This window comes from Phaenicophaeus curvirostris, chromosome 6 (genome assembly GCF_032191515.1).
Source record: "Phaenicophaeus curvirostris isolate KB17595 chromosome 6, BPBGC_Pcur_1.0, whole genome shotgun sequence".
In the NCBI taxonomy this organism is placed as follows: Eukaryota; Metazoa; Chordata; class Aves; order Cuculiformes; family Cuculidae; genus Phaenicophaeus; species Phaenicophaeus curvirostris.
Genome location: NC_091397.1, coordinates 54,175,711 through 54,709,647, shown reverse-complemented (window position 1 = coordinate 54,709,647; position 533,937 = coordinate 54,175,711). Strand labels below are relative to the sequence as shown.

The window sequence follows — 533,937 nt, the reverse complement described above, 5'->3', positions numbered from 1 at the left end:
TCTTTCCGAACTACGTGCAGGGGCCGACCTCGTGAAGTAAATGTATCACGTAGCTTAATTATTTTCGTTGTTGATATATTTACTTGAAAAACATATTAGGGATGTATTTTAGGACGCTGGCGGCAGATTAGTGAGAGGGGAATATGTAATACAAAAGCAATTTGTACTCGAAAATGGATGTGCCAACAGCTTTTGGACGGTAAATGAAGGTAATAAATAACACGAACACACACACCTACGCACCCGCTCCGAGACCGCAGCTACCCGCGGAGGGACGAGGGATGAGGATGAGGAGGCGCGGAGTGATGGGGATGAGGAGGGATGGAGGGATAGGGATGAGGAGGGATGGAGGGATGGGGATGAGGAGGGATGGGGGTGAGGGGGGATGGGGATGAAGAGGGATGGAAGGACGGGGATGCAGGGGGATGTAGATGAGGAGGGATGCGTGGGTGCAGAATGCAGGAGGACCGAGGCGGGGGCGGGCGAGCACGCCAGCCCCGTGGACAGGGAGGCTTTCGCTTCTCGGAAAACCGCACCGATCCCCGCCTCGGTGCCCTAAGTCGCCGCACGGAGGGTTCTGCTTAGCGATGTCCCCCAAGGCACGGAGCTCACGGCCTTTACTCACCTGACCGAGCCACCAGACCTCGGGGGACCTTACACCGAGCGGGGCCTCGAGGAGACAGCGGGTCCGGGAGGAGCCAGAGGAGCCGAGAGGAGCCGCAAAGCCGGGTGTCCGGATCCTGCTCCCCCGCCGGGGCTCGGGCCGGGAAACACGACCTGCTCCTCCAGCCGAAGCCGGAGAGAACCTCGACGCTGACTGACACAGCAGCCGAGGTCCGATCCAAAATGTTACCTTACTCCTGTCAGCGAGCGCAAGTCAAGCGCTCCCCTTTTTACCCTGTGAAATATATACGCGGCGGAGCTATTTGAACAGTAGTGGGAATTTGAATTCGCTAATCCACGGTCAGTGTTGAAATGCTTAGCAGATTTGGCCGGTAGGTAGCTCAGTGTGAAAATATAATCTTCAAACGATAGCTCCCATTTAATATTACCTTACCAAAAAAAAAAAAAAAAGTTATTTACTAACGTCAGCTGTATTCTCGTTGTTATATTCTCTCAAGGCACCCCTGAATTATACCGCTCTGGGGCTCGCTGTGAAAATAGAAGATCCTGCCTAAGATACAGAGGTCTCGAATCCTCCCTATCACCCTCATCTCCGACCTGCAACACATGTAATTTGCGGCGTGTCTCATGGGATAATTATACGTGTTGCGAAATATAACGGAATAAATAAAATCGTTCACTCGGAGGGAGGACAAGTGCAGTTCAGAAGTGGCTTTCTCCAGCCGTCTTAGCTCCTTTAGAAGAACGCGTGGCAGTGAGAATGGGGAGAGGCGGTTGCCCGGTGCCTGCCAGCCCGGCGGGCACGGGAGGTAGGAGACCGGCTCCCGCATCCCCCCATCTCCACGCAGGGTGCGACCGGGAGGAGCTGCTCCCCGCTCCAGCTCCGCTGAGAAAAATCACAAGGCTACAGGAGCCGTGGAGGCTGCTGGATCCCGGTGGAGAAGGGATCCCACCCGACTCTCCTCGCCCGTGGGCAGCGCAAAGGCCCTGCCTGCCCGGGGATGGGTTATTGCCCCCCTCGTTGGGGCTGTTCCCCGTCCCTTCGCAGGGACAGACGCGCTGTCACCCCAAAACGCAGCCTGACCGCACGGCCTTGGAAACCGGCTGCAACTTATGCTCCTCTCCCCGGCTATTTTCGCAGCGGGACGGAGCGAATCTCACTCAGAAAGTCCCTGACCGGCCTCTGAAGGGATGAAACACGTATTCTCACACTCCGCAGCCGCGGATTACCCGCGGCCTGAGAAATCACATCGCTCCGCGGCCCCGAGAGCTGCGAGCGGGAGGCGGATAACACGCCCGCACCCTTCGGGAAGGTTAAATCCAGCAGGGACCGCAAAGCCCCCCTGCGCGACAACCTCCGGGAAAACAAATCCCTCTCCTGAAGGTACTTTTCATGTAAGTTATTGCAGGAACACGGTACAGTCAGATCTGAGAGGCGGAAAGAGTCTCTACGCTGATCCCTCCCGAGGTGGGTCCTTTTGTGTTTCAGAAATGTAAGGCTAGAAGCGCACAGCTAGCGCGGCATATGATACCCTCTAAATGTACCGTAAAGGTCCCCCCAGTCGCTCTAATTAGACCTGCAGACCACCGATGGAGACAGGCGGACAAGGCAAAACCTCTCTTTGTGCCCGACCAAACTCGCCCGCCACTCACAACACCGGCCGGTAGCTCCTCACACGCTACCGGCATCCTCCAGCCGGACACCGGCATCCCCAAGCCGGTTACGAGCATCGTCCAGCCGGGTACCAGCATCCTCCAGCCGCGCACCGGCATCCCCTAGCCGGGTAGCAGCATCCCCTAGCCGGGTACCAGCCTCCCCTAGCCGGGTACCAGCATCCTCCAGCCGGGTACCAGCATCCCCCAGCCGGGTACCAGCATCCCCTAGCCGGGTACCAGCATCCTCCAGCCGGGTACCAGCATCCCCTAGCCGGGTACCAGCATCCCCCAGCCGGGTACCAGCATCCCCCAGCCGGGCACGGGCTCAGCACCGATTTCGACCCCTAGCCCATCCTCGACGGTCTCCCGCCACCTCTAGAAAGAAGCGGAGAGCAACCTGCTGCTCCCCCTGCCTTGCAAAATCGCGCATATAATACAAATATATAGGGGTAGGCGGCGGCCCGGGTCCCGCGGGGAGCGGATGCTGCGCGGGCGCGGCCAGGTGCGGGCGCGGCGGCGGCCACGAGGTGGCGCTGTCGGCCCGCGGATGCCGCCGTCGAGCGGAGCTGTCAAAAGTCAAGGTCACAAATCGGTTTTTTTTCTTTCCCCCTCAAGGTCAAGGTTTTTCAGGCCTTCCCCGTCCTGTCATCGCCACTCAGCACCCCCCAACCTTCCCTCCGAGGCAGCGTCCCCCCCCCAAGCTCCATTTGCCAGCGGGGGCTGGAGCGCAGCGCTGGGATCATCCTGATTTTCCAGTCCCTGGCCCTCAGCCCCACTGCAAAACCGGTATTTAACATTTATAGATTAGGAACGCTGGTTATCAGGCGTGCCTGCCCCCACACAAACAAAAAAACCCCCAAATCCACCATATAAACATAAGCTACATAATGGAAGACGATAATATTCCAATTATAAGACAGTTCCATTGTATTTCTCTTATGAAATGCACGTAGGTATGCAAAAATAAACACTATTTCTTTTAGGTTTTATTACAGTGACTATTTTATTAACAGTATTAATACTACTATACCTATCTACACGTCTTGGGTTTTCATTTTTCAGTAGAAATATAAAAAAAAAATGAGGGTGCACAAGTACATTTTCACAGTGCGCTGATTTTTTTTTTATTATTTACAAGATAGCTTCTTATAGTGAATAAAAACAAAATAATGTGCTGGTTGAAATAACTGATTGGATTAAAAGGTGCTGTAAAAAGAATCCTTAAACGTTCTACTGCGGCCTCATAACAGACAATAAACAAGGAGAAACGACTAATTACTTATAGATCAAAATATAGATTATATAAATCAAAACACTTCTGGGGAAAAACGTATTTCAGTTCGAAGTTCTTGGATTTTTTTTTTTCCAGAAAGGTTTTGGGTTTATTTTTCCTTCCCTACTATAGGGAAATGCCAATGCTCACATTTATTTTTTTTTTATCTACCCAGAGTAAGATATTTAAAAATTTCCGGGGACATAGGACATTAATTCTTGAGGATTATTTGAGGTTTAAAATAGTCAGAGTCCTTTAAACAGTATCTGTTGTATTGTCTGCAGGAGATAAAATAAACAATAACAACAAAAACCCAGCTTGGATGACAAGAAATCATCTTTTGAAAATAAAAAATAAAACCGAAAGACATCTCCAAGCAAATATTTTCCTTTCTATTCCCACTAGTTTGCGGTGGTTTAAATTTGCTATCAAGATAATTCCTCCACAGAGCTTCCTTCATTACTGATGTCTCTGAAATCCTTATTCAGTACCTTCGAGGTTTATTATTACCTTGTGACACTAAATGCATTGCTTAAAAACATACAGTAATTGTATTTTTTTTTTCACTATGGTTTACCTGAGCAGTCATTCAACATACAGTTTGGATTGCAATGGAAGAAAACCAGCTTATGTGTCCACATCGACCTTCTCACGTTCAACCAGCTCTCGCACCGTGGCCACGAAGAGTCTTCTCAAACTGCAAGGTTGTAGAAGCACTTACAAGTTTCTCAGAAAGTCTCGTGCCTTAATCGAAAATGTATCTCTCGGGGCTGAGCGTTGTGGGCTTTACAGTCTGTCAGTGATACTGGCTGTCTGCTTGGGATTTCAGAACTGTCAGTTTTAACCATTTTGCTACAGCAATATTACAAAAAAAAAAAAAAGAAGAAGAAGAAAAAGAAAAGCTATAATTCCAAAGATACAGATCTGTTGTTCTGAAAGAAGAGGTTCACTGTCTTTTCTCTTTTTAATTATTATTAATAATAATTTTAATCAACACGAAAAAAAAGTTCTGAAACTTTTGAGTTGCTGCTTCTCCATTTTTAATCCATTAACTGGTAGTCTTCAATTTGTTGATCACTTTTTTCTCTTTGACCCTTCTGTTTTGGAACCAGATTGTGACCTGTCTCTCTGACAGATTTGTAGTCGCCGATATCCTCCTCCGTTTGTCTTTGGTTATGAATTTATTTGTAGCATATTCCCTTTCGAGTTCTTTTAACTGGACCTTTGTGTAAGGCACTCGTTTCTTCCTCCCACGCCTGTACGAGTTCGCATCGGAGGGATGCGAAACGACGTCTGGAACAGAAAAACCACGGAGGGAAGGGTTAGAAAATGGCTCGAACGGCTCAGGACATCTTCAAGTGGCACAGGGGTCAGAGCTACAGGGCGCTCCTCCGCCTGCCCCGCTCCAGCTCGGCTGCTGAAGCCTTTGGGATCGCTCTTTCCCGGCCGGGGCAGCTTTTGGAGATTTTTGGGAAAGGCTCGTTTCTGTCACGCAGGGAAATCGTAATAACAAACCCCGCGGAGCCCAGCGACGACTCCGGGAAGAACCGTGCGGGGCTTGCGGCCGTTTACCCAGCCTGCGCGCTGCGAGTTTATGGAAAATAACCCTTCCCGTGGCCTTTTTCAGCTGTTTCCTCTCCCGGGGCCGGGCGGGATGAGCCGGCCGGGGGCGGGGGGGCGGCCCCGAGGCTCCCGGGGGCCGCACGGGACGGGGAAGGGTCACCCGGGGGGGATCCCGGAGCCCCGCGGGAGGAACGGGGAGAGGAAGGAGGGGTTGGTGGGGGGGGTGGGGGGGGCAGGGGGAGCCATGCAGGTGTATTACCCGGGAGGGTGGATTTCCAGAGGTGAGGCGGCTGGCTCTGCTCCTTGGGGCAGTACACCTGCCCGTTCCACCCGTTGGGGAGGGCCCAGGGCTGGTAGGTGTCCATGGGGAGCAGGGGGTCGTGGCGCGGCTCGCCGGGGCCGCCGATGGCGGGGACCACGGGCATATCCAGGTAGCCGGGCACCGGCTGGTAGGGCCCGGCGGCGTAGCCCTGGTAGAAGGCGAACTCCTTGGCCCTCGACGTGAACTCCTCGCCGGAGACCGACGTGTCCACGTACTTGTCGGCGAAGGAGGAGGCGGGCTGGGCGCAGGACTTGATGGCGTTGTGGTGGGTCATGCGGCACGGGTAGTAGCCGCTGCCGAAGTAGCCGTAGGGCAGCGCGGCCCCGGAGGAGCTCTGCACGGCGGCCGAGCAGGGGCTGCACTGCTTGACCGCCGGCTCGGCCATGCCGGCCGCGGGGGCCTCGCTGGAGCCGTAGGCGGCGGCGGCGCTGGGGGCGGCCAGGGGCGCGGGGTGAGCCATCAGGTTGCGGCAGGGGTTGGCGGCCGCCGCGAAGTTGCTGCCGCCGTGGAACCCGTCCATGTTCTTATTGATCTCATCCAGGCTGTTGTCGTAGAGGAACATGACGGGCTCGATCCAGCGGGGGTGGAGGAGCACGGAGGCTGTCATAGCCCGCTCCGCATCGAGACTAGTGGCTCTTTTTTAAAAGCCCCAAAGACTGAAAAAAGAGATCCTCAATCTCCGGGACTTGACCGAAGCTGACGCGCCAGCGTCGCGCCAGCCCGCCTCTCATTGGGCCGCCCGCCCCCACGTGATATGCAAAGCAGCTGATAAACATCTGAAGGAATAAAGTGGAGATAATTAAATAACGCAATCAGCGCGCGGGGCCGGGTCCCGGCGCGGGGGCGCGGGCGCTGCGCGCTCCCGGCGAGGAGCGGGGCCCGGGGTGGGGGGGGCGGGGATGGGGGGAGATGGGGGGCTGCCCGCCCTCCCTCCCGCCCTCTCTCCCTCCTCCCTCCTTCCTCCCTCCCTCCCCTCGCTTTGGCCCCGTTGTTGCCGCCGGGAGCGCCTTCCCGAGGTGCGGGTCCCGGGTCCCCCTCCCTCCACCCCAAGGGATTTCTCCCCCGCGCCGCTTTCGTCGGGGTCCCCCCCCCAAGCCCCCCACCCCGAGCGCTGCGGACACCCCGGAGGCCTCCCCTTTATCTGCGGGCAGGGATGAGCCGCACCCCCCGACCCCCCTCCCGGCCCGGTCCGAGCCGCCGCCGCTCCCCGGGGGCGCTGGGGGCCCCGGCCGGGCCGGGGGGAGCGGAGAAGCCTTCCCGGGCCGGATCGGGCTCGCCAAACGGAGCCTCTCGGGGTCCTTGCTGGGTGTTTTCCTCCTTCCTTTCCGCCCGTCGAAAAGCCCGAGACCCATCTCGCTCCTCTGGCCACAAAGCCTCCCAAGCCAGATAAGACGAATACACCAGGAAACCCCAATTTAATTTACTATTATCTCTCGGGGAGCGGGAGGGTTAACTGGGTCTCCGTCGAGATTCCGCTGTATTATTTGCGGCTGCAATGATAAAACCCGGGGCCTACAATTCGGCTTGAATCTTTTTTTTGGCTGTAAAATAGCGCGCCGGCTTGTATAACGTGTGCGCGGCCCCGTGGTGCTTTATTTTTGCACTGGGAAAAAATGGTTTATTGGCTGAAAAACCTTTTTTTTGAAGGTCGTACCTCTCTGCAAGCGAAAGCTAGAAAATACTAGCAGCATCCTCTTTTCGTAATATATGTTAGATTTTTTTCATAGGGGGAAATATTTAATATTTTTAATATTCCCCGCACCTCCCACAGACGCGGGTGTTTCCCCTCAACATTCAGTTATTCGCGCACAACCTTGAACTCAGAATGCTCCGTCCCTGAACAATCAATAAACTTGACCTAAAGCAGCGTTCATCTCATCGTTAACAGCTCTCAGCCCTCACGCCTGTGGACAAAACAGCCCCAAATATTCCCATCCTAAAAAGTAATTTTTTTTTTCCTTTTTTTTTTTTTTTGTAATTGCATGTTGCTTTGTTTTGCCCCTGACAGCTCGGCGTATTTATTATCCTATTGTGCTTCTCATTGACGTTGTAGCATTGTTTTACCCGCATGGCTACAAGCGCAGAACAGTCCCGGGACGCACATTGTTACCGAACAGGCTTTTCCTCGCCTAGCGCGGAGCTGCCAGCCAGGAGAATTAGCCCTTTGGCGCCCACGGATTTTTTTTTCAAGGTGCTTTTTCCGTGCGATGGGTTGGGATACCTGAAGTCGCTGTCATTCCCCTGCTAATTTGGCAGCGTTTCAGCCGCTTTTTTCCTTCTTTGTAGCCAATAAAGGGTTCCCATTTTGACTTCGCGTACTCCTTTCCGCATTCTTCCTCAGGGCCAAAAGCAAATATTTATTCCCCACATATTTTTCCTTTTCTTCCAGGCTCCAGTTTGGAAACCTGTGGATTCCCCTGGCCAAACGGGGCTGGACTGGCACGAATTGGGTCGGTTTGTTTCTCTGGTTTCTCGAAGCTGCTTCTGCAAATCGGGGTGTGTAGGGGGGGGGGGAGAGGAAGGGGAGGCAGCGCTATGGGGCAGCGCTGTTTTACATACGGGTTAGACACGGCTGGAGGCCAAGGTCAAGTTGAAAGTTGCCGTCTAGCCAATGCGAGAAGCGTCATTCACGGCCCGAGGATCTGTCTGATTTGTTAAAAAGCGGGTGGCCATGAAAACACCAGCAGCTCCAGCTCGCCCTCCCCGCTCTCCCCCCTCTTCAAACTCTCCTCTCCCGCAGCCGCGAAGCGTTTCTCGCCTATTTGCCTCTGGTTTTTTCCGAGCTCCGTTCCATAAGGAGGGAGAAGCCGTGTGAAAGCCCCACAGCTCTCAGCCACGGCGCAAACCGTACAAGTGTTGGAGGGTTGGGGGGTAGCAAAGGGGGGGCATCCGCTCTGGTGAGTTTTGGTGGTTGTTTCTTTGTTTTGTTTACTGACTTGGGGCTGTTCCAGCCCTGTGTGCGAAAGGGAGAAAGGAGATGAGACTCAAGAGCTCTCTCCTCTCCCTTCTCTACATCTCTCCCTCGCTCCAGACCTCTATTTAATCTTTAGGAGAAAGGGCTGCGCTTTTCGTCGCTGATAAGAGCAGTGATACCACTGTCCCCTTCCCCTCTTTGCCAGGGAGAGGATGAGAGTCAGGGAATGGGACCGTTTCCTCAAAAGGGGCTCCAGAAAAATAGTTATTGTCGGACACTGAACTTTACGCCTTTGTTTTGCTACCCGTACTTGACTGTCTTTTAATAAATTATTGACACCGAGAGAGGAGAAAAGCTTCATCGTCTATTTTAGATTCCCTCCCGCTCCGCTATCCAGTTTTCATCCATCTTCCTGCCTTAATGGGTATCTGCCATTAAATATTAGAAAGGAACCGTGAGGGCTGAAGGCACCGAGCAGAACAGATGTTCTTCGAAAATCATGGACCCTGTAATGAACACCGAGGATAAAAATAATGCCCGAGCCTACCCCACTTCCTTGACCACAGAACATTTCCTACCAGTTGCGGAATAGCTTTTATTTTTCGCAACCTAAGGCTTGGGATGCGGTGGATAAATTAACCAAAACTAAGCAAGGGTTTGCTAGAAGCCACCGATTGATTTGTCTGTGCTCTACGAATGTTTCCTTTTGGAAAATTAACTGGATAATGTAACGCTTCTATGCCCGAAACCGACACACTAAACAAAGCTTCTTCCAAATTTTGTTATCTTTTATCGTGAGAGATAAAGTTAGGATACAGTAAATACAAGCGTATAATAGAGACTCAGCGTTTTCCGATATATTAGATGCAAATAGCCACACTGCTTTGCATTTATATAGGATGTAAAATATCTTGGAGAGAAATATATCTGTTAAATCATTTCCTCTAAAACGAGTATTAATTCCTTAGGGAGAAAGAGGATGAACAATCATCATCGGTAGGAGGATTTTAAAAGGTGCTGAATCCTTTCAGAGCCAGGCAACCTCTAACTGATTTTCCTATTCGGTAGCACTCACCCCTCGCAGTTCAGGGCCATCCCCACCTCAAGGATTGCAAATCTCTTCAGGGACACTGTCTCCCTTTGGCTGCACTGGGGGTGGTCGAGACGCGTTTAATTTACTCTGCAGGTGTAAGCAAGGGCAGGATTTGACCCTTACTAGTGCTTTGAATCAAGTCACTCTGTGCTCCTGACGCCACGAAGCCAAAGGCAGCCTTGTCACAGCGAAGCCTGCGAGATTTTGGCCTTAAACGAGAAAATATAAATTATTTGTAAATCTCATCATGTGTAGAGCCACTCATTTTCCTAAAGAGGCCTTGAATTTTCTCTTTTCCTAGAGAAACCAGAAATTCTTTCAGCTTAATGTGAGGTTTTGCAAATACGGATTTTGTCGGCAGATTATCTAAAAGGCTTTTTTTTTTCCCCTCAAGCTTGTCTGTGTGTGTTAATACAGACACGCACCCTCCAGAGCGGGAGTGCCCGAGCGGGAGACTCCGAGCTCTTTCAGGAAAATCAATCACATTAATAAAGAAAAAAATACCGTCTCCCAAGGAGGCGCACGCTTACTTTTCCATCTACTGCTTAAAGCTAATTAATGAGGATGAAGAAAAAAAGAATCGCGGCTAATTGATGAAAATATATATTTGTCACAGAGTTAAATCCCTCTAAACCCGCTAAAATATCTTGGCTGATAATGGAAGGGCTAGAGGGTGATCTTAGTTACTAATAATAATCTCAGTCCAGCAGAGCACAGGAGTCTCGCAAGACGAGGGAGTGAAGGGAGAGCAGGAGCAAGAGCCTTAATCGAATTTGATTTTCATGAGCAAATGAAATTTACCTGCCAGAAGGTTAATTTGAAGCAGTACTGTCACCGCTGTTTTCTTCCATAATTTCTAAAGCATCAAGGATTGAGATAAACATTCCTGAGTCCGTTTTAAAGACACTTTGTATTTCAGGATATTCATGTGTTTCTAATGGAAGTCAGCAGCTTTACGAGCGGGGTTCGCAGGACATCTTAACTCTCTCCCTCCCACTGCGTGCTGGGGGGGCTGCGATAATTACAAAATAAGAAGAATTTGTAAAAGCAAATGCAGAAGGGGAAGAGTCCGAGAAGGGTTGTGAAGGCGTCTTGAAAACCCTTAGGTGCGCACTAGACCCGGACCTACCTATTCCAGTCCACCCAAAGCTTCAAACTGCCACCTCACATAAATTTGATGTGCCTGAAAATAATGTAATTACCTTCACCCGAAGTATGGGACACGGACTAATCTTTAAGGACCGAGGTCTCAGACGAGGGATCTCTCCACTCTGCGTTGTTTTGGTTTATTTTTTGTCTTTCAGCTCTAAAAAGCACGCTGGAGGTATTTCGTGTGATTAAAGTGAAAATGGGAATGATCCCGATCTCTGTCTTACGAACAAGGTCTCTCCTCTGATTTTTATTTTTGTTTGGTTTTTTTTATTTTTTTTTCTGTACTTTTGTCACAAGCATTTTTCTTGCGGTGGGGAGGTGCGATAGCTTTCTGTTTATATCTGGCGGGTAAAAGCAGCAGAAATCTGGTGTTGCATGTTGGTAGTCAGCAAAAAATATTTTACTTTAACTGTCGTGTAAACGCAGCGGTGAAGAGAAGCCCTTGTAAGCTCCCTTGTCAGCCGCGGGCTGCTTGAATGCAGTGATAAAGTCCTCTCCCCAATTTCAATTAATTTTGCCATGCAAACCGAGACGGATTTCTTCAAAATCAACTCTGCTCGCTCTCACAAAGGGAGCCGAGAGCGTTTGTGTTTTACTTTTAGTGGATTCTGATAAAGCGAGGAAGTTAGGCTGCAGTATTTTATCAGGTCACTTACATCTTCCAGTTAGAAGTGTTCCAATATGAACGTGTAATAGCAACAGATAACAAAATGATACTCAGTTTAACCTTCCTTGATTTGGTTGGGCTTATCCTCCGATTTTCAGGATTTAGCGTTTTGAGGGTAAATTAATTTCTCGCCTCATCTATCATTAGGTCACAATTTTTGAAGGAAAAAAAAAAAAAAAGAAAAGAAAGCCAGGGTACAGTGAACTGCAGTGGCATATCCTCTCTGTTTCTGCTGGGAGCTTGTAATAATTGCTACCACATGATCACATGGTGTATTGTTGCAGCCTGATTACAATTAAACTTATCCCTCCACCTTTTTCATTAGGAGAAGGAAAAAAAAAAAAAAAAAGTTCTTCCTGAGCTTCAGGCCCACTTTGTGCTCTTTTATTTCCCTTTGAAAAGCTGTCGGAGAGAACCCGAAGTCGCTCTTTCCTTTACAATGCGAGAGAAAGCATTTCCACAAAGCCCTTCTCCCCATAACATTCCTGTAAGAGCGTGACATTTGCACAGCTCCCGACCAGGAGGGCTCCGCACTGGACTCTGCTGCTCCCTCCCTGCAACAAGTGTTTATTAATTCTTTATTTTTCATGCCGAGTCCAAACCTGGATTTTCACCTAGGGGAACAATGAGGCTCTCAGTCCTAAAGATGCCTGTGCTCAGTATCTAGAGAAAGAAAGGAGAGAGAGAGAGAGGAGGAGGAAAAAAAAAATCATACAGGAAACATTGGACATGTTTGCCTTTACTGGAAGACAGCTGTTTGAGTACATTCTCCAAGAGGGTTTTTTGGTTCCCTTTTCAGAAGTGGTTTTAGTGATTAAAACACTGACTTGATGGAGGCAGTTTATCTCTAATGTCTGTGTCTGTCTAACAGCCTTTTCCTCACTTTTCCCAGGCCTTTGCTCAGATGAGACTGTACATACCCAGGGCTCGAATCGCGGCTGCCTGGAGAAATATCTTAAGAGATGCGGGGACTCACCGCACAGATGGAAGAAGGGTGACTGCTCGGGACACGCTAACTAGGAGTTACCTGAGGCACGAGTGGAAAAAAAGTCCCATCACCAAAACACACTGTGTGTGGAAAACACCCTGCGACTCTAATGGTTGGACTCGATGATCCGGTGGGTCTCTTCCAACCTGGTGATTCTATGATTCCAGGATTCTAACAGAGGTTGTGGAGAGTGGGAGCAGGGGTGGCCACTTAGAAATAAAATTGTTTAGCTGAAATTTAACTCTACTTTAGCTTAAATGGAAAAAAAAATAGTCCACTTTTCTTGTAATAGCAACCACTTCTTGCATCAGGGGAGCCCAGCGGGGGCTGCCCCGTGCTCGCTGGCTCCTCCAGCAGGCGGGGTGACTGCGGGGCTAGCTCGGGGCTTGTCTGCTGGCCCGCAGGCCCGGGCTGGGCTTTCAGCAGCCCCTCGGTGCTCGCCCGAGGCTCAGCAGCCGCCCCGAGGCACCACCTGTGCCGGGCCGTCAGCTCCTCCCAGCCTCAGGGACCTTCCTCACAGCTCCTTGCAGCCCCCGGGGCACGGACCCCCCCCGCGGGGACAGCCCTGGGGACAAGCTTCCCAAGGGGTAACCAGCCGTCTGCGGAGATCTGCGACCGGCTGGCTTCGGTTGGGTCCTCAGAGCTGCTAAAATGTCCACGTCGTGGGTTCTCCCAGCACCAACCACCTCCCATCGGAAAGTTACTGGACGCCGTGATATGATCCTGTGTTCTCCAATTAGCTTCACATTTCACAAAGCACACGCGTTTCTGTTAAAAGTTTATTCGCTTAAAAAAAACCCCAACCCCACAAAGCAGTAAACCCGGGGTCTAGAAAACGCTTTCTAGCGCCTAGAGTGCATTTCTCAGGTATATATAATACGTGCTGTCTTTAATAACAGAAGACATTTGCTACTCTTCGTGTTAGATGGAACTAATGTCTTTCTATCCATACCGTGAACACATTCTCTAAATAGAAATTATACAGTATTTTCCTTTAAACATAACACCATCCAAATGCAGCCTAGCTGATAACTTGCATCTCCGGGCAAGTTATTACTCCCTTTATTTTTGCTGAATCATGAAATTTCCCAACGCTTATTGTATTTTATGTCTTCTTTAGATAAGCGGTTACATATGTGGCCCTGTTGAAGACTAAATCCCATTCTTACATAGGCGACAGCTGACTGTACTTCCAAGATGTTATTTACTCTGGAATCAGAGCTGCGTTTGAGAGTCGTTGTTCATCAGGAAAGCCGGGAGTGGGGTTGGTCCCTAATTAACCCGCGCCCAGTGCGCTCCAGCAGCTCCCATCTGCCCAGAACTGGGCTTAGATCTTTTGATCTGGGGTGCAGACTTCACCATCCCAAGCGTATGGGGTTGGGGTCCTTGAGGATGGCCCTGGTGAGCCCACAGGCACCGCCTGGCGTTGTCGCCCTGTGTCCCCACACCCAGGAGAGGACGTGGGGACACTGACCCTCCCACCCTCTCCGAAGGGGCGGGAGGCGAGCAGAGACGGCCTCGGACCAGCAAAAGCAGCCCTGTGGCAGCCCTGAGGATCTTCCAAGGGATACCCGGGGAGAAGGAGCTAGGCTGGTGCCAAGGGGTTGGAGAGGAGCTGAGGGCACACGCCAAGGTTCCCACGCTCCGAAGACAATTCGCAGAGTCCCGGGAGCCGGAGTATATTTAGTCCAATAATGGCACAGAGAAAAGGGAGTGGTTTCATAGCAACCCCTATGACATGAAAAATAATGAGCGGCTAAACAATAAAGGTTAGTCCCTAGTCAAGCTTGCCTCCTGGTCTTCCAGAGCAGATACCTAAAGGAAGAAATTCCCCGTCCCCTTGCACGCAAAACCCCAATTCTCTTTCCTGCAGATGTAGCTGCCCCGCTGCCAGCGAGCCAGTATCCTCGCTTGGAGCCGCTTCCTTCCCATTGTGGGGAAGATCCTCGCTGCCTGCCAGTAATTACCAATTGTCATCCACTTTCACAAGATCATATTTCTTTGCAGTTTCTCTTGACGAGTGTGGGGACTGTGTCAATTCATCTGTCATCTCCCTGAGCAGCCCGCTGCCACCCCGCTCCCTAAAAAGGAAAAAAGAAAAGAAAAGAAAAGAAAAGAAGAAGAAAAAAAACAAACAGCAGCTGGATGTAACATAAAGCTGTATCTTGTAGGTCTTGTTGCAAAGGAAACAAAGGCTGACGTGCTCAGTAGACGTATCCAAATCCAGCGGTTCTCACTGTTCTCAAATCATTAAATTCTCATCCCAGGGACTTAACCTGGAGAAGTCCATCACTCTGTTTTGGACTGAAATCTGTGTGCGCAGCCATGAGAAGGTGGCCAGCTTGAAAGGGTCAGGCCAGAGGTACAAGGACAAGGCGGCTGTCCCAGAGGGGCTGGGAGCGCCCCTGGAGGAGCATCCCGCATTCCCGGCCTGGGACCCCACCTGCTGCTGGGGGAACATCCTGCTCTTGCTCTCATAACCCGTCAGGAAGTTTTACCCACAAGAAATAATTCCACAGCGAGGTGATGAAGGCACGAACAGTCACGTCATCATCACTTCGGGTGATGTAAATATCTGGCAAATAATGGAGATGGAGCTTGCCTGACCTGTTAATTTTAGTAGAATTCTGGAGTGACGGGGGTTCTGGGTCTGTGACTACCCTGGGGGTCACTAAAAGAAGGGTCAGAAGTTCGTGCTGAGGTTCTTAGGAAGTTTGGAAGCTACCTAGCTAATCAAGTAACCGTCAATTCACAATTAGCTTTCGATCAAGTTTTCATCTTGGGTAGAATGACAGGACTACGGCAAAAGAAAATAAAAATCCACCTTCTCTGGGAAGGCAGCGTTGTATATACAACTACCCCAGTCAGAAAATCAAGATCAAGTTGCTTTTGACGTGAGTTTGCGTGTGTGATGGGTTGCACTACTTTTTTAACAATAACCACAAGACCGAACTCTTAAAAACTGTGAGCAAGAATATCCCAGCTAACATAAAAGTTGCCTATATATAAAAAGAGAATTCCATATAACTCCACAGCGGAAATCAGTTAGCAAGTATCTCCTGTCCGTTTGCAAACATCAAATGTTCCTGCCATATGTCCGTTCTTATTTGTATACCAGCTAAGAAACCTGAAACGTATATATGCGATATTAAAACAAAACATGAAAGATTTTCGCAGAAATCTGTGAGAGGGGAATGTAGGTCTGATGCGGGGGTTAGAGGAAGTGAAAAACCAAGTGATGCTATTGCCAAAAACTTTAATATTGAACAACACAGCCGAAGCTTTTATCACGGTACGAAATTTACAGCCTAATAATTCAAACCTGTGTGCTCCTAGCAAGATGTCTCTTCCCCTTTCTGGGTAGCCAAAGGGACAGGTTTGCTTTCCCAGGCAAGGAGAATTCCTGTAAGCCAGGGAAGTCTTTGGAAACGGCAGGTGATGGGCAACTTAAGGCAAAAGGGGGAAGAAGAGGAAAGAAAAGAGGATCCGAAGAGTTTCCTGATACCTAGGGTGGAAATCAAAATGTGGCCTCTGTAGAAATCACGGAAGGAACAAAACGACAAAGAAAACCACGCCCGTTAAAAAAGAAATGCAGAAAAAAACCCGTGTGGGCTGCAGGAGCTGTAGTTCGAGTCTTCAGAAGGTGGAGATCTCCGAGGCTCTCCCCACACGGCATCCTCATCATTTGGGCAGTTAAACAGGGGCTTCTGACATCTCACTTGCCACATGATTAGGTGCCAACTAAGAAGCTGGAAGCGATCCGAGCTGCTTGGAAAAAGAAGAAAGGAGGGGTGGGAGGAGACCACACAATTCATGAAATATCCACCGACCTCTCCCTACTCCCCACAAAATAGGAGCATTCCTGGCACTGGCTCCCACTGCAGCTTGAAAACTCCGTTTGTGCCCAAGGAGGAGCCACCTGTTAGACGGGGCCGGCCCGGACCCCCCATCGCGGGGGGGTGGGTGGCTCAGGTGCCAACACACGTTTCCAAACTCAAGGTCAAAGCCTCCCTCCACCTTCCCTCGATAATCCGTCCTCTCCCTAAAACCCACGGGGATGAGGAAGGCAGGAGTTTGTGCCGTGGCGCCAGGAGAGCCTGGAGCCGAGCTCTCCCGTGCGGGTTAACCGAGATGCCCGAGACAGAAAGGAGCAGAAAGAGCCTCGGCTGAGCTCGGTGGCCGCCGGGTCGCGGAGCCCCGCGTGTCCCGGCTTGCTCGGGCGGCTCCGCCGGGCGCCGGGACGGGCTCCGGTGCCCCGCGAGCGATAACCATCAGCTATTTGCAAGGGTAAACAGAGCCCCGGAGGCTGCGGGTTGGGCTGGGGAGGAGGGGGGAGCCCATCCTTGCCTGCATTTCGAGCACCGCCCGTGGCAGAGGCAGCAGCGCGGCGGGTTGCGGGGTCGCCGTCGCGGGGCTGAAGGCGGCCCGGGGGGGGTGGGGGGCGGTGTCGGCGGGGCAGGAGCCGGGCGGGGCCGGGCCGGGCCGGGCTGGCACCGGGAGGCTCCAATGGGGGCACCGGGAGGCTCCAAAGGGGGCGCTGGGGGCCGCCCCGAGGGCGCTGCCGGCCCCGCTCGGAGGCTCCGGGGGCAGCGGCGGCGGCGGCGAGGACGGCGGCGGGGAGGCCGAGGAGCCGGGGTAAGAGCCTTGAGGAGGAGGAGGAGGAGGAGGTCGGGGTGCAATTGCGAGGGTTTCCCACTAGATGTCTGCACAGCTAATGATAGTTGAAGGCTCTGTCCTTCCCCGGGTGTATTCCCGGGAGCCCGACCCTCCAGCCTCTTTGAAGTCTGCCACCCTCTTTGGAAATTAAATCCCTTTCCCCCCTGCCATCCTACTTTCCCCCCTTTGTTTCCTACTTTTTTTTTCCTTTTTAAGAGTGTTCTGGAGCTTAGGCTGGTATAAAATAGGGATTTCTCCACAGAGAAAGCTCTCTGGTGTGCAACTCATGCTATTGGAATCCTTTTATGACCTTTGATGTGTTTAAATAACACGGTAAAGCTGTGCACACACCTCGGATTAAACTTTAATCATCCCAAGTCAAGGACATCCAGGTGGTAAATGACTTAACTTTGACATTTCTACTTTAGAACAATATATGATCCCAGTCGCGGGTCAGGGAGACGTTCCCAGTCTTCTCACCCTTAGAAGCACAAATACGCTTTTACCTACAGAGACTGGGAACTCGTCGCTCTTGTTATCGTATTAAAAAAACAAATCAAAATCCCCAACCTAAACCCCCAAAACAACAAGACATCCGGGTTTTACTTCTATCAGGTACCTCCAGACTTCACACAGGACCGGGAAAACGTTCCTCGCTCTCCCTCTTTCAGGATATATTTGTGTATAATGATCCATACAGGAATCTAGACAATTTTCCTCATATATATAATTTAAATAATTACAGTTTCCAAAGTTTTCCTTTGAGTTCGGCCAACGATTCTGGACGTTTGAATACTTCCTCATGAGGACTTCTCATTAAATTCTGTAAGAATTTATTCTGTAGTTGTTCTCTTTAAGAAAAAAAAAAAATCTTCCGCAGAATTTCTCTTCGGTCTCGGTGTGGTGTGAACACTCCTACGAGCCCAAAACGAGCTCGGCTCCTCAGGAATCAAAAAAACTAACAAATAATGTAAATAAGTTTAAGAGAAATCTGGAAATCTTTATTTGCTCCGCCGCTTGCACCTGGTTTTAAATCCGACAACTTTGGGTTAACACGTATGAGAGAGAGGGATTTGTGGGCCTTTTTATTGCCAATCAAAATTAGTGACAACTAAATTTGGCGTTGATTTTTTTTTGCCAGTGGATCCCTGCTCAGCCTCGGGTGATGCTTGTGTTGGAAGTTGTGGAGCACAGGGAGCCAAAGCCAAGATTTTCGCATGGAGTTTTAGGTCCTGCATACAGTTATATGAAAGGCCTAAGCATGGGAAATCCCATCCTTCTTTTTTTATTCCTATTCCTCTTCGCTTTCACCCTCTTCGCAGGAAATTAAAATATGATTAAATATTAGATATATCTAAAGGGGAACTGGCAAGAAGGGGGTGGCCTCAGGCATCTTATTTTTGGGGTCCGGTTAGAAATAGGAGGAAAGGGTGAGATTTCGGTTCTACTCGGGAGTGGGGGCACAAATACTGGTGACATTTACAGCATCGGAAGCAAGAGAGGGAACGGACAATCAGCCCTGGAGGAATCGAAAAAGAGCTCCGACACCTTCCTCCTGGCGTCTGCCCCAGCTCCCCGGACGATGGAAGATGCCGATGCTCCCCAGAGCCCTCCGAGGGGGGAACAGGGGAGTGGGGGACGCTGATGGGGGTCGTGTACGGACCTCACGACACGCCTGAGACTTGACTCCGCTGATTTCAAGCGGGTTAGAAGCGTTGAGTAAAAAATAAGCATCTTGGCAAAAAAAAAAAAATTCTTGGGGTTTATTGAATTATAAGAGTGGAAATCTGTGCTCCCGCTGGGCACACACAACCCCTTACGTGTCTGGGCTGTGCCAGGCGGCGTTATTGCCCTAAGTAGTGGAGATAAATCTCAGCGAAGGAGACACGGTCGCCATAATCACGGCTCCCCGAAAGACAAAAGGCTGTTGTTCTTTTTTTTTTTTCCTCTAAAATCGCCGAGTCTAATTATTTAACTGTCCACTCTCTCCTCCGCTTCTAATTATGAACTCAAGATGTTTAATGTTGAAAAAATACATCGGTTGTTTTGTCCCCGGACAGAGCCTTTACTTGTGAAACTCACTTCTAAAAAAAAAATAAAAATCTGGAAATAATTAACTTGTACAGTTGAGAACATTATATTGCTTACACTGTAAACGTGTCCTTACACCTTTACAAGACGTTACAGAGGACTCAACTAATTGAAACTGTTATATAGCAGCGTTATGTATTCAACATACTCGTTACATTTCATCTTTATGGACTTAGAGTTTTATTCCTTTCACAGTCTTGATTTTTTTTTTTCTCCCCAGCAACCGGCCGTTTAATCTGCTAGAAGGAGAGAGATTCGGAAGCTGTGAAAAGAGGAGCAAATTAGTGTTACTTTCTGTAGGAGGGTGAGACGAATCACACCATCACGAACAGAGTTTTGGAAAATGAGCTCGGAAAATCACCTTTAACGGAGCCAAAATATTTCTCCTCCATCCCAACACCCCAGGAAAAAAATGTATGTATGTATGTATGTATGTATATATGTATATATCGGCTAGTTTTGATGCTAAATGTCTTGGATGGTGGGACCTCTTCCATGCACACCCAACCAAAAAAAAAAAAAATTTGAATAAAAGCGATTTAAGGGAATTCTTCGGCTGCTTTACTCAAGCTGGTGGAGCGGATCAGGGTGAAATCGGATGGGCAGCGAGATGCACCATCCCACCGAGCTCCTGGGAGCGGGTGTGTGTGTCTGTGTGTCTGTGCGTCTGTGTCTGTGTGTGATCCCCCAAGGAGCAGCGGGTTTGCTGCCCCACTCGCGAACCTTCCCCCACGTCCCCTGCCCCTCCCTCCAAGCCGCTCTGCAATGTCCCTTCATGCGAAGTAGCCAGCGAGTCTACAAGGAACCGTTTTCCCTGCTCCCACCAGCCTTCAGAAGCTGATGGAGACTTTTGTTCGGACGGAATAACTAGCACTCACATAGTTTAACACAAACACCCGATTCACGGGGCGGCCGGAATGGGGACCAGGATGTGGGCTGCACTCTGGGCTTGGATTTGTGCTGAAGGCACAGTCCTGCAATTATTATCTTATTTTATTTTTTTTCAGTGCAGAGGGCTGGGGCTACTTCAGAGGAATAAATTCGTCTCCTGCAGAGACGCCCCTGAGAACCCTTTACCGGCTGGTATTTAAGCGCAGAGCCTGAAATATCACGAAAAAGGGAAAATTGAAGTAGGGAAATCTGCTGGTGGCCGTAAGGGTCACTTATAGGAAGGAGATATGTCCTTATTCTCGTGTGCGAGCCAATCCGCCTGCACGCTCACAGCTGTGTTTGCGGAGGATGGAGAGGGTGCGTGTTTGAAAAGACGTTTGATGAAGAAAGTGTTTCCAGGGCAGTTCTGCAGTTTCGACTCTCCAAGCAAGGCCAAGAAATCGGTCTGCAGCCCTGCCCTTTCCCTTGGCGCAAGGAGGATAAACCTGCATCCAGGGGCTCGTCCTGATCGTGTCCCTCGGTGGGGACGCGCAGGTGCCAGCAGCTCCGACGGTTGCTCTGCTTCTCTGTCCCTGTCCCCCCGCAGGGCTCCGGCTTCCCTGCCCCTGTCCCCCCGCAGATCCCGGCTGCGGGTGGCAGGTGATGCGGGGACGGCGTCGCGGTCCCCGCGGGTTCCCGTTCCCGCAGGCGCGGGGACTCCGCGATCTCCGGTACGTGCGGACTCTCTCCTCTTGACAAAGTGGATGTGTCCCCCCAAAGTCCTGCTCCCCCTCCCCTCTTCTCCTCCCTTCCCGCCCCCTCCTCCCGAGGTCCTTCGCTGGTTTCAATAAAAAGCAGGATTTGAGCTTTCACTCCTTCAAATCAAAGAGGTGTTACGATTGGTTGAAATGGGGGGCAGATATCTTCAAAGATATTTCCAAACAATACTCATCCGAGGCTCCCGAAGTTTCTCGGGAAGAGAGCATTGTCTAGTAAAATAAATCGGTCACCGGCGTCCCTTTTCCCCGTTTTTCTGCTCATTAGAAAGTTAATGGGGGCACCGGCGATTTGCAGAGGGTTAGAGGAGGGGGGCTACCAAGGTCGAGGCACCGGGGAGAAGTTGGTTTTGCTGGGAGCCCCGGGGCTTTGCTCAGCCCATCCCCGTCGCGTCGGGGCTGGGCGAGTTGCCTTCACCCTCCTGCTTTCTTGCGGCCGACGCTGCGCTTTCCCCCCACCTTAGAAGGTTAAGCCGGTGCGACGTAGAGATTTACAGGCCTCTGTGAAGAAGTGAAAATTACAACAAGTCTTTCAGGTATAAAATACGCTCCTTGAAATCAAATTTCGAGATTTATTTGCTCGATTTTTAGTTGATAAACTCCATATTACTCCGAAGGGAAATACTTGTCTCGCTTACTATGTGCACAAGGCAAGATTTACGCTCGCACAGAGGAGTTATATTCGTAAAGAAATGGGAAAGTCCTTTTGGGTGCGATTTTTTCAGCCCCGCAGCCGACCGTCCCCCTAGAACAGCGTGAATTTTCTGCTGCCTTGGTTAAAGGGAAGCAAAAGTTTTTATGGCCTCCATCGCGGCTTCAGTTGAAAAGTTTTGCATGAAAGACGGAGAGATTAGTGCCCCAGAGCTAGATTTTCTGCTGGAGAGCTTGGAGTCCTGCTCAGCCCCGATGTTTTACTAGTTAGTATGCTTTTTTTTTTTTTTACTGTAAAGCTCGTGTGCTTTATCGAAAGCGAGTCCTGGAGGGGTATTTTTGCACTGGGTTTCACTTTTACGTGGTCACTTGTTTTAAGTCTTGAGAAGCTCAAAATCAAGGCATAGCCGTTTAGTGAAAAATAACCCACCCCAGCTCTCTACTGTTAATGAACAGAAATTATTCCACTTTCATCTCGCTTCTCAGAAACATTTTTACTTAGAAAGGGCTGGCTGCTAATTGGGGTGCACAGTTGCCTTTAATCTCTAACATAGCGCTTGGAACCTACCCAGAATGAATTAAAATAAGTCTGATAAACAAGAAGTAAACATGGCTTCCCAGTAAAACTAGTTTTATGATCACAGCTTGTGTGCCACCTCAAAATATTAAGTTTAGGCATTTAGGGCATGAAGAATAAAACCCCTTTCCAAAGTCACTAATGCTCACATTTGGTACTGTTTTAATCTTCCCTATTAGAAGTACAAAGAAGGAATACCTTTTGTTCTAATAAACTATAGATGCAGCATAAATTTGCATGTTTACATGTACTTTCTACCCTGGAATCATCCCCTAAACCTCTCGATAAATATGGGTATTTCTTTTAAAAGCAGGCTGCAAGAGATTATCAGATTTCCTCATCACAGAGTCGCTCTCTCCTCTTCTATATTTCTGCTACTAAAGAGAAAGGGCAGAATGTGCCTGCAGATGTTTATACAGGAGAGAGCTCTGCCACACAGCTGTGAAGGCTTTCAGATTCATACCTAGTGATATGGGTCAGTTTGTAGGAATTATAGCACAGAAAAGCTGTTTGAGTAAGATGTAGATCACAGTTTCATGATAGCTCAGCAAGTTACCAGAAAAAAATCCCCCAGACGTAGAAAAGGCGCTGATGAAGTCTGTGTCATACGGTTTGCTGTGCAGCAGCAAACCCTGCACTGAACAACCAGAAGCCCCAAACTCACTGGACCCTGCTCCCACCAGAGAAACGTTACCCGGTTCCTATGGTGGGAAGTGCCTTTTGCTTGTTTGTTTGCTTCTTTGTTTTATTTATAGCCATTCCTATGGAGCTCATCCCTGGAGCATCTGCATGCCCACTGAAGCCAGATTGGATATCCTGGGCAAAGCCCCATCCTTATTCAGCAGCAACACCTGGAAATGTTTCTACAGGAGGAATCAACCTGCCTGCAGCCTGCAGCACTCCCCTTAGGGACCAAAATCTTCTCCCTCCTAGGATACTTCCATACAGGAACACCAAATAACTAAACGAGCCTGAAAGCCTCTCAAAATAAGAAGAGTGAGGCGAAATGTCCTATGTTTGTCAAAGGATTTCAGAAAACAGGTGAAGAATTAAGATAGGACTTAATGCCATGCTCATTGCATGTAAATGAAATATTCAATCTGCCATTTCATCTCTCCTGTGTGCTCAAACACCTCTAAAAGTTCTTTGAACAAATATTTAGTTTCCAAGCTATAAATTCGTCTTATGCAAAGAGAAAGCTTTTAGGATCTCCAGTTTAAACCCGTTCCTACCGCTTGTTGTGGTGCCGAGAATTATCAAACCGGTCAGCTTACCTTTCCCACGAGTGGTAATTAAAAGAGAGCTAGGGGGTGTGTGGGGTGGAATAAAATAAAGACTAATAGCATTAAAAAAAAAAAGGGGCCTCACAAATTGTGATTAAATTCATTCCTAGTTCATTTGTTTCTTCAGTTAACTTCTGATTTCTTTTTTTTTCAATACCCCTTCATCACCCCTGTGTTTACAGAAACCACGCAGCATATTAAGAGCCCTTAATAATGTCATTGTCAGAAAGGAAAACAGAGAATTGAAACTATTAAGGAGAGGACAGCTACATTATTTTCCAGTCTGCCAGAAGAGTTCCCTAAAATAAGAGTTTGCTGTATTCTCTCCTGAGATCCAAGAAAAGCACAGATGGTTGGCTGGGTTGAGATGAGATGGAGTGGAACAGGAAAGGGAGAGAGAAAGGAAGATCCTTCTGAAAGACTTCCATGGAGGTAAGTTGTCTCCACTTCCAGGGAGGAGAAAGCTGCCTGTGGTGACAGTGAGTTAGTGGCTTTTGACAGGCAGGTGAAGGGCCCCTTTCCCAGCTACAGTCTTTAGGTGGAGGGGTTGGAGGGCAAGTGGGAACCTTTCCCAGCGACCCTACACTACTTAGACAGCATTTATGGATGGATAAAGCTGAACATTGGACAGGACTCCCTGAAGGAAAAGAACCTTTCAGTGTAGCCATCAACCTGTCATCACTGCAATAAAGGTGTAACACACAGGAGTGCTGGTAAGAGCCCAGGGTTTATTTCCTGGCCCTGTCACATGACATGGGGCCAGGGTTACCAAAGGTTACCCCTCACATGGAAAGGATCAGTGGCCATCGGGCCCAGCAGCTGCTTCTCCCTCCTCCTGTCTCAATTTTTTATTCAACTCATGGATATGTCTTGTTAAAAATGCAAAACAAACCAGTCCCGTTCAGCTACAACCACACAGGTGATGAATAACACATTTGCCCACAGCCCTGTAACACCATCCAGGTCAAAACCAAAGGCTTGAACAGTTTTCTGGACTCATCTCACGTCCCTGGAAAAGTTCCTTTCCCAGCTGCTGGAGACAGAACCAGGGAGTTGTATCCCAACACTACAAATCTTTTCCAAACAAGTTATTTGGTGTCTTCCCAACCAGTCCCTCTGCAATGTTACCCTTGAGCTTTTCACTCGTGTGAAACGTGCCGTGTTTTTGGCTGCGTATTGCAGTATCAGATCTTTTACATGTGTGGCACTATGAAACGAGTGTCAGGGCTTCAGTGGGAAAGCTAGACAAAGGCTTTAGCTGCATCGTTCCTTGTCATGCAATTACATGACAGATGCAAGCAGCATTACAGCCTCCCAGCCAGTGCACAGGGACGCCCCAAGAGCAGTGACAGGGAAGGTCTGAAGCCAGAGAAAGGGAATGGAAGCAACCAAACCCTACAGAATTAATAAAAAGGCTGTTTTTTAATAAAAATGTTGGTTATGATGGCTTTACCATGGTTTCCTCCAGACAGATAGTCAGATGCTTGTCTGACAGCACTGTCCTGCCCAGGATGTGGGTGTGGGTAAATGAATTTCAACGAAACCTTGCAATGAAATCTACAACAGAACCTAAGAGGGTGCGAAGCATCGGTTACAGATCTTGGAGGTTTATGTTACTTTTATAGAGGTTTTGGGTTATATTTTAGATTTACAGAGCCAAGCAGTGGTGTCGCAGACAGAAAATATTTGCCACCTCTAATGAGCTGGAACTATTGGCCGGTCCTTTGATTTAGCTTCCCACCCCACCACACAAAATACTGAAGCAAGGGTGGCCAGGAACGCTTGCACTACCTCTGTTCTGGAATGGGCCTGATGCTCTTCTTGGGGTCAGTTAGACCCAGACTGTTTTGTACAGACTGACAGCAGGAGGCCTCCAGGCACTGCTCCAGTGGCAAGGAATTATTAGGACTAACGATCCCTTAATCATCTCTTTTCATCATTGTTATTACCATCACTCCTTAGCACTGTAAGCAGGGCTCAGTCTGTGGAGTGGAGAGAAAGCAGAGAACACTGAGAGGTCCTCTCCTTGGAGAGTTTTTCATCCACATGGCGAAAGCGAGATGGTGGCTGATCGCTGGAGAGAGCTGGAAAACACAAGGCATCAGCAGCTTACCTGACCAGCATCTGTTCGAGAAGTCAGCATCCAGGTGGCTTGGAAAAGAGCTGAAAGCAAATAGCCTTTTTTTTTTCATGAGAAAATCTTAAACAAAGATGTTTTGATTTCCTGGGAGGGAGAGAGAAGTTGGCTCATGATCAAAAAGAGGGAAAAGAGAAAATGGTACAAAACTGATGTGAGAGAAAAACATGAAGCTTGCCATTAAAAAAATATTTTTCTTCTGCTCAAAATCTGTCCTAATGGAAACTGGATTGTTTCCACTTTAGATCTTGCACACTAGCTGTATAATGGTATAATGCCTGGGATGCCCCTAAGCAGATGAATTTGGTTACAGGATGGATTTGTCCTTTTTCCAAAGTGAGACTCTCAGAGGGGTACTGTAAAGTGATTGTGATGAACAGGGTGAGGGAGTGGATTGTTCTTATCTTATTACCCTCAAATATCAATACGAATAACAGGGATATTGTTCCTCTTTAAAATACTTTAAAATATAAGCAATGATATGTAAAGTTTTGGGTTTTTTTTAACCACAGAGAAACTGTTAACTGATCACTACTACAGTCATCACCATGGAGTAACTAATATTACCCTTATTTTACAGGACGGGAAGTGGAGTCAGAAAGATTAGGACTTGCCCAAGGCCACAGAGCCAGCAGGAAGGCAGGAAGAGAACTCCAGATTTCCTGGCTCCCACTCTCCTCCTAAATTTATCATCCACACCCCAGTGACTTCTAAACACTGGGTTTGGTTTTTTTCTGGGATAAAAATTATCCTTCTCCAACTGGTTAAAGGATGTCACTAAGTTCTGCCCAAAATTTGTGTCGTGGAATCAGGCAGTGCTGGGATGTGATTTAGAATGTTTTAGAGCAGCTCTGTGCTGGGATGTGATTTAGCATGTTTTAGAGCAGCTCTGCAATACCTTGCATGACAGGATACAATATACGAGTGCCGTGTAAATACAGCCACAGCCTTTACTCCTTGAACTAACCAGAACAAGCTACACGGGCGAGCTGCAATGTGAGATGGTTCAAGTCAGAAATGGTGTGAGTACAAGGTTGCAAGAGCATGTATGACAGTGAAGCGGATTTGCAGTGGAGGGTTCATGTCTTGAATACAGCAAAAAACCTGTCACTTCAGCTAAGGTCGTGCCCATGCATCCTATTGCATAGTCTGAGACAAGAAATGGTTGATTAATCTGTCCCATAGTAACTTACTAATTTTGGAACCATTATAAGCCCAGCATATTGATTCACCTCCGACTGATAAAAAATCTGTTTATACAGAAATGAGACACTTATGTGGGAGCAAGTGCATAAGCAGAAGCGTCCACATAATGCAACATTTCACTGAGGGGTGTGATTGATGATTCATCTTGAATTTAGCTCATGTCGATGAAGAGGTTACTGCTGTTTTCACTCCAGCTGTAAAAAGGAGTTGTCTGTTCTTCAGCCATGGTGTCTGGTGTGTTAATTTAAACTGAAATCATGTTAGGTTAATTAATAACAATAGCTGTGAATGAAGCAGCTGAGGGTAGACATCTCTTCTGCCTTGTCAGCAAAGCTGTCGGGGCCCAGGAATCAGAGAAACTAATTAATGTGTTCCAGCAGCAGTTTCTATAAACCTGTTCACCATTTCACTGCAATGGACTAAGAGGTGCCATGTCCAAGAGTCCATCAGTTGTGTTGCTGTAGCTGTGAGGTGGTGATGTACACCTGAGGGCATCATCGTTGCTGAAGTTGCCTGTCAGGCACACTGGGGGTGACCAGATCATCCCTGCCCAGGCAAAGCCTTCTCAATTTGAAAAGAAATTAAATACTTTATATCCGGCCTCTACACAGAATTGAAGTTCTCTGAGTTGTGATTTGAGCTGGGAATCTACATAAAGACTTTATGGGAATCCTTTATCTCAGATTAAATTAGTTTGACTATGTTTAGATTAGGTGAACTTGATGCAAACCCACAGAAGACACTCACACTGAACTAGGAAGGTTGAATGGATCACAGTCTGCTAACGTGTGTCTACTCTTGAAATCTCATGCAAGTTTAGACAGCATCTGAGTTTAAAGTGCCATGGCCCTCCCTGAGTACTTCCAAACATGAACATTCTTGTTCTGAACAAGTTTCTGTGTTCTTCCTTATCTCCATTGGGAACTCAGGTTTGTATAACCAGGAAATTCACCTGGGCTGAGATGGGGTGTGGATTTGAGGTGGAGCAGCAAGTCCTGTGTAGATGTTCTTAAACATTTCCATACATGAATAAGTCTTTACCTTCCAGACACAGACTTCATGAAGCATAGCTCTGTATGTTGAGCTGTATCACCCACGTTCTACAGGTTACGAAGTACAAATTACTCTGTGAACTTCCCTAGTTTGTAGGTCAGATCCACCTTCTCTGTTGGGCGGTAGGTAAGCACTTGGAAGTCAGCACTCTGGTGTTATTTTACATGCAAACTTTCTGAAAGGTGTTGGTTAGTTCAATAAAACCACCCATCACTATGTTGACTGTGAGGTAGTCTAACCATGAAACTTGCTTTGATTAATTTCTGCTGTACAAAGGGTCTGCAAAGCCTTCCGGAGAGGAGACAGGGAGAAAAGGAAGGCCTAATCTTTTAGTTAGTACACCCAAAGTGCATCTAAACATAAGAACTTGCACCCTGAAAACTCTAGGTCTTGGATGCTGATAGTTCACTGCCCTTTAGGATGGATTTCTTGCTTGTGTGAAGGCTTGATGCCACAGAAAACACAGTCTGCAGGAAGTGTATCTGTTGTTCATGAGGTGCCTTTCACCTCTCTGTAGGGCTTGGAAGGCATAATGTTTTCATTCAGAATATCCTTAATTCATACATGTGCTCCTGTGTCAGAAATGAGGAGCTAGCTTCTGTTCCAGACCACTTTCACCGGAACACGTGTAAATCTCCTATCTGCCACAGGTCTGAGGAAGATCCACTTGCTGCCTTTTGGGGTATTTAACACACAGAGCTCTGTTGCAGAGGCATTTCTTGTGGGAGAGTTAGAAACAGGCTCTCTCCAGGTGTTGTGCTATCAGCAAGAAAATACTTGGCAAAGCACAGCTAAGGAGGAGTAAAGAGAGCAGAGTAACAGCCCTGTAGAGATGAGCTGAGAATTCTTCTCTGCTTAAACAGCTACCTGGTTTAGGACACTTCTTTCCTGAGTCACTATAATCATCACCACCATTTGCAATTTTTTCCCTTGAACTGGTGATATAGATTTGGCCCTAACCTTTGGAAAACTCAGACCCTTTGACACCCCAGCAGCTGCTCTTCCACTGTCTGATTTTCATGCTGATATATCCATTTGATTTCATCCTAATCCACACAAAGTTCAAATTTCTTAGTGCTGGGAGAGTTCTGATCTAGCAGGCACTGGAGTGGTTATTATATGGGATTAATGCATCTGCCATGCAAAAATTCTTTAGAGATTACTTGGTTTTTTGGGTGTCTTTTTTTTTTTACCTTTTCCCTTTTAAAACATGCATTTAAACAAATTTTAACCCTTCTTTGGGTGTGACTTCATGTGTGCGTGAGTGTGTGCCTAATCCCCTAACATGGGTGCAGTCATTTAAGGAGTTGGTTTACGAACCCACGTTTCCAAAGCCCTCAATCTTGCATGGATCTGGCATGGAAACCTCAGAGAGTAGCCAGAAATCAAGTCCTCTCCACTCCCGCCCCTTTTATTTCTGTGAATGAGTATGTTAGAGACCTATAAATCTAAAACTGTGCAGGCGTGGAGGAAATCATAAGAGTCAGCCTAGTGATATTACCGTGGGGAGCTGTGAAATCACCAAGGATTTATACAAGCACACACGGTGATGTTGTCATTAAAAGAAAAAAAAAATGAAATGGGAGGATGGATGTTTTGCTCTGTGCTGCGTGTGGCAGCCACCTCAGACACATGGTTTTCATACCTCCCCTCCATGGTCTGCTGGGGGACGCCAACCCAAGGGCAGAAAGTTTTCCAGCCCCATCAGTGGTTTGGAAATCAGCCTTTACTTGATCAGTATAAAGCAAACCAGTTCTGGCTCGGTGTCTTCGGTATTTGAGGAGGGAGAGGGAGGTTACCCTGTTGCTACACCCAAAATGTCACAGAGGCCAGGCTCTGGACAAACTGGTGTTGAGGCCAACTGCATGACCTGGGCCTTGGCCCATCATCCTTGGTGCTCCTGGGCCAAGAGGATGCTGCCCATCAGCCAAATGGGCCATGCGGCTATTGAAGAGAGGTGGAGGGTGTTGAATCCCAGCTGCCTGCCCCAGGGGTACTCCCATAGCTTCAGGAGAATGGGATCTTTTTTTTATATTTACAGCATCAGTGATTATCTTTTCTACACCGGGGTCCCGATGGGGAAAAAATACGTCCTTGGGCAGCTAGCCACATCCTGTCCTGGCCACCAGGGTGGGTGACTGGTGCAGGGCGTAGCTCCAGAAACAACCCAGTGGAAGAGGAGAGGAGAGATTTCTCCCTACCCTTCCCATCGCCCCTGTGGAGCTGGTTGGCTCCCCTCTCTTGCAAGAGGGCGCCTGACAGAGGGTAGCACCCTGATTTCGAAGGGGGCTGCTCACCCCGCAGCGCTGCATCTGGTGGGAAATAAACACGGCAGGGGCTTGATTGCACCCACTTACCTGCAGTTTCAGGGCGGCGGTGGAATCCAAGCCACGTTGCTGTCTCTAATTGGGGAGTGAGTGAAACGACAGCCTCCACTCAATTAAAAATACCCCGTCTCCCGCAAAGTCAGAGACAGGGGGGAGATCAGGCAGTGAGCTCATAGTGGGTTTGTGGTTTGACCTTCTCAGTGCTGAGCCACCTGTGAGGGGGCAAACAGCGAGCCCCCACTCTTCAGGGTCCCCCCACTGCAGCCCCCAGACTTCTCTCTCCCCACACTGGGGGGTGTTGAGGAGTACCAGCTTTATCCCATTTCCAGTGCCTTTCCTGCACCCAGCCTGAGCACCAGGAAACATGTCTCTTTTGGCAACGTTTTATTCTGCTTTCTATCCAATTCGTGAGTGATTTTTTTAAAATTTTATATATTTTTTTTTTCTTTTTTGCAAGAAACGCGTCGATTCCGAAGGACGGGCTGGCCTTAAGTGAGACATATTTGGAAAGCAGAAGGAGTCCTACCAGGTTCCTCCCTCCCCCCTCATTTACAGAGCACTTGTTAGCGATGGGGGAGAAGGAAGCACGGAGGGGGTCCAGGACTGCTTAGCAAAAGGCAGCTCCCCGTAAACCGAGGGAAGCGGGGATGACTTGATCCTATCAGGGGCTCATCAACCTGCTGCCGTGCGAAAGAAACTGAAAAGGTGTTTAAAGCGTTCGCGCCTCCGCCTGGCTCTGCCGGAGGGACTGAGCTCTGGCTCCCCTGCGGGCTGAATCCCGTGGTCCTCGTCTAGGGAGAACAGCTATCCGGGAGGGGAAACTCTCAAATATAAAGATGTTTCGAAGTTTTCCCTGCGGAAGCATCTTGCTACGGTGATGCCCAGGGGAGGAGGCTAAAGCGGTAAAGGTATTCCTGTTTCCTACAGGAAAAGCTAGAAAATCGGTAAGAAAGGTGCACCCATACACGAAACGAGAAGGGTTCAGCACATGGGATGTGTTCCACACGCTTTGATTATTTTTTTTGTTTTAACTGCCGGTTGGCAGCAAGACTAAAAGCATTCAAAACGAGTTTTGTGGACTGGAAATGAAAAACTCCTACAGATTGCCCCGTACCCATAGGAAGAGGCATGTGCTGGCGCATAGATGTAGTCTTTCAGGATTTGGGCAGATTTTTCGAAACTGGATTTTAATGGGAGAACAAGGGCAGGAAGAACGTGCCTATATGCAGACATGCTATAAATACGTGCGTGTTCACATATGTATATGCATCTAGTATAAGATGTGGTATACGGCACGCACCACGTAGCCCAACAGGGATCACCTATTAGGTCTTGGAAGAAGTCGATGGCCGCGATTTAAAGCACAGAAACTTATTTATTTCATAGAATCATAGAATAACCAGGTTGGAAGAGACCCACCGGATCATCGAGTCCAACCATTCCTATCAAAATTTTGATGTATTCTGGCTCCGCACATCTAAACCCTTGGCAGCCCGTGGGAAACGTTGTTGTTTGGTTGTTTTGTTTTTTTTTTTGAAATCAGAGAATACCAGGCTGCTCCGGCCAAGCTGTGTCGCGACTTTCCCCGGGTACCTCCTCCCCAGAAGGACTTGTTTGAGTTCATCGCCTACAGGTTTTACCCGCAACAGCGATTTCTCTGTTTGCCCACGGTTTTTAAATTGGACAGAGCAGAATGTTCTTGACCTGGAGGAATGACGATAGCGAGGATGATGTAACCTCGGAACGAATCAGCGTATTAGCCGCGGGCTGCGGAGCCCCGGGGAGGGACGGTGCGGGGCGGTGCTGGTGCCACCAGGGAGACCAGTGGCCCAGGTGGCTCCTTCCCTGCCCATGGGAGGAAGGTGAAAGAAGCCTCCAGAGCTCCAGGTGCCGCCCGCCCTCCTTGCTCCGTCTACCACTCGCTTCCCTGGCACGAAAAAAAAAAAAAAAAGGAAAGGAAAAAAAAACCCCCAAAACCACCAAACCAAAACAAAAGGAGCCGCGAGGGCGAGCGAATTGGGTTGGCTCCTTTCATCTCTGCGGCCCATCAGCAGTGGGGGGCGCAAGAAGACAGCAGTTAGTGTAGGGCCGCGGGGATCAGAGCCGGGGACCGCCGGCCGGGATGCTGCGACCGGCGCTGCGGGGCGGAAAGATGCGGCCGGGGGCGCGGAGGGGAGCGGGGGGGCGATGGGCAGGTCTGAGCTGGCCTGGGAAGGCAGGGACCCCGTCCTCTCCCGGACACCCACACGCCTTGGGCTGGGTTGTTATCCCTTCTCATTCGTCGACGAGACTCGCCTGGGGCTTAGGGATTAGCTCCTGGGAGATGAGTCTCTACAGGCGTGTGCAACAAGCCGTCCAACATGGAACAGGCAGTTCAGGGAAGCCCTGGAGTGAGCTGCTGACCCCATCTCTGTGCCACGGCCACCTGCTGCAGCCTTCATGTAACTAGTTGTGCCTTGCACAGTGCTGCCTGATCTGAGAAACAAGTCCTCTGCCAGAGTTTCTCAGTATGTGCTCATTTCCTTTTTCAGAGACAGTGAATATCCAGGCACTTGGGCTTTACTTCTAACATTATCCTTTCTCACGCCTGTTCTCAGGCAACACAACAGGCAATTGCATGAGCACGTCCAGATTTCTCTCTCCATGCGATGCCAATACGCCTCCGATTTCCAGCAGAAACTTGATGATCTGTCTCTTAGCCTCCCTTTGACTACAGGGTCTTTCCCTATAGGCCAGCATCCTCCCTGCATTCTGGGCATCCTGTGGGACCTCTTAGGTGTCCAATGCTCTGGGCAAAAACTCCGTCTCACTGCTCATTTGTTCAGGCCACATTTTTTTCTGAGTTTGGAGCAGTATGGTAAAGATGGGCCTGCCTCAGATCAGTGAGGTAGATTTCTCCCATTCAGCTCAGCCTGTGAAGTAGGAGGCCTGAAAGATGGGGCCCAAGGGGTTAATGCAGTTCTGTTACAGTGGTGGGTGGTTCAGGTTTGTATTCTTGCCCTTCCACTGTTTCTGGCTCACACTGACTGAAAAACTGGGCTCCAGTGTTTATCAGAAACTATTGATACTACATAGCAGGAAATAGGATCAAAAGTCAGTCAGTAGTTGCAGTGGGATCTCTGCGTTCTTTGTAAATACGCCTCAACAAAGAAGGGGAAAACAAAACAACAACAAAAAAAATAAAGAAAAACATAAATGAATCTACTTCCAGAGATTTTATTTGCCCTGGTATAAGTTTTTTTAGACAAACTCTCAGAATTTCCTACTTTTCCTGGACTGAACTCAGTGCTCTCTGGCAAAAGCCCATGACTTGCTATGAAAGTTTCCTACATCTCTGCTTTTGCCCTGACAACTATCTCATAATCCCAGTAGTCATCTGCAATATGACGTGCATGGTGTGCCCAGAGCTGAGCTCTGAGAGTGCAGAGGGCAAGAATGGGCCATGGGAGAAGGATCCCCATAAACGCAGTTCATCTAGATCATCAGCTTTTCTTAGTGCATGTTCCCAGCTGCTCCACGCTCACCTTGGTTATCAGTTATCTCTATCCTTGTGCAGGGCTTCACAAACAGGGATTGGAGAGTTAGTGGTCAGGCACTGGGGATCCAGCATTCCGAATGCATACCTGGGTGTTCCTGAGTCAGGCAGCAGTGCTGAAGCACTTGACCGCTGCTCAGAGAATCAGGATAGATATTTTGGTTTTGAGGGACAGACCCAGCCTGCGGATTCACATCCTCATCCCTAAGGGCCATACACAGAGATGTCAAGCCAAAAAAAATCAGGCGGCCAAACCTGCTGTTAGCATGCACTGCAATAACTTGAGGTGCTAAGGGGCATGGGTGGTGCTAAGGGGCATGGTTTGAGGTGCTAAGGGGCATGGTTTGAGGTGCTAAGGGGCATGGTTTAGTGTTTGATAGGAATGGTTGGACTCGATGATCCGGTGAGTCTCTTCCAACCTGGTTATTCTATGATTCTATAACTGAGGATGCCATTTCATGTTGGCTAGCTGTAGGTGAAGCTTCTTGAAGGTGGAACTGGAGGTTAAGGGGTTAACATTTGACTCTGGATAGTAAAAATTAGGGAAGGTGCCCTCCAGGTCCATATTTGAGTTTTTACATACGTTCGTTTTGGGGAGAGTTTGAATGAGGCAAAGATGGACTAAAACTCAATATGCCTTCTGCATCAGTGCCATTGCTTCTCTCAGGACACTCAGCCTCAGTGAGGGAATTGCCACTGAGGTACCTGTGCTAGGTGTCTGAGGTTTCTTGGTTTATTTTCCTTCTCCTCCTTTTCATTTGTTTGTTTCACATGTAACTTTCTCTTCCTCACCATGCCAAAGATCTCTACTCATCTGTAGCTTGTTCCCATGGTGTAATATCTGCTCCTTTTTGAACCGAAGGGGAGATCTCCCTTTCATTACAGGAGGTGCACAGTAAAGATACCTGCTGCTGGCCCTAAATGTCAGAGGGCCCTCAGTAGATCTTGTACTCCTGGGACACCCATATCTCTAAAGGACCCTCTGTAGTGATTTCTCACCCCTTCCCTGGGGAGAAAAGGATCACCAGAGCAGATGGCAACGCCCTGAACAACGGAACAACTACACCACCCTTCATAATAATAATTAAAACCAGTAAGAATAGCAGGATTTGGCCTTTCTGGAGCAGTCCCAGGCCTAGAGCTGCCAGCACCGCTGGGAAGCGAAGGGCTGCGAGAGGGCGCAGACAGCGCTGGCTCTGACCATGCGCCGCTGGTTTCCACCAGGCGCAGATGACACCGTGCGCTGCAAACCCGCCCTGTTCCAGCCCTTTCCTTCCGGGAAAGGGCTGGGAAACGATCTTCCCGGGGCTCTGGTGCCTGCCCGGGGGCGATGGATGGGGGGGATAGCGGGATGCCGGGGCTGAGGGGCGCGTCCCCTTCCCGGAGCCGCCGCTTTGCTCTAATAAAGCGGAACCCGAAGCTTAAGAAAACCGAACCCTAATACGAGTTTTTTCGCCCTCTAGCTTAGCTCTGAGTGGCGAGACTGCTGGGGGCGAGGGGTAGGAGTGCATTGGGAATAAAAAAGGATGGGTTTGGGGACAGGAGGAAAATACCAAGCGCTGTTGCGCGTCTGGAGCGAAGTAGTAAACGCGGTGAAAGGCTGAGTGTCTGCCTCTGGTAGTCCTGCGGTTTTCTCTTGGTGATGCTACATCTCCCCTTCCTCCCCCGCTTCTAAGTCTCTCCTTTCGGGCACTTAAAGACCTCCTAACCCCCTCCAGTTTTTCTGCAGGAGATGCTCAGGGGCACCAGGCGACGCCACCACCCGCCGCGGGTTTCGCGAAGATGCTGCGAGCTCGGTTCTCGTTAGATCAAATCTAAAAACGGGAAGGGGCGAGTCGTCGAGGCAGCCGCTGAAATACTGTCTGTTTTCATTTACCTGTGCCTTCCGCAGAATTAAATTCACACCGTCAATACTCTTCCGCGTTCAAATCGTGGAGTTTGCCACGCGGATCGTGTTCCTAAGGTTCTTTCTAACATTAAAACATTGCCGCAGTTTTATGGCTCTCGACGGGTCTGGGAGCGACAGCAATTGGAAGCCAAAGCCCGAATTCCTGCACGATTTACTCACTGCAATGGGCAAAGCAGCGTATCTAGTTTCCACGGGCAAACTTGTCCTGAATGTCCTAGGATGGGGAATAGGGCAATTCCCCTTCCCGTTAAAAATCTCCAGAGCCTCCTGCGGTGGAAGGGAAGCTCTGCTTCAGGCCACCAACAGGTAAAACAAAAATCAAGAACAGGCAGATGCCCTCCGTAGAGATGCCGGGATCCTGCATTCAGAGCTACACAGAAGCAGAAACGTGTCCTGCATCGTATCCTGTAAATACCATTACATGTTCTCCTAGACAGGTCCCACTCACGGGTCTCTCCTCTCTCCCCTCCACTTACGTGTTATGTGCTGTCATTGTATCACCTTGTCTTTACACCCCAGAATAACGCGCCTGTTATTCTCTTCTCTCCAAAGCTTCCACCTCTAGCCATGTCGTAAAAGATAGCCTTAATAAAACAGTGATAATTACGCCATTATTGTTAACACCACCCATTAAAATTTTAAAAATAGACTTTCTGGTTTCATCACCCATTTGCATTGCGTATCAGGGTTTTTTTTTTTTTCGGCAACAAATCGTTCTGCGATATGTCAAAGCTTTCTTCGTTTTTTTATAGACGGCAAGACTTCTTTTTTTTTTTTTTTTTTTTTAAGACAAACTGAAGGCGCATCGTGAGTTCACAGCTGTAATTGGACAGTATCGGTCAAAAGTTATTGACAACCCTTTCACCAGCCAAATAAAATAAATATCCTACTGGGTAAGAAGGGTGTGATTTGTCTTTCCTTCTCCAGGCTTAGCACTTTAAGGGAATCGCCTGATTTATGAGCATATCACTCTAGCAATATTTTAATTTCCCCCTAATATTTCCTTGGTTTGGGAAGGGAGGGTGGGTCGTTTGCTTCTTGTATAGGGAAGCGTTAACACCGAAATCGACGGTACCATCCTTTTGAAGGCAGTCGCCCCAGTCTCTCCTCAGCCGTCTGTTAGCAAGGAAAGATGTAAATTCCGAGAAACAAATCAGTCTGAAAAGTTTTGAGGATAGTTACGCCACCCTGACTGTCACCAAGCGAGTAAGAGAGACTTAATATGCTTTAACTCTCAGCCTGAAATAGATGGGGGGAGGTGTGGGGTCAGAGGGAAGAAAGAAAAAAAAGAAAGAAACACACGTAAAGATACACTGGAAATTAATCTTAAATGCGGAGTTTCTTTCCAAACCGGGCTTGACAGTTCTGTGGGAAACAATGGAGAGAAGGCAGCGCGCTGCCCCATTCCCCATTCCCGGCGAGGCAAAGCTCCGCAGCCGCGGAGCGGAGAGGGACCGGGGCTCCTCGCTCCGCCTCGCTGCTGCGGGGGGCTGTGGCGGTGCTGCTCTTCCTGAGGGACGTAAAAACAGTTTAAGAAGCCTTTATTAATCCAATCTGAACAGACCACAAAACTTCGAATTCAACAGAGCTTTTATTTCTTTTTTTTTTCCCCTTAGACTCCACTCGGGCCTTTGACTCTCTGTGTATACCCTTGGCAAATAACCGCGTGTGTCTGTGTGCGTGGGTGTCCCGCAGCCTGTCCCTGCTGCTGCGGGCTGAGACAGAGCATCCCTGGCAATGAGCATCATCTCGGGCTCAACAAAACCTCCCACCCGAGGTACGCGCCGGGTGGCATCGTGACGGGGACGGATTAAGAATGGGGTGAGGAAGGAGGCAGCAGCCGCTTGTCAACAAAAATCGTAAAACTTGCGGGGATCGGCCAGCATGATCCACGGGAACCATCCCCAGGGCTCGAGTCTGCGGGAGGCAGGGATTTCCCATCAACTTCCCCGCGGTGGTCTCCATCGCCAGCTCTGGGAGCGCTCCCTCGTATTCTGAATTCAGCTCCTGGTTACTGTTCTATTTAGAAAGAGACAGGAATATTTCTCTTTTTGCTGCCCTCTTCTTACTCTTCGTAAGAGGGAAATCCTGCCCGTCCGCAGCAGGCAGCAGCCAGGCTCACGGCTACCCGACCGAGCTAGGAAGGAGGCTGGAGGTGAGATTCCCCGCGAGGCTGGGGTGTCCTGGGCCTCAGAGGAGGCCGAATCATTCCCGGAGATGCCAGGAAAATCAGCCTCCCAGCACAGGGAAGCAGCAGCGACCGCAGCAGTGGGAGTCGGACACCGGCGCCCACGGATACAGCGCTGCCTGAGAGCCCCCGCCTCTCCTTCCCCGCTCTCACTGCACAGCCCCGCACAGCCCCGCATCGATCCGCGCCGCTCCGCGCTGCTCCGCGCAGCGGGACCAGAGCTGGACCTCCACCTCCGCCCAGCGGGAGCAGGAGCGCCGCGGCCGCCGAGCAGGAGGCAGAGCCGGACTGCCTTATACATCCGTCCATCCGTCCGTCCATCCATCCATCCATCCATCCATCCATCCATCCACCCACCCACCCACAGCTGGAGCTGCTCCTGCTCCCCCGGCTCCTCCGGGCAGCGGATCCTCCTCCGGCGCGGAAAGGGCGCAACACTAGTCTAGAGGCTGGCAAGGGAGAGAAAGGAAAGGGAATTTAGCAGGGAATTTTCATGGAACTGGCAAGCTTCGGAGCAGCGCGGGCAGCCCACGAGTGATGAAAAGCAGCGCAGTCCGGACTGTGGTGTCCTTATGATGTGCGTGTGCGTGGAAACGTGTGTGCGTGTCTATTACACGGGGAGGAAAAAACATTGCTGGCGATATCCCTGTAAAAATTCCTGGTTTATCTCCCTGAAATCGGTATGCTTTCTGCTAGGAGCACATCTTAATTCATGCATCCAGCAGACCAGGATTCCTATTTGCTTGTTTGTTTGTTTCCCTGCATCGTGCAGGGATTTTCTGTCCAGCTCTGTGAGCAAGACAGAAAATCCCAGCGTGTTTCCTATTGCGCTGCCTGTTCCCCACCGAAGCAACGTCACCTCAAATATGCCAGTAAATTCCTTACCGGGTTGGGAACGTAATTGGTGGAATGTTTTCTGTAACCTGACTAGCCAATAACACTCCGAGAATAAATTTAGAACAACCTCGTTACGACAGATGGTGAGAATGACTTGACACTACATATGTGAGTCAATATTAACTAGAGATGAGATACTTACAGCACTCATTAGAAATAGCTAATACGCCAAAGAGACTACGTGTGCCGCTATATTTACGACACCAGGTCCCTTATTTTCAGACAAGTGCTGTCCAAACGGTTGCCCTTGTCATTTCTGTTTCAACAACATCTGCTAGCTGGCAAAAGCACTGAACTTACGTTTTTCTGAGCCTGAATTATTCTTGGCGGCCCGTCTTGTAGTTTTTCCTCCTGAAAGCAGATAACAATTTACGCCAAACATTAATTAAAAAGAAAAAAATAAAGGGGTGGGGGGAGGAAGATGTGAAACCCTCTCAAAGGCGTGGAATCGTGGAATACATGGAAACTGCGGAGGAATAAATAAGAGTAAACGATAAACAGCAGATAATCAGAATAATTGCAGCTACGAAAAGTGAAGTACTTTGGATCTTTACAGCTGTAACACTCAATAAATATGTAACCGTATTTCCAAATTTTAAACTAACGTTTTAATCTCAGTCAACAGAAAGCAATAACAGTTACACGAATAGGAAGCAATATTGAACCAGAACAAGAAGTCAAGGCTATTTCTGCATTCAGATGTCAGCAGCGCATTTCCTTATTCTCAAGTTTGCAAAGGATTCATATATAGCCTTACATATGCAGTTATGCTGAAGCTGATTGCCAGCAATAAATAATGCATCCAAGGAAGAGGCTTGAGTACGTTTCTTCTCACTTCCAGGATGCGGCTAGGGATCTTCGCCTCAATTCTATACCAAGATTGCGGCTTAAAGCAGTCAAAAGGCTATTTAATTGTCAGGCGAGCCTTCCCCCTGCGGAACTCTCTCCGCATGTTACAACCTCTTTGCAGCTCAGCTCCATATGCATCCCTTTCACACTTCCCTCTCCATCTCAGGCTCCTACACCTGGTGCATCACGCATTCAGCCCATTAGGTCCGGCTCTTCCTTTCATCTTCCCCATGGCAGACGTTTCTATTTATCCACCGGCAATCGATGTGTGGCGTCACCGCTGGCACTGGAATGACGACTGCACCACTGAGGATGACAGCTTAGAAAGAAGAGGGCAATGGTGATCCCTCCCAGAGCAGCACAGCGGAGTGTAGCGCTCGCATCACAAGGTCACCCTATCTCCCCGCTTGCTCCTCTGCACTGGCAGAAAAGGGCTGCTGGGTTTGCACAAGGCTGGGGCGGGAGCGGGAGGGAGGGAGGGGGGAAGATCTGGATTTTTTTTCCCCCCTCCCTTAAGCAAAGGCACAATGGAAACCAGGAAGGAGATGGTGATGTTTCTGGAAGGGACACAACTTGGCGCTCTAGTTGGCAAGAGGGTGCCTAATTTGTCCGAAGCGGTGGGGAGCCCCGCTCCGGAACCGCAGGAGAAGATGATCCATCGGAACTGCCTCAGCCCCAGACCTGGCCCCTTGTCGTCCCGGGAGAGAGGAGGAGGAGGAGGAGGAGAAGACGAAGAGGAGGTGGAGGTGCTGCCAGGGACAGGGACGGTGCCGGAGAGCCGCTCGGCGGCGGCATCGCTGCTTTCGGCCGGCCAGCAGCCCCCCGCCCCGGAGCCCCCCTCCAGCAAAGGGCAGCAGAGCAGCTCGGACACCGAGTCGGATTTCTATGAGGAAATCGAGGTGAGCTGCACCCCGGACTGCGCCACGGGGAGCGCCGAGTACCAGCACAGCAAAGGTACCCAACTCCTTCCCATGCCTCCAAGCTCCCCGCCCGCTCCAGGGATGGGGGGCAGCACCGGGGGGCCGGGGGGGGGTGGTTCTTCCAGCGAAGTCGGGGTGTCTGGGGATGGGGGAATCTCCTTTCCTGGCTGATTCCTCAGCTCCCTGCCACCGGGAGGCTTGTGACAGAGCCCAGCCCACGCATCCCTGGAGGGGAGCCAGGCTTCCCACCGAGGATGCATCAGGTCTACGGCTTGTCCCGTAGGACCCGCTTGGCCAAGACCACCACACACTCTCCCTCTCCCCCTCCATATTATTATTATTATTATTATTATTATTATTATTATTATTATTATTATTACTACTACTACTACTACTACTACTACTATTATCCCCCATCGCCTGGACAGTGCATGCTCCAGGAAATCCCTTCCGATCCTCCTCACCGGCGTGTTTTTTGGTTATTTTTTTTTGGGTTTGTTGGGGAGGGGGCAAGATCAAACGGGTTTTCTGGCCGAGAGCTGTTTTTTGTGGGTTTGCAGGGTGAAATGTGTCCAAGCTAGTGAGGAAGCGCCCATGAAGACCATAAAATCTCTCGCCTGCCCCAAGTGCGGCAGCGAGGTTCTTGTTTGTACGTTGGGTCAAAAAAAAAAAAAAAAAAAAAAAAGGGTAGGGGGTGGAGAGGAGGGTTCCAAATTACCTTGTCACTTCTGTGTCTCGGTGGCGCCAGCTCGGAAATGGTCCCAATGAATTAATTGCCTTTGGTCTCGGACACAATGAGGGAGAGTTGCATTTGAAAGCAAACGCAGCGGCCAGGCCCCTTTTCCCCCTGCCCCCACTCCTTATTCCCACTTTCCCAGCACGGCAGACACCCCTTGTACCCGGACAACAACCCACTTTCCCCCCCTCCCTTTTATTCCATCACTTCAAGAAGAAGCCGGGAGGCGCGGGAAGGGCTGTCAGCCCTTTCTCATCCCTTTAAATCTCGCTGAAATTAAACCCCATCGCGGGCTTCGGAGTCTGAGCGGAGAGTCTCCGAGGCCCGACCCGGAGGGAGCGGGGTCTCTCGGCTCCTGGGCTCTAAGCCGGGCCGGCCAAGGGGGGTGCAGCGAGCCTCGGGGGACGCCGCCTCCGGCTTCACAGCGCGGGGGGCTTGGGGGGCATCGAGCGGCCCCTCTCGGGGCTCTGCACGTGTGGTGTTAGGGGAGCGGGGAGCCCTCCAGTCGGAGCACCCGTGGAAGCTTGAACCGGTGCTCCGTGCCCACCAACCCCGCTCCCTCTTTGGTGTCCCCCCAGCACCCCCCGGGCGGGCACAGGCGAGGCGGGCGGGGAGGGATGGAGCGGGGAGCGGGGATGCGGGCGGCGAGCATCCCTCCGAGCTGGTGTCTCCGCTGCGGGCTCCCCGCGCAGGGCCGTGCTCCGAGGCGCTGGCCGGCAGCCCCGGGGCTGGAGGGGATCACGCCAAGGGCAGCGGAGGCAGCGGCGGCTCCCAGGGCTCCCTGGCCTGCAGCGCCAGCGACCAGATGCGCCGCTACCGCACCGCCTTCACCCGCGAGCAGATCGCCCGCCTCGAGAAGGAGTTTTACCGGGAGAACTACGTGTCCAGGCCCCGGAGATGTGAGCTGGCGGCTGCTCTAAACCTGCCAGAAACCACCATCAAGGTACGCGCAGCTCGGACGTGTTTCCGATTAGCACGATGTAAATCTATACGGCCTGACTTCCTCACAAAAGTCAGGAAAGAACAGCCCTCCCTCCCCGCCCCCTCCCTCCCCTTCCCCGGCCCTGCCCGCACCCTGCAGCAAACGGGGATGCGGGTCCGGGGACGAGCATCCCGGAGCCATCCCAGCCAGCATCGCCTCTCCCTTAGCAGATGATTTTTAATCCTCCCTTCAGCCCAGTCCAGACCAAACCTCACTTGGATCTTGGGGGAGGGGAGAGGAAGGCAGTAGGAGATCTTGGTTTGATCTCGCTTTGCTTTGCCTTTAAAAAAAAACAAAGGCAAAACCAAAAAAACAAAACTCAAACCCCCACATTTGCACATGAAAAGAAATTTAACATTAATCCCAGGTAGTTCTGGCTGCAAAAGGGCAGCGAGGAGGCAAAGCTTCCTGGTTTGCGAGGAGTCAGAGAGTGTGTGTGTGTGTGTGGGGTGGGCATGACAGCCGGACAAGCCCTAGCAAGAAAAAATGAAAATAAGCACCCCGAAAGGGCTGCTCCGCGAGGTCTCCCGGTAGATTTATAGGGGCCTAACTGATCCCTCCGTAAGTGATGACAAGTCCCTCTGGGAGGGGGAGCAGGCGCCGGGCTCCGGGGCTCGGGGGGAGCGGGGCGGGTGACGGGGCTCTCGCCTCCCCCTCTCCCCGCAGGTTTGGTTCCAGAACCGCAGGATGAAGGACAAGCGGCAGCGCCTGGCCATGACCTGGCCCCACCCGGCCGACCCGGCGTTTTACACCTACATGATGAGCCACGCGGCGGCCACCGGGAACCTGCCCTACCCGTTCCCGTCCCACCTGCCCCTGCCCTACTATTCCCACATGGGCATCGGAGCCACGTCGGCCACCGCCGCCACCCCCTTCAGCAGCCCCCTGAGGCCCCTGGACACCTTCAGGGTCCTCTCCCACCCTTATCCGAGACCAGAACTGCTGTGCGCCTTCAGGCATCCCTCTCTCTACCCTGCCCCGACCCATGGACTCAGCAGCGCCGGGGGCAACCCCTGCTCCTGCCTGGCTTGCCACAGCGGCCAGTCCAACGGGCTGGCCCAGAGACCCTCCGGATCAGACTTTACCTGTTCGGCCACGACCAGGACTGACTCTTTCCTCACTTTCACGCCCTCTGTGCTGAGTAAAGCCGCCTCAGTTTCCATGGACCAGCGAGAAGAGGTACCTTTAACGAGATAAACCTTCCTCTCAGGGTTACTAAGAACTGGCTCCTTTGCTGGGCTTCTCTTCGAGTTAATGTACCTGCAGCCGGTGTTTATTTAATCGCGTTCTTTCCTCAGAAGTGGACACCTACGGGGAAAAAAAAAAAAAAGGAAAAAAAAAAAGAAAGACTAAAAATAGCTCAGTCGTAAAAGGATTTACATTCCAAGGGAAAAAAGAAGGAGAAAAGAAATGACTAGTGATTGACCTCTGAGAAGGATTTTAGGCACGAAAGAGGAAGAAAACCAGCCCGAATGAAAAATACACCTCTGTAACCCGTAGAAATGAGCTGAGACTTTCTTTTCCTGGGATAGACTTCTTACTACGGGCTGAGGATTCTGCAGGTCACAGCAACAAACCTTATGCACAAACCTACAAGATGGAGAAGGAAAATCTGAAATACTTGAAAGAAACATTATTCTGATAACGGAATGGCTTGTGCGCATGAAGAAAGCAAAGATGTAATCTACCAGTGTTCAGAAAATAAAAACAACGATCAAACAGAAATAAACCAAAAGGTTTCTGGGTTGCAACTCAACAGTATTATCCAGTTATCTCTATAGAGAAAAACAATGCTTTACCATAAAGAAAACCTGTCGTTCTGTACATTACGTTTGTGGTTTAATTGCATTCTTTACTCTCCCTTGTCCTCTGTTTCCTTTCGAGCAGAAACGTCTCCTCTTTCATTCTAACTTTTATTTTTTAAGAGGCAGACTGGAATTGGCAGGGAAAAATACGAGCTCCTGCCTCTTTATGGGTCAGAACTATTTGTCCTTTAAATAGCAAAGTCCTATTATCAGCTGCCGAAATGTGCCCACACTGACGAAATTAGCAAGTGATGTATATGTAAGAAGGGTTTTTGAATATCGAATGTATAATGCTCTGTGAGCAGAGACCCCGTGCCAAACGCTAACAAGCCGCCAAGGGAAGAGATTAGGTGACAGGGAGCACAACTCCTTCAGACAATCACCAGTCTGTAATTTGGAGCAAAGGCGATTTCCCTTCCTTTGTACTTCAGACTTCAGCACTCCCATTGACTTTTCCTTGCTGCTTTTCTTTTCCTCCCCCTTTTTCTCGTTCTTTATCTCTCTCTCTCTCTCTTCTTTTTTTTTTTTAAATTATTGGGCTTCGTGTTTCCTTCCCCACCTCTAATCTTTGCATTTGTATGCGTCCTTCACACTGGTCCCTCTTCCTTCTTGAGCAGGATTTCTTTCACAAGCCCTCACCCCACCCCCTTCAAATATTTCGGAAAGAGAAGGCGCTTCCTTGCTTGGATTTTTGTCAGTCTAAATTTAAAAAAAAAACACGGAGAATGGGCTGCTTAGTAGTTTCTTCCAAAGCCGGAACTATTTATTTCATTCTCTTTCAAAATAATCCAAAGAATATACTGTCATGATTTGTTACCATGTCAGAATAAAACATAATAATAACAACAACAATAACAACATCAAAAATGATAAAAACACACACGTTTTAACAACGTATCACCCATATTTTATTTATTTTTTTTTAAAGTAGAAGTGTTGCTTAAGGTGAATGTCACCTTCGTGCAGTTTCTAATAGTTACAGTTCAACAAGCAGGAAAATAAATGCTGGACAGAACAAAGACGTGTTGACACCTGCGCTATCTACTTTGTGTTAAATTGCTGAGGAGCCTCTGGTTTATTGTCACACCGGAGACTTTTTGTCCTTCGGACATGGAGTGAATGGCAGCGTTTTCCTATAGTGGATGGAGAGCAGGGAAGAGATGCGGGCGTGCCAGGATACATTTTTCCAATTTTTTTTTTTTAAATGTTTATTAGAGCTTTTTAAAAACTGATCCAAAGTCACCATCTTTAAATCATTAAGGGCAGATTGTTCCACCCTTTCTGAATGAGATATCCTCATGGACGTGGAAACCGTTGGCTCTTTTTGGACACTCACAAATAGATTCTCTCCCTCCGCCCCCCAGGAAATAATCGTAAACAGCATCCAAGGGCAGCGCTGAGCAACCTCCAAGCTTCGCAGCCCTTTCCCCTCTCCTTGCTTTGTCTTTTAGGAGGCAGGAGAAGAACAAGCCCCGCAAACGGGAGCTGAGGAGAGAGCGCCTGGTACAATCCTCCCGGTGATCGCGGGGAAAGGGAGCTCTGGAGAGGCCGGGAAGGGACAAGCTGAGAGCTGCTCAGCAGATCCGGAAGGGTCCTAGATGCCCCTTTCCCTTCCCTGCCCGGGCGGAGGCACCTGCTGGACCAGGGATGCTGCTGCGCGGAGAAACCGCGGCATCAGTTTGCTCTTGGAAAATTTCTGATTCCCAAAAAGCCATCGGCTAGGGCGCAGGGCTATATGTAGATATACACATATACACATATATATACACAAATACACTTTAAAAAAAAATATATTTAGGTATCTGTGAGAAAGAGAGCATTTAACCCTCTATTTGCCGCTTCCACACGCCAAGAGAAGCGTCCCCGTTATCGAGTGGGCAGTGGGGATGCAGCCCCCGGGAGCGTGGGGCGCAGCCGGCACGGTCCCCGCTGTCCCCCGCTGTCCCCCGCTGCCACTGTCGCCCTCCCGGTCTCTCGTCCTTTGAGGATGCTGCGGCAAAGCGTGGCCGTGAATTTCTCCGTGGTTTGGGCACAGGGCAGAGATTGCCTGCGACAGGTAAATAGGCTGCGGGTCGCAGTGATGCCAAGAGTGTTTTCAGTTAATAGGGGAGGGAAAATGAGGTGTCTGGAGCGATATTGGAAAGTACAAGATCGATGATCCGTCCTCGTGTCCAATCAGCAGCCTTTAATTGACTGTATTTTCTAGGTAATTGAGCCGCTGTGCTCCTAAATTGAAGTGGAAGATATAACAATACATCTCACTGGGAGGAATTACTCATTACTTCATAATGAAATTTTCCTTTTGCTGCGTGGGGCCGGTGCCGTTAACGCCTTCGTCGCCGGGGGGGGTCGGGGGGGTGGGGGGTGCCTGTGGCCCCACGCAAGGCGCCGGCCACGCGTGGAGCATCCCCGACGGCACCGGCATCAGGCAGGCAGGTTCCCCTTGCCCTGCCCCGGTCGGGAATGAGACTTTTCGAGGAATTAGGGCGAGACCCGGGCCGGGAGATGCCCTCGCTGGTGTCTCGCAGGCGGCGCTGCCCCGGGAGCCAGCGGAGAGGACCCCTCCCGGTGTCACCAGCGGGCGCGGGGCTGGTTTCGGGGTACCCGCTTCCCAGCCAGACCAATTCAGCTCCGAAAGACCTTCCCCGCCTCGTTAGGGTTTGATTGATTGCCTTATTAAAGCGTGTTCTTGTAAGTGTGACCGAGCTGATTGCGCTGCATATGTTCGGGATAATGCTCATTTTAAACAACTGAATAATAATACTACTAATAAAAAAAGGACCAGAAGAGGAAGAAGATGAGCTCTAGAGAACGGGTTAAGCCTAAACGATCCCGGGGAGCAGTGCTGTAACTCGCGCATTAAATTGCTCCGTTACTATGAAATCACTCAGCCCTTTTAGGCTCTACTCAGAGCATCTTTGTTGTGTTTTATGTGTCACCTCCCGTACCATTAAGTCAGATAGCACCGAGGCTGCCACTTACTGCCACTCAGGCTATGCGTTTTTATTAAGGTTGTATGATTAAACTGGATCGGATCTGCTTTCCCAGCACTATTCTTTACTCCAGCGCCCAAATCATTAGAAAATCGGCTCTCCATATTTCACATTTTCTGCTCGGTTGTTAGGTCGTTTGCCGGCACCTGCAGAAAGGCGTGAGGCTCCTTCAGCTTTTGGCTTGTATATCTGAAGGGTCCTTTTGTTTTCTATTATTCCCCTGCTCGCCTGTCTACTTTATTTCACTACTGAGTTGAGCCCCTGCAAACACCCTCCACCATATGTCACCCCAAGGTCCCCTGTCCTACCGCTCACAATAGTGTCACCCTGGGGTAAACCCAACGTCAGGACAAGCCGGAGTCTCATTAACACAAACGGCTTCGTTTAGGAGCATCAGGTTCCTGTAGGGGTGTAAAGGAGGAGGAAAACCGGTCCCACGCCCTTTTGCTGCATCCTTCTTCCCGGAGCCCCTCCAGATCTTCTCGCTTTTGCTTTTGTAAGGCGGGAGGGTTGACTGCTTGCAGGTTTGGGGTGCTGGCATCAGCCTTTAGGGTAGACCCACTCCCCCAACTAGTCCCTGTCTTTGGAAAGTTTTTCTTCTTTTCTCTCTTTCTTCTAAGTAGGGGGTGAAGAAATCGCTAGCTCAGAATCTTCAAAGAAGAAAATAAATAAATCACAACCTCTGTCTTCCGATTTACCATTTTTAAAAATTTACTTAGTTTTTTAATTAGTTTGTTTGTTTTAATCAGTTAAAGTGAGTGCACATACGACCAAGAACATAGCGCAGGTTTACACTAATATTTACAAACCCCGTTTTAAAGAATCTCCATCGGTGTCTTGCATGCGCAAAGCAAACACACAAAATGATTTTCCCTGCTGCCCTCTCTTAAAAAAAAGTGCCTGGGACTTCAGAGACAGAAATTGCCACTTAAGAACATCACACGAAAATATTAAGTAATTATTTAAAACAAGGCTGTTTAGAAAAATATTTGTATTTATTGCAGCTGCTCGATTGGCCTCGTTAAAGCTGGGGAACATTTAAATTGTGTTACAGTCTCATTTAAATCCAGTTTCGTTCCAGCAGGCTGCAAAGCCTGAATAGAACCAATCACTCCATAATGATGATGAATGAGAAATTAATTCAGATACAAGCAAGACAATTTAGGCCTTCATCTGTTTAAATAGCCTTCCAAGATTATTCGCAATTGCAGGTCACAGATTTAATCAATTGTCCAATCTTGTGAAAGTCATATCCTTGCATCTTCATCGAGATTATTTATAGCGCGGCGGAGCCCAGTGAAAGGTGTACGCTCTTAACAGGAACAATTACTTAAAGGGAAGCGTTTGCAAAATGAAAAGCAAATGCCTCGGTGGGCAGTAAATGATCAAACGGCTCCTCGTTCTCCCGACGCATCCTCCCCGGCCCGAGGAGGGGAGCGGGGGCTGCAGGTGGGATGCGGAGGGGACCACTGCCGGGCTCCATCCCTGCAGCAGCGGCTTTCAAGCTCCGCAGCCAGACCCTCCTCGCCAGACGCCGCTCCTCCGTGGACCACCCAGCCCCATCTCCGCGTTTCGCTCCCGAGAGCGATGCCTGCAGAGAGGACACCTTAAAAAGTAGCTTTCAACTCCGCGGTAACGCGCAAACCGCTTAGCCTGGGGATGACAAGCCCGGCTGCGGGGAGGACTGTCATTTTCTGCCTCTCTTCGAGGTGTTAACGCATATAGGGACCACCGGCCTGCTCTGCCAGAGCCCTGCGACCTCCCCTTCACCCTGCCGACCCCCCCCCCCCCGGGCCGGGGGAGCCGCGGCTCGGTGCCCGCCCGGCTCGGGATGGAGCGGGCAGAGCATCCCCGCTCCTCTCGGAAAAGCGGCTCCTCTCTCGGGCTTGGGGCGAGACGCACCTGGAAAAGCCCGAGGTCCCGAATGACTCAGGGTTGATGCAAACCTCTGTGAAAGTTGAAGCGGGGCGTTTAGTAACCGGGAGAACTGTTGCGTTTCTCGAAAAAGAGGTGAAAAGCAGGGAAGAGACGGGTTTACTCGTCAGTGTCCCAGTGCGTAACTGCATCCTCTCTCACCTCGCCCCTTCTCCAAGCACAGAACTATGTACCTGAAGCCCTCACACCTTCCTGGCCCTGAAGCGCTTGCCTGGAAGCGGGGGTTGAGTCTCCTGCCCGAACTCGAGAAGTGTTCCAGGGCTCGGAGAGACACCTGCTACCCCGCAGAGGCTCAAATGCCCAGGGAAGGCAGCCCGAAGGGAGCGCTCGGGGTGTGTTAGGGGTAGGTTCCAGTCCTGCATCCCTTGCCCACGGGAACCTGAGGGTGGGAGCCCGTGGGCTTCTGGCTCCGGGGGCTGAGGAGTCACCGAAGACCCCCTAGGAGCCCCCAAAGTTTGGCCGCAGAGAAGGGGGGGGGGAAGCACGCTGCCCACGGCGAGGCGGGTTTCTTGGGTGGGAGGTGAGCAGTTTCCTCGCACCTCAAACGTGGGGGGCCGTGGGTGGGTGACACGGGAGCCTGTGTCCCCGCATCCCCCCTTCTAGGGAACCTGGAGCGACGCCGGTGCCTAAAACAAAAGCCCGACTCCAGGAGGACCCTCGGAGCTCCGAGGAGGCGGCCTGAGCGGCGGGTTTTGATGTATCGCTGTCCAATTAGTGCCTTTAATTGGTGTCCCCTGGGACGGGCAACCCGGGAGCCGGGGGCGGCGAGCGCTCTCTCGGCGAGGCAACAAATAAATAGTCGGACCGGGCGGCACGAAGCCGGCATCCCTGCGAGCAGCAGCAGCGAAACCACCTCGTAAAGCTGAGACCGACTGCTTGCAAGCCGGGCTGGGGGGCTCCGTGCCCACGGACACTCACCCCTGTGCCCCGGCAGGGAGGGGCGTGGGGTGTAGCTGCTCCCACATTTTCCCTCAGACTCCATCAAATCCCCCTCTCCCTGCGGAGTCACCAGCGTAGAAACGACGCTGCTTAAAGCCCCGCACGTTCCTTCCAATTTGGCTAATGAAGGTTGCCTGTTAAGCGTAATTTTAGAGGTTAAATGAGGCTGACTGCAGAGTCAAAGACGCTTGATAAAACGTCTTATTTAAATGACACGTTCTGTATCTATAGATGCCGTTACGGAGGTTTGGATTTACCTTGGGGGAGGAGGAAACCAAACAAATGCACAAACAGGCAGGGAGGGAGAAGCGCCGCCAATTTATTCCAAACCAAACCCGCCTGGTCAAAAAAGAAATTGATCGCTTCATCCATCAAATGTATAAAATACATTTCTGAGATCAGAAGTGGCTCGGAAAGAGAGAGAGAGAGAGGGAGGCAGAGGGAAAGTTCTTATTTGACAAGAAACCTCAAAAGGGCCATGCTAGAAAAAAAGGGAATAAAAGACAGCTGTCACTGGAACCTCACCTTGATTCAATTCCAGATTTTTTTTTCTTTTGGGCAGTTGTACAACACTTTCAGACAAAAAAAAATCACTTGAAGCCAAAGGACGATGAAATCTTTTTGATTAATAAGGAAATAAATTTGGCAGCAGGGAAAGTGTTACTGACTTCTCAAACCCGCAGCTGATAGTGGCTTCTCTGGGGAAGGCAGGAGGCTCGATTCTGCCTTGGGAGCCATCAATCCCTGGTACCTGGGTCCACCTAGAAACTCAGACACCAAACTTTTTTACAGGAAAGCATTGATATTTGTAAGCTGAACTATTTTGTTTGTTCTTCTGCATTTGCATTTTTGGCAATAAAATATTGTCATTTTGCCCCATTCTTTCTGAGCAGCAATGCCACTGTACGTTAAGGGCATCTTTTACGTCCAGTCCCCAGAAGACAAGTCCTATAAATGTGTCATACTTACTTTGTCATCAAAAGTCACAGCCTGAAAATGCCACTTCCCCACTCTATAGAGGATTTAATTTGCATTGGGATCAATGCTCTCAATTTCTTATCCAACAGAAAAGACCTTGACAGCCTGTTTAGCCAGTTCTCCCCATAGCTTGATTACTCCTTGCTAAATTTTCATTTAAAAACTTCTACATTTTCTATATTGCCTGCCTGGGACCAAATTCTGAAGGTCCCGACTAATCCTAAAATGTATTTTTGCCTTCTTAGGGGAAGTTTGCTTACTGCTATTGCAGTGCAGGATCAAAGGCGAATTACAGAACAAATAAAGCAACCACTATTACTAGATCCACAGGATTAATAAGTGGTCTTGTACTCCCATAGACTGTGAATCACTCCTGGGAATTATCCTACAGTTATTCTAATGTTTACTCAAGCCTGTGTACTTTAGGGAGGGAAGATTTGGAGATACTGAGTCATAGGTTCCAAATGCACTTTCCACAAATGACTCGACCTGAAGTAAAATTTAATTCAAACTCAAAAGATCTGATTTACTAAACCTTCAGCTAGAAAGGAGCACAGACTTGCCTTCTGGGAAGGGAAGGGAAGGGAAGGGAAGGGAAGGGAAGGGAAGGGAAGGGAAGGGAAGGGAAGGGAAGGGAAGGGAAGGGAAGGGAAGGGAAGGGAAGGGAAGGGAAGGGAAGGGAAGGGAAGGGAAGGGAAGGGAAGGGAAGGGAAGGGAAGGGAAGGGAAGGGAAGGGAAGGGAAGGGAAGGGAAGGGAAGGGAAGGGAAGGGAAGGGAAGGGAAGGGAAGGGAAGGGAAGGGAAGGGAAGGGAAGGGAAGGGAAGGGAAGGGAAGGGAAGGGAAGGGAAAAAAAAAGAAGGGGGGAGGACCTTAGCTTTGTCAATGTTGATGCCCCCCTTGCAGCCAGCTTAAATGTGGATTGTTACCTGTTCTGGAGGCACGAGAGAACTCAGACAGTTGACAGGGATTGCTTTGGCTCCAAATGATGTTCCTAACCCGTTCCTTGTTCAGGGGTGATGTCTATTTGGACAAGTAGACAGGCCCAAGGGTCTCTGCCACTCTCAGCCCCAAGCAGTGCCTTAGTGCCCATTAATGCTGACTCACAGGTACAAGAACAGAGAGTGCATGATCCCACACCCCTTGTCCTTTGCTTTGGCAGTCACAGCTTCTCACCTGAAAGCCTGCATGTGATTTGAGTCACAAAGGCAGGTTTTTACAAAAGAACTGTACTGCTGCACTGAGCAACTAAATCCTGTGATGCTAGTAAGGAGGCATCTACTCCTGCATCTCCTCAGCCCGTTTCGTTTGATCTGACTTGAGATCATAACACCAGGTCCTCCAACAAAAAAAGGCGGTAGTGTCATTAGTTACGCTTCACTGCTTTTGATGTTAGTAGGGCAGCTGACACCCATGTCTCTCACACACTTACTGGTTTTTGCACTATAGCATATTCCAGTTGGCCACTTGTATCTCAAGGACTGTGCCTAGACCTTTGTAAGATATAGTGCAAGATAGAGAGGAAAAAGAGCAACATGACCTCCATTTTCTAGCGCTGTTGCACAAAGGAAAAAACATATTCACCAGCGGGAGTTTGGTGTGAGATCTCCAGGTCTGGATGTAGGTATCAGAGATGCTGATACAAACTGCACTGGCTCACAGTGCTAAGTTCTGTGGCATTGTCCCAGAGGCTGTTCTCCAAAGCCAGCACTCTCCAGCCAAACCCAGACTGCACTTAAGACTACCTAGGGGCAGTGACCTGAGATTTGGAGCAAACGATGATCATATATATCATGCAATTTTAGCATATTCAGTCTCTTATGCGATACCTACAATCAATGCAAATTCTGTACTTACCTTGTCTTCAGTGCAGCCTCCCTCTCTAGCCAAAGAAAGATGCTCTAAGGTCTGATTTTAAACTTTTTGATACCTAGGTAGGTAGTTAGGGTGACATTTCAACACCATGATGCATGTTTTCATGGTAATATGGCAACACCATATTATTGATATATAACTCCTCCAAGGGCAAAATTATATATCCTGATAGCATAGATCACTTCTTTATATAGGAGCATAATTCTCCTTTTCTTGAAAAAGCAGTGGCCTTTTCTTGAAAAAGCAGTTGTAAAATTGAGCATCTGTGTACCTGTTTTTACAGTTTGTCGCAACCACAGCTTCAGAAGGGGATGTTACTTCATGTCTACTGTAATCTGCCACACCAGTAGAATCAAAGAGTTGTTGTCCCCCCCTTTATAGTGATACTTTTCCAGTAAGCCTCCAAGAAGTATTTCATTATTTTTAATAAAAATTTGCTTTTAAAATTGATAGTTTAACTCTAGAAGAACCTACAGCTTGTTCTGTACATCACAGACAATTATATTTCTTGCAGTTATTTTTTATTGAGTCCAATATGACGCTTTTGATTGCAAAAGACTTTCAAAGCAGATGCCTGATGTGAGCTGTCATATCAGCTTGTGGAGAATCTTGGAAGTATACACCAACCACGATTCACTGGCAGAAGCAAACAGAATAGATCAGAAAAAAAGGAGCTTCCAGATTTTCATTATTTTTAATAAAAAGTGTTCAGCAATTTAGCCTCCTGTTCTTCTCAGCTGAATTACTGCACATTATATTATCTAGTATTTTCCGTGAAAGAAGTTTACATACTGTAGAAAAGTACTGTCTTCACTCTGACAACATAATCAAACAAACGTTGTGTGATCTTTTCTGTGTGAGTCACTTTCTTTAGTCATTGAGCTCTGATCAACGCACCATCTCTGATTTTACAGTCCCCTTTCTCAAAGTGTGGAAGCAATAGCTACCTACACAGTGTGAGGGTATTTAGCATTTGTTCCAGATGCAGTCTGTCTTTTTATTTCTGTTTAATGTTTCCTGTACAGCCAACTAGGACTGCACTAGCCTAAACACAATTCCACAGCACTGTGATGGGACTGCATATTCACACGTTTCTCCACTTCTCTTTCCTAGGACATGTTTCTCAGTCTGTAAAGACTCGCATCCATTGTTCCTACATGCCTTATTTTATGTTTGCAATATTTAAAATCTATTTTTTTCAGGATAAATTTCTCTGTGGCATTTGTGTACCTCAGCTGCAGGATTGCCCTGTTACCTAAAGGAACAGATTTGCTGGAGTGAAAAAAAAGGGTTTGTAGTGCCCTGGTAGTTCTGCTCTGTGCACTGTCTTCTTTTCAGGGACACAGTAACAGCTATGTAGACATGCAGGTGCGACATACATCGTCTGGTACATTCATCCTTGGCACAGATTTAGTCAGTGTTGGATAGAATTTTTATTCTGACCACCTGATTACGGCAGCCAGTAGCGCTGAATGCACCAGCCTGTGCAGAACCTTGTTAGCCATAATCCCATTTCACAATGATGTCTATCCAGGCAACTCTTCTTTTGTGCTCTTTAAATAAGCCAGTTCTTAATTTGCTTAAAGAAGTCTCTGATACCCACTGACTAGGGGTGCTGTATAAAATAAGGATACTCTAGAGCATGTTAAGATTAGAATGTTACGGGGTAACTTTCTTACAAAAGCCTAGGCTGAGACATTTATAAACTAAACCCATAATCTCATCAAATGAGCAATGCTAAGACCTGCTTCTCATAAAACTTTGTTGATTGACATAACTTACATTCTTCTCCTGAATTCTTTATTAAATACATACCATGTCAGTTTTGTTGTTATTTTCTTTTTTACTGGTGCCATACTAATCAGCCCACAGTTACTGGATCACCTTCTTTTTCTTTCTGAGTAAAAGCACATTCTCTCTTTTGAAATTTCACCAGTATTCCAAGATTTTTTACAAAAAAACGCCATCAGAGTTCTCCTCAGTTACTTCCTTAAAAGCTCTGCAAATTCACTTATTATTTTGTATCTGTTCCACCATGCAATGCTTAATATCCTCTTTAGTTAATAATCTTATTAGAAGTGCTTAGTCTTCCTCCTTTGCCAAAATTACATTATCCTGTTTTCCAAATGAAGATTAAAATGCTGATTTTTCGCTTCCTGGTAGTATTTGATCCACACTTGTGAGAGCATTTCTTTTGGTTTTGATGTATTTTAGAACTTTTTCTTATTGCTTTTTAGCTCTTTTACTACTTATTACCCCTGGATTTTTCCTGTTGTCTTTAGCTTCCCATGTTGACTTCCTGCATTTTATAACATTTCATAGCTAATAGCTGATTGCTCCCTACTACTGTTCCCTCTACTTGTTGTATGGGGATTTTTTTTAAGATATTTGCCTTCATTTAATTTTCTTCCAGGACTGTTCTGAAGTTAAGAAGCTTCCCTCCATGTAGACATTGCTCAGTATTGCTCATATGCAATGTAATTTCCGGTCTCTAGCCACCCACCAGTTTCCAGTCTAAAAATTAATTCATCATAACAAGGTCCAAAAAATAATTTTTTCCATGCTGGACAAAATGCCTTTCATGTTGAGGAATTATCCATGATTTTTAGAAACGATCAGTGATGGTTTACTGCTGGCTGCATGTGATAAAGTAGCACACATGCTGAACTGAGTTTGTCCAGATGCTACTATTTTTATTCTTATATTGCAAACAAATGCTTAAGAGGTAATTCATCCCATTCTCAGACTTGATTTGACGGTTTGTGACACACCTCCGTCAGCATCCCTGGCCTTTGTTAGTTAGTTCATAAATCCTTATGCTTTTGAGACCTTTTAGTTGTGAATTATAATTACCAAGTTGGTCTTCCCTCCTTCTGCTCACTGTTTTTACTTACTCTATCTGCTTATGCAGGTTATAATCTGAATGTGATGCTCTGTTCACATGACACATCCCACCAGGTGCTAATGATGCTGACTATATCTTTTCACTAATAAGATTTTCCTGCTCCTTTACTGCGTTATCCACACACTCTACGCTGTTGTGGAAGAATATGAAACGTTTATTTTCTTCACTTTATTTGTTACATGGTTCAAAGTTTGTTGTTTATTACACCATATTTACAACTGTTTTGTATCTTCAACTGCGTTCTTTGGAGTCATTGTACTAGTACCCTCCTGCTATTCTGGCTAATTCCCAGCCACCTCCTTATCCATGAACAAGACATACTATTCACACAGCTTCTCTCCTATTAGTAAATGTCCTTTTCTTCCAGTAAAGCAAAAGCTCAGCTTTAGACCAGAAGCAAAGTCCCGAGGACACTTCAGATTTTTTTGATCACTGTAACTTGTAAGCAATGGAAGAAGATCCAGAAAGTTTATATGGATATTCATCTAGCCATTCCTCTTGCTTCCTTTCTCAAATCTCCAGAGCTTTTCTTCAATTCCCTGTCCCTAGCTGTAGTGAACATCAGCGTGGACACTTCCAGGATAATTTCACAAACATGTCTGCTTATATAGTTCATTGGTTCTTATTTTTTAAACATAATTATTTTGGTCACCTCATTGCCTTTTTTTTTGCTGTTTACAACTTGACAGGTATCTGATTGTGACTTACTAATTTCTGCATGTTGTTTAAGCCCATGCTTTGGAAAGCCTGTGGCACTAAGCACTTGGTTTAGCAAAGGATAGTTATATCCCCATAGCCCTTAGTCGATAGCAAAGGGATTTGTTGATCTTGGTCTGTTTCAGTTCAGATCTTTTCTGTCAACTTTTATATTCCCCAGAGATTTCAGTCATCTCATGTCATTCTGTGCCACTGTGGAGACCTATGGTGCAATGCTCTGACAAATTAGAAGTGAAGGCATAGGTGTGCATTAAAACAAATCTTAAGTTGCATCTTTGAATCTGAATAGTCCTTCCAGCACTTTTCTTAATCTCTTACCAGTCTGGCTGCATCCCTTCCAAAGTGAAGACTGTATTCTAATGATGGATTTATGCTACAAATAGTTTAAAACCTCTCTTGCTGCCTCTATTTGAATTACTGTTATGAGCTACCACATCACCTTGGCAATTCAAGTTCAGCGATTCTCAGTCCTTCAGAGGTTTTAACCCTTTCAGCCACAGGCTGCTCCGGATCTACATACTGTGACGAAGTCAAATGTGGTGTCAGATGTGGGGCTACTTACCATGCAGTTTAGGTAATTTAGTTGAAGTGACATGCTCTTAAAATATATTTATGTTCAAAGGAATTTGCATTCTTTTCCAGCAATTTTCCCCTCTGAAAATATTGATAAAATTAATCAGCAGTGGTGATCCATAGGAGAACTGCTGGAAGGTCTGTGATAGTGCTCCCTTAGGTGAGGGCTGTCTCCTCTACTGATCTATTAGTTACCTGGTTTCCAACCCATTTGTGTTACACTGAAATAGTATTACTTCTTAGGTCATAATCTGGATTAAATCAAAAGGCATTCAGAGTCTGCTAGAAATGCAGATATCTTTGCCAACCAAATATTATCTTTAAAAACAAAGGCCGAGCCTATTAACAGGATTCTTTCTTAATACAGCAGACAAAAGAAAAAACACTTTTGGTGATAATTAGTTCTGTTGCCATCTTCTCATTCTTTGTTGGTTGCATCTTACATTATTTTTTTCTATGGCTCTGCCTGGGAGCAACCATTCATTTAAACTTTGGTATGCTGATTTTTTTCCATGCTCTTTGAAGCTGCCTTAGAATTACAAGCCTTGCTACATGCTTTTAGTACACCCCATTTTCTTCAATGTCCCATGGCATTGTTTGAAAGGAAGTCTAGAATTCAATTCCGTAGATAGATTATCTACTTGATTTGATCACCTGCATTTACAGACTGCTCTTCAACCAAGCACACTTGGGACTTTTTATTCCATTATTTCAAACTCTTCTATCCTTCGGTGGACAGGCCAAAACACCTTTGCCAAATAGATTAATTTTGATCTTGATAGTTTAAATGTACAGATCTTTGAATTTTAACCTTGGGCGTGGCGCTTGCTGTGATTATGTTGTATTCAGCTCCATCACTTATTTGGAATTCACTTTGTATCCCTTTCTTTCCAGTGTCAGAAGCCAACCAGCTGTTGAATATGCCACTGTAGATTTAATTAAAAGACTTAGTAAAACCTTTGTTTCATTAAGACAGCTTCATTGTCCAGCTGCATTTTGCTATCAAAGACCAATGCCAGCACCTTTGCATTGTGTCAGTTCTCCCAGGGTTATTGCAAACAAAGCTGGTCCCTACACTGTGCTTCTCCTTGCAGTCTCAGGTTCAGTTTGGGCATGTGTTTTCAATTGTACACTTAATTCTTTCAGCCCTTATTAGACACTTGGATTAAGAAAGGTTTTCTGCTGTGTTTCAAATACTTTTGCAAATTCGAATTTGCCTCTCACATTAAAGTTGCAGTGGCCTAGTTATCCTTTATTGTGTTATAGATAGTTTTGTTTAGTCTGTTAAAATTCATGTGATTTGGCTTTACTATATAAACCGATGACTTAACGGGACAATCATTTCAACAAGATGGTAGTTTCTCCTAAACAGAATTTATTCCTTTAAAAAAAGTTGGTTTTGCATGGGTCTTATTTCTGCTGCTTTCTGTAACATATACAATTCGCCTTGCATTTAAATTTTTTACTTTAAAAATCTATGCTAAACTTCTGCACACTTCTAATAGTTCATTAGCTTTGCATCTTTCTGCTATTCTCCTTGCAGTAGCACAATATTGCATGTTAGTGCATTTTATTGCTTCTCTTTCACGTTGCCACAGTTCAAGCGGTATAATTTTTAAAGCCTCTTCTTCTCCTCACATTACTCTTATCTATAGGCCAATAAAGGTATCTCAGGCTTAACTCTAGCAGAGCCGCAGGACCTATCCCCCCAAAAAAAACTCTGTTCAGCAAACTGCTTAATCCCAGAAACGTTTTATTTGGTTGCTTTCCAGACTCCAATTACTAAGGTAAAGAGGATCGAGGGAACAAGGACAAGGAACTAGGGATCCCAAACAGCCTGAGAAACTAGGCTGTGCACAACTGGCTTTTCCTTTTTTTTTCTAAAGGAAACTCTCACACACAGGCAGGAAGGGTATATGGTGTGGTCCAGCTGGCTGCCAGTGGGAAGATGTAACTGCACAGCAATCCCGTCCCAGGATGCAGACTCTATCAGGAAGAGGTATTTATGCTTGTGCCTGCTCCTCTTTGCTCTTGGAGAGGGAGTCCTGATGTCTAATGCCGGCTTCTGGATTCACTACAGGGACTTAAAGTACTTCTGGAGCTTCTGCTACCCTTTTTACAGCAGCTTGAGTGTGTGAACAGCATTTGTAGCAAAGTATGTGACACTAAATTTCCCTGTTCTGTCAGATGCTTGAGGCAGGATTTTAAAAACTGTAGTGAGGAAGTGTGTGCCTTGCAACCACTTTTATGATTTTCTCAGTAGATACATTAGAATTTAATAATGTTTTTTGTTTAAACCAAATCAGATTCAGTGTCGAGCAATATTAATTTATCTCCCTTGAAGAGGCATTGAGTTTGTAGTTCAATTTGTTGGGTCTAGAACAGATTGCTTCTTGTTTCTGACAACATTTGCATTTTAAATGATTTGGTTTTAATAGCCTGTCTACAAACCTCAGCATTACACATAACAAATTCTGAAGTATTCTTGATAAATGCAACAGCTTCTGGATCATCCCTAGAGCTTGGACAGAAATAGTATCAGCCAACAATTTAAAACTAAGTTGGCTAAAACAGAACTTATAAGTACAACATCTCCCTCTGCAGATACAAGCCTTCTATAAGGGTGATTAATGATTGTTCTTAATGGCAAGACCTAATTTATAAAGAAGCCAACTTAAGGCTATCATGAGGAAATGAGATAAATAATCAGCTCAAACAATAAAGATCAGTTATGACATAATTGCAGAACAGCATTCATGGGCTCAGGAGATCTAGTGCCTTTCTCTTCATTAATCAGAGTAAATATAACATTACAGATGTTACTTATTCAAAGACTGTTGTGTATGCATTGAGTGTATACAGCATGTTTCTGAGAGCAGATGTCAAACGGAGTATATGTAACTTTCCTATCATCATCTATATGTAGAAGAGACTTTGTTTTTTTTTATAGCAGAGTTCATAATAACTTAAAAGTTCAGAAAAAAAACCCCTGTTTTTAAGCTAATATGTAGCTTTGGTGGATACAAGAAAACACAGTTTTCATATTTCAAGTTTTAAATAGAGCACTTGACAGTTCCCAAAATCTCCCCCAAAAGACAAATTAAACCAGAAAAGATTGCTGTAACCACGTTCACATTGTGGCACTCCCACCTGAGAAAACTCTGTAAGGTATTGCCTTGAAATTATTCAGTACAGTCTGGAGACACCTAAGCAGTGTAATAATTGCCTTGAGTAATGGAGTGAGAAGTATTCTATTACTCATAACTCAATGTATCGCCATCTCTGTACATGCCAATAAAACCTAAACATGTTTTCCTCCAAATGTGAGCAGTTAACTAACTTCAGACTTTACAAATAACCATCATCAATAGCATGTCCTTGACAGATCAGCCCTGCCTCCATGGACTAGCCTAGTGGGAACAGTGGCTCTCCTTGCAAATGCAGCCCCACTTCAAAACTGCTTTAATTTTGCTTAATGGTTGACTGTGTTTCTCTGCATACATTTTATACAGAATTTCAGCTTGGTCTCATAATTTTGCAGGCAGCTGAGTTAAAGACTTCTCTGCCTCCTCCTAGTTACTATGGAGCGTCTTTAACAAGTTATGTGCCATAGGTCCCACTAAGAAAGGTATAGTGGACACCACACAGGCAAACTCAACCATTCCATTTTATTTGCTCCAATTTCTGAGATCCTTGTCCCAGCTCACAGCTTAAGCTCAGGAAAGAATGTTCCTCTCTTCTTGGAAGCCTGGCCCAAATACTGAATCTTCTTACAGGTAGCAGTAATATATATTTCCTAAGGAGCAGAAATCTGCTGATTCCTTGTTCCCCATCTTACTTTTCCTCACTGGCTCCTTGCTGAAATATGTGGACACTGATGTGGAACAGAAAGTCTGCTAGTGCATGATGCTCTCTAGCCATATGTTTTGCTATAGGATGGGCTGATAACTCTCCTTGTTACTGTGGTTGCATGATATTTCCCATTATATGATCCTTCTTTAAGTAATTTTCAACTTTGCCAAACACCACAGAAATTTTCTGTGCTGGGTATACACTTTATGGTGAATTTATATATACACATACCCACACACATATATTTATGAAGAAAATAAACTGTAACTTCTAAGAAGGAATATGGAGAAAAACGTGGTGTTCTTCCCATGCTAAAAATTTCTGCTGACCTTTTATTTGGAAAAACATAGGTCATCTCTCCTCTATCTTGAAATCTGGCAGCCTTTATTCATTTGTGGCCTCTATTCAAGGATGTGCCTTTTACCATCCCTTTGAGACGCTCCCCAAACTTGCCATCATGCAAGCGTTTTGGAAAAATTATGGCTCTCAAGAGCTCTGTACGAGTATTTTAAGTCTGAGTGGGGTACAAAGCCATCATCTCTCTTGCATTCTCGGTCTTTGAACCACTGGATCATGATTACTTCCCTGGGCAGTGACACAAGAAAGTCCCTCAATTCCAGAACATTCCACATCTTGGGAATGAGGACACTAGCATGAGAAATATGAGATAAATGGAATTAAGGGAAGCAAAGCACAGGCACCAGCATAAATACATACATATACAAGATATGAGAGTTGGCAATTCTTTTTCAGCTAAATTTTGAAATGAACTGTGGCATTTTAAGTAGAGCCAGATCCTGTAGGTGATGGCACAATACATCTACAGCACTTTTTTGACTAAACCTCTTGGATGATATAGGAATAGACAAGTTAATAGTTCCTGTTCTTGTGCAGGAGCCAGATACACGGTGAACTTTTCAGAACTGCTGACCTAGGACAGTTCTGGGATAGCAGATGCAACCCTTGGCACTTGGAGAGCTTTACAATGACAAGGAAAAGTACATCTAGAGTATAGAAGTTGATTGCTTTGCAATGAGGCCTTTACAACTGTGGTTTTGGAGTTAGTGCTTAGACTCTGTCTAACTTTTACTTCAATAGCCAGAGCCTTTCTTCGGATTTGGATACAAATTTTCTGAAGATTCTCCCTGCAACATATTTATCCCCTGTGGCTTTTCTATCTTGTAGGCCTTTCTGCTGCTCAGTCCTCTGTGACACAGAGCCACAGACTTTACTCTTCCACCAAAGCCTTCTTTTATGGGAGACTATAGTATTATATAGTTCCAGTGCCAAGAATGTATTCCCAAGGTCATAAACGTTCCCCTGCCTCAACAGCAGGCAGAGCCAGGCTCTCAAAGGGTAACAGCTTCATGACCAGATATTCACCTCAAGATCTTCCTACTATGCATAATGGATTTCTACTATCAGCTCAGCAAGTGCCAGAGACTTGTTTGTAAGCACTATGAGAAGGGCTACCAAGAACTTGGCTAGGTGAGACACCTTTGCTGGGTTATAACAACGGGCCACTGCGGGTGCTGTAAATATGGACACTGTGGATCCTGCAGTGAGAAATATGGCAAATCCTATGAAAATTCTGTCTTCATGGCAAAAGCTTGAATGACATGCAGTTAATTCACCTGGAGAGCAGACAGTGACCAATGCAGAGAAAACAAAACAGTAGGTACTTGCTCTTTAGGTTGAGAGTGTTTTACCTGAATGACAAAACATTTCTGCTGAAAAAAACCAGCACATATTCACATAAGAAAAGGTAGAATAAAACCAATCTAAGTTTTGGCTTTTCCTGACTTCGGTTATTTGATCTTGCAATTTCAAAGTTGTTTCTTTAATGTCCTTTAACTCTCTTAGTTTCCACATTCTGTTTTATGCTTCTGTCAACCGTCATTCTCACTTCCTAGGTGTTGGTTTCCTTCCTCCGTTGCAGTGCTGAAGCTTCTTGGAATGAGAACTGCCTTTTTAATTAGTGCCTATGTGGCATCTAGCATAGTGAACAACTGAATCTGATCCCAAAGACATCATTTATGTACCTTGTTTAGGTCATCTCACATATGCTGTTGTGATTTGTCTGGCCAAATGCATAGGTAGCTTCTGTGCAGTGAGAGATCAATTTGAAAATCAGTTGAGGAGCTAGACAGCACATCAGATACGATGGATCAGGAGTTCAGCTAAGGCCATAACCCAGAATTGCTGCTGCTGAACCACTTTTGGAAAGCTGATCCATTCATTGCTCTGTGAAAGACTTTTGCTTGTCAGAGGTTAAGGGATGGTACATTTGTTTACTGAGAGGGACTCAGGAAAAAAATAAGAAGCCAGTGTGTTTTGTTCTAACATTGACAGAAGGAATTTTACTTAGTTAGTGAAAATGCACTGCAGTATATGGAGACTATCAACGTGCTTCACTGGTCAGATTGAATAAAGTATACAAATTGGCCTGTGGCTGAGGTAACAAACAAACAAAGCCACCCAAGAATCACAACTTTGAAGGCTTTGGCCTGGGATGTGAGAATTTCTTACATGTTTGTGAGAGAGAACTGCATTTTTAGCGACAGAAGAACTCAAAAATAAGGCAGGAGAGGAAAGAAAAAACAGAGCTACGGTCAGCTACCAAAAGGATTGAAATTTGGTATAGAGTAATACTATTTTCCAAAATATATTATTTTGAGAATGCAATCTGGAATTCTTTTGATCTCTGTTAGACAACACTGTAAATCATGTTGGTAATGAAAGGAAAAGACACAGTAAGGTTTACAGCGGTTTACCACTTCAAGATATGCTAATAACATATTGATATGCATTAGTATTTGCCAACAGTGCCTGCAATGAAGGCCAGGGCAGAGGACATTAACCAAGGAATGACTGAGTAAGGAGGATTTCAAGGAGGGGAGTGAAGATCACAGAATCACAGAATCACTAGGTTGGAAAAGACCCACAGGATCATCGAGTCCAACCATTCCCATCAACCACTAAACCATGTCCCCAAGCATCTCGCCCACCCGTGCCTTAAACACCTCCAGGGAAGGTGACTAAACCCCCTCCCTGGGCAGCCTCTGCCAGTGCCCAATGACCCTTTTCAATTTGTGACATGCAGAGCTTGGGACCAAAGGGAGAAGAAGTGAGATCCATTTCCACGAAGAGATGAAAAGTTTGATCTAGTACCCACTGAAGTCAGTGGAAATAGTGCTATTGACCGGTCCCTGGCCCAGTGGTGTAGGGTATAATAAATGTGGTCAGTGTAAGTTGCAAGCTAAATGTGCAATGAAATACAGTGATGAACAAGAGCTGAGAAAAAACCAGCAACTCCGTGCAAAGGTTTCATTATCGGTACGTACTGCTGCCAGGGGAAGGCAAGCATTTTATCCCTGCACTTTCCACCCAAGTGCTGTTCATCTAAGGTGAGTTTAGGTGTATAGCTCTTTTAGTCACTACTCACACATGCTGAGTATGAGCTACACGTATGAGTTCTTGAAGGCTTTTCTGGCTTTCAAATAGTGACACCATTGTGATTTTTAACAGCAAGAGTGATGCACTTCAGTGTGCAAGGAAACTGACATCTGACTATGAAGTGATGATGTGGATATTTTCCTGATGATTATCTAATCAAATAAGAGAACTGAGAGTGTCAAACAAGTATGAGCAATTTGTCAAGAGCCAGTTGTAGAAGGAAGCATTCTCTGAATCATCAGTGTGATAATTACCACTGACATTTCCCCAAGGGGAACTGCATTTTTAATTGTTACAAATATAATCACACTTCTACAGAGAAGTGGAAACAGAATTCTTTCAAACTCATTTCTGGAAATAGAAATGTCTAAAGTTTCCATGTGGAAAAAGCTTTGTGATAAGAAATTATTGGGTACACCAGAATAAATATGTCATTGCAAAGGTTAACTAAAATACCAGCTACTGTACTCTAATTTCCAGAAGAAAATACATTTAATAAGGGTCTCTGGGTTAAGTCCTGGCCCTTCTGTAACTGCAGCTTCCTTAGCTGGACTGGAGCTGACTGGGCTTTTGTGGTGGGGAAAGGAAAGTCTGCGTGGTCCTGCTGGGTGAGCAGGAGCTGTCTCCTGTTTGTGGCCACAGAGGAAGTAACCTGCATGGTAATCTAAGGAAGACCTGCTTAAATAAGAGCTCAAATGTCTCTTGGGGCAAAATGTGACTCATCCATTCATGGTGACCAGACTGTGGGCAGCCCTCCTCAGCCTGGCCCACAGCACACAGCCAAAAGGACCCCAAAAGCTGGTCCTCTCTGACTGCAGCCCTAAAATGACCAGTTACAGACAACTACTCTAAGGTGGGTTTTTTTGAAAGGACAAGGTCAGCTTGTTATTTCATATTTCAGCTTGTTACACGCTGAAATAAACTGAGCCAATAAGGTACTTGCCATTACTTGCCAACTACATCACCTTTATTAATAAAGGTAGCAGTGCTGGCCTGAGGATGAGAGGAGTAATTTTGTAGGCACATTTTATGTGTTTCACTGGATCAGCTAGTATGGCTGGAAAAAAATGGGCTTTTATCAGGGTGGGAAATCCTTCATTCTATCAGTTGAAGTAATTAAAAAAATTATCTTAGATTAAAATTTATATTAGGTGTTTTAGCTTCTCAGCTGGCACAGAACAACAATACTGGGGAGGTGAAGGCTATTTAGTCCTTCTCTAATAGCTCATACTCTGTCATATAATGCTGTCACCATTATGGGCTGTCCAGCCCCTCCATTTCCCCTTCTGCTTAGCCAGGTGCTGCACCCATCCCTATAGAATGCAGGTCACAGACAGGCTGTTTTTAACTACACTGTGATTTACGGAAAGTTGCAATCTCACTGTTTAGAGCTGTTGCTTTAGCTAGCAGAGGCTGAACATCAATGGATAATACAATCTGATAAGCAATCTACACGATTTAGGATTTGAGCCTGTAAATTTATGAGAAAAAAAAACCAACCCAAACTGTTCAGCAAAGAACTATTTCGTTCTACTCCTTTTTCATTAAGGACCTTAGCCCTTCTTCAATTGAAATCAATGGAAATTCAACTCTAGTTTAAGGAGACACCATTTGGTAACTCTGACAAAGCTGTGGCAATTTAGCTTGGGCTGCATTTATTCTGTTAGACTGCAATGCTCTTGTCCCCCTCATAGCTAAAATCAAACGGGATGATTTTGTCTTGTGTGAAAAAAGAGAATATACAGAGCAAACAATAAAACTGAAACAAAATGTAAACTTGCACATATTTTTACTCTTAATGTGCATACAACTAAAGATTTCAAGGGCAAATAATTCATTGCCTATATTAGTTGCATATCCCCTTTTTGCATACATGCATCATCTTAGAAACTGCAGGTAGAATTTAGATGCATGTGTGTATATGGCATTTTCTGGAAAAAAACCCAAACCAAGCCAAAGGAAAACCCAAACCACCAAAAAACGCAAGAATCCAGTTTCTCCTTTTAGGGAGCTGGGTGTGAATAGGACTTAACCTTCTTGCAGATCTGTTTCATAATGTTGGTTACAATCAGAGTCCCTGCAATGCCAGGGGAGCCCTTGCTCCACCCTAATGCTCACATAACCTCAGTCATTGCTGTGAAGCCATATGGAGTTTTGCAACCCCTACTTTAGCTTCTGTGACCTTGTGTTTGCTATGTGTCTGACAGTAGATCTTGGCTTGTGCTAGCAGTAGCTGGGGTTCCCAGTCCAAACATTTCATAGGTCCAGGTCTTCTTAGCTGCCAAGATCAAATATGACTAGGTGAATTCATAGAATCATAGAATAACCAGGTTGGAAGAGACTCACTGGATCATCGAGTCCAACCATTCCTATCAAACACTAAACCATTCCCCTTAGCACCTCGTCCACCCGTGCCTTAAACCCCTCCAGGGAAGGTGACACAGCCACCTCCCTGGGCAGCCTGTTCCAGTGCCCAATGACCCTTTCTGTGAAAAATTTTTTCCTAATGTCCAGCCTAAATCTCCCCTGGTGGAGCTTGAGGCCATTCCCTCTTGTCCTGTCCTCTGTCACTTGGGAGAAGAGCCCAGCTCCCTCCTCTCCACAACCTCCTTTCAGGTGGTTATAGAGAGCAATGAGGTCTCCCCTCAGCCTCCTCTTCTCCAGGCTAAACACCCCCAGCTCTCTCAGCCGCTCCTCATAAGGCCTGTTCTCCAGCCCCTTCACCAGCTTCATTGCTCTTCTCTGGACTCACTCCAGAGCCTCAACATCCTTCTTGTGGTGAGGGGCCCAGAACTGAACACAGTATTTGAGGAGCGGTCTCACCAGTGCCGAGTACAGAGGGAGGATAACCTCCCTGGACCTGCTGGTCACGCCGTTTCTGATCCAAGCCAAGATGCCATTGGCCTTCTTGGCCACCTGGGCCACTGCTGGCTCATGTTCAGTCGCTGTCAACCAACACCCCCAGGTCCCTCTCCTCCAGGCAGCTTTCTAGACAGACTTCTCCTAGTCTGTAGCTGCACAGGGTTGTTGTGCCCCAAGTGCAGGGCCCGGCATTTGGCCTTGTTAAACCTCATGCCATTGGTCTCAGCCCAGCGGTCCAGCCTGTTCAGATCCCTATGGAGCATCCCTGCCCTCCAGCAGATCCACGCTTCCACCCAGCTTAGTGTTGTCTGCAAACTTGCTAAGGGTGCACTCGATGCCTTCATCCAGGTCATTGATAAAGACATTGAACAGGGCTGGACCCAGCACTGAGCCCTGGGGAACCCCACTTGTCACTGGCCTCCAGCTGGATTTCACACCATTTACCACCACTCTCTGGGCCCTCCAGCCAACCAGTTTTCCACCCAGGAGAGTGTGCGCCTGTCCAGGCCAGAGGCTGACAGTTTGTCAAGCAGAATGCTGTAAGAAACTGTGTCAAAGGCTTTACTGAAGTCCAGGAAGACACATCCACAGCCTTTCCCTCATCCAGCAGCCGAGTCACTTTGTCACAGAAGGCGATCAGGTTAGTTTGGCAAGACCTGCCTTTTGTGAACCCGTGTTGACTGGGCCTGATCACCCGGTTCTCTTGCATGTGCTTCATGATAGCACTCAAGATCACCTGCTCCGTGACTTTCCCTGGCACTGAGGTCAGACTGACAGGCCTGGAGTTCCCTGGGTCCTCCCTGTGACCCTTCTTGTAGATGGGCACAACATCAGCCAGCCTCCAGTCCAGTGGGACTTCCCCAGTCTTCCAGGACTGTTGGAAGATGATGGAAAGGGGTTTGGCCAGCACATCCGCCAGCTCCTTCAATACCCTTGGATGAATCCCATCCGGCCCCATAGACTTGTGGGTGTCTAGTCGGGCTAGCAAGGCTCTCACCACCTCCTCTTGGATCATGGGAGCCTCATTTCATCCTGTTATGGCCAAGTCCTTGTGTTTACCTTAAGCCTTACAGAAAAATCACAATTTGCATGATAGGTCTTCTAAATGAGGTCAGTATTTCAAGGAGCTTACTGCATTCAGAAGTCTACAGATGGTGTTAAGCCTTTGCAGTAACGCATGGTGCTTACATTTCACAGACTACTAAAAGCATTGAGTACTTGCAATTATAAAAATAATTTTACAACGGCAAAAGGTTGTTAAAATAATTCTTTAAAAAACAAAGCCTTGAAGAATTTGGCAAGAATTTACTTAGTTCAGACTTAAAATATATTCCAACTTCATATAGTCACTTTTTCCTGGATGTCTGAAGATCTTGCTTCCAATGTAAAGTTGCAGAGCTATGAGATCATTCTCCTGCAGAAAAAAAAAAATCACTAAGCACTTCATGATGTCAGTTGATTTGACTGATCACATTTGATGGGATTTGACACATGAGAGTAGTGTGATTCATGAGCTAAGAGAGAAGGACTTTTTAGCAATTTGTTCCCAACTTATAATGTGACATCAGCGCTTCTTGAAAGCTAATCCAACATACAATAGGCACCCCATTTTCAAAAGATCCATCTCCATTTATATTGTTCTACCCAATATTCCTTAGTAAGCCTTTAGACTTTGGTCTGCTTAAGATTAAAACATTTCTTTTTTTAATTATGAACATTTATCTCTCATCAGAGAAGATAAGTGTCCCTTACGAGAGACATGAGAGAAAGATTTGTGAGATCTAACAGATTTGTACAAAAGAATCATGACAGGTATTTCATAATGGAAGGATCTTCAGAAAGATCATTCTTTAGCATACAGATGAGTTTTCTCCCTTAGCAGATGTTCACCTCTTAAATAAAAATATGCTTTTAAGAGAACCTTTGAAATGTCACAGTTATCCCCTTTACTAAAAGATACCTTGATTTATACTATTAAAGTTGTTGAAATATTCCTAAGCAATAGGTTCTGATAGATGTACTTTACCTGCCTTGCAAGACATTTAATTAATTCCATACTCTCATTGTAGACACTGCAATTAAAATAATTCTAGACTACTTCATGGAATTTTAAATATTTTCAAGAAATGAATTCAATACAAGATAGTGTGTATGCAATTCTGAGACTTGGTTTCCCAGCTGTGCAATAAATTGCTAGGAGAAACAATTAGCGTAGAGTCATTTGTTAGAGAATGAACCAAAAATGTATCTAAAAATGCCAGTACTAAATGTGCTGACAATTAAGAGCAAATTACTTAGCAGAGATGCCATGTGTTCATATGTTGCTTTAGTCACATGCATTTGATGTCTAGCACCACATTTTTTTTAAGACATAATCGCACATTTTATTCATTTTTGTGTCTGTACTGAAATAAAGTGATATGATGCCAACACTTTTGAGTCAGGACTCTCCAGTGGCTCCGGTTATCACCATACCTTTTCATTCCAAGGGCAAAAATATTTTTAATTAAATGTGACACAGGCCTTACTCATTCATTTTGATTATTTTTCCCTTGCCCCCCAGAAAGTTTTATAGGGCAACAGAATGAGAAACAGAAATGACTTACTGTGGAATTGATGTTACGTGAAAAGATCTCTCAGGGGAAGCAGTAAGACTGTCATTGCCCAATCAACTGAAAAGTAGATTAGACAAAGCATTTATTAACCCTAGATTTTCCTGCATTGGTTGGGACTTTTAGGATGACCTACAGGCTCTCAAGCCCACACAGGCTAGTCAGGAGAATAATTTGTGGTGAATCTGGTGAGGTTGCACCTCTAGTACTGTGTTCCCTTTTGGTCTCCTCATTACAAAAAAGACATTGAGGTCCTGGAGCATGTCCAGAGAAGAGCAATGAAGCTGATGAAGGGGCTGGAGAACCAGGGTTATGAGGAACTACTGAGGAAACTGGGGTTGTTAAGCCTAGAGGAAAGACCATATCACTGTCTACAGCTGCCTGAAAGAGATTGTAGTGATGTGGGTGTTGGTCTCTTCTCCCAAGTGACAGGTGATAGGACAAGAGGAAATGGCCTCAAGTTGCATCAGGGGAGGTTCTGATTGGACAATAGGAACAATTTCTTCACCAAAAGGGTTATCGGGCACTGGAACAGGCTGCCCAGAGAAGTGGTTGAGTCTCCATCCGTGGAGATATTTAAAAGATGGGTAGATGAAGTACTTAGGGATATGGTTTAGTAGTTGACTGGTACGGTTGGACTTGATGGTCTCAAAGGTCTTTTCCAACCTAGTGATTCTATGAGTCTATGAATCAATACAAGTTTCAATAAAAGCACCTAGACATTTTAGATTTCACAGTACACACAAATGACTTCTTTTCTTTTTTCCTCTGTCCTACAAAGATAATTTGACAGTGTTTAAGAATAGATTTACTGTGTACATTTTCCAAGTGTGCTTAAGTAACCACGAAATGCTCCTTTCCCTTCAAATAAAATCTGATGTAAGGAATCTCTAGAACTAAAGAGTTCTTTGAAGTCTAGAAAACAGAGAGCACATTGTTACCTGCATTTCAGTATGAAACTGAAATCAAGATGAACTATGGGGATGCAAAGGAAGAACAAAACAAAAGTACACTAATCATAAAAGTTTATCCGAATCCCAAACTGTGACCTAACTTTCCGAACAATGTTATGCTATGAACTTCAAATCAAGAAAACTATTTGTAGAGCAACAAGCTTCAAAATCTATTGCACTTTTGTCACATTTCAATCAGATTTCTTTCAACATGGCTTAATTCACTCCTTTCAAATCTGTTTTGGATAACAATAAATGAATACTACTGTATCGTGCACATAAAACTTGTGAATTAGGAGCACTTCACAGTTAAAAAGGCAGGTAAGAGATCTATTTTAGCACTTATAACAAAGAAGAGACTTGTTTTTGATAACCGTTTTGATATACTTGATAAGTGCCTAGTGTTTTTTCTAAAGATAAATCAGGACAACAGGCTGGAAATCTGTTAAAAAGGATCCCAGAGAGCACACACTTCAGCTCTCCTGAAAAAGACTGTAAGATTTATTTCTTCATGCTATGTCCAGATAAAACCAAAATGTATTGTTCATATTGAATAAGTATATTTTCTATAGATCTATCTAATATTTGTAAACATCAGGCATTTATAGAAAACACTAAGAATATCTTTACCCGCTGTTGTTCGTTCATTCATTCCTCATTGCTAGGTCATACCATATGTTCAGATGAGATTGACTGGTTACATGATCCATAAGAAAATTAAACCAGTTCATCACTGAATATATTGATTTTCTCCTGCTTATAGTTGTTCACTTCAGTTTTTAGAAGCTTTCAAAGCCTTTTACCACCATGAAAGAAAAGTAAACATTATTAACCCTACCTATACAGAGCGTGGTCTTTCCAAAAGCCTTGACAGAATGGGGAATAATGTCTTGTAGCAATGTCCTTCAACTCACTTCCTCTTTCATAATGGACTTCCATCATGTACAGTGAAACAGTAGAGTGCAGTGGAGAAAAAGGGCAACTAAACTTCCCTTATCTGTGCAAAAGTATTTCTGTCTAAAATGATGGCAATAATAAACTCAACAAAAGGATCATTAGTCTTAGCCTCCCAATAATACAATTCTTTCCTGTCCTCTTAAACCCCTCCAAACCCACCTGTAATCAACTTTCCTGCAAGGAAGCCATCTTATCAAAGATCTTTATTCCCCATGTAATGGGGATTTTTAGGCTGTTCGATTTGTTTCTTGTCACCCTTCCCCTTTCTGGTTACTAACTTCGACAGCACCCATCTTTCCTGCATTTTCTTCTATTGCTCTTTCATTGTCTCCTTTGATCAGTTCTTAGTTTACCACTTCCCTTTCCCTGAAGACATAAGCATGCTCAAGGACAGTGCCTTTCCTGAACCTTTAGCTATAACTCTCTGTATGGATCTCTGATTCTACAAGTTCCCTCTCTCCAAGCTCACAAGCTCACCTCTCTTCTATGAGCACTCCACATCTTTAAACCCTTGCTTATTCTAAAATCTTCCTTTCTTATTATTAGTTCCTAAAGCTACCTGTTTTTCACTCTCTCCTGTCCTAGTTACTTTTGTGTTCAGCCTTACTAGTAGTTTCCTTTTCTCTTTTCTCTGTTCCTTTTCAAATATTGCAGTGAAATCTATCAATTTCTTCTGGGAATCTGCCGCGGAGAAGTCCGTCCGTCCGTCCTTCCTTCCTTGTGTTTCTTTCATTCCCCATGTCAGCTTCAAACTCCTCATTCTTGCTTACAGAGTCCTCATCTGCGTCTTTAGTCATGTTTCATCTCACACTCCTCTTCATTCCAGTTTCCATTAACACAGAAGTATGTTACCAAGACTTCTTTATCTTTCTCACTTTGGGAACAGAAGTGTTCTGAAATGTTTTCCTGTGTAGTGAACACCTTCCTCTTCCTTCTGCCAGACTTCTCATTCTCTCTTTTCATTGTAATTTTTTTTTTTTTTTTAAGGATCATTTAAGCCTACAAATTCTGTCTTCCCTGGACAACTTCCCTAAAATTTTTTGTCTGTCTTTATTACATTTTGACACAGTGCTATAATTCTTTCAACAAGGGCAAAGTACTGAGCCATCTTATCAGGACAATACAATAGTTGTCCCTATTTAAATACATAATGCCATTAAATTAATGCCTATGTTAAAATGACATCATTTTGTCATGGCTGTGGTCAAAGCTGGATCAAATTTGTCATTCATTTCTTTTCTACTTAAAAATATTTTCCTGTTATAACTGGCCAATGAACTTCTCTTGTCAACAGACATATAAGCTTGAGCCTCCTCAGCTTATTAGACAAAATATTAAGAGCTGTTTTGATCATGATCTCTAGATTGGTAGAGGTATTTTGTAATCAAGGTGATTTCTTCAGACAGTAATACATGGTGAGATTCAACATGTAGAAGTTAAATACATAAAAATTAAGATGGAAGGTAAGGTTCAGTCTTTCAAGAGTGAGAGAAATTAGCCTTTGCATTGACTTTAATAGGTATGCAGTAAATTATTATTTATTTTAAACCTTTAAATCAACATTGGATATGTTCCTAAAGCATACATAGCCTAGTTCAGGTAGAAGTTCTGAGCTTAACATATGAATTTCTGGATGAGTTTCCACAACTGACCATCAGACGAGATTACTGTCATCTGCAAAGGCTATGGGTTTAGGCCTGGCCCCATTCAAGTAGATGGAAAATATTCTTCATTTCAGTAGGTGAAGAGATTAATCTGGGTATGTAAGAAAAATTGGGCCATCTGTGGATAGATAACAGTCACACCTGCCTCTTCCCTTCAGTCTTCACAGGCCTGTGGCAGATCCCACATGGCAAAATGTCCTCAGGCAGCCTCATGCCCACAACAATTTTGCAAGGTTCTCACTAGCACTAGTTTATCAAATGACACAATGGCTTTAAATGTTTTAAGATTCACGTCCTATTTTCTTGCCTTGCAGAACAGGAACAGGCTTTTGATACGTGCTTTAAGATAAGCAAGTACTTTGCAGAGCTGAGGTAAAGCATGTCACTCTTGTTTGGTTAACAAGGTGTTTATTTTCTTGTAGATGGAGAGGAGAGGGTATTTCTGTTTTGTTTGTCAGGTTATATTTCCTGAGAGGTTACATCATGTGAAAGAAACCTTTCAACCCTTTCCTGCTGCAGCAGAATTTAAGGCAGTGTGTTTCTTCCCATGAGGCCAGAAACATATTTCTGAGTGCAATAACTCTGCATCGAAAGGCTACTGCCTGCCAACTCTGAAAACTAAAATTCTCTGTTAGCTCAGGCTTCTTGCCACAAGAAGCATTCACTTCAAGAGGTGCGTGTCTTTCACCACAACACTGAGCAGAACACTGTTGAGTTTTTGGCTTCTTTGCTGGGACCTTCCAAATTCAAAATAAGTTGGATTTTGGGGGTACCTGCACGCAGATTGTGAGGAACATTTAGGTAGAGTTATTTTTATTTTGGACACTAAAATAAAATAACACCTCTGAGGACTGGGCCTTTGGTTCTGGGAACTAATCTGGAAACACTGGCTGATTAATTTCATGTACCTCACTTTGAGTGGCCATCAGATGGTAGCATCATTGACTTCTATCATCAGAAAGAAAAGCAGACAATGAATGCTCTACTGAACAACGTACTTGAATGATTTTAATAAATTATGCACTTTTTTAAATGTAGGTGATCATCTGGCAAAGGTTAGGTTGAGCCTATCACTCATTTCACTTGTGACCTGTCAAGCACGTTAAAATACAAACATCTACTTGTAAGACGCTAATGCCTTAGACTACAGCACCTCCTCACCTTCCTGCTACTCTGAAGTTCCCAAATGAAATGCCAGGTCATTTCCAATAATGACCACACAATCAAACGATCAAGTATAATTAAAACAAGAGATTAATCATTTTTGCCTGCGTCTGCACTCCTGCTTAAATAGTGTCCGCGTGCCGCTGTGTAATTAAGCACCTAACTGCCAAATTCTCCGAATCCAGCATTTCTCTCTTTATCTCTCCCTCTCACCCATCCTGACTTGCATGTTAATATCAGATTGGAAAATGGCAGAGAGCCAGGGTCTGCTCGCACAGAAGCCAATGGCAAAACTCCCACTGGCTCCTAAGCTTACTTCCCCCATGTGTATGTGTTTACCTGATCATGGCTTCACAGAAAAGATAAATAATTTCCATAAAAACTTCATTATGTCTAATTTAAAGAAAAAAAAAAACACAACAAACCCATGCAGTGGTCTTAGTGTCATATTAGCACATGCTTTTCTCTTTAATAAAATATTAAGATCCATTAACCCCAAAACTGTCAAATCTCATCCAGGATAACAGTGTCCAGTGTTAAAGCTGGCTTATAAAGTGTGGGAGGACGGATAAACTGTCTTTTCCCCTGGGTTCTCTCTTTTTCTTTTCCTTTCCTTTTCAAATGACTCTCCCCAAATAATAGAAGAGTGTTTTATGTTTCAAATGTACCATATGGCATGACGTGAGTGCAGTTTAATTACATATTAGCATATTCTTACAACAAGGGTTGGCTGTTTAAAGCAGCTTGACAAAACATGAATTAAAATATTTGCATGAACACTTTTGGGTTAAATCTCTCTTTGTTATTATGAACACTATTTTTAATTGTGGACGCGTGATGGTCTCACTAAACTGTCACAGCTTAATATTGTGAAACAGCAAGAAAAACTAAATAATCCTTTTTCTGGTTTGGATTTTAACTGTTACATTAAGGACTACTGAAATATATGAATGGCAGCAACTCACAGCTCGCTATGTTCATCTGATTTTCACTCTTCCTTCAAATTTTGAGCTAAAAAAATAAGTAAAACTAATGATAAGGTCAATATTCCTTTAAATTACAAAGTAGTGAAATTTGCTGGTCAAGATTTACCCTGCTTTCTGTCTCATTAAGAATGTTTCTTTACTGATACATTTAACCATCCTTGTGCTGTCCTCAGCACTTGCAGATGATCAATGGCATCATTTGGTGTCTTAAGAAGAAGGAAGCAATTAGCAGCAAATTTAGATGAAATATTTCTCTGAACATGAACCCTCTTCTACACTCTGCCTTCCCTCCTACTATTTCATCTACTCTTGCCCAACCATCACATTTAAAAATACCTTTTAAACAAAACAAAATAAAAAATACCAATCCAGGTTGTCTATACATCATCTGTTGCCCTCAGATGGTGCTGGGAATGTGACTATTTGGTGACTGATAAAATATTTTTGGACATTTTTTTCAAATATCTAGATATGAATTCCATGAAATTACTTCCATTGATCATCACTCACACAAGTAACTGCTTGAAGGCTCAAACCCGTCATTTGTTAGGTGGTCTGGAACTCTCCTGTACTGACATTTCAACTCCCCCGTGCTCCATGAATTTGGGGCATTCTCCAAACACCCTCCTGCGATCCTTTATCAGTGACGTTTTCCTCACAGTTTATCTTGCATTGTTTTTATTTTATTTCCCATGGGCAAAGTTCTTGGCTCTCTATGGTCTGGATAAAGCCTATATACCCCTGAAGCCTACAGAAGAGGGATTATGTGGAATTCATATGCTGCATTGACGTGAGTGCATGTTGGCTCCACGCGCATGGATGAATGGCATCCATGTCAAATCGTTAGTCTCCCTAGAGTGCTCTCTATCGTGATAAAGATGACTCATGTTTCATGGAGATCGGTGAGCCGGCAACATCTGATCAGACTTTTCCCATCATTTGTTCCAGCCACTCTAGGACTGAAAGCTATCTTTGGAGAATTTTTAAAAATTATAAAAGGAGCATTGAAGAGTTTGTCGGTAATATGTATAGCTAATCCAATTTGTGGGATAATTTCCATTTTTAGCCTGATTTTAGCCTTGACTAATTTTCTGTAAGCAAAATAAAAGCTACGTTTTGCATGAGATGTAAAAAAATAACGCACTTCCCACTGCTAAGCTGTGTGGGAAGGGGAGCACTGCTACTGGAATGATTCATGACTTCAAGAATAATCAGCCATTTTAGCATGATCCCTTTGATAAGTGATCTTTGTCCTAGTTGCAAAACTTTGCCATATAAAATTTGTTCTTTCTTCTGATCCTGCATATGAATAATAGAATCATAGAATAGTTTGGATTGGAAATGACCTTAAAGATCATCTAATTCCAACCCCCCTGCAATGGACAGGGACAAGTCCCACTAGATCAATGTGTTCATTTTCTCAAACCAAAATGCACATCACTACTTTTCGTGCACAGAAATCTCCTCAAGAGTGATCTTCTCTTCTTTCCATTCATGCCTGGAGGTACTGTCGTTCCACATGGTCTATGTGTGGCGTGCTGGACAGGGGTAAAGGCAACTTGTCACGCAGGGATGGAGCCGATCTGAAAATGCAGGGCTAGGGCTCAGCCTCTATTGGCAGATAAAAGGGGAGAAGGAGGCAGAGCCTGATTAGATGCTGAGAGGGCATGAAGGCAAAGACTGGAGCCTCTGGGGCAGACACACTGAGAGTTTCCTGGTAGTCTCAGTCTCTTTCCTTGTCCTGTGGAGCAGCAGCCAGCCTGGGCTTTGGCATTAATTGCTGATGTTGGGGCTGTTGCATTGACCTCTGCTGTTTGCTATCCTGCCTGCTTTCACGTGGTCTAGAGCTGAAACTTGTTAAGATGTTCATCCCGATTCAGTTGAAAAGTCATCCATAAATAGGGCAAGCAAAATTTTCCTTTCGCTTTTTTCCCCTTTGGTAGCATGAAATTGTCTCTTGCTCGCTCCCTAAGAGGACAATGGCAAGGAGCACACAGAGGACCAGAGGGTGAGAAGAGGATGCTAATTCCCCCTCTCTGCACTAGCGTTGCAGAATGCACTTCTGGAAGGGACCATGTGATCGTGAGGGAAAATGGGCAAGATGTTCTGGAGCACCTTGGGAAAGGAACACAGGCTTTGGGTTGGGTTTGACCCAGGTAGAAAGGTGGTGGCAGCAAGTGAGAGAGAGAGCATGACTGCAAGTAATGGAAGAAAAGGAAGGAAAAGTGCAGGGAGGTGAAAAAGTTAAAAGTTTTGTGAAGATCTGTTGTTGTATAAGCTCAAGAAAGGAGCTGCTGCTCTGCAGGCAGCTGCACCAACAGGCAGTGATGCCATCTCCATCCCCACCCTCTGGCTGTATCAGCATGGCATCATCAAGAGAGTGTCTATTCCTTTAGGAGTTCATTGCCAAAATTGCTAAGATCTCTGATCATACATGTGTATTTCTTCTCCTCCTTCACACCAGGGAAGAGGAAGCAATTTAATACACTTGGTTTCTTCAGGTAGGCCAAAGTGTTAAGACAGCCATACGTATCGATCAGCCACATTACTAATAGTTCAGTGAAATAAACTTTTATATCAGGACAGCTTTGAAAACAGGCTGCGTGGTTTGGTATATTCTAATTCTAAAGTGGAGTTCCAATTTTGCAGTGTATTTCTGAGGCTTTTGCTTAAGACAGCAGAAATCTCATGAAGTTCATTTTTACTGAAGGACATCAGTGGCACCTATATGTGAACCAGAAAATATGATTCAGAACTCAAACAACACCAACTGATTCATACCTGAAAATATGCAGGTGAAATGTCTCAGCTCCCTAAAACACAGATGCAAGTGGGTTTGAATTTTTGGCTTTGACCAGTGACTTTCTAAATGACTTCTTTGGTGATAAAAGTTATTAGGGGAGTACAAGGCAATAATATTGAGTTATGAACTGTATTTATAACTTCTGAGCTCTCAAACAAATGTACATTCCATAGTTCCCAGACAAAAATAAACAGAGCCTTCTACTTCTAATCCATTCCTCCTTTCCCTCGGTACTGATTAGATTGCATATCCTGAAAGGGATGAATTCAGACTCTTCTGAAGTTATTTCTTAGATATTCACTTGTGATTTAACGCAAATGTTTTGTAGATTTGAAAGATATATGGCACAGCTGTTCTTTTTGCGTATGACAACTTTTGTCTAAGCTCTTCTGAAGGAAAAAAAATTGGCTCACAGCTATTCATTTGCCATGGGATGCTGTGGGCTTCTTAAAGCCTGAAGGACATCTCCTCATTCCAGAGTCTCAGATAGGGGATAATTTTGACCGTCACTTATCTGACACTAATTCCATGTTTAGAATACTGAGGGCTGGTATGTTTTTATCTTCTCTCTTAAAAAAAGAAAGACATTTCCTGAGCCAAAATGAAATATTTTGTAATGAATTCTGATAAACATGGAGTAACTAAATAAATTTCAAGACTTTACAAGTAATTCAAATATCGGTGTTCCAAATAAAATAACATGTAAGAATTTGTTTCTGCAAAAACAAATTCCCTGTGTGTTTTAGCTGAATCCATGCTCCTGTCAACTGTCCCTCTTTTCCTCTTAGATGTTACATTTGTGCTTCAAAACCAAGTGGCTAACACCAAGCTCTCTGGCTTTCTCTTTGTACTGCTGTCAGTCAATTCACATGTAAAATGGCACCCCACTGCCTAATCCCTCATCTGCACTGAAATCCTGAGTAGCCCTTTCAGGTTTGATGTTTAGGGGTCATCTTTGACCTGGAAAGACTTTGGGTGGTGCCTCCACAGCCTCCTTCCTCCTGGTAGACAACTGCCAACAGACTAGCACACCAATGACTAGGGAATTTTTATAAAGGCCAATGCTTTCAGTAATCTGAAGATAAACCAGTGCTTCTTTACCATCAGCTATCTGCCTCACTCAGAGACAACACAGATATTTTAGTTTTTCCTGTTGGGAACCAATGTGCATGAGGCTGAAGGTGTGAAGCACGTCACATCGTCAAATCTCATTAAACACCATTTGGATTCAAATAACTGAAAACATTATGGCAGAGACAAAAGCCTCAGGCTAATGTGTTATGTATACAAAAGCCCCCACCTTTGCTTATTCTACATTTCCTGTCTTATTAGACCTTCAGGTCCAAAAAAATGTTAGAATTCAGTGACACTTAAAAACGTGCATTGATAATACAAGAGCACTATGGCTATGCTGTAACAACCCCAACACTGATTATTACAAGGCCAGGGAAATCATGGTTAAATTGTGCTTCAAAGCAATGCGAACATGTAAACGTGTGGAAATACAAGTCTAAGTCATAGCAGCTCTGCCCATTTCCTGCCAGTAACGTGAGGGAATAAAGAAAGTTAGGAGGAAGACAGATTTGTGTTTTCAGTCCCAGGCAGATTAAATAGATTTACAGTGACTGTTTTTTTCAGACACCTCTCTCTTCTCCGAGGGAGCAGAATTTGGTTTTGGTACTTAGCAGCACACTTTTGCCAGTACTAGATGAAATATTAACCTAATGCTATTGTCCCCTCTGAAATCATAACAGTTAGCTGAAGTAATCATTGAAAACAACCAGCCCCTTCCGAATGTAGCCTTTTTTGATGATTTGTATTCATTTTAACTGTATTGCAAGTCTAAGGTATCTACACTATTCTGCTGTTAATGATTTTTGAGTCTAAAAACACACAAGTATTCCAACATTTACTGATTTATTTCACTGTCAATTAGCAACTGATTAAAAGATCTGCTTGAAAATTCCAACAAAATCATACTATTTCCAGTGTTACAGTACCACAAATGGAAGGAGGAGCTTCATCCTGAACAGGAGGGTGTTGGATTCTTTCTTGGATGATACAGCAGCATCCTGCCTTACTTAAAGCAAGCAGCTGCTCCAGACTCTTTTGACTTTGATGGTATTTTTCCTTGTTCTCTAGGCCATGCTGTATACCACAGAATATCCCCTTGTTCTCAGAGTGAGCCTTATTTTTTAAAAAATATGCTTTTGAAACAAGGGAGCTGCAAGTATCATGCTGGTATTTTTGGTGAGGTCTAGACTATGTTGGTAGTTTGCAGCATCATTTTTTCTAGTGCCTCCTGAAGTAACTATGTTATTAAAAGGCAAGTACTAGGAAGAGAAGGATATCTGCAGTCACTGACAAGGAAACAAAAAAAAGCAGTCTCCGTACTGCCTTCTCGCAGCAGCATGGAAAAACACAGCTCTCACGAGCTCTTGCGAGCTCTACACTTCCTTGTGTTCACTGGAAGAAAAGAAACAGAGGAGAGGAGTCTGAGGTTCTCTCTGAACATCAGGAAGCACTTTTCCAGTCTCAGGGTGACTGAGGACAGGTTGTTCAGGGGGTTTATGTCATCCCCTTCATTGGAAGTATTCAAAAGGCACCTGGAGGTGGCCCTGGGTAACTGGCTGTAGGCAGCCCTACTTTACAAGGAGGGGTTGGACAAGATGATCTGCAGAGGTCCCTGCCAACCTCAGCCACTCTATGGGAAGATTGTGGCATAGGTGTGCTTATTTTACACAAGTCCGATTCAAGATTTCATTCCTGCCTTATAAAATCACCTTAATTTTGAGGACGACTAATCATTTAAATCTGAATATTATTTTACCTTCTAAACCGCATGATTAATCTTTTGTGTTAAAATGATTAACAGAAAAATTAAAGATTAAATGTGAAGTTATGGCAAATGGGTGTTGCACAGAGTGTGGATATGTGGCATCTTAAAGTTTCTTACAGAAGCAATATTGTTGTCTTCCATCTTTGAGTGCTGCTGTGTTAATGCTCATGGACCACAATGGAATCATGCGTATTACTTACACCAGGGTACGTGCTGGCAGCAAGATCCACCTCCATAAATCATCTGAATATCTTTTATATCTCTGATGGTTCAAAAAGAGTCACTATAGCATTATAAAGACTGACCTCACAGAAAATCAGATTTTAGATCCTAGGTCAGATTTTCTGTGTAAATAAGAAAACACAAACCTAAAGAAAAATAGCAATAATTTAAATGGGAGGAGAACATGAAAATATCTGGGCTGCATATATGCTGAGAGATTTGACTTCAACTGGTCTTAGCTTGTTCCAGCCTTTCTTCCATGTGTTTTACTTATTGTACTCTAATTGACCTAGCCAAATGTTGAAAGAACAGTTCACACAGCTCAAAATTAGTCTTGTTCGTCTTTCTTCACAAGCCAGAGGATGAACAGGATAATTGTAGTGGCTTAATCCTGTGGAACTGTACTCCATTATATCCCAGGAATAGGAAATAGCTGGGAAATATTCCCATACTGACATGTGCATTGTGCAAAAGCATGAGATTTATTAATTCAATCTAATTACATTATTCACCCTTTATCTATGCAGTAAGTCAAAATCACTGTTATGCTCCACAAAGACTAGAGTGTTAATAAAATCCAAATATTAGAGGTGTTGTTTGACAAGATGCAGCTTATGACAGAAAATGGTTTCGTTTCCTTGAAAAAGACGTCATTATGATCGTGTTCACTGGTGATTAATAGTAAAAACTGTGTTTTGTTTCACTCAATTCCCTCTAGTTATGCTCATTGGATTTCTGCTGTGTGTGTGAATGTATCTTTTACCGACCCTCTCACTCAAGAATGAACGATGAAAATCTTGTATGGATCTGTTTGGAAATGGTAGCCAGCTTTGTTGAAATGCAGAACATCACCCAGCTGGCATAGTGAAAGCAAATGACACTCAAGCTTCAGAGTCTTTGGGAGTATGCTTGAAAACCATTTCCTTTACATTTTTTTAATGCTTCACAGCGTTGCTTCTAATCGTAACTAACGCTTACTTTGTGCCTAATGGTGCAAATATCATGTATGATGGCATTTTATCTGCGGTGGCATAAAAACGGTGCAAGAAATCATTAGAGAAAATGCTAAGCAAATGTGAAAAATCAGCAAAGTTTAAAATGAAATGCTCTCTCTTGATTTCATACATTCCTGGCATAATAATACTGTAGCATATCATTATCATTAGTTGTGCTGCTTGAGTTGAGGTTATATAAACCAGTTGGGTGTACTCTTGTGTTAGAAGGAGTTCTTGGCAGTCTGATTCCACCACAGCTGTCTTAGCTGCACTTTTATAAGAAGCCCTGGAATGAAAGACAATATATCTAACCACCAGTTTGACCCTTTTTAAATTTTGGGTATGGGTTAGCTGCATAAAAGATGAAGAGAAAACTTGCATTTCTACAGCTCTCCAAACAGAGGTCAAAACAATTCAGAAATACACAAATAACAAAAGGTGATTCAGAGGCTGTATGTAAGGAGTCGAAACCCAGTTTCAAACTCTGTCCTAAGTATTGTAGTCAAAATAGCAGTTCTAGTTGGAAAAAGAAATATTTGATCATGATAACTTTCAGGATATTTTTTTCTAATTCCAAATAGTGTTGAACTCTGGAAAACAATACAAGCACAGGGAGAAAGTGTCAGTATTGTGGCAGTGTGCATGTTTTAGCTTATACAATTTACGACTGGAATAGTAATGTAGAGGCTAAATTATATATTTTTTTTCTCTTTTCCCTTCTTTTTCCTCAAAATAACTAGAAATTTGTGCACGTTTCCATAATACTGTTTCATTTCCTTCAACCATTCCAGTCCAAAGCTAAAATTATATCTTCCAACAACAATCCGTATCCCATCCTCATACAAGAATTACAAATTTAATCTCACTCGTTATATTCAAATTTAGTACAGTTAGAAAGGTAGAAAGGTGGATGTTACTAGGAGAAAAGAAAATCCCCATCCTAATGCTCCAAATTGTACCGTGATTTTAAATTACAGGTGCACATGATAATATGTGTTGTCAGTATGTGACGAAAACTCTCTTCTGAGGATGGACACTGATTTGCACCCAATAAAAATGTATAGGACCTGCCCAGGATACAAATATTCCCTGTCACTCTTCCACGCGCAGAGATTGGACATGTGCACAAATTAATGCTTACCAGGCATCACACACACTCTGACAACATCACTTAGAATCATAGAATAACCAGGTTGGAAGAGACCCACCGGATCATCGAGTCCAACCATTCCTATCAAATATCACTTATCACTTGCGATAATTCTAAGTTTGGTGCAGGATCTCTGGAAGGACTCTGCATTATTGTGTTTCAAAACAGTTTGCTCATATTTCAGCCCATCTGCTCCACTTACCGAATGTGCTGGACTAAGCATAACCAAGCTGATAGCGAGATGCTGATAGCGGTCTCTCAGAATCAGATCAACAAGACAGCTTAACGATTAGCCTGACAAGTCTTATAGTTATAGTGTAAACACATAAGCAGCACAAGTATTTGGGAAGCAAATGTCAAAGTCATTAATTTGGTGTTTGTGTATACCAGTATATTTAGAATTCTTTGTTTCTATTTCACAGGGTTGGACTCTGTGGCAGAGAGAAAACAGAAGTGAACTTCAAAAAAAAGTGAAAAAGTCATTCCTTCTGATGCACGCGTCCTTGAGATGCACACTATGATTTTAAATGGCATCTGTAGGATGCAAGAGGATATTCAAAAGAACTAGAGCCCTATTAAAAACTTCTATTTGTTTTGCAGGGAAATTTTATACCAAGCAATAAAGCTGTTTTCTTTTTGTGGTAAAAATATCCATTACAAAGTTTTGAACCTGGATATGGTGAAGAACAAGGGGACAGAGAGGAAACTAAACCTTGAAATACATTTCCTTCTTGCACACTTTCTGCTGAACTGAATTTTAATATTATGTAGAAAATATTTGTATCGTGTCTATATTCTGTTATATTCCCAGGCATTCTGTCAAAATGAAGAACAACAGCACAATGCAAATTTTTATGCACCTAAGTGATATGTGCTCAGAATAGTGATCGGCCCCCTGTGGTATCGGGAAAAAATGAAAATCTTTGCTAATTAGACACCTTTATAATAAGGAAATTTAATGGTTGCTGTTATGCAATCAAGAATGAGAATTTCTTCCATTACAAAGAGCCATTCTTCACTGCTGCGCCAGAGCAGCCACTAATTTTATTTTCGGATCAATAGTTTGTATGTTGAGTTAATAAATGTGAAATGTTAATGCAGTATCAAACAGCAATTTAGGCCTCTGGGTCCTAGTAACATCCCTCGTAATCAGCATGCTCTGCAGTGATATATAAGGCTATCTATAGGGGCAGATGAATCATACAATGCACAGAGCTGCCGTTAGCTCTCGTAATCATCCCAAGCTGGACAGGCCTCTCCAAAGAGGACTAGACCATATATGCTTTTTTATCTCATTTGTGTAATAAAATCTGTATAATTGTGAAACTTGTATTCTCAAGAGATTCAATGCATATTTATTGTCTGTCTCAGGCCAGTTGAGCTAATAATGATTGCAATCAATAAGAAAGTCTTTCATCGGTACAGTTTTCTAATAGACACTTTAAGGGTCTCCAGTTTTCAGATGAACCTACTTAAATCTTGCAGGTAATTTACCAGAGGCATCTTGTGAAAAATCACTTGGAAAATAAGTGTTAACACTTATTTTCATCTGAGACTTGTGAAAACCCTGTGAGATCAAGGGAAAGAAAAAATATTATATCTCCGCTTGGGAATGGTAACTAGCAAGTTCAGTTTTCAAAGGCCCCTCTTCACAGCCTCTGAAATTACACAAGAAATGGTTGCATGCCAGCATTCACATGCAACTTAACTGAAAAACATGAGTTTTACACAGGCCAAAAACTTCCCTATGAAAACCAGGCATGCAGTGTTGCAGTAAAAGTTAAGAGAACACATCGGAAAATTTGCCCCTAATTGTCTAGTGTGCTGCGCTTGCAAGTGGATTCACTGCCAAGGTATATTTATGGGACACGTGAAAGTCATTGTTATTCTCTTTTTGTTCCTCTTGCCTGCTTTAGCCATTCGGGTTCTGTAACATTTTCCATATGCAAGTGATAGCAGCAGAAAGCCTCAGCCTGTAGCAATTCTTGAGAGTCAGGGTCTCTTCTCCAGGCTCAGCAGCGTTCAAGAAACTCTTTGTCTGCATGAAGACCAGGCTAGCAAGTTGTATTTTAGATTAAGCAAGTCAACGCAACTGTTCTGTGGTGCCACACAGTTCCCAGCTTTCCTGACTTATACTGTGATTCCTGTAATGTGTTACTTTTTATTTGAAGCCCCAGGTCCTAGGACCAAGAGGATCCTGGCTTTTCTTCAAAGAAAATGAGACTCCAGTCCTCTTCTTTGTGAAGGAAAGCATGAAATTGTAACTGAAATGCAAACATAACACTTGGAGGTTAAGACTAGGACTTTTTATTTTTTAATATCAAGATTTCTAAACAAATCTCATTTTTCAGATCTAGTTCCTGATATTGGAATTATACACAGTACTGATAGTGCAGATTCTACCAAGTGCATAATTTCTATTACCTTGCTGATATTATTTTTATTAACAATGGTATTTCTATCTCAATTGTTATTTTAAAGTGATGTTTTGAAGGCCAGCCAAGCTGAAGTTCACTTATATTAAATTTTTGTTTAAACTGTTGCAAATAGTGATCTGTCTCAAATGCATTACAAAGATATCACCTAAGCTTTCTCATGTGAAAAAGTATTTTTTACTGAAAGATGAAGGTTAAAAATGTTGATAAACTGAAACAAAGGTGTAGACATTAAACCTTTATGTAACGCTGCTGAAAGTTTTCCCCCTTACAATATGGAAAGAAAGGTAAAAACCATGTCTTCATGCAGAGGACTTGTCTTTACAGAACTAGAGTAACTGTAAAACCATTTGCCTTGTTCCCATTCAAAATATAAGCATGGTTGAGATTCTGTGGGACAGCATACACTTCACTATGTACGGAATAGTATGCGATAACTGAATTAGCATAGAAAGAAATTATGTTAAAAAGTTTTATTGATGTGGGACTTTAAATTTTAAATATGAGCAAGTAGGTACTATGTCATGATATAGATCAAGTTATAGGAAAACAGAATCGTTTTGAATATTTGCCATTCTTTTCCTAACATGAATAGCAGGCAAAAAAGCTACTGGAGAGAGAATATTCCCTGCTCAATACAGCAAATATAAAGCACCAATATCTTCACATGAGTGAAGGTATATGCAGAGGTAGATATTTCCGATGCATGAAAAAAAATTAGGCTATAAACACCAAGCACCACTACAAATTCAGTGCCAGTTTTGTAAATGAATATAATTGTAGTATTGCTAGCAAAGTAGTATGTGATTTGCCTGTGGTTTATCTCTACAGAGCTTGTTCGGACCTTGCAACAGCCAAAACAGAAGGTTCAGTCAATGGTATAACTTCTCATCAGATTGACTCTGTAAGCAGTCATGCAGATTTCAGAGGTCAAATTTAAAGCTTTATAGCAAATCTGAGGAAAAGTACCTTCCATTTAAGACTCCAGACATTGTAACAGTAATCTAGAATGTCAACAAAATGTATATGCCAGCAGGTGCATTGTTATTATGCTAAAATATAAAATAACGAACAATTTGAAAAGAAAGGAAAGAAATCAGTAACACAGCTTCTGGTCAACAAAAAGCTATTACAAACTATCCATTGAGATCTGAAGCAAATATTGCCTCTGAGCATGGTTGTCAATGCTAGGTGAGGTAATGATTCTTGGTTATTTACCTACTCAAACCCAACACTAATCTCCAGCACTGCTGTACAGGAAATTATGCAAGCCTGGTGGCTAGAATTACCTTAAACTACACCAATAGCCATTCTGTAGGTAATCCTTATACCTTTTTAAACTCATATTTTAAGGTCTTTTGCATACCTAACACCAAAAAATGAAATATAGAATCATAGAATCATAGAATCATAGAATCATAGAATAACCAAGTTGGAAGAGACCCACTGGATCATCGAGTCCAACCATTCCTATCAAATATAGGTGAGACTTTGCTGCTTAGCTTAACTTTTCCACAAAAATCCTTCAAACAGACCTGCTTCACACTACTGACATAGTGATATAGACAACTTAGGCTCTCATTTTAGATTGTCTATATTTTATTGTGTGTGAGAAAGGTGACTGAGTGCAAGTGAGGTGTTGGTTAGGTGGACTACAACCCCAAAATTTTTTCATGCTTTTACATAAAGACCTAGGTACTGACAGAGCACACCACTGCTAAATATTAATTAAGCACTGATGTATAATTAGATAGAAGAGTAATTGAAGGAAGTGATTTATTATTTATGAATGACAGCATTTTAATTATACCTAGAGATCTAATAGTTCCTTTGAAAGCCTATGCACTTTACATATGTGGAAATAAGCATTCAAAGATGACTTTTTATCACAGGCCTTCCTACTTAATCATTTTAAATACTGGCACAGTTTTTCATGGCAGTAATCCACATTAGATTTTGCAATGTCTGGGTTCGGTTGAGAACTTTTTGGACCTTGCTCGCATCCCCTATAAGAACAAGATATTTGTAATTTGAGTTTTATAATACTTAGTTGATGTTAAGTATATATGCTGGGTATAAATAAGCTTGCTACGTGGCAAATACTCCTCTTATAAGTCTTTATGTAAAAAACACTTCTTAAAAGGAACGTTTTATAAAAAGATCATTAACATGCCACTGGACTTGAAGAACAAAGGTCCTGCTTAGGAAAAAGCGTGATTCGAAAGCCTGCCTGTCTGATGTAGTCACGTCTGGGTATCTGTAGATACATACTCTTACCACCATTTTAAAGAGAGTGTTGAGCTTAAATTTCTAAAAGTAACATTTGAGCAACATAGGAAAAAGAAAACTGGTTTTTTTTTTGTCTGTACCAGCTAAAAGGAAAAACTGACCAACCATTGTGACTAGTTCATCATAAAATGTGGTACTCCTTCCTGAGATGCTCATGTTGGCAAAAATTTCTACATCCCTCCATCCTTTGATACATTTGTAGGAAAATATTTACAATGAAAATACTGCCTATTCAGTAAGGTATAATTTTGCAACAAGAACAAAGTTGGAGCAATTACTTTCTTATCAAGTAATTCTGTGGATTTATACTATCATTTGGCAGGTGGCCTGTTGACCTTCAGCCATTGGGTAGTTCTCTGTGTTGTAAAGTGGCCATCCTTAAAAATATAACATTTACCTGCTGAGAACAACATTATACTATTTATGAAACCATATAATTTCAATAGCCAAACTCAGCAAGATTTTATTGCTCTCTCCACCTGTAATTCTGGAACAGCTGACTCATCAGTCCATAATCATCCCTTCTCAATGAACAGCTTCACTAAAACTCTCAAAGTGACTTGTTTTTTCATCACTGCTGCAAGCATTGCCTCTCTGTTGCCACCTCCTCACTTTTTTTGACTGTAAAAGCGTCATCTCAAATATTCATAGCTAATTACAGTTCAGATTAATACCAGGGAAACGTTCATGCAATGAATTCTTCACTGCCTTGCTGAAGGAAAGATGTATACCTTTAATAACATGAAGTTAAAAATAAAATTACTTGCTATCTTAAAAAATTGTATGTATTTTAGCAGTAGGTTTACCTTTTGTCCAAGATGTATTAAAGTAAATATTCCTTCAAGAATGAAAACAGCTCCCTCTGTGTTTCCTCATTCACTACCATAGAATACTTCTTAACAAGCTTTCATCTACCTGACAACTTTTCCCATTTAAATCTTTTGACATAAGATATAATTCACTATGGAGGGCACTATTTGTTAAGAAATCAAACATCTGTGAGGCCAAAAATTTTCCTGTTTATTCCCCTTCATTTTTAGGCCAGGGAAAGGGGAGAAATCTTTGCTTTCATAATAGCTGAGGCTGTATATTAATATATGGCTGTAGTCAAGTCATGCTTCAAGATTTTAGTGAATTAGTTGCAAGGATCAGGAAGGAATACCCAGCGCTTGATATGCAACTGGAATTTGGATTTGGTTTTTATCCTTCTGTTTAGGCATTTGCCCTGGCAACAACTAAGGTTGGGACACTAGGCAGGATGGCACAGCTCTCTAAGCCTCCTTTCTCCAGTGTTTCCCAGTACATGGTGTTTTGAATTATTCAGTGTCAAACCATTGACCAGAGTTGGAGTGACGGGAGGTCTGGCAGAAACCCCATTTTTGGCAACGTGCAATATAGGTCACCTGTCAGAATAATCTGAATCTCACAAATTCCCTGCCCTGCAGCAAGATGAACTGTTAAACTAAAGAGCATGGTTATATATGCAGAGCAGTAAATGAATGCTCTTCTGTGGATAGATGGTTGGAGACTTCACCATAAATACCTCAAGCTACCAGTTTTCAACTAATAGCATGCAATCAGTGTATGACTGAGATACTGAAATACTTCAGATTCACCTCAGTCATTGGACTCAATCTGTCAACAACTGCACTGGCCTGCACTCTGCAAAAGGTCAGGCTGAACAATGAGAAAGATCCCCACGGCAAGAGGCTCTGTGAGTCTGGGGCATTTATGCAGTAGAATTTCAACCTCTCGCTTATGTTTGCAAGGGAAGAAAAATAGCATCGTAGGGACCAAAGAAATGCTACAGGAGAAGACATCGCAGATGACTCAATAAATCCAGGATCCAGACTTCAGGAAGGACTCCTGATGTCAAGAACAGGTGGTTCCCTTAATCTCTTTTTTTTCCAGTAAGGCACGGAGCTGTTGTACGTGACTGAGTGATTACGACAGGTATTTGTCACTACACTCAACGTAAGGCTTGGTTATGAGTCTGAAGAGAAGGATTTAACCTTTTTAGATGGTTTCCCAAACTCTACTGCAACAATGATTACTAAGAAACCTTTCTGTTATTCATTCAATAGCATTGCTGGGCAGACTGGGCTTTTCAGATAAGCAGCATCCTGCACTGGCAGAGCATGTGAAAGGGCAGGGCTGGCCAGAGCAAACTCCTCTCTGTAAATCCCTCATTCCTCAATGTGCCCTTGTCTCTGAACTGCATGCCTCAATCAGAGCAGTTTCCCAACAGCTCCATTCTGTGTCAGTGACTTCCACAGTGTTTATTGTATTTTCCATGCTCCTGCATCCTCCATCCCCTGCTTTCCAGTGGTGGGGGTGTTGATACTTGGCTTTTATAATTGACTGGTAAACATTTCTTTGAAAAGCTAGTGTTCTTTTTTTTTATTCCCCCTGCAAAATGTCTTGCATTTCTGTGGTACTGTCTTGTGTCACAATGTTCAGATAAATCAAGAGTAATTTTATTTGATTCACAGTTATATCTGAAGTGCTAAGAGTTGCCTAAAGGAAAAAAAAAGACGGAAAATACATACAGAGTGAGATTCTCAGCAAGTAAAAATCATCATATCCTTACTGCTTTTGAATGACTTTGCACCAGCTGAAGTTTTAACCCAGCATTAAAAATGTTGGGAAAGACAGTTTATTAGTCATCTCAGGTAAATGGAAAGAATGCTCAGAAATGAAAGACTACACCCTTTATTTGACTTCTTCAAAACATTTTTAGGCTTTATTGTTAATAAGATTAAAAAGGAGATGAGCAATAAAGATACTGGAGTCAAGTTTATTATGAGAAAAAGTACACTTTAGGAAGAGTGCTCTCCCACCACTTAGACCAAAAGTTTGTGTACACATCCTTCCATTCACATTTTTTTATTGCTGTTTGCCTAGGAGAAGTAAAAAAGTCCCTGATAAAAGAATGTGAGTGGGAGTGGATTGCCTTCCCTCTCCAGGTTATTCCAATGTACTGATCCATGCATTTCCCAAAACTATGTAATTCTCTGCCAGTCATGTAGACCCTTCAGAGAGTGAAACATAATACTTCCCTTGAAAATAAAGCAAGTCGTCTGACAAACTGTGTTCCTCCTACCTTTTGCGGGCCATTCAGTAACTTTATTTTACTGAGGGAACAAGGGGAAGTTTATAATAGGATCAGTTTTGTTTGCAATTTGTTTCTAATAGATGCCAATAAGCCGGTTAACTAGGCTCTAGTTAATGGAAATTTTATTGTTTTTCCCCCTGCAGTGCACATGACCTTTTCTTACAAGAGTTTGTGATTCTTGAAAACATGTATCTGCTGCCTTGCCTCAGGGTCTGCTTACAACAGCAGGGATATAACCATAGGCTCTTCTGAACTTGTTCACCAGCCCTCTGCTTTGAGTAAACCAAAATACTTTGATCATCCTGTCAGTGGCAAATTTACAGCAACGCACTGGCTTTTGTTCCATGTGTATTTCTCCAAATATAATATCTCCCTCAAGAAATCAATGATAAGCTGTTAAACTAAAGAGCATGGTAACATCCACAGAGCAGTAAATTAATGGTCTTTTGTGGATAGATGGTTACAGATTTCATCATAAAAAATGGATAAAAGATTACATATCACACAGAGCGAAACTTTTAATAACTCAACATGACTTTTCTTAATGGGTTTTATTCATTTTAATCATTATAGTGTCAATGATGATTATAGCCTTATTAGATTCTGGTGATTGAGGAGCCTGTTTATGAGATATCGAAAATCTTACTCTGTTCAGAAGTGTAGCTGCAGTGTGAGGAGGTTTGATGTGTAACTTCATCTGCAGAAGTAGGGCTTGCCAGAAGAGTTTCAATTAATACTTTTACTAAATTGCTCCTGTCTGTAGTGACCTAGGTCACAGATGACTTAAGGATTCCACAACATCGGTTTCTCAAAACAGTAGACCAGCAAGACTATAAATCAAAGAGAGCTGAGAAACTAAAAAAAATGAGGGGGGAAGAGAGAGGGGAGAGTCATATCGCAAAAGAAACCAATCTGCTTTCCTTTCCAGCAGTCACACAAGAATCTAGCCTTATGTTATCACTCTAGGTTAGATCTGCTTTCCTAATGATGGAGTTTTCATACAGATATAAGCATATATTGACACTCACGATTAGAATGGCTCTTAATTTTATCTGGAACATGAAGAGAATAAACAAAGCTGGTGCAACAATACTGTGTAATTATCTTTGCATTCTGAGGGAGAATTATTGTGTCACTTTCTAAGATTTGTTTTTAAAAATTCGTATATATGCTAATTACTTTTAATGTGAACAAGAATAAGCCAGACCACCATTTTGATATTTTTTTTATTCTTGTTTAAAGCTTGTTAAAAGAACCCTTTTCCTTGTGAGGCCACTGATCCAATCTAAACGCTACAAAATGAAAATTATGCCATAATTTTGTTTAGAATGAAAATGGAATATTTTTAGTAATCACATGTGGTGCTCTCTCAGGAGTGCCAACTTCCCCTTACAGATCAACAGTATTATGAACTATAAAAGGTTTAGGTCAGAACAACAGAAATCTGTCTAAATCTCCCTGAATTAATTAATTAATCTTTTGGATCCTGAAAGTCTGAGGAGCGCTTCAAACCTGTCTTACCTCATAGCTTCATTCTGCCCTGTGGCCTCATTTCTCACTGCCAGACAAGCAGAGTTCGGGCTAGCTAGATCCCTGCAGGTGCTAGCAGGTTGTTTGTCCCAGGCACTTCTGCCTGCCCTCAAGTCCTAGAAGAGCTGGGAGCTCATCCTATGCCAGAGGAATTGACAGGACATCGTCAGAGCTGCCCATGTCCTTCCTCCTTCCACCCGCTTCACTGAATATGTTCTAGTTGTAGCAACAGCCAAGTTTGTAGCACCTTCACCTCCTTGTCTGGCAACAGCTTCTGGGCAGTGTCATGCCTCTTTCTGAACTTACACAAAATTCAGTTTAATCCCTGGAATACTGTATCTTGAATGAGGATGTCAGGGTTTCTCCTGCTGAGGATTCAATTAGACCTTGCGGTGCTACCAGATATGTTCTTTGTTTCTTTTCAGCTCTAAAGGAATGCAAACAGTCTTCAAATACGTAAAAGGCAGTTCAGACATAAAGGAAATCACCTTTTCTGTGTTCACTGGGGATAAGACAGTGAATGTTTGGTTTGCGTTGCAGCAAAGGAGGTTTAGACAAGACATGAAGACAAAGCAGTATAGATGGCTAACAGCATAGATAGTTAGAGTTAGGAATTGCTGTTGGTGATGTAAGAAAGTTAAGGAAACACAACCTCTGGAGGGCTTTTTTAACTGTCAGGAGAAGAACCAGACAATTTAAAGAGCTCCTTTAAGCACAGTTTATAATGATTTCTAAGATTCTCCTCCCTGTTCACAAGTTTGCACTAGGTTTTATTTTTTTTAAGTTCTGGGTAGTCAGACAGGTTTTTATGTACTTAAACTCACTCCAGATTTGAGTTCTTCAATGTGAGTGTTTCAGGTACTGCATTTGCTTTTCTATCTGTTCAAATTGTATCAATAATCAAGAACTGGCTATGAATATTTATTTTCTTAAATCACTGTATTTGTTACTGAATAACCATACTTACATTAAAGGACTACAATAAAAATCTCGTTATTATTACAGTGCCACAAATGGATGCCAGAGCCAACATGAATAAAAAAATCTGGCAAAAATTCTTTGACTCACTCAACATTAAATCATAGTTCCATACAATATCCATGTGGATCTGTTTGCTATTCTTTATTCACTCTTTTCTTATTTCATGTGCATTGCAGACAAAAGGCTCCAACTGCAGATCAAGACAATAAGTCAATGAACATTTTATATGTTCTTACAGATATATCTGGCAGATGATAAAACACAGGCTGAAAACCCACTGATTCTCATGTTCCTTTTCAGCATGCCAGGTGCCAGGTATTGCTTCAGATGGTCAGGAACATGTCATTCCTATATTGCTGTATTAGGCAACACACACGTATACAACCAAGGTAAGGAAACAGACCTGAAGAATTACCATTTCTACAGCTCATTCAGTTGATTCCTCGCTTCTTGTTAAGCCTGTTGCAAAGGGAACAAATGCCTCAAAAAGGGGGGAGAAAAGGCAAAACATGTTTGTTTTAGAAATGTGGTGGTTTTTTTTTTTTTAATTAATGTGCCAATCACTTCATAAGCTGCAGGGCAGACTCAGTAGCTGGGACAGTCCAAATAAAGCCCACATGCTCCTCTTTCAGTCACCTCCCTTTCCTCAGGGCAAGCTTATTAACTCAGAAGTGGTTTAAACTAATGCTACACACTTAGAAGCAGAAATCTTTCTAGCTCTGTGATGATGATGAAAAGTTGGGAAGCACCTCTCTCCTTCTTGATATCTCTACGTGAACCATCTTGCAGGTTCTCTGCTAATCTCTCGCTGTCTCCTATTTACTGTTATTTTGCAGGAAAGCTGTTGTACACCTTCAGAAAGCACCAAGTATAGAATCATAGAATCATAGAATCATAGAATCACTGAGTTGGAAAAGACCCATCGGATCATCGTGCCCAACCATTCCTATCAAACACTAACCCATGCCCCTCAGCACCTCATCCACACGTGCCTTAAACACCTCCAGGGAAGGTGACTCAACCCCCTCCCTGGGCAGCCTCTGCCAGGGACCAATGACCCTTTCCATGAAAAATTTTTTCCCAATGTCCAGCCTGAACCTCCCCTGGTGGAGCTTGAGGCCATTCCCTCTCGTCCTGTCCCCAGTCACTTGGGAGAAGAGGCCAGCACCCTCCCCTCCGCAACCTCCTTTTAGGTAGTTGTAGAGAGCAATGAGGTCTCCCCTCTAACTCTTTGTTAGAAGCAACAAAGAGTTTGTCATGCCTTTAGTGCCCCCTGAAAAGGGGCAAACAGAGCCTCGGAGATGTCTCACAGCTCTGGCTCGATCCGTTTGGCTCTGCCCTCATGCTCATCAGAGAGCAAACTCCTAAAACACAGCCAAAGGGCTGCTCTCATCTGCACTGCCCCGGGAGTCAGGGAACGATGCTTTCGCCTGTGGTTCTTCCATTAATCAGAGAGCAAAGCAGACTGCTTCTGGCCCAGATCACCAGTAAATTACTTCCCGCTGCGTGCTGGGATGGGGGAGTGGAGGGCTGGGGCTCTGTGGGCTCCTTGGCAGCCTGCTCTGCCCGTCAGGCACAGTCTGGAGATGCACGGGGGCCACCCAGGGAGGCTTTTGCTTCCATATTCCCTGATGTGGGTGTGTGGGGCAACCTTGCCTTGTATTAGCAGGAACACTTAGCAAATATATCAAAAGCACCAAGGCAGAAACTTCCAAACCGCAATCTCTTTCTCCTTAGGGGAAAGGGTGATAGCATTTAATAGAAAACAAATACTTTTCTGAACTTTCCTATCAGGCTTCATAGGGATTCCTACAGACCATGCTGCATATAAATATGACTACAGGACCCTTCAGAGCAGCATGAAAACGAGCTATCCTCCAGGCTGGTTTTAGGCATCTGATGAGCTCCCTAGGACTTAACTCTACCAAACATTGTAAGACAATATAATACCTCATACAATTCTATTGGAAGATGGACCAATTATCTCTGGTGCAGACACACGTTACATTAGATTGTGCAGCATTTGGCCAAGCATGCTCAAGTCTGCATATGTTACCACCTAGTGACTATTCAGGGTACACTGCAGCATATTCTGCGCAACATGATGATGTAATAAGAAACTCGTAATGCAAGTAAATAAATGATAATTTATCAAAGTGACTCATCAAAGCCATTAAATTAATATAGAACAGTATCAGTAGTAAATCGGGTGATTAAAAAGAATGCCTTGATTTCTTAGAGAGATACAACAAAAATAGCTTCCCCAAATATTTGGAATTTATTCATTAAGGTCAAGCAGCCTATCCTGTTTCCTGGAATTTGGACGATAGGTTCATGGTCCCATCTTCTTTTCTTTTATTGAGGTAATAACTAATCGTTTCTGCTCCATACCTTTGTCATATGTAATTGCCATTTTATTGTTCCCTAAGGTCAATTTTACTAAGACTTTTAAAAACCTGAATTTAAAATGACTAAGGCCGATTAAAAGTAGGAATTCAAGGTTGCAAAGCCTATCACAGCCTTATGCCATTTCCTGTGGCTGTATTTTAAGGTAATTAAGAGCAGATCTTCCTGTAGTATATCGTAAAGTAACTGCAAATGTACTAAGGCACAGGCGTACCTAGTAAATATTCCTGCTTGTTTGGGAGGTGGGAAGCTTTTCCCAAGCATTTTTCTGAATTCTTCTTCACTTCTATACATCTACCAGTAAAACTGCTTCCAGTTGGCTATCACCAGAATTAGTTGAAACTGCTTCCCCTAAAAGAATCAAAGTCAAGGATGTGTCATATAGCGTGTCATATAGCAGTGATTTAAACCTACCTTTTACTCACTCATGTAAGGCTAATACAGATTCTAGTGGCGGTGATGATGGCTTGGGATGGGATCAAGGTTTCCTATCGCTGGCGATAATTATTTTCAAACTAAAATCTCAACTTTTTTTCCGTGTCTGTCTATGCCAGCATCTTTGGAAATCAGCAATTCTAGCTTATAAAAGTAGTGAGAGATTTTGCACATTTGAAGTTCTTAAACAATGAAAAAGTAGGCTGTCAGTAAGCCTGATGGAGTTAATGAGCCTGGTAGCTAGGTGTGGAACTCTTAGCAAAGGTAATGAGTTTTACCTTTCAGCAGAGCTTGCCAGATTTAGTCTATTTCTGCTGTTATGCTAAGGGTTTTACTTCTTAACCCGGAATTCACAGCTGAGAAAAATAAAGGTGCATACTAGAAGCTTCTGGAAAGACACCGCTCAGTCTGTGTAAGAAAGTTGGCAAAATTATGATATAGAAGAAATATTTTTTTATCATAATAATTATGATTTTTTTTGCAGTTCTATGATGCTTCTTTTTAAAGGTACTATAAATGTTATTTGAACCAGATTCCCATTACTAAGAAAGGTCAAAACTTACAGTAGACTCACAAAGTCAGGCTAGCCATCAGTAAATAAGGGTTTACGGAAAACTCATAAAGCACCTGAAGTGCCAGCTTATGTAATGTATCTAATATAATAAACACTTTGAGGGGAGTCTAGGAGTGGAAAAAATGCAGTTTCTTATTATAAAATATTTGAATGTAGTTGAGACTTCAGAAACTGATCAAGTTGCATGAGCCAGAAGGCTCTCATGAAGGCTGAAAATCCAGGAGACCTTTAGCTTGCTGGAAGGAAGCATTTTAGCAGACCCTGCCGGCTGAATTTTGAGTACAAACTTATATTCACAGCACTCTCGGAAATTGCAGAGGAGAGTTATCTGGCACAGCCATTGTCAGTTTACACTAACTACTCTGCAAACAACTGCCTGGTTTTAGATTACAACAACTATACTGTGCTGCCAGTGAGAGCAAGTAACACAGGAGGAATGGAGCATATCACTCATTTCTGTCACATAGATGCCTTTTAAAGAGAGTCACTGAAAAAGCCAGTCATTGATGACTGGTTGGCACTGAGTTAGACTGTTTTCCTGTGCAAGGATTTTCCCACAACAGTTACAGCTACCAGGTATTGAACAAACTACCTGCACAGAGGCGTTTGATTTGACACTCCATCGTTGTGCTGTTTTTGGCACGCTCCTTCCTAATTTGTGATTAACAAGGATTAGGTTGTTTTCACTTTGTAAAGGCTATTTATAGTTCAATAGGAGATTTCCCCCCTACCCTTTTCCACTCCTACAGTGCATCAATGCCATGATTTTAGTCTTAACATGTGACCACAATTATACAGTCATGTTAAGTAATTAAAAAAAAAGAGCTGATGAAATACAAAGAACTAGCTAGAAACATATGAACAATGCACTGCATTTATGCCACGTGTATTTCTTCTGGGAGAATGAGATCCTGGAAAGACTTTGAAGCTTTCACAGCTAACACGCCTCCTTCAAGTGGACTACACTGTTAACAGTTCCAAAACACAATAAAATCATGTGGGACAGAAACTATGGAATAAAGCTGAACTTGAAATAATACTAGGACTCAATGACCTGATCTTTCTGCCCCTGAGCACAATGGGAGTTTTAAGACTGAATTCAGCAGGGGCAGGAACAAGCCTGGAAAATAGTTATCTAAGAGGGAATTGACTGAGATAACAGAGTTATCATGCATTTGTAAATTCACAAGAGAGACCAGCGTGACACAGGACAGTGCCCATAACAAATTAACTGGAGGGTGTTCTAAGCTGCCAGTATGCAATCCTGATTTAGGATGAAGTAATTAAAATGACTGAATGCTGGAACAGCTGTGCTCTCACTGAAATCAGTAGCTTAAAAAAAAGCATAGACATTTTTAATACTTATTTTAAAAGTTGAATCTTTGTGAATCTTCAGATAGGAACAGAAAAAGGAGTTTAACTTGCCTTCATCTGTATCACAGATCCCTCGAAAGAACACAGCCAGGTGAGAGGTATCAGACAAATGGTTCTACCCAGAAATTACTGCAATATACAAGGGGCATCTATGCCGATTACAGTTATCAGTACTGTCCAACAGACAACAGTTGTATCTGGCCAAGTTAGATAGCAAGAGCACATGTGAACAGCAAGTAGAAAGAGTTGTGGGTCCAAGAAAAGATATTCTACGTAACAGAGCTGAACAAGCACAATAGTCTTCCCAATTTTTTTCTGTCACAGAAGTAAAAGTCCTTTCAAAGTAATTTGGCTGGGTGGTACAAGATGGGAGATATGTGACAGAGATACCAGCCGCAGGTCCAGGATGATGGCCAGTAGCAAGCTGCTGTTATCAGTGGTCCTGACCTTTTTGACAAGACACATGTATCTACTAAGGGTGGGATCCAAATCCTGTTCTGCCATCTGTCTAAAAAAAATGAGATTCCTACTCTAAGCTGGCTGTTAAGAGAGTTTTTCATCCGATGTTAACACAAGTGTGAGATGAGCTGTGATGAAATCTTCTGTGGAGGAGCTTGTCTCCTTCCAGAGACAAATACAAGAGCTGAGACAGCCAAGATGCCAAGCTTTTGGACTACTCAGGGTGCATAAGATGCATCCAATGTCAATGGCTGCAAAATGCCTGTCTGGAAGCTCCCTTCTCCCTTGCTATCCATGTTTGTCTGCTCTGATGCAGCCGTACGTTTTTAATGGGTAACTCAAGCCTGAACAGCTAGAGTGCTTGATCTGTACTTGCCTGCTTAGATCTCTGGCTTTGTTTGCTTTCCCAGTTGTGCTATCTTCATGTCCACTTAACTGCTGCATGCAATCCGTTAAGCTTGCCTTATTGAGCTAAACTTGCGCTGTTCTGTTGCAGTTCTCGTTTACTTTTCCTCCAGTTGTCTGTCAGCAGATGGGTCCATTATCAAAGTTTTGTTTGCGCCGTTGTCAGATAGACTTTCCCCCCCATCATTACTCTGTATAGGGATGTAGCATGCTTTGCTAGAGCTGTAGATCTTTGCTGAACTCCAGGAATGCACTTAGAACAAGCACTTGGACTTCAGAACACAAAAATCTAGTGGACAGCCTTACATGCAATTGGCAGTTTCCAGTTCTGCACCTCCCTTGAGCATGTCTCAGAGTTCAGCCTTCCCTTTCTTCCTCCAGGCTTTCCTTCCACACTGTACTGCCTGCCTGTCAGCCTCCAACCCAGCCCACTTCTGCCTCAGGGTCTTCTACTGGTCATAGATAACACTTGAAAAAAAATTGGCCCAGAAACGTTAGTAGCAGGCTGCAGCCAATAATAAAATGGTCACCCTTTTCATCTGTTACAAACCTATCCCCTTCTTGCTTCCTCTCTGTTTTGTCCTCTTAGAGATACTGCCCTTTGGTGCAGAGATGCAAATCTCAGCTAGCTTTGATGTCGTGAATACAAATGTCGTTTTTATTAACCTTTCACATGACTGCTACACTGGGCCACATCCTGCTTTTAGTTAGTCAAATGCAAGTAATGTTTCTGCTTGATTTCTTTTCTGTTTTCCAGATACTCATGTTACTTCGATATAATTTTACACAACAGTGTTCTGATTTTCATGCGCTTTTTGATTAGATGGTCACTTACATGTTATTCTCCTATGCTGATAATTCCTTCGCCTTTACTGTATCATTTCCTACCTTTACTAAAAAATGAAACATGAATAAGAGCCATGAAGCATAACCAAATATAATGCAATGTACTTTAGGAAGTCATTACAGTTGTTCATTTGCATTCTTTATTGCTTGTTTTTCTTATAAAGTATTGGGAAACATGCAGATTACCATTTGGTTTTATTACTTAAGATCTCAAGCCATCCCTACTTAAGATTAAAGTCGTTGTTGCCACAATAGCTCTTCCACTTAATCACAAAGGACTGAGCTTGCAGAGAAACACATTCAGTATAAATAGGTTCTGCTGGATCTCCAAGACACTCACCTAGATTAGAGCAGGGTTTTAAGTTGGGAAATGACATATCTGAGCTGTGATCAGTTGTGCTATCCAGACAAGTCTATTTAAAAGCACTTTCCATTTTAAATATAGCAATAAAATACCACACTACCAAACCTTCTTGATAAGGGTAAAAGCAATACATCCAAATCCAATCTAAATTTGACATTGCCTAGAACAAGAATTCACATTGATAACTCAGGACTCATTTACAGGGCCATAAATGGGTGGGTAGCTATAATTTGGGTATTAAACTTGTAAAATATATTGATGGCATGCAAGGGCTAAATAAATAATTTACTACAAGAAAATTGGAAATCTTTACACAGTACTTAATTGACCAGCCACTCTCCCATGTTCTTGATAGCTTCCTATTTTGCATGTTTTTTATTTTTCACACACTGTAATTTGCCCCATGTGTATTTTTTTTTCCAACTTCAGTGAGCATTCATAAGTTGCTGTATTTCTGCATACAAAACCTGTTTCTATCTTTGTTTTGTCAGTCAGTTACATTCTTTTTGACATTTTCATTTGTTTGTTTAAAAACATGAATTTATCAAATGCCTTTTCTGGACACAGCTCAGCTGTGTTATTCTTAAAACTAAAATGAAATTGCCCCAGTGATCAGCCTAACTTTGAATGTCAGTTAAATCCATTTTCAGCACAAAGCACACAGAGATATTGTCATTACTGGGTATTCCAGTGATCTCAGTAAGAGTGGGATTGGCAGCTTATAAAAAGCTTATAAAAATTCTTATGACCACCTTACTGGCCAGTGTAGCTCAGGATAGTTGCAGTAAGGCCTATGAATTCTGACTTTACAGGAGTTTTGCCATCCACAGATATTAAAAATCTGGTTCTGAGATTCCACACAGGCCCTTGGTTGACCCTGCCCTCCAAAGCACCCCATGAGTCATGAATCAGACCTGCAAAATGTGTAAGATTTTATTTTTAAATAATGCTTGCTTTTTGCTAGATTTCTCCTCTGAAACCAGGCCTCTGGGTTATACACCCACTACCTTTTCCTGTGACCTGAGGAGGAGAAGTAGGGGTTTCCATCTTACCTCTCCAGTTATTGTTGTTTTCTTGGGGGGCTGTGCTAATACTGCCCATGCTCATATCCCTTTGATGCTCATGTGGACTCTCCATTTCTCTGCTGGAGCGATGAGAGGAGAAAACTGTGCCTCTTTTCTTTTTTTTTGCTGTGGTATCTCTGTGCAGTGTCTTTCACTCGTTAAAGAATTCAAATACTTTTTAGAGTGAGGGGAAGTGCATTTGAATTCAGGTTCCTCCCGGTCTATTTTGGTCCGTTCTCATCTTTAGGCATCTACAGCAACCTATTGTGCAAAGAATTGTGCTCTAGAGAGGGAGTGGTGGTCCCAGGGAGGGTGTTGATTCACCTTCCCTGGAGGGGTTTAAGGCACGGGTGGACAAGGTGCTAAGGGACATGGGTTAGTGTTTGATAGGAATGGTTGGACTCGATGATCCGGTGGGTCTCTTCCAATCTGGTTATTCTATGATTCTATGATTCTTCCTTGTACACACATCCCTAGAGAGCTTTCCACTGGAGCCACTGCTCACGATAGCAGCAGTGACTTTGCTGGTACAGTCTTGTGCAAGTTTCTGATGAGATATAAGGTAAAGTGCCAGAGGATTTTGTGGGCATTAGTGCTTCTTTGTGAGAACTTTTTTCCTAGAGTGAAATGCCATAAGAAAATGCATACCATACCACTGTAAGTCATATACTGGACCAATGGCAAGCACCACAGAGGTGAAGGAACACATCCAGAGGGAGTACAGCAACAGCAAATTCAGGGTAACCAGAGGGAGAGCTTTGTTCCAGCTGCTCTGGGCCACTGCCATCAGCTTCCCTATCATTACAGGCACCCAGAGACTCCCATATAATTCCACTTTCCACCTGCCCTCCCCAGTAAGTTCCTCTAAAAATGGTGGTTCTTTTTGCTGAAAATATTTTCATTGTTTCCTGAGGAACGTCACCCCCTGCCCAGATGAGACCCTGCCCCACGGGTTGGATTGACAGCACTTTGCTTAACAGCCACACGACCATTTCGTAGCCCAGACCTAGCTTCAGAGTAACGTATTTTGGGGGCAGGGGAAAGTCTACTATTCCTTGGACAGTGATCGGGTAGAATGTGGGTTAGGGTTTGCAAACAAGGGTTATTGTGCCCAAAATCAGATGTGAAAAAAGTTTGTTGGCTGTAGGAGAAAAGGTACATGCTGAGAGAACTTATAGTCAAGGGAGCCAGAAGAAAGCAAAACTCAATGCTGTGCTTTGCATGTGTGTAATATGCTGCTGCCTGAGGGAGTAAGAATCCACTTACAACCCCGCAAGGATTACCTGGGCTTTGTCCAGGTGCATGAAACAAGCAGGGCCACACATCTGCTTATTTCCTCTCTGTGGATTAGAAATAGGCGGGTGGGAAATAAGTAGAGCCCGGGGTCCATTCTCACCTGCCAGCTCAGTTGAGCCCATGAGCACTTGAGGGGGCTGTTGGAGGAAGGTAGAAATATTATTTTATTTCTGGTTTAGACCAGACGTAAATGACTGCCCGAGGGAATAGGAGAGGAGAAGGTGTGCCACTGAGTTACGGTGCCTCAGGGGCCTCCTGCTGCAATGGCACAGCTATGTAACGCTCTCCTTGGGGGATTGCATCTGAAATAAAAATGTAAGTTGTTACTTCTTGGCATTAATGTTCACTTACTAATGTCTTTTATTGCTTAACTCTTCTATTTTGGCTCCTGGGTAACTACTTAGGCTCTTTTAAATTCACTGGACCAAATTCAGAGAACACATATCCAGAGATCTATGTACAGTTCCGAACTGGCAGAGTAGTGTAGACTGAAAGTAGTAAACTTAAGAAAGTCTAGGGAGATAGTCATAATGCATAAAAAGATCATGGTAGATAAGATTCCTGCTCCCACCCCTATTTACTTTGTGTTAACTTATTTTGAGTGGGACCTTGTGTATCCTTGGCTTGTTTAAATACTATAAATTATTTCTGAATCTGAGGTGTCTCTCAATGAAGAATGATGCTGACTCAGAATCAGAAGTTGATTTTAAACTCCTAGCACATTCAAGAAACCTTTGTGTAATACATGGAGGTCTTAGCCCTCCAGTAACACAAAGTTCACAACCAAACAACATCATGATAACTTTATACGAAGCTTTCCATAAACTATCCCATCAGTAAACCTCTCCTCAACAAGAAAAGAACATCCAATATTCAGTATATTTCTGAAATCAAACCTCTGCCCTCTATTTCCTTATTTAATCACCATAAAGCATGTCACCACCCTGTCTGCACTCTAGTCCATAACTCAGACATTATTTTCTTACTGGGCATTTCCCTGAGTCCTTGCATCCTGGCTACACGTAGAGATAAAAAAATAAGAAACACTCCTTCTCATCCAGCTCTTGTGACTGTTATGATAGTGACATTGGCTCAACTCCAAACTCTCTGCAGAGAATGGTCATGGACATCAGGAGAGGACTTTATTGTTTTCTGGCCATGGCTAGCAGACTTGTGGCTGATTGTTGGTCATCAAGAATGCTGCTATCATATTCTTTTTCTCAGCCCACCACTTGGTGCCCACCATGTTTGTCCAAGTCACCTCCTTTTTGTGACATGTCTACATTTTCAGGCCCCCTCGTGTCATGTACTCATTCTTTTTCACATCCTTTTCTAGTACTTCCAGCTCCCACTTCTTATTGGTATGCATTCCACAAAAATATTTTGTGCTTTCCCATGTATTTTCTTTAGATATGGGCGGTACATCCATAAACCCTTACCAAAAAACCTTGTTATTTAGAGTAGAACACTGTCTTGAAGTGTTACTCTACCGTACTACTCTCAAAAAGGTTGTTGGACCCATTGCCTAAGCGAACACGCCTACTCTCCCACTAGCATCTACCCATCTGGTGTTTCCTATCTTTTAAGAGAGAGAAAAGACCATCTTTTTGCTGTTCATACAGCTCCTACCACCCTACGACTGACCTCATTGCTCTAGCTATGCAGAATGCATGTAATGGGATCTTCCCCAAAATCCATAGCCATCTTCCCTAAGATTTAAAATTACATGCCAGCCCAAGGGTTCCCCCTGCTACTGAGCCATCCCACAGCAGCTGGGAAAGAGGAGGAGGGGAAAGGGGTACATACAGAGTTCCTCAGTAAGGCAGGGGGAGGAGAAGAACCAGCTCTGTGTATTTAGTTACAGTTAATTATAAGTTTATGACCTTATGATGCAATTGTTGTAACCCTTGCTCAATATACTTTTCAGGCAGAGCACACTGAACATACAGAGGGGGTGTATTTTATGGCTACAGTGTTTGCTTGAGCTGTGCAGATAAGGGAGCTGCAGAGAGGTCTCCGCGCAGGATGAAGCGGAGCCATTTCGGCTGTGTAGTCTTGGCAGGATCTCTGTGTCTCTGCCAAAAGAGCTTATGAAGTGTGGGTGTAAGCCATGCTGATATGTTGTCCTCTTCTTTCTCCGACAGCAGGGGTTGAATTTTGTTCTTGCGCTTTCAGAGGGGAGGAAAGCTAAGGGAGGGAGTGGGTGTCGTTAATGTGTAAGGGAAACAAGAATAAGATTTTTTTTTTAAGAGAGGCGGCTTTGGAATTTGATATTCATTTCACTCAAAGATTTTCAAATGCTGCACAATTTTTCCCCCCACAGTTCATATATACAATGCCCATTTTATGGATAAGCTAACTGATTCAGCAAGTGAACAGTAAATAGAGTGTCATTTGCAGGTCTATGAATAGATTCAAAGACCCTTGAAACCTTAATCCACTTGATCTCACTTAATGCCTTCAAGATGCATTAACAGGACAAAAAGAAGTTTAATCAAAGTGCATCAGACTCCGTTTAGGCACTGTAAGTCTTCTGCTTACAAGAGTAGCCACATAAAGAAAAATAAGGAAGTGTTAGCTTGCATTTCTCTGAAAAATAAGTAAGCAGGAATGTATGCCACATCCTGGCTGGCATTTTAATCTCATCAAAGCGGAGCTTTAAGAGTGGCTGTTCTTTCCCTACTGTGCTTTCCAAGATGCACAGCACAAATGTGCTCTGAACACAACAGAACTAATTGAACAATCACAGCAAAGGAGGTCAAAACCCAACAAACAGTAAAGCATCTAAAATTACTCTGGAGGATTTTAACAGATGGACACTTGTAAATCTAACAGGATTTCCTACTGGTGAGAATGCCTTAGGTAAAATTCAGAATGTCTCATTAAATTGTCAGCCAGCTATGAAGCATTGCTCATGTGAATATGAACAGCTATGCAGCTTTCCTGTAAATACATTCAGCCATGTATTAACATAGGCCTGAAAAGCAACATTTTGAAGCAAGTTCAGTTAGAAAATCCTTTCAAAATTGAAGGAGGATCAGATGTAATGTTTCTAGCTGGGATCCATTAGAGATACAGAAGCGAAGAAAGCTGGAGTTCAGTTTTTTTTTTCTCTCCTCTTTCTCTTAGTTGCATGGTTTTGCCTGTGTGCACTTCCATGCAAATTTGCAAATCAGTTTGGTTTAGACTTCTATAATCCCTTTTGATTGCTTTCTTGTAACCTTTCTTGTTCTTAGGCTGTTGATGAAATACATCAACAGACCCAACACAGGTATAATAGTGCTCTGTGTCTCCGAAATAGATGCTCTTGTGCCAAGAATTTGAATGTAGGTTAGCACAAAGCAACGACGCAGCAGTTACACGTTTCCATTTTTACGCATTTGTTTTACATAGTGCCAGTGATCTGGATAAGGGCAATTAGTCTCTTTCTCACCAAAAAGTTGTGTGTGCCCCTTTACCTCCTCCAGCAACCCTACTGCTTATGAGATCTTTAAGCCTGTTGTTCAAATTCACATTCCTGTACAGTCCTACTTTCTCTGTAAGAAATAGTCTCTGCTGGGTTTATTGGCATTTCTCACAGTATCTGAGTTCAAAGAAAATGATTACAAGTTAAGACAGAGCTCTGTTCTTTAAAGCGCCACAGTGTATAGATCTGTTGAGTGATATATAACATAGAACAACTTCCAACTGAGGAAAGCTTAGCACAGCCCGAGCTGGTTTGCTGATAGCTGCTCAGCTCCTAGAATTACTGCTTACAAACCATAAAGGCCTCAGCTTGAGTTTCACGGAGGTAGGGGGAGTGATGTGTGTCGTGCACGCCGCAAGTACAGCCACAGGGTGGGTGGACTGCCAACTCCTCAACCTCAGCCAAAAAATCTGGCCACTGCCTGGCAGGCAGAGTACGTGTATTCACTGTCTATCGGTGGCAGCAGAACAGCTTAAAGTCAAGAATGAATTGTGTGAAACCAACAAGTTCATTTGCTGAAGTATTAACGTGCCAAATGGACAGGCTTGGTATCTCTTAAAACTGCCCTTCATTTCTGTGATATTTTGGGGAAGGAAACAGCCCATAAATGTAAACAGATCGCTTCCCTCCTTACTGAAAAGCAGGCACCTCAGAGGGAGGAAGCACATTGCATTTGTATCAGTCATAAATTCTGCGTGAGATTTTAGAACCGGTACGCAGGGGCAAATTCCATGATTGAGCTAGGGAGGCTCAAGGAAGGACGTATTAACTGTGAGAGAAAAACACACGCAGTATATCCTCCAAACCTCAAAGTAAACCTCTGGTGGGGACTGTTTGCGCTACTGTGAGTAAGGGAATTGTGCCAGGACAGGACACACGATTCTGTGATTATTGACCAAATCCTTTAGCAGAGAACAAGTGCAGCACTCCCAGACTGGAATAGTAACCGTGGAGTTGTATTCCCACCCAGCATCCAGCCAGAGAGCTTTCATCTCCCCAACACCTCTCTCCCAAGGCTCTTGTATTCAGGCTAGCACTGGAAAAAGAGTATTGGATATGTATGCATGAAAATGGGTTATAGTAAGATGCCCACATTAGTACAAAAATTGTGCTTGCTGTACTGTAATTCAACAGTAACCAGTGCACAACGTATTGATATACTTAGTAGAGCAAACATAGTCTTCATTAGAGATTTAAACAAAAAGGTAGACCACAAATGCCATGCAAGATGCCCCATATAAGCATTATATTGATTCTTTATATTATAAGCATTCTTTATATTGACCAAAAGTGAAAACATCTTCTAGAAAACTGCAGGGAGGGTATGTATGTTTGAAAAATAAGGATTAAACACATAAGAAGTTATTAGATATCCACTGTTTAAAGATTTTTTTTCTGTAGAGTCTACTATTTATTTTTCAGGTTTAAATTTTCTTCATTTTCCTGATCAAATTTTCGCAATCCGATTTTCCCCATATTAATTGCCTAGAGAAGAGAAGGCTCTGAGGAGATCTTATAGCGACCTTCCAGTACCGGAAAGGAGCCTACAAGAAAGCTGGAGAGGAACCGTTCATAAAAGCTTGTGGTGATAGGACAAGGGGGAACGGATATAAGCTAGAGAAGGGCAGATTTAGACTAGACATTAGGAAGAATTTCTTCATCATGAGAGTGGTGAGACACTGGAACAGGTTGCCAAGGGAAGCTGTGGCTGCCCCATCCCTGGAGGTGTTTAAGGCGAAGTTGGATGGGGCCTTGGGTAATCTGATTTAGTAGGATGTCCCTGCCCATGGCAGGGGGTTGGAAATAGATGATCTTTAAGGTCCTTTCCAACCCTAACTGTTCTATGATTCTATGATTCTATGGTTCTATGGTTCTATGGTTCTGTGGTTCTATGTTTCTATGATTCTATGATTTGACTTCTGCCGTTATCAAGCATACACTAGTATATTATTGCTTTATCAGAAACTTGATCCACTACCCCTTTTATCTTTCAGCACCCTTGTCATTTCTTCTTACTTAAAAGTGTCTTTTTTTTTCACTTGTTTCTAAATTGAGCCTCAAAGAGAGAAGAAGGAATATTAGTAGAGTATTAATGATAAAAGATATGCTGAACACTCAAAACAAGGCTGCCATGAAAAGAGACATAGAGGTAGAGTTTCTGTATCTGTTTATTCACACCCAGTGTGTTTTAGAGTTCTTTCTCAGCAGGAACAAACCTTTGAAACTGTGTCTTTTGCTCTGGAGTGATCCTGGTTGTCATGGTTATGAAGTTGCACTAGCAAAGCAAGGGAGAATCGGGCACCAAATCTCTGCAGTGGGGCAAACCCCTCTGAAGTCTCAGAGCTGCAGTGATATCCTGCCCTGGTGTCCTGCTGGCCTGAGCATGCTTGGTAGCTGACTGAGCAATCTGCCATTCTCCTACACTCTGGCAAATCGCAGAACTCTAAAAGATTAGTGAGATGTGACTCGTTGACAAAAGCCTTGTTGATTCTTCCCTGTTAGAGAACATTTTTCTACTAAGCTCTCTTTTCTGCTATAATCTCTACCAGGATGCGTAGCAGGGAAGTCAGATTTACTGGTCTGTAATTCCCATAATCCCCTCAAGAATCCTTTTTTGTATCATCTTTGCTATTTTATATTCATCTGGTATTAAAATATATTTGATCTGTAAGTTAACTGCACCACAATTAATAAAGCATTTTTGTGCTTGAGTTCGTTTAGACCTCTCGTGTAAATATTGTCTGACTTTGGAAATTTCTTATTGTTCTGTTCACTGAGTTATCCTGCAGCCTGTGTTATTAACACTAAAATATGAAAATTGTCCTTAGATTCATAGAATCATGGTATCACAGAATCAATCACAGAATGGTTTGGGTTGGAAGGGACCTTTAAAGATCATCTAGTCCAATCCCCCTGCAATGAGCTGGGATATCTTCAACCTGATCAGGTTGCTCAGAGCCCTGTCCAACCTGACCTGAATGTTTCCAGGGATGGGGCATCTACACCCTCTCTGTAGATTCAACTCTTCAAAGAACAGCTCTGTTTTAAGAACCTTTCTGAGATTCTCTTAGTGAGTACAAATGCAAAGGATTCCTTTAGGTTATCAGTAACAGTTTTATCATTCCTCACTGCTCCTTTTATATTTTCTTAATCTTTTCATCATGCCAGGTCTTTGGAAGGCATCCTGTTTCCAATGAGTTTGTTATATTAGTTTTTTATAGCTGTAGCATAAAACCTGAATCCAGATTTGAACTTTCGCAGATTCTAGAGGTTCAGAATTGGACTATTATAAAAACAGGATCAAGGTGTGAGACCTGAGGCATGGCTTTGAGCCTAACACTGCTTGCAAATATAGCTGTGCCCTTGCAACGTAACTCAGTAAAACAGACTGGTGGGGCTCCAGGTGCACATTTTCAGCTCATTTATTCCACATGGACTCCTCACAAGAAAAAATACATTGTTCACGCTCTGTAAACAAGACACAGGAACTTGGTTATTTTTAATACAAGTCTGAACATCATCAGGGCTGCACAAAACCCCACAAAGTACAAGGTAGTCTGGAAGTTCTTCCCTGCTGATGATCATGTAGGAGAAGAACGGGACCCACCTGTGAAACACAGCCTGCATGTTTGTTTCAACAGGTTTGTTGGCCAACACACGTTGGATCATCTACAGGGAGCACCTACACATTTGCTCCATGGTCTTATGAGCCGGTGCCAGCTCACTGCAACTAACTTCTGAGCTGACTACTAGCCAAGATGCTGTAGGGAGTGTAGTGCCCTAGCAAATTAAACCCTTCTGAGAGACAGGTATACTACCGCTAATCTGGGATGACACAGCTTTTAGCTGCTTTGTGGTGTAGGTTTACACTTGTTAGGATTATACCATTTAGTATATTCTGCAGAGAGATTTATGGACCCACCTTGAGGTACATGGCTGATTGACTGACTTGAGTCTTTCCTCCAGCCCAGCAACCTCACTTCATTTTTCTGCTAAAAGGAAAAGATAACGTCTCAGACAAGTGTCCATCTTCTTCATTTGCCTATCTTCTCCTTCTCTGGTACATTCCATGCATCTTCTATATGTCAGCCCTCATTGTAACTTCATATTCTGTCATTGAAACATCACATACAGGTGAATAAATATATTAAAACGATGTTGTGTCTGTGATATGCTATGCAGTTTTTCTGTCATACCATTTCATGTAAGGCAGGCAAGCAAGGAAAAATTAGGTTTGTTTCTAGGGAGTTAGCTTGATAAAAATAGAAGGGGTAGGGAAGATTAAATTTTGATGAGCTGTTTTTTTATTTCCTAACCACGTACCTCAGCTCTGTAAACAGTAAACAAGCTCAACAAAACCCCTCTTGTTTTATGATTTTTACCTTACTTGTTCTGTTATTAGTTGTCAGAAAGATAAGGGGGAAGTAGTGAAGAAGGGATGAGAGAAACTAGCCCAAGAGGCTTATTTTTTGGAAAAGAAATCCTAATTCGCAACTTCTGCTCATGCATTACCTTCCCCCTGAAAAGTCATGGCTTAATATTAAATGCAGCAGTATCAAGGACCTGGTTTACTCTGCACATCAAAATATCAAATAACTCTCCCATGTAAAGAAGAGAAATCTTTTCTTTAACTGAACTCTCACCAAGAAGAAAGTGGAGAAGGCAGGGGAAGATACAACTCCTGACATTATTCACTTGTTATGTGCAAATTTAAAAGACTATCCACACACCTAAAGAACCATGGGGGTTTTTTTTGACTTTTTGTGGAAAAATTAGCCATTATTTTGGTGGTAAAGATTTATGTATAAAGAGGTAAACTGAAGAAATCAATTGCACTTTTCAGTGAACATATTTCTGTCAACTTGTTAAAGACTGAAAGCTTTATCTTCTAGCAGAAGCAGAATGTGGAAGCAATACAGACATTCTGAAGCAGAAGAATGTTTTTATTGGGGAAGAAAGAGAATGGTGTAAAAAACCTCACTTGTACTTGAATACCAACTATGAAAATGTCATAATCTGATAGGCTTTTTTCTGTTTCTTAATCCAAAGAATTAACATGTCCCTGTTTTCCTTACTCATCAACGCTTTGATAGCAAGGTGAAGATGATTTAGGTTGGACATTGGGAAAAAATTCTTCACAGAAAGGGTCATTGGGCACTGGAACACGCTGCCCAGGGAGGGGGTTGATTCACCTTCCCTGGAGGTGTTTAAGGCACTGGTGGATGAGGTGCTGAGGGACATGGTTTAGTGTTTGATAGGAATGGTTGGACTCGATGATCCGGTGGGTCTCTTCCAACCTGGTTATTCTATGATTCTATGAATTTAGGTTATGTTTCTAACATGAATACAGTTGAAAGAGTTGCTTATCATGTTCACAAAGCAAAACCATCACACTTGGCTCTCTCTGGCTAGGCAGCGTTCTCCAGAGGAGGCTGGTCTTCATGGAGCTGGAAAACCAAGACCAGTGCCAGGCATCCTGACCCTTCTCCTTACATATCCTGAATATACTGTGAAAATGTTGGTGTAAAGAGGAGTTGCATCTCCCTGCCACACTTCTGAGTGGACAAAAGCTTCCAGCTGCTATTAAGTCACTGCTAATGTGAGTGCTAGCATGTCCTACATGGTGAAAGCACACCTTTTTTTTTCTCTGAGTATTCCAGGAATTATCAAGTCTCATTAAGCTTGCCATGCCAGCAAAATGTCCCTTTGTGGCAATCATAAGGCAGGCAGTGGAAATCTGTAAAAAAATAATTTGGCAATCCATTCATGCTTGTAATAATCCTTCCAGATGGCACTAGTGGGAAAAGACTGGACACTATCTTGCTGGGTAGACCAACCCGGCCCTCTAATTCAATCCAGGAACAGCAGAAAGTAAGATGCAGTGAGACCATATTGGCTTCATCGGATTTTGTGCTTTGAATTAGGGGAGCTCAGCAAGGCCCCAGGTCTGGGAACCAGTGCAAAATCCTAGCATCCTCATGGACACTAAATGTTCCAAATTAAAGGTTAGTTAAAAGTTCTTGGGAAGCTTTATTTTTCCAGACTAATTCAGTGTCCTGTAGTCTCCAAATAGGTGGGTGTTACAAAGCCTGATGTTTAGGCACACAAGGGCAGTGCCTGAGCACGTCTTGTGCAGCTGGCAAGGTTTGCCAGTGTCATCCTGTGCCCTTTTGCTCAGGAACCCAGCAATGAGGGCTTTCCTCCAAAGTATGAAAGATCTGGGACCAAACCATTCTTTTACCTCCTGCACACACATCTTTGAAAAGTCCTGTTGCCCCAGGCAATGTGGGAAGTTAGATTCAACCACTGTGAAGATTCTCTGCTATGTGTAGAATAGTTAAATATTCACGGTGAGAAAGGAAGGAAAAAGAACAGCCTATGATTGGTTAGGACCACAGAGAGACAAGCTGAAGTACTGAAGTACCCTGTGTTACCTGAACCCCACAAGGTCACCATCTCCTCTTATTCCTGGAGGTCCTTCTCTGGGCTCCTGACACTGAGTGATAACTTCTGGTGGGATCTTCATGGGATCACTGGAGTGAAGGGAGAGGCAGGGGATGTGCTGCAGATGGGTGGGAAGCAGCCTTGGACAGAGCAGTAGAAGAGAGCCTCCAGGTGCTCCAGGCCCTTTATGTTTGCCCTGACTGAAGAGTCTCTGCACCCCAAGATCTCTACAAGTGATGACAACATTTATTCTTAAGAATATTTAATTCAAATACAAAGTGTCTAAGCTTCAATGGGAAAAAGACTTTTCTACCTCAGAGCTTTGTAACGGCTGATGGACAGACAGAGGATGCCCTTGTACAATACATGTTCAGATCCCCCTGGGCTTGAGGAAGCAAAGGCTCATAATGTGAAGGTGGCACTTAAGCCCTCTTGCAGAACCTGCTGTAATTCTCTTCTAGCTGAAAAACAAACCCATTTACTGTAATTATGCATGTGTTTGCAGATCCAGAGGGAAACAAAGAAAGCAATTACTGTAACTTACAACACCAAAGTGCTTACTCCACATTGGGAATGATGCACATGACAAAACAATATTTTTCTGAAGTGACCAATTTCTTAAAAGTTCAGAAATCTTAGAAATAAGGAAGTAATTAATAAGTTATCTTTTATTTTAAAGAAGTAATCAGTGAATATTCTTTTGTTAAAAATAAAAAGGTTTAAAATGATTTAATGCTACTAGGATAAGAAGAATCCTTCCAATAAAACTACATGCTTCCTGCCTTAGGAAGACCTCACCTTAAGGGATTTTAGAGTCCCTGAAATGAGGACACACTGTAACACATCCAAGAACCATGGGCTATGGCATGTGCATCTATGGCAACTATTGACACAACACATGTACCTAATCTTATACAGTAAACCTGTGTCAAGGGAAATACTCTCTTTGACTTCAGCGGGAATCAGAGGCCTTTAAGGAATAGAAGAGCATATTGTAACAGAAAGAAAGCTTAGTTTAGATTTGAATCACAATGCTGCCATTGAGTTTATGCTCAGTTTAACCTATTAAACAATATGAGATGAGCAAAAATTACTCATTTCCATACTGTTGATGCTGCAGCCTTCAGAAACCCTGAGTATGAAATATATAACTTGCTCTTAATAACTTTCAGTGTGGATAATATGTTTAAAAGTAGGAAGAAGTAAATGATGTAGTTTTATTGCATTGTTTGTTACCTCTCTGTATCAATTCAGGTAAATGCAAAATTTTAAAATTACAAGAAGTTGCCCGCTCCTCAATTTGTCTGTTTGCCATAACCAAACCAGGAGGAAGAGCATGTTGTTATGGAAAGTTATGAAGATTGAGTCAGCCGTAGCAATATAATCAGTACTGTGTGTCCTGAATGACTGGCCTAGTTGTATAGTTATGTCTGTACCTTAAAAATGCAATGATAAAACTGCTTGGAGGAAAAGACTGAAAATGTCTGTGCAAAAACCTAAGTAATACTCCTCTACATTATTCTTCATTAAATGGATTTCCTTTGTCAATATACCATGTTAATTCCTAAAGAGAGCACTCTGAAAAGACAAGAGAACTCTAAAGTACTCTTAGTACCTTAGAAGTGTGTGGCGTTATATATTTTTTTAATAAATAAAATGAACATTTCTTACAACAAATGCTCTGGGAGTTTAAAAGATAAATTATTCATATTGCAAGACAGGATGTATAAGAACTAATTTATCTGACGTATTAGAGAGCAGCAGGGACATGGATGATTATGAAATTTATTTGCTTTTCTGCTGGCTAATTTGCAGTTATGATAAATTTTAATGAAATGGTCCTTATTCTTGGTAGGTAAAGCTGTGGTTACTTCCTGCATAGCTACTTTCCTTTGTGAGTCTTTTCATCTCTCTTTTATCTATTGGACATAGTCCATGACCCTTTTCACCGTCAAATCTAATTCCACAATCAAAACTGAACAAATAATAGAATACACAAAAATCTCTGATCTCTTCTTGTTCCTTCCATCAGCCTCAGTTTGTCTGTTTTCACAATTTTGCTACCTTTTTCCTGCCAGCTTTATTTTCCCATGTCTGTTTTTTTCTTGCTACAACCATAAAGAATTGAGAGACAGACGAAGATGTGCTCCCTACCTGCAGACATATAAGTTCTATGCAGACCTGAATCCATCCTACCCATAATCATCTTGCCCCAGACTCTTTCCTTTGCAACGTTCTCTGCAGATGTAGCTGTCTCAGGTGGACAAAAATGGGTTATAAGGTTCTAAGGAGGCATAAAGGGTCCAAAGTGTCAGGGGACTACAGGTATTATTGGGGGTCATTAAAATGTATTAGACTACTGTTTTACATTCTTCTGAAGGTCTGTAACGCTTAGAAATGGAGCTGCAGCATTTATACAAGTTTGCATATAGCTTTCTTTCTGAAGTCTCGTTTTCCATTCTTCATATATTCTTTCTGCTTGAATGCATGCACCATTAGACCTCTAACTCTTTTGAGGTTTGTTCTCTTTGGCTCTGCCTTACTAGAAAAATGAGTTAAACCTAAAACCAGGAGCCGGCAATGGGGACACGTGCAACAGTGCTGTTGCTTCTATGAGTGGAGACAGAGAGATTCAAACTTTATGGGTACACAAAATGTATCCTTAGGATATTCAACACCATCATCTTGCTCCATGTGGTTCAAAAATTTTTGGATAAGCTGTGTGTTCCAGAGCTCTGGAAGTATTTAACATCTTTCTGAGGTTAGGGCATAGCAGTCCTTTGAGCTGAAGATGATCTGCCCCTGGACATGAGCTTCTGCAGCTGAGCTCATGCATAGTAAATCATGCTGCACAACTTATTATTTCTGAAAAAGTTAACATGCAGAAGGCTGAGATAAAAAATCACAGCTGATAAACAGCCAAGTCAAAAAGGACTTAGTGTTTTTTTGGGGGATTTGAGTCTCACTACAAATGAGAGAGAAAGAGGGAGAGAGGAACAGAGAGAGAAAGGGATGAGGACACCTTTCTAAATCTACAAGAATAAATGTCCTCCTGAGCTTGCTTTCAAAATCCCCTCTCTCAATGTAACTTTATTGTCTTATTGACAACAAAACCATTGTATTACGACATATACCAACCTATAAACATAATATATATCATGCATGGGCCACCTTATATCTGTTCCAGTTATTTGGATCAGTGCTGCAATTCATTTGCGTAAAGGCCCAGTTATTTGAGAAATAGATGTTGATTTTATTTCAGATGCAGTTCTGGGATTATTGTTCCCTGCCTGTTTAAGAATATTAAGTTAAATTAGATTTTAAGATATAGCATGCTTCATTGTGATTTCCATTGTAAATCCTGTGGACTACATGCTAACTTCCTGCCTTTTTACTAGGAGAGAGAGAAAATAACATTTTTCAATACAGAAATCTTTTTCTGTGCATGATTTTAAAGCAGGATGTATAAATGAAACTTGGAATCATCTTTCAAAATAAGCTGGTAAACTTATAATTAAATGTATGACAATAAACTTGCAAAAGTCTCTATGAAGGCATGTTCAGTTAGACTGAAAAATATGCATGTTTCTTATTAGTAATGACTAATTTTTTTTGAATGGATGAAGATCAAATTCGCAGCAATTAAGCTTGTAACAAATATAACCTCACTAAACAAATTTGTATACAAAGAACTTAAATGTTTTAGCTGTTGCTTTCTTGAAGTTCATTTTGGTTTCCACCTGTTTCTTACCTGGTGAGAAAGAATATGATCAGGTTAGTTGTATGAAAGGTACGTAGCAAAAGTTTCTCCATTCCACTGGGAAGACAGTAAATTGGACCAAATTTCATCATTCAAAATCATCATAATTTCAAAATCACCATACTTTCAAAATCACCGTTTCCATATTCTCACTTCTCTTAGCCACTTTTCTTTCCTAAATTAGTTTTCTGAATTTTGGGTGTTAAAATTCTAAGTTTTTTCTGCCTGATCACGGTATCAAATCAGTCTTGGCTATGAGTGATTGTGGTCTCCAACAGGTCTACCAAATAATTTTCATTCACTATTCTTAGAAAAAACACCCTACATATGATTGCAGAAATCTTTGAGTACTCCTTTTAAACAGAGGGGATTCTGTTTGGCAAAACCAAATGAAGTTTTATTCACAGTAAGTGTCAAGAAACTATGGCCTCATGTATTTCTTACTGTAGTGACCTGTTAATATCCCACCTTAATAACCACGTGCATATTGAGGTTCCTCTGGCCAGGATTAACAAGCCTTTCTTCCTACATGCTATCTAAGAAATGTTCCTGCTAGGACCTGTTTGCTTCTGGCATCGGAGGGGTGGGTGCTCCCTAAAGCAGGAGACCATTCACCACTGCCACTGTGGCCAGAGGTGGAAAATTTAGACTTGTGGAAATTTAGAGGGTCTCATGCAAAGGCCTTGATCCTACAAGGTGCTGAACACCCCTGGTGAGGTACTAGGACCCTGGCTCCCAGGGTATTGACATATCACATCTATTGATTTTCAAAACCAAAGGAAACTTGATGTAAAAAGACTTCTGAGAATGTGAGCCCTGTGCACCTTTTAATTCTTGCTGAAAGGGATGAGGGCTTAGGACTGAACTCATTTCCCATTGCTAATGTCTGTGACTTCTACTGTTTAAACACTAATAGATCTGAAATTTCATAAGTCTGGTTGGTATTTATGAGCGGTTAGAATGGGTCACAGAAGGCAGCCACTGGTGCAACACAGACAGATGCCCACACAGTCCTAAGCACATGGGATTAACTTGCCGAGTTCTTACTGTTTTCATATCCTTATTTCAGTCCCACCCAGTCAGGTGGCTGAAGCATGATATATCTCTTATTTACTGCTGAAGGCACCAGAAACTATCCAGAACAAGTGGCTAGTAACTGTCTACAATATAAAATTTGGGGAGGTTTTAGATCCATAACGGGATCTCATTTTTTTATAAAGAAAGCAGACTTGGGCAATAATGATCAAAGTAATATTTACCCCTTAATAACTGCCTATTTTTGTACTGGTGCTAGAGGTTAATAGCACTGTTATTTACTCCTCTGCCAAAAACTACTGAAGGATATGAAATGTAGCAGTCAATAAAGTTGAGTCTTCAGATAAATAACATTCATATTACTCTCTGACAAGTTCTTTTGCTACATGGGAATATAAATAACACTAAGAAAGCAGTTCCTACATTACAAGGTTACTGATGTGTAAAATGTAATTTTAAAAAGAGCCCAAAGCCCCAAGAGCGTGACTTGCTGTAACATGATATATAGAAAGATATATATAGCATATCTAACACCTGTAAGGAAAAGAAACTGGGGGAGTGAGACATCTTTGTGAAGGTGGGATGCAGCACTAAAATGGAAAAAATGGGAAGAAGAACAACTAGTTCAGAGGAGTGATGACAGCTTTATGCACTGAACAAAGCTTCAAAATAATGATGACGATGTCTCTCTTCCTGTGACACAGTCCTCAGGAGAATGGACTGGCCAGGAACAGGCTGGCTTCCATAGCAAAATTGCATTGCATTTATGTTCAGATGAGCCTCTGATGTAACACGGATTTATTTACCTCTGAGTGTTTTCTTTAAGCACCCAGGCTGGACCAGGCTGCATCTTCCCAGCAGTGAACAGACACAAAGAGGGACACAACAGTGTCCTTGCAGACAAGCTGTCTGACCTTAGAATAACATTCTAATAAGTTCAGCCCCTCATAATTGAAAACAGGACTGTTTGCATTTTTACATTGGGTTTTGGAGTGACTCAGTAAGAACAGAGATATTGGCAAGTATGTAGGTAGACAAGTAGCCAGGTAGCCAGGTAGCCAGACAAACAGATAGGTAGGTAGGTGGATGGATGGATGGATGGATGGATGGATGGATGGATGGATGGATGGATGGAGGAATGTGCCTCCTAAACTAACCATGGATAAAATACCGGCATTATAAAAAAATGGATGTTGAAAATGACAGCATGCATGAAATGAGTGTTGGGAATAAGGAAGAAATGTAGAAATGGGTTTTGATATTTTAAGTGCTTCATACAGATATGTCCTTTTGCAGTGCGTGTAATGGAGAAAGAAAGAATTGATTCATCAAAGAAAATTATACAGTTTCTTTTAGTTGCTCTGCCTCCAGTTTCTCTACTGCTCACTCTTTCAGGAAGCTTTCTTTGCAATTTTTTTGATTCAAAACTATACTGGCTGAGCTACTTTCACAAACATTGAAAATCAGTGAAATCTTCAGCTTCATCTAACAGAGATCATTAAAATCATGTTCAGACCATTACGATGGAGAAGCCTAGAAGCCCTGCCTGCACTCCCCTTTGCCTTCAGTCCCTGGCTGTGGGGAGTCGGTGATGGGCAAATGGGTCCATGTCAGACCCATCTCTACCCTGCTGGGTAGAGCAGAGCTGTTTGACTGTCCTGCAGCTCAGATGGGCTAGGGGGAATGGCTGTGTGGACCTGCTCGAAGTGCTGTATAACATAATCCTTTGGATATCTGCTCCCAATAGGTTTTATTTTAGAGCTTATTGAATAATTACATCACCCATATTGTCTGAAGTGGGTATTTACAGGAACTCTTGTCCTGTGAATTGCCATGTGCTCTGTTATTTGCTGTTCTGTGTCATTAAAGAGAGTTTCTGCATTGTGTTACCTATCAACATGTAGAAATTTTAAAAATTTAAATTTCTTGTAAATCTTCTTTGGGAAAATATCAGTTTTAACTTGATGGAATAAGCAAAGCTCTCTTCTTTCACCCATCAAAGACCCCAGCAACATCTGCTCAATTCCTATCTTTTGTAGGGGAGAGAGGGAGATGAAAGAAGGAGAGAGAGAAAAAAGAAAAGTGGACAGTGAGCCAATGACCTTACAGCTGATCTTGTCTGTTGCTGAGGTGGATGGCTGTTCTTGAATAGTCCTGGATTTTGCTTTTTTTTCTGAGAGATAATAAAAAGATAATTTTGGGTTATTGTTCATGATACTAATGTTTTGAAACTTCTTGGAAATATTATATTGATATTTTAAGGTCTGTGTTTCCAGAACAATTATATGTGTCTCCTCTTGCTGAATTCCAAATGATCATCCCCAGAGCATTAGGAAGCACGCAAAGATATTACAGTGGGAAAGCCTTTTCTAAGTTGCCAGAAATATCTTTGTCCAGCTGAGAAAATTCATAGGACAGACTAGAAGAGGGAGAGTTTTTAAACCATAGCAGCATAATGACAAGAATAAGCAAGTGTGCTGATGGTTCGGTCTAAATACGTAAGTAATATATTTCAATCAGATATTGACCCTGTGGGATTATTGAGATGCGAGTGGAAAGATGTCCCTTCAGACTTTTCCCTACTAATGACAAAAGCATTTTTGTAATCCAAACAGCTTTATATTCTGTTTTCTTCCAAGAAAACAAAGAAATTACTCAAATTAATATTAATTAAGGATATATGTGAAAGTACTTCTGCTGCAGAGGAGTGAGACCTCTCTAATTTCTTTTAAAATGTTTTTCAGGCTCGCTAGCTGCCATAATCAAAAGGATAAATTTTGCAAACATTATGAACATATCCATTTGGGAAGTCAAAACAAATATGATGTAGACACAGCTTTTGTCACAGATAAATAGTTCTTTTTGTAGCAAGCCCTGGAGTATTTAAAGCAACTCGGTGAAGTCCAATGAAGTGTCAGCTCAAGCCAGGAGCATTATTATTTATTGTCCGTTAGGACCTTCATCACTTACAGACTTCACTGGAAATATTACTGGTGATTGATACTGATGGCAATGATGATCACTCTTGCAATAAGCTTAATTAAAATAATGAAGTACTGTTGCACAGAACTTGGTTGTTGCCCAGGCAGGATAATGTATAAGCAGCACAAGGAAGTCATCAGCTTAGAGAGTGCTTCATATTTCAAGTGTGACATTGCTAGGGAAGCTAAGAGGCATTGTGTGTCATTTCTCCACTATTCCTGCTCTGTCTCCTGTGCATATTCAAATAATTGTTGGAGTAGGCATCGCTGCAGTGGCCTCTTAGATATTAATTCTGACTCTACTATAATGAAGTGTATAGCGGTCGTAGTGGTGGTATTGCTGTTTTCATAAGATGCTGCAGGTCTCCCAGAAAATTTTTTGTGTCATTATTCTTCAGGGAGCTCTTCTCTGAGCGTTTGGTTGTGACAGTTTAATTGATGTTCACCTGCTGCAGTGAGTAACCCATGCAATCAAAGGCTATATGGGACCTGGAGAGAGAAGAATAATTTCTGACCTCTCTTGTTCCAGGTAGCCAATGCCAGAAACACCCTCAACATCAACTCGTTATTCTTGGATAGTCAACTTAAGCTGTTAGCTATGCATTTAAAAGCTCAGAATATAGATGTAAACTCTGAACCATCCAGGCTGGCTGAGCTGGTGTCAGACCCAGATCTTCTACAGCATGGGGAGCAGCTGGAAAGATCATGGGCATCTCCGATCTCATAGAGTCATAGAATAGAGTCATAGAATCACCAGGTTGGAAAAGACCCACCAGATCATCAAGTCCAACCATTCCTATCAAAAGATCATCAAGTCCAAAGATCCACATTTATATTCTAGGGCTTTTGCATGGGCTAATTAAGACAGTAAGTTGTAAAAACATTTAAGGGCAAGCTGATTCTAAGAGTTTTCATATCAAGATATTTGTTGCTGCCTGATGTGGCCTAATGATTCAAAGTGGAGCAAGTATCATTCAAAAATCATTTAAAGAATCACCCATCTGTTGCATTAGGACACTCATTTAGGAGGAAATTTCATAAAAGCTGAGGAAAAAGCCTTTTCTGAGCAGGTAAAACGCAACTGTGCGATCAAATTAGGAGCTGAGTCTAGAGTTGCCACCACATTGTGCCATTGAGATGGTCTAATTTTGGATATTCTGTCACTTGTCCTTCCCTATTCAAAGGTCAAAGACTGATGATGTTTAATCTTATTCTGCCTGGAAGCTTGCACGCTGTCCCTTTGCCTCTCCATAACTTATGAAACATGACAAATGTTTGTTTTTCTTCCCCGCGACTTTCCACTTACTTTAATTCACTGGGCACTTCCCTTTGCACTCACACCAAAGTTTTGAATATAACCTTCCTCTTGAATGAGAAAATACTGTAAAGCTAAGCAGTATTCTGTATAAATTACACACTCTGCAAGTGAAAAGGAAGAGACAGATGATGTTGAGATGAAGAAGAAGGGCACGACTTAGGCACACGTGTTACTTGTACAGACTTGCAGACTCCTCTGGCATAGCTGAGGATGCTAGCACCAGCACTGTTCCAGTTCTCCAGCCACCACAGTTCCAGTACCACCAGTGCCTTCTCATTTTATGCCAATACACTATTTTGCCTGATTAACTTACCTTTTTTTGTCATTAATTAAGCCTGTATCCTGTCTCTGTTAAGAGGAAGGGAACTACAAAACTGATATGCATTCAGCTGAATAATGACGGTTGTAAAACTGGTTTCACATAAGATGATATCAGGCTTTGAATTTTCTCATACATACCAAGAAAGTATATTTGCCTTTGCAATGAGATGTTTTGCCTATTAAATATAAAACAAAGGGCCAACTACAAAGTGGGAAGCCACCTGAAGCCTCTCTTACAGTACTTACAAGCAATCATACAGATTGGGTCTAATATTTCTTAAAGAAGGGAAAAATAGTTTGACTAATACATATGTGTTTGGTTAATCATCTATATTTTCTCTGAAGAGCAAGGTGGTATTTTCAGAAGGTACATTTGACTCAATTTTATAGCACAATAAAATCCTTGTGGCTTTGTGTCTTGATACACCACCAAGAAACTGAGAAAAACGCTGCCTCATTTGGGCTAGTTGACAAGCTTACAGAGAAAAATATTCAGCAGTATTTTCTAGTGAATTGCATCAGGAGTAGAGCAGTGCAGGGAGAACAGAAGGAAAAGAGGAAAGAAGAGTCTGTGTGTACTCCCAACCGCAGCTGAGGTAAGTCTTATGCCAGGAGAATTATTCAAAGGACAAGCACAAGAAAGTTTCAGCTAAGCAGGAATAAGAAAGCTGATCAGTGAAATAAGGAAAAACTATTGAGTTAACCAAAACTTGAAGTTCCGAGCTGGCAACAAATTAATATGAAGAACCTCAGCTACTAAAGACTAAAAATTTGGCTGCTACACAAAGCAAGGCATCTTTAGTCACAAAACAGATAGGTGCTCAATTTTAAGTAAACATGCCTCATAAAGTGCTTTATAGGAAAGAAAATAGAGAAATTTTTTTTTCTACACAGGACAGTGGTGCATATTATATGAATTAGGCCTTCAAAGAAGTGCTGCAGATAATGTAGTCTTCTGTCAAAAAATCTAAACACAGAAAGGTTATAAACTTTTCTGTCAGACATATGTCTATGCAGTCATTCTATTCTCACCTGAATTCCTCCCTTTCAATCCTGATTTGCCAGTTTTGCCTGTAAAATAGTGAAGCAAGGAGTCTCAAAATGCACCATCATACCTCAGAGAGAGATCCTGGTGTAAGGTCAAATATGTGGGCCAGTTAGGGAGTTAAGAAGTAAAACTAAAGCATTTCAGCTATGACTCCTAGAAGGCATCGCAGTGATGTTTCTGGATTTTTTTTTTTTTAAATGCAAGGTTTCAGTTCTACTGAACTTCTTTTCATTGTGAAAAAGAAGACTGTTCAGTAGAAAACTGATGACAATCCCTTCTTCCTGTGTTTGTCAAACTTCTGAAAGGACGAATTAATACCAACCCTTTTCTGTCCTAATATTTTTTTTTACTCACACATGCAGAACACACATTTCATGCAAGCAGGTCGTTGAAAACCATATCTTACCATCAAAAGTTACCCAACTGTTATATCTCAAAACATAATTATAAATGAAAAGCCACGAATATGTGAGAATATTTCTGGTAGGGCTCTGTGGAGATTGGTTCTCTGTGGAAAAAAAATATTAATCATTTTATATGGTATGTAAAAGTTATGAAGCATGTCTGATAAGGATGGAGGAAGTGGTTAAATGATGATGAGGATAGGTCAGGAATTATAATCCTGGTAATGTGATGAACTGGAAACAGTAAAACAATGTGCATTTTAACATAGTTGTTTACAAGGTCATGGGGTAGGAAGAAATTGGGTAGAGAGAATGTATACTATTAACACTGGGAAAAAAAGTGATTGTGGAAAGGACTGAGAGGTCATGGCAGATGACAATTAAATCTGATTTCTCAGTGTAAAACTACAGCCGAAAGGGTTATGTAATGTTTTTATATATATCTAAGGATAAGAGGGCGGTATTGTCCATGAATACAGTATCAGTTGAGTCACTGGTGGAATGCAGTGTCTGATTTGTAGTGTCCTTCCTCGATAAGGATATCAAACAATTGATTGAGAAAAGATCTCGAAGAGTAGTCTGAGGCCTGGAAAGTTTGCCCTATGAAATAAATTATGTATATTTACCACATACATATATAAATATAGCATATTCTGTGTATTTAAGATATAACCAAGAATTGATTTAATTCTAATTTATAAACATCCACCCAAAGAAAGAAGTTCTAAGTAGCTCTGACACTTTGCAATTAACAAATGAATAACAGGATCCAGGCAGCAGAAGCCAAAAGCAGAAAAACTGAAACTGGAAACAGGCAGCTCTTACAGGACTGACAATAGAGGTTTTCCACAACCGTGTGTTTTCAAATTGAGATCAGATTGTCCACTAATATTTGTGCTTTCGCTGAACTAAAAGCAAGTATCAGCAGCAGGGCATCTACAGTCTATGCAAGCAATCTTTTAAGGTGATGCTTATTACTCTGAAAAGTCTTTCCTTTTTATCGATATACTAAAAAAGGGCCATTGTATGGGGCATGTCGTGAAACAGGGTGCCCCAGTGTGTATTTGAGGAAGCTGAACTTATCAAGTACAGAAGCCTAAGAGAAGGTAGAAGGCCACATTTCCTGACAGGCAGAGTTGTACAGAGGGAGATGGAGAATAATTGTCGCTCTTTGTAAGAGCAGATAGCAAACTAGCAATGCAGCAGTGAAATAGTTTAGGTTCTTGAGATAGGATTCTATCCAGATTAGGTATAAAAGTAATATGCTGATACTAGTTCTGAGTGACAAATAGGAAATAATGCATACTGGAAAGATTAATTTGAACTTCTCAGACATATCTGATTCTGATCTCACTGTAGTTACTCCACAATCACTTGTCAGCATCACCTGAAACAGCAAAAAAGAAAAAAGATTAGATAAAGAAGAGAACAGGGATTAAGCCAGGGACTATTATAATGGCACGATATAAATCTTACCAGGATTCTTTTGTTTCCCTATCTCAATCAAGGCACAACAGAAATTGGAGAGCTTGGAAACCGCAACAGATGATAAAGACTATCTACATGTTTCTTATTTGAGAGGATTTACATAAAGGAGAAAATGAAGTTAACCACTGATAGTAGGGATACAGCATCATATCTAGTATAGAGAAGATGGGACACTGCACTTTTGGTTACCCACAGTCTCAGTTAAAAAACATGGTCAATAAAATTAAAGGACAATATTTTTTTTCAACACTGTCTAACCCATGTGATGCAGGCACTCATTTTAGCCAAGTACTTAATAAAACTGAAAAAGATAAGACTGTTGCCTGAAAGAATAGCTAGCATAATCTCAAAATGAATTTTTAAAAGATTTTTCCTAATCATGTAAATAAGCTCTCATGCCCAAGGACAAAAGCCAGCCACTAGACCACAGAGACTAACAAGCCGCTTCTCTGATGGAGCCATGGCCCCAGCTCAGCAGTTCTTCTCTGTTTAGGAAAGGATGTTGAGTGGAAATGTTCAAAGGGGTAGAGGACAATTAGGTGTGCAACTCCCATGCAAAGCAGGGGGAGGAGGAGAGGCACATGCTAGACTTCCAGCAGGCTGTTGAAAAATCTTCCCATGCCTGAAGTTAAGCATGTACTTAAATGCCTTGGATTTTCATGGTAAAGACGGGAACCTGGGTTACACGACTCATGGAGTGGATCAAGCATGGGGAGCCCAACGCTGCTGTACAATAAAGCTGAAGTCTCTTTTCCTGTTGTTAATCTCTTTCCTGTCTGTTAGCCTCAAGGCACAGTGAAGAGTTAATTGATTTTCATCCAGGAAAAGAGGACTTCACTGAAAAGTGCAGTCATGGAATTTTTTATTTTATTTCAAGCACCAGGCACACCTGCCAGGCCTCCAATTATTCCTCAGGAGGGGAAAGTCTACTGTTTTTCCTGTGAGGAAACTCTCTGATCCAAGCACTTGTCAGAGGTTTGTACTTCATCTAGGCACTGTGTTAATCTGTCTTTCCTTTTAAAACCCAGCTGCTGGTGGAGGTTTTGGGGGTGCCTGTCCTTTTGTATAGTTGTTTACTGGTTTGGGCAGGTAACCAGAAAAAGATGAAGCTAGAGCTAGTTTCCTCCTCAGCCAGGAGTGCTAAAAGCCCAGGGAAACGTTCCCTGCAGCCCTGCTGGCTGCCCAGCAATAAGGGAAACAAGGTATTTGAGGCCCTTGGGCTGAGCTGGCCATCCTTCCTGGGTACTAGCTTAGAAAAGGACCGATTCCTTCATGTAGCATCTTTTTTAAAAAAAAATTATTTGGTGTGGGATCTGACCCTGCTGCTGAGCGCTCCGGGTGTGGAAATGCCCATCAGATCGTGCTTCCTTCTTGGCTTAGGGACTGGAGCTGTTGCAAACACCACGTTAGGTCACAGCTAACCACAGAGTCACTATGTGTTTCTGAAGAGATTTGTAATTTGATAATTAGGAAGCCCTATTAGGAGCTAGGAGCTGAAGAAAGACATTTTGCACCGTTCTGTGTAGTGGCCTTAAGTGTGAAGTTGAGCTCCAGCACAGGCTGTTGAAGCTGCATCAAGTTGCTGCTTCATCACAAGATCTGGGACGTTTTGGGTGAAACCAAACTGCAAGATCTGCTCTGGGAGAGCACAGAGCACTCCAGTCACTCATCGATGTCTAGTGGTGCTGGTCTGAAAGTCCCTCAATTTGTCCCCCAACCCTAACACAGACAGGACGCACATTGGGTCCTCAGTACCAAACATTTCCCTCTACAGATTCACTCCTATTGCATCACTTTATGTGTAGATGAAATCTCACATATTCAAAATCAGCCTAATTTTTATTTAAGGCACTTCTGTCCTTTTTTTATGGTTTTCATCAGTCATATTTTGAGGCACTATCGCAGTACTCTGCCAGAATATTTTTTATCGCATTACATAGTGAAATGAGATTTGCATTGCTGGGGTTTGAAATAAAATAAAATAAAAAAAAGAAAATAAAAAGGGAAAAATCTTCATGCTAAATTCAGAATTGCACAGGAGGCTATAATGGCTCTACATGTTTTTTTAAAATACCAGCACGAGTTCTGTTATGTGTCTTGTACTCACTAATGGATTTTAACTTTATTACTATCCAGTTTTATTGGAACTAATCAGAAGACTGTAGGAATGAAAGGACTCCCACATTACTGAAACAGTTAATTTTTTTAAAGCCAGGCTACTGAAGTGCAAGTTAAAAGGGAGGAGCAGATCAAATCCATGTGCAGGTCATTTAAGAGCTCAGTCTCATTTTTGAAATACAGATTATCTAGAATAACATGAATTCAGCATTTCTATGTAATGTTGTTTCATTGATTGATCCCTTAGGCCAACATGACTTGGCTGTAGATAGATACTTATAAATGAGTTTTAAAACTTAATGTCTTTTAATATTGTATAACCTGTCAAAAAAATCAGTTAAAGGCTCTGCCTTTTCTCAAGTTCTGATATCACAGCAGCAAATCTTCAGCAAAAATGCATTTTTTCATACAACTAAATGGTAGTTGCCATGAAAGCACATGGCAAGTCATGACTCTGAAGAAATTCCTGGGTGAACAGTAGCAAAGGTGAAATGAATGGTTAACACCTGCCAAAACCTGCATGGAGAGTGCTGATGTCATCAACAGTGCCATCACTTTGCAGGCAAAGCCTCCACTCAGGTCTTGACAGGTAAGGGTAGGAGGCTATGACCTTCAAATAGTCTATTTTAAGATTCATTTTCTGTGTGGGCTTTTTAAGTCTCACTGAAGCCTGGGCAGGACCCAGCTTTTTACTCATCAGGTCTTTATTTATGTTTATTTATAAGCTTTTCCATGGAGGTCATCCTGGTACTATGCAAGTGCATTATGTATATTAATGGTCTTGTTCTCAAGCTACACTTGGAGTGATGAAAGTGAGATTCCTCCCTCTAACAACAGGGAACCAATGCAAAGAGGGGTGAGGTGACCGGCCAAGGTCATGCACAGAGGCTGAGGAAGAATCTCCTGTGCCCCAACCTCAGCCTTAACTACTGCTCTCATTTTTGGTTAAAAGTTATAGCTATTTGCTTTGGTGGGAGTTGAAGCTTTCACAGGGCTTCCCAGGGCTGAGTCTAAAGTGTTTGTGACACATTAGTAACGTGATGGACAGACAGACAGGCAGATATGTATATAGAGGGGGAACTTCATGAGCAATTTCCCAGTCATCCCTAGAGCTTTGCTGGGCACTTTCTGTAAGTAATATGGAAACGATGTTATCCAACAGACACAAAGTTGGAGGATGAATTTCTGGCTCTACCATAGGCTCAGCATGGGAGCATTGATGATTTGTTTTACTTTGCTGCAATATACTGTAAAAAAAGACATTCTGATGCTAGACCCACCCTGCCAAAGCCTTTTTGAACAAGACTCTCATCTAAAAAGCTGTTGTTTAGGTTTTGATATCCTTCACGGAGCAACTGACTTTTTGGATTTTGTTAACCTAGGAGTACAATACCATATGCTAGGAAAACATCCACTGAAGCCCTGGGAATACCCAGTCAGCATCGCAACAGCGCCTAATACAGTTAAGTAGCCACAACAACAAAGTGTGATGTTTGTCCATTTGCCAAGGCCACTGTTTGGGACAAAACTACATATGGAACCAATTAACCTGCATGATAGTAAAATACTAGCAATCTGTATTATGTTGACATTTAATAACCAGTCAAGAAAGAGGAGAAAACACAAAGGAAATTGCAGTCAGTTCTGAGGTACGCAGAGAAAAGCATATTACTGTCATCTCTTAAAAGACTTAATGTGCTGCAACATCAGAACTGATAATCCATGCTAGCTGGCAATGGATTTAAAGTTTCAGGACACACAGCAGCTGAAATTGAAAGTAATGTGGACAAAGGTGATGTGTTTGGCCTCAGGAAGCATGGAATTAAACTGTCTGCTGGTAGGAGGTGAGAAGGGAAAAAGCTGGAAACGCAGCAGTCCCTTGTTTCAGCAACAGCAACGCACAGGAAAGTGGGAGGGGGAAGGAAAGAGGGGGATGAAACCACAGCAAGCTTTCCCTTCAGTGTACCTAGCAGGAGATTAACGAAGAATATACTTAATTATTGTTTCCTGCCCACCTGCCTCGTTCCTTCAAGAGCCAGAGCTCACTCAAATAAGGTTCACTCCCTTGACAAATGCACTCCTAATGGAAGCAGTTACAAATTAACCAACTCAGTTTGCTTCTTTTACCTAGAAGGAGTTGCAATTATTTCCTTCTACCTTTTTTTCAGACCTGCTGGTGAACTTCCAGTTTTCTAGGATCAAAATCTGGATGTCACGCTAGGGTAAATCAGCATAACTTCTGTTCAAGGCAGTGATATTGTCTGCATTTACACCAGTCAGTCATCCATCAGTTCTGGATGATCTAATTCACTGTCCTATTTACTGCCTTCAGTAATTCTGTGTTATCCTGGCCGGTGCTAGATTTATTTTGTTAATAATTCATGGGTTGCCTTCAACTTATGACTCTCTGTGCTACACAAATGATATGAAGCAATTAAACTACCTTTAAAGCACCTTGAGTGCTGTTGGCAGGAACAACAGCAAGTATTTAAAAGAATATTTAATACCATGTACTGCCGGCATGCATGCTGGGAAACAAGCTCACATCCCAGAGCCTACCCTGGGCCAATCACAAGAGAATGGCTTAATTGGTTAATCATATAAATTACAGTCACTTAATCATTTTAATCACCATCAGCCAATTAGCTCAGAGTTATGGGCTCTGAGGTAACAGTTATGCAAATGTTTGTTCCACTGCAAGCTATTAACAGCCATATTTTCTATGTTGAGCTGACAGTGACTGATGTGAAGGGGGAAGTGAAGAAAGTGAGCATTTGTTTAGTATAAACTTCTCTCCTGATTAGAATAAAGAAAAACATGGGAATGGCCTTAAAAGAGAGCACTTGTCTTTCTCATCAAAGAAATTACGCTGCATTGGTTATGCTGGTGTGGGCGTGCTGAGGTGCTTGCTTAGCTATTTTAGCAGAAGACCATCGTGATTGCCCCAGTGTCCCAGCATCACTGTCACTACTAACGAACAATTTCACTAGTAGGATAGGAATAAACGTGAGAATTCGGTTACTGGAAATCTGCAATGGTGAAGGAATGATAGTTGATTATATTTCATCAACAATTGATAACTTCCTGGAACATGGGTGCAAAACCTTTACTGCGTAATTTTGAATCTCACCTGCTCAGTTTCTTTGAAAATCACCCTGATGTTTCATCTACATGATTGCAGTGTCATCACGGTGGACTAAGTGATATTTACTAGTCACAGTAAGGATCAGTATTTAGCCACAGCTCTTTCTCATGAGTGAAAGAGCATGGATGAGGTTTTTTTTTTAATATCCTATGGCTCATTTGCTTTTCCTGGGTAAAATGGAGCAGTACAGAAAAACCCCATATGCAGGAAATACAGAGCAGCAGCAGAATCTTTAACATGGTAAGAGTCATGGGTGCATTTGGGCTGGGACATACAGGACTTTTGTGTGATCAGGTAACCATTGGTATTAGTTCTGTTCAGGAAATACTTTGCTCTACCCCGTTGCCAGCTCAGTCTCCCTTGATAGGCACGCAAAAGTTTCAGAGCTTCATTCCTGTAACAAGTCTGCTATGAAAAAACCAAAAAGGTGCAGAGGAGGAGGACATTTCTTAACATTATGCTTTTATAGTGTGTATTCATCAACCAAAAGCACATCTAGATATATAGTGGATAAAGAGTGTACAACTGCTGTGATTCCCTGGAGTAATAAGTTTGCCACTAAAGGAGAGACACGTCTCTCAGCACAACACTTAGGAGTTGCAAAGCCTCACACAGAAAATGCACTTGTTATATTTGACGTGAGAAACCACAAATTGCCCAGCTTCAAAAATGCCTCATTACCATCAAGAATCTGAGTTAAAAGGTTTCCACAAAACTCCACTAGCCTCATAATATTTAAGCTTGATTTTTTTTGTGTATTTGTTGTTTTTTTTAAAAAAATTTTGAGTTGCAAAGTTCCATATTTGAGGAAATATAAGAGGCGTGATTACATATACACACATATCACTGTCATCAGAGTTATATATTACAGCTTGAATTAAATGTGTCTGCTAAGGACATCAGTAGAAAGAATAATATACAGTTTTAAGCCATAGTTATTGAAACCAATTAACCTGATGGACTCTATAATACTCAATTAACAAATTATTGCAACATTTAGTAACTATTTATTAGTCCTATATCAGTTAATCATAAACAGAGCCTTAATATAAAGCACAATCATTTTGTCTATTTAAATTAACAGTTTGGGGAGATGACGTATGAGTTAGGAGTAACTTATTTCAGGACAGAGGGTCTGACCTTGTAAGGCAGAGCAGAAAAATCAACACCCTCACCACATATTAACCAACAGAGAAACAACTTGTGGCTGTCAAGGCTGTTCACAAAATGTTTCTTCTTTGGTGCGGGGGAAGAGGAAAGAAATATGTTTCTGAGTTTCAGCTGAATCTCAGTGAATCTCAATGCCATGATTAAATGACCTACACGCATATTCTAAGTATCTTTATGAACAAAGCACCACAAATATGTTGCCACCCCCAAAATACAAAACAACTGGCAAAGCTGGGAAAAAAAATTGCTGTTACAGCTGCAGATGGGCCTGTACATGCAAAGCAATTCTGATGCCAACCAGTAAAGTGTATAGTAAAGGCAGCCAAGCTGAATGGCAACCACCCAGAGGGCAATCCCAATCATAATAGGTCTGTGAGCTAGGAAAATATTTGTATGCAAATTTTACGGAGGAAATTGAAATTGAGATTAAAGCTTTGATCCTATAAAAAGAGTAGACCAAGCAGTGCTGTGTGCCTACAGAGACAGGATCCATTCATAGCACACCACAGAGCAGCCACGTGCCTACATGGACAGCCTGGCTGGGAATGGCTTGAGGATCAGAGCCATGGCTGCGGAAAAACCCAGACCTGAGACTCAGTCCCGGATAAGAAGACCAGACCAGGAATGACCACATCGTCTCGCTGTAAAGGAATGAAATGCTTCATTTCACAGTTCCGATGCCCTAGTGCTGTTGCATCTTTTGATGACGTCATTTGCGAGAAATCCTGATAAATCCTTAAGTGATACTTGTACATTTCTGCCTTTAAGAAACGCCTTAATTTTCCCAAGGAAGCTACCATTGAGTAACAGTATCTTTCAGCTGTGTTGACGGGATTAGTCTTTGCCGTGCCCTCAGCAAAGGTACATATGCCTGGTAAGCACTGCTTCCCCTGCCAAGGTCACTCTGCGACTTCACAGACATGCTCTGCCCGAAATAAATTAATAATGGAGCACACCTATCAATATTTATTACAATTACTCAGGCAGAATGTAAAACAAAGGATTCATCCATCAGCAGCCTGCAGACAGACCATTGCAGTGACCCCAGGCCCAGGCCCCTAGAACCTTCAGACCCTGTAAATGGTGTCACGTCCTGTCAGAAGTGAAGATTGGAGCTGCTCTTCGGCAGCAGAGGAAAATGGATTCAAGTAAAGAGCCTGAACAGGAGGAGATCTTCCTGCAGAGGAGGGAAAAAGCTGTGAGACTGCTAAATAGCCTTCCACTAAAATATTTCCCAGTGTCAAAGAGGAAGATTGTTGTCTAGCATATTCCTTTATTCTATTAGGTTGAATTCCTTCAAAATCTTTCTATGCCAGAGGATGTCTTTGAGATGGTGGCTGTGCAAAACTACTGACTTCAGTAGCTAAGTGGTCATAGTCTGTTGCTTCTCAACTTTAAAAAAAAATGCTGTTTGGATTTTGTGTATGCATGCATTCTTTAAAATCCTTTAGGAAAAAAAATATTATTTTCTTGCTAGTTTATTGAATTGATGACAATTGTTATATTTTGCATCTGCTCCTGAAATAAGGATGTTTAAAAAGATGCTTTAATGTCAGGTTTTCTTAGTTTCTTTACTAGTCCTATCATTTTCCTATTCCTATATTCACTTCAGCCAAGCAGTGTGCAAAGAATGCCAGATCAGGCTTTCTGAAAATTAGGCTCAATTAAGCCAGGTAGTCTTTGATTGTTAACGATTCACTAGAAAGCAAAAGACAGATTTACAGTGAATTAGTCAGTAACTGAACTTTTTTCTTCTTTTAGTAGAAGAGATCTCCTTTATGCCTGTTGTTATTCTTGGTATTCCCTTATGATGCCTGTATTTACGTTATCATGTCTCAATAGAAAGGCTTTTTTCATTCTATTGACAAACCCATCACTTAGAAAAAAACATAATGCCACTGCTGGTTTTACTGATTAATGGTAGTGTTGACTATATTAAATACATTAATGATCTTAATATATTGTCATTTAGATACACGATGGTGCTTGTTTTCCGCTTATAGGGAGGTCACACTGTACCACACTATTTGTTTTCATTAGTGTGTTGAGGGCGGAGAGGTACATCAGTGTGTAACCCCAGAGCAGGAGCAAACTCCACTCAGGAACAGTGCTTTGCAAATGTTTTTCTCTCTTATATTTCTAACCTTACAATGAGCACGATGAATCTTTGACCTGCCTTAAGTTACAGTGTGCCTAAGGAGTGGCTTGCATCACAAACCAGATCAATATTTGTCTCAGGCATTTTATTCCAGACAGGCAAGTTATCTGAGGTTGTGAGTACCAGCAAATACCGGTAAATGGATAGAGTTAAATTCAAGAAAGGGCTGTGGCAGCAAAGTGCAGTCCCTGTGGAATTTCAGGCACATCAAGGAACAGCATCTGAACGGGAGTTTTCTGAATCTCACTCTTGACCGGAATGCCTGTTTGGATTGTTTTGGGTACTGGTACATCCACTAGTTCAAAGAAAGATACCAGCCATTTCTGGTTTTAGAGGTCTAAATATTTTTGGAAATCGGGCTCCATAATCAGCTGTCCAGGGAAGCATCTTACAGCCCATCAAAGCACAGGGAACTGACACATGAACAAGATTTTCTCTGTTCTTCCCCCTGATCTCTTGGTCTCTGACATCTTCACCAGCTGCAGGAAACAATAAGCAGCTGAACGATATCCAAATCCAAGAGATGAGTGCACGGAAGGAGGCTGGTCCTTGCATGGCCTGCAGTTTGAATGCAGATATTGAAATCAGTAGGGAAAACATCTGGAGCATATTTTTCAATGAGAATTAAGTACCAAAATTGATGATGCTCCTTCAAACACCACTACAGCTGGGTGATCCTTGTCTTGGGCACGTCAAAGCCTTGAGGACACCCAATGGCCATTCCCCTTTGGTTCAGGGCACATTTTCTCCATTGGCAATGCAAAGGCAGCGTATGAATGCAGATTTCTTGAAGGCACAGGGAACTGCAAACTCCCATTTGACTTTCTTCCTTTGCATGTATGGATTCAAATGATGTTTAAGGGCCACAGGGAAATTAAGGCAAAATCACAGCTGTGCTCCTTAAGAAATGTAGGAATAGAAAGGACGTGGTTAAATTAATAGGGGTGTTCTGTTGTTCAGATCTGGGAACATGGAATACAAGCCAGGTCTGGGCAGTGAATGTTAAAGCAGCAGTAAAATGGGCAACATTAAACGTATAAAAGGACTATTATAAACTCCTGATTTAGCCTTCTTAATAAAAACTGAAAGCTGGCGTTGCTTCCAATAAGGGCTACTGAAAGTGTGACTGTGTTAGTACAGGTGGGGCCAGGAAGAGAAAACAGTGCATCAGGAGAAAGTGTGCTTTTATTGTCTGATTTTAGTATTTACTAGCAAAGTAATGAAAAAAGGGTAGCTGGGTTGCTCCACTTTAAGTACTGAAGGAGAGCCTGAAGAGTCCCCACAGAGAGAGAAGAGAAGGAACTCGTCTTTTTAGCATGCTACGTTTTCCAACTTTAAATTCAGAGATTTCAGGCCCCAGACATTGGCCAAGACAGAAATTAAACTAAGGAGAAGACAGAAGAGTTGACTTTATTTCTTTTGGGGCTGGCCATAAGCGAGTGGTTGTTCGATTTCTCTTAAAGCTCTTTTATTGTGCACTGAGGTAAGTCAAATGACCTTGCACTGACTATGGGCTAAAAAACCCAACCTACCCTTACTCCACAAAAATCCTGACCAATCCTCTGGAGGGTTCCCTGTCTTTGATTCTTTTGAATGCACAAGGGCCTTCATCAGCTATGCTCCTCACTGTCTCTCAGCTATATGACAAACGAAGCTGCTATGAAGTTGAGGGCACTGCAGGACTGAATGTGACCTATCAGGATGCTGTCAATGACTCGTGCCAGTGCCACTTACACTTTCAGCCTCTTCTCCATGTGCTCTAGACTTCTAGCAACATGTCACCAGTCAGAAATTCAAAGAGCTGAAGGTCTGACCCTTTGACAGACTTTGGCCGAGACTTTATTATTAGCTTATGACCAAGAGAACTCTATTCTGCTTGTTATTTTCTCATATGCTGTATACAGAATTAACTGATTAATTTTCCCCCAAAGAACTCAGTCTTCTTCCCATTGCTCTTTCTTCTTTAACCCATAGGTATAGCATCTAAACCAGCAGAGAACTAGAGTTAAAATAGCTAAATTGAAACAGTTGTTGACCCTGATCTTTCAACTGTTCTTTTCAATATTAGTTAATCTTGTATAGACCTTTAATGAGGAACACAGTAATTTTATTATCTTAAGTAATTCCAGTTATTTTCTCAGTTGTGTCACGTGATATGCTACTACTGCTTAGGTTAATGCAGAAGGCTTTTTCTTAGAAAGAAGTAGGTTAGGTCTATTTGTGACTGACCAAGACATTTGTTTTATTCTTGCCATCTCTGATTGACAGAAATCAGGGTAAAACAGACAAATAACTGAAACACCATTTCCCACCAGTTTTGAATTGGTAATGGATTTAGATTGACATAAGTCTGCAGAAATGCAGGTGTGAATGAGAATAATTGAGTATTTTCTGCTTCCTTGATGGACTGTACAATGTATTTGTCTGTATGAATGTGTATATTTACAGGATAAAGCTTCCTTAAAGCTTTGACTAATCAGCTTCAGAGAAATGGTGTGATTTGATGTTGTAAAGAATAAGAAGGGTGGTAGACTGAGTATCAGCCTTCGCCCCCACAGAGTGGTCAGCATCTTGCAGGATTATTCCCTGACAGAGGGCTGTTGTGACTCACATTTATAGCGACCAGATCACTCTAATGAGAAACAAGCCACATTTCAAACTTTGATCCAAATGCAAATTGGCTGCTTGTCAATTAAGCAGAAATTAGATTGTCACTCACTAGGCCAAAGGCATCAAGAATATGTTGATGTATTTCTCAATAGCAATTTCTTAAAATCATTCTGCAGCTTTAATCAGAGAAGGCAACAAATATATCTGTCTCTGCTTTCCTACGGCTCTGTCCCTTTTGGGTCCGAGAGGAAGCAGCTGTGGTGAACGAAGGCTGTAGATATCTGATGAAAGGAATCAGGTGACAGTTTGCAAACTGTGATTCCTGATGCCGTGCTGCTAACTTGAGCAGGGTCTCATGCCTCCCAGGCTGGGAGGAAAATTCTGTTTAAAAGGCTAGACTAAAAAAAGCCTCGCTAAGTGGGGAGCAGATATGGACACAGGAGTAGGAATTGCTGTAGATTTAGATCCTCAGAGATTAACAAAGTTTGTTAAGAGACTATAGGACAAAATGTCCTAAGTACTTGAATTTTAAATGAAGAAATTAGGGAAGGAGGTGAGGAATCAGCATCAAGGGTTCAGAGAGACACTCATGCAGTAAACACAGTAATTGTTCACTGAGGGGAATAATATATCGAGAATGCTTTGTAAAAGGCAGGAAAACCAGCTGTTTGATCCTGTATTCATGAGTAATATATATCTTACAGGTCTGTGATTGTTTACTATACATCATGTTTTCTGTATTTCCATTTCTATTTTATTCCAGATACTTATAAGTGGTTAATATTCCCATAAGTAGAGAGCTACAATGATGCACTTTCATCTCCTTCTGAGGACTTTGTGTCACGTTAAGAATAGGAAAATCTCCCCTAACTAGATCAAGTATTTACTCCAAGTGAAAAATATATGCACAACTGTAAGGGACTCTGCAAGTGTCTCCCTGTCCAAAAGGTGTCTGAAAACCCCTCTCAAAGATCAAAGGACTGTGCAAAGGGCTGTGCGTATGTGTGCAGTTTATGCACTCTGCTGGATAAGAAATGCTGTGAGCATGGCTGCAAAAAAAATGAGAGAGTCCTTTTTGATTGTGTTAACCTGGTTTGTAGCACCATTATCATACTTTGAGCTTTGTTTTGAACTGAAATGTCAAGGTTTATAGGTAAAAAAATAATACTGGAATACGCTCAAAATGGACAATTTCCCATAAAAGGCATCAGTTTCCAGTGGCTTAACAACTGCCATGAAACTCAACAACTGTATACTACTTACTGCTGCATTTAAAAAAGAAAATCCTACTTCTAGGTTGGTCTGAGTCAGGTACCAAGTTAAGGGCAAAGGTTAACTCAGGCCAGTTCAGTGACAGAAACTGTCTTTTCTGACTTAAAGGAAGAGAGGAGGACAGGAGATGTGGGAGAAGGTGGCCCACAGGTTTTAACACAGAGAATTTGACATTAGAGGCTGGCGAGGAACCGTGGAAAAGTCGAAATGAAGGCAAGATAGGCAGAAGGCCACTAGCTGAGTTAGGAGGCAAGATTTGGAGACTGAGGAAGAACTGTGGGATGGGAGAAAGGGGAGAGACTGCATCGGGGGCACCACTGAGGTTACTGTGAAACGAAGTGTACCTGAAGGGTCGCACAAAGCACTGAGCAAGGAGGCTTTCTTGTCTCCACCGAGGAGACAAGAAAGAAGAGTCTAGATATGAGGCAGGACTGAATGGTGAACATCATGAGTGAAGGCTGCACAGCTCGGTGAGGAGGGACGGTGGAGTAGGAGGATATTGGACTCAGAGAAGCTGTGGGACACCCAGCAAAGGCTTGCACTTGAGAAAGGGAGAGGAAGATGTCTCCAGAGCCCTAAATGGTACCCAATATCCCCAGCCTGAGTATCACTTTCCTCAATCAACGAATAACTATGAAAAACAGTAAATATTCCTAGTACTGATCTCCCAGAAGGATGGCAGCTTAGAATCATTGTCATGTATTCCATTAGCTCACCTACTAGAGGTCTAATGGTCCAGCTCTGCAGATGACCCATAGGAGTGTCCGTACGATGCCATGGGATGAAGTTTGTTTTCCATGAAAGCCCTAGGAAATTACTCTCACAAAAGCATATTAAAAGGACTTTATTAATATGGCAGAGTTAATCAGACTGTGAGCCAGGAAATGCCACAAGTGCTGCAACCAGCCAACTGTTAACTCTTCTGGAGTGTTGCAGTCCCCACTAACAAAATATCACAACCAAAATTATAATAAAAAAGCAAACAGATTTTTTTTGGGGTCAGTCATGCTGTGCTCACTTTGAAAATGACTGCAAGGTAAGGCGAGATTTTAAAAGTTCCAAACAGAAGCAATTAAGCTGGTGAAAGAAAATATAGCTATTTGCAAATATGCCTTCTCCTCCTTCACTCTCCAGTGCAAGAGAGCTCCTAAGGGACCAGTTAATTTCTGCATGTATATGCACTGTTCTTTAGGTCACAGTACAGCAGACTGTGACACAGAAGTTCAAGCCAAAATTGTTTTGCAATTAAGAAAGTGTTGCAAGGTGAAATTGTGAGGGGAAATAATAAAAAAGGAGGTCTTTAGTATCATAAATTTTTTTTTTACTTCAGTGGGTCTGAAGCATATGTTTTAATCTAAGGTACATGCTTGAGAAATATTGTTTTGAATTAGGTCAGAGTTAGGTGTTTAAGAGAAGTCATGAATGAGGGGCAAGGCTATATATGCTGCACATGGTGTAATGCTTTGGTTTAAAAGTCTCTGGTTATCAGAGAATAAAACTGGTGTAAATTGTGTTGGTCACATACATTAGGCATAAAACCCGAGAAATGACTGACGTACTTTAAGCAGCTCACATTGCAAGCACCTTACAGCTAATGGAATCCCTTCCTTATGGCAAGGAATTACTTTCCAGCAGGCCAGTGAGATGCCATCACAAATTAAGACTTTTGCACTGTCACAAAAAACCAATTTGGACTGAACCAGGGTCACCTGAGTCCTAGCCCAACCTTCACAACTCTAAGCAGTTGTAGGCAAATCCCTCTATGCTAACTAAAAATAGGCTAAATACATTTTAAATGGCAAGCTTTTGAGAATTGTATTTTCTCAACAACCAGCCATGGAATACAGAACAAAGCAGAGCCAAAGTGTTAATTGCTCCAACCTCATAATTAAATGCAGACATACTGTACTCCGACTGTGATTCTTGAAAGCTTGCCCACTTGTTTTTTTCAGTCCAATAAAAAAGAACACCACCATTTTTTTTTTTGTTTGAGTAAGTGCAGTTTGCAATAGCTGACGTGACAATATGTCATTGGCATAGTTACGATCAGAAATGCCTTCATGCATGAGCCACAAGCTAAAAAAAAAGGGCAGTAGTCGAGCCACTGTAAATTATTCTGCTTATTAACATCCGGTATGCTTTAGAAAGCAGTGAACGCGCATGTGTTTATTTTGTGGTTGTGGTGGGGAATGGCCCTGGAATCAGATTCTGTCCATGCCTGCCTGGATGAGCTCATGCTCTTAGTTGGACAGATGCAAACCTCTCTGTCACAAACACCAAACACTCCCATCAGCACAGTACCAGGAGCAATCTAATTTGTGTGGCTAGAATATCTTCATAACTCTGGACCAAAGGCCAATCTACACACATCCTGACCAAAATATTTGCAACGACAGCCAGCATCGCTCTTCCTCTATTCGTCTTGTATGATCTGAGCCAACATGAACAGTTTTCACCTGACTCACAGCAAGCAGGTCCTGCTAACCCTTTCCAAGTCTGACCTTCACTGTTGGCTCTGTTTAGGAACTAAATGTAAGTTGAATATTTATGATTTAGATGTGCCAAGATCAAGCTTTTACTTCCCAACTAAATTCAAGTGGTTGGTTTAATAAACAAGAAATCCCTTCCAAAAATTGAATCAACACATTATATGCCTTCAGGGCTTGGACCTCCTAGACAACCTTCTGCAAATGTTTTATTTGCATCCCGCATATTTTCTTTGTAAGTGTCTAGGTCTGCAAATTAAACCAAAGCTGAGATTTGCTTGTGGATGCTTAAATTGAACACCAAATTTTATAGACCACTGTAAAATAGGGGCAACGATTTTCATTTCCTTTAGAAGGTGGGCAGCATTAGGACATTGCTGTCATCACCACCTGTATATTGGTGAGGTCCCTTCATGTGGGTAGGAAGGCAGGGGTGCTGTTGCTCTCACTGGGGGGGGCTCCCTTCTTCCCTTCTGAGGAAGCCCAAGTGCTTGCACTTTGGGAATGCCCTGAACCAAAATGCAGGTTACCCCATACTCATGGTCCTCTTCCTGCCCCTGGTACCACCCATCCTTTGGGCATTTATCAGACATCTGTGTTCAAATTCCCATGCAGAGAGGGGCTAAAAACATTGCTGTGCTTATATCCCAAACTTACATCCTACATTCAATGGACTTTGTACCACAATGGTTTCAGCTGTGCCCCAGCAGTACTCATAATTTGAAAGGTGCTGTATGATCCCTGAGGAGTGAAATAAACTTGTAAGTGAGAGGTAAAGCCTTGAGCCTGAATAGAGCTATAAGGCTGTTTAACTCTAGCAAGTTAGAGCATCTCAAATAATATCCCACTGGGAGCTGAGTAAATTCCTGTGGGAGCAGAGGAAGAAGATCACAATATGGTGAGGGAAACGTTCAGTAGATGCTGTGCTGCCAGTGTTGCTTTTGCCTGCAACACAGACCACGTGCCCACTAGGCTATGCACCCACCTGCAAAGCACCTCTCCAAGATTGTAAAGAGCTCTTCTGACTCCTATTTGAATCACAAAGCACTTTTAAATATGATCTGATGGCTTCCTGACTGGCTATACCTGTCCCTTCCTGTTCTCTTGGTACCCAAATATAATACAGCTTGTGAATTAATCAATGAGGTTTTTTCCTCCCGTATCAGTACTGTATCTTACTGTCACATTTGCATTCTGCCTTACATATTTCCTCATAAACAAGTCACTAAACCTGAGGAAGTGATGGTTGTTTTACGGAACCTCTGACACAATTCAAACATCTTCCTGGAAAAATATAAATGATTTCTTTCTAAATTTATCCTACAGTCTCAAACAGAAACATAATTCTTCTGAAGCTGTTACGTATGGTGCAAACAGTGTGCTCAATGAAGAGGCAACAGGTAAACTATCCCTGTAAACTGTCTTAGAGATCCTTATTAATAAGAGTAAATAATTACTACTAGTTGTATAACCAAACTGTTTTAGGCCCATGGGAACGCAGGGAGAGAGCTGACTTCTCCAGTGAGAACTGCAGCCATTATTTTGGCAGCATTGAACCTAGATTTATGGTATTCCATTAAGAAGGAATGCATTAACTCTACAACTGTCACCACTGCATTGATGTCAAAGGAAGTGCTCTGCCTGGCTTTGCTGACTTGATTGATGGAAAATAGTATATCAGTCTGGTTGCTCTCTGTCTGATGAGAAAGGCAAGTATCCTGGATCCCTGAAGCTATAGCAAAGCTCCATTTTTTTCTGCTCTTGACTAATTTTCCTGCATTCTTTGGCCCTGGCCATGGAAAAGGAAAAACAAGACAGTTGACTTTTTAACATTGCCCAGAAAGGAAGCAACCCAACAGGCAGAGCGATGAAGTTGAACCCATTTCGCGTTCCACTCTAGTACGGTTTTAAGCTTGAACATTGCACAGACGCTATCATGACAGTGAACCAAACTTAAACAGTGAATTCAAATACCTACACATTTGGAGATCATCACAGATTGAAACCCAGTCAAAATCTTGATTGCAGGATAAAGATTTCTTACTATGGATCCATTCTCCCACTGGACTGTGAAAATATTGTATTCATCCCTGGTGAATACTTAAAATAGCACCTATTCCTGTTGCACATTAAAAAGGCACGTATTTTCTGTGAAGTGGGGAAGTGCTGCTCTTGCTCTTGAACAGACAGAGAATTGAGACACACAGGAAATGTCTAGTGAGTAAAATAACCATGCACCATGCTCTGGCCCCCAGGCCAGGCAGCATAGTGTGGCTCAGCTCTACATACCACAGCCTCTTCTTTCCCTCCCCCACCCCCTCAGACCCAGGGTATTTGAGTCAAAATTACCTGCTGGGAACAGTCTCTGGCACATGCTCTCCCCTGAAGCATGTCTGTGTGTTGTCTGGAAGAACGGCAATCAGCACAGCCAGGACTGTGCTTGAGAGCGTGCTGGCAATTAAAGAGCATGGACAACTGCCGGACGCTGCTGCCGCCCCGCTCTGTCTATCAGGGTAGACAAAGCAAAAAAGAGCAGTGTGTCCTTTTACAGACCCATAAAGGACTTGGCAGAACATGGGCATTCATGTCCTTGAAACTCTCATCAAAACCTACAGGCGTTTAAATTTTTAACAGCAAACTAAACCAGATGGGAAAAATTCTGCATCTGCCTGTGTCCCCAACTGCTTCAGTTGTGGTGACCTGGGGTATTTGCTCTGAAAGACTTTGACCAGATCAGACAGTGCCTAAGTCTCATAATGAACCAAGTGATGGCTCCGCAGTCACGTTGGAGTCTTAATCCATCCTGCGTTTGACCCTGCAAACAGGCACGGTGATAATGGTGCTGACCAAGGACTTTTGAATTCTTCAAAAACCAAAAGGACAGGACCACGGCTAAATTGCATACAGTACATAAGAGATGGTGAAATCAGTAAAACATACTTTTCTAGTTTTTATTTTCACTTTGGGTCAAGAAGTAAATTCAGATTATGGTAGACACCCTTTTATCAGCTTCCTGCCCATATGCAGTGATGGTTTTGATTTTATGTCTTTAAAAAAAATAAACAAATTAGGATGCTTTCTGTCAAGATCTTGTGTCATTATTAGAAATTGTCCCTGTAGACTTAAAACTAATATCCTTCTTACAGAAATAATCTCTATTATTCATAAGATTTTTGGTCTGCAATTGGTCCTTCCACAAAGCCTTCTCATCTCTGCTGAAAGATGAGTCTCTCTACTGTCTTGTCTCACTGCCCTCTTCTGTTACTCATCTGCTCCTACTTTATCTCATTCAAAGCTTTTGCAAAAGCAAGGGGCTTACAATAAACTCATTAATCAGCGTTTCTGGAGTTAAGATGTAGGGAAGTCTCACCCTTGAACATCCTCTCATCATTGCTGTGCTTATCATCATCTTAAATCGGTTTGCCTGCCAGCCCCACACCTCAGCTGCTGTTTCTTGCTATACCAGCATTACACTCCCTGTAAGAAATCATAAATTACGGCAAGCAGTGAGGTTCATATAACGTTGAGCTAAAATAATCACTCAGAATTTTGTTACCATTATTTCCCTCACAGCCTCTTGCACGAATGGGTGTTTCTAATTCAAGTTTTTACGTTTTCCTTACGCCAGCTTTCATTCAGGTCTTATACTTTTATTAAATGTGAGCTATTGAAGTAAGTTCACCAAGTTACCTCACAAATGATTGACACAGATTATTCCAGAAATCATCATCATTTAATTCTTCACCTTCTAAAATGTATTTACGTATTAGGTTACTCTAAATTGCTTCTGTATAAGAACTGAGACCACATCATTCTTATGGTGCTGCTTGAGGACTACTTGTATTCTCTGCATGGGAAATTCAATGTAAGCCACACAGAAAAGATCATAAACATAGCTGTGCACAGAGGAGTTTGAAAACTGGTCTTTTCCATGATAGGGAGCAGATTTTTACTTGACAACCATCTTGCCCTTTCTCATACACTTAGTCATCACTGTTTTAGAGTACTAGGCAATACGATTCAGCAATCTTCAGGCAGAACACAGCAGAGATGTGTTTGGTCAGTCTGCTGGCTAATTGATAATATATCAGCTGACAGCCTGCAGGGGAACTGCCTGCAGATGTCTCTCGTTGAGAGCCGTGTAGCTGTGATGACCATTATGAGTCCATTAAGCTCCAAATTTTGCATTTTTGAAAAGAACTGTGATAAACTGATGGGCATTTAAATATCCTGAAACAAATATGATAAACATATTCCTGAGCGTCAGATTTTATTATAAAAATCTGCAGTTACCAGAGACTTGGTTTTGATACATTTGTAGATATTATAGATGGAAAGAAGCAGCAGAAGTTTTATTTGATAATATATATTTTTAACTGTTTGAATAAACCCTGGTAGGAAAGAACTCTGTGCAGCAACATAACACACACGCTCATCTTTCTGTTTGATTGCAGACTTCCAAATAACCATTGGCAGGACTAGCAGAACACAACAAGCATCTGTGTCTCTGCTTCAGTTTCTATTACCATGACAATTATCTGTATAAAACCAGTTCTTTACGATAATATGTGCTCTACCATAACAGACCCAGTCATTTTGGTACAATGACTCTTCAGAGGGTTTAACTTTTTATTATATTGAATCAAAAAGAAAGAAGCAATCTGACTGAATAGCTGACTCCTGAACTAAAACATGTTTTATCCATCCTTTTTTCAACAAGCCTTCAAGACTGTACTGCATGAAGTTTATTTTAGCTATCAAAAACATTGTTGAGATGTGGTACTCATTTTAAACAAATGTTCCTATTGTAGTGTCAGATTTACATGTTTTTCTGGCTCTGACTCAGATTCTTCATGGGGATCAAAGTAATAAAGTTCATTACATCAGAAAACTCACTTAGATCAACTTACAGTACTTCAATGAAAGTGAGTTTCCTTTGCTGGAACAATTTAAAGTGCATACATATATTTTGATGTTCCTTGTCCCAGTCTTGTGATGTTCTCAACCCAAATACTGTCCTTGGCTCCAGAGACACAGAAAAGGTCATGCAAATATTCCAAGGTTATACCCATTATACACAGACCATAATATTGAAAGTTGTAGCTTCAACAGAAATTGAAGTTATTTAACAATTTACCAAGAGCCTGATGCATCATTCAGTAATATTTTTACTGTCTTCAGTGGGTTCATGATTTTGACAGCAGGCAGATGAAGATTAGGTTGCATATTTAACAAGCTATATAATTTTTGCTCTGTTTTTGCCAGCTTCTCCTACAGAACAGTGTCCTACTGTCCAAACAGTAACGTTCCTTTACACCTACTCACCTAGTCATGAAAATAAAAGTACGATCATGTAAAGGATATTTTAAACCATTTTTAATGGAAAAATGCAGATCCACCCATCAGAACATTTTATCAGAAGATGTCACTTAACATAACTATTACAAAGGTTTGGGGGATCTGGAATGGAATGTCTGGTCAGAGGGAACAGGGTAAGTTGGGAACTTGTAGGGTCAGATTCCCAGATTTGAACCCGCAGTTCCTAGGTTTGCCTCAGTTACTGAGATGCTGGATCTTCTGAGCTGGAATTTTTTTATTTCCTTTAAAACTGGTGGAGATTGAGGCCCAATTGCATTACAAGACAAAAAGAATATCGAACATGGGAATTTCTTTTTCCAGAACAGAATTCCTGTTTTCCAGCTACTCCTACTTAGGTGAATATAACTGATGAGCCCATCATCTTTTATTAGCATGAGCTTTCTGATTTCATATCATGTTATTTTGTTGGATGATATTTCTTCCTGAGCTGATCTCTGTAGCTCATGATTAGTAGCCAACCGTGTTTCCAAATAGCTAAATATAGAATCATAGAATCATGGAATCACCAGGCTGGAAAAGACCTCTTGGATCATTGAGTCCAACTATTCCTACTTCTGCCAATAGATGCTTAGCACAAATGTGGTCTATGATGCAGCTGTCTGAGTTATCTCCAAATTAGCTTTTTCCACCCTGTTGTCTTTAATCTCTGGAGGAAAATTTTATTTGACGTGCCCATCTGGTCAGAACCACTTGTACAATTGCTGGTTAGCAAGTACTTCTGTTCTGTCCCACAGCTTCAGTACTTCAGCCACAGATCCTATAGTAAACAGAGGAGATGAGGCAAAGGCAGACTTGAAGCAAGCAGACAGTTCATGCCATGATTCCGGATAATGTCAATCTACTACGGTATTGGCCGGACAAGTACTGCCAGCCTGTGTGATAGAAACGTGCTGACCTATGCAAAGATAAGTTAAGTACTCAGCAAAATGGATTACTGCAGAGTTAGAAAGTGATGGGTTAAAGGCATGTGTTTCCATGGGTTCCTAGAGTGCTAACTGTGAATATTTGTAAATGATGCGTGGACAGTTTAGTTCTAAGCCTAAGTGCTGCCTAAGTACCTACACTGCTTTGCTTACATGGCTCTTAAAGATGACCAGTAAAGACTGGAGTTACGATAAATAGGGAGCAATAAAGCTACACGATATTCTATGGCACTTCCCTCTCTCTCTTTCCTTCTAAATCTATTTCTATCTGGCAATAGAACCAAGCTCCAGTGAGACTGCCAGGCATGAACCTTGCCATCCAAGTCTTAGCACTGTCATACTCAAAGATTTAAATCCAGTCCTTCTGCTGCCTTGTCTTTCACAGTGTGGGGAGAAGGACCCTCTGTGAAGATAAGGGCAAATATGAGAATCTCAGGAGAACAGGTGCTGTAATGAAATATTAACAATGTTGAGATGAATACTTGCTGGATACCGTTATGGGATTTACCCACCATTAAGAGAGAATCTGAAACTTAGTCAAGGTTCAGTTTTTAACTTGAAGGCCAAACTCTGATTTAAAGCTGATCTTGACCCACATCTGGTCAACATTTGAGTTTACTCCCTAAAGAAACATCAAGCTGGTTTTGTTCTTTTTAAAGGTGAAATTCTCTTGTTTGAAAGGTGAAAAAGAGAGCGTGTTCACTTTATTATTATATTAACTTGCATTTATTAAGTATTTCTTTATCCTCCAAATTCTACGATGCTTTAGAAACCACACAACAGGATCTCTTAATCCACTTCTGAAATACAACCTTTAATGCAATACCATTCAGCAGCTTAGGGGAGGATGCATGCCAGAACTCCTTAATGACCTCAGACAGACAGGACCTTGGTTTTAAGTTTCACCCAAAACACAGTAGCCCATCAGCGTAGTCTCTTAAAGTCCAGACTGGGTTGACAGTTCAGTTCCAACTCCAAAGAGAGACTGCCACCTACTAAATCACAGATGCCATTCATGGCAGCATCAACACATTCCTCAGAGCCCTTTCTCTTGAGCCCTTTTCAGCCACAAATCCACTCCAACCTGTGAGATGCAACATGCCTACGCTGGCAAGTGTAAGAAAGGGTGGTAAAGGGAAAAAATATAGCAAACCAAAAATACTTACCACCCAACCTACATATTCTTCTTGATAAAATACAGTCTACCTGCCAGATCTACTTTCAGTTATCATCTTGTTTATAAAGACTACATAAAGGAATTTGCTTAAAACATTGTACCACCGAGGCACAGAAGTCAAGCTATTAACACATGAAATGTAATCAATAGATTATAGTAATTCATGTATTGGTCACACCACCTATTTTAAAAACAAGCATAACTGCCCTTCTGGTAATATAAAACATGAAGAAAAGGAGTACACATTTCAAATGGTACCTGAATTATACCTCTTCCCAGAAATCCTAGACTCATCCTACAACACTGGCAATTCACAGTCTATTTTTCATAGAGTACATTAGCAAAAATAAATTTCTGATTTAACCTGAATATTTTGATGACAAATTATCTAAAAAAGTCTTCTTGCATTGTGATAAAACTCAGACGTAGGTCATTAACTTTTAAAAAAAAAGCAGAGATGAAAAATAATCCTTGCAATATTTGTATGGTTTATATGTATACAAATCCCATTATTTAAGAGCAAGAAGTGAGAAAAGGATTTGTTGTAAAGGCAGATGAGGGGACCAGCAAGCAAGACCAATATATGTTTCAAAGGATGAGTGTTGCAATTGTTAAAGATGAAGGCTAAGTTTTTTCAAGACTGACTAGCAAGTTGGGAAGTCTCATTTTCCATATATCCAATAAGATTCACCTCAAATTTTGACAACAAGTCTTGAATTTGACACTCCAAATTGCAAATGCTATTTCAATGTTTTATCTGGAGAGTGAAATTAAAGGAAAGAATTATTTTTGTGGATTGTAACTATGACAAGAAAGTGCAAGGAGCACACAAACCTGATTGTTACAAGTTTTGAACTTGCTCATTTTTATTTTCCAAGTAGAAGGCCATAAGAATAATACAGGAATTGGGTCCACTTGTATGAATCTGAAAAGCTGTGACCGCTACATCAGTCTCAGACAGCTGCAGAGGAAGAGTCCAAAGCAATAAGCAAGAGTAATGCAGTGATACAAGAGCTGAAGGATTTAGTTTCATGTAATTTCCTTCTACTTGATCATATACTTTTCCTGTAAATTAATTTCTGAAGAGCTTAGCTTGGCCCAGAAAAATTAAGAACACTGCACTGAAAAAGGAGAAATAATATCAAGTCAGCTTCTTCCTAAGTAAACTATGCAAAACCTTATTGTACCATTAAGATACACAATCCAATAGCTAAATATGTAAAATTGAAATAATAAACATGTAGTATGGTTAGATGAGGACACAAAAGCTGTGTTTGTGAAGAAAACATTTGAATCAATCAGGTATATGAAAATTAAACAAGCAGAGCCTGCATTTGTTACTTACATATGGAAGCATTACTGAAGTATTAAACATTTATTAGGTAAAATAGTGGAAGTTCTGTTTTAATCTAAAATCATATCACATATAGGCATGACCTCAGCCACTCCTTTAGTGCGAAATAAGTGAGCTCGTCATGCTTAGTGGCAAATGACTTTTCAGTAATTTTCATTGTTTAGTATTTCCTATTAAAGAAACTTTCAGGACATTAGGTTTTTGTGCTGTAATGTATTAAAATAATCACAATTTCACCCATGTAAACCATGACCAGCATTTTATCTCACTCAGAAAGTGCAGACGAATGTACACCATGCCAGACTGCCTAACTCACGTTGACACAGAAACATTTCTGAGCTATGAATGCCTGTTACTATGAGAAAATGTTCTCATATTCACTATTCAGCTTTCTGCCCTGAAGCTTTCTCAGTTTCCAGACTTCAGCCTCCATCAGTTGCAACAGAAAAAGAAAACTACAAATAAAAATTTCAGGTTAGTTTTTCTATTCCATTTGTAAAAATGCTTTTAGAAACATATCTATTTTGATATCACCAAAACAGATGGAACGTGGATAATTTTCCCCTATGTGTTCACCTTTCAATCACAAGATTGTTTCATATACGGGAAAGCAAAGGGTCATATATTATGCAAATGGCAATAGGAAGAAATGCAGTATCAACTCTGAGAACCCATCATGTGTAACAACACCTTGAGGGCCACTGTCAATTGCTAAAAGAAAAAAAGGTGGCTGCTGCCAAGGGATGCATATCTGCTCTATTTATTGCCCTTCTGCTTCCTTTATTATCCCAAATTGACACATTTTCCTTGATCTCTTTCTCTTGCTCCAGAGATCCATTCAAAGGTTATTTTCTCAATGAGGAAGCAAGGCTTTAAGCAGATTTGTTATCCTGAGTTTAGCAACTGTAAGGCTAATTCAGCCCTCTACTTCGAGGGGAGATATCTGCTCATCTGCTGACCACCGTAGCCTTTTTATCCAGCCTTTCCCTGTGGCCTTTGGCAACAGATTTGTGTCTCCTGTCTTCGTATCAGACAAGTTAGGTTGTCTCCTCTAAACCCTGACCAGCCACGTCCAATTGCTTGAGGGTTTAAAAACAGTTAAAAGGGATGTGGGTTGTTTTTTTTCCTTTCTTTCTTTTTAGTAGCTGCTATTAGCCTTACCCTCATGTTTCAGTGAGTTTTCTCCCAGCAGGGAAACTGCCTGCTGCAGGGTGCTTTGTTGGTTTCATAAATCTCTAATTAGGTCCCTATCTGATTTAACAAGAAGTCAGTCCTGTCCCCAGTCATCTTGAAAGGTTTACAAATCTTTGCTTTTTGAAGATGTCAGTGAGAAAACAGCCTCCTACCTATCCCACAAATGATCTTTTCTACTTGCTTTGAAGGCTTTTCCTATACCCTAACCTCCTCTCTAAAGAAAATCAGAGCAATTGAATAGGAAAACATCGTAACATATATTTCTATGCTCAAAGGATGTGGATGGATGGTTAGGAACTATTCTGACTGAGGACAAGACCCTTCATTGGCAACAACAGGGTTCATTAAACCAGGTACAACCCCACGATCCTTTATCAAGATATTACCTGTATTTCAGAACCTTTGGGGGTTTGTTGGGATTTTTATGTTTGTTTGTTTGTTTTTGCTTTCTTAAAAGTTTAATTTACTTGTTATCCAGCAGCCACAATTCTAGACTTGACAAAAGAAATCCACCAGTGGAGTTTGTTAACATTTTCTCCACTGAGAGTTTGATCACTCCTTGCTTAGCAGGTATAGCAGGAAAATGGAAGAAGCAGCTGTTTAGAAGTTGGAAAAGCTGTCTGGAAATTGAGACCAGTAGAACACAAGCATTGATTGTGCATTTGAGCTCCTCTCTTGGGTTTTTAAAAGGAAATTTAACATTTCCAGAATCAGAAGAGGTTATTTCCGTATACATAGCACAAGCGGGATTAAGAACAAGCAGTTTCCCTGATAGCAAAAATTGAAACAGCAATACTCATATTACCCTGCCACTACACTTTACATGCCCACTTCTTTTGTGGCTTGTGTCCCCAGGGGAAGCCGATGTTAACCCAGTGGTTGCCAGCTGCACCTTGGCATCTTTCAGCTCAAACATCAGGGACCTGGTGAGATTAATATGTCTTTAATGAAGTCACACAAAACACCTCGTGAGAGGTGCTGAGTGCTCTCAGCTCACAGGATTGGGCCAGTAGAAAACTAGGAAAATGTGTACAAACCAGCAAAAGTGCAGGGGAGGAAAGTGGAGAAATTTCACAGTGTGCTTTCCTTCTTGTCACTCTCTTCTCTGTGCATCCATCACTTAACTGCTGTCTGAGGCAGGATGCAGAGCTATATGATCAGACCTGACTTGGTGCTTCTCTGTTCTTACCCAGGACTGCAGTTCAGAGAGAACTATTTCACCTAAATTGTTTCACTGCCCTTATATGAGCAGACATGCACACAGGAAATAAATCACTGTGTATATTAACAGACATATTTCCATGTGGTGCAAACTTCAAATTTTTAAAGATTTATTCTCCAAGCAACTCTACAAGCACTGTTGAGTCAAAATAGGGAAGAAGGAAGATCTGGAGACACAGCTGAAAATGTAATTCATGCCAATAAGAACTCCAGTTCTTGACATCGCTGAGAAGATGGACCCAGAAATAACATCTGTTGCTATGACCTCTAAGCAAGTGACAAAATCCATTGGCAGTGCACCTGTATTTAGCTATCATTAGTCATTATTACCACAAATCTTTAGTGCAAAAATCTAAAAAATCCACCCCAGATCCTAAAGGACAAATGTATAGAACAGTAATTAGTGTATCTTTACAAGCCAGAACCTCTGTTTAATACTGAATGCAAAGAAGAAGACAAAGATCCAAGGATGCTGTCACACAGCCTGTAGTGATCCTAACTGTGAAACCCAGTAGCTGACTGAGCTACGATTCTATCATAGATTCACAGTATCATAGAATCATTGAAATTATAGAATCACAGAAACATAGAACAGTTTGGGTTGGAGGGGACCTTCAAGATCATTCCAGCCTCCCTGCCATGGGCAGGAATACCTCCCACTGCACCAGGCTGCTCAAGGCCCCATCCAGCACGGTCTCGAACACTTCCAAGGATGAGACATTCACAACTTCCAGTGTCTCACCATCCACATTGTGAAGAATTTCTTAATGCCTAGTCTAAATCTTCCCCTCTCCTATTTATAGCCGTTAACCCATGTCCTACCACTACATGCCCTTGCAAAAAGTCCCGTCCCAGATTTCTAGTTGGCCCTGCTATGGAAGGCAGCTATAAGGTCTCCTTGGAGCCTTCTCTTCTCCAGGCTGAACAACTGCAACTCTCTTAACCTGTCCTCATAGCAGAGGTGATCCAGCCTTCTGATCATCTTTGTAGCCCTCCTCTGGACCCGTTCCAACAGTTCCATATCTTTCTTAGTTTGAGGATTCCAGAACTGGGCACAATATTCCAGGTAGGGTCTCACAAGAACAGAGTAGAGGGGCAGAATCACCTCCCTGGATCGGCTGGCCACGCTCCTTTTGATGCAGCCCAGGATATGGTTGGGCTTCTGGGCTGGGCTGCAAGTGTGCATTGCTGGCTCATGTTGAATTTCTCATCAATGAGCATCCCCACTCTTTCTCCACAGGGCTGCTCTCAATCATGTCCTCCCCTGTCTTGCATTGAAACCACGTATTGCCCCGACCCAGGTGTAGGACCTTGCACTTGGCCTTGTTGAACTTCATGAAGTTCAACATCCGTATCTCTCCAATTTAGAGAGAAGGATGTTGTGGAGGACCGTGTCAAAGCCTTTGCAGAAGTAAAGACTACATCTGTTGGTTTTCCCATGTCAATATGTTAAAAGCTTTCCCAAAGATGAATTTTTCCCTTTTCCACGTGAATTATTCGGTGGTTAATTACTGTCACTGTTAGCAAACAGCACTTTTATTTCCCTTATTTGAATTTTTCAGGCTTCAGTGTCAAACGCCGCAAGGGAATGGAGCTTGCATCTCTGATGCGCTGAAGGGCTGGCCATTCTTGAATACGTTCTCCTGACTTGTGTTTTCTCAGCACTGCTCTTCAGGTACGTTTTCCACACACCAAGACCACGTTTGAGCAGCTGGATGCTGCTGGCATGGCTACGCCAGGCAGGGTAGGGGAAAGAGATGCCTTTGGCCAGTGTACTCCAGGGTAGGTGATGTTCCAGCAGTAAAATTACACTTCTGCTGGTGTAATCTGTCTACAGTTTTTCAAAACACATGCTTGCCTGCAACAGTGCATGCACATGATACGTGCTTTCCAGGTTGTAGATTTTACCGGTATCACTAACATATGCCCCGTGCAGTTGGCCAAAACACTCCTGGAACTTCATTCAGGATCACATCCAGCTTTCTGATATGCACATATCTCTAAATATCAAAGCTAGCCACCTAATCCTAAAAGTAACACTGGGACATGACCGGTGCTAAGGAGGAACACTAGGATATTGATGTGCAAATGAACAGACTGGCTGAAATCTCAGGTTAACTCTAATTTAAAAGATACTTGGTAGAGAAATTGTCAGACACAGCAGGTCACTTCTTTGGAGCTTGGGTTTTGCATGTCAATACACAGCATGCTCCCTTCTTAAACCTAGATGGTAACTGAAGAGGAAACATAAGGCAGCCAGGGGCTCTTTTAAGGAGTGTCTTTATGAGAACAGAGATTTAATTTTGGGGGGTATAAAGTCTGTGAGTAAAGACTGTGGAAAATTCTTATATATTGAACACGCAGACTAACAGCGGAACAAAAATGAGATTTGTTATCTAGTGCTGTTTTGGAAGAGCATCAAGTATATCGCAAGTGGCTCATCCATGTGCAAGTCATTCTTTTGATCTAAATCAGAAGAAACGAAGTATAAAACCAGCTCATCAGCACACTAAAGGCTCAGGAATCCTGTGGAAGAAGCTGTAGACACATTCACACATTAAGATGATAACAGAAAACAGTGAAATTGCTGCTCCCTGACTCTTACTTCCTGTTAGGCGCAATGTATTATTTCTAAGCAGTGACAAAATTAAATATTTCTCCAAAGGTCAAATCTATCACAGTTTTTACTTTTTCATTTGATTCAATTTATTAGGGTCTTGTTATTTCTTCTATTTCACCTGTTTGGTGAAGTAAATCATTCCTCCTTTGGATGGAAACCAAATGTTATTTACAGAGTTGAGTGAATATTTCACAGCAAATAGCCTATCCAGTTAATTCAAATTTTCTTTCTGTTCATTATTTGTTTATGATCAGCTTGCTATTTGCTATCTTAAATTAGGGATAGTAGTTCAGCCTAGATCAATGGAAGATTAAAGCTCTCGTGCAAAATCGTCGCACTTCATCAAATCTCAGCAAATGAAATTATTGCCAGTTGAATTCTAAATATATTCTTTTGCCCATTACCAGAAAAGCTTTCAAATAAGATATTGCTACTACATTCAGGGTGGTCTGGCAAAGCTTGCTTTTCACCTTGATTGAGACTATCACAACTCACAGAGCCACCCTACAAGGGGTCACAGATAGAAGGGTTTGTAGCACCCAGTACAGTATCAGACATAAGCTCTTTCCCACAGTAAAAAGCATAAACTTAACAGTTAAAGCCACTGCACCCCAGGAAGAATTTCTGACTTAGACCACTAACCATTTTCATTCTGGCTCCTTTCACACAGCTGGGTTGGCCACCAACACAAATATTTCACCTAGAGCCTGTTTTTGTTTTTTCTGGTTCTGGTTATTATAGCATGACTAGAACAAGAGGGTTTTATTTTACAAAGGTTAGTTTTACTCTTTCACTGAGGACGTGGAGATTTCTACAGTTGTGAAGTAGTCCCATTGCAGTCAGAATGCTACAGTGAAGCCACGAGTTTCTAACCTCACCACAGGGTAGAGGAGCACAAAGACATCTCATTGCTGACCAGTGTGCATAGGTGTCTGTGGGAAACACACAGATCTCAGTCTCTGCCCCTCCCCAGAAAATCACAGAATAACCAGGTTGGAAGAGACCCACTGGATCATCAAGTCCAACCATTCCTATCAAACACTAACCCATGCCCCTCAGCACCTCGTCCACCCATGTCTTAAACCCCTCCAGGGAAGGTGACTCAACCACCTCCCTGGGCAGCCTGTTCCAGTGCCCAATGACCCTTTCTGTGAAGAATTTTTTCCTAATGTCCAGCCTAAATCTCCCCTGGTGGAGCTTGAGGCCACAGTGGAGAAGCTCCACTCTCAGTAATAATGCCAACACGTGCTTTTGTACATGACAAGAAACATACTGGAAAGAGTCCAACAAGGGTCCATAAACAAGATGAAGGGACTGGAGCATCTCTTAGGTTAGGAAAGGAGGATTTTTTTTCGCTTGCTTAAGGCAGAATCATTTCCAAGTGGAACAAATGAAGTCAAAGATGGAAATGAAGATGTGTGCACGCATCAAAAATATCTGTTGTAGTTTTTCTCCTTCAGGTTCAGAAAAATACACTTTTAAGGTCTGTCATACAGCACGGCTGATGAACATGCCTAATGCTGTGGCAATTTTTTTCCACAGAGGTAAGGAAGTCCATAGGAAGCAGAATTATTTTCAATATCATTAGCTATTTAGTAAATAATTTGGCAATATTCTCTTAGTAGAGTACAATTTGTTAGCCTTTATGACATGTAGTAAATTAATAAGATGTATATAGTGATTTTTATTACTTCAGGTAGAAAGATCACAGCCTTCTCAATGTAACTGAGTAACTGTAAATTACTGTTAACTACATGAGAGAGAAGGAAGTGGAAAAGTCACTTCCACACTGATGATTGTTTCCTGTTCTTCCTTTGTGGGTTTTGGAAAGGGAAGCTTTCAAATAAAACAAATAAATAAAATAAAGGGGAGACTAATGAGTTGGAAATTCCCATTAGTATGAGTCTCTACCATGGCTAGTGAGGACTTTGTATCACCCCATCAAAGGAATTCCTTACAACTAGCAGAGTTGTCAGCCAATATGTTGTTAAAATACATCTTTCATTCAGGCAAACTTATTTTGAAATATTTTCAAACCCAGGGTCATAAAAACAAGCTCCTCCCATGCCCCTGAACAGTTTTAAAATCAAATTAATATATCTTGTTTCCCCAGTAAGAACCTGGTTATCTCCATAAGAATACAAAGCCAACTGAGTAGTGCAACTCCCACATCAGAAAAGCAACCAGCTTACATTTAGCCCAGTACCAGCACGCTTCCCATTCCCAGAGTAAAATAGTGTGCAGACTGTGACCACAGATGTGACATTTCACCAAACCAAAGGTGTGAATCTCGCTTTGGATGATGTAGAGAGGATCCCCATGCAAGTCCATGAACATGCTTGGCTACAAAACCAATGTCAGTAAGAGGAGAATCACACAGAATCATAGAATAACCAGGTTGGAAGAGACCCACCGGATCATCGAGTCCAACCATTCCTATCAAACACTAACCCATGTCCCTCAGCACCTCATCCACCCGTCCCTTAAACACCTCCAGGGAAGGTGACTCAACCACCTCTCTGGGCAGCCTCTGCCAGTGCCCAATGACCCTTTCTGTAAAGAATTTTTTCCTAACGTCCAGCCTAAACCTCCCCTGGTGGAGCTTGAGGCCATTCCCTCTTGTCCTGTCCCCTGTCACTTGGAAGAAGAGGCCAGCTCCCTCCTCTCCACAACGTCCTTTCAGGTAGTTGTAGAGAGCAATGAGGTCACCCCTCAGCCTCCTGAGGGTCAGGAGGGTCGCCCCCCCACTGCTGGAAGGCTGAGGCTTGCAGTCTCACATCGATCTGATGCGGCACAGGTGGTTCTCAAATGTTAAAATAACAAAAAGAGGTTTACAGCAGCAGTGAAAAAAAAACCAGCTCCTCTGAAAGGACACACAGGATCTGTCTACATCAGCAGCGCAAAAATCAAAAAAATAGAGGCAAATCTGGAAGGCTACGCAGTTGGTTTTGTGGAGCTGGTGCTCACACTGTGTGTGTTTTATATGTGGAGTTTTCTCCAGGCGCGTCACACTCTGATCTTGTGCACTGAAGGCCCATGAGCAAGTGAGAGTGCCTGAGACAGAGCTGGAGCACCATCCTGCTCCATTGCTTCATCTGAAAGAAAACCTGCTCACATGCTCTGGGATTGCTCCGCAACATGAATCCAAGTGTGATAAATGGGCACGGTTAGAAAAAACCGCTGTAAAGCAGTTTTCTGCTCTGGGCAACATCACTGGTTTAGACACAGCTTTAGAGGCTCATATTGACGCAGCTGTTTCTGAAGGAGAAGTGAGAGGACACTTGATGCTCATTTAGTCAAAACGGCAATTCAGGGAGCAGGCACAAGGTATAAGATGTGAAAACAAGAGCGAATGCGGCGACATAAAATACAGCCTCCTTCATGACTTTTTTCTACCCTCATTCTTCAAACTAACAACAAAATGTGTGTAACACGCCCGTGACTATTAGGGGTTGCAAATGTACAAGAGAAAAAAGTGCAGTTCAAATGGAGCAGGAGAGCCAAGGGGGACAAAACGTGCTAGTTAACAAGGAAAAAGAGAGGAAATGAAAACCATAGCAACGTCTGGGGCCCGAATCATTTGCTGCTTTTAGGGATGAGAATGATGTGTCTCTGTGGAGGGTATTTGGGGACAGAGAAAAACACGCACATTCAGGTGCCATGGTAGAATTGAGGGGAAAACCACATGACAGAGTGACTATGAGAGGAGGCAAGTGAGAGATTCTTTTTATAGATTGTGATCTGGAGGCAACAAGCAAAGGGGAACTGTCAGAGAGGGAGAACAGAGAACCAGCAGCAAAAGAATAAACAAAAAGGTCAGGTTTATACAGATTAAACTGAAGACATTTCTTTGTCCACCTTGGAGGTGACATGGAGCAGTTTAAGCAGCTACAAGCACCTGAGAAATGGCTGAAGACGGAAGAGGGTTCCAGAAAGCTCAGAAAGATGCAGGTACTGCTGGATGTGTGGGTCCCTTCGCTTGCTGCTGCCCCTGTTGGATGGAACTCCGGTGGTTGGTAAGAGTCGGGCTGGAAGGGAAGGAGGCAGCAGCTGTAGATCTCAGGAGTCAGACGTAGCAACAGAGCAGCATGTTCCACCTTGGATCACAACTTTGTTCCACCAGGCTCTGCTCTTTGCCTGCAGTCATATTCAGCACCCAGAGCATCAGAAAAGCAAGCCCCACAGCACTTTGCTGTGCCCATTGAATAGATGTGGCCTAAAGCGGCTAGAAACAAAATAATTTTCTGCCTGCTATTTATATCCTTAAGCATAAGATTTTATTATGGCTCGTTGGATAGCTACGCATTTTACTGAGACCTTTAAAATAATTCCAAGAATGTGACACACTGTTTCCAAGAAGAGAGCAAAGAATTCCAAAAGGTGTTTTACACGCTGTGAAATCGCAGGTTCTTTCCTTTGTTCTAAATTTACTAGTAATTAATTTCCTCTAGCAATCCCATATTTGATTCTTGGCACTATAAAACCAAGAGGCTGAACACAAACCTTCAAAGGCAGACGGCTGATGGGCTAATGCAGAGTGCCCTGTAATAATGTCGACTTTATTTTTTGAGGAAATGTTTGGGTAATGTTCTTATCATAGCCTAAGTGAAGAACTAGCATCTGGCTGACGAAATAAATAAATAGAAAACAAACACGGATTTACAGGGAACAGTTCGTAACTATATTTAGCCTGTCTATGAAAATTATAGTATTTTTCTCAGTCCAGCCTTCCTCCTTATGTTTTCAGTCTCAAAGACACTAACCTAAGTTTACTTTCCAAGCAAAAGGGACACAAAATAGAAATAGTGTAAGCAGTGAAAAAACAGTCATAACATTTTTCACTGTTACTAGGATAAGGCAGAACTACACAATTAACTTTCCTGTGTCTAACACTGGTATTCTGTTTTAAAACACGCATACCTACTACATTACACCCTTAATTGTATACCTGTCACCCCAAATTTTGTGAGTTCATTAATACAGAAGGAATCTAGTCTTTCATTTTTAAGATCCTTCCAGCTGCAGCAGGTTTGAACTGAAACTGTTCACGCTGGTTTCAGCAGTATTTTGGGGGCTTCCCCCCTTATTTTTTTGTTTCCCCAACAGAAATAGTTGTGGTTTTGTTACTTTCTTGATTCAAAAGAAAAGCAAACCATTGGCCAGGCTGGAACCAGTTGAGAAGTAACGCACTTTAAAATGCAAAAGACACTGAAGTACTGTAGCTCTCTGGTGAATCTCACCATCTGCTATGTTTGTGGCTGAGACCGACCTCCCTTTGTATCAGACAAAAGTAAATGTTGGGATCAAAATAAGTTTAAACAGAAACAAAACATAAGTGCCAAGTTTGCAGGCCGCACACAAACCGGCAACCATCCACAAGGCATTTATTTTTATTCAAAGGCGATTAGTATTTTACAGCCTAGCGAAATCCTTTTCAATGAATACTTCAGCTCTGGGATCCTTCTCCCACAGAGCCAAGCGCCTGCTTCCCAATCTTCTCCCACATACGCCCTTTCTCCAGCCAAGGATGAAAGCCACCAGTGAGCAGAAAGAAGAAACTCTTCTCCAAATTTCCAAGTAAGAGCTATTTTGTCTAATTCCCACACTCTGGCACTAAAGAGGCTCAGCAAACACACCAGACTGCCAGTCACCAATTGCCTCTTAACATCTCTGCAGCGGAAAGGCACTATTTGCAAATCAGGATCCTGCCCCCCCTCACAAAGCAATTTTCCACTGAGATTTCTAACTAAAAGGAAGCCAGTAGCTTTCCTGCAAGCAAATAGCTTGTTAAGGCTGGAAGTAGGGTTTGTGTGCAAAGACTGTCCTATGCAAATCAGAGCTGATGAGCACTTAACTAATCTGTTTACAGACCAGAGCTGCTGGGCAGGCCTCAGCGATTTTCTATCAAAGCAAAGAACCATTCTTTATGGGCATCTGGTTGTCCCTGAATTGGTAGTTTAAGCATATACCCTTGCTTCAAAGAAAGATCAAAGGATTTATTACTTCTAAATGAGTGCATTATTTCCACTTACTACTTTCTTGTTTGCAATGTGTTATTAACAGCACCATGGCAGGGTTACCTTAAGACTTGAATTTCTCATAGATTCCTGAATGTGATTTTAGATATTATATGTAGCCTTTAATACGCAGGCTGTTACGTAGACGGAGAAGGAAGTAAAATACTAGCAAACAAATTAGAACATCCATTAGCGGAAAGGGGATTAAAGAAACCCCAACAAAGGAAACCAGCAACATTTTAATACAAGAAAATAAGTATTTTAATTTTTTTTTTACTCTAAGTGTGAACAATGGGTCTCTTTCAAAATGACAGCCACAGGTCAATGGACAGAGGTAGTTTTGGCTCCTCTTCATGTGAAAAGAAACACGCATCATTCTTGCTCCCAGAGAAAGCAGAGATACCGCAGTCACCAAGTCGCACAAGGGCCAGTTCAATGAACAAATTCCTATTACCCCATAAATGCCTGCCGTCCCCATCCTTTTGGTTTATTGTTTATAGCTCCGTTTACTTATTAAGTCTGGAAGAAACAAGGGAGACACATTCATTATGTGCTTTCTGGCACTATTGGGAGCACATGGAAAGCAAGTAAGACCTAACGTCTTATTTGCAGACACACTGAAGGCTTACAGTTAGCTCGGGCACAGCACTGGAAAAGGAATTTTCAGGAGGAAATGCAGAAGTAGATTCCAGGCAGTCAGGGCCAAGGCAGACAAAGCTGCCAAAACTAGAGCCACAAGTGGCCCCAGGGAGAGTTTGGAGAGGCTGGTGTGATGTTTATTGCTCAGACAGCAGAGCTGGGTGGTGCGATGCAGGACAGGAACCGCATTCTGCTGGCTGTGACTTTAGTGGTGGTATCTAATGATGTCTGTGGACTTGGTGCCTCTGTCTTTATCAAGGTGCCAGATGGAGCAGACTGCAGTTTCCTATCTGTTTGATAAGGAACCACCTTCCCCTGATAGACCTAGAAGGTCACACAGCGCAAGATGCTCCCTACACCTCCTCTTTTACTAAACACAGACTCTGTTTGCATCCACATAAGCCAGCACAGTCATCTGCGCAGAGACAAGAGGAGATAAAAATTCATAGGAATACAAGGTGGGAATAGGATCCAATGGTTTTCCAGTGAGAGCGACACATCAGCATCAGGTCCTGTGACCTACTGATCTCCATTTGCTTAGCATTTTTTTTCTTCCCTTCCCAGACAAGGACCAGAAATAGGCTATTTTTGAGCATGACCAGCAAATGTAGCTCTAACACAGTCAAATGCAGGAAGAAAATAACCAATTGACTTTGGGCTCTTGGTGCCGTGAGATATATAGGTTCAAATAAGGTACGGCTTGTATGAAAACTTTGTCTGTAGAAATGGAAAGGAAACCAAGCATATCGTAAATCCCTTTGCGTGGAGCTCCGGCTTCAATCACCAGTGAGTGACTGACTCCACTTTTTTTGCGGACTGCAGGCTGTCAGCTGTCTGACACAATTACACAACACCAAGGGGACTTGTCCCAGGCATCATGCAAACAGCAGAAGGAAAAACAGGGAACAGACTGCCAGGATGATGCTGTAAAACAGATAGAAGCTACAATACCCAATGCATTAGCCTAGTAAATATTGGTTATTGAAAGCTTTCAGGCTCTATAACCATGGAATAAGACCCCTGGAAAGCAAAAATGGCCTACTATTACTAGCCCCAAACTAGCCAATTTAGATAACGGAAACAGCCTGTCTACACAGCACTGGTGCCCCAGTATTTACCCAGTTTCCCAGGAAAGCCTCTGGGACCAGACAGCTATAAATAGGCAAAAAACCTAACTGACAGCTGGCTCAGGTACGCCTGCAACCAGTGATTACAGCCCAGTTAACATTGCTGAATTATTTAGAAGAATATACTCAGAACAAAGTAGACAGCTCAGAGATCTTAACTATTCTTTAAATTACTTCCCACATCACTTCCTTCCCTATAACTGTGGGTGCTGCAAGTTGCCTGCATAAATCCAGGCTATTTTTGTCACGCATTTCGAACGGGAAGACAGACAGCAGCAATACTTGATTCTGGCCAAATAAAGCTTATGTCTGACCACATTTGTAGGCTATCGCTTTCGTTTTATGTTTTATGTCTAGTTTCTCCTTTGATTTTAAACAAGACAAAATAAAATTAATCTCTTTTCTAAAAATACTGTAAGGACTTAAATGCATTGTAACAATATCTGTATTTCTTTCCAGGTTAGCTGCCTTTCAGGTACATGCAAACTAATCTTTTTTATTAGCCTTAATTCAGTTGGTTTTGTCCAGCGCTCCAAGTCTTTTTGAAATAAGTGAACTTCATAAAACATGTTAGCACATTTATTATCTCCATATATAACGTTTACTTTAACAAATGGAACACTATCATCACTAATGGAGGCTCAGTGAAACTAAATGAAGAAAGAGACTGAGTTATCTCTGACCTCAAATGAAAATCCAGACCTCATCTCAGGGTCAAGGTCAAAAGGAAGAGTTGGGCGTAAATGCAGAAGGAGCCAGACGGCTTTTAATTATACAGCAGTTATTATGAGACATTTAGTACTTTAGAAGGGTTCATCCACCTGTTTCAATTTACCCCAAGTGCTCACAATCCATGATGAATGCCAAAACAACAACAAAAAATGACTGCCATATGGATGCCTAGTTCCATGTCATACATCTATTGAACTCACCAACCATAAAAACATTCATTCTCTGACCACCTAAGAAAACTTTGTAACTGTTGATATTATTCTTACTGGAAAAAAATTAATGTGTAACTGTGCCAGCAGGCAGGACAGCTTGTGACAAATCATATATAAAAAGCTACCAATCTTCAAAATACTGGCAGCCTTTGAAGACCACACATCCATTATGCTGTTGCACAGAACGGCAAAGACATCCTTGCTATTGAGAGCTTGCTCTTTTCAAAAGTTCTGTTTATACTAATTTGTAGACGTTGAACTAAACCTCTCCCATTACTGAAATACGATTTTTCAGTTTTGCAAGGCTTGCAGCAAGAGTTCTAAGAACTTGACACTAAAGTCAATAAAAAGGCTTCCCATTTTAAAGTTCCCTAACTTTAAGAGGGTCTTATCAAACCTTAAGTTTAAAACACTGCAGAAGACCCCAACTCCACATTTTTTGCACCAAGAAAACACGACTGAAGTTTCTAAACTGCCTCAAAGTTTCCACAAATTATTAGCCAGCTTTGTAAAGACAGACGATACTCTCAGCTCAAAAGCAACATTATCACTACCAACCAAGCGTGGTACCCTCAGAGCTGTGCCTGGATAGCTTCAGTCTTACAAATCAAGCCGGTGTACTAAAAGCATAGAAATATATCAATTATATAAAACCAGTAGCCTTGTATCATGGTAGCCTTCCTCTCTTCCATAAGCCAGACTTTCTCTTCCATAAACTGTTTAATTAAATATTCTTGTGGCAAAGAGCCATAAGATTTGAACAGCTGAAAAGACAGGTAGCTCTGTTCTCAGGCAGGCAGGAAGAACAGCTATTTTGTTCCCCCTCAGCATCTCTCTTATCCACTGTGGACAAGGCTGGGATGGAGACTGGCAACATCAACATCAGCAGCTCCTGCTGGCTCTGTCTGCTCACAGCCACCACCTCAACTTCTCACAATCCTGATGCCAGTAACGTCGCACAGTCCCAGCCTGAGGGATGCACTTGAGCTCCTCCACAGCTGCATCTTGGCCACATCTGCACTGGAATCACGTGGGCGTTTGACACACACTGTGAAATATTGGCAGTATTGTACTTAATGGCAAAATTCCCACTGATTAAAGCAGAGCCAGAATATCACGTATAATACTTTTACTTGGTCAGAATACCTCCTCTTCCTCCCGAGGCTTGTAAGAGCCATAAATAAAGTTAAAGCAATATAGTACTCAGCAGTCTTAATTGAAGGCCTCCTCTGTTAAACGACCACCAAAAATAGTTGCTTAAAATGAGATACACTGAGAGAAGGCTGCTTAGGATTTTTTTTAAAGGCATCACTACTTTTATTGGTTTTCAATGTTTTCTTGTTAGTCAATAAATGCATTTGATATAGGTGAGTTTCCAAAGTAAGCATGATGGGAGGGCTAGTTTAACATTCAAACTAATTTAAAAAGACGTTACCTCAAGTTTCCCTTTGGGACATTTACAAAATATGCAGTTAATTTGTTGCACCTAATTTGTGTGTATGTACTGGGAGGTAATTAGTGTAGAAATTCAACCAATTTTACAATCTTTCATTCAACTCAACAAATTACTGTTTTCAACACCTGTTTCTGGACTGACAATAGTTTTAGCACTTTTAGTAATTTCCATAGACCAGAAGTAAGCCCCGTGCAGAGCAAAAGATGCATTATAAAGATATATACATGCAGAATAGCTGTAGCCAGCATGAATATCGCCCCTATTATATGCACCCAGTTACACAATATTCCCCTGCAGAATTAGAAAAAAAATGTGTATTCTAATATAAATTGTATTACTGGCTTCAGGTATTGGACATCATTAAAGGTTTCAAGGCACTTCCTATAATAAGACTTATTTAAAAAGTTGTTTCTAACTCTGCCAAACTAACTGCTTGTTCTAAAATTTTACACACTGGCTGTCTGCCCCGAAGCTGGGGTTTTTTGGTTTTGTTTCGTTTTGTTTTTAATTTCAGCCAACATCCTCCTCCAAGACAGAGACCACAGAACATTTTATTGGTTAGCCAAAATAGCGTTCTGGCAGCCTTTACTCCAACTTGAGCACCCTGTGCTTTGCAGTAGGAATTTAAAATTTGATCAGAGGTTGTGGGGGAGGAGAAATAAACTCCAGGAAGACTAAGCTGTAAGCCTCTGGGAGAAACATAAAAATAATAACAAAGTTTCCACATGCTTAACAGAGGCTTTATGATTTCAGAAGCTAAAATCTTTGGAGTGTGTCTCACTAAGCATATTCTCTTTCCTCAGGGCTCCCAACATTTACATGTGCATATGATGTTTTCATAAAACAACTGATTATGCTTCCGGCAAGGCCAGGGTTATAGGTAGGACCAAGGCAAATGCTGCTACAGACTGGGGTGGACCATGGAAGGAAGCATCTCTTAGCAGTTCTGCTGATACCAGATCTCCGAGTCAAATAGAGAGGAGACAAAATTAACCAGGACTCTCCTACAGTTCCTTCATCCATTACAGGAAAAAATGTTACAGTATGTGATATTGTTATCAAAGGTTGAATCACATGCCTGCAACTATGGTTACATGTTTCTGCGTTTTCCAGCACTTGAGTGGTTGACTTTGCAATTTTAGTAGTTTTCAGTGCAGGTAGTTTTATGCCTTATTTCAAGGAATGAATGCAGTCCTGTAGATAAGCAAGACTGGCCTTAGTAGTCCCAAATATATAGCATTAATGAGCCCCAAATCCCTGAATAGCCTAGAAAATCAAACAGTTTTCAAAGAAAACTGAAAGGAGAACAGATCAACCAATGCTGTTTAATGACTTTCGCATGAAGTTACTATGTGTTAAATATAACGCCCAAATTCTCAGATTATTCACAGACTTGAGCTAATTCAAGCACATAATTTTGCTACCCAAATGTGCGTATATAAAAGGATCCATCATACAACCAAAACAGGAATATAAACACATAATTGACCATTAAGTCTAGAGCCTGCAAGTAAATCTGAATGTGAGTAGTTCTAGCGAAATCAACATAAGTATTTATATTCATAGAGCCAAACGTGTGCCTGTGCTTTTGCAAGATGAAGGAGATGGTGAACAGTTAACGTAATACATATGCAAATATATTACCATCTACATTTCACAACAAGAGTTCTTGAAAAGCTTGGTTTTGCAACATAACATGTAGAAAACCCAAGCAAATTAAAAAATAAAACTGCTTAGTACAAGTTTTTTCTTAATTGTGTGTGTAAATAAAGTGCATCAAAACAAAAAGCAAATACTCATACAGCAAGTATTTACCAGTATAGATTTTTATTTCTTTTCAAAATAATGGGGTTTGTTTAGATTTAAAATACTTCAGGTATTACCTAAAACAAAGGTACACTTTGTTAGAACTCCTGGTAAGTGCTGTTCTTGAGTTCTGAAAATGTGTGACAGAATACAAGAAAATATAAAATTGGGTTAGCAAAATACAATAATGGAGCTTTACAAGAGGGACACACATTCTATGTTATTTTAACTAAGTCTAACAGGTAAACATGCTGTAACAGCTCTCCACTTACAAATGTGCGCCTATAAACTTAATCTGCAACCTGTATCCCAGGAAAAATTCACTGCTGATCAACTCAAGGCTACTGGTGCAAGAGAAAGAAAACCCTCCACTTCAAGCTGTGTTTCTTCATTGAACAAATCTTCTCTTTTTCCATAAAGTATTAATCTTTAATTTAATAGACCGCTATATATCATAAAATCACTACATAAGATTCTCTTACTATTCAAGATCCACCTAAGTTTTTAGCCATTGTAATGTAAGTTATATGCAGTTAAGTGTTTCATTAAAAAAATATTTATTTATTGCATCTAGTGAAAAAAACCCAACTTTGATGTCTCTTAAAAAAAAATAAAATAAATCACTGTCTGGCTAATTGCCAAACAATCCCTTCCTCTGGCTTGCTTTTTCAAGAACTATGAAAAAACCCTAGAGTTCATTGTTATCTAGACAACCAAAGATGACTAGTCTGTATGGGATAAGGATGTACAGTATTTGATTAAACCCACATACTTCTTAAATGAGCTATAAGGATAAAAACATGTGGTTTGTTATTGTGTCCATTTCCAAAGGACAGCTCACAATGTTTCCTCCTCACGTAAAAACTGGAACACAGCTGAGAAGTCTTTCAGAGCATAGCCTTTTGCACACATCATCCTGTAGATCTGATGTGCCTGGGATCCCAAAGGAACTGGAGTCTTTGTGTTGGTGGCAGAAATCTGGGCCAAGCCAAGATCCTATGGGGAGGGAGAAGAGGGAGGAAGAGGGCAAAGAGGAAGGACAGAAGAAAAGAAAAAGAGAAAAAGTCAGAGGAGAAATAACAAGGATATAAATAGCTATGTACATGTTACAGGTTATCCAGCTTCCATTGCAAAGAGAACTCTACTGCCAACAAATACAATATTCCAGCTCCAAAATTTCAGTCCTAGAAGAACGGAGCCTTGTTTAGTTTTTAATTTTTAACTCAACGTTATTCAAGAGAAATATCCCAAATTTTGCACGGAATGTAAACTCCTTCAGGACAGGAGCGATTTTAAGATTCTAAATCACTATACAACATAGTAGCAAGACTCAGACACTTTTTCCCCACTTTGTTATGTCATCTCCAAAAATAAAATTTCCCTGGCTGCTCACTTAGGTATTTCACATAGGTTGTAACAGCATAATTTTCTTGTTCGGGCAAGAGAACATCTTTCTTTCTAAAAACAGGTTAAAAATCAAGCAACAGGGATTTGGATAACAACAAAACTGAAGCCACTTAGCATACATACATTTACTATAATGTGACCACTTAATAGCAAAATGAGAGGTATAAGCCACTTTGTGAATATGAATGGTTTGTAGCCTGAGTGGAAGGGTGTATTAAAAAATTCCTTAGGGGACTGTCCTGGGTCTGCTACAACTCAAATTTTCCTTTAATGACGGAAGACAAAGAGATACAGAATAATTCTACTACAGTTTTGAACACTAAATTTGAGATAAAAAAGGAGAGGAGGCTGCAAACAGGATAAATTTGAAACTTGTCCTCCAAGAGTCCTTGGTCAACTACAGCCATAATCTAAAATAAATAGAACAGAACTCAAAGGTAAGCACCAGGTACTCTGACTAACCAGCTAGAAATAGTCAGCTTCATGCATGCTGACAGAAATGACAAGCGAGGCTGTAGGGTGTCTTGAATTCTAAACTGAATTAGACTTGAAACAAACCAAAGAAGGAAAAGCTAAGAAGGGCCTGGGTATATAAACAGATCCCTTGTCCAAATATGAAAGTAATGCCTGCATTCAAGGTTGCCTTTATAAGGTCTTGCTAGACAAATCCATTTTGTGGTCCATATTTCAAGACAGATGCAGAAAAACACTTCAAGTGTTACCATGAAGTATCAGGATTTTCTGTCCATCCAGGACCACGGTGGTTCATAGAATCTGCTGTGGTTTTATTTTTTTTAATAACAGATCTTTGATACAGAAGAACTGAGAGACTGTAGTACTGCTGAGAGCATCTTTGGCTTCTCAGGGATGACTTACAAGACAGGTCTTTACTTTCTGTGTGTCTGGATTTGAATTAGCACAAGGAAATTCAAGATCTTACTCTGCTCTCTAAATGTCACTTTGATCTGTAAATCGGCTCTATAAAGGTCATTCTGATATGTATCAGAATTATAGTTACTCTTCCTATTACCCTTGAATGACTTCAAGATCTAGGAAAATGGGAAAAACATACATATCAGATGTCACAGAATCCAAAATATTCTTCATCTGCATCTGAGCAGATCATTCATTCTTGTCTAGCAATTCTATTCAAAGACTGATGACCTGACAAATCTAGAAAGTTACTGTCAGCTCACTTACAATAAGACACTCCATGACATATTCCTAGCCTCTTCTAATGCCAATTTGTGAAATCTGTTGCCATATTATCTATTTTATTCAACAAATTAAATTGTGTCATCCCCTTAGCAAGGAAGGGGATGATAGACAGCATGCCAAGTAGCACAGTTTAAGGTATCTGGAAAAGGTTGGGACCAAAGTCTTTGATGCTTATGCCGTTACTTGCACCTAATTAGGTCATCTGGATTTCCCCAACTTGATCTCTTGAGCTTAGGCTCCTAAATTCTGACGCAGTCATGCAAGAGGCAGCTAAAGAGGTATGGCTTGCTCAACATCTGCCATACACACAAGTCCATCAGGACTCCTGGATTAAGGCAGAACTCAAAAACCAGTGCACATGACCTCTTTGAGTGGCTCAGCAGTAACGGTGGCTAAAAAGAAGCTGGAGGCTGAGGAAAAGCCCCCCCCCCAACTTATTAGTTCAAAGTAAGAGGCTGGGCCCTGCTCTGTTCATGCATACGTATTTCCCTGTAATCACAGATTTTCACAGAGAAGAACATTTGCCAGAAGACCAGAGAGAAGCAACTGTACATACTTTACATGCAAGTATTATGTACCTTAGCCATGAGTGTTGTTCCAAAGCCACCTTGATAATTATTAGCAGATGGTACTCCTTCCATCACTCCAGGAACAGGGTTGTATGTGTCGCTTGACCAACAGCGACCTGAGCTCATATTTAGGATTTTGGCCAGCAGCTTTGGGTCAAGGCCTAATCTGTCAAAGGTCAAGGATGAGAAGTGTTAATGTCAAAATGCACAAGACATGGGTGACTTGTTTTATATCTTAGGACCGTACCATCATTTCTCTCCCTTTATTATAAGTCATGAAAAATGACAGAGTATTGATATTGGGGGTAGGGATGCTGTATCTTAAATTAAAGAGCATCAATCTACCATTTAAGCAGTACGTTTTCAGAGCTTTTTCCTTTTCCACTAAGTAAATCCTCTCTACCTAGCAATTTCAAAAGTGCAAGCAAAATAAAGGGCCTCTGAGAACAGCAGCTCCCTTATATTTCAATTACTAAAACACATTCTCCACTCTGCTACCTCCTAGGTCACATACTTGATCTTCACATCAAAAACTTATTCCGTAAAGCTGAATAAGGCAAAACAATCACAAATAAGTGTGGCAGTGTGATGTGTTTATATGTGCACTCTAGTGCATTTTTGATGTAAACAAGATAATGCAAATGATCCTGCTAGTAAGTGATCCTGTTAGTAAGTGAACCAAACTACTACACTTCTCAAAAAAAAATACCATTGTATACATCTGCACTTTTTTGCTTTGCTATTATTGAATCTCCTTTATATACTCTTGCTTATAAGGCAACTCTGCCTCATGCTCTGACATGTGTTAGCTATTCACAAACATACATTATAGTTCTGGGTCAACTGCTGATAAGGTTACTGATCCTAATAAAACAAAGCTTGTCCAAGTAGAAATGCCATTTGTTCTATCACAGAGCTGATGGTATAAACTGCTTCTCAATGTGGACCATGAAAGTACTTAAATACTACAGAAAATTAACCCTCATACGGATTCACATTTATGCTGATACCTCAAGTTGCATGTACCACTTTATGTCACATTTATAGCAACAATGAACAGTAGCAGTTTATCTGTCCCTGAATAAATGTTCAGTTATGTTCATGACAAAGAAGAATGCAAGGAAAATATCTCCAGTAACAATCTAAGACGAGAAAAGGACATTTTAAAAGGGATATATCACAACCTACTTTGCATAGACAAGCAAACAGCTTAAAAATACAATGAGTTTTCCACACAATTCCAGCTAGGCTTTAACCTTTACAGAAGACAACACTTTTTACATTAGCTCTTATACCACAGACTTTTTGCAGATCTCCACAGCCATGGAGATCCTAACACTGATTCCAGACACTGTAGTGCTCAAGGTTTTAATTTGTACATAAGTAAAGATCATCACCAGTGGAATAATTGCTAAGATTTATGTCTATTTACTCCAGTAGGCAGTTTGGGTTTGAAAAACTACATTTAAGACAGTGGGCCCTACAGCATGGCTCCTGTTCCCATAATGGCACGTGTCTCTGCAATTCTGCCCTCCTAGTGAAAAGCAAGATCACTTTCTGTACTGCAAAGCTAGCTTTTTAGCATTACTGCTGTGCAGTCTTATTTATTAAATGCTGCAGCAGCCTCTGGAATTCAATGGAAAGACCCCTGCTGGCCTGAATGGAATCAGGCTTTATTCTCCTTCCCATCTTTTTCCAGCTCTCTGACTCAACTGAATGCTTTCAACGGCCATTTATTAAAAGAAAAAAAATATTTTCCAGGACCAATATGTTTTCACAGTACTTGAATTATACTTTTATCTTGCATAGTGCATCAATGTCTTCATCAAGAGTTACTCTGAATAACCGCTTTAATTTTCATCCAATAAACCTGCAGTGGGAACAGACAATGCCTGAGCTTGCAAATTCACAGAAGTTGCTTTTCTGGCCAAAATGAATCTCTTGGCTTGTTTGTTTCCTTATCATTGTTATACTCAGATCAGTATTTTTAGCAATACGGTGTCTGCTCGTGCCCTATCTAGCTGCATGCAGAGATCTGTAATTACAGCTGTGAGTATACGGCAAAACAGAGAGCTTATTATTTAAAAATACATATAACCCTCCCAAAGAATGTTCTTCTTGCAGCGTTCCATCTACCTATTTGTGACAGTATATTTTAAAAGATGCATGTGTATTACACCGACGTGTAAAATACCGTCTGCATGAGATCTGGCCTATTTTTGCTCCAGGAAAAGAAAAAGGAAGACAGTGTCAGTTTAAATCCCTGCTTCTTCAAACTTCACTGCTCTTAAACACCATGCAGATTCTCTTCAGGAGACCTGAACCTATTTTTTTTTTTTCTCTTTTGCAGCAAGTGTATCATTAATAAGAGCAAGTTAGAAGTGCTTTGCATTTCATCTTTCTGAGGATTCATCCACCAGTGCATACATAACTGACAGCTAAAATTAGACATATATTAAAATCAGTTACTGAAGAAGTCCTCTGTCTTCCACTGTGCCCAAAGCTTGTAATGGTCTGAAACCAACTAGAATATACAGTAATTGTCATTCAGGGAGAGTCTATCCTAGAAAGTCATGCTTCAGTGGAGAAGACTGAGTTTCCATTTGAAATCAACAAATTAATCCAAGACAGGTATCTGAAAGGGCAAGTTTAATAGGAAGCAGCTACTGGGCTCTCAACCATGATAAAATGTTATTGCTGTTTCCCTGTAAATTGCCTGGGAACATATGATACTCTCTGCATAAGAGCTCCACTGCTGTTCAAGAGATATACTGCTCAAGCTATCAAAATGATGACAGTCTGCCAGTCCCCATAACAACTTGCCATTGGACATAGCAAGAGCTTGTGCATGCGCGTGTGAATTTACAATTACCAACATATTCTTCTCCCTTATAAGCAGAAAAGAAGTCCATGTATTAACTGTACTTATAATAGAGCAAAACCAATTGCTTCCCTCGAATCAATGCTTCTTCAATAGCATCCCTAATGAACTGAACAGCAGAAACTCAGCAAGACACACATACGAAAAAGCAAAAAATTTAAATAGGAACCTTTAGAGCCACTGCTCAAAATTAAAGTTTTGCTGAGCTTTGATAAAACCACATATTGAAATTTTCATACTCCTCCCAGAGTTCAGTTTGGAACATACAGAAAAATTGAAATTGACTCTCACAAAAAAAAGATACGTCCTGGTCTCATTTTAATGTGTAACAACTAAAGTAGCTGAACTGTTGAGAGTTACCTGTCTCAGGATGCTTCGGATAAATACCGTATTAAATTGTAAATATTTAAGCAGGAACCTTCTAACACAGCTCAAAAAGACTTTTCCACTGGTGTTTCAAACAGGGTAAGTGCTTTCAAGTGTCATTATCTACCTTCACAAGACTTAGCTATAGACCCATGCGAACGACAGCAGAGCCACAGTGGTCTTGGAGGAATTCTTTTTTCAAGGCACTCTTTAAAAAAACTGCAATGGAGATGTGCCCAGGACTAATCATTCCTCAGCCTGCATCATGCCCTCCTCTCTATGCTGTTGACCCCCATCTCTGCTCATGTCTTCCCAGGAGTGCTCAGAGAAATCAGATCTAGAGACTGAAACTATGTTTAGACTCAGCATTTAAGTGCCAAGTTCTTTTACCATCTTTTTACTTTATACATCTAAAAAAGTAAGCAGGCACAAATCCATGTACAGTAAAATTGTTTTGAAAAGAGCTGTATTTGCAGCTTTTAGCATAAATCTGCATGCAATGCAGTCCCTCCTCATAGAGATGACTTCCTCTGCTGTTGGAAGTACAAAAGCAGTTTTGCAGTGAGTCTGCTGCCATAGAGCTCTTATGGCTGTCCCGGTCCCTTATATCCCAACCACATTAAACAATTTTGCCCTGCCTTGTGTCACCACATAAGCCTTTCCCTAAGTCTCTGCGGGCAGTTTCTGAAGCAACCACAAACTGTCTGAGAGGCAGCAACTTCCATATAACTTGAACACAAACCAGGTATTCAGTAACATTTTGTTTTCAAGACTTATTTTGCTGGTGTTAGTCATTGTTTCACTGGCATTCAGGGCTCAGTAAAAGAAAATTACTGACACTGAGATGATCAGTAAAAAGAAAAGGAAGAACAGTGTCTGGCTGTGGAGAGTATAACTTAATGTCTGTATTTCTTATTTGTAAAGTTTACATTTGCTCTGTGTGTTGGTTTGACATAGTAAGTCACTACAGTATTTGGCAATACACACATTATTGATAAAACTACATAGCAAAATCTACTCAAGACTTTCCTGCTGACAAGTTGCACTATCATGCTAGAAATAGAGAAAATACAAATAACTGTGTATTCATTTTCAGAATGTCTGCCACACTTTCTAACTTTTAGTAGCAACATCAAGAAATTAACAGAGAAAACAAAAGATTTAAATGATGTAGCAGATACGCACAATGCATGACATGAAGATACTTTATATTCTGTTTAAAGTTAAAAACATGTCTAAGCTCCACAATTCCTATTATGAATTTGTTAGATTTCCAGTGTCCTTTACCATTATTAGGTCAGTCAGACTTTCTTCATCCGATATGCATCAACCTAATAAATCAAATTCAGCTTCCTCCTATCTCCAGACCAGGCAGCTATGCTATCGTTTGAATTTTAGACTTGAAAAAAATCCAATGAATTTATTAATACAGCAAAACTTCTAATAATTAGAAATACAACTGTTAATTTGTACACACCAGAAGTGGAAGGCTCTTATTCTAGTTATAAACAGACGTTACCTTCTCCAGGATTTAAATCACAGCACATTAAAATCAATAGAAGGGTTCTAAATTACTTCATATGGCTTTAAATTACTGCCTGTCTTAAACCTCATGCACTTTCAGACTAAATGAGATGCTGCTCTTTGTATAATTCGGGTTACAATCAGCAGGTTTCTTCTACAATAAGTACAGTTCCTTCTTGATTACCATGACCGTAGCATAGGAAGGTTTGTATATTGCTGTGTTCACACTGGATTTTTGCTTACAAATGCTGAATACAAATTCAGCCAAAATTTAAACTGGAAAAAGACAAAATGAAAATTCTAAGCATCTTCAAGCTACAGTGATTGCAGACATCAACTCATTCTGCACATGGCTTACATGCCCAGAATGTCCGTCTTCCAAACCTCTTGATTTTATTTTACCTTCAATTGCAACTCTAATAATTCCTAAAAATGTAGATAAAATTATAATGAAAAATCAGTTGCATATGCTTTATTAAGTGAACCATGACTTAAAACAGAAACTGAGGAAAGCTTTACGCTACACTGGATTACAATAGTTGTAAACACTGCTACTGTTTTTATTATGGCTTGATGCAGACATGCTTCAGTATTTTACAGACTCTCAATTTTAAAATGTAAATGGTACAGGATATTGATAAACCAATTAGCAGTGATGCAAAGCAAATTCCTCTTTTATCTCAATTACAACATGACAACTTAATAGGTCAAGATAGTCTAACATCTGAGACAAGGGCAATTCAATAAAACAACTGCATCTTGATATGGTAATTAAGAGGAAATGTGAATCCATTACATTGCCTTGTGTATGTGTGCATATGTAGGCATTCTTATTTAAGTATTCGATGCCCTCTTGCTGGTTTTATAGTGTATCAAACCCACATGAACACACGGTCTAAAGCCCAGTTGATAAGTATCTACAGTGTCTGTAGTTTTACCAGGCCAATTTTAAGGATGCAACCATGCAAATAAATAATTCATGAAGAGCCCTTAAAAGATACACAGTTGCAAAATAATCTCTTCAAACATAGGACTTCTCTGACTACAAATTTGCAAATTATTTAGATCCGGCTAAAGGAATTTATGAAAGGTTCAAGTAGCGTGATATTGAACTGGTACTTGCATGCACTCTGTTGGAAAACAAAACAAAATCTTAAAGACCACAGGAAAATAAATAGGTTATAACTAGGAAGGAAAAATAATTTTGTTTGAATGTGCTGCCACTCACAAGTCAAATGTATCACCTCCTAGAAAAGAAATGGTACTCTTAGCAGTGACAAGAGTGTAGTGGAGCATACTCCAGCTTTGTGACAAAGTATGGCAATTAGGACAAACTGCAGTGGTAAAGTCAAACAGAAACGTAGATGTTCTTTTTTTATGCTTTAATATTAATTTGATATACATGCTGTGCTATAAGTTTTACTTTACAATATATTTTGGAACAATTTAACAAAGTAAACATACCCAACAAAAGCCATAAGGGACTATAATACTCTGAATACACTGTACGTTAGCTTAGAATACAAACAAAATGTTACCTCTATATTAACCCTGCATGTTTATAATGCAAGACAAACATTATTGTACATTGCACTACAGCAGAACAAATAAACTCTTAAATTCAGATGCAGAATGCAACAACCTATAGAGCCAATACAAGAGAACATTCCTGCTCTGAAGAGCACTGCTTCAGTTAAATAATCCCTTTAGCATGTTAATGGCTTTATAAGAGAACTTATGGCAAAAGTTCATCTATGCCATCTAATCATTGTTTCAGCAAAAGTCAACTGTAAAACACAAAACCTGTCATCACAGAAAAAATGCTTCAATCCAATACAAAAATCAAACAAACCTGATTCCAAGATTCATAGCCTCAGCAGTTCCAATCATACTGATGGCCAAGAGCATGTTGTTGCAGATCTTTGCAGCCTGAAAATAAGTTAAACCATCAAATAGTTTCTGCATTTTTATAGACCTAACATGTAAGAAGCTTCTTTAACTAGGTCTGGGATGGTATGATCAAGTTTGCTCTGACAGCTCTCTTCTAAAAGTAGCAACAAGAAGTACAGTAAGTATGAAGTTAATGAAAGCTGCCCTATGGTTCCTTCAGAGATTAAGAAATACTCCTTTTCTTAGTACAGTAGCTTATAGTTCTTAGTACAGTAGCTTATAGTTTGTATACATGGCATGCTGGGGCTCTTTGTCCTTCAGAATGTTTAGTAAACCTAAATTTAGAAGAAACAAAACTAAAATCTGAATCTTCTAAGTATTATCTCAGCAAGCCAATGTGGAGAAGAACCTGGCTAAATGTTTTGGTGCTAAGCTATGCGACATGCTGTAGAACAGTGCCATTTATAAACACATGGTTGAAGAGAAGGTAAGAAGCAAACAAGTACGAAGATACATTATCATGCCTTTAGTTCTGGAATAAAAGAGTAGGTATCATTAAAGAAAAATGAAGCAACAAAAATGAAAGATTGAGACAGCTAGTAACACTTCAGGAAGCACTACCTGTCCCGTTCCAACCTCTCCACAGTAGACCACGTTAGAACCCATGCACGTCAGCAACTCTTTGGCAGCATCAAATTCTTGTTCCACTCCACCAACCATGAAAGTAAGGTTTCCAGCTCGAGCAGCTCCAACACCTGAGTCAAAACAACATTATATTTAACATCACTATTTTTAAAGTGTTTTAACTATTTTATCTTGCTACTAAAGGTCTGATGTAAAATTTATGTGCTTAGCACTTCACTTATGATGAAAGTTTCAAAGTCTATGTAAAAGTACGCCTATAATCTCACGATAAGAGATCTTAATTCTCAAACATTTGATGAAAATAAAGCTACCTTATCTTTCAGGCAGGCTGGCAAATAAACAATTCACAAGACTTACAGAAAACTGCAAGGTCAGTTTTTATAGTTTCACAGGAAGAAACAATCAACCATTCCTACAACTTTGCACACAATTAAATTCACTGTATCAGAATAATTAAATAAAATTTTTGTTTTGTTAAACTACTCTTTGCACATGACTGTAGACAAACTATTGCTTAAAGTTAACTTAGCTTTTCCAAACCTAGGCTAATTTTGTATCAATGCTTCCTGATTTTCACATAATTGAACATCTAAGAGACACAGGCATATAAACCCAAGCCTTCTGAATCTCTGCAGTTTATTACGTCTCTAACCTGAAGCAAAATTCTACTTGATTTGAGAAATTTCAAGTTAGTTTCCCACACATAAACTTAACATATATACAATGACATAAACAAAAACGTAAATAACAATGTAAAAAATATTCACACACACAAACCCACTATTCCCAGTTTTATTCGTGTAGGTCTGCCCTGTATTTACCACAGGTCAGTGAGTACACAGCATAGTTCTTTGATTATACAGTTTCCAACCACAAAACCAGTGAATTTTTAATGTGATATTTATCACCTCCATGAAATATTCCATTCCTTGAAAGAAGTCTAACTCTAATCTGAATTACTCACACATCCTTAATCTCCTCATTCCCAACATTTAATGGGTAGAACTGCTAGGAAAAGTTGGCTCAAACTGATGAAAACGTCAGCTTCCTCACTATTTTTCACTTCAGCAAGAAGCGTAGCCACTATAAATTTTCTGTGCTGTGCATCAAACTTTGGCCTGTTGGGATGGACGGGGCAGATAATGACCTGCTCTCAAATGAAACGTGCTCAAGTAGGTTTTGTGTTCTTACAAACAGAATGTCCCAGGAGCTGCTCAACCTATGTTACAGCCAGAATCACAGATTGCTGGTGTTGGAAGGGACCTCTCAAGACCACATAGTTCAACCCCTTTGCTCGAGTAGGGTCAGCTGAAGCAGGTTGCCCAAGACTGTGTCTAGTTGGCTTTTGAATATCTCCAAGGATGGAGATTCCACAGCCTCTTCAAGCAACCTCTTTCAGTGTTTGACTACCCTCACAGTAAAAAAAAATGTTTTCTTGTGTTTCAGATGGAATTTCACATGTTTTAATTTGTGCCCGCTGCCTCCCTTCCTGTCACTAGGAACTACCGAGAAGAGTCTAGCTCCCTCTTCTTCATTTTCTCCCACCAGGTTTTATACACATTGATAAGATTCCCCCGAGCCTTCTCTTTGTGCTAAATAGTCTCAGCTCTCTCAGCCTCTCCTCATACGAAAGTTGCTCCAGTTCCTTCATTATCCTCGTAGCCCTTAGCTGGACTCAATCCAGTAAATCTGTGTCTTTCTTGTACTGGTGAGTCCAGAACTGGAGCATCCAGAAGAACTCAGTCAGATCCACAGCTCTAAAAACCATCAGTGTCTGTATAAAACACTGCTGAGGTACAGAAATATCGACAGTGGTAAAGATCTTCCTGCCCAGGCTGAGAGACACCCTATTTGCAGCCAATCCTTAACCTCACTTGAACAACTCCTTGGGAACTCAGAGGAACTGGGCTAAGAGCAAAGCTCTAGATTTTGAGTTAACGCGAAGAGATCACTATCATCCCGTTGGCTACCAGTTTACTATGTACATGACCGCAAAGATTTCTACATTAATAAACACAATGATTTTCATTTCATTCCTCTAGCTATTTTTATTCAAACCACATAATGGCCTTTACCACTAATCCTGTGATCTGACCTGCAGCAAATTAAGTAGACAATTTAAGTCAAAGCTTACAAACAAAATCCAGTACTATCCATCATAGGTCAATAGCCCTGTATCTAGATTACAGACTGCTAAATAGCTTCAGAGAGTCATTTATTAAAGCAAAATTAATGCTGACAATAGTTTTCAGCTGGTTAATTTTCTGACAGCTGTACTCTCTCACTTGTTCAAACACTTACATTTCAAGTAGAAAAAAATAAATTAGCTAAACAGAAAAAAAAGAGCAATTTGTTGTATAAAGTAGAAGGCTTGGATAATTCTCTTTTTAAAAACAAAAACCTGTTTCCTTAATGGTAAATTTTACCGTCTAGGGTCCTTGCCAGCATTCAGCTATTTTATCAGAATTAAACAAGCAATGCAGTAAATCTGTATCGCTGGCAATTAAAAAAAAAAATGGGCAGGCATCTACAAGTAAAAGAACTGTAACTTCAGCTAAAAATAGGAATTAAAAAATGATTAGACAAGAAAGCACAGCTTTATTTCACAATCACAGATTCCACACCAACAACACGAGCCAGTAAAGTACTATCAGCTTCTAATACTAAAGAGAGCAATGGAGGAAGCAGAGCAGCTAATGTAATTTTAAAAAGCTAATGATTATTTTTCGTCTTTTGATTTTTTAAAAGATCTCCTGCCACCCAAGATAGCGCGTTATGTACCATTCCTGATAAAACACAAAATTCCTTCAGCATCTATTTGTTCTTTCTAACATATGAAAAACCTCTCCTCATCCTCAGGGAATGGTTTTCTGAGAAACTGTATTTGTGATTAGCACGTGTAAGATTCCCTCCACTGCAAAGCAAGACTGCTGGAGCCCATGGCTGCAGTCCTACACTCGGCTTCTGTAGGATGATTCCCCCACAACTGTGTGCAGAATCCTTTAAAAAGGTCACACCAGCAGATCTCACCAAGTAGCTCAGCTCCAAGTCAGTAGGTCATAACATCATCAGAGTTTTTCCCAGAGATATAAACTGACAGAAAAGGGTCTGCAGATAAATATGCTAAGAGATCTACCTAGTAAGGGGGTGTGCAAAAAACCCCTTAATCTGGGAAAAAGCATGGTAAGAAGTTATAGAGTAACACTGCAGCACGGCATAACCACTGGGAAATGGGTTTTCCACTCAAGTACTAGAATGTTTTGGACTGAGATCTGAAAAATTGATTTCTTTCATCACAAGAAGTACATAAAGAACTGCTCTTCGAAGCATCCTGTTGCATCTGTTACTTGTATGAACAAGGATTAGTTCGATCCATGTGCTTCTCACACTGACTGCCAATGGATTGCTCAGTGAACCTGATGCAAAGCATCAAGATTTCAAAATTTTAGATGAAAATGTGAATGGAGGTTTAAGAACTCTCTCATGACAACAGCAGCTGGTCGTAGCTATCCTGGGACAGTTTGGAGATGACCTCAAGTTTTAGCCTCCAGGCCAGGCAGCCTAGTTCAGTACCACCCTGCCCTTCCTTATCAACTTTTCATTGCTTATTACAACAGCATTTAACGTCTTGGAAAAAATCTTGTAATTTGCCACAGATGTTTCCACAGATTAAAACCCAACAAAACCTTACCTCTATTGCTACATCAACAAAGGCAGGTGGGTTTCAACCTCTTTGCTTACTATGAAGAATACAATTTGCTAGAAAAAAACATGTTTTCGTGAAGATGTTACATGAAATATCTGCTTTTGGTTTCAGTTTTATTACTTTTACATAAGAAGTGCAGAATGCAGATGAGTTAAAACCAATAGATATTATAAGGCTACACCTTAGAGCAACATTGCAGTGGTGATACTGAAAACAGTCACATCGCTGACAACACAGAGCACCCAAGCATATCCCCGTGACAAAATATTTAAGCCACTGTTGCATTGCCTCTTCAAATAAAAAAAATCCTTGCTGATAAAATTGAGAAGGAAACGGAAACAATGTGAAGATAGGTGTTTCTGAGACTATCAAAGGACAAGCTGGAGATGACAGCTAGAACATCATGCAGCTTAGGCAAAAAGAAAACCCATCTATTTTCTCATTTTTCTATTCAACGTGTAGCCTACTAAGCAATTGTAACAACGATTTTTGTGATCTAAATGGGATAAAAAAAAAAAACTCAAGAAAAACTGCTAGTGTTTTAATCCTCTCTCCTGTTTTACAACATTTCACCCTCAAGCGTAAGAGTTGGGGCTTTGCTTGTTATGCTTTGGGAAGTGCAAGGGAACACTGGTCCTTTATTCTGCTAGTTTTGCAAAAATGCAACTTAAGTGACTGTATTTGCCTCAAACAAGTAGTTTCTTGTCATGTTTGCTCTCTTTCAGATAGGTTGAACTTGAGAGCCTGTACTAGTGTATCTTGTGTATATGTATTTTTGAAGACTAAGAGTTCTTTTTAAGTACCTGCCAGCTCCCATTAAATACTTTGTCTTTTGCAACTCACAAAAAATTAAACCAAGACACACAAGGAAAGATTAACCGAAAAGGTCACTATTATTTTGCTACATATATAATTCCAAAGCTAATTAAAAGGCAGGTACAGGCAAAGTCAGCTACAAATCCCTACTGAAAATAAAAGCAGAATACTTAAAATTGTGCTAGAAATTTAAAATAACCAAAAGGAGACTATGTATTTTATAAAATATAAATAGAGTATCACTTTTTTTTCTACTTGCTTCATAGACGATGTCTGCCATCCTCAATCTATTTCCCGGAAACAAGTAAATAGAACAGTGTGTTTCTCCCTATTATAAAAATCAGCATCAAAGCCAGACCTGAAGCTATTCTGTTGCCGTATCACTAAAACACAGTAAATCACTTAATTTGCTCAAAAGAACTTAAATGTTTTAACCAGTCTGCCATCAGCAGAGATAAAGAAGAGGGCCGATGGGACCCGGCTGCAATGTGAGCCGTCTTTAAAATGCAATTGTTCTAATCATTTTCTACAGATGCAGCCTCACAAGGGGCTGCTGTCACAGGGACCATTTACGACTTGTTATGGTGTCTCTATTGTTTACCAGCGACATTCGCTAAAAAGGCGACAGCTGGGATGGAAAGCTGCTCCTCAACGAACAATATAATCCCGTGAAAGTAATCAACAAATTTAAGGGTGTTAATTAACTTTACACTTTATCATGTTCAATTAGTTGTCCTTTCTCAAAAAGATTGCCGTGCACAATCGGTTTAGAGCGTGCCATGTTTGATTTGTAAGTGATCACTGTTTCTGTTTCGAAGTCCATGTCAGATGTTCTCTTGGGTTTTGGTGACACAGATGAATGGCTCTGCACATGTTAGGGGGTGATCTGGTTTAACATAAACCAGCATAACATAACCCCTTGTTAACGTATTGCTGGCCTTTCCAGAGCAAGAACAGAAACACCCGCACGCGCGGGCGCACGTATCCGTGCACAAAACCCCGACAGCAGCACCACAGACAACGAGTCAAAGTTTCGTTTTTGCTGAAATGCAAAGACACAAATAAACGGGCAATTTTTCATCATTATATCTCAAAGCAAGACTTGTCTTTTAGGGGCACGCTTGGGATCATTTCTTCCCAGCAAGATCCCTAGTTCTGCTGCATTATGCACTATGCACAAGCGCCTTTGTACATTTTACATAACGCACGCTGCCTTTCCTAATGGCAGATGAGCAAGTGCCAGGTAGATGCGTCGAGTTCCTGTGTATATCAAATTCTGCGGTGGCTTTTAAATGCTTGTACTGCCTTTGTAACGACAAGGATTCTAGAAGTTGAATTAATCTGTTCTTAAAATTTGCCATTTTCCCTTTAACGGACCTGTTCCTGCTTGTTAATGGGACAAGGCAAAGCTCATGATGAAGGACAATGTACGTGGAAGTGCACCTTAATGAAAGTCATTGCTGTTTCTCTCTTCTGATAAATAGAGCTTTGCATCACCATACCTCATAAACTGGTGATGTTTGAGCAAAAATGGAAATGAAGGTTCAGGTCAGTACTTTGAAGATTTATACAACGAGCACTCAATATTACTTCAGACAAAAGCACGTTTATGGAAGCAGAAGTATCTCTTCTACAGCATAATCCAATTATACAATTTGTTAAATTACAGCTGTGTAAAGAAAAAAGCCTAGTGGGTTTTTATTCTACAGCAACAGGCAAATTAAATACACATTATCATCATTATTTAAGCAGTTACATTGTACATAAAAACAAACTGCAAAAAACCCCACCCACAATACAAAACAAAACAAAATAAAAATACAAAGGAAGCCCAATGGCAAAAGTTTTTAACTCTGAAAGCTAATAATGGACTAGGTTAAATATTTAAGAGGAAATTATAGACTATATCAGGAATAGCTGAAAGCACAAAACAAAGCAGTAAAAAACATTAGTGTTCTGCTAGGAAGAAGATCTGCAGGGAGAAGGGAAGCGGTCGATAGATCCTTAAATTGGACGCAATAGCTGTTCTTCTATCCCAAGTTGGCAGCTGCTACATTTGCAGACCTGGTTCATTATTTACCCATAATGACCATCAAGCTCCAGTCAAAGTCAGATCACAACAACTGTCAGCAGCTCTTTTAATTAGCCTTGTTTGAATTCAGATAAATATCACAAAGGCCCAGCTTCTGCTGAAAAAGCAACAGAACACTGCAAGGAATAAGCTGCTCTGACTTCCTAACAAACGGTATTGTGAAAAAGTCCAGACAATAAAAGTTTATTTTTTTTAATCGAGGAAGGGATGGTGATGTGCACATTATTTTTTTTTCCCTTACGCGATATTCTTATCGACAGTTCCTGTTTGTGGGCAAATTTGTGCATCTCAAATGCCAACTCAAAGCATTATTTCACAATCTAAAAGGTAAACTTCAAGAGATGGTTCACAGGTACTAATTAAATCTCTAACCTCTGTGAATTCATACGCTTTAAAAAACTGAATCAGAATTAAGGAATGCACATATTAACAGGATTATCCTCTCTCCTAATTTATCTCCTTCTGTTTGTTTATCCTTAGGGAACATAATCTTCTGTTGCATCAAGCCACTCTCATTCTCCCTGTGTCAGCAGCAGAATAATAATTCCCTCCTCCTCCTCCTCCACCCCCGCCTCCCACAAGCACAGGCAAGAATGAAGAAGAGTGGATCAGACTGTGAGCATCAGCATTAATGCTCCATGCAGCTATTTTCCTAGCAGTAGCGGAGACTGAAAGAAAGATGCAAGAGAGGTGTGCAATATGCTACCTGTTCTGGATAGCCCAGCATGAGAGGGAGTAATTAAGCACATTTTTCCTCCTAGAATAATATGCGGGCAGAAGATGCGGCTAGAGAATGTTTTCTTTAGCACTTCCCTCGCTGTCACGGTTGGGTTTCTATTTTGCTAGGTGCTGTCTGAAGACAAAAGACAGTACCAAACTCTCCGGTCCCACATGGCAATTGGAGAAGTGTTGCTGTACATGCAAGGATCCCTGGGGGCCTCAGGAAGAACATGCTCAGGGATTTGCATGAATCATTAGGACACATACATATAAACAATAGGTCCATACATAGACACATAGAACCATAGAACGGGTGGGTTGGAAGGGACTATTAAAGGTCATCTAGTCCCTGTGTTATAGTAGCGGAGGATATCCCTTTAGGTCAAGAAAAAATTACGCAAATATCATCAAGAGCTGAAGGTAGAAGATAGAGTAGAGAGAAGGATAAAGAACTGATTAAACAAAAGAGGCAAAATGGCAATAAAAAGCTTTAGGCTTTTAAAGGAAGCCCTGAGCGGAATCCTACAGGGATTAGTACTTGAACTTGGCTGTGGATGCCAGAATAAAAATCTTCAATCTGGTTTAGATGTATTATAGAAGGACACCAAAACACAGGAAAGATTATGCTCTCTCAGTAAATTACGCAAAAACTGTACAAAAGCTGTTTTAAAGGCAGTTTAGTATGAAGGGAATATACCAGGAAAATTTTACAAGATTGTATTAAGTAGCGACCAACGCCTCCAAAAGGATTAGCCAAGGAAAATAAGGTGCAAAAGGAAATACACACAGAAGATACTTTTAACTTCTTCAACACAAGTACAAGCTGAAAGTTCTGCTGAGAGCATTCTGTATGCAGTAGTTTTCTTAAAAGCATTACATTAAGTTCTAGTTATTGTAATGTCAAAGACAAGTATCAAAACACATAAAAAGTTACCAAATAAAGGTTAAGAGCATTGCAATAAGAAATGAAATATATGATTGATTAAATTATCGCCTTATTTTTAATACCCAAAATACTGTATCAAAAATATTTCAAAACAGTAGTTTGTGCCAGTCATCTCTCCTACTCCCTCCCCTTAAATCATAAATAGCCCTAGACAACAGAAAAGGCCCTTAGGTGTTCTTGCCAGAGTACTGGATTTAACTACTCCTTCACCCATCACTAGTATTTAGATAGATGGTCTAAATCTCACTTGGGGTTGCAGATTTATACAGAAATATTAGAACTTAACAAGAACAACTGTAAGTATCTAGTGTTGTGGACAGCAAATCTAACTGCACAGAGGTCAGCACCGTTCAAAACATGTATTTTATTTTTTATCTGAACGTCAGCATGAAGGCTGGACAGCCAGTGAAGAACAGGAGCAGTACATTCAACATATCCAAGATATCAAACTTTGAAAGCAGACTTCAGGGCGGTTCAAATGCAAAGCACGTGGCACTAAGCTATCTAGTTAATCATTGCTTGGTTCTGAGTATGCACAGCATCAAACACAAAAGAAATATCAAATACAAGAGAAACAAAGAAAATAACCCATCACTGTCTTGCCCAGCACTACTGTTTGAATTTCTAGTCTTTTATGGGAAGTCAAAAAGTGCAACATGAACATAGGCACAGCTTCTCAACTATGTGGGCCAATGTTAAACCTCCACATGACCAAAATTCAGCAGAGAGGCTCTAGCACAATTCCCATCTAGCCCGGATGAGGCTTCAAGTCCTTAGAAATAAAACTTAATCTCAATCACATAGTGCAAAAACAAGACGAATTTTTGCCTGGCATTAGAAAGGTGACAGAGCTGCATATTTAACAACAACTGCAGTCATCACAACCCCACATTCTGTAGAAGCTTCCACTCTATGCAGGACATCAGCAATTAGAAAATAGATTGTTAGGGGACTACAAGAGAAAAAGCTCAAAGGGATAAACAATTGCAATGTCCCCTTAGAAAAACAGAAGGTGAAAACCCAGTAAAGCTATTCTATGTTCTCTAACTAGAATCCACAGACAATACCAAAATGAACAACACCAAAATTCCAAAAGTGTCGTGTTTGTGGGGGACAGACAAAGCTACAAATAGAAGCTTTTTTTTTTTCCTGTGAGGGTGGTGAGGCACTGGCACAGGTTGCCCAGGGAAGTCGTGGATGCCCCAACCCTGGAGGTGTTCAGGGCCAGGTTGGATGTGGCTTTGAGCAACCTGGTCTAGTGGAAGGTGTCCCTGCCCATGGCAGGGTGTGGTTGCAACTAGATGATCTTTAAGGTCCCTTCCAAACCAAATAATTCCATCATTCTACAATTCTATGAACTGATGGTCCATCTTGCTGTCATAGCTTTCCTTCTCATCTGTTTTGACTGAGTAATATACAGGTAAATTCATGACCAACAAAACCAGATGTGTGGGCAACCTTGCTGAGCCCTGTAAATCAAAAAAATGCAGTTAGCCATACGCCACCACGTTTGCAGATTCTGCTAGTGGGACTCGAATGTCTCTATCTGGCAAGTATGACATACTTGTGCATTCTACCTTAACTCCACAGCAGAATGCAAGTATGTTTACACAGGATTGTGGAATAGATATATAATAGCTGAACCCCCTTAACAGAAAAACAAGAAGGGAAAACAAACCAGGAATTTTGAATATTATTGTTTACATATTTCTCCAGTATTACTACAACTGTAACTGTAATCCCTGCTTACAAAAAAACCCCCAAAACAACCTTGAAACACTTTAGTCTTTTATGATTTTCTTTACTATATTACCCTCATCCAGGCCCCAAAAGCAACAAAACACTGCAGCATGTTTTTTTGCTGAATAATGAAGGCATTAAGCACATCGCAGGCAAAAAGAATCACACTGAGGTAGGCATTTTAACTGCACTGCTCAACAGGTATGGGTTCAAGTGTTCTGTTTAATAAAAGGTTTACTTCTTACAAAGCCAGCTGCAGAAACCTAAAGTGATGCAGGTAAATTTCTGTTCCTGCATTCATTAGTCCTTTCCTGTTCTGTAAGAAAATGAAACCATTGTAAACAAAGAAAAATAAAACAAAAAGCATTAAAATGGAGTGGCACAGCATAGCATACCTAATTCTATGTATTTCTCATTTATCTAAGAGCTGAAATCTTAGCAGTGCCATATGCCAATCCCAAGCAGTAGGAATACATTTACATTTGAACACTAAAAAAGTATCTAGCATTTAACGGCAGGAATATAACAAAATTTTAAAATAACATAGCATAGTATAGCCAGAAAGAAGTGTCAGGCAGGTAATTTTAAAAGAAATCCACCTCCAGTATTTTCTGTTGGCGAGCTGCCCAGCTGTGAGTTCTAATTTTACCTGTTTCGGGTACAGTCTATGATCGGACGACTGATACAAATTTACCAGTGGAATTCCAAAAGAAGTGCTTAAAAAAGAGAACTGAAGACTGCATTGAATATTTTGAACGAACTTTTGAACCTTGACCCTTCAAGTGTCATCAGCGGTATGAGACCAAGAATTTTTTTTTATAATCTGAACCACCATCTCAGTGCATTGGTTCAGATACGTCTTCCCTTCCTGCAAGCACTTCAGCATTGAATCTTGCCTCCGGATAACAGTAAACAGCCCACACGGTCTATCTTTCAGTCTATCTTTTCAGCTTGTCCTTTAAAAAAAATATATATGTATGCACTCATTTTTAAGCATGCTTAACTCCACATCCAGAAAGTAACAAAGCATTTTCTGCTGCGCAGTTTCAGCATGTTCACAGCTAATTCTCGAAGATTTTATTCGGCAGTGAAAAGGCAGAACAGTATAATAAGGCAAGATGACAACAACTGCTAGAAAAACAGACTAAATTGGAAAGATACGGAGCTTCCATTTGAGGAATTCCTTCATTATAAGGCCTTTCCCAGTTCTATTTCCTGTTTAGGGATCCTCTTCACACGATTCTATTATTACTCCTCTGCAAAACCGACAGTACATCTCTCTCAAAGAACTAGATTTAGCATTGCCCTCCAGCTTAAAATGCAGCGTGCTTTTCAATGTTCTCAAATGTACCCAATGCCACTTATCCAATGAGTTCAAACTCTTATAATTTAATTAAAAATCTTTATGTATGAACTAATTCCAAGTTTAGTATGGAAATATTTTTAAGAAGAGATACTATTTTTGTTATTACTTTTATTATTTCAGGAAGAACAAATATGCAATCATATGGTTTAAATTTACAACTCTTTACATGCTCCAAATGCTGCACTTTCATGAAACAAAACACATTTTCACATTTAACTGTACCGAATGTCAACTTTAATATAAAATATTTTGTGTAACTCTTTTTTCCCCCCCACTAACGGTAACTATTCCAACACTACAACTTAAGCAATTTCGTACAAAACCAAATTAACCTTTTTTCTCTAATGTAAAGGTAGCTAAAGTCAATACTTGCCCTGGTCTTCCATTAAAAAAAAAAAAAAAAGAAAAAGTGCATTTTGCCTATGAACAGAATCAGGAGGGTAACAAAGTTAATTATTTCTCATAATCAGTAATTATGATTAGATAAGAGAGTCTTTCGTAATGAACTGCTCTAATGATGGAGGACCTCAATCCTAAGAAATATAATAGTACATTAACATAACTGTGTATGCAAAGTACATAGAACCGCTGTCACAGTTAACTTGTCATTGAATGATTAAATAGGAATTCATAATTAGAAAAATCCACAGTGTAATTTATTGGCCTTCCTGACAGTTCTGGTTCATTAGAAGTTGATTACCAAACAGTGACCTCTAGTGGCCCATAGTTTTTTTTCATGTTATCTTGTTTCTCTTGGCAGCTTTTAGGGACTATTTAACCTGAAAAAAGAAGAAGAAAAAAAAGGCAACCTCACGAATTTAAAATGTTTCCCTTCACATTACCTTTATTTTACACTTCTCCTAAAGAATACAACGTGTTAATTGCTTCAGAAAAAGGTTTCTCTTTCTGTAGCCACATATAAAAGTATAAAAATGTACATACATGTAAAAAGCCCCAACTTCTCAGTTTCAAAGTTAATACTGAGGTTAACACTGTTCTCATGCTAGCTAATATTTATATTATGATTAAACATGATGTGTTCGAGAAAAAAATATATTTTACAAAATCACTTCTCCAGTGTCACAAAGACCCTTTAAGCCTTTAAACAACAGTCACTTTTGCACTAAACAAATTATACAGGCTCACATGGACAGGACGGAGGATAGGGAGGGAGAAAACTCCAAATTCACTGCTTCAGGTAGGAGACAAAAGCATGATATTTCCTATCAATTGCTAAAGACATGCCTTGCAATACTTTAAACTCAAATATCATTTTTAAAGAATGCAACTTAGAATTTAAGTAAGATTTGCATTTAACTACAAAATATTTTATGCATTAGTGAGTGGAATTTCCCCTCATTCAACAGAATTAATCCACTGTTGAGCTATTTAGACAGTCTTCTATTTTTAAATTTTCTATTATGATAGATATGCTCTTTCTTGCACTAGGGCAGTGGTTAATTTTTAAGTATGAATGTTTTTAACAGGAAGTATCACATCTGAAACCAATACAGAAGCCCCTGAAACACAGTATTAAATAAAAATCTATACTCAGTGAACACAAGCAATTTAGAATTCAGTTGTTCTCATTTTGCATCTTGGTTTTTTTTTTCCAACATTACCATTTTAGAAATTATGGGCATGTATTTTTCTTTGCTTTTGTCTAACACAGAAGTGGCTATAAGAATGACGCCCCGTTTTGAGAGAGAGACCAGAAAATAAACCGCACGGTCCTGTTTCACACATAAACAAATTTTTGAGAGTGAACTATTCCAGTCACCCAGATGGAGAGAAGTCCACCATTCTTGTATGCTGGGAAAGGCTTTAACAGTCGCTATAAACAGAGAAATGGGTGGCTACAGGACAGGGAACCCCACCCCTGATTTTCCTGTGTGTGTGTGTATGTGTGTGTGCAGATGTGTGCGTGCATACACAGAGGACTCTAGCTGTTTGTGGCGATGATTTAATATAGCGACTGGATAATGAGCTGTGCTCCCCGCAGCAAGTGAATCACCATTTAATGCTATTATCAACAGTTCATGACCCACCGGCATGAAATGTCAGCCTGATTAATCTGAACACTACTGACCTCAGAGAGGAAAAGCTACCTTATTGTCAGAATTTAATATATAATAAAATCATACACAGAACATAAATACTTGATCAAGCAAAGCCATTAACAGAAAATCTACTTTATTTTGCTCTATCGTTTCTTTGCTAACACACACTTTTTTTCTTGCTGTTGTTAAAAATAAATACTTTTGTCTAGTCAAGCAGGATGCAATCCATTAGTACCTACTATTTTGATATACAGCGAAACATTTCAAAATGGCTGTCCAAACACAAACCCCGGGTTGATACAAATGAGAAAAAAATGAGAATATGCTAGTGTAGGACTTGCTAGAGTCAATTCATATCAGGAAAGGATCAGAAATTGGTTTTGCTTTTCTGCTTTTCTAAGGTCAACAAGGCAATAAAAACACCAGTCTGTAAATAGGAAACAGTTTGCGTGATGCTGCATAGCTCATAGAAGGCTATCTGACCTTAAGAGGACCAATGTACTTAAAGAAAATTAGAAACTTGTGCCAGTTATACTCATGAATATAAGCAGAAAACCTCTGCATTTACTCACATTTACAGTAAATATTTTTCCTTATGTAACTCTATCATGATACAGCCCCACTCAGCACACTTTTTATATATGTATCTATTGTCTGTAGAAAACAAGAAAGTCCCCACCTTTTACCAGCCACAATGAGGCTGGTACAACATTGCTGTATCTTCTCCATATCTCTTTTAATTTAACCTGGCTAGAAGTCTTATTAAAGAAATGCAAAACTTTCAAGTCAGCTTTTCACGATTTTGTACATCACAGTATGTAAACAACCCAGAATGAAGCTGGTAAGACTACACAGCATTTATCTGTCAAATTATATGAACTGACAAAAGCATGCTAACTTTGGATTATTGTTAAAACTCAGTCCCACAAAATAAGTGGAAATTGCTGCAGCTATTTCTAAAACGAAAATTACAATGGTTTCACCCTTCACTTTGTTATCGCTGTCACCTGGTACTGAAAGGGTTAAGGGATCTTCAGGACAAGGAACTGGAAAAAAAACTAAGTGAAATCCCCAAAACTGCTCATATATGAATGGAATGACTGTGGGTGAGACGAGAACGATCACGCCGAGTATTGACTTATAACAACTGGCAGCCAAGGAAAGAAGAACATGTCCAACTGACTTGGACAAAACACGAACCCTGACGTCTGAACTCCCGGTTAAGAACTCAGCTGGAAACGTAAAGAAGGAATAACGGAATTCTGGACACTTACGCAGGAAAGTAATGGATGCTGCCAGCACAGACATATGTTTAAGCTTTGCTTTTCCATTCAGAAACCGAACAGTTCCCTTATGCCAGCTGACTAGTAAGCGTTGGCTTGTTTCACAAAGGCTGCCCTATGCAGCTGCAAATATTGTTAGCTGCAGTGTGCCCCAAGTGTAACAGTTTCTGACAGCAGTTTAGAACCTCTTCTGCACCCGTCCTCCAAACTTACTGAGGGAAAGTGGAGTTTGCCATATAGTAGCACAGCCACAACGCAATTACTCTTGAAAACATCAGATCTTACAATAAGAAGCATTAACACAGAGGCTCTCCATCAAACACAAACTGTACAGCTTTCTGCTAGGATGCCCAAAATCCTTTATGTTACTCGTAACTGACGACTACCTTCATGACCATGCTGCCCCTCTTACTCAATTACAGATCAGCTCACCTACAAGTCTTGCAGTTAAGATTGCATCTTCTGCTGTCCAAAATTGCTTTGCCTCTGTGGTTCCTCACTGTTCACTCATTCTGCGAGCCCTTACAATGATGCTGTTTGTCATACTCATTTTTGTTCTGAGTAAACCTCATTTCACCACTTTTCCTTCTTGGAGACAAAGAGGAACAATGGAGAGGGGACCCGTTTTCCTCCATTCCAAACAGCTCCTTGACACAACCAAAGCCCTACAAAAGAGCAGTCCTTTCAGACGAAGATAACAACCCTCCACCATCCCAACTGTCTTGGATAGACACTAGAAGTCACATCAAGCGGCAGATTCTGCATGCAAACAGGGTATCAATGGTACAACATATATTAAGTATCAGTTTAACCATAATTCCTGTGTTGGACAGACAGATTCCCAAATCATCTTAGAAATATCTTGAAGGGGGTAGTAGCTTATCACAGCAGTGGCAACAGCATCAATCAACTTAAGAGAAAAAAGAGAGCTGCTATTCTTGCCTGAAGGGAAGCACATGACGAAGAAATAAATCCAGTTTTCCAAACCCTGTGTTGTTCAGTCCTCTTTATTTACCTGCTGTGCTATTTTGTTTCGCTTCCACAGTAGGTAAGATGAGCATATAAGAGAAGACAACCAAAATATGATAGAAAGATATTATTTGCAATGTAAGCATTGTAAATAAACTCAGTAAAATTGCAGGTATCAACTCTAGAGTGGAGGTGCATGTATTACAGTAATCAAGGAAGAGGACAGCTAAGGTACGTGAGGTGGAGAGGCAGACAGAAGATAGAACTGCATCCTGCCTAGGAATACAGTTGAAAGGAAAGACCAAAAATGAAGTAGGGTTTCAGTAGAGGACTGCTTGTTCCTAAGTAAAATTAAATAATGGGGAAATTTTAAAGGAACAGATGAGCAATTGGTTTGAATCACTGATGATGGCTACACATATATTTGCATATACATATACTCACAGATGATGACAATAAAGATGAGGAAGATGGCCAGTTTGGAGTATGGGGTCTTAAATTTATATCAGGTGAAAAAAAAGCCTTAACTATGAAACGAAAACATAACTCACATGAAGCAACCTTAACAACAGTAAATAAGAGGGAAAAAACACTTATGCACATAAATCTGCTATAAAAAATCAGATAAATTAGGCATGAAAAATTTAATAGTGGAACAGAATTTGTTGTTACTCCTTAGAGCAGTCAAAGCAACAAGGAAGAGGCTGCCACTGAGGGCACAGAAACATTCCTTCCTTAAGAGAGGAGATAAAGGCGTTAGCTGCAAAATCTAAATAAATAACACCCTTTCAAAAGACGCTTGTTGAGAAAAACAACCTCAGAACTAGTAAAGCCTACATGATTCATACACTGAAAGGAAAGAAACAGCCATCCTTGAGGGTAAACAATTTTCTCATGTTGAGCCACATTTATTTTCTAATTTCATAGAATCATAGAATAACCAGGTTGGAAGAGACCCACCGGATCATCGAGTCCAACCGTTCCTATCAAACACTAAACCGTGCCCCTTAGCACCTCGTAATTTCAATTTTTTTGATCTACAAAACTTAAATTGCATTAGAAATGCACTAAATTATATGCACTGAAGAGAAGTAATTACTGTTAATACTGAACAAAGATGTCTGAGAGTAGCCTGAAACCTCCCATTTTCAAGTATTCTGTAGAATATTGTATACATGTAATTGGTTCAGTAGATTTAGACTAGGATTTTTTCCTCCTCACTCACAAAATATGAGGCAGCAAGAACCTGGAGTAAACAGTGTAATTTGGCAAGCTTTCTACTTGGTTTATAGGTATCTATAAAATGCCACAAATCATTCTGAAACGTTAGCAAAAGAAAAAACAGTGGCTAGAACAATTTTTGAAAGGATGCTTTTGAAAGCAATTAAATCAAAAGAAAAAAATACATTTGCCTTCATAGAAGATAACATTATAGTTTCAAAATAACTTTTTAAGTACACAGGAATGTAGGTGAAGAAAGAACAGCACTTGCCTGATATAAACACAAAATTTAAGGTTTTTTAGAGGTTATCCTGCAATCCTTTTGTGCTTCTTCTGGTCTCAGAATATGTAATTAGCAGGCATTCTTTTTTTGCCCCCAAATGTAACCCAGCCGGAGATTTGTCCTCTCATTTATAAAAAATTATAAGGAAATTAGAAAGAACGTGAACTAACGCAATTTATTTCCGAATACTGATAAGCACCCACAAACAATAAAATTTTTCCTAATTTTTCTACTGGGTCTCCTCTCTTGGATTAGTAAGAGAAATAATGTGCAGGAAGTTTGGCTCTAGCTCCTGCTTTATCCCTTACATATCACCATACTGCAGTTCAGTGTGGACTTTAGTAGTGAAAATACAGAAATATGATCAGGTCAGTATACTTAATATAAACTTTTTTGGCTACATATTCAGAGTCTCAGCAGGAAGTCAATCTGTACTGACAAACCTCAAAGGACAGGTTTTAAGGACACCTGCATCGCCCTTTTCCTGGAGAGTATGGGAAAGAAAGAAGGAAGAGGAGAGTTGCTTAATATAATTTTAAATAAAAAACTGGTCCAAATTTGATTTTAATATGCAAAATGACATAAAAAAATTCAATGCCTGAACCAGCTACTGACATAAAAGTAAAGCATTCACACCAGAAATTACTAGAATTGGAAACTATACACAGACAGTAATGAGATCTGCTAAACACAGCCTAACATTACGCCTTTATCAAGGAAGGTAGTAATACCTGATACAACATTTGAAATACCAGAACCTTAATCACTTTTGGCCAGACTTATGAGGCACACTTTGGCATTTTAACAATTCCATTTACTGTGTGTGGTGTACAGTTTTTCATACTGCGTTTCTTGTCTCTGTGCAGCCTCTATGTATTTTTATCAAGTACAACTCCTCATTTTCTTTGTGAAAAATACACACACACAAAAAGGAAAGGAATGGGATCAGAATCACCTACAGAAAGCACAGATGCAGCACTTACTTGTAAAAAGGCTATTTTCCATCTTGTGTCAAGGGTTAGCTATAACTTAACATAGGAAACAGTAGAATTATTATGTAAGCTGCTCCAAATGTTGCCAAGGGTCCCTTCTTGAGGTAGCTGTTCTAAGTTTTGATTAGAGATTTGCACTATTGAGCCAGAAGAGGCTGGGTGATCAATGATATTTCTCAATAATATTATATTTAAATTAATGCAAAAAAACTTTAAATTATAAGTTCACATCCTAAAAAGCACATTTCCAGATTCAGATGAAAAGGCACTCAAAATGTTCTGCTTATTTAGCAAATGGACTTACAGGGATTACATACACATCAGACTTGAAATAGTTCGCCACCCAAAAACAATACATGTAACAAAAATTCAAGTTGTCAAGGGAGACAGTTTTGTTGAACATGCTCTCTACATGCCTCTTTTTTTAATCTGATGGACACAAACCAGTGATCTGTTCAGTCATCATTGTTATTTGAACAGAAATGCTTTGAGGTTCCCATTCTATGAGCCAAATCTTGCAAGTTTTATGTTGCAGCATCACAGGACTCAACAAAATTTATGAAGTTATTTCAGCCTTCTTTGATGAATAGATATAAACATTAATTAAAAGGTTTAATTTTATTATTCCATTTCTTTCGAAGTGGAACTTTTTGTCAATTATTTATTACATGCTAAGCATTTATTAGTCAATAAGAAAAAATACAAGTAAAAATGCCTAAGGCCTATAAAATAATCAAAGCAGTCGTTATTTTGACAATTTCTCATATTCATCTTCCATTCATATAAAGTTCTCCTAAAAGAGAGGACCCATTCCATACAGCCTGTGAGGTGGTATCAAAATGCTCTACACATAAAGAAACCACCCATTCCTCCAAATAGTGATGGTTTTGGTCTTATTTTAACAGTCTAATCTATTTCTTCTTGAGACAAAAGGGAACTCATACATCCTGCAACAGAACAAGATAGGTCTAACAGATAAGCTACCACAGGGCATTACACAGCTGATGCCAGACAGTGTCAGAGGGGCACCAGCCTGTTAGATCCAAGATGAAGAAGCTCAGGCAGGGAGTTCAAGCCAATATTAAATTAGTGTACTAGAGTAGATTCAAAGACTGGATGGATGGGATGCTTCATGAGGCTGCTCTCATCAATACAGAGTCCTCTGTGCACAAGAAGGCCTTTGCTGCTATCAAGTATCCAGAACTGAGTTGGGTACAACATTCTCCTTCATCAAAAAAAGACTCTAGCCTGACTAATGCCAGGGTGCAGATGTCCAGAAAGGGAATCCCACCTGCAGAGGTATGAACCATTAAACTACACAAGGAGTCTTATGGGGGTCCTCCTGCTACCTTCAAATTATGAAGTGGGTAGGGAAGTCCGCAGCCAAGTTGCCCTGACTTGACAGTGGTAATGGGGCATGGCTACAGTAGGATTACGCATGACTCTCAGAGGTACCCAAGCTTTCAGAAGTGGAATGTAGGTGTTAGATAAAGGTTGTGATAAGCTAAATCATAATCATAAGCGACAGGACTACTCAAGTGAGATAGACAGAAAATTTGGTGGCAGAATCAACTAGTCAGGTTTATAAAGCCTGAATGCTACTTGACAGAAAGAGAGAGAACACAGTAAGAAGGAAGGGAATAATGCTCAACTTTGACATAGATTTTTTCGGAAAAAAGGTAAAAGTTAGGGCTAGTGATTTGACAGAATTCTATGGATGACTACCCAATAGGAACAATCCAGACACTGATGCTTGAAGCACAGCAGAAAACAGGTCTCTACTTTACCTTTGGGAAGTCTGGAGGAAACTAATAAACTCAGTGAAGCAAGAAGATTCTTAAGAAATTATGATATCTAGGGATACAACATCCAATAATAAAATCACTCTTAGTTCTGTCAGTTTGTGGAGGTTTGCATATGTCAAAAAAAGGGACTACCCAAACTAGCAGCCTGTGTGTTAGACAGGAGGCACCCACTCATTTTGACTATGTCAGCTTGTAAACAGTGAAAAGTAACACCAATGAGGACAGAAATAGTAAGTGGATGAGAGACTGTAACTCCTGTTAGCAGTTTTATTACTGTTTCGGGAGTAGAAGGATCTAGCTTCTGAAGTCCTGGTCAACGGGAACTTTCCTGAGTTTGGAAGTGGGGGACAGTTTAAATCCAACAGCTTAATGATTAGTGTTTGGGGCTCAGGAACGTTAGGACCAGGAAACTTTGAACAAGACAGCAATAATGCTAATTTTTCATATCATTTCTCGGAGCATGACAGAGGAAGAGACTTCTAGATTTATGTCTATTATTTTCCTACCTATAAAGAACATGTGTATGCTACCCAAGTAAAATAGTCGTTGCCTTTATTGTTACTAACACTTTCCTTTACAGTGTATTACCATAAACTACTCCCTTTATCTGAATCTGCTAAACCTAGAATCTAGCAATATTAGTACCCATGGAAGGAATACCGAGGGGAAAAGCTCCAGTATTTTGTTTTACAGATGTATTAAGTGCATAAAAATGCACTTCCCTCACTGACTGGGCATGCTTGGTTAGATGCAGAAATATTGGTATTAAAACTAAACATGTAGAAACTAACACCAAGTGATAGATTTCCAAACAAAATGCTGGAGAACAGGTTTGTCCTGTCCTTGTTAAAGGATGGAAAAAGCTTTCAGAAGGTTCACTCTCAGCGGTAAAGCAGCAGCTATTTAACAGAAGCAGGTTTCTGAAGCATCTTAACAACTCTCACTGGTGACTTGTTACATCTTACCACTGGTCCCTGCAGGTCCTGTACCCTGACAGGCAGAATGAAAAGATTCTCTAACGGGGCCACTGGCTGTCAGAAGCCACCAGCTGGCCTGCCAGGGCTTTGCAATTGCAGGGGCCAGCTGACAGTCTGGGTGTTGCTGACCATGCTGAGAAACGTGCCACCCAGCTGCTGTGTGGTCACGTCCATCTGGAGATCTCCAGCCAGACAAATCTCTGGGCCTGTCAGATCTCTTCAGCGAGCCTTGTTATGCAAATTCAATTACTCAAGTGTGCCCTATTACTGCTGGCTAACTGCTCCTAGAACCAATCTCACACTGACAGTCAGCTCACATTTTTACCCACCGAAAGTACCTCATTTATTCTTGCTCAACTATTCCCTTGTATCATTAAGGCAGAACAGACAGAGTCCATAGTACTGTAACCTCTCTGCAGTGGGTTACTATTCCTTGCAAAGAGCTTAGAGAGAAATTAATTTAAAAACATACAGCATCTAATCAAACATGAGCTAAAGCCACACTATCTACATAATTTACCACTAGAAAGAGGAATTACAAAACTTTGACAGAATTCCAGCTCATGCGATGGGTATTTTAAAAAGCAAACAAATAAACATGAAGCAGAGTACTCAGGAAAGCAGCAAATTGTGCCTGAGGAATTTGCTTTAGCACAGGGGTAAATGTAATGAAAAGCAAGATTTCTCATTTTATTTAGCACACTGGTGTTCAGATTTGTTCTGGCAGGAAAGATGCAGCAATAACCACCAACTTCTTTCATGTATTTGTTTATTTAATCTAATCTAGATCTAGTCTGAGCTATTAAGTTTTCCCTGATGCAGAGATATGAAAGATTTTACTTAGAGAATTTGTCATGTAAATGCAATAATGTATAACAGAAAAGTTTGGTGAAGGTTTAGAGAGGAACAGTTAAGCATCATATTGTTGATCTGCTCAGCATATAAATTAAAGTTTCTGATCAAAATAACATTGTGAAATTGCATACCTTCATTTTGATAAGTGATTCAAAATCTACCACAGGAAACATTACCAGATAAAATACCGTTAGCTAGAACGAACTAGTGTTAAGTATTTATATCTAGCATATAAGCTAAATCTAAATTATTTGTTTTTCAAACTACCACTAAGCAAAAGAAATATTGTTAGTATACAAGAACACTGGAGAAGTTTTCTAAAGCAAAGACTGCAACTATATTGCGTACAAGTCTGCAGCATGGTTACTTAGCTAGATCGATATGCAGCGTGTTTTAAAACCAATTCAAGTCTCGGGGCAAATGACAAGAAATGAAGGCAAGCCTCTCTAACCTAGTTCTCTTCCCATTCATGGGAATTAAGTTACCTTTCCATGTGTTAATTCATCTTTTCAACGCCTTTCGACATTGTGTTTCAATAAAGAGAAAAGGATTGGGGTAGACTTACTTCAAAAACTTATAATTTACCCTCAAAGGTTTTGTCTTAAAAATTGACTGCTAAACAAATTGAAAAAAAAATCAGTGTTGGAAGACTGTGGGGAAAAATATTAAGATGCAATCGTAAGACTATGAGTTGATTAATGCCTAGGAACTTGAGCTGTTGTGAAGGAAGGTATGAGTCAAGCTTTGGAAGAAACTGGAAAAATGGCACAGCACACTGTGCCGGCAGAACGCCTGGCCTGAGCGAGGGAGATAGGAAGAAAGATATATCTGAGAGAGAGACATTGCTATGTTAAGTCTTGAAAGGGTAAGATCTGCAATGCAGGCAGAGATCAGAAACCAGGAAAAGGATTCCAGGAACACATTTATATCGCTCTGCAAGAAATGAAGACTTCATGTTTAAGTTAAAATTGAAAATATGCGATTTGCCAAGGTCTGGGATAACTGGATCATGGACCATGGCCATAGCAATAGTACGGGAAGATTCTTAAACAAATCTTTAGTGAAATATCTTCAGTATTTATAACAGACTCAATTTCTTGGAAAAAGAGAAACAAAACCCAAACATGATAGCGGGGCTGCAGAGTGAAAGAGAAAAGTATTAGTGATGGGGAGCGACAAAGCTGAGTAAAGCTGTACAAAGGCAAAACCTTTCTAAGACTGTAAAATGGTAGGAGGGAGATGGAAAGATGTTTTTGCAAAACAGAGCAAATGCTTAAAGAAAATATGACACATCTGCAAGAGCAACAGAAAATAGATGTTTAAATTCAGAAAAAAAAACCCCAAACTGTTACAGACAGGAAAAGTGATTTTGAAACAGCGTAATGTTTATTACTCAGTTTTTATAAAGGTACCGAAATTCAATTAAGTAAGGTAACTTAAGCAAAAAATTAACAGCCTTACTGAAGGATCTTAACATATGCTGTTAATAATCCCAAAGAAGTCAGAAAGATTACCATTCCCACAGAAAATTATTTTTATCGAATTAGGCAGGAGTAGATGGGAAAAAGAGAGAAAGAAAAGTATAATGGAAATGCACACCATTGGCACATCTGGTTTAGATTTAGGAGCATAGCTTTTGAAGGAGCTATAAGTGCCTCATTCCTAATGAAGCTAAATATATTCCTGTGAAAATCAACCAAAGGATGTGTGAACTCACATTCCTCTCTCCATCCTCTCCTTCTTAAAGAGGTGGTTTTAAAAAGCTTTTTTTTTTTTTTTTAAAAAAAAGGGGATACTAGGATAGTCTAAGAGAATACCAAATCTAAAATTAGTTTCTTTCTATCTTCTATCCGCAAAACCCATGGTGTTTCAATTCAGAGGTAAATCACCACTCTGGGGAAGTTCTGCTTGATTGAAATCATTCTGAATGACACCTTCCAGACAAAACAAATATGGACAGCTCTGATGACATGACCCTTAGGCTACTGGTGTCTGACAAAACCAAGTCAACCTTACTACAAAATATCTGTAACAATAATGCAAATATTGTCAGACTCAGGCTATGCTTCTCCATCTAAGTGACATTAACATTTATTTATTATAAAGCAAGATAGAACTATATAACTGGAAGTTAAAGAAGCAATGCTGACTCAAGCCTTTTGACAAAAATAACGAGCAGATAATCCAAAGATAGGTATTTCGATAAAATGGGAAAAATCTAATGTCAGCTAACTCAGTCTCACGTGAGAAGTACCCTCAACCGAAAGGAATCCACCACTTGGAATATCCAGTACTGACTCACCCTAACTACATCAACTGGTAATTTCACTTTCTGTATTCCTTTGTTGCAGAACTGACAGCCAAGCCCCCAATAGTTCAGTTTCTTGCTAAGAAAAAGGGCATAACTACTTCCCACCAAGAGAGTGAATGCAAGCAGACATTGCAGAAATAGCTCCTTGTGTTGACTCCTTTATTCCAATCTCTTGTTCCCAACCAGAGGTAAGAAGAGGTGCACCACACAGGTATTTCTAGACCAAGCTATAAAAGCACTGTGGTTTTCCTCCAAAAATGCAAAGAAAACAGAAAGCCTGTTCATGCAGTTCTCACAGCAAGTTTTATTTCTACATTATGCAAAATGCTGGACTGACGTTTCACATGAAGCATCAGCTCTAAGGCTCACGTTGTTCAAGGTTCTCATTAAAACTGGTTGAACAGCAACAGCGTAGTCTGCCCTACACATATATTCAAAAATTCCAGAGTTACGAAGAGTCAGGAAGTTCTTCTTTTTTTTTTTTTTTTTAAACTGAAAGTCTGAAATCCTACAAGAAAAGAACATGAAAATTATTTATTCTTAACCTCTGTCATTTCCTAGGTGCCTGATGCAGCAGAGTATGAAAATACATATGCCTCCAAGATTTTTGTTTAATTATGTCTAATGAAGCTGTGGGTGTTCTTGGTAGATGTATACTCTGACTTAATTCTTTAATCCTAACAGGCTTCTATTATTATTATTACTATTATTATTATTATTATTATTATTATTATTTTCTCCTTAGTTTAAAATTCCATTGCAATAGTCTGAAAGCCTTCCCATTTTAGCTGATCCTTGCGAAAGCACTACAGTCAGGATATATTAGCCATAAAGTGGGATATCACTAATTTCTATACTGGATTTATACGTTAGTATTACTTTTCCTGATCTGTATCTCACATACTCTAACATTTGTTTGTTTGTATGCTGATTCATATTAAACAGAAGCTTTCACTAATTAGCACTCAAGGATATACAGTGAGCGGCTTAAAAATGCATTTAGCTAATATAAAATCAGGCAGCAATGAAAAATTAATCTTAAGCATTTATTACTTAGTGAGTACCACTTTATATTTATCAACACTGGTATTTGACTCCACACTGCTTGATCACGTATCTTAATTTGTTGCCTTACGATTTAACTGAATGTAGTTTTGTCATCATATTCCCCCAAAAGCCAACGTATCTTGGTCTTTTCTACTCTCAAGTGACCAAAATAATTTTGAAAGACTTGCAAAAACTACAACTTCTTTTCTTCCTTTCCAGATAACCAGTTTACCATGTGGAGATGAGATTGTGGGGTGGGAGGGAACTCTACCACTCATGGTATTGCTAGATTCACAGAGCGGCAGCACGTAGTGCAAGGTGCAGAACAAAAGGGAAGAATAAAATAGCTGTAAATTTTCCTGTTCTGAGAAGAGAGACAGATCTCAGAGAGATTAGAGAAGTAAATCTCATTAGATCAGAGTCAGACCTCTAGGCCACTCACTGATTAAAGGGCATTTTCAAGGGTTGAAAAGAACAATGAATAATTCTAGCAAAAGCTTTCATTGATCTGGCTGCCAGAAAAGAGTTTGGCCCTCTCCTTTTGTAAGGATTCCCTTTGGCTGCTCAGTCTGTCGCATACAGTCACTTACTGATGGCAGACAGGGGTTTTCCTGGGCTCTGAAGTACTGTTGATAGAGAAGCTGAAGGTGGCTTCTGCATGGTGTTGGGATCCTTTCAACAGCAGCTGTTGGGTGTCTGCTGTAACTCTCCCACATTCACAACAACTGCCATGCTGCTTCTCAGAGACTGTTCTCATAAAGAAATTAATAGTAGACTCAATGTATACACAAATATTAAGAGTAGATATCAAATAGGCCCAGAAGAAGAGAATATGTGTGTGGGCATGAATGTAACTCTTTCAGTATTTAATATGGTGCAAAAATAAAGCTCTTCTTTTCACAAAAAGTTATCCCTTTCTACCAAAATACAAGCCAAAGGAAGAAGATAACAGAGTAAGAACACATATGTTCCTTGCCTCAGCTCATTATGAGCAGAGTGCTGTGTGCTTTCTGTGAAAACCCCTCCTGTAGGTACGTGAGATTAATAATGGAGTCTGTAAGGTCATTCCTCAGCAATTTTCAAGTTCTCTGAAAACCAAAGTGGTCAAGTCAGAAATATAATCAAGGCAGAAACAGAAGGATGTCTATGACAAGTGTTCACCTTGTAAAGACACTATGACAAGTAATTTATTCCAAAACAGATGGGAGCTGTTATTTCCATATAGCAAGCTTCCATCCAACCAGCACTAAAATCCACAAATATAGTTAATCTGCAAGATTTTAACACAAATGATCGAAGCAAAGGAATAAATAATACTTCCTAACATTTCATAGAACTTGTCAAAACATGAACTGTAGACTTGAGACTTTGGAAAGAAAAAAAACAAACTTGCAGACATAGGCAAGGATATGGCATAACAGAGGCACCTGTTAAGAGGTGGCAATGGATAAAAAATTATCTGGACAGTGAAACTAAGGAAACAAAAAGAAACTTTAAAATAGTTCCCTCAAAAAAATATCCAAATCTTTACTATGCAAAATAATCAGGAGTTGCTCCCTCCTTTATGATTAGGTGAACATCCAGGGAAAATCTTTTTTTATCATATTTTTCTTTGTAAAATTTGATATATAATCTTACCTTCTACCCCACCTACAGAAAAAGAACATTTGAAAAGACAAAAACAGATGTACAAGAATAGTTACTACAAGTATATCTCTGCAAATTGTTCTGAGGATACAGGCTGTACTACATGGATAAGTATTTAACAAAAATGCACTCCACTGATGCGGATCTGCCTGATGAAATTCTTAACTTCAGTTATTTTTGTCCCAAATTTTTCTTTGTATAATTTTGATTTGACAATACTGCACCATTACTGCTCCTTTTTTATTTTGTTAAAGAAAGCCTGGGCAAGATATACACAAGTTCACTTTGTACGCAGACCGTTCATTTCTTTCAGCTCCCCTGTGATTTTATAGTTAAATATTATCAAGCCTGGATAATAAAACTCCACAACCATACTGAATTATTTTCCAGTCTTTAACCATGTGTCACTGTCACTAGATTCCTGCTTTAAGCATGTCTACAAGCACAATATACACTTCATGTTAGACAAACAAGCCAAAACAGGTTAATTCACCCACTCAAAATGTACAACCAAAGCAACGTTAAGTTCCTACTCCTTTTTACAGCTAATTCAGGTATTTATGTAACACAGCATAATCTGCCATGTAAGTACAACTTCAGGCACTACCAATAATGCAATCAACCCAAAATGCATTTAGTTTCCTTCTGAAAAGAATTACGTTGAGAAAATTATAATTCTGATTAAGACATAATCTGCAGAAGAACAGGCATACAGGGACACTGGAGCATTCTTGGGAGCAACACATATGATTACTACCCTGATGAAAAAAAGGACAAATGATACATCACCCACTCGTGAGGTCGATGCTAATCATAAACACATCTTTTCAATTTCAATCATGTTCTCTGGAACAATTCCTTCAAATAGAGTCTCTGTGGTCTGATATGAAAAAAACATTTATACTAACTAAATTAAGAAATTTGGATTTAGCATTTAATTTTGTTGTTTAGGCAAAAACTACAAAGTCACACTTGCCTCTGCAAGGCTGCTCTGGCCCAACATGCTGTTATTTGAGAATTGTATTTCAACCACTTAATGGGCAGCATTTAGCAGGAAGATTAAAGTGAAGCCACTATCAGTATACTTCCCGGTTCTGACAAGCCATATCTTTTTTACAGCAAAGGAAACTCTTAGTATCTCCACTGCTCCCAGCATCTGCTACCGAACTCTGATAAACTGCAGAAAAGAAGTTACAAGTCACAGAACCTATGAGTGAGGAGACAAAGATGGAAAAAAACAGCAATATCAGGAATAAAAGTTGATGGCAAACTACAGAGATGGCTTAAAGCAGATTTGCAAATAGGAGACGGGGAGGAGGAAAGTACAGAGTGACAAACATACACAGAAGACCCGAGTCACAGACGAGAGACCCAGTGAAACTTATACTACAGCAAATTTTTCTTGCACGGGAGAAGCACTTTCCCTCAAACACTTCACTGGAGGAAGGTAAGATGACACCATATGGCCACCTGGTCAAGGCAAGGAAGAGTGGGCCAACAGAGGTCAAGAGATACGTACAATTAAATCATCAAAGTGATAGCTATACCACAGATAAGATAACCCGGTAAGAGAAAAAAAAAAAAAAAAAAAGATGGGACAGAATTTAATCTGGTTGAATGACAGGCAGGAACTTTTTAGTCACAATTTTCAATCATTCTACATAAAGTTTCCTTCTGGCTCCTCAGCTGGCCTCTTTGCAATTTGCTTTGTCACATATTACTAGCAGTTCTACTCTGACTGCTTTCACTCTGCTGTGGGGTACAGCCTGCTGCATCAGCTTCTAAGCAAAATGAAATCCTACAGCAGGCTCATCTTAGCTTCAAAGCAGGAAACACTGTACTATGTTTCTTGCTGCTTAATACGCTCCCTCTTAAGGTTCTGGGGTCCCAGGTCTGGGATAGCAGTACCATGTAATGAACCATATGCCAGCCTCCTGCAATTCTCCCCACCATAACGATGGGCTGATACTACCCCTTTCACTAGAGCAGCCAAGTTCTGCCTTCTGTCCTGTCACTCTGAAGCCCTGTTTAAGTTGATCAAGCCCCTGCTCTTTCTGTATTAGCTGAGAAATCTATTCAAAAGAATAGTTGTTCTGGCCAAGCCCCCCAAAGCCACACTGGATACTCTAATAATTGCTCCAAGTGCAAGAGGATAATCATTAGAATAAACGCTCTCCTGCACTCCTAGCAAGGGCAGAGATGGAAATGGAGTTATTATTAATTAATGATTTCCCTTCGCTTTCAACAGCAGCATTCCAAATCTGCCCTCATGCTGAATCCATTTCTCTCATTTTTAATGACTTAAAGTTGACAGTCCTGGTCTTGGTTGTAAGGTAGAACCACTGTCAAAAATGGAACCCATGGAAGCTTTTCTACTAACACCTCCCCAGCCACCAGAGAAAGGAATAGATGAACTCAGTAAAGTCAGTCTTAGCTACCAAAATAAAATTGAATGAGTTATATAAATAAGTGTGCTTGTGCTCTAGGTACTCTGGAAATGCTGCTAAAGCTCAGGTACCAGAACTGGAGGGTATGTCAGGAGGAATGAATTGAAATATTCCTTAATATTCATTGCCTCGATGAGTCACGACATTCACCCAGGCAGTACGTCTCCAGCAAGAGTTTCAAACCCCTAAACCAAAGTTTTCTTTACTGGAAACTCCTGCAGTAATTTCCATATCTATGAACAGCACTGGCTATATTAAGCTGAAGAGAAATATAGGCTCCTTCCTACAGATCTGCTGGGGAGATTATTTCCCAGGAGAACAAGTTGTACCGATATCATCAAACTAGACAGACATGAACTCTTTTTATCACAAGTTATCAAAAAAACTTCTCTATGATCTGTACTTCAACTCCGGAGCTGAAGAGGCCCATGAGTTTAACCCTTATCTCCTGTTACTCTTTACCCTTTTCAGTGAACAATAAGACACTAACCATTTACATAAGACGTGAAGTGTCATTCTCTAAAGCTCTCACTCAAACAGTGCTTATGACCTGTAGAAAAGCCAGTAAAACAGCCTGGGCTGAAGCACCAGGAATATGTGACAGGAAGCTCAGAACTACATTTTCTTTATATTTACTCTTGACAATCACTCACCTTGCTACCAAATAAAGGAAGCTACCAAATCCTGCCAAATCTCTGGCAGCATAACATACACACACAACGCATGGATAACTAGAAGTCTGCAGTCTACCAGGCTTTAGACACACCGCAATAACACTGCAGATAAAAATCAGGCCAGGATTTCCACGTCACAGAAGTGAGGTGGTGGTAGAGAAAGAACAAGGTCCAGCAGAACCACAGAAAAAATTCCCATCACACAGCACAACGCAGAAACTGCAATCAACACCCAAACACGCTTTAAAAAGTTATGTAATTGCATAAGACGCTGTGGGCAAACATGCCCATTCCTCCCCCAACAGAACACCATTGCATTAGTTCCTCACTGACCTAGGCTGATCTCACAATCTTTACCATTTTTTCTAGAGATTTTCCCAATTGTGGATCTAGCTATCCAAGAGACATTCCCTTCCATTGATAAATACAGCCTCCAACATCTACCATATTCACTGACAAACAATAGATGTATGTGTGCAAGGTATGGTAATTACACATTTGTTACTCCAAGATTATGGATTTCAATCCTGTGAAAAGAAAATGAAAAAAAAAACCGAAGTCACCTACTAATGACAATGCCTTCTGAGCTAAAATAGATTGTGTGGTTTTCCCCACATATAAATAAAAATAAACCCTTATAAACCAAGTAACCTTCAAATGAAAACAATTATTGCATTTTCTGCTTTAAAAATAAAGCAGAAGCAGCTCAGTTATTATGGCAATGGATAGAGGAGTACAGTCTGTAACACTGAAATTTAGGCATAAGGATTTATGTCTCATGTATTGTTTACAGTCAGAAAAGGGCTTGAATGTCTGATATAGCAAAATACATGAGTACTGCTGGTAAGACCGATGACATATACATGAGTGCTGCAGACAGTGCTTCGGCTAGGCATTTTTCAGAATAGGTTCTTATAATATTTAAACTCTGGTTCAGTCAGAAATTAACAGAAATTAATTTGAGAGACTCGATTAGAAGTGCTCCCACGTAGTAATTAAAAAATATACTATTTTTATCCAACTTTCATTGATTACATGCACCACTTTATGAGAAAAAACAATTCCTTTGTTCACCCCTTCCTAAATATCATAAGGTCAAAGATTCGGTATCAACAGCTTGCCTGCATTCTGGCAAGACTTCAGGACAGTGTTTTTGCTTTATCTGGCCACTTAATGTCTTCTAACAGTCAAAAGTGTCTTCAATAGAAGTTATTTTTTATTTCCATGTTATATTGGCAGCATGGCAAGGGCCTTTGTTTCAAAGATCATGTATAATTAGGTGAAAGGCATTACAGAATAACACAATTTTGTCTCGTTACACTTACTGCCAGAGAGCAAAAACCAAAAATGCAGCAAACTAAATTTCCAGGGAGAGATAACAGAGCATATTTCTTAATATCTTCATGTTAAGAGGGTTACTGAAGTATCCCTCAACATATGTAAAAATGTGGTCACAGTGCCATAAATTCAGTATGTGGGAAGTGTTGGTACTAATTACTGGTATAGAACCTTGACATTAGACATTGCAAAAACCAAGCATCAACTAGACTAGCTCTTTGACAGCAAAGAGATAATTATTAGGCTTCCACTCTTAAGGAATTCCCAGGACTTATTAATCCTAGCATACAAAAAAAAAACCCTGCTCAAAGAATAGAAGCCTTTCTTGCCACATTAAAATGCCTCACTGCTAAGAAAGTTATTGCATATGACCAGACAATAAAAGACCCACTTTACAACTGCTTTGTCATGGGTTTGCTATAGATGTTGTAATCAAGTCATTATTTTTCATTTCACAGAAGCATCTAAGGAGGTTATTGAATAAATATGTTAACAGCTTCCTGAAGGCTGTAGACGTAGAAAAAGAACTATATATCACCTATTTACTTTCTTTTGCCTTTGTCACCATCAATTCAGGCAAAGACAAACCACCAAATCTGTGACTGAACCCATGCAGTGAAAATGTGGTTAAAGAAATTAGAGGATCGTGTACCAACTTTTCTGAATCTGGATCCCAAACACAAGTTGACATGCAAAGCTTGTTTTCAAAACTACTTTGGTAATGAGAATCTGAAGTCCAATTACATGTGTCTTTGGATCACTGACACTTTTTAATACGTTAAGACCAATTCTGAGACTCTCAGAGCTTTTACCTTTAAAATTCCAATAACACGGTTATGGCACAGCCTTTGTCAAACAAGACAAGGAATTTCCAGATTTGTAACACCTTAAAAACATCAAGACTGACAAGGAAAGCATACCTACAGAAAGTTTCATTTTTCCATGTACTTCTTTTCCCTAGCATTTTGGAATATGACTCTGCCATCTCTACCTGACCTCTGCACACTGGCTACAAATCCTGTTAGAGGAGAGTGGCACAGGACGTGGTTAAGCAGACAGGGTTGGTGGAATATCCATCCTTGAAGGTCTTCAAGACCTGGCAGAAGAAAGACACAGCCTACCTCATCCAGTCTTGGCAGCAGTCTTTCTTCAAGGGGGAAGCTGGACTAGGCAACCTCCAGAAGTCTGTATTAATCAGGACTTCTCCAAAAATGAGACACCAGGACAGCACAATGGTATTTCCTACCCCATGAGTGACAGAAAGCGGCCCTTTTAGACCAGATTTCAGAACAGGAGTGCAAGAAGTAGTCTGGGATTGTGCTAATCAATATTGCTTTCTAGATTTTCTAGTTTTGCAATCTTTTCTTAGGCTGTCTGTGCCCATGACAAAGCCTTGAGGAAACCACATTCTTCATATAGCTTTTCTATTAGCCAAAGCAAGCTTAACTTTAACAAAGCTGTTTCTTTATGGTTAAGAAGTTTCATTCAGACAAACACCGCCCACAAAAACAAGATATAAAGCTCCTCATTCTTCATTTGGAGAGAGACTTAAACCCTTGGCACGTTGAGTTCATAGGTACAGAACTGTCCAAGTCAGCACTCATGTACACAGTCCTGTCTGTTCCCTGTGCTCCCTGCCTGGTTCCATTAAGTAACTCCGGATGTGTCTTATGTATGTGGAGGACGCTTTTGCATTTTCTTGGGCAGTCCACAGTCCAGCAGTGTCACACTCTCCTCCCAGTACTCATGACAACATTTTCTACTTAGATATTTTTCTTTAGAGTTCACCTGTTCAGGAGAACTGCATGTTTCAGAGCCTACATGAAAAAAACCACCACCACCACAGGGAAAGCAGAGCAGCATCTTCTGCATGCAGGTCTCCCTTTAAAAAAAAAAATCTGCAAAAAAAAGTCAAGTACCCCCTGCTCTGCAAGAAATTTTATGAGAAAATGTTAGGCTAAGCTAAGTGTTCCTCCTTGCCTTTTGACTTTCTGTCTTTAGAGAATATTCCTTCTCCGAAAGAGTCTCCAACACCTTACTTGCCTGCCCATTTTTAAGGGGAAGCACATACCTTTCCATCCTCACTGTCCTTCACCATACACATCCATGCCCTCAGTCATTCAAATTGGCCTGTCAGTAGAAGAAAACCACATTGTTCAATAGTTCACCATCATTAAATAACTACAGCTCTCAACTGCCATCTCTAGTTGCTTCCCATGTGTAACCTGGGTAATGTATTGATTACTCCTTCTGCTGGATACTCTTACTGTTACTCTATTGGTCTTCAAAGGATGCAGGTTATTTTCATAATATAGGGCACAAGTGTATCACTCAAATGAAAAATAAAGTTAGTAGATGAACACAGACACATTCTACAGTCAGGTCAGTCAGCCTTGAAAAACATAAGGAAGATTGTTAAGTATTAAATAACAAAAACTAGTTCTATGACAAAGCATAGCTTCATCTAATGTAACAGATACAACTTGTACTATGCTGGTTAATTATTCTTCAAAAGCATCAAAATGATAACAAGTGTATACATACATAAATATACACTTGTATAATACCATAATCTAGTAATATGGATTAAAAATTTTTTTAAAGTAAAAATTAATTTATTTTTACCTAAAATGTTATAAAACCTGACACTATTAAAGAAAGCAAAATGCTCATACTATGCTTAGAACACAACCACCCTCATTCAGCACAGTGTGGAACTGACAAAGAATGTCAGTTTTGAAAAAAAAGGTATCAAATATTTTTTCCACTATCTGATAATATTAATCTGAGTTTCCTACACTACTATACATTATATATAATAAATACATTATCCATATATAAACAATTTGAAAGTTATCTCAGTCTTGTGAGGCACAGTAGAGTTGCAACATTTAACCATTAAAAGATTTTACACAAACACAAAATCTGAGGTAACAACATATATTACAGACAAACTAAAAATCTATCAATTCTTCTTTCAATATAGCTTTTACAATAACAAAAATACTTCACTAGATAATCATTAACGCAACCAAAAACATTCATTAAGAAGGTAAGGTGCAGTCTACTACAACTACTGCCATTTTATGGCTTAAATACATATTTGTGTGGAAGGCTGAATGAAGTGAACGCATCAGAGAATATCTTATTACCCAATAACACACACAGTCAGCTACCTCACTGGCACTATAAAATGATTATTTTAGGTTCTTGTTGTTGTAAGGATATTTTACACTTTTTGTTATTTGTTTTATTGGGTAATTTCTGATATGCAAGTTGGGGCACAATAAAGAACACAGATATAAACACACACACACTATTTAATACATCCTATCCACTAGCACCTAAAAAGTATATAGCCCATAGGTGAGAACGTTAAACAGTTTATGTACACTATTAGTTGCTTTAAACATTATTTCTGAAGTCGTTTAAAAAAAGTAAAATTAGGAATAAGCAATCCTGTACTTAAAATTTCAAGATTAAATTTTCTCGGCTTACTGGTTCTCACTTTATTAAATAAGTGTTTTAAGAAAACAAAAACACCCCAGAAGTCTTTATATCAGCCATGTTGTTCACAAACCAGTGAAGGACAGAAATACATGCCTTCCTAGAACATGCACTATTCTTTCCAGAGAAGAAACACCTCGTCTGTCGCTCTAATGAGGTTTTATTCTTTTATTTTTTCAACAGAGTAATAATCTTAAACTGCAAACCAAACACACACACAAGATGTTCTCCTTCTTTTCCCTCTTCATCATCAAATGAAGTCAGCCACAAAGAGACTATAAAAGAATTAGGATTTAAGTTGCTCTTAAATAGTTTCTACTCCAATAGCTGTGTTCCCCTCGCTGTTTATCACTGCAACCACTTGTTTAACAAACACTCCACCCCACCGCCCCACTGAGCAGCTTTTCTTATTAGATTTACTGGTGTCCTGGGAAGGAGAAGTTCTGCAATCTCGACATGCTTTATCCAGTCAGGTACAGTCCTGAGCAAAGGCACAGGAAAGCGTAACTACGGGAAACAGACTTTTCAAATGAGTAACTGGACTGATGTTTGAAAAGTTTCTGCGCTACTTGAAGACACTGTTCGTAACAGCTCTCAGCCCTGCTCCACTACCCAACACACGCCAGCTGTGAATTCTGCTTCTAAACGTGATTCCGTAGATTTCACTTCTGACACTGGAATTTCCAAGGTTTTACCTTATAATCTCTTTACTTATCTATTTTATGCCCCATTTACAAAATGATAATTCCCTAATCCCAAAAAATGGTGAAAGCAACGATCCCAAACATCTACTCTAAAAGCTTGAGGGTGTTTTCTAAAGAAGCAGCTTTAATTTCTTCTTCTACATTTACTTCCATGGAAGTACAAGCTGCAGTGTAAACCAGACATTAGGAATTTCGTATGTTACCATTAATGTGGTATCTTTATTTTGCCACTAACTAGTGTTTTGTTAAAAAAATATATATAAAAAAAGATTTTATTTTATTTTAGTAGTGGGATTCCAGTACATCTGGTACAAATCTTTGGAAATACACAGAGACTTTTTTTTTTTCATTTAAAAAACCTTCTTTTGTATTTTTGAAATGTCATGTATGGTTAGAATGAAATATTACTAGGAATATCAACCAGAAAAAATTATAGGCGTGGCCACATACCTTGTATACAGGTTATCTTAAAAAATCCCAACTTCTGACAATGAAGTAGCCAAACACTTCTCAGATTTTCTAAAGACCACATGCTGCATTTATAAGCATTTCCATTTTTACTGACCCAAGTCAAAAATATTTACAAACAGAAGGAAGAAAAAAAATCAGTACTGTCTATGTAGGAAATAACTCTTGTAAAGTTCAAAGCAGTAAATATACAAATACTATAAAATCCAGCCACTCTGTAGCTGTAACTGATTATAGTAATTAAACATCTCCATTATACACTCACACTGAGTTTTCTATTTTAAAAACCATTTTTTTCAAGCAAATTTAAATTGAGCAAAGCAACACACATCATCATGGTTTTGACACAATATGCACACACATGCATATTACATCAAGGGAAAAGTCAAAGAGAATTCTGTTTTCTGAAGTCATTAAATGACATTTTACTATTTTGTTCTTCTTTCTTCCCCCACTCTCCTGTTTTTTATCTAGCTAGTTCAAGCAATGCATCAGATTTTCAATGGATACTATTATTCTATTTTTTTTTGTCCTTTATCTAGATGTCCCTGGTTTTCACCTTTGTGCTGAGAATCTCAGAGCAGCACTCAGCAGCAGTGCTCTTGCACTGAACTGAACCGGCAGACAGGGAAACAAAACTGCATTTTGGTTAAACAGGTCTGTAAGCAAACTGCTCCGACTTACAGCGATTCTTTTCTCAACAACCATTATTTTTAATGAGGCCAGTTTACTTTTGGAATCTTGGCAAAAACCAGTCATTTACTCTAGTCCAGGAGCAATGACTGCAAACCGGGCAAACATAAAGATTACATGCAATGTAAAATCTGCATGTGCATATCATTACACAAAACCCCCGTGATGTGCTGGGAAAGAGGCTTGTCAAGCTATCATGTTTGTTAATGAAAAGACTGTCTACTACAAACCAGTCTACTGTATCAGATTTGATAGAACAAGTGTTAACTAAACATTGTGCTTAAAAGCTTTGATGAGAAAATCTAACACGTTCAACCAAGAAACAGTTCAAGGACAGCAGGAGGCAATTCCAGAACACAGGCGCAATCTATAAAGGCAAACTACCCCTGCTTTTTGATGTTAAATAAGTAGCAATATCTACAACTAAGCTTAGAGGCAGACTGTTGTATCAAGTTTAAAAATTCAATACCCAGGGTCAAAAGCCTCAATTACCTATTCTACTGCTACTTTTCTTAGTGAAGAAATCAATGTTGAAGTACTATTCACTGAAAATATTACCTAAATTATGACAAAGGGTTTTTCTTATTCCCTTAGTATCAGAATTTTTAGTATTTTGGTTATGCTGCATCTCAGATACTCAGCCTGCAGCAAATCATACATGTTGGGACTTCAACGAGGTGGGAGGTCAGAGACACTTAGTTTGAAAACACGTACATTTCTTAAAACAGGTTATGCCCATTAAATGGCCTGTGAACAAGGGCAATGGCACAAGAGGAGTGGCACTTAGTAAAACTGCAGATAAAACACTGCAGCAGCACTTTAAATTAATCCATTTCAGGGGACAGCACAAGCATACATTAAAAACATACAAAACCAGGGAAACAAATACCCCCTTACCCAGACTAGAGATTTACTATGTTTTTAACTATGTTATTATATTAAATCTGTCTAACAGGCCATATGCCATGTATTACTAGCTATTTAATGACTTAGTGAAATATTATTTTCTAATTATTTTTAATAAGTATGTACTTTCTTTTGATAATTTATAAAAAAGGATATGATTAAATGGTAATTGGAAAAGGAGGAAAGATATCTTTTAAGGCAAAAGAGGAAGAAAACCACGCAACTTCATAACCGTAGCTTTTCATCACTATTTTGAATATAGTAAGATAGCTTTGCACTCGATAAAGGGAACTCCATGGACTCCTCCACATATACTTCTATGTCTTTCCACTCCACAGCCTTTAAGAAATTATTGTGATCTTCACAGTGGGTAAATTCTGTTGTTATCACCTTAACAAAAAATTAGTTTTGCCAATACCCTGACATGGCAATTTTAACAACTTTTACCTTTTGTAAATGAAACCTAGAATGAACTAATTTTGGGGTTTGGCAATATTAATTATCATTATCAGATATTCTAAATTTAGCCCTAAAAGTCAGAGAAGATGAATGTGCCGGAGGCGAGATATGCCTTCTGCAAAATTTTTTTATAAATTACCAATTGCCTACTTTGAGCAGGCTGGGCTGCAATGCCACCTGGTGGCTTAGAAAAAATAACAGGATTCTGTTTGAACAGCGCTTAATGGCTTGGAAAATATGCAATATTCTATAAAAATACCTAATATGGCAACAATGTTTAAGTTGATAACTTGAATTTCTTCGCTAACAAGTCTTTTTTCATTCTGTTGCTCCCAGTGTGTAGTATTTTAAATTTTAAAGTTCATATGTCCAGGTCTAACTTCAGCTGGAATTTTACAATCGTTTTCAACTGTGAGTTGAACTTGCCGATGAGTGTATTACACTGGAAATAGTTGTATACATACACACAGAGTCTAATTCACACAATTAATGCCAAAAGTTGAATTTTTCCCCATTTGAGGAAAAATCAAATACAGCAGAAGGCTAAAAGGAGGGTTACTGAAATGCTTTGTAAAATTACACTGTATAATTAATTCCATAGTAAGAACGTTTTTATGGTGTGTGTTGGTGACCTTTTATTACCATCAAGTTCACAATGCTGGTGGGCTGCCTTTTAATCCCTCCGCAGACAAAGGCCCTAAATAAACACAGATCCCTTCCTGGGAAAAAGTCCTCTCTGGTTAAATGGTAAGGAAATGAGTAAATCATTAGTAATCTTTAAAGCCAAAGCTATAAACTCAAGTTACCTTAAGTTAAAATGAAAGTGTCCTGCAAGAGTTTCAAAGTTCTGTCACAGATAGAAATCTCCAGCTCTTGACTCCAGACTAGGCGCCAGCTGATAAACAAACAATTTAAGTCAAGAGCTGGAGAATTCCCAGCTTTTTCATTTAATGGCTTTGGCCAAGAGTATTTATTGCCTCCAGTTTTATTCTCACTTAGCTCTAAGAGGAAATTTAAACTCATCATTATCTTAAAGCCCCATATGGGCCACAGTCAGCTCACCTGATAGAACTCCTTTTACTCTGCATAAGTTCTACTCCCTACTAGAAGTGATGTAATAGTGTAAACTAATTAAATGTAGTTTTAGGCTGACTTTTTAATAGGCTAAATAAATTTTGTTCAATATGGTTTATATTCCCACTTGGGGCAGTAACTACTCCAAAAAGTTTAACTTTACAGTTTCCAGTCTAAAATCCTAGTAGTTTACTCTACAAAGAACAATTGAAACAAACAACCAAACTGTCTATGGAACAAGAGCATCCAACTGTTAAAAGCAACTGCACGGAAAACTCTTTGCCATGAACTGATTCATTGGCATCAAAAGGTAGACAGAATTGTGAAAAAGCAGACTGTGTAACAATTCCAATACTTCAAACAAAACATTTCAGGAATACAAAGACACATATGTAATTAAAATTTGGTATTTTGTACTCATTCTGATTTTAGAATGAAAATAAGCAAACCTATGGAGCTGGGAATTAAATATTAACTTAGCATCCATGGTTAAGACAAGGTGTGGAATGCAGTCAGCAAGTCCAAAATATTTTATCCTAACTCAACAGGAAGATGGCATCAACCTGTGACTCAGAAGCCACCTTCCTCCGTCTCTTCTTAAAAATATATACTGGGAGGAGGTTAGAGTTCTTTAATACAGATTCTAAGGCTTATTTCACCTCAGAGATTGTTAAATCCATCATAATTTAGATTCAGCACTTGCCATCTCATCTCAGGCATCTTCCCCTAATAAAACACATTTGTCCTGTATATTAATAGTTTAGAATCTTTTCACTTAAGAAATAAAATTCATAAATGTCCGAGATGAAGAACTCTACTTAGCAAAAAGTCTGACTACCTTTCCTAAAGGGTTAATAAAACTCAAACTTGAAACCAGAAGGTTGTATTCCCCTCCCTCCCGGCCCCCTCCCCACAAAATACTTTCCTAACCTGACTTGGCTGAAAAAGCCAATTAATTGTTTCAGTGTCTGCCAAGATTTCTTACTCCTTTAAAAATGTGGATAGTGTTTGAGACAGCTGGCTATTCCAAACCCAGGTAACACCCCTAAATATGGAAAGAATGTGGGAACATGAATTACAATTAGCATTTTAAATGGATTTATAATGAAACAGACAGACAGATATCTTAAAGCTACTATAAGCTACTATATTTCCAGCATATATTATTGAAAAAGACAGTATCTAGATGTCTCTGCTGCTCTATGGAGTATATGGAAGTAAGTTTAAAGCCAATTGCATTAAAATATGGAGAACTAGTATTTCTGGCTTTGTTAAGAACTAATAGTACAAACAATTTAAAACACACACACACTCTCACACACAAAGCAAGCACCAAGTGACAGACATGAAACTGTCTGAGCCTGAGCCATTGCAATCCCTCCAGAAAGTAGTCCTTTTAGGTCAAGTTAAGGTCATTGCTAGGCAGACAAAAGAAACCTTTATGACAGTTTTATGCCAAATATCTGGCTTAGCACTAAGCTGAGAAGTGCAATTAAATCCTTATTTATTTTTCCACAAGAATAAGAGCTCCAAAAGATACTACAGTACTAGGGAAAACAAGACAAAAAGTCCATAAAAACAATTTTGCAACATCTCTATTCATTAAGAAGCTCACACTAAGAAATTACTGGCTGGCTGAGCTGTACATGGAGTTGATGTGAAGTAGAATGAGAAAATGAAACATTCAAATGTGAACAGTCAATAATAAAAAAACTAATTCGTATTAAATTATTTAATATTATATTATCACACTGTTTTGTTGTAATAATATAAACTATCCTTTTGTAATCTCTTATATTTTAGAAGGACAGTCATTTATATCTTATGATAGCATTTCCACTATCAAAAATTAAATACAACCAGACTTATTGTATGTCTTTCCTATAACTTCAGTTTTAAGCCACAGATTGTATTTTTTGAAATCACCTTCTGTTTGAGTAAAAAGGAACATCTGGATGTAACATATTTTGTGCACTACTGAAAATCCTTCTACAGCCACCACATACACTAAATCGCAGAAAAACGCAAGCCAGTATTGACAGTTTCTGTATACCAGGAAAAATGCATCAGTTTTCACAAATATATGAAATTCAACACAAGAAAACAGAAACAGACTATTTTAGGGAGCATGTTTACATCTTTGTATCCACTTGTAGTTTGTTTACTTTTGTTCATTTTTTAAAGAAAGGAAAAATGTTAAGAGTTTATGTGCAACATTTACATATAGGGCCTTCATGCTTGAACTGTGACTTCTCCAGCCTAATCTCCCCCTAAAATAGAAATCAGCTCCTGAGTTCTAAGTCATCCAAGTTATATGGCCGTCAGAAAAGACATCCTCAGCTTGGGAAGTTCAGATCCTGTTGAAGCAACATGGGAAGGTGACATAGGCGTAGATACCTTCCTAATGAGAGCTCTTGCTACAGGTGCAAAGTTGCAGACAAAGTTCAGTGGTTTCGGCAACCTATATGAGCATTAGTAGTGGTTAAAACTCGAGTAGATGCTTAAGTGTTTTAAGCTGAGTTGAAGCTTTATAGATGTGCTCTATTAAGCTATTTCTGACAGTTTTCTTTCCCATGACTGCATATAGTTTAAATTTCTCAACCATTAGCAACAAAGAGACATCAATGAAAATGTTATAAAATTTGAAGTTTTGATAGTGATGTGTCTTGTGACATTTGCCTTTTCTGTAAGCTTCTGTTTCTGGAGTGCAAAGCTAAAAATAGCAAGTTTTAATATATACTAAAGTTTTAGCCTTCAGTGCTCTTAAATGTTAATGCTAACAAACAAAAATTAAACTAATAAAATTTAAATGAGTTGCCTTTAAAAAATTCAAGATTTGGAATGTCTGACCTGTGAATTCATTAACATCTGGAATTAGGGGAAAAAAGGCAAGATGAGGAAGACTTTCAAATGCTTCAATGGGACCTAGTGCCCAATAGTTCAATTAGCTCTTGAATTTGCCTTCACAGTTAATTATACTTGTGCTTCCCTTCTCCCTCTCATCAATAAAACAGAAGCCAAAATAAAACAAAGCAGTTTTATTACTTGTTTGTCCAATCAGTAACCTCCATGAACTACCTGAAAATAGAAGACTCCAAAATAATGAGTGCACATGAAGCTGCCAAACCACATATCCTCTCCTCACTTCATTTTTCAATGAGTACCATTTTCTTGTAATTCAATAACAAAGGAGAAAAAAATAAGCTATTGTACTGTACTACTTCTTGTGCAATGTGATGAAAGAACTGACTCAGAAACTTGTTTTCTATTTTCAGCTGTATTATATGGTTTAATAAAAGCTTTTACCTCTCCGTACACATTTTCCCTTCTTTGTATTCTTATACCACGATGCAAAAGAACACGGGTAGTACATTACTATCATCAGTACCAAAACATTATAGATACTTATTATTCCTGTGGCAAGAATTTAATTACCATAATAATACAGTACTATGGCAAGAATTTATGACTAAAAAAAAAAAAGAGTTGAAGCAGTTCAACATTCAGAAGCAAGGGAAAATGGCAAGTCACACCACTTTTAAACTCGGAAGATTACTGCACCCAAGCAGTAATTTACATAGGAAATGCCACTCTTAACCACATCGGGCTACATTTGACTGACAACTACATTCGGCCTGTCTTTTTCCAATTAAACTCCATCTGTTTCTTCGGTTGGCCTGGCTTGCTTGAGGCTTCTCAACAGATCATCTACTGTATGTTACTGCATCCACTCCCCAAAAACCTTTCACTGCCAGAAGCTAGGGGATGCTGCCTCAAAACACATCACTGGGTAGGGGCAGGCAAGATGAGCGAGCAGGAGCAGATGCATGGCATGCACACATTGGGAACAACCTGGAAAAGCACAATTTTAGTAACTTGGACACATTCAAGGAAGGGTTAAGTACCTACAAAATAAAATAAAAAAGCACAATTTTTCTTTCATTATATAGTCTGACCAGAAAGCTTCTGAGACCAAAATTAAATACTGTGTTCCCTTCCACTCCCCAACATACACACACTAAAATAAATAATGGCCAAACTGATTTAAATGAAATTCTGTAGAAGAATTTGTGCTTGGATGAAAATGGCACATTTGAGCCTGAAGCAAAAGCAAAACCACCAAGTTATAAACCTCTCAAAGGGAAGGTTTATAATGGAAATGCCAACAGACCCTTAACTATAGTGGAGCTGTTAGGTGCCAACATATAAATAATTTTAGTTTTTGTGGTCACTTAAGATAAATTAGATACAGTGCAAGTGGAAACAGTAGGGTTCTGATTCAGTAAACAGTAACAGCCAAGAATGCATGTTTGGATTTTTAGACAAGTATAGCATAGACTTGATGCTGGCTATGAAATGCAGTCTATAAGGGGCGTTTGGACTTTTTAAATTAGTAAGCAAGCCATATTCTGAATTCTTGAGGGCTTGTAAAATAAAAACTCCTTAACAAGCTTTGCTGCCTACTGTTTCAATCTTCTAACCCAGTTACCAAAAAATACTCCCTTAAAGATTGGTATAATTATCTAGTAAGGAAAACAACATACTAAGTAACTGCACATAGTCACATTTACTGTAAAGAGCTGCTAAGCATACAAATGCAGTGCTGAAGAAGTGCCAGTGACCAAACAGTAACAGATTAATCACTTTCTTTATTAGGTGTGCCAGTTGCTGTACCACTAACAGAAATGGTAAGGGACAATTCTCTGGGGCCAACTTTCTGTGGGACAACTCTGTGTGGGGACAACTCTCCACAGGGATGACTATCCGTTGGGAGCCATTAGAGTTAGGCTTAGAGTCAGACTCAGGGTTAGAGTTGTCCTCATGGAGAGCTGTCCTAGACCCAACAGAAATGCCTTCCTATAATCCAGTTTGTTCTAGCACAAGAATGATGCATTCAGGTGATCGGGTGTGTTCGTTTTGGCCTTGGGAGGCATTTATTGCATTGTCTCACAGCAGTCAAGCCCTGTGCCTTAGTGGAATACATCGAGGGATGCTATTAGTGTTCTCTGTGAGAACTTCCATCTTGGACAGGGTGGAAGCCCTCAGAGGCAGTCAGGATTCAGGCCCAGGCTGCTAAGAGAATGCTCCAACTCAGGAAACTCTTGCTTGCCAAATTCACATCAGCTTCTCATTTAGTGCTTCCGCTACAAAACCTTCCCACCACTCCAGCTTCCCACTCCAGCATCACCCCTGACTCCCCACTAACATAAATTCTAAGATGAATATCTGCAGAAATAGAAAGCTATATACACTACTAGTTTACTCTAACAAGAGCTCTATTGTGACGATGCTTCGCATGCTGATAACACAACCAAAATTTCCTCTCTCCAATTGTCCTCCAACTTTTAGAAGAGAAAGGAAAATTCTCTTCTGCCAGCACGCTCAACATAAAATACCTTATTCAAGACAAAAAGCATTTAGCTGTTCCCAAATACTGCTTTCAGATTACTAGCAATTGGAGCAATCCTGGGGAAGAGTTATATCAGAAAAATGTTGGACATCAAAAATCAACCAGGTTTGAAGAACTAAATATGAATAGTCACATACCTGTACAGATCACCTACGAGCTAGCTTAATACTGATTTCTGAAAAGTCATGATTTTAAGCAAATGTAATAAATCTAACACAATGAAAGAAACAGTATGCTACTCAGCCAGAGTTAAAAGTCAATGTGACTTTCTTTCTCCTCCCACCATACATTCTCAGAAAATAAAGGAAACACAGATTGAAAACAAAATGACTGCAAAAATCATAGACTCATAGAATCACCAGGTTGGAAAAGACCCTACCGGATCATCGAGTCCAACCATTCCTATTAAATACTAAACTGATGTGCTGTTTCTGACTGCATATGGTTAAACTAGCTAGTGAGTAACTAGGATATTACACAGTTTACAGCAACTCTTATCAAACAGAGCAATAATAATGACATGTAAGATCATACTGTTGCCAATGACCTAAACTACATATTAAAAAATAAAACACATTAGTCCATCAACAGTTAAACAACAAAGGGATATTATCAAATCATGATGTGGATTTAAACTACCTAAAGGTTTCAATAAAGTGTTACACAGTGTTTCACACTTCTCCCTCTATTTTACTGCAGACAAATTTAATATTCTTACACAGTACAGAGTAATTAAAATACAACCGCTTACAGCACCAGCAACAGAAACTGAAGGGCAAGCATGAGGGTGACATTACCATGTGTTACATTATTTCTGTCAAGTCACCCTTTAACACTTCTTACACACAGATACAGCTTAAAGCTGTCTAAGGTCTAGGAAACTCCACGCACTATCTCCAAGTTTTAAAGGTTAAAGTTGTAGGTCAAATACAGTGCAGTAAGTAATTTTGTTTTCACTTCAGGTCCTATGTTGTGTTTGGCATGAAGAGAACTGTAGTTAAAACCTCTCTTCATCTATGGAACTGCACGAGTCTCCTCTGTCCTCTGTATTTCAGTAGATCGAAGCGGTGAGCCAACAGGACTAAATACTGTTGGATAACCTGAAAAGTGAACATTTACATAGTTTGTATACTCACAGTTGAATTCAAAATGCTCATCAAGAGTAAAAGGCAATAATGTTTCTCTTACACTTTTATTTATCCCATAAACCATGGGTTTTCAAAATTTGGTTGGAGGAGGAAGAATTAAGAAGTTGTGACATTTCTGTGTGCTCTCTGATAAACCAGCAGCCAACTTGCTAAGAACAAAAGCTCTGGCTATCAAACTATATCGCAATGGGCAATACTACAGTAAGCACTATAAACATGGAGTGATTTTCAGGTATTTGTTTCAAGCGCAGACAGAGTACTTCTGCTAGAACATTCTCCCTTTTTTTATTAGCCAGACTTGAGAGAGTTATTAAAACAGAGGGATGCCCTCCCCTAAACTATAAGAGAACTTTCTGCAGTGAACCAGTGACATAGAATGGCTCCGGATCGTCAGATAGTATCATCACACATAAATCACATCCTTGCAAAACTCATCACCATGACTTTAAAAAGGAAATAAAAGTAACCCAGAACACTAGAATCGCTCAGATGGAAATCAACAGAATATCAGCCTTCATTCCTACTGATCCTGAATTCAGCCATTTAGGGAATCAACAAGCAATCTACTTTTAAAGGCCTTGCACTACAAGACAAGGGCAGTTGTCTCTGCTTGCAAAGTTTTCCTCATTTGTTTTTTTTTTAAACTCCTTTAAAACCATTAAAAGTCTTTTAACAGGCCTACAAAGGAGTCTTCTCCAACACAGGATAGTGTGGCCTAAGACTTTGGTTCGGGTACTTAGGATCATAGAATCATGAGGTTGGAAAGGACCCACTGGATCTTCGAGCCCAACCATTCCCATCACTCTTTCTTCTTGTGTATCTGGTATAAGATCTGCAAATCTTCCTTGCTGAATAAGAGACAAAATAAAATGTGTAATTCTAAGTCTCTAGTGGATCAAGCTATTTAAGTAAATCAGGTTTCTCTGGACATATTTTTTTTAAAACAAAAAACAACAGGAGCTGCAACCACAGACTGAAAAAGTCTGTGTAAGGCAACACTGAATTGCAAGTACAACTCTTGCAATACTTGCAATACATGTACCATCCACATTTAGTAGAGTATGGAAATAGGACACAGGAGTCGGGGGGTTATTAAGGTCTGGTGCTCATCATCCCCACTGTCCCAAGCACAGGAATCATGCTAGGTTTTTTGACTAAATGAAAAATACACATTTTGAGCAAAAGACTCTGTTCAATGAGCAAAAAGAGAGGAAAGGAAGCCTCTGGATGTTTAAAACAAAAATGAACTTTGTACAAAGCTTCAAAGTCATCACAGCAGTCCAGAAACATCTCCACACACCACCTGCAAGCCCTTAAAGTTAAAAGTTCTCTAGAAGAAATAAACAAAATTTAAAAAATGAACTTAAACTAATTTTCATTCTCTACGATTTTCTTACTCTGTGTTATCTCAAAGACTTGACAGGATGAGCCAGATATTAGCATTAAAGTAACCACAAGCAAACAGAGCAGCTATTAGGAATGCGGTAACAGCTCACATACAGCCATGGATATTAGAAGCATTTTTATTGAGAAAAGGAATCTTGGCTCTAATTCTGCAGTTATCCCTTATTCTTTCAAAGAGTGCCACAGGGATTTTAACTTCCATCTGGACAGCTTTCCTTTAACTGTTTTTGAACACAATGTGTGAGAACACAACAGAATTGTAGACACTAGAGATGGAAAAGACCTATTAGATCATGTAGCCATCCTCCTGCCAGTTAAGTTTTTTCCCTACAGAATAGCTCCTAGCACTTTGCCCAGTACAGTTTAAACCATGTGAAGATATTTGGCTTCAACCATCTTCTTTGGAAAATTGTTCCACACTGTATGAAGAATGCCATTAGGAAGTTTTTCCTGGTAGACACAGCATGCATTTTTCTTTCCTTAGTAATTGCCAGCCTATTATTCCTAGTTATATCCCATCGGGCCAGCCTGAATAACTCATCTTTACACCTACAAATAAATGGAGACATAAAAGTTTCCCTACACATTGGTCACAACTTGGCCAGACTACACACGGTTTCATAGCCAAAATATACACAATACTTGAATAAAATCAGTCATTCCACCCTTTCAGTCATTGCAGAAACAATTGTCTCCATACCAGTGAACATTTTTAGATGGCAGGCTCAACAAATCTCTTTATTTTTCCTTGACTTCTGCTACCTTTTGCATTCTCCATAAAATGAAGTAAAATCATAACGGTCTCACAGAAGCAAAATACTCTTACTCTGGCAAAGTCAGCACATTGGTAAATGTACCTTTCTGCAACAGCAGCTGCTGCCACATCATGATTTCTGCACAGGGTTTACCATTCTTACCTCTCCAGTGTCAAAATACTCATTGTCCCAATGCTTAACATTTTCAAGGTCTTCATTCTTTTCCATCTTTCCAACAAAATAAGTCCATTAAACTATTAGGTTGGTGCACAAATAAGAGCTGGTTTTGTCATTTTAAACAGTGAGGCATATTTTGAATTAAACTTTTATTTAAATGTGTTCAGGTTTTATTCCAATTTACAGTGTGAACTCCACTTTACTTATTATGCTAATCATTATTTGTTTCATTATTGATTATGCTTCCTCATTACAACAGAATCTACAAGCCCAGAGGTGCAAAGTTTGAACCAGTCATTACTATTTTTTACTGTTTAGTCAGTCTTTCAATTCGTCGTTGCAAGCATTAGTGCCCACAGACATAGTCTTAACTCTTTTGCAAGTCCCTCTCTTCTGCTTCCCTTGGAAAAAGACACTGCACTAGAACTTCAGCATTCAAGTAAAAAAAAACACAGATTCACCAGTTATCCTTTGGTCTATTTAATCTCTGCTATCTGCTTGATCATGCCATTGAAATACATTCACTTTACAGTTTTGAGGAAGTGCTCTCTTTTGTTTTTTAAAAGAAAAAGCTGGAATTGTGAAATATATTGCTCTTTGAGAGGAAGTAAATATTTACTCCACAGTAAATAAATACTCCACAGTATTTCTAAACTTTCCTTTCCTTTGCTCCATGTTAAGTATAGATCTAGCCATACAGGGAATAAGTCTGCAATTCACCCTTCAAAGACTAACATTTTAATTTACTTTACCAGAGAGCTGAAGTCTCAATTTGTCAGTGTTATTACTAATATCCTTTCCACCACTTAATGGTTAACTGGAGCTTATGGAAGTAGTACTGTAAGACAAAACAGTTGGAAATGACAGCTGTAATAAAAACTCCAACCTTTTCTTACCAGCTCCATTCCACAGTTCCTTCAAAAAAAATTACATATTCTGTTGCTTATTACCACTTCAGCATGACTACAGTTCTTTACTTGACAGCTCTTATTAACAATTAGCAGTCTGACTTTTCTACTGATGACTATCTTGACTAATCTAGATAGTGAGGGGAAAGATCTACCTAAGTTTCATTATCAGATCTAAAGAACCATACTTAAAAAAGAATTTAAAACAGTTTATCTGTACTTCAAAAAACAGAAAAGCAAATCAAGCTGTCACATCTTTTTGTGAATTTCTAGCAGAATGCAGTACAACATATTTTAAGCAGAAGAGGAGGTGATATAATTTCAAGAGTCAGTGGAAGGGGAAAAGAAGTTGAAAAGGTAGCATCTGAAATCCAACAATGCTTACAATGAAGAAAGCATCACATCAGAAACAGAAAAAACATTTCACCCACTATACTTTAAACAGTGCATATTTTGTGTACTGAATTAAAACGAGGGAAATGTTACAGCAGCATCAGTGAAACCACTAGTGAAGTTTGCTCTGGATTGCAAGGTGAGAGTATCAATTATACTTTCAGTATAATACAGTGGGAGGATAAACTCAACACAATTCCTGAAGGCTAAATTTAGATCCCTTACTCAACCAGTAGTGCCTTCAGTGCCAACAGAAGTCAGTTTTAAATATACATCTGTGAGAACATGTGCTTTAAAAGCCTTTTATACATACAAAGATGCAGAATCCAACCTTTGCAAAAAGATAAATTTACTTCTCTAGATTTAAAACAAGATACAAAATAAACATGGATTTTGAAGATGTTTCATCATTTGCCGTATGCGTACAAAGAGCTTACAAATCAGGGCAGCGCTGGGAACTAACACACAACTTTCTCATGTGGACCTGCAAGAAATCCTGATCCTAGGGTAAAGTGATTGCTATCTCTAGACAGCATTAGCAGCATAATCTGCATGTACCTACTGGGATGAGAAGTATTTTCCAAAGTTAGTTAATACAAAGTAACACTATGGTAACTTGGTGCATCAACTTCTTCTTAATGGGTTCTGACTGTAGGCTGGAAGTAAATGCTCTAAGGCCAATCATATGAAGGAGACAGCACACCACATTGGCATGCAGGCCCATCTGAAAAAGATCAAGGGAAAGAATCTTGCAGGGGTAAGACTGCAAACAAGCCCCTAAAATCTGGCACTAATGCTAGGCCTTAAGATACTTCATTTCCAATGCCAAGATGGGATTAAAACCCCCACTATTTCTCCATAAGGTTTATAGATCTAGTGATTTTCAAAATATAATTTAGCATGTGAAATAACTTGTTCACAGTGCAGATGAACGTCAGCATCCATAGGCAACACCCAAATACCTAAATACACAAGTGGAATCATCTGCCAATAACAGCTAGTAAACAGATAGGTCTAAAGATGACAGTTCAGGCATTCTCCTTTCTCTTCCTCCTCACTGTGTCCCACAAACGCTTTCCCTCACGCTCCTGCCAAGTCTGTTGCATTGCACAGCTACAGGATAACGCCTGCCAATTTCTAGAGAGCTGAGCATACTTCTTCATTTAGAGTTTTGTCTAACGGCCAACAATGCAGTCGGGACGTACAAAAATACGCCAAAGACATGATGTGTTAGGTCTTGAAAGATGGAAAGCATAACATTTAAGTTTTTCCTAACGAGCTTGACTTCTTCACATTTCTAGTAACTGCCCACTTCAAACATGATTTCTGCAGAATGCTTCTTGCCATTCACATGTACTAGAAAGCTAACTAACTAACTAACTCTAACTATTATGTACTAGAAAGCTAAGTCTCACTTCTTTCCCCCTCTACCAGAATATCACTCAGTCTGTAGCTGACAGTAAACACCAAATAATTTGCATTCAGTTAAACACCAAAACAAGCCATTGCATTCAGACTAGTCAACTGTGTGTTATCATATTAACCCAGTCTCAGCTTTACGATTTTCTCAAGGAACAAAACCCCCAAAGAGCTACAGTTGTTTTGGAATCAAGCTTGCTTTCTTTCCTTCTCTGTAGTTACAGTACAGTCAGCCTTAAAGCAAAAAACTTATGGGTACAAAAAAATTACAAACATTTCCAAAGGGTAAATAATTCCCTTGGGTAAACAACATATCTGGGGGAAAGGGCTTGAAGACAACTACATAAAAGATGTCAGAACTGCCCAATCAATAAGTAGAAATCCATGTTGTGTTTAGAAAAGCATCAGATAGCTATATAATCCACCCACAACATACTGTTTTCTGTGGTTTTTATTCCCAGGCTGACAAGTTATCTAACTTTACAAAACCAGGACTAAAATTTTGGCTAGGAAGCAAGAATGTTGTCTTCCCTATTATATCCTTCCATAACACCTACTCAGATCTTCCTACTTTCTGTTCACATTAGAATTTGGATAAAAATTTTGGCTTCCAGCGTGTAGCCAAATCCTGCTGTAGTTTTCAGTTGAAAATTAAAAAGATGGTTATTTTTTGCTCCTCACCTGCATTTATTTTCATGATCTGAAATTCAGGCTACGTTCTTTCTAGCCTGTGTCATACCTTTGACAAACTCTCTAGGACGTATCCTCTCCCAGCCTTTGCATTTTTATTCCCTTTCAGGTATAACTTTCTGAATTACATCAAGGGAAAATAAAAAATTCTCATGCTGTCACTTCCATTTTTTTTTTGGAGTCAATTGTAAAAAACCCCAAATTTTCCCATACAAAATGGGTTTTCCTCAACTTCCAATTTTAGGAGAAGAATTTAGAGAAGAATTCAGCAATAGTAACAATCAGTTGTGGGTTTTGTTTTCAAAATCTTTTAATATTATGCTTCTGCTCTCCTCTGGACACAAAATGAAAGACTTCCCTGTCCTATGTAATTTCTTACCAGAGATTTAAAACTTAGAGATAAATAATCAGCAACTTCAATAATAGACAAACATCACCCCTGTTCTTCAACTGTTATAAAACCAGAGAAAAGCTCTGATTTTTCTTGACAATGAAATCATTTCTTCCCCCCTTTCCTTTTTTCCTTTTTAATTAACAAAGAAGCAGCAGAACAGCTTAATGGTAACCAAACAGACCTTCCCTAACATAAGGAAATGGAAGGAGACTGAAGAGATATGAACATCTGCATAAAAATACAACTCTGAAAGAAGTTAAACTAAAAGGGCCATTGTACCACACCATGTGAAAGCTCAGTTTACACAAAAAGGTATCCCTAAAAATATTTCTAAGATTATAAAATTTCATTAATGTAATGGAACAAAAAATGAATACTGTTCATAGAGCAAAGAAAAGCAACATGTACCAGCAAGGGTACAAATTGATGGCTGAGATTGTAAACAAAGAGACAACACATGCAACATGAGGTAAACTGTTAATGAAGACTCACCTCCAGAAACTGGAGCATCCATGAAAACAGCTCCCATTTTTTCAACTGCTTTGGCTAATTCTTTTGACACTGCAGGGTCTATCGTACTGGAATCTATTAGCAATGAGCCTTTCTTCACTTTCCTAAAATAAAGATTTATTATTATTATTAAATATTTGTTGCACAAGACATCTGCAACTATGACCAAGGCACTGGCTTTCCTCGGCACAAAAAATATACGGGCACTTTTTAGTACACTAACAGGCACACACAGAGCATTAAATTCTACTGAGCAAGTCCTGCTCAGTATGTGCACTCCCAAGTACATATACCGAACAGTTTTGAATGTCTCAAAACCCAATAAAACCTGAACACAAAAAAAGGATGTTCTTCCTAAACACTATTGCAAAAAGAGTGCACTAAGAAAATTCACCAATATGCAAGCTTAAGCAGTACATCATACACAGATTATCTAAAATACATTCCAAGCAACTGAAATTAATGTTGATACAGCCTAACATTTCATATATAATAATAGTATTTTCTTTATATCTACATACAATATCTTAAGCTCTTATCAGAATAGCTTGATTCCATTTTGAATCATTGCTAAAATTCATTCCATGTAAAGATCATAACTAAACCACAAAAGCCCACTGCATACTTAAAGCGAAGAAGCATGGAGAAAAATGTCAAGTTGTTCCACTGATAGCCAGTAATTTAGAAGAATTGTATCCCAAACTGCAGAACACAAAAAGTTGCACATGTATTTAAAAAAATGCAAGTAAAGTGAATTTTTAACACCCTCAAAATCAAAAATTGTTTATATTTTTTCCCTCTTTCCACTCAATTGCACCATGATTTAATTTCCGCTGGGCCAGCAAACTCTATGAAATCAAACAATATATTTTTTCATAGAATCACAGAATAGTTGGGGTTGGAAGGGACCTTTAAAGATCATCTAGTCCCTAGTAAACAGGGACACCTTCAACTACATCAGGTTGCTCAGAGCCCTGTAAAACTTGACAGTGAATGTTTGCAGGGATGGGGCTTCTACCATCTCTCTGGGTAACCTGTACCAGTGTTTCACCATCCTCATTGTAAAAAATGTCTTCCTTTTATCTATTCTAAGTCTGCCTCTTTTAGCTTAAAACCATTTACCTACCCTTTGTCCTGTTGCAACAGGCCCTGATAAAAAGTTTGTCCCCATAATGCTTCTAAGACCCCTTTAACTCCTGAAAACATGCAATAAGGTCTCCCTAGAGCCTTCTCTTGTCCAGGCTGAACAACCACAACTCTCTCAGCCTTTCTTCATAGGAGAAGTGTTCCATCCCTCTGATCATTTTTGTGGCCCCCTTCTGGACCCACGCCAACACGTCCATCTTTCTTGTGGGGAGGGCCCTCCAGGTAGGGTATCGCCAGAGCAAAGTAGAGGGGCAGAACTGCCTCCCTCGACCTACTAGCTACGCTTCTTTTGATGCAGCCCAGCATATGGTTGGCCTTCTGGGCTCTGAGGGTACATTGTTGGCTCCTGTCTAGCTTTTCGTCTACCAGTTGCCCCAGGTGCTTCTTGGCAGGGCTGCTCTCAATCCTGTCATCCCCCAGCCTGTCTTGACACTGAGAGCTATCCTGACCCAAGTGCAGGACCTTGCACTTGGCCTTGTTGAACCTCATGAGGTTCCTATGGGCTGACTTCTGAAGCTTATCCAGGGCCCTCTGGATGGCATCCCTCCCCTCAGGCGTGCCAACCACACCATAAAAAGGTGAGTAATTTAAAGCTTCCTGTGACAGATGAAGAGCCCTGCTGCACCTTGTGTGCTGTTGGCAGTGCAGTGCGTTGCACTAACTCAAATTACCGAGATTGCTGGAAACAGTCTCTCAATATATACATACAGATGTGGACCCCACTGTAGGTCCAGACTCAAACACAGAACTTGTCCTTATTCACAGAAGGGATGAGCTGCTGCAGTTAGTTTAAACACCTGCAAAAGAAAATCAACACAGCAGTGCTACATCACCTCCTCCTATGTTCAGAACAAGAAGCAATGGCACAGGCTCTTCAGTAATACAGCAGGATGACCAAGTTAGTGCTTAAACACTTCAGAGCATCACTGTTTTCTTCAGTAAAGCTTAAGAAGCTTCAGAAAATGATCAAAGTCAAACCAGTCACTAAGGACCAGGTCAGAGCAACAATTAACCGCTACTGCCAAACTACATTTCTTTTTAATACAATGCCTGAGAAACTGCAGTGGCACAGGACTGCTTTCCACAATCCCTGCTCTATCCATTATTTTCCACATCTAGGTGCTCCCACGATTAACGGGCTGTATTAGATTAGTAAGTACTACCAATCGGTCTTCAAAGCACTGCCATCCAAGTTTCCCGCAGCTGTTTGCTCAGCTTTGTGGGACTGATCCAATTACCCTTCTTTCCCTGAAGGGTTTAAGCTGCACTACAGATACTTAGATCTGCTCAGTCCTACTTTGTGAAGAATTAAACTACAGACAGTAAGGGAAGGAAGCAACTATTGTTTCTTATACTGCAAGAAGAACAGAAAACCCTGACTTCTATTTCATTTTATTATCACTACACCTTTACACTGCCTACAATCAGTACCTAAAAAAGATATCGTCGGTTTTAGACACTCTACTATACTTTCGTCTTTTATAAGTTTCTTCCTTTATGTTATTAACCTGGATAGCAGTAAGATCCTACATGATTGAGTACCCTTAGTCAGCCTGCCAGAAGCAGTGCACACATGGCCAGAAGAGCCTTTTAAACACTATTTATTTTTTAATTTGGCAAGTCCATAAACTCTTGGGTATCAGAATTCTGCAAGCTGTGGATTTTAGGTTCAGTGGAAATCCCTGTGCAAAAGTTAAAAACCACTCTTTCATATTAAACAAACTCTGTAGATATTTTCTTGTGTAATAAACAGACAATAAGAGTAGAAATCAATAAAACTTTGTCAGCCATTATATGTTAATACCCTTTAATACCATGAAACACAGTAGAATATCTTTAGAACATTTCATCTATAGAATTTTAAGTTAAAGAAAAAAGTATTTGAGCAAATAATTGTTGCCAGCAAATATTCTAGTTACACTTGTCTGTAGTACACTCCATTATGGGGAAAGAAACATGCAACTGGCAAGGTAGATAACAGTTAAGTTGCCTCAAATTCACATAGATTATGACTCTACTGAAAATGAGATTAAAACTTCAGCCAAAAGCCATTCAAAAACAAGCATAGTTTAAGAGAAGTCATACAATCAGAAATACCAATAGTGAGAAGACAAAGGAGAATGTCAAGTTAAGTGCCCTGAAGGCACAGAAAGAGTTGCAGCAACAGCGATCATTTGAAAATCAAGGTAATACAGCCTTGAGTAGGAAGGAGAATTCTCCAAACTACAGAACTACTTACTTTAGAATTCCATTTGCTCCCGTGTAAACTTCTATTGCATTGGGACTAGAAGGCAGCATGGTAATAATTCTGTCTGCTTTTTCTGCTACATCTGCTGGAGAATCCGTTACCTTTTGAAGAAGAAAAAAAAGAAAAGCATGCTTACACTTCCTGAAAAAGCAACAGACGACATGTTTGATGGGTTTACTTTCAGAATTCACAGGTCATCAGTCACAACTAAGCTAGGCAAAAAATTAGAACACAAGAACGTGTTCTTCACACTTAATGAAAATGTTGACTAATTGGATCCAGTAACAGAAAAATAAAAAAACATTAAAAGAAAGTCTTGTCACGAATGTTCCTTTAGAATGTCTGTCAGTTGGGAAGCTTGTATTCCATCAACCCACTGATGAGTCTTCAATTCACTATAAACCATGCACCTATACAAAATATCACTCCACATTTTTTTTAAGGAGGGACAACGTGGATAATCAGAAAAATATCACTTTTTTTCCCTTGCCTTATAGTGGAGAACAACTGAGGAAAAAGAAAAAAATTACTTAATACACCTCTAAGTCTCTCTTTAAAAAAAAAAGAAATCAGATAAACTAATGTTTCTCACAATATTATGGTTGACATTTTTAAAAAGGAAAATTATCAGCTAGAATATCCTTCATCAAAAAAGTCTGAACAAGTTTCAAAATATACTGTTAGGAATTGTTTGTTAAAAACATATACCTAACTTTAAAGGTATATTACCTTCCCTAGCTCATTTTCAGAGGCATGCAGTATGGCGTTTAAGATACATAAACAAGTAGTGGATTATTGACAGCTAAAGTAGTGAGTTTTACCCGGAAAGCATTTGCCAGTAAGATTTTTGTCCAATACTAGTTTTAAATAATTCATTTATTTTAAAAAAAGCATTGTTAATACATTAAAAAAAAAAACTAGCCACAGCAACAAAAATACAGCAGACTCTTATTCTTAGCTCAGGAGGATCAAATCTGATTTCACTCATTCAGGTAGTTTTACTGAAACTAATCATATTTCAAGCAAGAAGCAAGATGCGCGGAAAGTACATGGTTAGCGGCTGTATTATTTATTGTCCAGTTATTGCTGCTGAATGACAAAGCCTTAATCCTACCATGATCTATTCTAATAGATATATGCCTTAGGTCTGTAAACTAACAAGTAATGTCTTAAGCAACTTTTATATGCTTCTTACTCAGTGTGAATAAATTAGAATTTCCATATAACATGGCTTTAGGATCAAACAAATTGCAGTTTAACAGCTACCTGGAAATTTGTTTCCTTTCCACAACATAGATAAATCAAGAGATTGATGACCTCTTGTTGCTATTTCTTAACTACTGGTATTTGTTACCATTTTTGTAAGTTCTGGTACAAAACGACCTTACGTAAATAAACTATTTTTTTATATACAACGTGTTTATAAGGTCTAAGCATCAAACAAAGCATGTTATATACACATTTGCAAGAAATGCTGAATAAAATCTTGAAGGAATTCTGGGATACAGCAGGAGAAACTTCTTCATTTCTATTTGACTTATAAGAGGGGAACGCTGAATATACTCACTGAATAAAGGTCTCTTTCAAAAAAAATAGATAAAGAAACTGGCATAGATGGGACTTAAAAATGCACGAGTTTTGTTTCAAAAGAATAAGTGAATAGTACACAAAACATCTGGTATACCACACAGTTATAAAAGGAAACATTCTCTAGTCTAAAGAACAAAGGTTAGGAGGAATAAATGAGGCAATTATAAACAGAAAAGCATCTCTATCTGATTAGTTAATTTTATGACTTACTTCCCTGGAGACTGGAAAGCCTAGCGCTTTATACAGGAGAATGACACCTTTGACTTCAGTTCTGAGTATCTCTGGTTTGGTTCAGTATTATTAGAGAAAGAGAGAGGAAGTGCGTAATTGGAACATGACTTTATATACGTTGTCTTATTTGAAATTATTATCTCCAGTATTCTTAGAGGTTTGCAAGTTATCAACTGAAGATTCTGTAGCCCATTTTCATCTCTCAACCAGAAGATGAAAAACATACTATACTGGGCACACAACTTAGAAGCTACATCAGCCTCACATTTCCACTTGGGTATATGGATAGGATATAGCTGGGATTTGATTACAGATGTAAACAATTCTTAAGCAATACAGACCTGTAGAAGACAGTACAGTAGTACTGTACACAGAAACTGATTTATTTCATCCATGTCTTCCAAAACACTAGCATGCCTTCTACATGACAAAAACGAGATTACGAATGTACACAGATTGGGACAGTGATTCCACAACCCTACAGGGAAAATAATATTGCTACCTTTGTTAGCAAAAAGATGGGAATTGAAGTGGGAAATTTCATTCTTGGCTTAGTACTATTACCAAATAAGATTAATAGTCCAGAGGAAATCTACCTACCTGGTTCAACAAGCAGAATGCAAAACTTTTTATTTGGGACTTTCCGTCTCAGAAATAAAGCTCAATTTTTTGAAAGCCATTAAGAAGCATTAATCATTTGAAATCATTGTGTCTGTGAATTTAAAAAACAATCCAAACACCAATTGTTGATTAAGAGCATAGACCATACTGGCTCAAGGTAGCAGTCCACCAAGCTCTGCACATGTTCTGATACTTGTCACTTCAAGCAAACTTCTGCAGTATGCAGCTGGATAGGGTATACTTTTCTTCATACTGGTCCCTGTTTTATGCCCTTCAATATGCACATCTGCTTATATTTTTCCCAAAATGCTTCTCTATTTTTTTCTTTATACTTACAAGTCAATTAATAATTCTGCTGGCTGGAAATGCCATTCTTACTGTACACAGGGAAGAAAGCTCTATTTTTATGCTGCTTTATGCATCAGATAACTTCAGTTACTCCATCAAACTTCCAAATCTGAGGGAAGATCCAATGGTATGTAAACTGAAGTAAAGTAACTATATGACACACGTGCACTCCGCTGTATAAGAAAGAAAGTGATAACTATGAGGAAAGGAAAAGACAACTGAGTGCGGAGGCAGCTTACTTGCTCACAGCACTGTTCTATAGTCTCCCTTGTTTGTAGCTTTGCAACTTGCCTTCAAGTCTCACCCTAGGTGTTTCCATAAGCTCCTGCTCAGCCAGTTCTCCCCTTACTATTCACCATCAGCAGGCAGGTGGCTGCATTTTAACATATACTACCTTACAGTTCTTTACTTCAGAGGCTAAAGAAAGCAGAATGACATAATATACAGACATGATTAAACATCCCTCATCCTCCATATACCTAGGTAGTAGCCCTGACATTAAACAAGGATCATTTGACAATGTTTACTGTCTCTTGGGGGGCATCTTTTCACCTCTGTAACTCTCCTGATGGTTTTGCCCTACCAGCCAGACCTGAGAGAAAGCAGCCCTTAGAGCCCAATGTACCTTCTATTGCAGTTTCTACAAGGCCCCCTGGACTCACAAGTTTCCAAGTCCTGAAAAAAATGGTGGGGTAGGATTTACACCTATAGATCAAGAAGAAGAAGTTATGTTCACATATTTTCTTTAAGAGTGTTTTATTTGTATTTAAGCCTACCCATGTATTCTCTTAGTGATTTACGATCTTAAAACATACTTCTAGCTTTATTTTTAAAAGCATTACAGTTCACCTTTAATATCACATGTTAAGTCCTGCAGTGGATGCCAAAGATTCTATTACTACGGCAATAAGCTATACAAATGAGCAGCCACAGCAGAGATCCCACTGCAGAACTTGAATTAAAAATACAATCAAGTGTTCAAAACAGACTTCCTTTCCATTTGCCCACCCTCATACTCAAGACAGGTCTGGTTCGTGCCTGAAGGTCTCAGCTGCTTTAAAAAAATAAAAACAGTAGCTAGGAAAACAAGTTGAAAAGCTTACTTACCCACTTAATGTCAAGATTCTGTAATTATTCATGGGGAGCCACACTTAATTAACAACAGGTGCACTTTATAATTTTATCTTTTAGGAATACTGATGTTACCTCATTATTTAAAACAGCTGCAATTAGCTCCAACAGTTTAAACTTTCACAGCATACAGTTCCTCTGTCTAGATCTGCCTACACTTTCCTTGCCATTGCTGGAAAATTCCCTCCTATCCTCTACATTGCCACACCAGAGTAGTATTTTTGCATTGGTTTCTCCTTACTTGAGTTCACTTTTTTCAGTGTTTTATGCACCTACCCATCCACCCATACTTACCTAAACTGTTATAGCGTTAAAGTATGTAAAAACCACACAGATACGTTTCAGACCCTCAGAACTGAGCCAACCATCTGAGAGACTGAATGGATTTCTGGCTGCATTAAGGGATCAACAAAAGGAATAGCACTGACTGGAACAGGGCCAAGATTTCACAGGGTACATGGCAGGAAGGTAAACCTCCTTAATGTGATCAATTTCCTTCCCTCCTTTTTTTGTTTTCATTCCTTCCTCTTCTCTCACCATAACCTTCCTCGCCTCGGAGAGAATGAGCACGTATATAATTAGATTTTTCCCCTGCCCCTGAGGACTGCACCTTGAAGCAGCAGGAAAGCTCATATGTCCCTATAACCCTTACAGCTATGCCAGCAGGAATTTTTAACTAGGGTCATTTAACCTGAAAAGGTCAAATTAGGAAGCAGATGAAAAGCAGCCCACTGGCCATCTAGACCTGGGGGAGGAGGAAGCAGGAGAAAGCAGGAGGTGAAAGAACAGGCCATCAAACTACTCTCATAAAAAGGGAGGAAAAAAACAGCTAAAGAAGTCCAACAAGGTAGCAATTCTGGCTAACAGCATGAAAACTACTAAGGGTAGAATCATGTTTTGCTCCAAGTGAAACCTCCCAGATTCAGATTGCATTCACCACGTTGTTTTAGTTTCAATTGTGATCTTAACCAAGAAAAAAAACCCCAAGGTTATTTAAAAGACATTGCATGCAAGAACTATTCAACGCATACAGTTGCTGTTGGAATAAACAAAGTTTATTACTATACCTGAGCACCCAAGTCTTGAAATTCTTTGCAAGCTTCTGGGAACACATCATATGCAATAACTGGATATCCATGTTTTACCAGGTTTTTTGCCATTGGATTTCCCATGTTACCCAGCCCAATGAATCCAACTGGTGTTTTGGAAGCCATTGCCCTAGAACACACTGATTTCAAGCAAAAAATATCAATATATTTGTATTTTAGAATAATGCATAACAATGATGTAACAAAAGCTAGCATGTAATATGTCTTCATTGATTTAAACAACTTTACACTTAAAAACAATAGAAATGTAAGTGCTATTCTATATAATTTAAACCATAAATTATAGCTCACAGTGGGCCACAAGTACCATCTCAGAATGATTTTTCTACATACCAAAGAAAATTATTTTAATAACGAAAATGTGGGTTTCAAAAGTATAGTAATAACCAAACTTCAGCAACATTCCTGAAAGCTAAGGTCTAAGAAGAGCTCAAATATAGACTTAAAATATGCAGGCCTGTCTGTGTTTTGTTATGTGTCTAAATCTTAAACTGGATATAAGAAATCAAATTTTATATATACGCTTTAGAGACTCATTTGCAACTTTGGTTGCAGCCTTGGGGTATAGCACCTGTTCTCCAGAAATGGGCTGAAGCTGCCACTGTATTTCATGCAGCCCCTCAAAGACAATAACTGGACTCCTCTGACCCCACATTCAGATAAATACAAGGCACTAACTGAAAGGTGAAATTCTCCATAATAAGTCACTGCAAATCCTCTGCACTACCGTTTAAAAGCAAATACTGAAAACCAGAGCAAACTGTAGTGTCAATACAAAATGATGAAGTCTTTCCAGGAATAATCCCTGTATTCTATTTGCTGAACTACCAAGGCAGAACTACAAAGCATAACCTACAGTCTGTGGAAAATGCTACAAGTTTCAGCTGCTTTTTACAAGTAGTCAGAGAGTATCATATGCCGGAGAGCAAGTAACTTTGCAGTCATCTACCACAATCACTGCCTCATCACTCTATACACTCCTCATCCAATTTGACAGTGCCAAGATGTCCTTGTCAATTACATAAAATAATTTCTCCTTTATGACAAAGGAAAAGTTATGCAGAAAAATACTAAGGCGTGTGGCAACTGAACATCCAGAAACAAGGCTAACTAACTACTGCAACTCAGGCATACAAACAGAAAAAGTGCCTAAGCTGGATCTAGGCTCTAAGAAGTCTCAATGCTTAGAAAAGAATCCTCTCTAGGCCAATAACACTTGATTAATCATTTTAAAGTCTTTCTGACTTTAAGCTCCTTCTTAGCCAGCAATGGTCATGCTCTTTCATCTGCAGCACTATTTTGGAAGTGCCACAGTTAATAAATCAGGTTCGTTGAGAGAACTTTGGTCCGAGAGAGTTTCCACAGATGCCTGCAGCAAGTACATAGCTACAGAAGTAACACAGCTTGAAAGAAAACTGCACTGGGAAAATACTTAGTGCAAACAGATAAGTCAGGAAAAGAGCATGTTCCTTTTTTAAGAAGCGCAACGTGTCAAATCTAGAAAACAAATGAACAAAGATCCTAGAACACCATGATTAGCCATAGTAATAATCTTGAAGCCTTTTCTTCTCATAGTTTCTATGAGGCAGTCTCCCTCAGTAAATCACAATTTCTCTTTTTACTAACCTGAAGCTTCTAGCTTCCTAAGGAGGTTCAAATCCCAGTTTTCAGCATTTTCCTTTCTCTGCCCCTTCATACCAGTGGATCTTACCTACCTTGACTTCAGTAAAGCTTTCAAAACAGCCTCCTCTAGCATTCTAGTAGCCAAATGGGGAAAGTATGTACTGGAATGGACTGCAAGACTGACTGATGGAAGAAATATTGTCTGGACAATCTTAAACAACAATTATCAGGGGTTCAAAGACAAGCAAAAGTTACACGTGATGCTCCTCATGGGTCAATACTCAGGCTGCTGCTGTTTAAAAATGTCCCCAGTGACTGTGATGGTGAGACGTAAGAATCCTCAGAAAGATCACGTGGCACCAAACTTGGGAGGAATGTATGAAAAACTGCAGGGAAGGGCTACCCTTCAGAAAGACTGGATAAACAGGTCTCAAGAAGTTTAATAGAGAAAAAGACAACGTCCTGTCCTTCAGGCAGGAGACATCATTGAAGGCTGAGGACTGGCTAGTCAGGTTGCAGTCTGCATAACCTGTAGATTCTCATGGACAACAAGTTCAGCACAAGTCAGTAGGACATCCTTGCAGCCAAAGATTAGTGACGTACTGCACTACATTAGCAATAGCATACCCAAAAAGTCAAAGAAACCAGTGACTCCACTCTACGCAGCACAGACACAAGAGATGTGGTCATACCTGGGCAGACAGCCCAGGAGACATCAATTAAGATGACTGAGGAGCTGGAGAATATGGCATATGAGCAGAGGTTAAGGGAATCGTCTAGAAAAGCAAAGCCTGATTGCAGTCTTCTACTATTATATATATGGAATGGGAGGGAAGAAGAGTTACAGAGCAAATGAAGACAGATTCTTCACAGAGGTGCACAGAAATAGGAAAACGAGCAACGGTCAAAAGCTGCAGGAAGGGAAATTCTGGTGGGAAGTAACAAAAGCATCCCTGATTAGGGGGAAGGTTCTGCACTGGAACAGGATGCACAGAGAAGTGGTGGAACATTCATCCTTGGAGCAACCTAGAAGCAACCTTGAAGCACTCTAAACAACCCTATCAAGCTCTAAAGTTAGCCCTACTTCCAAACCTGAGTTTCCTTTGTTTCTGTGAATTTAAAGTAACCTCATCAGAGCATAAATCTAGATACCATGACGAGGATCATTCTCGTAGCCTCTTTTCTTTTATCCCAAACTCTTCTTTTCTCACCTCACGGACCACCATCTCAAATTAAACATCAAGAAATCTCTTAATCATCTACAGAAAACTTTCTTGATATCTTTTTTCTCTATCAGTGCTGAAACCAACAGTGAGGCCTGTCACACAAACCTACAGAATATCTAAGCACTGTTTACCATCTGATACATGGCACAGGCTCGGTTTTGAAACAAATGTATAATTCAAACATCTCAGGACTGATATTTTGCAAACCCACATACATGTATGCTTAACTAATCCTATTAATTGGATAGGCATTTGCAGAAACTGTCCCTGTGGTGCTGAGTCCATTTTACTCCAACCACAAAATCTACAGTAACCTGCTGCAATTACATGGCTGGAAAAATGTCCAGTTCATATTCAACTTATAACAGAGGGCAGAACATCAGAAGTAGGAGTAATAGGAGCTACTTTTAAAATAATCAGAGATACCATGTGCAACTACCTCTCCTTCATGGGGAATAGAACCAGCAACACAGGTTAATTTACCGATCAAGTTAATTGTGAGCAAAACCAGCTACAGCTACACTGTGTCCAAAGAATTTGGGCTTTTCCCAGGAGATTCTATGTTATTCTCTTGAGAGAACACATGCTCGCAGAGCCCCATGCTTGTGAAGACTCCACTGATGACAAGGAACAATTTATGACCCTCTTGCCATATTGAGGGCTTACAGACAACATGGACAAAAATGTTTTGCTTTGAAAAGTCAGCCTACAATAGATACACTTGACCTGATATACAACTTCACAAGAATTATACCTTAAAAATAATTTAATTGAAAAATCAGCAAGAGTTCATGAATATCTTAAAGGCTTTTCTTGAAAAAAAAAAATCCATTAAGAAAGTATATTCAGAATGCACAGATTGCAATCTTGTTCTTAGAATATCTGGCCTGTCAACGACCCAAAGCTTGCCTTTTCAAGCTTCTAAAGATACTGAAAGTAATTTTCTTTTTAAGCTGAATGATGACAGTTACAAGTTTAGATAATTTCAGATGTTTATATTTCATTTTACACTACCTCCCAAAGCAATGACTCTTACAGTTTCAAGAAATAATTTCAGCTCCAGTGGTGCCTTGAAATCACTGCAAATACTTGACTGCATAGACACTATAATATGCAGTGCAGAGGACATCTCTTTGTATTCAAACAAAAAGGAATTAATAGCTGGATAAGACCACAGGCAGTAGAGCTGGAAAAGGTCAAATATGCTTGTACTCCAAGGGAAAGAATAGTCTACCTGTCCAAGAACAGGACTGAGAAACCAGTAACTCTCAAACTGTAATCTCATCTATATTTCTTACTTTTCAATTTTATAAAATATATTTTGAACCATGTTCACCAGCTCCAGGATAGAATCCCTTGCTCCACAGTCAAATGAAACCAACAGATCTGGCACTAGGGTAATAGCCCACAAACTCCTGTCCCATACGCATTCTTCATCAGAGTGGTTACAAGTCATATTAATATTATTAATACTGATATATTCTTTACTACAGAGAGGATCAGCGAGTCTTGAGTCCTTTTCAAACCCAGTAGATGAGATTTAACAGGAGCACTGGAAGATGCCCAGGGAAAGCCCAGAGGAAGCTCAATAACCGAAGTTGCTGGCTTTGTTCAGGGCTTTATAAGCCACTAAATAAAGGAATTTGCCACTGATTTAGCATCTTAAGTTCTGGTATAAGCACAAAAGAAGACATCATCCTTTTTCTCTTTCCTGATTTGAAAAAAAAGATCAGACAGACTCTTTATGGAAACTCAGAAAACCTCTACTGAACTAGATCCTGGAGGAAACTAGATGAAGCAACATGTAAGATAGAAAGGCCAGCTGTACATGGGCAGAATCAGGTCTTCCTGCTCCTAGAAGCATTTGCCAGTGGAATTTAAATTGCCCCAGGGTCACAAGCTTTTAAAGGTTATGCAACCATTTGGAGGAGTGCACTGAACCAAAATCATAATTTAAGAAGATGACAAGACTCTAAATTTGACCAGCTTTACATTGAAAACATCCCACTTGTTTCTCCTTGCCTCCATAAAGGTCTGCTGATGAAAAACAGGCATGCTACCTTGTAACAGCCAGAGTATTCTTACCTCATTCTTCTTATCTGTAGCTATGCCTCATTAAATGTTTGCTAATGCAGTAGAGATGAAAAAATGCAGTAAGTACTTTTCATCTAAAAAGAGTATCAAGTGTGCACTTAATACTTTAATTATGTGCTGGACAGCAGAGCAGCAGCTCTTTCAGTCATAATCCTTGCTTAGTAATTAATGCCTCTCCACACCAGAGAGAAGAATCATTCAACAATTCAAATACAGCTCGTGCATCAACAAAAGTACTACTAACTGAATAGGTCCCCACTACTCATCCAAAACTATCTGTAAGGACATTTTCTAGAAGTGTAGTATCTTCTTTGATGAGCAGCTCCCTCAGCTCATGATCTTCAGTCACCTGAACATCTTCCTTTCTCAGCCACGACACCTTCTTAGCCCCCACTTCATTCACCCTAAAAGTCCCCAGGAAGAATTTCTCCATATCCATCAAAAACATATTTTTAAGTAAGGTCACATACACCCTCTCCATTGAGCACCTTTCCCAGAGACTGCCAGCTGCAGATCACAAGACTACATGACCTCTGTCAACTATCCAACTTGCCAACACACAAACACACATACCCAAGATGTATATATACATACTTCTCCAAAATCTGCCCTTATCTATTTTCCTCCTAGATGATTTAACAGCCTCTAGTGTTAACATACAGAAGAAACAATATAACATAGTCTGCACCAGCTGCAAAGAGCAAGGGACCAAGCAACTAAGGACCACTCACTAATCAAGGTACGGTGTTGGACAGCTCTAAGCTGGCAGGGTTCCTTCATTAGGATGGTGTTTCATCCAGAATGGGAATCAATGAAATAACAACCCAAACCACAACTTCTAAACTACTCAAAACGAAAGAAAAGGATAGCAAACCTAATAAACACAATAGAGATGGGGAAACCTCAACGTACAACTAAGCAGTAGAGCTTAGCAGCTAAGAAGGTTTAATGCTTAAGAACTTCATCCCATAAACACTTCTCAGAGCCACCAGGACTTTCATCGCAGTCACTAATGACTAAGTCAAAGCTTAAACACTGTGAATGAAATTCTGTTCTACGGAAGTTTCTTGGGAGAGTCACTATTATCCCTCTGTCTTAAAAGTGGTTTCTCACTCAGGTCTTTAGGCAAAGACAAACTACATTTTACAACTTCAAGGACCAGAGTAGTGTTTTGGGTTGCTTTTCACACCTGTGCTCACCATGAAGAAATGAGATCCCTTCCATTTTCTCTACATTAAACATGACTGTTGGAATATTGACCAAGGCAGCGGATCTCAACGGTCTTACAGAAGTATCTGACAGCTGCCATACACAGAAAGTTCAAAACACACTGAAAGCCACTGCATTCAACTGTGATATCACAATAGGCACTAACTACACAAACAGGTCTCCTGTATTTAACTTTACTAGCATGTGACCAACATGCCTGCTGCACCTGAGCTACTACTTAACACATCAGAGCTGTAACTATAAAAAGCTCATGCATTAGCAGAAGAGAGTCAAGCAAAAATAACACTGAAAGCTAAACATTAAGTGTCAAACACTTTTCATTGATTGCTTTAAATGAGGCTTGAAGGGGAATTACAATCGTTTTTGAAATTACTTACTTAAAAGTAATTGAATAATTCCTGAAACCTTTTGCTACATGACAAGATTTTAGAACCATATGCCATTTAAAATAATACATTTCTTCCACTTTGCTACTTAAAAGCCTTCACCTATTTGTTGGGAGTCTAACTATACACTGACATACATGAGCAAAAGACTGTATGGCAATGACATTGAAAAGACAACTGAACGTATAGCTTCAATGATCTATTTTGGCAGATAAAATACTTGGAAAAAGTTGTGTGCTTCTCAAGACTCTGAAAAGGGAATAGGTTTGGGCTCCAGTTCTGCAAATACTCTCCCTTCACTGGCACTGACAGGACACTTAAAGGTGTCTGCTCCTTCCACCACCCATACATTAACCACATGTAAGCGAGCACCTGCAGAGCTGCAACACAACAAAGTGTGAGCTGGAACACGAGGAAGCGCCACTAGATTTACCTTCAGTTTGAGGAAAATAATCGGATGCAATGATTGAGAGGGTTGAACTGCCCAACAGTGGGTGACAGATACTGCTAACACCACACCAGTGTCACAGAAAATGCTTGCAGGCTCTGACAATTTCCAGGCATGCGATTTTAAGCAAAAGAATCATAGAATGGCTTGGGTTGGAAGAGACCTTAAGGATCATCCAGATCCAACCCTCCTGCTGTGGGCAGGGCTAGGTCTTGAACACCTCCAGGGATGGGGCATCTACAGCTTCTCTGGGCAACCTGTGCCAGGGCCTCACTAGCAGTAAAAAAATTCTTTGTAATATCTAATCTAAATCTCCCCTCTTTCACGTTAAAAGCGTTACTGCACAGGAAGAGCCTCTCCCCAGCTTTCCTGGAGCCCCTTTAATTTCTGGAAGGTCGCTACATGGTCTCCCTGGAGCCTTCTCTTCTCCAGGCTGAAGAACCCCAACTCTCTCAGCCTGTCCTCGCACGGGGGGTGCTCCAGCCCCCTGACCATCCCTGTGGCCTCCTCTGGGCCGGCTCCATCTCCCTGCCGCGCTGCGGACTCCAGACCGGAGCCAACAGATTTCTTGCACCGAAGCCCCTCGGCGGCTCGGCCGCGGCAGCCCCCGGGGCCAAGGGCAGCGCGGCCGCAGCGCTCCCGGCCGAGCCCCGGCGCCTCCCCGGGCAGCTCCTTACCCATCGCCGCCCGCACCCGCCGGTGCCAGCGCCACCAGCCCGCGGGTCCCCCGACCAGCGCCGCCGCGGCCATGCTGCGCCCCAGCCGCCAGTGACCTCGGGCCGCGCCGCCGCCGCCCCGCCCGCCGCCGCGGCCAATCGCAGACGAGCCCGGGCGGTGCCCGCCCCCGCCGCCGGGCCCGCGACAGCCAATCGCGAGCGAGCGTGGGCGCCGCCTGGCCAATGGGAGCCCGCCTCCCGCCCGGCCCACGGCGACAGCCAATCGCAGGGGAGCCTGGGCACCGCCCGGCCAATGGGAACCCGCCCCTGCCGCCCGGCCCGCCGAGACGGCCAATCGCAGACGAGCCTGGGCGCCGCCCGGCCAATGGGAACGGCCGGGGATGAGGGGCGGGGCCCGGGCCGGCGCGCCTTATTGGGGCAGTGGCGGAGAACCGCGTCCCGCTGCCTGCGGCTTCCCCTGGGGCGGGGGGGGTGTTTCCCTTCCTGCTCTCCTCCCTCCCCCTTCCCTCCCCCTTCCCTCCCCCTTCCCTCCCCGGCCGTGCGGAGCGGCGGGGGCAGAGCCGGGGCCGGCACCAAGCGGCGGCCTGAGGGGAAAGGGCCTGTGCCGGCCCTGCCGAGCTCAGCGCGGCGACACCCAAATTGCCGTGACAGAGCCTCTCCCAAGACTGGTTTTGGCGTTTTACAAAGCCTGAAGAGGGACTAGTCACCTCCTGACAAATAGAAGTCTCGGTATAATTACGAAACAGGGAGATTTTTTACATTCCAGACCGAATTTCAAATTTCTTTGGGATCTGGTAATGTTAAAATTATGACGCTGCACTTGGACGTTTCCCCCTCGTTTTTACCTCACTTAATATTTCTATCAGAATCAAACCCATCATTATACATTGTATATTTGTCTTCATATTTATGCACTTAATAAATTGAGAAGGCAAGAAAAGGGTTGTGCCAGCTTCTTAGATCCAAATAAATACCCCGGTGAAATGTCTTTTGCCAACAAAATGAAGCATATTGATACCAGCAAATAAAACTCTCTAAGACTCATTTCGGTGTCTTAGAAAACAAATGTCCTTTATCAGGCCTGAACAATACGCAGGAGCAATCTCCATCAGTATTTTGCAGTGAGAGAAGAGCTGGTTACAGAATGTATTTCCCACTTCCATGCACGTGCATAAATATTCCCAGAAATCTTAGGCATGTTTTATTACTTTCCAAGGACTAGTTTTAATGTTGTTATGAGCTTCACAACAGTCAAATCTCTTGTGAATTTGGAGCTGGCTCCAGCTCTCTGACCTTGTGTTTGTGATAGAGAAAGACTGCAAGCAGAGGTGGTTACAGAAGAAGAGACATCAGTTCAGTACATACCATACTTCACACAAGGTATTATCATCTTCAAAGAATTAACAATGTCTGGAAAAACACTGTTTGAAAGAAACCATGCTATCAGAGGGACATTCTGCCTGACTTTCAAAAACACACCATTACTTAGATGAAACTTAACTCTACGTTAGCTTAAATCAAAAATATTCCACTTCTTGTAATAGTAATTAATTCTTGCATCAACTGGCTTCGTCCTGCCTGAGGTGCAATTCCCAAAGACCTGGCAGAGGGTTTATCAATGTCGATTAGATACGTGCTTGAACAAGCCACTGAGAGCTGAGCTGCTCACCCCCAGCGCAGCACCCGACAGGGCTCTCAGACCTTGGAATGAGCTCAAGGGAGAGCTTCTGGCCAGTTAGGAGTGTCAGGGAGCAAAGCTTTGGCTCCAGCCCTGCAACTACCTCGTTTCTCTTAATTAATAATTAATTCCCTGACAGCAAAGCTTGCCTTGATTTGTTGGGGAGGACTGCTGGGTGCTCCCTCAGTCATTGCATTACTCTTGCTAGGTCAGAGGTTTTTTGTAGCTGGTACATGGAGCTATTTACAGACTTCTGGGAGAATGCAATCATAAGGAATAGGTATCTCATTTCTCAAAAGTCAGCTATTCTCTCAGTTATATGTTAACACAGAAAGAATAGGCTCCATATATGAGCCTGGCTCTGCAGTCACTACCACACTCTATTTTTGTATGCTTGCCCCTACAAAGCAATTGATGATACACAATTAAATTAACCCAGTTCAATAAAAAGGAATTTTGTGGGCAGTGAAAGTGGCTGTGGTTACATAGTAGCTGTACTCTGGCATGAGTGAGTGGACAGGCTGATCTCATACTGTCACCCAGCTGCTTCTTTCTCTTATTGCCTTTCAGCTGAGCACTAAGAGTAAGACTTGAGAAGAAAAAAGATCTCTGCAGCTAAGGCAATGGAAAGAGACATACAAATTCAAAACCTTTTAATTTGCTATGACTTTGCAAAACATTTGAAGACCCAGAGACTCATATACACCAATATTTTCATAAGCTTGCTTGTTTCTTCCACTGTGCCATCTGAAGTGTTTCAAACTTCAGAGAGAAGTTTGAGAGAGCTGGGGTTGTTTAGCCTTGAGAAGAGGAGGCTGAGGGGAGACCTCATTGCTCTCTCCAACTACCTGAAAGGAGGTTGTAGAGAGGAGGGTGCTGGCCTCTTCTCCCAAGTGACAGGGGACAGGACGAGAGGGAATGGCCTCAAGCTCCACCAGGGGAGATTTAGGCTGGACATTAGGAAAAAAATTTTCACAGAACGGGTCATTGGGCACTGGAACAGGCTGCCCAGGGAGGGGGTTGATTCACCTTCCCTGGAGGTGTTTAAGGCACGGGTGGACGAGGTGCTAAGGGGCATGGGTTAGTGTTTGGTAGGAACGGTTGGACTCGAGATCCGGTGGGTCTCTTGGGTCTCTTCCAACCTGGTTATTCTACGATTCTATGATTCTATGATAAATGAATAAACCTACTGAGCTATGTTTACTTTTCTCCTCGGTGACAAGATTGACAACCATCTTGAGCATAGACTTGGTTTGGATGAGAAAAGGTGTGATTCTTCGTCGATGCAGCTATGCTGGCAGAAGGCTGTACTGAACTGTAGTCCAAATAAGGTCTTTGGAAGTCACTAAAACCTGAATTTTACACTTAATCACACAGAACTTTGCAAACATGGGTATTTTTTGCCTTCCAGCCTGATCCATCATTGCCTTACATTTTCAGATCAATTGAACCTTCTTCAACTGGCTGTAGACTCCTACCAAGTTGAACTGAGTTAGGAAAGTAATTATTTTAATTATATCAAAAATATCTATCAAGAATAGATAAATGGATCAAGTGAGGTGTGTAATGCTACACTCAGCACGGTCCTTGAATTCAGATGTTTAACTCTTATTACAAGATGCAGCTTCACCTGCATAGCTGCGTCTTTCTCTAGACCTTTTTCTATCATGTCTAGGAGTGTTTCATTTGTGTAGGTATAAATAAAGCATTCTTTGTTTCAAAAGTACATGAGGAGAATTCAACTTGTAGCAGCATAATAAAAATACGCTACAACCACTTGGAAACAAAGCATGAGAAGCTGGAAACAGGAGAGTCCTATTAATAGAAGTGTAGTAGACTTAGTCTTGTATTCCTTTGCCAACACACCTGTGAATAAACTCTGTTGTTACAGACATGCCCACTGTTATCTCACTGTAGCTTTTACATTGCTTTTGCACAACATGTGCTTCTGCAGACAGATGAAATACCTGAGATTAGATTAAATGGAATCTCTGTTCATGTAATGAACACTGATACAACTGATATTAGTCGTTTAGTACTTCTAAGGTAGCCAGCATGGGAAGGAAGCATTTTTAGAACCAGACGGTGCAGGGACACCGTACTGCAGAGTATTTGCAGGAGAAGGGAAAAACTGAAATTAATAGCATTGTTGTGGTTTTTATTTTATCCAAAATGCCCTCTAGTGATGTTTGAACTTTTAGTAGGCTTATAGTAAGGTTAACTCATTCTGTTAAAATAATTTTGCCTTTCCTAAAAGTTTATTTCTCTATAAATTAAGCCTTCCTAGTTAATTTTGTTTTATGTATTTCTTATTTCTTTGCCAACCTAATCACATTCTTTCCATACAAAATGAAGAAAAAATAGCTGTTAACTTCAAAATACTTTTGGTTTAAGTAAACAGCCATGAAAGCTTTTGCTTGTATTAAAACCCAGGATAAAAATTTTTTTTTTACATTTTTTTTCCAACAAAGCAGCAGTATCTCCTTACTCACACCTAGAAAGACAGTGTTTCATAAAGATTTGTATGTGATGATTTCTGAAATTGTTAACTAGTTAAAACACAAATAAACTATGATTCGTATAGCTTGGTTCTACAAATTATTATATTTCCTTTGTATTACAAGTGGGGATACGTACCTCATTGAGCACATACAACCCCTATTTTTTAAAGTAAGATGTTGTAAAGTAAAAGAATAAAGTCTAAAATTGTCTATAAAAATAAACTCATTAGATATTTTAAAACCTCTTGAAATGCCAAAAAACCTTTCCAGAAATCAGTGATTACACTGCAAACATGCCACAAAGGGGAACTGTTAACAAGTGTGCCTTTGCCAATGGTAGGAAGATTGCCAACACTTAACTAGCTTTAAATTTTTTTTTCTGTCAATGGTGTATTGTATCTTAAAAGCACTAATGCCAACCTTATGATTCAGGCATGAAATGGGACCTCAAAATATCTCACTGATTATAGCAAGAAGGAACTCTTTTCTTAAGGAATACTCGCTAGCCTACTTGTTGCTCTGTTGTAGGGAAAGAGTTCGGTTTATACAACACATCAAAAAGAACAATGTAAAAATCATTATTATTGTTTTGTTGTGATAATGATGATAATGCTGATGATGATAATGCCTGGAGGCCTCCCCAGTCAGTCTAATTGCTTTTTTGACAGCTTTCTATACTGGACTTGTGAAATGAGCAGGATTTAAAAAAAAAATAACCACTGCCCTTGCCCTGGCTGCTCATCCCCATCCTTGCATTACAATTTAAGTCCTTTTTAAGTATGCCAGTATAACTGTACTTAAACCACATCCTTTCATTCATCTGTTTTACAGCCTGCACCAACGCTTGGACTGGCGCACACTGTTCTGTAGGGACTGAATGGGCCAAGCTGAAATGAATGAGTAGGACAGAAAACTCTTACCAGCTCCTAAACTACTAGGTATTGTTAACATAAATCCAAATTCTTGGTCTTGGGGAGACTAATGAGGTTCCTAGTGGAAAAGGGAAAGAAAGTGCAACTTTCCTGCCTCTTATTGTCATACAACCATGTGATGCTCGTTACCACTATTACCATCTTCATTAAGTGCCTTCCTAGTATAGTTACCATATCACCTTGCTTTGTAGACTGCTGCCGGCACATTTCTGTGGGATCTGAGACGTGGAGAAAGAGACACAGTACTTCTATGTTGCATGGACCTGCGACAATGTGTCCTGGCTTGTTAGATCACCAAAAACTTGTGTTAACCAATGAGTGCTTAGTGATGTTGTAAACCTAAACCTCGGTGTTTAAGTGACTGAAGTTTATTTTCTTACACTGTAAGAAATACGTGCAGACCTTAGGTGTGCTCCTTAACATCTGTGACATTGTAACATGGATGTTAAAATGTGAGGACTTGGTAGAGCGCTTATAATACAGAAAAGAGCTGCTTTTGATGTATTAAAGTGTACCAATTGGTAGGTGGTTTTCTACCTATTGATACATTATGCCCATTAAGTTCCAACATATGTAAAGAAACATGAACAAACATGTAAATAAACAGAAAATAATGTAAAGGAGGCTACTCTTTTTATTCATAGTGCTGAAAATGTGCCCATCTTAGTTTGCTTTAAAGGTCTCATGGAAGAGACAAAACAAAGAATTAAAGATCCCTCTACCTATACCTATAAATTGAGACCCTCGTTGCAGAGTGATATTTAAATTCAATGTTAACACTACTTAGTTTTACCAAAAGAAACTACAACAGATGCAAAAGCGCATTTGAGGCTTGACTCAAAATGCATTGGCAGCCAAGACTACAGTGCTTTATTCCTCCTTCTAACCTTTCATCTTGAATTTCTTGCATTTACTTTGCTGCATTGGAGAGCTTTCATAATGTTTGTAAACTGCAATAAAAGTGCAGTGACTCTGCTCAGGAATCCCTGAGCTGAAAGCTGTTGGAGCTGGGAGAGCATTCCAGAGAAATATCCCTGCTTATTTCCTCTCTGGTCGCGGCTGGAGACAGACTACTAGGCTAGAAGGACCTTGAGTCCAACAAAATATGACATTCTTCATGCTTGCAGATGTTCAAGTTGGGATTATCAGGGCAGTATTCATTTCCTAGTGGTGTGCACTTCACCAGATAACTAACTGGAATGTAGGAGCAGCAATGCAAGTTGTTATTTTTGTCTATAGAAAAAATAAACCCACCAAATCCATGCGATCTGAACTACTTCATTTCTTGCTGAATAATGTGATATATTATGCAGCGGTATGTAATTCAGTAGTCAACCATGAACTGAATACTTGTGATATTCTGAATATTGCATACACTTAAGAGGAAGCAAATTCTAGGCTTCTGTGGGAGTGTAGTGCCCTGGGGGAACATAGAAACTTTGTTTTGGTATGCAGAGTTACTGTTTGCTTTGTCAGAAGGATTTGTACTGCAGTTTGGAAATGGTTTCATCTCACTGGGACATCTAGTGAATGTCAGAAAGGGCAGGTTACTGCAGGTTACCAATTTCAGTTAAGCACCAGAGTTTTTGTCCTCTTTTTAGCCCTGATAAATCCCATTAAGATGTTTAGACTGGACTGTGCTAACTGGATTTCTTGGAAAAGCTGAAAAGATTCAAGTATCTATTTCCCAGAAGAATCCAATGATCTCCAGTTTCTCCTCAAAATCCCACCTAAATAAAATGCAATAGAGATACTTTATCGAGATGAATTTAATGGGAAAATGCAGGTGAGAACAAGTCCTTTTAATCACAGCATTTTGCTAAATGGAATGTGTTGCAGTTCTGGTCATAAGCAAATTCTACCACTACTGTCTTTTATAAGCGAGTAGGACGTTGTATGTGGGTGACTGCACGTGTTGTACCATGAGCAATATAAAGATAATCCACTTGGAGAATTGGCACAAAAAATTTCAAAGTGTAAGGAACTGTATAACATCCCATAGCAATTTGGTGTGGGTTTCATTTTTGTGTTTTAACTGAAAAATGTTTCAGATTATTTTAATGGATTTATTATCTGATGATGTTTATGTACAATACCTTGTTTTTACAGGCTTATCTCACATGACACACAATTGCAAGAAGGAGGAGGATTTTGGTTCAGATGTAGCTGAACAGCTTTTGCAAAAGCTGCTGAAGAAGGAAACAAATTCCAGAAGAAATGTTGCTACATATGACAAATATTTGGTATCAGTCATGGCATTTTATTTTGACTTCTACCTGCAATGCACTACCATATACAATAGAGGAATCCTGGCACTAACTCAGTCCTTGGATTTTCCTACACAAAACTGTAAAGCATATTGCTTCAGTAACAATTTCTTGGTGTAGCATGCTCCTGAGCAAAATCTTGGCTTTGCCACAGTGGGACACAATCTTGCTCCTATCAACATTCTTAGGAACATTCTCCTGATTTTAGAGATAGCACCTTAAGGTCCCCAGAGAATTAAGCAGTATTAGGGGATATTCCTCATCACTGGCTTGCTAGAAGAATTAATATCCAGGAATATAACCTACTGCAGATCAAGAAAGCAATTAATTAAGTTTCAACAAAGAGACACAGTAACTTAAGTAACATAATTAAACACAGAAGAAGCAGTTTTTATTTTCCATACTTACTTGCAAAATTCGGATTTAATTTTATATGCTTTGTGTGTGCAATTAATAATAAATAATACTAAATTCCTCTGGAATTTTAGCTATATAAAATATATAGGAAGCATCAACTTTATGGGTAAAAGGACAGAGAAGACACGAGAACAGAACCCAAATCAATGTGGATCAACAGATCTCCTGTATTCCACACAAAGACAAAACTACTGCCATTATTGTGGGCCTTTATTGTCTATATTGCCTGCATTGCCTACATTCTCTTGCCTATAGAAAGATTTTGAAAAGAACTTGTAATAAAAAGATTTGGAAAGTACAGTTGCATGAGGTAATTGGTTGCAGAAGCTTTACTTTAAAAAAATTTCTGATCTGCCCTACTGAAAATTTAAGATGACTACGCTTAATGTAACATTTAAGAGTTCTAAACACAAACCACATACTTTTTTAAGTCTAGCAATATAATTTCCCCGTGTAGTATGCACACCTATGGAACAGCTTGTTTATTATTAATTTTACTTTAAATCTATTATATATTAATGTATTTTGATAATGCAGATTATTCTCATAGATTACTTTTAAGTAACAGCACTTAAGAAAAGTAATAGTCAGCAGCAGTAAAAGATTGCAGAAGAAATTATCAGATAACAATACTTCTTAGAAAGAAATATGCAGCTTGTTCATAAAGAATGATCCATGCTTCATTTGTGCTATGAAATTAATTCCAGTGGAGCAGAGTCACTAGGGTGTTGGTCACCAAAACAACAAGATTGTTTGGTAAAGGTCAACATTATAGTGACAGAGCTCTAATAAAAAAAAAAAAAAAAGTTGTAGATCCAATAATTTGCTTTTCTAAAATAAGAAAAGGCAAACCTTTTGTTAATGTACAACATACTGAAGTTAAAAAGTAATTTGATTTTTGTTGTCTCAGGTGGGAGATAAATTAAGAGCACACATTACACAGAGAGAAGTTGATTACACTTAAAGTAACCAGTTAAAACTAGCCAAGAAATACATTTAAGAGTCTCCCTGTAAAGCACACAGTACAAAACCAGCACTTGGCTATGATTTAAAACCTAGAACGACAACTAATACTGAACAACACAACAACTAGTTAATTTACTGTGGACACCCTGAACATAACTAAATATAATTGAAATGCAAATCTGGTCTGTTGTTCCTGCCTTTTCGTGCCTGACAACTTCTAGGAAAAGATACACAAGAAAAACTGTGGCAAGCTTCCACCACTGAGAGCTGTTGATTTAGAAAAACCAGATTTCTCTGAGTCAGACTTCCTCATTATTATTATTTCTGGAAAATTGACATAGTACTTCTGCTCAAGTATACAAACTGAAACTTTGATTTACAAATATGATGGAAGAAAAAATATTTTCCATGAGTGATCTATTTGGAAGAAAAATACTTTTTCATTGGTTTATTTCCACCCCCCAGTAACACATTATCTTCACTGAACATGAAATCAAACATTGGTTGTTACTATTAAAAATGAACATAAATATATCATTATCACTAGAGTAATGTAATCTTATTATCATTTTATTAGATAAGCAGTGACAATGTTGTGTTTGTAATAGCCTCTAGAGATATAATAAATCTAGTAGGGGAATGTCAGCCCAGTCCAAGACAGATTAAATGTAGAGAACTGGAATATAGTTCCCAGTAAACAAACACTTTGAGGTCAGGAGGTTGTACTTGCTCAGCTGTTCTTCATAAGCCCTATTGGAAATAACTTTCATACCATCACTGAGTATATTTAATGCTACCTAATAATAATGAGGGCCAAGTATAGTTGTGATACAAGTGAGTTTTAACTGAAATATCTAGTGCAAAATGATCAAAAAGCAATATGTAAGCGGCAAATCAGGATGATGTTGGACATCCAGTGGGTGCAATTTGAAAGATGTGCTCTTTTGTGGGGAAAAAACTCATCCTACTTGGAAGCTTGTGCAAATTCTTATTGACAAATGAGCTGATTTGGCCCCTGAAGTCCTGTGCTTAATACAAAAAAGCTAAGCTAACTATATTTGTATTTAGAGGACAACTAGGAAGAATATTCAGCCAATGAACTCTCCCTTGGTGGTTGACTAATTGCAGCAGAATGAGAACCACAAGTCAACAAAGGTCTGGGAAGGGGAGAAAGAATTACAGGCTAAATTTGCTTTTGGCTTCTCTTCTAACAGTGAAAAAAATGCCTGGATTCTGGGAATTCTAAAATCAATCAATCTCAATGTGTGGTTTATTATGGGTAAAGTTCTCAAAAACTGTTATGATAACTTGGTATTTTTTAGGCTCATATTCCTTTATCACCCAATTTTAAGGAAAAGCTGCACTACTTACAGGCAGTAAGAATAACAGATACATTTGACAAGCTCAGTCAGATCTCCGTGGCAGCATTTAAGGAGGCAATTTCATAAAGCCTTAAAAAGTCTCCTTCAACACTAACACGATATATTCAAAATATGCAGATGTACAGAACAAAGGCTGCCCACTGACATTTCCCAGTAATGACAACTGAAATACACACTGTCAAAACGGATTCTAACCATGGTGCTTGTGTACAAAACACTTATTACAGGATCAACAGATCCTTTGCCATGCAGTAAACTAAAGCCATATGTCATGGCTGTAACATTACTGTTTTTAAAAGAGGTCAGATTTGTTACCCACACTAATAATGGATACTATATTTTGATTGAAAGATTTCAGTTCCAAAACACAACACCACACAACCACCCTTCAGACCATATTGCTAGCTTTGCTACACTATAACCTAAAATGCTTCTTAGCAAAAGGGTGAGCCATTTATTAAATAGTTTCTTCTCATAAAGTGTTGTAGAAATACAAGCATTGTAGTATTCTGCCTTTTGAAAATAATCCTGAGACAAGGGAGTTAATTTGTGAAGTAAGAAAAGCTATGAAGATTTAAAAAAATTATAGGATATTTGTGATAAAAATATCATTTTCATTTCTAAATGATGCTGAAAGGCTGCATTACTTTCTGCGTGTAAATTTGCACAGCAAATCCAACATACTCCTCTCCATACCGTGTTGATAGATGCAATAGAATTGCAAATAGTCAGGGGGATGAATTAAAGACTAATTTTAATTTTAGCACTGTGCTTCCTAGCAATTGATTTGTTCATGGTGTATGTAAAAATACAGTTATTGTTTTTGCATAGAATTTAAGAACTCATAATGTAGGAGTTTTGGAATTCAAGCAGTAGGTGAAGGTGAGAACATTGACTGAAGACACAAGAGGTTTAGGCTACTCCTCAAGCTGAATGTGAGGCTATGGGGAAAAGCAGTGTGAGTTGTTCTCTGTCTCAAGTTCCAGGCCAGGCACAAACTCTCACGAGTTTGCTGCATGACCAGACACCCCTCCTCTTGATGCTGAGTCAAACGTGAGCACAAACTCCTGCATCAGTTTGGTGGCACCAGCCTCGACAGGGAGTTGTGGAGTTGGAGCACACGACACAACAGATTCAGATGCTCAGGGAGCCAAGGAGTAAGAAAAACGAGCGATGTGGTAGAGGTGCAAGAACTGCTACAGTCAAGATATGGGAGCAGAAGACAGCATTAGTATGAGGACTCAGACTCAGATCTTCAGATCCTTGGAGAAAAATATATACCGTTATGAGAAAACAGGAAAGCTGCCAAGCTTCTTGCAGATACAGTACACAGACACTTCTGTGCTGTGTTGGTGGAGGCAGCCGGGTCTGGCGGGAGACCCAGAAGGGGATACGGGAAGTAGACTGTAGGTAGCTGTGGAAAGAGCCTTTCTACTTCCAGTCCCTCAGGGTTAAGCGCTGTTCCCTGAGGTACAAGAACTTGAAATCTCAACTGCCACATGCAGTTTTCCTGCCTCTGAAAACAAAATGTTGGTCATTTGGGAGCTTCCTATTACTTCCAGATAACAAAGATAAAAGGCTGGGAGAAATGGTAAATCTACCAAAGCATACCAAAAAAAGAGGTATTTACCTGCTCTATATCTGCTAAGATTTAAGTGACACCTACTCAGTGGTCATTTACATGCAGTTCTGTGTATGCCAGTAAAGGGGTATGGTAGAAGGAAAAAAACTCTTGCAAACATCATAAATAAGAAATGAAACACTCCCCCAGACCTGGGTCTCCAGTGCACATACGTTAATTACACACCAGAGAGTAAAGCCTCAGTATATGCAAGCATTTAATTCATTATTTGCACTTATTAGAAACATTCCTTTTCACTTTAACAATACAGTAACCCAACGGTGAAATAACAGCAATTCAAATGTGGTCATTTACAGACATGCAGTTTCTTGTGCCCATTGTACAGTGCAGCGCTGCCAAGTCTCACACCTTGGCAGCAAGCTCTTGCTCTCCCCTCTGTCACACGCGTACATACACACACATACAAAATTTACACGTCTGCTCTCACCTATACTCTTTTGGGAAAACCCACAAATTTCACCAATCTCACTCATACAAATTTTAAAATCCTGGCAGCTTCTGAATAGCTTTTCTTCATCAGCTGCAATTAACTGTTGGAAAAGAAATCCAAAATATACAGAGAGAGACTTTCTCCTTAATAGGAAATGTTAGCAATAGTATGTGATTTCTAATATGTTCCAAAGTTTTGCCACACCATCTTACTGGAAGGCAAAGTCTGCATACCCTGTGATCAGACTTCCTTAAACGCTGGGCAATTCAGTGTTGTCAGCCACAATATAAAACATTATTTATAACTATTTAACTTTTTTTAAGAGTATAGTTAATAGCTCTCTGTAACATGATCTTAAAGAAGTTGATTAAGTGTGCTTTACAACGTGACCAGAAAGAGCTTCCGATTAACGACATCGATATATATATTTTACATCTCACATGGCTCATACGTTTAAAAGTTGGGAGTGTTGAAATAAGAGTCAAACCAAATGAAATCAAATCATTAGAACCGAAGCATTTCCTTACCACACTTCATCAATATCATCATGTCATGCCAATAGATTGAATATCCACAACATAAAGTACCTTTCTCTGGTAATAAAACCTAGAAATATATACTTTTTCTGTCACTCATACAAAGCAAAGATGGGCCTCAGGGGGAGAATTCAGGGCTGGATCCAAAACTCATTGTGGCTTTGGTTCAGGCTCTAACACAGAAAGCAAACAGAAAAACTTTTAAGCTCTGTATCTGAGTAAGAGTTCAAATATATCCAAGGTTAAACAGATGTGACCGGGACCTATTTCTTATTTCAAGGCTATAAATTGCTAAAGGAGCTCACAGGTTTACCAAGATAGCGTAGTTATGAAAACAATAAATGTTTTTTCCAAACATGCGAGACATTGTTCCCCAGGAGTCCATAATTACCCCACACTTCCTTTAGTAATTCCGGTTCGCTGCTTACAGTTTTCATTCCTCGTTCACCTCATGCTTGAAGAGGGACTAGTCACATCCTGACAAATAAAGTCTCAGTATAATTACAAAACAGAGATTTTTACATTCCAGATCGAATTTCAAACTTCTTTGGGATCTAGCAATATTAAAATACAGACACTGCACTCATATACATTTTCCCCTCATCTAATATTTTTATCAAAATCAAACCCATCATTATGCAATATGCATTTGTCTTCATATTTATGTACTTCATAAATTGCGACAGTAAGAAAAGGGTTCTGCCAGCCTCTTAGTTCCAAATAAATACTCTGGTGAAATGTCTTTCACCAACAAAATGAAACATATTGATACCGAAAATGCTGGCAAATAAAACTCTAAGAACCATTTTGGAGTTTTTGAAAGCAAGCATCCTTTATCAGGTCTGAGCAACATGCAGGACTGATCTCCATCAATCATGTGCAACGAGACAAAGGCTGGTTACAGAGCATATTTCCCACTTACATGCATATGTATAAATTTTCCCAGAAAACTTATGCATTTTCTATTACTTTCCAAGGTCTAATTTTAATGTTATGAAAATTTGCAACAGTCAAAACTCTTGCTAATTTGGAGCTGGCTCCAGCTCTCTGTTTGACCTTGTATTTAAGATAGAAAATACCGCAAACGGAGGTGATTACAGAAGAAGGGACATCTGTTCAGCACAGATCATATTCACACAACGCATTATCATCTTCAAAGAACAAACAATGTCTGGAAAACACCATTTTAAAGAAAACATGCTATCAGAGGGACATCCTGTCTGACTTTCAAAAAAACCACAACTGCTTGAATAAAACTTAGCTGTACTGTAGCTTAAATCAAATAATTCCACTTTGTGAAGTTTCAAAATATTCCGCATATTATATCAATGTATTCTTTGAGAATTGTACATATAGACCCCAGAAGAGAGAAAACTGATTTTTTTCAACCTTAGGAAGAGAAGGCTACAGGGGCACCCTATCGCTATCTACAAGCAGTGAAGCTGAGGATGTAGAAGAGATGGAACCAAACTCTTTTCAGAGATATGCAGTGAAAGGACAAGAGGCAAGCAGCAAAATTGGAACATGGGAAATCCAAATTTGGTGTAAAGAAACTTGTATACAATCAGTGTTTTCAACCACTGAAAGTTGTCCTCTAAGTGATGGTGGAATCTTCATCCTTGGAGACACTCAAAATATGGCTGGGCAAGGCCTTGAGCGATGTGCTCTCCTTTGACCTGCTCCAATGTCCCATCAAAAAGATACTTGAAGTTCACCATATTTTTCTTTAAAAAAATCACCCATATACTGGCCAAACACTGACTCTACATGCTCAGAGTACAATGAGAAGTATACAATTTATTGTAAAATACTGGCTCGAATGAACACAGTTTCCTGTTACTGAAATCAGTGGAGTTAGGTGAAAATCAAGTCGCAAGGAGATGGGATTATTGCCATCATACCAGTAATAAGCTTGTCTAATTGAATTAATGTATTAGTGTTAGTGACTCTCACAAGACTATGGATTCACTAGAAATACTGATCAAACTTCTTTTTTATTTTACAGTTTAAAATATTTTGTGGAGAATGTAGGTAAAGATAGAAAAACAGTTGGGTTTTTTCCCCCTACTCAAGAGCAAGCTTTCAAGAATATTTATATCACATGGATGAACTTCAGGAGATAGTATCTCATACCTGCCTCCCATCTACAAGAAGGGTCACAGGGAGGATCCAGGGAACTGCAGGCCTGTCAGTCTGACCTCAGTGCCAGGGAAAGTCATGGAGCAGGTGATCTTGAGCACTATCATACAGCACACGCAAGAGAACTGGGTGATCAGGCCCAGGCAACACGGGTTCATGAAAGGCAGGTCTTGCCAAACTAACCTGATCGCCTTCTATGACAAAGTGACTCGGCTGCTGGACGAGGGAAAGGCTGTGGATGTAGTTTTCTTGGACTTCAGTAAAGCCTTTGACACAGTTTCTCATAACATCCTGCTTAGGAAACTGTCAGCCTCTGGGCTGGACAGGCGCACACTCTCCTGGGTGGAAAACTGGTTGGATGGCCGGGCCCAGAGAGTGGTGGGAAATGGTGTGAAATCCAGCTGGAGGCCAGTGACAAGTGGGGTTCCCCAGGGCTCAGTGCTGGGTCCAGCCCTGCTCAATGTCTTTATCAATGACCTGGATGAAGGCATTGAGTGCACCCTTAGCAAGTTTGCAGACGACACTGAACTAGGTGGAAGTGTCGATCTGCTGGAGGGTAGGGAGGCTCCAAAGGGATCTGAACAGGCTGGACCGCTGGGCAGAGACCAATGGCATGAGGTTTAACAAGGCCAAATGCCGGGCCCTGCACTTGGGGCACAACAACCCTGTGCAGCTACAGACTAGGAGAAGTCTGTCTAGAAAGCTGCCTGGAGGAGAGGGACCTGGGGGTGTTGGTTGACAGCGACTGAACATGAGCCAGCAGTGGCCCAGGTGGCCAAGAAGGCCAATGGCATCTTGGCTTGTATCAGAAATGGTGTGACCAGCAGGTCCAGGGAGGTTATTCTCCCTCTATACTCGGCACTGGTGAGACCACTCCTCGAATCCTGTGTTTAGTTCTGGGCCCCTCACCACAAGAAGGATGTTGAGGCTCTGGAGCGAGTCCAGAGAAGAGCAACAAAGCTGGTGAGGGGGCTGGAGAACAGGCCTTATGAGGAGCGGCTGAGAGAGCTGGGGTTGTTTAGCCTGGAGAAGAGGAGGCTGAGGGGAGACCTCATTGCTCTCTATAACTACCTGAAAGGAGGTTGTAGAGAGGAGGGAGCTGGGCTCTTCTCCCAAGTGACAGGGGACAGGACAAGAGGGAATGGCCTCAAGTTCCGCCAGGGGAGGTTCAGGCTTGACATCAGAAAAAAAATATTCACAGAAAGGGTCATTGGGCACTGGCAGAGGCTGCCCAGGGAGATGGTTGATTCACCTTCCCTGGAGGTGTTTAAAAGACAGGTGTATGAGGTGCTGAGGGCCATGGTTTAGTGTTTGATGGGAATGTTTGGACTCGGTGATCCTGGGGGTCTTTTCCAACCTAGTGATTCTATGATTCTGTGAAAATTCAGGCTAATTATCTCAGAGCAAGGGCAAGTTTCACTAGTTCCAATCACATCTTTCTTGCGCCAAATCTTTGTACCAGCACAAGCATATTGATTGTTGATCCTAGGATCACAGTGCACAACTTGTCCATTTAGGTGAAGTCCTTCATTTCTCAAAGGGGCAATAACAAAACGAGAAAAGCCTCTGCACCATCTTTCTGTAAAAGAGCTTTAAATTCTAGAGGAATAAGATTGGCATCTAAACTTAGGATACAAATACATCCGTGATGACACTTATTTAATAAAATATTTACTTCAGTCAGATATGTTCTTAATTTGGATAATCAAAGAAATATTTTTATACTTATGCATATATACATATTTTATACTTACGCATATATACTCTATAACGCAAGTTATAGAGTTTTAATTTTATTTTCCTGAAAATTGTGGGTTTATGCACAAGAAAATATTATTCTTGATTTATTTGTCCTAATATTTACTCTGTACACATGACAACCTTCATATAAACTTTGTTTTACCGCCTCTATACGCATTTAGCAACAGAAATAATAATACTGAATTATGACTAAACCGGAACTAATTCTTTTTACTCAATGAACATTTATGAACTAAGCATGGAAATACCTCAAGTTTCTTAAAAAACTCAGAATTGGGGGTAATTATTTTTTAAATTATGAAATGGAGGTTTTTTTTCCAGGTAGTTACTGTAAAAATCTGTTAGCTGCCAAAGAACATCTTCATTTCAAACTTCCTGTTATATTCCCGTAAGTCAGTGTTAAATGAAAGCAAAACTACTTTTTAGTCTCACCGACACTGATAGTCCCCAGTAGTCCCCAGCTAGTAAATGTAAACTCTGAAGTTCCTCCCAAGTCCCACCCACACGAGAACAGCGTCTTGTGACTCTTAGACAAGCCCTTTATCAGGTCGTACAGAGCAAAGAACAGGGAGGAGAAGAAATGGAGGACAGAGATATGAAGAAATAACTCTTCCTACCTCCTTAGAAATATTTATAACTTTTCTGATTAATGTAATAGTTTCATTTTCCACTACAAAAATTGATCTGGTATTAAAGTAGATTGTGCTGCATGTACAATACTTGTATCTTCTAAAGTGATCTATTAGTACAATGCAGGGCATTTATTGCTTTCCAGGGAAAATGGAATATGTGGATAATAGAAGACATTATTAATTATGTACACAAATCAAAGGATTACTTAGTAGCCTGTGATACACCTGAAGATGTAAGATTATTTTCAGAAACAAGAAGCACAAGCCAGAAGCAAGTAAAAAGAATAATTACTTTAAAAAGGCAGTTTCTGTCCTCCAGCCTAGTTTCATTTCTGTTAGGACCGATCATGAAAAAGGTGGTGAACATGGCAAAAACTTAAGTCAGCAATTCTAATAATCAATTCCATAATATGCTATAATATAATATTAATTCTAATTCTACTAATATTATTGTTTCTCCATGTAACCTGTTTGTTGAGAATACACGAGAACATAGAAGAAACACTAGCAGCAAAGAGGTAAAAGTGATCTTGAAGACAGTTTTGGAAGCAACAAACATTGGGTGTGCTCGGAGAAATCCTGTGTACCAATGACAATTACTCACCACTGTTCATCATTACTAAGCCCTATTACCCTGGCAAGTGATCCATAACACAGCCTGGGATGTAATCAAGTAGTGTCAGTGTACTTATGAGGTAATGTACTTTCATGATGTGATAACGTGTATGCAAGCAGGGAAACCATTTACAGCCACTCTTATTCCCAAGTGACAGGGGACAGGACAAGAGGGAATGGCCTCAAGCTCCGCCAGGGGAGATTTAGGCTGGACATTAGGAAAAAATTCTTCACAGAAAGGGTCATTGGGCACTGGAACAGGCTGCCCAGGGAGGGGGTTGAGTCACCTTCCCTGGAGGTGTTTTAAGGCACGGGTGGACGAGGTGCTAAGGGGAATGGTTTAGTGTTTGATAGGAATGGTTGGACTTGATGATCCGGTGGGTCTCTTCCAACCTGGTTATTCTATGATTCTATGATTCTATGATTATCTCACACTGGCCTTGGATTGGGAAGACCAGCAAAGGCTTGGAGGTTAATGGTGGCAACCTAGACCTTTGTGCTGGAAGTGGAACAGAAGAGGAGATGATTGCATTAGGGTATGTGAGCGTTACAGGAAAGATGGGAAGAGGCTCTTTGTCAGGGAGTGCAGTGGCAGGATAACGAGTAACACTTTAAAGCTGAAAGAAGGGAGATTTAGATTAGATGTTAGGAAGACATTTTTTTACTGTGAGGGTGGTGAGGGACTGGCACAAGTTTCCCAGAGAAGTTATGGCTGGAGCAGCTCTGCTATGAGGGCAGGCTGAGAGAGTTGGGCTTGTTCAGCCTGGAGAAGAAAAGGCTCCAGGGAGACCTTTAACAGCCTTCTAGAACTTAAAGAGAATCTACAGTAAAGCTGGGGAGGGGCTCTTTGCCTGGCAGTGTAGTGACAAGATGTGGGTAACAACTTTAAGCTGAAAGAGGGGTGATTTAGAATAGATATTAGGAATATCTTACTGTGAGGGTGGTGAGACACTGGCCCAGGTTGCCCAGAGAAGCTGTGGCTGCCCCATTCCTGAAGGTGTTCAAGACCAGGTTGGATGGGGTCCTGATCTAGTAGAAGGTGTCCCTGCCTATAGCAGGAGGGTTAGAACTGGATGATCTTTAAGGTCTCTTCTAACACAAACCATTCTGTGATTACAGAGGTGATCTTGCAATAATGAACATGGAGGGGAGAGAACTGTGGCAGGGGGCAGGTGCACTGCACGTTCCAGAGGGACCTGGACGGGCTGGAGAAGTGGGCCTGTGTGAACCTCATTAGGTCCTGCATCTGGGTCGGGGCAATTCGCGGTTTCAATACAGGTTGGGGGACGACATGATTGAAAACAGCCCTGAGGAGGAGGAGTTGGGGGTGCTGGCTGTTGAGAAGCTCGACATGAGCCGGCAGTGCATGCTCGCAGCCCAGGAGGCAACTGTATCCTGGGCTGCATCAAAAGAATCGCGGCCAGCAGATCGAGAGAGGTGATTCTGACCCTCTGTTTCTCTCTTGTGAGGCCTCATCTGGAGTATTGTGCCCAGTTCTGGAATCCCCAACATAAGAAGGACATGGAGCTGCTGGGACGGGCCCAGAGGAGGCTGCAAGGATGATCAGAGGGCTGGAGCACCTCTGCTATGAGGACAGATTGAGAGAGTTTGGCTTGTTCAGCCTGGAGAAGGCTCTGGGGACACCTTATAGCAACCTTCCAGCACCTGAAAGGGGCTACAAGAGAGCTGGAGAGGCACTTGTTTACGAACAGGCAGTGATAGGACAAAGGGGTAATGGCTTTAAATTGGAGAGGGGCAGATTTAGATTAGACATAAGGAAGCATTTCTTCACCGTGAGGGTGATGAGGCCCTGGCCCAGGTTGCCCAGGGAAGCTGTGGCTGCCCCATCCCTGGAGGTGTTCAAGGCCAGGCTGGATGGGGCCTTGGGCAGCCTGAGCTAGTGGGACGTGTCCCTGCCCATGGCCGGGGGGTTGGAACTGGATGATCTTTAACCCATTCTCCGTTTCGTTGGAGCGAAAACACGCGGGGCAGCCCGGGGCGGGGGGTGGTGGGGGGCGAGGGGGGGGCTGCGAACGCAGCCCCCCCCTCGCCCCCCACCACCCCCCGCCCCGGGCTGCCCCGCGCGGGCGGGGCCGGAAGTGACGCAGCAGGCGGGGCGCGCGGCGCTGATGGCGGAGGCCCCGTGTTGATGTCCGCGGCGCCCTCAGCGCCTCTCGGAGGTACGGGGCCTTCCCGGGCCGGGCTAGGGAGGGGCGGGCGGGTCTGACACCCCCTTCGCTGCTGGGGGGCCGCGGTCCTTGGGGCGCAAGGGGCCGCAGGGCCGCGGGATGCGGATCTGCGCCACCGCGCCACCGGGGAGCGGCGCTGCACCCCCCCCCCCCCCAATAGGTGACTCGGAGCGGCCTTGGTCGGGAGCGGGGACGCGGCGGGGCGGGGGATACCGAAAATGCCGGCAAATACACTCTCGAAGACTCATTTTGGCGTTTTAGGAAACGAACAACCTTTATCAGGCCTGGGCAACGAGAGGGAGCGGTCTCCATCAGTTGTGTGCGGTGAGGCAAGAGCTGGGACAGAATCTATTTCCCACTTAGGGGCACGTGTATAAGTTTTCCCAGAAATCTTAAGTCTGTTGAGTTATTTTCCAAGGACTAATTGTACAAGAGGGAATGGCCTCAAGCTCCGCCAGGGGAGGTTTAGGCTAGACGTTAGGAAAAAATTATTTACAGAAAGGGTCATGGGGCACTGGAACAGGCTGCCCAGGGAGGTGGTTGAGTCACCTTCCCTGGAGGTGTTTAAGGCACGGGTGGATGAGGTGCTGAGGGATATGGTTTAGTGTTTGATGGGAACGGTTGGACTCGATGATCCGGTGGGTCTTTTCCAACCTGGTGATTCTGTGATTCTGTGATTGTTATGAACTTCGCAACAGTCAAATCTCTTGCTGTTTGGAGCTTTGGAGCCAGCTTTGCCTGACCTTGCATTTGTGATGGAGAAAAACTGCAAACAGAGGTGATTACAGAGGAAGACGCATCTGTACAGCACGTACCATACTTCACGGAAGGTGTTAACATCTCCAAAGAATCAACAGTGACTGGAAGAAGCCTGAAAAAACCCCCAAACGTGCCATCAGAAGGACATTGTGTCTAACTTTCAAAAAAGTACAATTACTTAATTCTACCCTAGCATGAATCAAAAATATTCCACTTTTTGTTATAGTAAATATTTCTTATGTCACAGGGGCTCTGTGGAGTGGTGGGGCACCCTCTCCCTGCTGTATCACCTTGCAAAGGTGATGGGTGGCAGGGTGGTGAGGCTGTGAAAAAAAAGCTGAGGGTGTCAGGTGCGCCTGATCCCACCTGGACTGTGGCTGGAGAACTCTAAGGGGTGGCTCCTCCTGATACAGAAACCAGTTACTATTACAAGTGGAATATTTTGATTTAAGCTGAACTTAAGTTCATTCAAGTAACTGTACTTTTATGAAAGTTAGATAGAATATCCTCACAGTGTGGTTGTGTTTTTTTTCCAAATAGTGTTTTTCCTGACACTGTTACATCTAGTGTTAAGTATGATCTGTGCTGAACAGATGTGTCTTTTTCTATAACAGCTTCTGTTTGCAGTCTTTCTCCATCTCAAATGCAAGGTCAGACAGAGAGCTGGCTCCAAAGCTCCAAATTTGCAAGAGATTCGAGTGTTCTGAAGTTCTAACATTAAAATTAGCCCTTGGAAAATAATAGGATATGCCTAAGATTTCTGGGAAAATTTAAACATATGCATGTAAGTAGGAAATACATTTTGTAACCAGCTCTTGTGTCCTTATGCATGATCAATGGAAGTAACTTTCATGTTGCCCAGGTCTGATTGAAGGGTGCTTGCTTTCTAAAACTCCAAAATGAGTGTTAAGAGACTATTTGCTGACATTTTTGGTGTCAGTGTTGCTGTTGTTTTTCCTGCCTGATGAACCTTTTCTTTGGTGCATAAACCCCAACGTGTTGTTCAACCTCCCGGAGCAAATTGATTGTCGTGTCAGTCTTGAAGCTGAAGCGTAGCTCTTCCTCCTTCTCCTTCTCTTCCTCCTCCCCTCTTCCCTAACTGGTAGCTGTGAGGTAGGTGAGTAAGCACCCAGAATGCCCTGTACTATCCTTGAACTGTAAGTAGATCTTGGCTTCGTCTAAGCTCCGGGGATTTTCCTGCTGGGGAGCAGTAATCCCAGATGATTCTGCTGGTCTGCACAAGTTCAGGTTGGTGAACAGTTCTGCTTTGGGCTTGGAAACCAGCCTGCCTTTACTGGCTTCACTAGGGCTAGTACTCAGCTGGTGTAGCTGCAATCAGTGTGCAAAAGCGATTGGTTAGGGTTTTTTTTGGTCTTTTTTTGTTTCATTCTAATATTATTTGGTTTCAGGTATTTCTGGATTACTAAAATGAATTAATTTGTTTCACTGAGAAAATTAAGTCTATTCTATTTCTTTTAGAATTGTAGAAACTGCTGTTTCATACCGTTTGTAGTTCCGAGTGGTTTTGAGAGAGTTCTTAAATATAATCCTCTGTTTTGAGAGGTGTGGGAGTTGTCACAGTTTTATTATGCTGTAAGATCTCCTACGCTTTTCTGGACTCTGGAGCTAGTTAGCAGATAGGATTTATGTCTACCTTACTGTTTCTCAAAAGCTGTCTTTTGATCTTTACTGAGTTTTTTGGTTGTGTAAGTTCTTTTTTTTTGTCGTTTTTATCTATTAATCTTCATGAGCTTGGCATTTTATCTTATTATTCATGTTGTTCAGGGTGCAAAACTTTGGTACATCAAAACAATGTCATGGCTACACTTATATACTTTGTATGTTACAGTAAATTGGGCAGTAATAAGCTTAAAACATTGAGGGCTTACACCTAAAGAGATCCTCTTTACCTTTTCCTTGTTTTGAATGGTGAATAGCTGTTTGCTTCAGTGTGTGCTTTATCTTGGAAATCATAAAATGAAAGTAATATATATTGTCACACGTGCCGGTTATCTAATTCAAGGTGAGAATTTGCTTGGTCTGTATAAAATTACTTGTAATAGCAATTGCAAGAATAGGATGGCTCCGCTTCCTAGAAACGTGTTAGATATATAAGGCCCCAATCCTCTTAATATCAAATGTTTTGACAAACTTCTGATTGTTGAAATCAAAGACTTGAAGCTTCTCAGCTGCCCATCTCATATTTTTGGCAGACGTTGCCGTATCTGAGGAAAGGACATTCTTGTTCCGCTTTTGAAGCATCTTGCATTGCATTTTAGCAGTACATACCCTGAATGAGGTGATGGATGGAAAACATGATTAAAAGCTTTTGCAGTCCAGCTGATTAGTGTTAATCCGTCAAACTGCATGCATACCTAAATGTTCCCGTGATCAATGGAGTCCATTGTTTATGGTAATGAAGCTAAACTTGCAGGGCCGGGAGCATATTTGTTATAGTGAGAACAGTAAGAGATGTGCACAGGCGGCTGAACAAAGGCAAGAGAACCCTTTTGAGGAAAAAAACCAAACCCAAACAATCCCCTCCTGTTCAGATGAAATTTCTTGGTTTTTAAAAAGTCTTAAAATGGGACTTTGTAACTTTAACTGATAAATGGAAGTTTTTCTTCCCCTGTAAAAATGCTGTGTAAAGCACTGAGCAGTACAGATTCTGAGAAAAGTTTAAGGTAGGGAGACTATGGAGCTTTGTTTCTCCTTCCGTGCCACATTCAGAACCATTAAGAATATTTCATTAAGTTAGAACCTTGCTTTGTTTTCACACCACCACTTTTATTTCCCACTTTCTGCTGCTGGGAATACAGTACTTTCTGGGATACAATAGTAGGGGCATTCAGCTAAGCAATGTTTTCTCTCCATCTTGAGGTCATCACTGAAATGACTGCCCTTTTGTTCTGAGAGGTGATTGTTTTGGAGTGGGGCTGAGGCAGTGCACTTTGGTGGACTTGGTGTATAGCTATCTGTTTTTGGAACAGAGGAGCTAATTGTTAGTTTTCTGTGTTTTATATTTCAAAAAGATTGTTTTTTTAATTTCTTCGTTATTGAAATAGCAACTTCTACGGTTTTGCTACAGATCCATCATGTCGTCCTTTCAAGAAGTCCCTTCTTCAGCTAGCACTCTGCAGACATCCAATTTTGCACATGTGATTTTCCAAAATGTGGCAAAAAGTTACCTTCCGAACACACACCTGGAATGTCACTACACTCTGACCCAGTTTATCTATCCTCATCCGAAAGACTGGGTTGGTATTTTCAAGGTAAGTAAAGCTTGTTCTATTGCTGTTTCTCAAATGTTTGTTGTCTTGTCTTTTTACCAGTTAAAAAATAAATAACAGTTTCCCACAACAGTAGAAGCTTTCTCATGAACTTAAGTGGAACATCACTTAAGTGATGTATTGGTTCCTGCTATTAAGAGTGTGAGTTCTGTAACAAAGATCAAACTGGAGATCAAAACAACAGGAATGAGTACACTTTAAGTTTGCTGGAATAAAGAGAAGGTGTGATGTGGTGGTGTCATGCAGAATTAATTGGAGATGATTTGAGAAGAGATGTGTGGGCACTGAGTGACGTGAACAGGACTATATGAAGAGCGTGAGCTGCAGTAGGTGTGACATTTATGTGGAAAGAACAAAAAACTAAGCTGGATATAATCCTGACCCACGTCCCTGACCCATTTTTGTTGCTAGAGCAGGCTGAACATTATAGAGCACTAAAATTATTAAAAAGAAACCCTTGAAAAAAGGAGTGAATCTATGTTAACTCATGCCAGTGATTGGATTTATTTGAATAAAGTTTCATTTATGGGATTAGAAATTGATTAATTTTTACATCTATTTCTATTTAAGACCTTGATCAGTGTTTCTTTGTCGGTATAACTCCTAGTAGATGACACTTAAATACCTCGCTTGGAATGGTTAATTTAAGTTTTGGATCAGTCCTTTAAAGAAGTGATGCTTTGGTGGTGGGGAAGGGCGAAAGGTAGGAGACTATGTTGGTACTGCAGGACCTTTCCCTTTGAACAGTCCACTGTTGGAGGATGTGAGTACTTGTCTTCACTGTAATCTGCAGATCACCAACACATTTATTCAAGATAAGTGACTTGTCTGCAAAATGTAAGTACTGTGCTCTTCAGAAGCAGAAGCATTTTTAATACTGACTTCATAGGCATGCATATAGCAAATTGTGTGAGGGAGGCATTAACTTGCAAACAGGTACATTTCTCTGGTGTAGCTGTTCATATTGCACATAAGCATTTAGAGAAAAATTAAATGTAATTTGAGAAGTGGATGTTGTGGCTTTGTGTGTTGATCTAAGTGAGGGATGCAATCGGACAGGACCCTTAAAATGCTAATTAGGAAAATTAAAAAAAAAGTGTGAAACGGTTTTTCAATGACTGCATGAAATGCAGTGTACAATGTACAGGTATCTTTGATTTAATCTTGTTGATTGTTGTGATTTAATCCCAGCTGGCAGCTAAGTATCATGCTACTTTAGCTACTTTGGGTTATCTGTCCTGGCTCTGCACCTGTACACTAGCAAAACATGGTAAATGAGAAGTCCAATATACCTGTGATAATAGAGTCCATAGACTATTGAGGTATGAGTTTTTATTCTCAGTGGCAGTTAACAGTTACGGCAGTTGTTGGAAGAACATGTTGAGCTGGCATAAGGTAGTACTGAAGGAAATATCTTTTACACAGGATGGCTTCTTTCTTATGCTTCCTCTCCTTTATGTGAAACAAGCTGTTGTGTGATGAATCAAATCAGGGAATTGATTGGGGTTAACAACAACATTTTGGGGCTTTTTTTTTTTTTTTTTTAATGGGCTTCCCCAACCAAATTTCCAGTTTACCTAATTCTTATCAACACAGGGGAGGATGCATTGTGAGATGAGGAAAAGGATGAAAATTGTTTGTTTTGTTTTCTTTTTTTTTTTAATATGTCAGCTTCTACTAAGTAACTGCTACGAATATACTGTTTTAATCTTGTTCTAGTATGGTGTGTTAAATGAAGCCAGCTGTCCAACAGCTGTCTATCTGTGTCTACAAGTATACATGCATATGAGAAATGTTTACTGCAAAATAAATTGTGAAAATGTAGTTGTCTTGGGATAGACAGTAGACAGAAGTTGTACTACCCTGATCGCTCAAAATAGAGTGACTTCTAGACAACTAATAGTTCCTGGGCAATCAGCCACCTGGAGGTGTTTTGAAAACTGATTAAATAGGCAGGGGTTTCATCACTTAACTTTTTAAAACACTTAAGAGGGATGTGAAGGAGGTCATGCATGTTTAGTAAAGTGATATTCAGCATCAAAAAAAAAAAGGCAGATCTTGACTAAAGGGAATAATAATTCATGACCTTCTGTATTGGCCTAGTATGCAAGGAAAGCGAGGTTTCTGTGAGCATTGATTCACTGACTGTTTATGTAGAGGGAATCAAAGTCCAACTTATCTTTCTGAGGTGAATACGTTGCTTGGAAAACAGACCTGTTTCAGCTGGTGTCCTTTAGCCTTTGTCTGGAATTACACAGAAGGTTACTCGTATTGTAATAGTGAATACTGAATGGAAGGAAAGGGCACCTAGTTTAAAAACAAACAAAAAAAACCCAGCCAAAAAAAACCGTGGTAGTAATTTCAGATTAGTATAGAAGAGAAGTGTGGAATAAGGGCCGCTCCTGCAATGTGAATGTTGTGTTGTTTTTAGCTCCAGTGTTGACTCTTTTTCTGTTTTATGGGCCAATGACTTCTGTATTCTGTCCTGCGTTTGCTCAACTACTTAGCTAAGAATTTTTTTATTGAACTGAATAAAATCTAAAGGTGCATTTTTAAGTGAATGGTTTTTATTCAGGTTGCAAGTCCAAGTATATTTCTTCAGCAGCCACGATGTCTTGAGTAGATATTGCTTATCCTATTTGTTTTGCTAGTGCAGCTGTTTGTGCAATTGCACAGTGAAATGGATCAGGGAAGCAATCTGCCAGAAAAATCCAACCCCTCCTCCCCCAGCTTTTAACGCCTTGTTTCACAACTGGTTGGTTCTTCACCTTGGTTGCTGTGTGATGCAATGAGCAACTGTGCTGGCGTCACTGTGATGGAAATGAGAGGATTAGGAAGGTGTGTGTGGGAAGGGCTATGCCTGCTTCATTGGCATGGCTGCGTAATGTGGAATGACAGTTGAAGCTTATTTTTCAAATCTTTGAATCTAGAGTTCTGTTCTGAAAAGCAGCTTTAAGGGTTTGGTTTGTCAGTTTGCTTCCTTTCTAAATGGAAATGGAGTTAATAGTTCCAGAAGCAAAAATTGATTTCATATACCGACTCTTTATTTTCCAGCTTGTGAGTTTTTCAATGTTTCCATAGTATGCACTGCATGTCTGTCTTTTATTCTGTGTACATTTGCATTTGTGACTCTTGTAGTTGCAATTCATGTCATGCACCTTCTGTGAAAAAGTCGTGGTAGGAATGGAATCCTTGGAAGGACCCATAAATTGCTTCTGAGAGATTCTTTCTGCATCTTACTGTGGTTATTTATTAATTTATGTATTTATTACAGAGCTCCATTTTGCTCTTCATTATATCAGTCTTTTCCAGCCAGTATACATTCTTTTTCACTTGCTAGACTTAATGCTTGTGAGTGTTTCACTCCCCACTAGGAATGCTTCCAATTTTCTGTGTCTGCTGAGGATTCCACTTTTGTTATTGAGATTTGGCTTCTGTTTGTACCATGGAAAGATAATTGCTTCAGTGGAAGGTACCACAGCAGGTTCCTTCATGTTTGCAGTTTTTTATTTACCGATATCTTCTTCTTAAGGATATTTTACAATGCAACTTAAAAGAAGGAGCCAAGACAAGATAAAGTACTCTCTCCCTGTTCTCCATCAGAGAGTTCAAAAAGGTCTTGTTGGGAGGTAGAATAGGTCTAGAACTCGTGGTAGTAGATTTAAAACTGTTCCCAAGAAAGCAATTGTCTGTTGCTTAGAAGAATGCAAACCCAGTAAGGGTAGTGTTGCGTATAGGAGATGTATTTCAGATACTCCAGTTCTCTTACAAACTAGCTGTATGTAAAGGCATATGATATTTTTGGGATTGGACCTTTGGGAAAAATTTGGAGGGGATGATGTTACCTTTTGGAGCAGAAGTTCTGAATATGCAACACTTTTATTCTTTTAGTATATGTTTATCTGTTTTTCTTCCTTGTCCCCTACATGAGGCTTAAAAACAAGTTTGGGCTCAGTCTTCAAGTCTGTTGTCTTTCATTGCTGTGGTTTCTTTTTGGTTTTGTGACATCCTGGAAGGTCATCTGTGATCAAGAACCAAAAGATCTTGATCAGTTATGTCCTTGCTTGTTACCAGGCAGAAAAAATAAAAGGCAGTTTTACAGATAAGTACTGATCCAGTACTTGGCATGGGCGTCCTGAGTCTGAGTTGCTCTTCATGCAGATTTTCTTGTGCAGAAGAACATGATGGTTCCTAGTGTGGAATCAAAGGGGAGAAGGCTTATTGTTCTTGATAGATTTCATAGGAAGTGTGTACTCCCAGAATGGTCCAAGACTGGTGTCGCCTTTTTATTCTTCCCTGCTTCTGTCTGATTAATAGAAAGCTGGGGAGGCCCTTGGGGTAATCCAAATCTAAGCCTTTGAAATGAGGAGAAATAATTAATATGTGCATTACATCTGATTGCAGAAATGGTCTGTCTAGTAGGTGGTCCTAATCTTCCGGATGGGGAGGTCTTCAGCTTATGGCATTACTTTACAATAAAGTGAAAGAATCATTCAGCCATGTGATGTTCTTTGCATAACTAGTGAATAATGTCCGGACTTGCAGAAGTGTTTGGAAAAAACTACTTGGCCTTTAGGAAAAACTGCTTACCCCTTTGTCTAGGGCATATGTGTGCAGGTAGGACTGACACATCTTTGGTACGCAGGGAAGACAGGTTTAATATAAATCTGGGCACAAGGAAAGAATGTTATGGGTTTAATAAAGATACTGCTTCAAGTGAGTAGCTTTAAAGGCATGGGTGTTTGTGGGGTGCATGAGTACTTTCTGGTTTCTGAAAATTTAATTTTACTGAGACCAGCATGCTGGAAAGACCTGCGATATCAGCAGGTAATCTTCCATATGTTAAGCTCATAGTTTTGCTGTGTCGTTAATGAACTATTCCATCAAAACTTCCGTTCCTCGGTTCTGATTGGTATATGTTAAGTAATGTGTGTTACCATTCTTCTAGTTATAGACATGCTTTGGTATTGACTGCTTCAGTATAGCCCTAGGGAAGAAAAGGAAATTTTTTTTCTTCCTTAACATCCATGGTTTTCATATCCACACCTTAAAAATGGTGATCTGGCATTCTGGTAACTTAATGTACGGGAAAAGCTGCATAACCAGCATTGAGAATGTCTTAGTAAGTTATTGGAACACAAGAAATGCCTGCATGCTCTGAGAGGGTACTCAGTTTTTATGAGGTCACACCTGGGCTTTGTGCATCAGTGTAGTACCTGTGTTTACATGCAACTTAATTTCTGTCTTTTCGATGTACTGATCTACCGCAAACCTCAGAATTAACTTGTTTGCAGTCAAAATCCTCTGTAATAGAATTTAACAGTGGATTTAGTGGACACATAAGAGACAGCTTGGTGGTTCTGTTGTATCAAGACAAATACATTTGGTTTTTTTTTTAGTCATCTGAGTTATTTAGTCTCCTTTGGACTGCAGATACTAGTACAACTTGTGTGTGTCATTTTAGTGTTCTGATTTTGGTACAGATAGATTATTTTTTTTCCTTCAAGATACCAATTACTTCCATATATACAGATCACATTATGAAATATAGTGCAACAGCTGGATGCGTTATTAACCACATACATATTGAAATAAAATTTTTCTGGCATGGAATTGTCATTGCACAGCAGGGCATGATAGATACAGGAATGTGTAGTGGACAGTGTGTCCTGCTGTTAAAATAGTTGGGAAAAGAATTATTGAACTTCAGGATATTCTGAAAATTGCTGTGTTCACAAATTTAGTGATTCTGTTTGTTTCTATTTACCTTTTTTGGAAAGGCATGTCTTAAATAACTTGAGATAATTTGTTGTTGTTGTTCTTAAGGAAAAAGTCCATGGCAATGTTCTTCACTGTATCTGTACTAGTGAAGAGGATGATAATCTGGGCTTACCTGATGTTACCCGTGATGAGAAATTTTGGCATTTAATACCGAAATGTCATTAATTTTTGAAAAATACTTGCTCTGGCATGGTCATAGACAGAATTGACGTGACAACATGGTCAGTAGCTGGTAACAATTTGGAAATAAAAGATTATGCTAATGTACAGTTTTCTTGAAATGTGATAGTAAATGAATGTTTTGCTTAAACCCTGCCCACCCTTTTAAAATACATTTTCATGCTTATCTCTTAAAGTAAACAGTAACTTCGCTTCCCTTTGATCTGTCATAACATTTCCTTTGACAGTCATTTACATATGTGCCAGTTTTTCTTCAAGAGTTCTTATTGTTTCTATATTTATTTTGACATACCTAATAAGAGAGAAAGTTGATCCTGTGGTCTAGGCACTCTGTCAATGCCATTTTGGCATATTCCTCTGAACTAAAAGGTAGAAATATAACCTACGAGAGATTATAATAGGTTAGGATCCTGATAGTATCTTGATACTGCAACAAATACCATATGTTCTCAATAGCCCAAGTTAAAAGACTGCCTGTACGTATTTGTAACATTCAGCAGAGGTGGACTTCAGAGTTGGGCGTGTGAGAACTTGTTGAGGTTACAGCCTTTCGTATAGAATCTAGAGTACCTTGCAGCAATCTTCTGTCCCAAGATGTTTCAGTGTTAGGGCTTCTGCCCTAGGATATTGGGCATTTTGCTTAGATACTTGTGTTTTCTGTGGTTTGGGTCAAAATAACTGGTTTTTTACCATGTGAAATATGGAAAGGTTGCTGACTTACTGTTGTCAGTAATGATTATAATGTATGTCCAAAACCTTATCTGCTGTCTGTAATTTTGCTTCTTTCTGAGGTAGTTTATTACTTTCTTGCAGTACTTGGGTTACTTTGCCAAATTACTTTCTAAACTATGTAATTTACCTTCTGAATTGCAAAAAGGGCATAATTTTTACTCTGAAGAGTTTGTTTTGTGGGTTTGGTGTGTGTGTGTTGGTGTGTGGTTTTTTTTTCCCTCTTTAAATCTAGTATTTACAATAAAGGCTTGTTTGTTATGCCAGAGTTGGTTCAGCTAAACCAGTGCTTTTTGGGTTTACTACTTTGGTCTGCTGATGTTAATACATGTGTTGTATAGAGAGACAGCAGAATGAATGCTGTTGTTCTGGTTGCGTAATAGCTTTATGAGGCCAGGGAAGAAAATGCCAAGTGAGCTTCCCTTACAGTGGCTTCCTTTAAACTGCTCTCTCAGGGCAGAGTTGACTGACTTTACCAAGACATTATAAATGGAAAGAAATTGAATGGAATAGTAAACCAGAAAAGTTTATTTCCTACGTTCATCTGAAACTCAAGGAATTAAAGATGAAGTTTGAAATAATTTTTAACTGTAAACACCGTGCAGTTGTAGGTAGAGCTTTCTTCTTAAACAAGCTTAGATTCATTGTAAGATGAATCAGATGAAAGTTAAAGGAGATACAGCAAAATAAAATGGTTATTATTATTTTTTTTCCAGTAATGTAGTTGATAACTCATTATTGGCGTACAGACAGGCACACAAATTATGTTTCCCCCTCTTCGTTTTTCTAGTCAGCTAATTTTCTTCTAGCTATTTTGTGGATATTTACTGTGGGTGAAATATAAATATGGGGAAGCTAATTTGCGCTGTGTGGCCTTCCAGTAAGAAAGGGGCTTGTATGTCTGGAGCAGCATAGAATAAGATAAAACTTTCATGACTGCTACATACCTTACTAACAGAAGGAAAACCTGTCTGGTATGAATACTGCGGACAGTTGACTAGTCTCCATTTGCCCAGCCAAATTGCAAAGTATTTGCTGTTAGACATATTCGCCTTTACCAGACTTCAACATTTCCACTGCAGCCATGGACTTGGTTTATATAACTAAAAAGTATTTTATGATGTCTTAAATTGAAATAAGCCTTTTTACTCAAAAGTAGGAAATAAGGCTATAGTGAATGGATTACTCTGTAATGGCCCATTAAAGCTTTCCATTTTATGGAGAGTGAATTAAAAGAAAGGATTATTTGAGTAACACATTGTTTGTGCATAATAATGTAATCTGGATATGACACGTTTCCTAAAACCATGATGTTTAGCCATGTGGTTTTGGTTTTAAAAATGAGTTGAGAAGGAGAAAGTAGGATTTGGTTTCTGAATGATTAATCTGTTGGTTAACCTCTGGAGAGCAAGAGTGTTGGAATTTATGCACAGCTTTCCAGTTTCAGAATGGATTACTGAAAAGAGTTTGTGAGAATTGAATGTAGACAAATGGAGAAAAGAGGAGAGTGAGTTATATGCTGGGGTAATAGAAGAGACATTTCTAATTCTGGTTACAACATGGATTTTTTTTTTTCCCCTGTTGGCTTAGGGAAGTTGCATCATCTAAGTCTAATTTGCTCTTCTATCTGAGAAATAAACACGTTAATATTTTGTGAGTTTTTAAGTCTTAAGTAAAATGTGTTCAGAGATTTCAATGAATTCCTTAAAGTAATACTATCAACACAACCAGTCAATGCATCCAATGATGAACTTGAGTTCAGACTTCACAGGAAGTCTTTTGTGTGGTTTGATAGATTATTCTTTTTCTTCCTCTGAAGTTCAGAGGGTTTTGTGTTGGAGTTCTTATGTAACTTGAAATGTTTGTGTGTCCCTTTGAAATTTGTCATTTCTTTAAGATTTCTGATGATAGGAAAGTACTAGTGTGCGTTTGTTTCAGCTTTGGGACTTTGATTGGAACATGGGTTTGTGCAGTAGTTGACAACACTTTCTATTCTGTCTGTGGTTGATATTATTTTTTTAAATCTTTATTGGAATTATTTTTATTAGAGGAATTCCAGCTGAGTTTTTGTACATCAACGAAGTCTGTAGTTGTTTTGATCCATATACTGTTTTACTTGGGTTGCTTTAGTTTTGAAAGTCTTACTCTAATTTTTCTACTACTTTAAAAAGGAAAAAGCATATGGAAGTAGTTGTATCTGGGTCTTTTGTATGCCATTTTAGTTAGCATTCTAATGAAAGTGGTTTTGGTGTTTTATTTTTTAGAACTTTGGTTTCACGTTTTAGGACATCAGAATGTATACTTCGTAACAAAGTAGGACTGTAACTTCACAGGAGGCCTAAACAGGAATAAGTGTGGATTTCCACATCTTTCCTCTCATTTCCAGTTCTTCTAAAAGCTTTTAAGTTCTAATTGTTAATGTAAGCAAATACGCTTGCAGCTCGAGTAGTTAGATCATAAATTTTTAGAACTTGGTCAGTAAATGAAGGAAACAAAAAAAACTGAAATGATGTAATTTAAGACTTGATTTTAAATGTATTTTTATAATGGATAACATTTCTTGCAGTGTTGAATCATTTTAACTTTCGTATTTCTTCTGTAGCTTTTGCCACTAGTTTTCATTTATCTCAGTTTTTGTTTCCTTTCCCTTAAGCAATCTTAGAATTTCTTTATATAGTTTTAACGCTATTTTTAGGCACCTATTGGCTTTCCTTCTGCACTGAAAGAAATAACCTGTGTCACAGGCCATATTTAGATCATTGCTGAACCTTCCAGTGTGTATTTATAATCTTATATCTGTGATAACAGAATCTGTTGCCATAGAGAAGGTTATGGCTGTGTAGGAGTATTTTGTATTTCTGAGCCACTATATACTTCTTACTAGACTTATTAAAGAGAATATTGTCAAAAGATACAAGATGCTAAAATAAAGGTTTCATTAAAACTTGTTGATTTTTTTTTTTAAAGAATTACTTTATTTTGTCTTTATTTTCCTCTCAGCATATCATTACTTCTTGTCCTTTACTGTTACAGTATTATTAATATCCATTGCTTTACAGTAGTTACTTTGGGTTTTGGATTTAGATGCCTGTATATCAAGCTTGTTGGAATACATTTCTTTCTTACTGTACAGAACTGAACTCAAAAAGTCTGAGAGTAGATGTTTATTGAAGTTAGTGGGAACACCACACCACCTTACTTGAGTTATGTTTTTGTGTGGGTTTTTTTTTTTTTTTTAAATTGCAGACATCATATATATGTATGGAAGAATTAGTGTTCCAGTGAAATGCCGGTTTCTGGTATTGCAGAAGTTGTCTAAAAAGTGCTAGTTCAGCCCTGTCAAATTTGGCCTTTTCAGCAGAAGAGCATGTTATTTTCTCTTTTCTCCTTTTGTTGTCTGTTGAACCTGTTGGGTTGTGAGTAGAAAATAGTCAGCCTTGGCAGAACTTACACGGAGAAAAATCTCACTCTAAACTTCAGAATTAATATTTTTCTATTTTTAATATACTAATGTGTATCTTTATAGAAAAAAAATGTACCAAATAGTAGTTTAATATGTAGTGAAAATTGTTTGGTGTTTTAATTTATATAGACCCTTTTATTGCCTAAGGCCCTTTTATTGCCTTAGGTAACAAGCTTAATAAAATTCATGCTAAATCTTTGACATGCTTGTTAAAATATTCCTGATTTGTAAACATTGTTAAGTATCTTTTTATTGCATGTTGAAGCAGAAATATGCATATTATAGTATGTTGTAAAGGCTAGACTATGATATCTTAACTGTATGTAACAAATTGTTCTGCTTAACATTTTGTCTTTCTTTTTTTTTTTTTGTGGTTTATTTTGGTTTAGGTTGGTTGGAGTACTGCAAGAGATTATTATACATTTCTTTGGTCACCTATGCCAGAAAATTATGTGGAAGGATCAACAGTTAACTGCGTACTGACTTTTCAAGGTGAATATAAAGCAGTGTCTACCTCTATATTCCAAACTACACAGCTTTTTAAATACTTACCTACTTTTTACAGTGTTGAGGCTTGTATAACAGTTCTAGACTTTTGAAAGCGTAAATTGGAGGAGAGTTTTCCGCACTTCACTGTGTGAAGTTCAATCTTATTTTAGATGCCAAAGAAATTGTATGGGAAAGTATGTGACTCAGTATGGTTTTACATAGTAATTGACAATATTCATGGCTGGTAGAAAGGGAAGCTCTGCTGGAAACTGTTCAAAGTCAGAAAATGACTTTGTTTAATCATCGGTAGGGTTTTTTAATCATGGCATCTCTTAACGTCTTGTGTCTTTACATTGTCTTTAGTCTCTGGACTAAAATATCACTCCCAATATAAAATGATTTTTGTGAAAGAAAAATAATGTAGATGACAGTTTGGCGAAGATTCAGAGTTGTTGGGGAGTAGCAGAGGACCTTTTGATGATGAGGAATTGATGCGAATGACTGAGTTTTTAAAAAAATAAAGAATGAAACAGAAAAAGTTACACCACTGTACAAATCTATAGTATAACTGCATAGTGTAACTATGGAGGTCAGAACCTCTCCCCTTCCCAATCTCAAAAAAAGACCTAGTATTGCAAATTAACAAAGCGCTACAAGGAAGAACAAAGTCCAGAAATCGCTTCTGTGTAAAGGTGTGGAGTTACAAACATAACAGAGCCACGCTCCTTTCATTAAATATAAAAAGGGACAACAGCCATGGACTGTGGCCTAGCAGGTTAGGAGGAACTTTGTTTCCAAGAGGGGGTGGTGCAGCACTTGAATTGAACAGATATCCCTGGTTTGGAAGGTTCAGAATTCCACACACTTGATTAGATGCAGCCACAATAGCGTCAGAGTGGTGCCGACAACAGTCTCTTTAGTGGGAGGTTGGGTGAGGTGACCTTCAGAACTTCTTTCTACCAGGTTTTTCAGCCTGGAAAAGGGAAATAGTGAGAAGTGATGGATGTCTCTAAAATCAGCTACCTGTGGCATGAGTGCATTATCCATTGATCATGTTTAAGGAAGTAGGAGCCATTGATGTAAGCTATCAAATGGCCAGCTCAAAATGGAGACAGAGGTGATACTTGTATAACACAGCCACTGCGCAGTGGCTTCTTGCCACAGGACAATACAAATGTAAAAAAAAACCCCAAACCTCTGCGTTTGAAGTTGCATGTGAAAAGAGCACCTCCATTAAAATTGTTTAATGCTTCTCTGCTTACTAACAGAATTTACTGTACAATCTTATGTTCTTTTTTAATTCCCAGATTTGGCTTTAATCTTTGTGTGTGTGTTTTTTGCTTAAAAATATAGAAAAATAATAATTGAAGTCTTGAAATTAATACTGTGTTCGCTTGTCTTGTTAAAGTTGCGAGTAGTGATAGCTTTGAGTTCAGTGTTCTTTCTCTGATTCACTTTTTCTGCGACTTTTGATGATGATTAGATCCAAATGCTCTGACCATTTTATAACCTTGAAATCAGTGAAAAGTATGTGTGCTCTGTAGCAACTGGAAGGATTTCATTAGTGTTTTTTAGTTACCTAAATACACTGAATGAATGAAATTGAGTTGGACTGAAACTCGGTGACCTAGAAACCTAGGATTCTACATGCCATTTTCAGTCCTTTTGTACTTAGAAGTTTTACCACACATGAAGAGACTAGGTAACTCTGTCCCATCCGATATGTTCCAAGCTGACAGTCTACCACTTTTATAGCACTGCCAGATTTAATCTCCAATCAGGTGGTCTCCCAGTTGTGTTTGGCAAGATATTTTAGTGCTGCTGAGATGAGATCAGTCAAGCTTGCAGGAGCTTAGTTAACTGAGGAAAGTAGTAAATGTTGTGTAGCATGCTTTATATATTTTTTTAAGTGATCAAGTGGATGTGCTGGAAGAAAATCATCAGGAATCATTTCTTTCCAGGGCATGTTAGATACAAGAAAAGAGGCTAAGTAGTTTTAAAATCAGTTTGTCTGAACCAATATTAAAACTTGATGGAACTGCAAAGTAGATTGTTAGGAATTTGTTTTGGCAAGTGTCACCTTGTTTAAGCATTGAACCAGGTAAGCTGAACTGCAGTGCTATATAGGAAAGTGTAGTTGAGTCTAAAGCACAGAATCCTGAGATTTTGAAGTTCTGATACTATTCCCTGAGCAATAGTTAAGAAAGTATAAGACTAATGGAAACATAAAATGCATGATACAAGTGCTGTCCATATAGTATGTATAATGTTTCGCGATTTGTAAAGGAAAAGTAGCTAAGAGTACTGGGAAAAGTATTCCAGGAATCTGGAATAAAAGTTGGTGTATGGAAATTAATAAGAAAGTTAGAAAAGGACCAGATTGAATTGTGGTGAAATATTAACAGAAATTGGTGTCATCACCTGCTGGATTGGACATTAGGTGAGGATTTATTATGCTGATGATATTCTCAGGCTGACTAGGGTATCTGATAATTGTTTCGAATAAAACTAGTTGGTTTTTGTACAACTAAACAGAGTAAGGCGTGGTTTCTTGCATTTACTAATAAAGGTAAAAATCTCATTAGTTCTGGAAATGATTGTTTACCATACACAATTATTACTGTGCAAATTCATGTGATGCAAGAGGCTTGATGTTGAAGCTTTAGTGGGAAATAGTTCAGTTGAATAGTCATACAGGAATTCTTCTGAAATAATTTGGTAGCAGCATGCAGTATTAATTACCTACAATAAAGATGATTTATCTTGCAAAGTCTAGAAGGATTTCTTTTTTTTTTTTTTAATTTTGAAAAACAAGCTCTTTTAAACTCCTTGGCCTTATCCATGCTTGCAGCTCGTTCACATTGTGTCAGCCATTTAAAGCATTCCAGTGCTTTGGCATTTAAAAATAGCAAAAGTCTGTTGTGATTACTACACAAAAACCATGCAAATAATTTTATCTGGTAAAGTTGCAGATGTCTTGTTGTTGCATGTTACTTTGTCTTGGTCTATTGTCTTCAGTTGTATAGGTATTCCAAGGCCAAAAAAGTCGCTTGCTCTTCTTGTGTGATTGTACAACTGTAACAATGTGGTCCCAATCCAGCCTCAGGGCATCTCATTGCTAATAATTCTGTCTGTTTCATAAATATATAAATGGCAGCTGTTTCCTAATGTATGTCGGATGATGTCTACACATATCACCTATTACCCAAGTGTCTTAAAAGCTAGGAGAAATGCTTGGGAGATAAAATTACTAAATAGGATAATTTTTCCTTTCTGCTGTTTGATGATTTATCTGTGCCTTACTGAGGTAATGATTATGAAATTTGTAAGTAAAACATGATCTGATAATCTGTTTCCAGATGGAGAATTGTATTTTTTAGAATGTTTCTTTAAATATGAATTTATTTTGATAGGATATTATCTACCAAATGATGATGGAGAATTTTACCAGTTCTGTTATGTGACTCATAAAGGAGAAATTCGTGGAGCAAGCACACCTTTCCAGTTTCGTACCTCTTCCCCTGTTGAAGAATTGCTCACTATGGAAGATGAAGGAAACTCTGATATGTTAGTGGTGACCACAAAAGCTGGACTTCTTGAGGTCTGATTCAACAATTTTAAAAGTGCTACTTCCATATTTTTTTCTCTATATACGTATTTACTTACACTCACAGGATATAGTATTGAAGAACAAACCAGGAGTAAAAAAAAAAAATATACGTGTAATCTATGTATTTCTGGCTTGTTCTTCACTATTTGATGGGAGTTCAGGATATTTGCAGGTTAAGCAATTAAAGATTTTAAACAGGTTATGGGTATGGTATAGCACTAAGCATAGAGTGGGAAACCATAAAAGAGTAGATAGTTTCCCATCTCTCACATCTGTACTTTCCAACTAACTGGATGGGGGTAGATACTCTTTGTATGAAATGGTGATTGTTGTAAGGAAAAAAATGAAGGAATTTATATACTTTTATTTCTGCACAAGTGAGGAGCCGTAGAAACTAAGCTGAATAATTGCAGTGCCTAAGTATGTTAGAATAACTTTTATTTTATTTAAAGCAGTATTCTGTATGTTATGTTCTTTGCTAGGTGGATGTGGTTATGCTTTTATGTTTACATACAGAGTCAAGATGTTTCCATTTCCTTTTTGATGTTTTGTAGGTTGACTTAAACACACAAAAAACCCAAACAAAAAACACCCAAACAAAAAAAACCTCAAACCACCAAACCAACTTGATTGTATGAGTTGCTTCTTGGAAAAACTGCTCAGTACAGTTTCCTTACCTTGCTATCAGATGTTTTATCCTTTTGTCCCTTGTGTGAAGCACCTCTGTGCATATATTCGATTTACAGTTTTCAAAATTAAAGGATAAGAGATTTAATACAGATGTACATCTGGGATAGTTTTGCCTTTCAGATATGTACTCACAGCACTAGAATTGAAGGAAAATGTTTTTTCAAACCTTTTTGATTATCTTGGTTCATAGAATCACAGAGTGGTTTGGGTTGGAAGAGACCTTTAAAAGTGTAGTCCAACCCCCAGTGAGCAGGGAAGTCTTCAAGCAGATCAGGTTGCTCAGAGCCCCATCCAACCTGACCTTGAATGTTTTCAGGGGTTGGGGTATCTACAGCCTCTCTAGGCAACCTGTACCAGTGTTTCACCACCCTCGTAAAAAATTTCTTCCTCATATCTAGTTTAAATGTCTCCTCTTTTAGTTTAAAACCGTTGCCCCTTGTTTTGTTGCAACAGGCCCTGCTAAAAAGTTTGTCCTCAACTTATGAGCTCCCTTTAAATATTGAAAGGCTGCCATTTGTGTGCTTGTCCTTAATTTTTGACTCTGTGTCTGTGTGGATTTTTTTTTGGTGAAACTCCTCAAATGCTTTAGAGAGCGTGTATGTGTCACTGCACTCAGCAGCCGCTTTTTCACCAAGCTGTCGTCATAATTAGCTCCTCTATATTTGCTGTCACTTGGGAACAGTAAAGGCAGTTCACAGAAGGAGGGAAAACTTGAGTATAAATCAAGACACTACAAAGTGTGCTGTCTAATGGTAATGTAGTGCTATTCAGTTAAAGCAATGAAATTTCAGAAATCTGGGAATAAGGGTAAAATGACCTAGCCAGAAGACACACGTTTTGTTCTTCTGCTCAAACACTGGAATAATTTGTTATCCACTTATTTGATAAGAATGCAGGGGAGAAAAATTACCAGAAAAGAATGTTTTTGTTTTTACAGTTTAAAATTGAAAAAATAGTAAAAGAAAAAGAAGAGCTGTTAAAGGTAACTTCTGTTCTGGAAAAGGAAACGACACAGCTGAGAGATCAAGTTGAAAGACTGGAAAAAGAACTTAACCATGAAAAGCAGAGATGTGACCAACTGCAAACAGAGCAAAAGGTTAGTTGTGTAACTGATTAAAGCTGACTCATAATGTCTGTAATCTTCCTTTTCCAAGAACCAGTTAAACTGGGTGAAAATCAGCTATCAAAACCCCTCGGCAGTTAGATAGACATTTTTACACTAGAATAGGTCAGTTCCTATTAACCTCCTGCCACTATTCCTTTTATGTTGTAAAATGGTTAAAATATTTAAGGCTTTTGGTACCAGGCTTGGTAAGATAATCGATTACAACTGTTACCAGATGTTTGACATTTAACTGTGGAATTCATAGTGAAAAGTGGTTTGTAGTTTAAAGTTTCCTGGCATTTGTCTTAAGATGGAGGAAGACTTTTCAAAAAAAACTCCCAGTAAAGAATAACTGCATAGAACACAGGGTATTGAAAATGGTAGAAAATTTTGGTACTAGAAGACTTAATAGAGAATGCTATTGCTAGGGCACACAAAGGGGGAAAAGTAGTCGCTTCTCCCAGAGGCTTCACAAAGGTTTGAAGACCTTAAGAGAAAAGAAGCACAAACCTAAAAATTAATTTACTGTGGTAATTGATAATGAAAAATATATATTCAACCTAAACTGAAACAAGCTTAATTCAGAATTCCACTTATGGTTAGGAGGAAATCTGATGTTATAAAAAAGGCACCAAAAAAGTTGGACCTAATCTATTTTTATGCTGCTGCTTTTTTAAAAAAACTACTTCTAGGAGAAGATTAAAAACATGTGGGAGGGAGGTGGTGACATAGACAAATTTGAAGTAATGAAGCCTATTTAATTTAGCTGTGGACAGCAGTTAATAGCCTATTTTGAAGTACTAGTATGTATATGTCAACAGTTCTGCGTGATACACCTTTTATAGAAAGGCATTTGTTAAGGGAATTTGAAACTTTGTAGTTTGCTTTTGAACAATCATAAGTGAAACGGACTACAGTGTTGGGTAAGGAAAAAAGAAAGGATAAAATCTTGTTTAGGAAAAATTTTTTCATTTAAAAGAATTATTTTAATTTCAAGTACATGGGAGAACTAGTTTAAATCAAGGAGACAGAATTAAATACCTAAATGTATGCATTGCATGGATTTGCAGAATCCTTGGTGGATAAATTTGAATGAGCTACAGAGGTGCTTTTCATTGTCATTTGAGGTTTTCATTTGAAAAAAATGTGTGAAAGTTAATTGTCAGTTCCAATCCATGTTAGCTTTACAGTACCTTTTTGGAACAATTTGTCAAATGGGATTTTGATGGCTGTCCAACAAGGAGACAGACTGTATAGGAACAAAATTGTCTTGCTACTTTCTCACACTTTCCTGTGAATTTTACAGTCAAAAATACTTTTGCCTTTAAGGTACTGGAACTTTGCAGTTAAAATTTAATTTCAGGAGTGTTTTGGTTTTTAGTTCGTTTCTGCCTTGTTGAAGTGATGATGCAGTGCGAAGAACTCTTATTTAGCTGAGCTATAAGCAGATCTTTAATCTGAGGCTGATGCAACTCTTCAGCGATTCGAAGTAGTATACAAGTTTGACATGTTTTCTGACTCACGCAGTTATTTTTTCTCTCATTTTCTCTTACTGTCTTATTTTACATCTTTTATGTTCTATTTTGTGTTTTTCTGTTGTTTAAAAAGCAAAAATCTGCAGATTTTTTAAAGAAACAGCTTTCATTTGTTTATATATTAATATATACTAATTAATTTTTTTGAAATATTGAATTTAGATAAAGGTTTAACTATTTGGAGTTCTATTAAAATATTTCTATATACTTTAGAGCATATTAGACTAAAGAAAAAAAACTAAAATAGCTCATGTAAGAAAATGCGTAAACACTACATCTCATTACCTTTGTAGTTCAAGAGGGAGCTGTGATAGAAATCTTTATTTCTGTTGAAAATAAAGCTAAGCTACCTGCGACTCCTGTACAATCTCTTGACATTTTTTTCCTTTTTGCAAGTACTTCCATCAAGAAATATGTAGATGATGTTTCTGTTTGTCTAAAAGCCCTCTAAAAAATCATAGTAGTACAAAGTACTATATTTAATAATGGCAATTGCATGGGCAAAGGTGGTGGATTCATTTCTGTAGACACTTGCACTTGGTTATGATTGAGTGCAGAACTATCTATGCTTGTAATGTTTTGGCAACTACTGTTTGTCACCAATTGTGTTGTGAAAAGGGGGAAGGGGTTATTGACGCCTTTATACAAAATACTTGTCGATCTCCCCCTTTTCTAAAAATCTTATTCTGTTTCTTTAGAGCAAATAATATGGGTATCTGAGTTCATGCATTTGTTTTTTTATCAAATAGCTTATTAAGCCGTATTTTTGTAAGTGAATTGAATCGAATGTGGGTAGTGTGGTTATCTTACTGTAGTACAGTGTAGCAAGTAGAAAGTAGATTAATGATGCAAAAGCTCCTAGTTCATAATATGAAAGTGTTTTGTTAAACCACAGTTCTGTTAAATCTTTTTTGTTCCTGTTCATTCATACGTTTAGGCTACTTTTCTCTTTTTAGTATTGATTTGTTATTGGTCCTTTGTTTTCACAAATAGCTCAGGGGTAGTGTGAATCATTGAGAAAAGTCTATAGAAACACTCATGTCTTACTAGAGACAGGGTAGTTGTTGATGGACATTACCATAGTTATGTCCCAGTTAGTGTTTCCCTCCCACTCCTGATTACTTGATCTCTCTTCCCTGCCTACTTACTGTTAAAGAATTCTGGGCAGTGGAATTATTCTCCTCTCTCTCTACTTTTGCCTTTTGTCTTTTAGAGGCTCCTTGGGGAAAATATTAGGAAGAAACAAGCCAGAAGTAGATAATTTTTTAGGAACATAGACTACTAAATCTTTTCAGGTGTAATACAATCAGTGCCCCACAAAGTTTGAATATTGGGCACTATGTATGTTTTTGAGTGGTGAAAAGGTGCTCGTCTCTTCAGTTTTGAAACCAGCTGAGGTGCTTCAGAAGTCTACAAGCAGCTGCAGATTCTGGTTTTGCTAACAGTGCCTTTACTGTTCAGGAGATACAGTCGTTTATTGCCTTCTTACAAGATAGCCATCTCATTTCCTACCAAAGATAGGAGAAACAAATGCATGCAAAGCATAAAGTGATAGTGTTCTGTTAGAATTGTTGAAACTGCTTCTGTAGGGTGTTAGGGCACTGTAAGTCGCTACTTGTCTCTAAATGTTTCTTTATTTTTTTTAATTTTTTTTTTTTAGGCTTGGGTTTGTAGCCTTTTTTTTTAGTATTTTATCACATTGGAGTAAAAAAAAAAAAAAAAATCTGTGTTTTCATTTGTTTCCAGCCCATCAGTGGTTCTGCAGTCTTAGTTTTCTTAGGTTGTCATCACCACCATCACAGAAAAAGAGTATTTGCAAGACCTGCAGCTCTGTGCTAGTCAGTGTTTGTGCTCAGAGGGAGTGTGCTTTCCAGCCCCCCCGTTTATAGTGCACACTTTATACGTTATGTTTATTACCATTACATTGTGTTAATTACCCTGCCCTGCCAAAGCTTAAGGTATTGTAGAATACAATTGAATTAAGACAAATTCAATCTTTATTTCTTCTAGGTAATCTTTTCCTCGTCAGTATTCCAGTGGCTGCTTAACAGCCTGTGTACTAGTACTGACAAGATCAGTTTAGGGAGGGGTTAAGTGAATCTTTCCCATTCTCCACTTTCTTCTCCTACCCTCGATGTGCACATTCTTCTAGTCTTCTTAAAAGGGCTGAATTTTCAGTTACGGGAAAACATAGTATTCCTCTGCAGCTTTCTTCATGCCATGTAAACCATGCCTAGCCTTTTTTTACCCCTCATGATAACAGTAAATTACCTCTTATAGAGTGAAGGTTTAGCTTAAACTGCTGCTAAAGAGTAAATGCAGAATTATTAAAGATGTTTCAGAAACGTCACATCTTCTTACAACCTTGTGGTACTGTTTCAGAGTAGCTTTGTTTCTACCAGGATGATAGTTCCTGATTGCATACTATTATTTAGAATCATGCTTTATATGTGGCTTGCAACTCAACTAATACAACACTGCTAAAATAATGATGTGATTACTCACTATGATTATTTTACTTATGAGGTTGACATATAGTATGTGGTCACTGGAACTGTTTCAGGTTACTTTTAGCATTTGAACTTTTCCTACTTTCTTTCTTTCTGAGATAATTATCTACTGGTTACATACTCAAGTATGTTGAGTCACATTAGTAAGTTGCTTTTGCCTCAATATATTTTACTTCTGGAAAAATTGAAGAACATTGAATCAAAACCTGAATGTGTCTTTATCTAGAAAATAATAATACAAATATTTTAAGCTGTATTTTTTCTACTTCATGAATATAAACATATATAACTAAGTAAAAAGGTTGCATGTTTTTTGGTCTCTGTGTTCCCAGTTTTGTGTGTACTTAAACTGTGTGTAAGCTCTTGGGCAGCAGTGCATGTGCCTGCTGTTTCAAGATTTAATATTTTAGTGCTGAACAAGAGAGTCATGCAGTAGTCATTGTGTCTGTCTTGCATGGGTCACTATTCTGACACTGAAACCATCCAAGTTTGTGAACACAGGTTTTGTAGCCTTTGTAGAGAGCAGAGCTTGCAGATATGCTTTTGCAATCATTTGTCTCCACCTAGTGGGAAGAGAGCACTTCTGAGCTGACTTTCATGTTACCGTGGTGACAAGTATTACTCCTGCTGCAGTAGTTTGCTTAAGTTAAACATTTAAATCAGAAGCAACAGATTTACAGATTACTTGCTCATTCTTTCATGCTTTGAACATTTGAATAGTGTTTCTATTTGACATTGGCATAAATTGAGGTAGAAGTTAATTTACTGACTTGAAAAACTTGTTCTTTTGTGCTCTTTGAAAGTTTAGTTCACTATTTAACTTTTAAAAAGTGGGCTAATTAATCTATCTGATGGGGAGTTTTAATAGGGCATCCATTTAAATCCACATTCTACTGACAGCTTCTACTCTCACAGTAGCTTTATTCATGGGAGAGTTCTTTTCAAATATCAAGGATTCATTTTAAATTGGCTTTTGATGCCATTTTATAAGGAGAGTTTGTCTGGTTAGGTATGACAGAATGCTGTTGTGCAGTGTGATGAGTCAGGAGTACAAGTGCCAGCTCAGTTCAGACCGCGTGCATAAAGGTAAGTGAATCAAGTGTTTCTTCAGTGCCTTTGTGGTATCTTAGGTTTTTGGAATAGAGAGACTTCAGTGTTTTTAGAGCAGTATTTCTGTTGCCAATCATAATCACAAAGGTAGAAGCTTAATATCATTGAATTTATCTGGAGCTCAGTTCTTTGAGATCATGCAGGCTCTGTGTTGTGAGCACACTCACATTTTGCAGTGGCTGCGGTGGTACTGTGTTGCATTCATCATTTGTCCCAGAGGCTCTGTAAACAGTGTGATGTCAGCCATGTGTTTTACATGATTCTGTTGGAGCTGCTATGATGTCAGTGGGATAAACAAAAGACTCCTGCAGATGATTTATCTAGATCCCCATTCTCTACAGAGTATGAAGCGTAATGGTTCCCCTGACATTAAACTACGTCCAGATGAATCAAACAGCTGATATGTGAAAAATGCTTCAGCTTGCTTTTTTTTAAATAAATTGCTTTGTATTTGATGAATTGACTTCTTTCGATTTCAGAGTTGCGTAGCTTTTTTAACATTTCGTTCTTCTTCGTTACAATGTATGCATTCTATAAAAAGTAAAATAAAGAATGCAGATACTAGCTGTTAAAGGTAAATGTTTTAGGAGAGGAATGGCTTTTAAAAATTGGAGAGGGAGTTTTACTTGTGATAAAATGTGAAGGTGAAGCAGAAAAAAGCATGCTGCCTGTTGCATACTGCAAGATGTCACAGCTGGAAATAGTTTCAGGTTGTATTTTTCAAGTATTTTCTTCTGCCTGTGGGATCTCTCTCTGCCTTAAGTATGTTTGAAATGCCTTGTGTGTTGCTTTACAGGAAGGGATTTTGCTTTGCATCCATTGACTGAACTGTACTCTGAAATGTTTTACTGGAGTTGCAAGATCCACTAGAAATAAGAAATAAGTAGGGAAAGTGTGTTCTTGAGTATTGAATGAGAATCTAGAAATTTTATGGCTCCTCCATTCTCAAATTAAAGATTATTAGTCCTTTTGTAGCAGGAGTTTAATAAATACATTTTAAACATGTTTCAGGGAAGAGCACAGGCATGATCTTCGCATATGCTATATGAGGTTTCAGTCAGTGCATTTACGATTAGGTTACACAAACTAGAAGTGACTGATCTGTAATTTAGAACTTTCAGCAGCTGTTTGTTAGGCACTGTAAACAAACCACATTATGTGTACTTGCAGCTCTTTGTCGGGGGAGGACAGTGTTTCATGTGATTGCAATGAAATTAATTTTAAAATAATCAATCTTAAGTCTTTTGCCGTTTTAGAATAGCCGTAAAGATTTTGGTGGCCGCATTTTCTTGTTCCCTGTCTGAAGGTACATTGGAATTTTCAAAGTGGAATTTTGATTCTGGGAAAGATAAAATCACGTGACAACTATGTTAAATTTTCTTTGTTTCATTTCACTAGTGAAACTTCTGGTAGTTACAGGAATTTTCATTTTGGTAGCTCTTTTTTTGCAGCAGTGAAGCTACCTTAAGTAATTTCTGCTTATTCTGACTTTTGCGGTGCTGTTTCCTTCCTCCATCCATAAGGCTGTTTCAGCTCTAGGGAAGGAGGGGAGAAGGAGGAGCTGGATTTGTAAATGAATTAAAGATACAATCCAGAGTAAAAATAACCTTAAAATTGTTGGACATTTTTAAATCAGTTCAGTAAAATGATTCATCCTCTTGCTGTGCTTTTCTTTCTCTTAATAAAGAGAAGAAAAGGTATAATATCTGTAAATGTGCCAGAGAAATTAAGAGAAATTAAGCAAACAATATTTACAGAAATTAATTAGTTTTTGTAATAGAGGTTGTACATGTAGTTGATGTGTTTATTATGTTTTTGCCTTTAAGACTCCTCCTAAAACACAGTCGACTTTTACCTGTGAAACAGTCTAAGAGTGCTCATTTTAAACTTTATAGGCTCTGAAACTGCTGTAACCAGAGCATATGGGACTACGATTGCAACATCTAAATTGAATTGCTAAGAATTCTGTAAAATAACATGTTGTCTCTAAAAAGTAATCCTTTTTTCTTTCAAAACTGTAGGCCTAAGTTGTATCTAAACAAGTTTATTAGGTGAGAATCTGTCAAGTGTGGAACTTTTACATTTTAATACCATGTCCCTTTAGAATAACTAGCAAAGCAGCATCCATTGTAATGCTGTTTGTGGAGTGCATTTTTTTCAGGCTATTAATTCCTTTTAATACATGTTACCTTTGGCAGCCTGTTTGAACTGTTTGTACAGTTTGTATATATAATGTATCAGATTAAATTCTTTTGAAGGCGGTTGGCTTACAACAGTTACAGTTAGACCAAAGTTGTGTTTCGAGAAAACACAGATATGCATTGAAATACTTTTTACTATACTAGACTTTCAGAACAGGGGCAAGTAATTAGTCACCACTGCACTAGGGAAGAAGCAGTTATAATGTGTGGCGTTGTTGCTGCTGGTTATACAGCAAGTTTTACTTGGAATGCTGACTTTAATTAAAATATCCTGCCTTCATTACACAAAGTACATATATTTTTGGTTGCAGGAAACTGATAGCTCTTCAAAAATAAAGACCTCATGAAAATTGTGGGTCATCTCCAATGCTGTTTTTAAAGAGAGATGGTGCATTCATGATCCCTTGAAGTTCTTTATTATAGTAAAGCATATAATAAAGCCATTTGGAGTTTAAATAGTTGCAGTGTATTAGTCCTCTTCTTTTTTTTTTTACAGCTTGTGTAACAAAAATAAAAACCTACTTTATGTGCTGGCATCGTGTTTAGGAAGTGTTTGAGTCAGCAGTTACATTTGCCACCCCTCACAATTCACCCCCCCACCCCCTCCCAAAATCATAACGCCCAAACTTCTGTTTAGTTGCTTGTAAAAGCAGGACTTAATTACATTTGTGAACAGTGTATTTTGACAATTAATGAGTAAAACCAGTCCTCATTATATTTTATTGTACTTAAAACATTGTTAGTGAGGTTGGAACCTGGCCGGTAGGGGTTCTCTGTAAACTCTGGCTGATGTTTCTCTTGATGTAACAGTACAGTCTTGTTGTTTCAGGCATTGAGCATTGTTTAAAAATGAATAGATGAACTAGTGCTTTACTCTTCCAAATGCAAAATAGAAAAACAACTTTTACCTTAGTATCTTCACAAACACTTTTAAGTCATGCTGTTGTCAGGCACTTTGGTCAGTCTGTCTTGACCTTGTTTACACGTTGATTCATACCACTGTCATGGTTGATACTAAGCTGAGCTTTACTGAATTTTGATATCAGAAATAGGAGCTTATTATCTTGGTATGTTCTACTTTAGTGTTCTTAATTTCTTTTCTCAAGAAGATAGTTTATATTAAAAACATTGGGTTTGTGTGTTATTTAAGATGACCTGACATTAAATGGCTGTTTCACTGCAGTGGTGACAACTTTTAGCTGTCTGGTGCCTTAGAATAGTACGGATGTTACTGTAATTGGATAAACAATGCAGTACTTAAAAGTGGCTTTCAATCTTGCATCTGTTAGCTTTCCAACAAAGGAATCTGTTTCGAGTGTTGTTATCATGGAATCATAGAATGGTTTGGATTGGAAGGGACCTAAAGATCACCTAGTTCCATCCCCGTGCCATGGGCAGGGATGCTTTCCACTAGACCATGTTGCTCAACGCCCCCATCCAGATGGCCTCGAACACCTCCAGGGATGGGGCCTCTACACCTTCTCGGGGAAACCCATTCCAGAGCCTCATCAGCCTCATAGTTAAGAATTTCTAAATTTTATATCCAGTGTAAATCTAACCTTTCTCAGTTTAAAGCCATTACCCCTTGACCTGTCACTACATGCTCTTTTTTGTAGGCCCAGAGTCTGAGACATAAATCCCACGATTGCTTCATGAGCTTCTGTGAGCTTTGTGATACCTTGCACACGTTCTGTCTGGTAGAATATAGCATATGTCGTAACTAGCGCTCCATCAGGAGTTCTTCCATTTTTTCTGCTTTTGCCTGTAGTTGCTTTTACTGTGGCTTTCTTGAGTGGTGTTAACTGTCTGATCAAATGCAAACTATCGTTCTTTTCAAGTAAAAGAATGTACAAAGGAAAATAGAAGTTCGTTTATGTTTTCTAAGCTGGGCAGTCGATCATAGTTTGCAGAAGGGTGATGGGAAAAGATATGAAATACAGCTTGCTTTGTCCAGTACTCTGAAGTCTTTGATGGTTTCTATGTAACTGAGTGCTTGCACCAGGACAAACTCCATGTTTACTCTTTCTTAATATCTTAACTGCATGTAGCAACTTAAACATATATATTCAATATACGTATTTTTATATATATATATTCAGAATGGGCTTATAATACATTTTAAGGAAGAGAAGAAATCTAATAACCATATTTTAGCATTAATTCAAATAGCATGTTGTAGTTCTGAAAATATGCATTCTTGAATGACATCTATTTGCAATTCTTTTAAAGAATAATATTCAAGCATCAGAAGGTCTTAAAACTGAAATTGATGATTTGAAGAAGAAGCATGACGAGGCTACTTCAAAAGTTCTCCAGCTTGAAGAAGATATAATGACTGTTACTCAAAAAGCCATTGCAAAAGAAACCGAGTTAGACAGGTATTTATTAATTTTGTTCTTACCTTCCTTTTTTTACTGTTTCTTTCCATAGGCATTTTTTAAACTATTTTTAATGTATACATTGATTTTCTGTATTAATAGTTTTGTACTGTTAATTTGTCAATATCTTAGTCTGAAGGACAAACTGAAGAAAGTGTCGCTTGAGAAGGAGCAGCTTGAATGTGTGTTAAAGACAGAAAAGGATGAGAAAGAACTTTATAAGGTAAGTTATTCCTTGTATACACTGAAATGAAGTGGTTTGAAATAAAGGTAATAATGTTTTATGGAGAAGTCTGATAAATTTAATTTCCAGGGAAAACAGGAAATGGATAACTTCTATGAACAGGTTTTTAAGACAGTTATAGATATTCTATATAAAAATGAATGGGAAAAATAGGATCTGAATTCATACCATAATATAGAAAGGTCTCTAAGAAGGAGAATGGATCACCCATTTGTTAAAATGCAGGCATAGTAAGAAAACGTAATAGGTGCTAATGAGGAAGTTCTTTAGCTGCACAGTGCATCAGCCGGCAGCTGGTTTTCTTAACACATTTTTTCGTAAGTAATTTACTTTCTGCTCTTCTAAGTTCTTCAGACTGTGTTTTCTAGGTCCCTGTTCTTGAGTCTTCTGCATAACTCTGAGAAGCTTTAGTAGGATATAAATTGCATTGATTTTTACTAGCAAAGCTGATTGCTTTTGGTGGTATTGATTAAAAGAAAATAAAGTAGTGCCTCCCGCCCCCAAGGAAAAAAAAATGTTCTGTGCTAAAATAATTAAATCCTTAGTTTGTCTGAAACAAATCAGGTGTATCTAAAAGATTATTTCTGTTCACAAGAAAATATCTTTGTGTCAGACAGTTTAGATATACACTGGAAGTCGTAAAACCTCAAAATAGCTTTCAGAAGCAACAAATAATTGTTTGTAAATAAGCAACACAGATCTTCTAGTGTTGAGTTGGCAAATTGTGTGTTCCTTTCTAGGCCTAATGTGAGAGACTTGATGATATCTTAAAAACAGTGATAAATTTGTTAAAAGTAGTTTGCTGTGAATACTGCTGATGTAGTCATCTTAGATGATTGCAAGTAGATAATGCTAGATGATTAATTTCTCTTTAGTTTTCTTCAAGTTGCTTGTTCTTTACTTGTGCTTAGTTGTCCAGCATTTGTGAAGAGAGGAGTTAATTCTGAATAACCTTGATGCAGACAGAAATCTGGGCCTTAATTTCTAGCTGCAGAGTGGAGCTGTTGTTAGATGATCCAAGCTGAAAGAATTCCAGCCAGAAAATTTGTGCTGGAGGGCAGTGATATTATAAAATGCTTAATTTTTCTCTTTACCTGTTCTAATGTGTCTCAGAGATGAGTTAGACTTTAGTGAACGTTCAGAGGGACAGATGAACAGTAGTTTTCATAATGTGGAAGAGGAGTTTGACATTTTTTAGCATCATTACAGATACACTTGAAGAATACAGAAATAGAAAACACCAAACTAGTAAAAGAAATCCAGACGTTTAAGACTTTGGATGCAAACAAAGAAAATATGATATCGTATTATAAAGAGGAGGTTGGCAGATTACAGCTGTTTATAGCTGAAAAAGAAAATATGAAGAAAGCTATTTTGCTCTCCTCATCAAACAAGGTAAGCATTACTAATATAATTTGCCTTGTTTAAATAAAAATATCTAAAATAATATTTATATGACAAGAGAGAGGAAGAAGTTGAAGGTTATAGTGTTCTCAGTAGATGGAGAAAATAAGCAAAAGAGTGAATTCTGTTTTAGTTTTGCACATTCTGAGGTTGTTGAGGGTGTTTCACGTGAACTGAGCTGAACTGTGTGTGAGAAAGTATTTTGTGACTTCAGTAAAAGGGGTTTACTCCTCTTAGTTGCTTTTAACCTTGTGAAAAAGGAAAGAGATGAGGAAGAGAGAATATGTAAGAATGTAGGTATGTTGAAACTGCAGCAGGTGGTGGAGGAGAAAAGAGGGGATTTTGAAAGATGCAGAGGGAGTTGTTAGGTGAGTGTACTGTGAAGGTACAATGATATAAAACCTGAGAAAGGATAAGATGCCGTATAAATGGACTAAATTGAGAACTCAGTAATAAGAATGTTGATGGTACTGCTATGGAAGAGGTGATTTTTTGCTGTGTAGTAGGGTAGCGTTGTGGTTAGCAAGCCATGTGTTCAGTAGGAGAGTGGAATTGCTGAAGAACTGGTTGTCCATGGTCTAGGCTGGGTGACTTTGGACTAGTTTTGGAGTGGTCCTGCGGACAGAATACCTATTAGGTGTTTGTTCCTGATGTGCAGCTTCTTATTCTGTTTCATCCAAAAGGAATGCAGTTTTTGTGCCCTGATACTGTTCTGTCCTGCGATCTACAATGTGATAGGGAATGGTGGAATTGACTGAGAGTTTTACTTCACAAATACGCTCTTGATCCAAATGAGAGAGTTAATTTAGACAAAGCCTTTGAGGCCCACATGGAAAAGTCAGACTTTATCTTGTGTATCTTGCCAGTCTTACCACAGAAAAAGCAATCTAGATCTTGAAAGATTAGAAATTGTGTTCAAGTAATGTGAGTTATGAATATAAAATTTAAGGAGCAGTGCTATTCAGAATGGAAATAGCAAGAGAACAAAAAGAACATGCTATCTTGCTTTAAATTAGAGATTACTTTGTTTTAGGCTTTTGACAGTTCTACAGTTTTGGTTCTGAATTTTTCAAATTACACCTGTGTTTTACTTTGAAGTAAAAACATGTTAGGGGTGTGTGTGTGCCAATGCTGCAGAAACCAAATGTTTGTCATTTATTAGTCTTGAAGTGCTTGTGACATTTCTGGTGGGATCATTAACATTTTTGTCTTATAGCGTGCAACTGCAGATATTTGCTGAAATATGTAATTATGATACGTGTGCTATAGGAATAGCTATGGGTCTGGATTTGGGGCACTTCCTGGTCCATCCATCTTCATAAATGTTTGCAATATGTATTAATAATCCTCTGGACTTTCTGTGTGAAATCTTCATTAAAAAATTAACAAGTAATGGACTAGATACATGAGTTTGTCTAGACTCAAGAATATGAGATGGTTATGCCTTCAGGAAGCCCAGAAACTGCAAGAAGTTTATAGTAGCTTTGAAAAATACCCTTTTGGTGGTGATCCCTGGGGGTTTTCTGAGGAAGGAGAGGCCAGTAGTGCAGCTTGGTCACTTGGCCCTTGGGCTGCCCTGTTGGGGCTGCAGTAGTACTGAGTTTTACTGCTGCATGCTGCACCTTACTCTTGTTACTTTTTGTTCTCGGTTCCCTCTGACAAGCTTTTGTTGTGCAAGATCTTGGGAAACAGCTGTGAGAAAAACATCCCAAAGCTGCTTTACAGTGTCTTGTATCCCAGTTGTAGGCATTGTACGACCTCTTACTCTGTTGTTACCTGCGGCATCTCACTGTGGGCAGAACTTTGGTTTTGATAGGAAGGGTTGGACTCGATGATCCGGTGGGTGTCTTCCAACCTGGTTATTCTATGATTCTGTGATTCTATGAATCCGGATGGCCCTTTTTGCCCACTGAGAGTTCTGCAGTGATAAGAACAAAGGTGTTTGAGAAAGCTGAAGGACTTTTTTGGGCATATGCCTAAAACTAAACCTGAAAATACAACAAAAATCCAGAATAGATAAAATATTTTAATTTGTCTGTATGTAATATGTTTGCACTCCATTTTTAGCAAATAGTGCAAAGGGTGAAAATGATGCTTTGGTGCTAACTTCTTGATTTAGTAGGTTTGCTAAAGCCACCAGGAAAACTCGTGTTTTCTTTCAAATATTTCTCATGCTTAGGCTAACCTTTATTTAAACCTTGAATTAAAAAAAAATGGATTCTTTTCACTCTCTTCTCTTTCCCAGGAGGATGCAAGTATTTTAAAAGAACAGCTTCGCAAAGCTGAAGACCAAATTCAGGCTAGCAAGCAAGAAGCTGTCCTAATGTCAAAAGAGCTGAGTGATGCAGTAAACGTGCGAGATAAGACGATGGCAGATCTTCACAGTGAACGCCTGGAAAATGAAAAACTGAAAAAGCAGCTTGCTGATGCGTTAGCTGAACTTAAAAAAATCACAGCTTTGAAAAGTGAACAGGTAGATTGTCAGTATTTAGTATTGAAGTTTGTCTGTATTTATAAAATCTGTTAGAGCTAGCTTTGTCAAAGTTGGGGAATAAAATTTGTGTCTAGATGGTTAGTGCAAATGATTATCAGATTCTTTTTTGGCATGCAACATACTACCTTAAATCAAGTGTACGTTAGCTGATTTGGAAGGCTGGTAAGAAAAGGTGGTTTATGCTGCTACGTAGAGCAACTCCCCTTCACCTCTAGATTATTTTCACAGAATAATACTGTATTTATCTATTATCTGTGTTATTTTGAATCCCTTTCTTAATTTATATGAGTCACGATGGCATTAAAAGTTAATTCAGATTAGGAATTGATAGAATCTTTATGATATTTTTCCTGGTTGATGGATTTTCTCTTAATTCTTATGAGTCCTTCCAGTATTTGTGGTCAAAGTTAACTTGCTTTAGTATTTAAAGTTATAAAAATATTAATGTAATGGAAACTGTCTTGACTTTCTTCATCTTGGGTAAAAATCTAGTGAGCTAGTGTTTCATCATTCTGACTTAAATGAGCTTTGTACCAAATCCTCAATAACTGCAATTGTATTGGATTAATTCACTACTAGGAGTACTGTAAAGATGTAGGAGTTCAAAAAAATACATGGAGCTGAACAGTAATTAAGATAGTGTAGTAAATGCAAAGTGAATAGTACAGCCCTCAAAAGAACCGTTATATTTAAAGTATCCAAGAATTGCATGTTTTTTCTAAGAATTTCAATTATGTACAACGTTTTTGAAATGCATCCTAAAAGAAGTAGCAGATCATCTGAATGACTCCAGTTACCAGAAAGTGTCCTAATGTGGCATATTTCCAATTGGTAAATGTAGTTGGCTTAGCTCATGTATCAGTGTTACAGCTCAACTGAACTGCTTACAGTAGAAACATAGTGAATGTGACAGAATAGAATTGTGGTCTGCCCATTATTGCTCCGTGGCTGTACTTGTCTATAAGATAGCTACAACGTTCAGACTTTTGGTATGCGTTAATCAGCCCATAAAATAAAAATCCTTTTACCTGCCTCTGGAATTATACCATTGCCTATTTATTCCCTCAGCATGTCCTGCTTGGAATGAAGTTCAGCACAGATGCTGCCTCTGTCTGTTCTCTACTACTGTATTCCTTTCCTTCCCACAAACATTATGCTTTCTTTAATTGAAAAAAGTCTTTTTAGGAAATAGTGATATTGCAACAAAAAGGGTAACAGTTTCTATTTTTTTTTTTTTAAGGAAGCTTCAAACACAGCAGAGCAGGAACTACGCAGAGAAGTAGAAGATCTGAAGCTTCGTCTGCAAATGGCTGCTGACCACTACAAGGAAAAATTCAAAGAGTGTCAAAAACTTCAAAAACAAGTAAACAAGTTTACAGAACAGGCAGTAAGTAGAATGGGAGAAATTACACTTGCTTTTTGTAACTTTTCAGCAACTGCCTTATTTCCTTCTAAAAAAATAGTATTTCTAAAAAGGATGAAAACATGCAGTAAGCAATGGCTCCTTAATTTAACATTTTCTTCCATAAAACTAAATTACTTCTGTGATTGTTTTAGTTGATTGTTGAAATGAAGCATATGATTTATAGCCATGGGTGTGTTTAGAAAGCTAAGAGTTTGGATGAACCTATAAGCATGATGTAGTTCAAGTAAGAATTTTGAAACTCAAGCGGGAAAGAAATCCATAATTACTACCTCTATTCAGTGCCACCACCAACACAAAAAGCAACACAGACCCAAAAGTGGGGGAAATGGAGAACTTTGAGGAGGATTTGAAAGTGATGTGGGGAGAAAATTTCCATAATGCAGTACGTAGTTGTATTGCATATGTATTTTGTATTCTTATCTCTCTCCTAAGCTTTGTTCCATAGATAAATGAGGCTTTTGCAATGATAACGAGTCTTATGCCATACAGTAAGTGAACATTTTAGCAAGTTTTAAATGGATTTCAGAGCAGAGTTCTTCAGAATTTTGTGGAAATCAGTGATTGAGTCAGAGAGGAACTCAAACAGGGAAGAGGCCTGTGAGCAATGGCAAGGTGTACAAATGTGAATTCTTTAGAAAAACAGACTTAAGCATTTCTGGTATCCGCAGAACAAGTCAGGTAGTTACCCAGCTTTGATCCACAGATTGCTTTTTAAAATTATCTTCTCATCCAGAAGGTCAATGGTGAATTAGGTATCATATCAGAATGCCTGTGGCTTTTCCTTAAAAATATTCCACCTGTTTGGCTGTTTTGTACATCTGATAACAAACACCAGATTTGGCTGCTTTGACACCAGGAGTCCAGTGCTCATTAGTAGTACAGTAATGATTTTCTAATGGGATATTATATTTTAGGTTGATGGATTTAAGTGTAACTGTTCCTCTAGAAGGTAAGATTTTTGTAACAATTTTTGTAGAAATTACTATTTCTAGGGGAAAAGAAGTTTATCGTATAAGGTAATAATCTGAGGCAATTTCAGTGTTATTGAAATTAGATGTGTTTGCATATTTATTATTAACTCCTGTTTTAATGACCAATTCAGTCTAGTTCAGTTCTGGAGGAGATGATAGTGCAAGATACATGGTACTTTGGCTTTCATTTGCTTAAATACCAAACCAAAATTTCTTTTCACAAAGAAAACTACAGGGCATCAGCAGAAACTGACAGGTGCATCTAACACTGAGACAGCTACTGCCGTTGTTACAGACAAAAAGTTGGCTGCATCTCCAGGTATCAATAGCTTAATTTTTGTCCATTTGTATCAACCTAAAGTTGTTGTCTGTGAGCTATACCTGATAGTATGTGTAATATAAAGTAGGTGGACTTGTTATGTTTTAGCTAAAGTAATTATTAGAAATGTGAGAATTAATCTAAAAAATCTTTTCATTTTTTTTCAAGTGGTAACATTCAGAAATAATTTCATGTATCTTCTCAAACCAATTCAGTTGATATTTATGTCAGTAGGACTGAGTTCTTGGATTTCTCCTTGATTGTTAACACAGAGCTATTTTTGCCAAGCTAATAAACAGTTCGTTTTAAAAAAAAATTTAAAAAATCCTCTCTAAATTTGCAAATTATATAGAACAGCACAGTAATTTTGTAGTATTGTTATAATTATTATCCACTGCAGCATTCTACTCTAAAATAAAATCCATTGATAAGTTTTGATTATGTAATGATGAGGTCAAGTCTTTAGACTATTCTCATGATTTAGAAGTGGCAATGGTTTATTAGAAAATACTTAAATAGGTTATAATTTTTATGAATTCTTAGGTTCTTCCATGAAGAACTAATCTTCTAAAACATAAATGTGTAGTGGGTTAAAACTAAGCCTCACTATTTAAATTGATAAGTTTCAGTAAATGCTGACTAATTGTATTACTTCATAATTCACATATTCTTTCTGTCTTTAGTTTATCGGTTGTATTTTTTTCTCAGTTTCCTCCTATCTTAAGTAAATACAAGTGTTTCCTAAATCAAAAAAATCCCAGCAAGCTCAGTTACAGTACACGATCAGATGAAGTAGATTGCTGAGGTGCTTCATGTTTTTATGGAAGAATAAAATACCTAATATGCCATCATAAAGTATATATTCTGATGTTTACTTTCTTGGGAATTAAGGGGAGAGATGTCTGCCTGGTCTTTTTTTTCATTGACCCTTGTGGTATGTGTGTGTATATTTATGTTCATCTTTAGTGTGTGAGAGGACTGAACCCAGATAATGCCAGTATAACTGTTGGTCTTAGGTATCACTAGCCACAGGATTCCGATTGTCTTTGACTATTTGCTTTCATAACATGGAACACTGTTCTTGATGCACTGTCAAATTTGGCCTGTCATCTCTCTCATACAAACTTTATTTATGGAACAACAAATCAATATTCTTATTTTTCTTCAATGTTCACAGTAAGCCCTGTTTCATCTGATATAGTTTCGGAATTCAAGGTAAAGGAGCAAGTACGTGATATGAATAAAGAAATTGCTGAGAAAACAGAGAAGTATAAGAAATGCAAGCAAATGTTGGCAGTAAGTAAATGGCTGCTTTTAAAAGGTGAACAGAAAGTAGCTATAGGTGCTAAGTCTTAAAATCACAAAGCCTACCCAGCTGAGTTGCCTTGCTTGTTTGTATGATACACTGCAATCATGGTAGGCATCTTAACGTTAGAAAACAGGTTTGTATTAAGTCAACTCTCGTTTACCTGCAGTGTTAAGAGAGTCCAGACAAGGACCCCTCAGAATAACCCAAATGCAGTACAACAAACGAACAGAACTATTGCGACTTAAGTACTTAGTTTTGAATGCTATTTTTTTTTGCATTGTATTTCAAGTATAATTGTTTTTATAAATCAAATACAGCATGTTGCTATAAGCCAGCCGATGTTTGGAACAAGTATAGCAGTGTTTGTGATATGCTCTTCAAGTGTAAAAACTCCCTCCAAGCCTGACTGTCCTGGGCTTTTACAGTGTTTTGATGTCTGAGAGGGTGCTGTCCGTTAGCTAGGATCAGTGATACATGAAGGCATTTATATGAAATCTGAAATCTTAGGCTGGACATTAGGAAAAAATTTTTCACAGAAAGGGTCATTGGGCACTGGAACAGGCTGCCCAGGGAGGGGGTTGATTCACCTTCCCTGGAAGTGTTTAAGGCATGGGTGGACGAGGTGCTAAGGGGCATGGTTTAGTGTTTGATAGGAATGGTTGGACTCGATGATCCGGTGGGTCTCTTCCAACCTGGTTAGTCTATGATTCTATGAATCTCTGGACCACAGTTGGCACTGGTAGTGCTGTAGCCACAATAGTAATATCCTTCAAATGTTAGATCCTTCAAATCCTAACTTGATTTTCGTTTAACCTGTTTGGATGTACATATGACAATGGAGAATTGCGTTAGTGAAGTCTGTGAAGAGTTGACTGTTGCAGAATTGTTCAAAGAAATGCTCTCTGGGTGTTGTCTTGTCTCTGTTCATTTGTTGCGTGATGCTTGGGGAGTAAAAAAATCAACATTACGAAGTCAGAAAAGTTAGTTTTAAGATAAGAATTAAAAGCTTGGAATTTTTCTCTACTTCAATATCCTTTGTTCTCATATAGTCATAATACATTCACAAACTGCCATGAACTCAGCTTCTCATCTTCTTTCTCTTATTTATTACAAGATTATTCTATTTTAATGTGGTCTCTGGGCTGTAACAACTGTCATGTAATTCTTCATGTCCTGTCTGTGGAAAGCCTGTGTTGGCTATTGCTGGCTATTTCTTCTGTAGTAATGCTTGAGGAAAGCTTTGCCTTTGACCTTCTGGATGAAAGATACTTAGGTGTAAAAGTTACATGGGGAAAGGTTTTGTATTGAGGTGAGACGCTTGAAGGGATGATCATCATTACAGTGTAGTGTTAGGATACAAAGAAACTTGAAACTGTGAAGCTAAAGAGGAATATCAGCTTGTTGAAAACCTGGGCAAGAAAAAAATATGTATTGAACATTATTAATGCAGTGTTCAGAGGTCCTATCCTCTTCAAAATTTTGAGTCAGGCTTCATTTCTTGGGGAAGGTCTTTGTAAATGTTCTCATTCCAAAAGCATGGAGTTACACAGTGTCATTGTTGGGGCCAGAGGAGAAATCTCTTAAAACTGTAAATATTTCATGCTATGGTATAAACTTGTTTAGGATGAGAAGATGAAATGCAGTGTTTATGCTGATGAACTAGCTAAACTGGAGCTGAAGTGGAAAGAACAAGTGAAAATCAATGAGGGTATAAAATTACAGCTAGCAGCAATGGAGGATCAGTATAATGTAAGTTACAGACTTTGTTTATGGTAATGAATGGTGTCCTGTTCTTAACATAGTTGGTTATTTCTAATAGTTCATATAATGAACAGTTTTAATGCTGGAAAAAACACTAAATATATTTTTGCTATAAATAGAAAAAACGTATTGTGCTTTTAGAAACAACACAGTCTCACAGTTCTTCAAAATTAAGACAGACTAAATGTTACCAAATGGCTGTCAGTCTTTTAATGTTGATTTAGAGAAACCTCTAAATGATGTTAATCTTGTATTACAGTAAAAAAGATGTGGAGTTCTGATTTCCTTGTTGCTTACTGTTATACTAGTAGGAATTTTGCTTGGCTTATTTGTCTAAATAAGTGCAGTAATGTCTAATGCATTTTGTGTGAATTAACTGGAGAGATAGAGTTGAGTGATTATATTGGTTTTAAAGTCATCATGAATGAATTACTTTAATTTGGAGGATCTCAGCTGTTTTCTTGATAGTGATGTGACACATGCTCCACAAAGTCAAGAATAATGAGCAGCTTTAGCTTACACGGGACCTTAATCTTTGAGGTTTTGTTGTAGTAATACATATGTTGAGGTGGCTTTCTAGGTCATTGAGGACACGATAAGAGAAACAGATTTTCATAAGACCAACTTACATGCTTATTTTCAACCTCACAGTGATAGTGAGGTCGCTAGAACACTTTCTTTTGCCCGTTTTTGCCCGTTGTGATGAACAGAGATTAAATTGAACTGTGACTGTACCAGTTCTGTTAGGAACCTCCTCCCATCAGAAATGATAGCAATTTTCTTCATAAAATGCTCGATTACTTTACAGCCCATTTCAGGCCGTGCTGTCTTTTTTCAACGCTTAAAAAAGCTCTGATTTCAATTTTAGGAAATGCACAACTCTTTCCAATTTATTTAATTCTACTAATTAGTAGGGATCAGTTGCTATGCATAATTTCATGTAAAATGAATTTGTTTTTAACTTCTCAGTGGCAGGAGTAATAAATAATTGGTTCCACAATCGAAAGCATTTCAGTTTTCAAAAAAAAATGATGCATACCTGTGCAGAGCATTGAGCTTATATGCTAGAAAAAGCAGGTGGAGGTAATCTCCAAAGAATCTAAATAAAATAGTTCTTTGTAGGGAAAGATTATTTAAAGGTAGATGTTTGTGAAACAAATTTAATGTCTTTGAGGTAAGAGGAGGTTTTGGTTCTCTCGGTTCTGTGGTGGGACGTAAGAGCTGGAGAGGAGTGAATTACATAAATCGCTGAAATGCTTGTTACTGGATTACTTTAGAAATAATGAGATGAGACTTGCACACCTTCTCAAGTTTCTGGGCAATGATGTCCCTCCTGCCATTAATATTAGTGACACTACTACTGGTTTTTAACTGAGGATTTTATCATTCTACAACTGTTCCCTGAAAGCTGGCAGGCAAAGGCTGCTAATGAGCTTCTGTTGTCCAGTAAAGTTAGGGAGAATTGTTGGTTTCGGTTTGTAGTAGTGCTAGATGTTGCATGTAACTATAGTAGACTAAATAATTTCCATCTGAAAGAAGAACTTAATCACTGAACTTTGTTTTCAGACTACAATATATGGGGAATTGGTTTCTATTCATTAATATAGGAGCCAAAAACTTCTTTTCTTATAGGTTCAGCTGGCAGAAAAAGAGAGACGAATAAAGGAACTGGTATCACAGTTGGAACTCTTAACCAGTGAGAAGGTATTGTTAGGATTGCTGTGAAATTTTGTAAATTAACGCTTGTGAGGTTCTTTGGTTTGAGGAAACTGCAGTTTATTTTTAAATGAGAATTTGTTTACTCTTTAAACATACTTTTCCATGTTTGGATATTTTGCCAAAAAGAATTAGCATTTTAAATTACAAATTCTGTTAATAGTATATTTTTTAAACAGACATACATCATAGTAAACTGGCCAAAACTGACTCAGCACTTGAAAATATTGTCGTTTTATTATTCTGTAAGTGTTCTAGACTATTTTCTACATATAATCAAAAAAAAAAAAAGAAAAGCGTCGAGTGTCAGATTATTTATTTGTTCCTGTCCAGAATGATATTCCATTTGGGATCTAAAATAACTATTTCTCTCTGCAAATAGGGATTACTCTGTGTAAATTAGTAATCTGAAAATGCAGCTAGCTATACAGTTCACAGAACATAGGAATTCCTTCCAGTTTTTGTTCTCTATTTCTTTCTCATCTCAGCATCGCCATTTTTCTACAGGTTTTTAATGGACTTCCAGCCTTCTTCCTGCTTCACCTCTCTGTATCTCTTAGTGGGAGAGGTTCAGCCCTGTCATGTTTAGAGGCTGATAGAAGCTTAGTGCATTTGCTGCTTGGCCAAATAGATGATTATTGAGCTTATGCTGCAGCCTTTCTGTCGTCTAAGGGAGCATCAGTTAACAAAACTTGAAAAATTTAATTTCTTTGAGACAGACTCTCTCCTCGATATTTTCAGGAGTTATCGGTTGTCAGGCGGCACAGTTAGGAAACATTTACTCCCTTTGGTATCCTGGCATAAGGCATGAATGCTGCGTACCTAGCTTGACTGTTTTTTTGCACCACTGATTAAGATTATTTTTGCTTTTGTCCAGTGTTGCCCTATAACTAGACATGTAGATGTTTCAACAGTATAATTGCCAGGTTTTTCTTAATGTGTGCATGCAGCCAAATCCTTTTGACACCTGCAATTTTCTTACTGTCTGCTTGTAATAATAAGAGCAGCTTGACATGTGATGGGAGTGACTTTGGTAAACTACAGGTGGAAAAATAACTTTGTCAGAAAAGACAGGTACACAAACAGTGCTGTGATTTTTAAATATATGGTAGAAAATGGACCGCTGCTTTCCAGAGTTCACTGACTAAAAAGTTCATTACCATTACTGTTAAGCCAGACATTCTGAAATATTAATGCTAATGTTCAAAGGCTGGAAATACCTCTAAGGTATTATATGGCAATTAATCAAAGCTAGATTTTAATAAAAAGTGAAATAATAAAGTGTCTTTATTACATTCAGATACTATTCCATGATACTGTGGAAAAGTTAGGATATGCAAATAATTTAAAATCCAATGTGAACAGATATTTGGTAAAAACAGGAATTTGTGTACTGATAAATGGAAATTAAACTAATTTCAGATAAAGCTAGTTCTATGTTGTTAAAACATTCTAGACTGTCAAGTAGTTGATATTTAAATTATCTTTTTTCCACCAAAGATTTAACTTTTAATAGACCTCTCTCATATTTTTCTGATTCAAAAGAAAGCAGAATAAAAGTTGAGTTTTGATGAATCTGGTTTAGCTGGAAGGAGTAATTTTAAACACCACACATAAGAAGAGCAACTGTAATAATAATGTATGGAGTTTATATAAAAGCTTGGAACTTTGTCTACCCAATTTATAGATATTTACATTACGAAGAGGAATCAAAGTGCCTTGCTAGACTGGAACCATGATTTAAAAGGTTCAGCACAGTGTAGTAAACAGTTTTTCAATTTCTGCTCCATTATCAGTATTTGTTTATAAATGTCACCAAACATAGCATGCTGAAAATGTTCATTTGCTGTGTCTTAAAACCTATAAAATTACTTGGTTTCTATTTTATTTACATACTCATATAGTTGTTTTTTTTTTTCCTGTCTCTACGCTAGCTGTCCAACTTCTGCTAAGGCTATTTTGCAGCACGTTTTTACAGTCACTTTGATCTACAATCTGTTTTAATCTCATTGATGCAAAATTTAAAGAGTTAGTGCTACTGCCTTTCATTCTAAGCTGCATCCATATTGCAGACTAAGTTGATTTAAAAAAATAATCTTAATTTTGATGCTAATTAATTGTTCCAGCTTTGTATTGAGTAAAGATTAATTATTTAGATTTCACGCATGCACTAAGACTTTAGATGCAATCCTAACCGTTTAACCATAACCATTTCAGTCATATGTGAAATTTAGTCTATAAATCTAGAGTAAGGTTAGCATAGTTTTGTATCATTATATCCAGGAGGATATTTTTCTTTGGGGGTGTTAGGCAGAAATTGTGTAGTCCTGTATTAGAAGGCTTTTCCAGAAAAGAGTAAACACTGCTGTTTCACAGCCAGTGTTCAAAAAAGATAACTTGCTGTAAGCTGCCTCTGTTTATAGATACCACTTTTTTCCTGTTTGAAAATGACTTTATGATGTTGCTGTTGGAATCCAACCTTTTTATGTCTGAAACCTGATAGAACGTCTATGACAAATATATAATCTCAGTCTTCCTTAACTTGAGCAGCGTTTTGTTTTCAGAGTAGTTACTGCTACTTAATTTTGCATTTTTTTAGTCTAGCATTTTGGCCCAAGTTTACCTGTGTTTAAGAAAAACGTTTTTAGTTGTTCCTTTTAATAATGAAGACATTTTACTTCTCGTGTAGTTAAATCACTAATTGAAGTCTTGGTTTTAAGTTTCAGTTGAAAGTCTTTTGGGGAAAATGCACTCTACCATCTTTGAGGGTTTTGTTAACGTTGCATTAAACATGAACCCAAAGACTCCACAAGAAAATGTCACACAGAAAGAACAAAGAACTGCCTTAACAGTCTCTTTTTAATTATTATTTTTATTTTTTACATCTCAGAATGTTTTGCTTGCTTCTGAATTGCAAATAGCATCTTCCTTTGGTTATTCTTGCGCTTTCCATTATTCCATTAAATGGGAGAATGGGAAAGAGTTTTTTTCTGATAAATTGCAGCTGATGCACTGACCACACTTAAGTCACTTTTATTACAGTATTATAACATATATATTGGCTTAGGGTTTTAATGGTTTATAAATTATAAAAAACATCTAGTAGTTTATAATGATTACTGTCTCTATGAATTATATGCAAGAATCTAGAATTTTAAGTACATTAATTTTTGAAGAGTTCTGTTTGAGCTTTTCTGAAAGAATTAATTGCCTTTCTGATAAAAATATTTAAACAACATAAATAAAGCAGGCCGTTTAAGCCCCTCAGTGAATTAAAAAATGTTGTGTTTTGGACGAACAAACACATTGAATCTTGGAAGTAAGCTACATATATACTCTTGCTAGCTGTAAGTATATGTATATGTAAAGTAGGTGAGGATATAAAGGAGGAGGAAGAAGGAGGAATTAGGATTTTGCTCATTAAGTTCACAGAGGGTAAATAATTTTTTCATGAGAAGTGCAATAACTGTGAAATCTGTGTATGAAAATACAGCTCGTGGATTTAAAATCCATGCATTTGTAATTGTAGCCGTACAAGTGCAGTTTTGTTTCATATGATGCTTGTACTGTAAATATTTTGAAGTAACCTAGTCTGGATTACCTTTGTGAAAAATAACAGTAATGTCAATTTGTTAATATAAATAGAAAATACCAACCTTGAGTAACAGTTTTCCTTCCTAGAATAGGTTGTCTGAATGTTATCAAAAATAGAATTAGTCCATCTAGTAGTTAGTGCCGAGTTCGGGGGCTTTTGCATGATTGCTAGTGGCATGACCACCGTACCCAGGTTGTAGTCCAGAATGACAGAGCAAATTGTCTGTCCCATTTAAAAGTTTTTGTTATCCCAGTGTTTACCTGTATCCTGTTGATGTAAAGTATCTCTGACATGGTCTCCTCCAGCTCTCCAGCAAATTAGGAATCTTGCCTGGAATTTCAATAGAATTGTCATATTTGTTGTAGCCCATTCTGGCTTGGCTGGGAGGAACCTTCCTCACTTGCTTTCCTTTAGAATGTATCCTTGGATACCCAGCATTTTCCTAGCCCATTGTTTTGACTGTCAGCCTTCGCTGCATTTATCAGGAGTTATTTATTGTACTTCCAGGATCCTTTCCTGACCAACTATTCTCTGTCTCCTTTCCTTCCTTATTTCAGATATCATTAATAGATCTGTGAGACCATGCTTAATAATTTTCTGTTATCTTTTCAAATGTGCATACTTGTGAGTTTTTTTCCATGCTGTTTTGTTATGTTTTGGAGAGAGATTTCCACAAAATAATTTTTTAATAGAATACAATCTGTCTTTATTAAACATAAGAACTAAAAGGTGCCAGTTGGATTAAGTCTACTTTGAAAGCACTATGTCTTCAGTTGTTGCAAGTCACAAGCCACTTCTCAATTGTAGATAATACTGTGTATTAATTGAAAAAAAAAATCTTTTGCCTCTTTCTGCTTGCAAAAAGGAGAAACTTGTAAAAAATTCAGCTGGGTTAGCATTGACTAGGACAGGGGAGATTTTGGCTATATTTTGTAGTAGAAATATTTAAATTGACATAACAGCAACAATTGGAAAAACCCTAATAATTATAAGTGGAACACGATCACCAAGCTGAATCACACACAAGGGCAGAATTGTTTCAACTGGTTTAACATATTTTATCACATATTTAAAAATTGAATTTTTAAAGGAACTGAGATCAAGGAAGAGTAATGGATCTTTGCCTCTGTAGGTGTAGTTTTAGGTGATTGTGTTTGATAGGCTCTCTGCATTTGAACAAAGTAATTCTCTACCAGTTTCAAACACAGCTACATCTAACACATTTGAAGATAATATACTAAGCTCTACATGAACACGTGACTATGTATGCAAATAGGGGTAACTTGAAAGAAGCTATATTGTAGAAAGTACAAGACTGCTTCGAAATTCTCCCTGCTGGTTTCTTTCCCCGTAACGTGGTCTCATGTGAAGGACCTAGAGCAAAGGTTTGTTCTGATATTCTTAATTTCCCACAGAAAGTGACAGCCTTGAGCTCAGTAGGCCAGTGTTCTACTGTGAGATACCAGAAGGTATCCAGCCCAATGTATTTAATAGTTCTTAAAATAAGTATTGCTCACGATTTCATAGGGAATTGTGTCAAGTGTGTACTAAAATGGTGCGTTCTTGAGTGGTATGGTTTGGCAGGAGAAAGTTATTTTATTTCTAATTATAACTTTTAATAACTTTTCTCACTGCATGTTACCTTTAGCTGTTATTCCTAATATACCCATTCTTTACCTATTTAACTATTTTTTTTATTTTAGAAAGGGTGCAGGTATTTTTTTTAAATGTGGCAGTTCCGTTCATGTAACTTGAATTAACTGATGAGAAAACAAGAGAAAAACATTATTTAAAAAGTATTCTCTGTTTTCTTCATTGACTGTTTTTGGTATGTATGATATACTTGGCATGAGAGGAAGGTGAAAAGATAGTGGGAAGATTAGCAGATGTATTTTTAAAAACGAATGAAATATTTTTTTACACTGTCAAACTTTGCTGGGACTCCATAGGTTAATTATATTTAAAACTTTGAATTATGTAGGAACTTGGCAGGACACCAGGAAATAAAGCTGGAAGGATGATGGAAGGACAGATTTCACAACAGGCATTACATTTTCGCAACCCATACTCGGAGGAAAGTGGGCCAGTTCCTGCAGTGCCAAGCAGACTACCAGTACTGCAATATGGAAACCCTTATGCAATTCAGGAAAGAAGAGGTAAGTGAATTCCATCCCCCATAGTATAATTTCTTTCTCACTCTTTCAAAAGCAATGGCTTATGTAGTGCAGGTTAAGTACCAACAATCCTTATATGGGTTTACAGAGCCTTTATTGATTGATGAGAATTTAATAAAGTACCTTCATTTTACTGGTAAGAATCAGTAAGGTAAACAAAGTTTTAAAGAAACATGTTTTGATTTCTTTTGTATTGTTTTATTTCATCTAAGCTGGAGATGTGTTTAAGTCATTTTTAAATGTAAGGTAGCACAGTTGTAATCTCAGAATAAAAACTCAACAAAGATTAATTTTGCTGTAATTAATTTTTTTTTTTTCAGATGGAGCAGATGGTGCTTTTAATCCTGATGAGATCCAAAGACCACCTGTTAGAACTTCCTTTTGGGAGCTGCTAGAAGATGATGTAGTGTGTAGTCAGCCCTCACGCAATCTCAGTCGGCCTGACGGTTTAGAAGATCCTGAGGACAGCAACGTAAGTTATCTTTTTTTTTAAGTTGCACAGAGGTTTTCAGTATCTGATAAGCCTGATTCATTGTTATGTAAATCTGGATTTGTTTTTTCTTTACCTTGAACAGGGTTTTAGTTGAATTTTGCTTGCTTTGAAGGAGAAAACTCTGCACATCAGTTGATGATAACATACTTTTTCCCCAGCGTCTTGAGCAACTGACGGCTTTTTTTGGTATTAGGACAGTAGCTTCTTAATCTTTTAAAATACTAATGTAGAAAAATCCAAGTAATCTCAATTACTTTGGATTTTTCTCTCATGTGGTAGAGTGAGGGTTCAAAATATATCCACGTCGTAGTTATTTTGTAATTTGTATTTCAGAGCTAAATTGTAACAGAAAATAAATAAAGGATTCTGATACTAGTATTTTGAATTAAATGCCAAATGAAGATTTGTATCTTATTAGTTACTTCATACAAATATATTAACTTTTTGTTCAGTCTTTTGCAAATCTGCATTTATTAATTTCCATTTTGAATATTTTTTTGCTGTTAGACATTTATTTGGAAGAGCTGGTTGGCTTGCTTAAAGCTGATTACACTGAAAGTGACAGATTCTCACCGATTTATTTCTTAGGGTTTTGTATGTTTTAAGCGGACCCTGTTAAGCTTTTTTCTATTTAGCTTGCACATTCTGGTATGAAAAATAGTATTAGCTTCACTGATAAACTGTCTTTGTTTGAAGAGGAACAGACTTACTACACTTTCTTATTCCAAGTACTCGTTCACCTTCAAAAATATTAAACAAGGAATACCTTTCTGCAAAGTATTGTGCTCTTTGCAAGTCCAGTGGTATCATGACCCGTTTCTCGCTTAGTCTAGTTTGCCACATTTAATTGCTATTAACCTTTGCAGAAACCGATCAGTGTTCAGACAGGCATGATTTTAGCCCTGGTGCTCAGCACCTATAATGGAGAAAAATGTATTTCTCCCTCCTACCTTTTGCCCCCGGTGTCTATTACTGTGAATAATTAGAGAAACTGTCAGAACTTTTGCAGCCTGTTCGAGATCTAGAATGTGAGCTTAATGTTGTTGCCCACCTTTACTTCACATTTTGCATATTTAATCTGATCACACTTGACGTAGCTACTACATATGACAAGCTCTTCTCTTCTTTAGTCGTCTGCTTCAGTTTAATTAGCAGGGTGTTCTTTCTGATCTATGTGCTTTGCCCTCTTGCAAACCCAAGAGAAACAGTGCTAGAGTCTTGTGCTCGTTTGCTGACACAGCTTAGATTTTTGTAATGAGATGGGATATACCAGGCTTAAATAAAGTTCAACTTGAGAAAAGGTGCCTTTAAATCAAATAATTTATACCTTTACTTTTTAACTACCAAATGCAAATCAGTTGCTTGCTCCTCCCAAAAAATAGACTGTATGTCTAGTATACAAATTTACATGGAATTGAGGACTTGCAGGATCTAGAGAAACTAAGTAAAATATGCCAAAACCAAAACAATTCTACTGTAATATTCAAAGAAATAACCACAGTCATGGTACCTTGTCTGCAATATATGAAAAAGATCAGGTTGCTGTTCTCTGTCACAAGAATTGCATATCGCTTCCTATTATGGATCAACCATAGTTTCCTATGATGACAGAAAGGTGGATCTTCATTTCGTTTCCCAGTGAACAAGAACTGTCAGCCTGTTGAGCTGAAGTGGCTGCCATCATGTGTACGTCTTAGCAATATACCTTTTAAAACAGTGAGATGGTATTGGTTGATCATTCTACGTATCTCATGGAGAAAATGCAAGACTTTCGATTATATTAATAGATTAGAGGTATGGCACAAGATAGTTACTATCCTTTTGGTTGTCGATGGGGAAGAAGAGTGCCAGTCTTTTCTCTCTAAGCTCACTTCAAGAGGATTATTTTCATGCTAAAGTTGAGCGCAAATTATTTTCCTGCGGATGCCTCTATACCTGCACCTAACGATTTCATCTTCAATTGTGTGGAGCACAGCAAATTATTTTGTCTTTCCTACTGGCAAGTTTCAGAACTCTCAAGCTTGTAATTGACCTGATTGTTCTGCTGAGGCATTTGCTTCTAACGTGCCCTGAACTTAGTTTCCATGTTCCTAAGGAGAATGCTGTTTGCTCTTACCCCAAGTGGTTAGGCTTCCCTTTCTACTTTTCAAGGAAAGACATTTTTGTTACTGGCTGCAGTCTTGAGTAGCGATGTAATATCAGGTGATGGTGACACCCCTGCTGTACTGCAACTTGTTTTGTCATCACTGTCTTCGGTTACTCCGATTTGTAGACCATGTAAGGATACAACTGCAAATGCGTCAAAATTTTTGTTTAGGTTTGCAATTGTGTTATGACTTTTTTCTCTCTGAACTTTATTCCTTGGGAACGGGCTCTTCCATGTTTTTTGCTGACATGAAAAAACATCAATTTTGTATGACTCAAAGGCTTTCTGGACTTCTTCATAACTTTGGAGCTTTTAGGCCAATTAAACTACAATTTCTGAGAGGGACAAGCTGGTCTGTGTTAATTATGCCAGATGAGCACATGCACAGTGGTGATTTTGTGTAGAATAATTGACTTGCCACAGATCCCTGCCGTCATCTACTCGGCACTAACTTTCCATTTGCTCATGCTTCAATAATTGACCAAAATGTAATCATTTGGAGCAAATAATTTCTAGAAGCAGCTATGTACGGGAGAGATCCATAAACAAAGCATATATATATATTTAATACTAAAGTGTAAGTTTCAGAAATGTCTTGATTATGGTTGGCAGTAAGCCCAGAATAATTATCCTGTGACTCTTAAACAATGTTGTTAGTCACTGTAAATTTGTAGGGGGTTGGGGGGTGTAACTTTTGGCAACTTGACAACCAGGTCAGGATATTTTTGATATTGATCCAAAATGGCCTTTCTTCTAGCAAAAAGCCCCACTGCTCTTTGTTAGCCTGATCTTACCCTGGCAGCCACTTACTGTCTTCTGTTTAAATTAGACATAAAAGGAGCAGTTGATATCCAGATACTTCTTAAAGACCAAACTCCTTGCAGAGAGGTAGAGACACCTGAAAGTGTTTGGTTTCACACTCACAGCTGAGCTGAATGATAGAAAGAAAATGTATATGCTGTTCTTTCCAGTTTACCCACACTAAACATTACCTGTGTGGCTGTTCATTTACTGTGTGAAAGTGAAGATGGATATCGCTTTGCTTAGTTATGCTAAATTTGCTTGTTATGGGACTTTTTTTTTTTTGAAGGAAGATGCACATTGATTTTTCTTGGGTAAGTCCTTCTCACTGCATGCAGTCTGGCATTCAGCAAATATCTTATGTTTTGGGCACTGCTGAAGTTGCAGCATTGTAGCACAAGACTACTTTAAAAATATTTTCTTCTTTAATACCTACATCATCTTTCTTTCATGATGAAAGGAACAAATAGTATTTTAAAACCCATATGCCCTTTTTACTGCAGGTGCAAAGCAAGCAAGTTACCCAGGAAAATGTGTCTGTTGCTAGCATCTGTCACAGCAAGCCCCACTAGCTGCTTAATGGAAACGTTAAATGGCTGAAACTAAACAGCTGTTGTCAGGAGAAGAAAAATATTGAGGGAATCTTCTCATTCTGCCCTGTTCCCATTAACTCTTCATAAGGATAAAGGAAGTTAGCCTAAACATGAAATGTTTGAGTATACATACTAATTATCTGTATAAAACATCCAGCACGTATGGTGTTATATATGGTCCCTTGCACATCAAGATTTTTTAAGATCAGCCAAGAAATTAATAATTCTTCTGTAAGGCGCCTTTGAGATGAGAAGGAAAACAATTTAGGAGTTGGAATTTCAAAAATCTCCTTGAGTTTTCCTGTTTTCCTACCTTGAATAGGTTTTGTGCTGTTATTGAACTGCAGAACGGAATCAATATGCTATAGTTTGTAAACCCATTCTTTGTGCAGCATCAAACACAATTCTGATTATTCTTGCTCCTCTGTCATTTTCTTTTTGTGCTTTTTTTCTTCCCCTAATTCTGTTTGCTGTGCTTATTTAAATTATTCGTAATGTCATCACAGAATAAAAAAAGCAACCCAAAACTCTGCAAAACATAAGTGCTTGTCAGAAGGGAACTTTAAGGATCCAGTCACTATAAGTATTTTCCATTTTTACTGCTTGAGAATTTCCCATGGTGGCAGATTTCTTTCTCCCTTTGTGAGAAATGAGGAGCAGCGTATTTCCTAGAGGCCGACCTGCCTTCTTAACCCGATGGAAGCTTGGAGGCTGACCTGCTTGTCCATCAGCAGAGTGATCCCCATCAGTGCCTGCTGCAGCTGTTTATGTGCTGGTGGTGCCTGTGAAGGGGAAGCGAAGCTGACAGAGCTGATGAGAGGAAGCAGCCAAACAGGGCGATTGAGCTGATGTTCCTGACGGCACGAAATGCGTGACATGCTTGGCTGGCTGGAGCAGCACAGGCAGGTTGCTCAGCACTGACTGCCGGGAGGCACGCACGTGAATCGGAATCAGTGTCTCTTTTCTCCTTGCTGGAATCTGAATTGACAGTTTTAAAGTCTGCCTTGACGTTCTGTTGTCTGGAATTTAATTTTTGAGTTTTAGCTCTTGATAAAGCGCTGTCACAGTTTGTAGCGTGGTGCCCTGTGTTCAGTTTAACACAGGTTTTTCTGTTCTGCCTGAGCCCCCAGGTGCTGGCAGCGAGGGGACCTGTGTCTCCCTAGTCCCTGGGTCAGTGGCAGCTTTCTGGCAGTACTGGCACGGGTTTCTGCTCTTGGTGCGTGGCCAAAAAGCAGCCTGTGTTCAGCTTTTGTGTTCAGCTTTTATGTTCATTAACCACGTCTCCCTTTTGTACACTAAGGTAAAACTTATGCTGCAGAGATTAGAAAATGAAAGGTAAATTTCATCCATGTTTGTTTAGTAATAAAAATGCTTATGGAGGAGAAAAAGCTGTTTCTAGGGGGTATGACTTAAAATATTTTCTTGGTGTTTTTTTTTCTTTTTTTAAATAGGATGATGACAACGCTGTCCCTTCTGCTCCTGATCCTCCAAATGTTCTCTTGCATGAACGTGGAACTGGGTTCTGCTTTGATTCCCGGTAAATGTTATCTTTTATTGATCTTCATCAGCATGGATGGGCTTCTGCATAACTGAACATTTTTAACTTAAGGTGGAGTTGGAGATGAAAAGCTGTTAATCATGTTCAATGACTGTTTGGTTTCCAATTAACTGGCATAGAATGGTGTTGGACTGGGGAGGCTGGTTGTGTTATACCTTGTTTTGACAGAACATGGACAATTTCTTTAGTAAATGAATGAATAACTTCTGTTTTTTCCCCCGTTTCCAACCTAATTGTGAAGCCAAGCTTAGAGCTTTTTATAAAGTGTGATGTTTGCTAAGAGCGAGCATTTATGAGCAGACAGTGTGGTTTCCCATGAAACTGCTCAGCCATTAAGACGTTCAATAGATTTGTATTTAGTGTAGCTGGAATTATGTCAAAATTAGGTCGCCATTAAAATGCTAGGGTTCTTTTGGAATCCCCGTGTAAAACTACTTTAACTGTATTGAGCACTTTCAACAAAGACATTTGAATTAACTGGGTGATACTCGCTTAGATACAAAGTCTGCTCAAATCTAAATTTGTTGTAAAGCTCTTAACATTGGTGGCAACGGGATCCTGATTTTACATTTTATTTTGCAATAACAGATTAAGTAACTGTTTCCTTTTCTTTTTCCCTTCCCTCCTGCTCTTCACGAAGCTTTGAAGTGCACAAGAAGTGCCCTCTCTGCGATGTGATGTTTCCACCTAACTACGACCAGAGCAAGTTTGAAGAACACGTGGAGAGCCACTGGAAGGTTTGCCCCATGTGCAGCGAGCAGTTCCCGCCTGACTACGATCAGCAGGGCTTTGAGAGGCACGTTCAGACACACTTTGATCAGAACGTATTAAATTTTGATTAAATACTTGGTTTTGCAGTGTAGCTTAAAACCCCCACAACCTGGAATAGTTCACCTATGGAACAAAGCCAGCACAGCTTTTCTGTAACTGCAGACTTCTGATTCAAAGCTAACATACTCTTCACGGGAGCCGTGATAAGTCATGGCTGCAAGCTGCTATTGGGTTGTTTTCTCTCTCTACCTAACATTATACTAAAAGACCCCACCAAACCCCCACCTTGGTGTGTATGTAGCTATTTATTCTCCTACTTAGTGGGATTGGTAAGGACACAGGAATGACTTTGCCTCAGAAAAAATGAGACCGGCTTCATGATGCTCTTCAGCTACATCAAAAAAGTCACCAAAACACCTGTGGTCTCCTTTGACCCTGATGGTAGCTGAGGCAGGATTAAAAATGTGATAAACAGGTGTTTCTCCTAGCAAATTTATGTAGTTTCTCTTTGAGTAACAGTTTGGTTGGAAAGTTACGTTACTTACCCAATGAAAATACCGGTTTTAGTTCAGTTCTGAAATGTAGATGCATGTTCTGGGTGATTACAGGCTTGCAATGCAAGTAATGGCAAATACATACTTCAGTTTTACGTATAGAGTATCTGCCTTAAGGAATAATGTTAAATTGAGCACGTTATACTGTAAGGCAGTGTTTTTGAGTTCAAATAAACTGCTGTGCTTAAAGGCCTAAAAGTAATTGTTTAACAAAACCATTGCCATTAGGTTGCAGTTGCGTTCATCAGATAATATTGTTACATTTTCACAGCAGTGAATTGTGTTCCTTTTGGCTTCAGGCTTTTAAAACCTTCTGCATTTTAACTTCATGTATTTCTTCCCAGTAAGTAAAAACATGTGTGTACATCCAAACATTTTATATTTACTTTAACTGTATTAAGTACATTTGCTTTCCACTTGTTGTACAGTAGTCTTGTTACATTAAAAGCAAAATTATTCATGGTGTTGGTTGTCTTCTTTCCTGTTGCTCATTTTGAAATAAACCAGAGTTTAGGCTTTAGTAAATAAGCGTTTCAGCTTTGTGTAACGAATGAACTGTTGCTCACATCTATTTCTGTTCTGCATTTCAGGGGGAGACTCAGGGATTAAGGTTTTTGGCAGCTTCTGTTGTCTGCAGTTCTCCCAAACATGTGCGATATCCTGTGCAGTGCAGGATTTATTAAAAGCTGGATGATGGATAAATTGCAGCATCATGGGTGGTGGCTACTCCATCAGTCCTCGGTTTCTCATTTTAAGTCTTAAAAATCATCGTTTAACTGTGAACTTGATGTCAAGAGAGGGTCTAAGATAAAGACATAGAAGTACTGAAAGGCTATTTTGTCGTCATTTTTCTTACCCTAACTCAGCAGTGCATGAAAAGGGCGAGGAAAGTCTGTAAATCAAAATATTAATGTCATTAAAGGCTTGTGCAGTTTCAGAGGTTGGTATCGCACAGCGACAGGGCCGCCTCAAAACCTGTTTGTACCAAAGCAGGGATGATGGTGCAGTGTGTGTGGGTGGGGGTGTATACAGGGAGCTGCTGAAATAGTTTCCCTGTGGCTGCTCAGAATAACCTGCCCACTGAGTCTGCAGGGTTGTGACAGTGGCCAAATACCTCTGCCACAGCCCAACTGAACTAAAATCTTAATGATTTTGCCTTTCAAAGTGATGGCCACTTCCCCCCATAGAAGAAAGGTAGTTGGTGCCCTACTATTAAGGGGGGGCTTATGTCTAAGATCATAGGATAGAACTGCAGAATCATTTAGGCTGGAAAAGATGTGTAAGATCACAGAGTCCAACACCTGCCTTGCTAAAACCTCCTTTCAGGATCTGTAAGGCACAAGTTCTCAGCCTCCTGTTCTCTAAACAACCCCAGTCCCCTCAGCTGCTCCTCGTCATGCTTGTGCTTCAGCCCCTTCACCAGCTTTGCTGCCCTTCTCTGCACACCCTCCAGCACGTCCTTGTCCTTCTTGCACTGTAGCATCAGTACCCAGTGTATCTTTTTATCTACAAAGGTAACCTGAGCACTGTTGTGCTGCTGGAGAGAAGCTGCCTGTGAAATAGAAATTCCTTTTGACTGAGTAAACCAAAATACTCCATTCTATGTCTTCCTAGGCTGCAGCGTTCTGTGTATTTTGTGCATGAATAATGGTGTTGCTGTTGCTCCAGGTGTTTCTTGAATGCAGGGTTCGATGGTACCAAAGGCAGAAGCACAAACAACACCGTGTACAGCCCTGGAACGCGACTGTTCAGGTTAGTGACAAGCAAGGAGCCGTCTGCTTAGGTCAGAGGCAGTTTATTTTAAATGTGATTTGATTTACATTTATAAGCAGCTTTCTTGACAGGAATTCTTTAAGTTGCCTTCAGTTCTAAAACAAACCTCTGTCACTTTCAAACTTAAAGTATTTTGTCCCCCAACAAAACATATGAAAATATAATTTAAAGCACACTTTTCACAGACACGGTACAATACATTCACTATACACAGTATAACAAAATAGTCCCATCTTTACCTGTTTAATAATACTGTCACGATGAATAGGTAAATAGAAACTGGAATTTCATTTTTTATAGTTGGAAGGAATTTACATGCAACAATGACATTTTACAACTGTTTAGCTGTGGAACGACCTTACCCAGCCTGTCGTTTCTTGCACGAGGAGCAGAGCCAAAAATGTTAGTTGTTGGCCAGAGCTGTTGCCAGAACTGCAGAAGGTGAGAAGGGGCCACAGGGGCCCTTTGTGCACCAGCAACTCTCATGTCTGGATGATCCTTTTAAACCCGGCTGACAGCACTGACACAACTAGTCACCTCCCCAGGATTTGAAAAGGATTTTATTTCACTTCGGGCACTCTAAAGGCTTAGTCAGGAGGATGATTCCTAAGTGTTTGAATGTGACTTTTACTCTGCCTGAGCACAGGTAATTGTCATCCTTACAAAATTTTCCTTTAAAGCTTTGGAGAACAAAGAAAAATAATGGAGGGAAAGCTCATTTCTCCTTTGTCCGAGCTTTCTTTTGCGCTTAAAAGAACAAGAACTAAGCAAAGGCGATCGCCGTGTTTAAAACCGTGAGTTCCTCCCTCCCCCTGGCCGTGCTCGCGGGCAGGGGCAGGGCAGGAGGTGCCACCTCCGCCCCCGGCCGGCTCAGCTCCGAGAATAGCACTTGTGAGAGAAGGACGCCCAAGGCAGGGTGGTGAGCAACAAACGTTCAGGTCTGGTCCAGACACGAAGCGCTCTCGCGTTGGCTTTTGTATTTTTTGAAGTCTTTGACCACCTGCTGCAAGAAGCACTTAAATCTTCAATAAGGCTCATATGTCATAATTCAGCAAAATTAACTGTAAAGCTAAGCGGATGCTTCCGGAGGGAACGCAATGACCTACGATGAGAAGCGAAAAAAATGCACAAAGGAAAAAAAAACCTCAGAATACAACAAACGTGTAACAGGGAGGCGGCAGAAGCTCCCTTAGCACAAATACTGGGCCTCCTCAAACCGTGCGCAGGATTGTTAGTTTTTATTTGCAGCCACATTTGCAGTAGCTGCAAGAATTGGCAACACATAAAACATTAAATCTGTTGGCAATAGAGAACTACAAAGTGCTTTAAAACTTCATCTGAGATGAAGAGAATTGTTTCTCACACACACATAAATTTGCACTTAAGTATTTCTGAGTGTCTTTCTAACAGGGGTAAATATTCAGTCGGACTGGGATGTTGGTCCTCAAAAGCCTGATGGGCGTGAACATAATGTGACATCTTGTATATATAAAAAAAAAAGTAGTGATTTTAACAAAAGTGATTGCTTATGAGTTCAAATGGCAAGATTTTCAGCATTTCAAGAGGGAGGAAAAAAAAAATTTGCAAGATAATATAAAATACAGCAAGCACACCTTTTATGTATGTTATTTAAGTATGAAAATATTTTTAGCATATTATGTTAAACATTCTTTCTTATTTATATTCCCGTTACCTAAGAGACTCGCTACCCCACCAACAACTCCACTACGTAAGGCATGTTAACGAGAGTTTGACGAGGGTGTTTATCGTTTTGGTTTTTGCACACACATTGACCGATGCATCGAAAGTCTTCATCGCGTTACAATCTCGAAAGGATGTCAGTGCCAAGCTCTCCTCCTCTCGCTCCTGTTCAACGCTTCAATTCAACGAAATACGCGATTGCCCCCCCCACCCCCTTCCCCAGTTATTTATTTTTTCTTGTTTTGGAGAAAAATGTTCTAGAAGAACCTATAGCTTTTATAGCACCTTATCTCAAAGTAATGGAAAATGGGTATGATGATTACATGTGCAAATGTACAAAATCATTAACTCTACAAAGATACGTCATTCCAAAATTACAGAAAATTTTAAAGCATGCATTTAACTTTTTTTTTTTTTAAAGGGTTGCTGAATGCTTCCCCTGAAAAAGGTGGCTGTTCTCAAAATCAGCAACTGCTGGTGAGGATTTCTTGGCACGTTTGTGACCAGCACGTTATTGCTGCATCTTCCTGATAATCTCAGCAGACACGGGGGGATGGAAATTGATTGTGTGGTGCCGCAGGCCCTGAGCTGTCTTGTAACTCTTTCCACAGCGACATTTGAATGGTTTGCGTACGCGGATTTGCGTTCTGTGGCCGTTCTTGGCGTGGTATTTTATACCGTTCACATTCTGGGAGCGAAAAAGCAAAACGTTAGTGGTCAAGTAGCCCGATAACAGCTTCGCTCCCGGTTAAAGCCCCCCAAACTGGTTAACATTACAGAAAAACCCACACCAATGACTAGGAGCTCCCACTCGGTTTTCTGCAGGTGTAGTGCTTCCAAGAAACAAGCTGGGACAGGAAGGAGAATAATCTCTGCAATTCTAACTGATAAAACATATGTACCTGAGTAATTCTGATTTTTGCCTCCCAGCGCATGGCACTTCCCAGAAATTACCATTTAATGGATTCCCACATGGATGTTCTTCGCTTTCTGACTTTTTTTTCATAGAGCAGTGACAAATTTTATTCAGAGGTTCATTTACAAGCAAACAAAGAACTGGCATGAAGACTCGAGTCGCACTTCTTCAGAAAGCCGAAGCTCCCCCCATGGTGCGTTTGTTCCGTTCTGTGTCATTGTTTCTAGATTTGTCTTTAGGCACCAGCACATTCTGATAGTTTGCACATTGTCTCCAAAGAATCCACTGCAGGAAACACTTAAAGAGTTACACAGGGCACTTACTTTAAGTATAATCTAAAGAAGCCATCTTCAAAACAGCTATTGTTTGGGAATACTCTACAGCTAAGCAAGAGAACTGATGTCTCTGCTGTAGCTGGGGGAGAAAGGAAAAAAAGACAGCACCACAACACCCTTAGCCTCGTGCTGGTGAGGTCAGGAAATGAGATTCATCTAGAGCCTTACCCAACACAAACCAAGATCATATCCCTGCCCTTCTTTTCACACCTGTCTGGCAGAAGTGGAAGAAGCTGTTGCAGTCTCCCTGGTACGCGATACAGCTTTTATCTAGGATTCGTCTAACTTATGTGCTTCCACTGAAAAAGAACTTAGATTTTGGATAAATATGGAAAGGCAAACTGTCTTTCATTAGAGCTTCTCCTAGGAAGAGGAAAGGTGCCAAGAGAGTTTGTGACTAAGGCACAGCTCTGAAGTTTCCTGATATGCAACTCAGTTTTTTTTTTTTTTTAAACTATTAAAAGTAAAAAAGACAATCAAGTAACAGTATGGATATTAATAACCTACTAAATTAAAAGTTTCAGGGGTTTTGTCTTTGCTAAACACCACTGCCTGGTATTACGCTTAACAAGGGTCCCTTTGGCTCTTACTGAGAAGCAAGTTCAGTTTTATTAATGCGCAGCTTACAGTAAATGGAAGCTTCAGCTTGGAACTTGCAGCAATCAGACAATTTGTTTGAAAAAAAAAAAAAGGTGGGGGGAGAATAAAAAGCCTTCAGTATACAGAACAGAGCTGCAACTCCTAAAACTTCAGAAGACTATATACATCCAGCAGGCAAACCTGAGAAAGGCACAAGGTTAACACCTTCAATCCATCCCACTCTCCTGCCAACGCTTCCCTTTCTCCTCCCCCACCTCCTAAACCAACTTCTTCTGAGCCACAATCTCAGGTGTTACGTCCTGCTCCTGAGAAGCAGCCCCCTGCCCTCCACCGCCCTGCTCGCACACCAACAAGAGGCAGCAGGACAGGGAACTTGCAGCTCCCAGCAGCAAAGCAGGGAGGGTTGGAATTGCGAGAGAAACAGCCCAGTCTCCCAGATCGCTACGGTGCGCTCACCTTACCGCGTAAAGCGACGGTCCTTGTTTATCACACGTTAACTGGGCCACTGCAGCAGAGTATTTTTAATCTTTAAGCAAAAAACAGTTCTCCGGTTTCAATCATAAAGTTGAGCACGGAACTGTTCTCGTCAGGACTTGTAACGCCCAGTGGAGTCTGTGCCGCTGAGGGGGCATTTTAGGGCAGCCTGGGAGTCTGGAGAGGTTGATTTGCGGAAGCCCTTTAGAAAGAAAAACTTATCCTAAAATATCCACCCTGGAAAATGGGGAAGGTGCAAGACTCCAAGAAACCGCTCTGCCCACAAATTCACGCTTCTCTCCTCTAAAGCATCCAGGCACGGAATCCTTGCTTGAGGTTGGAAATCCAGCCCCCAAATTGTGCTTTACAGACCCTTAAAAATACTGGACGACAACCACACCGCTGTCCTCTGAGATGTGGGAGATGAGAACCTTCAGTTCCCAAAACAAACCAGACATACGAACGCGAGCCTTTACTGCAGGTTACTTCTGGGTGAGGATTATTCAGAGGAGGTAGGAGGCTGTGCCACTGACACAGACAAGAGCACATCAGGGCTACAAATCAAGAACAGTCAAGTCTAATCGGTGCAAGTTAACTGAGACCCTGAGGCAGCTTTTAGATGGTTGTACATGTAGTTACAACCTTCAGCACCGTTAGGGTGAGGGGGCCGGGGATGTCACTGGGTGGCACGAGGGCTGCCGTAAGGCATCTACCAACATCTGATACTGTTAGGGAGCTGCGTCTTCACAGCAGAGAAAAGCTGGGGGTGACCTGCTAGACTTTTGGTACTGCATTGAAATGTTGAAACCAAAGCTATCCCCAAGCCCTCTCTGTATTTTGCAAACTCCAGAAACCTGTTTAGACTTCTAATGACTGTAAGAAATCACTTTAAGATCCTTGTACACTAATTTCAGTTGCTAAAGATGCCACACATCTGCATCACAAATATCCTCGCTGTTCCATGCCAACATCACTCTTCTCCTGATCTAGATTTTTTTAATGATCCACTCAGCCTCAAGCACCACGCGCTTTGATGAAGCGGAGAAAAGTACTTTCAGGCAGAAAAGTTTAAGGAAACGCTAAACCAGAAACCTGCATGGAAGGTTTGAAAAATAGTAAACCATGCAAAGCATGAGGAGCTCGCGTAATGTGAAATTTGACCTGCATGCCTGCCTAAAAGAAAGCTGTTGTTAGAATTACAGTCAACTCTTCAGCTCTTTTTTTCCACTGCTGTAATGTAAACACTTTGTTGTACGTCTGGGCTGAGTTTGTTGAGGTACAGCAAAGCCCACTGCCAAACTCATACATCACTTTTATTGCTCTGGTTACTTAGGTTGCTCATTATTTACTCTCACAAATGACTGAGGAAGAAGATGGCAGTATAGAAGGGCACTCTAAAATCTTACACAGGAGGAAACAATGATTAACCTGGGACTAGATCAGGAGGAGATAGGGAAGTTTTCTGACACTAGCTGGTTTCCACGGGCACAAGGACACTCGCTAGGCAGGGCCCCCTGCACAGCAGTACTCAAGAAGCCCCCATGCTGCAGAGAGCTCGCCACCCCCTTCATGCAGGAAAAGTGATGTCAAGGATAGTTCGCAAGGATTTCTTGCTTCAGACTTTGACATTCATAGATGATCTCCTTGCTGTTCCTCCTGAAACATTCTTTGTTGGTCCAGTTCCTCTTGCTCAACTTGCAAACTCTAACTTGCTCCTTTCTCTCAAGTAAATTCCCTTCTTTCCTCTTCTCACTTCAATATTCTCCTTCCCTAAGCTCTACTGAGTCTTGCTTCTCTTAGAGCAGCCTTCCTGGGGCTTTGCCCACCAACAGGTCTAGGACCCTTCTCCCATTACCTGCCAGAAAGACAAGTCCAATGCCCTGGCATTCTTGGAAGGCACCACTTCTCCTCTTGCCCAAGGCCAAAACCCAGTCATGCACATAAGCTCCGCTTTGTATGCATGGAAACCTGTTATTCTGGCATTACTGTACTTGCACAGACTAGAAAAATTATGACAAATATTCTTAGATACGTACATTATTTGTGGGGCTTTTTTTTCTACCTATTAGGTATTAAACTTATTTGCTTTTTGAAGTTGTCCAAATAAGTCTGTCTAATTTTGAATGCCCTTCTCCAGAGCTAGAGCCCCAGTAACTGGCACACGGATGCAGTACTGAATAACAGGAAAACTAATTGCCAACTTCATAAATCCACACTTTATTTCCTACGTGTGGCATTTTACAAAGCATGACAACTCTGATACTCAATACCTACAGGCTTCTGGACAGGGCATCTGTAAATGTAAATCCAAAAAGTGTTGAGGGTGAACTCCACAGAAACAAGGCTAAGATCTTTGGGTTCCCCTGATTCATGCAGATGGTTTTCTAAAAATCAAATTTAAGGCTTCAAATACAAATCATATGAAGAAAGAAAAATCCATAAATGGCAAACTAAAAAATAATTTGTTCTCGAGATCAGTAGCCATAATTCGAGAAGAATAAAGTAAGCTTCAGAATTCAGTTCAGAGGATTGTGCTTTAGCACCTAGAAGTTAGTGTGCTCCGGTTTCTTTTAGCTGTTTCTGACTATTCCACAAACAGATCTACGCATCATTAAGAAGGGCTTTTTCCCCAGAATCTTCAGCTCCTCAAGCAAATCTGTGCCACACCACACAGAGTACCAATACATATCACAAGCAAGTAATTTTATTTCTTTTAAAAAAATACAGTTCTGAAGAACAACAAAATGTTTATGACTCATTTCTACTGCCCTGCCTATGGGAAACGGCCAAGAGATAGCGGCTGGGCAGGAGGCCAGCAGGGTCTTCTGATACTCATCTGGGCTTGTGTATAAACATGTTCTCATTACAGTTCCCATTGTCCGCCCAAGCCCATTCCTTGGGAGTATTTGTTGTTCTCATTCTTGTTTTATTTACCTTTCCATAATGACTTTTCAGTGCAGAGGCCATCTTTTATCCTTGTACATTGTTTGCAAAAGAGGACCCCCATCCCTAAGCAGTAATGGAATACCAGTAACATGTCTAAAAATAACACTTCTGCTTCTCAAACGTACGTCACCTGAGGCCAGACAAAAGAAAACTTGTGTATATCCTCCTTTCCTCCTCGCTCCCTAAAGGAATGCATCCTTTCTCAGCCGTAAAGTGAGCCTGGCAATTACTGTATGTGCATGTTCATGTTCCTGTTTGGAGCTCTATAATTGTTTTACAGCCCTGACTGTGATTATCCAGTACCCACCAGAAAACCCCTGTGCTTTGATCACAGGGCTCCCTACTCAGACTCCGCAAATAATTCATCAGAGGAGGGGGTTAAGCAAGAGGAAGATGAAGAGGAAACAAGAAACACAGCTGACACGAAGCTGAAAGGAAGGAAACAAAGATAAAAACGTAAAAAGGAAAAAAAATAGGCTGAGAAGAAAAAACAGAGGAAACAGAGCCCACAGAAAAGAGGAATGAGGTGAGGCAGATTTAAGGAAATGTGCTCTCCTATCAGGACTAAACAGAGGTGAACCTCCTAGGAAAATACGGTACTTTTAATTTGCTGCTGCTCTCTGTCAGCCTCTCTAAGGGTCATTAATTTGTTCCCTGTCCAACTGCTCCAACATAATTGGTGTACGAGATATCCCTTAGACAGTCCTCATGCATTTGAGATGAAGGTAGCGAGATAGCAGAAGCAGAGAGAAACAGCTTGCTTATTTGGGCAATAAAAAGACAGGGGGCTGGCGGTCAAACAGAGAACAGACAGGATACAGCAAATTACAGGGTTCTCCTTCTAGCCTTTGCCATTAAATGAATGTTTTCTGCAATGCAGAGATGCCCTGTGGGCACAGTGACTTCTAACAATCACCGTGGCTTGTTTGCTTCCTGAGCTAGGGATTTAGCTTTTATGCTATACCCTTCATCTGACACAGCTTCTAACACATGCAAGAGACGTACTAATCTTGGACAATGTGAGTATATCTGCAAAGTAATACTTGCAAATCATCTGAAAACATGCCCTGCCCCTGGATTCAGTGTTCAGTTTTACAGAACCATTACACAACCCAGGCTAATCTCTGCAAATAAGACTTGTACGTCACTAAGAAATGAGCATCCTGCTTTCTCGCTCATGTTTTAAGCAAGTTTTGCCAGTATTAACCAATCTGTGTATGAACCTCAGTCTCACGATTCGCTGCTATGGGAGCTGCTGCGTCTGGCACAGCTGCAGCATCGCTGAAAAACGTTTCTGTCCGCTGCATGATTTCACGCACAGTTTATTCATTCTTGCCACAACTGTTTTATCTCAAATGCTATTGGTCTTCCTATATTTCTCTTTCATATTTCTGTTCTCTTTTAAGTCCCTACTTTTCACTTATTTAAAGGAGAAGCCATAAAATAAAACCAGTGTAAAACCAACCCAACCACCACTGCCTTTTCTAGAGTACAGGTCAGTCGCTGAATTTTCCAGTACTTCATGAAGAAACTTCAGAAAATGATTTAGAGGAATTATGCCAACATGCTATTCCTGTTCCCAAATGTCAATGACTACAGAATGCCACACCAATTTCCAAGCTGTTCTACGCAATTTCATCTGTCTTTGCACTGCTTCATGTGAAGCAGTGTTCCCGTTCTCACAACATCATGGCATGTTCTACACCAGCCAGGTCAGGGTTCAAAGTTTAAGAAGTTTTCACTCTCATGAACAGACAAAAATTTCTCATGACAGAAGCAAATAAAAGGTGGGCAGGGTGTGATGGTGCCTGTTTCCCAGCATGTCACACAGAGGGATGCAAGCCCTGCACTCGGCCCCAGACACACCGACTGCTCTGCAGATGGGTCATGGGGACTCGGACCCAGGACCAAACAATGCCAGAATTTCTCAGAGCCTCTGCCTTCCCAAGGTGACCCCTGACTTGCAAAATGTCCCACGCCACCTTCTGCACGTCACCTTTTAGCAAGAAAAGCACCTTGGGCACAGTCTCACTAAAGAAGAGAGCAGTATCTCTAGCAGTTACGCAGAAGAATTTAATTCTGGCACTGAAGGACAGAAGCTTTTTATTTAGTGTCTCTGAAAGGGACTTGAGATTATTTTGCTGGTAGTACCTCCTGCATTTTGCAGTTGATTTGCCTGATGCCTAAAGAATAGAAAGCAAATAGGAATGTGTAAAGCAAGAGAGTCACTATACCTAATCTCTCAACAGACGGATACAAAAGGCTACATCCTTTGTAAAACTGATAACTTGGCTGTGCTTGACAGGAAACCAGTGAATAAAATATGTACTGCAAAAATAGAAGTGAAAAGTCTATTGAATGTCAAAGGTACAAATTGATTATAGAGGCTTTTTTCTCCCCCCTCGTTACATCAACAGGAAGTAAGGCAGGTCTGCACTACTGCTTACCTTATATCTTTTTTTACATCCAGGAACAGGACAGGCAAAAGGTTTCTCATCCCCTCCATTCATGCACATTGAACTAAGGATAGCTTCAGAGCTGATAGCACTTTCTGTAGTCCACGACTCATCACTGTCTGATTCTTCATAGTCTACTTCCTCCTCATCATATTCACTACCTAGAAAAGCGTGGAAGAGAGATAAAACAAGAATAAAGAAGAGCATGGCAAGATAACACATTCTGCATTTATTACATCAGTTACAGTGACTTGTAATTTCCCCACTTTTGTTTTTGCTGGAAGACAGTTATTTTTAATTTTATAAACATATCTTTCTTACAGTTATTTATTCCTTCATAAGACACCAGTGGTACTTTTTCCTAATAACCAGGACAGGCATCATTAATACAGCTTCATAAACTGTTAACTGCGTGGCACAGAAGTTCAAAGAACTGATTTTAAAATGCAGTTTCATTACTCCTCCAACATCAGGATCCTTCCATCTTTCCCAGTGCCCGAAAAGAAAATGTGGCTCTCCCACCCTCACAATTAAGGCTAATTTTAAGGCTTTTCTTTAAGCAATACAATACTGAAGAGCGTAATTCTACAGATCATAAACATTGTAAAATCATATGTTGACAAGTCCTAATGCATTTACTAGCCCTTTGGAATTAATAGGAATTATAGCACAACATTAATAAGAATTATATTGTAGCAATTATAGTTGTGAAATTCATTCCCTCAGGTGTGGGGATAAATTGCATTGTGTGGCTGTCCTGAACAGACCGCATTATGTTCCAGATATGCTACAGCAACAGCCATTTGAGCAGCTGGTGTTGAGTTTATTTATTGTTTTTAATTGCAGTAACTATTAATGAATTTCTCTGAAGAAGTCAAACGTGAAACAAGAGAAATTAGGAAAGCAGGATTTCAACTATAAAAGTACAGTAAAAAAAAAGAAAAACGGGGGGTGGGGGGAAAGAGCCCCAGCTGATTAAAGAGAAAATATATGCACAGAGGGAGGGAGAGGGAGAGCGGAGGGAAACTTCTGTGGTGTCAGCAGGAGGTGGTGCTGTGTTTCCCCTCCCCTTTCTTCTTTCCTTTTCCCAGCTCTGCTCAATTTTATCCTTTCTGCTGAAAGACGATTTGGCTCCAAGCACTGCAATAGCTCCTGTCATTAAAGACAGTTATGTGACACTTGCATGGCTCTATTTGCTTCCCTCACATGCCCTTTGAGTGCATGCCTCTAAGCAGCTCTACGCCCTGCAAAGAAAATGCAGACAAATGCCTTCAAGAAAGAAACACCCCGATTTTATAGAGAAAACCTGTGCTGCAAAGTACAACGAGGTCTTTGATTTTGTTCTTTTTTTGCTTCTGGTGAAACTTAATACACACCCATCACCTCCAATTATTCCCTTTGGATTCCCCCTTCTCACTCAGTCTCAGCATCTCTCCATCAGTGAGTAAAAATGCTTTTCAACTGGTAGCTGCCAGTACTCAGGCCTCCTGAGCTTTAATCGGACACTGTAGGTTCGCTTACAGATGTCAGGCTATCCACGTTTCTTTCCTGTGGATTTCATCCATGCAGGGTGGTGCGCAGATGAGGAAAGATGGATGGTTTCCCACCGTCAACAACTGTCGACGAGTGCACGCACACATGTTCTGCAGCACATCTGGAAAACTCTGCCCCGCTGACGGCAACTCCATATCCCACACCGAATAAGCCAAAGCCAAAGAAAGCATCATTGACCTCTTAAAACATTTTTGAACTCTAGGAACAGTTAACCTAAAATGAAGTTAAGAGCTGTTATAGTTTAATTAACTAATAAAAAATGGAGGCAAAACCACAACTCTGCTTCTATGATTTCCTGCCCTTGATTATATCTTGATGGAAAAAATTCCTCAAGCTGTTCCTTTCAAACTTTTTAGCTCAGTGCTTTTTTTTTTTAATAAGCAAATGCAACAGAAAACCCTATTGTAAATGCATGCACGTACACCTAGGATGAGAAAATATACAACAATTCTCAACACTGATACCAACAATCTCTGTCATTATAATCACTCCCTTGTAAGCCCCCTTAACAGGGGGCGATTTCCTCCCAAGTAGGATTTTTTTTCCTCCCAAAGAAAACATAATTTGAGACTGTACGACATCTACGAAGGATGTTGCTGCTTCTAGAGCCTGCTTTTATAAAACAACAACCTGTGCCCTACAGAACTTCATATGCAATAAGGTATATAAGGGAGAAGATACGCATACAGTGGGTAGAAACAGCAATCATTGCAATTATGGATTTCCATAGGGTTTCCTGTACTTTCAGGCATGCTTTCCATTTTTTTCTTTTGTACAGTGAGACCCAATTCTGCAACAATTTTTGCCTGTCCTTCACTTATAGGTAGACTCACTGAAGCTCTTGAGAGAGACAGAGACGACCAAAATACATTCATAAGCATTTGTAGCATCAGACCATCCTTATATCCTTCAAGGTCAGGCTGGACGAGGCTTTGAGCAACATGATGTAGTGGGAGGTGTCCCTGCCCATAACAGTGGGGTTGGAACTGGATGATCTTTAAGGTCCCTTCCGACTCAAACCATTCTATGATTCTACAGTTTTATTTAGCTTACCTGAACAAAAATGCAAGATTTTGTCTAGAAGAGTCAAGAGTTTTTTAAATAGTATTACGCAAATGGTCCAGTGTCTCTAGGTTTAAACCAAGATTTGTCACTAGAGATTTTACAAATATGATGAGCTTTTACAAGCATGAAAAAACATAAACACATATTTCTTGAACAAAACGGTAATACTAATAGTGCAAAGTACCTTGAAGGCATACTACTTCATACAAAGCTGGCACTGTAGAGTCTATCACTGCTTTTATCTAAAAATGTCCTACTGAACTCAATTGTTTCTACTCTCTTAAAAAGAAGAAAACAAAACAAAAAAAAAGCACCCCAAAATGTAATTAAGAGGGCCCTGGTACAAACAAAATGTAAAAAAATCTACTGTCTTGAAAAAAATTCCTTAGCAATAAAAATTTATCCTTCAAATAATTATGTTGTTTCAGTTGCTACAGAAAAACAACACTGTTTTAGCCAGGCTTTTAACTGATTCTGCCGCAGAATTTAATTTCCTCAGCTGTCAGTGAGCAGCAGCCCACGCAGCGCCTCGCTGATGCTGTGCAACGCATCGGGGGGCAGGGGCCGACACACGACCGAGAAGCACAACACACAGGTTGGTGCTGTCATAACAAACGTCCCCTAGATGAGGGATTTTAATTAAGGCTGGGGATGATGGCTTTGCAAAGTCTTTCCCGTGCCGAGCAGGAGTCCCTGGACCTCAGCTACACATCAGGTGTACAAACTGCAACCCAAGATGCCGGCTGCTGCTGGCTCCCCCGGGCAACCTGCCAGGGTACCAGCCGTACGCCGAGGGGAAAGTGCACTGCACTGCACTTTGATCAAGATACAGCTCGCTTGCTTGCTTTATTTTAAACTTGGTTGCTATTTCACAATAATAATTGTAAATATTTACTTCTAAAAAGAAAAAAAAAACAAAAAACCCACAAACCAAAACTAAGCACCTTTGCATCTAATCTCTGGCCTGTTCCAGGGTGTAACAACTGCGTGACTCAGGCAAGTATTTGCAGTAACTGTTAAGAGTTCCAGGAGAGCTGGCTCACTGATCTCTGCTTGGACGTGGCCACGCACATGGAAAACAGGATGCTTTGCTGGGGCATGCTGCCCTTCTAGGGGGACCAGAAGAGCGGAGCTGTTCCTGTAACATGTATGCTAACAGCCTTAGCGCTCCTCTTCCTGCAGTACTCAAAGGGAAAATACCGGATTTAAGCTTCAGAAGTCAGAATTGCAAAAAAATTCTCCCGAAAGTCAACATCACACATTTCTCTAAGATGAAATGTCTACTTATCTGGAAGGGAAAGAGTGATAGAGAAGCACATGCTTTCAGCAAGATGATGTACAAGCACAAAATATTATTACTGTAAATAAATACTAGTCCTACAACAGGAAGAAAACTGCCTTTTCCACTTCTCTTCTCTAGCAATGCTATTTCTGAGGCTCCTTGCTACCTAGCTCATTGCTTTTTACCATATTCACTTTCATCATCTGGCTTTCATTCAGAGACCCTACATAGTTCCACCTCAATCTAACTTAAACCCAATGTCTTACCATTCAAATGACTCAGTAACGTCTTCCTAATCTTGCCCCCACCCTCGCATACAATACTCTCTCAGTCCTGGCCCGCAAAGCCATTTCCCCTCTTCTCACTCAAGGGGACCCTGCCAAAAAGCTCACTTCATCTGTGCTGTCCCCAGCAGAAAGGCAAGGTAAGAATACCAGTTTGGTTGGGTTTTTTTCTGTGATTTTCCACACCGAGACAATGCCACTGCTCCTTGAAGAGGAGGTCAACTCCACTGGTGGAGATGGACTTGAAGTTCACAAAGTATTATGCTTCTCTTCCAGTTTTTATGCTGTGTTTGAACACGTGCTATCACAAAGGAGAAGGCTGTCTGCATCACAGCAGTTTATTTGCCAGAAGTGAACACAAGGACAAAAAAGGATTGTTACTGCCTGCGTGGCAAGAAGTCTTTGCAGTGTGATGAAAAGCAAAGTTGCACTGTGAAGACTTGCCCAACCTCTTCTTCCCCTAAGCTTTGCTATCGAAGTCAGGGAGAACATCACTTAATTCTACAGCACAGATCTCTCACCTCTTGAATGCTCATCTACTACTGTTCCCAGTAGATGACTCAGTAATTTAAATAGCTCAGAAACATTTTGCAGAGTTTTAATCATTTGACATTCTGGAATCCATCTATCTCAACTACACTGCTGAAAATCTGGAGCCTTATCTTCTGTTTCTCGAGTTTATTCGGTATTCACACCATTGTAGCCAAGATAAATTCTGCCTTTTGCGTGACTGAATTCATTTCACCAGGAGATTTACAGAGGATTTCCCCCCCTCATCTTTGAATGAAGCTTGGTTCTAGCAGGTGCATATCATTTGTACTTACGTCACTTTTTAAATCTAAAGACTTCTATGCCGTGCCTTGAAATATAAAAAAGACAAAGCTGATGAAAACCAGCACAAGCTGTGTGTTCCATTATGATGAATACAATCTATCTGAAACTCTGATCAAGAACATTACGAGTTCTTCCTTCCTCCTCCCATGAAGAAAAACAAACCCAGAAGATCCTTGCCAATTATTTTTGTGACCAGAAAGCATACATTTAAGTATACAATGAATAACTATAAGCAAATAGCTTACTGCAGTGGGAACCAACATTTCTAGTGTCACCGAAAGTTCATGGTAATTCCAATGATCTCTCATAAAAATTCAGCTTCACACTTTGTCCCGTGCGGGACTTGCAGTCTGTATTTCATAGGAACAGTTTTATGAGAGCACTTCTTATGTAAAGAAGTTTGCATTCCCATATACTGTGACAGCTTCCTTGATAAAAAGAAGTGAATTATTGATATTATGTGAATTTTGGTCTAACACTAAAGCATATTTATGGATTTGTTAAACCTCTTCCCTCTGTGCCCATGGATGCACACACTCTCCTCCACGCTCACCAGCAGGGAGAACATTCCCACAGCTGATACTCATTGTGGATCTAAAGACATATCAAGTCATTCAAAATGAAATAGTCTTCCTTTACGTAAAGCACGGGAAATAAATGCTATGGGCAATGAAATACAAGCCAGTTAAATAACATGCATCATGTCCATGCAAGTCTTTAGTCTAGAAGCTGTAGCAGGACTTTCTTGGCTGGGAGCTGGTATGGGTGGCACAATGCATTGGCTGCAAACTCGGGCAACAAATTTCAGACACCGGATCATCCCAACAGAATAAGTCAGGGTTTTTCCTTTGCTTGCTTGCTTTGGGGATGGGAGGAAAAGGGGAATCAGGGATCAGGAAGTGGTTTTCAGCCTTTGTGAAAGGTCCACTCAGATTAATTCCTTGTATTTACAGAAACACTTCTATCATTCACGTCCACCAAGATTATGTAAACATGTAAGAAAACTCAGGGCAGTTTAAACAGAGCACTGTGTACTGCTACAGACACTGGTATTTCAGATTTCAAGTGCAATTCCAGTGTTTGGGTTGCACACCTACCTAAAGCAAGCACTAGGTTCACCACTGTGAAGGCTGGAGCCTTTCTTCAAGCCGACAGGCACGAGCACACACAGTTAAATTTTTCTCTGTTATCCCAGTAAATATCTCTGAACCTTGTTCCTGGGAGAGGAGAGGCAAATCTGTTCTCAAAGCTAACTGCATGCTTGGCAGCTCTGCTGTCACTCGAGGGAGCTGCTTGGGATGGTTATGGTTTGTCAAATGGGCACTTGCCAAGGCTGGCAGAGACCTCCATCCCTGTGATGGGATCACAAAAGAGCCATCAAAATAACAATTACAACATATTATTGGCTTGGCCTTGTGCCAAGCTGGAGGGCGGCACGGGGCACGTCCCGCTGTCCTGTGGGCTGTGTGGTCTGCGGCGGTTGCTGCCGGGCTGCTCTCACACACGCTCGCGCCAGGAGCACGTCCCTCATCTTGCACTTCAGCCGTCACCACTGCCAGCATCCTACTTTTCCTCATGACACTAGTCAGAGCTGGATTTGGCCAGAAAATTGTCTTCTGGAGAAACCACCCTTTCTTCCAGTCCTCTCCTAGCTCAAGATCAAGTATCAAGCACTAAATAACAAGCTGTTTAGGAAATATTATGACTCAGAAGAACTGATTTTCTATTGTCTCTGTCTGAAGCAAGGCTCAGTTAGTGAATAAGCACCAAGAGAATTTAAAAAATATGCCTCACGTAATGAATCATAGAATAACCAGGTTGGAAGAGACCCACTGGATCATCGAGTCCAACTGTTCCTATCAAACACTAACCCATGTCCCTTAGCACCTCGTCCACCCGTGCCTTAAACACCTCCAGGGAAGGTGACTCAACCACCTCCCTGGGCAGCCACTGCCAGGGACCAATGACCCTTTCTGTGAAGAAACGGTGTGAATATGGGTTCAAATACAAAGAGCAATATGGTTTTTAACATTATTTTTACGCACAAGCTACTTAAAAGTAATAGAGAAAATAAGTTTAGACAAAAAAATACTTCTTGTTCTTTATACCATTTGAAGAGTAGCTTTCAGCCAGGAGGGTCTACTAAACCAAATCAGGGAACATTAAATTTAAGCAAGATTATAGGTAGATGTTTCTGGACATCTTCTACCCTCTCTCACAGTCACCACAGAAATGACAACCGTAACTTGCACAGTCACAGAGACAGTCTGAACCCACAAGTTCTTACCTCATGGATAACCTTGATGTGTTAAATAAAATGGTAGAAACTGAAATTTGAAATCACCTTTAGTTTTAATTTCTATGCTTAGCATAAGGTCATGCTGAATTTTAACTGACTGAGAATCTGCTCAGTTGCAAGGTTCGAATCCGCTTTAGAAAGCAAGCAAACACTTCAGATTCTATAGGTAAATCACAGAACCAAATATATTGTAATTTTGGTCTAGAACGGTTTCAGCTGAACTAGCCTGTATGGGAAGTCACCCTCAAAGAACAGTCTTTAAAACTAAAACACAGAAATCCCAATCCAGAGATTAGAAATCCACTAAAAGAAGCTGTAGACCTCTATAAGCATTTATGTTACAACTTATTGAACGTATAAGTGTATGTAAATAAAACATATATATAATAAGCTAAATAACAAAAAAAAAGAGTTGTCCGCTTCCAATTATTTGTGAAACAGCAAGTCATCACAAAAGCATGCATGCAAAGAACTGATTCTGGAACAAAACAGTCAACTGATACCACGGCATGTGTTCTGTAGAACAGGACTTTTTCTGAAAGCACTACAGAGGTGTTAAAGCAAATTGTTGTAATGTCACTGTACAATGTGCTGTTGAGGTTTTATGGTCACACTGCGCCAATAGTCTCGGGAAGTTATTTTGCATTCTTCTATAAACTTTTTTCCCCAACCCTGTTTTCCACAAAAAAGGGCTTTCAATAATGTACAATCTTCTGTTTATACGTAGTACAGGAAAAACATGATAAATCTAAAAACACAAGCTCTACTTTAAACTTATTTTAAAACTAGATTTCTACAACTTCATGTAAACACGAATAAGCTGTTAAAACGCTCACCAAAAAGGAGCACAACCTTCCTGTAATTAAACGGCAGCGTTTTACGTGGCACTTTCTAAAATCATGAAAATAAAAAAAGTAAATAAATAAATCAATCCAACAGACCCCTCCCAACTTGAGGCTTAACCTGCAAATTAATGTAACAGTAATAAAACCAATGCCAGCTGGAATCCTTTCTTTCTCTGGCTTTGGCATGAGCAGCGAGAGCAGGTATATGTTTGAAGAAAAACAAAGTAGGCCATTTTCCACCATCAGTCACAGGATGTTAACTGAACTCTGGCAAATGTTTAAAGATATTCCCAAAATGTTCAAGAAAGAATTAAAACCAGTTGGGGCTGAAAAAAAAGAAACAATCCATCCTTCCTCCCCCTTCCGCTTCCCCCCAAACATCTGTTCCAAACTTATACTCCAAAAACCACGGCAAAGAACAGTCATAATTAATGTTATTTTGGCTTTTTAGTAGCTAGGCTTGCATTCTGAGGTTAGAAATACAAAAATACAAGTTCAGGGCACTATTACTGTACTTATGGACTCTCCTGATGCGTGTAACAAAAAGGCAGTTTTTCTTTCCTCTGATTTTCTCCTTTTTTCATAAAAAAAAAAGAAGAAATACATAGAAATGGTATCAGGAAACAGTTTCATGTTTAAGATAAAGGATTACAATAAAAAGTACCGACATAAATGAACTACAGTTTATGAAGCTATGAAAATACATTGGAGACATGTTTTATAACATTGGGTTAAACATGCTTTACAGCTGTACAAAAAGCCATTCAGCCACTTACAGTACAGGCTGTAAAACTGCTAATGCACGCAGTCCCAACCCACCCCAACCGCTGTGTGCTCTGCCTTCATCAGCACACAAACCCAGCAAGGATGCACCGAGCTACGATCAGCCTCCAATCCAAGGAATCGCTGCCATTGCACAGGTTGCGCTGGTGACACGAGAAGCGCTGCTGATTTGAGCAGGACTCAGCTACACTGGAATTTCCAAGATGTTCCTGGGCCAAACCTTAGACCAAAGGGATCCTGCTGCCCACTAGGACCAGGGTGCAGGGGAGCTGCAGAGGTCTGGCGCAGCTCAGTGCTCTTCCAGCAGCTGCAGGCTTACGAGCCCCAGGAGAGTTAAAAATCCCTGACCAGCAAATGAGGGAGGCAATGGTGGATTCTCCATTGCCATGCACTGAAAAGTGGGAAAATTAATTTTGCATGAAAATATACTTAACGTTTCTCTCTACTTGCTTTTACTTGCTTTGACCATCTACATTTAAGAAACTCCTTCAGTATAATTTGAAAGATAGCCCTAATGACAATACTTGGAATTACCAGTGAGGACTAAGGTGAGTGTTGATTACTGAGCCAGGATGAAGGCTTTTGTCACCCTGCCTACACACAAAATCTATAGGTAAGAGCCGTTAAGTTTTTAAATTAATCTTACTTTGTGTTTCTGAGATAGAAAAGCAGTTTTAACACCCAAACTTAACATATTCAGTGGGGAGTCATGTTTCCCCTCTCTTTTTTTTATAAACAAAATAAAATAAAATCTGCTCTGTGTCTGGTAAGCTCTCACAAGCCTTTCTTTAAGGCTATCCCTGTTTCAATCAGGTGTAAAAAACACACGTTAGAAGGTGTGACTTGTTTCAGATGACAGATATATCACTGGGCTAAAGGTGAAATGAAAGTACTTTTCAAGTTGTTATTTTCCACTGCTCCTCGGCTTCTTGTATCCATTGGCATTAGAGGCAAATTGCTGAGAAACTGCTGTGAATGATGCTGCCTGGCTATACATAGAAAGCCGAATGAGTGGGATTCTGTGCTACCACGGACAAAGCACCAGTCGTCACCTTCAGCAAGAATTAGGGTTGTGTCTTTCACCTGCCAGGCCACAAGCGCTAAGAAGACAAGACAAAATTTAGGTTTTGAGGCCAGCAAACGTTTCATGGCCTTCAGCTCACTTTGGTAGCACACTAGAACTACAAACAACCGTGTTTATCCTAGAATTTTACATCACTTTGATGATCATGCACCAACTAACATCAACTCACAATGCCACGCTTCCCCTGTGAAATAAATCCCTCCATGTTTCACGTCACTCAGTGTGAAATGGTACGTTACTCCTGGCTTTTTTCTACTTCTGATTTGCTTTGGCTACAGCACAAGGAAAACTCAAACCTCTGCTTAAGTTTCACCATCAGCAGCATGCTGAAGTGCTGGCCTAAACAAGGACGCTTTTTTTTTTTCTCCTAGGCACTGTAAAAACTCTCGAAAACACACTTCAGTGTGCAGACATACAGCACTCATAGCTAGGATGATTTCTTCAGTTCTTGAGGCACTAAAAGGTTCCATTTTGAGCATCATGCTATTCCTACATGGAACCTGTTACACCACAAGCTGTGAAAGGCTGGCACAATATGCTTCCTACAAAATGAGTATTTTGTGTGCTTCCTACAAATGTGTATTTTTTACACATTTGGAGGAAGAAAGGTCCATGTACAGTGGGTGTACTTCTACACCAAAAAAACCCTATCACAAATTAACACAAAGATAATCTTTACTTTAAGCTTATTACACATTTTCTGTTCTCGACCCTGTTAATAAGGTTTGCCAGGTTAGACTACTACGATGGGGATTATAAAACGGTTCCTGTGCTTGGAAGTACTTTAAATCTACAAGCCATGTTTCTATTGCTGCTTTGTAGCTCAAACCCCAAAACTAGTGATGATTTTATGAGTTGCTATAGTCTAGACAACTCAGTTACTTTTCAATGAAATTGTTCCTTGGGGAATGCACTGTGAAAATTCCCATACAATTAATTACAGGTATGTGTAACTAAAACACAACTCAACAGCTTTACAATTGCCGGTGCTATTTATGTCTGCATCAAACAAGAATGCTCTGAAGGGGCTGGGAAGATGAAGTACAACAAACAGGAGGTTACACGTAAAGCCACCTGTAGTGAGTGAGATGAGATAAATAAGAGGCAACGTTAAGTTTTCCATGTGCCTTTCCCTCAGGCAAGATTCAGAGTTCCACTGGAAAGCCCAAAACCTGACAACTGAGTTAATCTCAGAACATATTTTTATAGCAAACTGGGCTCAACACATTTTTACTGCTAAATTAAAGAGCAAAGAAGAATTTTAACAGAATTATAAGGGAAATGCATCCATAAAGCAGGAAAAGGAAGAAAACCAGAAAATGTAGAGGAAAGCTATGATAAAAATCGTGATTTAAAAAAAACCCCTTGGTGTATTTTCCCCTCACAGCACAGCCCTACTTTTTTCTCAATCTTACCTTCCTCTACATACACTTAGAAATGGCCTTTTGATTTTATAATTTGAATTGTTATAAGCACTACTTTAAAACAATTTCTTATTGTGAGTGTAGTATAAGGACTTACTTAGGTTGTACTTAGAATATAAGTTAGTTTAGGACGATGTTAAAGAAAGGACTAAGCAGGGGAAGGTTATCATGTTATGTGATCTTGTGAAAACCACAGAAAAGGTTAGTTACAGGAGAATCTCCACCGCCTTGCTCTATCTTTATAAGGTTACAGCCTTGGATTGGTGGGAATCCCAAACCTCTGAAAAAGTAAGATGCTTATGAGTTCTGTTGGCTTGTTGAGCACAGCTCTGCAGAAATACTCCAGTATCGATACTCCAAAGCTACAGGACTTTTAAAGAACTGTAGTCACGTTTCTTGTAAATGTCCCACACTCCTCTCTCATGTGGTCCATCCACAGTGAAAGAGCTGAACTTTGAAGAGTCCCATGCCCACTTATAAAACAAACCAGATAACTGCTGTAAGGCAAATGGGGACTGGGGTTTGTAATGTCCTTAAAGACTCCAGTTTTGCCTAGGTGACAAAGGAAAAAAAAAAGACACCATGACCTTCCTTCTAAGAGAAATAGCCATCAAGCTTGGGCCAACTCTCATCCTTTTCTCTTAGGAGTTCAGCCAAACTGCAGACCAGGTTCCCAAGTAATCACACAGCCAGAGTTCAATACATGGCACATAACAAAACAGTACAAAAGAGAAAAATGAAGATAAAAATGAAACAATTTAAACAGAAAACTTCTGCTGTAAACTCCTGTCCTGTTTACATTTCTTGGGCAAAATCTTTTCCCCTTTCCTTTCTGCACAACTATTCCACTTTCCTTTCTGACTCTTGACCCTCAGCAACACTTCAGTGTTACAGCTCTCTCTGTGCTTCTACAGGATGTTCATGTTTATCTTCAATTGTAAATATGAGAAACTAATATGTCACTGGAAATGACTTTGATTTATTGCCACCACTTTATCAGAATTCCACCAAAAGTGATCAGGAAAACAGGAGTGACTGTTGGAGCTGGCTGATGGTCGTCCCTCAGCAGAAGAGACCTCCAGCGGTCTTCAGGACATTAAGTTACAGTTACTTCTATTCATATGATTCATCTGGGTGTACTTGGAAATCACTGAGCCACCAATTTGTGCAGGTTTGATTTAGATAATGTTCTTGGTCTTTGTGATCATTTCAAGCTGTTTGATTTGGAGCTATAAGTTAGTAATAAGTTAGTAATTACTATTTGCCCTGCAGTCACACCCAAAATACAACAGCACTGTCGCTGTGCATACAATATGAGGTCCTCTTTGCCCCAAAGATCCTCCAAGCTTAAGTTTCAGTGTGTTCTGAGAATGTAATTCTTTTGTTTTGGTTTGGTTTTGTCAGTGAGTAACCAACATAATACATACACTTGCCTCTCCAAGGAAACCGGACAGCTACCTGACAGCGCATGACTGCTAGAAAAAAAAGATATCAACTTCTGAAGACCTTAACCAAGCATGGTGACAAGCGCTTGAGAACTTTTCACTCTGGATTAGTGGAAGAAAGAGCTGAGTATGTATGAGGTTAAAGCCTGGCTCCCCAGAAGGGGAATGTGGCATTCAGCTCTGATAAAACATTAACTCTAGCTGTGCCTAGGAACAAATCCCACCTGTTCTAAGAAAACCCCTACAGGAAATGGTTGCACTTTTACTTACTATTTTCATTTTTACTGGAAACCTCCTACTATAGCTCTATTCCTTAAGGCAGAAATGAGAAGCTACCAGAGATCTTAATTATTATACGTGCTCAGTCACAACCTCAGTCAAAAGCTCATGTTAAAATCTCATACCCTGTCTAAACACACACATATATTGTAGTTAACTCATATGTTTTGCACAATGCCATTACTTTTCAATTCTTGTTTATTATTTGCAATAACACTCATAAGGGTCTTTTAGAATAGGTGCCTCAGGCTGCTAAATGCTTGGCAAACATATGCAAATATTCATTAGCATGCAGGATTAATATAGGGCCCCAAACTTGCAATTAGATGGAACCATTTAGGCTCCAATAATTATAAAGAAAGTTCTGTTTCGTCATCTGGACAGAAATGTGAAATCCTGGCACCAGCGAAGTCCCTCAGAGGCAAGTTTTGCTAGAGACCACAATACAGTTGCCTCGAGACATTATACCATAGATTTTATCTTATCTTGCAGGCCTGAAATATCAATGAATTCATACAAACTTTCATTATGCTGGAGAATTTAATCTTCGTTTTGCAAAGTATAGCTTAGTTATTTGCCCATACTGTTTATACAAGAGTGGGTCTATATATCAAATTTTTAATAAAAACATTGCATGCAAGTTCTGCAGTCTCTGAACAGGCAATTAAGCAAGCAGAAACTTATGTCAATCTGAACAACTAATGAGATAGTTCCTCAGACATCTGAAAACGTGTTTTCGCAAGCTGCAGTAAAGCTTTGTTGATTTGTGCTTTACTAGGCTAGACACCCCATAAGTCAAACATACAAAAATGGAACATACTCAGACCACTTCTCAGCCATGATTTAATAAAAGACTCTTGGTATTTGTTCTCATATTTCTGCTTTTCAGGATTTTTTTTTAATTACATCTGCATGATACTATACTATATTAACGTAAGGTGTAACAATTAAACCCGAGCTTTTAAAACGCACTAATGCAGGTGAAGAGTTTTTGAAATGAATGCTCAAGTTGGGCTTTCGTGCATACATACATACTTGAACTTACAACTCTAAAAGTGCTGTATACTTCATTCCAGTCTGATAAAATTAAGTCAGGCACATAGCAACCTTCCAGTACCTGAAGGGGGCCTACAGGAAAGCTGGGGAGAGATGTTTTACAAGGGCAGGCAGTGATAGGATGAGGAGGCATGGTTTTAATTTGGAAAAGGGAAAATTAAAATTAGACATTAGGAAGAAATTCTTTATAATGAGGGTGGTGAGGCACTGGTACAGGTTACCCAGGGAAGTTGTGTATGTCCCCTCCTTGGAAGAGGCAAGGCCAGGTTGGATGGGACCTTGAGCAGCCTGGTCTGGTGGGAGGTGTCTCTGCCCATGGCAGGCAGGTTGGAACTGAATGACCTTTAACGTCCCTTCCAATCCAAACCATTCTGTGATTCACATCCACAGTATTAGGTGCTTACTATTCATCATGTGCTTAAGTGCACGCGAACTGAGTTTGTAGCATGATATTCAAAGATCCATCAATGCGTACTTTTTTCCACTGACTTGCGCTGAATTCCAAGTCCAATTTTAAACACCTTTGAAATCTTAAGAACATTTTGCACTTAAAAAAAGAAGCCTACCACAAAAGAGCACGTTCTCTCTCGCTGTGGCAGTGCTGAGCCAATCTGCACTGCCCAAAGAAAACGCTGTTGCAGATTATCAAATGAACAGCGGATTTAATGGTTCACAGTCTATTCCGATTCAACCTAACATGGAGTTCAGAAATGCCACTGCTGATAGAAGTAAAAAACATTCTGATATAAATAGCAGTTCTGCCACGGATTCAGATTAATTTGGCTAGGTATTAATTAATTAACTAAATTCTTCCTGCTCTCAGTCCTCAATTCATCTTGGGGGGGGACTCCTGTCATTTTACATTTCTACTGGCCACTTTAAACTTACGAGGTAGCTTAGCTGAGCATCTCTTTTTCTTGCTGGATCTTGTTTAACATGCAGCGTTAGCACTCTGCCTAACAGCTGCCTCTGCCATATGATTACTTCATTGTTGAAAACATAACACATGGAAACGGCACTTAAGTGTTAGCTGCTTTGATACCTATGAAGAGGAATAAGAGTTTGGATTTCAAGCCAACACATTTTTTAAACGACTTGAAGTAACAAAAACTAGGCACACATTTAGAATCTAAACTGTATTAGTTTCCAGCATGCTCGTTACCGTATTTGAATGTCCAATTCCAACAGCTGGTTACTACTGTGTTTTTGATTGCTATTACTAGCAAACAATGAGTGCTCTTCTTTCAGCTTTTGCATTCTTGGAAAAGAAAAGGGAACAGACACAAAAAGAAGGCCCTCGGGATTCTTTCATGAGTTATCCATGGAGACAAATGCAATACAGCAGTATTGTAGGAATGATACCTCACGTCATTGAGATAATATCACTTGAGATAACAAGTTTTATTGGGAAAAGTCATTAACTGCCACACAGCACTTGGCTTCTCAAAATCAAAGCTCCCACAACAGACAAGTCCTTAACTGATCAGAAACAAGGTGGATCCCTGCAGATTCACCAGAAGGTTAACAATATCCTGGGCTGCATCAAAAGAAGCATTGCCAGCTGGTTGGGGAAGGCGATTCTGTCCCTCTGTTCTGCTCTCTTAAGACTACACCTGGAATATTGTGTCCAGCTCTGGGAGCCCTTAGCACAGGAGGGACATGGATCTGTTGGAGTGGGTCCAGAGGAGGGCCACCAAAATGATCAAAGGCCTGGAAAGAGAGGCTGAGAAAGTCGGGGTTGCTCAGCTTGAAGAAGAGAAGACTCTGAGGGGACACTACTGTGGCCTTAAAGGGGACTTATAAGAAAGAAAGAAAGACAGAAATTTTAAAAGGACCTGCAGCGATAGGACAAGGAGTTTTAATCTAGGAGGAGAAGTTTAGACTAGGTATTAGGAATTTTTTTTTTCACTGAGGGTGGTGAAACACTGGAACGGGTTGGCCAGAGAAGTTATGGGTGCCTCATCCCTGGAAACATTCAAGGTCCGGTTGTACGGGGCTCTGAGCAACCTGATCCAGTTGAAGATGTCTCTGCTCACTGTAGGGGGTGTGGACTAGATGACTTTCATGGTCCCTTAAAATCCAAGCCATTCTGTGATTCATTTCTGAGTCCCAATTGCCTTTTGCAGTAGAAGAATGGAGATCTTCAGTTGTAATACGCAGGCTTTCTGCCCCTGTAAATTAGTCACCCATAGAGGGAACAATGAAGCTCTAAATTATTTCACCAGTAGCAAGAACACTCGTTAACACAAGAAGGAAGCTGTAATTTTTGGTCACTGTTTTGCAAGTGGTTGTATTTGAGTCCTGAATAAAGTACAGCTGAATAAGAGGAAAGATTAATAGTCTGAGTTGTAAGAATCCTATTAATTTTATTGGATAAAAGTTTATATACACACTATTTGAATCCTAGAGGATATTCCCTAATGATGTAAATGGGACACAATTCTCTATTTTTTAACTAAATCTACAACACAAACACATTCAAAATCTTTGTAGATACTCACGGATGCAGTCATGCTAGGTAACCAAAGTACTTCTAATTACTCCAGGCTCTGAAAATACGCGCCAGGTGAAGGCTGATTTTCTTCTCTTTATTGAAAATATATTGAATTTCACTTTCTATCTTTAAATAACACATTATATAAACTCATGGTTCACGACTAGTAGTATGATTTATTAGGAAAAAGATTGGCCCGTTTCACGATAGGTTCTAATTGGCAGAAACAGTAGAGCTTTAGGATTACTGACACAGCTACAAAGCGGTCTTGATTTCAGTTTAAGAATACACTCTATATATCTAAAAAACTACTCAGCTACCATAGATCTACTGAGTCATCATCCAAATAATATCCTGAGATGGTAAATATAATGGCTTCTACATCAATAGTACAAACTTGAAAGCCTCATAGTGTATTTTTTTTTCAAGTCTTCAAACACTGCTGTTCTGAATTTTTATGTGCGTTTGATTACAATATCACTGCCAATCCTACTTTTTACTCCAAAGGAAAACTAATTATTATTTCATGTTTATTAGAAAGTTAAAAAATCTCAGAAATTGAAAAGTTAGGCATTTTCTGTTGGTACAAAGTGAGGTCACATCTGTAAATACTGAGACTGGGCTAGTGGAAATTTCAAGGAAGTTCACCATATTAAGGAAAGGCAAGACCTTACATATGCAGTCAAAGCAAAAATGAATGCACAAATATGACTCCACAGAAAGGCACTTACCCTAATTTATAAGACAAACCAATAGTTAGTCACCTACTTAAATGACAGCTGCAAATCAAAATGGGACTTTTGCCAGTTCTCTTATGGGGTCAGCTATGACCACCCATGAAAACTTCACTCTCATCTCCTTTATAGGTGGAAGGACTGAGAGACGACCGCAGCTATTGCAACCAACCACAGCATCCTCAATGCTCGCTGCCAGGACCAGCTGCCATCCGCTGCCCAGCATGATCAGGCAGTAAGTAGGTATATAAACCTATTAAACCAGCATAAATGTTATAGCTTGTAATCTATTAAAATCAAAATAAACAGGAAAGGAGGTCTGAGAGCCAGTTTCTTCAGAGCAAAATGTAATGCTAATGATGAGGTTTTCAAATATTCCAGCTTTTTTTGAGGGAGTGGGCAAAGGTTAGGGTTGATCCATTAAAAAGCCAGTTGATAGAATTAATTAAACTGTTGCATTAGAATTTCTAAGAAGGCCAAAAATTCACTACTGGCTGAAATTTATAACCCTAGGCCTGTAATTGTTAAAAAAATTATAATAAATATGGAAGAAAAACAAACACACATATAACAGTGGTTTCAAATGAGTTTTGGCACTCCTTCAATGCAAAAATTGGGGTTTTTTTGGGTTTTTTGAGACTCATTACTATGACTTTTGTAGCTATAATTTGGACCAAATTATTTTAATAATGAATTACCAGTGAGTTATTATCTCTGAATCTTTTAAAGAGCTTTTCTGTATGAAGAGATATCATAGATTTCAAAGGGATACTAGCGCTCTGATTTACACTCCAAAGCCAGTTAAGTTAGGGGTGGAAATTTCATCTGTGAACCACACAGATACATGAAAACATTTTAAAAATTAACAGCGTATGTTAAAGATGCAATGTCAGCCCTGTTTTTATCCATAACCAGACTTCATTAGCTTTGTGGGTTTAAAGTTGACATTTAAAAATAAAGGCAACATAAGTTTTTGTAACTTAATTGAGTGCTCCTTAAATAAAGAGGTATTTCCATGTTTGCAGACTGTACACGTCTTTCCAAAATAAGCTGTATGCTGGTGCTACTTCGCTATATTTCCCTATCACCCCACGGAATCTGTATTGCTGATGGAAGCCATTTCTTCTGCTAAATCCTGCCTGCAAACTCTAACACGAGAATTTAAGACTACTAAATAAAGTCTCCCAGGAGACACTATTGTTAAAACAAAAACAGAAACAAATTCTTAAAGTGAACTTTCTGCAATCATTAGAGGACAGAGGTCTTAAGAAGAAGAGAAAACTTGTCATAGAAGAGGGAACAAAAAGCCAAATGTAAGCAGAGCACGTCAGTCACCTCTGAGGGAGCAGAGGGGAGGTACAGAAAATTAACTGCAGCATTTCTACTTCCCACCAAAACCACAAATGGGCTGTTTCAGGGGACTAACACATACAGAGTCTGCAGATAAATACATGTCTACCTCATTACCTTAGAAGAGCCTTAAAGAGCACACTTCTTTGCTGACTATTTCTGCTTCCACCTGAATAATCTCATTTATGCAGAAGAAGGTGCTATACATACGCATGCTATATAAAAACACATGCAGCATGCATGTGCGTCAGCTTGGAAGCTGCTCAGCTCTGTCTGAGAATTTGGCCCCCAGTCTTTTGGCACAGATTTTTACTGCAAAACTTAACAAACATTCTCTGCAGCCAAACTACCTTGAACTGTTTCTTATCAAATTTCACAAGCTAAGTGGGTCTGAGTCTGGTCAATTCATGGATGAGAGATCATTATATGAAACTATGCTTTGCTGAAAAATGATAACAGTATAGAACTGCTTGGTTGGAAAAGACCTTTGAGATCATCAAGTCCAATTCTACCTGTCCACTACTAAACCATATCCTTGAACAATTAATGCCTCCAGTGATAGTGACTCAACTACATCCCTGGGCAGCCTGTTTCACTGCCTTTTAACCCTTTTGGTGAAGAATTTTTTCCTAATATCTAATCTGAGCCCCCCCGGTGCAACTTGAAGCCATTTCCACTTGTCATACTACCTATCACTTAGAAGAGACCAACACTCACCTTGCTGCAGACAGTGATAAGGTCTACCCTCAGCCTCCTTTTCTCCAGGCTAAACAATCTCAGTTCCCTCAGCCACTCCTCATAAGACTTGTTCTCCAGCCCCTTCACCAGTTTCACTGCCCTCTTCTCTGGAGATGCTCCAGGACCTCAATGTCTTTCTTGAAGTGAGGCCTCACCAATGCCGACTACAGGGGCACAATCACCTCCCTGGTCCTGCTGGCCACGCTGTTTCTCATATAGACCAAGATGCCACTGGCCTTCTTCATTCTCTCCAGATTCTGCTAAGGGCATGCCTGTGTAGCTTGAAAGTTGTATAGACTCTGTGAGACTGAAACGCAGGACGATTTACATATTCTAAATTGTTTCCCTGAAACAGATCTTGCCCAGCTATCCTTGGTTTTATCACCTTGCTAGCTGATTGCCATATATACTCACACTTGAGGGAAAAAGGTTGGTATCTGCCAGTAACAGACATATGAGCTGATAATCTAAAATTAGTCTGCTGGTCTTCCTGGACTCCCTCAGCAGGCACTGCACCAACAGAAAGAGAAATTTGGCTACGGAAGGACCCAGAGCACGTCATCTACATAACCATCACTGAGGACAAAATCCCGTGTCAAGCAAATGCTGTGAAAAACTCTGCAGTTATCAGAAAAATCTCAGTGCTTACTTTAGGTCCAGAAAAACTTTTAAGATGATAAAAATGGAAATACTCGGGTGACGCCGCTGAAATGTAACTCAGTTGATAGCTAATTAAAAAAAAATCTTCAATAAAGAAGGTATCTTTTTTGCTACCAGGCTATTATAAACCCTAACCTTGGAAAAGGGCTCCAATGGGGAACTTGGAATAGAGGGCGCAGAAAGTTGAAGCTGGCGCTATTTATAACCTGTTAAGCAGTACTCTCAAAAACTCAGTTGGCCAAAAGAAGCTGATTCTTCTAGATACAGGTAAACCAGCATTCTGAGGAATTTCAGAAGTCTGAAAAAATATAAATAACAAAAATAAAAGTATTTCAGTAGAAAGATACCGGTTTTTCCCCTTTAGTATTTGATGGAACGTGACTCAAAGAGTACATCGCTAACTATGTTCCTGACAGATGCACAAAGTTAACACGACCTGACCACATCATCAATAAGCCTTCCCAGAAGGAGCTGTGCAAAAAGTAAACCAACAGAAAGCAGAAATTCTTTGACATCTCAAGGATGTCAAGGATATGAATCAGTTTTTTCCAAACAGGAGATTATTAAGAAAATCTTACTTCTAAAATCTTCTGTGTTACATAAGGACTTTACCATTTAGCTGTTCTCAATATGCTTCCCTTTCACGTATCCAGGGGCACACTGCACAACAAATTAATTTCAGAACTTCCAGACAGATTATCACAAGGACTGCTACAACCTTTCCATTTAATCATTAATACTGAAACGCTGAATAGCTTATATAAAACACATGGCATAACAGCTTATCAAAGCAGGGATGCTTATGTGATTTCATATTAAGAAGAATACGTTAAGTCTATTTATGACAGAACAGAATAGATGTAATATACACATTTAGCTTTTTAGAAGGAAATATTGGTATTAAATGTATCAGAATTATCTGACAAGATTTCTGCCTAATGAGTGACTTGGATCAAGAGGTCCAGACCACCACAAGAAGCAATCTTCCAATCAGTGCAAAATAATTCCCAAGAATTTTATAGCAGAAAAAACCCAGTGAAATTCTTATTTTTGAAGAAAACGCAAATCACTTTTATCATACATTACTTTTTTTTTGAACACAGCTACCAAATGAAAAACATGTCTACAGGATGACATCATCTGAACACTCCTCCCTGTCCACTCATTTATCTATGAATTCAAATGCAAATCCAAGAGCCCAAAGCTCTTCTGTTTTATTTTTAGGGATTCTTCTTCCCAGTGCCTCAGTGTGTCTGCTGTTTTCCAAATACCACGTAGTAAAATCCCTAGTTTATTTGGGATAAACCAAAGAGTAGGTGCTTACCTGTAGGAGTACTACTGCGAAACGAAGAGGAGGGAGTGATTGGAGGGGTGACTGGGGGAGTAAGGCTTCCACTGCTGTGGCGAGGTGGAGTTGATACATTCCCACGGGACACTGTGCTTGACAAAGTCAAAGAGAGTTTCGGCTGAATCTTTTTCTTCAAAGACTCCTGCTCACGTCGAGCTGCATCAGTCATAAATCTAGAAAAAGGACAATCATGAGGGTGAGAGACCGAAAACACTGTCTGCAAAAAGGCTTTAGGTAAAGACAAAGTATTTTTCACCCTCAGTGACCAAACAGAGCTTCAAACTCAGTCATGACAAGTTCCTCCACAACACACACATTTAAAGGAAATTAACTTCTCCATCAATAGCTTTAGTCTTGTGTTCAAGATCCGGGCTTCTGATTTCAATAGAACCTACATTGGACACTTGCATTGTGCGAACAGAGCTTTTTTTAAACTCTAACCAGAGATCAGCATTGCTCACAGTATTATAATAACTATACTCAATCCTCTACAATAAGTATACTCAGTCCTTCAGTGAGAAAGTAGCTGAGTAGAACAGAGAAAAATCTTAGGGGCAAAGTATTCAACCTGAAGGTCAAAGAGATAGTACAAATTAGGTTGTGTAGATACATCATTTCCGACTTAGGATCATCAAATCCTTTTTCTAAAGGTTTTAGACAATGTTGTCAGTCTGACACAAAAGATGTCCAATTATATAGCAATTACTCAAGCTGGAGTTCCCAATTCTTGAAAACCCATGGAGGTCTCTATGCAGGGAGACCTGCTCCTGAAGGCTAATGCACCTCAAGGTTCACCTGCGTGGGATGCTGAAAGGCAATTCCACCAGCATGATGCAAGGTGTATATTGGTAGTTCAGTAATTCCAGTAGTGCAACTTTTCGCGTGGGATTTCTCACCTGGAACAAAAATAGCTTTTTTTCACTTTTATTCTGATTTCTTACAAAAAAAGAACAATTGAAGTGAAAAAGACTACTCACACCAGAACACCTGGTACTGCATTACACTGACATTCAAAGCATGACTGCTGGCACCTTTATTAACCTGCACTTGAAAGGACTGGGGTTCCCCCACAACAGGATCTCTGCAACTCAGACCTCATGCACTTAGCATTCAAGCAATAATTTAATCTTTTGTCTTTATTTTCCACTGCATAATGAACCACCTTGAATAATTCCTTAGCAGACAGGCTAAAGTGAATCACCTTGTCCATACAGCCTTTTGTCCTTCATGCTAATGTACAAACTACACCTGTCAGTGAATAAAACAATACACGCTAACACGTGATACAGAATAAGAAGTTAAGTCACACCCCAGACTTTCGTCTGACCAGGTCAGACAGAGTAAACCAGGTTTTAGCCAAGACACAAGCTTTACATAATGAGCTCTTGCAACCTCGGCAAACCATGAAGGGTGCAAACAGAGAGGGGAAAATGCAGTGCAGCTGGCACGGTGCATTCGCCTCAGAGCCAGCTGTCACCCAGAAACTCACCTTTGCAATCCAAGAAGGAAACAGAAATGACAAAAATTACTGGCAATGATTTGTGGCTTTCTTTCAATAGTCACACTCTCCTGAGGAGCCTAGGAAAGAGAATGAAGCAGGCTTGGGGATAGAAGCAGCCACAGAGAACAAGACTGTGGAAGAAATAAGGAAGATGCTGAGTTCTCGTATTGAGTTTAGATGGAAAAGTTTTGGTAGCAGAAAGGACTGCGGGATGACAAGAAGTCAGGTCTATATTTGCTCTGTGATCAAGCAACCTGTTGTGTGACTTGACATTCCTTACAATATGAAAAGTCATGGAAGTGACGCTTGATGTACATCCAGAATACAACAGAGGCGTGGAAGATCTACCTTCGGCTCCCAAGGAATAGTGGCAGACTGTAAGGAGAGGGAGGCAGAGGGAATACTGCCACACCAGTCATCTGGTTCATAGTTTATATCCTGCCATTGTATGAAGGATCAGGCTGCAGGCTGGCTGGACAAACTCATTCTGCAGACTGTAGTACCACAAGAATTGCACTGGCCGTGACCAGCAGGTCACACTGGGTTTCACAGCAGTACAAAATACCTGCCAGTGTGCCTGCAAAATGGTGCTGTGGGACATTCCAGATTCTCCTCTGGGCTTCGACCAACAGTTTAAATTAATAAGAATCACTATATTAATTTAGGTGCCACAGAAACCTAGTATGTTATGACTGCTCGCAACACATTCTCTGCTTGGGTGGCAGCTGGGTAGATTCTACCAGCCATGAGTCCAGACTGCATTTATGGAGAGAACTCTAAGGAAAAACAGCTCCTGTGGAACAGTAAGGGGTGGATAGGGAAAGAAAAAGGAAAGAATAACCCAGGGGTATAAATATCTCTGCAAAATACGAAAGAAAAATTAGGTCTAGACATAAAAACCCAGCTCTTTTGAAAAAGAGACTTGTGTCCTTTACAGCCTCAAAACATTGTGGCATAAAATTTTAAGCAACTTTAGAGCAATAAAGTTGTATCCTGTCCATCCACACCATGAAGGAATTAATAAATTGATCCTTGACATGATACGCAGCATCAATACACAATCCACAGGCATTAATAAGCAGGTATGTGGCATGACAGCTTATCTTCTTTGAACAGAGACAATACATCATGTCAAACCCAGATACGGCATTTTTATGAAGTTAGTATTATTTAAAAAGCAGATATCCCTAGTAACAGATCAGTTTAAATTCCTCTTCTCCAAACAAGGGCACGGATATTCTTCACAAAACTGTCTCCAAACAGAAGTCTAAATCTCATTCAAGAAAAAAAAAAAAAAGAAGTAAAAGGATCTTAATGAAATGGGCATTAAATACACATTTGTTTTTCTCTAACTAGGAAATGTCTAATTCACTATTTTTGGAATTTGTACTATGATGTATGCTTGCTTCTGGATGGGAAGCTTTACTCCTTAAGCAAATGTTATGGCAACATTATAAATCCTTGAAAACTTGGAAGATAATCTTGAGCATGAGATATTAAAAGCAGCAGCATGAACGCTGCTATTTAATAAACTCAGCCACAAATAACAATGTTAAAATAATATTGAGGTATAAGCAGTCTGGCTGAAGACCATAAAAATGAGGAAAATTTGAAGTTATAGCTGAAACTTCTCCCAGTCCTGTTAATTTGCTCCCATTTGGGCTAAGCATGTTGGGTATATTCCAAAACACCATTTGTCTACACGGTGAACCTGAGAGAAATGGAAGGCAGAGTCTGCTGAAAAACTACGTCCTGATATCTGAAACACGCCATTAACCTCTTCAGATCCAAACAGTCCTGTACATATTTGCTGAAGCGCTGGCAGTACTATGGTTTTGAAAAGTTTTCTAGATGGATTAAACCAAAATATTTTTAAGTACTTTCATTGAAATGCAGTATTATATTTGTGCTTAACTATGCCGTGTTCTTCAAAGCTTACAATATAAACATTTTAATGATGGGTATAGAATGACATTTCCAACTAAGGCTTTAACTTTCATGTTGCAAGTACACTATGATTGCAACGTAAAACGCTCAGGAATTAAAGATGCTGGAATTTAGATTGAATCCTGGTCTCTAAATTTACAGTTTTCCCTGCCTCGTTTAAATGCACAAGGCGTGTGGGAAACAGAAAATGAACTGTAATGAATAAAGGCTGCTGCAAGACCCCTTAGGTTAAATCCCACCTCCTTGCTTAACAGTCTCTCTCACCATCTTCAAATCCATCTCCTTGCTGAGCAGATCCACCTCTGCTATTTTCAACTCTTATTCTGAACTCCTCAACCCTGCCCATTTTAGTTCCACCACTGTGCAAATTTTAGTCATCTTCCCTGTTCATAGGTTTGTGTTTACGCCTCATAAGCCTCTTTCTCTGAATCCAATATACTACATAGGTGCAGTGGAACAAGGAGAATCATTCAGTCCACAGCCATTCATTGATCTTGTTTTGACCAGCATGGGGTTTGTGTGCTTTTCTGTAGATGGTTCATAACGTCAGAGAGAAGACCTTTTCTTAGAAAGAAATCTTTCTTGCCCCGTTTTTGATTTCTTCGCTATTTCACCTTCCTAATAATTCATTCAATTCCCTGCTGCAAAAAAAGTAGGTGAAATGATTTCTGAATCAAGTGCTTGCAGCAACTTTAATAAACATGAGCAAAATATAGTGTTTCCCCCTCCTCTCATTCCCTGGAATGGTTCAAGTATTTTTATTGAAACTTTCCCAAGAAATTCAGCCTGAAGGAGACACCCAGCATGGAAAATTTCAGCCCAAACAGCTGAATGTTGGCAACATAATAAGCAACTGAAACAGTCTTACAATGGAAAGTGTTGCACAAACTTCCATATAGGTGGCAATATAATACAAACAACGTTAGCTGTTATTACCAACATAATAAGTCACCAAAAAAGCAGAGGCAATGTTCAAATTTTAAAAAAGCCTTTTCAAATCAATCCTTTCCAATGTTTCTAAGTCCCATCGCTTCCAAAAGCACTGGAACCAAGAATGAACAGAAGCAGAACACGTTCTTCCAGAAATTTCCTTGAGCTATTAGCGTGTACCGACTGTTTCAGAATCATGCCCCAGTATGATCTGTATCATGATGTCAGAATTAGTTCATCATAAAACTCTTATTGCACATAATTCTAAGACAGTTCAAGAGCTCTGAGCTCACACACCCAGACTGAGGGTAAGGAAGGTTATAAATGAGTTGAAAGTAAACAAAAAAATATTTACTTGAGGTCTTACTTGAAAGAAAAAAACAAACAGGTTTTCCTTCAGAGATCTTTTAATAATGGTCACTGGGGTATGATGTGCCCTCTCCTCCTCTTCCTCGCTACTTCAGCCTGATGATGCAGGAAGTTAGCCCTGCTTGGACCAGATCTGTTTCTATGTCCACTGACATTTACACAGGCAGTGAAAAAGCTGCATCACCGCTGCCTTGCAGGGTCTGGATATTAATTTGCTACATTTCATTCTTCTCAACCTAATCTCTAAAACGGACACAAACAGAGAAGACAATGCAATCACAAGTCTATCGTTCTCCACTTACTGCATACACACGCTAGAAAGGGGAGGGGTATTATTCTGAGCCTGCAAAACAAGCACATGACACTGTAGAGATGCTGAAGCCCAGGCCTGCTCCAACACACAGTTCAGTTGCACATCAGCTTAAAAAAAACCAAAATACAAAAGTACTACCTGACAACAAGATATTCACCCTGTCCTGCGCCTCACCACTGACGAGCTGCACTAAATCACAACCAGAAAGGGTAACAGAACATAATTGGTTCTGACCTTTCCTTGTTATCACACAGAAAATAAGGTGAAAACATTGATAGTAATATTCAGCTCATACTCATGTTTGCCTAATTCAGCTACTGTGCAGTGGGAAAAGCCTGTCACCTTTGCCAGAACATGAGAAACCATGGTGCTGAGCTTTAACCACTCATATTTCAGCAGAACGCTCCTCACTGCAACACTTTGTCAACTTGGAGATTGATTGGAAAGACAAGAAAAAAAATCCTTAGTGTTCTATAGCAGATTTGTGCTACCTTCTGGTTGGATTATATTTAGATCAAAAATGGTTAAACTTACTTGAGAGATGGAGCATCCACTACATAGCAAAAGCCCCACATGAACTCCCCCGCTACTCTCTACACCTATCAGAGCAAGGTGCTGCTCATATCTGCTTTTCCCCTCAGCCTTTTCCTGCTTCTGTCTCAAGATGTTTATGCAATTCTTTGCCAATGCTGCACCAAGAGAAATAAGGGAGGTGGGAAGGGTAATTTTAGCTCCCAGTCTTCCACACCACATTAGCAGCATTTAGGGAAAAAAAACCCCAAATGGCTAGGATGGAAAGCATCTCTAGCTGCACAGCATTTCAAAAACTTCAGGAGACCTCTACTTTGAAGAGGGATCAGGGAAATCCACTTCTCAAGGCAGGACCCCATTTCAGGGGGCCTTTGTGGACCTTGAAGTGCACTGGTGAACCCCTTTGCCAGGAACTCCACACCCTTTGCTGCCTTTACAAGCAAAGACAAAGCAACGTGGTTTGGTTTAGCTATTGCTGGGAAGAGAGAACGACTGTTGAGTTGAATTATTATTGGGTTAAGAAGAAATCTGGTAAAATTTAAGGGGCGGGAGCTCAGCAGTAAGCTGTCTCATCTCCTGGGAAGGATGAAAGGCTTTTTCTCAGTTGAGCTTCTCAAAACTGGACCAAGGCAAAGACAATCAATGTCCCCAGCAATGCCTTGCCACATCATTTATGTGATAATGAGGAAAGAAATGTATGAGCAAGTTTCACACCATCCATTAACTCAAATTATTTGATGAATACCCTTGAGCACTTTCACATACCATTCTTTGTAGTGTGGGGCAAACAGAAGTATTCTGCAGCTCTGCACAAACTTCTTTTGCTTCACAGAAGCTATCAAGAATTTTTTTTTCTTTAATTATCTTCTATTACAGTTTTAGCAAAGCCCTAAGAAGAAACGTCAGCGTGAAAAAGCCTCATTAAGATCTGTGCATAATCACACATGTTCCTCCTCACTGTTTAGATTACAGAGCATTTGTGTACTGCTAAGATACATGATTTAACAAAACTTCCTTTTGCTTTTTTCTGATTTCACAAAAACCCCATAAAAATGAGGAAGAAACAGCACAAAATAATAAACCCCTCTCAATTATTTTCCAAAACCTAGATCGCATGTCACAACAGGCCCTAACCATCATTAAAGGTCATTTCTAAGTTTCTGAAAAGAACAGTAGTAGAAACACCACACATCTAAGTTGGAATTCAACATGCACGTTCATCTGAGATCAGGTCTTACAAAGAAATTCTCTGCTCGTTCTCAGTAACAGTCATACTCAGACTCATCTGCTGAAAGCTTTCCCTACGTCCTAAATAGGAACATCTATGATAAACCGATGAGTATCTTGGAGAGACAGGAAAGTATCAGATTTCTTTTTATTATTAGTCTAAGGAATAACCTACCGCTGGTACAAGTCTTTCATTTCCATTATTCAACCTGTTTTCTCAAGATGTAATAAAGTTATTATCACCACAAAATAAGCCACAGCGTAACACATTTTTCTGAATATGTGTGTCTTGAGCAGGTGTAATAGAGATTATTAGGATGTACGTGTACCTTACAAAAAAGTTAAAAGCAGATTTCACATTGCATTTCTGCCTCATCGCTGAAAAGACTTAAACACAATACACAGTCAGACTGAAACTGTCAGTAGACTCAAGGCTGCAAAACCTGTTCAATATGAGCAAGAATTCAGTGGGTTTACTTCAATTGTCTGCTCTTTACGTATTCTTAAAAGATACAATAAGACACAATAAAATAACCACCAAGTAGATATTTTGTACTTCTAGCATGGAAAAATGATTCAGAAGATTGAGTTATTTCATATTTAAAAATGCATAAGTGCAGCTAACAGACAGTGAAACGGCAAGCAATCTATTATCAGTCAAATGGAATAAAAATAAAGCAGCAATTACCTAACTATCCCAAGTCACATACTTGCTTACAGTAAAAAATGTGTGTTTATTCAGTGTTGATCAATACAAGCAGTGTTAAAAGCACGGGAAAGGAATTTATTATTTCTCTTGAGTTCGGGAGCACACAGACAAAAACGTCCGTGTAAAATATGTCAGAGTAAAATATATTTATATTTAGCATAACATAAATCCCAGACACTGGACATAAGCCCTGCCTTCCCATTTAACATTTATTTCATAAATATATTAAATGTATAATAACTATATATTTTAGTATTTTCTATTTGAGAAAAAGGGTTGGGTTTTTTTTGTGTTTTAGGGGTTTTTTTCCTCCTTTATTCTGTCAGAACCATGCTTACTCTTATTGTACTATATCTGCTTTTCACAGAGCACCAAAGTAATCTTTAACTTAAAGCAAAAAAATTAAATCAGTGTTGTGTGTTCCCTCCACCATAAATATAGCTGTTTACTTAGGAAGGAACGTTCTGTTCTGGATATTCCAAAGAAGGAATTTTTTTAGGTTTTTGGTTGACTGGTCGGTTCTTAAACAATATGGTATTTTGGTCTTTCCTTTTTTGAATTTGCATAGGTCAGGCAGCAAATACGAAATCCAGGACTGTATTTTATTTTATTTTGTATTGTTTTTTAAATTGACTGAAAAAACGTGCATTGGGTAGATAACATGAGAACAGTGACGTAATCAGGACAGATGCAATCTTATTTTAGATATTGCATTCATAATGAAAATTCATTACTTATCCCCTAGGGTGATGACAGGGACTTGAGGAGAAGTCCACATCGTCCTTCTGTTGTTAAAATACAAAATGACACTTCTGTATTTAAAAGGACAAAACTAGAGCTCACCGAAATCAACTTGAGAGCCACATTGATTTCCAAAAAATTGGAACTGCATTTTTCTTTCCCCTCTCACTCCTTCCCTAGTTTTTCACACCCTATTTTGAAGTAAATGAGTGAGTTTCAGCAAAGAGCTATAACTGCATCTGCAACTTCAAAATTCTGTAATTTCTAGAGAGGGAGACGCAATAGTTAAGCCAAAGAGGTACTTAAAGGAGGTAAACAGCAGGAAGGTAACTACTGTTTGGCATGATATCATCACCTCTGCTACAAATATTGTGATAACTCTCTCAAACACATCTGATCAAAGTACTCATAATGTCATGCTCTGTCTTGACATTGACTTCTTTCTTATCAAACTAATTCCAGAGTTCTGCCACTAGCAAAATAGGAGCATTTGATTGGTGCAGAACACTTGCAGACTTCCTCGCTACTGGGATAGATTTTGAAAATGCTGCAGCAAACCCCTGCCTCTAGTGTAACGTAGCAGTCGTCATTTCAGAAATCATCCTCCTTGCATTTATCAACAAGCTTATTAAGAAATTCATCAACAGGGGCTTTGCTTATGGCCATTAATAAACAAACTGGTCATCGCCTGCTGCTAACAAGAGGTACTTTATGGATTATTATTTAATTAATTGTTCAATATAACTTCATGAATCTTTACATTTCAGTTCACATCCTTGTTAGTACACAAGAATAATGTAATGTCACATAGCCGTAAAACATTACAGAGATCAAAATGAGAATCCTAGCAGACATTAGTAATGTGAAATACAAAGGAGTATTTGTACATTTCAGATATTTTTCAAAACACTTAATTTTAAAAATGCACATATACAAAAGTCCCAAATTAGTTTTCTTAGTATGAAGTTACCATAATGACTAAAGATGGTCTCACATGAAAGATTACTGATGGTATCTTTTCAGTAATACTCTAACTTCTCAGTCATTCAATGTAAAGATTTTAAATATTGTTATTTTGCATTTTATTTTTATTAGACCACTCTCTGCTTTCACATGAATACAGTGCAAAATTCTTGAAAGCAGAGTAAAAATTTAGCTTCTAGTTTAGTGGGAGGAAAGTGTGGGGGAGTTAAATAATTTCCCAATCTCCTCAGAGAAAATGGAATTAAGCTGCTCATAGAATATAAATAAGGGGTCTGTATCTCCTAAGTTTAACTAGAATCTCAAAATAGCTCTTATGTGGGATTAAGTAGTGTACCAGTCCTGCTCTGGCTCTCTGCACAGGCTCCAGTATTGTCAAATTGCCTAGTTCCAGTAGGACGTTTTACTTTCAGATGTGCTTAACCTAAAATATCGTATTTTTTTCCATTACTAGTCCACCCTCTTTCCTTCTCGAAGAGCTTATTATAACTATTTATTTAAAAACAATTTCTTTCAGTCAGCCTTACATAGAAATAGATCTGTGTACGCATGACACGCACTTTTACTGTTGAACTTGGTTTGGTTTTATGGATGCCTCAAGGACTTTTAGCTTTACGAAGAAAGGAGCTGAAATGTCAGATATTTTATTCTTGTAATGTTCCATTTACGTCTGGGTATGCTTCTGTAATTTCATACAGAGTTCTTCAGAGAATTCAAGTCAACACCCAAAGACAGATTAATCAAGCAAGAATTTAAAAATAGATATTATCACCAAAAAATGCTTATTAGCTATAAGGATGTCTAATATCAATCTGCATAAATAAGCTGTCTTCAGTATTTTACACAGTAGTAGTCAAACCCATTAACCAAAATATTTTTCAGTCTTTCAAAAATGTATCACAGACTGTCTGCAGTGGCTCCTCCAGCAGCATCAGTACAGCAAGCAATCCAGAATACCCATTCAGCAAAAATATAGTAAAAAGAAACCGTGGTAATAGGATGCATAATAAATTAATTCTTAAAATCTATAAATGTTGATTTTTCTTCAAATAAAAGACACCAAAATCATTTACAATGCATTCATGGCTTGATTTTTCTTTTTAAAGAAACACTAAATCTGTTTGGGAGAACGCAGATACAGAATATGATCCTCCCATTGAGAATGAGCATGCAGCTCAAATGATGTTCTCCTAAGCTTAAAATGTAAGTGAAGCTTTAGATGGAGAAGCATTTTTCAAAACTGATTTATAAATTGGTATTCAGAGAACTGGGTGGGGTAAAGCTTATAATGGAAAATTGCAGCAATCTTAGCATTAGGAATGTGAAATGTCTGGTCTTAATAAACCAAATTTTCAGGCATCGTGAGCTGTTTGGAAGGACGATAGCAACTTACAAACGACCCAGCCCCACTAAAATGGCAAACTGAACATTCCCAGTCCTTCAGACTCTGCTGCAATGAGTCACACATCTGTAAAATAGCCGATAGGAAAGATTCCTCCTAAAAGGCAAAATAGTTCAGGTTAAGGTAGAAAAGGGAAAGTGGAAAAGGAAGAAGATAACTATCATACGCGATTTTACTTTTTCATACAAAAGAAGAATGAACCCTCATTTCTGTAATTATGGGCTATTAATAAAATCTACCTTTCTACATGTCAAGCTGATTTGCCTGGAGGAACAAATGACAAAAAAGTTAACAGTTAATTATGTAATCACTGTATTAGTAGTTTGCTGGGGGGGAAGTACCCAAGAATCAAGAATAACTCCCGAGGTCCCACTGTTTAGCTGTGAGGTATAAAAGAAGAAGAGTGATTTGCATTTTGAAATGTTGCCTCCGTTAGTCTCGGGGTGTGCTATTGTACCAGTCCCAGGTATGTACATGAGAACAGTAAATCTCCCAGTTTTCCTCAGTTTAAGAGAAACCAGTCCCTCGCCAGCAGCCACCCTCCCACCTCCAGCTCCGAGTGATCTGATGAAGCCAGCAAAACCCTGCTAGGACATGGAAGAAAAGGACTGACATCTGAATAACTAACAATGCGCTGCCTCTCAGGCAGACAGCAGGGAAGCTCCTTCAGTGCTGTTTGATCTGCTTTGCCGGCGTTATTGCAGAAAGCTGTTTTTTCATTAGGTAAGGAAAAAAAAAACAACCCAAAGTTGCGATGCAGCCTGCTAAGTGAGATTACAAATGCACCGTAACACAATGATTGAAGAGAAAATAGATGGTGTAATACAGAAAGGCCTAAGACTTGCAAGTGGAAAAAAGTATAAATGACTATTTTAATTAATTTCCTAATGTAAAACACAGCTGTAGTAATGTTGGCAAATATCACCTGCCTGTTTTAAGTTTGTTAAATGAAATCATGCTCTTTAATTGGGTTTTAATGTACAAAAGTATGTTTTATTTACTTTTTATTATGATATCAGCATTTTAACTTTCAGTTTGCTTGTGCAAAAGCTTTATAAATTACTTGAATCACTTAAATCTGAATACTATAATCTGCAGTTACAATGTACCAGTTTGAGTTTCAACAATTAAATGCCTTTTTTGTGGACTCCCGCTGCTATGTGAACTAGCTGTAGGCTATTAAAATAATGAGTCCGGACTGAGTCATCTGATCTCAGCCTTGGTGCAAAGCCTGAGGAAAAGGACTTAGCCCACAATTCCTAGTCTGTTTACCAGACTAAGACCAGACTGTTGGAAGCGTTATCCTTTTGCTCCCTTCCCCCTTCCAGCCGCAGACTCCGGTTTGTCCGGGGAAACACGGTGTCACAGAGCCCTCTGCAGTCGGGCTCACAGCCTCACCACCCCACAGCCTGTTGGTTCTCCCCAACCACCCCAGAACCAGCCCTTCACTAAGGGGGCTCGTTACCCCTTATCGCCCTTGGTTAAGGATTGCCTTTTCCAGAAGGGTCTGGAAAGGGCTGTAGGCAAGATGGGAAAAGTCTGCGTCACAGGAAGGCGTAAAGTCCACATCAACAGTGCGTGCGAATTTGGGATGCCTGGAAGATCCTTGCTTTTCCCATGCATGGCTTTATGAAGCCAGGAGACATGAGGAAAGGGGACTTGGTGGGCTAGGTATGCCCCTGGCACCATGCGCCTTCATCACCATCTGCTCGCGCGCCACAAAAATACCAGCGTAGATCTGGACATCCCACGGATGCCTGAGATAATCTGGCCTTGTGCAACTCTGTAAATACAAAATTCTGTGCCAGTAACAATAACGAGGAAGAAAACCTAAAATCTTTACGTACTCCACTTTCAAAACCACAGAATCATAGAATGGTTTATGCTGGACCTTAAAGACCACAGAATGATTTCGGTTGGAAGGGACCTTAAAGATCATCCACTTCCAAGTCTCCTGCCGTGGGCAGGGACACTTTGCACTGGACCAGGTTGCTCAAAGCCTCATCCAACCTGTCCTTAAACACCTCCAGGGATGGGACATGCACAGCTTCCCTGGGCAACCTGTGCCTCACTGCCCTCAAAGTAAAAGACCTCTTCCTAATATCTAATCTAAATTTCCCCTTTCAGCTTAAAACCATTACCCCTCATCCTGTTACCCCTCCCTGATAAAACATCACCAACAGCACCCATCACAAAGGGAACAGAGAATATGTCCGACCTCTCACATCCTCTAGAGGAATCCAAAACCACCTGCATTCACTTTTTATTTTCAACCACACAAAATAAGTCTTCCTACAATGTCAGTGTATAAAACACATAAATACGCACGGCATGCACACGTGGTGCTGCCTGAAGCAATAGCTACATCAGCTCCAACTCCAGCTGGTATCCAGGGACCGGTATATTCTGTATTACTTTTAAGTTGGTTCACATGCCAAGATGTATAATTTATCTACTTCCTTGATCTTTCTGCCGTTTTTGATGTTGTACAAATACATAAAGGGAAGATAATTAAAGTGAGAGCTTTCTGTAATGAATCTCCACAGCTCTTTTTTTGTAGATTTATCATCATCATTTCCACTTGCCACTCTTCTGGAAAACATCAGGGCTCTACCTTTCACACTTCTTTCTTTACACTACAATTACGTTTACACATATTATTAATCCATACTTGCATTTCTGCCTAGCTCTCCTTTGCAACACTCAAGTGAGTTGCATACTCCATGCATTACCAATACCATTCCACCACTACTGTTGACTAAGGGTCTTTTTGATCTCTGCCCTCTCCATATCACACCTCTGCTCCAGTTAAAATCTTCTGCCCTGAGTAAGAACCCACGTCCTCAATTTAAGTAACACTGCAATGTTGCTTGTATGTGTGCACACACAGATATTACATGTATGCACATAAACACTTTATTATATGCATACAAATATGAATTAGATATGTATGTGTATTAAACACATTTTTAAAAAAAATTTAATAGTCAAGTGAATCTCTGCTGTGATTCCTGATGGTTCTCTAGGGTAAGCCCTGATGAAGAAATCTGTTTTGAGAAGAGGACTACAGCATTTATATAAGAAGGGAAACATTCTAAACACTGTAGTTTTAGGGTTTTTTTAAATGTGGTTTAAACACTAGAGAATTTTGAAATATATCTTAAAAGCTCACAAACCAGAAATTAAGAAACCATAAACTTAATTGTTACTCAAGTTTTGAAATACCATAATAATCTGTGATCAGGTCTGACATGACTTTTGAATTTCTGAAGTTGTGAATGATGAGACATGATAACATGCATGCAAAATGTTCCCCTACATCCCCTTCTGCTTCCGAAAAGTCTAGCGAACAGAGGGAACATGGTAGAGAAAATTCAGGAACAGCCTCAGAACATCATTACCATTATGTCCCTCCTTCAGTGTCTAAGCCCTTACACCACAGTGCCTTCCAATATATATTCAAATACTCGTTTTATTTCAACTGCAAAAAGCTAGTCTAATAAAATGCTTTAAGAGCAAATTTCTGCTCATCCTTTGTAGATCCCAAACCACACCAACAATCTCTGTGAAAACATTAGCCATGTTTAATAGCTGACCTGACCAACTACAAGGATTTAAAACTCTGGCTTTCTCTGGTAACACAGTGGTTCCCACAGCGTATGCTTAGTGGTTCCTTGATGGTCTACACCATTATATTAAACAGCACTTCATCAGAAGCCACAGGGCAAAATTGGGTGCATTATGGTCTGCGAAAAATACTGCGTGTTGACTGCTCTACTGAACTGCTACACTGAAAAACCACTCTTCTGCCCTGAGCATCATAGATGATCATCCATAAGGGCATTTCTCCACTGCGCATCTCACCTGAAACCATGACCGGGGCCAAGTGGTCCCTCAGCAAGCAGCAGTCCACGTCAGCAACATCATGTATAAAGTGAGGGAGTTAAAACGCAGACAAAATAGCCTCTCCTGGCTCGCTTGTCACAAATATTTCACAAACTTTGCTTTACATATTAATATTGTACTCTCTTTGGAGATGGGAGGACTTTTTTTAAAAAAAAAACAAAACCAAACAACCTTGGGATATTGATTTTCAGATTTAATTTCACTCACTGAGGCTGAAAATCTATTTAAACCGCCCCACTGCTCTTCCTCACCTGGCAACCTGACCAGGCAAGACACTGCAAAAGTGAATTACAATGTGCAGGACTGGGCAAGATAAGAGAAGTCTGAAGTAGTTAAGGTGGTGTTTCTCTTATCCCACGATAACAGAAAAGGAGAGTTGCTTAAAATTGAACTACCACAATGGAAGCTCAGTATTAAGAAATGAACAGACGAAATGGCATTCCCAGTCCAAACAGCCTCATATAACTGTCCCTAAATCATTAAGATTAGTAAGATGTTGCCCAGTCCTCCAGTTAAAAATGAGTGTGTCCACATAGGCAGGTGAACTCGCTGAGAAAAAACTCTTTCTAGATCATGATCATTCCACTCTCCTAGTAGCTTCCCAACTGGAGGGGAGCATCACCCTCGCTTAGTCTGATCTGACATTGCACAACTGAAGAAACGCTTCAGCACACCACATGTCTCAGTGTACTGGACTGCCAACAGAAGAGGAACTGCCTAAGAGCTGGCACAGTTTATGGGGTTAAAGTCCCAGCAGCATCTACAGACTGCGCCCCCATCCTCCCAGGGGCATTGCTGCTAACTCTTATGGACCAGAGTGCAATTTCAACACCACCAATGCTTTCCTCATTCAGAATATGGGACAGGACAGGTGATGAGGATTAAGAGGAAATAAAATTTGAGTATCTTCAGCATAGCAGAGGAAAACCACAGTGCAGTGTCGTGATTTAATGGCAGAAACATGAACACAAAAAGCATAAAATTTAAAGCAAACTGACACAAAATACCGCCCCCACCGAACACTAACCCTCCTGTCCTCCAAGCCGCACAACTGCTGTAGTAGAGGAGAAACGAAGCTACTCAGAGTAATATTGGCAGTGATGAGCAGACGAGAGCTAATGGAAGAAACAGAACAGTTCAATCAGCCATGACATCAGGCTATCAAAAACAATCTGGCCATTACTGCATTAAAAATCCATTCAAGTAAATAAAATAAAAATAGAGAAGAGAACAGAAAGCTCAAGACTCACTTTACCAATCAATTAATGACTACCATTAGTTGGTAACACTCTAAAAAACAATCTATGCAAGCTAAATGTTATAATCCACATTAATTGGTTTACTACTGAGAATGTTGCCTCTCTGCCAAAATCTGGTGCTAAACCAGATAGACACGTTCTGCTGATTTCTTTTCCAAGAGCTGATGCAGTGGTTGACTTGTCTTCTTAAGCCTTTGGCTACCACAGCAAGTTAGAAATTGGAAAATAACTCTTCATAATTCCTACCCATTAAAAAAAAAGGAGTCTTCTCCAGAGCACGCAAACACCACAACAACCACAGAACGAAGCCTGAAAATTTATTTTAGATGAGCATCTTAAAAAGCTCTCAGCTTTTCAAAGAATAACGTAATCATCTGTTCGCTGTTTATTTTAATCATACATAAAGACCCTTACATTTAAGTAAATGGAGGGGTAACATTATCTAAAAGATGGGAGTTGGAAACATTCAGACTTAAAATTAAACCCCCCCCCAACACCTGGTTAACAGTGAGGAAAATTTAACAAGTGAAATGCGGTTTGTCATTTGGCTTCAAACCAATGGTGGATGTTTTTCTAAAATGAAAGCTGTACTTCAAATAGCAAGTTACAGAATTTGGGCTACGCTCACTTGTGCCACGAAAGTGTACAACTCCTTTGCAGAAGTGCTGAGGGAACTTCCTTGCCTGTGTTACATCTGAAGTAAGGCTGGGTAACTCTAAGCATCCATCCTGTACTACCAAAAGCTTTGTAAAGCTTGATACAGATGACTGATCAGGGGTCTGTTAACAGCTTTTAATTGTGAATATCTCTCTAGAGTCACTTGAGAGTGCTACTGCTTCATGAGATGAACAGGATGCCACTGTTGCATGGTTGTGAAGAACCTTCTCCCATCAGCAGCTGAAATAAAGTTAACCTTTCCAAGCCCCCACCAACTCATCTCCATGCAATACACATAAATCTCCTAACCTACCTCTCCAGTCCACTGTACTTCAGTCACCTAATATTGCTGGTTTACTCCACTGATATTGCCCTTTGTGCAGAGAGAAGGGCTTCATTTGACTAGTCTGAACTCTCTTTGAGAAGGATCTCTCTCCACCATTAACTAATGAGGAAGGCAGCTCAGCCTTCTCCAGGGAGTCTAATCCCTAGTTTCTGTGATCACTTTCTCAATGCCAACTACCAGACACTAATCAAGAAGATGTCACTGACCAGACTGGCAAGCTTTCATATCACAGTTAGTTTTACTGTTTACATTAGAGTTTTTTTTCCTCCCAGTTTTTATAAAAAGCCTCTGAGTCAATTTGCCAGGAAAATTTCAGAGAAGAGTTAAGGTAGGAAAGAGAAACCTGAACGTCCCAAATAATTTTTCAGGCAAAGTATATATAAGACAAGTAGTGAGTGTCACCACTCTTAACAGTCTAGAGCTGGCCTCTAAACAATATGTTGCTTGAATGCGGCTTATTCCATGAGGCTACAAGTAAAAAGTACATTCCTGCTACCAGAAACTTAGGAAAAAGTACTTTCGTAACTGTAAAAGATGAGTCCATTTGTTTGCACTACAGGCAGATTTCAAAGCACTTCCTCTAAAACAGAAGACATACAGTAATATTATTCATTCCAAAATGCTACATTACAGACCGTAAAAAACATAAATATCAATACTACGCTTGTCCTCATATGTTGGTTCACTCTTGTCATCATAAAACACTGTTGTTATCATAAGAACTTAATTTAACAGGGAAGCAAAAGAGATGTTTTGATGAACAAAATGTAGCCTTTTAATAAACATGAAGAGTAGTTGCCTCTGTGGTGGTTTTTGGTTGTTTTTTTTTTTTAATTGAAAACTAGGGGGTAATCAAGACAATCAGCACGAAGAACCATAAATATTTAGCACTCTTTGTGTCTTATTTATTTCCACTTTGGAATAAAGCACTTTCAAATATTCTGGCTATTTCCCCACTGTTGTTCTTGGTTTTGCAATTCTTAGTCAAGGAGACAAACACCACTAAGAAACTAGTAACTGCATGTGGGAATAAACAGCTGAATCAGAACGTACTTTTCCCATTCCTCTGTCATCATCATCCAGGAACTGACGAAAGAGTTTCTCTGTTGGGATAATCATCACCTCTGGGTTCACAAGATACTATCTCATTGGCTTCTTTGAAAAAAACCAAAACCAAACATTAAATAATTAAAAACAGGACATGTAGGACTCTGATGAGAGAAGAGAGGGTAAAAAAAAAAAGGACTAGTTTGAAATTTTGGACTAAAGGTTAAGCTGAATCTGTGAAATTCTGAGTTTCTCCTCACACATACCAGTGAAACAGGGGTATGCTGCTTACTGTGTTCAAGAAGGCAATTCTGAGAAAGAAGCAACTAACTTCAGGGTTGCTGGAGGAAACTTATGTTGATATGTCAAACAAAACTAGTTTCTATGTTATTTCCTGACAGGTGAAACTGAAGTATAAGAATGAACCTAAATCTCTCTTTCCTACCTATCAAACTCAACTGAGGAATGCTTTCCAGCTGTGCTGTAGAAACACAGCAGAGCAAGGCAACACCACATTAAAAATAAGCAACTCCAACCAACTTCTGGGATGACTTGCCCACTATTTCATTCAATTTTCTCAGCAGCAACCCCTTCTGTTGAGTTTTCGGGTGTGCCTGCTAGCCCGACATACCCACCTGTGTACTTTAATATGGCCTTCATAAAACCAGATGCATTTTCATTGTTTATTTATAACTTCTAGGTTTCCTCTGTCTCTTACACAGAGCACTTCTTATCTAGAAACCTACTGCTATCCACCGCTAGAAGCCAAGAAGAAAAAGTCTACACCAAACAATTCACCACCTTCAGTGGGAACAAACTCCTTCAGCAAATTCCTTGGCCTCCAAGTTACAGCTTGCATCATACAAACAGTTTCTGCAGTGCTTAAAATCATGCATTCTATTGCAATGTCACAACAGAATCCGAAAGGAACAATTTCATTGCTCTACCTAATTGCAGTGGGATTATTTATATATTTAACAGTTAAATAGATTTTCTTCAGGTCTTTCCTAAGTTCAAGCCTATCTGTTTTCACTTAAGGAATAGTCTTCTGCCAATATTTGTTGGTACATTTGCAACTGCTGAAGAATGAAGTGAAAATAAAACTGCTAATGTGGCTTAAATCTAGAATAAACACACGATTAATAATGTTTTATTTAGGTTTAGCCATATTTTTCTTAACCTTCACAGAAATCTTGAATCATGGCGTATTAATGAATTTTATTAGATTTCACAAGTTGTAGAAGATGGCTTTTATCAAACTAACTCCAAATTTATTACTGACACTCCTTTGCAATTTACACTCTAATGAGAAATAAAACATGACTCTAACAGGGGTCGCTCTTAGTACCTTTTAGCCTAATCCACTACAACAGATTTTATTTGGCTCTTAACTATTGAGATTCCCGTCTAAAATCCCTGAGCTACTTGCATGCAAAAGAACACATTAATAATGAATTTCTGCATACAATGCAAGGGGATCTCTTGTTCTACTTTCACCCTTTCAGGACTTGATTATTCTCATATGTTATAAATTGCATCTGGAACTAAGCAATGGTATATCCATTGTCAGGCCTCAAGTTCCTTCTCCCCTTGTTCACGTGCCCCCCTCCACTTACTCAAATGCATGACAGGCAGTTGGACTGGCTAAATCAAAACTGATTTAAAAAAACTCAAATATACTTACCTTTAAAGATTCCCAGGCTACTTCTAGGGACAATAAGGAGAAGTAGCTTTACAGGACAAGTTACATCTTCCTCACGTGAACTACCTCAGCCAGTGCATATAGGGAAGCAATACAAGAAAGTTAAAAGCACAACCTCAGACTGTCTCTGTCCTCCCTATTTTCATCTCTCTCAAGTATCTTAAACCACATAACAATCTCCCAGCCCTCAGATAGTTCTAAGGAGCCTTTGTGCAATTTCAAGGGTAAATCAGAAAAACGACAAATCAAACCAAGCTACTTTTATGCACTATATTAGTTTTACTGCCCTTTCATTCTTCAGCATCTTTATTTTTGGCCAAGAGCTTGTGATAACTGGCATTCTGCTTTGCAAACAGGGCATGGGTTTCTGCACCTGGTCTTACATTTTTCTACATTTCCTTTCAGAAAGACAACTCCAAAATTACATGCCCTTGTAAGCTGTTCTTGCACTGTAGCTTTATTTTTCCATAAGGTTAAATTGTTGAAATTTAGGCTTTTACTGCTGTTTTTTTTTTTTAATAATGAAGCAGCCAAAACTAATGACATTTTTAAAAATGTAAGGTCCCAAACTCGGTCTCTGTAGATGCAGTCTCACTGTAATATGGGGCTGTTCCCTCAGAAAGTACCAGGCCAAAAGAAGTCTCTTGCAGGTAAGAATAACATCCAGTATCTGGCAGTTGTCCCAGCAGTAACTTGTGCGTTATTAGGAGTGGAAAACACACACCTGTATTGCAACCAGCATCTCATAAGCAAATACAGAATAAGTACCACTAAGCAAAGTTAAGCATTCTGCTTGTATCTTGTTTTACTGCAATTCAGTCTTTGTATTTTGGTTAGCGACACGGAGCACTTCTCCATAATGTGTTTGGGATTCCAAATATGATGAAGCTAAGTCTGCTTGCCTGCATTTCAAAGCTAATGCTGAATTTAATATGTTTATCTTTTCTGAAAAGTCAGCCTCGTTGTCAAGTACGTCCAGGTAAGAGATAACATCTGCAGATATTACCTACTTTTCCTGGACATGACCTATTTCAAACTAGTTCATCTCAGTAAAAAGGAAAAGAAGTCTCTGTCTAATGCCTGCTGGTAATCCTGTATGGATATTCCAAGTGTCTTTTACCCAGCTCCCACATCCCCCTTGGCACTGTGGTTTACATGAGGCACTTGGATCCCAGGTCAATGACTGCGTTTTAGAATAGGCTTATACCCCCAGGTGCAGTTGTCCTACATCTTAAAGGAGTGCTTTAATAGGACCCAGTGAAAAAAAAAAAATAAAAACAGAGAGAAAAGTGTAGGGGGGGAAAGAAGCCTGGTGTTATGTTATCAATATTAAATGTCAGAAGTCAATGACACTATAATTATTGAATAAATATTGAAAAATAATTATTGAAAAATAAATACTTTCAGTGACACAGTGTGTTACTTTAATGGCTCTGAGAAGTCCTTAAAAACGTTATTGCTAATTATTGCTTTTTACCAGACACCCCCCAGCCCCAGCCTCTGACTCTCGTGTCGTCCCTGTGGAGGTGACAGCTTTGGAATCCCCCTGCCTGGCATAACTCCCTGCTGCTGTCAGGCAAAGCAGACGGTCCCACCTTCCATTCCACATGAACCTGCCTGTTCTCACCACTGTCTCTTCCCAGCAGAAGTGTTTGCGTGCTTGTGGGCAAGCTGGAACATGGGCCCGGTCCAAGTGAAAGCTAACCCAACCAAAACCACGTCAGATGCACACAGACAGCACACAACGGGAACAGGCATCCTGAGCAGGGAGAGGCAAACATCCCTTGCTTCAGCAGCACCGACTTATGCCAAACGAAAGTGATGACAAGCTCAGACTGACTTGCCTCATCACGGACTCTCTCCAAATATTCCTCAAATAAATTTTTCTGCATGACAAGTCTTTCCATTGCCTGTTCCCATAGACTAATCCAGATATCAGGCTGGATGTAGACCATGGGAGCGATTTCTGAGATACACTGGAGAAAAGGACGTCAACTGTGCAAAACTCCAAAAGCTATTTGTCACCATGTCACTCCCCAGTTTTGAGTCCACTACCCCATCCAGCTTAAATAAAAAAGTTATGTAAAGAACAGAACTAATGAAGCTGGATTTCCTAAGGACATGCAAACCACTTCCTTCAACTCCCTACTGCAATAAACACCAGCTACTTGTCTGTCTTCTGCAACTCCCTCCTCTTGTCTTCATTTTCCTCAGTGGCACATTTTCCTCCACATTTAGACTAGGATCCTCTTTCACAGTGTCTATGGCTGTTTCAGCCATGATGGGAACCTCAGACAGATCTCTAAATATTCCATGTATCCCACTGACTTTCAATAGCTACGGTGTTCTCTGGAGGTGAGGCCCACACAAAAGCATCTACAGTTCGGGTTCCTCAAACTGCTAGTGACTTAGAAATCCCACCCATCTCAGCCAATATCCCCAGGAAACCTTCTGAGGATGGGCTGGCGTTTGCAAGACCATAGTTCTCGTCCTGGCCACGTGTAGCAAACAGTGCTGCTATGGCATTGGCAACCTCCAGCCCACAGCAGGGAGGGAGAAGTTTAAACCTTCTTTCACCTGCAGAACTCAAGTGTGGCTGGTCGATGGAGCAAAATTAAATGGGTCTACTAGAGAAAAGTCCCACTGGAATCTTTCTTTGAAGCAGCTGACCTTGCATGGCATTGAAGTCCAGCAGATATGAACACCCACTGCCCTTCTAGCAGGACATGTGCTGCTCTTCAAAAATGTGTGGTTTACAGCCTATGAACTTGGAGACACCAGGGCACAGAGAAGGCTGTGGCTTAGCCACACAGCACCACACACCACATTACACATTGTCACAGAGGGTGCTGTCCTCTTCTCTGCCTTGTTAAGCTTTTCAGGTGTTTCTGAAGTGACATTAAATAACCAAACCCAGTAACTAACTTTAATGATATGATCTTATTGACAGGTATGTGTAGATTCTTAAACTGGTTAGATAACAAGGTGATAATCCTCCTAACTTTTCAAGCAATTTATTATTTAAAAAGATGTTTCCAGTGTAAAAGAAAAATAATTTAAAAAAATCACTTACTTTTAATACATACCACCTACCACGCAATTTCAAGGGCAAATCTTTTAATGGAGCATTTAAGATGCTTTCATAAGAAGTCTGGGTCTTTGATATTAAATTTATGACCAGCCATTGCTTGACAATTGTAATTAATATGCTGGGTGATTTTCTGACTTGCTCTTCGAAGAGACGTTATTATTTGTAGTCTGTCAGTGTAACACATAAATCATGAGCCATGTTCACCTGTAATAGACTGAAATGAAACTTCAAAATTGACATTTATGAAGAAAAATGAAAAAGTCCTTTCCATCATGAGAATGAGCATAGCACATAGCCTGCAGTAGACTTGGAACAGGAGAAAGTTTAAGTTATGTATTTTGAAATACCCGCCTGCCAAAAATAATTACATGCTTAAAAACAGATTACTCTTTAGTCTCAAGATCTCATCAACTAGGCAATGTCATGCATGATCAAGAAGGAGTTTTACACCCACCGTAATTTTTTCTTCTATACTGAACTCTAACATACAATCATTTTTCAAGGTAGCAATGCATACTAGTGCATCAAGAAAGATCTCTTGAAGGAATGAAAAAAAATTACCTCCCTGAAACAGCGTGAACTATTTATAAGAAAATCCCCATATACATAAAAGGTTTCATTCATTTTTTTCTAAAAAATTAAAAAAAATAAATAAATTCTACCTAATCTTGTCTTTTGATTAGAAAGCTATGCTGAAGTTCCATGTTTAAATCTTGTAGAACATAACAAAAAAAAAGAGGGAGAGGAGAGAAGTAAGGGAGAGGACAGAAGGAAGGGAATTTCTGTTACTGGGAACGTCCAGGTATGCTTCTCAACTCCACATTCCACTAACTTCAAGTGGGAATCTAGAGAAAGCAACTGCAGCTCCGAGGTTACCTCTGCTGAGCACCCACACTAGTGCAGGAAATGCTCTGGAGTCCAGGTGTTCCAATCCCTAACACACATGCTGTAAGGGCAGATAAGAGAAACAGAAGCAACTAAGCTCATCATGTGCTATCAGGTCACAGCGAAAGGCATCCTTTTAAGCAAAGAGTGAATCCTGGTTTCCCAGCCTAATGGGCTCAGCAGGTGAGCTGTGTGGATCAGCAGGAGTTCTGGTCTTGAGCTAACGTGTAGATGTACTTTCTCACTACGTGCACCCTTAGGTGCAATGTCACAGTGTGGTGTTTTAAATTTCTGAGAAAAAAAACTTCTTAAGATGGATCAGAGAAAACCTACAGTTTTAGACAGAACTAAGCAATTCAGAACACCTTCAACTTACACAAGTACTCAAAATCTGATAGCTTAAAAAAGAAGCTTGGAGTGAAAACCGAATCAAATTTTGCCCTTTTACATACTTCAGTCTAAAATAAGTGAAAACACCAAAGTTTAGCTTTAAGTTTTGTGCCAATTTTTTTGGTGTGCTCCCATAAGAAAACCTAACTCTAATACTTCCACTTGTAAACTAATCAGAACATTTTGACGATTTTAGTTTGGAAAACATGAGGCATACACCGTTCCAGCGAATAACTCGGCAGGGCTTTTTTGTTTTTGTTTTCGTTATGCAACCAACTTTGCCTCAAGCATTTATGTCAAGAGTTTGGAGTTAGGGAGTCTGGTTAAAGATTATCCGTCACTGCTGAACCTCCCTGCCTATACATCACTCTTCCCCTCGCTCCTCATGTGCAACTCGCAGAGCATAGGTACAAAGCAAAACCAGCCACCTCAAAAGGCGTCCTGGGCTAACCGCAGACTGAATCAACCGCTTCTCTCCTCTTAATTCCTGTATTGTTCTTTGCTAGCCCACAATCTTGGGGTTACATTAGTTGCCCAGGTTGCAGAGACTAAAACAGGAGCGATAAAACCCCTGAAGTTACAGATGCCTAAAGAATTACTGTAAATGCAGGGGCAATAAAAGTCTGGTCTCAGATTAACAAATACGTCTGCAGCTTACCACTACCGAGAGCATTACTGGTACTGTAACTATATAATTATTTTTCCCCGGTTTTAAAAGGTTTAGTCTTTGAATTAGTACAGTTAATGCATTCAGCCTACAAAAACACGTCTGTCCAGATTGAGGATATTTTTTTTGCACACTTGTGGACAAGATGTTGGCTTCATTTTACAACCAACATCTTGTCCACATCAGGGGAGCGTTCTCACACAGACATGCATACCATGTGGGCTACCTGCTGAGTTCTGGCAAGCTTGGCAGGCTGCAGAACATAAAGGGTAGGCAGTTGTAGTGGAAAAAACCTTCATGGGAATTTTTTTTTTATGTTGTGAAAAAAGAGAAAGGGAAAAAAAAAGCAAACTGTTTCCCAATGAACCACACTGTGAGCTGGCATAAGGAAGATAAGGGCAGGAAATTGGATGTAAAACTTGTGCATAGGTCCTTTAACAGAGGAGGCACTCTGCAAGCTGCCAATGTGACATACACATTTCTTTTCTAAAATTCAGCCACTTTTTTTCTTTTTAATTAGCCATATGGAAAAGTTGAAAGAGTTGTGAACTTACAGCATCAATCCCACATGTTGAGCTTAATTTCTAGGAGGTTTTACTCTATCTTGTGTCTTTAATTTACTTTTATACTCACATTTATACACCGTTAGGCAAAACAGCACACGTAAACCAAGATATGCCTTATGCTAAGAGAGTAGCTCAGTATTACTTAGTTCGTACATAAAGGTGCTAAAGTGTTTCAAATTAGGAAATGAAGTGCACCCTAAAAGTGGTTACATTTTAGTGTTCCACCTTGGTAAATTTTACAAATATTGGTGTAGCCAACTATACTTAGTTTCCTAGCAAGATCTAGAGAGCAAAGCAGAATGAAAACGATTGAAGCTCTAAAATCAGCAAGACTCGAAAGCAAAAAATGCAACAGCACCACCTAAGGCCCATCTAGCACAGTGCAAAAAGCCATTTGAGATGTTACAGATTCCTTATTCGTATTTATACAGCTGTAACATGCATTATAAAATTGTAACATGGTATTTCTTCGTGGCTGGAGTGTTGGCTAACCAAACCCCAATGCATATTTATTCACATTTAGATTTCCACACAGCTCACAGTACTGTATGAATCAAAGGGCGTGGGTTCAACTGCTAAATACATTTATACTCCTGCTTTTTCCACTCTGAAATTGAGTGATATTGTATTTCAAACACATTGTGGGCAAGAGAATTTTTAAAAGCATTTTAAACTACGGTGACAAATCATCTGGCCCAGGCACTGCTGGCGGAGTTTCGGAGCACACAAGTACCCCCAGATGCAGAATTTCTATTTTCTGAATTATTACGGTCACTGCAACACAAAGTGAAGGTCTTTCTTCCAGTTCCCAGCCTCACTAGATCCATGAACAAATTTATAAAATTTGTTCTGCTAGCTGCATGATTCTTTACTTCAGATAGTTTCTTTCTGTGCTTGTTTACTCTTTATATAACATTTATTAAAAAAAACAAGCTATTCTCTTTGAGGCTTGGTTAGCCTCTAAAGGAGATCTAACTTTCTCTTACTCGTGACTTTACTCCCTTCACTATAGCTTGCCACCCTACACTCCACCCCAAATGAGTCTCAATGCTCACTGCAACAGCACTCGTCACACCTTACTTGCACTGGAAATAATTCTTCCAACACATCACACGTGGTCCTTTATGACTTGTATACTTGCATCAATCACTCTACTGTGGGATGACTGAATATGGTTCAGCAATATGATTGAAGTCTATCCCTAGTGAGGAACAGAGGCACGATTGAGTAACCTCTTATTTTATTTTCCTATTATTTTATAAGGAATTAATTTGTCATAATATACAGTATCAAGTAAGAGTAAGACTCCATCAATTATTCAGTGCAAGACCAGGCAAGAAGACAAATGTTGTCTCTTTCTCTGACCTTTTTATTTCCTTATCAGGAAATTAACAGAACGAACACTACCAAAACCAAGCAACCTTTCCGACAAACATGCATATAAATGATGTAACCAGTTTCAGAGACCTCTGCTAATGTAAGAGTTGCATTATTAATAGAGAAATCTAATGAAAAGGGAGTTAGATATCACATTTTCTGCCCATATTTTTACAGGAGAGGTTATGCACATTGCTGAGCTTGTGAGCCACAAACCCTCATGTTGTCAGAAACAGCTCTTGCACAGAAGATCGCTGCATGCAGAAGACAATGTCTCTGAGGGCATTTGTCCACATCAGTGCTGAGGTAGCTGTACCTAACACACTGTGATGTGAGTTACGGGCTACTGGGAACAGATTGCAACTCTAGGAGCTCTGTGGATGAGGAGAGAGGGCTCCTTAAAAAGATGCCCAAGAGACATACGCTTAGATCAAGCAAGCTCGACCTAATAAGCATTCCTCGTTGCCCGGGCACCCAGCACCCCTCTTCGTCTGCTCCCTTTTATCCTTACCTGACATACATGTACCTGGGAGACAGCAGCCTGGAGGTTCTGCAGGGTGCAGAGCTGCCAAGCTTTCAGGCAGTGGCCTCTTTTTTTTTTTTTCCCCTATTTTATTCCAGGCACAACTCCAGCCACTGTCCCTTGTACTTGGACTATGAAAGGAACTATTTGAAACCAAATTCCTAAATAATGCCCTCTGAGCAGATGTGATTCCCAACCTGCCTGCAAACACAGCTCTTTCACTGTGCAGAATTTAAGCTCACACCTACCCAGGATTTGTTTATGTTATTAACACGAAATTAACAATACGTTAACAATGTTAATTTGAAAACTACCCCAGCCTTGGGCAGGGCAGACTGTTGGGTTCATAAAAGCTGTGTCTTACATTAGGGGTCCTCAGCACTCACTGCCCACGGCAATAATAATCTATTTACATGGTGCAGTCAACACAGTGCTCTGCTCTCCCTCTTGGCCTTAATTTTAGCTTTAATATCCTGTGGCCGAAGCATTAGTGTTTCACACAGTGTGTTTCTTTCCACAAGCAGAAGGATGAATGCTCTAGTGATACACACTTCTGCTCCCTGTTACTCAAGTGGCTAGCAGGTGACTTAATTACCTAGAAAATAATCTTTATTATTATTACTGGAATGTGTCTTTAACAGAAGAGGGTTAAATTGTTCACTCAAATGATTAAGATCTAAAGAAAGAACTGCATGACAAAAGAAATTTGAGTACTTTAATTCCACAACCAAGATATTTTGCTACTGATGCATCTACCAAAATTCATAATTTTCTATGTCTGCCTTCAGTAAATATAGAAGAATTTTGTAATTCCTGATCCAAAAGATGTGTTCTCACACAGTAACGCAAACATCTCCCTTGCTCTCTCTTAAGACAAAGGCAGACATACCCATTTAGAAGATAATCTGTGCTCAAAGGTTATTAAAGATTTTTAATAATTGAAAATTATCTACTTACTTTCTGGAATTGAAATAATATATCAACATATTTCACCTTTCCTATGGTTACCCTTAAAATGTACATATTTCCAAGATTTTATAACATTACTTCTAAAATTATCATTCATCCACACTTCATTCTCTGAATTTTACCCGAGACAATTTCACAGTAATCAGTGCTCTCCTTAATCAAATGATTACTAGAGTCCTATCATCCTCAAAAAGGACCATGAACTCTCTTTCCAGAATCAAAATAGTTAATCACAAGTGCTGCCAACAGAAAAGCAGAAGCACCGAACACTCTCCATGAAATACTCAATGCCACAAAGCAAATCAAAAAGGACTCTATAATGCAAGGCTGCTAATCTCAAAACACACTTTTTTCCAGGTAAGCAGAGCTGAGAGCACTCAGTTGTAGACATTTCAGTAACAACAAACTACTTATTTAAAGAGTTCTTAGATACAAATAGTATTTTGACATTTGCTGAGAGGCATGAGATGCCTAACTGGGAAACCATATTCTCAAGCAGCTACCATGCTTGAAATTTCTTTTTGAATACAACATACACCTATCAATTATTCATCTCTGCACTAGGCTTTTTCAGGAAAACATACTGTGCTCATGAGTGCTACATTCCATTTTGGTTTTGTATCCTCATGAAGCCATAGGTGAATATGGAAGTTCTGAATCTTTAACATGCAGGTTAGTAAATGGCTTTCAAAAACATTTTTCAAAGTTGCGTATTTTAATAAATGGCTTTCTTTAATTAAATGAAAGTGCCATAAACTGTCCATGTGTGAACCAAAAACAAGAGCTGTGTTAAATTAAAAGTTCATATCTTACTAATGCTAACAAATTAGGTCTGCCTTCAGGACACAGTATTTCTCTCTTTAATGTGTCAAATTATTACGGTGGTGATAGGAATGGAACAGTCATGCTAAATCAGCCTTTCAAAATTAATATTTCTTTGCAATCAATTAGGAATGAAATCTAAAATTTAAAGAGATACTGAGTACAGAGACTCCAACACACCATTATCTTCTTTCATAAACAAGCTCATTTTGAGACATGATCTCCTTGCCAATATTACACGAGATTAACACGGTAAATATTGAAATAAAATGTTTCTTAAGTACTACTTGGCTTAATTTTTCTGCAAGACCACACTTAATCTTTATTCTTCCATAATCAGTATTTATTGTATGACCCTGACAGCTTGCTACTGCTGTGATAAATTATCTGACTCAAGTCAGATTAAAAATGCAACCCTGAATCCTAATTATCTTGGCAGATCCGCTTAGTAATAGCATTTCTTGTCAATTCTGGAATCACAGCATGGGTGTCAACTGCAACAAACGCCCAGGCCCCTCTCTGAAGAAAGCGTTCTGGGGAGTCTGCTATCTGCCATATGTAAATCTCAGATGCTCTGTACCCTTGGTGACCTTTTATTAACAAACTGACAAAATGATAAAGCTAGTCATGGCAGAACTCCCACCACTAGACAATTATCCACTACAGTTCCAGTCCGTGGGAGATCAACAAGACATTGTTAATTGTGATGCATTTTATTGACTTCCCCTGCTAACAGACCCTACAGGTCACCTGAGCGGGTAGAGTTAGGTGTTTATTTCCCATCAGAAGGGGATAGCAGACTAATTTTGACCCACAGAAGGAGATAGATTCCATCCTTTGTTTTTCCTCTTCAGCGTGATGCCTATCGTTTGTTTTTAAAAAGACTTATGAAACAATTTATATGCTTTTTCAACACATATATATGAAAACCACAAGTGTTAGGAAAGAACGATCTGCTCCAAGAACTTAGAAAACTGAGATACTCTCCACAGAAGATCCCTAATCAGATGGAAACCACACAGAACTCCCTCCCATTGCCTCAACATACTGTAAACCTTAATCAGAACCGAAACCTTTCACATGAGAACTGGATTCAGAATCCAGAACATCCAGCCTTGGCAACTTTTGAGGTAGACAAAAAGAACACAGGGAAGTGAGTAACAAAAGCATGAAAACCAAATAACCCTTTTACTGACAAATATTATCTAACAGGACTGGAATACTGCAAAATGCTTCTGCCCGTGCATACAGGTATTTTGTAGATAAACAGCTAAGTCTCCAGAACCATCCTGCAAAACACCTTGCAGTGCCTCCACTAAAACATCACACGTACGTAAGCCTAACAAATAAGTTAGAAAGCGAAACAAATTGATAATTGTTCAGTACAGCTCAGTCTTCCTGCTCCCTCAGAGCTTTCTGGGGACCTCTACACCAGAATATCATCCAAGAAGTTTACAACACACCCCCAGGTGTTGCAGTAGAGATTTAAAATTAGAAAAGTCTGCTCTGATTTTCATGGCAGTCAATCCATTCCAGCTACCTTCTGGCTGGCTGCAGTTGATAAAAGCATAAGGCTTTGCAGGACAGTATCAGTCAAAATCCTGTCATCTAAGCATATTTGCTTTGTAACACAGTGTATTTCTGAAAGCATAACTTAGTGATTACAATTACTTGGGATTTTCTCAATTGCATGCAACGAGATATTTGGCAAGTGCACACTGAGCTACAACTCCTACAGTCTTGTTACCAAGGATATGGCTGCTTAAACAGTATGAGAAAGAACTAAACCATGATGATTTGTTGCATTTTGGAAAGATGTTCTTATGTGATTCCAACAACCGGCACTCTCACGTCATCAGCTCCTGCAAAAGAGGTGTTTGCACCATGGAGAAGAGAAAAATAAGAAGAGGAAAAAAATGTTACAGTTCAATCAATACCCAAAATGCATTTGCTACTCTGAAGCGGATAAAATTCTTATTTTCCTGAAGAAAGTGAAAGATTTGATTCATCTTTTGGACTGATTTCCAAGTGGATGATACAGAGGTAAACTATGATGTATCTTCTTACCATAAACGGAACCAAGCAAGAGGAAAAGAAAGCTATAGGGCAGATAGGAATCCTGTGAAGCACATGAGAAAAAAAGATAGCCAAAAGGTGGACACCGAATACTTGAACTAAGATGTGGGTTTAAGAAAAACAAAGAAAAAAAAGCCATTTGCTACATTTTGGTCCACAGGCATATTTGTGATGAGCACTGTGTCCAAGGTAGTTCTCATTAATGGAACTCTGATCTCTGTCTGGTTTGTTCTTTCATTATTCAATTCTCAGCCTACAAAGCACTTAGAATACCAGCAAACACAGGATTAAAGACTGTAACAGACTGACAACTGGCACTCATATTCATAAGGCCAAACTAAAATACTGCCCAGTCTTGCACACTATTTTCTAGCTTAACTTCCTTGCTCAGTTAAATGATTTAAAAATCTGAGAAACTAGTCTATCTCACCATATATATGAAAAACTTGTGAAGATTGTGTCAGTTTATAAATCCAGAAGACGGAGCAGATTCAAATGGTTGCATAACAGACTTCTGCTAACATATGCTCTGATATGGTCCCACAGCAGAGAGGAATAATAGGTTCAGACATGATGGTTCTCTCAAATGAAGCAAGGAGATTGCAATTCCAGCTGCAAATGGAATGAAGTTACTCCAAAAACTTTGAAAAAAAGTATAAAAAGCTTTGAAAGAAGATATTTCAGCACAGCATTATGTCTTCTTTCATAAGCGAGTTCAGTGTGATGACCTGATATTTGTGCCAATTGTATGTCAAATTACAGAATCACAGAATCACAGAATAACCAGGTTGGAAGAGACCCACCGGATCACCGAGTCCAACCGTTCCTACCAAACACTAAACCATATCCCTCAGCACCTCGTCCACCCGTGCCTTAAACACCTCCAGGGAAGGTGACTCAACCACCTCCCTGGGCAGCCTGTTCCAGTGCCCAATGACCCTTTCTGTAAAGAATTTTTTCCTAACGTCTAGCCTAAACCTCCCCTGTCGGAGCTTGAGGCCATTCCCTCTTGTCCTGTCCCCTGTCACTTGGGAGAAGAGGCCAGCACCCTCCTCTCTACAACGTCCTTTCAGGTAGTTGTAGAGAGCAATGAGGTCACATTAGTGACCTCATTAAATTAGTACAGCAAATATTGAAATCAAGTGTTTCTCAAGTTCTACATGGCCCGATTTTCTTTCAGGCTGCATTTAACCTTCAGCAATCATCCTTTAAAAGTATACTTTGTTACCCTGTAAAGAAAATGTTAATTGCCCTTTAAGGGTTGTCTGATTGCCTCCTTCACTGAATTACTAGCTGTTTTCCATAGCTTTAGAGGAATGCAAGCCCAACCATCACACTTGAAACAGATGAAGCTAAATACAGACTGGGAGATTCATTTTGCCTTCTGACTTAAAATCCAAATTTCTCTTTGTCCTTTAGATGCTGAACTAGCTACTGTGGCAATACTAGAGAACTTTGAATACACCAGTATAGCTGATCTGAGAATATTAAAAAGGATAAAACCATTCAGTATGAAAGAAATAAGAAAATCATGTAACTAGGCATCTTTCACACTCTTGATGAAAGTATATCAAGGATCAGACTAAACACACAACACTACTCCCTTTTCTCTTGTGCTTACACACATTCAAAAGGAGTAATGAAAATGTTCTTGATTCACATCCACACACTGCAAAGAGCAGAATTTTTTGCATCAAACTGTAGCTGCATCAATTAAAATACTTCTACTGTCAGGCTACGCTCAAATCAGGTTTCAATTTGTACTCCTTAAACATGAGATTACTGTAATGATGTTTGGCATCCAGAAGTGCAGATCTGTCCAGAAAATACCACGCTGTTCCCCTCACTGCTTGATTTATTTTTCATATACAATATATTGTATGGTTTGTATTCCACATAATGCATCTCAGGCAACGAAATCTACAGTGTCAGCTCTGCAGGACAGGTTCTTATTTAGACTTCAACCCTATTAGCACAGCTCCACTGGCTCTCTAATATTGCATCTGTGCTCCTACATGAGAAGCAGAGAAGGGAGGATTCCTCAGCTGCAGAAGGGGAAACCAAAAGAGCTAGTACTGAAGGAAGGCAGTCCCTTCTGGTTTACTGTTTCCTTTCCCCTCAGTAGCACAGCACATATATAAAAGTTTGCCTTTGACCCATTCCTCCCATGCTGCTGTAAGACCACACACCCTTGCCTGTAGCCTGTGGATCTGTTGTACAGCATCAGGCTTCTGCCAAGGGATGGAGTGGCTACATAAAAAAAAGATTTTATAGCAAAATGTTCCATTTGTTAAGTTCACGTGCCTGGGAAAACATATGGTCCTTAATGCTTTGTGTTTTTTTAAACTATTAGTGATATATTTATTAAAATATTTAGTGGCTGTCTGTAATGGAGATAAATTTACCCAAAGACATGAGCTGGCAAGGTTATCCAAGTTGTACTTGCAGCCAGCTCTGAGAGGCACACTACCTGAAGAAAAATTCCTCATGCAAACTTAGATTAGTTGGCAACTGAATATTTGGTGACTAACCACATACGACAGACAACTCATCATCTATACCTGAGCTCCCCCTTCTATTTTGTTTGAAGTAAAGCACTGCTACTACAGGATCATTGCAGCCAGTAAGGTCCTATGAAGTGCTACCTCCTAGCAAAGATTTGGTGATGGAAGAGAAGCACCTTCTCTGCAAGTAACAACATTCTCCTCCTTTCAAAGAGCATTGACAATCTCCAGCTCTCACACACAGTCTTTATGGCTGCTAAGCACAGGACACTATCTTGAGAATGACAGGAGGGCATCGAATTTCTCCCGCTGACTGCTTATAAAGCCACAGCTTTCCTTTCACTGCGTTCTGCCGTCTACAGCATTTCCCTGGAGATATGGCAAAACCACAGCTGGTGGAGTCCCTCTGCAGCACTGCCAGAGCTTGGGTACTTTGAATAAATCTGTATCAAGCACTCCCCAAACAACCCCAACCTCAGTTTCCGTTAAAGGGTGCGCTTTCTTCTAAAAGAGACTGCCCCTCCTACTGCCCCCGGGAGGTTTCTTGGGTGGTAAAAAACACTGCCAAGTCTTCCACCTGGGACCGAATAACCCAATGCTGAGGTACAGACTCGGGACTAACTAGGTGAACAGCAGCTCTTCAGAAAAGCACCTGGGAATTCTGGTGGAAAGAAGCAGGTAATGAGCCAGCAGTGCATCATGGCAGCAATGAAAGTCAGTGATGGCTTGCACTGCATTTAGTATAACGGCAGCCAGCAGGCTGAGTGAAGCCCTCACTACACAGCATGTGTGAGGACAAATCTGTAAAAGTTATATCCACTTCTGTAACCTCAGCAAAGAAGAAAAGTGATAAATCAAAGCCAGTTCAGCAGGGAAGCATTAAGATAGTTGAGACTGGACCGTGTAGGATGTAAAGAAGCTCAGTGAGCTGACTGGCTTTGTCTAGATAGAAGGTTGAACCAAGCTCTGCTTAGAGGTGTGTACATACCAAAAGGGAAAAAGTCAATAGACAGAATTTTTAGCACAGAAAATTTCCATTTTATATAAAGAAAAAAGATATTACAAGAGAATTTTGGCACTAGAAACGGCTACCCAAAGAGACAAGAACCTGACCACCCTCATCTAGCTTTCTGAGGTTAACCCTATTCAGGACCGGCAGCTGGAATACAAAACCTCTTGGGACCCTTTCCAATCTAAATTATTCAATTTCTAGAAGAGGACAGATATCCCTCCTTCCCTAGAGTTAAAAAAGAAGGTCTTAGCATCTCCCTCCCAATAGCAACATTTACTAAAGATTCTAAATCTCACCTTAGAACCGAACTATTAAAACTGAAGTGCCTGAAATACAGATCAGCAATTAAAGAATAGTCCTAGAAGAACTACTACTATTAAAACTTCCTCTGTATTCTTCAATATGTCAAGAGCCCCAGCTTCCTGCTAGGGTCTGGGTAATCGGATTACCCAGGCTCTATCAATTACTCTATCAAAACAGAGCTCCTCTTTGATGTTAAGTACTTTAAGATCCCCATATGGAAGGCAAAAAAAGCCCCATTAACTCACTCTGCTAGATGTAAAATGTTACCTAGTGAGAGACTAGTGTACATTATTTTCTTAGCACTGTACTCCTCCTCTGCGGTTTCATTATGTGACATTTTCATTCATTCCAATATAAAGTAAGTTGCAGACTATTCGGAGTTGTAACACACAGACACATTAATCACCAGCCTAATACATGTCCTGTGTAGTAGCTTTATTATCTTTTCAAAGCAGAGCTGTAAAAATAGAGAAACTGTGATCTTTTATGCTATCCTTTAATAAAGTTATTTTAAAAATGCTATAAAAATGGTTTCAGTTTTTTTCCAAGCTACAGCTTAATGCAACTAACTCTTGTACATCCAAAACAGTAAAGTCTGAATAAGTAGTTTTAAAAGTCCCCGTGGACTTGTAATGGAGCAAGAGTGAAGAACTCTAACCACTAGAGACAGAAATGGGAAGGAATCCTGAGCTTCAAGTTACAAAACATGCCTGTTCTTTTGTCATTCTGACGGGGCACCGCCTTGCAAAGTACTCTCACTTCTGTGATAAATCTTAAATGTCTATTCCTGTATGCCAATATTTACATATTTAGGGCAAGGGTGGGTTGGTTTTTCTTTTTCCCTCCTCCTTCTTCAGGCACAGTATCAGCCTAACTCCTCATCCACTTAAATTAATGAGTATTTTACGCTGGCCAAGACTGTGTCAATGTAATACAGCCTGAGTAGACCTGTGTCCTCCTTCACGCAAGGCATGAAGTGGACCAGCCATCAAGGGCAAGCATCTTGTTCTCAGCCAAGGCAAGTAGTGGTGGCCTATACAAGAGAGCACCTTGCACTTCATGGAGAGAATGTGCTTCCAGCAATACCAGCTGATGCTGTCCCCTTCTCTCCCTGCTCCTTCTGCTGCAGATGCATGAGGTTACACTCACACATTTATGGCTTTCAAAGATCAACTTGAAGGCCCAATTCAATCTGGAATAAAGCCCAAGTGCTAGAAAAAAATACATGCTGGAAACAAGAACAGTGATTGACAGCAGGCTTCAAACCTGGTCTGGTCATTCCATGCCACTGTTTGTCCTAGTCTCCTCAGGTGGTGGAAGACAAATTAATTGAAGACAAAATAGTGTGTTGGAGTAACATGAAACTTTCACACCTACGCCTTGGCCAAGCTAGCACTTCTGGATAGAAATCTGCCACAACTGTGCAATTCCCCTGATGGGAGACACAGATGGAATATTTGCATTAACTGAAGTCAGGCTTGAAGAAAAAGGTTTTCTAACTAAATAGGGATGATTCATTGGTATAAAACCAGTACTATTGCATCAGACTTTTACCAAACCAGCATGAAAGGCACCCCTCATCTCTGTATGAAACAGCCACCCACCCACTCCCAGTGTCACAGGGCCAGCACACTGGTGGGCTTTGTGTGGCTACTAACCTAAAGCAGGAGATGCTTTCCCCATTTTCTCAATATTCTCAAATTTCTCAACTCCTTCTCCCAATAAAAACTAAAATTAGAACACGAAAACCAGAATAAAATTCGCATCTCATCAAGTATAATTTCAAATCTGTCGTTCAGTGTGTCTCTCTCAACATCCAGGAATTTCACCCTGGGCTTGCAGAGTTCAATAGGAAGCTGCAAGCTTTTGTAATAAGTTTTGGTTTGGGCAAACCAGGGACTTCATAAGACATGGATGCAAGTGGAAAACGTTTATAATCTTCCTCAGGGAACACAAGGGCACACATTACTCTGAAGCAACTATGCCTCTGAAATGGCCCTTTGGTTTGAATTAACCATTCAGAATTATTTTGAGACAGATGTTATCAGCACCCTACCACAGCCTGCAACAATCTAAAAGGTGGCCAGACTCATCTATACGGTGGCCAAATGGAGATGGCAACTGTTTTCTTACAGCACTCCGCTGTTCAAAGTGAGTGTTCCTCTGAAATCACCACGAAGCTGAGGCTGTTCAGCATTCTGGAAGGCAGCAGGTTTCAGGTTATTAACAGTCATGAGGCAGTTCCCCCCCTTCCGCTCCACCCCCCCCACCTTTTCATTCTTTTTTCTTTTTTAAAAATCTGAGCTATTCTGAACTTTAAAAAATGAAAACAATTTATCAAAACAAGGACAAAATTTAACTCATACTTTATTGAACCTTTTAATTAGGAAAAAAAAAGATTAATTCATTCACTTTTATTTTTACATCTGGTAAAAAGTATGGAATTCAGGTATTCTGTGCCAAGTTTTGACTAGAAACGAATTTTTACATCCAAGTAATAGATGACTAGGGAAATAGAGTGGCTTAAAATGCAAATGTGGGGATATTAATTATTGTTGTTATTGGGTCATTTACAAGAATAGCGTGGCACTATTTTAGAACAAATAATGTCTAATCTTTTAAAACTACCGTAACAAAAATAGAACTAGAATAAAAACAAGCATTAAAAAGTGAATTCCCATAATGTTTTAGTTTGATTTGTCTGAAAATTTATTTGAAGTCTGGAAATGCCTGGTGCACATATTCAGTATTTTATAACTTAATTTGTTGAACAAGAATGGTAGTATTTTAACAAGGTGAAACAGTTTCACGATTAAAGCACTGCCTGCTTCATCACTACTAAAGAACTCATGGAAAAATATCTAATCTTTATAAGGCAGAGATTCATAATAACTGCTGAGGATAAATGAAAAGAGTAATTCTTTTTTGCTGCTTTAGTGGTAGCATGTGGCGATAGTGAAGTATTAGCACGAGCCAGAACTTGCTCCCACTTCTCTTTCCAGGCATGTAACAAATATCTGATGGCTATGCAAATTTCACCCAAAGCATAGTTGTCCCAGCTGGCAAGCCATACATTAAAAGGTAAATTACACAAAGCTGAGGCCATCTGGACTAAAATATTCTCCTGTCAGTAGGATTTCAAGCTAACTAATTCCACAGAAGTAAGGACAATATATTAAGTGTGGACAATCATATTTTGAGGTGTTGGCTTTTTATCAATTGCTATTTAAAAAAGAAAAGAAGTTAAAAGGTGAGAACAGACTACAAACCATTTTAAATATTTTCACAGAATATAACTTTTGAAGGCTAATCACAGCCCCACATAAGCTAATTTTAGTTGTATTGTATTCATACCCCACATTCAAGTCTAAAAATGCCCATTTTGTGATAAAGGGCAAGTTCTGGGAGCCAACAGATCCAAGCTATTACATGAATACCAAGCACAAAGAATGTGAAATTTGAAAGAAGTCTCCCAGTGTATACACTTTCACATAGCTGCCAGTACTGCATTTTGCTATGCAGGCTTTTACTAGAAAGCAGCCCTGGACAGAACACCTTGATAGTTTTGTTTCTTGTTTAAATCAGGAAAATGAATGACTGAGAGCAGAAAAACTAACCAAACCTTTATAAATCACAGTAAAGTCACTGCTTATCTTAGTGGAAATTTCTGCATTTAATTCACATTAAATTGCCCATCTTGTCCGGTCTTGAAAAAGTAATCTCTGTTATGTATTATGGAATTTAAAGTAACATCTGTTTCATTGAAATTAAATTAACATAATTCTATTTGATTAGCTTATTAACTGTAATTCTCAATATGCTGCAGGAACAGACACCAACTAGAGAGATGCAGTTGACAACACCACCTGTCTGATATAAAGTACTTTTTATCACAGACGTGGAGGGATCTGTCAACAGTCAGCCAGGTTAGAAAGTGACACAGGGACAGAAAAATAACTTGTCTCAGATCGTAATTGATGGATCGAGGCACAGAACCTGTACATCTTGACTCACAGCTTCATATCTTTGCTAATGGCTTTCCCCAAAATCAAATGATGCAAGGAAAGAGCAGTTTAACTTGTGCTACATTAATAGAGACAGCATTTGAGGAAAAATACATTTAGGTATTTTACATGTTACTGGGAATGTTTACAATACTAGTACTCTGATTTCCATAGAAAACATTTCCCATTTCATCTCCACATGAGATAAACAGAAGATTTGAAAGTGTACGTTCGTCATCACTTGTCTACTGTCAGCAATTTTTTCTTTAGTAGCAGTGATTGAAACAGTCTTCAATGAAAGAGGTTACAATAGAAGGGGTTACAACACAAAAAACCTCCCTCCCTCTGCAGCTCATCTAGCGGTGTTTGAAAAACACGTACTCTTAGTCTCAAAGGTACAATGCATGAACAAGTGTAAAGAGCAAATGTGATCTCCTTGTAGACCCTACTCCTTGCACTCTTCTATCCTATCTGGCAAGATCCTATGCTCCTCCTCACAACGAGTCTTTTGATATCCTGTGACCACCTCTTAATCTACATGACACTTTAAATCATGCGGCATCTCACCAAATCAAATCTAAGTCATCAGCTCTATCCCTGTTGTTTCAATGCATTGAGAACCAGAAATGCTCTAAAGTTATTCAGAGGAAAAAAAACCACCACAGAGGCACAGCCTGAATTGCATTCTCCTTTTCCATGCGATATCAGGAGGGGAAAAAGGGGGAATACAAACACGTGGCAGGCAGCACGAGCTACAAGGCTCATGGTGGCCAGTTCTCAGAGCTCTGAGCCGCTTGGCTGAATTGCTCCTCAGGAACTACCCAGTTTTGTTCTCCTCAAAGCTGTATCACACACATGATTATGAAAACGCTACTTTCTGGGAACTGTCACTCTTATGTAAAATTCGTTAGTATGCTGTCTTTCCGCATGTACAGTTTTTTAGGCTTGATACCCAAAAGTAAAGGTTAATGTAATTATCTAACCTAGTCTTCAACATCTGTCACTTGAAAACAGTGGTTATAGTTCAGGCACCATGGAACGGCTGTTGAGACTTAGCAGAAAACTTTTGCCCACAAATGAAATAAGCACACAGAGTCATCTGAAGACCCACTGTTCAAGACAAACAGCATTCGCCTGTTTTGATGCTTTTCTGTCACGGCTGCTGTGGGATCCTCAGTCCCAGTTTCAGCTCCACAGGCTCTACCTGCCTTCATCTGCAGCCCACAGCATCTTCAGGAAGACAGATGCCAAAGAGACATAACTGGAAGATTTAATTTGGGAAGTTTCTTGGCTGTGTGGATGATTATTCTTATAATATAAGTTCCTCCTAGAACTGTTTCTACCGTATGCTGTTACTTACAGCTCCCACTGATCCAAAGCCAGCATTATAGCAAGGCACTTAATTTCTCATAGATGCTTAGTGAATTCCCCAAGGACCAGTAGTTCTGGAAAGTACTGCGAGAAATGTTCGAGTGCCAAACAGAAAGCCATAGAGAGTTTCCCAATAGATGATATGGACGGAAAACAAATTGCCTAAGACCAGCAAAAATAATGGAAACCTGCTTTCTCTGAACTGTTATGTGCCAAGGCAACTCCAGAGCTGCCCTGCCAGAAAACATTTAGCAGCTGAGTCCTATCCCTCAGTACCTAGAGCATTCATTTGGGTCTTTCTTCCCAGCCAACAATTAATTAGATGAAGATTAGATTAATTTGCTTAACTTTGAAGACCTCGACCCTACTGTTAAACTTAAGAAAAAATGGCCAGCAGGTTCCACAGCTCTGACTGGCATGAAGTATGGTGGGTTCCCAGAAACCAGGCTTCTTATATATGTTTGGGGAGATCACTTTATGTTAATTACTGACTTTTCTTTTGCCAAATATATTTCTACATACTTTGGAACTAAACCCAAAGTTCATCAGCTTCAAGTGCTACCTAATTTGATTTCAGCACTACTGACAGAGAAATAAAGAGGGAACTATTTGTTAGCGCTGTTACCTCAGAAGAATGAAAACTACAACCTAGATATTCAAACACGCATCCATGCGACTTCTCCCAGGACACAGCGCTCACAAGGGAGAGCTGCAAGCACCAGTATCAGTAAGTATCTTCTGAGGACAAGGAAACAAAGTTTTTAAGTGATGCCTAGCAGCGAGAAGATTGTATTTACTAGATATGATTCAAAACAAAAAGCTTTCCTTTTACATCTACTCATTGTGATCCAGAGATAATGCTTGCATCAGGAATTTAAAGACTCCTTTCTCTGACTACCAAAATGAGATACTGGCCCCCATGCACCACACTGATGGACTATTCCTGGGGACACTTTGTATAACCCCTCCCTTGAATTCCCCTTTCTTTATATGTTTCAGTCATATATTAACTCAGCTGATCCAGTCGTTTATTCTCCCCAAATACTCATATCTTATGATTAAAATTTCCCTCTAGTTTTCCCCTGACTAGAGGAAATCCTCCCCAAAGTACCATATTTGTATCTGCAAGGGGATGCTATCCTTACCTCTTCTTCACAGCCTTTCCCTCTCCTCTCTTGCCTGTCAACTGAAACCCCACCACTGAACACATGGTCCAATCCTGACACTTGTACTGCAGCCCAATAATGACCAAGTGGGAGCTTCTCAAGTGTGATGGGAGGCCCTGTTCATGCCTGCCTTTGCTCTTTTTGCTTCTAGGGGCACAAAATCTTTTGCTTTCTGTTTCCTTCCTACCTGGCGATTCTGTCAAAACGCCACACGTGAATTTTTACATCACTTTACGTGGGCCTCAGTTTACTTTCACTGGAGTTTGAGCAAGCTATGTCAAGCTTTTACTGAAGTCACCACCAGTGTGAAATGACTGAAGGCTGAAAACATATGAAGCCAATACATTTCTTGTGGTGCTTTCAGCGCACAATAAGTGAGCACAGATTGGCTACAAATTCAACCCAGACTTACAAACCTCAGCAAAGGTTCTTGTGAACTTGATCCAATCTTCAGGTTTGTTTTATCCAGTTTCAGGTTTCATAGTGAAAGTTTCCCTGTGCCCGACATGCTGCCCCAATAAATGATGTCTCCAACAAAATGAGGACATCAGCAAAAATGGAAGAACTCTTCAGATGGAAATGTTGTAGGTTTGTATCACATGTGAGGACATCTACTGACAAGCAGTATGGATACAATTACTGCTGTTACAAATCAGAAATTGTTCACGGTTAATGGACTTCTATTTTATTACAATTGGACAAGAAACTACTATCAAGAAATGTGGGTGGAATACTTCTGTGCCGTAGTTCTTTTCTTTCACCATTATAATCATTTATGAAGAAAAGGGAAGCTTTTTCATCACTACACATGCACAAAACCCCCAGCATGATTTTTAAACATTTGGGATCTGAAATAACTAAGCCCAAACTTTACTGAAGCAGTATTTTCTACCTACATATGCCATCACTGAGGTAGCAAAGGGAAATGAAAAATAATGAGGAAACAGAACATCTTTTATGGATCACATGAACCCACAGCCAAAGTGCAATTAATTGCCTAGCTCATTGAACATATGACACCTTTTGCTATAAAGCCTGTGCTTCTGGCAAAGTTTCCTTACTTTTTAATCATATTGAAACAATAATTAAAGTTGAAAAATCCCCGGGTATACTATATTTTTGAGAAACAATGTAGGTTGTTATTCTATATAGCATATCATGTAAGCAAAAACTTGTGAATTTTGTAGTCTGAAATAAAAAATAAATCCGTGTAATATTCAGCTTTAGGAATTATTTAATCCCTGCACAAAAATATTGTTAAAGAAAAAATAAGCTTCATAATATCAATGGTCCAAGTCACATAGGCTGCCTCTCACAAGCAACATGCTGCTCAGATGACTAATGCTACTCTTCATTTATGCAGGTGTGATTTGCAAAAGAAGTCAATTAGAAACTGTAACAGGAGGTTTCCCATACAAGATTTTGAGGTGGATACACCTGAAGTTGATGTACCGTTCCCGTCAAGGGCCCTTACTGAACTGGCACTAAGTCTACAGGGAAATTACTATTGACTGAAAGGGGCATATGCTGGTTTCCAGTAGAGCAGTGGCACTGCCTACAACTTCCAGCCTAGCTGCGCTGGGTAACGCTGTTCTAACTGAACCAGAGAGACTAAATCAAAACTATCAGCAACACTTCACAGGCCCTTGAAATGTAGGATGAAAATGATCAATTATGTGCACAGACCTTAGGTGCCAATAAGAATAAATGAAGTTGTGCTACATGAAGCATTAAAAGAAAAATTAGGAGTTGTTACATATTGAGTGCATGTTTCTTCTGCTACTACAAAGAATGCATTAATTTTATTTAAGTGCACTACAGCTTTCTACAAACCCCTTTTCCAGCCTTTTACATTAAACGACAAACAACAACAACAACAAGGGCAACTTCTGGGTGCATAATGACTAAGAAATGTGAAAGAGAAATCAGCGGAGAAACTGTAAGAGATAATGTGTTTTACAGGGCAAACTAATGGGAACAGGAAACCCAGGTACTCCTCTGCATGTACGTGAAATCCCCTACAAAATGTCATTTGTACAGTATATTCAGCAGATTATGAGAATTACATTTAGCAAGAGGTATTTTTTCATTATTGAAAATAGTGACATTCTTGGTTTTCTTATTATAAGAGTTGCTAAAGAGCACTGGGTGCAAATTCTAGGATCTCATCATAGATAACAGACAGTGTAATATTTCTGCATTTCATCAGATCTCAAAGTTCACATTAAAAGCACAAGCTTGAAGTTTCAGCATTGGATATTTTCAAAACAAGCTCCTACATTTAAGCCCTGTAGTTATAAAGTCAGCATGAATCCTGATAGTGCTCCCTAGAGAGAACAGAAACAGTTCATCTCCCTCTTGCGAACAGCACTACCCAGCTGATTTGGTTTAAATGGCTTATCAGCTTTTAGTAAACACTGACCTATTACAAACGCCATGTGAGCAAATTAAATAAATAGTAGAAAAGGAAGTAACACACAAATGCATAGACTCACCTTAAACAGAGGAATGTTTGGTTGTTGTTGGTTTTTTTTAATCCTTTATTAAGAGTGTTTCACTTTGGAAGTTCATGCAGGGAAGGAAATTGCTTTCAAAAAATCTCTGGTTTTGTTGAAATTATTTTACATTGTATGTAGCAGCAGGGGAACTTACTACCACAAATTGTTCAGGAATGCACCACCACCACAGGAGCTATGGGTGAACTGGATGTTAACAGGAATGGTCTTGCTATCCACACTACAAAAGCAAGTAATAAAACCAACCTATACTCAGCTCAAGAGTTCTTGTAAGAAATTACAAATTCAAGGCACATAGTCAATTCCCAACACTGATGGTGGCAAATATGAAATGTTACTTACATACCACTGCAGACCAACCTGCCTCTTCTGCACCTCATCCAATGCACCCCTTCAACAGCTTGTAAGGATACACCAAGATTATGTGTTTTCTTCAAGGACAATAAACTGCTAGCGTTGCCCAGCCAGCAAAAGACATAAGGCAGCAACAGTATCCTGAAAATGCTGGGAGCAGCAGGAAGAGCAGAGAAGAAAGTAGGAGCAGAGACCAGCTACAAATTGTTAGTAATCCTTAAGACTGCAGGCCTCATTATGACAGTTTCATTAGAAACATAAATTAACACACCTGACACCTTAAGAAAGGCCAGGGAAAGATTATATGGAGGAGAAGCTGGAAGAACAACACCCCCCCCCCCCACCTCCCCCAATTCAGTAATTTCAGTCTAACAGCATTAAAACCATGTTGCAAACTATATTGCCAACTATATCCTGGGCTGCATCAAAATTGCAACCAGCTGATCAAGGGAGGTGATTCTGCCCCTCTACTCCGCTCTGGTGAGACCCCACCTGGAGGCCTGCATTCAGTTCTGAAGTCTTCAGCAGAGAAAGGACAGGGATCTGTTAGAGCAAGTCCAGAGAGGGGCCACAAAGATGATCAGAGGGCTGGAGCACCTCCCATATGAGGACAGGCTGAGAGAGTTGGGATTGTTCAGCCTGGAGAAGAGAAGGCTCCAGGGTGACCTTATAGCAGACTTCCAGAACTTAAAGAGGGCCTCCAGGAAAGCTGGGGAGGGGCTCTTTATCAGGGAGTGCAGTGATAGGATGAGGGGTAATGGTTTTTAAGCTGAAAGAGGAGAGAGTTTGATCAGATTTTAGGAAGAAATGTTTTCCTGTGAGGGTGATGAGGCATGGGCTGCCTAGAGAAGTTGTGGATGCCTCATCCCTGGAGGTGTTCAAGACCATGCTGGATGAGGCTATGAGCAACCTAATTCAGTGGGAGGTGTCCCTGCCCACAGCAGGGGGGTTAGAATTGGATGATCTTTAAGGTCCCTTCCAACACAAACTATTCTATAATTCTATGGAAAAAATGTCAGAGGAAAATGACTCTGATCTTCCCTATTCCCTGTAGTACATACCACAGCAGGAGATAAAAAAGAATTAATGGTATGTTGAATAAGGAAGGCTACTCTGTTACAAGAGAAAGAGTTTAACGTGGTCTGTCAAGCAAACACCAGATAATGGGGTCAGTCTCACAGGAATACCTCTCCATTTTGGTAACACGGTGGTGCCAAGGCAGTAGAGCACATAGTCCAATCCACAGCTACAGCCCTCTCTGTTATGGTTTCTTTCTCATGCATTACAAAAGCTACTCTAATTAGAAATTACACGCTATTTAACAACCATGCAATGCAAACTCACAACAATTCCTTTGCAAATCAAGGACAAATCAGCAGCGTCTACTCCTGTGGACCACCTACAGCTGTAGATGGAATTACTATTGTAATTCTTTCTTTCTCTGCCTGCATCCTCATACACCACTTGGGGAAAAAAACACGTGCTTCATTAAAAAAAAGTCCACAAAACTAACCAAACCCTCAACAATAACAAAGAAAGAAAACCTTTCTCAGTTCTCTGGGAAATTAGAACAAGAAATCTAATGTCTGCAAATGAAATGCTTCAGGGAAACCCAGACTTAGAAAGTATTAAATCAGCCTGACTAATTTTACTATAACTGAGCCAAATTAATTGAATAAAACTTCCCTTCAATAGCATTTGCTCGCTGAACCAAGCAAGCTTTTTGACTGTTTCAGACCACCTTAGTCCAACAAAGGTTGCTTAAATAATGTGTAATGCAAATATACACAATAACTGCTGTTAAAATTCATTGAATTAGACTTCGGAGCTAGACTTACAGGAATTAGAGGCATATAACTGTCTACCTGTATTCACAAACTCATACAAACAGCTGTATATGAGAAGCAGCCCATGTACGTGCACTAGTTAGTGTTTTATTTCTACTTTATTGTGCAAATTGTAACTTTTACAGCCTTGCAAGTTGTCTTCGCTTTCTCAGGTAGGAACAAGAAGTTTCAGAAAAATCCAAGAACAAGATCAGAACAAAATTTAATCTGTTTTTGTATTCATAAGAACAACAACAAGAAGGTAGTCTCATGGTTCTGCATATGCCTGCACTGTTGAAAAACTATTTTCTGATTGTGTGATGCCATACTATCTTAGCAAAAATAACTACATAAAAAAAGAAATCACAGATGATGTCCCAGGGCTTCCTCCTCTTAGCGCTAAGAGCACTTTGCAAGTTGATGAAAGCAGCAGCAAAGGAAAATCAAATGCCAAATAAAATTCAGTTACACAGAACCTTTTCTTCTTACTTCTGTTCTGATGATGTTAAAAGTTCCCTTTAATATATAAAATGTGTATTACACAATATCTACAAATACTATACAATATCTGCTCACAAGCAACAGCCAAGCTTCACTAATTCCTTCTCATAATATATGTCCTCATTGCTCTCTTTGACTCATGTTTCATACCCACTAGTTGCTTTCAGTTGACTTCAGTTTTAACCTTCATTTTGTTTTGCATTTTCACAGCGTGAAGCCTAGTTGGGATTCCAGTGCACAGCACAGGTTCCTTCCAGCTCTGTACTGAAAGTGCTTGGTGACTGTTACAACCTGTCTTATTCCAGTCACAGATCTCGGAGAATCATCTTCCAAGACTGATGGGCTGCAAAACTCCCTTGTCAGCCTGCTGAACTCACCCACAGCCTCATCAGAAACGTAAAGGAAGAAGCCAACTCTGTCAAGCTCTCCACCTGGTCTCCATTTCTTGGGACACTGGAGTATTGCAGAGGAAGTGGTGGGATAATGAATGTATCTTTGCAGGATACACAAACTTTCTCTCTGGCTCAAAATCAAACTGAGAGGTCAACCCAACCACAAAAATATTTAATGAAAATTAAGGCTGAGATCAACACTTTGGAGTAGATTTTATGTAGCGGAAGATGACATCAATAGTCTTTCCTCATGAGCCAAGTTCTCCAGCACTAAGAATAGTCTCTCATCTGCACTTAATCTCTAGACTAGGCTATAGGCTGTCCTAAAGCATAACTTGGACAGCCTTGGTATGCAACCTCCAAACTGCAGCCCTACTTGGAATGTCTACAAGGTACGAAGACATACTTAGGGCTGCAACTATATTTTATTACATTCCCTTCATGCTCACAGTCCCCATCCCTTATTGAACACGTCCGACTTCAAAAACAGTGTGACTGCCCTTACCTGTAAGTGTTATATGCAAAGATGAGAATGAAGGAGAACGGAGAGAAACATCCAATGCCTATAGACACTTTGGGAATTATTCCAGAATGCAGTTTGCTACATTTTAATAAATTACAAATTAGTGGGATGTTCATTACTGGAAAGAATCTAAGAATACACAATGCATTAATATATCTGAAAACAAATTTTGGGGAAAAAAGTAACACAATGGTTTGCATTTTTAAATACTAAATTTACTTGAAAAAAATCTCATTTTTAGTCTTCCTGTACATTAATCCTATGGATACTTTTTTTTTTTTTTGCAATGAATCTAAGTGGGTAGCAGTACCATGAACTAGTGTTACCTTAAAAAAAAATTCAGTAAAACTAGAAAAATAAGCACAACTGCTTTTGTACAGAAATTCAGCAATAAGTAAACTTAGATTCAAAACAAATCAGGCCACAGCCAATTAATATTACCAGCAGCTGGTCTGGATCGCCTTGGGATTCTAGATATGTTAAGTTTGCCAACCCATAAGTCACCACATGTAGCTCAGCTGGCCATAACAAACTTTTAGAAAAACACTGGATTGTCAGAACCTTTCCTAAAAACTTACCTACTGTGCCTATAATTTTCCCTTGTGCCTATAGTGTTTTGTTGCTGGTTTTGATGGCAATTTAAAGAAAATTAATATATCAGAATAGGAGGTGAGTGGTCACTCATTTCTGTCAGTGGTAAAGACAGGAAGAACAGCCACTGTTTTCAGCCATTTTATGCCAGATTAAACCTGAAAGAAAACTAATGCACAGAAGTGACATTTTTGCTCATCCTTCACTCTCAAATCAAAGCATTGTAGAGTTTCCACAAGTTCTTATTTCTGTAGAGCATATGAAACTGACAAGTTAGTGTGTTTTTTAGATAGCTTTGTGAGTATGTTAAATAACTAATATAAAGAATGAATGTATGTTATTATCAGTCTAATAAGAATAAGGGCCTCATTGTGCTATCACACAGAGAAATTTCTAAGTTACTGAGAGCTGTTACCCTGTGTAGCTGACAGTGAAGTGTCAGAATACAATTTTTTTTGTACAGCAAACACCCAGTCCTTCTGAGAACACTGCTTATGATTAAATTTAAATATCGCAGAAAAGAAATACCTTCCTTTGTAAAGCAAGGGAAACTAAAGAATTTCTCCCCTCCCTTCCCAAAATGAAGTGACCTGTGCAAGAGACCTATGCAGAAAGCTGGGAACTGAAACAGGTCTGGCCAAGACAGAAACCAGAGCCAGAAAGTCAAGATGATTTTTTCCTCAATTCTGGCAAAAGATGAAGAAATACTGATAAAGACAAGAATCCTGAGAGTCTTGAGGATTTATACTGATAGCTCTAGTGTTTGCTAACTAAACGACACACACAGAGGTGTATATACACATACTCGCAAGGAACGATGCTGACTTGGCAGTGTTACTTTCACTTGAGATTCATAAGATGGAATTTTTTTCTGTCACCAAGTCTTCCACATGCACATTGCCAGAAGAATGCTAATTACTTTTCAATTAAAACAAAAAAAAACCCTAAACCAACCCCACAAGTAAAACACATTCTATCAGTGTCTTACGCATTTTAATGAATCATTTATTTTTTATTTCAGGGAATGGCATTAGGGCTTTTCCTTAAAATGCCAATCTGCTTTTTGATCTTTACTGCTGACATGAAATAAAAGAGCTGTACATTATATAAATCTTCAGTTTCGCTTAGCTTGAAACTGATAAAAAGAAAAAGAGAAAACAAAGCCAACTGCATAAATCCTTCCAAACCAAATGGCATTCCTCTTACCCTAACGAACATTAATTTCTGCACATCTTGTTTGAATTATCATCTGAAGTTTGTCTTGTTCCATCTCCAGAACAAGTCAAATACCAGAGCATAAAGCTATAGCTACACGAATGAAACCACATGATCTACATGGTCATTGCAAACCTAAAAATAAGCTTAGGCAGAAAAATACTATCTGGCAATTGACACGTTACTTTGATCCCTTTGTTTCTGTATTCTGTCACATATTCAATCCAGCAGCTACTGGAAACACTGGCACGCATTGTCAATGCAATGAGAATCAATAGTTTGAGGGGACTGCTGCACTTTCACAGAGCCATGGTAGTCAATTCAAATGAGACAGTATCATGTTATAGGAAGGAAAAGTTAAATTTTAAGAGAAAGGACAAGAACTGCGGCATTAGGCAATGTAAAATGCAGCAAGTCTGAACAGGTGGCACAGCAATAATTTATCATATTCACTGGCTTTTCTTGTGCAGAAAAACTGACTTGCAGCAGGACTCCCAAAACAGAAATGTCTTTCTTGCCTCTATGCTTTGGCTTCTGAATCATGACATGAGAATTAAGACAGTGTGTGCCATACGGAAAAAATGTCAGGGTGGCTTTCTTTTAGTTACTTTTTCTTAAAAAAAAAAAGCTGTTTCAATCAAGAAGTCAAATTAACTATTTTGAGATAAAAAATGAGGTTTTAAGGGATTTTATATACTTATTTGTAGCTTGCTTATTATGTAGCTTATTGTAGCTTAATCTATAATGTACCACCAATAATACACCTCCAAAGCTTAAATCTCAGGCCTGGATTAGAAAGACTACAAGTCTGATCTGGTCATCAGATGAATGATGCAGTGAATACTTATTCTAGATGAAGACACTCACTGCTTCAGAGTTGTTCCCATTTCCACATGCCTTCTGAAAAAGCATCTACTAAGAAAGCAAGCAAGGGTTACTTCTCTCCACACTCATAACTTTAAGTTTGACTCCAAATTGTGCCCCACCAGCCCTTCCAATGACGGTTCACAGACATCAAGAGCCAAAGAGGAGCAACGTCAATAGGAGAAATGATGCCCTATCCAAAGCCAGTTAACATTCTTACGATCCTAAGGGATCAGAAAGTAGGAAAATGAATCTTGGCCTTCCACACATTATTCAAACAATGTAAGGCTCGCACACTTGGGAAAAAGGAAGAAATAGGATTTGCACTGCTGCTGAGAAAATAGCTTTTTGGTAGCACCTCCAGATATTAGGTATAACCTCTGAGAAACTACAGTCTTTCATTAGCTTTTTAACTACTGCTGATAACTTACCCCAGGAAAACCTGTAATAGCAGGACCACAGGGAAAAGTGCAATGTGTTGCAAAAGCTGTGGATGCTGCTAAGTAGCTTTAACATAAATCGCTACACATACTGAAAGCATTTTGAACTGTTAAAACTAAATGCATATACAGAATCAGCTGTCAGAGGAAACCCAGTAAACACAGAGCAGTAGGTAATCCTAGTGATAAAGAACGGATATGAGTGGAGGTGGACAACAGCAAGTGAACCACTCATATAGAAAGGAGTAAGAAGCACTTCAAATTTCTATCCAGCGCTGAGCATAGTATCTTAAAAAAAACAACAACTTAAGGTCAAAGTAATAAAGGAGAAGTATCATGTGGGTTGGTTGTGCTGCTAAGAAACCACATAGATGTACTCCAAGAGCATTGCCTTCAAATCCAAAACATTACTCTTGTTGCTGCATTAGTAACACAGTGCATACTAAATATATCATCACCTAAAGACTTAACACTTCTTAAAGCAACTTGCAAATTAAATTATATTACTTAATTAAATTAAATTAAATCCTATGGCATTGGTTGTTAATTTTACCCCTGGAAAAAGTATGTAATAGCAGCAGAAAGAGTATCAGTGAGCTGGACGAGACACTGGAACAGTCTGCAGAACTTTACATGCAATTAATTCCTTTCACAAATGCATTTCCTTACAGAAATGATTCATTTACTTCTAGCGGTATTTAAAAAGGAAACAGCAGAGAAATTTGTTCTTGAGAGTCAATGACCATTGAGAGGAAGGAAAGGGAAATGGAGGGAGAAGCTTGAAGCCTACAGGAATTTATAGTGGTAACAGTGAGGCAAAATCTTGCCAATTAAAAATAAAATCTAGAAGGAGAAGCAAAAACATTAGGACTGGCTCAGAGATGTGCAAGAACAACCCTGGACTATGCACCTAAAAACACCATGCAGTTTTGATCACTGGTTTAACTTGTACTCCCAGTTGTGCACAAGAATTAATTTTATAGACAACAACAGCCTCGTTCAACAGACTGCTTACAGGCAACACTGAAAACGTTCACATCAGTGTGCTATAGTGCTTGCAGGACTGATCCTTAAAACCTATTTTACTGTATAACCTATCCTGTATGATCTTGATTATCAGTAGAAAGAACCTAAGACTAATGTAATTAAAAGTATTTTGGTAGCTTTTCAAAGATTTTAAGATTACAACAGTCTCTGCTTTCAACATTTCCTCAATTCAGCTACTATATGACTTGCAGTAGAAATAGTATTTAATTAGGGTATCTTAGTTCCAATTGTAGGTGCATTCTGGTTTTCTTTTTTACCCACTATGATGAAAAATTTTAATCAAAGCAATTTCTGTATCTAAGGAAAATGTATTTTACAGAAACTGTATTAAAGGCACATTTAATTGTTCTGCCTATGGCATATGCTCCCAATAATACAAGTTACTATAGCAAGTAAGGTGAAAAGAATTTACTCCAATAAATTATTGTTTTTCCTATTCCTTGTACTTACTATCTCGAAGCTGAAATACCTCCTTTAAACTTTAAAACTTAATTGTAAAGGATTTTTCATTCATTAAGTTTTGGAATCAAAGCTTTTTATTTTTAGCATTTTTAACACTTTTTTTTTTTTTTAGTGTTACCATTTTAGCCAGAGAAAGTACTTGTATGCCTGTGTTGTCTTCTCACTTGTGCCAATAATGCCAGGATATTTGTTTTGTTTTTAAAAAACTCACCTGTTTCTACAGGAGCTGCTTTCATCACTAACGGGTAACCAGCAGCATCCATATTAAGCAAACTCTAGAATATGAGCAGTCTCTCTCCATTAGACTGCACAAGCCTTGACAGTACGCTGCAACATCAGAGCTTCACATTACACGTTAATACAGCAAACTTGAGAACCATCACCACCAAAGTCCCAGACCAAGAGGCTCAGAGGCACAAACAGCACCATGTAGTTCCAATAAACATGAAGCAAAATCCATAGTCATGTTAACTAATTTAAAGCTAGAAATACTGCATCTAAGTAATAGCATAAGTAGTGTAAGTAGTATTAGTTATTGCTTTTAATTACTTCATTTCAATGCAAAACAAAATATGGGTGTCCTGACCTTTACATACAAAGGAAATACCTCTATGAAGTACCGGAGGATGCTGGCCTGGGTGCTCATTTGCAACTACTCGTGACAGATCATAGCCAGAACCCCATTCATGTACTGGCACCATTGAACCTCTTGCAGAAAATCCACTCCTGTATCTACAGGATGGAAGCAGATGAACTGCATCTGCTTTGGCAGTAGCATGCCTTGCTGACTCCAGTTTTGACTTCTAGGAAAGCAAACAGGAAGTGGGTAGGGAGCAGGGAGCAGTCATCAATACTGGGACTGTGTTAGGGCTACATTAAACTTCATCCAAGAAAAGGATTTGTAGCAATGCAGTCAGTGCCTGGTGCAAGTGTTTGATGTAGTGATAATAAACCATTATGACCTATAATTTATATTTTGTCCACCGGTTTTAAAAGGAACGTTATCTGTCTGCATGAGGATCACACACTATGGAAGCTGCATCTGTGTGTAGTTACTGAAGGCTGTAACGGCAGTAAATCTCCAACAGAGAAAGAGACGGAGCCTTATAGATTCAGACATCCACAGCCTGAAGGTTGTTTCAGAACTTAAGGGCACATACAATATTGCCACATTAATATGCCTGAGAAAATAAGCAGGGCTAGAAGGGAAATGGATACAGGAGTATATTTAAGGTTGGAAACAGACTCCTGTACCCTTCTCTCTCTGCTATCTGCTTTACTGATATTTTATCCCCCCCAGCTATCAAACCTGACAACCCAGATTTATGTTTTGTTTTGTTTTAGCTTATAATGGCCACCATACAACAGGGCAATTGACAGAGCATAAAGCACACGCCTTTAATCTTTCTACCACAACATATATTAAATGTACATCTCATCATACAATTTAGACAGGCCCTAAGAACTAGAAGTTCCTATTTTCCCAGGCTTCACGAGAGTGTATGGTCCACATTGAATATACAAACCTGCAGAGGAAGATTGTTTTAAGGTCTGGAACTCACAGCAGGAACCAAGCTAAGTTCAGTTCTACTTGGAAGCCATAAAAACATGGGTTTAAAAAAAGTGCAGCAGTATCTGGTGTTTGATATCTAACAGTATGCAACATGTTTATGACATGTATTAGGCTAGAAAATCTGAGTTCATAGCCCGGGACAACAAAGCAGAACCCAGCTCTGGCATATGTAGTGGGAAATAGAAAGGCATGTCTCGTCGTGTAATGGATATTGCTGCTCCCTCGAGAGCTTGAGCTGCACAGAGCAGGTGGTTCAATGAAAGACATCAGCGCTTTGGAAAAAATTAAAATACAATTAAAATAGCAATTAAATAGCAGCTGGTTTAAATAAGAGTCAATTCAGATTGGGTTTTACTATAAGAACAACTCAATTTAGTTCTGCAGAACTATTTATCAGAATTGAGAGAGTAAGGATGTCTGGACAAAATATGTAGTAAGTAACTAAAACTGTCTCGGTCACGCAAAACTAAGTTAAAATGGTACCAAAATCATAAAAGTATCGCAACTTTAAAAGTAGTCTGATTCCAAATCAGACAATCAAGTCCCACGGCACTTCCTGTGGTCTCAAAACAGCTTTTCCCTAATTTTCAAAATACCTTCCCTCTCCCTCACATTAAGAAGAATAACTACAGAAGCAACCAGAGAGAACGCCCAAGTATATAATGGAAAGAGGGAAACATACCAAGATACACAACAACACACCAAGCCTATGTATGGGGGAGAAAAAAAAGTACTATTTAGTAAAGGCGAACAACAGAAACAAGCGTTAAAAAGGGTCATGGTTAATTTCAAAATATGCTTTAAAGGGTAGGATTATCTCCAGGAAGAACAGGAGTTACTTGCCAAGTAGGAAATCATGTCAATGCCAGCTATTCTTAGTCATCATAGTCTCATGCAGTGGAGAAAATTGAGTCATTTTACCAAGTGAACACCATTTCTCACTTCCATACTTCAAAGTCTTCACCCCTGTCCTCCCCCATCACTCTTTCTCTACAGCAAATATTATACAAAGCCAAACGGTGGACTCGGTGTTAGAAAAAGTTGGCTGGGTTGGGACGTTTTTCCCTGATTTTTAACACGAAGTGGAATCAGAAACAAAAATTGTGTTATATGTGACCCATGAGACTTTGAATCAGCTCGGTTGATCCTGAACTAAATTCTGGGTTAATCTTCCAGGGCTGTGAGTTTCTATCTCATCCTCTAGACAGCAAAGATACAAAAGAAAACTAATGCCCCATGCATAAAAGCCAACAAACCCATACAAAGTATTTCCGGAGAACTGCATTTCCAAAATGCAGCTACCTGGAACTTTCAACCACAATAAACCTGATCAAAAACCCCAGTATAATGTAAAAGAAAGCAAAATAATCTCCCAAAAGCAGCATGTTAATTTTCTTAGAACAGGAAGAAGGGTTTTGTACGAGGAACTACACTTCCTGTACAGTGTTCATTTAGGATCAGGAGAGTATTTGGCAAGCATACTGAAAAAGGGGCACTGCAACTGCATAAAACCTTGCCATCCTTCCCTGTGATGGTGCTTAGGTGGGAGGGAAAATAAGGAGCAGCTCACAGGCTGCTCTTAACCATAACACACCCTGAGCCGTGAGCAACCGTTCCACTCCTCCATGCTGGAGTGTACTCTGAAGTTTCAGTCCTGCCATCAGTAAATAAACGAAAAGCCAAGGCTCTGTTATTTAGATAAATGCTTTAAAAATTGATTGTTTTTTTTTTTTTAAAAGTTTTAGGTTATATAGGGCTGGCAAGCAAGATTTTTAAAGATGCACACTGTGGTTAAAGAAATTCTGAAGTACTGTAAAAAATTCTCTTACATATTGGATTATTATCAGTTAAATCACTTTTGATTAAAAAAGAAATTTCTCCACTCACTTTTGTGGAGTACAAGAAAGCAGAAAATTAGGAAAAGGTAAATTATCTTGTTTTGCACAAGATTTATCTTAACAGGCTAAACCCTCAGCCTGTAAGTGTTTGAGCAGTGCACCCAAAGGGCTACTTGTGCCCTATATAGAAGTGATTAAAAATATAGTTACTTTTTAATTCAGCTACCTTTCCAGAGCAGGTCATGTTACATGAAACTAAACAGAAAGCATACATAAGCACACCAATTTGCCATATGCATATATACATATACTGAGCAAGCCAAGATCAGTTATACCTGAAAACCAGCTACACTTACCTGTTAATGTAACTCAAAGCGACATAGGTTGGTTGCTGAAGTTCTTGTTTCTCTAATACACGTGGGTCTGTATCTAGAATAAAAAAATACATACACCAAATTGAGTTTTCTATATTTACACTGAAACATATGGGACTGTGTACTGTGAAGTAACATAAGGGAAGACAAGAGATATAAAATAGCTCAATCCAGTTTACACATATAGAGTATGCTTAGCACAGCACAATCATTTGTTCATTCATTCATAAACACAGTATTGCATTACTTCACACAAGAATTTGAAACATCAACAGTGATGTAATTTCCAACTGTCACACAAGCTTTCACAATCCCCCTCATAAATATTAGTTTTCACTGCTTTCCATGATTTACAGTGTTAGAAGGATCAAACTTTCTTCTTTTTTAACGTAACTATTTCTAAATATGGTTGACACATTTTGAGATGTTCCAAGAGTGATTAGATCTCTTAAGCTGGGACTTGATACTTTCCTTCTGCATCTCTGAGTTTTGCTTTCTCCCTTCTCTACAGCTTATTTTCTGAAGCTCTCAATCAGAAAAGTCATACAAAAATGCACTTGAAACAAAATGCTTGCCAAGCAGAGCATTGCCCACCAAAAGCCCTGAAGTAAACACAGTCCAACTCCCTTGAGTGTTAACTTTCTCACTCAAATGAAAGAATATGTTTTCAATCACTGTTTTCATTGTCCTTTTCAGTTAAGTTTTGCTTTTATCTAACAAAGAAGTGGTCTTGGTTTAAATTTCTGAACCCAAAACTTAGGGAGCACACCCATAGTTTACATAGCTTTCTTATACAAAAAAATAGGATTATTTGGAGGTTTCAAATACAGCCTTGCCCTACATTGTAGAAATGCACCTTTAGGAGCTGAGCATAAACAGATTTCCAAAGTTACCAATGGAAAATGTGCATCATGCCTGTGCAGATTACTACATAGTCATTTAACAACATATTTTATCCATTACTTTAAAAGCAATTCTGGGTGCAACTTCTTCATTTTAACTATAAAGAATACAAATTGCTTTTACTAAATGGCTCCCCACAGCATTGCTGCTTTCCATCTTTTATTTCTGAAGATATGGGGGAAAAGAATGGGGGAAAAGAATGGGAGGGAAAGAATGGGGGAGAGGGACTCCAAGCAACCCCTTTATTTTGGATTGTTTGCTTCACCCTCAACTTTAAGCATTGTTAATTTTAAAAAGCTCATTATCTTAATAGCCATATTTGTTTGACCTGATCTTCTGGTGGTTTTTGTGGGTTTTGTTTTGCTTTTAAAGCATGTTACAACTATTTCAAAATCTATTTCTTGCTGCCCTGCCTTAAGGAAGATTTTCAGCTGAACTCAACAGGGACTGTGCTTGAGGTAGGTGCGTTTGTCACACCACTGCCTGAAGCAGATAATGTCTTCATTCAGGGAGCAGGGAATCCCCTGTCCCACTCCCTTCAAAGCTTAGACTGACCCTAACCTTTCTTCCTACATTTACTCCTGCCAAGCTCAGGCTTTGGGATTTGCTAACATGTCTTTATCGATATGTCCCTGAAGAGATAAATGCCTTTAAGAAAGTTCAGAGAAATGGGATTAAAGCACAAGTGCCAGTCCAACCAGAAACCCCAAGCCTGTTATCCATCTTGCTGGTGCCTGGGGAAATTCTGCAGTAATTACCAACACACCACGCTCCGCTCCATATTGAGCTAATCAAAGACAGCAAAGCATCAGCTATCTTCCGTGTCATCTTTATAATTCACTTCTCGGAGGAAGCTAGGTTCACGCAATACACAGAGACCTTTTACTTGCCTTAATTTCTATAAAACCCACAGTCATTTAGCAGGCTAAGCACACAACTCCTGTCATGGTGAGCTCCATTAGATTTACACCTCGGTAGTGCACAGCCTGCCACGAAACTGTCTTGATCCAGAATGTCTGCAGAGCATTAATCCCAGCCAGGACTATCTGCAAACTGCCTCAACCCAGGTTTAGGCATCTGTGGTTAAATGACTGCATCTTTGCTAATCCAGTTCTTAAACGGGATTAACCTCCATCTATAAACAACAGTTCCTGTGACTGAAGGAGACAAAATTTGGGCTGGTTTACATCAAGACTGTTGCACGTTATCTGTGGAAGAGGACAAGGGAAAGCTCTAATGAGGAGTCCACTACCCTTCCACTGCTTCTCAGTGGCTCAGCGTAACACCAGATGAAGATGAAAATGCACACACAAAACCCCAAAGCACTATAATTTTTGTAGAAGCACGTTATCAAAGCACAGAGAAATTTGCCTGCTGGCACCTGCACAAAGCCGAGTCCCATCTCTCAGTAGGTGCCACCCAACACGTGCGAGGAATGCACTGTGCACAGTCTCTGTTCAGTATATCTGTCTATTCCCCCTCACATATCAAACTTCACATGTATTTCAAGCTGATTGTATTGCATATCCCAACTCCAACAAAAATTAATCCAGGAGGTGGTCACAAAAATCTTTCATGAATTTAGCACTCAAAATACTTGACATACTTTATTCGTCTTGCAACCAGCTGCTGGGTTGCCGGTCATGAGAACGCCGTATTCACTTCTGCACTGTAGCAGGGACTATACATAACACTGCTGGGTATCATTTCTCTTCCCCAGCTGTAATAACAGAAAATAAAAGGAAACTTGCAATGGGGCCACTGCATGGCACTTAGAATAATAGCAGAGACCAGACCAGATGTGCCACGGGTGCCAGCAGCCACAGAGCCTTGGCATAGCCCTTCCCCAGGTGGAAGGGCATGAGGGCTGCACCACCCACAGCATCCACCTGAAACCTGGAGCACTTGTCCTGCCTCTCTTCTGCCCTGGCTGTCATGCTACCCACTCCTCTCCTTCAAAATGTCCCAGCATATGAACAAGATAAAAATCACATGGAGATGTCTATAAGCACTTGTTCACTCTTGTACCACAGGACTGAACATACATTAACAGCTACTTCCCCATACTGCCCTCTTCCCTGCAGCTTCTGACTGCTCCTCTTATCGTATCTTCAAGTTTAGACAGTCTTAACAGTCTTGACTTTCTCTCTTGATCTTCATTAGCAGTTTTGAGCACTAGGTGAATATACATTATTGTTAATAACTACAAAAAGGCCACAACCATCCCAGACTTCCTTAAAAAAGGGGGTGGAGGGGATAATTACCTTTTTTAAAACAACCAACCACCACAAAAACATAGCAAACACAGCTACAGCGAGATTAGGTGGCAGTATTCCCTGACACTGAAGCTTCAAGCCTGGTCTATCAGTGCTCTGCTTCTCTCACACCTAAGCACATTCATACAGGCACAAGCACTGCTTTCTACCATCACACATACTACCCAAAGCCACAGTCTCCGACGTTACCCCACTAACCAGGATGTTATGCATCAGCCAACAATCCCAGCTACCTAACCTGGGGATGAGGAGCAGGGGAGGCAAAAATCAACTGTTGTCAGTCTCACAAAATGGCCATGTACAATGTGAAATGTTTAGTCAATGTTTCTTCCAAGTCAGGCAAAGGTAGACTAAATAGTTTCCAAACAGACACCTATAATGGATTAAACAACAACAGATGACAAATATTTTTCTTGAAAAGTATTTAAGTGGTAACACCTAGAACCGATTTGAGCTCCTTTCTGTATAAGACAAATATCCAGACAGCATACACACAAAAACAGCCACAGATTTTGATGCGACTGGCTGATTTGTATCATTTTAATAAGTTGCCTTTGCTTCTTGAATTAACATATGCTGTCAAAGATTCGCTGCTTCATTAGTTTCGCTGTGACACCTTAAATCTGGTAGAACAAATTGCCACCCACTGTATTTTAGCCTCCTTCATTACTTGTCTCCTCTCATAAGCATTATGTTGCACCAATTTCATTCCGCAACAGGCAGAAGACAAGCACTACCTACTTTCTGTAATGCTGTGGAGGTTCTTTTGGCTACGTCTCTTTAGTTTTCTATGGTGTTAGATTTGGAAACCCTATGTTTTTTTTCTCTATCTCTTTAATGAAATGTTATTAAAATAAAACTTCGATTTCACATGAACTATCCCTGCGTTTTGTCCTGGGTCCCACCACCTCACTATTAAAAGACTGAAGGATGTGTGCTAACACCCACAAGAGTGTATTATTCACAACTGATCATTTATAGGACTAGACACCTTCAATTTCTCACATCCACAACCTGTTTCATACTGGGCAAGCAGACAAAGTAGCATGAGTCTGTAATTAAGGCTAAGACCATAAACTGCACTGCACCATCTTTGAACTGCTCAGATTAAACCAGGCATTTTCTGCTGAGTTTCTAACAAAATTAATCACTGACCACTGAACCAAGCTGCAATTACTAAATCACCTCGCTCTGCGCAGAAATAACTTGCAGCTAGAGAACAATGCAAAATCCTAACCTGGTGAAGTATTTTAAAGAGAGCAAGTAATAAAAAAACCATATCCATCTGGTGCATGTTCAGTCTTCATCAATTATATAATTTTGGTCTACATGAGTATTTCTGCGCCAAAACACAAGCTACATCTTCATTATTATATAATGGAGCAATAAATTTTGTCCTATGAGATACAAGAAAGTTATCATAAACAACTTCATGTGAGAATTTCACTTTCGTAAGGTCCTTGCATTTAAATCACTGTGAAAAATCACTTTTCACCTTATAAAGGGCACACAGAAAAGTGCTAACAAATTTCAGTGGCATTATTTTATAACCGCAAGCTTTCTTACACTGACTAGGAAAGGTCACTGCCACTAGCAAAGTGGTAAAGATAGTCTGAGGAGAAAAAATAACGACTTAAAGGAAGTAAAATTTAAACTACTCTTCAACATCTTGAACATGAAGTGTGCAGTGCAGCTTTTACCCCACTGTGCCACCACTTAAGAGGCAGAAGTTGAGGTTCAGACTGACAGGAGTCCAGGTAGCTAAAGCACGACATCTGAACCCCTGTTCACATACAAATGAAGTGACTAGATTGTCAATATTTTTTGGTACCTGTAACCCTCCAACAGATTTCACTACAACGAGGAGAGGGAGGCACCTCTCCATATCTTAAAAAGACAGGCTTAATAAACATGTCTTCTATCAGCCATGCCACTACTTAATCCCAATGGTTGCCACAAAACCAGAAAGACAAAAATCCCCTTGATAACCCAAGGTTGTTATTTTTGTTTCTGTTTAATCTCAAAAAGAGTAAGAAAACGTCTCAAATGTTATGAAAATAATGGCCCTGTGAAGGATTTTAAATGCAATAAAACTCCTATTTGCAAGGACCAAGGACTCACAGTATGACTGAACTTCCAAGTCACTCAGAGATGCTTATGGTACTCTCACCTTTTTGTGCAGGATCCCACTGAGGTGAATGACCAACACAGAGGTCCCCCAGACTCACAACCAGCTTTGCTGGAACATCCGCACACACGTTCCGCTCGCCCACTACCAGGTTTTCAGAGTGCCTGTCTTGTATTTCACTTGGCCTTGAAACTGGCTGATATAAGTCAGCTCAGCTAGTTAATTAAAACCTACACTTCCTTTGAAACTAGCTCCCTTCACTAATGATGCCAAGGCAAACATTTCTGTTGGCTTCCTCAAAAGTCTGCAATTGTTCTTACATGGATGTAGCTTAAAAAAGCCAGAAACAGATAAATTCAATGTTACTGGAAACTGTTCCCCATCCAAAACCTCCACTACAAGGAAGCCATTATGAATTTCACAGTTTCAATTCCAAAAGCAGTGTTAGTCAGGCCTTCGTGTGAATTCAAAGAGTAAGATCACAGACAACTATGACTTTACAGATATTAACATGGTTCCCTAATTATATCTTTAATAAAAAAAAAAAATTCTCCTCATCTCCAAAAAAGGAGAGGATACTCCACACTTCAAAGACAGAACATCAGAGAATAAATACAAAGATTCCGCAGGAGTTTTAAACCTACCTGACCTCAAGAACACCTTTAATCTTCATGCACAACTTTAAGATCAAGGTGTTAAATGTCACAGAGATGGACTTATCAAGATGTGTGAAATAGAATAAATACCAAACTCTTCCACATTTCCAGACTATCCTCCCATTAAATAGATGACTAAGAAAGCTACATTCAGGCAAGTTCAAACAAGAGAACACTGTATTTATTTCATCTTTCACAGTTCCAGTGAACACTAAGAGGCCTCAGGATATTTTTTTAGTCCAAAATTCTCCCTGTTTGGTCTATAGTAGGGTTGCAAAAATGTCTCGCTTAGCTGTAAATTGTTTATTTCCCCCCCTCTAATTGCTTGTAAGTAATTGAAGCTGTGGAAAAAAAACCAAAACCAAACAACCCTGAAAGCCATAGGCCGCAGAAATATTACAAGAAGGTCAAGGTCATGAAAATGCAGTATTTTAGCCTGCTGGGAGACAGCTCTATCAGGCTGACAGCACTCTACTGGCACTCTGCTGCTGCTCAAACCCGGCCTTTCTACTTTCCAGTCAGCACCTGACTGATTGCAATCGCCGCATCACCGCAGAAGGATAACGGAGCCCAAAACCAGGGTAAAGCATCATCAGTCACAGTCCAAAGTTTAAACTATTGTGGACTTCTCCTAAAGCCTGCAAGCACAACACAGTTAGCACCAATCTTAACAACTGCAAATTACATATTCTGCGCGTAGGCAAGTGGTCAGCAAGAAAGAAATACCAAACAGAAGGTTTATTTAAATGAAGGCTGCCTCAGGAAAAACAGCCAACAAGTATATATTGGGAACGCACACACAGGCAGGTGGAAGTCACAGTAAGCAGCATCTGCTGCCCTGACATCACATTTTAGCACACATTAGCCTCTTCACACAGGTGCCCCTCACAAGCAAGCAATGTGGTCTTTATGGAAGTTCCTGAAGAAAACAGGAATTTGCAAAACCTGCTACTTCATTGGAAATGCATCCTGATCCCAGGAACACCGCTCATTTTAACTTTACTGAGTGTCAGGACTGCAGATCCTGTAAAAAGCAGTCAGAGAACACAACTGCAAGAAGGACTGTATAACAAAAGGGGGTCACGGAAATTAAAAAGTGACTGGCCGAAAATTAAAGCACAAAACCCTCCAAGAATACCACAACCAACAGCATCCATTCTCTGCTGCAGACCAGCATATGTGGAACTATTTTGTAACACAAACTCTGTGAGACACAAGACCTAAGAGCTTTGTTGTATCAGAAAATGGTATCTTGCTGGGTGATAAAGTATTTCAGAAAACTTGCACAGAAAACAAATCTGTGTCTTGGTCTTACAGCAAACAGCAGAGTGGAGCACTTTTTAATGTAATAGTATTACCGAGCAATTCAGTTTCATCCTTGCAAGCTGCCACCATTTAATTCAGATTGTGAATACTTAAAAGTAATGGCCATGCCTTACCTCCCATTGCCAAGCCAAAATGGGTTTTGATTACAGCTTCACATGTACTAATTCAATACACAATTGCAGATTAAAACAGTAGGTCAGCAACACAAGGTTTTCAGTTTTTAATTTAAAAATCAAATAGCCAAGTAAACATAAACACAAGGATCTGCAAATCTTCTGAAAAACAGATTTCATTTAAAAAAAAAAAGTTACATAATCATAGGTAAGAAAAAGATTTCAGACATAGACAACAAAAAAGAAAGAAAGCTTGCAGTCCAATCATGGATCCTAAATCTTTAAAATGTTCTAATTTGTGCAATTAAATTAATTATTGCACACTAGTCAGTGACCACAGCACTCCTCAGTTGCTGAAAGCAACCTTTGGATCTGTCATGCTGTCTTCAAATAGGCAATTAAAGTGAAAAATGAGAGTGCGTGTAACTTTCCAGTGCCACATATTATATATAAATAACACAACACACAAATAAGAACAGAACATAAGTTCTTAACACAAACACTTGATCAACTCAGCCATGCCTTCATCTGTTTATTTGAAAATAAATTACTTTGCTGCACTTGTGGTCCTTACTACAGTTAATCTGCTGCCTCAAGAAGAATTTTCCCTTGCCAGAAATGAAAAAAACTTTCCATTCCTCTGTCTCCAAAATAATTTGCATTAACTGAGGTTGGTTAGTATCAAACATGCTTGTATAACGAGGAGGCAGTGGACACATCTTCAGTGTGACAATCTGGTTGAGCAGGACTTGTCAGAGGCTTCACAACAATTTACAGTACTGCAAACCAAGTGTATTATTTAAAAGACAAAAAAAAAAAGATTGTATACTGTAAGTGTTCTCAGTGTTTCAGTGGGAAGCTTGAGGGCCCCATGCAGCCTGTGAGTAACATCACAGCTTACAACATCCCATCCTTACAAGATGTGCGACTTCTCTACATACCACCCTGGATCCAACCTTCCTATCTCTGGCTGGGGAACACAACTAGCATCCCTTCTCAGCACAGAAATTAAAGCTGTGGCCCTTCCTGCTCCAAGCAGAGGCTGGTCTGGTTAGAAATATTGCCTGGTCCAGCCGAGCCTCCTCAGACCTCTGGCACAGCTAAACAACAGGCTGCCACCTACGGCTGCTTCAGCCTCTGGCAGAAGGTATGGCACCTGATCAACTAGTTTTTAAGCCATTTCCCATGCATTCCCTCCTCCAAAAACCCAACTAAAACTCCAGTAGCAACTACAGAGCAGGGAGCTGTGTAGGAGGCTATAACTGTAATTCATTAAGAGGATATTACTGTGTGCAGACATCCTCATAATATTCCCGGTAGCTCACCTCTCAGAATATAAAAAATAATGCTGTAAATCAGATAGTTAATTTCTATTCAAACGGAACATAATTGCTACTAACTAGCTGCAGAGCTACAAATGTCAAAAAGGCATCTGGTGATCTTTCAGATGTAGCGAACTGCAAGGATATTTCATGTGCCCTGATGCTTTTCCACTTATCATGTTAATTGTTTTTTATTTGAAACATACAATTATTGTTGCAACCGAATGCAATAACTAATGGTTACTTTCAATGGGTAAAATATTCATTAATCAAATCAACAGGAGACCAGCAAAGTGCTGGAAAGGTCCCTCAGAGGAAGAAAAAAAAACCACCCTGCTGCTACTTTATTTTATCTTACTTTTAAAATTCTGAGATGTATTCAATTTTTAAGCAGTTGAAATGTTAACATCTTGCTTGCAACTCCTAAGTGCAAATATACTTAATGAAGCTTGAAATAGAGAAAAATTAGAATGCCATTTTCCCAACATTTAATTCAAGTCAAATAATCTCATGAGGTGCCACTGGAGAGCATTAAAATAAAAGGTCCATTTGCACTTAACAGTCAAGCACACAGGACATAACATATATCACTAGTAATCTCTAAAATGATCCCATTTCAATAACAAAATGAGTACTTTTATTCCTCACCACACAATGATGTTTTTTTGTCTGAGAGCTTTAAAAACTCATATACTGCAGGAAGGCACACACTTTTAATTCACCCAAGTTGGGGAAGGTCCCCAAAATTCATTAGAAGAAGTCCAAAATTTAGGGGTATTATTCTATACTGAAGCAATGATAAAACCACACTTGTGACATGCAGCACTGCCCCCAGACACACACCCCAGCACTTTTTCACCACTTCTGTAGGCACTGACTACACCGAGTACCCTCTGCATGAGTGGTAACACCTCAGCTATGCTGGCAGAGCCCTCTAATCAGGACACAGCAAAAGCACATCAAAAGGACTTCTTTTGTTGACATAGTGGTGTTGCCCCCCCAGTAGACACACAAGGCCAATAAAAAACATTGCCTGCATAGCTGTGACTCCCCTGGAAGCGAGCTGGCAGAGGGATGCCTGTCCAAGAAAGCTTTTTTCAGTACCTGTGCTGAAAGACTGGAGAGAAAGAAGAAAAAGGGCTGGAGGGTGCTTTCCAACACAGACCCAGACTTGCATGCAGGTTTTCTAGGTGTTCTGTCAAAAACCTGTTTCCAAAATTCACACATTTCTCCACTGTCTAAGGTCATACACATTATTACCAGGATATTTGGAAGCTGGCAAGAGAAGAAAAATGAGGAACATTCATCTTGCATTCAGCATTTTGCCAAAATTACAAAGAAATAGTTTTTGGAGTTGGCAACAGATTGATTGAGGGTTGACTTCAGTGGGTTTCTACGAGAACCCAGGCTTGGCCTGGGTGAATCCATTGGGAGGTCCGGCCTTTTTTGGGGCAAAACCTGGTAACCAGTAGCAGAAGAGCAATCTTTACAGAAACCACAAGTCTGTGCTTTTTCAAATCAAGCATGTGAGGTGAGTACATGCTTAAATCCATATTCTAGGATAAACAGTTTTGCATAAAGCAAGCAGTTATTTCAAAACAGCTAGTTTTCCTATTAAAAAACCTGAAAATTTATAGGTTTGCGTTTTGCCTTTTTATTATTATTACTCAAATACTCAAACCCTTGTTCTCATCTAGTTTTAATAATGAAAACCCAGCTAAACATTCCAAAATAAACAAAACGTAGTATTACTTTAAATAAAAGTTCAAAATATATATCTTGACAGTTCTGATGCTTGAGGGTTTTATTTCCCAAAGTAGTAATGATCTCCAGGAGTTAAAATAATATGATTATATCCCAACTCCATGGCCAGCTAAACCACAACTGAACTGCAGTGGCACATATTTCATCTGCAATGTCAGAAGATCTTCGTTTCAGACTATCAACATAGCACTAAATTTTCAAGTGTCACTGAAAACAGGCCACTTCTAATTTGGGCTGGAAACACTAAAATGAACCACTATAGGCAGCACAGCTAGTATTTCACAAGTCAAACCTCTTCATCTTTACCGGGAATCAAAAAGGAAAGCTTTTTACACTAAGTTATTTACTGTGACTTCGCTTCTCTGCAAACACTGGTGGTAGTATTCTTTGATTTATTTTTAAGGTGGGTTGTATTAGAAAGAAACAATAGGTATTTTTCCCGTGACTCACTAACATTGTTATAAGAAGCTTATCTTCTGGGCTACAGTCTTGTAAGAGACAAAACTGGATTCCTCATCTCTACTTCCTGCTGACAGGAATAGGGAGAGCACAAAACTAAGCAATTTTTTGCAAGGAAGAAATGGCATCTTTACTTTGTGTTACCCTCCACAGAAGCTGGCAACCATGCCCTGCGAAGCCAGAGGCTGGTGGAGCAAGGATGGGAACTAGCTGCGTAAGAATGCCAGGTGCTCAGAAAAACTATTTCCTGGTATGTCTTTTCCAAAATTCTTTTGGACATACTGTCCCTTACACAATTTTGTTTTATTTCACTGGAAATAATGTTACCACCAATGTGCCTTATCCAAGACTATGTGCAACCTGACATTTGTCACCAGTGCTACACATGAAACATCTAGCAACAAGAAACACACACGTACGCATACCATGTATCAGTACATTTCATGCAGGGAGCCAGGGGTGTGGGGACGTCCCTCCCTCTAAGAAGAAGACATCATCACTGAAACTAGCCCAGAAATTTGAAACTAATACTGTGAGATGAAAAATCTATGTCTCTGCAAACAAATTGACAATGAACCTAAACAAAAATAGTTATCCCAAACAGCACCTTTTAAAAGCCTAACATTCAATCGTTGGGATAACAAGGACTAGTATGGAAGAAATTTTTAAAGTGCTGTTAACCATCCACCTTGAGCAACAATACTACTTTGTTTGCCCTTAATTTCTAACAGTGGAGTAGATCCTCGATGCTTTTGTGCCTATGTTATCTGTTCTTGGAAGAGAATTTCAAATGATCTTCTCTTGAGAACTTGTAAGGTGAAATAGATGATTTCACAAACTAAAGGTACCACTTCAGTTCCAGTATCTCCAGTGACTGGAAGCCAAGTGTGGTAACTGCTTTGGTGCCCTCCACTGAATGACATCTGGCTACCTCAGTCCAGCTCCCAGAAAACAAGAGTTTGCAGAACAGAAGCCTGAAAGACCTGGGTCTGTTTAGCCTGGAGGTGAGAAGACAGCCTGGAGATGAGAAGACTGAGAAGACATCTTACCAATGCTTATAAATACCTCAAGGATGGGTGTCAAGAAGATGGAGCCGGACTTTTCAGTGGCGTCCTGTGACAGGACAGGGGGCAACAGGCAAAAACTGAAACATACAAAGTTCCACCTGAACTTGAGGAAAGCCTTTGTTACTTTTGAGGGTGACAGAGCACTGGAACATGATGCCCAGGGAGATTGTGTAGTCTCCCTCTCTGGAGATACTCAAAGTCCACCTGGATGTGTTCCTGTGCAACCTGGTGTAGGTGAACTTGCTTTAGCTGGGGGGGGTGGTGGTGGTGGGAGTGGACCACATGATCCCCAGAGGTCTTTTCCAACCCTGACCATTCTGTGATTCTTTGAAGACTTGCAGCATTATAGTAACCAGGCCCTGTCCCTTACAGTCTTGCCACAATGGTCTGAACTGACAGAACACAAAGATAAAGCCAAGGTTTTACCCTCACCCAACCACTTGTGAACTGAGGCTTGTGGAGGGATGAGACATCTATACTGGGGCATGCTGTGCCAGTATTCTTGGTCAGAAAACTTGCAAGTCTTCAGCACGGTTAAATGGCTTTTCTCCTCATCATTAAGGCCAGTGCTTGTTCCCACACCCTGACCCATCCTGGCACCTCATCCACAGGGGCAGAAGCAGGAAGGGGGAGAACTGTAACTCAACAAGGAGAAAGTCTCTTTTAATTCTTAACTCCACCAACGAAGGAGGGAAAACACCCTTCTCTCCACAATGGGCAGCAGCAGCCACTCCTTCACACGGAGACACAAGACGAGGAAAAGCCATGTGTGAGTTCTCAGTAGGAGATTAAAGAATCACAGAATGGTTTGGGCTGGAAGGGACCTTAAAGATTATCCAGTTCCACCTCCCCTGCCATGGGCTGGGACACCTCCCACCAGCTCAGGCTGCTCAAAGCCCCATCCAACCAGGCCTTGAACACCTCCAGGGATGGGGCAGCCACAGCTTCCCTGGGAACCTGTGCCAGGGCCTCACCTCCTTCACTGCGAAGAATTTCTTCCTCACGTCTAATCTAAATCTTCCTCGTACAATTTCAAGCCATCCCCCTTGTCCTATCACTACAAGCCCCTGTAAACAAGTCCCTCCCCAGCGTTCCTGTAGCCCCTTCATGTACTGGAAGGCCGCTCTAAGGTCTCCCCGGAGCCTTCTCTTCCCCAGGCTGCACAACCCCCACTCTCTCAGCCCGTCCTCAGAGCAGAGGCGCTCCAAGCCCTCTGACCGCCCCTGCATCCCCCGCTCTGAACCCTCCCACGGGAGGAACGAGCTCCCCGCGCGGCTGCGGGTCGCCGGCGGCGGGAACGGGACCCGCCGCGCCCCCTCGTGGCGGCGCCCGCTCCCCGGCGGCTCCGCCTCCCGCCGGAGGGCGCTCCCCGGGGCGGGGGGGCAGGGAGCCGCCGCCAACACAACAGCGGCCAGGCGGCCGAACGGGACCCAGCGGCGTCCGGGGGGGCAACAGGGCAAACACCTGCCTGGCTTCTATCAGAGCAGCGTGCCCAGCGCGCCCAGGGAGGCGATTCCGCCCCTGTGCTCAGGGCTGCGGAGGCTGCACCTCCAATAATGTGCGCAGGTTTGAGCCCCTCACTACAAGAAAGACATTGAGGTGCTGGAGCGTGTCCAGCGACGAAGCTGGTGAACAAGTCTTACAAGGAGCGGCTGAGGGAACTGGGGTTTAGCCTTGAGAAGAGGAGGCTGAGGAGAGACCCTGTCACTCTCTAGACCTTTGGGAAGAGTGGCCAGAGAGCTGCAGGGAGAAGGATCTGGGCGTGTTGGTTGACAGCGACTGAACATGAGCCAGCAGTGGCCCAGGGGGCCAAGAAGGCCAATGGCATCTTGGCTTGGATCAGAAACGGCGTGACCAGCAGGTCCAGGGAGGTTCTTCTCCCTCTGTACTCAGCACTGGTGAGACCGCTCCTCGAATCCTGTGTTCAGTTCTGGGCCCCTCCCCACAAGAAGGATGTTGAGGCTCTGCAGCGAGTCCAGAGAAGAGCAACGAAGCTGGTGAGGGGGCTGGAGAACAGGCCTTATGAGGAGCGGCTGAGAGAGCTGGGGGTGTTTAGCCTGGAGAAGAGGAGGCTGAGGGGAGACCTCATTGCTCTCTACAACTACCTGAAAGGAGATTGCAGAGAGGAGGGTGCTGGCCTCTTCTCCCAGGTGACAGGGGACAGGACAAGAGGGAATGGCCTCAAGCTCTTCCAGGGGAGGTTCAATCTGGACATCAGGGAAAAAAAAAATCACAGAAAGGGTCATTAGGCACTGGAACAGGCTGCCCAGGGAGGTGGTTGAGTCACCATCCCCAGAGGTATTTAAAAGATGGGTGGATGAGGTGCGGAGGGGTATGGTTTAGTGATTGATGGGAATGGTTGGATGATCCTGGAGGTCTTTTCCAACCTAGTGATTCTGTGATCTACCTGAAAGGAGGTCGTAGCAAGGCAGGTATTGGTGTCTTCTCCCAGGAAGCGAGTGATAGGATGACAGGGAATGGCCTAAAGTTGCTCCAGGGGAGGTTTAGATTGGATATCAGGAGAAATTTTTTTACCAAAAGATGGTGAAGCATTGGAACAGGCTGCACAGGGAAGTGGTGGAGTCTCCATCCCTGGAGGTGTTGAAAAAGTGTGTAGATGTGGAACTTCGGCACATGGTTTAGTCGGCACGGTGGTGTCGGGCTGACAATTGGACTTCATGATCATAGAGGTCTTTTCTAACCTTAATGATTCTATGGATAGTAATAACATAAATTAATCAATCTCTTCCTATTGGGAAACCAGGCGGTCAGTCAGAGCAAGCAGCTGACAGGAAAGGTGAGGGTGACCACCTGCTCTGGAAACACGGGACACTGTGAGTGGCCCTGGGCCACTGTGTTTTCAAAAACAGGTGACACAACAGGGCTTCACAGATGAAGGTGGCAGACACACTGGTTCACCGTCCACAGAAGAGAGCGGCATGCAGCAGCCTCGCCCTTCATTGCTACTCCGTACCATTAAAACATTCCTGTTAGAACTCACAGTATTATCCACTGCTTAAACACTCTCTGTCATCCCTTTCTAGCTATTTCTTTCCTGTAATTTCTTCAAAAGAGAAAGATATTGAGTTACTTTTTATATTTCCAATAGCTCTGATGTAAAGAGAACCTAAATGAGATTGAATTAAGCTAAGCCTCAATGTCTTTGAAAGAGAAAACTTAAAAGCATGGACGAAAAAAACAAAAAAGAAAAAATGTCAACGATCGGTTTAAAATAGAAAGCAAATTCAGATAAGGCTAAAAATGTTGACATTAAGTAGAGATTTAGGGAAATCAATAAGCTTGTAATCAAAGATGTTTAAGGGCCAAGACATGTTCCTACACATTCTACTTTTACTTTATTATCCCAATCAAAAACATGCTGTGTTCAAGAAATAAAAATGATTTTCCTACAGTGAACACAAAGGAAATGCAGTAAGTTACCAATTCCTTTAAAATTCTAATACTCTGTTTGCCCTCAGATAAAATTCAAATACAGAATTATTAATCAAATAGTCATACCAATGAATACAATGTTAGCTTACCATAATAAATAAAAGGTATTAAGAGAACAGGAAGACCATTCACTAAAAAAGCTCACAGAATATTACATGTAATTCTTCATCTCCCACCGTTTTGCATGACATACATACAACTCGAAGTGTCTGTACTTCCTTAATATTTCATGTAATAGAAAGCAACAGAATAGAAATAAAAAGGCACTGCACTTTTGGCAGGTGAAAGTGGTGCTCCAGGTTCATATAAGTCAGGCTCAGGAAGGCTTCTCAGCAGAGAAAGCTCATTTTCTGCTCAGGAGCATCTAAGAGTATCAAGCAATCTATGCCCTGATATGTCAAAAATCTGTGTTAATTAAGTTTGGGTGAGATAAAAAGATACTGAAGAAAAAAGCTCCTACAAACAGAAAGATTTCTTCTTGCACTAAATTGTGCACAAAAAAAAAATCTGATCACTCATTTTTGCACGTGAGCTTGAAACGTTGTGCATTTCTGATGTCTTGTAAGAATGTAGACAAGCAATACCTCACTCCTAGCTCAGTACAACTTCCAAAGGCAGTACTGTTCTGTTTCCGAAGTGTGTTAAAATTACTGTATTTACTACAATACAAGGCTGAAAAAGTGGTCAATTTTTTAGTAGCCACTTGAAAACAGGATTATTCAGAATCACAAAACATCAGCTATTTTGCTTTTTTTCATGTATTACAAGTAATGAGAACCAAGAACTTGGAAACAGGTAGGGGGCGAAGGAGGACATTGGTGATGCTGAAAACTGAAGCAAGGCCTTCTCAGATCTACGCTATATATACACCTTTCCTGTTACCTTAAAGAAAAGATGCACATTCCTCTAAACAGTCCAGCTGCTAATTTTACATTTAATTGCAGCCAAAAAAAAAGACTTCCTAAAGTGATGGTTTAGTGCCTTCTAAATTCTACTGTTGTTGCTACTAAACAGCAATTAACTGTTACAAGTTGACAGCATTAGCCATTATTACAGAAATACATCTTAATATTATTTTTACTCTGTATCATTCCTCCTCTTTTCAACAGCTGACTATGAAACAAAAAAGCACAGCATATACTTATCAAAATGACTTCAAGGATATGATAAAATGGAGACAGTAGATAAAGATTCTGATGCAGAATCTAAGGACAATTTAAACTCTGATGAATTTGGCTTAATGTTTATTTAGCTATGCTGTTACTTATTCTGTTGAAGTTATTTTTAAACATGATTTTAAAAAATTCTCTAAAGAGCATTAAATAATTTGCCCCCAAAAGATTACCGCTCTACAGGAAGACACCTTTAACTTCAAAAATAATAGTTACCAAAACGTATTTCAATAATAACCTTACAAATGTAACTGCATAGAATATTAAAAAAATAATATCACCTTTCCAAGTATGTTACTACATGCAATAGCAGATGGCTTCCCATTTGTAGTTGGTTTCTCTCTTCTCTAGAAATAGCTTTAATAGTTTAACCAACTCTCAAAACTATTAAAAAAATGTTTCCATTTAACATTTACTTTAAAAAGTATGGCCTATTAAAAGGGTACCTGTTCACAGGAAGAGCTTGTTTGGTTTGCTGTTTCTAAGCAAACTAATAAAAGGATCCATTTGGCAACAAAATCTTTCTCCAGGTTCAACAGACACTTGCATATCAGCATCAGGACAATGTAACTACATTCCTGCTGGGATCCGTTCATGATATTTAACTAAAGCTGCTTGGAACTCTCTTTGTATTCAAGAGTAACATGGAGTAAATAAGTGCAGTGGTTGGAATACAAGACAAATTAAGACGACTAGCAAGAATACTACCCTCCCCCAAAGGATTTTCCCTGCCCCTCATAATAAGCCTTTTCTATTCTCTACTTCTGTTTCTAAATAAATTGACTAAGGCTAAGTAAAATATCACCCTCTCCATTCAGCTCAGATTTTAGCAGCTTTTAATATTCATTCCTTAATGCAGTGTCAGTGTGCTCACCCCTTGCTCTACAGAGTGGTATTGATTTGCAGTGAGAAGCAGAGAAATGCCTAGGAACTCCTCTGTAATTTATTCTAGCTCTAAAGCTTTTCCCTACAGTCAGTGGACTGCCTAATAGCCTAGTCAAAATGAAGACAAACATCTTCTATGACACAAAACTGCAGGGAAGGTGGCATGAATTAAAGGGTATGAAAATAAACACCTTAAACAAACCACCTCAGTGGGAGACTGACATTGTCTGTCTGCCAATGAACTGCAGACAAGATGCTTAGAAAAGCCCTGTAACAAAGAAAAAGCTGCATATTGTTGGAAGGTTCCCATGTCAGCACCACCTCTGAAGCCAAAAACATTAATAACTTTTCATTTGCTTTTCTTCTTTCTGGGGAGGAGAAGGGAGTTGAAATCAAAACAAAGAAACAGAAGAATCTAAAGAAGATTGTTTTTACAGCTAGTTGAAATTTGTCTATGCCAAATATTAACGTGAAATGATGGGGTTGAAGTCTTCTTGGTTTTGTTTTGAAGGGGATAACTACAGGTAAAGGACTAACTGTAGGTAAAGGAGTCCTACAACTTGGCTGAATTGTGAAAAGCTTCAGACTCTCCTTACCAGAGGCTCTCCACCGCATCAGCTCAGAAGTCAAACTTGCCAATTTGATGAGGTAACTAGCCTTTTCCTAATTAGATCTACCTTTTTCTCCTTTACATACTTGGAAAACGCTTTCCTAAATTTAGTAACAATGAGATGTACCAGACTGACACCTGTCCAAAAAAATGCCCTCTGTATTTCCTCAGTGAGCAGAATTTCAATATAAGTAGTCAAATTGTAAGTTTTTATATTGTTATATCACTGGAGTAAACACTTTGCAGCTTCCAAGTTTGAAGGCATGTACCGGCATATCCTTCCAATACAAGATGAGACCAAATTACTCCAACAAGCCATTGCAATCTGACATAAACAAGAAGACATCCGATGGAGTGGGCTGTGTGGAAGGAAGGCACAGCAAGGTAAAACACACTCTAACATCCTCAGTTTAAATCATCAGTGGGCTAGGACAGAGGTGGATGACAGGAGACAGACTGTGCTATAGTCATGATGCAGCCTGAGGTAGTGTCTGCTGGAAAGACAATAGTCCATTCTCCACATCCATGCAATAAATGGCCTTTTCTCTGCAGCTACCCACTAAGATTATAAATCAGCATGTTTTGCAATATTAAAAGCCACTCCAGCTGCAAAGGAACCAAGATCATAAATTCTTTTCAATGCACCTTTGAACAGTATCAGGCAGTAGTGAGGCTTTCCTGAGAACACTAGACAGCTGTAAAATAGCTGCTTCAAATTTAGTTTCTGTTACAGGAGATGGAAAAGACCTGTATGCACTATTTAATTAACAGAACAAGACAGTAAGACCCATGAGGCAAAAATTCAGCTCTTAACAAAAGGTTTTAACTCTGTTTCTTAAAAAGAGTACATTTTATATTTGACGTGATTTTTCTTAATTGAATTAAGATAAAAACGTGGGTTGAAGAACATCTCTAGATCTATCTCATCTCTCTGTTGCTATTAATGGATGTCAAGTTAGCAGTGGGGATACAGTTTGAGGTATTTGTCAAAAGGATCAGCAATGCTAACTAGAAGTCTGGGAAACCCACACACTAGCTCTTCCTCACACAGGCATGAAAAACGTCATAGCTAACCAGTTTCTTTTCTCTTATGAAATCAAAAGGCTTCTATCTCCAGCTGATCACTTAATTTACCAAAAAGGAAAGCAGACTACTTCTTGTACAACTCAACAGCAGCTGCAGTTCCTCCCATGAGTGACCTACACAAATTACATCTCTGCTGTAAACTACACCTGGTTATTTAAGAGCAGGTTTTGATTCTGAAAATGCTGGCAAATAAACTCTCTTAAGACTCATTTCAGAGTTTTAGAAAGCAAGCACCTTTTAATCAGGCCTGGCAACATGAGGGAGTGATCTCCATCAATCATGTGCAACGAGACAAGAACTGGTTACAGAATATATTTCCCACTTACATGCATATGTATAAATTTTCCCAGAAATCTTATGCATATTCTATTACTTTCCAAGGACTAATTTTAGTGTTATGAAACTTTGCAACAATCAAAACTCTTGCTAATTTGGAGATGGCTTCAGCTCCCTGTCTGATCTTGCATTTAAGAAAGGAAAAGACTGCAAACAGAGGTGATTACAGAAAAAAGAGACATCTGTTCAGCATAGATCATACTTTACAGAAGACGTTGGCATCTTCAAAGGATGAACAGTGCCTGGAAATACACTGTTTAAAATAAACCCTGCTATTAGAGGGACATTCTGTCTACCTTTCAAAAAATAAAATTACTTAGATGAAACTTAACTCTACCTTAGCTTAAATAAAAACTATTCCACTTTTTGTAATAGTAACTACTTCTTGTATCAGTTTGGAGTGGAAGGGGAAAGGAACATTGTAGTATCTGCCATGACCATTGAAGGATCCTTGAATTCCCTGGCTGACAATGATCAATAGCTGCAATTACGGCTCCGTGCTTTCATTGAGATTCAGACTCTGGATTTGAGAAGAAGAGCGTGTTATGAAATCTGAATGGATGCCACCAGTAAAAGAACCATTTTCTTTAAGTTCAGTTATGCTTGACATGAACCAAGAAGGAAGCCTGACTAGCACATTGTCTGCAATAGTGGACATAGAGACAGTAATAAGCTGTGTCACATGTCTCTGAGACAGAACCCCTAAGACGTGAAGCAGATGCAGGAGTTCACAGACTGTTTAACAGATTAGGAGATGACAGAGTATTAGATCCTTTTCTGCTTCTTATGGCAAGTCTGGGCACAGTCCTGGTTTCCAACCAAGATATTCTAGGATTTGCTTTCTCTCCAGGTATAAAGATCTTCATATAACAAGGAGAAGCTTCAGTCCTCCAGGTTTAAAGCAAAGATGAAAAAGAATCATCATGAGGAAACTGGAAAAAACATTACACATGAAATATTGTTTTAGCCCACCATCACACATGGCAAAGCTTATTGAAATGACTAAGCACCAAAGTTAATTTTGGTCCAAATTTTAAATAAGAGAGCGATGTCCTGCACTGGCCCAGGTCAAAGGCTACAAGTTCCATTTCCAACTCAGCACTGAATGCTTAGCAGTTCTGACAAACTCATTTTTTTACTCAACTTACCTTCCCCCACCCCCCCCTTTTTTTAATGCCACAACTCCTGTTCTGTTTGCGCTGTATAAAATCAAATGAGATTCCTTATGCTACATTATATTTGCTGGCACAACTGAGTATCTGCAGGCAGTGAGATATAAGAATAACTGTACTTTAAAATCTTGCCATAAACACACTTCTTTTCACAGTTTCAACAAAACCGATACACGTTTGCCTACATCATTACCAGTAGTATTGAGTTATACAGTGTACCACTGTAAATAAAGACACAAAGAACTCAAGCTGTAAGGTACAACACTGAGGAGAAACTGCAAGAGCTTCTACCTTGTCAATGTATGCAACACGAGTCACTGCCTGCACCCAAATATGTCAATGATCTACAAGTGTTTGGAGCCACCAAAACAGAGTGATCAGGGTGGGTGGGGTGGATGACACCCAAACCCACCACTACCACCCTGAAAATCAAAAAGCAGCGCTCCGTTTGAGTTCACTGCCATGTTCCTGGCAAAATGTCTGCTGAAGCACTGCAGAGAATTTTATAAGCCTACAAGAGACACTGAAAGAATACAAACAAATCAATGAATACCAGCAGTGAGAGATAAACAGTTTCAAATGCTTCATACAGCTAGAATCACTTTGCAGCCAGATTCATTGCCAAGATGAAGACTTGGAAGGCTTCTGTCAGACTATTTCCAATTACAGTGCTTTATGAAAACACAGGGGATACAGTACGCCTTGATGAGAAAAAACAGTGTATATATAGGCTCATCAAATTGAGCAGAAAGCACAGGGCTAAGTACTAGTTGTTATGGATACGTCTGCATAAGTAATGGGTGTTATTGCATTTCACCTTCAGTTTTCACTTATTTTATATTGGAGGGGGTGTGCATGCACTTAAGGATTTATGTTTTATGTTATAAACTTTCATATACCACAAAACATTGAATTGTTCCTACATTGTGTGACTGAAAAAATACCTTCAACCAAGAGTTTAATGTAAAATCAGAGGAATCAAATATGATGATATTTACAAGACTTTGAAAAATGCACTGATTTTTCTTTTAATCAGTTTCTGTACTGCTTAGAAGTTTAAGAACTACTCTTTGACAAGCAATGAATGTAAGCTGTTTCTCGCTGAGTATACACAATTAAATGGGAGTAGTTTTCAAGACAGAACAGATACACAATTCATTTGTGTACTCCTTGTGTTAACTGCTTTCTTCTGCTAAGAGCAGTTTTTCTGGTGACGGATGCTATAGTGGGAGTTAAAAAAACCCCAGCCATCACTGATGATGTTACAGTTACTACACGAGGCACACACAAGCTAAAAATATCATGATATTGTGTATGTTTTCCTTTGTATGCAAAAAAAAATAGGAGGAAAGACTAAAGACAAGAAGTATCAACTACCAGACAAAATTCTAAATCACTTTTGGTACTGATACCAGGTAATGTAAGATACCAGGTGTGCATGGTTTTGCTGGTTTCAGAGGTAGCCTGTATTCTAAGCCATTCTATTAGACAGGCAAGTCTGACAGCTCCATAAAAAGTTCCTTTGTGTGATTTTTATTTTTAAATGAAACCCCCACAAATTACCTTGTCCTATTTAGGTAATAATTAAATAAATGAATGAATGAATGAACAAGCAAACCCCAGTTTGCCAGATTTGGAAATCAGTCAAGTGAAAAATCAGAATGCTGGATTTTTATCCCAGTGAAGCCAACTTCACAAGTTTGACCTACTGAGACTGCGTAATACAGGTTGGAAGCTATGTGCCTACAAAGCCCACAGATCATGATCAGAAAAGTGCTATATTAAATTAAAATTTTGGCCTGTTTCCTAGAATCTCCATTATACTTTAAAGCCAAGCTTGAAAACCTTTTCCTCCTTTCTTTCTCTCCTCGCCTGTCAAAACTCCATAAAAGTAGTTTGTGCTTACGTGCATATTTTGATCAGATGAAAACAGAGAAATGAGAAAGCCTTCATTTCTCCCTTCCAGTACTCGGAGCCCAAAAGACTCCAGCAGCCTCCAAGAAGAGTTCCAAGGAAGTCATCTTTCAGCCTCTTCAACAAATCAGCCTTTGACAAATGCAAAGAATTTTTAGAAACTTTTGTTCCTTTACAATCTCTTAACAAACATCTGCTAGGCTAAAACAATCAACAATTTTCAGAGGCCAAATTTAAGAACTTTACATTTAAAAAGGTCCTCTCTGTCCTCTGCTAAATTCTAAAACTTGCTCTAAAACAGAGATATGGATCATATGAATGAAATGGGTGTCCTTTCTTTAACATCAGGAAAACACATTTTTTTCCTAATTGTCTTTAAAAATCATACAGAATTTTTAATAAAAAATTGCAAAGAACATATCCAAAAGCAGACATGAAACACAGAAACACCACTCCAAATGGTTTAGATGTGGAAAGGATATAATTAAAAACATTTTTTAAATAGAAAATTTAAGTTCATTGAGAGGTCTTACCACAACTTCTTAACAGACCTCAGGTGCCTCAGTATTTTAAAAGTTATCTGCTGAGCAGGTACAGAAGAAGGAACTATCATAAACAAACAAACAGCCTTATTGACAAAACAAAAACATGAACACAGCAGTAGATACTATCTAGCGGAATCTTTCTTCTACTCTTCTAAATATTTCTTTAATCCCTCTCCTCTACTATGAAACAAGAGTGGAGAGAATATCCTGCCAGATAATTTTACACCTTACCTATTTAATAGAAGCCAATCTCTGAAAAGGAAAACTAAACCTTTCGTAGTTCAGCATTTCCCACCTTAGGTTGTACCAGCCTCTGCACCATCAGCATTTATTTCTTGTTCCATTTCACCAAATTTCCTTTAACTTTTTGACTGCTCCCTGAGTTTGCTTTTTGGAAGACCCACTATTTCAGCTACCTACATACACATCATCTGAAACATTATTTGAAGTACAGAGTTGACAAAGGTATCAGTTGAGACCAAAAAGACAGCACATTCTTAGATGTACGTGTCTTCTGATCTCATCTGATGTTTATTTTGTCATCACGCTCAGCTGCACTACTTCCACAATATCAGGATCAACTGAACTCCTTTTAACACAAATCCTGCTGTTTTCAAAGCTTTAGTGAGGTTCCCAAATAATTTGCCACAGAACAGAATCTACCACCATCTACCTATATAAAGGAAGGATGACTGAAGTGGAAGTAATGAAAAGAAACTGTCTGTATAGGGGGAAAAATCAGACTAACATGGAAGTAGTACTTAGAATAGGATTTTTTGCTGCATGAACTGAGTTAGCTAGGAAGTATGTTATATCAGTAATTCCAAAATTAGGGCACATTCTTCAGAAAAGCACTCAATATCAAGACACCACTTTAGTCAGCAACCAGTAGCAAAAAAAATTTTTGTTTTTGAAAAAAAAATCATTGCCTCTGTTAAAAAAGAATGCTCCTAACAGTTAGTCACTTACATCAGTTTATTTATCTTTTGATCACACACACAAACTTAAAAAAAATAAATCCTAAAAATGCATACGGTCCTAAAAGTAGCACAAGAGCACAAAGAAATTCTAAGCTATTGGAACATACAGAACTTGTGGAAATCCCAGTCCCAGAAGACTGTTGCATCTTCCAGGTGGCAATAAATTCTTCAACTCTCATCATGGTGAATAACATGGAGGTTCTCCCATGTTCTCAGCAATATCAGGCCATAAGGAACTTTTCACTCCATTGGACAAACAGCAGTATTTCTTCCCTCCCAGCCTCCAGCCACATCTCACAACTGCTTCTGGGAGAACTCCCAGTTTCAAGAATTAGTACATTCAGTGTGATTGCAGCAGTCTCACTATGCCTGGAACTCCATAGACCTGACCAGCTACTGCCATTTGGCTCTGAGCTCAACCAGAAAATACTGCTGTATGTGAAAACTGCTATAACTCTTGTTTACTTTACCCATTCTAATGTGTTCACTCTCTGTCTCTGTTTCTCTCTCTCCTTCCCCCCACCTCCAACCTGCTTATAGCAGCTATGCAGCAATTTTTTAACTTCAGAGGAAATAAGACCAACAAAAAATGATCTCCAATAACAAAATTCAGAAGAATATATTTGACCTGCCAATGAACAGCTTCTGTCACCAAAAGATAAACCAGACATTTGAACTCACAAATACAGCCAGGACAAAGAGCAGCGTGTCTGTTCAGATGAGCAATTAGTCTTTTGAGACATGAGAGGTTAACCAGACAAAATGCTCGGCAGGAACAGAAGGTACAGTAAGAGGGTGCAAGAGCTGGAGCCTAGGAAAAGTACACAAACAGAGCGGGGAAAAGGCTTTCTGAAATGAATAATTCTGCAAAGCCAAATTTAACTCATAGAAACCATTTAAAGCAGAGCATAAGCTTTTATCCTTCATTCCCTCTGACTTCAGAAATCAGAGAGTATATCGTACCAAAACTGCAGAACAAATTACGGAAAAAATGTTCATACCATGATACTTTCCCATCAGGAGTCTGGAAAGAATGTAACTATGCAAATTCAATTTACAGCATGCTATAGATACTGATACTTGTATGCGTGTCACATAGCAAGCTTATCTCAGTTTTTTCTGCTGTTTCCTGCCTAGGATGTGAGAGAGTAAGCAATACGATTCAAAACCAAAATGAACTCAGAAAATAAGAGATATAAGAAAAGAACAGGTATTTACAAAATCATTTTCCAGGTACTTTAGACAGTTATTAAGATTGATTTGGTTTATATGCTATAGCCTCCGGCATAATCTTAGAAGAACAAATGGTTTCATCTTGCAACCCTTCTTTCACACGGCTTAATCTTACTGCCTTTGAGGAGTAACGTATGTGATAAGAGGGTAAACAATGGAAGCCTTGCGATCAAAAAACTCATATAGACAGACACTAAAGTGAAAACAGTAGTAGAAGAACTGAGTCTCACCCATTAAGAATTAGGTGCAAATAGGACTGAAGACATTTGGTTTTAGAATTCTTGTGATGCATTACATGCATCTTTTTAGCTGTCAGGCCATGATGACAGCGCTGGCAGCAGAACACAGAAGATGAAGTTAGAAAATGCTTTTATCAGATGCTCCTGCTCTCTGAAATAGTCACGACAGTAGTGGCAGACAGATGCAGGCTGTCCTGTGAAAGCAGGTACTGCCTTCCACAGACTGCAAGACCGGCAGCACCACAGAACAGTGCAGTAAAAGTTCAACTCCTGAAACAGCTGCCATAGCAGAAAACAGGTAGACTGCGCTGGGCCACAGCGACAGAAACAGAGCTGAGATTCTACTTTTTAAAATACTACTGCTGTCATGCAAAAGGACTCTGGGGTCAGGCCTCTCCAGCGAAGCAGTCAAAAACTGAAGCAATTAATTTGTCATTACTGAGTTTATCAGCCAGGATAAAATGAAGCGTGCAGGAACTGTACCCTACAAAGCCTCAGATAAATGGTAATTTGCTCTGTGAAAAGTTCATGAGGCAAAAACAAGACCTCTGATACATAATACATTGTGGCTAAGAGAGGACAAGGGCGGCAGTGCCTCTGAGAACAAGCTTCCTTCTGAGTCAAAATTCATGCAAAGTTTCAACTAAAATCACAGTTAAAATTTTCTACAGCGGCATACCTTTGTGCTAAGTGATCACACAGTGAAAAGCAATGCAGATCATAGAATCATAGAATCACCAGGTTGGAGAAGACCTATCAGATCATCGAGTCCAACCATTCTTATCAAATACTAAACCATGCCCCTCAGCACCTTGTCCACCCATCCCTTAAACACCTCCAGGGAAGGTGACTCAACTCCCTCCCTGGGCAGCCTGTGCCAGTGCCCAATGACCCTTTCCATGAAAAATTTTTTCCTAATGTCCAGCCTGAACCTCCCTTGGGGGAGCTTGAGGCCATTCCCTCTCATCCAGTCCCCTGTCACTTGGGAGAAGAGGCCAGCTCCCTCCTCTCCACAAATTCTTTTTAGGTAGTTGTAGACAGCAATGAGGTCTCCCCTCAGCCTCCTCTTCTCCAGGCTAAACAACCCCAGATGAGAACTTGCAAGAAAATGAGACCATATTATTATTAAGGAACAGAAAACTAGTAGCCCAAACACTAATGCCAAGGAAATGATCATCAGGGACAACACTGGGCTAATGCAAGCACTGAGATACGCAAGTATGCCCATAAATCTTGTGAGCTTATGGGCTATCACGACTCAATTTTTGCACAAAGTTTTAAGTATTGTCCCTCTTTCATAAATTCCACTCATTTTCCACTTCCCAGGTATTCAACAGAACCACTTCTGTGGAAGTGAGGAGGTCCATCTCTTCCAGCCCTCCAGTGGTGGCTGCCTGAACTCCTGCCATGGCCTTACACCTTCTAGTGCAGGATTATGACATCTTTCAGCAAAGCATTTTTCAGTTTAAATGGTTCGTCTTAAGGCTCTCAGCAGAGAACTGCGGGGTTTCATGAATCATTGCGAAGATGAAAATACCTGCTGTCAACAAACAATCAGCTCGCAACTGTTTCACATAAAACCAGAGGACAGATGTATCCGGAGTGGTCCCACTTCGCAGTGCTTTACTAGTGGCTCAGAAAACAAGCAGCTGTGGAAGTCACAAGACCACATGCCCTAGATGAATAAAATGTTTTCATTGTGATTGCTTATGTTCTTTTCAGAAAGGTTCATTGCTGGAATTTTTACTATTAGGGGCGCTGATCTGATTTCCATTAGACGTCTTGCTATGCATGCCCCGCTCCATATCCACACAACACAGGCCTGACTTCCACATCAGAAAAAAATGCAATATAAATAACTTATTTCAGCTTTTTTTTTTTTTTTAATGAACATAACTGCAAGTGGTTATGTCCTGGCAATCTCTATTTGCACTAGACATCATCTGGGAGACTGGAGAGCACCCAAGCAGTGACATTCCTCCTCGGAGACCACTAGCAAGGATGTCTTCACGGTGACAGCGTATTTTAGATGTGTTAAACATGATGGCTGCATAGTATTTTAGAAGAAAGACGAAGATAAATAATATCACCAAGGACGAGAGACAGCAATGAGGCATTTAAATGATTTTTATGACCTTTAAAAATACATACTAACTTGACAGTGCTAAGAATCAATAACTGATACAAAGTGTTGTCAACTACAGAAGTAGTTGGAGAAAAAATGCACTTCCAGTCTTTCATGGGATTAGCGATGGAACCTGGTTTTGATAACATAAACACCTTGGTGCTTTGTTAATCAGCTTTTGAAATGTGAGCTTAACACCTTAGAGCAAAAACTTGTTTTACTGAACACAGTGAAATGAGATGAAGGTTGTTCATGTGATGAGCCATTTTCCTTAGAAAGCAGATCTGTGAAACTGACCTAGAGATGCTAAAGCATCTCCCAAAGGTAATTTCTTTAGGAAAACTTAGTGTTTCTGGGAATAAGTGACAACATTCTGAGGTGTGTTAAGAGGAAATGTCAGATACTACTCTGTGCAGCTAGTAGTTTTTTTCTTGATTTTATTTTCAACCTCCTCCTACTCCTTTCCCCATAAATATATCTAGCATTTGATTTTCTTTTACAGTTCGCATGCTGAGCCCCTACAGAAGTCTCAAAAATATTGTTAAAATTCTGAATTCCAGTGTAACGCAGAAAGACTTCCAGGAAAAAAAACTTTATCTGTAGTGCTTCATAACTTGTGATTTTATATATGTATTGCCAAGTTTTACATATGAAAGAACTTCATTAACACTTCTCCAAAGTCATCTAAAGGTAATACCACACAAAAGAGTTTTTCTCTTTTATACGGCTTACTTTTAAGATTAATACCTCAAATACTTGATCTGGCAAATTTAGCAATGAGTAAACACAAACAGTTCTACAAACACATCTGCTCTCCTCCTTCGGAACAAGAAAACCTTTCAGGATGTTCAACAGACTTAATTTTTAAGAATCACGATGTAGAGATAACCCACCATCTGTACAAGATATCCTTAGTGGGAGCCAAATACTCTGTTCTACACAGATTACAGAGAAATGCTCATTATAAGCCACACAGTTGTAACTTAATGGAGCTGAAAGCCACATCACAGACACAACATGATGCTTCTCAGTACGTGTATAAAGGAACTGTGGTTTCATCTCTGAGAAAACAATATAGTTACATAAATACATTATGTGGTGCCCAAGGTTAAAACTATCTCCATTTCCAAAGTAGCCACATTCTCAGACAGAGAGTTGCAACCTTCTTGGCAGCATTTCTTTCAAAAACATTGCTCTACATCAGAGTTCAAGACTCCAAATTAAACCAGGGCAGACAATTATTAAAAGGACACAAGGTAAGACAGACAAAGGAGTAATCAAATTAGACCTCTGCTGTGGAAGCCACAGAAAGAGACAAGAAAAAAAAAACTTCACTTCCAGATCCATGTGTTCGCTCTCCTCTTCTCATCCACTCACATTACAACACTTAATGTTTTCAGGTTGAGTTGTAACAGACTCAAGACAAGCATTATACAACTAAAGTAAATGTATATCTTTTAATTCTGATGTATTACGTGACACAGGATAGAATAACACAAACATTTATTTCCCAGAGAATATGTTACAGGAGTAAAGCTACGATAACAGATGAGTACGGTCTCTGTTTCCAATTTAAATAATCTCATGCTCGTTACCATGACACACAGAAAAATGCTAGCAAAACTATCAGCTAAGAAATTACCTCTCCCACAGCAGTCTGGTTTGAAACTCAGAGTCAGCAAGTGGTTTTTTATCAGCTTGGGATCACGCCTCAGGAGACTTACATAGTCATTAAGTCTCTCTTCAGGTGCCCAAGGAAGTTAGAAATTCAAATGGAGTTTCAAGAAGAACAAACACATACTCCAAACATATTAAAACAATTTAGGGAGCACTAAATACAGTAATTCCCTGTTGCAATTATATTAATGATGGTGCAAGAGAACTTCACATCAAGAAGCCTCAGAAAAGTCTAATAGTAGTTAAATAGATTGGAAGGCTATTAAAGGAAATCTGCATTTATTTTATTTAAACCAGCTGCATAAAAGTTCTGAAGGAATAAGATACAGTTATTACCGTAAGCAAATCTAAATGTTGCTCAGATTCCATCTGTAGCCATTTTAAAGTAAAATATACGCACTCAAGAGCCAAACAGAAGATGTAATTATTGCAGCTCTGTTTTATTTATTTATTTAAAGTCATCCAACATTCCTCTGAAATATAAAATTTTTAAAGGAAATATTTTCAAGTAAAACATTGTATTTTTCCCCAAGAGTAAAGCAATTAGCACAGCAGGTTTTAATCAAGTGGTTTACATTCCCCTACCCCGAACTCTCCAACTACAAGCATCACAAATAATATCTCTTTTCAGGTATCAACAGGCTAAGAAATGCCATTTGTAGTTAGAATACTTTATGAAGTTGACAAATGCATTCATAGCAACAACTGCTCCTTACCCCCATGAACTCTCATAAACCTAATGGATTCAGCTCTTCTGTAACCACACACCAACAGTTCTCAAGAGACTGTTTTTGCAAATTCTCTTCAATAAAACTAACTAAGCAGCATCATTTTAGCAAGTTACTTGTAATCTAGAGATTCTACAAGAATTTGAACCATGGAAGCGTAAATCAAGAAACAGTAGCTCTATAATTGACTTCAAGACTATAACCACCTTGCAGACCTGCAACAATTGTATGGGAAAAGCACCGTGACTTTTTTACAAGTAACAGGTCAAATCTGAGCAGCATAGTTGCATAACAGAATTTCACAGCACTTTAAATTCACTGAGTACCTCCCACTTCTTGCTTCTGAGACCAAATTATTAATTCATTCATCATTATCTCTCAAAAGCACCTCCACAGCTACTTGTGGTCTTTCTAGAATACAACTTCTCCAATTTAAACCCAAATGACATTATCCCAAAACTCAGGTTACAAGACCAACAGTTTTATAAGGAAAAGCCAAACCAGTTTCCACTAGATTTCTTGTACGTCACTTATACCTTCTGTCTCCACTTCAGTGGCCACCCTAGCTTCCACAGTACTACCTGTACTCTCATTAGAACTGTTCCTTGCCAGTGCCAATTCACGCACTCTAAGTCTCACCGCACTATCCTCAGCTTCCATATACAACCCCAGGACATCCCACTGCTTTAAATATGCAGCCATATCGGCCTGTTATCATCCAGGCAAAAACAGCCCTGTTTGAGCTCCATGCACATCAACTGACTGCCAAATAAAGGGAAAGTTGGCCATTCTCCACGTCACTTCCTCTGCAGAAGGAATAATCTCCCGCGTCCCCCAAACTCTGCATGAAGTTTCTGGAAACTCATCATCTTCGAGATTTGGACTCCACAGTTTAATTGTAGCGTACAACTGACAACACATGAAAAGCTTTTAGAAGGAGATACAGCGGTCTTTAAATTTTGTTCCTAGTGAACCTCGGAAAGTAACCACCTGCCATCATCCTCCAGGAAGGGCTGGGTAAGATTTACTGCAATTAAATGTGTGCATACTCTTTTTTTTAAAGGGAAAAAAGGAATTATTTAGCATGTTACCGCCTCTGTGGTTTATTAATTCCTCTAGCCATAAGTTTTGTAGAGGATGTGACTTGACCTTGATGTGACTTCCCCTCTTCTACTTCACGACCTATTGCAGTTAAACTATAAAGACAAAAGGAGCAGCCTTCAAAGACTTAAAACTGGCAGTACCCTGCTCTGGCAGCCTCTTCTTTGCTAAGCACCTTCCCAGCAGCACGACTGCCACCCTGGGGATGCGTTTCCATACGTCTGTTGTACTGTGGAAGCCTTCATTGCTAGCAGGATGCGCACAGCAACGTTTCATTCTTTGGCACGGTGCAAATGCAGGAAGACCCCTCTTCCTGTTTTTAAGGGCAAACAGAATGTTCAGCCACACTAAAACTGAGGAATTAGTCCAGCTATTATCTGTTTCCAGTCACTTTCTCTCCGTGTCCTCATACACCTGATCCACTTCCTGTAATTACATAACAAATCTTGAAGGACAAATCCTGTAATAATTCAGCCTTTTGGTGCTGGGATGTGAATCTGCTGACTGGAGACAAACACTCACGACACGCGTGCCAAGGTTATGAAGCTGTAAATGATTCCTAACAGCCCTCACCTGCTTCCAGCTGTGTTAGTTTACATGGGAAGCCACAAGATTGTTACCGAGACACCAAACACGGCACAGTTGCAAAACAGACTTGGGGAAATGGGGGATGCTGAACACCTAGATTGCGTGAAAGGTTATAGGCTATTTATGCTACAAGCCATAGCAGGTTTTTTTCATCTCACTTCCCTTACTTAACACTTCATCTTTAAGAGCAATACGCTAAGGGAAAAACACCAATCTCTTTTTCATACTCTTAAATAAACGATAAAAGCCGCGTCAAAAGACAGACCGTGACTCCAGACTTAAATGCAGGTCTTGTCTATTCTAGCAGACCACAGTGACAAAGAACCAGTGAAACAATGCAGTCGCAATATGAAGAAGTAGCAGGGTGAATTTAAATCAAGCTCTGTTTCACCACTTTCTTCTTCTTTCCAAGTCTAATACCTAGTGAACGTTTTGGGAAAGCAATTTTTGTTAATGGTTCAACAATTCAGATCCTGAGGTTAAGTACAAGACCTCACAGTCAAATCTTGAGTCCCATAAAAGGCTCTCCATTAGGACTCTACCTAATGTCATACCACTAGCGCTATATGAGGCAGCAAAAGCAATTAAATTTAAAATAAAATTACCTGAAGACTAATTATTCCACCTAACTCTTAAGGCAAACTCCTTTATGTTCTGAATTAAGAACCTGAGGCAGAGAACAATTAAAACTATGTTCAATTGTTTCTTTAGCACACAATACTTAAAGATCTATGACATGTACTACAGTTTTAAGTCATTTTTCAATGAACTGTTCAGAACAAAATCAGTCCTTCTTGAATCTTATGGTGTTTTCCTATATCCTGATTTCTGCAACGTTGTTCAACAGCAAAGTGCTGTAAGAAGACTGATGCAGAGAACCACCTACAGTGCAATACACATGAATGAACCCTCTATGGCTTTTATTAGAAACCTGATAAAAGCATATTTAATTTTCATGATTTATTACATTCCTCCACAGGATTTTTTCTGGTCAGAACTACTGATGAGTAGCTGTTTGCAAACACTGAAGCTTTAAGTTAGTCAGTTCATCAGTGATGCTTCAGCTCATCCTAGCAAACCTCACTTCCAGAGCGTAAACTTTTATGGTTTGGCTACTGTTAGACACAATCCAGCCTTGTGGTCTAGGTACATCTGTTTAGGACAAATACTAACGGCCGTTTCCATGTCTGGTCAATTAAGTCATTCTCCTGAGACTGGAAAAAACAATACACAGAGAGCAAAGTCTCTTAGCTGGGGTGAAATGACCTTTTATAAATCATATGATGCAATCCTCATCATTACTTGCTCTCAGCAGAATTCAAAATAAAGATGTCAGCATGAAAAAAAGTGCAAGAGTACAAGAAGGTAAGAAAAAGACCATCCAGTGAGACAGGTCTAGTGTGGAAATTAGAAGACCATGGTTCAACCTTAATGGGCCCGTTCTAAACAGCTCGGACAAACTTCTTGTATTTGCCCCACCTCAAAAAAGTTATAAATAATAGCTACCCCACTCAAAACAAACTTAATTTGTAAAAGAGTATATAGAGCAAGACTATATTATAGAAAAAAATGCTCTTATGAGCCAAATAGATCAGTTCAGCAAAGCTATTTGGCTCATAAGAGCATTTTCAGCTTTGCTGAACTGCTTGCACTACTGGCTGTATACTCAGATCGTTATATTTTCACATCCAACATGCTCACATTTTCCTTTGGAAAACGGGAAAAAACAGGACACAGCAGAGCTACTGAACAGAGTGAATTAGGGGAGCAGAGAGATCAAACGGAGTTTCCTCATATTGACTCCTACCCTGCTCTGTGACAGAACAGCAGGGTAGGTTTTTTCCTTTTAAACACAGATAAACCTGTAACTGTTCAACAGGAAATACAATACCAATTTAAGCATCAGCAGCACTCAAATCCTTGATATCCCCTTTAGACCTTCTGATTAAGTTTAGAAGCAGCACCAACAGCCATAGGAGGACAAAGCTCACTTTATTAATGCAATAAAAATGGATTGACTCTGCGTGTCTTTGCCCAGAGAGGTGGCAGATGCCTCATCCCTGGAAACTTTCAGAGTTAGATTGGATGGGGCTCTGAGCAACCTGACCTAGTTGAAGATGTTCCTGCTCAGTGCAGGGGGTTGGAGTATAGCAGGTCGATGGAGGGGATTCTACTCCTCTACTCTACTCTTGTGAGACACCACCTGGGAGTACTGTGTCCAGTTCTGGAACCCCCAATATAAGAAGGATGTGGAGCTGTTGGAACAGGTCCAGATGAGGGCTGTGAAGATGATCAGAGGGCTGGAGCACCTCTGCTCTGAGAACAAGCTGAGAGAGTCTGAGTTGTTCAGCCTGAAGAAGAGAAGGCTCTGGAGAGACCTTATAATGACCTTCTAGTACCTGAAGGTGGCCTACAAGAAAGCTGAGGAGGGACTCTTCACAAGGGCATATAGTGATAGGACGAGGGGGAATGCCTTTAACTTGGAAGGCGGAAGATTTATATTAGATATAAGGAAGATATTCTTTACAATAAGGGTGGTGAGGCACTGGGACACGTTGTGCAGAGAAGCTGTGGCTGCCCCACCCCTGGAGGTGTTCAAGGCCAGGCTGGATGGGACCTTGGGCAGCCTGGTCTGGTGGGAGACATCTCTGCCCATAGCACGGGGGTTGGAACTGAATGGTCTTTAAAGTCCCTTCCAACTCAAACCATTCTGTGATTCTACAATTTCATTTGGAGTGGCCACTCAGAAGACTTTGTTCACACTAGAGCTGTAACAGCAGCCATAAGGAAAATACAAATTCAGAGCCCAAGGACTTTCGTGAACAGTACAAGTAAAAGAATAATCCCCTAATTCCTATGTACCTTTTCTCCCCTTGGATTCTCTGGTACACAACCAGGTTTATACGCCACTATCTTTCTCCTCCAGTCTCTTCATTCAGAAATACAGCACCTCTCTCCTTCATCCTCTCCCTCCCCAACCCCCTTTGTTGATTTAAGTTTTAAATTGCAGCTTAAGGAAATGAAACCTCTGATATTTCTACTCTTGATTCAGAGTTTGTGGAAACAAGCCAATGTATTTAGAAGTTGGAAGTGGACGGAGAAAAAGGAGTGATAAAATATGTGATTTGCTTGCTTCTTAATAAAATGGAAAACAAACAAAACCAAGAGAACACAAACAGCCAGCTAATGTCATCCTGGCCAGAACAGGGGGTAAAAAAGGGTTAGAACAGGCTTCTTGAAAGTACAGCAAGGAAGAACTAAGATGAGAAAGTTGTGTTCTTGTACAGCCATAAAGCAGCAAAGCCCACATGAGTTCGTTTTGTTCTAACTTCAAACTGTTGAGCTGCATCTTTCCAGGCGGGGAAGAGGGTCATCTTGTTCCCGGAGATGAGTTGCTGATCTTATCAGCCATCAGCAAGAACAGCAAATTTGCACTAGTTACAACTTCCCAGGCCAAATGCTAAAGCTTTTATATGATCTCCCCTATATGCCAGAAAGTCTGAGATTCAAAAGTTGCATGGAGCAGATGGGGGCAAAAAAAATGAAGGACTGTCATGCTTACCTATCTCCCATTCTTTTGAAAAGGCAGATCAACTTTGACTAAGGCAAATAAGCAAGAACATACAAAAGCTGTCTTTTTGACCACTGCAACTGAAAAAAATCAGAGCAAACCGTTAGTTCTGGGCTTCCATGTCTAATTCAATCTAAGAGCCGATGTGAGGATAGTTGTGACTACCCTGGAGATTAAATCTCATTTATTCTGCTTTGTTCTACATTTCTGCAGCCTGTGCCCAGCCACGTGCTGACACGGGTAGGCTGTGTTATCACACTTGAGCTGAGCACACCCAAAGCTACCGTAACTTTATTACTCACTACTACCACTACACTGTAGCAAATTCCATTCCCCTTTCTCCATCACCTCTTCGCACCCCTGCTGCCTTGTTAGTTCAGCAACAGCTTCATGGCAGACACAGGATATCTTGGGTGAAACAAATCTATCTCCACAGGGGGACAAATAAATCCTGTAACAGGGTACATGGGGATTTTTGGCATCTCAGTTTGTACAGGGTACCACTCCTCCCACCAAGCACAGCAATGAGAAGATGCAATGGGTAGAAGCAATGCAACTGAGGTTACAGTAAATGTTAGTCCAGGGGCACAATTCACAGCTGGTTGCTTTTATCCAGGAACAAGCCTAAAATTTCATTCTTGGGGACACTACCCTTGGCAATTAGTGTTAGCAAAGTTTCAGTGCAGGTTTGCAAAAAATTTTAAATCTATAGCACAACTGGATTTTTTATAACATTGCTTTAATCAGAAAGCCATACTTCTGTGCACTAATTTTAATTGCCAGTTTCACTTATCAGCATAAAACAAAACCACCACAAACGCCCAATGAAAACATGTATGAAATTTCCCTATGAAGATCACTGTGCAATGAAAAAAAAGGTTATAAATGACACAGTTCATCAACATTTAAAGCCTGCAAATAAGAACAATTAAGATCAACTACAAAAGGGAGGTTAAACAAAAATCACAGGGAAAGGAATCACACCTTCAGTTGATTTAAAAGGGCAGTAGAAACCCTGACATGTGATTTAGTGGCAGAAACTAAACACTCTAGTGTGGGCTAGTTGTAAAGAAAAAATACTGTCATTTTTTTCCAGTTTGAAGCCTAGTGTGCTGAATCTTAAGAGAGTACAGGTTCACCCAAAGTGCAAGCTTCTTTTGATGTTAAAGAGAAAAAAATTAACCTCCCCCATATCTTCTATATTAAAAAATTTAATTAATGAAAGGCTAAACATTTAATTCACTGTGATGGTTCTGGCTTTTGTCATTTTTGCATAGTTAACAAGATCATAATTCAAATAGGTCACACGTTGTAAATATCCTCACTATATTGTTTTCCTTTCCTCTATAATTAGACCACCTTTTGTTACCAAGAATCCTATAAACTGTTTAACTGTGAATGGTTGTAAACTGCTCGTATTAAAAATTAGGCATCTCCTCCTCCTAACTTTGTACAATGGGAACTGCATCCAAAAAAACCCAATGAACAACTATGGCCCATAAAATCAATATTACATCTCTGACACCTTTTTCTGCAGGGGTTTGACCCACATTACATCATCTGCACACTTGCACAGCTTCTGTCTTTCTCTCCATCCACACAAGTTACTCTTGCCTAGCCATCTACCAACAAAGGGAGACGTACCAGCTCACTGACAGCAAAACAGATTCAAGCAGTCCAGCTGCTGTCGAAGGTTTTATTCAGTGTGTTTGCTTCGTACTTCTTGCCGTAACCATAACCCTTGAAAGTAAACAGCAGTGGCAGCAACAGCTTTCCATGTTCTTTTGTATTACAAGTTACGTTGCATATTTCTTAGAATAAGGAGGGTCATGAGATTTAGGAAGAATTTAGCATATGGGTATTAAAATCCCATGAACTGACAAGGCTCACCAGAGGCATTAGTAGGATTATTGAATCCTCTCAATGGTATTTTGAACAGGCTCCTTATGAAGGCTTCAGTCCACTTAAATACACAGATTTTATGGAAATGCTAGTTTGAACTGCTTAACCAGAGATATCACAATCTGAACTGTCTTCCACAGCAACAGTGTTTTTTTCAGTAAGGTACAGCAAAACGTTCATGAAAATTCTTAGAAACCTGCCATGCTTTTTCTCAGGCCAAATGGAGTGGGATGGGAATATAAATACGTAATTTTAGGAAGCATAGCACTTCCACCACTTTTTTTTTTCCTATGTCGTGTGAAAAGAGAAAGGGGGGGGGAAAAAAAGAAAAAAAAGGAAGTAATATGTGTATGTGACTCCATCGTTCATCCATCTACAGAAAATTAAACTATTTTCCTGAAGTTAAACACAGGTTTGGGTTGGCTTTTTGATTTTTTTAATTGCAATTTTGACAAGACCTGCTATTTGCCACACTCTGATCAACTCCGGTGGTTTGAGTGACTGCTTTCCAAGAGCACACAGTGAACTCTCATCCACTATTAACTAGAGGTATAAAAAACCCCACATTTTTGCCTGCAAAGGTGGATTTTCAGTTGCCAAAGCATAGCCTTTATATTCCACGGAAAAAGCACACTTGCAGAAGCAAGTTCAGCTCTCTCACTTTTCAGATCATTTAGTCTGAAAAGATCATGGATTTCTACAGCTCCCAGGAAGAGCTGAGGGCTTGCAGGCTGCTTTTCTCCCTGTTGGCACCGTTAGTGCTACAGCTGAGGGAGCTATAAACAAAAGTGCAGACAGACAGGATTGTACCATGGAATTCCCATAGTTAAAAGCAGGGGGGAGCCAACAAAAATCACCCAAACCTGAAGGATTTACTTTGGATGAAACAGCAATATTAATCAGGAGTCGAATGTAACAGAGTGGAAAATAGTGTTAATAGATCCAAAAATATGCTAAGTACTCAAAGGGATTATAGCTTTAACTAAATACTACAAAAAAGACAGAGTAATTTTTCAGTAAGTACATTTATGCCCTGTTAATTTGCTCAGGACTATGCCACAGCAGAAAACACAGAGGAAAAAGCCACAGAGATTTGCATTGCAGTTTACTGGCTCCTTCCCAGCACATTCCAGTGAAGGGGCCAAACAGCTCCTGTGACCAGATACCAGACAACACATCCCTAAAGCTAATAAAGGTATTTTAAAAAGGTGCCGAAGCGTTGCCTTTCATGGTATCCCCAAACAACTATGAAGCTCAGTCCAACATTCATTTGTAAACATCAAAGAATATTTTTTAAGCATTTTATTATCTAACAAAAAATGAGGTTTCCCTTTTCCTACTTCCCTAAAATATTTTAGAGTTAAAAAAAAAGGAAAAAAGTTCCAATCAAAATAAAATGGTATTTGATGCACTACCATCATTACACTAACTAAAAGAAAACTAAATCTCTCTATTGCGAACTACCTTCCACTTGCAATAAAAACCTTGAGTTTCTCCTTTTAACCCCCATTAAAAGATCAGAGGGAATGCTGACATACAAGATTCGACAGCCACTCAAGAAAGAGTGGGTACCCCATCAGATATCTCTTGTTCTTAAACATGAGACGTCAAGTAAAAATTAATCTTGGCCTGATATCAAACCATAATAGTAATCTATGGTAATTTAGCTGTTCATAAATGAAAATGTTCAACCTTTTTAAATTTTACCTTCAGGAGAAGTGAAGAGAAAAGCAAGAGTAATTTAATATTGAAAAACAGCTTGTTAAACGGGTAATTTCATTATTAGACTCCTTTAATCTTGTTCAGAGCACCAGTATGGTTTATGGATAAGGAACCTGTATTTGGATATGGTGATTTACATCAATCTCTAAATTACCAATATTCCCCTTGAATCTTGGTTCCTATCCCATTTTCCACTTCGATTGTTTTGCCAGGGTTTCTTTCCTGGTACTGTTGGTCTCCTCTTTCTTTTAAGAGAGAAATATTTGCTAATGATAAAGATGATTCACCCTGGTCTGTCATAGAATATGAAATATTTGTTGCATAGCCAGAAGAAACATCCTAACTAGAAGCTGGTAAATCACCTTTACCTTTGGAATAGTGCAAAGCTTAATACCAATACCGTAAATCATGTCAGCATTGAAAGATGACCAGCTTGCTGGCATGATTAACAATGGTCACATATTACAAACCTTGGAAATTAAAATTATTCCAAATTCACATTCAAGTTAGTTCCATCAAACCTCTAGACTTCACCTAATGCTGTGCTCTTTATTTTTCAGAGATATATAGATAAATACACACACACACACACACACAAAACAAACAAGGAACTGAAGTTAAATCACAATCGTTTTGAACCTATGTAACAGTCCTGCGAATACTTCTGTGCTGGTAGAATATCAACAGTGCATTTCCTTAGCGGTTTGGAAATCTAAGGTCTTCAATGATTTGAGAATCTGTGATTGTCCCCATGAAAGTAAAAGATACAGTCCTGAGCTTTGCCAAGCCATCACACCGTATTAGCTGTGAATTTATAGCATCTAGGCATCTTGCACCACCTCCCCCTCTCACACGGAGATGTCTACAGTACACCTCAGGTAGCAACTGTTTTTTCCCAGTGGTAACTCCGAAGAGAAAACCAAGATGTTATTTATGTACAGAATCAAGCTAGTTAGATTTAATGCTGGAAATCAGTGCTGAACAAGCATAACAGTTGTATCTCTCCCACTGAGAAGTCCCTATCTGCTTAAAAATGTATGCAAATACAGACACATTGAATTGATTACAACCCTGCAATAATCATAAAAGTTTTGTTCAGCAGATAGTCCTACAGAGACTTGCCTGTTATTTCCATAAACATTATACTTTTAGATAAATTAGACTTCCCTCTTTCAGTACTATTAAAAAAAAAAATTGAAAGTTTTGCCAATTTTTTTTTAATCAACAATTTATCAACAATGACTAAATGTAGATTCTGAATAAGGTTGCTCAGTTTAAAAATAAATCATTATAGTGGTATTAAATGTGCCCATTCTTATACATGGGATTATCATACTGTGTGTAAGCGCTCCCATAGGTTCCTTTGCAAAGCATGTACTGAATGGGAGTGTTTATTGTGAACGTTTTCAAGGGCACAAAGTTGATTAAATTCCAAAGACTCAATAAAATCAACAGGAATTAAGATTTAGCTATCATGTATGTCTCAAAAATAGGCATCCATCACAATGTCAACTTGGGAAAGACAGTAACTTGAAGTATTACCTTTGATTTAATATAGTATTAATTAGCTACCAGTGTTGTTTGTCACAACTGAAATTATCATTCCATGATGAAAGTCAAGTTTTTATAGTCTGCACAGTCTTCATAACTCTTTGTAAGAGACTGCTGTTACTGCAAAACATAGGGTGCTAAAGATACTTTAAAAAGAATCTAAAAGGTTCATTTATTAAAGATTCAAACACAGCTTTTTATCAAGTATTTTTAATGAGCTTGGTTAGACAGCAAATTACAAAAAATTCATAGAATAAAGACTGGATGGAAGTACCTTAACAACCTCAATACATTGGTGGCAGAAGGATATTTCTTGACTGTATCAGTTCTAAAACCTCAGCATTTCTACTGTGAATCTGACTTTCCATATACTAAAAAATCACAAGCTAATGAGAATTTAGTGCTTTGTGATGCAATTCTGTAATTTTGTTATATAACATAGAATCATAGAATAACCAGGTTGGAAGAGACCCACCGGATCATCGAGTCCAACCACTCCTATCAAACACTAACCCATGTCCCTCAGCACCTCATCCACCCGTCCCTTAAACACCTCCAGGGAAGGTGAATCAACCCCCTCCCTGGGCAGCCTCTGCCAGTGCCCAATGACCCTTTCTGTGAAAAATTTTTCCTAATGTCCAGCCTGAACCTCCCCTGGCGGAGCTTGAGGCCATTCCCTCCTGTCCTGTCCCCTGTCACTTGGGAGAAGAGCCCAGCTCCCTCCTCTCCACAACCTCCTTTCAGGTAGCTGTAGAGAGCAATGAGGTCTCCCCTCAGCCTCCTCTTCTCCAGGCTAAACAACCCCAGCTCTCTCAGCCGTTCCTCATAAGGCCTGTTCTCCAGCCCCTTCACCAGCTTCGTTGCTCTTCTCTGGACTCGCTCCAGAGCCTCAACATCCTTCTTGTGGTGAGGGGCCCAGAACTGAACACAGGATTCGAGGAGCGGTCTCACCAGTGCCGAGTACAGAGGGAGAATAACCTCCCTGGACCTGCTGGTCACGCCGTTTCTGATCCAAGCCAAGATGCCATTGGCCTTCTTGGCCACCTGGGCCACTGCTGGCTCATGTTCAGTCGCTGTCAACCAACACCCCCAGGTCCCTCTCCTCCAGGCAGCTTTCTAGACAGACTTCTCCTAGTCTGGAGCTGCACAGGGTTGTTGTGCCCCAAGTGCAGGACCCGGCATTTGGCCTTGTTAAACCTCCTGCCATTGGACTCAGCCCAGCGGTCCAGCCTGTTCAGATCCCTTTGGAGCCTCCCTACCCTCCAGCAGATCAACACTTCCACCCAGCTTAGTGTTGTCTGCAAACTTGCTAAGGGTGCACTCGATGCCTTCATCCAGGTCATTGATAAAGACACTGAACAGGGCTGGACCCAGCACCGAGCCCTGGGGAACCCCACTTGTCACTGGCCTCCAGCTGGATTTCACACCATTTCCCACCACTCTCTGGGCCCTCCATCCACCCAGTTTTCCACCCAGGAGAGTGTGCGCCTGTCCAGGCCAGAGGCTGAGATACAGAGGGTCAAACAAAGAAGAAACTGAGGAGAAGAGGACATGAGGAATATAAGTTAATTATGTTTCCACACACACCCCTCACTAGAACATAATACGGACACTCCTTGAAATCAAAAGGCAAGATATTTCATTAAGAATTTGGTTTTAAAAGTGAGGGGGAATTAAAAAATTCAGCATCTGAAGTTGGAGCAGCTGAAATAATATGAAAATGGCCAACAGTTGTTGATGTCAAACACAAAATGATTACTCAGTTTTGGATAATTAAATGAAGTGTAGGAGTTTTACAGTTCCTTGGGGGAAAAGGGAGATTTTACCAGTCAGAAACTTACTTTTTATAATAAAATATTTATAGAAAAAGCCTCCGCTTTTCTCTGAATACGGAGAATAGCATATGTACATAAAGACTTAGCATGAAAAAAAAATCTAATAACTGTTAATGCTTAGTTAAAATATTGTTGATAATTTCAGATCAAAGGAGAAAAATCTTAAAAATGAAAGAAACAACACTTATTTAATCTGGATCCACACATGGCATAGCAAAAATAGCAATTAAAAAAAGAAAACCTTACTTTAGGCAATACATCTGAAAATATTGTCTTAGTAAAGTCGTCCTGACATCAGCAGCAGCAGAAATTCACCCCCGGTATGTTAACTCTATGAGGTCAAAACAGAGGAGCTATTCTACTGGGGACTTTCCTGCTGATGGGATAGCTCGGATTTTAAATTGCTCCTCTTCACTCTGATCAGCGTATCAATCCCTCAAAACACTCCCAGCCACTGCAGTGGAACAGAAGAAATTAATCACCTTTTCATATATAAAAATCAGAATATTAGAAATTATCAGAACATTAACCTACTTAAATTGTTGGGTCATCCACCATGCAATATCACTCTTTGCATACACTGTCACTTGAAGATAAATAAATTGATTAAACTTCAAATTCCATTTTGGAGACTTCAGTTTAAAATACTGCAAGAATAACTCTTAGTTGGGAAACTCTCAGCAATATGGATAGTGAGCAAACAAGAATGATGGGGTTACTGAAACAACTGAAAAAACCTGCCAATAATTAGATTTTGCAAATCTTGCCCAAAGTTAGAACATAGGGACAGAAGCAGTAAATGTTATTAAGTAAGTTACACTATGAAGAGCAAGAAATTATGTTCTGCTTGCTATATACCTACAAGCACAATAGTGAAGTGTGTATTGTGAAGTACTAAAGAGTATTTTTCTCTGGTTCTAGGTCTAATTTTTCTTCAAAGCATTAAGGAGGGAAGATTCCAACCAGCCAGCCCACAGGGTTCAGTTTAAAATGGCATTGTATGAATAAAGAAAGTGTTCTACAAAGAGGTGCATCTTGTGAGTAGGGCAATTATCCCCAGACATGCATGCTTTATTTATTTTGGGTAAAACTTGCCCTAAATCACAAGTGTAGACATGTTTAATGCTTCCTTTCTTCTTGTTTTAATGCTGCGTAGTAGAAAGCTACAACATGAACCTAAGAAACTTTTAATGAGGTACCACTGTAATATGGGTTCCACACCCTGTGCAATTGCAGATGTTAGCACTAGTTACTGTCTACAGACTTACAATAGCTGCTAATTAACTATATTGGAAGGTGGATCTACTCGGGATTCATGAAAGACATGACTTTTTTTACCTCTTACAACACAGACCAGCTAGTAAAGAAGGGCATGGGATGTCCTGTCTTGAAAGAACATCACAACTCCCATCGCTCCAGCCCGTAATGGGACGGATTTACTTGGTATTTCAAATATTACAATTATCCATATACTGATAGTATCCAGGAGAGGGCAGGAAAGGAGGGAATTTCCTTCTAGGGCTGGAGTGGGGAAAGCTAAGAGCAGTTGCACTGCATTTACAGACAAATGGAGGAGGAATTTGAGCTATTTGGCAATCTCTGTGCAAGAGAGAGCCCAAATGAGAGAATAAAAGCAGTATTTTGCAAGGCTCAGGTGCAGTTGCAGCATAAAAGAAGAAACCTGCAAGAACTCATTTTGTACTTACATTGTTAAACTTAAAATTAAAGGTAATATTTCAAGTAAATATTTATGTTATAGAGAAACATTAGAAGTACTAAAAATTACAAAAAATATTACAGGCTGTAACATCAGGTATCTAACACATACAGAAATTATAATTGTTTTAGACATGTTACACAAGAAGTTGCCGTAATACTAAAAAACCTAGTGAAATGGCAAAACAAAAAAACAGCCTGCCAATGACAGAGGTCTTTATAATCATCGAGGTTGTAAACAGTACTAAAATAAGGTGATGAAATTATTAAGGTCATCAAATATGACCTCCTGCCCATTCACTTCTGCTAGTGGGAGCGAAAAAAACCTGGGGGGATAATTTAGAAACATTCATGCAAAAAGAGATGCAAACATTGCTAAATTTTTGGCTTTTGGGCAAATAGAATGAGAGAAAAATTCCTGCTTTCAAGACAGCACAGGTACAAGTGGAAATCCACTAGAAGTGGAAAGAGATCTATACTTAAAATAGTAATAGGATTATGTTTGGATATGAAGTAACAGACACAGAACAAACACCCACAAACAGGAAAAAAAAATACTGAATATATCTTCACCAAACAATGCTAAGGGAAACATGAACAATTATTTGTGTGTGTTTTAGCTACTTAAAGTACATTTATTTCTGGCTGATTTGCTATATATTTTTAAAAGTGTACCTTTTGCTTGTCTATCAATCAGCCAGCAGAAAAACAAAGAAAAAAAATCCTCATCAACCCATATGTACAATTTATAAATATAGCTTAATACTCTCTATCTATCTGAAATACATTTTTTTAAAAAAAAGAAAATACATCTGGAATTTCAGCTATTGAAACAGCTTTTCAATCTGAGCAACAGCAATTTCTACTATTACTTCTGTGTGAACCCAAGACAGTTTTTACTGCAGCCTAACTTAGATCCCTACAAATTCAGATCACAACTTTCTTTTAGTGGCACTTATTAAATCTACATTTGATTTATATGTAGTAAATGAGCACCTTTTTTCATACAACTGTTAGATTACCCCAGCACTTACACCATCAAGCACTACTAAGATACAAAATACCAAACAGTAACTAACATACATCTGTAGGAGGATGGCTTCAAAATTCCATTTGCATGCTTTTGAAAACATTACTAGTTTCTCAGAGATCACGAGTTAAGTCCACTATCAACTCAGGCACTCAGTGACTAAAATTTAGTCTTTAACATGGCAATTGTATCAGGAAAAAAAAAAATCAAACACAAACTCACTTTCAGCAGACAAGAAGCAATACAAAAAGTAAACAAGATTTTAAAGTAAAATGGAAAACAGCAAAACCCAAGACCACCTCCCCTTCATCTTCTACCTTCTTTAGCTTTTTATGATCTTTTTGAGGCTATTACACAAAAAAATCCCCCAGTCCTCTGTGCCTTCTCTTTAGGCATAAATCATCAAATTATTTTTTCTTTCTAGTTAAGAGCGATTAATTTCTTCTGCACAAAATAAGTGGCACACTGGTGCTTGCCAGATTAATTCTGGATCCACATTTTGCTTAGGCAGGACATCAACAATAATGGTGCTCATTTTGTCAGAGCTGAATCAAACCAAAGTTAACCTACTTTATCCATGCAAAACTGGGTCAAAAAAAAAAGTATTGAACATTTATTTCTCCCATTAAGTCATCCTTCTCCAATGGGTTCAAATGAACCTCTATCATGTCTTGTTTCTCACAGCTCACTCAGCCATCTCTTTTTTTTTCCTCTGTAGTCAACATACTGTCTAGAAGAATATGTTTCAATTTTTTGCTATCTACTTGTCCATCTGTGTACGTGAAAGTTAATCTACATGTGATCGAACTATCACAGTGAAAGTTTACACAAAGCTTTAATTTTTTTTGGAGGAGCGTGTGTAAATCAAGTCATATTTTGGCTAGAGTGATTCTTAGAGGGAAATTCAAAGAGAACTGCACGTGCTTATTACCTCAAGGAAAGAAAAAAATAAAAAAAAAAATAATTTCATGTACAATACATTCTTAAGACTCCCCCTCCTCCCCTATAATATCTCATCAATCCAGCCTCAGATTTCCAATCCTAAATACCACCACAACAGGACAGATACCTCTAACTGTTGTGCACGTGTATTTTGCAGCACTTTGCATGCGACTGAGATAAATCCAGCAATTTAGATCTGCAGAATAGGCTTTCCTTCAAGGAATGGGCTTCAGTTAAGTCCTTATCTGCAGATAGATGTTTATTTATGATCCTATTACCTGCAAAATTGTGACCAGCACTTTTCAAATATTCCTTAGGGTTTCAATTGTGAGAGTTAACAGGCAAGAATAAAAGAGCGTTTTAAATAGCCCGTGTTGAAAATTTTATGCCTACTATGAATTGCTCTCAAAAAAGTAATCAGGAAAAGAATGTTCATTTGAGGTGCAAAACTACATCCAGAGAAAAAGCAGCCCCCGACCCTGAGTCCTTCACCCCACAGTCCCTGTCAAACAGCATGGCAGCTTCCCCCAGGATAATATATGAATGGGAAACTTCAAAGCAATGTCACAACTTTGAGGTTTAAGGGTAAAAGATGATTCCTCAGAAGGAGCAGTGTTCTCAGTAGCGCTACCAGACAGAGCAGTAGATTCAGGTACTGCAATACAAACGTTGGAAATGTTTAAACGCTAACCAGCTGTGAAATACTAAAACGAACACCAAACACATCCACACACAATTTAACTCAAAATTCTAAGCAGTCTTATAATTTCACCTGAATAAATACACCTTCTTAAAATAAGCAGAAACCTCCTATCCATAGCCACCATTGTATCTGTCTTCCAGCCTGAAGAGGTGAAAATGGATGGATGAAGCCAAAGAAGCCAGTTATTCCAAAGTGAACGAAGTCAGCTGGTATCCATATTCTTACTATTTAAATATCAAAACAAAAAGTGACTATCACAGCTTATTTTTGTCTAAAGGAGACGCGATGCAATGAACTTAAAAATCAAGCAGTTCAACAGGAGCTTGCTTTATTAGTGAAGGGAAATGGAACGTTCAGGATGCTGTATTCACTCAACAGAAGAAAACCCAAGTACCTAATGACCTACTTATCTTCCCAGGAACATTTTTCAAATTAACATGTGAACAAATGTTTTACAATACAGACAAATTATGACAGCAACTATCTGTCTTTTCAGGGAAGGTTTCAGTTTAAAAATATCTTTTCCTTTTCATTCAGAGAACTTTCTCCCCAAGTATAAGCTAAAAGTAAATTCTGCACAAGAGATGACAGATTTCGTTTTCCCTTTTTTTTCCATTTTCTGCTGGTATCTTTCCCAAAAGTTCTCACAAAAGGCAAATCGTATTGCACACAAATTTGGAGTATTCGCTTGTAGATCACATACCACTGCTCTCCCATGAATGCACTTGTCCACACAGGTTTGTGAAAGACCTTATACATATTTATCTCCATATAATCTATGTTTGGAGTTACACCAATGTGCATGCATTTAATTGCCTCAAAGATAATCTTTCCTTCTGAATTTCTTTCAAGTGTCTTTATCACTTCAGTGAATCTTAGCAACCCTGTTACTTCCTGATATTTTGAAATAAATTCAGAGTTTGAAGATTTTCAAGTTGAGATTTTTAAAACAACTAACAAAGGAGCATGACTTTAATTAATGTCTATCTTTTGGTAACTGGATTAAACTCTATATCAATAATGTGCTTCTCTGCACTCTAATCTTCAAATTGGTTGCAAACAGTTTTCACAAAATTAACGCCTTAAACTTTTTGAATGACATCTCCTTAATATGAACATGAACATATTGCCAATATGTCTTTTTTGAACCCACCTACTGTATATATTTATTCTAATAGTTTCATTGCTTATTCTAGCTTGAAGTTTACCTTGAAACCCTCTGGTCTTTCAAATAGAAGACTGCTCTGTACTGATTGGTAATGTTTCGGTACCTTCCTGCAGAAATGCTAATATTTGAGATTATCTGATTGCCTCTTGAAATGCTAAAAAAAGCTGCAAAGAAAAACACATTTCACGGAAAGTCTTTGAGCTGTCTCAGCTATCAAACACTGCTTCCAGTGAGACATGCTCTAGACTACCACGTATTCCAATTCCATCTGATCCTGCCCAGTTTACTAACAGTAGTGTTAATTCTCCTCTAGCATGGAACATGACAGGAAAGTAAATTAAACCTATATAATATCTCACGTTCTGGCTGACAGCCTCTCTTTCAATCGGAGATGCTGCATAGAACGGAAAACATTCTATACCTAGGCTTATCTCACTTTAAACCTTATTACTTCAAGTGATACCTTGGTTTTGATCACTGGCATTTTACACATAAAATAACCACGAAGCTGGTCATGTCTTTTAACTTGAATACTCGCAGATATCGTGTCTCTCCTATTCAGATCTCTCTTCCCTGCTTCCCTCCCCTGTAACTCATGAGCTTCTCTGCCTGCCCCATAGTCAGCCAGCTTCTCTTCCAATCCAAATGAACATTTTACAGCTAAAAAGATCAGCTCTCACCCATTAGAGCAGGGTTCCACACGCTCCTAAGAGATACATGGCAAAGGTACACAACACAAGCCTCTCTTCTTTAGTTCACAGAGAAAAAAAGAAGATATACACTGAAATTCGCTACATGGAAATGCTTGAGGGACCTTAATAAGCCACACTGATATGTGTTCCAACAGGAACAACTGCAGTCAGCTACATGCACAAAAACACGGACACTCCCCTGTGTTTTGAAGCCCACACTAGTCTGAAAGGGTCAATATGAGCCTTGGACTGTTTCTTCATAAATACACTGCATACCCTACGCCAGAGGCTGGCGAGCATGGAAAGGCTGCATGCAAGAATGTGCCATCAAACCAGAATCTGAAAGATTTCTTTAATAGCTTTCCAAAAGTTAAAACTAAAGATACTGTAAGAAAACCCAAACCACCTCAACCTGTAGATTACAAAGAATAATAACTATATATCCGTTTTTTCTAAGAGTAATACTGACAGTAATATTTCCTCATGAGACTCATAGAACTATAGAATCGTTTGGTTGGAAAAGACCTTTGAGATCACCGAGTCCAATCATCTCTCTCCAGGACCAAACCATACCCCTGAGCATCTCAACTGCCTGTCTTGACCCCTGCCTTTACTCTTTTTAAATAGCAGAACGAGAACCACAACTTTAAGTCTTTTAGTCTGCTAAAAGTTAGTGCTGCTGGACTTTGCTTCTTAGACTTGTACTGAACTTATTTTTATTAGCTATTTATTACCATCCACCTAACTTAACTCTTTTATTGGTTTACCACTGATAAGAATGCATACCTGTTCTTCTGATTGATAAAACTTTATTATGATAGCTGATCAAATTATTCTTGTGGTAAAACTGAGTCTCAAAGTAAGAGCAACAGCTAAGCCAAACCTAACTACAGACCTTGCTAACTGTTCTTACAGAAAAATCTCAATTGTTTATGAGAAGGTTTTCATTTTATTCTAGGCTTGTTTTGAGCAGTAAATAAAGAGTACTTATTCTTAGTGAACAGACGCTTAGTGAACAGACAGTGTGTGATGGCAGAGTCTATAATCAGGCTTGCTGAATGCAGCAACAGACTCCACTTGGCTTTGTTATGCACCATGTTATTGTAGCTAAGGAGGTTGTTCTCGTTTTGAGACACCAAATTAAGCCTATGGGCATTGTGTTCCCCTTCACTTGAACTGATGAATGAAGTAGACTCCTGCTTATCCAGCCAACAAGGAGAAAGACTTCTAGTGTGATCTCACATAATCATATTCTTACATCCTGCCCTGTCTGTATTCTCCATCTCAGTCCCTCATATATAAAGGTAGATGTAAACACTGAGTATCATGCTATTTCTTCACTAGGTAGCAAATCCTCTGTGCGTAGATATATATACATATGCACAAATAGACTGCATTTGTGTATATATAGGAAAATACTTACAGACAAGATATATAGGTATATTTACACGCATCTACACACGTATGCACACATTCATTCATCCAGAGGTAAATGACTACTTGATAAGCACCCTGTTTTCAGGACACCATTAAGAGAATTAAAGGAACTTGGATGGCATTTTAGGTGTGAGGACATAGGACTCCTGTGGAACAGGGAACTGAACAAAGGGCAATAATGTAAAAGTGGAACCTCAGAAAATACAAACTGAGGATTTTCATCTTTAGTACTTCAATAACTTCTAGCTTTTGTAGACATATCATAAAACTGAACTTACAGTTCCAGCACTATGTAGGTATGCGTGTGGAGGAAGGTCAATACATTAGATATTACAGCTTCAGAGATATAGCTCACAGTAGCATTAAGGAGAAGAGCTTGCACATTTCATCAAGGTCTGGCTGCCCCGCAAATGCTAAATCACTAGCTCCTGTGCTTCTGCAGATGGTTAAGTCAAGCTATACAACAGCAGGAGCACAGAATGACCTAGCATGTTGTGCACGAAGCATAAGGCACTGTCAGATTTTCTGCTACTGCACAAAAGACAATGTTAAATGTTACATAAAGCTATTCCCTATATATCCTCCATAAAATAAAGCTACTGCTTAGACTGTACTAAGTGCTGTCAAGTTCAGCAAAGGGATTTAAGAGAGGATAGTCAACCATTTCACAGGCAGGCATGCGTGTCAGATGGGAACCATCCCTAGTACAAGAGTAAAACCCTGTACCGGCATTCATCATCTCCTGATTGATACAAGGCAAACAACTACCACAACCTATCTATCAGATTCAGCAAGGAAGGGATGTCCCACTTTCCTATCTTAACTTGTCAAAAGGCATAGAGGGCTGCCCTCTGACAACCTCCTCCTTTCTTGCCACTCAGGAAAACAACCCATCTCTGCATCAGGCAAGCAGCAGTTTGGCAACCACCTCACTGCTAATACAGTTTCTGCTGAGAGTTATGACAACAGAATCAGCGTATATGTCTCTGCAGTCCTCCAACACTTTATATGCTTTGGAGTGTGGAAGAATGGGTAACCTGACATGTCAAAGCTACTTTTACTTCTCTCTGCTGCTTCCCAATATCTTTCCTGCAATTCCTTTCCTCTTTTTTTGTGGCTTCCTGCACTGCAAATATTCTAAACCACAGTGACAGCACTTAGAGCTGATTAAAGTGGTTGCAAGTGATAACGAAAGTATGCTCAGATGGCAGACAGCTTGCAAGGACAGATCTGCAACAGAGAAGGAAAATAATTTATGAGCAGAATCTGCTTTAAATTTGCAGTAGAATCATTACCTTCTCAATCCTCAATGCACCAGGAAAGCAAATAATTGTAAATACAGATGGGACATAGTCCCATAGTCAGTAGTTACTGGAGTGAAGGAAGTCAAGTCAAACACACCACATAATTTTTTCTTTCACAGAAATGAACCAGATTTAATATTAACCTTGTCTAAAATTCATCCAATTCTTTAACTTAATATTTGTTTAGATGATATCCATCTTAAAAAAAGATAATAGAAATCTGATCCTACACTTAAAAAAAATTGCTTTAGGGAGATGCAATGAACTTTAAATACATACTTTTTTTCTTTATTTTTTTTCTTCAACTGGGAGATTGATAGCACTTTTTCGATCTAGGCATTGTGCCTGTGGGCAATGTGCTGGCTTCAACAATTTTCCAGCTACTATAGCTGTTAGGCACCGTGCCAGACAATGACTTACCCAGAGGAACTGAAAACGGGCTATTGACTTCACTTGTAGTCTTGCCCAAGTAAGGCTCACAGGACTCGTTTCATGACAGTCCTGTTGTACATAGAGTTCTTGCAAAGGACAGGCTCACTGCAACGCAAAGCAAACAAGCCACGCTTCACAAGCTCCAGTGAGACCAAAAAACTTCCCACAAAAACCCATCTCCGGCAGCAGAAGAAATTTTGACTGAGATGAAAACACAAATGAACACTAGAGGAATCAATTTGAGGTGGAAAATTCCTTGGGAAGCCCATTCTTTGATATTTAACAGCATTGAGTCCTCGTGAGTACCGCTCTGTGCTTACAGCATCCACTACCTCCCCATCACACCAGACGACAAAATAAAGCAACACATCACCACACAGCTTTTCTTTCACCTGAGGGCATAAAAGGAGTCTTTCTACAGAACATTTAATAGGTACATCACCTCTCTGGTACCTTCACCCCAATGGCAAACTTGGCTACATCTAGCCAAAACATGAGACCAAAAAGGACGAGAGGACCTCAAGTAGTTATCAGGTCCACTCGCGTGACAAAAAACGTTTGCTTTAATAACCTCCAGAAATGGAGGCATCAGTCTCAAACTATTTCCATCACACCTAAATCTTTCTTACCGTAAATTCATGTGGATCACCTTTTGTCCAAATATGCATTTGGGGAGGTCAAAAGGACACAAATTTCTCCCTAAAGTTCTCACAAAGCATCAGGTCAGACCCGCTGAGGGATTTTCTGGGAGCTGGGACTAAGCTGGGCTGGCCCACTTCTTTTATTGACTCAAAACTGGACTTAACTATGTCAGCTCTGCCCTTCTGTCCTGGTTTCCAGCTGGGGTAGAGTGGATTTTCTTCTCCGTAGAAGTTGCATTTTGGGTTTAGTGTGATAGTAGTGCCGATAACACATACTTTAGTTGTTGTTGGGTAACGTTTATGCTTGGCTGGGATAGAATTAACTTTTGTCCCAGAAGCTGCTTGTTTTCTTGATTTCGGGGAAGAATGCTGAAAAATACCAGTGTTTTTGGTTGTTGCTAGGAAATCAAGGGCTTTTTCAGTTTTCTCATGTTTTGCAAGCAATCAGGTGTATAAAGCTGGGAGAAGCGGAGTCAGAACAGCTGACCCAAAGTGGCCAATGGAAATATTCCATACCATTAATGTCAGGCTCTGTTTATAAGAGGGAAATCTGCCAGGGATGCCCCCTTGGCTCTCGGCACTCTTTGCTCTTGGTATTGTACTTGTGGTGCTTTGGGTTCAGTGTCCAGTGATCTCTGCATTAACTGTGATCTCTCTACACCCACTGGAACCACCATGCTTATTGTGTACACCATCTGGCCTTCTCTGCTTGGAGCAGGCGTTCCACAATCAGTATTGGGGATGAGCTGAATATAATTTTGTATATTGTTATCATCATTGTCATCTCTTCTTTCATTCTTCCATTAAAAATCTTTTTATTTCAACTCATGGTGGGGGCACAATTTCATATATTTGCATGTGTTTTAGTACTTTTTTATTATTATTATTATCATTATTATTATTATAATATCATTAAAGCTGTAGTTTTAGTTTCCAACCCACAAATCTCTTTCCTCTCATTTTCCTCCCCCCTGGGAATGGGGCAAAGGGAACTCTGAGCCCAACTGCACAGTTTTAACTGCTGAAATTAGCCAGGTCGGGGCTAAGTCCTGACGAAGAGATAGATAGACAGTAAGTTGAGCTGTTTTCTAGTTTCCATATACATATATAAAAATTACCAAAATGGGTGACAGCTAGAAAGTATAAAATACTTCAATTTCCCAGTTATGACATAAAGAACCAAGCCTTGGAGAAGTCTTTATGCGGCAAGTTATGAACACACTTAAAGAGTTTTCAAACTACGCAATCACAACTCATAATAAATATATTTTATAAGCCAGTAATGCCACTGATTTAACCAAAGATAAAGCAAAATACAGTCTGGTCTATCAAATCCCACACAAACCAAGTTCTCTTTCTACTCCTTTCCCCACCTTCACCTGAAAAACTAGAATTTACCCAAGGACTCATCAATACCCAGTTATTTCTTTGTTCTTTTAGGAAGATCTTGAAGGTCAGACTCTGCAAAGACCATCCTGCCAGCCCTAAAAGCCAACAAATGAAAAAAAAAAATCCCTAAAATACAGACTTTTATCAAAAGCCTCTTTTCATTATCTACTTTTGTTAACTACTTTGCAGCCCAGGGGGGCTCAAAACAGGCAACGGAGCCTCAACTTCACCAACAAAGGAAAAGCAGGGAAACATGTAAAACATCCAGCTGAGGAGTATATCCCTCAGGAAAGCATTAATTCTAGTGAAGTCAACCCTAACATTAAACAATGGAGGAAGTAACAAGCAGACTTGAAAATCCTAATTAAACAAGGAAAAGGAAGAAAAGGATGAGCCTGCAAGTTTTCCAGTGTTTTGCTTTTGGTATCAGTGAATCACACCCAGTTTTGAAATTAACTCAAGCAAAGTCTTCAGAAAAAAAAAAAATAGTACCTTCTTGTAATACTGCCTGTTTTCTGTTTTTTTTTTTTCTACATCCTTCACGCGTTCTGATCTGTACTGATGTTCCATTTCCTTTCACCAGACAAATCTGGAAAACCCAGTGACAACCTACTAATGAATGTACCTAATCTAGGGTTTATGTAAAGGCATAGGCACTTTTGACACTTAAAAATGCATTTTAAGCCTTAATTTGACAATAAATGCTTTGAACCACGAGTATTAACAATGCCATAAAGACAAAGCTAACAGATAAAATAGCAGTGAGTTGGTATGGGACAGGAGCATCTCTGCTAGTATAAAAAAAGCCAAACCCCCACCCAACAACAAAAAAAAAACCCAACCCCAAGTGGGAATGACAGTTCCACTCGGACTAAAAAGACAAAGTTGATGTGCTTAAAGTACATGTTTAGGATCCTAGACTTGGCTTAACTCAAACAGCTTTGATTGGATGGGGTCCCTCAACAGTATTAAAAGTGCTGTAATTGCATTCTTCAAGCCAGCTGAAGGCTGACAGCTTCCGCTCTCCCGCTCGCTATCAGGGCACATCAAGGACTTCTGTTATGAGAGGAGCACCTGGTCCAAATTTATTTCAACGGCCCAGAGCAAAATGGGAAGGTGCTTAATGTTCAGCCACAATGGTGACATTTTTACGATATGCCCGAAGTTCAGAAACAAACAAATGAAGGATTTGAAAGGCGCACACACAGAAACGGTGACAATAAAAATTCAACATTAATATATCAATTTTAAAACATATACCACCCATATTCTTCAGGGGAAGGCCGAAAGTTCAAGCAGAGAGACAAAGAAATCTGTGTAGCTTTCTTAGGGGAAAAAAAAAACTCAACAATTTTTTGAAACAAATGCTAATTTTTTTACTAAAAGTACCATATTTAATTTCATTCTATGTTAGATGACTACTAGCAGCACCACTCATTCCATGAATTATGAGATTCATGAGATGAGTGAATAATTATTGAGAAAACGATTATACTGTTAAAGAGGCTTTAATAATGTTTCTCAATCTCCTTGAGAAATACTTTTGCTATTTTTAATCAAACCTTTATGAACATGACACCGTTGTTCAAGTCAAAACTGGACACCTTTATTTTTGCAACCATAACTAAAATAAAACTACAGTCATTATGTAAATTTATAGAAGATTTCTCAGGTATAGAATAACTGAAGATTAGACCGTGCTCTAAGCTATTTTATTTATTTTATTTTAGCAATTGAAACACTGGAATTGCTTTACTGTAATCAACACACACCCATACAGTAAGGCAAAGACTACAGACAAGTTCCCGACTATCCAATGACGTAGGAACTCTTTATAAATAATGGCATTTAGAAACAATTTAAAATGTGTATTTCAAAAATAAGAAACAAATTATTCTACATTAAGTGACTCTCTACTACTTATTGCAAAGATCCGAGCTCCTAGCCTGGAAATTTCTGTTTAGGTCTAAGGATATATTGAAAAAAGAGAAAGTAAATTCTTTAATGAGTGCACTGCAGCAGAAAGCATCTATTTTCTCCTACTTGGCAATTACTGGCTTACTTTCCGATCAGTATGTACAGCCAGATTTGCTGCCTCATGTGAAGCTATTAGCATGCACATATGTGGTATTCGTTTTTACCAAATAGATAAAAGTGTTATTTAGTAACTGCCTGAGAGAATCTGTATTACAGTCTAAACTACTAAAAAAAGACCTCATTCAATAAAGACTGAAATACATAACTAAACAGGTGAAAAAGAGTTAATACTGCAATTTATTTTAATCTTCAATTGCAGCTCTGTCTTCTCATGCAATTTCCCCTCTATTCTGAGTGGTGAATTAAAGAGCAATGCTCAAGCACAGACTTATCTTGATGGTGTCTGCTGATACCAGTCATCATCACTATTGTCGTGACTACTGTGCTTGATGAGCAGCATACTTATCAGAAATGTTTTCCTTCTGCTTTCTTCCTGTTAACTGGGAGAAGTTTCCTTACGGTCTTTCTCGAGAACAGCCTCACTTTAGGAAACATGATGTTTCCTTATTTTACCTACAGAATACTTAAGGGTGATTTTCTTCAGATGGAAATTTTTAGCATCCCAACAAAAGTCCTGCTTTCACTAAACAAGCAATGGTTGTTATTAAGAAGCGGTATTTAACAAATCCCAACTCCACTTTCCCCCTCAAAGTCTCTGATGAAATAAAAACAGATTTTAAAATAATAATAATAATAAAAAAAATCTAGTGAGGAACAATCTATCAGGAGAAATAGACAGTCAGTGGAAGAAAGAGTTAACAAAAACTGCAGTACACCTCAAAATGAACTATAAAAGCTCCATAATGAACCTTCTAGTCCTGAACTATCTCTCAGGCGCATTCACTTATATTTCTTTATGCTGCCATCTCTCACTGCAAGTATAACAAGAAAGTTAAAATGTAATTTTACATGTAGGTATATCACCTCAAATTAGCAACATAAAATTACTGACATTTATTCTAAAGAAAGCCCTGCTGGCTAGAGGTAAAATGCTGAACTAGCATCTGTCAGTACTGCTAATTGAGGTAAGGTTGGGAACTATAAAGTACTATTAAAGGAGTAAAATAATACCAAATGGAAATGCTGAGAAGGTACACTACCCTTTTGACACTCTAAATTATTATCCCGATTAAAGGAGCTAGTATGTTTGACTCTTAAAAGTGCCATGAACAGTAATGCGCTTTAGAATTGCGGCAACACTCTTACAGGCCAGAGTACCTGAAAAAAACACATTAACAAATTCTTGCAGAATAATACCTGTATGTTTGATGGTTTTTTTAATAAAGTGTTCCATCTTCTGCATTTTTAAAAATGACCCTTTTTTTTTTTTTAAGAAAAAAAAGCAGAAACACTGTATTTTTCACCTCCAGCTTCAACAGCTGTACTTGGTCCTCTTCAGTCTGAGTTTTGAGCAGATCTTCAGACCACAAGCTGCTTGCAAGATTCTTGCTGTCATCTTACGACAACAGAACAAAATCCAACACTGGACTCAAAGGTAAACCAATTAAATCTACAGGAGTATTAACAATAACCCAGCTTTACGTTGTTTGATACGCTTACCCCTGAGACACTACAGTATGACAAAACCTGTAGAGGTCTCCGTCTTCATCTGGAAACACACAGCAAATTTTACTGTGGCATCTAGAAGTCTTCTAAATAAGTCCAATTTATCAAACAGACATTCCTTCTTCCTTTTTCAGGAGGAATAACAGAAGAAAATCAAAGACTATTCTGATCCTTATAGTCTGCTCAATGCCTACGATTCGTTGCTAGCCACAGCTTTTAGAAAATTCAGACACTTACAAAACACCAATAGCTGAGGTACAAAATAAGGGCAATGCAAAGAACATTCAAAGATGAGAAGGACTACATTCCATTTACTTCTGTGTGACTAAGCGTGGTACGTTCATTTATCAGCAGCTACCTGCCCTTTGAGAACTACTGAAACCCAAGGGTAACGCAGTCACAGTAACACCTCGGCTCTGCTTGAAAATATTAAGCTGTGTCTGTTTAAAAGCAAACATTTATGGCCAGATCCTGTGGGATTTGTTTTTTTTACAGACTGCTCACATGAGAAAAATAAATACAGTATACATTTCTGACTTGCTGAAGTCTTTCATAATAGCACAAGTTAACAAAGTTCATGCCTTCCTCTTCACCCCTCAGATAAACCGAAAAAAATCAACTGGTTGAACATTTGGACCTACTAAAATGAAGCCAAATGGAGCATATTTTATAGCTGAGCTTGGAAATTATTTTCAGCTTATTAAACTTATGTAGGTCATTCACAGAATCCTTAAACTCATGGAGTTCAACAAGGAGAAGTGCAAAGTCCTGCACCTGGGGAAGCACAACCCCAGGCACCAGCGTATGTTGGGGGCCACCCAGCGGAAAGCAGCTTGGCAGAAAAGCACCTAAGGGTCCCAGCTGAACATGAGGCAGCGGTATGTCCGTAATGACAAAAGCAGCAAACAAAAATCATTGCCAGCAGTGCTCACTAGAGGTCCCTCCCCTCTGCTCAGCACTGCTGAGACCACAGCTGGGTTACTGTGCCTGGTTCTGGGCTCCCCAGTACAAGAGAGACGTGGACATACTGAAAGAGTCCAACTAAGGACTAAGACGATGTACGGATTAGAGCATTTCTCCTATGAGGAAGGGCTGAGAGAGCTCAAACTCTTTGGCCTCGAGAAGGCCTGAGAGAGTCTCATCTGTGTGTATAAAAACCTGTACAAAAACCTGAAGGGAGAGTGCAAAGAGGACAGAGCCTGGCTCTTTTCACTGGTGTCCAGTGGCAGGACAAGAGGCAATGGGCACAAAAATGAAATGCAGGAGGCTCTGTCTGAACATCAGGAAACACCAAGCACTGGCAGAGGTTGTGCACAGATGTCGTGGAGTCTCCATCCTTTGGGATATTCAAAAGCTGTCTGGACACAGTCCTGGGCAAGTGGCTGTACGTGGCCTTACCTGAGTGGGGAAAAAGGACCAAATGACCTGTAGAGGGCTCTTCCAGCCTCAAGCATTCTGTGATTCTCTAAAAGAAGCTTTTGAAATTTTTTGTGCACTTTACACTCACCAAAGAAGTATTTTCTATATTCTAATGATCTGAGAGTCAGTTCTTATATAGGGGAGTGCATAAAGGCACACATGCAGATACATATACACACAAACATCCTCACTCCTTTTAAAGGACAGGCGACTGGTATTTAGTTCTTTTGCCATCTCAAAAATTCCACATCCCAAGGCCTTCCAAAAATACCTAGTTTGAAAAGTCACAGAGAATCTACTGCATATGAACAGTTTGAGAGGGGGAAAGGACACAGTTATTAAGAATGTCAGAATAGTCCATCAAGCTAATGAAGGAGTTGCCTCCTGTAAAAAAAGTCCCTGATTTCACAAGAAGAATAAAGAAAGGCCTCAGAAGCCTTGAAGTTCTCCCCTGTATTTTGTCAGCATTTAAGTGACATCCATATTTCAAAATTAAAAGAAATGCATCCGTTAACTGGGGCATTAAAGCAACCTCCGCAGAGCTGGACAGTTTGTAAAGTTCATTAGCACCTAGACTACCTTCCTACAGATTCTTTGAGCCGCTCACAATCACCTGAAAGATCATTAGATTCTGACACATCATTCTCACACATCTAAATGACCTTTCAGATATGCTCTTCAGGTTCTCACCGTTAACACTGCATGCCAAATGTCACCAAAAATTTTTTGAAGTTAAGTGTCACCAGAAGACATTTCGACAGGACATTTTGACGCTAGATACAGCAACAGAATTCTGCTGCACTGGGGGTGGGGGACTGAAAGACAGAAAAAGCATCTGATCCCTAGGCAGGTACACTGTTACATCTGATGTCTTGCAGAGTTGTCAGGATATAGAATCATAGAATAACCAGGTTGGAAGAGACCCACCGGATCATCGAGTCCAACCGTTCCTATATACACAGAGCTTTATGGAGGAAGGAGAGGCCACTACTCCGAGTAGCTTTTTTCCGTGTGACCAGTTTCAGGCAACAGAGGCTGTTACACTGTTTTCCCAGATCTCACGCATACTTTGGCATATGACCACGGAATAAAACTGTCTCTTCGGAGGAGCAGGCTCAGTTTACACCCCATGACATAAGCAAAAATCAGGGCACAAACCACAGAGTGCTCCAAGATAACTCACACTGCTGGAAGGAAAATAACCACTCCTTCACAGAAGCCCACCACACTTATAGGTGCAAAGAAAGCCGACACACCAACGCTTCAAGAGGATTAAGGAAGACAGGAGGAAGGGTAAGGGAACCTTTTTTTATTGGAGAAGGTAGAAGATGCATTGTTTCATCTGTGCCAGTCTGAGTGTCCTTCTTTTGACTTCTTTCTCTTTGAAAGAACTTCATGGCAATAAGATGACCCAGTTAAAATAAACATTGGAAAGTCCACCACATTTTCCAAATCAAACACTACAGAATGAAAATAATGAGGAACTGAGTGTGAACGAGCAAACAAGCATCAAATGACAGGAGCTTATAGAGTTTCGACTTCACAGGGATACACGGGAACAATTTTCAATAAAAGTAGTTCCTAGTAGCTTCCAGAAAATTAAAATATAGAATCATAGAATAACCAGGTTGGAAGAGACCCACCGGATCATCGAGTCCAAGAACTATTCAGCAACTAGAAGAGTATGAGACCTTGTGTCAGAGCCGTTTTCTCATGTGTGTTCCTTTTCCCTTTGAAATTCTTGTCTTTTTATCAGCATTATCTAGCGCACCATGAGCGCTGACATAGCGGGAGAGGAAAAAATTTGCCTTTCCTCATGAGTGTGGCTGCACCTTCATAGTCCAGCAGCACTTGCTGACACCTCATCTGACTATCACCAACATTACAGGATGCTCATCACCCTAAAATTGTGTTAGAAAAACATGAGATTCCAGACAAGTCAGATGTCTCGGAGACATACAATTCCTAGTGTTAACTTGCTACGAGACAAAGAGCTTACCAAGGGAATTTTAATGAATAGGTAATGAATATTTGTGACCAATCTGCAGCAACATAAACCAATCTTTTTATGCCAACAAGCAAATTATAACTTCATAGGACTTGCATGAAATCTCACATCACACTCACTGAACATATGACTGAGACAGTGGTGCATATAGGGGCAGGAGGGCTCTACATGCTACCTGTCAAAGCAGTTCACCTGCAGCTATGTCAGGAAGAGACTTTAAAATCCTTCTTAATATACAGATCATAAAAGGAACCAAGAGGGTGATACAAAGTAACCAGCTTCTCTAAATAAATACTCTCCACAGCTGTAAACCGGATTTGGAGTTCCCGGGGAAGCAGGAACAAATTCTTAGATAAAAAAACCACATCTACTTAATGAATAGATATGTGGGAGCGAAGACAGACTGGCATTTCTATAGCAAGAGAGTTAATGATGCATGGAAGTATTTAACTCCACATTTTCAATTAAATATTCTGGCTTTCACTCTTTGTTTTTTGGTTACAATGCAAACTACTCAGAATATTCTTCAGGGTTTGGGAGGGCACAGATCTGAGAAATCTAAAGCAATAATGTACGTGCAAAAGTCAGCAAAACTGGGTTGATTTTACTCCATCCACAAGCTTTCCCCACCCAGAAAAGTTTCCAGAAACATGAGCTGAACCTTGAAGTTTCTCAGATGCTCTTTCCCAGGCCTTTATAAACCAAAGGCAATAAAACATTGTAGGCAAAGCATTCCGATCTTAGACACCACATACAGTACTTATAGCAACCACCCTATGGAAGTCTTGTTATTGCTGCCTATTAAAAAAAGAAATCTGAAGACCACAAAGTTAAAGCCTTGCTGCTGTGGAGTAAAAGAATGGCCTTTTTATGGTGTGCTACTGCTGCCTTAAGGGGTAAATCCTGTTTAGGGCAAACCCTAGAAACAAAAAAGCACAGCATCATTGTTGTATTAAACAGATCCCTCTTTTTGCTGATTTTATGGCACACATAGAGCCAAAAACCTCCTTATCAGACCAAATGCTCAACTACTTACTTCGGAGCCAATTAAAAAGGATTGCAAGATGACTTTTAAATTAAGGCTTTCAAGATATCCAACCAGCCAAGCAAATCGTGAAAGCCGGATGCCCACCCTCAAAAGGTTTAGTGCTAGCATCTCACCACCCACTCCCTCTTCTTTCATAAATAAAGTTATTTAAGATTCCTGGTTCCTGCTTTGATATACGCAAGCTGCTTTTGGGGAGGATTGGTCTTTTTATTTGCAGGTAGGGTGGGGGTAGAAGGAAAAGAGAGGGAGAGAGAGGAGAGAATCTAAACTACACCACTTCAATTTGTATTACAAATGGAAAAATTGTAGGCTCCTAAAAAGCATGGTCATGCTAGAAATTATCCACCAAAAATCCAACAGCGAACAAACTGGAGAACTAATGTCAGTAAAAGAAATGAAGGTATCTGTCTGAGGTTAACTTCTATTTAAAACAAAAAGAGGCTAAGCTCAATTCTTTATCAAAAGCTGTAACATTTCAAAGCAGCAGGACTCTCAGCAATGGAAAAAACCAGCACCTCAGACTCATCTAGTTTATTTTACAGGTATTTAGGTACTTAGAGAGAAGGAGGAAAGAAGTAATAAAGTTTTCCTTTTCTCTTTTTCAGTAGTATTTGAAAGACAAAGCCTCCTCAGTTACACACACAGAAAGGGAAAATTATTAAAATCTAAGATGCATTAACTATTTATATGGTAATGGACCAAATTCACACTACTAGTAAATAAATTCCCATCGGGAGGATGTGTGATAAGGTCCAAACACTGCTTACGATACCACCAGGTCTCAATATGGAAACACCATTTTGGTGTGTTACATGTACTTTTTCTTTGAAAACCAAACACTAGCTTTACAATGTGTAAAAACAAGAAAAAATACCCCAAACCACAGATGTGTATTTTTAAAAAACCACAAAACACAAAAATACATTCAATATTGAATTAATGACTAAGAAACACCATTAGAAAGCATTCAAAGCTCTACTGTAATTTTTAAAAGCTTCACAGCTTACAGTGCTGTTTATCACCAATAGCAAAGAAACCTCACTAGGTCCGTTCTGCTGCATTAGACACAAGAAACACAAAGTATTCCTCAAGTAAAACCTCTACCAAGTAATCATAAAGCACTCAAAAATGTTTGTGTTTCTAAGATAATACATTAGAGCCTGCTGAAAATTAGCTTTTAAAAAGTTAATCCTTCAAAAAGAGATCACACTTGAGGCCAGTGATATTTTGCTAGCAGAGGCCCATGGAGGTTTACTGAAGTTAACTTGGCCCAGGTGAGGATCATGTCCAAATCCTCATATTTAACTGAATATGTTTTTAATGCTTTTCCCCCTGACCTTCACACTCCATTGCAGTAATTATATTTTATCTATAACTTGGTGTTTAGTGTTGGTTTATGTTGTGGATAAAAGTTTCAAGGTATTAACACCACAAGAATTTTTTGAAAAAGTTATTGCACATATATTGTATTTTAAAATATTTATGACAGAAGCATATACACGTATGGGCATGTACATACGCAGACACCCACGCAGAGCCTAACTTCCACTAGGGAGCAAAAGGTAGCAACCTTTCATCTCCAAACCAAAGTCATTTCTGAGCTACAGAAATACCACATACAGATGAAAAAATTAGCAAGTCTGGGGGTTTTGCCTTTGTTAAACTGATTTTTTTTTTTTTTTAGTATATCTGTATTTTAAATGACTTGCTTACAGTCTAGAAGCCTATGGTATAAATTTCATCCCAGAGTGAATTTTTATGATGGAGTTATAAACCCCTAAAGAAACAGGGTTTACAATGGAAGTGCTGACATAACTAACTATAGCAGCACTCGCTGTGCCTCTGTAATCAAGGCACATTATATTTATGAGGTAGGTAAAAGTCTGTAACCATCAATCACTAAAATCATATTGACAGATTCTAAGTTTGAGGTCCAGCAGAATTAATGTATTCAGTTTCTCACACCACTGATATGAAGGGGAGAATTTGCAGGCACTTTTATGGGTTTAGGCTTTGACATCTTTACAGAAATCAGTGAGGGGCTGTCTTGCTGAAACATTTCATTAATCTGCTGCCTCAGCATCTCTAGGTTTTGCACCAACCTTTAACAAAATGCTAGAGAAGTAGACTGCCCCGAACCCAAACGTGACCTTATTCACGTAAGTATGCTTCATGAGCTGGTCATTACAAACATTAATTCTACGTTTAAAATTATACCTAAGGATGATTGATCACCCAAAGAATATCCAACTCCTAAATTATAACTCAACATCCCTATATAAAACAATCTAAAATGTCAGCACCTCAGTCTTTATGATATCACACCGTTCCAATAATTCTGTTTTACAAGTAAATTCCTATTATACATTAATAAGTGCTGTTGGTGGCTAAACTTCATGCCTTTGAGTAATGACCAGGTTGAAGGCAATTAGGCTGGCCAGGTGCAGCTGGGTTAGGTACTAATAAAAAGTTTTTAAATTTTACTATTTCCGTTAGGATTTTGGGGATGCATTCCAATCTGCCCAAATTAGGGAGGAAATTGTTTCCACGTTTTCAGCTGTTCCATGGTTTGACTGTTACTGACCGATAACCCACACAGACTTTTTTTTTTTAACTTACATACACACACACACACTTCTCACTCACTGGACCCAACATCTTTGTTTTTCAACTTGTCAGACCAACACAATAGGGAAACTAAGACACTACTATATATGTTTGCCGAAAGAGTTCTCAATTCAGTCACAGGGTTAGATGGGCTAGAGCAGAACTTGCCTGAAAACAGAATATCTAGGTTGTTTTATGAAGTCCTTACCTATGCATAACTGCAGAATAAGAAATTAAACGCAACTGTGTCATCCTCCCTCCCTTCATTTCTCTAAAAGCCCATACTACTGTGAATAAGTTTTCTGTAACATGCTAATTTTTTTTTAATTATGTGAAACACTTAAAAAAAAAAAGTCAAGCTGACCATTTTGCACTAATTTTAGAAGCTGTGTTTTTATCGAAGTGTATGTAGCATGTGCCAAGTGCTGTTGATGCCTGTGGTTTAGGTCATAGGAAGAAGGCTTTCTGAAGTGATACCACTGCAATCAGCCTGCAAGTCTTCTGTATGTGTTCACATGCACACTTATGTACTCATTCATAGAATTACAGAATCACAGAACCATTTAGGTTGGAAAAGACCTTTAAGATCATTGAGTCCAACTGTAAATCTGACCAAGTCCACCACTAAACCATGTCCCTAAGCACAACATCCACACTTCATCTTCTAAGTAACCTCCAGGGATGGAGACTCAACCATTTCCCTGGGCATCTTATGCCAATGCTAGACAATCCTTCCAGTGAAGTAGTATTTCCTAATAACCAACCTAAACCTCCTCTGGTGCAACTTGAGGCCATTTCCTCTTGTCTTATCGCATGTTTTCATATGTGAACCTGCCTGAACCACAGACTGAAATTTAGCATAGAGAGCATCACACAGCCCGTGGCTAGAGGCATCAGAAAACCTCCAACGCTCCCTCTCCCCAGGATTTTCTCAGAAGGCAAAGCTATTGCCAGGGACCCTAGGAGTTCAGGGACAGAAGAGCTATCCTGCTCCCCACAGATGAGTCTTAAGTCCTCACACAGCCCTGAGTTGCTTCACTGCATTATGAAGTCATTTTCCAACATGAGGATTTACTTCTGGAAAATGGAAAGTGGTGACACGGATTCTTTTTAATGGCTCACAGCAGCACTTTGAAATTTTCATTACCTATTTGTAAACCATGAAGAGATGCCACCATCGCTCAGGAAGGCCCTGAGCCACAGTTTGCAGGTGACTGGGAGAATATTCTCCAGCAGGACCAACACAAGCTTGCCCCATTCCTACTGCCCAGAAAGGCATCCTCGATAAGCAATACAATACATGAAAAAATGCTCCAAGACTTGGGGCTCAGGTTGGATTCACTACAGCCATTTCTGCAGGAAAGCTCACAGCAACGTGGCTGTGCCAAGGATGCATCACACCGGTGGGTGGGTGACTGCAGAGACACGTTTTTCTCCTTCCCAATGCCCCAAGTTCAGTGTTAAAAGTTCTGCCACTCTTTGATAAACAGATTTGCATTCCTTTTAAGCCCCCAACAGAAATTTAACCTAGGAAATCTAGGAAGGTCTGAGCACGTTAACTGGAAGGCATCACTGAAATGGGTAGGATTTAGCCACAACTAAACTGCACATTTTTGAGTTTAGGAGAAAAAAAAAATCGCAGACTTTTGAAACCAGAATAAAAGTATAATTCTATCTGCCCATTAATAAAAAGCCATCATTAATTCCTATGGCTCTGTAGTCTGAAATGAAACATGGCATACATTTACTTTTTTGAAAGCATTACTTTGACACAAAATGAAATTCTGGTGCAGCCAATGTGGGCAAACAGGAGCTCAACGAAAATTACCTGCTCTGCTTTCTACAAGAGAGCAGTGCCCTGAGGAGGGCAGCACATAGGCACGTATTTAAAAATGTAGAAAGCTATTCTGAATCACATGCTTTACTAAAACTGCCTCGCCTTTCAAGGGATTAGTGAAGTACCACACACATGGTCAAACATAGCACATGTACACATAAAGATAGCAGGATTTTAAATGAAAGCTCACTGAAAAATGTCAAAGCTTTTGCTTTCATGAGTATCAACAGAAAAGAATTTTAGTCTCTGTAATATCTCAGAATTTCTTCACTCTTAACGCACTGCCAGCCTAATTTTAAATGTACTTAACCAAAACAAAAGATTGAAGAAATTGATCATCTAATACTGATTACACAAGTACAATAGGAACCTCTAACAAAATCTGCAAAAACATAGCAATCTTTAAATAGGATCCAATTTTAAAACAATTATATTTTGCTTTCAGGTAAGTCAGTTTGATAATACAAGTTATAATACATGTGATCCCCAAAACTCTCCCCAATACTGCATATTTTTGAACTTGATTGTTTTGTTAGACTTCATCAATAAATTTCATGGAAATAAATCAAGTTTAAAATAATTTTAAAAAATAATAAAAGGTATCAGTTTCCAGAGAGCATTCCCAATTCCTTAACTAAATCTCCAATCCAGTCTTAAACATCACAGGAAGGGAGGCAGTTTCCTATTATAAAAATTCTCCAAAGTGGTTTTAATGCTTAGTGAAAGCACAATTACAGACAAACACACCATACATTTGCTCTGCTCATAAATAAGACTAGAGGCAAGTTTTCTAAAGCTTTTAATATGGCATTGTCAAAACTGCCTTGTCAGTCTTTTCCTACCAGTCTGATTTTTGTCAGTGGCCTCAGGACGATATTTTGAGATGATAAATAAAACTGGACTGTAAGTAGTGGTGGTTTTTAACTAATAAATTTCAAATTATTTTTGAGTCTTCACAAAGAAAAACTTAAAAGAGATCTGGAAGTACGGGCAGCATCAGAAATAAAACAGAAATTTCTTAGCTGGAGTTAACACATTCAAGGAACAGAGCAGTTATCTGCATCTTAAAAGCTAATTACAAAGTTGGCAAAAAGAAGAAATTCCAGGAGCAGGAGTCGTTTCGCTGTCTTGCAGTGCCCTCTGGTGCTGCTCATACAGCAGTGGAACATCCCAGTGCTCCCACAGCCACCACTCCTCCTGGGGACAGAACTAAACACGGATGTCACAACCCCCCAGCTGAAAATTCTGCAGCCGCTGTATAATCACACATGCACGTATTTAATGTAAAGAGCGTAACTGTGGGAAAAGCACTGAACTGCATGAGGCATCGCCTGAACAAAATTCCACAAGGAAATATAAACCTACAACACAACTGTTCCCTGAAAAAGGAGCATCCAGCAAATTATCTCAGAATATAAAAATATACAACGAGGAAAGGTCAGAATTATATATTTCCATCTGTTCACAAAACTCCAGGACCCATACTTTTTCTGTTTTTTGGAAGCTAGAAAGAACACCATCCCCTTCTTCCCATCTGAAAGATAGATAAACACCTTTTACCTGAAGAACAAGAATTTAGGAATACTTTATTTCAATGCCAGTCATGTGATTTTTCTTTTTTTTAAGGAAAAAAAAAAAGAAAAAAAAGAGTAATACAGACAAGATGCTTTAGATAGGATACTCTCGCCAGGGGAGGTTTAGGCTGGACATTAGGAAAAAATTCTTCACAGAAAGGGTCATTGGGCACTGGAACAGGCTGCCCAGGGAGGGGGTTGAGTCACCTTCCCTGGAGGTGTTTAAGGCATGGGTGGACAAGGTGCTAAGGGGCATGGGTTAGTGTTTGATAGGAATGGTTGGACTCAATGATCCAGTGGGTCTCTTCCAACCTGGTTATTCTATGATTCTATGACAAGAGATGCTTTTGGAAGGACACAAAAGGACAATAAGAAATTGCATTTAGCTCCAAATTGAAACATCATCGAAGCTGCTTCTTCTGAAGACCCTGCAGAGTAGTGGAAAGACTCAGTTAAGCAGTCTGCATGCAGCACTCTTCCCACACCCATCCAGGGGGTCTGGATATTTCGGTTTGGTTGGCTTTGCTTTGCCTTTTTACTCCACAGGCACATGCCACATATCAGTGTAAAAACCCAGACACTGTTCAGCAGCCTCAGGTGCGCATTTCCCCAGTGGAAGCACCTGCAGCTCCCCAGGCAGCAGGCACCAGCTGGTGTTTCAGTCTTCAAAGTCGAGGGTAATATTGTCGCTAGCATGAGGATGCAGAGCTGTACAGTCCCCAGATTCTGCAGGTGAGGTGCAGTCAGAACAAGCGCCCATCACAACACACCCAGCCAGATAAAGCTTTGGCTCAAGACTCCTATTGGGAACCTCCTCCACCCCCTAAACAAGCAGGGAATGTCAGTAACATTTTGGGCCCACCGCTTACAAAAAAAGACACTGAGGTGTTGGAGCATCTTCACAGAAGGGCAATGAAACTGGTGAGGGGTCTGGAGCAACAAGTCCTACAAGGAGCAGCTGAGGGAACTGGGACTGTTTAACCTGTAGAAGAGGAGGCTGAGGGGACAACTTATCGCCCTCTACAACAACCTGACAGGAGGCTGTAGTGAGGCAGGTGTCTCTCTTCTCCCAAGGAAAAATATGACAAGAGGAAATGGCCTGAAGTAGCTCCAGGGAGGGGTTAGATTGGATATTAGAAAAAATTTTTCACCAACAGGGTTGTAAAGCATTGGAACAGGCTGCGCACAGAAGTAAGGGAAGTCACCATGCCTGAAGGTATTTAGAACACCTGTCATGTCACTTAGGGACATGGTTTGGTGTTGGACTCAGGGATGTTACGTTTACAGCTTGGGCTTGATGATCTTATGGTATTTTCCAATCTAAATGATTCTATGAACATTCAAAACAATCATGTAAAAAAAGAATCGTCCAACACAGCTTTCTTCCAGTGTATCCCAGGTTTTCTGCAGCTACGTGGGAAGGTTGTGTATTTTTTTCAATATCATGCGAAGTTTTGCTACCAGTGCTGGAGCAGAGATGTTAGCCCCTAATCCTTAACGTTGGTTACAAACTACTAGAGAAGGCTAAACTTATTGCGTCAAACAAGCATTTACATAAAAAGAGCAGTATTTCTAAACCTAGCTATGCCAGAAGATTCTCAAATCACAAGTTACACACTCTTTAAGCTGCAAGCAGTCGCAGGCACAGGTATTTAAGATTTCTGGAATAATCAAAATGCTCAACATAAACTGAAGTTATTAAATTATCTCTTAATGACACTGAACAAAAAGGCACTTCCTTTTCTGTGCTTTTACATGCATCTAGTGAAACATGAAACGTGTCTTTCAATTACTGCCACAAATACTTCCATTAAATGTCTCTTCCCCTTCACTGAAAGATGTTCCAGTATTTTCAAACAATGTCTCTTCCTCTTACAGTGGGTTTTTTTCCGATTGTATTATTTCAGTGTTTCTTCATAATTCCAGAGTGCAAAAACATGACAGAATCTTTGTAAAACAGACAATAAAACTGCTAGTAATGTCAGATGAATTGCAGTCACTGTATTTGGATTTTATAATTGTGAACACCCAGGCAGTTCCAGAACAGAAGAAAAAAATAAAGAAAAGGGGAAAAAAAAAAAGGATCACTTCCTAAATCCATCATTAATGAATTGTAAAGAATGCTGTTAACTTTGGTGGGTCGTTGAAAAGAAACAAAACCAAGTAAAATACAAGAATCCATCATTTCTGTGACAGGCTGTACACATTTTAACACATATGGCACTAAAATGCATGTTTTTAAGATGCCACTTTGAAGAACTGTGCAAAAAATTCCCCTTCTGAGCAACAAGGCATGACATCCAGCTTATCGGTAGTGGCCACCAACCCAGGCTACGCGGAGCAATGATCTGGAGAGGAAGGCAGTCGAAGAGACATGGTCACTACAAGGATGACCGTCACAAAGACCAGCAAACACTTGGACTTTCAGCACTATCTGCTCTTTGGCAATGACATTTTCCTATCCCATCTTTTACTTTACTCAAAGGAGTTACTGTTAATGTAATTGGGGAAGAATTTAGTTTTCTTTCCCCTTTTTATTTTCTCGTAAGCAGTATTCTCAAGTTTCTATAGAAAAATTAAAAACCAACAAAAACCCCAAACCCACAGCAGGCAAGATGTTACTCTTTATTTTAAGTACATCAGCCCGGAACCCTTGGAATAAGTCAATCGAAGATAGGTATATGGTTGCACAGTAAACCTTTATCACCAAGGGTCTGTCCCTCTCTGTCCTCAATGTTGTTGTAACTTTGCTAAAAAGATAATTAAGTGCAATGGAATGAAAGAAAAAACAAAGTCAATATTGTGTTCCATTAAAAGAAAAAGCATTGCATCACTGACCCCTGGTGCCTTACGACCACTGCATGAATGTATGAGCAAATCAAGCGTCACTACAGTTCTGTGTGTCATCAGAGGTGGGACTGTAAGCTATATGGACGTGGTCAAGCAAACAGTGACCTTGCTGGCTGAGGTAGCAAGTCATGAAATTGCAGAGGCACAAGGCTCAGCCAGGCCTGAGAAAGTCCTAAGACTGCCTGGAGGACTTGCTGCTTACAAGTAATTTCCTCCACACTGGTGGTTTTGATACCGAAGAAGGATGGATTGAAGCGCCGCTTGGCTACATTATGTGCAGTACTATTCATTCCTGATTCCATTAGATTTTGAAACTGCATTAATTCGCACCAAATGGTCCAAAACGCAGATGCACAGTATTTCAACCCCCCAAACCCTACAGCTCTGTATTACAAGGTAGCTGTCCCTACCACGGCAAAATGAAAAAGTTTTGCCTTTGGAAATGAAGCTCTTCAAAGACTAACAAAAAGTATACAGAGGGCACTTGGAAATACAAACATGTACAATTTTATCTAAGACTTTATTTTTTTTTACACTATTTGGGTAGAAAATCATAGAATCATGGAATAACCAGGTTGGAAGAGACCCACCGGATCATCGAGTCCAACCATTCCTATCAAACACTAACCCATGCCCCTCAGCACCGCATCCACCCATGCCTTAAACCCCTCCAAGGAAGGTGAATCAACCACCTCCCTGGGCAGCCTGTTCCAGTGCCCAAGGACCCTTTCTGTGAAGAATTTTTTCCTAATGTCCAGCCTAAATCTCCCCTGGTGGAGCTTGAGGCCATTCCCTCTTGTCCTGTCCCCCATCACTTGGGACAAGAGGCCAGCTTATTCCCACAAAGAGCAAACATTCAAGTTGAGGAGAAGAGCATTGATTATTCACCTGCTTTCAACAGTTTAACTACCTGTAGAGCTTCTCCTCTCTGGACAGGACACATCTTCTAAAATTACCTACCTAACCATCACGTCCTAAGCTATAAGAACAGGGGTCTCTATGCTCTACAGTTTAAAAATTAAGTACTGCACCGAGACAAATTTGGAATCCACTGTGATCAGACTGCAGTTTAAGCTGGTGAAAAAGGGAATGCTTTTCATTGCATCCAACATTCCAGCTGAAAACTGGAGGTTTTTTTTCTAGCCACCTGTGTAAATTCTGGAACTGGATCAACTTGTTAGTATAATAGGCCCATTACTGGTTTGTAGGTATTTGCCAGACCTACTGCACCTGAACATCTGCTTTGACAGTACTGAGGGCAAAATGACAGAAAAGAAATATCCCAAGGACCCATAGAAAATGGGAATGGGGAGATGGGAGGAGAGAGTAAAGAGGTATTGTGACAATTCAGATAAGCTCACATCTTTCAAAATATCATGAACCATTCACAATACTTCATTATCAAAACAGTAGCATCTAATTGCATTTTGAAACTAGGGGAAGCAGCAAAGAGAAAACCTGCTTTTTATCTCTCAGCCTTTCTTTTGCAGCTGAGTTAAAAGAACACACCCAATATCTGTTCACAGAGGTGTTTTTTTAAATGAGAATTATAAATCCCTCAAACAGAAGGTTTTAAAAGAAAGCAGTAAAATTGTAGAATCTTCAAATGGCAATAAGGCAAAAGCTGAAACAAAAATATCTTCATAAAAATCCCTTACCAAAACATCTGCTGGTCTTCTGGGGCAAGTTATTAGGTTTTGGTTTTTTTTAAAGGAAGGCATGCATGTTTCTTAAGGATTAACAACACTCGACAGCGAAACGGAAATCAGTCTTACTATTAGTAACAGAACTCCATTATGGATGGCATTTTGAAGTTTCTTTTTTAAACATGATGTTTAAACACAAAAGACTCGCCAAGCCATTTCACTGGTCTTTAGTACGCATGAGATTTGTTAGTAGAAATAAACTAAAAAGACATTTGTCCTAATTGAACAACATATTATTTTCAAATATTTCCAGAAAGTTGTGAGAACGTGTATCTGTCTGGGGCTACAGAAGGGACCTAGACCAGTGCAAAGAAAATATCATCTCCTTGGCAGGTCAAGGAGAAAGTTTTTGATTGCCTTCTTAATTTTCACGGCTACAGTAAGGTTTTGCAAGTAGGAGAGGTGGCTGCCCTTAACTTCGCATTTAGAAACAAGAACCAGTTTTAATACCATGCCTTCTTAAAGCTGACAAACGCAGTAACAGTCCCTTTTGGTGTCTAATGCTGCATACAAAACACTGCAAAGCATTAATCATCTTCATCACTGCTAGGAAGTGAGGAAGTAGGATTTCATTCACATTAGAGGGAAAGTGGTGAGCACAGACAGAAGCACATGGGCCGCAGAGTGATCACCAATTCCTGTTCAAACCAGGATGCCACAGTCCATCAGGTATCAAACTTTAAGTTAGAGCAGAGTGGCCGTCCTGCATGGCCCTTGACCCAACTGAGAGCCTTCTTCTATCAACATGCATGGGTATCACCAAGAGATGGTATGGTGGAAACTGCTGAAAGCTACAGAAACTCATTTCAGAAATACTCTTCTCCAATGTAGGCATCAGGAAATTTCTTTTGAAAGCTCTCCTAATTGCTGCAGATAGGGCAGCTGTACTCATTGGAGACATGGAATGTATCAGACCGCAGCAACATCTCAAGCTTTTATTTAAGGTCTGCTCATGAAATTTATTTTCAACAAGTCAAAGAACATCGAAAAAAGTTTTGCAAAAAGTAAAAGAAAATATTTAAAGAAGGGTAATACATGTAATTAACATATTAACCTGACACTGATGGTGACTAAAGCAACATTCCATATGTAAAGATAAAAATGAGAAGAATATAATTAAATCAATCACTGTTGACTTGCAGAAAGAAGATCGAGTCAAACGATCGAATAGCTTTCTCATAGCTTTGATGAAGTTGGCAGCATTTAAGTCACAAATGAAACTAACACCACAGCAGGTTCTTCTGCTGACATCCACAGATGCACAAGCCTGGGGGAGAGGGAGCACAAAAAGAAAACCAGCAACCCTGAAAACAGGATTCTCCAACCACAGTCTTGGACCTAAAGGCTCTAGTCTGAAGGGAGCACAACTCCCACATCTCTCTACCTGGGCAAACAGAAGTGAAGATCTGTTGTCACAGAGATTGTCCTAAGCCACACAAGCATTGCAGCAGCCAAAATGAAGTCCTGCTCCAATCAAGTAGTGTCAAAACAGCCTGCACAAGTCTAGCACCACCAGAATGCACTCACCTGTCTGTCCAGGAAACATTTGTTTTGGAAAGACCAGGGAATCAAGTTGGATAGCTACTGGGCAGTGGAGTGGGAAGGCTATAATAGAAGGATCTCAAATCTTAATTCAGAGGAGCCTAAATTCCTAATAAAGCATGTTTTTAACAGTGAGAATAAACCATTGGAAGAGATTACCAAGTACTAAAATGACTGGATACTACAAATGTTAAGGACAAGATGAGGGGATACATACTTTGACAAAAGTATCAGGGCAAACAAGTGCCCTGATCAGTGCTGTGTAAGAGGCTCAGAGCAGATCAACATAGTTAAGTTTTCTGGTCTGCAAACCCAATTTTGATAGCAGTGTTTTCTTGGTTTTTTTAAAATAACAATTTCAAACTTTAAACAGCCACTGCACCAGAGGAAGAATAGGCAACTGGCTAATAGTTGACTCTGAAGCCTGAAGACAGTTGTACACAGTCACTTTTATCTGTGCCTCTGAGCCAGGATTATCTACAGAAGCACACTGAACAGAGTTAAAACTCCTGCTCCTCAAAAACATTATCAAGCCCAGGAAATTCTTACCCTACAACTTGTTTCTCTGGAGCATGGGGTCAGCCCTGGAAAGGCTGGGACTTCCCTTACGCAACAGGAATCAAAACCAATAAACAAACAAATAAAATTTACTTCACCATTTGAAAGCAAACATGACAGCCTGGGGAATCCCACTGAATAGCACACTATTATTTGTCTACCAGTTGTAACGGGCAATGGTTTTTTCTCAATTGGAGACACCACCACAACAAAACCAGTCAGAAGAACCACATCACACAGGCGTCAACCTCTTCCTCTGTCACCCTAGGCAGGCAAAACCCACCCAACCTTGCCACACTTCTCAACTCTCCCCGTGTCACTGATGACACATGAATACGAGGAACCAAGTACTTAATTTGGACTAAAACCCATCACAACTATTTATCTTTCCACTTGTGCATTCTCACATATACCCAAACTGTCTGCATAGTTTTTATACCTCTCTTTCCTTCCGCAGATGTCATCCCACTCCCATGAATTTGGTCCTCTGAAAGAAATTAAAGCTCTAGGCAGAATGCACAGACTGCTGCCTGACACCCACATACATTCAAGCCTACGGTTTGTTCAAAGTCAAGTGTTTGCTGTGGGTTTTGTTTTACTTCGTTTTGGCCACGGGGTTGGAACTGGATGATCTTTAAGGCCCCTTCCAACCCAAATGATTCTATGATTCTGTGAAATGGGGTAAAAAACAATAAATGCTAGTAACTCAGTCTTATCACACAGTGAAAAACCCAAAAAATTCCAACAATGTTCAGAACAGACCTACCTTTTGCTGGCTGGTTTACACATCTGTCATTTAGAACAGTATTTGACAGCGTAGAAGCCAAAAGTGGGAACCCTTGCTGATTTCCATTCCAGGTTATGCACAGAAGAAAATCTCAAAGCAGCGCCTGATCTCTAGCAAAGTTTGCAGTCTAGCTAATGTTTGTAGAGAAGACCGCTCCGAGCCTGAACATGCTAAACCTGAAGTCTTTACACGCACTGTGACCACATCCAATGGTGTTCCAGGCACCGACTTGTCGTCGATTCCTGTTTGGAGCAGAGTTATTACCTGCTTTTCTTGCCAATCCAGGAACAAATTTACCAGCTATCTTTGGTAACCTTGCCTATGCCAGTAATTATGGAAGAACAGTCGTTCTCAAATCATTAGCTAACGATGAAATAACAGAAAACAAGGCATTAAGTTGGCCTCTGAAACAAGGTTCCAAGTTGAGAACAGACTTTTTATTATTGCTTGAACCTACTAAATAAACTAAGACTACTACCAAGGTTTGCTTTAAGATGCTCTGCTTGGGATTACAGCTATGAGACAGACTCCCACCGATATTCCTTTGAAGTTACCTTATTGCCTGCTAAATTTGTCACATCAACAATCAGTTCCAGTAATCCAAATGACCATCAGTAGCTAGAGAAGTATTTACTTGAAAACTATACGTGATTTTTTTTTTTCCTCAAACAAGTGACTGTGGCGTTCTGAGAACATATATTTAAAATATCACAAATGGCAGAAAATAATCGTTAAAATACAAGTCACATGCAAAGTACAACACCAAGAACAATGCTGTTGTTTGTACTGAATGAAGGCAACTGATCTCAGAGAAGAGGAAGTACTTTTTTTGTGTGCAAGAACTAAAAACATTCCTGGTACCCACAGTTTTGACACTTCTTCCCCTGGGCTTCCAAGGAAATGTGTCCCATCTGATGTACAAGACATAGATGCCAACAAAACATCCTTACGGCAAGTAAACTGAAACCTTTGACAGCTACACTTCAACAGGAGCCTGGCACAAGACTGGGTGCGCAAGAAAATGCAGTCTGTGGGTGTACCTGGGTATTTTCTGTCAGCCCAAAAGCAAAGCAAGAAGTGAGAGACACCACATCACTAACAGAGAACAGAACCATCTAAAAGGACTACATGGCTTACAAAGTACAGACCTGAGAAAGGTTTGCTGCTTCAATATCAGCGTTCATCAAACCATCACATCAATTTACCAACTTAGCTCTTCGGTAACAGTGTAACTAAGGAACAGAACTGAGTATGGGAAAACCTGAAACATAGGCATGTCCACTGCCAGTTCCTGCAGTAAGGCATAAGAAATCAGCAACTGTTTAAAGTGAAAATGAAAAACATGGAGACTGTTTACTCAGTAGAAAGAAAAACTGGGAAGACATAGTTTTAAGAGCTGAAACACGGTGAAGGGCAGAAAAGGAACCTGAAATAAAGGTAAATGAAATCAGGAGTTATTCATGCTTGCATGTCCTTGTTGCAATTGAAGGAGCTTTCAAATTGTACCACAATCCCTGCTAGCTGCTTCCTCTATAACCAGGCGAGAACAAGAACCAGCAGCTGGTAGGAAGGAAGGGGGAGGGGAAAAAATATAGGGAGAAACTTTTACACACACTCGGGGGAATCAAGCGTAAGAATCTTAATTGACTCAATTAAATCTGCAGAGAACAGAGCTACTGTAAATACTAGAAGTGCCTTGGAAAAAGGAAGGGAAAAACCCTCCAAGGCAAAACATTCTTTTATTCTATGATCTCCGTTGTGTCATGCAATTCAGAAGACAGAGGTTTGCCCCAGGGCTATATTAAGGGTTATGCTTTGTGGTTTACAATTTTGATATGCCATTTCTGAGGTTTCTCAGGATATCTCATGAGAGCACAGGGCTACAGTGTATGACAGAAACCCTTGTTCTATTACAGAAGTTCAAATCTGTGGAAGAACCCATTATAAAACACTGAACTGTCAATCCAGCTGTGTATTTCTTCCTGTAAAGGAGAAATGAGAAAGCAGAGCCTTTTATAGCCTAAAAGAAGAAGCAGATGGACTCACAACATATAGATGGAAAACTACATTATGTCTTTGTCCTTAAGATGTTACCAGTGTAACTAAAGAATGGGGACTCGATGATCCGGTGGGTCTCTTCCAACCTGGTTATTCTGTGATTCTGTGGGGGAGAGGGGTGGAGTAGTGGTGTCAGTTTTTATGGTGAAGGGAAGCTGTACGAGGAGTGGCTAATGTTACTTGGTCTGTTCAGCCTGGAAAAGAGAAGACTGAGGGGAGACCTCATAGCAGTCTACAGCTTTCTTACAAGGGAAGGAGGAGGAGCAGGTGCTGATCTCTTCTCTCTGGTTATCAATGATAGGACCAGAGGGAATGGCAGGAAGATGCGCCTAGGGAGGTTTAGGTTGGATATTAAGGAAAGGTTTTTCATCTAGAAGGTAGCGGAGCACTGGAACATGCTCCCCCAGCAAGCGGTCACGGCACTAAGTCTGACAACAATCAAGAAGCATTTGGACAATGCTCTTCGACACATGCTGTGAATGTTGAGATTGTCCTATGCAGGGATAGGAGTTGGACTTGATGATGCTTGTGGCTGTCTTTCCACTCAGGACGTTCTGTGACTCTGTGAGCACCATAGCTACTTAAATACTACCACAACGCTGGTACTTGACCTCCTGACCAAGTATCCAAGAGCAGCACTTCATGCAAAACAGCATCACAGCCACAGCAGACAAAAAGAAGTAATGGACCTAGCAATCTCAGTATAAAGTGCATTCTTACCCACATGGATTAGCTGGGGAATTTTAATATTCCAGCTCCAAAAATATAAGCCAAAGCCGTGACAGAGCATACAAATACACTAATAAATATTGCAAATGTCAGTCCACCTAACAACAAAGACCTGGGTTTGAAGAATTTAAAACTTGTGTGTAGTTTATCAACTGTAACGTGAAAGTTTAGCCTCAAAAAAACATTATCTAAACCAGATGTTGGCTTCACAATAATCAATTTATGACAAATTGTTTTAATATTTATACCAGGCAGTGTGTCGGACAAAGTCAAAATATAACCTTTGTTATATTTTATATATATATACACATATATTATATATATATTTTATATAGGTTATTTTTTCTCTGTACTTGGCACTGGTGAGACTGCTTCTTGAATCCTGTGTTCAGTTCTGGGCCCCTCACCACAAGAAGGATGTTGAGGCTCTGGAGCGAGTCCAGAGAAGAGCAACGAAGCTGGTGAGGGGGCTGGAGAACAGGCCTTATGAGGAACGGCTGAGAGAGCTGGGGGTGTTTAGCCTGGAGAAGAGGAGGCTGAGGGGAGACCTCATTGCTCTCTACAACTACCTGAAAGGAGGTTGTGGAGAGGAGGGTGCTGGCCTCTTCTCCCAAGTGACAGGGGACAGGACGAGAGGGAATGGCCTCAAGCTCCGCCAGGGGAGGTTTAGGCTGGACATTAGGAAAAAATTTTTCACAGAAAGGGTCATTGGGCACTGGCACAGGCTGCCCAGGGAGGGGGTTGATTCACCTTCCCTGGAGGGGTTTAAAAGACGGCTGGATGAGGTGCTGAGGGACATGGGTTAGTGTTTGATAGGAATGGTTGGACTCGATGATCCGATGGGTCTCTTCCAACCTGGTGATTCTATGATTCTATAACGAGCATTCTGAAACAAAGAAATTACAAGCTCCTGCTTTTTTCGTTTGGAAAGCAAAGGGAATAAAGCTCGCAGTGGCTTAATGATGTTTTCCCTCACCTGTCACGTCACGGGTTACGAAGCCAAGAGAGAAAAACCCCAACCCGTATTATTGTTATGGCCAAGAGCAGGCGGAGGCTGCCTCCCCGCCGCCCGGGCCGGGGCTGAGGGAGCGCTGCCCCCGCCGCCACGAGGGGGCGCCCGCCGCCCGCAGCGCCCTCGGCGGGGAGCGGGGCGGGAGGGCTAGAGCGGGGAGAGGGAGGCGAGGGGCAGGGCGAGCGCCGGCCCCGGAGGCGCCACCTGCCGCACGAGGAGCCGCGGGTGCATCGCTCAGTTGTCGATGCCGAGCGGCGCCAGCATCGCTTCTGCTCGTCAGCGAAACGACGATGTTGAGGCTCTGGAGAGAGTCCAGAGAAGAGCAACAAAGCTGGTGAAGGGGCTGGAGAACAGGCCTTATGAGGAGCGGCTGAGAGAGCTGGGGGTGTTTAGCCCGGAGAAGAGGAGGCTGAGGGGTGACCTCATTGCTCTCTACAACTACCTGAAAGGAGGTTGTGGAGAGGAGGGAGCTGGGCTCTTCTCCCAAGGGACAGGGGACAGGACGAGAGGGAATGGCCTCAAGCTCCACCAGGGGAGGTTCAGGCTGGACATTAGGAAAAAATTCTTCACAGAAAGGGTCATTGGGCACTGGCAGAGGCTGCCCAGGGAGGGGGTTGATTCACCTTCCCTGGAGGTGTTTAAGGCACGGGTGGACGAGGTGCTAAGGGGCATGGGTTGGTGTTTGATAGGAATGGTTGGACTCGGTGATCCGATGGGCGTCTTCCAACCTGGTTATTCTATGATTCTATGATTCTGTGACCCAGCGGTCCAGCAACGCGTGAGTGGTTCAAGAGAAAAGGAAATGAGGTTCTTGCAAACAGTTTTCAGCTCTTCGCGAAATACCAAGTGACTGTTCTTCAATGACGGGGGGTGAAAGCGTTCAACAAGCCCCTTCTGCGCTCGCAGCCCAGAAGGCCCCAACCATATCCTGGGCTGCATCAAAAGAAGCATGACCAGCAGGTCAAGGGAGGTGGTTCTGCCCCTCCGTTCCCCTCCTGTGAGGCCTCACCTGGAGTATTGTGTCCAGTTCTGAAATCCTCAACATGAGAAGGATATGGAGCTGGTGGAACGGGTTCAGAGGAGGCTACAAACATGATCTGAGGGCTGGAGCACCTCCCGTACAAGGACAGGCTGACAGAATTGGGCTTGTTCAGCCTGGAGAAGAGAAGGCTCTGAGGAAATCTTACAGTGACCCTTCAGTACCTGAAACGGGCTACAAGAAAGCTGGGGAGGGACTGTTTACAAAGGCTTATTGTCATAGGCTTGATGTAAGGAAGAATTTCTTCACCATGAGGGTGGTGAGGCCCTGGCCCAGGTTGCCCAGGGAAGCTGTGGCTGCCCCATCCCTGGAGGTGTCCACGGCCAGGCTGGATGGGGCCTTGGGCAGCCTGAGCTAGTGGGAGGTGTCCCTGTCCATAGCAGGGGGGTGGAACTAGATCATCTTTAAGGTCCCTTCCAACCCAAGCTATTCTATGATTATCACTTTTCAACCTGAATGCATCAAATCAAATCAAAGAGATGGGAACCAAGTACCTCTGATCAAAGACTATCCAACTACCTAAGATGGCTCTGAAGAGTAACGGACGGCTGGGCACAGTGACACACGTAGGCATGTGCAGGGTCCAGAGGGGAGACACCATGTCATACCACTCTCTAGAGCAAACGGAACACAAAGATCTTGTTCACAAGAACATCAATCAGTTTCCCGTCACAACATTTTAGGTCAGCATCCTACTAAGCCACAGTGTCAGACCACTTACATCAGGAGCAAGCATTGGAAGGATAGCTTCTTCCTTAATAAAACCATCTGGTTTAAACGTGTTTTGCTGTCAGGAGGCTTCACCTCCCTCCCCTTCCCCATCTCCCAAAAAAAGTTCAGAAGCTGCCAACGAAGTGTCAAATGGCAGCTTCAGCACCACATGCTCTGGGGAGACAATGAGCTATGGATCAGTACAGACTAAAGAATATAAGCTGCAAAGAACAGAGTTTGTGTTATATTGTATTTAAAAGATGCAAAATGTGTCAGGTTTATGCCTGACACGTCTTGCTGATGGAGAGGGCAGGTATTGAAGCAGGAAGGCAGACTCTTGACCTCCTGAGACTGCAAGGGACTTGCATTTTTTCAGATCTAGGACTAAAAGGTGCCACAACTGCACTGAAATGTTGTTTCCAGCACAGCTGGACTTGTGGCTTTCCATGCTACCTGCTGGGCACAGAAGGCCAGAGAAAACAATGGAAATTCATGAAAAGAGAACGGAGAAAACAGCCTGAGTCGGCTTCAGATCCTGGCACGAATTTAAAGAAGTTCCTCCCTTTTCAGCAGTATCATCATAACCTGGAGAGGGCCAAGCCAGCTCTGCCTTGGTAAGTGGTTTACAGTGGGTGCCTCACACTCATTTATGGGGCACTTTCAACATGTCCAGCAGGCCAAGCAGCCAGGAGCAGGGGGATCTCCTAGTTTTTAAATTCAGGGATTTTTTTGTTGTTTTTACAGGTCCTTACTTTTAACAGAATTCTACTGGGAATATTCTGCAATCAGCTTAAAAAAATAATTAAAAACCCTAAACACAACAACATCACCATTACCCCCAACGACAAAAAGGCTTATATGCTGTTGGAAGACACACTGAGAAGCAGAGCTCTGATGTTTTAAGTGCAATTTGCAGTGGCCTTTTTCAGTGACAACCCAGATGAGTGCAGAAAGATCGGAATAAAAGTAGCAGTGAAGTCAAAGCACTGATTAATCCCCTGCAGCTCCCTTCGCTCCAGCCCACTCGCGGGGTTTTACAACCCTTCTCTTCATTCCTATTCTACATGAGTGGCAGCAACACTGACCCACCAGCTGGGTTTGTGTGTTACTGGACAGTCGAATGAACCAGAACAGCAATCCAGAACTGAACTCTTTTGGTTCTATTAATATTAAAAGAAAGAAAAATAATTAAAGCCTATATTCCATTTGCTATCTGTGACATTTAATTACTGAGGATTCCCCGCTGAAGGGCAGTGTTTTATTGACAAGCCTGCGCTGCCGGCTAACATCTACTGCTCAGCAGCAGAGCAGTTCGGCTCAATACGTGAGCAGCGTGACTGAGGAAGCAGACAGACCGCAGACGACATGTCACCTGATAATCTACTGCCTGCAGGTGCGATGGGGACTGGAGAACGCGCTGCCCTTCTGGCTGCTTTTGGGACTGCCATGGGTACAGGGGGCACTGATGAAACTGAGATCCGCTCCCAAAAATCAAAACACAGACACCGGGCATGGGAGCGTATAGCCAGAACTAAGTCAGAAAAACCTCTCAGTCTAAATGCAAACCCTGTTCAAGAAAGTAATCCTCTGGTAACTGCAGGTGCTGCCATATTACATTAACTTTACTTGCTAGAGCAAGCAGGCAGTACATTTCGTGCCAGGCTGCCACCAATTTGAAGAGCATTGCGCAGTTTAGGACAACATGAGCTGACAAGGGTGGTTTCAAAGCATGGGAACTCCTTGGGTCTGGGATTTCGGTTTTGCATCCAGAATAAACAGCAAAAGGCAGCCACAGGTGCAGATGCAGATGACTGAGGACAGAGGACATTTTAAAGCAATACACTAAAAAAATTACCTCAACCAATTTAGACAGCTACTGAAGTTTGGATACTACCATAATAATCTCATCTGAACTCGGTGTCCCCTTTGAAGAGACTGGACTACATGAGTTCCCAAGGTCCCTTCCAACTTGAAGGACTGAGTGATCTATGATGATTCAGTGGGGACCGCTTAAAGGGGAGGCAGCTGACAGACTTTACCAACATCAGGCAACACGGCATACAGCCAGTACTCATGGGCTCCAATCTCCTAAGTGCCTTAGGGTTCTTCTGTCCTTTTCCAGGCACGGCACAGGTCAGGAAGCCATCCCAGCCTAGCAGGTACTTTTCTTACCTTCGGAAGATCCACAAGTTAGTTCCCAGAGGCAGCAAGCGACCTAGGGAAATGTCATCCCAGCTCTGAAACCTTGGATGCAATCAGCCTTGAAGGGGCCAGAATTGCTGTCGGTGTCAAAGACTTGAAGGTTACAGAGGTCTGGCCCAGAGAAGCTGCAGAAACTTGGCTCAGGAGAGAGGACAGAAACTAGCAAGCTCCACCACCAGCTTCCTGGGAACACTCTTTTAGCAGATTAATAAGTCTTAAGTGCCACTTTGGGGTACCTGGCTGATGTTTTAGAATGGGCTGGAGGCTTTTTTCTGGGCTGAATCAGATTTCTTTTGAGAGTTAGTCCAGAAGTAAACACCATCAAGTACAAGACGGGACATTTTGACAGGACTGCTACTCTCTTTGATGTCTGAACCTCCAGCAAGCTCTGTTTCACAGGGTTTATACATGTGGCCTGGCTGGTTGTTTAGCAGATGCTCTCCTTAAACATTTGAAAATGAACCCAAGGGAGACTTTATGTGGCTAACTGAGGGCCAGAAAGTGATGGTGCCCACTCAGAGGATTCCCACATGTGCAAAATCAGTCTCCTACATATTCACATACATTAGCAGCCTGATCTAGTGGGAGGTGTCCCTGCCTAAGGCAGGGGGTGTGGAATTAGATGATCTTTAAGGTCCTTTCCAACTCAAACCATTCTATGATTAGACTCCAGACTGAGGATTGTTTGAGTTTTCTGCTGGGATGAAGATAGAAGGAGTATAGGCAAGCAAGTACTTGGAATTTCATTGATACCAGAGTTGTATCAGGTCCAAGGCAAACTATTTCACTTATCATCTATTTTCCAGTTCATGCAGGAGGCACACAACACGAGTACTTCATTCTATATACATGATGAAGTTTTGTGCTGGGCCCAGAAAAAGCAATGCAGAAGGCAGGAGAGCTCGTCTGGGACTTCGGGCAGAATCCCATGCCTGTGGCACATACCAAAAGCAGCAACTTACAGCTGCTGCAGCCTATCCCAGACAGCCACAGATCAACACACAGTTGTTAAGCAACAACATAAGAATTATTTCTGGTGTGGAAATAAAATAGAAAATAGTGATCTTGCCTTCTTTTTCACATTGTCCACTTTGCTCTTAGAAGTGGCCATGCCACTCCATCTACCTGAGATCATCCCATCATGCCTGAAGTCCAATGATAAGGTTTTAAGAGAAGTTACAGCTACGAAGAACATTAATTGACACATAATTCCATGAGGGTATGAAAAGATCTGAGATAAGCAGTCTCTGTATACCAGAGAAAGTATGTGAAACCAGGCTAGACAGAACAAAAAACCCTGACTCATCATCACAGTAACCAAGTATCAGAAAAGTGAGGCAGCGCAGTCATGAGATGATGTCAGACAGTGCTGGGGTCTAGTTTATTTCCACAGCCAAGACCAGAAGAACAACATTAAATCATAGCACAGTGGTTTGCACTAAACACAGGGAGCAGCCAGCCCAGAATCCAGAAGCATGTACAGCAGACAAGTTGCTGGACTATGGCTACCCTGTCGTGCAAACAAGCATTCTGCTTCTCAAGTGACCGTCATCTTTAACTGGACACCGTATGAGGGCCTCCAGTCATGGAGTCATACAGCACAAGTCTCTCCCTCGAGCCCTGGGCACTATGTACTGCATTTGTAAGGATACACATTCTGTTGAGCGAGTTGCAGTTTGCCATTCACACTCACACTTCATGTTTCTGCCATCCTCTCAGGAGCAACTGTGCAATTCAAGCACATCAGAAAGGTAGGACGGACAGAGAACTGTCCCTCTTCACCAACACAGAGGTGGAAGAGGCAGCAGCACTTCATGTGTGAGAATGGCCAGGGTTCCCGAAGCAGCAGGTAACTGAAAAGGCTGCTGGTTTTACTACATGACTATGAAAATGCAAATCTGTCTCCCTTCTACATGTGCTGTAGAGTGCTTTCAGACAGCCTCATAGAGAAACTGAATATTACAATATTGTTAAATAATTATTTTCATACCAGGATGCCAAAATCACTCTCTAGCAAGACAGCAAGAGAATGACATAAGTAATGATTTAGCAAAATCAAGTTCAGCAAACAGCTCAACCTCTTCATTCCTCTAATAAAAGAAGTTCAGATCGTAATTACAACTCCTACAAAGAAAGAAATACAATGATGCTGACTTAACGTAAGGTTATGTTGTAACACACACATACCTATCTGTATTAAAATATAAATTGACAAAATAGACTTTTGAGTTAAGCTGGAAAAAGTAAGTTTTGAATAATACCTTAGGGGGCCAAAACTAAATACACACCAGTGTTTGAATACAGTAAATACCCAATGAATTTTGTGATGTCGTGAAAAGAGGAAAGATGGAACAAAAAAAATCCTCTTTCTGTTGTCTCTTCTTCTCCCTCCTTTTTTGAGCCTAATATCAGTACCTACTTACAAATTCATTTTCAAGGACTTGTGCTGCCTTCTGAAGAAGTCACAGAGTCAGAAGAATTACAAGCAGATTACTGAACACTTTCAACCAAACATCATTAGAACAGATACAACATTGCTTCTCATCTCATCCACACACAGAACTTCATCATTATAACGCAGTCAATGTAATGTATTTGCCTTCAAAAATTTGCCTTCCCTCTCTTCCCCAGAATGAAAACTCTGCTCAAACACAACCTGCCCACACTATTAATTAATTTGGAGAGGTCAACTCAGGCCAAAAATCAGCAACAGGCTTTAATGAGATTAAAGTTTTTTTAGTTTTCCTTCTGCGCACCTCGAAGTACTCACGGAGTTGAATTCTGCAGACTTCTACTTCAAACAGAAATATCAATGTTGTTGTATCAGAGTAAGGAAGAGCAGACTCTGCCTTTTGTACCCATTAAGCTGCCACATTTCATGGAGAGGGAGGTTAGAAATCATTTTACTTTCACATTAGACTATTTGCTACATTGCAGCCATTCAAACAAAAAGTATTGGATATCTCAAGCTGTATGCAATTCCATTATATATCTAAATTGCTGTTAACAATTAATTAAACTATCACCAAGAAGGATGAATATCCACTTTTAGGGCTATGCAATCACACCCACCTCCTGCAGAGGTTTAACACAAAGGAATACACTGAATAAAACAAAAAGATTCCATACTCATTAAAAAAAAATTAAATATATATTTGCTTCCCCCACATTTAAAGTAGCGTCATAATAAATCCAGTAAGCCCTTACTCTTAAAAACCCAAATACTGCAGTAAACATTCAAGACTCCAGGAAATTTTTTCAATTGTATTAGGAGCCTCCTTTAGCTGTCCACTGCTGCTGTGCTTTTATTTGTTCTGCAGAAGGACACCAACAAAGAATCAGCCTTACTAAAACTATGTAAACTTCTACCTCCCAGCAGCTAGCAACAGTACCATTACTGGAAACTCTCACACAGGAGATGCATGCGAACACCTGGAAATCGAACAGAATGAAAACAACTACACAGTAAGCACAGGGAGAAAGTAAATCCAGTAACATCACTTGAGAGTAAGCAACCTCCGTAACAACTACAGCAATAGAAGCTACTTGCTAAGACAGAGGAATTACAAGAGTTCTCTGAAACTAAAACAAAGCAACAAGTAAGAAAATGAATGGCCATACAAGCACATAGCAATATACTGCCAGTAAATCCCTGAAGGGTCAGCACAACTAAGAAAACTTAGCAAGTCCTTCCTGGGCTTCCTTCCTGAACATGAAGATAAAATATGGTGAATGCATGAAAGTAGCTATGAAGAGGTTCAGAGATGGTACAGAGATCGATTAAAAACAAATAAATCAACAGGAGTATGTTATTGCTAACAATGAAAACGAAGTTCATTGAACCCCAGTTCCCTCAGCTGCTCCCCACAGAGGCCAATTTTATTTATTTCAGAAAAGACAAATAAAAATGAGTAGTGAGAAAATGCAATTTTAATAATTTTTTTCCAGTAAGGAATGAAGCAGGTGTTGAGAGCAGAAGCAAAACCCACATCTGCTCCACTGCAATGGCAGGCCCTGCCTGATCAGATAGATATACATAATACACATTCTGCACATGCACAGATTACTCAGAATCTAAGGAATGCAGCCCATACCGCTGAGAGACCATAAAAATATGAAGAATTCATAGTCTTTCCTGCAGTGCAGATCTGGAATGCCTTTACTGTTTACGCAGTGTTACAATAATAGTAGCCCCAAAACTACTGTCAATATGATTAAAGCCAGTAGTACTCCTGGCCCCTTCCAGAAAGCCTCGAGGTTTACATATCACGCCAAGATTTGAATCCTTTTAGCTCTGCGCACAAGGTAGAAGCCCATCTGCTCCCTTCACTTGACCATGAAGGTTGAAAGATGAGAATTACCACTGCTTTTGGATGGGATTAAACAGGGATAATATCAGGCCAGCCCTCTTTCCGGGTTTGCAGAAGTTTGGATGCCATGGGATGCTTGTGAGCTATTGACTTGTGAATAACAGCTACGACTTGGCCTACAAAGTCACTGTGCCTCTGACTGATGGCCTTGAAAAAAGCTTTGGGGTACATGAAGTAAGAACAGCTTGTCTACAGCAAAATTGTTTTCTGTCTGGTTTGGTAGTATAGGGAGGCAAAAGAGTCTCTATTTGGCCTTGTAAGGAGCCACATTCCTTCAACTGCCTTGAAACAAGTTTCAGGGGATAGCCACATTTATATGCGCCACACAGATAATGCACTTGAAATGCTCTGGGACTGATATGAATAGGAACTATTCTTCCCTTTAATTAGCATTTTTGCCAGATGAACACTGCTGCAAAGCTCCAAGCTGTGGAGTCCTCCTGTAAGTTCTAAGAGATACGCAGCCAATGGCTAGAGTATCCCCAAAATCAGAAGATTTCCTTTTGCAGCTACGATTTATTTTGGCCACTTGAATGAAAATAAACTCAATTATCAAAATGATCACCCAGGATAAGGCCAAAACCAGCGTACTACACCAGCCCTGAGGAGCCATACATAAAACTCAGCTGAATTCGTGCAGCAGCTGTCTGATGTTCTTTGGATGGTGACTAACATTAAAAACATTGACCATGAAAAAAGAAAATGTATTAGCAGACTTCCAAAAAGATAGCTTATCATAAAAGCATTCAGAATTTACAGGCTAAATTTTTTAACAATTCAAACAGCTGATCTTACTCATGATCACACACACAACGTAGTCATGATGACTATTAGACCATTTATATAAGCACATTTCTCCAAAACTTCACCTTAAGTTCTGATGTGTAGGAAAAGTACGTGTCTATAAAGGCAGCAAAGACATCAGTTACACTGTTGAAGTGTTGGTGTTCTTGTATTACCAGACGCATTGACAATTAAATAGAAAGACAGTATGGATTAAAGAAAAAAAAATTACAAAAACATTGGCTTGTTTCCTAGCAACAGCTCAGCTAAAATTACTTAACATTTCTACTCAATCAAATGTAAATTTGACTATGTTATCCCTTAAATGTTGATTATAACAGCCCTTTTCAAATGCAAATTCAATGTGTAAAGTGAATGTAAACGTTGACAAAGCTGATAGGAAAATCTCCTGATTAACACCATTTGCATGTACACAGAAACATTATTACAAACCTTCTAAAGATAGAAGGAAATGGAAATTAGACAGAGAATCACCTTCTCCATCATCTCCTTCCTCCCCGCTTTGTTTAACAGCAAACCAGACGAAACTATAAAGCCTTTTGGATTGCAAGTAAAATTCAAACAGTTTAAAACTGCAACGAATGAGCTGTATCTGAATGCCATACCTTGTGACGTTAGCAAACACAATGGAGTGAAAAATTCTGCTTTATTTCTCAGTCACAGAACTTACCAGCTATAGGAAATACATCTAGAGCAGAGGGGACTGTAAAGCTTACACTACCATGTGGCCACGGACAGCTTTCAAGTTTCCTGGCCTCTTTTAGCTACAACTGTTGCATGAAAAAAACAACAGGAGGTAGGGAGGAAAATAAACACACCTTGCTTCCAAAGTCTAAAAGTTTGCTTCTCCTCACACAGTTAGCAACTATGAGATTCAAACACCTCAGTCAGGTATGCACTCACCCATGACTAGACTAATTTTGCATAAAACATACAGAAGATGCTTCAAAGGAGATGTTGAAACCTATCTCCTTGTCACAGCATTCCACTAACAGGGCATTAAAACACATTGTTTTACAATATTCACATTGCATCAGGCTGATTTACCACTACTTAGTCAAAAGTCTACAAGGCACTGAGGACCTTCACAAAGCAAGTCCCCGCAATTAACCTCTTCAGCTGAGAGTGTTTTCTCCTAGCAACCACCACCCTTCCTTCTTAATCATCTCAAGAAAAACGCGAGACTAACACACCAGGTTTACATCCATGGACATTAAACAGACTTGTGTTTGGCAATAGGATGAAGTTTTATTTTCCACAGTGATGCAGGCAGTTGCCTTGATAGCTCACTGTGCCATGCGTGCACTAGTCCAGCACAGATCCACAATCAGGATTTGCACAGCATCAGTTGCATCAGTGCAAACTGGACAATTTAGCACACATCAGCCATCTTCTCATGTTTTACAGTGCTACGTTTTTAAAGAGACCCAGAAGCATTTTCTCCCTCCACTGCACAGTTTTTTAATATAGTTATTACAAGCCTGTTAAAGATTATCTTTTCTATCCAAGATTAGAGTTGCTACTTTTAAGTATTTTAGACAGGACATAATCGCCTCCCTGTACAACCCTAGGCTGCAACTTTAGTAATATCAGATCCTAAAAGCTGAAGTAGAAGACTTTATAAACAGACGAGTACAAGAGGTCAGTATTGAGAAGGCAGAATCAGAAAAATGTTTGCATCCATATTAAACACAAATTACCCCCTTCTCAGCTCAAAATCATGGGTTTGAGACAGAACTGAGAGTGAATTTGGGGCTTTACCAAGAGCTGAGAAGGAAGGGAAATCCAGGATGACACACACAAGAATACCTCATCCTCCAGAGCCAAGCCCTGCCAGCTCCCACACTGCTTACAAACTTCTTACATGTACGTGCCAGACAACTATTAGCCAGAGTCCAGTTTCAAAGCTAAAGCTGATGTCTGGAGAGGCAACCTGATCACATAAGAGCAGGTCTTCTTTAGCAAAGCCTGAAGCAGCAGGATCTCTAGACCTTACTTCACTGGTCCTCCCACCACAATAATGCTGCACATTTGCTGCTCCATCTAAGTCTCGCTTCTGGTAGAAGAAATGAGCAGAATAATACAGACTTGTGAAAATCTTGAGATACTCTATTTTATTTTTGTTTGGAAGTTTTCCAGGAATCCTTTCAGTGTAGTATATACACATGAAAATTAATACTGTTCTCTCCTTATTCATACATTTTTTTCAAGTGACTTATACAGTCTGAAAGCAAAGGTCAGTCATGCTGGGTTCCAACAAGCCAATGTACTGAAAAAGTAACTTTATTTGACCATATGGTACTATGATTAAACACACAGCAAAGTACTCTTTGATCTTATGGCTCTCTCTGCATAGATAGCTAACAACCAGACTTTTCGAAACTATGTTTTTAGCTGGAACACTAAAAACAATCTGAAAGACCTACATCATTGACTGCATGATTTACTATTAAATATACCAACAGTGTATGTGATACGACAGCTGTGCATTGAAAGAACTTTAGCACGTGATTTAGTGGCTAACTGGACTTTCACCTCAAGACCATGACACAACAGGTCAAAAGCTCATACCCACAACAGCGACTGAATGAGAGAAAACAGTCATGGCTGAACCAGCAGGACATTTGCAGTTGGGAACTAAAATAATTGACATTTATGCAACATTCAAAGTTCCTGGAGAAAAGGTGCATGTACAAGTAACATGAGAAACATTTGCTACAGAACAAAACTATGTAAACCAAACAGAGGCAAGACACACACAAAAAGTCATCCTACAACATATGGACTATCACTGCCAATAAAGTTCCACAGACGAAGATTTTGAACAACTGAAACTTAAAGTCAGCAGAAATTAGTTGCATGCAGACAGGGAACCAACAATCAACCATCACTACTGTACAGAGCCCTTAACAGAAAGAATGTCTCACAGAAATAGCCTCAAAAGAACTGTTGAGCCTCAGGTGAGGTGCTGTGGGGACTGCTAAAATTTGAGAGTACCATTATTCAAACTGCATGATGCACAAGGGTCCCTGGCTTAGAGAAAACTAGAATTCCTTAAATTAACTGGTGACACAACTTTTACAGGAAAAAGAAAAGTTTTATTCTGAATAAAAAGAACGTGAAGCCCACAGCTATACACCTAACTTCTCCTTGGATATGCCTAATGCCAGCATTCAATTCAGTATACTTACAACAATGACAGATGTGAAAGTTAATTTGAAAAAGGTTTTATTACCACTCATCACACTCTTAAAGACCAGAGCAGGTCAAGTTAAATGTTCCTCCTTAACTTTCATATGCAACAGAGAAGAGCAAAAAATGTGGTAAACTGGACACTGACATAGAAAAAGGAAAACTATAAAAAGAAAGATTAGAAGAATAAACCCAGATTTCAAAAGGAAATTTGAATAAAACTTGTAAACATTACAGAAAACTAGTCTTTTAACACTTTGTATTCTTAATGGGAGGCCGTATCAGAATGTTTTAAAACAGAAGCCAAAACGCTTACAAACAGGATTACAAGACACAACTGCCTGTGTGCTTTGAGGATCCAGAAGACCTCATTTAGTCCTGTGCAGGATAAGGCTATATCTACAGCACCAAAGGATTAAGGACAGACCAGTGCTAGAGTGGCCAAGGGTGGGGAGCAGCAACTGAAAGTAGGGAGGAAAAGACTGGAGAGAAAATAATATTTTTGCAGTTATTGGTTTTAACACAAGTTTCTAACTCTCCTAGTGAAGTATAGGAGAAAACAGCTCCTTTATAAGCACCTACAGTCAACAGAATCAAACCACACCCCTATTCTCATCTGGGAGGTAAATATGGCCAAGCAATGCAGCTCTCACTCTAGTCCTCTAATTTCAGGGGCAACATTTACCTTTAGCATGACCTACAAAACAACAGAAAACCTTCTTTTGGTCTTTGGATATTAGAGTTCATGTGAAAGAAGTGACATAGATTGAGGAGGAGCAGAGCTGGAGTGTATATAAAACCCAGGTCACAACCACACACAGTTTTAAATTACACTTGCAACCACTTTAATCTTTTATTTTGCAGGCAAACCTCTCTAGATTTAGAAGAAGAAAAATCCTAACCAAAACCCACACACCTGTGAATGTATGTGCTACTTGAGAACAGCATGGTGACCTAGAAACACTGCCTTGCATCACAACAGAGAAGACCTTAGTCACCATGCACTTTCTCAACAGAAGGCAGAAGCGTGGTGGTGTTAGGTGAGGAGGAAGGCAGAAGAGAAAATAAGTATGGGCCATCTTCATGGCAGTGTCAGACTCCACAAGGTGGCCTTAAGCCAGACCACAATATAGTTTTCATTCATAGAAAGTGAAACTATAGTTCGTCCAGACAGGCTGCTCGTCAGTATTCACTTTGATCCCCAGTGACTTCACAACTTAACCCGACTTTCTGGGTGAAAAGCCATCATTTGAGGATCTTTTAATACAGCCCTGTTTTAAGAGAGCTAGTTACTCTGTTCTCACTAGCAAATGAAAGAAATCCTTTACCTCAATCTCGAAGACTCCATTTAGTTCAATTCCTGAAGCTTACAAAGAACAGAGAAGATACCTGAAGTGTGAAAAATAACATAAAAACAGAAGAGAAGAGAGGAAGGTGGTTTGCTAACTGCAGGAAAGAGTATTCCTTCTACAACCTCTGTCCAACTACTGCCTACTTTTTATTTATCAATTCTTTTTTCTTCCAGTTTCCCTCTTTCTGCAAAGACAACCTGGCAGCACTACATCTTCGTTATTCAATACGAAGTCAAATATAATCAGAGATCATTAAAAAGCAGATAAATGTATTCCTCCAACAGCTAAAACTCTAGTAGAGTCAGAAACAGCATTTTCGCTCCCCATCTGGGGCCTCCATCTCTCCCTCACCTTCCTAGGGCTATTTTTGGCATAGGCTCCTAGTCTAAGCACACACAATGGAACCACAATCCCATCCTTTCACAGAAAAAAAAGAGGAAAAACAGAGACAGAGACCTCTAGCTCACAGCAATTTTGTGCTCCTCTGAGAACCCATCTTCCCCTTTAAAACTGTGCATCCCTGCCTACTGTGCCGGCCTCAGCAGCTTTACACACAACGCGCTGCTGGTCTTCACAGCATTGCTGTGCTGTATAACTTCTCTCTCATACTTGCAATTATCTTCAGGGTATGACTTCTTTTTATTTGTTGTTGGTTGGTTTTCTTGGGACAGATTCAAGTGCTACTAACACACACCTTTCAGCTTCTAGTTATCAGTGTTAAAAAGCCTACAAATTATAAGCCAAATTCAAGGAGCTACAAGTAAGAATACATAAAAAAGTCATTAAGTCCTACTGTAGTCAGATGATGTGTCAAAGTTGTTCAACATTTATCACATCCAAAGCTCTAATGGGATAACCTTTAGCATAGGAAAATCAAAAAAGAAAGAAAAAAAATCAACAATATATATATAAATGTTATGTTTCTATTTCTATATTTCTATAAAAATAGAAAACTCAAAAGACATGGAGAAATAAATGCAGCAACTAATAAAAATTTTAAGTTCTTGGAGCACTTAATAGATTTTGGATTCAGGAATGGTTTCATAGACGCTGCTCTGAAATTAAAGCTCACAGACACAACATGAAACTTAGAACTTAAAAGACTTGGCTGCTGGGATAAATATTTCTGGTTCACCTCACCTACCCACATACTTGGACCATTTAAGATTCTTCTCCTTCACAACCAGCTGAGAGGAGATAGTTATCAAAGCCTCAGCAGCATGATTTGTGTGACAGATAAAAACAATGGTAAGAGGACTGTTATTGTAAACATCTGGTTTTTTTAAATAAATGCAATCACAAATAGAAACTATTTATCTACTCTTTCTAGAGTCAAACCCATTTTGAATTCTGTGGTCTCTCCTCCTTGAAAGGGAAATTGGACTTCAGTTTCCTGCCCAAACCAAAAACCAAGTATCTATTTATATGTAACATTTACATGTAGACAAAGCAAGTGCAAACATCCTTCATGCATGTATATGTCTGTTTCATGTATTTATGTATAGACTTATTTATGAGCATATATCTCCTGAGATGTGCATTGGGATCTTTTCAGCAGAGAAAAACTCCACGTGCAATCCAAAAGCATCGAGGATCATTTAAAGGTTTTGCTTTTGAGAGATGCAAAATACCTTTATGTCCTAGGTGCACAAATCCTTCCTGACTATGCACCTCCCTGGCATCTCACAAAAATTTCTGTAAGGAGGAGAAGACCCAGCCCTGCCACCAGCCCAGGACTGGTTCCATCTCTTGGGTTGATTCTCCTCCTCTATAGTTTGCTGAGCCATGTAATCCTTGCAGTCACTTCTAAGTGTACAAGACACATTGCCAAACATTAATGTTTATTATTACAGTCAATCAGTTGAACTATAATTCTACCATTGTTACCTACCAACACTTTTCCTGTTCGAGTGCAAGGTATGTTTACCTTATTACTGAGGAGCTCAAACATTTATTTTCTTTCATAATAAAGTATTCCTTCCCTCCTCCCACCTAAATCAAGGTGAACATTCATAAATCAGATCAAGATCTGGAATGTTTTCACTCCTACAGTGACGTGGCTAGATCCAGGAAAACTAGAAATTAGGATTTTTACCAGTTTTAAGATTGATTGAAAGATTCTGAGGAGGGGCTCTTTATCAGGGAGTGCAGGGACAGGATCAGGGGTAATTGTTCTAAGCTGAAAGAGGGGAGATTTAGATTAGATATTAGGAAGATATTCTTCACAATAAGGGGCTGAGTCACTGGAACAGGTTGCCCAGAGAAGTCATGGATACCCAATTCCTAGCGGTGTTCAAGGCCATTCCTCTGTGGTCCATATATACATAGAAAAGCGTTGGCTATCTCTTACTGGCAATGCTTTATCTGTTCACCTATCGTCAGCTAAAGCAGTGAGAAATTGCAAAGAAAAACATAAGACTCCAAAAGCTCAATGCAGATCAACTAACTTTAAAGGTGAGTGCAGAGGAGAAATGATGGAATTCAGAAACTATGCAGAAATCCCTACCTAGTTCTAAGGCACTGGTAATTCTTAGAAGTCATTTTTGGCACATCCAGTTCTTTGGAAACACTGGATATACACCAAAAAAGAAAGCTTAACCTTGACACCTTGTATTCCCAGCTAGTTATGGAGTGCAGTGCTGGTAATCCATGCTCAGGAAACAAGGAGTGGTTTGCGTTTTCCTATATCCAGTTCAAAATAGCATCATTAAGCTTACACCACCACAAGTGTACATCAGCAGGAAAAGACAGCATTTATCTGAAAATCTTTATCAGAAGACCTCTGTATAAGCTGCTCCCTCAAAACTGGAACTGATAAAAATCAGCAACCAGATACATGCACTCGTTCAGCATGAGACCTGCAGATCACAAAACACGTAAGAACTTGTTCCTTCTCAGGAAATGCCCACAACTGATCCTCAAATTCAAGGCCTGAACAAACAAGCCACTATGCTGCTTATCCAGCTCCTTAAACTGTGACCATCACTGCGGCTATATGAACACTTGAGTACAACTGACAAATGTGCACTTAGCAACCTATCTCACTACTACTACATTTTTACGGCAGGCAAATATACAGACTTTCCTCTGTTCTCCTCTAACCAAGACACCTGCTATAAAGTCCACATTCTCCTCTGCTCTTGTGAGACTCTACCTGGAGTATTGTGTCCAGTTCTGGAATTCTCAGCATAAGAAGGATATGGAACTGTTGAAACAGTTTCAGAGGAGGACTACAAAGATGATCAGAGGGCTGGAGCACCTCCCATATGAGGACAGGCTGAGAGAGTTGGGGTTGTTCAGCCTGGAGAAGGTTCTGGGGAGACCTTATAGCGACCTTCCAGTAACTGAAGGGGTACTGCAGGAATGCTGGGAAGGCGCTTTCTATAGACATGTAGTGATAGGACTAGGGGGAGTGGCTATGAATTGGAGAAGGGAAGATTCGCACTAGACATTAGGAAAAAATTCTTCACAATGAGGGTGGTGAGGCACTGGCACAGGTTGCCCAGGGAAGTTGTGGATGCCCTCTCCCTGGAAGTGGTTCAAGGGCATGTTGGATGGGACCTCGAGCAGCCTGGTCTGGTGGGAGGTATCCCTGCCCAAGGCAGGAAGGTTGGAATTAGATGATACTTAAGGTCCCTTCCAACTTAAACTATTCTATGATTCCATGAAAGAAATCCATCAAATCACTAAAAATGCAATGTTCTCCAATCTGTGCTACAGCACAGAAACAGTTTTGTGCTGCCTCCTGCATCACCTCCAGAAGAAGCGTCCACAGAGGGAGGACGCAGCAGACTCTACGCAGACCTAAGTCTCACTACCACATCTTCTCTTTCCTCAAGCCATCAGTCAGGAAGAGCTGCTAAGCTCAGTTTAATCAGTGTAAGTACTACAGGTTTTCCACATAACAATTGATCACCTTTGTTTAACTAAACCACACACATCAACTTTAAAAAGTACTCAGCACCAAAAGAAGACACTCTGAAAACTGATGGTCTTATGCAGAGTGAAGAGCTTAGTGCTTCCTAAATATCCACCCTTTTAGAAAAGTATCTTATGCTGATTATTGAAAAACTAGAATATTCATTATCATCCCCCAAATCACTAGCTTTCCCCTCTCAATGAAAAGAAAACTCACAAGCGTGTCTATACAGTGAAACATGACAGTGAAAGTGTTACAAACAGAGCAGTTATGCTTTTCTCTGGGATACTCAGCCCAGCCATCACCTATGCAACCAGAGGCACCGAACAGTGCATGTGTGTCAGCGTCAGCCAGCACACGATGTTCTCCGAGGTACCATACAGGGAAGCTCCTGCTTTTTTTAACTCACATAGATATACACTCAACTACAAGTAGCAGTTCTGCCCAGGTAAACTCGTACTGCTTAGGACATGGTTACTCATTAGCTGTTTTGTTTGTAGGAATCCTTTTCCATATCCTACTTCACGGCCATGATGCCACAGCATCAACTAGCAGAGAACAGGGAGACAGGAGGACTGTGAGACTTCAGTTGCATCTACCTAACAATCAACAACATATGGTACCCTACAGCACAGTAAGGATATCAACAGAAAGCACATCTCCTTTGTCATGCTCCAAGACACTTTGGGACTCAAAATGTAAAATACAGAGCAGTTCAACTTCATGCATTGTTTTAAAATGGGGGACAGCCAATTTGCTGTCTCACACGCTTGTGAGACAGAAGTCTGTCTTGGAAAAGAATCCAAATCAGATTCATATCTACGCAAATACAACCATGAAACCTTCTGGTAATGGTCTTCATGCTTATGTTCTGCTCTTAGTAAAAAGTGAAAAAAAAAACCCATCTGAAAACCAACCACCTTACCCTCTTGAGTGCTTGTCATTAGCTCTGCTTACTGGATTCTAAAGACTGCAGTCACGCAAGATGTGCAATTGCTTAACTCCAGCAGCTGAAAGATGGGAAGCCGCAATGGGCTTACGATGAATAAATCAGTGCATGGGTGAGGAGCAGAGGTCTACAAAACCAGTCTCAAAATTAGCTGGAGAATGCCTGCCAGAGAAGCTATTATTAAGAAATCTGTTCTACTAAACCATCTACCTATGACAAGGTACAAAGCAACCAAAGGGTACCCAGAATGGAAGGCCGTTATGATCTTGAGATCTCCTCTGCTGTGTAGCCACTGAGAGAGGAAAGTTAAGCAAAAAAAAAAAAAAAAGAAAGAAATTAAAAAAGCTGGTGTGCTACAATAGCAACAAAACAGTATTTGTTTAGGAGGGATGGGCCACCAGCCCAACATTTAACAAATCCAAGCATTCCAAACAGGATAGCTTTAACAGTGACCTTAAGAGAAAGTCTGCTGTATTCTTGGAAGAACAGGAAGAGGTTATGTCATATCTGAGAAGGGGATTGCTTATTTCTTCACCAGGAGTGCTTCAGTAGCTGAGAAACAGAGCTTTAAACCCTGCCCTTTGGACAGTCCATTTGGTTCTCAGGATCCTGAGCAGCAAAGCCAAGCAAAACTCTCAAGTTCTGCTTCAAAATTAAAATATTGAAGTAGTCTACATTCAGATCATTAATGCTGCTCTTAAGGAGTGTGACGGCACTATGACAGGCTCCCTGCAGAAGAGGGAAATTCACAATACTAAGATGAATTCAGACAGCTTGAAAAGACAGCTGCAGTAACCTACTGACATAATCTGATATGAGGAGGTGTTTAGTAAAGTGGAAAAAAGGGGTTTTCAAGATAAATTAGATAGGACTTTGAGGGCAGTCTACTAAGGATACTTTCAGCATCTGTTAAGAGCTCTGAATCTCACCGAAGTACACACCTTAAGAGAACTGAATGAACAACTCCAGGCATCCAACCCCAGTGTGAGTCAGAAGAAAGTGGGTGGCCTGTATACTTGCTTTTGAATTAGGGATGCCTCTGACTAGCAAGAAAAAAAACATGGTTTCTATTCAGGCAGGTAACTCTGTCCAGCTTTTGAGATTCAAACCCTAATCAAGACCTCCTGTTGAAGAGCTCATTTAAAAAAAGCAGGCTCCTTCGTCTTCCACAAACTCCTTTCCTTCCATGCTTCAACTTCAGATTTCTTCATCTTTACTCCTTGCTATACTTTGCTTCTTTATTTTCTCTAGAAGGATGAAAGTGAAAATTAGGAAAGCCATTTTAGACAGTAGTAAAGAATGAAGCCAATATGGACAAATCAGAGCCTTCCTGACCCCAAAACCTGGTGTTTCGGGACTAGTTCTTCAGTTTGAAAGATAAACAAACATCACACGTGTGAAGATAAGAAAGACACCTTCTGTGTTTATAGAGTTAAAGTGCTACACAGGGGCATAACAATGCAAGTACAGTATATTATACTACTACGCCTGTGTAGGCATCCGTTCCTAAGCCACACTTGCCCTACAGAGCATCGAAGATAAATAAATTGGAACAATCAGTATTCACAAGAAAAGAAGGCATTGAGATTTTACAGGATGAAGGGGTTCAGCGGTTCCAGGACAGAGGAACAGCAGCAGCAGTGATAAAGGCTCCAATAAACCAGTCATCTGTGGAGTAACAGGAGAAGAGAACAGAACGAACAGTCAGAAGGGTCTGGCAGTAGGTGAGCATAGACATTGGCTGGAGATCTTTTTTTTTTTTTTAAAGCAGTAACAGAACAGCAAGCAATTCCTGATTTGCCTAAAAAACCCTAAAGCCAGGTATTCATCAACTCTGTAACAGAACGCATGCAGAATGCCTGTCTAGGTGGATGTTCATTATGTAAAGGGCAAACCACTTTGGGCACCCTGAACCAAAGTCTGTGGTCTGTGCATACGTGTCGCAGAACGCTCTGCTGCACATAACTGCTTATCAAAAGTTAAACACTGCCTGAGCAGAATTTCCTCCACAGACAGTAACAGGTAGGTATGGAATTTACAATCCCTTTCTTTCCACCGCCAGTCAGATAAGAAGAAAAGTGGCAGGGGATGAGGGGAGTTGGAATTTTCCTGGTTTAGGAAGCAAATCTAGGGAAGAACAGAAGAAATAAAGACGTCAAGGTCCATCTTTGTTCCACACGTCAACACAGATGAGGGGAAAATAAAATTAATTCCCCCCGCTATTATGTATGGTATTTATTCAGTTGCAAAAGGTTGATTAATCCCACACAACTGGAAGGTGTTTTTTCTTATTATTGCCGTTGTTAACTACCTTGTGTCAATTTGCCAAAGGCAAACTAAATATGTAGGCTCCTCCTAACCACCTCTCTTCAGTTTACACTTTCTATCCTAACCTGTCTATCCTGCATCACTGAAGCTTTCTGAAAAAAACACTTACTTGGTCTTCAACTACAGTTAATATTTTAAAATCATACATGCAGAAAGATCAGCATGAATTGTTGCCCCTAATCATTGACACAGCAAGTCTAATGAAATACAATGATGGTATAATAAATTTTAAATTAACACACCACATAAATTAACAATACTTTCTAGAAAACTGTATACTCAATTCCATACCGTGGTTCTAGACACACAGCACCACTAGAGAATATAAACAAATACTAACACGCCTTCAATATTTATGCACAGCTGCTACTACAGAACAAGCAATTGCAAAATTATGTGTTTGGGTTCAATCTTGAATTCATGAGGTACCAAGTGTCTTTAGCAGCCACTTATGCCATTGCAGGCAAAACTCCACTCCTTTCAGTATCAAGAGTTTAGGGGCAAGGGAATTTGATTTCCAAATGCAAATGCTATGGCTTCCGTAGAGGCACGGTCAGCGAAGAGGCATCACTTTGTTTCCAGAACAGTTAGCGGTAGTGAGCAATCCTGTGACTGGCACATCATGCTTTTTGCAAGAAAATAAGGAGTCACCAGCTGTACAACCACCACATTTCAGAGGTCAGTGGAGTAATGTAGAATTAGGGTGATAACTGCTACAGAAACTGCACTTTTTATTTAAAAAAAAAAGAAAGGAAAAAGTCAAGTTGCCATTGAGGGAAAAAAATGCAGCTATCAATTAACCCAGTGTATCTCCAGAACATTCATTAAGCTTATAAAGCAAACATTCACTTTATTGTATTTGTTTCAGTACTTGAAATGCATTTGAGGCCATACATACAGTTCAGGTATAGCAAGAGCAGATACAGAATTTCTCGTCCATCTTTTCCACAGAAAGATTTCTGACTCAGAAATATGGAAATTGCTACAGAATTAAAATTCATCAGATAAAGGCTGTTCAAAGGCTTAATTAAAATCCAATCCACAAATACCTTTTCCCCCACCCTGGGCATCCAATTATTGTCGCATACCTGAACAAGCTCTTGATACTTAACGCTGGCTCTGGAAGCAGCTTGAGCAAGGCGCTAAAACTCCTCGGCATATAATTATGTTGCAGACCACAGCGCCCAACACAGACTTAATCTCCTCACTGAACATCTTCTAAAGAGAGCCCTGGGTAACTGCCCCAAGGTAAATATCAGCAAAGGCAGGACATTTGCTCTGTTCTGAAGACAGGCTCTTCACAATCTCACAAAGACCTTGCCAGTGAGAAAGGGGATATTCTGGATAGCTGAAACAAGAACAAGACATTACATACTGGTTGCTAACTCTTTGAGTAGCTGCCCTAGGATCGAGAGCAAAATCTCAAACCACTGTCAAGCATGGCTGCTGAAGCTAGAGCACGAGGACCGATACAGCTACAGTGTCAGCTCTTCCCGTCTATAAGAGCATTTACATAGTTCAGGAGTATTTAGTCAATTTAAGAGACTTTGAGATGTAAAGAAAATTGTTATTACCGCTGCTAGGACTGTGTGGAAAGATTCCTACAGCACACCTAGAAAGTCTCCCTAAAGTACAGGAGGCACTTACCCTGAGACTGGGAAAAGGAAGATGCCCTAGCATAGCATTGTGAAACAGAAGCGTATCAAAAAAAACCCAATCCGCGTAACATTATCTCCCCACTCTCCAGAACTACACCACTAACTTGCTCTGTGTCTTCCAAGGAGTATAGAGTACTCATAACTACACTGGAGGACCCTATACCACCCTCATTCTTTTCTGGGAGGCTGTGCAACCACAGAATTTTATTTTAAACACCTTATAAGCTCTTCCACCAAACATGATGGCAGTACTACACACTTTTTATTTTAACATGTTCCTGTCAACTGCCTGATCCACTCTGCCACATCCATGGTGTTCTGTATTTGGATGATCACCGCAGCCTGAGAGCACAAAGACACATACTCCTAAGCCTCTCCTCCTTTCCATGCAGTCATTGCTCCAGAGATTTTCACTCCCCTTCCACAAATCCATCTCTTTTACATTAGCATACTCATTAAGTGAGTCAGGAAGCTCTTGTAGTATGTCTCAAACAAATTCATGGAGACAAACAGTTATTTAAGATTTTCCTTAGAATTCTGCTAATTGTTCCCCTCCCTGTATTCTGTGTAAAAAACCAAAATGTTCAGATAACGAATACCCAAAGCCTCAGTAGGAAGGCTCTGGAGGCATCCCAGAAGTTTAAACAGAAAGAAAAGCTCTTGGCCCAAAATTGAAATAGAGACAAGTGTAAGAGTGGTTCAGTGTTATTTTTTGCATCACAACTGCGACCTTAACAACTCTCAAATGACCCAGTTAATCCAGCACAGCCATCAATGATGTCTGTGAGGTAGCAGTTCCTCTACTCAACAGCAAGTTAAAGAAGTTGCAATGCTTCTCCAACACATTGCTAGAAAAACGTGTAAATTTCCAAGGTTTCCCTACAAGTCTGTCACCACATTTACTCGGATCAATGTCAGCCCTTTCTTTGATTTGAAGATAAAGGAAGCAACCTTGGACCTAATAACGTGGTACGCAGCTTTCACCTGCAAACAGACAAGCATCTGAAGTCTAATTCCAAGCCTTTAAATGAATTTTCAGGTCACTTCTGTAACATTCACACATATGGTCAGACAAAGATATATTGAAAGATTATATCAAAACAAATGACTGAAACAATGACGTAGCATTGTTTTCTTCACTGAATGCCACTGTCTTCCACCACATAAGGGGCTGAGTTCATGCTCGTATACCCATGTCAATCTCATATAGCAGAGAAATCGGATCTCTTGCATCTTAAGTGCACTACATCCCGTTCCCAGGTTACAGCTCCACCTGCTTCTATCAGGATAATTTCCAGAAAGCAATACAACTGCTGAAAAAATAAGTGATACTTTACATCTATTTCCCCTTTTCACAGCATACTTGGTTATTCAGCAGTTCTATTTTTGTTCAATGAATATTTACTATCTGTCAAAATATAGTGGGGAAAAAAAAAATTTATTTCCAGAAGGAACACAAATTTTTGCAGCTTCCTCAAATTCAACAAAGGGGGAGGAGATGTGGGGAGAAAGGGCAGGGGGAGGAAACTCAGAAGTGTCCAAATATTTCCTAAATTAAAAAAACATTTCATCGGAGCAGTTTCAGCAATGCCAACATTTCAAAATGAAAGTGCTCAGCTTTTCATGAAAGTCTCAAAAAATAAAGATGGTCTCTATTAGCACACAGTGAAATCTTTATCATAAGAAGAAGAAATGTTTCAAAATTCTTCCACAATTAAATGCTAATCTTTTTGGCCATAGAGAACTGACCAGCTTAACTTCAAAGTCCAAGTTTATTTTTTCCACTAAATTGATAAATTTCTTATTCTGTTTCTACTCCATCCTTTGTTACACAAGATGGAATGTTAAAGAGATTAACTTACACCTGTACTTAAGTATTTTTTCACGGAATTACAGTATCTTAAATTAAACTGCACAGTAGTAATGTAATGAACTCCCATTCTAGGCACTCATCAGAGAGACAAACAGCACTGTGGTGTCATCAGCATCTCTGATGAAGAAATACATTTCCCTTGCTAATCATGGCACAAAGTTAAGGAGGAGCTTCCTGAGAATTTAGGGTGAAAACATAAAAATTAATAGCAGAGAAAAATCATTAAACCATAAACCAGAATATTTTCTCTAATCTACAGATGAGAATGTTGCTCCAGCCTCTTGTAACTAAAGAAAAGTGTAATAAACCATATGCACTCCCCCAAAGCATTTCCAAAAGTTACAGAATTGAATAAGACACTAGTAACAGGAGTTGGTTGTTCAATTTTAATTGTGCAATTATTCACAGAGATAGTACCTTAAAATTAGGAAGCTTTTTTTTGTTAAACACAGATGATTTATCAAATCAATTCTCTAATTGCTGCCATTTCAAGTTTACTCTAAAATCTTTGTTGCTTGCTTCCTCCAAATGTGTATAGCTGTCATTTACTTAGATATTTAGCATTCAAACTTTGAATTACTGGTGCTTACTAGAGACAAAATTAATTCTCAGTGAAACACAGCTTTTTCCAGAAAAATAATTATAAATAAAGAAAAAAAACACATTCAGGAGCAACATAAAGAGTCTGCTGGAAGCAGCTGGCCTCCAGCCCTTATTTCTTTTGCATTAGCGTATTCTGCAGCTTGATACTAAGTATTTTTGATTCAATTGTTTGTATTTGCATTACATTATATAGAAAGAAGGAATAGTAAGATTGAGCAGATATGTTTCTACATCTTTTAGCAGTATCTCTTCCTCAAATTATTTTTTATACAATTCCTAGTCTTTTCACATTCCCCAAGAAATAATAACGTAAAAAAAGACAATTTGACTGTCAGCCACCTGATTTTTTTCACATTTCTTGTAAGGATTGCGGGTTAGCTGCAAAAACATTCTGCCTCACCTTGAAGAGTAGGCATGACAATAACTATAACTCTCCCCCCAAAGGTAAGTAAGCCCTATGCAAGTGAAGCACAATACTACTGCTACAAGTTACCTGATGTTTCTTCAGTTTTTCATTTTGTGACCTGTATTTGTTTAGGGCTGCTAGCGTACAAGAGGAACAATCCCTGCCGACAGTAGGGATGTAGCCCTGCAATGGGCCTCTCCCAAAGACACTCAAGCTGACAGAGGAAAAATGAAAGATCCTTCTTGGCTTTACATGAGCCCTTCAATCTTAAAAAGATAAAAACCAGTTTGAAGCATGTTCACAGATGTTTGTTTTCAGCCTTTTCTTCCTAGGAAATACACTATTCAAACTTTACACCATTAAAACATTTCATGCTTTAGCCTCAGTCTAATTGGTAACCTCAAAATCAGAACATATTTCACATCACAGAAGATCAAAAATTTTGTTTTAGTTAAAGTTTAATGACAATTCCATTTACCTCCGTATGATTTGTTACAAATATTGCACCTACATTTTATCACTCTCTAAATTCAAACCCAAAGAGCAAAGGAAACCTGACCTGGAACTGGAAAATAATCCAACCCCCTGCTCTGCTTAAGACTGTGAGTAGAGGAAAAAGCCCTGATCAAAAATGTTAGTCAAAAAAAGGCTCTATTTGATGTAAAAGCCTTCCTGAAGTAGGAGAGCTTTCCTCACCACACCAGATTGCAAAGTGAATGAGCAACATCCTTGGATGTCTCTGTGAAATACATTTTCCATAAATAACAAAAATTACAGCTGTAGAAGTACTGGGCAGAGGATGAACTTAAAATCAACACAGCCACAATTAGTTTTTTCTAGTTGTTTTCCAAGAACAATAATTAGTACTACTGCTGAGGTAAACACACGTAATTGTTAATTTACTTTGCACAGCCACAGCTTTATGTCCAATACATGGCAATAGCATGGCATTCAGGCACAGGTCTGTCTACTAGTTTCCAGACACTGAACAGAGCATCCCAGATCCCTAGCTGCCACATCATTCACAGTGTAAAAACCCTTGAGTTAAGATCTACCACCTCTTCAAAACATCTCAATCCCAAACATTAATTTACACATTAAGCAAAATGCTAAAAAAGAGCTACGTGACAGTAACCACTCAGTGTTCACGCTCTTCTGAAGAGCTCAGCTTCACGTGAGTGAAGTCTTCCATACAGACTTACATCTGCCAGGCCTTCCATACATGCTGAAGTGTGTTGCCCCTTGTCCTCATCACTAACAACAGAGCTTCACACGATACACCGTGAGCTCCAATTCAGAAGCTGTCATCTATGTCACGCTGCACTTCACCCAATGTGCTGGTGAAGGTGGGGCAACACAAGACAAGGGAGCAAAGCAAACTTTTCAGCAATGCTAAATGCCATTTTTGCATGTGTGACAGCCAGTTTGCAATTCAACACCTTCTACAATCAAACTGAAGACACAGCCCATCCTTTATTTTCTCAGAAATTGAGAGGGCCAACTTTAAGCAAGCGGCATGCATTCAGCCAATGGATTATCAAACCACTCCACACCCGTGGTGTGGAATCTGGCCCCCTGGCTACCTAACAATAAACAAGCATTGAAGTCATTGAAGGTAGCAGACGCCAAAGTTACCATGACACAGGGATTTTCAGAAGCCTCTTTCTTCTCTGCATATCTGAACTTTCCAGGTGGTTAGTAGTTTACATAAAGATTTTGGTCTGTCTTCTGCAACTGCTCTTTCACTGATTGAGTTTTATTTTTCCTGGTAATTCTATCACTTACAAAAGCAGCCACAAGTACTGTTCTGTTGCAGGTCCCATCCTAATGTTTGGGAATTGGTCAACTCTGATGAGAAGCATCATAGCTCCCACTTCCAACAGCAATTCTACACTAATACTTCACTTGTAGCTATCCGACTCCAGGACTTGTTATAAAGTTCTGACAAAATCTAGAGCAACAGTAGATCATCTTAATTTGTGTAACTACTGCATAAGCAAGTGGTCTTTTTTTTTTTTCCCCTTCAAATTCTTCCAGGAGTTTCAAGGTGACACAATTAAACTTTACTTCTGCTAAGGTAAGAATGTCTTGAGATTTATATTCTGTATATCTCTTCCTATCCACCCTTCACCATTACATATTTGTACACTCTTTTTATTCACATCCATTTGCTTAATGCTCAATGAGCCTCAAAGAAGCAGAGCTGCTTAAATCAGCCACACACTACACAAGCACATATAGCATGCCAATACGTGTCACGAACCAAGTGAACACACAGTGGATCATACAAGCAACAACCTCATCTGCATATGTAAATAAAAATACTCTTCACTATAAATGCATAGTAAAAATTAAATAAATAACCTTATGTTGTCCAAATCTGATTATGAGATTCAGCTCAAATATTGCCTCTTCAGCATCGGAGTAAACTTACAGTTATCTTTAAGGGGCTACTTGACCTCTCACTCTAAAGTATGCAGTTCACCTATGGGTAGACTGATGAAGAAACAAATCACACAGGGAAGGGAGGAAAAAAAATGAACAAAACCCAGAAACCAAAGTGTGCGGCCCCTCTGGACTTCTCTGAACAGCTGAAAACATCCCAGAGGGTGACATAACAAATTAAGACTTAAACGTAATTTCAGAAATGCTCTGTGGAACCAGAGGTGGTGCTCCTAACATCATAGCCAACACCACCACCAGGACTCCAACAATGCAATAAAATCTGCCATGTTGTCACAGCTTAATGCTCACCAGCTTAGGGTCGCTTTGTATTTTCTCCTCTCTTGACAGCACTCAGGGGAACTGACTGGATTAAGCCCATCCCACTCTACATTGTGAACATGGCAAATAGCTGTAAATGAGGCCTTTTGCTCCCAGACTAGAAACATTAGAAAAGTCAACTATGCTACCTGCAAAGGAACAGCAGCCAAAATCATAAGACAGGGAGACATGGTAGACTAACAGCCCCCTCCACCTTTCTCAGTGCACTTGCAGAGCAGGTAAGAGCACTTCAGGTTGCTTGGACAATGTGCTGGTAGAAAAAACTCACAGAGAAGCATTTACTAATCAGTTGTTTTAAGTCAATGTCTATTTTCAGATGTAAGCTACAGAAACTACGAATACAGGGGGGTTGATTTAAAGAGTTCCTTCTGAAGAACGTGGTCTCATTGCAGAGGACACCAATAGGGCCACAGGAAAGATCCTAGAGCAGTGCTCCAGAGCCAGCCTAACTCTTCAGAAGTCTTCGATCCCTAAATGCAAAACCCAGAGAGCAGTTGATGTGCTGATGGGCACTTAGCATCACCTCAGAGATGAATATATCGTGCACTGGGCACAATTCTTCCAGGTTATCTCCACTAGTACTTTTTCAAGTAACTGGTAATTTATCAGCAGGACACAGCTGAAGGAGGGGGAGAGGAGAAAGCCCCATGCAAATGTACACTGAAATGTACACTGAAACACTACACGATTATTCATTAATGTTATGTTTTGAGTAAGGAAAGCAACTACAAAATCCCTGAGATGCCAAACACATTCTGTTCCCAGAATGCCAGAACTGTGTTTCCTTAAACTAAGTTGAGCTTTATTTGCAAGGCTAACCAAAAAAAGATCCCTTGATAAGTATTTGTTCCCACTTTTTCAGAGGCACAATACAGCTCTGAAAAACAACGGAATTCTTAACAGCACTCCATTGATGATGTGAATGATTAATAACCCATCCCATCAAATGTGGTAGAGCAGTAGCATTGCAGCAGCCAGACCATCAAGATCCCGTGCCATACACACCTCCCACCACAGAGCTGTTTGCAGCCTCAAGTTCATTAGCTGCGCTGTAACACTGCCTGCCCGGCAATCGCCCACTTCAGTTTAAACTAATAATGGAAAATAACTCAATCAAGATTTCTTTATTCCTGCAGCACACACAGAATGTCCAAACCAATGGGTGTTTTATATGGCATGTTACTCTTTGCTCTACAAGCCAGAAACTACATTCTGTTTTTAATACGACAAACGTCAGCAAGAATTTCTAGACCTGTATTGTAGCAAAAATTGGATGCTGTTTGCATCAGACTAACTGAGAAAGTAAGTCCAACATAAGCTCCTACTCCTCTAATTTCCAGATGCCTTCGGCAAGGTTAAGCCCTTTTTGGCAGAATGCTTATTTGATGAGTTTTCATCAATTCTCATCCTTCAGGCTGTGCCAGGATACCCTCACACACCCCAAACCGTAAAGTTGAGCCTCCATGTGAACTGGGATCTATACTCAGTGTCACTGGTGCAACCCCCTTCTAATTTTTATAGTGTGTCATATAGGTGAGTAAAATAGACATACTCGCATCTTTTAATCACAAGCAGGTAAAATTTAACCTGCCACCACGCTGAGTTGCAATGTTACAGATGAAGCACAAGCAACCTTACAGCTTTCTCCACCAGTGTGTACTCAGTCAGCTGCATGTGTGACATCGTACCTGCAAAGTTTCAGTCCCAAGCCCTGCAAGTGTTGTCAAATGCCATGCTCAATTAAACGTACGCACGTGCTGAATCTGTAATACTTTCCTAATTCTGAGGCAGGGAAAAAAGTAACGAATACTGGCTACAGAATTAAAATATACAGTTATTGGGAAATTACAGTATTTTAGCATGTAGTTCTCCTCTCTGCAGAGAAGTTTAGGAACCACTGATCAGGGATTAAAGAACAACACACAGACCACATAGGCTGGACCATATCTTTTCTGACAGCCTCTGCACTGTGGCACTGACAGGCTGATAAGCCACTTGTGGGACACACAAGATGACTGATGAACTTTTGTTTTGGCAAACTGTTTCCCCTAAGCTTTTCTGGTACAATGTGATGCACAGCGCAGGAAAAGCTAAGAATCTAAGATTCAAAAAAAAAAACCCAAAACCAACTATATCACAACAGTGTGCTAGCACCACGTTGAGTCATAAATTACACAGTTTTGTGGTATGTGGTTTTGTTACCTCACACCAAGCATCGTGATAATTACGAGAACCACACCTTTTATCTCGCTGACCTACAACATTACATTAATGTAACGTTACACTGGCAATTTAAACTTCAGTGACCTTTTCCAGGTATTTAGGCCTGCCTATTAGAACTTAATAAACTGAAACACAGGGTAGTTTTGTTGCCTTCAATACAGGAAAGGCATACATCTGCTAGAGCGAGTCCAGGGGAGGGCCACAAAGATGATGAGAGAGCTAGAACACCTCCTGCACCAGGACAGGCTGAGAGAGTTGGGGTTGTATAGCCTAGAGAAGAGAAGGCTCCAGGGAGACAGTAAAGCAGCCTTCCAGAACTTAAAGGGAGCCTACGGTAAAGCCACGGAGGGGGTCTCGATCAGGGAGAGCAGTGACGGGACAAGAGGGATGGTTTTAAGCTGAAAGAGGGGAGACTTAGATTAGATATTAAGAACAAATTGTTTCCTGTGAGGGTGGTGAGGCACTGGAGCAGGTTGCCCAGAGCAGTCGCGGCTGCCCCATCCCTGGGGGTGTTCAAGGCCAGGTTGGATGAGCAACTTGAACCAGTGGGAGGTGTTCCTGTCCACAGCAGGGGGTTGGAACTGGATGATCTCTAAGGTCCCTTCCCACCCAAATCATTGTAGGATTCCATGACTGTTCTGCAGCAGAACACGATTTCCTTAGGCTCCCAGTCAGCGGGTCCTTAGAACTTCTTCACATAAATTCTTCACAGAAAGGGTCATTGGGCACTGGCAGAGGCTGCCCAGGGAGGGGGTTGAGTCACCTTCCCTGGAGGTGTTTAAGGGACGGGTGGACAAGGTGCTAAGGGACATGGTTCAGTGTTTGATGGGAATGGTTGGACTCGATGATCCGGTGGGTCTCTTCCAACCTGGTTATTCTATGATTCTATGATTAACTTCTGGATCTCCCCCCTCGATTTTAACACTCGGTTTGCTCCAAAGGGTTAGTTCAGCCTCCAACGCTTCAAGCCCCGCACTTTATTAGCAAGAAGAGAGAGTTGGCTCTGCGAGGGGAGGCAGCGCTGGCCGCACACCTGCCGGGGACGGGTGTGGACAGCCCCTTCCCGCCGCCTGCACTGCAAGTTGGCGCCCAGGGGCAGCCGCACCGCCCCCTCCTCTTCCCCCCCCCCCCCCCCCCGCCCCCCCGGTGGGCGCCGCCCGCGCAGCCGAGGGGCGGCCCCTGCGCACGCTCCCGCCCGCCCGCCCACGAGGCGCGCGCGCCGGAGGGTGGGGGGGGGGGGCGGCAGTGGCGAGTCATCGCCCCGCGGCGGCCACGCCCCCGCGCGCCCCTGCCCGCAGGTGATGATTGGGGGGGGGGGGACCCTGCACCGCCGCGGGTCCTAGCGCCGCCCGCCCACCCACCCGCCGCGGGTCCCGGCGCCGCCGCCGCGGGTCCTAGCGCCGCCCGCCCGCGGGCTGCACCGCCGTCCCCGCCGCCGTCCCCTCCCTCCCCGCCCACCGCGCTCTCCCAGCGCCGCTCCCGCCGCCGGCCCTGCGGCGCCTCCCGCGCTGCGGCGGCCGGAGCGCGACCCGTCCTCGCCGCCACACCTAGCAACGGCGCTGACAGGACGCAGCAGCGGCGGCGGCGGCGGGAGGAGGAGGAGGAGGAGGAAGCGGAATGGCTGCCGCGGCGGCGGCTCCCTCCCTCCCTCCCCGGAGCCCTGACAGCCAGAGCCGGGGCGGAAGCAGCAGGCGGCGTGCTGTGCCCGTCCTCCCTCCTCCTCCTCCGGGCTCCCGCACTCCCTCCTGCCAATGCAAACTAACTCCCCTCCGCCGGGCTGCACGCGCTCCCCGCACCCCTCGGCGCCGCCTCCCCCGGGAGCTGCTCCACGTCGCCCGCAGGACACCCCCGCTCCCCCCCCCCCCGCCTCCCCCCGCCGCACCTTGTGCCCCCGCCGCCCCCGCCGTGCAGCGCCCCCGCCGCCCTGCCCTGCCCCGCACCGATGTGGTTGTCCTCGATGTGCTCGATGAGCTCCGCCAGGGTCGGAAAGTGGAGCCCGCAGCCCCCGAACCTGCAGGCGTTGGAGAAGAAGGAGGCGGCGGCGATGCCTGTCATGGTGTTACATCGAGATCCCCCTGCGGTGCCTGCTCTGCCGCGGGGGGCGGGGGGGGGAACGGGACGGAGAGAGATGGGGAGCGAGAGAGAGAGAGAGGGTGGGGGTGGGGAGGAGGAGGTGGCGGCGGCGTCGGGAGCGGCGGAGGGGAGGGACGGGCTGGGTGGGGGGAGATGAGGCAGCCGCAGCTGGGAGGAGGGACCAGCGCGGCTCCGCAACAGCTGTGCTGCCCCAGCGGCGGGAGGAGCGGGGCACCCGCGCCGCCCCCCGGGGACACCGAGCCCTTCGCTTCGCCCCTTCGGCGGCTCCCGGGGGCGCCGGCAACGCGGCACCCGGACCCGAACGCGGCCGCCGCCGCCTCCACCCCCGCCGCGTCGAGGGGAGGCGGCCGAGGGGCGGCGGTGGCTTCTCCGGGGCGGCCGGAGCGCGGGGCACCTGCGTCCCCCTCCCGCCGGGCGGGCTCGGACCCCGCTCACAGCCCGCGGGCAGGGCCCCCCCCCCCGCCTTCTCCCGATCCCTTCCCGCCTATGTCCCCCCGCCTATGTCCCCCCCCTCGCCTTGTCCCCCACCCGGTCCCTCCCCGCCTATGTTCCCCCCGGTTCCTCCCAGCCCTGACCCCTGGTTCCTCCCCGCCTATGTCCCCCCCGGTCCGCCCCCCGGCCTATGTCCCCCCCCCGCCTTGTCCCCCCCGCCCCGGTCTCTCCCAGCCCTGTCCCGGTCCCTCCCAGCCTTCTCCGTGCCCGGGCTGTGTCCCGAGGGAACAGCGGTGGCACAAAGTCGCACCTAGCTGGCTCCCAAGCCCCACTTTGACTTCTTGTCTCCAGAAAGCTATTCAGCAGAGAGCCTGACTGATTAATTGATTTTAATGAAGGTCTCCCTAGGCTCAAATTCGCAGACAGCTTTATTTAAAATTAAAAGGGGAAAAAAAAAGAAAAAGTAGAGATTGCTTGTCAGGAAGGCTTTCCTCCACCTCCCCTCCACCCCCCCTTCTGTTCTAAAATTGTCTCTTTTCCATATTTATTTGGTTCTATGATATTATTAATAGTTTTGAGCAAAAGTGTGACTATAAAAAGCCTTGACATCTGCATAAGCCTCTCCTAATTGTACAGACAGAAGCTGTTCCACTGATCCCAGTAGATGGGTAACGGTCCCATGCTGTTCTCATCTCTGTAAAATGAAGTGTGTGCATAAGAATAAGCAGAGTCCTTGCCTCTTTTACCAATTGTGTTGCAGGTGGGGATGACCCTCGCATCACCTAAATCACCGAATCAGAATGGTTTGGGTTGGACCTTAAAGACCAACTATGGACAGGGACACCTTCCATTGTATCTGGTCGCTGCAAGTCTTCTCCACCCTGGCCTTGAACGCCTCCAGGGATGGGGCAACCTGTGCTGGTGCCTCACCATTCTCACAGTAAAAAATATCTTCTTAATATCTAACCTAAATCTCCCCTCTTTTGGCTTAAAACTGTTCCCCCCTCATCCTGTCACTACGCTCCCTGATAAAGAGCCCCTCCCCAGCTTTCCTGTAAGCCCCCTAAAAATGCAGTGGAATGGCTAGTGAATGGAAAGATGACTATCTGCCCATTTGCTTAAAGCGTGAAAAATCCTGGGGCTGGTTCTTAGTGTCCTGTATACCAGAGAACCTGTCATTCCTGGAGACAAAACAAGCTTTATCTCGCAGCATAGTTTAGTCATCATCTTGCATATTCACTTTAAGATTTTTTTCTGTCTTGCCTTTCTTCTAATCACACATTTCTTGATGTATGAATCCACTCAATTTAGTTTATATGAAAGAAAAGCAAGCATAAGCCCTATTTTCCAGAGGAAGAAAACAAAGCCACAACCATCGTGTGAAGAAGCTTTCTCATACTGTGGCACGCAGAACTAGAGTTTGCAAGTAGAGTTTGCATAGTCATGGGATGCTGAACCAGAGAATGGTAACAATACCGTAGTGTTTTCATATAAGAAAAGAAAAAGGGGTAACACGGACACAGAGCAGTCCGCGGTGGGTTTTCAGGGTTGACTTTTGTCAACCTGTAATCTAGGAGGGTTGGAGAACTGCTGCTGTTAGGCATTTCATGAAAACGTGTAATTCTTTTGAATAACACAAAGGGACTTGGTATCAGACGTCTGTCATTTGACCCACCTGTTTCAAGCATCACTACTTCACAGCTTACTATTCTTATTTCACTGACCTCTTTCTGATGGCATCAAAGGAACTTGCTCGCTATGAGTTGACTTAGCAAAGGAGGAGTTGTTCCTGATTAAGACCGTGATCCTGAAAACTCACGTCACATAAGCTGCTGCCATGAATAATGCTACAAAATCAGGTATGTGCTAGTGCCTGTATGGGTCAAGATATAAAGCAATAAACAGCAAGCGGGGAAGAGGAGCAAAATGGTAAGATAAGCATCTTCCCTTATAATTTGCAGTTGTGACTAAATTGTGCAGTCAGACACATAGGCCTTTTTCAAACTATAGCAGTGAACCCTCAGTGCTGTTAACAATTTCAGGACTGTAGATTTTATGTTTTTGTTTGCATATGAGTAGGTGCTCTTATTGATTGTCGATCACTAGCATAATTCAAACAAAATTTCTGAGGCAGGAAATCAAGATTACTCATAATGAGTATTAAATATAAGAATTCCATATGGATAGTCTGTTGAGGTCACCAGTGACGTGGTTTAGTTTATTTGTTATGAAATAAAACTGTCATGGACATTGGGTTGGTATCAATACCTTTTAAAGGCTATTAACAAAGAACACTGGTTACCAACAAAGAAATCAGAGTAGTTTTGTAGCTGTCAAGTATTAAACACTCATGGTTAACCACCTGCTAGCAATAGACAATGTAATGATTGCTTTCTGATGTGTGAACTCGTTCAGTTAGCTGCAGGTCTCTTTTCATTCATTGTTTGCTAAATTCTCTGGATTTTTGAGACCTTTTGAGTAGGGAAAGCACTTAACTCTTGCAGAAGTTGGGAAGAGCTGAAAAGTCAGGAGTTACTCAGTGTCCCATAGGGTAAGGATTCAGGTCAGTATATTTTTATGTAAGTACTCCTCCTACTCTGTAGGACTTGATTTTGTAGTGATGCTGTAGATATTCAGCTTCGATGGCTTCACTAGAAGTTAGGATAGTTAAACATAATTTTCTTTTTTCCCTTATGATATAAGCAGTTGTAACAGTCAACCTGTTGTTTTTTTATTTCCCTTGTGTAGAGTCAGAAGGGGTTTCTTCCCAGCATAATTAAGGACCTTCTGCCCCTGGTTTTAGTGTCAGGGCTTGCCCTGCACTTTATGGCACATTATGTCCTGATAATAAGTAGTGTTTGTAGAAAGAGTATGTGCTTTTCCCCATGTGCTTTTTCCTTCCTTAAGTGTCTGGAAGACAGAGTAGTTTTATCAAATGTCATATCAGTAATAGACCTGTTCCAATGTCTCTTAAAGTTCTCTACTATAAATGATAATTTTTTTATTTGAGCTTAACTAGAGTATCCTTGTGACGAACTGGCAAATTAAGAGAAGGTGCTCAGAAGTTGCCACTGTCGTGTGGTTCTGAGGGAGAAAGAAATTGGACCCAGGTGATTTGTAAGCCAAAGCTAACTGTTGAGTAGATCTATTTCAGAGATGATCATAGCTGTCTTAAAAGATACTTCAAATAAATGGAGTTGAGAACAGAAAGCTGAAATGGCTGGTAGGCCTTGTTTTATTTGTTTCTGAAGAGGTTATTTTGAAGGCCCCTGAGACCCTTAGTTTAACGATTATTTCAGCTTAGGTAGACTCTTAGGCACAGCTCACAGCAGGGCTGCTTGTGAGAAGGATGTGCTGTTGCTATTCAGGCCTCAATACAAAGCTGAGGGCTGAGTAGATTCCTAGATCATCTGATAATCTGCTTATGTTAATATGCTTATAATATAACATATGTTAAGACTGCATGATTTCTTCACTAACTTCATATCTTTGTGCCTCATTTGAAGTCCTTTTCGATTAAGTGAGAAATGTGTAGAATAATTTTAATTAATTTCTTCCTCGAACTGGTGAGTTGTGGTCTTGGATCCCTCATCTCCTTAGATGATCTTGCTCTTAGATCTTTTTCAGTTAGTTTTGACTGCTAGTCTTTCTAATAACCATTTTTTTACTAGCAACTCAGTTATGTTCTGGTAATTAACTGCTGTAGCTGCTGGACCTTATCTGAGGATAGAGTGCTTCTAGACCCTCATGCTTTTATGGATTCCTGAAAAGTGATCGTTCTATCCTGATGCTCTCTGGAAGGCTAGAGGTCTGAATTTGAAAAACTTGCTAGTTGCTGTCCTTCATGCTTTGAGGTTGATAAGACTTTCGTTGAAGATACCACTCCTCTTTTGAATAGTAAGGAAAAGTTAATACTTGCTTCAGACTCTTGCTTAAAGCATAGTTTCAGCTACTTTTATAATACTGGAGTGTTACTGAGAAGATTGTTATGACTCTTGCACAAGGACGACATGAATCAGTGTGCTTTTTTTAAATTTCAGTCTAACTTTGGTTCTGATTTTTACACTATTGAAGTCATACTTGAAAGTATCTATTTATGTTTGTTCTAAAGAAAAGAATAAACCAAGGTTAATTGGATATTACAAGGAAATGGTTGCCAACACCTTCCACTAAAAAAGTTACTGATTCATTTTTCAATGACAATTGTAATAATTTTATTTCTTCTTGCCTCTACATACTGTCTGTGTAAGAAATGTCACACAATTTGGGAAGAACAGAGCCATATCACTGCTGCAAAATCATTATACAAGTAAAACATGTTTATGTAGTTTGTGTCACGAGAATCCTATTTTTAATTTATACTGCTGAATTACTTTTCTCTTGGCAGTGCACTATGTAGCTTCAGGGTGCAATGGAAAACAGAATGTTGAGCTGGGAAAGGGCTGTATTCCCCACTAGTTCCAGATGCCCCAAAACAATAGATAGAAATCCTGCTTAGTTGAACCTTCTGAGAGATTTCCACAATTTCAGAAGGACAAAGCTTCAGCTAAACAGGAGATCAAAACTGCCTCTGTATTTCCAGTTACCTCTAACCTAGAAAAAAAAGTCTTGTTTTGACTATTTCAGGAAATTTGGAGTTAAGTTGATGGTATAGCATAAACCACTGCTATAGTGTTAGTCTGCCTCGGAATTACAAAATGCAAGCTATTTCAATGGTCTCTTGTAAGAACCCACAATTACATAGGTATTGAATAACCTACTCTGTTCTTACTATGGGCTATAGTGGGATACTTTACTAAAACCTTTTATGTTGTTTCACGTACATGATCAGTGGTAATTAGCATATACTTTTAAAAATAACCAGCTAGAAAAAACCCATAATTTTCTATGTTTATCTCAGTGAAAGGTAAACTTGTTCTTCAATGAAGGTTAATAGTCTAGAGTGAAGCTTTTGGTTTAACAGCTTTTACAGCACCTCAAAAATGCCGGTCTGAATTTCTGAAATTTTTGCTTTTTCCACTAAATTGAGTACTCCTGTATTGAGTACCCAACTTATAACCAGATTTCATAGCACCTACGGACATAGTAATTCACAGAGTCAATTAAAAAAAGGCAAATTCATTAAAAAATGTATTGAGAGTAGAGTATCATTTTCACAAAAAACAAATCCTAAATTAGAACAAGTGCTTCCTAGTTTTCTTTGTTTGGAGTAGAAGTGTCATCACAACTGACGGAGTGTCAAACCCTTTTATCGTTTCACGCTGGAGATCATTTAGGATGCTATAATTACAGGACGATATAAAGCAATCCTAAGGCAGCTGTAACGTAGGTCAGTAAGGTGGACTGGAAGATGTGGAATACAAGTCCCATGTGGTTTAGTGACATCTCATGTTTTCCTTCCTATACTAACATTCCTCAGCTCTAAATCAAAATTTACCTGGGAAGATCCAGGTCCTTCGTTTCTGGATATCCTAGTCACAGGGAGCTGTGTATTTTAGAGCCTGCACATTCAGAACAGAGTCTCTTCTGTTTAGCCTGGGAATTTCCTATTTAAAAAATTCTTCATTGAGACAAGAATATAGGTGGTAGGGAGAATTCTGCACTGTGGCATAGGTGCCAGCAAAAATCCACTTGCTAAATTGTACGTAGAGTCAGAGCATCCCCAGTGTTCAAACAGGTAATTACACAGGGAATTCCTGTTCTTAAAAGACATGCCTTTCTTAGATTATTAAACTAGATTAGGGAGAAGACTTGGGCATAAAGTTAACTTTCAGCACTAGGGATGATTTACAGTCTCTAAGAGAAGGAAATCGCGTAACTTTGGTAACAGGAGACTTGGCAATTATTGACTGTGGAGCTTGACTTCACTGGAAAGGAGATCTGCAATTCGGAATAAGATCCATTTTAAATGGAAGGAATATCCATCTTAGTAAACCTCTCAAGTGATCTTCTGTGGTGAATGAACTGTCAGAAGCTCAACTGCGAGAATATTGCAAATCACGTGCGATCCCCTCCGAGGGTGGTTTGTCAAAATGAATGTGTATTTCTTGTGACAGCTTAAATCAGAAATACAAATAACACACCTGTTACCATCACATGGATTGTGAAGACTGACCACTACAGTTCTGAACAAAAGAACAGAAGAACGTCAACTAGTGAAAATTCATAAAGCAAAATCTCTGGAATACTAAAATATAATATTAAAATGATGCCATGCAAAAAAAAAAGCCAAAATGAAGAAGAAACTCACAGGTAAATAGTACGGTAGTAAGAAGAAATAAAAAGGAATGGGGAGAAAATTTGAAGGGTAATCTGAAAGAAACATGGTAAAGGACAGATGATCAAGGATGGGGATCTAACATTTCCACAGAGTATTTGCTGCCTGCCATTCTGGGAAAGGGGTGCAACTCTGTATCGTAGAAAATATGAATGCACACTGAAGCAAGTGCCAAGATGACCTAAAGGCTGACTTGTTTCCTTCAGAGGAATGCATAGTTCCGATAGCGTCAAGCATTCTTCTGATACCTTTCAATGATGATTACGTCATAAATGTTATGTTTAAAAAAATAATGGTGTGTTTCCACAAAGTTTATCCTTTTCCTTATCTGCATAACAATGTACAAGGGCTGGAAGATGCAAAATACATAATTACTTGTAATCCCCACAATTACTTGTAATCCCACACAATTGTGTATATTCTGACTTGAGTATACCCACTGACTTCAGTGTGATTTTAAATATTCAACGCTTTGCCAAATTTCATCTGTAAACAGCTGCAGAAGCTCCTGCTTTACATAAACAAAAAACTAACTCATCATAGTCTCAGCAAGTCATGGGTCTGCTTTATAAACAAACAAACAAAACTGCCTATACATAATGCAGTATTTGGAAACAAACTTGGACATTGTTCACTCTTCAGAACAACTCTTGATTTAGTTACCTCATATGAAACAGAAGAGGCTAACATACTTCTGCATTAGATGCCAGGAACTCCGAGTGAGGGAAAGTGTGAAATAAAAGGCAATAGATTTGTGGTATTTTAATAAGGTATTATAAAGCACTGGTAGAACGCTAAAGTGTCTTTCCCTATTATTTCCAGCTTTTGTATCTGCATCCTGCAAATTCACCATATTTCAACCTAAACAAATTACTGACTGTCCAACAACAGATTTTTCAAACTACAGCGCATAAAAGAAAGAGCAATGTTCCGTGACCATAGAGGTACTTAATATTTCAGAAGAGAAAAAAAGGGGCATATCCTAAGTGCTACTCACTTTCCATTTCTTTCTTACTAAACTCATGATGGGAATACACATTGACACTACTACAAAGATATATCTACAGGTAACAATCCCAAAGTCTTTAGCAGTCGTTTTTCCCTGCTTCCGTGTGTATAAATAGTAACTAGACCATGGACAGCCCTACAAAACTATTAAAGGATATATTGAAACAAGAATCCTTATCCTTTATTTTCTCCTGTACATGGACCAAAGAGAACAGATATTATTTGCAAAAGCTCACTCACTTCTTTTTGCTCTTTTTTTGAGTTCAGATTACGTGTGCTTCATTCTCTGTACACATCCATCTTCCAGCAGATTGTTTGAACACCCAAAATTGTACAAGAAAAAAGACTTGGAGAGCTTAGTAAACAAAAAACTTTATTGGTTTTTCTCTGAAAGAGGTCCACTAGTGGATACATGAAATGTTTTTCTACATAGATTTTTAATACTTCATTTTGTATGGTTTTGGGGTATATGTGAATCTATCAAAGAGGAGAATTAGAGGCTTCTTACGTGCTTAATAGGTGTGACTCCTTGTGATGTCAGTAAAAACATACTCAGAAGCACCGGCAGGTTCATACTTTGCCTTCAGCGGGTTTGTGTGGCACATTTCCAGCTTAGCTATAACTTGAGAAGTTGTTTGCTCACACTGAGTTGTCTTGGAAATACACGCAAATGTTGCCTCTTAAACTTCAAACCTGAAATGATTCTGCAATGTACAAAAATAGAAAAAATGTAATTTAATTAAAAATTCTTAGCACGTATCAGTAGTTTCTTTCTGTCTCCTGAGTGGGTTGGTCGACAGATGTTGCTGGCTGGCCTGCATTGGGTAACAGCTTTGTCCTTCGAGCATTGTCACTGTAATTTTTCTATGGATGAAAGAATAATTGAATCTTTAAACTTAGTGTATTATGTGGGTTAGAAGGACTCTTTCAGCTGCAGTAAACTATCATAGATCCATAAAAGTTGTTGGAGCTTTCATTTGGGGTAGGATTTAGGAGAAATATTAGACCTAACTACACAATGTAGCACTCTGGCTGTATGCTAACCTCCACGCTGCAGGTTTGCCACTGCTGATTTAGACCCTGATCATAGAAAGCAGATGGATTCCTTTCCTCTGTCCCTTAACTATCCCCAGCTGAAGACAGAGGGGTTCCATACCTACATGGGTTTACATGCAGTTTACAGCTACTTTGCAATATTAATGTTTTATGGGTATAGTTCTATCTGATCTGCAGTGTCAAGCTAACAAGATTGGCAGTGGGGAGTTTACGATTCACTTCGTTTTGGTTTTGTTCCAATTTTCTTTTGTTTCTGCTGTCTGGGAAGGCAAGACCAAATACTTTCTTCTCCTTCCTCTGGGATGTTGGTTTATTTGATAAACATATTAGGAGGACTATTAGTACTTGGGCAATATTGTCAATTCTGCAGTGGCTGTCTTGTGCACCTTTGATGGGAAAAAAAGGAATATCTCTGGACGACCACAGGAGGCTACTGTGTGGGTGACAGCTGTACTTGTTTTTTGGGGTGATCGTTCTCATTCCATCTTGATACATAAGTCCATGGGACAGAGGAACCAGAGCAAAGAGGAGCAGACATCTCATACAAAGAAGGTTGTGAGGTTGTCGTAAATCCATAGGAGACTGCAATTCTGTAATCTGCTATACATGCTGGTCATTTTCCAGTAGACTACTCTGTTAGAAATCTTCTTTCCAAAGAAACTGGAGACACTGCAGAAAAAAATCAGTGGTTTGATTATTAAGCAGTGTTTCTTTCCCAGCCACATTATTAGTCTTCCTTATGGTCTGCAACATTTGCCTTCTGCTTTCTGGACTCACTTTTAGGTGTTGGTTTGATCTGTAAAACCATTAATGACAAAAGTTTGACTAACCTGATATATTTACTGTGATGTACTAATGCACCTGAGGCCAGTTGAGGTGCCTGGCTTGAAACCCATAATTTTTTTTTTCTGTTTGCTGATCCCTTAAATCTTTTCTAACAGAGGCACAGACCAGGCCTTGTTTTTAATCTGTTCTTTGTATTCATCAGGATTAGGACAAGGATTCTCTGGTATTCCTAAATTTAAAGTGGGTTGAGAGTGATCTGCTGGAGGGTTGGGAGGCTCTGCAAAGGGATCTGAACAGGCTGGACCGCTGGGCAGAGTCCAATGGGATGAGGATTAACAAGGCCAAATGCCGGGTCCTGCACTTGGGGCACAACAACCCTGTGCAGCTACAGACTGGGAGAAGTCTGTCTAGAAAGCTGCCTGGAGGAGAGGGACCTGGGGGTGTTGGTTGACAGCGACTGAACATGAGCCAGCAGTGGCCCAGGTGGCCAAGAAGGCCAATGGCATCTTGGCTTGGATCAGAAACGGTGTGACCAGCAGGTCCAGGGAGGTTCTTCTCCCTCTGTACTCGGCACTGGTGAGACCGCACCTCGAATCCTGTGTTCAGTCCTGGGCCCCTCACCACAAGAAGGATGTTGAGGCTCTGGAGCGAGTCCAGAGAAGAGCAACGAAGCTGGTGAGGGGGCTGGAGAACAGGCCTTATGAGGAGCGGCTGAGAGAGCTGGGGGTGTTTAGCCTGGAGAAGAGAAGGCTGAGGGGAGACCTCATTGCTCTCTACAACTACCTGAAAGGAGGTTGTGGAGAGGAGGGTGCTGGCCTCTTCTCCCAAGTGACAGGGGACAGGACAAGAGGGAATGGCCTCAAGCTCCCCCAGGGGAGGTTTAGGCTGGACATTAGGAAAAAATTATTCATGGAAAGGGTCATTGGTCCCTGGCAGAGGCTGCCCAGGGAGGTGGTTGAGTCACCTTCCCTGGAGGTGTTTAAGGCACGGGTGGACGAGGTGCTAAGGGGCATGGGTTAGTGTTTGATAGGAATGGTTGGACTCGATGATCCGGTGGGTCTCTTCCAACCTGGTTGTTCTATGATTCTATGATTCTAAGGGAAGAGCTGTGCCAGGTTAGATTCCTGTGGGGCCTTGGGCCATTGGATCTTCTTCTTTCCTTGGTTTATAGTAGACCAAGCTAACTATATTTCAAGACTACCTTTTCTCCCTTGCCTGTAGAAAATGAGTGTTGTTTGAGCAGGGATTGGAGGTTTGGGATTCTGGGAAATGTTCACAAAGTCAGGTTTTTAATATTGTTTATATATATATATATGTATACATATATGCACACACATATATGTCCTTGCGTTATTTGTGATAGGGCTTTGATAGCTCTTACTTGCTTAGTGGGATGCTGGGGTTTTCTGATAGCATGCTGTTCTGAGGGTGAACCTACCGTATAACCTAGCAGGGAGAGAGGATCATAGTTCGTAATTCTGGACTGCAGAACAGTGCCTTGCTCCTTCTTACAGCACTAACTGGAGAGTCAAGAAGTAATCCTATTAGAAGGACTCAATAATACTAGAGGCTAGGAGAACTTGAAAAAAGGGTACAGTGGTTCTATACAGCAAAAAGCGTAGGAGTAAAACTTATAAAATGCATAATGATTAACAAATCTGCGTAAAATACTTCTAATGTATTTTGCCGAGCTGGATTTAGGTGTTGCCTAATACAGGCAAAACACACCTTAGTCATTGTTTCTCTGTCTTTTTTGCTAATTAAAAAATTCCTTCAGCAAGATCCCAAAGCCTTAAACAAGAAACAAAAATCACTAAATCTCTGCGAACAGTTCACCTACAGCTGAATCTGTTCCTTTCAACTCCATCTCAAACAAAAGGAGAGCAATCAGGTTGCACGCTCATGAAGCAATTGGTTACAGCTGTACAACCTTAGTAATAGGAAGAAGTGCTTTCTTCCAAATATGGTGCTTCCTTCTCTGAAAATAAAACTAGGTGGAGAGAATTTGCCAAGCCTGATTTACTCAGAAATGCAACTGGGTACTTTAAAATTAACTTTTGTTATTTTAGAACAGTTTTTTTTATTGTTGACACTGCTTTTTTTTTTTTCCAGTAAAGTATTTAAAGTTTATATAGCTAAAGATTTAAGATTATCTGAAAGTTTCCAACCAGGAATTTGTGCTGACCTAAATACATTGTGGGTTTGTCTTTTTTTTTTTTTTTTTAAACCCATTTAACTCAAGCCAATGCAACTTCTTTGTACAAACAATCTTTGTATAATCAGTGAACAAGAACAGGCATTAATAAGTACCCAGGCAAGGTGCAGTATCCTTTAAAAGTCTTTTCCTTCTGAACTGAATGGAGACTAGATGACTGGTGTGATCAGGAAAAGGCATCAGGGAGGAAAATAATGAACATATGCAGAAACCAGGATTCTGCCTGTAGAAAGTCCCTATCATACTATCTTTAGTACCTCTGCAAATACTTGCAGTACTATTCTGGCCCTATTTAAATCACTAGAAGTGATGCATGGATGATAAATGAAAAAGAGCGAAGAAGTCTGTTCAAATAAAATCTCTGGAAGCTTCTTGATTTTCTCAAAAAGGCAGCATCAAAAGTATCTTTGTTCATTGCTATGTTAAATGATAGTAGTGAATTTTTGGGGGGGAGTAAGTTAGTTATTTTGGAGGGAAGCAAAATAGGGATTTCCCTCATAATGCAGCATCTTCCCAACCATTTTTATTTTTATTTGACTGCGTAAAGTTTTACAAGGTTTAGTCTGCTGTATTATATCCACCCCAAACTGCTCTACTTAGGTTATGCAGTCTCAAACCTCTACAAAGGTGCTTTATTTGGTTTAGGTATGGCTTGGTCTCCATTTGATTAAAGCAGTTGGTATAACACAAACTGAAATGAACCCAGCCTGGACCAGAATAAGACTGTCCTCACTACTTTTTTGCACAAGGATTATACCAGTGAAGAAAAGAGTTCCCTCCTTACAGTTGGGATGATAATTCTTCGAAATAGGTTAACCACAGAATTGAAAGCAAGCTCTTTGGACAGACCTCATCTGCAGTCTGCAGAGGTGAGAAGCTGTCCTGTTGTAGAAGGAAGTGAACTTCAGAAAGGTCCTTCTCTCCACAGGAGAGTGCTCTAGCTTGTCACTGCCAGCCCACATTACTGAACATTGGTGTTTTTTTGGTTTCATTTGTTATGTGTGGTGGCTGTATGAACATTCACTGTGCGTGTTCTGGAATAATGGTGTGGTTAATGCTAATTCCCCAACCACTTAATGTTTTGGGTTTTTTAAAATAATCTGAGCATCTTCAAAGTTTGGCTTTTACCTTTTTGCCTTCAACTGGGAAAAGCAACTATAGTGTGTATGATTTTTCACCCAGAATTAAACGTGCCTGCAGTTTAAGACCCATAGAAATTGACCTTTTTTTTTCCCCTTCAGATACAGTCAATTAGTTAAATTAAAATTAAATGTAGGTACATTTAAATTTACAGTGAAAGTAATTGAATAGAAGTACTGAGGGCATAAAAATGAAAGTCTAATCAAAAGACAATAGTACTTTGGAATGCAAAGTATTTTTGCCTTTCTTCTCTCTCTGTCTCAGCTTATATATGTGAGCATAAGTGGCACATATACAGTATTGAATATAGAATAGCCTTTGCTTGTTACTTCTGAGTTTTGGCCTCTCCAGTATAAGGACACTGACATACTGTAGTGGGTCCAAAGGAGGGCCACAAAAGTGATCAGGAACTGATGCACATGGTGGTACAGGGAGAGACTTTCTTCAGCCTGCAGAAGAGAAAGCTAAAAGGTGATCTTATCATTCTCACAACTGACCTAATGGGAGGATGCAGAGAAGACCAAGCCAGACCATCCTCAGAGGTGTACTGTGACAGGAAAGTGACAACAGATGCAAATCACATCATGGGAGATGCGCTTTTGATATCAGGGAAATCTTTTTCACCATGAAGATGGTCAAATATTAGAGCAGGTGCCCAGAGAAGGTGAGCAAACTTTGTCCTTGGAGAGAGCTTGAATTTGGCTAGGGAAGCCTCTGAGCTACCTGCTCTCAGGAGGGCATTGGGCTAGGCAGAGATCCCTTCCAACCTAAATTATTCTGTGATTTTGTGGTTTTAATGACGAATGACATAATGCTTGAAAGAAAATCTAAGTCTGAGTAATTAAGCAGTCCTTGCCACCTCCTCTCTTCCTGAAAAGATTTTAAAATCTCAAAAACTGTAAAGATTACCACGAATCTTCTCTGTACAGTAGAGCTGACCTAGGGAAAATTACAAACAATTTACAGCATACAGCATGGGAATATTTTTAAAATATGGTCCTGTTATGAGCTACAGCTATTGAAGTAACTTTTATCAGTCTGTTACTTAGAACGATTGTGGCATCCTTTAAGTTATTTGGGCAAGAGTTCTTTCACAAGTTACTGTTTCCTTTCAAAAAAATCTATTTTTCCTTCCAATGGAAAAGCTGGCCTACAGAATTTTATTTGAAATGTGTGCTGAAATAGTATGTTCAGTATACTTCACATTCCTGAAGTGTTGTTCATGCTTGTAGCTCTGGGAAACCATGAGAGTTTGGGTTGTGATATGGCACAAGAATATCAGTTTCTAAGAAGTAATAAGTTTCTATGTTTTGTAAGCATAGATTCTTGGCTTTTATATTGTCACTGCAAGTACCGGTTAAAACTGAAATCCTGGCAGGTTTTCTAAAGAAGTTAAGACTATTTTAAGTAGCATGTGTATCTTTGAATGAGTTTCTGTAATATGGGAACTGGACTATGAAAGTATTGAGTAAGGCCCTATCAATCTTCAGTATTTGCCAAATGACTATGCTGCATTTCATAAACCAGTACCTTTTACCTCCCTCTTTCTTCATCTGGGAATCACAATATGACTGAAGCAAAGCCTGTAATTTACTGTAAATAAGCTACATAACTTTTTCAGAGTGCTCAGCTCTCATGGGAGCTTTCAGCCTCTATGCTAAGATACATTCTAGATTCTTAGGGTCTTACGTTTTTGACTTTGCTTTAGGTTTTTTTGCTGGAGCTTAAATATGGCTCCATTTTTGTGTCTGAGATTTTGCAGATAAC

The 533,937-nt window shown here is 40.4% G+C and overlaps 5 protein-coding genes and 1 long non-coding RNA gene across 10 annotated transcripts; 3 read left to right on the top strand and 3 right to left on the bottom strand.

Moving 5' to 3' along the window:
• Positions 1-4,601: 4,601 nt before the first annotated feature.
• HOXA13 (homeobox A13) lies at positions 4,602-6,074 on the bottom strand. The gene is made up of 2 exons (XM_069859069.1): positions 5,376-6,074; positions 4,602-4,846 (listed from the first exon to the last, which is right to left on the bottom strand). Exons 1-2 carry the CDS (start codon positions 6,043-6,045, stop codon positions 4,602-4,604), a joined length of 915 nt encoding a protein of 304 aa, XP_069715170.1. The 5' UTR covers positions 6,046-6,074.
• Positions 6,075-39,784: 33,710 nt separating this feature from the next.
• Positions 39,785-43,200, top strand: EVX1 (even-skipped homeobox 1). The gene is made up of 3 exons (XM_069859068.1): positions 39,785-40,211; positions 41,606-41,856; positions 42,562-43,200. Exons 1-3 carry the CDS (start codon positions 39,785-39,787, stop codon positions 43,090-43,092), a joined length of 1,209 nt encoding a protein of 402 aa, XP_069715169.1. The 3' UTR covers positions 43,093-43,200.
• Positions 43,201-166,386: 123,186 nt separating this feature from the next.
• On the bottom strand, positions 166,387-244,829 carry HIBADH (3-hydroxyisobutyrate dehydrogenase). Its single transcript, XM_069860250.1, has 8 exons — positions 244,704-244,829; positions 236,978-237,138; positions 231,981-232,090; positions 228,578-228,699; positions 176,258-176,391; positions 175,599-175,675; positions 168,985-169,141; positions 166,387-166,777 (listed from the first exon to the last, which is right to left on the bottom strand). The coding sequence occupies exons 1-8, from the start codon at positions 244,774-244,776 to the stop codon at positions 166,619-166,621; spliced, it is 993 nt and encodes a 330-aa protein (XP_069716351.1). The 5' UTR covers positions 244,777-244,829; the 3' UTR covers positions 166,387-166,618.
• A 19,864-nt stretch (positions 244,830-264,693) lies between these two features.
• Positions 264,694-318,661, top strand: TAX1BP1 (Tax1 binding protein 1). Of its 5 annotated transcripts, XM_069860218.1 has the most exons (18): positions 264,694-264,781; positions 268,638-268,821; positions 279,382-279,484; positions 282,895-283,082; positions 284,719-284,877; positions 294,472-294,620; positions 294,753-294,843; positions 296,074-296,259; positions 298,514-298,741; positions 300,003-300,149; positions 301,385-301,478; positions 302,656-302,774; positions 304,411-304,536; positions 306,181-306,252; positions 311,841-312,015; positions 312,354-312,505; positions 317,518-317,603; positions 318,265-318,661. In XM_069860218.1, the coding sequence occupies exons 2-18, from the start codon at positions 268,645-268,647 to the stop codon at positions 318,464-318,466; spliced, it is 2,454 nt and encodes an 817-aa protein (XP_069716319.1). In that variant the 5' UTR covers positions 264,694-264,781; positions 268,638-268,644; the 3' UTR covers positions 318,467-318,661. The 5 variants fall into 5 exon arrangements, with proteins under 5 accessions (XP_069716319.1, XP_069716321.1, XP_069716320.1 ...); XM_069860220.1 differs by lacking the exon at positions 296,074-296,259; XM_069860219.1 differs by lacking the exon at positions 304,411-304,536.
• Positions 318,662-322,934: 4,273 nt separating this feature from the next.
• Positions 322,935-519,348, bottom strand: JAZF1 (JAZF zinc finger 1). Its single transcript, XM_069860217.1, has 5 exons — positions 519,103-519,348; positions 407,501-407,573; positions 351,685-351,881; positions 330,142-330,311; positions 322,935-323,111 (listed from the first exon to the last, which is right to left on the bottom strand). The coding sequence occupies exons 1-5, from the start codon at positions 519,215-519,217 to the stop codon at positions 322,935-322,937; spliced, it is 732 nt and encodes a 243-aa protein (XP_069716318.1). The 5' UTR covers positions 519,218-519,348.
• On the top strand, positions 323,107-332,072 carry LOC138722255 (uncharacterized). Its single transcript, XR_011337682.1, has 3 exons — positions 323,107-323,532; positions 328,029-328,220; positions 331,720-332,072. It is a non-coding gene; the product is annotated as an uncharacterized lncRNA (long non-coding RNA).
• Positions 519,349-533,937: the final 14,589 nt, after the last annotated feature.

Coding starts and splice junctions, on each gene's coding strand:
- TAX1BP1 (XM_069860218.1), top strand. CDS start 268,645: ATGTCGTCCTTTCAAGAAGTCCCTTCTTCAGCTAGCACTCTGCAGACA. Junction 268,822..279,381: donor ACTGGGTTGGTATTTTCAAG/GTAAGTAAAGCT, acceptor ATTTTGGTTTAG/GTTGGTTGGAGTACTGCAAG. Junction 298,742..300,002: donor CAGCTTTGAAAAGTGAACAG/GTAGATTGTCAG, acceptor TTTTTTTTTAAG/GAAGCTTCAAACACAGCAGA.
- EVX1 (XM_069859068.1), top strand. CDS start 39,785: ATGGAAACCAGGAAGGAGATGGTGATGTTTCTGGAAGGGACACAACTT. Junction 40,212..41,605: donor CGAGTACCAGCACAGCAAAG/GTACCCAACTCC, acceptor CTCCCCGCGCAG/GGCCGTGCTCCGAGGCGCTG. Junction 41,857..42,561: donor TGCCAGAAACCACCATCAAG/GTACGCGCAGCT, acceptor CTCTCCCCGCAG/GTTTGGTTCCAGAACCGCAG.
- HIBADH (XM_069860250.1), bottom strand. CDS start 244,776: ATGGCCGCGGCGGCGCTGGTCGGGGGACCCGCGGGCTGGTGGCGCTGG. Junction 232,091..236,977: donor TTCAAGACTTGGGTGCTCAG/GTATAGTAATAA, acceptor CTTCTTCAAAAG/GTAACGGATTCTCCAGCAGA. Junction 175,676..176,257: donor GAGAGGTTGGAACGGGACAG/GTAGTGCTTCCT, acceptor ACTTATTTTCAG/GCTGCAAAGATCTGCAACAA.
- HOXA13 (XM_069859069.1), bottom strand. CDS start 6,045: ATGACAGCCTCCGTGCTCCTCCACCCCCGCTGGATCGAGCCCGTCATG. Junction 4,847..5,375: donor CTGGAAATCCACCCTCCCGG/GTAATACACCTG, acceptor TTTCTGTTCCAG/ACGTCGTTTCGCATCCCTCC.
- JAZF1 (XM_069860217.1), bottom strand. CDS start 519,217: ATGACAGGCATCGCCGCCGCCTCCTTCTTCTCCAACGCCTGCAGGTTC. Junction 407,574..519,102: donor CATCGAGGACAACCACATCG/GTGCGGGGCAGG, acceptor TTTTTATTCTAG/ATACAGACCCACGTGTATTA. Junction 351,882..407,500: donor GCTTTGAGTTACATTAACAG/GTAAGTGTAGCT, acceptor TCCTTTTTCTAG/ATTTATGACTGATGCAGCTC.